The 576716-nt window shown below is 38.1% G+C and overlaps 2 protein-coding genes across 3 annotated transcripts in view; one reads left to right on the top strand and one right to left on the bottom strand.

Moving 5' to 3' along the window:
- The first annotated feature begins 149605 nt into the window (after positions 1-149605).
- Positions 149606-389652, top strand: BCAT1 (branched chain amino acid transaminase 1). The gene is made up of 11 exons (XM_053719082.1): positions 149606-149797; positions 195215-195292; positions 294576-294776; positions 311242-311352; positions 315226-315345; positions 319690-319853; positions 321848-321990; positions 360158-360243; positions 373575-373715; positions 379116-379190; positions 385281-389652. Exons 1-11 carry the CDS (start codon positions 149792-149794, stop codon positions 385326-385328), a joined length of 1173 nt encoding a protein of 390 aa, XP_053575057.1. The 5' UTR covers positions 149606-149791; the 3' UTR covers positions 385329-389652.
- Positions 389653-538173: 148521 nt separating this feature from the next.
- The window catches only part of LOC128664261 (poly(U)-specific endoribonuclease-A), a 169486-nt gene continuing 130943 nt past the window's right edge, over positions 538174-576716 (bottom strand). Inside the window, exon 7 of one of the 2 annotated variants that reach the window (XM_053719079.1) lies at positions 538174-539673. In XM_053719079.1, the coding sequence (XP_053575054.1) occupies positions 539410-539673 (264 nt within the window). In that variant the 3' untranslated portion in view covers positions 538174-539409. The remainder of the gene's footprint in view (positions 539674-576716) is intronic. The other variant, XM_053719080.1, reaches the window with a different exon arrangement.

The following is a 576716-nucleotide window of genomic DNA, read 5'->3' as shown; positions in this document are numbered from 1 at the left end:
TTTACCATCTATATATAACACTGTATAAGTATAGCTTCTGCTAATATCTGATGTTTATTACCATCTATATATAACACTGTATAAGTATAGCTTCTGCTAATATCTGATGTTTTTTACCATCTATATATAACACTGTATAAGTATAGCTTCTGCTAATATCTGATGTTTTTTACCATCTATATATAACACTGTATAAGTATAGCTTCTGCTAATATCTGATGTTTTTTACCATCTATATATAACACTGTATAAGTATAGCTTCTGCTAATATCTGATGTTTATTACCATCTATATATAACACTGTATAAGTATAGCTTCTGCTAATATCTGATGTTTATTACCATCTATATATAACACTGTATAAGTATAGCTTCTGCTAATATCTGATGTTTTTTACCATCTATATATAACACTGTATAAGTATAGCTTCTGCTAATATCTGATGTTTATTACCATCTATATATAACACTGTATAAGTATAGCTTCTGCTAATATCTGATGTTTTTTACCATCTATATATAACACTGTATAAGTATAGCTTCTGCTAATATCTGATGTTTTTTACCATCTATATATAACACTGTATAAGTATAGCTTCTGCTAATATCTGATGTTTTTTACCATCTATATATAACACTGTATAAGTATAGCTTCTGCTAATATCTGATGTTTATTACCATCTATATATAACACTGTATAAGTATAGCTTCTGCTAATATCTGATGTTTATTACCATCTATATATAACACTGTATAAGTATAGCCTCTGCTAATATCTGATGTTTTTTACCATCTATATATAACACTGTATAAGTATAGCTTCTGCTAATATCTGATGTTTTTTTACCATCTATATATAACACTGTATAAGTATAGCTTCTGCTAATATCTGATATTTTTTACCATCTATATATATATATATATATATATATATATATATATATATATATATATATATATATATATAACACTGTATAAGTATAGCTTCTGCTAATATCTGATGTTTATTACCATCTATATATAACACTGTATAAGTATAGCTTCTGCTAATATCTGATGTTTATTACCATCTATATATAACACTGTATAAGTATAGCTTCTGCTAATATCTGATGTTTTTTACCATCTATATATTACACTGTATAAGTATAGCCTCTGCTAATATCTGATGTTTATTACCATCTATATATAACACTGTATAAGTATAGCTTCTGCTAATATCTGATGTTTATTACCATCTATATATAACACTGTATAAGTATAGCTTCTGCTAATATCTGATGTTTATTACCATCTATATATAACACTGTATAAGTATAGCTTCTGCTAATATCTGATGTTTATTACCATCTATATATAACACTGTATAAGTATAGCCTCTGCTAATATCTGATGTTTTTTACCATCTATATATAACACTGTATAAGTATAGCTTCTGCTAATATCTGATGTTTTTTTACCATCTATATATAACACTGTATAAGTATAGCTTCTGCTAATATCTGATATTTTTTACCATCTATATATATATATATATATATATATATATATATATAACACTGTATAAGTATAGCTTCTGCTAATATCTGATGTTTATTACCATCTATATATAACACTGTATAAGTATAGCTTCTGCTAATATCTGATGTTTATTACCATCTATATATAACACTGTATAAGTATAGCTTCTGTTAATATTCAGTGTTATATATAGATGGTAAAAGATCAGATAAGTATAGCTTCTGCTAATATCTGATGTTTTTTACCATCTATATATTACACTGTATAAGTATAGCCTCTGCTAATATCTGATGTTTATTACCATCTATATATAACACTGTATAAGTATAGCTTCTGCTAATATCTGATGTTTATTACCATCTATATATAACACTGTATAAGTATAGCTTCTGCTAATATCTGATGTTTTTTACCATCTATATATAACACTGTATAAGTATAGCTTCTGCTAATATCTGATGTTTTTTACCATCTATATATAACACTGTATAAGTATAGCTTCTGCTAATATCTGATGTTTTTTACCATCTATATATAACACTGTATAAGTATAGCTTCTGCTAATATCTGATGTTTTTTACCATCTATATATTACACTGTATAAGTATAGCTTCTGCTAATATCTGATGTTTTTTACCATCTATATATAACACTGTATAAGTATAGCTTCTGCTAATATCTGATGTTTTTTACCATCTATATATTACACTGTATAAGTATAGCTTCTGCTAATATCTGATGTTTATTACCATCTATATATAACACTGTATAAGTATAGCTTCTGCTAATATACAGTGTTATATAAAGATGGTCTCACTGAGCCAACCTCTTTTTTTACTTAAAGGGACATGAAACCCACATTTTTTTCCTTTCATGATTTAGAAACAGCATACGATTTTAAACAACTTTCTAATTTACTTCATTCTCTTGATAATCTTTGCTGAAAAGTGTGTATATATATATATATATATATATATATATATATATATATATATATATATATATATATATATATATATATATATATATATATATATATATATATATATACACACACACACACACTCAGTAGCTGCTGATTGGTGGATGCACATCTTTAACAAAGAATATGTAAAAAAAATAAAAAAATAATAATATGAAGCAAATTAAATAATAGTAAGTTGGAATGTTATTTTAAATTTTATTCTCTACCTGAATTATGAAAGACAAATTTTGGGTTTAGTTTCCCTTAAAGTATTACAGTGTTAAAGGGATATGAAACCCAAAATTTTTCTCTTTCATGATACAGATAGATCCTGCGATTTTAAAGAACTTTCTCATTTACTTCTATTATGACATTTTCTTTGTCTCTTGGTATCATTATTTGAAAAAACAGCAATGTAAGCTTAGGAGCTGGCCCATTTTTGGTTCAGCACCTGGGTAGCGCTTGCTGATTGGTGGCTACATTTATCCACCAATCAGCAAGTGCAACCCAGAATGGTGAACCAAAAATGGTCCGGCTCCAATGCTTACATTTTAGCTTTTCAAATATAGATACCAAGAGAATGAAGAATAATTTATAATAGGAGTAAATTAGAAAGGAGCTTAAAATTGTATGCTCTATCTGAATCATGAAAGAAAAAAATTGGGTTTAGTGTCCCTTTAAGGCTAGTTTTTCTTCAGGTGTATACATGGCACTATTCTATTCTGCAAGGCTGGCATTGTCTTATGTAGCAAGTGCTGCAGTTACGTACTCTGGGCAACAGCACAATAAGTTGTACTGGACTTGGATTTTGGCAACATCACTCCGTACTGGGCATCACACACTAACTCAGAGTTTGGAAATCACTAACTACTCACAGCCATGGAAATAAACCCTACAACTGGGAAGGGGGGGGGGGGGTTATAGTTGTCCCACGAGATTCAAGGAACAAAATTCCAATTGTTATGTAGAGCCACAGTGCCAATGAGGAATTAACGTTGTATAATACACCATAATCCGTGCTGGGTAATGAGATCATGGGCTGGTCTAATTACAAAAACAGCGACAGTTTCATTACAGTATGAAGATTTGGAAAGTGACTTTAAAGGGACACTGTAGCCAAAAAAATTATTTTGTGATTCAGATAGAGTAGCAATTTTAAGCAACTTTCTAATTTACTCCTATTATCAAATTGTCTTCAATTTCTTGTTATGTTTATTTGAAAAGCAAGAATGTAAGTTTAAATGCCGGCCCATTTTAGGTGAACAACCTGGGTTGTCCTTGCTGATTGGACAGCACCTTTAAACAAGTGCTGTCCATGGTTCTGAACCCACAATTTGCTGGCTCCTTAGCTGAGATGCCTTCTTTTCAAATAAAGATTGCAAGAGAATGAAGAAAAATTGATAATAGAAGTAAATTAGAAAGTTGCTTACAATTACATGCTCTATCTGAATCATGAAAGAAAAAATTTGGGTTCAGTGTCCCTTTAATTGAGGGCAAAATGCAGTTCCTGTGGTAGAATAAGGTTACTGCTAGATATGTGTCTCAGTGAGCAGACTGGTAAGGTCTTGTACCCAATCACACACAGCCTGATCTCTGAACATACACTTGCTATCTGGGGGAGGGGGGAGTTTTACAATATAAAATACCAGGGTACAAATATTTGGCCACAATACTAAAAATGCGAGGAGAGGTGGGCACACTTAAAAGATTCCCATGTGCAACAACTTATTTTCATTTTTTCCTCTCAGCGCACTGGACATGTAAGGACACTACAATAAAATGCATCTACTGCTTTTGAATTAAAGGGACATCAAACCCCAAAATGTCTTTCATAATTCAGATAGAGGTTACAATTTTAAACAACTTTCCAATTTACTTATATTATCTAATTTGCTTCATACTTCAGATATCTTTTGTTGAAGAAATAGCAATGAACATGGGTGAGCCAATCACACAATGCATCGATGTGCAGCCACCAATCAGAAGCTACTGAACCTATCTAGATATGCTTTTCAGCAAAGGATATCAAGAGAATGAAGCATATTAGATAATAGAAGTGAATTATAAAGATGTTTAAAATCGTATGTTCTATCTGAACCATGAAAGAAAAAATATGGGTTTCATGTTCCTTTAACTCATTTTCAGCACAGTAATGTGCGTTTAAGAAATGGGTTCTATAAAATGGCAGATCTTAAATCCATAACAAAAATTACATAAAGGAATAATAAAAAAAAAATTCAGCAGGCTCTCATGGAAAAGAACCCACAGCAAACCAAGAGAAATTGGATTTGGTAGGATGCATGTTTGCAACATCTATACAAATGTTTGAGGTTTACTCCTAACCAAGGTCTAGCACAGAACAGTCTTCTGTCTGTACACCACATCTTGGTCTTCTGTCTGTAAGCAGGAAATGTGTCCTAGTAACTATTCACCAATTACATAGTTTCACTACAAAGTAAATTAAAAAGAACCTAAATATCCCATAATAAAGTTTGTTAACAAGAGCAACATCACACATCAAATACAACAAGGACATACAGATACAAACCCCTTTATCCAAACTGCTTGGGAGCGGAAACGTTTTGGATTTCAGAATAACAGTATATTTTCATATGTAAAATGTAATTGTGTCATTTAGGCAAAACGTACATGACATAATACAACTTATACATGCAATCTAAAGGTATCATGTTTAATACTTTTGTATACACAGCAACATCAGATAGTACATTACTAATAGAGAGGTATTAGTTGTTGTATTAAATAAATATAGACTTAGCATTTGCATTCTAGAACACAAAACCAGATAAAAGACTCAGGCAGAGAAGATTGCGACTTACTGGTGTGGAAAATTGTCATTTTTAAAAAAAAATATTAAAGAAAAGGTAATTCTGGATTTTGGAATTCCCAATCAGGGGATTTGTACCTGTATAAAGGGTTAATATTATGTAAATACAATGACATTGGAGAACCAATAGAAGTTGTGTTATTTTATTAGGTATTTAAAATATTTTAACAAGAAAACCAGAACTAGATTATGGAACCAGACCTTACCAAGTCAGTTTATGTCTGTAGCTGGTATCAGGCCCTGGGAGAGGCACTTGCTGCATATATCAGGTCCCACCTGTGTGCTGCTTACTGAAGGAAGTAACTAATCTTAAACCCTCCCCCACAGCACTTAATTACAATAATCAGTTCCCAGCAAAACCCTAGACCGGGATAGCTGGGGAGACACAGCTATTGGGTGTTTATTAAAGGGACCTTTTTTGTTTTACTTGTTGCATCTAAAAAGTATTTTAAATTGTGTAGCCACAAATGTACTGCCACAAAAATAATAACTATAAAAATGATGACACTTTATTAAATGCTTTAAGGCTTGTCTCTAACTACCAATACCGCAGCTGATCAGCCAGTTAGTTTCTTACCCACAGAGAAGACAACAGCGCATAATGCAGATAAACAGGTATTAAGGGAGATAAGATAAAATACTTACCAGGGTTTTCAAGTAGTTGTGCAAATCATTAATGACAGTTTTTAAAACAATTATTTTGTATTTAGGTTTTTTTTGCTATTTAGAACCCAAAAGTGCAATAAGAAAATGCTATGTTAAAGCAGTGCACTACTGGGAGCTAGCTGAACATATATGGTGAGCCAGTGACAAGAGGCATATTTGTGTAGCAGGCTGCCAACAGTGCGCTGTTGCTCTGGAGCAGACTTTATATGTTTAAACCCTTTACAATAAACATCTAGTTATAAAGAAGTAATAGTACAATAATAAAATACTGTAAGACTTTATATGTTTAAACCCTTTACAATAAACATCTAGTTATAAAGAAGTAATAATAAAATACTGTAAGACTTTATATGGTTAAACCCTTTACAATAAACATCTAGTTATAAAGAAGTAATAGTACAATAATAAAATACTGTAAGACTTTATATGGTTAAACCCTTTACTATAAACATCTGGTTATATAGAAGTAATAGTACAATAATAAAGTACTGTAAGACTTTGTATGTTTAAGCTCTTTACAATAAACATCTGGTTATATAGAAGTAATAGTACAATAATAAAATACTGTAAGACTTTATATGGTTAAACCCTTTACAATAAACATCTAGTTATAAAGAAGTAATATTACAATAATAAAGTACTGTAAGAGTTTATATGTTTAAGCCCTTTACAATAAACATCTAGTTATAAAGAAGTAATAATAAAATACTGTAAGACTTTATATGGTTAAACCCTTTACAATAAACATCTAGTTATATAGAAGTAATAGTACAATAATAAACTACTGTAAGAGTTTATATGTTTAAGCCTTTTACAATAAAAATCTAGTTATAAAGAAGTAATAATAAAATACTGTAAGACTTTATATGGTTAAACCATTTACAATAAACATCTAGTTATAAAGAAGTAATAGTACAATAATAAAATACTGTAAGACTTTATATGGTTAAACCCTTTACAATAAACATCTAGTTATAAAGAAGTAATAATAAAATACTGTAAGACTTTATATGGTTAAACTCTTTACAATAAACATCTAGTTATATAGAAGTAATAATACAATAATAAAATACTGTAAGACTTTATATGGTTAAACTCTTTACAATAAACATCTAGTTATATAGAAGTAATAGTACAATAATAAAATACTGTAAGACTTTATATGGTTAAAGCCTTTACTATAAACATCTGGTTATATAGAAGTAATAGTACAATAATAAAATACTGTAAGACTTTATATAGTTAAACCCTTTACTATAAACATCTACAGGGAGTGCAGAATTATTAGGCAAGTTGTATTTTTGAGGATTAATTTTATTATTGAACAACAACGATGTTCTCAATGAACCCAAAAAACTCATTAATATCAAGGCTGAATAGTTTTGGAAGTAGTTTTTAGTTTGTTTATAGTTATAGCTATTTTAGGGGGATATCTGTGTGTGCAGGTGACTATTACTGTGCATAATTATTAGGCAACTTAACAAAAAACAAATATATACCCATTTCAATTATTTATTTTTACCAGTGAAACCAATATAACATCTCAACATTCACAAATATACATTTCTGACATTCCAAAACCAAACAAAAGCAAATCAGTGACCAATATAGCCACCTTTCTTTGCAAGGACACTCAAAAGCCTGCCATCCATGGATTCTGTCAGTGTTTTGATCTGTTCACCATCAACATTGCGTGCAGCAGCAACCACAGCCTCCCAGACACTGTTCAGAGAGGTGTACTGTTTTCCCTCCTTGTAAATCTCACATTTGATGATGGACCACAGGTTCTCAATGGGGTTCAGATCAGGTGAACAAGGAGGCCATGTCATTAGATTTTCTTCTTTTATACCCTTTCTTGCCAGCCACGCTGTGGAGTACTTGGACGCGTGTGATGGAGCATTGTCCTGCATGAAAATCATGTTTTTCTTGAAGGATGCAGACTTCTTCCTGTACCACTGCTTGAAGAAGGTGTCTTCCAGAAACTGGCAGTAGGACTGGGAGTTGAGCTTGACTCCATCCTCAACCCTGAAAAGGCCCCACAAGCTCATCTTTGATGATACCAGCCCAAACCAGTACTCCACCTCCACCTTGCTGGCGTCTGAGTCGGACTGGAGCTCTCTGCCCTTTACCAATCCAGCCACGGGCCCATCCATCTGGCCCATCAAGACTCACTCTCATTTCATCAGTCCATAAAACCTTAGAAATATCAGTCTTGAGATATTTCTTGGCCCAGTCTTGACGTTTCAGCTTGTGTGTCTTGTTCAGTGGTGGTCGTCTTTCAGCCTTTCTTACCTTGGCCATGTCTCTGAGTATTGCACACCTTGTGCTTTTGGGCACTCCAGTGATGTTGCAGCTCTGAAATATGGCCAAACTGGTGGCAAGTAGCATCTTGGCAGCTGCACGCTTGACTTTTCTCAGTTCATGGGCAGTTATTTTGCGCCTTGGTTTTTCCACACGCTTCTTGCGACCCTGTTGACTATTTTGAATGAAACGCTTGATTGTTCGATGATCACGCTTCAGAAGCTTTGCAATTTTAAGAGTGCTGCATCCCTCTGCAAGATATCTCACTATTTTTGACTTTTCTGAGCCTGTCAAGTCCTTCTTTTGACCCATTTTGCCAAAGGAAAGGAAGTTGCCTAATAATTATGCACACCTGATATAGGGTGTTGATGTCATTAGACCACACCCCTTCTCAGTACAGAGATGCACATCACCTAATATGCTTAATTGGTAGTAGGCTTTCGAGCCTATACAGCTTGTAGTAAGACAACATGCATAAAGAGGATGATGTGGTCAAAATACTAATTTGCCTAATAATTCTGCACTCCCTGTAGTTATATAGAAGTAATAATAAAATACTGTAATACTTTATATGGTTAAACTCTTTACAATAAATATCTAGTTATATAGAAGTAATAGTACAATAATAAAATACTGTAAGACTATATATGGTTAAACCCTTTACTATAAACATCTGGTTATATAGAAGTAATAGTACAATAATAAAGTACTGTAAGACTTTATATGTTTAAGCCCTTTACAATAAACATCTGGTTATATAGAAGTAATAGTAGAATAATAAACAACTGTAAGAGTTTATATGGTTAAACCCTTTACAATAAACATCTGGTTATATAGAAGTAATAGTACAATAATAAACTACTGTAAGAGTTTATATGGTTAAACCCTTTACAATAAACATCTGGTTATATAGAAGTAATAGTAAAATACTGTAAGACTTTATATGGTTAAACCATTTACTATAAACATCTGGTTATATAGAAGTAATAATAAAATACTGTAAGATTTTATATGGTTAAACCCTTTACTATAAACATCTGGTTATATAGAAGTAATAATAAAATACTGTAAGAGTTTATATGGTTAAGCCCTTTACAATAAACATCTGGTTATATAGAAGTAATAATACAATAATAAAATACTGTAAGACTTTATATGGTTATAGCCTTTACTATAAACATCTGGTTATATAGAAGTAATAGTACAATAATAAAGTACTGTAAGACTTTATATGGTTAAGCCCTTTACTATAAACATCTGGTTATATAGAAGTAATAATACAATAGTAAAATACTGTAAGACTTTATATGGTTAAAGCCTTTACTATAAACATCTGGTTATATAGAAGTAATAGTACAATAATAAAGTACTGTAAGAGTTTATATGGTTAAAGCCTTTACTATAAACATCTGGTTATATAGAAGTAATAGTACAATAATAAAGTACTGTAAGACTTCATATGGTTAAGCCCTTTACTATAAACATCTGGTTATATAGAAGTAATAATACAATAATAAAATACTGTAAGACTTTATATGGTTAAGCCCTTTACAATAAACATCTAGTTATAAAGAAGTAATAGTACAATAATAAAGTACTGTAAGAGTTTATATGTTTAAGCCCTTTACAATAAACATCTGGTTATATAGAAGTAATAATAAAATACTGTAAGACTTTAAATGGTTAAGCCCTTTACAATAAACATCTAGTTATATAGAAGTAATAATAAAATACTGTAAGACTTTATATGGTTAAGCCCTTTACAATAAACATCTAGTTATATAGAAGTAATAATAAAATACTGTAAGACTTTATATGGTTAAGCCCTTTACAATAAATATCTAGTTATATAGAAGTAATAATAAAATACTGTAAGACTTTATATGGTTAAGCCCTTTACAATAAACATCTAGTTATATAGAAGTAATAATAAAATACTGTAAGACTTTATATGGTTAAGCCCTTTACTATAAACATCTGGTTATATAGAAGTAATAGTACAATAATAAAATACTGTAAGACTTTATATGGTTAAACCCTTTACTATAAACATCTGGTTATATAGAAGTAATAGTACAATAATAAAGTACTGTAAGACTTTGTATGTTTAAGCTCTTTACAATAAACATCTGGTTATATAGAAGTAATAGTACAATAATAAAATACTGTAAGAGTTTATATGGCTAAGCCCTTTACTATAAACATCTGGTTATATAGAAGTAATAATAAAATACTGTAAGACTTTATATGGTTAAACCCTTTACAATAAACATCTGGTTATATAGAAGTAATAATACAATAATAAAATACTGTAAGACTTTATATGGTTAACCCCTTTACAATAAACATCTAGTTATATAGAAGTAATAGTACAATAATAAAATACTGTAAGACTATATATGGTTAAACCCTTTACTATAAACATCTGGTTATATAGAAGTAATAGTACAATAATAAACTACTGTAAGACTTTATATGTTTAAGCCCTTAACAATAAACATCTGGTTATATAGATGTAATAGTACAATAATAAAGTACTGTAATACTTTATATGGTTAAGCCCTTTACTATAAACATCTGGTTATATAGAAGTAATAGTACAATAATAAAGTACTGTAAGACTTTATATGGTTAAGCCCTTTACTATAAACATCTGGTTATAAAGAAGTAATAATAAAATACTGTAAGACTTTATATGGTTAAACTCCTTACAATACACATCTAGTTATAAAGAAGTAATAGTACAATAATAAAATACTGTAAGACTATATATGGTTAAACCCTTTACTATAAACATCTGGTTATATAGAAGTAATAGTACAATAATAAACTACTGTAAGACTTTATATGTTTAAGCCCTTTACAATAAACATCTGGTTATATAGAAGTAATAGTACAATAATAAACTACTGTAAGACTTTATATGGTTAAGCCCTTTACTATAAACATCTGGTTATATAGAAGTAATAATACAATAGTAAAATACTGTAAGACTTTATATGGTTAAAGCCTTTACTATAAACATCTGGTTATATAGAAGTAATAGTACAATAATAAAGTACTGTAAGAGTTTATATGGTTAAAGCCTTTACTATAAACATCTGGTTATATAGAAGTAATGGTACAATAATAAAGTACTGTAAGACTTCATATGGTTAAGCCCTTTACTATAAACATCTGGTTATATAGAAGTAATAATACAATAATAAAATACTGTAAGACTTTATATGGTTAAGCCCTTTACAATAAACATCTAGTTATAAAGAAGTAATAGTACAATAATAAAGTACTGTAAGAGTTTATATGTTTAAGCCCTTTACAATAAACATCTGGGTATATAGAAGTAATAATAAAATACTGTAAGACTTTATATGGTAAAGACCTTTACAATAAACATCTAGTTATATAGAAGTAATAATAAAATACTGTAAGACTTTATATGGTTAAGCCCTTTACAATAAACATCTAGTTATATAGAAGTAATAATAAAATACTGTAAGACTTTATATGGTTAAGCCCTTTACAATAAATATCTAGTTATATAGAAGTAATAATAAAATACTGTAAGACTTTATATGGTTAAGCCCTTTACAATAAACATCTAGTTATATAGAAGTAATAATAAAATACTGTAAGACTTTATATGGTTAAACCCTTTACTATAAACATCTGGTTATATAGAAGTAATAGTACAATAATAAAATACTGTAAGACTTTATATGGTTAAACCCTTTACTATAAGCATCTGGTTATATAGAAGTAATAGTACAATAATAAAGTACTGTAAGACTTTGTATGTTTAAGCTCTTTACAATAAACATCTGGTTATATAGAAGTAATAGTACAATAATAAAATACTGTAAGAGTTTATATGGCTAAGCCCTTTTCTATAAACATCTGGTTATATAGAAGTAATAATAAAATAATGTAAGACTTTATATGGTTAAACCCTTTACAATAAACATCTGGTTATATAGAAGTAATAATACAATAATAAAAAACTGTAAGACTTTATATGGTTAACCCCTTTACAATAAACATCTAGTTATATAGAAGTAATAGTACAATAATAAAGTACTGTAAGACTTTATATTTTTAAGCCCTTTACAATAAACATCTGGTTATATACAGGGAGTGCAGAATTATTAGGCAAGTTGTATTTTTGAGGATTCATTTTATTATTGAACAACAACCATGTTCTCAATGAACCCAAAAAACTCATTAATATCAAAGCTGAATAGTTTTGGAAGTAGTTTTTAGTTTGTTTTTAGTTATAGCTATTTTAGGGGGATATGTGTGTATGCAGGTGACTATTACTGTGCATAATTATTAGGCAACTTAACAAAAAACAAATATATACCCATTTCAATTATTTATTTTTACCAGTGAAACCAATATAACATCTCAACATTCACAAATATACATTTCTGACATTCAAAAACAAAACAAAAACAAATCAGTGACCAATATAGCCACCTTTCTTTGAAAGGACACTCAAAAGCCTGCCATCCATGGATTCTGTCAGTGTTTTGATCTGTTCACCATCAACATTGCGTGCAGCAGCAACCACAGCCTCCCAGACACTGTTCAGAGAGGTGTACTGTTTTCCCTCCTTGTAAATCTCACATTTGATGATGGACCACAGGTTCTCAATGGGGTTCAGATCAGGTGAACAAGGAGGCCATGTCATTAGATTTTCTTCTTTTATACCCTTTCTTGCCAGCCACGCTGTGGAGTACTTGGACGCGTGTGATGGAGCATTGTCCTGCATGAAAATCATGTTTTTCTTGAAGGATGCAGACTTCTTCCTGTACCACTGCTTGAAGAAGGTGTCTTCCAGAAACTGGCAGTAGGACTGGGAGTTGAGCTTGACTCCATCCTCAACCCGAAAAGGCCCCACAAGCTCATCTTTGATGATACCAGCCCAAACCAGTACTCAACCTCCACCTTGCTGGCGTCTGAGTCGGACTGGAGCTCTCTGCCCTTTACCAATCCAGCCACGGGCCCATCCATCTGGCCCATCAAGACTCACTCTCATTTTATCAGTCCATAAAACCTTAGAAAAATCAGTCTTGAGATATTTCTTGGCCCAGTCTTGACGTTTCAGCTTGTGTGTCTTGTTCAGTGGTGGTCGTCTTTCAGCCTTTCTTACCTTGGCCATGTCTCTGAGTATTGCACACCTTGTGCTTTTGGGCACTCCAGTGATGTTGCAGCTCTGAAATATGGCCAAACTGGTGGCAAGTGGCATCTTGGCAGCTGCACGCTTGACTTTTCTCAGTTCATGGGCAGTTATTTTGCGCCTTGGTTTTTCCACACGCTTCTTGCGACCCTGTTGACTATTTTGAATGAAACGCTTGATTGTTCAATGATCACGCTTCAGAAGCTTTGCAATTTTAAGAGTGCTGCATCCCTCTGCAAGATATCTCACTATTTTTGACTTTTCTGAGCCTGTCAAGTCCTTCTTTTGACCCATTTTGCCAAAGGAAAGGAAGTTGCCTAATAATTATGCACACCTGATATAGGGTGTTGATGTCATTAGACCACACCCCTTCTCTTTACAGAGATGCACATCACCTAATATGCTTAATTGGTAGTAGGCTTTCGAGCCTATACAGCTTGTAGTAAGACAACATGCATAAAGAGGATGATGTGGTCAAAATACTCATTTGCCTAATAATTCTGCACTCCCTGTAGAAGTAATAGTACAATAATAAAGTACTGTAAGACTTTATATGGTTAACCCCTTTACAATAAACATCTAGTTATAAAGAAGTAATAGTACAATAATAAACTACTGTAAGACTTTATATGTTTAAGCCCTTTACAATAAACATCTGGTTATATAGATGTAATAGTACGATAATAAAGTACTGTAATACTTTATATGGTTAAGCCCTTTACTATAAACATCTGGTTATATAGAAGTAATAGTACAATAATAAAGTACTGTAAGACTTTATATGGTTAAGCCCTTTACTATAAACATCTGGTTATAAAGAAGTAATAATAAAATACTGTAAGACTTTATATGGTTAAACTCCTTACAATACACATCTAGTTATAAAGAAGTAATAGTACAATAATAAAATACTGTAAGACTATATATGGTTAAACCCTTTACTATAAACATCTGGTTATATAGAAGTAATAGTACAATAATAAACTACTGTAAGACTTTATATGTTTAAGCCCTTTACAATAAACATCTGGTTATATAGATGTAATAGTACAATAATAAAGTACTGTAATACTTTATATGGTTAAGCCCTTTACTATAAACATCTGGTTATATAGAAGTAATAGTACAATAATAAAGTACTGTAAGACTTTATATGGTTAAGCCCTTTACTATAAACATCTGGTTATAAAGAAGTAATAATAAAATACTGTAAGACTTTATATGGTAAAGACCTTTACAATAAACATCTAGTTATATAGAAGTAATAATAAAATACTGTAAGACTTTATATGGTTAAGCCCTTTACAATAAACATCTAGTTATATAGAAGTAATAATAAAATACTGTAAGACTTTATATGGTTAAGCCCTTTACAATAAATATCTAGTTATATAGAAGTAATAATAAAATACTGTAAGACTTTATATGGTTAAGCCCTTTACAATAAACATCTAGTTATATAGAAGTAATAATAAAATACTGTAAGACTTTATATGGTTAAGCCCTTTACTATAAACATCTGGTTATATAGAAGTAATAGTACAATAATAAAATACTGTAAGACTTTATATGGTTAAACCCTTTACTATAAACATCTGGTTATATAGAAGTAATAGTACAATAATAAAGTACTGTAAGACTTTGTATGTTTAAGCTCTTTACAATAAACATCTGGTTATATAGAAGTAATAGTACAATAATAAAATACTGTAAGAGTTTATATGGCTAAGCCCTTTTCTATAAACATCTGGTTATATAGAAGTAATAATAAAATAATGTAAGACTTTATATGGTTAAACCCTTTACAATAAACATCTGGTTATATAGAAGTAATAATACAATAATAAAATACTTTAAGACTTTATATGGTTAACCCCTTTACAATAAACATCTAGTTATATAGAAGTAATAGTACAATAATAAAGTACTGTAAGACTTTATATGTTTAAGCCCTTTACAATAAACATCTGGTTATATAGAAGTAATAGTACAATAATAAAGTACTGTAAGACTTTATATGGTTAACCCCTTTACAATAAACATCTAGTTATAAAGAAGTAATAGTACAATAATAAACTACTGTAAGACTTTATATGTTTAAGCCCTTTACAATAAACATCTGGTTATATAGATGTAATAGTACAATAATAAAGTACTGTAATACTTTATATGGTTAAGCCCTTTACTATAAACATCTGGTTATATAGAAGTAATAGTACAATAATAAAGTACTGTAAGACTTTATATGGTTAAGCCCTTTACTATAAACATCTGGTTATAAAGAAGTAATAATAAAATACTGTAAGACTTTATATGGTTAAACTCCTTACAATACACATCTAGTTATAAAGAAGTAATAGTACAATAATAAAATACTGTAAGACTATATATGGTTAAACCCTTTACTATAAACATCTGGTTATATAGAAGTAATAGTACAATAATAAACTACTGTAAGACTTTATATGTTTAAGCCCTTTACAATAAACATCTGGTTATATAGATGTAATAGTACGATAATAAAGTACTGTAATACTTTATATGGTTAAGCCCTTTACTATAAACATCTGGTTATATAGAAGTAATAGTACAATAATAAAGTACTGTAAGACTTTATATGGTTAAGCCCTTTACTATAAACATCTGGTTATAAAGAAGTAATAATAAAATACTGTAAGACTTTATATGGTTAAACTCCTTACAATACACATCTAGTTATAAAGAAGTAATAGTACAATAATAAAATACTGTAAGACTATATATGGTTAAACCCTTTACTATAAACATCTGGTTATATAGAAGTAATAGTACAATAATAAACTACTGTAAGACTTTATATGTTTAAGCCCTTTACAATAAACATCTGGTTATATAGATGTAATAGTACAATAATAAAGTACTGTAATACTTTATATGGTTAAGCCCTTTACTATAAACATCTGGTTATATAGAAGTAATAGTACAATAATAAAGTACTGTAAGACTTTATATGGTTAAGCCCTTTACTATAAACATCTGGTTATAAAGAAGTAATAATAAAATACTGTAAGACTTTATATGGTAAAGACCTTTACAATAAACATCTAGTTATATAGAAGTAATAATAAAATACTGTAAGACTTTATATGGTTAAGCCCTTTACAATAAACATCTAGTTATATAGAAGTAATAATAAAATACTGTAAGACTTTATATGGTTAAGCCCTTTACAATAAATATCTAGTTATATAGAAGTAATAATAAAATACTGTAAGACTTTATATGGTTAAGCCCTTTACAATAAACATCTAGTTATATAGAAGTAATAATAAAATACTGTAAGACTTTATATGGTTAAGCCCTTTACTATAAACATCTGGTTATATAGAAGTAATAGTACAATAATAAAATACTGTAAGACTTTATATGGTTAAACCCTTTACTATAAACATCTGGTTATATAGAAGTAATAGTACAATAATAAAGTACTGTAAGACTTTGTATGTTTAAGCTCTTTACAATAAACATCTGGTTATATAGAAGTAATAGTACAATAATAAAATACTGTAAGAGTTTATATGGCTAAGCCCTTTTCTATAAACATCTGGTTATATAGAAGTAATAATAAAATAATGTAAGACTTTATATGGTTAAACCCTTTACAATAAACATCTGGTTATATAGAAGTAATAATACAATAATAAAATACTGTAAGACTTTATATGGTTAACCCCTTTACAATAAACATCTAGTTATATAGAAGTAATAGTACAATAATAAAGTACTGTAAGACTTTATATGTTTAAGCCCTTTACAATAAACATCTGGTTATATAGAAGTAATAGTACAATAATAAAGTACTGTAAGACTTTATATGGTTAACCTCTTTACAATAAACATCTAGTTATAAAGAAGTAATAGTACAATAATAAACTACTGTAAGACTTTATATGTTTAAGCCCTTTACAATAAACATCTGGTTATATAGATGTAATAGTACAATAATAAAGTACTGTAATACTTTATATGGTTAAGCCCTTTACTATAAACATCTGGTTATATAGAAGTAATAGTACAATAATAAAGTACTGTAAGACTTTATATGGTTAAGCCCTTTACTATAAACATCTGGTTATAAAGAAGTAATAATAAAATACTGTAAGACTTTATATGGTTAAACTCCTTACAATACACATCTAGTTATAAAGAAGTAATAGTACAATAATAAAATACTGTAAGACTATATATGGTTAAACCCTTTACTATAAACATCTGGTTATATAGAAGTAATAGTACAATAATAAACTACTGTAAGACTTTATATGTTTAAGCCCTTTACAATAAACATCTGGTTATATAGAAGTAATAGTACAATAATAAACTACTGTAAGACTTTATATGTTTAAGCCCTTTACAATAAACATCTGGTTATATAGAAGTAATAGTACAATAATAAACTACTGTAAGACTTTATATGTTTAAGCCCTTCACAATAAACATCTGGTTATATAGAAGTAATAGTACAATAATAAACTACTGTAAGACTTTATATGTTTAAGCCCTTTACAATAAACATCTGGTTATATAGAAGTAATAGTACAATAATAAAGTACTGTAAGAGTTTATAGTATTTGCTTTTCGCAGAGTTATGTCTAATAGCTGATATAAACTATGCATATACTAAAATCACCACTTAATGTCACTAATGTCGTTAAGGTTTGCATCCACCACCTGATGTTTTTATTATAAATTGCACTGTGAGTGGGAAGCACTAATCATTTATATGTTGTGATAATTATTATAATCTGATACTGACTTTGTTAAAGGGACATTCTGGTCAAAATTTAATTGCACTGTTTTAGTATTAGCATTTTGCTCTGCACGTGCATGTGATCCATAGCTAGATATTGTTAGTGTTTCAGCATTTTATGTACTGCAGCTACTCAGAGCGCCAGTGGGACTTGTATCATGTTAGCAATTAACAAACTGAGTCATTGCCAGATGGTACAACCACATTAGGCTCCCTGAGCACGTGCTGGGTTTTACAGAAATTCTTCAATTCAAAACTGAAATGCATTCATCTGGATTTCAATTTGGCTGGAATTCTCCCTTCAAATATATTTAGATCTAAATCTTGTAGCTCTAAATATATTTGAAGATAGATCCATATTAGTGAAGTTTGCTTATTAATAGAAATAACCATTGTTTTTTTACTATAAGAAGCCGGAGCAGGTATTAGCAATAATGTGTATAATATCTCTGTATGACTGACAATACTCTGTCATTGACCTGAGCCTTTGACAAATATACATTTTGCAACCACATTACTTAGTCAGGGAATAAGCAGCCATGGAAAAATGTTAAGACCAGTCCTCTTTTTCATTTAGTCTGTAGAGTGCGCACACACCCTTTTTCTCAAAGGGATTACTGGGATACTCCTTCCCCAATATTTATGTTTAGAATTAAATTATATTAATTTGTAATAAAAACAATTACCAGATTGTTGTTATATAGGCACCTACAACCCAGTGTCATCCATGACTCCATAGTGTGATCTGGAGAGGATACTCCAAATAGTGTGTCACAGTGGGACTTGATACTAGAAACCATTAAAAGGAGGGCTGCTAAATGGTACATGGTCTAGGAAATGAAACCCATGTTTTTCTTTCATAATTCAGATAGAGTATACAATTTTAAACAACTTTCCAATTGAATTGTATTATCAATTTTGCTTCATTCTCTTGGTTTTCTTTTATTGAAGGAGCAGCAATGCACTGCTGGGAGTTAGCTGAACACATCAGTAAGCCAATGACAAGGAGCATATATCTGCAGCCACCAATCAGCAGCTAACTCCCAGCTCCTGAGACTAACTATGTATGCTTTTCAACAAAAAAATTCAAAAGCAATTTAGATAATATAAGTAAATTGGAAAGTGGTTAAAAATTTGTTCGTTCTATCTGAATCATGAAAGCAAAAATGTGTGTTTCATGTCCCTTTAATTCGTATAGCTCAGAGGAGAAAAGAAGAGAGGAGATAGAGGGAGCTCCAGAATCTGTAGAAAAAACACACAAGCGCAAACAGACTCAAGTGTAGATTAATAAAACAAACGCACCACGCTATCAAATTGCACTTACAATGTATAAATTTAATTTAGGCGTTTGTTACTAGCTTGTCAAATGACCAGGATGGATCGTCCACAAACAAGTGGGATGAATATGAGTCCTTACAGTGCTGTAGGAATCCCTCAAGGTGATCGCTACGGGACACAGTGATTCAGTCCCTTGCAGGCATCCGTACCCGTGACTCCGATGGTAGTAGCTGTGTTGAAAGTTCCATCTGTCTGTTTGCGCTTGTGTGTTTTTTCGACAGCTTCTGGGATTCTATTTTACTCCAGGAGGCACGCAGGACACCTCCGGTCAAGTGGCTGCAGCAGGTCTCGTATGTCATGATTTTTAATTAACTTTGTGGCTTATTGTATGGTCTTTCGCTTTTGGCAATTATCTGTTGCATATACCATAGGACTAGTAGATTCTTCTTTTATATTTTGTTTTGTTGTGTATGCAGATTTTTTTGTTATATAATTGATTTATTTTTATGTACACTTGTCATTGCACATACTTATCTTGAAGTGGTCTTACTAAGATTTCTTTTAATTATTTATTTATTATTTTTTGTAACAGAGATACTGAACCTCTCTGGCAGTTAGCGCTGTTTAATCAGTGTGTATTTTTTAGAGGAGATAGAGCTGTGTCACCTCACCAGCAACACCACTCTTGGGCCAGCCCCAGCTGCTGTGGCCAACCGGGAAAACTCCTGGTACTAATAATAGGTAGGCTAATCCAGCCTTCACTTTACCCCAAACTTCATTCTCCCTTAACCTCTGTGGAAGATTTTGATGAATAAGAAATCAAAGACTCTTACGACAGCCGTGCAATCTATTCTGCTAATTCATTCACATTTGGCCATTTCATTGTCACCCAGTGCCATCTGTCAAGCTCCTTAGGCTCAATTTGTACCCCTGGCAGAAACATAATAACAAACAATATCAGATTTTTAATAGAATTGAAAACAAAGGATCCGCAAACTAGGCTCACCAAACATGTATTTACTTAGACAAAGAAAACAGGTTTAGAGGGACAATACATTTAACATAGTAAAATGTTTAAAGGGACTAAAAACCTGTTTTGTTCATGATGCAGATAGAGTGCAGACTTTTAAAATAAATTTCCAATTTATTTCTATTATCAAATTGACTTTGTTCTCGTGGTATTGTATATTCGCTTATAGGTTCAGGAGCCTGTTGGTGTTTGGAACACTATACGGTAGCAGCTGTTATACTTTTGATCACTAGATGGCAGCAGTGTTTGTAAAAAGCCACTATTGCACAATTGCTGGCACATTTTTTTAAAGGGACACTCAGGTTTTATTAAATTTTCATGATTCAGATACAGCATGTAATTTTAAACAACTTTCCAATTTACTTCCATTAAAAAAAATGTGCACATTCTTTTATATTTACACTTTTTTTTGAGTCACCAGATCCTACTGAGCATGTGCAAGAACTCAGACTATACGTATATGCATTTGTGATTGGCTGATTGCTATCACATGGTACAGGGGGAGTGGAAATATACATAACTTTGAAACTTGTTAGAATAAAATCTACTACTCATTTGAAATTCAGAGTAAATGCTATTGTATTGTCTTGCTATCTTGCATGTGTTGATTATGCAAATCTGCTGTGTTTACTGGTCCTTTAAGCAATGTTATACATTACTGCAAATACTGCTGCGGTAGATTACTAAAGACACATGCATGCTCCTAAGCCTTTTTAGGTTTAGTGTATAACAAGGGAAACCTTTACTTGGACATACATTTTTTTTTAAATTTGCACATCATGAAACCTGCATAACCCACATTGTTATATTAACCCTTTTGCTGCTAAGCCTTTTTTTTCACCCCAGTGCTGAGCAAATTTTGTGCTTTTTTTGCTACCTTCATTTAAAACCCTAAGTCAAATGACATATTGTTTTTTAAGCAGGCCCAGCAGATTCACAATATGCCATTATTATATTTATATTTCATGGCATGTGAGACAGCTGCTGCAAAATCTGTAAAAAAAAACCATGTATAATATTTTGTTAGATTTTAGTAAATAACACTGAGAATGACCCAGTGACCAATGCTGTTACTGTGATCACCTTACTAAATTATCATCAAGGGTAGCTACATATGAAATAGGGGCCCATATGGACTTTGGGGGGGGGGGTTATAATATAGATTAGAGAGGCCCCATTGTGCAGAACAGAAATAAAAGCACTTTTTATCTCTCAAGGTGTTTACTGTGACCACAGTGATCACCTGACTATACTGTTACCACAGTGATCACCTGACTATACTGTTACCACAGTGATCACCTGACTATACTGTTACCACAGTGATCACCTGACTATACTGTTACCATAGTGATCCCCTGACTATACTGTTACCACAGTGATCACCTGACTATACTGTTACCATAGTGATCACCTGACTATACTGTTACCACAGTGATCACCTGACTATACTGTTACCACAGTGATCACCTGACTATACTGTTACCATAGTGATCACCTGACTATACTGTTACCACAGTGATCACCTGACTATACTGTTACTACAGTGATCACCTGACTATACTGTTACCACAGTGATCCCCTGACTATACTGTTACCACAGTGATCACCTGACTATACTGTTACCACAGTGATCCCCTGACTATACTGTTACCACAGTGATCACCTGACTATACTGTTACCACAGTGATCACCTGACTATACTGTTACCACAGTGATTACCTGACTATAATGTGGGTAAGTCCAATAGGAAGGCTAGGGAACGTATTAATCAACATAAGTCTAATATTAGGAGTAAAGATTTAAATCCCCCGGTCTCTAATCATTTTGTTCAAGCAGGGCACCAGATATCCAGTTAAGGTTCAAGGTCATTGAACAGGCTGAAAGACCTAGGAGGGGAGGTGACAGAGAATCCTTCTTGAAAAGGCGTGAGACCTTTTGGCTATTTAAATTAAATACCCTCCTTCCTAGGGGCCTTAATGGGGATTTGAACTGCTCTTTATTTTTGTAGGATTATTTTTGTATGAAATAAATTTTAATGCATTCCAGCAAGCAGAAATTAATAAATGATTAATTTAATTTATATTTTCATAATATTAAATGGATTCCAATGCTCAGCTGTAAATATATATGAAATCAGATTTTATTATTTTGTTATGGTATTGTATTATATGTGTAACACTACTTTTTACCTGTAGGTGTCAGTATTGTAATACTAAGGGCCAGATTACAAGTGGAGCACTAAATATTGTTTTCATGAAAGCGATATTTACGCTCTACAGTGTAATACCAGCGCACGCTAATGTGACATTAAAGGGACATTGTACACTATATTTTTCTTTGCATAAATGTTTTGTAAATGATCCATTTATATAGCAAATTTGGGAGCATTTTTGTAACTATGTATAGTTTTGCTTATTTTTTAATAACATTGTTATGATTTTCAGACTCCTAGCCAAGCCCCACAGTGTCAGATGTATACACACGTTTACAGACTCCTGCAGGCTCCTGTTTATGTTATCTGTCTTTTCATATGCAGGGAAGGGGGAGGAGGGAGTGTCTGCACTTTTTGTTTTCCCAGCCCCTTTCAGTGGGTGTCCCAGCTTAACCTTATCACCAGTGCTAAACTGGGAGCTTCTAAGTAAGTTTTTAAACCGTTTTATACTGGATATTTATATCAGTATCTGTGCATATTCTTCTTTACAGCAGTGTCTATTACATGCAGTTATATGAAAATTGGTGTACTCTGTCCCTTTAACAGCAATGCGAGAACGCACTTCCATAGGCTCCAATGGGAGCCTAATTCTGATGCCGTCAGAGATGGCATCAGATCCTAAGCGCAGCAAAGGGGGTAAGTAGTACAACGATTGCAGCATTTGTAAATATATACTGTATGTATATGCTGATATACATGCTGATGATATATATGCTGATATACATGCTGATGATATATATGCTGATATACATGCTGATGATATATATGCTGATATACATATATATCTATGTGTTAGTACAACACACAGAGAAAACCCAGCACTCACTTACAAGCTCTCAGCTAAGTTTTAAAAGCAAAAATGGAAAGGTTAGTCACCGCATCTGGCCAAATGGGACAAGCTCAGGTACCACGTCAAGGTCCTTTCCAATACCTGAGACCCTAAAACAGCCACACAATGCAAGCTTTCAAATCCAAACAAACAGAAAACAAGGGAAGGGTGCACAGGAATATGTAATCACCCTAGGCATATACAAAACACGGAAGGGAACTGCACTCTCATACCGGACAGGGTACACATCCCATGACCCTGCAACATGTTCAGCCCTGGGTGCCACTGGCACTCACAGGAAGCTGTGCTGTCCCCAGAGCCACAAGCAGTTAACCCCAGACAGGTCTGGGTGCAAGAACCATAGGGAAAATTACAAAACAAATTAATACAACACACAGAGAAAACCCAGAACTCACTTACAAGCTCTCAGCTAAGATTTAAAAGCAAAAATGGAAAGGTTAGTCACCGCATCTGGCCAAATGGGACAAGCTCAGGTACCACGTCAAGGTCCTTTCCAATACCTGAGACCCTAAAACAGCCACACAATGCAAGCTTTCAAATCCAAACAAACTGAAAACAAGGGAAGGGTGCACAGGAATATGTAATCACCCTAGACATATACAAAACACGGAAGGGAACTGCACTCTCATACCTGACCGGGTACACATCCATGACCCTGCAACATGCTCAGCCCTGGGTGCCACTGGCACTCACAGGAAGCTGTGCTGTCCCCAGAGCCACAAGCAGTTAACCCCAGACAGGTCTGGGTGCAAGAACCATAGGGAATTTTTTTTTATCTATGTGTTAGTATATGTAGATACACATATTAGCACATAAATATATATGTATATAGTCATATACATACAGTTCCCATAGACCACAATGTAAAGGCCCTTTTCAGTGCCGTTTTTAGACCCGAAAAAAATCCTAGTGCAGTTTATTTTTATTTTTTAAAAAATGCTTTTTTATATTAAAAAAAAAATACAATGCCTTCAATTTTGAGGGCATTTAGGGTACTTTTAGAAAATTAACCAGAGGTTGAATCTCTGGTTAATTTTCTGAGCGCTAATTGCTACTGTGAGCTCACGGTAGCAATAACCATCCACCTGTAATGGCTGATTAGGCGTGCGATAATTTAGCGCTCCACTTGTAATCTAACCTGTAGTGTTTAATGTGTAGGTAATTTAAGCACCAGTGAATTCACACATCTGTTTGGTATAAATAGTGGTAGAGGTGTCACTAAGGAGTGTTCACATGACTAAGGGATTGTTCCCGAAACATTGTGGATGTTATCTTTCTGTGCACTAATAAAATATCTTTTACCTTCTGACAATTGCTGCTGCCTTTGTATTTTTCTGTAAAGCACAAAGCAATATAGTGAAACATATGTAAAGCACAATACAATATAGAAATACATATGTAAAGCATAAGGCCATATAGTGACACATATGTAAAGCATAAGACAATATACAGACACATATGTAAAGCATAAGACAATATACAGACACATATGTAAAGCATAAGGCAATATACAGACACATATGTAAAGCATAAGACAATATAGTGACACATATGTAAAGCATAAGGCAATATACAGACACATATGTAAAGCGTAAGGCAATATAGTGACACATATGTAAAGCATAAGGCAATATACAGACACTTATGTAAAGCGTAAGGCAATATACAGACACATATGTAAAGCATAAGACAATATAGTGTCACATATGTAAAGCATAAGGCAATATAGTGACACATATGTAAAGCATAAGACAATATAGTGACACATATGTAAAGCATAATACAATATAGTGACACGTATGTAAAGCATAATACAATATAGTGACACATATGTAAAGCATAAGGCAATATAGTGACACATATGTAAAGAACAAGACAATATAGTGACACATATGTAAAGCACAAGACAATATAGTGACACATATGTAAAGCATAAGACAATATAGTGACACATATGTAAAGCATAATACAATATAGTGACACGTATGTAAAGCATAAGGCAATATAGTGACACATATGTAAAGCATAATACAATATAGTGACACGTATGTAAAGCATAAGGCAATATAGTGACACGTATGTCAAGCATAATACAATATAGTGACACATATGTAAAGCATCAGGCAATATAGTGACACATATGTAAAGCATAATACAATATAGTGACATGTATGTAAAGCATAATACAATATAGTGACACATATGTAAAGCATAAGGCAATATAGTGACACATATGTAAAGCATAATACAATATAGTGACACGTATGTAAAGCATAATACAATATAGTGACACATATGTAAAGCATATGACAATATAGTGACATATATGTAAAGCATAATACAATATAGTGAGACGTATGTAAAGCATAATACAATATAGTGACACATATGTAAAGCATAAGGCAATATAGTGACACATATGTAAAGCATAAGGCAATATAGTGACACATATGTAAAGCACAAGACAATATAGAAATACATATGTAAAGCATAAGACAATATAGTGACACATATGTAAAGCATAAGGCCATATAGTGACACATATGTAAAGCATAATGCAATTTAGTGAAACGTATGTAAAGCATAAGGCAATATACAGACACATATGTAAATAATAAGACAATATAGTGACACATATGTAAAGCATAAGACAATATAGGGACACAGATGTAAAGCATAAGACAATATAGTGACACAGATGTAAAGCATAAGACAATATACAGACACATATGTAAAGCATAAGACAATATAGTGACACATATGTAAAGCATAAGACAATATAGTGACACATATGTAAAGCATAAGACAATATAGAGACACATATGTAAAGCATAAGACAATATAGTGACACATATGTAAAGCATAAGGCCATATAGTGACACATATGTAAAGCATAATGCAATTTAGTGACACGTATGTAAAGCATAAGGCAATATACAGACACATATGTAAATAATAAGACAATATAATGACATATATGTAACGTATAAGACAATATAGTGACACATATGTAAAGCATAAGGCAATATAGTGACACATATGTAAAGCATAAGACAATATAGTGACACATATGTAAAGCATAAGACAATATAATGACATATATGTAACGCATAAGACAATATAGTGACACACATGTACAGCACAAGACAATATAGAGATACATATGTAACGCATAAGACAATATACAGACACATAATTAAAGCATAAGACAATATAGAGACACATATGTAAAGCATTAGAAAATATAGTGACACGTATGTAAAGCATAAGACAATATAGTGACACATATGTAAAGCATTAGACAATATAGTGACACATATGTAAAGCATAAGACAATATAGTTTCACATATGTAAAGCATAAGACAATATAGAGACACATATGTAAAGCATAAGACAATATAGTGACACATATGTAAAGCATAAGACAATATAGTTTCACATATGTAAAGCATAAGACAATATAGAGACACATATGTAAAGCATAAGACAATATAGTGACACATATGTAAAGCATAAGACAATATAGTTTCACATATGTAAAGCATAAGACAATATAGAGACACATATGTAAAGCATAAGACAATATAGTGACACATATGTAAAGCATAAGACAATATAGTTTCACATATGTAAAGCATAAGACAATATAGAGACACATATGTAAAGCATAAGACAATATACAGACACATATGTAAAGCATACGACAATATAATCACATATGTAAAGCATAAGACAATATAGAGACACATATGTAAAGCATTAGACAATATAGTGACACGTATGTAAAGCATAAGACAATATAGTGACACATATGTAAAGCATAAGGCAATACAATGACACATATGTAAAGCACAAGACAATATAGAAATACATATGTAAAGAATAAGACAATATAGTGACACATATGTAAAGCATAAGGCCATATAGTGACACATATGTAAAGCATAAGGCAATACAATGACACATATGTAAAGCACAAGACAATATAGAAATACATATGTAAAGAATAAGACAATATAGTGACACACATGTAAAGCATAAGGCCATATAGTGACACGTATGTAAAGCATAATGCAATTTAGTGAAACGTATGTAAAGCATAAGGCAATATACAGACACATATGTAAAGCATAAGGCAATATACAGACACATATGTAAATAATAAGACAATATAGGGACACAGATGTAAAGCATAAGACAATATAGTGACACAGATGTAAAGCATAAGACAATATAGTGACACGTATGTAAAGCATAAGACAATATAGTGACACATATGTAAAGCATAAGGCAATATAGTGACACATATGTAAAGAACAAGACAATATAGTGACACATTTGTAAAGCACAAGACAATATAGCATAAGGCAATATACAGACACATGTGTAAAGCATAAGGCAATATACAGACACATGTGTAAAGCATAAGGCAATATACAGACACATGTGTAAAGAATAAGACTATAAAGAGACCATATGTAAGGAATAATACAATATAGAGACACATATGTAAAGCATAAGACAATATACAGACACATATGTAAAGCATAAGACAATATAGTGGCACATATGTAAAGCATAAGACAATATACTGGCACATATGTAAAGCATAAGACAATATACAGACACATATGTAAAGCATAAGGCAATATACAGACACATATGTAAAGCATAAGACAATATAGTGGCACATATGTAAAGCATAAGACAATATACTGGCACATATGTAAAGCATAAGACAATATACAGACACATATGTAAAGCATAAGACAATATACAGACACATATGTAAAGCATAAGGCAATATACAGACACATATGTAAAGCATAAGGCAATATACAGACACATGTGTAAAGCATAAGGCAATATACAGACACATGTGTAAAGAATAAGACTATAAAGAGACCATATGTAAGGAATAATACAATATAGAGACACATATGTAAAGCATAAGACAATATACAGACACATATGTAAAGCATAAGACAATATAGTGGCACATATGTAAAGCATAAGACAATATACTGGCACATATGTAAAGCATAAGACAATATACAGACACATATGTAAAGCATAAGACAATATACAGACACATATGTAAAGCATAAGACAATATAGTGGCACATATGTAAAGCATAAGACAATATAATGACACATATGTAAAGCATAAGACAATATACAGACACATATGTAAAGCATAAGACAATATAGTGACACATATTATTATTATTATTATCATTTATTTGTATAGCGCCGCCAAATTCCGTAGCGCTGGGTACAATGATGGGGGTATACAATGACAAAGATCTGTGATACAATACAAAACATAACAAGACTAAACAAATCTAGCACAGGATGAAGAGGGCCCTGCCCCGGAGAGCTCACAGTCTATAGGTTTAGGGTGCAGAGACATAAGGTTGGGGTAGCTTGTTACATCGGTTGTATTTGCAGCAGTGAGTCAGGCAGTTCATGTACATGTATTAACTAGCACACTTACGGCTAGATTTGGAGTTCGGCGGTAGATGGGCTGTTAACGCCACGCGTGTTTTATGTCTAACGCACGTCAATGTTTGACTCCGGTATTTAGAGTTAAGATAAGACCATCTAACGATGCTCCTAACGCGTGTATGTCACACGCGTAATCCTGCCCGCGTTAGACAGTCTCCCATAGAGATCAATGGGAAAGCAAAAAAATTGCCTTTTTTAATCTAACACTCGATCTCGCGAGAATACGCACAGCTCGGTCATATGACGCATACCACATCATGCACAACAATAACACGCCGCAAATGTCACAACAACAATCACTCAACAAAGCACACAAGCATTACACATTCACAAGCGGGGGAAGTTTTAATACTATTTATACGGGGAATACGCATATACTTTAAGATGCGGAAAATCGCACAATAACAACAAGGATTAAAAAAGAGATACATACACTAGAAACAAAATCGCATTCAATATCATTATATATTATGAAAAACATACATATACAACACTTCACGAAGAACACACCATCGCAAATTCACATTTAATAAGAATACTTTTGGACAATGAAAGCTAAATTAGATAAGAAAAGTACATTCGAAAGTTGATACTAAATGTATGCTTCTAAATCATGAAAGATCAAACATTGGGTTTCATGTGTTAAGGATCAGATTAATGCTATTACGCTGTTTACACGCATTCTATTACTTTGCGGTTACATCAGTATCTAGGCTATAGGTTAGGTGTGCATTTAAACAGACTGAAAACAAACGCTAAAACATTCACATTGACCACAGATATCACAAACACGGTTTAGAAAAAGCGGAAATCGTATTGATTGTTTGTTAGATTTCAAAGTGGATTAATGATTCTGCATTTGTAATTGTATCGTAAGCTAAGTCATTTAAACCTTTATTTGCAAAATATGCTAATATATATATATTTTTTTTTTTTTTTTTTTTTTTTATATACAGAGTCTGGGGACGAGGCAGCACAGCCTCCTGCATCTCCCCGGGATGAGAGTGGTGGTGAGGAATTCCCACTTCGGAGGGAAGAGGCCCCCCGTGAGGAACAGCGCACGGGAGATGATGAAGAGGCCCCGGAAGCACAGGAGGATCCCGCTGAACCCGCGGAACCCGAGGTCCCTCAAAGACCCGCACTCCGCCGTGCACGGGCACCCCGCCGTGCACGGGTTCAACAGGCACAACAAGAGGAAATAGCGGAGGTGCGGGTTCTACTGGAGTACATAGACCAGATGCGTACCTCCCGGATAGAAAACATAGAAGGACGACGCAGAATACTTGATGGCCAGAATCAAATTATTGAAGGCCAAAATGAAATAATCAGCATACTGAATAGAATACAAGAAGGACAAACAAGAATGTTTCAGCTTCATCAAGAAATGTTCACTTTTTTCCGGGAGGCGCATGCTGGTCTACCTCCTGTTGCTGGGCCTCTTGTTGCTGGGCCTCTTGCTGCTGGGCCATCTCCTCCTGCCGGCCCATCTCATACTCCTCCTCAGCCATCTACTCCTCCTCCTCCTCCTCAGCCATCTACTCCTCCTCCTCCTCAGCCATCTTCTCCTCCTCATCCATCTTCTCCTCCTCAGCCATCTACTCCTCACCTTGGTCGTCCCAGTACTCTTCCTTCCACTCCTCCCACAACAGCTCCAAGGAGGACTCTTCGGAGTCGGCAGTTGCCTCTCCCAGAGCCTCAGCCCCGTGGGAAGAGGGGAAGGAAGAGGAAGTAAGTATTTTTTTTTCCATCTTCAAATTATTTTTTTATGTAATGTGTAATGGATAGGTATGTGATGATGTGGTTTTCATACACTTGTGGACCACACTCTGTATATAATCGACTTCTATGGGACCGGGTCCATGGAGGAAGATTGTTTGCAGAGTGTGGGTTATAAGTGTGTGAAAACCACATCATCACATACCTATCCTTGTTCATGATATTGATTGGTTTCTGTGATGTGATGTCCAAACTGTTTCCCGAATCGCTAACTAAATTACCATAACAATTATCCATGATGGCATATTACTGTTTGAATGCCAATAACACAGCTTAAAGGGACAGTCAGAAAATTATTGATTACAAAGAAAAAACTGTATTACGCATTATAAAGTTGGAAACAACAAAAAATGGAGAAATACATGTGTGACTTATGTGCTTACCCTTGTATCTATGACTATGAAAAATGACCACTTATTTGTTGTTCTGACATAACAACATTTTAGATATCAATTATCAATACATGGTCAATAATATGCTGTATGAGCACAAGGTTTTACATATACAAATGCTATCCAAATGCCCTCTAGTGCTCAAATTGTATAATGATTACAAGCACTCTTCAAGATTGAAGAAATGAGCACACCAACCTCATAGGTTTAGATAGCAAATTTAAATAAACACAGACAAATGTTCAATTGTTGAGAATCATTTTATATCCTTGATATTACAGAATTGACTTTTCGAATAATTATAAAAAATAAAATTTTTCTAAACTGTCCCTTTAACAACATTACATATGCTAACACATATTTTAAGCTTGTTGGTATATCTACATGTACTTTGTCAAAAAATTATTTTTAAAATCACATTTATATTGACGTGTTAAATAAAGTCTATTTTCTTTAAGAGACATTATTGTGTTAATATTTTATTGTAAATATTTTTATTTTAACAATGAATATGGTTTAAAGTCCTTTTAGGAGTGTGGGGGGGGGAAATATGCTAACAAAAATATATTTGAAGATTAAACTATGTGGATCTCATACATGATACAAAAAACAACATTTGCATTCAAGGGACAGTATCCTATATTTTTTACATAACTGTATGTAATAGACACTACTACAAACAACAAGATTAACATATACTGATATCAATATTAAAAAGCTTCAAACACTTGCAAATAAAATAGGGTTAGCTATATTGAAAATATAGATGAACCACCATTACAACCGTAAAACAACACAATACACCATCATTAACATATGAAAAGACCCTTTACACAAACTGGACAAAGCTGGAGATGGTACTCACATGAAACTCAGAGGCTTTGCGAGGAGTAAGAAAATTACTTACATTTTCTTACAACACAAGACAAAATAAACCTATTGGTTAAACAATGGACTATCTAACTAGAGACAAAATCCAAGATTTTGATTTATAATGTGAGTGTATAATGAACCTTTAATAAAATATACAACGAAATTACATTTAGAAGAAGTCGGCATCATATATTTAGCATATGATAAATGCATATTGATTACTTTATTCAAACACAATAGCGCATATTTATTAATTAGATATGTTCAACATTAAACACAACAGTAATTTTTAAGAAAAAGGAACATTGTTGACAAACATATTAAACATGGACTGTAGAGATTTGCACTTGCCTATAAATATCCTATGCATGAAAACATTTTGCTTTCGTTCGTTGATTCAACCAGACATCCAGCAAAAGAGAATGTGGTGGTCTTTATCAGCTACGGGTCAACAATGTAACATGATGCAAATAATACATATTCACAAGCTTTTTAACATTGCATGCAGTCACAAACGTTTTTAACGTGCACAAATATTGCGGGACTACGCAATCCAATCAGACGTTTTTTTACCTTTACATGTGCCGTATTAACATGGCGCTTCCTTGATCACGTAAGAACGCCATCCAATGAAAGGCACATTATTGATCACGTAAGAACGCCATCCAATGAAAGGCACATTATTGATCACGTAAGAACGCCCATAAAAAAAGGCGCATCCTTGATCGCGTCAAAACGCAATCCAATAAAAGGCATATTCCTGATCACGTAAGAACGTCAGTCAATACAAGGAATCATTGGACAGCCTGGCAGGTGACGTCTTAAGCAACATGGCGCATCCGAGATCGCTGAAAAACCGCAGACAATACAAGGACTCAGTGACATCTTGGCATATCACTAAGAAACGTATTTATATTTTAGGAACTAGTATGTGTGTAGATTGCTATCTAGGAATGACAACAAATCCAGAATCATCTTTTCGGACTTGACTGTCCCTTGAACTATAGCTATGGTGTATATCTTTAACATTTAAAAGATACACATGAGAAATACATATGCCATTGATGTTTTAAGATATGTTTGGATTGTTGTTGAATAACAATAGTTATACATGGATTGATTAAACGTGTCATTTATTCAAGTTTAATTATTGTCAGCCTACCTATAGCCATAAATGGGAGGAGATGTATTTAGTTAACATATTAGTTAACTAATATTCATCATCCACATTATTTGCATTACACACAGAGATTTATTTGGTTACACTTTGACAATAATATAGATTTGAAAATGAAATACAGGTGCTGTCAACATTACAATAAGATTGTTTATTAATAAAAATATATGTCCTTGTTCTTGTAAAAAGGACAAAAACGCTTTACAAATGGAAATACATTCATTAACAATTGTGATCAACATCACTTAAAGGGACATAATTTTGTTTTTAAAAAGAGCATACACATAGTCAATACTATTTAAATAAAATGAACACTTTACAGGGATTATATCATTGTATCAATACTCAGATCATTTGGTAAAGGTGCATCAATTCATGCAGAGTTTATAAATACACACATGGATCAGAACATTTCAATATACATATATACACAAATACAAATATATATACATATATAAAGAAATTACTCTGCTAATCATAATCAGGCAATGATAGAGCTAAGAGAAAATAATATAAACACTAATAATAAGATTACATTGGAGATGTTAATCTTAAAGTCATTTACTATTGTCTTACATATATGATTTCATTATAACAAATATATTTGGTAGGTCCCTTTAAGGATCAACAGCATAAACTAGAGCTTTCAAAAAATAACAGGAAGAATGAGGACAAAGATTTGTTAAATAAAATGTATTTTATTAGTATGTAAGAAAACATACAAAACGTTTATAAATAATCTTGTAAAAATAAGGAATATATGAGCCATATGACAAGGTAACACAGTGCATCACAGTCCATGAAGAGAGTTGCCAAGGGCCAGCATAGCCCCATTGGAGACACATGACAAGGTAACACAGTGCATCACAGTCCATGAAGAGAGTTGCCAAGGGCCATCATAGCCCCATTGGATACACATGGCAAGTTAACACAGTGCATCACAGTCCATGAAGAGAGTTGCCAAGTGCCAGCATAGCCCCATTGGAGACACATGGCAAGGTAACACAGTGCATCACAGTCCATGAAGAGAGTTGCCAAGGGCCAGCATAGCCCCATTGGAGACACATGGCAAGTTAACACAGTGCATCACAGTCCATGAAGAGAGTTGCCAAGGGCCATCATAGCCCCATTGGAGACACATGGCAAGTTAACACAGTGCATCACAGTCCATGAAGAGAGTTGCCAAGGGCCATCATAGCCCCATTGGAGACACATGGCAAGGTAACACAGTGCATCACAGTCCATGAAGAGAGTTGCCAAGGGCCAGCATAGCCCCATTGGAGACACATGGCAAGGTAACACAGTGCATCACAGTCCATGAAGAGAGTTGCCAAGGGCCAGCATAGCCCCATTGGAGACACATGGCAAGGTAACACAGTGCATCACAGTCCATGAAGAGAGTTGCCAAGGGCCAGCATAGCCCCATTGGAGACACATGACAAGGTAAAAGAGTGCATCACAGTCCATGAAGAGAGTTGCCAAGGGCCAGCATAGCCCCATTGGAGACACATGACAAGGTAAAAGAGTGCATCACAGTCCATGAAGAGAGTTGCCAAGGGCCAGCATAGCCCCATTGGAGACACATGACAAGGTAAAAGAGTGCAACAGGCACAACAATAAACTGATAAAAAGGCCAAATGGCAACAATATAAATACAAATTCAACATGTGGACGGAGGATTATTATCTGCCACCATGGAGCATATCCAGATCCTCCACTTACTGGTCATCCTCTTCATTGTCCTGTGCATGTCCAGCTCCAGATTCAGGCCTTGAACGTAATTGCATAATTTCATGCAGAGTCAAGTCCTGAACCCGGAGCTGGGCCTGCATGGTGTCGTTCATCCCTCTCAGGACAGCTGCGTTCCTCAACACGGCCTGCTCTACTCTTGCTATCCCTTCTAGCATGAGCCATGCTGAGTCACAGCCTAAAATAAAATAAAATTAAATATTAAGGATAATTACACAACAGAATAAAACATTTTTATACATACATTGTCATCATAAAGACAAATAATTATTTACAAAAATTAATTTTCATATATTCTTTACACATGAATTAGGTTATTCAGACAGACAGAAATCATTAAAGGCTCATGTTACTCAAACATGTTGTCCCCTTTAATTGGTTTTAGATGATCCACTTATACAGCTTGAGTGTATCAAATGTTGTTAAAGGATTTACATTGTACTTACATCAGCAATTTAAAAAATCAATTTAGACTGTGGTAGGCACACCTATCCTTAAACATTTTGGCATTGAGGACAAGCTGTGTAAACATAGCAACCAGAAGAAATTACATTCCCACTGGGTTAGACAAGAGATAATGTATCCACATTTGTACATAAAATTTTGGATCCAAGTAGTGGTGTTTGGTATATGTAGTGATATCCAATTAAAGGGACACTGAACCTAAATATTTAATGGACTGATTCAGATAGAGCATGACATGACAAATCTTTAGAAATTACACATATTCATTATATGTTTTAATTCTCAAGCTATATTTTGAATGCAAGAATGTTGCTTTTTATGGAAGCCAATATTTGTTTATGAACTTTGTTTGTGCATGCTGGTTGATGGATACATTCATCCAACAATAAAGAAATGATGGCCAGATTTATTTAATTGTTTAAACTAATTATAGGAATCACTTTTTTTTCAAAAAATATATCAAGAGAATGACGAATAATTCATAAGAGTATTAAATTATACATTGGATTAACATTGCATGCTGGATTTGAATCACAATTTAACCAATTTAACTTCACTGTACCTTTAAGTATCTTATAAAGTGTATTTAGAATGATACTTACAGCTGTGCCTGGGAAGGACAATCTGACACCCAGGACAATGAAGGTTGAGACAGGGGGGAGGGATGGGATTGGCTTGGGGAGGGATGGGAATGGCTTGGGGAGTGGTGAGCTGCCGCTCCGGGGTAGGCCGTACAGCTGGGGAGTGGGGAGTTTGGGTCTGGGCAGCTGTACGGGCCAGAATACGGGGAGAGCGGCGAAGGGGGGTGTATGGGCGTTTTTTGGGAGGGACAGGATATGAAATATGGGAAGGGCTGGCAGTGGTCGGGGCATGGACATGAGTTTGGTCATGGGAAGGGCTCTGGGTCTGTGCAGGGGTGTGGCCATGGTCAGGGGTGTGTGCATGGGGAGGGGTTTGTGACTGGGCAGGGGCGGAAACCAGATGACCAGAAGTGGTGGATCCATCTGAAAATGTAAAGAAAATATATTAACATCTCATACATCCTGACATCAAATCAACGCATTTCAAATTGATTATGTTTTCAATATACTTCGAAGTGTGTTTGAATCTGTAAACTATTCTGAAATGAGGATATGGTATCTATATAGGCACTCAGATGAATCTCAATGACTGTCTGTACAATTTGAAAATTATTATTGTGTTTTGGCATGGAATATGCATGTGACATAATGATGGCATGAATTATATATTCTTAAAAAAAAATATACAAGCAGATTTTCATGCTGCCTGATATAGAAAGGGGGCAGTAGTGTATTTGAACAGACAAATAATATTCCTTTTTAAAGGGAAAAAGCTGTAGACTTTGAATGTCTTCAATAAAATGATTTCCAAAAAATAAACATGTTGGAAACATGATAGATATATTTCACATACCATCAGACTCCAAGGCAGCCTCTTCCTCCTCCGTCCCACATGTGACAGCAATCTCTGTAAAACATAACATGTTGTGTACACCTTAAGATCAGATATTATAACATATGTTACTGTTGCTCAAATACGAACATCAATGTTGCATTAAAGATATACACACACAAAGTTATGATTTACATCATTTTGATGGAGCATACAAATGACAATAGATTTGTTATTGTCAATAAATCAGAATTTTAATGTATTGTTTGTCTTAATGTTAAATTCATAAAAGCATAGTACATAGAACATTTAAGATTTCTCATGTGTGTATCACTTGATGACTGTTGTCAAAAAATCAAATTGAAAAAAACATATGTTATACATCTTATGAATAACAAATGTGTAGACTAATAAAGTTGAAATTATTAATCGCTCAATAGAAAAAAAAAATATATAATCAGAAGATAAAATTTTTGATATTTTATAATGTTATGCTTCATCGGAATCATGATCATAATATTGATTAGCAATACACCTTCAATTACATATAAATGAGTCAATGGACTTACCAGGAGACCGCAAAGGCGGCTCTATGTCACTGCTGGATTCCTGTGGGCTCCCCACACCAACTCTCTCTATGAATGATATAGATATATATTATTAAACACATTTTGGATATCACTAAATCACATCTGTCTAGAATTTTAACATTAATCAACTTTAAAATGTGAAGAATAGAGCAGTCATTACACCAGAAAATGCTTGATTGAATCAAGGGGATTCTGTAAACATATCTGTATTGAACATATGTTTAATGTCAGACTACATTAGACATCAAATTAATCTCAGATGCTGCTATTGCATATCTAAATATACCCAATGATCAATGTTCTTAACCCTTTAAGGACACAGCTTTCACTTAGCTCAATTGTTTTATGACGGAATAATTCCGTCATATGTCCTTAAGAAGTTACAAGAATACACACAAACAACATATTGCGGAACATCTGTTGACAAATCTAAACAAACATGTGTCACATCGACCCATTTTTTCAATGTACAGTAATCTTGTTTAGGACACAACACATATTTATCACAATACATAACCAAATTGATTATTACAAATATGTAATCATGGTGCTGTTAGAGTATGCAGATATCTATAAAGTAACTCCAACAGATAATTAGATTTATATCTCAATAGTTTTTAATAAAAAGAATGTAAAGATGAATGAATCTATTTTGTCTTAAAGGGACACTGACATGATTAATTTAAATAATTGATTTCTATGTTCAAACTGTAAAAAATGATTTAACATTGACTCCTATTATAATTAGAATGTTGCTCGATATTAATCATAAAGGCAGATAAGGAATATTGGATTCAATAAATATTGTTTGTTGAAGGTATCCACCAATCATCAATAAAAACCCAGGTTGGTCAACAAAAATATAGATGCACATAAACGTACTTTCTTTATTTTAAAATACATTTAGCAATAGAATATGTCACATATGATGATAGTATTATATTTTATGTTTATTAATATTGCATACTGTATGTGAAAGACAATATTAATAATTGTAGCTCAGTATCCCTTTAATCTAAAATTAAATAGATTCCACAATGTTGTTGTTTGTTAATGAATTATCTACTCCATATGTTGATGTCATGAATGGTATTGAGCATGCAATTAAAATATAATATGTTATTTAAGGATATCCGAATAATTATTTAATTTTCATCTATTAAATAGACATTACATATAAATATTGAACAATGTGTATTTAGTATGTAATGTTCAGTCCATGTTTCAAAGACAAATGTCAATTAAAAAGAGACATACCATACTGTGACAAGCCCTGGCTTGAGGATCCAGCAGCCACATCCATATCTGTAATATATTAAATGAGGATTGCATATCATTAATACTAATCATGCCATGTTTAAAAAATTTACATTAATAACAAATCAATTGAAAAATATTAATCCTTTGGTAGTCCCATGAGTTAATAGCTTCCGCAATTAAATTAATGATAAATATATCCTGGACTCTTATTTTCAATCAGTTGTGTTGTTTACTGTATCTTTAAGAATATCTGCTTGTTATTACATAATCATCAATTGATGGCCATATGTTATCATTTATTTGTATTATTAGTTTTTTATTAGCTATAATATTTAAAATAAGAATACTGTATTCTTCACTAATCTAAGAATTTCCATTTAATTTATAACAACATGTATAAAGCAATGCCACTTTCCGCAAACCCATGTTAACGTGGATGAGAAATGCCATTTTCGCGATCATTGCGCAATGATTCCAAGCGGAATTACGCATCCGTCATTTGAACAACATGTATAAAGCAATGCCACTTTCCGCAAACCCATGTTAACGTGGATGCGAAATTACATTTCCGCTCTGTGACGCATATTCTGTAGAGCGCAAGAAACATCATTCCTATTTCATGTGTCAATAATCTAAAATCAGATATCTAAACATCATATGTAGTGTATGTTGTGAGATCTGTATAGGTTTAGTATCTGACTAAATACACATATTTGATTTTTAAAATAAATAATATTATATGAAGTTGGATAATTACCTGGTTCAGATTCTCTATCGGCTCCTCCCAGGCCACCGGACGGAGAAGCATCTGCCCTGTCCCCCGCGTCAGGACTTTCAGATCCCGCAGCTGGGAGGGAAGAAGAGGAGGCCGAGGATGGCGAGGATCTAAATCTTTTGGGGACCCGGAGATTGAGGAGCTCGCATAAAGTCACCTCATAAGGGAGTAGGTACAGTTTCCGCGGGGCCTTTCTTTGGCCCCCTCTCTTACGGGCTTGTACCCAGTCCCTTATGAGGTTGACTTTTTTCGATAAACGCAACCTCATATCTCCGAATCTCCTCATGATCTGATCCTGGGTCCTCTGGACGTCACACACCAATCTAACCGCATTGGTGATAGACTCCCAGAGGGCCTTCTTAACAGGCGCATCTGTCGAGCTCCTCTTGTTCCCAAACAGCTGGGGATAAAAGTCCTTGACGGCGTGGACCAGTGCAGCGCTCTCCTCCTTGGTGAACCTGGGAACTGACATGCCTGCTGGGTTTTGCAAAAAATATATTATAATATATACTGCCTGCAGGCATTAGAGAACTGACAAAGATGGCAACGTGTAATGGACTTTTATATGGTGAAGTAAACATGAGATGCACCATGGGACAATTTATCTGTACATCTGATTGGATAAAAGTTTGAAATATTGTTATAATGTCTGTGAGACCATCCTGACTCAAGTTGTGTTTGTGTGATGAACTCTGATTGGCCGTTCCTTAATGTTTCATATCTTAGTAACATCCTTACACATACCGCTTGGTGGTGCTGTAACTTCATTTTTCATGTAGACTTATTTGTAACTCATGGGCCTGTCATGCGGATATGTGTGACGCAGATTTAATATCCGTGATCCGTGAAATATTAATGATTAAATACTCTTTAAAATCTAATACTGTCACATTATTAATGTTGAAGACATTTCTCGTTTTAATAACGGTCTGTTTCTTTGATACAAATACACATTTAATATTGTATGTCTTTATTGTTCTTTAAATAAATTTATTGTGAAGTATTGACATTGCTCTATTAAATGTATTTATAATGCACATTGATTAGAGTCTAATGTCACGCAATAGCACACAATGTTTAAATATGCTAATCTGGTGTTTGAAGATGCGTTGCCCACGCAATATTTATTAATGTTAAAATTCCGGTTAGAATGTCAGTAACTTGGATAATCTGTTTATAAATGTTAAACTACAGATTTGTTATTCTCAAATAAACCTCTAGCTTGTATTTGTCTGAAGTGCTCATATATGTTATTGTGCAATGGCGTCTTTATTTTTAAAGAGACATTACAAACAATTGTATCAAATGATTTGTAGAGATAGAAGATTGTTTAGACTTTAAAATGTAAATCATTTTCTCTTAGTATTTATATATCCTCAACAGAAGAAATTTAAATGCACATGGTTGAGACAATCACATAAGGCATCTCTGTGCATCCACCAATCTTCATCTACTGAGCCTATCTCGATATGCTTTTCAAGCAAAGTATGTCAAGATAGGAAGAGAAGTAAATACACTCTTTAAATCTCTTAAAGGGACACTGTCCAAACAAATTTAACATTGGTGATTGAGCATGAAATGTTAATCAACTTTATTATTTAATCCGATTATCAAATGTTAACAGTTATCTTGTTATGTTTCTTTGCAAATCAATAATGATATTTTATATTACGGACAATTGTTTAATAAAAACCTTGGTTGTCCTTGACGATTGTTGCATCAATTATTCCAAACAATAAAGTTCTGTCCAGAGTACTGAAGCAAATAAATTAGCTATTTACTGCCTTATTTTTAAAGTAATGATAGCAACATCACAATGAGCATTCATAATATGAGACAAGTTTTAAAGTTGATTAAAATAGAATACTCATTCAGAATGTATAAATCATTCATTTTTTAACTGTCTACCTTTAAGTATATTTTGAGTTCATGTCCCTTTAAATAAACATTTCACAATAATGCTTAATATATCATAAACCTAGGCACCTTCCTTTTGCTAAATGAGTCTAACATATGAGTAAAGCAAATTTAGATTAACTTCTAGATTGTTTTACACACTGACTGAAATATATTTATTAAATGAGGTCTTTTTTAGCCTTCAGCGTAGAGGGACATTAAGCTATATGTTATGTATGCATTTTGTATAATAATCTTATATTTGACAAACTTAATATGTTTTGTTATTCAATCATTATATTGTAATTATATATATTCGTGGATTAAATACATCTCTACATAGGCTATTTTGATGCTGATTGTTGTTTGCATATAGATGCCTTATATCATTGACTAAGATATGTGCATTTATTTTTATTTTAACAAGTATATTTAAAGACTGAATGTAATTCTATAGTACATTCTAAATATGTTTAAATTCTTGTATGATATTTGTAACAATCTATACAAAATATACATTTTGAATGACCCCTTTAAGGACCCAAACATATTGTATTTTGATTTAACATTGACAAAATAAACTAAAGGGGAAATTACATTCTATATAGATATTTGATGTCTAACCCAAGAGGTAAGATTGTAATAAATACATAATATTACTAAGTATAGTTAAATGACTCCACTAGAAAATTACATAGATTAACCTGGCATCCAATAACTTATTTGTTAAAAATATCAAGTTAAATGACCTACCATTTATAAATGTAATAATTGTAAAATATTTTCTAATAATGTTTTGAGATACCTAAGGAAGATACATGATCTTATACAATTCTTTTTACATTCAACAACACTGTCACTTTCATGTAATTGAACCACTTCACCTTATTAAATGTTAAAACAATCATAATATTACTACATATCCTAAATATTTTTAATATATACTTTTTTTATATAAAAGCATTGAAGAATCTGACTCCCCAATTAATGTTAAAAGATATATTTTAATATTCTCGTAAGATTTTTTTTTTCTACTATTAATGCATTATTTTCTCTTATGCATGTGCTTGTCAAATAGCCAACTACCAGTCAAGGGAGTCCAAGTTTTATTTACAGATTATATTGATATATATTAGAATCTGTTATAAATAAACATATATTTAATAGAAAATAATTAAATATTCCAGGAAGTCATCAGATGCCAATCTGAAATGACAAATAATAAAAATGGAACAAAGTTAATACACACGTTGTAAAATATTCATAAAATACATTTAAAATCATATGGTGTCTATGCTCTAACTTTGATCAACATTTTTTAAAGATAATCATTACATTGATTTTAAATTAATTAAATACATACACCATTATATTGTTGATTAAAAATTATATTTAAATATTAAAAATTAAAATTATACATAATAATGTATATCACATGTAAACAATATATGTATGATGAACCTAAATGTAATATTTCATGTCCATTCAAATACCTCTATATCAACTATAATATGTATTCCTTTTTCTGATTGTGATCCCTAAATATCTCATTAAGAACTAAATATGACTAATGTATGTAAGCTACTAATATTCTACAGTCTTCACTAGCATGCATTGGTCCACCAACCTGGACAATGCATGGTCTTTGAAAGTCAATTCAGGGGTAAACAGTTGATCTTCAATAGGTGTATTATTCATCAGTTCATTAAATAGAGGACTGGGAAATACCATCTACAAAATAGAAAATCATCTAAGTGTCTCCAATAGGATGTCTCCACAGCCTTATTCTATCAAATAGTTTGCACTTACCATGTGAACATGTATTTGTATGGTTTTCAAGGTCAGCAGAATTGAAATATAATGCCAGACATGATCCCATTGGTATACTTCAATTTCAATCTTGGCTTTTTCCCCACTGTCAGTCTTGGAAATCTTCACTGTCAGGCTTCAAATTGTTCCCTTTCAGTCTTTAGATTAAGTCATCTCCCTAATGTAAGAAATTATATATAAAGATTTCATACAAGTGTGTGAATCAGTTCTGTACCCCTCTCCCACCCCCCATTTCATAATAAATATCTATCACTAGCTTACTAAGCCTGTGTATGAACCTGTGTTATTTTCTATCAAGTGTGAAGATGAGTCATATTGAGCAGAACAAACCTCTGTGTGACATTGAACCATAGTCATTCTAGAGTATCCCTTTCTGATTATGTACATTTTAAGTAATGTGTAAACAAAATTATATTTTTTAAAATGTATTCCATATGATGTATTTGTGTACAAATCATGCCAGCAACAGTCCATACATTTCTACTTACCATCTGATGTCCTCTTTAAAAACCAGGTGGCAAAGACTCGCTATAGGACCCAATGCCCAGAGCATCACCTATATTATGAAAAATAAAGATTATTCTAACATTTGATCAATACTAACATGTTTGCACAATTCTCTACTTGTCATTTCCATAGAGTTCACATCTATTGAAAATACTCCAGTGTAACTTCTATTCTTTACCGTCTAAAGTGGCGGTTGATGACGTCTGCTCTGACATCAAGTCCCTCGTCCTGGAATTCCCCCTCTAGAACAGGATCATCCTCCTCATCTCTGAGGAGGTCTCTGTCCACCGGGACGGCCTGCAGCATCCCAGCCCGCTGTGCAATATTATGCAGGACGCTACAGGCTACAACGATCTTAGCCACCTTCTTTGGGTTGTACTGGAGTGCTCCTCCAGAACGGTCCAGGCACCTGAATCTCATCTTCAGGAGCCCGAACATCCTTTCAACCACCGCCCTGGTTCTCTTATGAGCCCTATTGTAGCGCTCCTCAGACACATCAGTTGGGCTACGCAAGGGGGTAATGAGCCAAGGCCGGCTCATGTACCCAGAATCACCTATAAATTTAGAACAGAACATAATTCAAACAGAATACTTAAACTAGTATATTGTTGTAGAAATATATTTTTTAAAAAACATAATCCATATTAAAAGTTGTCAGAAACATTAAATAAAAATTTTTTTTTTATATATAATTCTGTATCTTGCCATTTCATCTAAGACATGCTACATATGCGTATTTCTCCTAAAACAAACCTTGTGTAAAATGCTAACTACATGGTTACATTGCATTCTCTATCTAAACACTTAAGGTAAGACATGCTACATATCTGCATTTCAATAAAACTAGACATTAGCGGAAAAAGACAATGACAGCGTTAAATTGCATGAGATAATATCTTGCCATTTCATCTAAGACATGCTACATATGCGTATTTCTCCTAAAACAAACCTTGTGTAAAATGCTAACTACATGGTTACATTGCATTCTCTATCTGAACACTTAAGGTAAGACATGCTACATATCTGCTTTTCAATAAAACTAGACATTAGCGGAAAAAGACAATGACAGCGTTAAATTGCATGAGATAATATCTTGCCATTTCATCTAAGACATGCTACATATGCGTATTTCTCCTAAAACAAACCTTGTGTAAAATGCTAACTACATGGTTACATTGCATTCTCTATCTGAACACTTAAGGTAAGACATGCTACATATCTGCTTTTCAATAAAACTAGACATTAGCGGAAAAAGACAATGACAGCGTTAAATTGCATGAGATAATATCTTGCCATTTCATCTAAGACATGCTACATATGCGTATTTCTCCTAAAACAAACCTTGTGTAAAATGCTAACTACATGGTTACATTGCATTCTCTATCTGAACACTTAAGGTAAGACATGCTACATATCTGCTTTTCAATAAAACTAGACATTAGCGGAAAAAGACAATGACAGCGTTAAATTGCATGAGATAATATCTTGCCATTTCATCTAAGACATGCTACATATGCGTATTTCTCCTAAAACAAACCTTGTGTAAAATGCTAACTACATGGTTACATTGCATTCTCTATCTGAACACTTAAGGTAAGACATGCTACATATCTGCTTTTCAATAAAACTAGACATTAGCGGAAAAAGACAATGACAGCGTTAAATTGCATGAGATAATATCTTGCCATTTCATCTAAGACATGCTACATATGCGTATTTCTCCTAAAACAAACCTTGTGTAAAATGCTAACTACATGGTTACATTGCATTCTCTATCTGAACACTTAAGGTAAGACATGCTACATATCTGCTTTTCAATAAAACTAGACATTAGCGTTGGTAAATAAGAAATGGTTAAATTTAATCCTATAGCTGAACATGACGCTAACAGTTAAAAAATACAGGGGCAATTGTCAAAATAATTTACCATGTTGAGCAAAAATACTCACCAACGAGATAACCAGGGGGCATTTGTCTTTCCTCAAACTGTCTCCACAGGGACGACAGAGAGAGGATGCGGGCATCATGACAAGCCCCTCCAAAATTCGCATACACATGCATAATCCTCATCCGTGCGTCACAAACATACTGCACGTTGAGGCTATGAAAATGTTTGCGATTTCTGAAGGGCAAGTCATCAATTGGAGCACGCAGCGCAATGTGGGTACAATCAATGGCTCCCAAGACATTGGGCAATTGAGCAATATCAAAGAATTCCCACTTCAGGCGCCTCCAATCACCATCATTCTGTGGGAATCCTATGTATTGCTTACTGATACGTACCATGGCGTCCAGAAAGTTATCAAACACCACAGAGAATGTACCTTGAGCCAGGCCATGCATGTACAGTTCTCCGGATTGAAAACTCCCGGAGGCCAGGACGTATAGACAACTTAGCATCTTACTCATGGGGGGAACAGCAGTCCTTATTTGTATACGTGGCTCCAAATGAGGTTTAAGAAGATCGTAAAGGCCAATGAGCTGTTCGCGATCGAGCCGATACTTATCAAAAACCTCAAAGTCGCTCATGTTTTCCAAGGTGGGTCTCACCCTGTAGACACGAGGACCTCGAACCAGACGACCCCTTCGTCTCGGTCTGAGCCGCCGAGGCTGCCTGATTCGACCAACAGCTAGTTCGCCAATAGCACCACCAGCAGCGTCTACCATGTCATCGTCATCCATCTTTCAAAACAGCGTAACAAGGTAAGCACTTGATCTGATGTGGATCACAAGTGATGCTTTGGCCATGTTGTTTGGGGGATTTATAGTACAATTAGTCCAATGGTAGTGAGTTTGTAATGATTGCTGATTGTATTCACCTGTTTGTATGTGAGCGGCGCGAATGCTTTCACAGTGGGCGTTTTTTTGTTGTTTGCTGAAATGTTGTTTTCCCCCAATGAATCTCAATGTGAAAGTGTCAAATATCACACATACAGTGCATGTTTGTAATGTTTGCTCATATGCGTAATCAATATTTATTAAACGCGATCTTATAGTAACAAGCACACGTCCAGGCTAACATGAATGAAAGTGCATAGTTGTGTATAATGTGCATCGAATGTGATCGATCAATGTTGCTGCAATATTGTTTGTAAACGATAAAGTAGCATCTGCCATCTGTAGTATTGTATCTATACGTGATTAGCTAGATGTCAATATTGTACGCGTCCCTTTAAAATCGCAATAATAATTCAGAACTTCCCGTCTGCCATCTGTAGTATTGTATATATAAGTGATTGCCGAGCAGTTAATATTGTATGCGTCCCTTTAAAATCGCAATAATAATTCCGAACTTCCCGTCTGCCATCTGTAGTATTGTATGTATAAGTGATTGCCGAGCTGTCAATATTGTATGCGTCCCATTCAAATCGCAATAAGAATTCAGAACTTCCCGTCTGTCATCTGTAGTATTGTATGTATAAGTGATTGCCGAGCTGTCAATATTGTATGCGTCCCATTCAAATCGCAATAAGAATTCAGAACTTCCCGTCTGTCATCTGTAGTATTGTATATATAAGTGATTGCCGAGATGTCAATATTGTATGCGTCCCTTTCAAATCGCACTAATACTGAATAACTTCCGGCTGTCATCTGTAGTATTGTATATATAAGTGATTGCCGAGCAGTCAATATTGTACGCGTCCCTTTCAAATCGCAATAATAATTCAGAACTTCCGGCTGTCATCTGTAGTATTGTATATATAAGTGATTGCCGAGCTGTCAATATTGTATGCATCCCTTTCAAATCGCACTAATACTGAATAACTTCCGGCTGTCATCTGTAGTATTGTATATGTAAGTGATTGCCGAGCTGTCAATATTGTACGCGTCCCTTTCAAATCGCACTAATACTGAATAACTTCCGGCTGCCATCTGTAGTATTGTATATATAAGTGATTTGCGATCTGACAATATTTATTAATTGTCCCATTGAAATCTCCATAATAATGTTGTTCCAAAGTGTGGTTTACGTATATGTTGTATTGTAGTATTGAGTGTTAAAGTTCCGAAAGGGGCGGTACAGTGGTGAATCTGTGATGTGTATGGTTGAATCTTCTAATGACGTCATGATATTATTAACCTGCCTATGTAGTTGTGAAATCCTCATTGTGTTGTTGTATTGTGCTACATTGTTATTGTGTGCTGAATAAAATATAAATGTGTGCTTTGTGGTTGCGTGATGGGTGATGCGTGTTATGTACATATACGTATATATTGTGATTGTGTCCCACATATGCTGACTTCTATATAGCGGTCTGGCATTGTTGTTCCTTCCCATAAAGTGACATCTGTAATCTGGTGTACTGATGTTCTTGTTGTACGTAATTCCTAATGGTTTCTGGTGATGGAATCATGATGTTACAAGTACAGTCAAATCCATATGTTGTGTTTTGTGATTCCTGTAGAGAATGTAATGTGTTTGTCCCCCATCATTTGAATGCACATGTATGAGTGAATGTTAAAAGTAATATATGTGCATCCATGAGTGATTATGTGTTAAGCCTATGTAGATATGCAGTTGCTGCAAGCATATGAGTTGAATAACTGAAATGCAATAATAAAGGTAAATGAGAGATGTTTCCCATTGTGTAGTGTTTGGGAATCCAGAAATGTGTATTGAATTTTATTTTAATTGTAAATGTAATTTTATTGAAATAATAATGTGTTACTAGTGATGTGGATTTGTAGTTGATGTAATCTAAAAGTGTGAAAAATATTTATGGTGTGGTGAATATTTAATAATTAAAAACCATAAGTCCACCATAGGGAAATAGTCATTTCTTGATCTATTTATCATAGCTGGGTCTAACGCATGAAATCATGTATTTTCTAGCGCTGGTATTTGGAGTTTTTCAGTCTACGCTATTTGCGTGCGTTAGGGAAATGAGGGTTTCGCGTGCACGAGCACGTCTTCCCAATAGAAGTCAATGGAGGCTCAAAAGATTTCGATTTTTTTTTTCTAAGACTGGTTTTCCTCGTAAATTGAGTGACGTCATGATCTTGTGTGAAAAAGTCGCTAAATCGTGTTCTTTTTGTAATAAATAAATATTTTGTGTATGTCATGTGGTGTATATTGTTTGTATGCATCGATGAGTGTATGTTTGTGATAATGTTATTAGTTAGATGTAGGTATATGAGGGTCTTTTCACGTATGTCCATGTAAGTCAATGGGAAAATGGATTTGTGTGGATTTTTTTCAAACACCCGAGATCTCGCAACTTTAATCCTTTGTATTTTAACGGAAAAAAAAAAAATATGAAAAATGAAGATAGTGTCGTGTTTGTATGAGTGTAAGTGTACTTTGTGTAATATTTGTTTTGTGATTCGTGGATTTTTTTTTTGTCGGTATATGTTTACTACTGGGTCTGAGGTGGCGGTAGAAAGGTGAGCGTTAGGTGTATTTTGAGTGGCGGTAAATAAACTCTAAATACCGGAGTGCGTAAGAAACCCGCGTTAGGAGCCTCTAACGCTGGTTTTTACGGCTACCGCCGAACTCTAAATCTAGGCCTTAGGGAACTACACACAGTGCTGCTATGATCTAACAAGCTAAGCTTGATGTAAGCATAAGACAATATAGTGACACATATGTAAAGCATAAGACAATATAGAGACACATATGTAAAGCATAAGACAATATAGAGACACATATGTAAAGCATAAGACAATATAGTGACACATATGTAAAGCATAAGACAATATAGTGACACATATGTAAAGCATAAGACAATATAGTTTCACATATGTAAAGCATAAGACAATATAGTGACACATATGTAAAGCATAAGACAATATAGAGACACATATGTAAAGCATAAGGCAATATACAGACACATATGTAAAGCATAAGACAATATAGTGACACATATGTAAAGCATAAGACAATATAGAGACACATATGTAAAGCATAAGACAATATAGTGACACATATGTAAAGCATAAGACAATATAGTGACACATATGTAAAGCATAAGGCCATATAGTGACACATATGTAAAGCATAATGCAATTTAGTGACACGTATGTAAAGCATAAGGCAATATACAGACACATATGTAAATAATAAGACAATATAGTGACACATATGTAACGCATAAGACAATATAATGACATATATGTAACGCATAAGATAATATAGTGACACATATGTAAAGCATAAGACAATATAATGACATATATGTAACACATAAGACAATATAGTGACACACATGTACAGCACAAGACAATATAGAGATACATATGTAACGCATAAGACAATATACAGACACATATTTAAAGCATAAGACAATATAGAGATACATATGTAACGCATAAGACAATATACAGACACATATGTAAAGCATTAGAAAATATAGTGACACGTATGTAAAGCATAAGACAATATAGAGACACATATGTAAAGCATAAGGCAATATACAGACACATATGTAAAGCATAAGACAATATAGTGACACATATGTAAAGCATAAGACAATATAGAGACACATATGTAAAGCATAAGACAATATAGAGACACATATGTAAAGCATAAGACAATATAGTGACACATATGTAAAGCATAAGACAATATAGTGACACATATGTAAAGCATAAGACAATATAGTGACACATATGTAAAGCATAAGACAATATAGTGACACATATGTAAAGCATAAGGCCATATAGTGACACATATGTAAAGCATAATGCAATTTAGTGACACGTATGTAAAGCATAAGGCAATATACAGACACATATGTAAATAATAAGACAATATAGTGACACATATGTAACGCATAAGACAATATAATGACATATATGTAACGCATAAGATAATATAGTGACACATATGTAAAGCATAAGACAATATAGAGATACATATGTAACGCATAAGACAATATAGTGACACACATGTACAGCACAAGACAATATAGAGATACATATGTAACGCATAAGACAATATACAGACACATATTTAAAGCATAAGACAATATAGAGATACATATGTAACGCATAAGACAATATACAGACACATATGTAAAGCATTAGAAAATATAGTGACACGTATGTAAAGCATAAGACAATATAGTGACACATATGTAAAGCATTAGACAATATAGTGACACATATGTAAAGCATAAGACAATATAGTGACACATATGTAAAGCATAAGACAATATAGTTTCACATATGTAAAGCATAAGACAATATAGTGACACATATGTAAAGCATAAGACAATATAGTGACACATATGTAAAGCATAAGACAATATAGTTTCACATATGTAAAGCATAAGACAATATAGAGACACATATGTAAAGCATAAGACAATATACAGACACATATGTAAAGCATAAGACAATATACAGACACATATGTAAAGCATAAGGCAATATAGAGACACATATGTAAATAATAAGACAATATAGTGACACACATGTAAAGCATAAGACAATATAGTTACACATATGTAAAGCATAAGGCAATATAATGACACATATGTAAAGCATAAGGCAATATACAGACACATGTGTAAAGCATTAGACACTATAAAGACACATATGTAAAGCATAAGACAATATAGAGATACATATGTAAAGCATAAGACAATATAGTGACACATATGTAAAGCATAAGACAATATACAGACACATATGTAAAGCATAAGACAATATAGAAATACATATGTAACGCATATGACAATATAGTGACACATATGTAAAGCATAAGGCAATATAGTGACACATATGTAAAGCATAAGACAATATACAGACACATATGTAAAGCGTACGGCAATATACAGACACATATGTAAAGCATAAGACAATATAGTGTCACATATGTAAAGCATAAGACAATATAGTGACACATATGTAAAGCATAATACAATATAGTGACACGTATGTAAAGGATAATACAATATAGTGACACATATGTAAAACATAAGACAATATACTGACACATATGTAAAGCATAACACAATATAGTGACACATATGTAAAGCATAAGGCAATATAGTGACACATATGTAAAGCACAAGACAATATAGAAATACATATGTAAAGCATAAGGCTATATAGTGACACATATGTAAAGCATAATGCAATTTAGTAAAACGTATGTAAAGCATAAGGCAATATACAGACACATATGTAAAGCATAAGACAATATAGTGGCACATATGTAAAGCATAAGACAATATACAGACACATATGTAAAGCATAAGACAATATAGTGGCACATATGTAAAGCATAAGACAATATAGTGGCACATATGTAAAGCATAAGACAATATAATGACACATATGTAAAGCACAAGACAATATACAGACACATATGTAAAGCATAAGACAATATAGTGGCACATATGTAAAGCATAAGACAATATAGTGGCACATATGTAAAGCATAAGACAATATAGTGACACATATGTAAAGCATAAGACAATATAATGACACATATGTAAAGCACAAGACAATATACAGACACATATGTAAAGCATAAGACAATATAGTGGCACATATGTAAAGCATAAGACAATATAGTGGCACATATGTAAAGCATAAGACAATATAGTGACACATGTAAAGCATAAGACAAGATAGTGACACATTTGTAAATCATAAGACAATATAATGACATATATGTAATGCATAAGACAATATAGTGACACAGGGAAAGAAATGACAGGCACTTAGAGCCAGGTAATGTTGCATATAAAAAGTCCCAATTTTATTCGAAGATAAATAAGGTAAATACCAATCCAAGATACAAGATACCAACATGAAGATGACTCACAACAGGTAAGGGTGACACACAGGAGACTTCCTGACGCGTTTCGCGCCCCCTACAGGAGCTTACTCATAGACACAGTACAGGTAAGACTAGGTAGCTATAAATACACATGTAAGCAATCAATTAAGAGTGGGAGTTAACCCAATGTAATCCGGACCAGACTGGACCAGATCTAAAACAGTGCATGTTAATACTATAGCGAGCATAAACATATTTGTACAAACAGATCAAAACTTCTTTGATCAAATTTTCTCAATGCAAGATACACCATTGGATAACCCAGACATGAAACGCCAATTTAAATAACTTGAAAATGCAATGTCCAATGATTTAAGGCTTATGTGGGACATTGTAGCCTTTAACAAATATATAGACTCACAAAGGATCCCTAGAGGACTTCGTATTAAAAAATACCCCTCTTTTCTATTTGACAATACTGAGGACATGGAGGAGTGGAATACAGCACTCACAGAATGCTCCTTCAAATTAATTAATATTCTTATACGTGTTAAAGACCGGAAACGTACGGTACTAAGTAACACCATTACAGAATTGAAGGAAGATTTAAAGCAGTATGCAGCCTCCACAAAAATATGAAACACTACAAAAACAACTGAGTGATAATATTGCTAAACAAGACAAAGAGCAAGCGAAAAGAAAAGGGGATAAATTCCTGAGGGACAAAGAGGACTATGAGTCAGATAAAGTCTATAATTGGGCAGCATTGAGAAAACTACAGAGAAACAATAGGAATAAGCACAAAAAACAACAGAAATTACAAAGGAATGAGAGTACAACACATGAAGACTCTGCAGCTTCCACAGCCCATACTCCCAAATCGATACTAAAGAAAAGGAAAAATCACAAGAAGGTGGTTTTCAGTGGTTCAGAAGGGGAAAATTCTGAGTGAGATTCCTCTTTTACAGGAACCTCTTATGGTTCTACAGGCTCCTCTTCTCCATCTTCTGTCACCTCTTCTCTGTCCCCTCCATCTTCTTCTACTTTTTTACAGGGAACACCGAGGGACAAATCGGAGATTACAGCATTAGGGGTGAGACCCAAAACGAGACAGATGTCCCACGCAGAATTGGAAGAAGAAAGAGATGGAGGAAACAAAGGAACAGGAAAGATGAAAAAGAAGAAGGGACAAATGGCAAAAATGGCACTGGTTTGAGCATAATTAACCTGTCCCAGTATAATCTAAATATTGATGAGAAAAAAGTTCTAAGCAAGGGATTAGGATTTGCTCCCACGTCAAATTTTTCTTATTTTAATACTTTACTTGATCTTAATAAATTTATTAGGAAATTAGCTCTTAAACGCTATTTCTCCCTTACTAGAGATCCTACTGGGGATGCCTTACAAGAAACTGTGAATTCTCCTACTCAATCTTATTCTGAGAATACACACTTATTATTTGGTGAGGCCTGCTCAGTAGTACAGCTAACAGATCTCTATAGTGGAGAGAGAAATATCACACCATCTTCTGACCTCTTAAAACCTGTAAAGTTGAAATCAGATTTTTATCCAGTGCAATATAGGGGCCCACACCTTAATGCATATCAAAGATTGGTTCAGGAGGACATCTCACGGTTAAATAGCATCCAGGATGTACCAACTGCCCCCCAGAATCTGAGTCATAAAGAGAGGCTAGCTTTAAAGTCTCTCATGGATAATGAACAGATCGTTATCCGTAATTTGGACAAAGGGGGCAGTATTGTCATCCTGGATAAGGATACCTATTTCAATGAGGCAGTTTCACAACTTTCTGATACCAAAGTATACCAGAAACTCCCAGGGAATCCAACTGTTCATTATAAAAATTAGTTGATTAAATTGTTAAAGGAAGGTGTACAACTAGGCGTCTTCAAAGAAACTGACATTGAAAATTTAGTCCCTAGTAATCCTCTCATCCCAATTTTCTACCATGTCCCCAAGGTTCTTCCAGGGAGGCCCATTGTCTCTGGGGTGGGGTCACTTTTTTAACCCTTGGGGTCATGGCTAGATGGTATCCTACAGCCTTTGGCGATCAAACAGCTATCTTATCTGAGAGATAGCTCCCACCTTATACACACCATTCAATCTATTGTATGGGAACCCCAATACACTTGGTTGGTTGTTGATATTAGTTCTCTCTACACCTCAATACCACAACATCTAGGTATAGAGGCTGTGGAATTCTTCTTAGATAGAGAACTTACTCTTGAGCATGAAACCAAGAAGTATATTGGGGACATTTTACGATTTGCATTATCCCACAACTACTTTATGCTTGAAGATGTGTTTTACAGGCAGATTTGCGGTACTGCCATGGGGGCAAAATTTGCCCCCGCATTCGCAAATCTTTATGTCTCCTGGTGGGAGCTAACCTATGTATACAGTGTCCTCAACCCTTGGTTAGAGGACATACTACTATTTCTGAGGTTCATTGATGACCTTCTGATCATCTTCAAAAAGCCTGTTGATTAGGTTTTATTTAGGATGTTTTTAAGTTTCCTGGATAATAATTTCATGAACCTCAAGTTCACAGGCAATTTTAGCCAAACAGAGGTTAATTATCTTGACCTCACCTTATTCAGTAGTGGAAACAGAGCATACACAAAAACATATCGCAAACCTACATGTTCTCCAAGGGGATACCATTCTAGCTCCCTTTGTTCAGAAGTGTAGATTTGTGGCAAAAAAGCCTGAAAACCTTAGCATGTAGCCTTTCACCCAGTCAGGTCACCAGAACACGTCCTAGGGGTTCATCATGGCTTAATAGACATGGAAGTTTCAAGTGTCTAAGTAGAAATTGTGGCATGTGCTCCTCAGTTACTATGAGCAACCAATTTGAGAGCAGCAACACACATAAGAGGTACACTACTAGCTTTTATGCAAATTGTGGCACAACTTTTGTTGTGTACCTCTTAACATGTAATCTATGCCAACGCCAATATGTTGGTCAGACCTCCAGAGAGGTCAGACGTAGGTTTGGTGAGCACCTCAGGGACACTAAGAACTATGCCAAGGAATCTGCCATTGCAAATCATTTCAATGGAGAGCATTTTACAAATATTGCAAATGTATCTATTAGTATCATTGACATAGCTCTTGTGCCACCTAGAGGCGGTAATAGGTACACCATTCTACAAAAAAAAGAGATCTATTGGATCTTGCAGCTCCAAACTAGAAGTTCGATGGGCATTAATAGAGAATGTGACATTGATTTTTTTATCAATGACACATAGTGTTATCAATAGTCATTTTCTCACTGTAAGTTCATATAACATTCTAATGTTATTTTTTATTTTTTTATTTTTGTTTTTTTCATTATTATTTTTTAAGGTATTTAACATATAAGGTTATTTTTTTATTGCAAGTGTTTATGAAAGGAAACAGATTTAGTTGATTACTTTTATATATGTTTCTTTGCTTTAAACATATCTGCAATTATATACATTTTCACTTTAGGATGTTTACTCTTTAACTCAGTACATCCTTTTTCTAACACAACATGTACCAAGGTTCACAATAATGTTCTTCGTTTTTTCACACATTTTTTTATGTTGTTTTTTACTTTGACTTCTCAGATCTAGTTGTCAGGTTATGTCTAATGCTTGTAATATCATGTTCTATAATTTAATTCTAAGACCCTCAAACCAGAGTGTCCATATACATTTGAATTGTATAACTTTCCCCTTGAACTCTGTTTGTACAAATATGTTTGTGCTCGCTATAGTATTAACATGCACTGTTTTAGATCTGGTCCAGTCTGGTCCGGATTACATTGGGTTAACTCCCACTCTTAATTGATTGCTTACATGTGTATTTATAGCTACCTAGTCTTACCTGTACTGTGTCTATGAGTAAGCGCCTGTAGGGGGCGCGAAACGCATCAGACAGTCTCCTGTGTGTCACCTTTACCTGTTGTGAGTCACCTTCATGTTGGTCTCTTGTATCTTGGATTGGTATTTACCTTATTTATCTTCGAATAAAATTGGGACTTTTTATATGCAACATTACCTGGCTCGAAGTGCCTGTCATTTCTTTCCCTGTACTACTTTGGTGTTGGATTCGGCACATCCCGACTACGGCACTCCTAGGACAGCCCAAGCGGCCTTGCGGCTTCACAGCACACTTCCGGTTGGACGGATCGAGGAAGCGTTTGTGCTAGAGCAGTAGGATTCTACACTTTTTTGCTCAATATAGTGACACACATGTACAGCACAAGACAATATAGAAATACATATGTAACGCATAAGACAATATAGAGACACATATGTAAAGCATTAGGCAATATAGAAATACATATGTAAAGCATAAGACAATATACAGACACATATGTAAAGCATAAGGCCATATAGAAATACATATGTAAAGCATAAGACAATATAGTTTCACATATGTAAAGCATAATACAATATAGTGACACGTATGTAAAGCATAAGACAATATACAGACACATATGTAAAGCATAAGGCAATATAGTGACACATATGTAAAGCATAAGACAATATAGTGACACATATGTAAAGCATACGACAATATAGTGACACATATGTAAAGCATACGACAATATAGTGACACATATGTAAAGCACAAGACAATATAGAAATACATATGTAAAGTATAAGGCCATATAGTGAGACATATGTAAAACATAATGCAATTTAGTGATGCGTATGTAAAGCATAAGACAATATACAGACACATATGTAAATAATAAGACAATATAGTGACACACATGTAAAGCATAAGACAATATAGTGACACACATGTAAAGCATAAGACAATATAGAGACACATATGTAAAGCATAAGACAATATAGTGGCACATATGTAAAGCATAAGACAATACTGTATAGTGACACATATGTAAATCATAAGACAATATGACACATATGTAAAGCATAAGACAATATACAGACACATATGTAAAGCATAAGGCAATATAGAGACACATATGTAAAGCATAAGGCAATATAGAGACACATATGTAAATAATAAGACAATATAGTGACACACATGTAAAGCATAAGACAATATAGTTACACATATGTAAAGTATAACGCAATATAATGACACATATGTAAAGAATAAGGCAATATAGAGACACATATGTAAAGCATAAGGCAATATACAGACACATGTGTAAAGCATAAGACAATATAGAGATACATATGTAAAGCATAAGGCAATATAGTGACACATATGTAAAGCATAAGACAATATAAAGACACAGATGTAAAGCATAAGACAATATAGAGACACAGATGTAAAGCATAAGACAATATAAAGACACATATGTAAAGCATAAGGCAATATAGTGACAAATATGTAAAGCATAAGACAATATAAAGACACATATGTAAAGCATAAGGCAATATAGTGACACATATGTAAAGCATAAGGCAATATAGTGACACATATGTAAAGCATAAGACAATATAGAGACACAGATGTAAAGCATAAGACAATATAGTGACACAGATGTAAAGCATAAGGCAATATAGTGACACATATGTAAAGCATAAGACAATATACAGACACATATGTAAAGCATAAGACAATATAGAGACACAGATGTAAAGCATAAGGCAATATAGTGACACATATGTAAAGCATAAGACAATATAAAGACACATATTATGTAAAGCATAAGACAATATAGAGACACATATTATGTAAAGCATAAGACAATATAGAGACACATATGTAAAGCATAAGGCAATATAGTGACAAATATGTAAAGCATAAGACAACATAGTGACACGTATGTAAAGCATAAGACAATATAGAGACACATATGTAAAGCATAAGACAATATAGAGACACATATGTAAAGCATAAGACAATATAGAGACACATATTATGTAAAGCATAAGACAATATAGAGACACAGATGTAAAGCATAAGACAATATAGTGACACATATGTAAAGCATAAGACAATATAGAGACACATATTATGTAAAGCATAAGACAATATAGAGACACAGATGTAAAGCATAAGACAATATAGTGACACATATGTAAAGCATAAGACAATATAGAGACACATATTATGTAAAGCATAAGACAATATAGAGACACATATGTAAAGAATAAGACAATATAGAGACACAGATGTAAAGCATAAGACAATATAGCATAAGGCAATATACAGACACATGTGTAAAGCATAAGGCAATATACAGACACATGTGTAAAGAATAAGACTATAAAGAGACCATATGTAAAGAATAATACAATATAGAGACACATATGTAAAGCATAAGACAATATAGTGACACATATGTAAAGCATAAGGCAATATACAGACACATGTGTAAAGCATAAGACAATAAAGAGACCATATGTAAAGAATAGGACAATAAATCGGCCCCCATATGTAAAGCATAAGGCAATATACAGACATATATGTAAAGCATAAGACAATATACAGACACATATGTAAAGCATAAGGCAATATAGAGACATGTATGTAAAGCATAAGGCAATATACAGACATATATGTAAAGCATAAGACAATATTGTCAGGTAAGGAAATGTCCAGAAGAAGACCCAAATGCTAGGGCGAACTTAAACGAAACCCTTGCACTCTGAGTTTAATCCAGGACGTGACCCCACGACAACCTCTAAAAAACAATGTACTCACAATATGGAGCAGAGTTAGCCTGAGTCCAAAGTAATTCAAGATATCAGCCAAATAGACTTCTGAGTAAGGAACTGGTTTAAGGAAATGTCTTCCACAGAATCAGGATTGCTGGGATAGTCCACTTATACTCAGACAGAGGAAGGGTAAAACAAAAAACAGTTAATCATGCAGGAGTAGGTAACTTGTTATCAGGCAGTTTGAGGGTTAACACTGTGTAGTCAGTCCTTGCAGAGTTAGACAACAGGATATCAGGTAGTTTGAAGGTTAACACAGATTAATCAGTACTTGCAGAGATTGGCAACAGGTTATCATGCAGTTTGAGAGTTTACACTGAATAAACAGTACTTGCAGAGTATGGCAACAGGATATCAAGCAGTTTGAAGGTTTACACTGAATAAACAGTACTTGCAGAGTTTGGCAACAGGTTAACATGCAGTTTGAGAGTTTCACAGAATAAAGAGTACTTGCAGTGTTTGGCAACAGGATATCAAGCAGTTTGAAGGTTTACACTGAAGAAACAGGAAGCCCGGAATAAAAAGCCTGGTAGTGACATCATCAGGAAGGGGCGGCTCAGACTACCTGCCAATCAAGCACACAGAGAGGACCGCCGGAGCTTCCCAACGGCCGAGCGTGACAAATATACAGACACATATGCAAAGCATAAGACAATATACATACACATATGTAAAGCATAAGGCAATATACAGACACATATGTAAAGCATTAGGCAATATAGATATACATAGAAAAACGAAGCGCAAAAAAAAACAGATTCAAGTGAAGATTTATTTGACAATGTGCATACGCAAAGTATAAAATGTACTTACTAGAAATACAATATTTATGAGCCTTTGTTTAAAAACAATCAATGTGTCCACAACATCAGATGAAAAGCAGACCGGCAGTTGGAGTTCACACAAACAGGATGGTGCCTGGAGCGGGTATGTCCGGAATCCCCGCTCTCAGCTGTCTTGCTTAAATCGTCAGTATAGTTTGCATGAGATGGATATGTCCCTGTATAGGAATCACCATGTATGTAACCCCAACGCGTTTCTCCCGAATCCCGCCGGGCTTTATCAAGAGGTTTTTTAATAGGTAATACATTTTCCCTAATCCGTTTCTCTTATAACCCGTATATTGGGTTAGGCTCCACCCTTGGAGGCACGGCTCAAGGCTCTCTATCATTGGTTAACTTTCCTCCATTATGTCCTTTTTTCAAAGGGGTGTTTGAATTCAATTCCTAACTCGCATTGATACAATGATTCATACAATATGATAAAAAATAGCGTGACAGTGCCACCTCCTCAAGGACCCCTCCGGGGGACCCGACTGGGCCTGGCAGGGTATTTCTTGTGAAAAGACTTGACAAGAGCTGGAGCTTGAACATGAGAGGCTGGTTCCCAAGATCGTTCAGAGATAGGATAACTCTTTCAATGGACCAGGTAGTACAGCCGATTGCCCTGTAGCTTGGAATCCAAAATCTGGCTGACTTCAAACTCAGAAGTTCCCTCTACGGAAAGTGGAGGAGGTGGTTTACTCTTGATAGAGTACCGGTTGTAGATGACTGGCTTGAATAAGGAGACATGAAACACTGGATGGATCTTGAGAGTCTTGGGTAAAGCCAGGCAGTATGCAGAAGAACAAACTTTGGAAACAATTCGAAAAGGTTCAATGTACTTTTTAAAAAAAAAATATTTATTTATAACCAGCAGTGTACACAAATACAGAAAAAGAAAACACTTTCTTTGTCTCTTTAGCCACGCAGGGCCAGATAATCATGGAAATACACAAAAAAGTAAAAAGGAAGAGAGAAAGAAATCAGTCAGGAAAATAACCTAAGGATTTACATACATCTTGACATTTTAGCCTGACTTCATTTAAAGGGACAGTCAACCCAAAAATTACTTTAACTTATTTAGATTAGTTAAATAATGATCTTTACAGTAAACTGTAGCCAAATTTTCATCTAAATAAACTTTGGCAGAAAATACACTTACTGATCTCATCTGGCCTTTTTGAAATGGCCGCCTGACCCCTCCTCCTCTGACGTCTCCCAAAAGCTTGTACTAACAGGATCCTGTCCTTTCTTCTCGTCCCTGCGCGCTCCTGCAATTTCAGCTCTCTAGCAGCTGTTCATACCCGGCACTCACTACCTCTCATCCATGCTGTGCGCTGTGTATTACAGAGAATGAGAGGCAGTGAGTGCCGGGCAGGCGGCGATGTGATGGTCTGTGCCCCAGATTATAATAGAGAAATGATATCCAACCAGGAGCTGACTGGGCACTAGAATAAAACAGACCTTACCAAGCAATTGTTATTATATTTTATGTTTTTTAGCAGATACCTAAATCCACATTCAACTTTATCTCAATTGATGTGGCTTGTGCCCCTGATTTTACAGCTGCGGTCCGTTACAGAAATACACCCTCCCTGCATTTGAGTGTCTGATGACCCCTTATAACCTGATTGCTCCCCAAAAAAGTAGGCACTTAGGTAGAAATAAATTTGCGCCCTTGCAGGTCTTAGAACATTTATCTAATGCGAGTGTGATCGCACAGTACTGGGACACCGGGCGCAAATTTATTTCTGCCTAAGTGCCTATTTTTTGGGGGAGCAATCAGGTTATAAGGGGTCATCAGACCCAGTGGCACATTGTCTTGTGTTTATCACTACACATGAGCTCAGCACACGCTACCTTGCCCACTGTCCTTTGTACCAGAGCCTGTCACAACACATGGATGCAGCACCCCTTCACCTTGCCCACTGGCTGTGCATGCACACACCACCTTACACACTGTCCTGTGCACCACGGTGTTTCACTACACATCACCCCTTTACCTTGTCCCACTGCAGCCACTGCCACACAGCCGCATCGAGCTTGTGCCCCTGATTTTACAGCTGCGGTCCGTTACAGAAATACACCCTCCCTGCATTTGAGTATCTGATGACCCCTTATAACCTGATTGCTCCCACCTTGGCACAAGAGGTGGTGTGATCTTACTCGCCTCCCAGACGCTGCTCCTGTTTCATCTAAAGGTTTGTGCCAGCTATGAACACACTGACAGCTTTGCACATGTGTATACAGACCTACACAAACTATAGTCATCTCTCAGCTTCCGTTTACATGGGATGTCCCTGCACACCGGTTGGTGTTTGTGGTGCTCTTAGCAAACGTTTTAGGTCCTAAAAAGATTTCTTAGAAACCAGTGAGTGTAATTTCATCTTCACTGTGATCAAACTCAACCAGCGGAGAGCAACAAATGTAACGTCTACTGTAAGAGCAAGCTGCAGATTTATCACATAACGTATTGTCCCGGACACACAGTATACAGGCTGTATATACCGTTATATGTGATAAATCTGCAGCTTGCTCTTACAGTAGACGTTACATTTGTTGCTCTCCGCTGGTTGAGTTTGATCACAGTGAAGATGAAATTACACTCACTGGTTTCTAAGAAATCTTTTTAGGACCTAAAACGTTTGCTAAGAGCACCACAAACACCAACCGGTGTGCAGGGACATCCCATGTAAACGGAAGCTGAGAGATGACTATAGTTTGTGTAGGTCTGTATACACATGTGCAAAGCTGTCAGTGTGTTCATAGCTGGCACAAACCTTTAGATGAAACAGGAGCAGCATCTGGGAGGCGAGTAAGATCACACCACCTCTTGTGCCAAGGTGGGAGCAATCAGGTTATAAGGGGTCATCAGATACTCAAATGCAGGGAGGGTGTATTTCTGTAACGGACCGCAGCTGTAAAATCAGGGGCACAAGCTCGATGCGGCTGTGTGGCAGTGGCTGCAGTGGGACAAGGTAAAGGGGTGATGTGTAGTGAAACACCGTGGTGCACAGGACAGTGTGTAAGGTGGTGTGTGCATGCACAGCCAGTGGGCAAGGTGAAGGGGTGCTGCGTCCATGTGTTGTGACAGGCTCTGGTACAAAGGACAGTGGGCAAGGTAGCATGTGCTGAGCTCATGTGTAGTGATAAACACAAGACAATGTGCCACTGGGTCTGATGACCCCTTATAACCTGATTGCTCCCCCAAAAAATAGGCACTTAGGCAGAAATAAATTTGCGCCCGGTGTCCCAGTACTGTGCGATCACACTCGCATTAGATAAATGTTCTAAGACCTGCAAGGGCGCAAATTTATTTCTACCTAAGTGCCTACTTTTTTGGGGAGCAATCAGGTTATAAGGGGTCATCAGACACTCAAATGCAGGGAGGGTGTATTTCTGTAACGGACCGCAGCTGTAAAATCAGGGGCACAAGCCACATCAATTGAGATAAAGTTGAATGTGGATTTAGGTATCTGCTAAAAAACATAAAATATAATAACAATTGCTTGGTAAGGTCTGTTTTATTCTAGTGCCCAGTCAGCTCCTGGTTGGATATTATTTCTCTATTATAATCTGGGGCACAGACCATCACATCGCCGCCTGCCCGGCACTCACTGCCTCTCATTCTCTGTAATACACAGCGCACAACATGGATGAGAGGTAGTGAGTGCCGGGTATGAACAGCTGCTAGAGAGCTGAAATTGCAGGAGCGCGCAGGGACGAGAAGAAAGGACAGGATCCTGTTAGTACAAGCTTTTGGGAGACGTCAGAGGAGGAGGGGTCAGGCGGCCATTTCAAAAAGGCCAGATGAGATCAGTAAGTGTATTTTCTGCCAAAGTTTATTTAGATGAAAATTTGGCTACAGTTTACTGTAAAGATCATTATTTAACTAATCTAAATAAGTTAAAGTAATTTTGGGGTTGACTGTCCCTTTAAAGGCACACTCCTGGGATTTATATTTTTAATAATAAATAAAGAAAAAAGAAAAAAGAGAAGACAAACACACAAACAAACAAAAATAAAAAATAATAATTCTCCCCCTCTCTCTCCCTCCTCCCCAACTCCCTACTCCTCTACCTCAGAGGAGATATTGTCTCCAAAATTCAGGGTACCTGTCTGATAGTATTGATACTAGAAAATCCGCTGACTTGCGAAAATATTTCAATATTTGCAGCTGAATCTCTCTGGGCTGTGCTAGAATTACTATATCCCATTTTGCAAGAAATCTCTTTAATTTTATCCCCTCGGATATTCCAGGATCAAATTGTTCTACCAAGATTTGATACTGGATGGTGCGTATAACAGAGGCTATAGTAGGGACTTGTCTTTCCTTTCACTTCCTAAGAATCATTTGTCTAACCAGTAAAATTACTGTATTAATCAAAGCTCTGTTTTCAATCTGTTTATGCACCAAAAGGAAGATATATGTTGATTAAGTACTATTTTAACAGGTAAGTGCCTGTTTAACCAATATTCTACTTGTTTCCACAGTTTAATCTCCTTTGGACAGGCATAAAAGAGATGGAATAAGTCAACAGCTGGGAAACTGCATCTATACCAGACACTATCTCCTTTCCACTTAGCAAGTCTATTTGGAGTCAAATAGGCTCTATTCAGCAGCTTCAAGTGAGATTCTCTCATTGCCATATTGTTTGTATAATATCTTATCCTGGAGAGGCTATTTTGAAAATATTCTAAATCAATCTCAGGCAAATCTAGTTTCCATATAAATAAAAGACTGTTAACCCTGGCCTCTGAATCCTTGACTGAGAGCAATTTGTACATATGTGAGATAGAATAGTCCCCCCTATGAAATCTACTGATAATAATATCTAGTGGTCCCAAGGACCAAGCATCCCCTTCTAAAACTTCCTGATTATAATAAAAATGTCTGATCTGTAGATAGGCATAGAAAGATCTCCTATGTAGATTAAATTCTCTACTTAAAGATTCAAAGGGTTTTATGTGGTTAGAAAGTGGATCCACCATCTGTATCACCAAATTCAGATTATTTACTGACCATTGTCTGAAAGCAGAGGATGTATGGCCGCTTTCAAAGTCCGGATTTCCTCTAATGGGTAAAAATTTTGAAAGAGTATTTTTGATATCTAATTGTTTACAGATTTTATACCATGCTATGATTACATTATGGATAGTATATTTTAATTTAAGATCTTTTATCTTTGAGTGATTGGCTACATGTAATAGCGCTTTAAGCGAATAGGGGAACATTATATTGTCTTCTACCTCAAGACTAGTGACATAGTTGACAGAGGTTAGCCAGTCTAAGGCAATTTTGGCAAGACATGCCAGGTTGTAATTTACTAAATTTGGAAAAGCAAAACCACCCGTTTCTTTCGGGTGCATTAGCCTTGATAACAGAATTTATGCTTACCTGATAAATTACTTTCTCCAACGGTGTGTCCGGTCCACGGCGTCATCCATAACTTGTGGGATATTCTCCTCCCCTACAGGGAATGGCAAGGAGAGCACACAGCAAGAGCTGTCCATATAGCCCCTCCCAGGCTCCGCCCCCCAGTCATTCGACCGACGGTTAGGAGAAAAAAAGGAGAAACTATAGGGTACCGTGGTGACTGTAGTGTATAGAGAAAGAAATTTTTAAACCTGATTAAAAAACCAGGGCGGGCCGTGGACCGGACACACCGTTGGAGAAAGTAATTTATCAGGTAAGCATAAATTCTGTTTTCTCAAACATTGGTGTATCCGGTCCACGGCGTCGTCCATAACTTGTGGGAACCAATACCAAAGCTTTAGGACACGGATGAAGGGAGGGAGCAAATCAGGTTACCTAAACAGAAGGCACCACGGCTTGCAAAACCTTTCTCCCAAAAATAGCTTCCGAAGAAGCATAAGTATCAAATTTGTAGAATTTGGCAAAAGAGTGCAGAGAAGACCAAGTCGCTGCCTTACATATCTGATCAACAGAAGCCTCGTTCTTGAAGGCCCATGTGGAAGCCACAGCCCTAGTAGAGTGAGCTGTGATACGTTCAGGAGGCTGCCGTCCGGCAGTCTCGTAAGCCAATCGGATGATGCTTTTCAGCCAGAAAGAAAGAGAGGTAGCTGTAGCTTTTTGTCCTCTCCTCTTACCAGAATAAACGACAAACAAAGAAGAAGTTTGTCTGAAATCCTTTGTTGCTTCTAAATAGAACTTTAAAGCACGGACTACATCTAAATTGTGTAACAAACGTTCCTTCTTTGAAGCTGGATTCGGACACAAAGAAGGAACAACTATTTCCTGGTTAATATTCTTGTTGAAAACAACTTTTGGAAGAAAACCAGGTTTGGTACGCAAAACAAGCTTATCTGAATGGAACACCAGATAGGGTAAATCACACTGCAAAGCAGATAATTCAGAAACTCTTCTAGCAGAAGAGATGGCAACCAAAAACAGAACTTTCCAAGATAGTAACTTGATATCTATGGAATGTAAAGGTTCAAACGGAACCCCTTGAAGAACTGAAATAACTAAATTTAGACTCCAGGGAGGAGTCAAGGGTCTGTAAACAGGCTTGATTCTGACCAAAGCCTGTACAAAAGCTTGTACATCTGGCACAGCTGCCAGTCGTTTGTGTAACAAGACAGAGAAAGCAGAAATCTGTCCTTTAAAAGAACTCGCTGACAATCCCTTATCCAAACCTTCTTGGAGAAAGGAGAGGATCTTAGGAATTTTAATCTTATTCCAGGAGAATCTTTTGGATTCACACCAACAGATATATCTTTTCCATATTTTATGGTAAATCATTGTAGTCACAGTTTTTCTGGCTTGGACCAGAGTGTCTATCACTGAATCTGAAAAACCCACGTTTGGATAAAATCAAACGTTCAATTTCCAAGCAGTCAGCTGCAGAGAAACTAGATTTGGATGTTCGAATGGACCTTGTACTAGAAGATCCTGTCTCAAAGGTAGCTTCCATGGTGGAGCCGATGACATATTCACCAGGTCTGCATACCAAGTCCTGCGTGGCCACGCAGGAGCTATCAGAATCACTGAGGCCTTCTCCTGTTTGATCCTGGCTACAAGCCTGGGAAGGAGAGGGAACGGTGGAAACGCATAAGCTAGGTTGAACGACCAAGGCGCCACTAATGCATCCACTAGAGTCGCCTTGGGATCCCTGGATCTGGACCCGTAGCAAGGAACCTTGAAGTTCTGACGAGACGCCATCAGATCCATGTCTGGAATGCCCCATAAGTGATTCAACTGGGCAAAAACCTCCGGGTGGAGTTCCCACTCGCCCGAATGGAAAGTCTGACGACTCAGATAATCCGCCTCCCAGTTGTCTACTCCTGGGATGTGAATTGCAGATAGGTGGCAGGAGTGATCCTCCGCCCATTTGATGATTTTGGATACCTCTCTCATCGCCAAGGAACTCCTTGTTCCCCCCTGATGGTTGATGTAAGCTACAGTCGTCATGTTGTCTGACTGGAATCTTATGAATCCGGCCTTCGCTAGTTGAGGCCAAACCCGGAGAGCATTGAGTATCGCTCTCAGTTCCAGGATGTTTATCAGGAGAAGAGACCATAGACCCTGAGCTTTCAGGGAATTCCAGACCGCGCCCCAGCCTAATAGACTGGCGTCGGTCGTGACAATGACCCACTCTGGCCTGCGGGAAACTCATTCACTGAGACAGGTGATCCTGGGACAACCACCAACGGAGTGAGTCTCTGGTCATCTGGTCTACTTGAATCTTTGGAGACAAGTCTGTATAGTCCCCATTCCACTGCTTGAGCATGCACAGTTGTAATGGTCTTAGATGAATTCGAGCAAAAGGAACTATGTCCATTGCTGCAACCATCAACCCTACTACTTCCATTCACTGAGCTATGGAAGGCTGCAGAATAGAGAGAAGAACTTGACAAGCGTTTAGAAGCTTTGACTTTCTGACCTCTGTCAAGAAGATCTTCATTTCTAAAGAATCTATTATTGTTCCCAAAAAGGGAACTCTTGTCGACGGAGACAGGGAACTCTTGTCAACGTTCACCTTCCACCCGTGAGATCTGAGAAAGGCTAGAACAATGTCTGTATGAGCCTTTGCCTTGGAAAGAGACGACGCTTGAATTAGAATGTCGTCCAGATAAGGTGCCACTGCAATACCCCTTGGTCTTGGAACCGCTAGAAGGGACCCGAGCACCTTTGTGAAAATTCTGGGAGCAGTGGCTAGGAGAGCCACGAACTGATAATGTTTGTCCAGAAAGGTGAACCTTAGGAACTGATGATGATCTTTGTGGATAGGAATATGTAGATACGCATCCTTTAAATCCACGGTAGTCATATATTGACCCTCCTGGATTGAAGGTAAAATTGTTCGAATGGTTTCCATTTTGAACGATGGAACTCTGAGAAATTTGTTTAGAATTTTTAAATCCAGAATTGGTCTGAAAGTTCCCTCTTTTTTGGGAACTACAAACAGATTTGAGTAAAACCCCTGACCTTGTTCCACAGATGGAACTGGGTGTATCACTCCCATCTTTAACAGGTCTTCTACACAATGTAAGAATGCCTGTCTCTTTATTTAGTTTGAAGATAAGTGAGACATGTGGAACCTTCCCCATGGGGGTAGTTCCTTGAATTCTAGAAGATAACCCTGAGAGACTATTTCTAGTGCCCAGGGATCCTGAACATCTCTTGCCCAAGCCTGAGCAAAGAGAGAGAGTCTGCCCCCTACTAGATCCGGTCCCGGATCGGGGGCTACCCCTTCATGCTGTTTTGGTAACAGCAGCAGGCTTCTTGGCCTGTTTACCCTTGTTCCAGCCTTGCATTGGTTTCCAAGCTGGTTTAGTCTGGGAAGCGTTACCCTCTTGTCTAGAGGCTGCAGAGTTGGAAGCCGGTCCGTTCCTGAAATTGCAAAAGGAACGAAAATTGGACTTATTCTTAACCTTGAAAGGTCTATCTTGTGGGAGAGCATGGCCCTTTCCCCCAGTGATGTCTGAAATAATCTCTTTCAATTCTGGCCCAAAAAGCGTCTTACCTTTGAAAGGGATATTAAGCAATTTTGTCTTGGAAGATACGTCCGCCGATCAAGACTTTAGCCAGAGCGCTCTGCGCGCCACAATTGCAAACCCTGAATTTTTCGCCGCTAACCTCGCTAACTGCAAAGCGGCGTCTAAAATAAAGGAATTAGCTAACTTAAGTGCGTGAATTCTGTCCATGACTTCCTCATACGGAGTCTCCCTACTGAGCGACTTTTCCAGTTCCTCGAACCAGAACCACGCCGCTGTAGTGACAGGAATAATGCGCGAAATAGGTTGAAGGAGGTAACCTTGCTGTACAAAAATCTTTTTAAGTAAACCCTCCAACTTTTTATCCATAGGATCTTTGAAAGCACAATTGTCCTCAATGGGAATGGTTGTGCGTTTGGCTAGTGTAGAAACCGCCCCCTCGACCTTAGGGACTGTTTTCCTTCCTGGGGTCGACCATAGGGAACAATTTCTTAAATATAGGAGGAGGGACAAAAGGTATGCCTGGCTTCTCCCACTCCTTATTCACTATGTCCGCCACCCGTTTAGGTATCGGAAATGCATCAGGGTGCACCGGGACCTATAGGAATTTGTCCATCTTGCACAATTTTTCTGGAATGACCAAAGAGTCACAATCATCCAGCATAGTTAGCACCTCCTTAAGTAATGCGCGGAGATGCTCTAATTTAAATTTAAATGTCACAACATCAGGTTCTGCCTGCTGAGAAATTCTTCCTGTATCAGAAATTTCTCCATCTGACAAACCCTCCCTCACTGCCACTTCAGACTGGTGTGAGGGTATGACAGAAAAAATATCATCAGCGCCCTCCTGCTCTACAGTGTTTAAAACAGAGCAATCGCGCTTTCTCTGAAATGCTGGCATTTTAGATAAAATATTAGCTATGGAGTTATCCATTACTGCCGTCAATTGTTGCATAGTAACAAGCATTGGCGCGCTAGAAGTACTAGGGATCGCCTGCGCGGGCATAACTGGTATAGACACAGAAGGAGAGGATGTAGAACTATCTCTACTTCCTTCATCTGAGGAATCATCCTGGGCAACTTTACTATTTGTGACAGTACTGTCCTTACTATGTTTGGACGCTATGGCACAATTATCACATATATTTGAATGAGGAACCACATTGGCTACCATACATACAGAACATGATCTATCTGAAGGTACAGACATGTTAAACAGGTTTAAACTGGTTAATAAAGCACAAAAACCGTTTTAAAACAAAACCGTTACTGTCTCTTTAAATGTTAAACAGGGCACACTTTATTACTGAATATGTGAAAAACTATGAAGGAATTATCCAATCTTTACCAAATTTTCACCACAGTGTCTTAATACATTCAAAGTATTGCACCCCAATTTTCAAGCTGTTAACCCTTAAAATGTGGAAACCGGAGCCGTTTGCAATTTTAACCCCACTACAGTCCCAGCCACAGCCTTTTTTTGCGACTTCATCTATCCCAGGGGGGTTCTAGGAACGTTTTCAGTGGATACCAGACCCTCACACATGCAGCTGCATGCACTGCACTCAAAAGAAACTGCGCAATAATGGCGCGAAAATGAGGCTCTGCCTACTATAGTGAAAGGCCCTTCCTGACTGGGAAGGTGTCTAAACTAGTGCCTGGCGATAAAAACGTTCCCCAAACAATAAAAGTGTGAAAACTACTTCAAACTTTAAAAAACAACTTGAATAAACAATCGATTTAGCCCTTAAGAGTGTCCACCAGTTAATAGCCCATAATAAGCCCTTTATTCTTTCTAAGTCTAAGAAAATGGCTTACCGATCCCCATGAGGGAAAATGACAGCCTTCCAGCATTACACAGTCTTGTTAGAAAAATGGCTAGTCATACCTTGAGCAGAAAAGTCTGCAAACTGTTCCCCCCAACTGAAGTTCTCTCAGCTCAACAGTCCTGCGTGGGAACAGCAATCGGTTTTAGTTACTGCTGCTAAAATCATACTCCTCTTTTAAACAGAACTCTTCATCTCTTTCTGTTTCAGAGTAAATAGTACATACCAGTACTATTTCAAAATAACAAACTCTTGATAGAAGAAATAAAAAACTACAACTAACACCACAAACTCCTCACCATCCCCGTGGAGATGCTACTTGTTCAGAGCGGCAAGGAGAATGACTGGGGGGGGGGCGGAGCCTGGGAGGGGCTATATGGACAGCTCTTGCTGTGTGCTCTCCTTGCCATTCCCTGTAGGGGAGGAGAATATCCCACAAGTTATGGATGACGCCGTGGACCGGACACACCAATGTTGGAGAAATTGCTATACAGGGTTTTTTAGGAATCCCACAAAAAGCGGGAACAGCCTGCAGTAAATTTATGCACATCCACCTTACGTAGAAAACAAGGAACATTCTGTATAATGTATAAAATTTTTGGAAATATTCGCATTTTAATTAAGGCTATCCTAGCTGAAAGTGAGATGGGCAGTCTACTCCATTTTTGAATATCAGCGAGACATTTACTAAATATATGAGAAAAGTTTAGATCATACCATTCTTCTGGGTTCCTAGATAGATTTATTCCTAAATATTTAATATATTTATCTGAGGTCTTGAAAGGATTCTCAGAAAGGCTATTTTTATTTTTTATTATCCATAGGATTTCTGACTTAGATAGATTAATACTATACCCAGTAAATTTACTAAACTCTGATAGAATGTCAACTAGCATTGGACGAATTTTCTATATAGAATAAGATATCATCCGCATATAGTGATAATATCACCTTGTGCTGTTTAATCTTTATACCCTCTAAGATTTCTCTGCTCTTAATAGCTAGAGGATCAATCGCCAAAATAAATAGTAGGGGTGAAAGGGGACATCCCTGTCTTGTACCTTTAAACAGAGTTATAGAAGGAGAAAGAATATTATTTATACTAAGATATGAAATAGGGTTTTGATACAGTATGGAGATATATCTATAAAAATGTCCCGAAAAGCCAAAATTATTTAGTGTTGTTAATAGATGATCCCATAGGACAGAGTCAAAAGCCTTTTCTGCATCAATCGTTAATATCGCAAAATCTTGCTTCCTATCTGACCCTGTCCTATGGGATGCAAGAATGTATTCAGTAATCATCATGGCTTTTCTTATATTTTTTTGCGCTGTTCTGCCTGGTATAAATCCAATTTGATCCGGATGGATGATATCTACTATAATTTTTTTTAAGACGTGCTAAAATTTTATAATCGCAATTGAGTAGCGAAATAGGTCTATATGAATCCATAGAGTTCGGATCTTTATCTTTCTTTAATATCAGTGTAATATTTGAGGCAGAGAAAGTCTGAGAGGGTTCAGAATCTAGTAAAAAGTAATCGTTAAACAACTTAGTCAGAGTAGGGATAATTTCTACCAAGAGCGTTTTATAAAATTCACTTGGTAATTGGTCAGGGCCTGGAGCCTTCCCTTGAGCTGCCTCTTTAATGGCCTTAGAGATTTCTTCTGCTGTAATTTCTTCGTTCATTGTGTTCAACTGAGCTAGCGATATTTTAGGTACTTTAATATCTTTCCAAAATCTGTTCTTTGCTTCTTGATTTACTTCTGAAGCAGAGTAGAACTTTTGGAAGAATAGATGGAATTGTCTTATAATATCGTTTGGGTTATTATTGTCAGAGTATATGAATATTATGATGAATATTACATATGTATACATATATATGTATATTTTATACACTGTATATGTTAGATGAGACCTCAGGATTAATTGAACATGAGTTTGTTGAACACAGCTTCTAATCCACTGTGGTCCCAACCCCCTACCAGATGGGAGCTGGGTGAATACACGTTTATCAGGATTGAAAATCAGTCTAGCTTTTGAAGCATGACCCCCTGCTGTGTATACTACACAGACATTTTCCAAAAAGGAACTAACTCAGTGACCATGCTCATTTCACTATATGCAGAGTTTTATGACTCGAAGACATTTGGTCTACCCAATTTAAAACAATCACTTAAAAGGATAAAATCTAAAATAGTTGGATAAGCATAGTACTTACAGGAAACCCCTTTGATTATTTAGAATAAATGATCTGTGTTTTGGGTGGAGAATATGCTTGGGAGCCCTCTGGAATTTGTCACCTAAAGCTTTATAGATTCAAAGTAAGACATATGTTGCAGATATATGGCTGGGGGGAAGGTGACACAAATAGAATTAAATACATTTTGCAAAGGGAACCATGCATAATCTGCTGGATTTTGTATCATTTCAGATCTACATAGAAATGAATGCACATATATATATATATATATATATATATATATATATATATATATATATATATATATATACTATATATATATGTATGTTTTGAAAACATAAAAGGTCTTACTTAGCCTCTGTGTTTTTAAGAATATTTGTGGACCTAAAAGTAAATGATTAATAATACTTCATTTTACTTCAGATGGACCATAGACATATAAATGCTTAAATCATTTCTAACAATTGTTTCCATTTCTATTGCAGGCATCAATTCATATATGCAGAAATTGTCGGAGACATAGAGCATACTATATCATGTGAAAACATATTAGAATGTATAAATGCCATTAATTTCAGAATAATTGGCAGTATAAATTAATATAATACAATATAAATAATGTTAGACACATGTTTCATATCAAAATGACCAGAGAGGTAATGTGATCTTACCCAGCTGCGATTGGTATTGTGAACTTATTAATATGAAGAAAATTATGGTAGTTATTACACATTTTAAAGAAAGATGTTTAAATGTATAGCTGTATTTTTTTTTTTGTCATGCTGCATTTGTTTTGTGCTGTCTGTTTGTAATACTGCCACCCGATGGACAAGGTACGGTGTTGCAACACAGGTATTACACACAGGTATTACAGCCAGGAGATGATTGGCTGTTAAAGAATGCATCTCCTTAGCAACGCACACTCACAAGGTGAGCCAATAGCAGGGACAAGGTTTCGAAGGTTTCGAAGGGCCACCCATATTTCACACCAATGATTAGACAATAAGTTGTATGCAGAAGGGAAAAAAGGAATACTGGCTGCTGAGTTGGTAAGTGACTGAAAACTGTTTGCATGGGACACAGTCAAACTATAAAACAAAGTGGGCCATACTTCTCCTCTTTCATTGCAATTACACTTATTTTATATGAGGTGGGAAAAGTCTTGAAGCTGAATATCATTTTGATAATGTATTAATAGATTACTATAGCAATTAAATTTAAGAGCACTCAGTATTTTAACTGTGCTCATAATATGATATAAGGCTAAGTTCTTGCATGCTAAATAATTAATCTGTGTAAAATATAGGATATATGTATAGTTATCTTAGAATTGGTCTTAATTATAAGCAATTAAGAATTGTTCCAATCTAAATAAATAGATATTTAAATAACTGTTCATATTAAGAATATATGTACTTTTGTATCCAAGTAAGAATTGTATTAGAATCAAATTTTAGCTAAATAACTGAATATACAAATATTGACCTATTGTTTGATTTAAACACTGTTTAGAATCGTGCCAGTCTGAATGTTTAGTGGTTTATATTTAGCCTCATTGTGTTAACTGAATGAAATTCAATTGTGAGTAAGGCTGATTTTTAGAGGTAAATTTGCATGAGCTTGCATAGCATATTTTAAATAGTTTTTGTTTTAACGCATATAATATTGACTCATATTCTAATTATTACAAATATTTAAGTATCAACATGCTCATAGTTATTTACTAATAATAAAGAATTCAGATATTTATATTAATTTTGTTGTCTTAGTAGAAGTATATTGATTGTGGGTTCAGTCTGAAGAAAGATTGTTAAATATATTCCCTACCATATACTTACACATTGTTTAGAGAATACTGCTAAGATTTTCATAAATATACTGACATATTGTATGGAGGCATTGCGCAAAATATTATAAATAATTATCATATTGATATAGTATATTTGTGGTAAATAGAAATTATTATAGAAGAGAGAAGAAATTTCATATTTCGAATTGATATTTTGAAAATATAAAAGTTTTTTTTTTGAAAATTGAAATATTGATTTTCGTGTTCAAGATTGATATTAATATTTTGAAATATCATTAAAAATTAATTTTTGAAAAATTGATAAAAATATTAATTTTTCATATTAAAAAAATTAATCAAAAATATTAATTTTCATATTTCAAAATTCATAAAAATATAAATTTTTCATATTTCAAAATTCATAAAAATATAAATTTTTCATATTTCAAAATTCATAAAAATATTAATTTTTCATATTTCGAAATTAATCAAAATTTTTTATTCTTCATATTTCAAAATTCATAAAAATATTGATTTTTTTCATATTTCAAGATTAATAAAAATATTAATTTTGTCATATTTCAAAATTGATATTGATATTTTTAAGATATAATTTTTTTTCCCTCCCTTTCTCTTATTGGTCAAAATTGTATTAGCGTTTTATCTTATTAAGTACAACACTAAAATAACGATGTCTTCAGCAAAAAGTAATGCTAGCATTTCTGTGCAAGATGAAATTGTGTCCTCCCCAAGGTCCTCCGTCGATGAAGTGATTCAGAAAAAAAACGCTCAAATTAGACGCCATGAAGCACATCATGACTAGACTTGATGTTGGGGACGATGTCTCCAGGTATATCAATGAGTGTAAAGATAAGGCCAAAGATTTAGTTAAAGATATGTGGTTTGAAGATGGGGAATTATACCAAATGTTACTGCAACTTAATAGATGCACGGAACTTGGGGGGCATGATGAGTTAATTTTCTAAACTTGGCCGATCCTAATGTATTTGAGCTGTGAGATGTCTAACCAAATGGCAGGACAGAACAGACAATTAGGGCAGCTAAGGGATGAAAATAATTCATTACGAGACTTTCAAGATGCATTTATTCAGGCAAAAACAGAGGTTTTCCATGCTAGCCAAAAGGCTTCTGACTTAGATAAATATAATCAGGAATTAATGGCTGATTTTAAAACTTTCAAAGAAGAATATCAAAAGTGCCAAGATGAAAATAAAACTTTAAAAGCTGGGGGGCGTGTCCAAGCCGCAGCCGGGACCAGACGTGTAAAATGGTTGCTCTGCTTGCATTTTCAATAAGCTTGGAAATATATCCACTATTTTAATGCATCCTAACATATGTTGTTAAATAACAATTACTGAACTACTCCGGAATGAGACTGCTTCAACTCTATTAAGTATCTGCAAAAAGGTGACCTGAACTAAGCTACAACCCAGACTGCGGCCTATGACTTATTACCATCCTTCCCCCCCCGGCTAGATAGATGGCCGGGTGCAGCGACTAAAATGTATTTAATCACATTGGAGACCTCATCTGTTTGATCGGAGAAGAGGGTTTTTATGGTAGCAAACTGGCTCTTTTACTTCACGGCTAACAAATGGAAGCGGAAGTTATAGCTCTCCTGCAGCGGCTGTCTCACAGGCTAGAGATTCAACACAAATCCCTCACAAGTCATTTGAGAGCAGTAAAGAAGGATGAACGCATCTCTTGTGTGTCATACTCAGAATGCTTAAATCTCCTGGCTACATCGGACGAGAGTCAGGAGGAAGATCCTGTATGTCTGGGAGAGAATGCTGACACATTCACTTTACCAGGCACAGATGGACTGGCCCTATCAGACATTACACCTAAACTCCCGGTCCCGGGTAAGTGCACTACCACGGGTCCTACTCTGAAAGGAAGGGGGCTGGTTTTGGGCTCCCTCGAGATGCGGCCGGTCGAGGGGGGGTCTGGAGCAGGCCTCAAATGGAAGAGCATGGAGGGCCAGAGGCTAAGACCTGCAGTAGCGAGAGATGCCGGGACTCTTCAGCCCCAATTTGCTAGCTCTAAATTATTGACACTGGACTATACTGGGGATGCCTTGTCTAAGGAGTACATTACTCAGCTTGCGCAGAGTGTATACATCAAAGGAAGCCCAGTTTGTCAGGGGAACACAATCCATACCATCACTGCTAGTGGGATAGGATAGTGATACTAAGAAACCCCGGACTCATGTATGGGGACAAAGGTTAATCGCACTGATTTGATGATGACTCTTAATAGTCTGAGATGAACCTTTAATTGTATTTTACAAGGTAGTGAGTAGTAATGTTTCTTGCAGTGAAGAGGGGGTTAAAAATGTACTTGTCTGTCCCTCAAGATATGGGGTAAAGGCTTTTATTATGTCTTCCTTCCCTCCCCCTTTTGTCCTCTGGGCAGCTTTAATATTAAATTCTTAGATATCTAAGCATATGTCAGCTTGCAGAGGATAGCATTCGACTATTTAGCATTTATATGTCTGCTGTTTAGCATTTCTATACCACATTACTTAGGTGTGCATCTGCTATTAAGACATGTATGTGGGGAAGTAATTGTGGGGAGGGGATGTAAGTGGCACTTGATTACCATTTGCTAAGAATGGACATCAAGGCACGAAGTAAGGGAATTAACCATGTCTCACTGCCCTCTCTCATGGCTGGGGTGGCCCACTACTTCAGCAGCTGGAGAATATTTGTTAACTATTATTACTCCTATAAGCACACTAAATACTATTCCCATACATGATCATATGAATGGCAATTTATGTAGTTAGAGCAGTGTTGGAACGTTATAACCCTGTTAGGGATGTTGTGTTTTAAAACAGCTTCCTATATTTTTCAGCGATAGCCCATAATTCTTTTTGAGCTCATCCTCTTCAAATGTCCCTTAGTAACAACGATAGAGCTTGAGGTGAGGACTCCAGACGCATAGTTTATATTATATCATTAATAATACATTCACCTTTTTTTTTTTCTATATTATTTCATTATTGTTCACCCAATCTGGTGATCTCTTTCAGCGGTATTCACCCGCCATTTTGCACCTACACGCATAAGAATATTGTCGAGACTAGTGTATAGATGTTTGAAAATCATACCTCTCATACGTGTGGTTTGTGATCTAAAGTGTATGGCCTAAAGTATCATTCTAATAGATAGAGTATCTTGCTAAAGAGGTATTACAGTAATAATAAATAAAAATAAAAATTTAAGGTATCATTGTGAACACTGAACTGCGCATATAAATGATGTACTAGAATCATAGTCTGTTAGAATTAAAGGTTCCAAGGTAATCTTTGCAATTTATAAGTGTATCTCATGGGATTACTTTCATATATCATATTCGTCATCAGAATCTTTATTAAAATACCACACTTATACTGCACTCAGTATTTTGTCTAAGTTACACTTTTTGGTCGTTAGCAAGGTTAAGGAGTCTTTTTTGTAATACCGGACCTGTTCATACTGAGATTTCTCTTGTATTTTTTTTTTTTGTTTTATATAAAAGTATGTCATATTAGAAAGAAAATGTTATCTTTGTCACCATGTTCTGATTATTGTATTGCTCAATACCTAAATAAAAAAACTTTGATTTAAAAAAAAAAAAAAAACTTTAAAAGCTAGATATCATGAGGCTGAAAAAGCATACGAGCAGGCAATAAATAAATTACAGAGACAAATTAGCAGCTATAAGGACTGGGACAGAAATGAGAGTCAAGATCCCAGACGGGAGGATATACAAAGATACCCAAACTATAGCCCTAATTCAGGCCCAGAGGTAACTTTTTCCCCTAGGCAACTACATAACTCTGGGGGACCAGAAAATGATTACGCCTCAGATGAAAGGCACTCTAGCTCAAACAATAAGTCCCCAGTAAGATCCAGTGATGTACCAAATAAAGTGTATGACACCCCCACAATAATTAAATTCCTAAAGAATACAGTACGCCCATTTTCTAAAGGGGGGGGCCACTTCCATAATTGACCACTTAGAGGCCTTTGAAAATGCATTATCTATAATGAGTGTTACAAGTGAGCAATTAAAAATTGAATTTCTACCCTGGGTATTTGAAAGTAAGCATCACAAATTCTTTGCTTCACTAAAGGATATGAATATTTGTTCCTGGAGGGAAACAAAACAACAATGCAGAAAAGAATTCGGACAACATCGCACTAAAACGGCAGTGAGAATAGCTGTATATGGTTTAAAATGTAGTGCGAATCAAAGTTCAATCGAATTCCTTTCTATATTGAAGAATGCGTACAGCATGGCTGAAGATGATCCCATATTTGAAGGTTCAGAGTTTGTGAATATATTTTTTGAAGCGCTACCCACACCCATCAAAATCAACTTAGCTAGAGATTTTGAGGAAAACTGTTCATTGGAATGGCTAATTAAAGAGAGTACAAAATTATACTCTATTCAGCAGTCCAGTGAACAGGGGGATTAAAGTGAAAAGAAGCACAATCCTAAAATAGTGGCCGAAACGAGGGTGTCACCTGAACCACTAAATATGGAGTCTAAAAAGAAAACCTATGCGGAAGTGGCCAGAGAAAACGGGCCATCTCCACAGAGGTTTAACTCTACCCCTCCCCCAACACGGGATGAGGTGCAGAGAGACTATAGCCAAAGCGGGGAACATACTCAGGTGAATAATTACGCCCAAAGAGAATACCCACAGAATAATGGATACCCCTGCAAAGGTAGATACAATAGACGGCGAAGGTATTCTCAGTATAACCAGACACCCCAAGTAAATAATGCTCCCCAAAATAATAATGCAGAACAAATTGAACCCCAGGGGCAACCACGCCAGGATAGAAATAGCAGCTCTAATTCTGAGGGGAACCAATGGTCCAAGAATCATTATTATGGGGCATCAAGAGATAGGCCCAGGAGTAGGGGTAACTTGTACAATCAAGTAGATCAGCTTAGTACCCAGCTAATTCGGTTGAGTGAACAAGTCGCTAATATGAGTCAAAAACTTATGGCTCAGCAACCGAACAATACTTTTTTAGGGGTACAGCCAGTGGTCAGCAGTGGACCACAGGCACAGTCATAAACACTGCGGTATCACCTGAAAGGGAGGGAAGAGATATACAAAATGAAATAATAAATGTCAATGATACTAATCATGTTCTCTCCCCACAGACCGGAAACGGACGATTTAGCCGTGATGACAAGCAACCTCATCCGGGAAAAATTAACAAATCTCTTCCTTTGCAGCACTCTCTTAACCTTATTTCCACAGATGCAGTACAAAAGAATCCAGCCGACCCTGTCATAGAGGAAACAGGTAGGTATGAAGCTTCCTCTACACAGGAAAACGTGGCGAATTCAGGTAACACGTGGCGAAGCCCACAGATGTATGAGAATGCCAATTTTATGTGTGAAATGGTAGAAAATGCAGGAAGATATTATGTATTAGTTGAGCTGCAAGATTCAGTCTCCAACCCTATCATGGGATTAGTCGACACTGGATCTCAGGCAACTATTTTATCCCACAGGTACTACACACAGCTAAATGAGCTAACACCCCACAAACCTAAAATAAAGGAATTTGACGGTTCTCTAATAGGAGTTGGGGGTGATTCTCTAAAAGTCTACGGTACGGCCTGGTTACAATTTAAATTGGGGAACAGGGTCATAAGACACCCTGTCATTATAGTGGATCTGCCTACTGATCGTTTAATTATTGGTAGTGATCTCCTGAAGCGATTAAGCACCATAATTGATTGCATAAATAATGTAATTTGGTCACAAGTTAAAAGGCCTATAAATTATGAAAAATCTGGTATATATCGCACCCGACATAGCTGTCACGTGGTGGAAGAGAAACCAGACGCTGTGGAGATTCATCTCAGGAATAACTCTATACCTGAAATCACTATTCTACAAATAGATGATCAGACTCCTTTAAGTGGCTCTGATGTTAATACTTTTAAAATTTCGCCTGGAAAGATAGCGAATATTTCCCTAGATGGCGATGTATTAACCATATCACTCTACAAGGGGGATCATAAAATCCCTAAGGGGGGAGGCCACGCTCAATACCTCACACGGATTGAGAGAGTTAAAGAGGATCTATTTATCCCTATACAAGTGCATGACCTTGGTAAAACCAAGTATGCTAAAATAAACTTAAAACAGGAATCTAGCTATATAAGCGAAGGTTTATTAGCGCAGATAGCTGAACCTAAAGTGATTAAATATCTTTCTCCCCAAGACCACTGTGTCCACAACCTGGATAACAGGTCTGAAAGCTATAACATCACAGCTAAGTGCTTATTATCTATCTCTATAGGAAATAAGTCAGTGAAGCACCTGTTTTTAGTTTTAAATACTCCCCATAATCAAATATACATTGGCAATGATATCTTACATAGATATGCCACACAAATAGATTTGATTAACTCTTGCCTCTGGAGCAGGTTAAAGGGGGACCCTGAAGTATTTCAGGATGAAAATGCAGCCCTGAAATCAAACCAGCAATTGCCATATGCTGTGAATATGCAGGTATCTAGCGATGTTATAATTCCTGCTGGGGCTGATAAATTTCTTTTACCCTTACAGGAAAAAGAGGTCAGAAATTAAAAACTTCTGAAACACTAATTTGCCTCTCCCATAGAATACAAAATCTGGGTGTCACAGAAACCTACACTCCTATGGTGAATATTGGAACTGTTCCAATACATATTGTTGTGCATAACATGACCCCACAGGATATAACATTATCCAAGGGAACTACCATAGGATATGCACTGGAATCAAGTTATTACACTTTTGGATTCCAGAATAATGTAATTGGGCTGATCCCTGAAGGATACTTAACTGACGAACAATTAATAGAACAATCCTTTGCATCTATGCCAGAGGGTCTATTTAATATTCAGTCTATTTATCCCTTCAGCTCAGAGGAAGGCATCTGTAAAATTGAAGAAGCCTCTCTAGTGTTTGATCAGCCAATCAAACAGCAAGATTACCCCAATACCCAGAGTCATGGGAGCAATGTAAACTATAATCAAGGGGATCTCACCTCTAAATTGGAAGAAGCCTATGAAATAGGACAGCCTGAAATCTTTCCAGGATTTCAGCAAATAGTCGAAGAGCAAATATCCTTAGCTAATGGCTGTTCCAGCAATGATGAACGCCAACAGCTGCGAGAACTCCTGATGGAGTACAAGGATATTTTTGCTAAGGATTCTTATGACTGTGGTACTACAGACTTGCACATTGCAAGAATACAAACAGATCCCGATGCGCCACCTGTATTTGTCAAACAATACAGACTTCCCTTAGCCTCATATGATTCTCTGGCAGAGATCATAAGGAATTTGGAAGAAAGAGGTATTATACGACAGGTGCACAGCTCTTATAATAATCCTATTCTAGGTGTCCTTAAGCCAAATGGACAATGGCGTTTGTGTGCTGATTTAAGACAGCTAAACAAATGAGTGTACATGTCTGGTTGGCCAGTACCATACATTGACCAGTGCCTAGCACAAATGCAGGGTTTAAAAATTTTCACTGCCATTGATTGTGCACAGGGATATTGGACCATAAAGGTACATGAAGAGGACCAATATAAGCTGGCATTCTCTTTCCAAAAGGTCCAATATGCATTCCAGAGACTTCCATTTGGATACATAAATTCTGGACATGAATTTGCTGTATTCATGCATAAGGCTATGCCTGATGCACTGGAAAGGGGGACCTTATCTTATGTTGATGATGTTTTAATCAAAAGCACAGACTTTGAAAAACACATTGCAGAGCTTAAACACGTCCTCAGCCAACTTAAAAGGGCAGGTGTTAAATTATCACTACAAAAAGCCCAATGGTGCCGCACTCGTGTAAACTTCTTGGGACATGAAGTTACTTCTGAAGGATTAAATCCCCAGAAGAAAAAGGTTGAAGCTATAGTAAATTCTAAAAACCCAACTAACTTAAAGGAATTGGGATCATTCCTGGGTTTGACGAATTATTCTCGCAAATTCATTGATAATTATGCAGAGTTAGCTAAACCACTACTACTTCTTCTAAAAAAGGATGTGAAATGGCACTGGAGTGTGAGACTCAAGAGACAGCCATCAAGGAGCTGAAGAGAAAACTCACACAAGCACCTTGCTTAGCGTACCCTGAAGGTGGTAAACCTTTCTTCTTAGAGACAGGTTACACAGATATAAGCATGAGTGCTGTTTTATACCAAAAGCATGATAATTTGAACAAAGCCATTGCTTATGCGAGCAAAAATCTATCCCCAGTAGAAATAAAATTTAGCGATTGCGAAAAAGCCCTCTTATCTACTGTATGGGCTCTACAAAATTTCCGCAGCTATATACAGGGCGAGAAAATTATTGTAGAAACGGCCCACCAGCCTTTGCTATATTTGCAAAGTGAGAGAATAAGAGATGGGAATTTGTCAAATAGCCGCATAACAGCGTGGACTCTTTCCTTACAAGGCTGGCCATTAGAAATTCGCTACAAGCAGAATAAAAAGAATCCAGTCATACAAGGGCTTGCTGAACTCCACGACTGTACTGCTAGAGATCCTGGGGAAGAATTATCAGAAGATGATTTTATGGAGGAACAATTGCTTTCCCCATATAAAATATACAATGAGGAAAATTGCCAAACATTACCTTGGGTGTATGTTGATGGTTGCTCTTACCATGCCACTATTGATAATGAGCGCAGATTAGTCGCTGGCATTGGTACAACTGGGGCAAATGGATTCCCAAATATATCTATAGGTTTCAACATTGGACCAAAATCCAGTCGCGTTGCAGAACTCACTGCTGTTTTCAAAACCATTGAAATGGCTATTGAACATGGTATTCATGAATTTGTGATCATAACTGACTCAAATTATGTGCGTGACAGTTTTGTTGAATACCTGCCAACTTAGAAAAGAAATGGCATGCAGAAAAGCAATAACAAACCAGTCAAGCATGGCAAGTTGTTCTGCGACATTGATAATCTGGTGGTATCCAATGATTTAACCATACACTGGAAAAAGACAAAGGGTCATTCACGAGTTCTAGGTTCTGATAAGGAAGGCAATGATCTTGCAGATTCATTAGCCAAACAAGGAGCCATAACTGGAGAACTCCTTAATATTGACCATTTAATGGGTACAGTTCAGGTAGAAGCCATTACCAGAAACCAGGCAAAACAACAGAGTGAGCCTAACTTGGTACAATGGAGTCAGGATTCTCCTAGTGAGGACCTGATCACTAGTCAAAAAGAAGACCCCATTGTAGGCATCTTCTATAAACACATAGAAGATCCTGAAAGCAACCCCATCTCAAAAGAGGATTGTATTGGCAAAGAAGATCTTAGAATCTTAATGAAATCCCGATCACAATTCAAGTTACAGGATGGTTTGTTAATTAGAACCTCCAAAACTGGCATCCAGCAGTGGGTAGTACCCACCAAGTTCAGAGGTCTAATGCTTCAACACGCCCATGATGCTCCCACATCTGGTCATCGTGGTGCCAAACTCACGTATGAAATATTGCGTGATTACGCTTTTTGGCCACACATGTTGAAAGATGTTCAAACCTACTGTCAAGGGTGTTTAATCTGCCCACAGTTCCAACCCACTGCACCAACGCATAGAGCGCCATTGCAGAAAAGGGGGATGGTAATGCCATGGTCAGATATACAAATTGATTTTATTGGTCCGTAACAAGCTCATCAAGAGGTAACAAGTACATGTTAACCGTGACATGCCTGTTCACTAAATCGGTAGAGTGCATTAGTGCACCTAACAATAGTGCGGAAACATGTGCAGCGTTGCTCATCAACCACGTATTTTCCAGATTTGGTTTACCTCAAAGAATCGAATCAGATCGGGGAACCCACTTCACTAGCGAAGTGATGACCAAAATGTGGAAAATACTAGGGGTTAAAAGAAAGCTCCAAATTGCTTATAGAGCTGCCTCAAGTGGTGGTGTAGAGCGTTACAACCAGTCCATTGTTAAAATCCTCAAAAAGTTTGTGAGTGAAACGGGTAAAGACTGGGATGTAAAACTACCTCTAGTCTTAATGGCATTAAGAGCAACTCCAAGTAGTGCGACCAAGATGTCACCTTTTGAACTGATGACTGGTAGAAGAATAGTTCTACCTCAGCATCTGCTGTACCGTACATCAGACCAAAACTTGATAAATGCTGCCAATACACATCAATACGTGGAGAACCTAAGAAAACACATGCAATATGCATTTGCATTTGCCCAAAGAGAGAGCCGCAACTGCCACTAAAACCTATTATGATCTCAAAACATAAAAAAAAGGAATATGAAATAAATGATAAAGTTTATCTTTATAACTTTGGAAGAGATCAGGTTAGGGAGAAGAAATTTCTTCCCTCATGGAAAGGTCCTTCGTCATTACTGACAAAATATCTCAAGTGGCCTATAAAATAAGGATCCCCAAAAATGAAAGTTTCATAGATAAATGGGTCCATATCAATCAATTGCGGGCATGTCATCCCAGATCCCAACTGCAAGTCATAGAGGGAGAGTGAAGTGTCATATCCCCAAATTAACTAAAGACATACTGTAGTTTAAAGATGCCTAACTGATAAGGCTGAAGGCTCAAAATAACAAACTTTCTACATAAGAGACTGTCTATGAGGTATACGGTTGATCCTCATCAAATACCACTGACTTTAAGCCAATTCAAATACATGTGTCCTACATCTATTTGAAGTTGGAAGGGGGATTTATGTCAGAGTATATGAATATTCTGATGAATATTACATATGTATACATATATATGTATATATATATGTATATTTTATACACTGTATATGTTAGATGAGACCTCAGGATTAATTGAACCTGAGTTTGTTGAACACAGCTTCTAATCCACTGTAGGTCCCCACCCCCTACCAAATGGGTTAGCTGGGTGAATACACGTTTATCAGGATTGAAAATCAGCATAGCTTTTGAAGTACGACCTCCTGCTGTGTAAAATACACAGACATTTTCCAAAAGGAACTAACTCAGGCCTAGATTTAGAGTTTTGTCGGTAACGACCCGCGTAGCTAACGCTGGCTTTTTTCTGGCCACACCTTTTAAATACCTCTGGTATTGAGAGTTCACAGAATGGCTGCGTTAGGCTCCAAAAAGGGAGCATACAGGCATATTTAAAACCACTGCAACTCTCGATACCAGAGTTGCTTACGGAAGCAGCCAGCTTCAAAAACGTGCTTGTGCACGATTCCCCCATAGAAAACAATGGGGCTGTTTGAGCTGAAAAAAAAAAAAAACACCTGCAAAAAAGCAGCGTTCAGCTCCTAACGCAGCCCCATTGTTTGCTATGGGGAAACACTTCCTACGTCTGCACCTAAGACTCTAACATGTACCCCGAGTATAAGAACACCCCTAACCTTACACTTATTAAACCGTAATCTGCCGCCCCCGCTATCGCTGACCATTGCATATTATTATTAACCCCTAATCTGCCCCTCCGTAAACCGCCGCTACTTACATTATCCCTATGCACCCCTAATCTGCTGCCCTAACATCGCCGACCCCTATATTATATTTATTAACCCCTAATCTGCCCCCCACAACGTCGCCTCCACCTGCCTACACTTATTAACCCCTAATCTGCCGAGCGGACCGCACCGCTATTATAATAAAGTTATTAACCCCTAATCCGCCTCACTAACCCTATAATAAATAGTATTAACCCCTAATCTGCCCTCCCTAACATCGCCGACACCTAACTTCAAACATCAACCCCTAATCTGCCGACTGGAGCTCACCGCTATTCTAATAAATGTATTAACCCCTAAAGCTAAGTCTAACCCTAACACTAACACCCCCCTAAGTTAAATATAATTTAAATCTAACGAAATTAATTAACTCTTATTAAATAAATTATTCCTATTTAAAGCTAAATACTTACCTGTAAAATAAATCCTAATATAGCTACAATATAAATTATATTATAGCTATTTTAGGATTTATATTTATTTTACAGGTAACTTTGTATTTATTTTAACCAGGTACAATAGCTATTAAATAGTTAAGAACTATTTAATAGCTAAAATAGTTAAAATAATTATAAATTTACCTGTAAAATAAATCCTAACCTAAGTTACAATTAAACCTAACACTACACTATCAATAAATTAATTAAATAAACTACCTACAATTATCTACAATTAAACCTAACACTACACTATCAATAAATGAATTAAATACAATATCTACAAATAAATACAATTAAATAAACTAACTAAAGTACAAAAAATAAAAAAGAACTAAGTTACAAAAAATAAAAAAATATTTACAAACATTAGAAAAATATTACAGCAATTTTAAACTAATTACACCTACTCTAAGCCCCCTAATAAAATAACAAAGCCCCCAAAATAAAATAAAGCCCTACCCTATTCTAAATTACAAAAGTTCAAAGCTCTTTTACCTTACCAGCCCTGAACAGGGCCCTTTGCGGGGCATGCCCCAAGAAATTCAGCTCTTTTGCCTGTAAAAAAACACATACAATACCCCCCCCAACATTACAACCCACCACCCACATACCCCTAATCTAACCCAAACCCCCCTTAAATAAACCTAACACTAAGCCCCTGAAGATCTTCCTACCTTATCTTCACCTCACCGGGTATCACCGATCGATCATGGCTCCAAAATCTTCATCCAACCCAAGAGGGGGCTAGACATCCATCATCCGGCGGCTGAAGAGGTCCAGAAGAGGCTCCAAAATCTTCATCCTATCCGGGAAGAAGAGGCGATTCAGACCAGCAACCATCTTCTTCCAAGCGGCATCTTCTATCTTCATCCGATGAGGACCGGCTCCATCGTGAAGACCTCCAGCGCGGACCCATCTTCTTCCGACGACGTCCAACTGAAGAATGACGGTTCCTTTAAGGGAAGTTATCCAAGATGGCGTCCCTCGAATTCCGATTGGCTGATAGGATTCTATCAGCCAATCGGAATTAAGGTAGGTCGCGGCTGAAAAGTGAGCGTTAGACCCTTTAATGAGCTTGCATTCTATTGGCTGTTCCGATCAGTGGGTTGTAATGTTGGGGGGGGGTATTGTATGTGTTTTTTTACAGGCAAAAGAGCTGAATTTCTTGGGGCATGCCCCGCAAAGGGCCCTGTTCAGGGCTGGTAAGGTAAAAGAGCTTTGAACTTTTGTAATTTAGAATAGGGTAGGGCATTTTTTTATTTTGGGGGGCTTTGTTATTTTATTAGGGGGCTTAGAGTAGGTGTAATTAGTTTAAAATTGTTGTAATATTTTTCTAATGTTTGTAAATATTTTTTATTTTTTTGTAACTTAGTTCTTTTTTTATTTTTGGTACTTTAGTTAGTTTATTTAATTGTATTTATTTGTAGATATTGTATTTAATTCATTTATTGATAGTGTAGTGTTAGGTTTAATTGTAGATTATTGTAGGTATTGTATTTAATTAATTTATTGATAGTCTGGTGTTAGGTTTAATTGTAACTTAGGTTAGGATTTATTTTACAGGTAATTTTGTAATTAATTTAACTATTTTAGCTATTAAATAGTTCTTAACTATTTAATAGCTATTGTACCTGGTTGAAATAAATACAAAGTTACCTGTAAAATAAATATAAATCCTAAAATAGCTTATAATATAATTATAATTTATATTGTAGCTATATTAGGATTTATTTTACAGGTAAGTATTTAGCTTTAAATAGGAATAATTTATTTAATAAGAGTAAATTTATTTCGTTAGATTTAAATTATATTTAACTTAGGGGCGTGTTAGTGTTAGGGTTAGACTTAGCTTTAGGGGTTAATACATTTATTAGAATAGCGGTGAGCTCCAGTCGGCAGATTAGGGGTTAATGTTTGAAGTTAGGTGTCGGCGATGTTAGGGAGGGCAGATTAGGGGTTAATACTATTTATTATAGGGTTATTGAGGTGGGAGTGAGGCGGATTAGGGGTTAATAACTTTATTATAGTAGCGGTGCGGTCCGCTCGGCAGATTAGGGGTTAATAAGTGTAGGCAGGTGGAGGCGACGTTGAGGGGGGCAGATTAGGGGTTAATAAATATAATATAGGGGTCGGCGGTGTTAGGGGCAGCATATTAGGGGTACATAAGTATAACGTAGGTGGCGGTCGACAGATTAGGGGTTAATTATTGTAGGTAGCTGGCGGCGACGTTGTGGGGGGCAGGTTAGGGGTTAATAAATATAATATAGGGGTCGGCGGTGTTAGGGGCAGCAGATTAGGGGTACATAAGTATAACGTAGGTGGCGGTCGGCAGATTAGGGGTTAAAAAATGTAATTGAGTGGCGGCGATGTGGGGGGACCTCGGTTTAGGGGTACATAGGTAGTTTATGGGTGTTAGTGTACTTTAGAGCACAGTAGTTAAGAGCTTTATGAACCGGCGTTAGCCCAGAAAGCTCTTAACTACTGACTTTTTTCTGCGGCTGGAGTTTTGTCGTTAGAATTCTAACGCTCACTTCAGACACGACTCTAAATACCGGAGTTAGAAAGATCCCATTGAAAAGATAGGATACCCAATTTACGTAAGGGGATCTGCAGTATGGAAAAGTCGCGGCTGAAAAGTGAGCGTTAGACCCTTTCCTGACTGACTCCAAATACCAGCGGTAGCCTAAAACCAGTGTTAGGAGCCTCTAACGCTGGTTTTCATGGCTACCGCCAAACTCTAAATCTAGGCCTCAGTGACCATGCTCATTTGACTATATGCAGAGTTTTATGACTCTAAGACATTTGGTCTACCCAATTTAAAACAATCACTTACAAGGATAAAATCTAAAATAGTTGGATAAGCATAGTACTTACAGGAAACCCCTTTGATTATTTAGAATAAATGATCTGTGTTTTGGGTGGAGAATATGCTTGGGAGACATATGTTGCAGATATACGGCTGGGGAGAAGGTGACACAAATAGAATTAAATACATTTTGAAAAGGGAACAATGCATAATCTGCTGGATTTTATATCATTTCAGATCTACATAGAAATGAATGTGCATATATATATATATATATATATATATATATATATATATATATATATATATATATATATATGTTATATATATATATGTTTTGAAAATATAAAAGGTCTTACTTAGCCTCTGTGTTTTTAAGAATATTTGTGAACCTGGAAAGAAATAATTAATGACACTTATTTTTATTTCAGATCTATTCAGACAAGATTCAGATATCCAGGAAGAGATGCAAAGAAATATGAAACATGCTGTATATGCATGAATACCATATTAGATGTACAAATGCTACTAATCTGTAACTGTCAGCATTATAAATTGGTAATATAATATAATGGAGTTGATCTAGAAATGATCAGAAAATTCATAAAACCCCACTCTATCTAAAACAAATATTATGAATAATTGCTATAAAAAGTTATGTAAATTACAATTAAAAGATTAGATGCGCTAAGAGAGGGTACTATACACTTATCTAAAGACACAATTCCTGTTATGTGTCAAGGAACCATACACACAAATTTTTAAGCTAAGCTTAAAGATAGAGAAGTGCGCCTGTAAAGGCTAAAAGTATCACAACACCAATATAAAAATAAACATATATATTTAATAAAATACAATGTAAATAAAAAATAAAAAATAAAAAGGGACGTCTCCCTATACTGTAAATGTAGACAAGTGGACTATAACTATTAAAAGCGGAATAGAAAGATAAAAGCAAATAACAAGTTATTATTCTTTAAACGTTCATAAAGCTTTAGAGGATTAAGAGCCAAGCAATTTTTCACAGTCCTTGCTAGATCATTGCTAGATCATGGGTCTGAAAATCGTGCACAGTGTCCTGTTTGTGCAGCGTGTGTATCTTACACAGGGCGGCAATGGTATGAAGACAAGGAGGAACACTCGTATGTAAAACACTTTGGTACTTTATAAAATATAATAACCAGAGTTCATATACGGCATCTAGTTCATATATGGTGACAGTGTGCGGACAGCCCTTCAGGGATTAGTAGGTGGTACTTTACCGTATTCCGATGGTAGGTCTCGGTCAAATCTTGGACCGTTGTTGCGGCTAACAGCCGCTCTCCCAAGCTGTTCTCTGCAAACCTGCTCACGTGTCGGACGGCGTCTGACGTCACACCTCACTTCTCAAAATCAAAGAGGTGTTGCTTCGCGTAATCCGACAGCTGTTTGTAGATTTCTACTTTGTAACTTTGTTGTCCAAAGAGATGTATGTTCGGCCCTTAGAGGTATATTATGGGCTTACAGCATAGGATAGAATATGCAGATTTTTCCTCACTTCCAATGAAGTAGTTTGTCGATTAACCCGGGTTAAGAAATGCTGTATCAAGGATGCTTCAGATAAAAGCTGCAATGTCACTTCACAAGCGACGCGTTTCGCCCTCCCTTGGGCTTTATCAAGATGTTTGTGACATGTAGCTCAAACTCTTATATAGGATGTATTCTTTTGTGATAGCTTTGCAGGTTAATTGATAAGTGACACCTTCTTTTTTCTTAAGGTGGTATGTGTTCCTTTAATCCATTGTATTCATCATTACACCTTTGATATCACCTCTTATTATTTTTTTCTTATTTAATTTAATTTAATTTAATTCTATTTCTTTCTATTGTTTCTTTTATTGCTAACAGAGAAATATTAAATATATATATGTGAAAATAATTAAGCAATATGTATGTAGATATCATATGAATAGAAAGAATGTCAAATAGATGTACAATAATATATCGAGGATCAGTGATTCCTTATATCATATGAGGGATAATTTTCTTCATTAACCTATTTTCAATTATTTATATGCCAAGGTAACTAAGAATTTTAGATCATGGGGTACAAGACTACACAATTCCACCTTAAAAACAGTATATCAAAGGTGTAATGATGAATACAATGGATTAAAGGAACACATACCACCTTAAGAAAAAAGAAATTGTCACTTATCAATTAACCTGCAAACCTATCACAAAAGAATACATCCTATATAAGAGTTTGAGCTGCATGTCACAAACATCTTGATAAAGCCCAAGGGAGGGTGAAACGCGTCGCTTGTAAAGTGACATTGCAGCTTTTATCTGAAGCATCGTTGATACAGCATTTCTTAACACGGGTTAATCGACAAACTACTTCATTGGAAGTGAGGAAGAATCTGCATATTCTATCCTATGCTGTAAGCCCATAATATACCTCTAAGGGCCGAACATACATCTCTTTGGACAACAAAGTTACAAAGTAGAAATCTACAAACAGCTGTCGGATTACGCAAAGCAACACCTCTTTGATTTTGAGAAGTGAGGTGTGAAGTCAGACGCCGTCCGACACGTGAGCAGGTTTGCAGAGAACAGCTTGGGAGAGCGGCTGTTAGCCGCAACAACGGTCCAAGATTTGACCGAGACCTACCATCGGAATACGGTAAAGTACCACCTACTAATCCCTGAAGGGCTGTCCGCACACTGTCACCATATATGAACTAGATGCCGTATATGAACTCTGGTTATTATATTTTATAAAGTACCAAAGTGTTTTACCTACGAGTGTTCCTCCTTGTCTTCATACCATTGCCGCCCTGTGTAAGATACACACGCTGCACAAACAGGACACTGTGCACGATTTTCAGACCCATGATCTAGCAATGATCTAGCAAGGACTGTGAAAAATTGCTTGGCTCTTAATCCTCTAAAGCTTTATGAACGTTTAAAGAATAATAACTTGTTATTTGCTTTTATCTTTCTATTCCGCTTTTAATAGTTATAGTCCACTTGTCTACATTTACAGTATAGGGAGACGTCCCTTTTTATTTTTTATTTTGTATTTACATTGTATTTTATTAAATATATATGTTTATTTTTATATTGGTGTTGTGATACTTTTAGCCTTTACAGGCGGACTTCTCTATCTTTAAGCTTAGCTTAAAAATTTGTGTGTATAAAAAGTTATGGTCTGATTAAATAATCATTTTATAAAAGTAATTAAGTTGTTTAAAAATGTTTAGAAATTTTAAAGGTGAATTTCTTTTGTTTGTATGTCTGCTGCCACCTAGTGTTATGATGCGAAATTGCAGCCATGAGATGATTGGTTGTTGCAAAGAATGCATTTCCTTGACAACACATTTACCAAATAAACCAATCCATGTTCAGTTGCAAAGAACCAATCCAAGACAAGGCCGTGGGCGTTTCCAATATTCACCAATGACTGATAATAATCAAAAACAGGGAGGGGTGAAATCAGATGATTTAAACCCCAGCAAAGAGACTGAAAAAAGGTTGTTGTTGGCTGACTCCTGAAGGAATAACTACGGCAGTTATTATTAAAGCACACACCTACTATTGGACTCCATATGCATTATCCCCAAATTTTGAATTTCTGAGGTGAAATTGGATCTGTTAAGAAACATTGGAAACTGGATTGCTGTTTATTTGGTGATGTATACAAAGTTTTATTGTAAGATAAGTTATATGCATAGCCATTACAGTTAATAGATTTAAAGAGCAGATTATACTTTTAAACTGTGTGTCATTGTTTTAGATAGCTCTTGGCCTGCCTATCTGTATGCAAGCATTTAAAGTAAGCATTTACTATTACTGTATGTAGCAGAGTTAAAGAAATAGTTTGGATTTTAAGTTAGCATTTCACAGCCTATATATTGTTTAAATCTGTATCTGATTTGTTAAGTAACTCATCTGTGAAAGTTCTGATATTGTAAGGTAATTCTGTATTAGGATAAATTGCAGTTAAATAGCAGAATATATATATTACCCTATTGATTATAAGCACTGTTGCTTGGATGTTAAAGGCTATTTATAAATAAGGTTGGTTTTAAAAGTAAGCGTGCATGAATTTTGCATAGCATATTTAAATAGTTTTCAAGAGCATATAATATTATTTCATATTCCTTTTATTGCAAATATATTTCAAAAATGTTCATGGATATTAACTAAATAAAAGAGTTCAGGTATTTATATTAATTTTATTTGTTGTCTTAATAGAAGTATATTGATTGTGGGTTCAGTCTAAAGGAAGATTGTTAAATATATTCCCTGCCATATACTCACACATTGTTTGGAGAATACCGCTAAGATTTTCATAAATATACTGACAACAAGCACAACTCGACGATTCAGGGGCGAAACTACATATTATTTATACTTTATAAAGTATTGGGGCGGGTAGGGTCAGCCCTCACACAGGCAGATTACAGACTGTGTCACTGACTCACTATATACAGTACTGATGGGTTAAACAGTGTCACTATATATATATATATATATACAGTAATAGGGGTTCAGACCATCTCACAGACTATGGGGCACAGGGTACCTCCTTTTGCAGACATGTAATCTGATTCACATTTTTTTTCTGTGTTAAATGTAAAAAAAATTAAAAAATGATATGTATCAAATTCACTTTTTTTTTGGGGTGGGGGGGGTGGCCCTTCTTTGATTCTTGCACATGGGCCCTGTGGTTTCTAGTAATGCCTCTGCGACGATCGCAAAAATCTTACTTCTAGCTCAATTAACACTCAAGACGGGAGCATTAACTAGTGTTCCACGTGTAAACCTGGCCCTATGTGTGTAGTGTGTATGTATTGTACATAGTGTGTGTAGTGTGTGTGTATTGTGTAGTGTGCATAGTGTGTGAAGTGTGTGTGTGTATTGTGTAGTGTGCATAGTGTGTGAAATGTGTGAATAGTGTTTGTGTGTGTGAGTACCTACTTTGTGTAGTGAGTGTATGCGTAGTGAGTGTATGTACTGTGTGTGAAGTGTTTATGAGTATGTATAATATATGTAGAGTGTGTGTAGTGTTTATGTGTGTTTAATATGTGTAGTGTGTGTGTTTACTGTGTTTAGCATGCGTGTGCAGTATGTATGTGCTGGTAGTATGTGTAGTGTGTGTGTATTTACTGTGTGTAGTGTGTGTGTAGTATGTTCATGTATGTAATATGTGTAGTGTGTGTGTGTGTTTACTGAGTGTGTAGTTTGTGTGTGTATGTGTATAGTGTGAATTTGTAGTGTGTGTGCAATCTGTGTAGTGTGTGTGTGTAGTGTGTGTAGCTTTTGTGTAGTGTGTGTGTGTGTACTCTGTGTAGTGTGTGTAGTATGTATGTGTGTATAATAAGTGTAGTGTGTGTGTGTACTCTGTGTAGTGTGTGTGTAATGTGTATAGTGTGTGTGTAGCTTTTGTGTAATGTGTGTAGTGTGTGTAATGTATATAGTGTGTGTAGCTTTTGTGTAATGTGTGTAGTGTGTGTGTAGTATGTATGTGTGTGTAGCTTTTGTGTAATGTGTGTAGTGTGTGTGAAGTATGTATGTGTGTATAATATGTGCAGTGTGTGTGTGTTCTCTGTGTAGTGTGTGTGTTATCTGTATAGTGTGTGTAGCTTTTGTGTAATGTGTGTAGTGTGTGTGTAGTATGTATGTGTGTACAATATGTGCAGTGTGTGTGTTTACTGTGTGTGCAGTGTGTGAATGCCCATTATAAACATGTTTTTTCAAGAAAAAGTCTTTGTCAACTTCCTCAGGGTATTTTTTACTTTTTAACAACGTTTGAAGGAATTTGGTGCCTCACATTTTCTTTGGAGACAGCTCTTCCGTTCTCTTTTTTCTTCTGCAGATACACTTAGGTAATGTTTTAAAAAGGGATCCAATAATTCTCCATAATATATAGAAGTTATTAATAGTTAAATTATATCAGGTTTAGGGTAATAAATAGGGAAAATGTCGCATTATTTTTTACCTAAACACATCAGTATCACCATGATACTTCTTGATTAAAGTGAAGGTAAACTTAGCACGCTTCGATTATTTCCAATGTAAATACTTATAAAATTAGCAGTACTTTAAGTCATCAATTTAATTATTTTCATATATTTACCGAGTTATCAGCATTTTTATCTTCATTTCTAATCGTTTCCAAATCAGCCCGTTTTTTTTTTTGTTTTTTTTTTGGCCGGTCACGTTCTTGAAACAGCCAATAGTGAGTCTGGCCGTTAGGCGGCCGTCATTTGACGTCACAACATAGCTTGATGTTCTGCGCATGCGTTGGCATCACTTACTCTGCCTTCCAAGACGGGCTCGCTCTAGTTTAGCGCATGCGCGATTAAGAGGATTGACGACTGCGCTTTAGATATAAAATGATTTGAGTCACGCAGGCGCAAATAGAGTATACAAGGAAGTGTGCGCATGCGCAAGTTTTCCGGCAATCTAGAACGCGTTTTGGAAGTACGTATAGAGTGGGTGGGACCGCTCTGTACGTAATAGATTGAAAAACCCGGAAATCCATGGAGGGAGGAGCGAAGACCGGCCGAGATCGTAAATAAAAATGTTTTATAATACAATTATCTATATACAAATAGTTAAAAAAAACATAGCGATCAGACTATATAGTAGATGACTAATATAATAAAGCTTGCTAAAACAGAAAACTTTACCTTCACTTTAAAGGGACAGTAAACACTATGGGGCTGAATTATCAAGCTCTGAATGGAGCTTGATACCCCTGTTTCCGTGGGAGCCTCCAGGCTTGCCGGAAACAGCAGTTATGAAGAAGCTGTCTTAAGACCACTGCTCTATAACTGGTCTGCTGCCTCTGAGGCTGCAATCTGCAATCCAATCGATCCTATACTATCGGTCTGATTGACACCCCTTGCTAGTGCCGCAAATCTGCATGAGGCTGCATTGCACAAGCAGTTCTAGTGAACTGCTTGTGCAATGTTAAATGGGGACAGAGTATGCTGTCGCCATTCAGCGATGGCTGTCGGACATGATAAATCAGCCCCTATATACAGTATCCCACAAAAGTAAGTAGACCCCTCACATTTTTGTAAATATTTTATTATATCTTGTCATGTGACAACACTGAAGAAATGACACTTTTCTACAATGTAAAGTAGTGAGTGTACAGCCTGTATAACAGTGTAAATTTGCTGTCCCCTCAAAATAACTCAACACACAGACATTAATGTCTAAATGTTGGCAACAAAAGTGAGTACACACCTAAGTGGAAATGTCCAAATTGGGCCCAAAGTGTCAATGTTTTGTGTGGCCACCATTATTTTCCAGCACTGCCTTAACCCTCTTGGGCATGGAGTTTACCAGAGCTTCACAGGTTGCCACTGGAGTCCTCTTCTATGATGACATCACAGAGATGGTGGATGTTAGAGACCTTGCGCTTCCCCACATTACGTTTGAGGATGCCCCACAGATGCTCAATAGGGTTTAGGTCTGGAGACATGTTTGGCCAGTCCATCATCTTTACCCTCAGCTTCTTTAGCAAGGCAGTGGTCATCTTGGAGGTGTGTTTGTTGTCGTTATCATGTTGGGATATTGCCCTGTGGCCCAGTCTCCAAAGGGAGGGGATCATTCTCTGCTTTAGTAAGTCACAGTACATGTTGGCATTCATGGTTCCATCAATGACCTGTAGCTCCCCAGTGCTGGCAGCACTCATGCAGGCCCAGACCATGACACTTCCACCACCATGCTTGACTGTAGGCAAGACACACTTGTCTTTGTACTCCTCACCTGGTTGCCGCCACACACGCTTGACACCATCTGAACCAAATAAGTTTATCTTGGTCTCATCGGACCACAGGACATGATTCCAGTAATCCATGTCCTTAGTCTGCTTGTCTTCAGCAAACTGTTTGAGGGTTTTCTTGTGCATCATCTTTAGAAGAGGCTTCCTTCTGGGACGACAGCTATGCAGACCAATTTGATGCAGTGTGCGGCGTATGGTCTGAGCACTGACAGGCTGACCCCCCACCACTTAAACCTCTGCAGCAAAGCTGGCAGCACTCATACGTCTATTTCCCAAAGACAACCTCTGGATATGACGCTGAGCACATGCTCTCAACTTCTTTGGTCGACCATGGCGAGGCCTGTTCTGACTGGATAATGATATAATGAAATTCAAGGGGGTGCTTAGAAAAGGATAAAGATATTAGTAGTTAACAGTATACCATATACAATAAACAAACAGCTATGTTAGACATACATACAAATTTCAAGAAATCAAAAAAAGTCCCAAAGTAAATAGGATGCACTTCTTTGGTATCAAAAAATCCTCTTCAAATTGTATTATCAAATGTTGGCTGCCTCCTCCTCACCGACTGATCTGGGTAAACTGCAGAGTGTATAAAAGAACAAAGGGGCGCCTCATGTGCGGGATCATCATATATCAACATACCTATATGTATAAACTTGAGACAATATGAGCCAAATGGATACTCACATGTTAATAAAGCACCCTAATGTGCTGGTAGATGCAGGCTGTAGATTGATAGGGTGTAACAGCTCACCCACAGGAAAATGCTAGTGATTTTACTCCAGTAGGTAGTCAGTAAACACAAGCAGGTAAGGTGTTTCCACTCGACTTGAATTTTTAAAAAACGGTATTTATTAAAAAAGTTTAAAAACAAGTACAAAAAGTGGAATAGGGGTATTCAAATATCCCCCTATCAATGCAACGCGTTTCTCGGCGCTAGAACGGCCGTTTCCTCAGGCATAAACTCTGTTCTGGAATGGCCATCCCAGTCCCCAGATCTGAATATCATTGAAAATCTGTGGGGTGATTTGAAGTGGGCTGTCCATGCTCGGCAACCATCAAACCTAACTGAACTGGAGATGTTTTGCAAGGAGAAATGGTCCAAATACCTTCATCCAGAATCAAGACACTCATTACAGGCTATAGGAAGCGTCTAGAGCAGGGATTTTCAACCAGTGTGCCGTGGCACACTAGTGTGCCGTGAGAGATCCTCAGGTGTGCCGCGGGAGACTGACAATAGTGTGACATATTTTTTTAAACTTTGCTTGTTTTTTACTCCCAGTGCAGGGGTAGTTTGTAGGAGGCATGGCATAACAGCACAATACATACAGTATGTGTGTGTATATGTGTGTGTGTGTATATATATATATATATATATATATATATATATGTATGTATATATATTTGGCTACAATGTGTGATTTTTTTTTTTAACATTTTGGGATGGTGGTGTGCCACAGGATTTTTTTATGTAAAAAAGTGTGCCACGGCAAAAAAAAGGTTAAAAATCACTGGTCTAGAGGCTGTTATTTCTGCTAAAGGAGGCTCTACTAAATATTGATGCAATATTTCTGTTGGGGTGCCCAAATTTATGCACCTGTCTAATTTCATTTGGATGCATATTGCACATTTTCTGTTAATCCAATAAACCTCATTTCACTACTGAAATATTACTGTGTCCTTCAGTTATTTGATAGATCAAAATGAAATTGCTGATCCAAACACCCAATTATTTATAAATAAAAATCATGGAAATTGTCAGGGGTGCCTAAACTTTTGCATATGACTGTATATATATATATATATATATATATATATATATAGTGATGTCATAAACATAAAAATTTGGGTTCGCGAACAGCGAACGCGTACTTCCACAACTGTTCGCGAACGGGCGAACCGGGCGAACCGCCATAGACTTCAATAGGCAGGCGAATTTTAAAACCCACAGGGACTCTTTCTGGCCACCATAGTGATGGAAAAGTTGTTTCAAGGGGACTAACACCTGGACTGGGGCATGCCGGAGGGGGATCCATGGCAAAACTCCCATGGAAAATTACATAGTTGATGCAGAGTCTGGTTTTAAGCCATAAAGGGCATAAATCACCTAACATTCCTAAATTGTTTGGAATAACGTGCTTTAAAACATCAGGTATGATGTTGTATCGATCAGGTAGTGTAAGGGTTACGCCCGCTTCACAGTGACAGACCAAACTCCCCGTTTAAAGGGACAGTCTACACCAGAATTTTTATTGTTTTAAAAGATAGATAATCCCTCTATTACCCATTTCCCAGTTTTGCATAACTAACACATTTATAATAATATACTTTTAACCTCTGTGATTATCTTGTATCTAAGCCTCTGCAAACTGCCCCTTTTTTCAGTTCTTTTGACAGACTTGCAGTCTAGCCAATCAGTGCCTGCTCCCAGATAACTTCTCGTGCATGAGCACAGTGTTATCTATATGAAATACGTGAACTAACACCCTCTAGTGGTGAAAAACTGTTAAAATGCAATCTGAAAGAGGTGGGCTTCAAGGTCTAAGAAATTAGCATATGAACCTCCTAGGTTAAGCTTTCAACTAAGAATACCAAGAGAACAAAGCAAAATTGGTGATAAAAGTAAATTGGAAAATTGTTTAAAATTACATGCTCTATCTGAATCATGAAAGTTTATTTTGGCCTAGACTGTAACTTTAACGCATCGCAAACAGTCCATTTGCACCACCGCAAACTCCCCATTTGCACAAGGTTGGATACCAAGCTAGCCATGTCCCGTTCCTTGTCCTCACTGATGTCATTGAAGGTCTCTTCCTCCACCCAGCCACGTACAACACCAAGGGTTCCCGAAAGGTGACAAAAAGCCCCGTGGGACGCCTGCTGTGTTTGGTCTTCCACCGCCTCAAAGCCACCTTCCTCCTCTGACTCCTCTTCTTCAGACTCCTCTCTCTGCATTACCTCTCTCTGCGTTATTATAAGGTGTGTTAAGTAGTGCTATTCCTATCAGTTTAATCCCTGTTACGTCCCCTATCAGGGGACGTGTATATGGCATTGATTTTAGGAACCGGGAGATGGAAAAAGATGCTTGGTTGGACCTCCTACTTCAAATTTGGGGCACTGCGCGTGCAATCTAATGTGCCACCAGATAGGAGTGGTGTGTTAAGTAGTACTATTCCTATCAGTTTAATCCCTGTTATGTGCCTTTTTTTTGGTTTGGTTTTTGAAGCCACAGTGCAGCACCAGAGGCCAGAAAAATTAGGCATGTACACATGCCTGAAAAATTAGGTATTGTTGCAGCCGCTGCTGTAGCAGCGGCCAGAAAAATTGATGTTTGTTTCCCAGGCAGAAAGTGCCCTAAAACATTGCGGCTTGAACCCTAGTTGGTGGCGGATAAGTCACGCAAATCATCCGGCATTCAGAGATAAAATACAGCAGCGTGTGCAGCATCAGGTGCAGTCAAATAACAGTTAAATGCACCTCACACCTATGCCTTTAAATATATATGATCTGACCACAGATATATAATCAGAATAGGGCAAGCCTATATTAAATACAATTGTAGCCCACATCGAGCACTGCGCAGCTGCATATGATATTTCTAGTGCTTAGGGGATAATATGCTACAATAAAGCTTTAACACACCAATCCTCTACACTGACCTACATTGACCAAAACATGAAGTGAATGCTTAAATTAAGCAACTGTATTGTGGGGACAACTATCTTTTAACATTTTCACAGCTATTATAAATCTGCTTGATGTAGCTAATTAAAAAGTGGAGTAAAAATACAGAAGATAATGTAAACATCACCTTGCATTTTTTTTTTTTTTTTACTCTGAAATAAATGACCCTGACATATCTGAAAAACCTGAGGGGAACTTTAATGCAATAATAAACAGGAGACAAAATAAAAACAGCATAATGTTTTGAACACATAATAGTTTTACTTCTACTTCGCAGCCTAGCATCTGCTTGTAAAGCTTCATTATCATAGCAAGAGCCCCATCTAGTGCCTCAAAAAGGGAATTACAATTTCTAATTGTTTTAATCTCTTATAAACACAAAAATGACATCAAGAAGACAAACAAAGCCTGAAAAGTCCCTTAAACCTCATAATACTACTCCTGTATCAGTCTCAACTTTTTTCCAATCCCAAGAAAGGGAGAGCCCGGGGCAGGAGCCCTCAAATACAAAACTACCTGACAAAATAACAGCGCCAGCAAACCCTATAGCGGAAGTACAACAAGACCAGTTATCACAAATCCTATCTAAAATGTGCGAACTCCCATCTAAAACAGATATAGACTCTTTGAAAGACCTGATCAAAACGGAGATCTCTGAACTTCGAAAGGATATAACAGACATAGGTTATAGAGTCGAAGCTCTAGAAACTATGCAAGATGAAACAATGAAAGATATCAAAGATATAACTGAACACCAAGAACAACAATCTTCCCTGATACAGGATTTGAATGACAAAATTGAAGACCTGGACAATAGAGGCCGCAGGAATAATTTGAGAATTAGAGGGATCCCTGAAACGATAGAATCAGAAGATTTAGAAGACTATCTGCAACTTCTGTTCCACTCTCTCTCAGGATCACCAGAACCTGCAATAACAATTCCACTAGAGAGGGCTCATCGAACTCTAAGAGCGAAACCCCCAAGTCAAGCACCACCTCGTGACGTTATTATGAAATTCCTTAATTTCAAAGATAAAGATACTATCTGGCAGCATTTCAGGGACAATCCCAACTACAAATTTCAGGACCATGAACTACAAGCATATTTGGATTTGAGCCCCCTCACATTACAGAAAAGAAAAGACTCTAAATTTATCACATCTGTGCTGCAGAAAAACAACATAAGATATCGTTGGGGATACCCATTTGGTCTAATTGTGTTCTTGGATGGCAAAACATGGATATATAGAGGTCTGAATGACTTGGACTCTTTTTCTAAAGGTCTCAATCTGACATTCCCTATTCCCACAGAACAAAACAACTCAATGGAGTCACAGGGCGGATCTTCTCGTTGGAAAGAAAGGCGCCCAGAGTGGGCTACAGTTCATCGTCGAAAGAGAAACTTCAAACAGAAGATAACCCAACCAGATTTGAACTCTGAAACCGTCACCTGAAACTCTGGAGAGTCTGGAGATGTAACAGAAATCACTTAATAGCTCCCCGAAAGGGCAGCAAGTATCCTTTAAGTTTTTTTTTCTTTTTTTAGCTGTGCTACATTATTTGTGTTCCATGTTTGTTATTTATTTTTTAGGATTGTTAAATGCCTTTTTTTGCAGGTTTATTTCAATAATACTTTATGTTGTCTATGGTAACGGTCTAGACAATCAAAACACAAGTGGTTATAGGAAGCTATGGAAAAGACTAGAGACAATTCTGTTACCACTTAAAGCCTAGCCTAGTTTCTTCTAGCCTATCTCGGCTGTGCTGCATTGTCTATACCTTGTGAAAGTTATTTACTATTAGAGAAGTTATATACTTTGACTGTTTGAAAAGCAAAAACTAAGTTGACCCTTTGTTGAGTGAAATGTTGTTTAAATGTAATTGTTTTTCCCATCTCTAAGGTATCTAATAGTTCGGAGGCTTATAATAATATTTATTTGAAATATATCCTCAATCCTCTTATTATCTCTTAAATGGAAGTCTCCGGTACAACACCCCTTTCCCACTCCATTTACCTATGCTCATTTTCCTCTCTTCTCTGTTTACGTATTACTTTCTTTTCTTTCTTCTTCTGATAATGGCTGTTCGAGAGAGCGCAATTGCCTGCATAAATGATCACACTCATCCACGACACACTACGCTTTGCCTACAAAATAACACATTTCCACTTACCCATAACTCAACATGACAAGCAAACAAAGTAACCAGATTAAGGTAATATCTATTAACTGTAAAGGCCTTAATTCCCCTATGAAGAGAAATTCTGCCCTTCATGACTTTAAACAGACAAAAAGTGACATTGTGATGTTACAAGAAACTCACTTCAAAAGGGGTAGGGAACCTCAAACATTTAAATTTAAGTTCGGTCAAAGTTTTTACTCGTCCAACCTATCTAAAACCAATGGAGTAGGGATACTGATAAAACACAATGTTCCATTTCAGGAGATTGCAACCCACAAAGACAAAGAAGGTAGATTTTTAGCAGTGATAGGCACATTACATGGAAAGATTGTGACATTGGTATGTATATATGCCCCAAACTTTAACCAGCACCGTTATTTCAAAAACATATCTAATACACTCCTCGATATTATGAAAGGCTCTTTAATAATTGGAGGTGACTTCAACGTACCACTTGACCCATCCATAGACTGCTCCACCCAGTCAACCTCTATCCCCTTAAAAAGGATAAATACAATTAAACAATGCTTACGAGACATAGCGGTACATGACGTGTGGAGGACTCTCAACCCTTTAATAAAAGATTACACTTTCTACTCAGCCCCACATAAACTGTTCTCCAGGATAGACTACATATTTATAGATGCCACTAGTTTTTCATTTGTCACACAGAGTAAAATTCTACCCTGTACGTGGTCAGACCACTCTTACGTGAGCTGTGACTTAAAATGGCCAGACATTCCAAATAAACACTTCAATTGGAAGTTTGATCCATCACTACTAGATGATTCTCTGATAACTGAGAAGCTGGAGAAATCTATAAAGGAATACTTTGAAATCAATATCTCCCCTCTCATAGACAATAGAATATCCTGGGAAGCTCACAAAAGCGTAATACGGGGTGAATGTATTAGCCTCCAAAGCATGCTGAATAAACAAAAAAGAGCTAGATTAGAAGAAACATTAAATCAAATAACTATTCTGGAATCCCGACATAAACAAAATCCTGAGGATAATCTCATTCTTGGTGAATTACAATCTAAAAGACAAGATATGAATGCACAAATGTTACATATCTATAAACGTAAAGCCCTTCAACTTAAACAAATGTATTTCGATAGCGATAATAAGAGTGGTAGGTTTCTGGCGAGAAAATTACGTAGACGAATTAACAAGACTTTTGTCATGTCCATTAAAAACACAAAAGGTTCCCCTTGTTTAGGTACAACAGCTATAGCAAAAGCGTTTCGGGACTACTTTGAAGGACTGTATAATCTTACTGAATCTGACCCCATAGCATCTACACATGATAAATCTCTCAAACATAAAATAGTAACATATTTGGATGGCATTGGGATCCCTTCATTGTCAAAAGAACAACAAGAACACTTAGATCGACCAATCCAAATTGAGGAAATTACCAATGTTATAAATCACTTACCTAACTGGATTTACTAATCTCTATTATAAAAAATATCACTCCCTATTGACTCCCCACTTATGTAACCTTTATAACGGAATAGATAAAAATAACCCCTTTTTAAAACAATCATTGGAGGCCACAATAGTTTTACTTCCCAAACCAGGGAAATCTCCTGATCAGGTTATGAACTTCAGACCAATCTCCCTTTTAAATACAGATTCGAAAATATTTGCTAAAATCTTGGCTAATAGAATATGCCCGCTTTTACCTCATCTTATACACGGGGACCAAGTAGGCTTTATTATGAATAGAGAAGCAAAAGACAACACGATCCGCACCTTGCACCTAATACAGCACGCTTTAAATACCAACACTCAATCGGTTTTGATCTCCACAGACGCAGAAAAAGCGTTCGATCGCGTAGATTGGACGTTTTTATATCACTCTCTAGAGCGTTTTGGTTTTGGAGAAGGTGTCTTGGGAAAGATATTTGCTCTGTATAATAATCCAAGCGCCCGTATCCTAGTAAACGGTACTCTCTCCGATTCTTTCTATATTAAAAATGGAACGAGACAGGGGTGCCCCCTGTCGCCCCTATTGTTTGCATGTGCTATCGAAATTTTAGCCATAAAAATCCGGGAAAATAATGCTATTAGAGGTATTTCTCTCCAATCAGACGTATATAAACTATCTCTTTTCGCGGACGACATTCTCCTCACACTCACTAACCCTAGCATGTCAATCCCAGAATTAATGAGAGAGTTTGATGATTTTAGACATATATCTAACTTTCTAATTAATTTCTCAAAGTCAGAAATCATGAACCTTAATTTAAGTCAGACAGAACTTCTCCAAACACTAAAAATCTGTCCATTTAAATGGCAAACCAATGCTATTAAATATTTGGGGATAATGTTGACACGACATCACTCAAACTTAATTACTTTTAATTATGATATCCTCAAGAAAAATATAATAGCTGATCTAAGCTCGTGGAGATCTAAGCGTCTTAACTGGTTGGGGAGAATGGGGACTATAACCATGAACATTTTACCTAGACTATTGTATCTTTTTCAAACCGTTCCAATACCCCTCCCTCCATCCTATATACCTTCCCTACAAAAAATCATTAATGATTATATTTGGGATAGAAAGCATCCCCGAATTAATAAAACATTAATGTGCCTTCCCAAAATATCGGGGGGATTGGGTGTTCCAGACTTGGTAAAGTATAGACAGGCGATATTCCTTCAAAGAATAGTAGATTGGCACACTAATTATAAAAACAAAATATGGGTTAAGATAGAACACCAAATAGGCTGCCATCATCATTTAGGCTCTTTGTGTTGGACAGAGCAATCTGAAAGAAGGACAAAGTTAATGGACAACTATATAATTGTAGAAACTTATAAAATGTGGGATAGACTGATGACTGTGTACCCATTATTTTCCTCCAAACCCTCACCCCTAACACCACTTCTAGGGAACCCAGAATTCCTTCCAGGTCTAGAAATGAATAAACTAAATCCTTTAGATAGGCTAAGTAATTTACCCTTTTATATCCTCACTGAGGCTGGGTCATTGCAATCTAGATCGAAGCTCATAGAAAATAACCTACATGTTTTTCGTAATTGGTACTTCTACTTGCAAGCTCACTCATTTCTCCAATGTCATAAAGGAAAAAATAATTTGACACATTCCCCAACAAACTTTGAAAAACTATGCATTTCAAAATCCCCTACTAGACACACCCTATCTATAATTTACAACATACTGCAACAGGTCCCGATAGGCACAGAATATCACTATATGAAAAGTTGGGAAAAGGAACTTAAAATTAATATACCCCCTAGAGATTCTTGTAAAATATTTAAAAGAACCATGAAAGCTTCTACATCGGCCAAAATATTAGAAATCAATTTTAAGATTTTGCACCGCTGGTATTACACCCCTGCACGCTTAAAGACCTTATACCCACAAAGATCTGACTTATGCTGGCGATGCAAAAAAGAGGTCGGGAACATGGGACATATTTGGTGGAGTTGTAGCAAAATCACCCCCTTTTGGAGAGATGTAGTAACCCATACAGAAAAGATACTAGGATCAAACATCCCATTAGACCCTATACTGTGGCTTTTAAATAAACCTCCCAAACAATTACCTGCAACACGCCTAGCTTTATTCCAAATCATCTCTAATAGTGCCAAAGTACTAATTGCACAACATTGGAAGCAAGAACAAATCCCCTCTATAGCTCTATGGGTGGACACTATACATAAAACTCTATAGCTTGAGGAGTACCATTATATGAAAATAATGAAACAAGACTTCTTTCATGAGATGCTTTTTATTTGGGAAGAGTACATATATAGCAAGTACAATAAATGAAGTACGACATGGGATACATATCTTGGATGTAAATGTGAACGAGCTACTTAAATTAGGTTCTGCGCTTTAGCGAATAGCCATAAACTTTGTCTTTCTATATTTCTTTTCTTTTTCTTACTGTATTCAAAAAAAAAAAAAAAAAAAAGAGGAGGTTAAAGTACCCACTTTTGGTCATGTCATCATTAACGGTCATAATATGTAATATTGTCTATAAATAAGATGTGATGTAACGTGTCCACACAATGTAACTGCATCAATGTTTAATGCTACCTCAATAAAAAAAATTAAAAAAAAAAAAAAAAAAAAAAAAGAGTGTGCTAGCAATACACAGCAGAGGAGAACAGAGACACTGAGCAAGTTTAACTGCAACGGGAAAGTGAGCAACATTCATTGCAGAGAACACAGCAATACAGGACAGCACATGTCATAGCAGCTTGTAAAAGGACAGCAAAACATTAAAGGGATATTAAAGTCAAAATCAAACTTTCATGGTTCAGATACAGCAATTTAAAGACACTTTTCAGTTTATTTCTTTAGCAATTTTACTTTGTTCCTTTGGCATTGTTTGTTGAAAAATATACACTGGTAGGAGTAGCACATATGTCTCTTGTGATTGGCTCACCAGATGTACTCAGCTAGATCCCAGTAGTTCAATGCTGCCCTGGAGCTGATTTAAACTATGTGTTTAACACTTATGTAGGGGATAATCCCATACAACATTTTATTATTGCACTGTTTATTGCATTAGATATGAAAATGTTTGTTTTGTTAGTAGAAAAAAGAAGATATGTAAAAAAACGAAACATAAGCATGAAAATTCAATAATCAACCTACATTCATTAGTACAGTCTGACAATTTTATTAATATTGTTCAATCATTATTTGTTCTTCAGTTAAAGGGACATGCAGAAAAGGGCTGTACTATGTTAGCCATCTTATTAGAAGAAAACATAAATGCAATTGTAAAAAATGAAAAGGAACTTTGGTGCTCTGAAAATTTGCAGTTTTATTCCCTACTTTGTAGGTTCTATTCAAGCAACCGTTCAATAATAAAATGCTCTAAAACATTAAAAAAAAAAAAAAATACAGCAGTGTGTGGACCATTTTTAGCCCAAGGCAGCTCATCTCATCAGGCCTTTTTTAGTATAATGTATCGCCCACTGTCAGTCCCTTCGGGATCCATCCCTCATTCATCTTAATAAAGGTGAGGTAATCTAGACTTTTTTGACCTAGGCGACTTCTCTTCTCAGTGACAATACCTCCTGCTGCACTGAAGGTCCTTTCTGACAGGACACTTGAAGCGGGGCAGGCCAGAAGATCTATCGCAAATTGGGATAGCTCAGGCCACAGGTCAAGCCTGCACACCCAGTAGTCAAGGGGTTCATCGCTCCTCAGAGTGTCGATATCTGCAGTTAAGGCGAGGTAGTCTGCTACCTGTCGGTCGAGTTGTTCTCTGAGGGTGGACACTGAAGGGCTGTGGCGATGCGTAGGACTTAAAAAGCTCTGCATGTCCTCCATCAACAACACGTCTGTAAACCGTCCTGTCAAGTCGTGGCGGTGTCACCAACTCCTCTGCAGAGCCACGCATTCCATGCTTGGCAGCCGTCAGCTGCACAGTGTAGGTGATCTACCTGCCCTGACCATGCTTTGCAGACCAGGTATCAGTGGTTAGATGGACCCTTGCCCCAACACTGTGTGCCAGACATGCCATTACTTCCTTTTGCACAATCGAGTACAGGTTGGGGATTACCTTTTGTGCAAAGAAATTTCGGCCGGGTACCTTCCACTGCGGTGTCCCAATAGCTACAAATTTTTTGAACGCCTCAGACTCCACCAGCTTGTATGGTAAAAGCTGGCGGGCTAAGAGTTCAGACCAGCCAGCTGTCAGATGTCGGGCAGGGGGGTGACTTTGTGACATTGGCTTCTTACGCTCAAACATGTCCTTAACAGACACCTGACTGTGGGCGGATGAGCAGGAACTGCTCAAGGCAAGACACGGAGTGGCGGATGGTTGAGAGGGGGCAAGGAGGACAGCAGTGGTTGACGTGGCTGAAGATGCTGGACCAGGAGGAGGATGGCGGCTTTGAGTTTGTGTGCTGCTTGTATTCATGTGTTGATCCCATAGGCGTTTGTGATGTGCGATCATGTGCCTTCGCAAAGCAGTTGTACCTAGGTGGGTGTTGGACTTCCCACGACTCAGTTTCTTTTGGCACAGGTTGCAAATGGCATCGCTGTTGTCAGAGGCAGACACAAAAAAAAATGCCACACTGCTGAGCTCTGCAATGACGGCATTCTGGTGGTGGCAACAGCATGCGTTGATTGGCGTGCTGTCTGGCTGACCCCGGGATATCTGCAGTTAAGGCGAGGTAGTCTGCTACCTGTCGGTCGAGTTGTTTTCTGAGGGTGGACCCTGAAGGGCTGTGGCGATGCATAGGACTTAAAAAGCTCTGCATTTCCTCCATCAACAACACGTCTGTAAACCGTCCTGTCCTTGCCGGCGTGGTCGTGGGAGGAGGAGGATTACTTTCACCTCTTCCCCTGTTAGATTCCCGTTGTGCTGTGACATCACCCTTATACGCTGTGTAAAGCATACTTTTTAATTTATTTTGGAACTGCTGCATCCTTTCCAACTTGCGGTAATTCGGTAACATTTCAGTCACTTTATGCATATACCGGGGGTCTAGTAGCATGGACACCCAGTGCAGGTCGATCTCCTTCAGCCTTTTCCTACGAGGGTCCCTCAACAGGCACGACAGCATGAAAGACCCCATTTGCACAAGGTTGGATGCCGAGCTACTCATGTCCCGTTCCTCGTCCTCAGTGATCTCACTGAAGGTATCTTCTTCCCCCCAGCCATGAACAACACCACGGGTACCAGATAGGTGACAACGAGCACCCTGGGATACCTGTTGTGGTTTGTCTTCCTCCTCCTCCTCAAAGCCACTTTCCTCCTATGACTCCTCTTCCTCACAATCCTCTTCCAGCGTTGCCGCAGGTCCAGCAAGCGATGCTGATAAGGCTGTTTCTGGTGGTGATGGTGACCACAACTCTTCCTCTTCACGCTCATCTACGGCCTGATCCAGCACTCTTCGCAGGGCACGCTCCAGGAAGAAAACAAATGGTATGATGACGCTGATGGTGCCTTTGTTGCGACTGACTTGGTTTGTCACCTCCTCAAAAGGACGCATGAGCCTACAGGCATTGCGCATGAGCATCCAGTAACGTGGCAAAAAAATTCCCAGCTCTGCAGAGGCTGTCCTAGCACCCCGGTCATACAAATAGTCATTAACGGCTTTTTCTTGTTGGATCAGGCGGTCGAACATTAGGAGTGTTGAATTCCAACGTGTCGGGCTGACGTAAATCAAGCGCCTCACTGGCATGTTGTTTCACCGCTGGATATCTGAAAAGTGCGCCATGGCCGTGTAGGAATGCCTGAAATGGCCACACACCTTCCTGGCCTGCTTCAGGACGTCCTGTAAGCCTGAGTACTAATGCACAAAGCGTTGTACGATCAGATTACACACATGTGCCATGCACGGCACATGTGTCAACTTGCCCAAATTCAATGCCACCACCAAATTTCTTCCGTTCTCACAAACCACTTTGCCGATCTCCAGTTGGTGCGTAGTCAGCCACTGATCCACCTGTAAGTTCAGGGCGGACAGGAGTGCTGGTCCGGTGTGACTCTCTGCTTTCAGGCAAGTCAACCCCAAGACGGCGTGACACTGCCGTATCCGGGATGTGGAATAGTACCTGGGGAGCTGGGGGTGCCGTTGATGTGGAGCCAGACGCAGCAGCAGAAGAGGAATCAGCCGAGGAGGTTATGGAAGAGGATGGAGTAGGAGGAGTAGAGGAGGTGGCAGCAGGCCTGCCTGCAAGTCGTGGCGGTGTCACCAACTCCTCTGCAGAGCCACGCATTCCATGCTTGGCAGCCGTCAGCAGGTTTACCCAATGCACAGTGTAGGTGATATACCTGCCTTGACCATGCTTTGCAGACCAGGTATCAGTGGTCAGATGGACCCTTGCCCCAACACTGTGTGCCAGACATGCCATTACTTCCTTTTGCACAATCGAGTACAGGTTGGGGATTACCTTTTGTGCAAAGAAATTTCGGCTGGGTACCTTCCACTGCGGTGTCCCAATAGCTACAAATTTTTTGAACGTCTCAGACTCCACCAGCTTGTATGGTAAAAGCTGGCGGGCTAAGAGTTCAGACCAGCCAGCTGTCAGATGCTGGGCAAGTGGGTGACTTTGTGACATTGGCTTCTTACGCTCAAACATGTCCTTGACAGACACCTGACTGTGGGCGGATGAGCAGGAACTGCTCAAGGCAAGACACAGGGTGGCGGATGGTTGAGAGGGGGCAAGGAGGACAGCAGTGCTTGACGTGGCTGAAGATGCTGGACCAGGAGGAGGATGGCGGCTTTGAGTTTGTGTGCTGCTTGTACTCATGTGTTGTAGTAACTGGTACACTTTTGTATTAAGGGTTTGAAATATAACAAAAATCCCTTAATAAATAAGGGATGTGTTTCTCTTTTGTAAACTAAGCAGGTAATGGTAGTTTAAATTACCTGAATAGATACTGTGAGATTGTTACTTTTGAAATCTTTTTGTAGATTATAAGATATAAGTTTGAGACAGCTGAGTTGGTATAACTTTAGTCAGGTAGAATTAATATATTCATTGAGATAGCAATTCAGAGGTATTGAAGTCAAAACCTGTCTTCACGCACACACACAGTCATTCTAAAATATATACAGGTCCAAGCAATCCAAAACACACAATCAATATAGCATATATGGATGATCCAATCTTTACTGATAGTAGTAAGCAGAGCTTGATGCTTATACAACTTATACTGAATAAGGAAGGTAAGTATAACAATGCTGCACAGAGTAAGTCAGTTCAAACGTGAGGCAATTTGAGGATACAAAGCAAGGTAAGTATTATCCGGATAGACAACATACAATACCCCACAAGGATCCGGTAAGAGCAGAGCTGAGCAGTGACCGCCGATGGCGGTGAGAAGCTGTGTGTGCGCGGCTTGGTTTCCGGAATGCTGAGGATGTAGATCCGGATGCGTATGAATCTGTAGACGAAGTCAGGTAGAAAATCCTCAAGGGAATCAGCTGTAGCTACAATTAGCAAGTAGGAATGGCACAAGGAAGCAAACGTAACAGTGAGCTTCAATATTCAGGCAATGAGTGTTGGAAGTTACTGCCCTATAAAGGAAAGTTAATTAGGTGGGAGGGGATAATCCTAAAAGGAATATCACATGTGTTGATCCCATAGGCGTTTGTGATGTGCGATCATGTGCCTTCGCAAAGCAGTTGTACCTAGGTGGGTGTTGGACTTCCCACGACTCAGTTTCTTTTGGCACAGGTTGCAAATGGCATCACTGTTGTCAGAGGCAGACACACAAAAAAATGCCACACTGCTGAGCTCTGCAATGACGGCATTCTGGTGGTGGCAACAGCATGCATTGATTGGCGTGCTGTCTGGCTGACCCCGGGTGCCGATGCATGCTGTCTGACTGTGCCACTAGCTCCTTGCGATGACCTCCCCCTGCTTCCAACTCATCTCCTCCTCCTCTCTGTCTCCCCATCTGAACTTTCCCCCTCTTCTTCTTCTCTTCTAGCGGGCACCCACGTGACATCCACGGACGCATCATCATCATCAACCGCTTCACTTGTATCTGACAACTCAGCAAAGGAAGCAGCAGCGGGTACAACATCATCATCACACCGTACGCCCATGTGTGTAATGCTGCCTGACTGAGACATATCCCTGTTATCTACATCCTCTGGCAATAAAGGTTGCGCATCACTATCACTCATTTCTTCCAACTGATGTGTAAATAACTCCTCTGACAGATCAAGTGAAGCGGCTGTGGTGCTAGTGTTGGTGGTGGCGGCAGGTGGGCGAGTGGTAACTTGAGAGGTGCCCGAAGATAAGCTGGAGGAGGATGGTGGGTCAAGGTTCCGAGCGGAAGCTGTAGAAGATTGGGTGTCCTGTGTTAGCCAGTCAACTATGTCCTCAGAACTGTTCGAGTTCGGGGTACGTGGCCTCTGAACACTGGGCATTATTCTAGGGCCAAAGGGAATCACAGCACCACGACCACGACAGCCCCTGCGGGGTGGCCTGCCTCTGCCTGTCATTTTTTTTTCGATTAGTGGTACTATGCGTGCAAGCTATTGTGACAACAGATATGAGTGGCACTGTGCACTGGCAGAAGTTGGCAGAGTAGACGCTGTAGGCCTGACACACACGCTTGCAGACCACTAGCTGCTATTCAATCTATTACAGTCAAAATTGTATTTTTTTTTTTTTAAATGTACACTAATGTTACACCAGATATGAGTTGCACTGGGGTGACACTGTGCCCTGGCAGACAGGCACTGAAACGCACACGTGTGAAGGAAACTGACTGCTATTATTTCACAGTCAAAAAAGTGTTGTTTTTTTTAAATGTACACTACTGTTACACCAGATATGAGTTGCACTAGGGTGACACTGTGCCCTGGCAGGCAGGCACTGAAACGCGCACGTGTGAAGGAAACTGACTGCTATTATTTCACAGTCAAAAAAGTGTTTTGTTTTTATTAAATGTACACTACTGTTACACCAGATATGAGTTGCACTGGGGTGAAACTGTGCCCTGGCAGGCAGGCACTGAAATGCACACGTGTGAAGGAAACTGACTGCTATTATTTCACAGTCAAAAAAGTGTTGTTTTTTTAAATGTACACTACTGTTACACCAGATATGAGTTGCACTGGGGTGACACTGTGCCCTGGCAGGCAGGCACTGAAACGCACACGCGTGAAGGAAACTGACTGCTATTATTTCACAGTCAAAAAAGTGTTTTTATTTTTAAATGTACACTACTGTTACACCAGATATGAGTTGCACTGGGGTGACACTGTGCCCTGGCAGGCAGGCACTGAAACGCACACGTGTGAAGGAAACTGACTGCTATTATTTCACAGTCAAAAAAGTGTTGTTTTTTTTAAATGTACACTACTATTACACCAGATATGAGTTGCACTGGGGTGACACTGTGCCCTGGCAGGCAGGCAGGCAGGCAGGCACTGAAACGCACACGTGTGAAGGAAACTGACTGCTATTATTTCACAGTCAAAAAAGTGTTGTTTTTTTTAAATGTACACTACTATTACACCAGATATGAGTTGCACTGGGGTGACACTGTGCCCTGGCAGGCAGGCAGGCAGGCACTGAAACGCACACGTGTGAAGGAAACTGACTGCTATTATTTCACAGTCAAAAAAGTGTTGTTTTTTTTAAATGTACACTACTGTTACACCAGATATGAGTTGCACTAGGGTGACACTGTGCCCTGGCAGGCAGGCACTGAAACGCACACGTGTGAAGGAAACTGACTGCTATTATTTCACAGTCAAAAAAGTGTTTTGTTTTTATTAAATGTACACTACTGTTACACCAGATATGAGTTGCACTGGGGTGAAACTGTGCCCTGGCAGGCAGGCACTGAAATGCACACGTGTGAAGGAAACTGACTGCTATTATTTCACAGTCAAAAAAGTGTTGTTTTTTTAAATGTACACTACTGTTACACCAGATATGAGTTGCACTGGGGTGACACTGTGCCCTGGCAGGCAGGCACTGAAACGCACACGCGTGAAGGAAACTGACTGCTATTATTTCACAGTCAAAAAAGTGTTGTTTTTTTTAAATGTACACTACTGTTACACCAGATATGAGTTGCACTGGGGTGACACTATGCCCTGGCAGGCAGGCACTGAAACGCACACGTGTGAAGGAAACTGACTGCTATTATTTCACAGTCAAAAAAGTGTTGTTTTTTTTAAATGTACACTACTGTTACACCAGATATGAGTTGCACTGGGGTGACACTGTGCCCTGGCAGGCAGGCAGGCACTGAAACGCACACGTGTTAAGGAAACTAAATGCTATTATTTCACAGTCAAAAAAGTGTTTTTTTTTTTAAATGTACACTAATGTTACACCAGATATGAGTTGCACTGGGGTGACACTGTGCCCTGGCAGGCAGGCATTGAAACGCACACGTGTGAAGGAAACTGACTGCTATAATTTCACAGTCAAAAAGTGTTGTTGTTTTTTTAAATGTACACTACTGTTACACCAGATATGAGTTGCACTGGGGTGACACTGCCCTAGCAGGCAGGCACTGAAACGCACACGTGTGAAGGAAACTGACTGCTATTATTTCACAGTCAAAAAGTGTTGTTTTTTTAAATGTACACTACTGTTACACCAGATATGAGTGGTGGCACTGAGCAAGTGGGCACAGTATACCCTGTGAGCCTGACACACACGCTGGCAGGCAGGCAACTGCAATTAGATTACACAGGAAAAAAAAAAAAGCAGACAGAACAAGCTATGTTCGCCGGGAACTATTTGCCGGTGAACTATTCGCAACATCACTATATATATATGTTTACTTATGTATAGTAAACCAACTTTGCAATATACTTTCATACTTTCATTTGCCTCCTTTTCATGTTATTTAGCTCTGAAATGTTCTAATTCTTAGAGCAGCAAATGCAAACTGCAGGCTTCTCAGGGCTTATTCTGCTATATAGCTTTCCCTAATTGTTTTCAGCAGATACCAACTGCAAAACAATGCACTTAATACTAACATAATGACCATGGCTAGACTTGCCTTTTGCAGATGCAAGCTCTGATTGGTTCCCCCAAATAAGGCAAGTGATGGATGGGGTTTAGCTATTAAAAATTAATTGCAGCAAACAAGGGGGGCGGAGTCGGCCGACGAAGAACATGGCCGCTGACTAGGGAAGCTCCGGAGCTCTGAAATCGGGCGGCGGGTCTCCCGGACAGTATCAGGCACTAAACTGCAGCTACAAGGTAGTATTAACTGTCCGACCACCATGGGAGCCTAACATTTGGGAAAAATCCCCACGCTGAGGCACAACAAACAGGGCGCTGACCTGCGGCCTAGCCAGAGATCACTACGCAGGAGCATGGTGACGCAGCTACAGCTTATAACAATTAGCAGCGGTAAGGGGCATCACGCCAAGTGGAGCCGCGCAGATTACCCAGGATGCAACTGGGAATAAAAAGGTGCTGTGCATGGACGCTGCTGACCACCAACCCCACCGCTGACCGCAAGTATACATTCTATGCACATTATAGGGGCTTGCTTTGATGAGGGGATATACAAGTAGGGAGTGGCCTGACAACAGGCACCCCTGATATACAGGACACGGCTCTTCACTGGCTTCTATAAATTACACTCATGGTTATGCCTCTGCACCACTATCAGCCTAGCATGTGAATCATCAAGTGGGGAGAATTCTAACACTGGCTCACCTTTCAAAAAGGCAGTTTGGGAAGTGACTGTATTAATAGACAGGCAGCCTGACTTTATCTAAGACTGCTAAGGAAAACCTCAGGGTGCTACTTGAACAAATTAGGTACAGCCCACGCTCGAAAACAGCTGAAACTGGAATGTACAACAGCCTTAACATTTAGAGCATATTAATATCACACTATCCCTTTTTTACCACGTGGGTGTGGAAACCGCAGTTAAGATACCTTTTGACATAAGACCATCATGACATCACGCAGCAAGCAAAAAGCTGAAAAGTTAAATAAACCAGCTATGTCTACAAGTACCAAGTTAAATGCATTTTTCAAGCCCCGAGAGGGGTTAACGCCCTCTAATCCAAGTATGATTACTGAAGACAATGCACACAGTTCGGAAGATAACTCACAGTGGAGCGACATTCAGAAAACTCCACTCACAAAAGCCGACTTAAACAACCTCCCCACTAAGAAGGATCTCACCTTTTTTATGTCACAGGTTAACCAGGCTATTAAGGAAGGCTTGGCGGGGGTTAAAAAAGAAATCACTGCTCTAGGAAACAGAGTAATGTTGCTAGAAGAACAAGTAGAGGAAACGTCTAAGACCTCAGACAACTTGGAAGCAGCTATACAACATCAGAGTACGGCGATAGTTCAGCTACAGGCACAAATGGAGGACCTCGACAACCGAGGTAGACGGCAGAACCTCCGAATCAGAGGTTTTCCAGAGCAGATACTTCAAGCTAAGATATCTTCATACCTTCAAAATTTATTTAAATACTTGCTGGATCTGAATACAGGCAAAACTATCGTATTGGACAGAGCCCATAGGGCATTGAGAGCACGGCCTTCCGCAACAGCACCGCCAAGGGACATTATCTTGTGTTGTCATAAATTCACAGATAAAGAGAGAATCTTGCAGGCGGCGAGAAAGAAATCGCAGATCATCTTTGGTGAAGACAATATACAGGTATATGCAGACCTCAGCAGCCTCACACTGGCGAAACGAAAAGAGGCACGTTACCTGACTTTGCATTTAACTGACCTCGGCATCCCATACAGATGGGGTTTCCCTTTTTCCATAAAAGTTACAAAGAACGACAAGGTTTTTACTTATAGGAGCCCTGAGGACATAGAAAGTTTTTGCAATCAATTGGAAATATCGCAACCTTCTCTTCCATCTTTGAAAAACCCAGACCGGGGAAATAAGAATCAGCCTAGCCTCCCTAAAAGGCCGCAATGCCTAGAATGGACAACAGTCCCGAAGAAAAGGAAAAATACCCCCTCTAGTTCTTTGACTGGAGATGTAGACGAAGAGGATATAACCTGAACTGCTGCATGGCTGATGTAGAGCCTTTCCTCACTGCTGACCTGAGGTCATAGTCTGATCCCTAGCCTCATATGTTTAATTAATATGTTAGGTTTGATCAAAGAGTTAAATATGTTGAAATAGTTACTCTAACATTTCTTTACTGTAAGTGACAGACTTCAAAGGTTATTTGTAAGAGTGTTTATTTTTTAAAATGCCACCAATTTCTTTAACCTTGTTCGGGGCCCCGCCCCCGAAATGGAGCTGGCCACTCTCTGTTCATTTTCTCCTTTCACATTTCCTGTTTCCATTCCTTTTCTTATCTTTGGCCAGCCGCTCTTTCCCCTTCCTTCCCTTCTCTCCTCCCCTTTCCTCGACCCTTCCCTCCATCCTTCTCCAGTTTCCCCTTCTCTCCACTCCCTTCTCTTACTCACCACACTCGACCCTCATCTCTTTCTCTCTGCCATCAGTAGGTATGGGTTTGTTCCTTTTTTGTACACTACTGAGATGTATCAAGAATGTGTTCAAGAGTTTGTATTATTTCAGTTATGTTAAATTTTCTTTTGTTTTTCTTTTTTATGCCTGTCAGTTCCGCTTCACATAAAAGGGTAAAGTCACCTTATCGATCCTTCTTCCTTTCTGTCCCTTGCTACAAGCCAGGATATCCTGAAGCAGTCGTATTGCCACCTACTTTTGCTGAACACTTGCACTGGGTAAGAGCTTTTCCACACACCCGACACGCACACAGATGACTGACAACCCACTGACGCTCATTTAACAAAATGTGAAGGGACTAAACTCACCCACAAAACGCTCAGTTGCGCTGCGATGCTTTGCTAAACACAGAGATTCGATTATCTTTATTCAAGAAACCCACTTTAAGGGGCAGGCAGAACCTACATTTATATCCAAATCGCATCCAGAGGTTTATTTTAACTCCCTATCAAACAAAAAAGCGAATGGAGTGGGGATCCTAATACACAAAAATATTCATTTTAAATTACTGAAAAAAGTAGTAGATAATGAGGGTAGAATTCTCATACTAATAGGGATGCTATTTAACAACCCCATAACCCTAGCGAATGTATATGCTCCTAATAATAACAAAGTTAAATTCTTTAACCAACTCAGCAAATTAATAAATGACAACAAGAAAGGGACCCTAATTTTAGGTGGTGATTTGAACGTCATGCTGGACCCCACCTTGGATTCCTCTTCTGGGAAGCCACCTTCTCAAGCCCGACCCCCAAACGCGACTTATAATTGCCTGTCGCAGTTAGGCCTGATAGATGTTTGGCGAATACAACACTTCTCCCAAAGAAACTATACTTTTTATTCTCACCCCTGGGCAGTCTACACGAGAATAGATTATCTATTAATTGATAGAAACCACCTAGCTCTAGCCACAGACTCCGATATTCAGCCGACTGCCTGGTCGGATCACTCCCAGATTAGTATTAACCTGAAGTGGCCTAAACACCCTATCACCCCCTTCATATGGAGATTAGATAATTCACTCCTTCACGACACGTCAATAAAAGAGACCCTAACTAAATCACTACAAGAATACTTCCAAATAAATGCCACGCCCGAGGTGGAATCTAGACTGGTGTGGGAAGCCCATAAGGCTGTTATGAGGGGGGAGTGCATCAAGCACTTGGCGTATAGGAGGAAGACATATAATGCGAGAGTTCACACTTTGACAGAGCAACTTGGGAATTTGGAACTCCAACACAAAAACACGCCATCAGACACTAAGATATATACATTGCTAACCAAAGCCAGGCAGGATCTAAATAATTGTTCGTTCCCAGGTTGAGCGCTTCTCTCTTTTTATTTAGGATCTAAATAATATCTTAATGAAAGAGGCACAAAGAAAGGCACTAAATATCAGGAAGTTGTAGGCTTATGAAGGAAACTGATCAGGTCCTCTGCTAGCGAAACTCTTAAAAGCCCAACACGCTAGATCCCAAAGTAGAAAAGTGGGCGACCACAGATAAACAGTACTTATATGATAGCAAACAAATAGCAGACTATTTTAGTAAGTTTTACTCTAAGTTATACAATTTAGACAGCGTAAACACGATGGAGCACTTAAAAGACATGCAGGATTATATAAAAGCTGCAGACCTTCCGGCCTTAGATCAAACACAAAAGGAAGCCTTGGAAGCGCCTATATCACTTATGGAAGTAGTTAAGGCCATTAACAATTTACCTTCAGGAAAGAGCCCAGGTCCCGACGGCTTTACCAACGCATACTATAAATCTTTTAAAGGCATTCTAGCTCCACACCTATTACACTTATTCAACGCCTTAGATGATAACCCCACACTCTCCAGGGACATGCTGCTGTCACATATTTCTGTTATCCCTAAACCCAATAAAGATCCCACTGACCCAGGTAGTTATAGGCCTATATCCCTCCTAAATTCTGATGTCAAGATCCTGGGCAAGATATTGGCCACGCGAATTAATGGAATACTTTGTTCTCTTATACACATGGATCAGGTGGGTTTTGTCCCTGGGAGGGAAGCCAGGGACAACACAATCAGGGCGGTTACCCTGTCCTCTTATGCCAAACGTTACAACATCCCTTCAGTCCTTATAGGGACTGATGCCGAGAAGGCATTTGATCGCATTAATTGGACCTTTCTCAAAGAAACTTTACTTTCCCAAGGATTTGGCCCCAAAATGATACAGCGTATACTTAGTTTATATTCCCAACCTACAGCTAGAGTTAAAGCTAATGGAATGCTTTCGGATCCCTTTAATATAAAAAATGGGACAAGACAGGGCTGCCCCTTATCCCCCATACTGTTTATCCTGACTATGGAGGTCCTAGCCGCACACATCAGGCAGAACAAAGAGATTAAGGGAATCCCTATCGGACCTCATAGCTTTAAAGTCGCGATGTACGCGGACGATATCCTATTTTCATTAGCTGATCCCCTCTCTAGTATACCAGAAGTGCTGAGACAAATAGACACTTTCGGCAAGTTCTCCAACTTCCTAGTCAACAAATATAAGTCAGAAATCTTAAACATATCACTTCCCACCTCCATCTTCCGCTCCATTAGTAACATATGCCCGCTAAAACTCCAGGAAAAATCCTTAAAGTATCTGGGGTTATATATCTCTCCTACCATGGCACAACTTTTCGACGAGAATTACCTGACTCTATCTCGCAAGCTGCAAGTAGACTTCAATACATGGTCATCTAAACCGATTACATGGTGGAGGAGAACTCAATGTGTTAAAATGACAGTCTTGCCCAGGGTCTTGTACATATTCCAAACCCTCCCAATCCCAGTTCCTAAGTGGTATGTAGTGCACAAACAAAAACTTATCAATCTATTTATTTGGGGGAAAATTAAGCCGAGGGTGAATAGGGAAAACTTATACAGAGCGCAAGACAGGGGAGGATTGGGCCTACCTTGTATGTTAGACTACCTAGATGCTGTAATTTTGCAGAGAGTAATAGATTGGCACAGGTCGGCAGACACTAGAGCATGGGTAGCAATAGATTCAAACATCCTTAAAGCCCCTGAGGTGGGAGCCCTTTGCTGGGTCCCTAAAGAACTCAGACCGCCCCAGTGTACAGAGCTTGCAATACACTGCAGAACATTTGAATCTTGGGATTCAATCACCAAAAGGAGAAAACATATCTCAGGAGTTCGTTCTCCACTATTCCCAATCCCGAGAAATGCAGAATTGATAGGGGGTTAGATAAAGGTCATAGGAGATTAATAGGCTGGGGTTTTACTGCTCCGCTAAGAGAATTCGTTACTCAAGGGAAACTTAAAAAGAGAGAGGACTTGATTGACATACTGGGAGGCAGTTATTCCGGTTGGTTAAAATATTCTCAGCTTGCTCACTTTGTTCACACGTCACCTCATAGACAGGACTTTTTGAGAGAGCTTACTCCATTCGAGAGTTACTGTACCAATAAAGGAACGGCAAGACATTCACTGTCTTTGGCAAAAAAAATGATCCAGGGAGAACAGGCTCAACAACTCCCATCATACACACATCACTGGCACGTAGACATGCTCACTGATTTGCAGGTAGAGGACTGGCAATACATTTTCATGCGTACAAGGAAAGCCTCAACCTCTCCTCAAGTTTTAGAACTTAACTTCAAAGTCTTATCACGCTGGTATCTCACCCCGGTGAGATTACAATCTATTTACCCCGAAACATCGGGGAAGTGCTGGCGAGGATGTGGGGCGAGAGGCACCTACCTCCACATGTGGTGGAGTTGTCCTAAGGTTCATTCTCTTTGGAGCTCAGTAGAGAGTTATCTTAGGCCACTTTTGGGGGGCGACATCTCTCTGTCACCTAGAATTGCGCTACTGAATGACTTGCCGAAATTACCGTGCAAACTAAGACTTACCATACTCCAAATGGGCATAACAGGGGCCAAAGCGCTAATAACATTACACTGGAAGACCCCTTACTCACCGACACTGACAAATTGGATGGATAAAGTCACAGACCTTCTAAATCTGGAGGAATATGGCTACACTAAGAGGGGGAAGTTACACATGTTAGCAGACATAAAATTTCTATGGGAGGGTGGTGGATGAGATACTAGCTGCGCTCACGGAAATATAGCTTCTAGACTCATAGTGCTGACACTATAATAAGAATCTCTCTAGGGGGAACAGGGATTGAGAGGACAGGTTTTCAACCATATTTCTAAATTTCCCATGAAGACACACTTCTTCATAACAGACATCTTAGTGGCTGACAGGTATTTTCTTTTATTTTATTTTATTTTCTTTCTTTTTCTTTATTTTATGTATATGTTTAAGCTGTTTGCAAATTGCTCTTATCGTTTTTATTTTATTCTCCTTTTTATGATTAGGGTTAATACTTGGTTAATGTTTAGGAGTATTCTAATATATATAAGATATCACTCCCCGGTGCGAAGCTTTGGACTTTGAGACATTTACAACTGCCCGGGTCAAGGATAACTTAAAACTGATATGTCAATGCTGTGTATATAGTTTATGTCTACCATAGATAAGAATACCATCTGAGATGAATTGTACAATCTTTCTTTAAATCAATAAAACTGTTTAAAAAAAATAATAATAATAATTGCAGCAAACAAGAAAAGGTTTACCTTTGGCTGATATGTTATCCTTAAGCAACACAATGTAATTACCAAGATGTTTCATGCCCCTTTAAAAATGGTTATTCACTCTCTTGCTTATCAGCAGCACAGTAAAAAGCATTACAGTAATGCTGCATGAGTGAGCTTCTGCTTGCTGTGATTGGGTCTGGTGGTGTGACTTCTGATTGGCTGGAGCAGTATAACATCTGATTGGCTGGAGCAGTATAACATCTGATTGGCTAGAGCAGTTTAACATCTGATTGGCTGGAGCAGTATAACATCTGATTGGCTAGAGCAGTTTAACATCTGATTGGATGGAGCAGTATAACATCTGATTGGCTAGAGCAGTTTAACATCTGATTGGCTGGAGCAGTTTAACATCTGATTGGCTGGAGCAGTATAACATCTGATTGGCTGGAGCAGTATAACATCTGATTGGCTAGAGCAGTTTAACATCTGATTGGCTGGAGCAGTATAACATCTAATTGGCTAGAGCAGTTTAACAACTGATTGGCTGGAGCAGTTTAACATATAATTGGCTAGAGCAGTATAATATCTGATTGGCTGTGGCTGCACCAATGAAAAAATAATATTTGAGCAAGGAACAGTTAAGGAACCCATGTATAAGGTTTACCCACAAATGTTTGCCTCTCTATACCAGCTATATAACATGTAAACACTGCAAATACATTGCTAACAGTTATAACGTTTACTCTCACTAAATACTCCATCAAAACCTACCTCTTCACAAAAGCCTACCATCTCAGCACATAACGTTTTTAACATATTGAAGATCAATTGTTCAAACCAAAAAAACTATTTTCTCAACAGTTACAATCTGCATTTATCACACAAGCTACTCTCAAACATTTTATGTCCAACTGCCATTTAGATTATAAACTCTCTAAGTGACAGGTCACTCATATCCTGGTGTGCCTATCCCAGCCTTTATTTTTGTGCCCTATTTATAGTCCTTCAGAATCTGTTGGTGTGTTGCAAATAAAAATAATAATATTCTATATTTTGCCCTTGATAACATCTTGTAAAGTAAGTACAGACCTACGTCACCAGTACATCTATCAATCATACAATTGTACGCAGGTTACAACAGGCAGGGATAATTTCTCAGATAATTACGGCAGGATCCAACCACCAGGTGCCCAAGTTAGTGTACAGAAATTCTAAATTCCCTGATGACATCAATCCAACTAACTTCAGGGCTTTAATTTGCAGCTAAAGATAACATTTCACAAAGGACAAATTGCTGTATGTTCTTCTTGTTGTTGTAGTAATACCTCATATGTTTCCCTGAACCTGCTGATGTTTTTATAGAAGATTTTACGAGTTGATTATTGTTTTCAGAATGATTCTTAGAACAATAATGTGTCTTGATTAAAGGGACAGTCTAATTAAGGGATACTAAACCCAAGTTTTTTCTTTAATGATTCAGAAAGAGCAGCAATGTTAAGCAACTTTCTAATTTACTCCTATTTTATAATTTTTCTTTGTTCTCTTGCTATGTTTATTTAGCCCATTTTAGGTTCACCCTACCCTGGATAGCGCTTGCTTATTGGTGGCTACATTTAGCAAACCAACAGGCAAGCATAACCCAGATCTGAACCAAAAATGGCCTGGGGCCTAAGCTTCATGTTTCTGCTTTTTAAATAAAGATAGCAAGAGAACGAAGAAACTTTCGACTAGATTTAGAGTTTGATGTTAGCCGTCAAAACCAGCGTTAGGGGCTCCTAACGCTGGTTTTGGGCTACCGCTGGTATTTAGAGTCAGTCAGGAAAGGGTCTAACGCTCACTTTGCAGCCGCGACTTTTCCATACCGCAGATCCCCCTACGCCATTTGCGTATCCTATCTTTTCAATGGGAGCTTCCTAATGCCGGTATTTAGAGTCTTGGCTGAAGTGAGCGTTAGAAATCTAACGACAAAACTCCAGCCGCAGCAAAAAGCCAGGAGTTAAGAGCTTTCTGGGCTAACACCGGTTCATAAAGCTCTTAACTACTGTGCTCTAAAGTACACTAACACCCATAAACTACCTATGTACCCCTAAACCGAGGCCCCCCACATCGCCGCCACTCTATTAAATTTTTTTAACCCCTAATCTGCCGACCGCACACCGCCGCAACCTACATTATCCCTATGTACCCCTAATCTGCTGCCCCTAACATCGCCGACCCCTATATTATATTTATTACCCCCTAATCTGCTCCCCCCCCAACGTCGCCGCTACCTACCTACAATTATTAACCCCTAATCTGCCTACTGGACCTCACCGCTATTATAATAAAGTTATTAACCCCTAATCCGCCTCACTCCCGCCTCAATAACCCTATAATAAATAGTATTAACCCCTAATCTGACCTCCCTAACATCACCGACACCTAACTTCAAGTATTAACCCCTAATCTGCCGACCGGACCTCACCGCTGCTCTAATAAATTTATTAACCCCTAAAGCTAAGTCTAACCCTAACCCTAACACCCCCCTAAGTTAAATATAATTTAAATCTAACGAAATAAAATAACCTATGTGAAGTTGGCACCCCATGTTTGTAAAAACTGAATTAAAATATACCCTTCGTTTGTGCTGCGTTTGTGCTGATTTGTGCCGCAAAAAACAACGTTTGTGCCGGTTTGGTTTAGGAGATATTGCACATTATTTTTTTATGAAACCCCGCCCACTTTGCACCCCATGTTATGCAATTTTAAAAACAAATATACCATTTGTTTGTGCTGCGTTTGTGCTGATTTGTGCTGCAAAAACGAACGTTTGTGCTGTTTTGGTTTCAGAGATATAGCGCATTATTTTTATGAAACCCCGCCCACTTTGCACCCCATGTTATTCAATTTTAAAAACAAATATACCATTAGTTTGTGCTGCGTTTGTGCTGATTTGTGCCGCAAAAACAAATGTTTGTGCCGGTTTGGTTTCGGAGATATAGCGCATTATATTTGCTGAAACTCCGCCCACTTTGCACCCCATGTTATGCAATTTTAAAAACAAATATACCATTTGTTTGTGCTGCATTTGTGCTGGTTTGTGCCGCAAAAACGAACATTTGTGCCGGTTTGGTTTCGGAGATATAGCGAATTATTTTTATGAAACCCCGCCCACTTTGCACCCCATGTTATTCAATTTTAAAAACAAATATACCATTCGTTTGTGCTGCGTTTGTGCTGATTTGTGCCGCAAAAACAAATGTCTGTGCCGGTTTGGTTTCGGAGATATAGCGCATTATATTTGCTGAAACTCCGCCCACTTTGCACCCCATGTTATGCAATTTTAAAAACAAATATACCATTTGTTTGTGCTGCGTTTGTGCTGATTTGTGCTGCAAAAACGAACGTTTGTGCTGTTTTGGTTTAAGAGATATAGCGCATTATTTTTATGAAACCCCGCCCACTTTGCACCCCATGTTATTCAATTTTGCAAACAAATATACCATTCGTTTGTGCTGCGTTTGTGCTGATTTGTGTTGCAAAAACAAATGTTTGTGCCGGTTTGGTTTCGGAGATATAGCGCATTATATTTGCTGAAACTCCGCCCACTTTGCACCCCATGTTATGCAATTTTAAAAACAAATATACCATTTGTTTGTGCTGCGTTTGTGCTGATTTGTGCTGCAAAAACGAACGTTTGTGCTGTTTTGGTTTCGGAGATATAGCGCATTATTTTTTATGAAACCCCGCCCACTTTGCACCCCATGTTATTCAATTTTAAAAACAAATATACCATTTGTTTGTGCTGCGTTTGTGCTGGTTTGTGCCACAAAAACAAATGTTTGTGCAGTTTGGTTTCGGAGATATAGCGCATTATATTTGCGAAAACTCCGCCCACTTTGCACCCCATGTTATGCAATTTTAAAAACAAATATACCATTTGTTTGTGCTGCGTTTGTGCTGATTTGTGCCGCAAAAACTAATTTTTGTGCCGGTTTGGTTTCGGAGATATAGCGCATTATATTTGCTGAAACTTCGCCCACTTTGCACCCCATGTTATGCAATTTTAATAACAAATATACCATTTGTTTGTGCTGTGTTTGTGCTGATTTGTGCAGCAAAAACGAACGTTTGTGCCATTTTGGTTTCGGAGATATAGTGCATTATTTTTTTATGAAACCCTGCCCACTTTGCACCCCATGTTATTCAATTTTAAAAACAAATATACCGATTGTTTGTGCTGTGTTTGTGCTGATTTGTGCTGCAAAAACGAATATAGAACACCAGTGATTAAAGGGACATTATACACTCATTTTTTCTTTGCATAAATGTTTTGTAGATGATCTATTTATATAGCCCATAAAGTTGTTGTGTTTTTTTTAAAAACTGATAGTTTTTGCTTATTCTTAAATAACATTGCTCTGATTTTGAGACTCCTAACCAAGCCCCAAAGTTTTAGGAGAATACCGAAGTATACCTACTCCACCTTGCTTCTGTTTGTGTAAAGGGTCTTTTCATATGCAAAGGAAGGGGGAGGGGGAGTGTCTGATATTTCCCACTTGCAATGGGTGCTCCAGTAACCTTTTAAACAGAGCTAAACTGGAAGCTTATAAGTAAGTTTTTAAATGGTTTTATACCGGATTTTTATATCAGTATCTGTGCATATTATTCTTTATAATAGTGTCTATTACATGCAGTTATATGAAAATTGGTGTATACTGTCCCTTTAACACTGCACCAGAAAGTAAAATGTAAGAGGGTTAATATTGCACCAGAGAGGTTAATGTGGCATTTACAGGGCCAGATTTGTAATGAGGCAGAGTAGGCATGTGCCCACAGGCGCCCTCCATAGAGGGGAGCCGTGCCTAATTGCTAGTGTTCTGTCAATTAATTCGACAGAACACCGGCAACAACAAGGAGGGTGTGCTCTATATAGAACACTATTCAGAGCGCACCTCCTTCTTTTCCATGACCGGCGGCTTCCGTGGGGGCAGAGAGGGACCTCGGTGTAGGCTGCCTATTAAAAAGTCTGTCCTGCTAGCACAGGCAGGCATTTCATTGGCACCACGGAAGCCGCCGGTAACAGAAAACAAGGGGGATGCGCTCTGTTTAGTGCACTCTGTGCCTATGGGCGTCCGAAATGTGAATCCGGCCCTGGGCATTAAAGGATTAACATGGTAACATACCGGTTTATACGGCATACATGGGGTTATTGAAGAGTAATGGATTGGAAGAAGCCCAAACCATAGCTTAAAGGGACACTGAACCCAATTTTTTTCTTTCGTGATTCAGATAGCGCATGCAATTTTAAGCAACTTTCTAACTTACTCCTATTATCAATTTTTCTTTATTCTCTTGCTATTTTTATTTGAAAAAGAAGGCATCTAAGCTTTTTTGGGGTTCAGAACTCTGGATAGCACTTTTTTATTGGTGCATGAATTTATCTACCAATCAGCAAGGACAACCCAGGTTGTTTACCAAAAATGGGCCGGCATCTAAACTTACATTCTTGCATTTCAAATAAAGATTCCAAGAGAATGAAAAAAATTTGATAATAGGAGTAAAGTTGCTTACAATTTCATGCTCTATCTGAATCACAAAAGAAAAATTTGGGTTCAGTGTCCCTTTAAAGGGATATGAAACCCACATTTTTTCTTTCATGATTTAGAAAGAGCATGCAATTGTACACAACTTTCCAATTTACTTCTATCATCTAATTTGCTTAATTTTCTTGATATTCTTTGCTGAAAAGCATATCTAGATATGCTCAGTAGCTGCTGATTGGTAGATGCACAGATGCCTCGCGTGATTGGCTCACCCATGTGCATTGCTATTTCTTCAAAAAAGGATATCTAAAGAATGAAGCAAATTAGATAGAAGTAAACTGGAATGTTATTTAAAATTGTATTCTCTTCTTAAATCATGTAAGAAAATGTTTGGGTTTAGTGTCCCTTTAAGTAATTTAACTGCAAAGTGAATAAGTAGAAACCCACTACTTAATTGAAAAAGGAAATTTTCAATTAAATTGCAGTAAAGCCCTCTTCAACCCCATTAGGCCTAATAAACCTCCTTTAGCCAATTTAACCTCTTTGTTGCCATATTAATCGCCTGTAATGTCATGTTAACCACAGACAGCCCAATATTAACTTGCTTAGATTTAACAAGCGCTTAAAAGCACTCAAGCAAGTTTTCTTATATAAGTCAATTCTTTTTTAGTCGTTTTTTTTTTTTTTTTAAACATTTAGGGGGGCATTACATCCCTGGCGATGGGGAAAAAAATTGCTTGCTAGTTTTCTATGCAGCGTAACTAGACTGTTGCGCTGAGCAGCTACACTGCTGCGCTGCATAGAAAACTGAAACAGGTTTTTTTTCCAGTTGCCAGGGATGTAATCTCACCCATATGTTCTTAAATATTTTTTTCTGGTGTGGAAGTCACATCTGTTCTTTTGTATACCCCAAGGTTTTATAATTCTATTTGTACTTACAAACATTTTTGTTGTGATAATACTTTTGAATCAAACAGTATATGTACACATAATGCACAATATCTCCGAAATCAAACCGGAACAAACGTTCATTTTTGCGGCAGAAATCAGCACAAACGCAGCACAAACGAATGGTATATTTGTTTTTAAAATTGCATAACATGGGGTGCAAAGTGGGCGGGGTTTCATTAAAAAATAATGCGCAATATCTCCTAAACCAAACCGGCACAAACGTTAGTTTTTGCGGCACAAACCAGCACAAACGCAGCACAAACAAATGGTATATTTGTTTTCAAAATCGAATAACATGGGGTGCAAAGTGGGCGGGGTTCATAAAAAATAATGCGCTATATCTCCGAAACCAAAACAGCACAAACGTTAGTTTTTGCGGCACAAATCAGCACAAACGCAGCACAAACGAATGGTATATTTGTTTTTAAAATTGCATAACATGGGGTGCAAAGTGGGCGGAGTTTCAGCAAATATAATGCGCAATATCTCTGAAACCAAACCGGCACAAACGTTCGTTTTTGCGGCACAAACCAGCACAAATGCAGCACAAATAAATGGTATATTTGTTTTTAAAATTGCATAACATGGGGTGCAAAGTGGGCGGAGTTTCAGCAAATATAATGCGCTATATCTCCGAAACCAAACCGGCACAAACATTCGTTTTTGCGGCACAAACCAGCACAAACGCAGCACAAACAAATGATATATTTGTTTTTAAAATTGCATAACATGGGGTGCAAAGTGGGCGGGGTTTCATAAAAAAATAATGTGCAATATCTCCTAAACCAAACCGGCACAAACGTTGGTTTTTGCGGCACAAATCAGCACAAACGTAGCACAAACGAATGGTATATTTTAATTCAGTTTTTACAAACATGGGGTGCCAACTTCACATAGGTAATAAAATAAATCTTATTAAATTAATTATTCCTATTTAAAGCTAAATACTTACCTGTAAAATAAACCCTAATATAGCTACAATATAAATTATAATTATATTGTAGCTATTTTAGGATTAATATTTATTTTACAGGCAACTTTGTATTTATTTTAACCAGGTACAATAACTATTTAATAGCTACCTAGTTAAAATAATTACAAAATTACCCGTAAAATAAATCCTACTCTAAGCCCCCTAATAAAATAATGAAGCCCCCCAAATTAAAAAAAATGCCCTACCCTTTTCTAAAATAAAAATAGAAAAGCTCTTTTACCTTACCAGCCCTTAAAAGGGCCTTTTGCGGGGCATGCCCCAAAGAATTCTGCTCTTTTGCCTGAAAAAAAAACCATACAATACCCCCCCCAACATTACAACCCACCACCCACATACCCCTAATCTAACCCAAACCCCCCTTAAATAAACCTAACACTAAGCCCCTGAAGATCTTCCTACCTTATCTTCACCACGCCGGGTATCACCGATCGGTCCAGAAGAGCCTCCGAAGTCTTCATCCAAGCCCAAGCGGGGGCTGAAGAGATCCATCATCAGGCTGAAGAGGTCTGAAGAGGTCCATCATCGGGCTGAAGAGGTCCATCATCGGGCTGAAGTCTTGATCCAAGCGGCGGCTGAAGAGGTCCATCATCGGGCAAAAGTCTTCATCCTATCCGGGCAGAAGAGGACATCCGGACCGGTAGACATCTTAATCCAAGCCGCATCTTCTATCTTCATCCATCCGGAGCGGAGCCATCTTCTTTCAGCTGACGCGGATCCATCCTCTTCTACTGACGCCTACTCATCGAATGACAGTTCCTTTAAATGACGTCGAATTCCGATTGGCTGATAGGATTCTATTAAGGTAGGAAAATTCGGATTGGCTGATGGAATCAGCCACTCAGATTGAAGTTCAATCCGATTGGCTGATTGGATCAGCCAATAGAATGCAAGCTCAATCTGATTGGCTGATTCCATCAGCCAATCAGAATTTTCCTACCTTAATTCTGATGGACTGATAGAATCCTATCAGCCAATCGGAATTTGAGGGACACCATCTTGGATGACGTCATTTAAAGGAACCGTCATTCGGCGAGTAGGCGTCGGTAGAAGAGGATGGATCCGCGTCGGCTGGAAGAAGATGGCTCTGCTCCGGATGGATGAAGATAGAAGATGCGGCTTGGATGAAGATGTCTACCGGTCCAGATGTCCTCTTCTGCCCGAATAGGATGAAGACTTCTGCCCGATGATGGACCTCTTCAGCCGCCGCTTGGATCAAGACTTCAGCCCGATGATGGACCTCTTCAGCCCGATGATGGATCTCTTCAGCCCCCACTTGGGCTTAGATGAAGATTTCGGAGGCTCTTCTGGACTGATCGGTGATACCCAGCGTGGTGAAGATATGGTAGGAAGATCTTCAGGGGCTTAGTGTTAGGTTTATTTAAGGGGGGTTTGGGTTAGATTAGGGGTATGTGGGTGGTGGGTTGTAATGTTTGGGGGGTATTGTATGGTTTTTTTTTTTTGCAAAAGAGCAGAATTCTTTGGGGCATGCCCCGCAAAAGGCCCTTTAAAAGGGCTGGTAAGGTAAAAGAGCTTTTCTATTTTTATTTTAGAATAGGGTAGGGCATTTTTTTATTTTGGGGGGCTTTGTTATTTTATTAGGGGGCTTAGAGTAGGTGTAATTAGCTTAAAATTGTTGTAATCTTTTTCTAATGTTTGTAAATTATTTTTTTATTTTTTGTAACTTAGTTCTTTTTTTATTTTTTGTACTATTTTACAGGTAATTTTGTTATTATTTTAACTAGGTAGCTATTAAATAGTTATTAACTATTTAATAGCTATTGTACCTGGTTAAAATAAATACAAAGTTGCCTGAAAAATAAATATTAATCCTAAAATAGCTACAATGTAATTATTATTTATATTGTAGCTATATTAATGTTTATTTTACAGGTAAGTATTTAGCTTTAAATAGGAATAATTTAATTAATAAGAGTTAATTTATTTTGTTAGATAAAAATTATATTTAACTTAGGGGGGTGTTAGTGTTAGGGTTAGACTTAGCTTTAGGGGTTAATACATTTATTAGAGTAGCGGTGAGGTCCGGTCGGCAGATTTGGGGTTAATACTTGAAGTTAGGTGTCGACGATGTTAGGGAGGGCAGATTAGGGGTTAATACTATTTATTATAGAGTTATTGAGGTGGGAGTGAGGCGGATTAGGGGTTAATAACTTTATTATAGTAGCGGTGAGCTCCAGTCGGCAGATTAGGGGTTAATAAGTGTAGGTAAGTGGCGGCGACATTGGGGGCGGCAGATTAGGGGTTAATAAATATAATATATGGGTTGGCGGTGTTAGGGGCAGCAGATTAGGGGTACGTAGGGATAACGTAGCAGCAGATTAGGGGTTAAAAATAATATGCAGGGGTCAGCGATAGCGGGGGCGGCAGATTAGGGGTTAATAAGTGTAAGGCTAGGGGTGTTTAGACTCGGGGTTCATGTTAGGGTGTTAGGTGCAGACTTAGGAAGTGTTTCCCCATAGAAAACAATGGGGCTGCGTTAGGAGCTGAACGCTGCTTTTTTGCAGGTGTTAGTTTTTTTTCCAGCTCAAACGGCCCTTTAAACCTTTATGATTCAGATAGAACATGCAATTTTAAGCAAATTTCCCATTTACTTTTATTAACAATTTTGTTTTGTTCGCTTGGTTATCTTGGTTGAAAGATAATCTAGGTAGGCTCATATGCTACTTTCTAACTCCGCCTTTTATCTAAGGGCATTTTAACCGTTTTTCACAGCTAGAGGGCATTAATACATATGTGCACGTGGAGTTACCTAGGAGTCAGCACTGATTGGCTAAAATGCAAGTCTGTCAAAAGAACTGAAATAAGAAGGCAGTCTGCAGAGGCTTAGATACAAGATAATCACAGAGGTAAAAAGTATATTAAAGGGACACTGAACCCAAATTTTTGCTTTCATGATTCAGATAGAGCAGCAATTTTAAGCAGCTTTTTAATTTACTCCTATTATCAATTTTTCTTTGTTCTCTTGGTATCTTTATTTGAAAAAGCAGAAATCTAATCTTAGGATCCGGACCATTTTTGGTTCAGAACCCTGGATAGCGCTTGCTGATTAGTGGCTACACTTAGCTACCAATCAGCAAGCGCTACCCATGTACTGAACCAAAGATGGGCCGGCTCCTAACATAGGACATGAAACACAATTTTTTTCTTTCATGATACAGAATACAATTGTTCTCATGTTATTCTTTGTTGAAGAGATATCTAGATAGGTAGCGTGCACTTTTCTGGTCACTACATGACAGGAAATAGTGCTGCCATCTAGTGCTCTTGTTAATGTATAAAATTGTTTCAAAACTGCGGCTGTATAGTACGGCAGACACGTGGACGCTCTTGAGCTCACCTTCCTGATTTTCATTAAGAAAATTAATATTTTCAATAAAAAAACAAAGAAAATTTGAAAACTGAAGTAAATTATAAAGTTGTTTAAAATTGTATGTTCTATCTGAATCATTAAAGAAAATGTTTGGGTTTTATGTCCCTTTAAAGGAACATAAAACGGTATGAATTAACATAAACTTCTAAATATATAATGCAGCCAAAGCTTACCTGCAAAACGGTTTCTGTTTTAACCCCCATTAACCCCTTTAATTCAGGCATAGTTTTGTTTGCAACAAGCTCCCCTCTGGGCATTTCCATATATGGAAGGTACTATCCAGGCCAAAGCTTCAGCAGAATGCACTCGTGCACATGCATGGTAGGGGGCACAGTCACATGACACCTGACTAAAGCAGTGCACAGTATAATGCTGAAGCTTTCACATGGAAACGAGCAAGCCTCTTGGCAACAAACAATAGCAGTACCTGCTGTCCCTCCTCAACCCCCATTCTTGCATAAGTAATTATCCTCTTGAACACACTTTGTTATTTGATACCACAAGGTTTGGGGTAGGACATTGATAGCAGACTACACTTGGCAACAATAAAGTGTAAGTAATTTTGCAGATTTTTGGAAATTTGATTAAAATACTTATAAGCATTTTTTTACACTTTCTTTCACACACTGTTTTACCTCTGTTGACCCTTTTATAATATGCACATAACTCAGAATGTTTTATGGCACTTTAATGACACTTGCTCACTCATCACCAGATGTTCTATAAGTAAAGCTGTAGGATTCAAACTTCAAGTACAACATTTCATTGGCCGGCTTAGAAGGGGGTACACTCAGCAACCAACACTTTATTCACAGGTGGATGATTGACACAAGTGGGAACCAATCAATGTAGTAAGCATTTCAGACTGGGCGAAGATGGATTTTCTCAAACATCTGGCTCTATTCCAAACCACTGGACTTTCCATGTGAAGCACTTTGCTCATCATATTAAACCCCTTTCAATACATATGAATACATCCCAACTGTCCATGATATTGAGAGATTATCATAGGTTGGTCTTCCTGATGTCCCTCCTACAGCTTCCCCAGCAAGGGTAAAAGTTACAGTTTCCAGGGACAATCCGGGTTCCACACACAACAAACACAAACTCTGCTCAGTGATGACAGTGCCCCGTCCACAATACACACGCAGCCACCTCACACCTAACATAGCTCCGCCCACTAAACACACGCAGCCCACGAGTATCCTTCACCTTCCTGTCCTGGGAAAGTGCACACATGAAAAGTGACCGATAAAAGGGTTAAAATACCACCTATACTCTGCATGTAAAAAACTCAGCACCAGTTTTCCAATTAATTAGAAAACACTTTTTAAGTACATTTTTGCTGTTTTTAAACTTTCCAATTCTACACATTGGATGTATTGAATAGTCTTTTAGGCCTGTTCTATTGGTATTCCATTGCTGACAGTTTTTTTTATTCAGTATTTAAAGGGACAGTCTACTCCAGAATTGTTATTGTTTAAAAAAGATAGATAATCCCTTTATTACCCATTCCCCAATTTTGCACAACCAACACAGTTATATTAACCCCTTAACGACCACGGACGTGTCAGGCACGTCCTACAAAAAGTGTCAGTTAAGGACCAAGGGCGTGCCTGACACGTCCTCTGGGGTTTTATGCGGTAGAAGCAATCCTGATCACTTCCAGATGCTTTCAAGGTATTGCAGTGATGCCTCAATATTGAGGCATCACTGCAATACCTTTTTTTACCCACCTGCGCAGAGAGAGCCACTCTGTGGCCAAAGTACTGATCTACACCCATTTTGGTAAATTTTTGTGCCACTATTTCCAGAGAAAATGGTATATAATATGTGTGGGTACATTAAATGAGTAAGAGGAAAATTACAGCTAAGCACAAAAACCGCAGAAATGTAAAAATAGCCCTGGTCCCTAATGGTAAGAAAATTTTAAAATTGTCTGGTCACTATACTTTTTACCTCTGTAATTACCTTGTATATAAGCATCTGCAGACTACCCCTTATCTCAGTGCTTTTCACAGACATGTATTTTTTTAAAAAATGTTAGGCTCTATCTGAATTAACAAAAATGTGTTTTATGCCCTTTTAGTACAAAAATAAAATCCACATTGAATTAAAGCTGCCATTATATTTATATTTTCTTTTGTTTTGTAGTTTTTGCTTCCTTCAGGGTTTGTGAGAATTGTATTAAAAATTCACAAAATTCTTGTACCTTTCAGTTATTCCTTTTTTGGCATGAAGTAAATTAATATTTCATGGCTCAGATATAGAATGCAATTTTAGACTTTTCAACTTACGTCTTGTTAAGATGTACTTCATTTTATTGGTATTCTTTGTTGAAAAACTCAGGAGCAGAAATGCACTACTGGGAGCTTGCTTATGGTTGGTGGCTGCACACATGTCTCTTGTCATTGGCTCACCATATATGCTCATCTAGCTCCCAATTGTGCATTGCTGCTATAGATCTGTCTTTAACCAGTGAGAAATACTATATTCAAGCAGTAGTACAATAATAAATGGCTTTAACACAGGGGGTAAATATTTTTACAGGACAAGAGACATGGAGGCCTAGTTATCAACGTGTCTACTTACCTGCCTTCGCCGGCCCAATACGCCCGCCTAAGCTCGCCTACCATTGCCGCCGTGGACCTGCAAAATTTCGCCTAAGTTATCAATAAATCTGTCAAAAAGCCGCGCACCAAGTACGGGGCGATGAGCAGCGGATTGTGAGAGTTATCACACATCCGATCTCGCTGCTCTTCGGCTTTTTGACAGCTTTATTGCTAGCCTGTCACTAAGCACCCACACTAACTACACTGTTCTACCCCCTATACCGGCGCCCCCGGAGCCCCCCGCAACTAAATAAAGTTATTACCCCCTAAACCGCCACTCCTAGACCCCGCCGCAACTCTTATAAATGTATTAACCCCTAAACCGCCGCTCCCGGACACCTCCACCACCTAAATTATACCTAGTAACCCCTATCCTGCCCCCCCTATACCGCCGCCCTCTATAATAAAGTTATTAACCCCTATCCTGCCGATCGCGGACCTCGCCGCAACTAAATAAATAGTTTAACCCCTAAACCGCCGCTCCCTGACCCCTCCGCAACCTATATTAAACTTATTAACCCCTAATCTGCCCCCCCTACACCTATAATACATTTATTAACCCCTATCCTGCCCCCCCTACACCGTCGCCACCTATAATAAATGTATTAACCCCTATCCTGCCCCCCCTACACAGCCGCCACTGTAATAATATTATTAACCCCTAAACCTAAGTCTAATCCTAACCCTAACACCCCCCAACTTAAATATTAATTAAATAAATCTAAATAATATTTCTATTATTAACTAAATTAATCCTATTTAAAACTAAACACTTACCTTTAAAATAAACCCTAATATAGCTACAATATAAATAATAATTATATTGTAGCTATCTTAGGATTTATATTTATTGTACAGGCAAATTTAAATTTATTTTAACTAGGTACAATAGCTATTAAATAGTTATTAACTATTTAATAGCTACCTAGCTAAAATAAAGAGAAAATTACCTGTAAAATAAAAACTAACCTAAGTTACAATTACACCTAACACTACACTATCATTAAATAAATTATTTCTATTTAAAACTAAATACTTACCTACAAAATAAACCCTAAGATAGCTACAATGTAATTAATAATTACATTGTAGCTATTTTAGGATTTATATTTATTTTACAGGTAACTTGGTATTTATTTTAGCTAGTTAGAATAGTTATTAAATAGTTATTAACTACCTAGCTAAAAGAAATACAAAATTACCTGTAAAATAAATCCTAACCTACGTTACAATTAAATCTAACACTACACTATCATTACATTAATTAAATAAATTAACTACAAATAACTACAATTAAATACAATTAGATAAACTAACTAAAGTACAATAAATAAAAAAAGCTAAGTTACAAAAAATAAAAAAAATAAGTTACAAACAGTTAAAAAATATTAAAACAATTTTAAGCTACTTACACCTAATCTAAGCCCCCTAATAAAATAACAAAGCCCCCTAAAATAAAAAAAATTCCCTACTCTATTCTAAATTAAAAAAGTTCAAAGCTCTTTTACCTTACCAGCCCTTAAAAGGGCCTTTTGCGGGGCATGCCCCAAAGAATTCTGCTCTTTTGCCTGGAAAAGAAAAACACAACCCCCCCAACATTAAAACCCACCACCCACATACCCCTAATCTAACCCAAACCCCCCTTAAATAAACCTAATACTACCCCCCTGAAGATCATCCTACCTTGAGTTGTCTTCAGCCAGCCTACCCACCGATGGAACCGAAGAGGAGATCCAGAGCGGCAGAAGTGATCCTCCAAGGGGCGCTGAAGAAGTCTTCCATCCGGGCGATGTCATCTTCCAAGCGGCGCTGAAGAAGTCTTCCATCCGGGCGATGTCATCTTCCAAGTGGGGTCTTCAATCTTCTTTCTTCAGGATCCATCTTCATCCCGCCGACGCGGAACATCCTTCTTCCCCGACGGACTAACGACGAATGAAGGCTCCTTTAAGGGACGTCATCCAAGATGGCGTCCCTTCAATTCCGATTGGCTGATAGGATTCTATCAGCCAATCGGAATTAAGGTAGGAAAAATCTGATTGGCTGATTGAATCAGCCAATCAGATTGAGTTCGCATTCTATTGGCTGATCGGAACAGCCAATAGAATGCAAGCTCAATCTGATTGGCTGATTGGATCAGCCAATTGGATTGAACTTCAATCTGATTGGCTGATTCAATCAGCCAATCAGATTTTTCCTACCTTAATTCCGATTGGCTGATAGAATCCTATCAGCCAATCGGAATTGAAGGGACGCCATCTTGGATGACGTCCCTTAAAGGAGCCTTCATTCGTCGTTAGTCCATCGGGGAAGAAGGATGTTCCGCATCGGCGGGATGAAGATGGATCCTGAAGAAAGAAGATTGAAGACCCCGCTTGGAAGATGACATCGCCTGGATGGAAGACTTCTTCAGCGCCGCCTGGATGATGACTTCATCGGATTGAAGACTTCTTCAGCACCCCTTGGAGGATCACTTCTGCCGCTCCGGATCTCCTCTTCGGTTCCATTGGTGGGTCGGCTGGCTGAAGACAACTCAAGGTAGGATGATCTTCAGGGGGGTAGTGTTAGGTTTATTTAAGGGGGGTTTGGGTTAGATTAGGGGTATGTGGGTGGTGGGTTTTAATGTTGGGGGGTTTGTATTTTTCTTTTCCAGGCAAAAGAGCAGAATTCTTTGGGGTATGCCCCGCAAAAGGCCCTTTTAAGGGCTGGTAAGGTAAAAGAGCTTTGAACTTTTTTAATTTAGAATAGGGTAGGGAATTTTTTTATTTTGGGGGGCTTTGTTATTTTATTAGGGGGCTTAGATTAGGTGTAATTAGCTTAAAATTGTTGTAATATTTTTTAAATGTTTGTAACTTATTTTTTTTTATTTTTTGTAACTTAGTTTTTTTTATTTTTTGTACTTTAGTTAGTTTATGTAATTGTATTTAATTGTAGTTATTTGTATTTAATTTATTTAATTAATGTAATGATAGTGTAGTGTTAGGTTTAATTGTAACGTAGGTTAGGATTTATTTTACAGGTAATTTTGTATTTCTTTTAGGTAGGTAGTTATTAAATAGTTAATAACTATTTAATAACTATTCTAACTAGCTAAAATAAATACAAAGTTACCTGTAAAATAAATAGAAATCCTAAAATAGCTACAATGTAATTATTACTTACATTGTAGCTATCTTAGGGTTTATTTTACAGGTAAGTATTTAGTTTTAAATACGAATAATTTATTAAAGTATAATGTAGTGTTAGGTGTAATTGTAACTTAGGTTAGTTTTTATTTTACAGGTTAATTTCTCTTTATTTTAACTAGGTAGCTATTAAATAGTTAATAACTATTTAATAGCTATTGTACCTAGTTAAAATAAATTGAAAGTTGCCTGTAAAATAAAAATAAATCCTAAGATAGCTACAATATAATTATTATTTATATTGTAGCTATATTAGGGTTTATTTTAAAGGTAAGTATTTAGTTTTAAATAGGATTAATTCAGTTAATAATAGAAATATTATTTAGATTTATTCAATTAATATTTAAGTTGGGGGGTGTTAGGGTTAGGGTTAGACTTAGGTTTAGGGGTTAATAATTTTATTACAGTGGCGGCGGTGTAGGGGGGGCAGGATAGGGGTTAATAGGTATCATGTAGGTGGCGGCAGGGTCTGGGAGCAGAGGTTTAGGGGTTAATACATATATTATAGTTGCGGCGGGGTCAGGGACCGGCGGTTTAGGGGTTAATACATATATTATAGTTGCGGTGGGCTCCGGGAGCGGCGGTTTAGGGGGTAATACATTTATTTCGTTGCGGCGGTGTAGGAGGGACAGATTAGGGGTGTTTAGACTCGGGGTACATGTTAGGGTGTTAGGTGCAGACAGCTCCCATAGGAATCAATGGGATGTCTGGCAGCAGCGAACATGAACTTTCGCTATGGTCAGACTCCCATTGATTCCTATGGGATCCGCCGCATCCAGGGCGGCGGATTGAAAACCAGGTACGCTGGGCCGGAAAAGTTCCGAGCGTACCTGCTAGTTTTTTGATAACTAGCAAAAGTAGTCAGATTGTGCCGAACTTGTGTGCGGAACATCTGTAGTGACGTAAGAATCGATTTGTGTCGGACTGAGTCCGGCGGATCGAAGCTTACGTCACAAAATTCTACTTTTGCCGGTCTCTAGCCTTTGATAACTAAGGCGAATCAGCCTCGCCACAAATACGCTGCGGAATTCCAGCGTATTTGACGTTGACAGCTTGATAACTACCCCCCATGATCAGGTATTTTATTTAGGTACTAAACTTTTGGTGACAAAATTCTGAATTTATGACAAATGAGCCATTCAGAAGCTGACTGTGGTTGTTGCCTAACAGGTCAGGATTACCTTGGATAAGAGCATTAAAATGACCATGTTTATTAATCAGATGATTATTTCCCCTGTGTGCTAGTTCAGATATCCTGAAAATCTGACCTGTTAGTGAGGCCTGAGGACAGGTTTGAAAACCAGTGATCTAGACACTATTCTGTTGTTGCAGTGTCACACGGCTATAGACAAAACTAATAAATGTGTGGCTGGGCTCCCATAAAACTTTATTTATAGACATTGAAATTTGAATCTCATATAATTTTCACGTCATGAATTCTTCTTCTTTTGATTTATTTTCACCCAAAAACCATTCTTAGCTCACAGGCCATTCAAAACAGGAAGCAGGCCCTTCTTTTTATAATTTGTATATCTCTTTAAAGTGTCATGAAACCAAAAAAAATTCTTTTAATTTTAATTAAATTTTAAACAACTTTCCAACATCTATTATTTAATTTGCTTCATTCTTTTGGTATTCTTTGTTGAAGAAACAGCAATGCATATGGTTGAGCTAATAACAGGAGGCATTTAAGGGCGGCTACCAATCAGCAGCTCACGAGCCTACATTTGTATGCTTTTTGACAAAGGTTACCAAGACAACAAAACAAATTAGAAAAGTTGTTCAAAATCACACTCTCTGAATCATGTAAATAATTAAGGGGGTTTTCTCGTGGAGCACAAACTAATCACCCGTGAGGGTCTCAAGGTGCTAAGGGCTACCGAAGCATGGCGGGAAGATAGGGAGGAAGTTCAGTCGAAGAGCCAGGTCTTGAGGTCCTTTCTGAACTTTGTGAGGGAAGAGGATTGTCTGAGGTGCAGCAGGAGGGTGTTCCATGTCTTTGGTATCATGTCCCTTTAAGCAACATTTAGCCACCAATCAGCAAGTAATAACCCAGGTGCTGAAGGCTGGCTCCTAAACTTACATTCCAGCTTTTTCAAATAAAGATAGCAAAAGAATGAAGAAAGAATTGATATTAGGAGTAAATTAGAAATTTGCTTAAAATTGCTGCTGTATCTGAACCATGAAAGAAAGAAATGGGTTTCATATCACTTTAACTGTATTTTGCTGCTATATTGTTTACAAATTCAAAAGCATTTCTCATGATTTGGAATGGCTCTGAAAACAATTAAAGGGACACTAAACCCACATTTTTTTCTTTTGTGATTCAGATAGAGTATGACATTTTAAGCAACTATCTAATTCACTCCATTTTCTTCATTCTTGTGGTATCTTTATTTGAAATGCAAGAATGTAAGTTTAGATGCCGGCCCACTTTTGGTGAACAACCTGGTTGTTCTTGTTGATTGGTGGATAAATTCATCCACCAATAAAAAAGTGCTGTCCAGAGTCTGAACAAAAAAAAATAGCTTTGATGCCTTCTTTTTCAAATAAAGATAGCAAGAGAACAAAGAAAAATTGATAAAAGGAGTAAATTAGAAAGTTGCTTAAAATTGCATGCTCTATCTGAATCACGAAAGAAAAAAATTGGGTTCAGTATCCCTTTAAAAAAGACAAATAACATTATCCACTTTATAAATGGCAAGAAGCAGTCCAGGATCCCCTACCACACACTCACTAGACACCGGCAGTTGGGGGGGGTAGGAGCTCCCAATATCCTAGATTACTACGATGCTGCTAGACTAGCCCAGAACATGTTAATGGGCTCTATAAGAAAGGATGTAATTTGAACTAAATTAGAGGCAGATCTCGTGGAGCTCACTTCACCGGAGGATCTCATCTGGGATAAATTCCCAAGTCAATTTAAAGGTCAAAACTGCCCACAGCCCATGAGCTTTTCGATCCGCCATTGGCGAGCTCTAATTAAAAATAAAAAAATATTCCCAGAGCACTCTACTAAAATGCCACTTAAATATCTTATACCAACAGACTATCGAGAGCAATTGGATAAATGGGAAAACAAGGGCCTCTATCAGGTGCGGGACCTTTTGATTCGGGGGTAAACCCATGACCTTTGCCCAAGTTCAGGCTGTACTATCCCCGATCCCCCTAAAATGGTACCTTTATCTTCAACTACAATCGGCTCTCTGTAAATTCATACCCAATATACCTAAGCAGATCACTACACCTCTAGAAACAATTTGTAGTATCAACACTAGACCGAAAAATACAATCTCACAGCTATATATAATGCTACAAAACGAAACCAGCGACACCAAATCCTCCACCATGCTTAAGTGGGAGACTGACATTGGCAAGACATTAGACATACAAGAATGGCGTGACTTACTACACTCGGCATATAGAGGACTTATCAATGCGGACCTTAGAGAAAATAGCATCAAAACCATCTTTAGATGGTACTTAACCCCAACAAAAACTTACCACTTTGGGGAGGGGAGGAGTAAAAATTGTTATAGAGGATGCAATATAGAGGGCACCTATGTGCATATGTGGTGGGAGTGTCCTGGGATCGCTCAGATATGGACTAACTTATCGATATATATCAGCACACTACTAGAGGAACAAGTAACACTGACTGTGGAACAAGGACTACTTAATGCTCCACTACCGAAATATCATAAACATATCAACACTTTTATAAAAATACTATGCACAGTAACAAGAACGAACATAACTAGATACTGGAGAGAAAGACCCCCGACTTGGTTAGAAATTACAGACAAATTCAGAATGTCCTTACATGAAGCAGCAGCAATAATTCTGGGGACGACAGATGTGTTCTAGAAAGTGTGGTTTTACTGGATGCTACACCCATCTATAGTTAACGCATCTTCCGCAAGAATAGGCAGAATTCGGGGTGACTTCTCTTTAGGACAAAATGAAAAGGGGTTTATGACATGTAATGACAAACAAAACTAGTAGACGGCACTTGTTCCAGGTAATGAAATTATAGAGCTGTGTCTCTCTCCTCATGTGTAATTCTAGATCTAACTTAGCAATATGGCAAAGATACTAATATTTAAAATTTATGACCAAAGGTTATTAGTTGTTGTTTTGTTGTTTAATTGTTTTTTTTATTCTAAAATTTAATGCAGATTATACATTGCAGATAATGATTATTATATAGAGATATAGAGTAACAATTAATGTTTTATTTGTTTCTGAACCAAAGCTAAATTGTACTACATGACTGAATGTTGTAGGCTGGGATTTATACAAGCCTAATTAATGGACACACATAAGCAAGAAAACTGGATTTGCAAGGTTAACAAATAACTCAAGGACGCCTGTACGTGCGGTTACTCTACATTACGACTTAATGTATAAGATATATTTTCTGTATGAAGCTGTTGCCTTAATAAAAAATGATTTTAACATAAAAAAGACAAATAAAAAATACCAGAGCTGATGTTGATCTTTTACTGGGGAATTCTGATTAATTGGGACCACCTTTATCTGTATAACTGGGACATATCAATTCCCTTCTGCTTCCCAAGAATAACAAGGTTCAAAGAGAAATCGGATATGGGTGTACTGTTGGTATAAGCAGATATGTGATAGTGTTGTTACTTCCTATCAAACCATAGTATTTCAGGTTACTGCAGTGTGAGAGGCAGTGTCGAAATCCGCAGGTCAGCAGATGTTATACAAGTTCACAGCAGACCTGGCTGTTACTCACTGTCTCTTTATTTACTTTAAGAGGTGGGGATGGAGGTGTGTATAGTATTAACCTTGACCATAACAGCTGCTTATTTCTCTCTGTTTGCCAGGATATCAGCAATTGCAACCTTGAGTGCACTAATGGCATTTGTTTAATAACACATACAATTGTTTATCAAAACAGCTGGGTGCGGAGCAGAGATTTGCTCTAGTGGATATAATATTATAAGTTACTACAAACATTATTCCCCATAGCCTATAATATTATAAGTGACTACTGGAATTATTCCCTCATAGCCTATAATATTATAAGTGACTACAGGAATTATTCCCTCATAGCCTATAATATTATAAGTGACTACTGGAATTATTCCCCCATAGCCTATAATATTATAAGTGACTACTGGAATTATTCCCCCATAGCCTATAATATTATAAGTGACTACTGGAATTATTCCCCCATAGGCTATAATATTATAAGTGACTAATGGAATTATTCCCCCATAGCCTATAATATTATAAGTGACTACTGGAATTATTCCCCCATAGCCTATAATATTATAAGTGACTACTGGAATTATTCCCCCATAGGCTATAATATTATAAGTGACTACTGGAATTATTCCCCCATAGCCTATAATATTATAAGTGACTACTGGAATTATTCCCCCATAGCCTATAATATTATAAGTGACTACTGGAATTATTCCCCCATAGGCTATAATATTATAAGTGACTAATGGAATTATTCCCCCATAGGCTATAATATTATAAGTGACTAATGGAATTATTCCCCCATAGCCTATAATATTATAAGTGACTACAGGAATTATTCTCTCATAGCCTATAATATTATAAGTGACTACTGGAATTATTCTCTCATAGCCTATAATATTATAAGTGACTACTGGAATTATTCTCTCATAGCCTATAATATTATAAGTGACTACTGGAATTATTCCCCCATAGCCTATAATATTATAAGTGACTACTGGAATTATTCTCTCATAGCCTATAATATTATAAGTGACTACTGGAATTATACTACTGGAATAGCGGTGAGATCCAGTCGGCAGATTAGGGGTTAATGTTTGAAGTTAGGTGTCGGCGATGTTAGGGAGGGCAGATTAGGGGTTAATACTATTTATTATAGGGTTAGTGAGGCGGATTAGGGGTTAATAACTTTATTATAGTAGCGCTCAGGTCCGGTCGGCAGATTAGGGGTTAATAAGTGTAGGCAGGTGGAGGCGACGTTGAGGGGGGCAGATTAGGGGTTAATAAATATAATATAGGGGTCGGCGGTGTTAGGGGCAGCAGATTAGGGGTACATAAGGATAACGTAGGTGGCGGCGCTTTGCGGTCGGCAGATTAGGGGTTAATAAGTGTAAGCAGGTGGAGGCGACGTTGTGGGGGGCAGGTTAGGGGTTAATAAATATAATACAGGGGTCGGCGGTGTTAGGGGCAGCAGATTAGGGGTACATAAGTATAACGTAGGTGGCGGTCGGCAGATTAGGGGTTAAAAAATTTTTTCGAGTGTCGGCGATGTGGGGGGACCTCGGTTTAGGGGTACATAGGTAGTTTATGGGTGTTAGTGTACTTTAGAGCACAGTAGTTAAGAGCTTTATAAACCGGCGTTAGCCAAGAAAGCTCTTAACTACTGACTTTTTTCCTGCGGCTGGAGTTTTGTCGTTAGATGTCTAACGCTCACTTCAGAAACGACTCTAAATACCGGAGTTAGAAAAATCCCATTGAAAAGATAGGATACGCAATTTACGTAAGGGCATCTGCGGTATGGAAAAGTCGCGGCTGAAAAGTGAGCGTTAGACCCTATTTTGAGTGACTCCAAATACCGGCGGTAGCCTAAAACCAGCGTTAGGAGCCTCTAACGCTGATTTTCACGGCTAACGCCAAACTCTAAATCTAGGCCATAGTGAAATCTGCAGTTCTGGTGCACTCCAAATTCTGCTTGAGATGGTGATATGGCCAATGATTAAAGAATACTCACGTATGCCTGCTTCGTGTAACCTCATCCAGAGTTGCTTTGGAGCACAATATGTACTATGTATTTAGACCTTTTACAGAGGTTAAACACACAGTAAAGGACAGATATTCATTTAAAAATAAATTCCACTAACTAAACTGAACATTTTATTTGTACATAAAAATATCTTTTAATTTAAAACAATGGGAGAACATTTTAGCAGCCTAAGGGTTACAAAATGAGACTATTCTCAGATAATAAATCCCATGAGCACTGAAGCTTTTTTTTATCCCTAGCACTGGTGTACTGGATACAGTTTTGGCTGCTTGTATAGTGATTGTGCTGAAGATCAGTGATACTGTGAGATGCACCCCCCTCTGTTTCTATAAACACATTATTTACAGGGATGTCCAACCTAAGGCCCGGGGTCTACAATGCAGCTCATTCACATCCGCTGTCTATGTGCAGCACAGGATCCAGTGAGGTTTAGTGATCATCTGTATGTGATTTAACTAAGGAGGGGGGGGGGGGGGAGGGAAATTGACCAAAACATATGGGAGATCAAAATGTGGACCACAAGGCTAAACACCAAGGGTACCATCAGGGATATATGGACATGTTACCTGTTCTTACCTTTATTAAATAAATGTTTTCCAGAGCACTGGGCATGAGAAGGCACAATTGTTCTAACCTGGCAGGTTGCACGTTTGTGGTTAGAGTGTTACAGTAATGATTAGTGATAATTAAACCCCCACCCTAGATCTTCCATCGGATTCAGAACTGCTCCTTTACTCCTTTTCATACACAACACACACAGGGCTCTGCTGATGCTGTAGTCTGCACCTTCCTTATTGCTGTAATCCCTGGGAGGTTCCATTCTGCATCTCTGCTCTTTACCAGGGAGCAGCAGCCATACCCAGCATTGTGACCACATGCCCATCGCTGTGCACAGAGGGTGCAGGAGTCATAACCACCAGCACTGTGCACACAGGTGGCACCAGTCATACCTCGCACTCTGCACATAGAGGGCACCAGCGCACACAAATGGCAAAACCCAGACCAAGCGCTGTGCACAAAAGGTGCAGGAGACAGACCATATATATACCCAGCACTGTGCAGTCAATGGGTAGCAGTCATACCCAGCATTATGCACAAAACATGCAGGAGTCATACTTAGTAATGTATATACAGGGGCACTAGCTATACACAGCACTGTGCACACAACGGGTAACAGCCATACACAGCACTGTGCACACAAAGGGTAACAGCCATACACAGCACTGTGCACACAAAGGGTAACAGCTATACACAGCACTGTGCACACAAAGGGTAACAGCCATACACAGCACTGTGCACACAAAGGGTAACAGCTATACACAGCACTGTGCACACAAAGGGTAGCAGCCTTACACAGCACTGTGCACACAAAGGGTAACAGCCATACACAGCACTGTGCACACAAAGGGTAACAGCTATACCCTGCACTGTGCACACAAAGGGTAACAGCCATACACAGCACTGTGCACACAAAGGGTAACAGCTATACCCTGCACTGTGCACACAAAGGGTAACAGCCATACACAGCACTGTGCACACAAAGGGTAACAGCTATACCCTGCACTGTGCACACAAAGGGTAACAGCCATACACAGCACTGTGCACACAAAGGGTAACAGCTATACCCAGCACTGTGCACACAAAGGCTAACAGCCATACACAGAACTGTGCACACAAAGGGTAGCAGCCATACACAGCACTGTGCACACAAAGGGTAGCAGTCATATCCAGCACTGTGCACACCAAGGGTAACAGCCATACACAGCACTGTGCACACAATAGGTAGAGGTCACAGCACGGTGCACAAACGTTGAGAAGTTATACCTAGCAGTGTGTACACGGGGCACTAGTACCCAACACTGTGCACAAAACATGCAGGAGTTTTACTTAGTATTGTATATACAGGGGGCACTAGCTATACCCAGCACTGTGCACACAAAGGGTAACAGCCTTACACAGCACTGTGCACACAAAGGGTAACAGCCATACACAGCACTGTGCACACAATAGGTAGAGAGTTATACCTAGCAATGTGTACACGGGGGCACTAGTTATACCCAGCACTGTGCACACAAAGGGTAGCAGCTTTACACAGCACTGTGCACACAAAGGGTAACAGCCCTACACAGCACTGTGCACATAATAGGAAGAGGTCAAACACAGCACGGTGCACAAACGTTCAGGAGTTAGACCTTGCAGTGTAGGGGGCACTAGTTATACCCAGCACTGTGCACACAAAGGGTAACAGCCATACACAGCACTGTGCACACAATAGGTAGAGGTCACAGCACGGTGCACAGACGTTCAGGAGTTAGACCTAGTAGTGTGGAGAGTTATACCTAGCAGTGTGTACACGGGGGCACTAATTAAACCCAGCACTGTGCATACAATAGGTAGAGAGTTATACCTAGCAGTGTGTACACGGGGGCACTAATTAAACCCAGCACTGTGCCCCCAATAGGTAGAGAGTTATACCTAGCACTGTGCACACAATAGGTAGAGAGTTATACCTAGCAGTGTGTACACGGGGGCACTAATTAAACCCAGCACTGTGCACCCAATAGGTAGAGAGTTATACCTAGCACTGTGCACACAATAGGTAGAGAGTTATACCTAGCAGTGTGTACACGGGGCACTAGTTATACCTAGCACTGTGCACACAATAGGTAGAGAGTTATACCTAGCAGTGTGTACACAGGGGCACTAATTAAACCCAGCACTGTGCACACAATAGGTAGAGAGTTATACCTAGCTGTGTGTACACGGGGGCACTAATTAAACCCAGCACTGTGCACACAATAGGTAGAGAGTTATACCTAACAGTGTGTACACAGGGGCACTAATTAAACCCAGCACTGTGCACACAATAGGTAGAGAGTTATACCTAGCACTGTGCACACAATAGGTAGAGAGTTATACCTAGCACTGTGCACACAATAGGTAGAGAGTTATACCTAGCAGTGTGTACAGGGGCACTAATTAAACCCAGCACTGTGCACCCAATAGGTAGAGAGTTATACCTAGCAGTGTGTACACGGGGGCACTAGTTATACCCAGCACTGTGCACACAAAGGGTAACAGCCATACACAGCACTGTGCACACAATAGGTAGAGAGTTATACCTAGCAGTGTGTACACGGGGGCACTAGTTATACCCAGCACTGTGCACACAAATGGGCAGCAGCTATGCCCAGCACTATGCACACAGGGAGTAGCAGCTGGCAGCACATGCTGAATCTTTAAGTGAACACCCCTGGCTGATGTAATAGGGGGCGGATGTGAGGGACCAGCAGAGTCAGAGCCTCAAGACTGCAACGTGTCCTGAGTCAGAGTGATTCCTGGGAGTCAGTAACAGCAGTTCACTGACATTATTGGCACCTCACTGACATTATTGGCACCTCACTGGCATTGGCACCTCTGGCATTGGCACCTCACTGGTTCAGCATTGGCACCACCCTGGAATAAGTTCCCTGCACTATGGAGGTAATTAGGGGGATGCGTGACATGGGGGCTTCAGAGGGTGGGCATCAGGCTGACAGTAATCTGAGCACAGGGTCTCCTAATTACTCCCCGCTGATAAACACGTGTATAATTGAGGACATCATCACCAGCACACTGAGCCCATCTGTTCTTATCACAGGAAAGGGAAGCGCTTAGTTCCTGCCTCAAGTTCACATAACTGCTCAGCCCTAAACTGTAACTCCAGGGCCAGCTCTGTCTGTGGCTTGTTGTGTGTGCCATGCAGTGTTTGTTGTGTGTGCCATGCAGTAGTGCTTGTTGTGTGTGCCATGCAGTGTTTGTTGTGTGTGCCATGCAGTAGTGCTTGTTGTGTGTGCCATGCAGTGTTTGTTGTGTGTGCCATGCAGTAGTGCTTGTTGTGTGTTCCATGCAGTGTTTGTTGTGTGTGCGATGCAGTGCTTGTTGTGTGTGCCATGCAGTGTTTGTTGTGAGTGCCATGCAGTAGTGCTTGTTGTGTGTGCCATGCAGTGTTTATTGTGTGTGCCATGCAGTAGTGCTTGTTGTGTGTGCCATGCAGTGTTTGTTGTGTGTGCCATGCAGTAGTGCTTGTTGTGTGTTCCATGCAGTGTTTGTTGTGTGTGCGATGCAGTGCTTGTTGTGTGTGCCATGCAGTGTTTGTTGTGTGTGCGATGCAGTGCTTGTTGTGTGTGCCATGCAGTGTTTGTTGTGAGTGCCATGCAAAGCATATTGTGTGTGCCATGCAGTGTTTGTTGTGTGTGCCATGCAGTGCTTGTTGTGTGTGCCATGCAGTGTCTGTTATGTGTGTACCATACTGTGTTTGTTGTGTGTGTCATGCAGGGGTGTGTGACAGTGCTTGTTGTGTGTGCAATGCAGTGCTTGTGTGTGCCATGCAGTGTTTTTTGTGTGTGCAATGCAGTGTTTGTTGTGTGTGCCATGAAGTGCTTGTTGTGTGTGTCATGCAGTGTTTGTTGTGTGTGACATGTAGTGCTTGTTGTGTGTGTGCCATGCAGTGTTTGTTGTGTGTGCCATGCAGTGCTTTTGTGTGTGTCATGCAATGCTTGTTGTGTTTGTCATGTAGGGGTGTGTGACAGTTTTTGTCGTGTGTGCCATGCATTGCTTGTTGTGTGTGCCATGCAGTGCTTGTTGTGTGTGCCATGCAGTGCTTGTTGTGTGTGCCATGTAGTGCTTGTTGTGTGTGTAATGCAGTGTTTTGTTGTGTGTGTCATGTAGGGGTGTGTGACAGTGCTTGTTGTGTGTGCCATGCTGTGTGCCATGCAGTGCTTGTGTGTGCATGTAATGCAGTGCTTGTTGTGTGTGTCATGCATTGTTTGCTGTGTGTGCCATGCAATACTTGTTATGTGTTTCATGCATTGTTTGTTGTGTGTTTCATGCATTGTTTGTTGTGTGTGTCATGCATTGTTTGTTGTATGTGCCATGTAGTGCTTGTTGTGTGTGTCATGTAGTGTTTGTTGTGTGTGCCATGCAGCGCTTGTTGTGTGTGCAATGCAGTGCTTGTGTGTGTCATGTAGTGTTTGTTGTGTGTGCCATGTTGTGCTTGTTGTGTGTGTGTCATGCAGTGCTTGTTGTGTGTGTTATGTAGTGTTTGTTGTGTGTGCCATGCAGTGTTTGTTGTGTGTGCCATGCAATGCTTGTTGTGTGTGCCATGCAGTTCTTGTTGTGTGTGTCATGCAGTGCTTGTTGTGTGTGCCATACAGGGGTGTGTGACAGTGCTTGTTGTGTGTGTCATGTGGTGTTTGTTGTGTGTGCCATGCAATGCTTGTTGTGTGTGCCATGCAATTCTTGTTGTGTGTGCCATGCAGTGCTTGTTGTGTGTGTCATGCTGTGATTGTTGTCTGTGCAATGCAGTGCTTGTGTGTGTGCCATGCAGGGGTTTGTGACAGTGTTTGTTGTGTGTGCCATGCAGTGCTTGTTCTGTGTACCATGCAATGCTTGTTGTGTGTGCAATGCAGTGTTTGTTGTGTGTGCCATACATTGCTTGTTGTGTGTGTGCCATGCAGTGCTTGTTGTGTGTGCCATGCAGTGCTTGTTGTGTGTGCCATGCTGTGATTGTTGTGTGTGCCATGCAGTGTTTTTTGTATGTGCCATGCAGTGCTTGTTCTGTGTACCATGCAATGCTTGTTGTGTGTGCAATGCAGGGGTTTGTGACAGTGCTTGTTGTGTGTGTCATGCAGTGCTTGTGTGTGCCATGCAGTGCTTGTTGTGTGTGCCATACAGTGTTTGTTGTATGTACCATGCAGTGCTTGTTGTGTGTGCCATGCAATACTTGTTGTGTGTGCCATGCAGTGCTTGTTGTGTGTACCATGCAATACTTGTTGTGTGTGCCATGCAGTGCTTGTTGTGTGTGCCATGCAGTCCTTGTTGTGTGTACCATGCAATACTTGTTGTGTGTGCCATGCAGTGCTTGTTGTGTGTACCATGCAATACTTGTTGTGTGTGCCATGCAGTGCTTGTTGTGTGTACCATGCAATACTTGTTGTGTGTGCCATGCAGTGTTTGTCGTGTGTACCATGCAATACTTCTTGTGTGTGTCATGCAGTGCTTGTTGTGTGTACCATGCAGTGCTTGTTGTGTGTGCCATACAATACTTGTTGTGTGTACCATGCAATACTTGTTGTGTGTGCCATGCAATACTTGTTGTGTGTGCCATGCTGTGATTGTTGTGTGTGCCATGCAATACTTGTTGTGTGTGCCATGCAGTGTTTGTTGTGTGTGCCATACAGTGTTTGTTGTGTGTGCCATGCAATACTTGTTGTGTGTACCATGCAGTGCTTGTTGTGTGTACCATGCAGTGTTTGTTGTGTGTGCCATGCAATACTTGTTGTGTGTGCCATGCAATACTTGTTGTGTGTGCCATGCAGTGTTTGTTGTGTGTGCCATGCAATACTTGTTGTGTGTGCCATACAGTGTTTGTTGTGTGTGCCATGCAATACTTGTTGTGTGTGCCATACAGTGTTTGTTGTGTGTGCCATGCAATACTTGTTGTGTGTACCATGCAGTGCTTGTTGTGTGTACCATGCAGTGCTTGTTGTGTGTACCATGCAGTGTTTGTTGTGTGTGCCATGCAATACTTGTTGTGTGTGCCATGCAGTGTTTGTTGTGTGTGCCATGCAGTGCTTGTTGTGTGTGCCATGCAGTGTTTGTTGTGTCTGCCATGCAGGGTGTGTGTGACAATGCCACTCTGCCTTATAGTGATACTTACATATGCCCCTGCCTATCAACTGCACTAATATGTCTGTACCATGGTCTTATAGTCAGTTATGTCCTATTGCTCTGATTGCCCCTCTTTCCTATAGTGCCCCTCTTGAGTATAATGTCCCCCTGCCCTATAGCTGCAATACTTCCCCATCTGTACTACTTATTGCTTATCTACCCTATAGGGATGTTGTAATAAGATGGTTCCAGTCTGCCCATTTATCTGTTGGTACAAACAAGAATCATGTTTTGTGTTTCTAAAGTGCCAGGCTGCTTATTATATGTAGTCTCACTGTGAGATTAAATCCTGGGTTACCGGGTACCTTGTGTGTGACCCAATATACCGGGAACTGGGTGGCAGACACAGGGACAGCTGGGTATGGAGTTCTCTGCCCTGTCTTTAGATACACAGACACATCCTGACAGCTGCTGATTCTGCCCTGTAAGGTAAATTCTTGCAGTATTACTGCAGCAGGTTTTGCAGAACAGTATCAGAGTACAGAACTTTACCAGAGTACAGAACAGTGCCAGAGTACAGAACTTTACCAGAGTACAGAACAGTATCAGAGTACAGAACTTTATCAGAGTACAGAACTTTATCAGAGTACAGAACAGTATCAGAGTACAGAACAGTGCCAGAGTACAGAACTTTACCAGAGTACAGAACAGTACGAGAGTACAGAACAGAATCAGAGTACAGAACAGTACCAGAGTACAGAACTTTACCAGAGTACAGAACAGTATCAGAGTACAGAACTTTACCAGAGTACAGAACAGTGCCAGAGTACAGAACTTTACCAGAATACAGAACAGTACGAGAGTACAGAACAGAATCAGAGTACAGAACAGTACTAGAGTACAGAACTTTACCAGAGTACAGAACAGTGCCAGAGTACAGAACAGTACTAGAGTACAGAACTTTACCAGAGTACAGAACAGAATCAGAATACATTGATTTCCTGGCATATGAGGTCCGGTTAAGCAAACCACTTGAATTCACTATATACCATATGGTTTTCCCCTGTAAGTAAGGTACATGTTCTGATCCAGTTTGTGTAGGTTTGGAGTTGGGTTTGATCTTTTACTTTGCCTCAATAAACATATACATCTTACAATCAGTTGATAATCCCAGCAGTAACTTCATAATTGTAGGTGCAAATTTAGTTTCATATATCTATAGAGCTATATTGTCCTTAGGAACATATTGTGAAATAGTCTGTCAGTTTCTATACAATGTTGACAATTTACTGTGCAGCTTTCATGGTTTCACCATCTCTGTTTTGCATTGTTTATCTCAAAGGATTTTAAATCAGTATATCATGAATATTGTGTTATTCTCTCTGGGATCAAACTGCTCTCTATTCTCTGTGTCTACTTCTCATTGGTAAAGAATCCAAGAAGGAGCAGCACCACCAAGTAAGCAATTCACACTCCTTATAAGCCCAAAAGGGACACCTGAATAGGTACCAGACCCCTCCCCTTTTGGGCTTATAAGGAGTGTGTTAGGGCTCCACTGTATACCACATGATTAAGGTCAGATAGACCGAAACGTGGTGTTTTTTGACTATATGATGTCCCAACAAAGAAAGATTGAATTGCTTTCTTGGTGGTGCTTCTTGGATTTTTTACTTCTATTTAAGGTTTCTTGGCAGGACCTTTGGAGCGTGCACCTAATTTGCAGATAGTGCTGGGTTTGTTTGTTTGTTATCTACTTCTCATTGGCACAGAGTAACCAGCTCCCTCTCCCAGCTGGAAAGTGCAGCTAACACCTGTTACCTCCTAACAAAGGTTCCCCAACACCACTGTTACACCCCTGTAGCCATAACACTCCTGCCCACTATATAAATGTAATGGTTTTCTGTAATGTATTGTATGTGATATCATGGTGTGTATGCTTATAGCAATCTCCTGTTCAAAACCATCAGCAAAAAAAAAAAAAATAATCTCACAGCAGTTTCTGGGCAATGTTAATTCATTTTCTAAGCTGCTGCAATCTATTCATAAGTAAATCTGCACAAATTACTGACAGGAAAATCTAGTGATGAAAAATGGAACAGGTGCGTTTAGAGACTAATTTTAGGTTTAATGTTTGAGCTATGGTTAAGAATAGGGTTACAGTTAGGATTATGGTTAAAACAGTGCAAGGGTTAAAGGTTATGGCTTAGGTTAGGGTTAATGTCAGGGCTAGTGTTTTGGCTATATTTAGGGTTGCAATTGGGCACAGTGTTGTTATAAGGATAAGGTGAAAACCACGTGGACCACAGATGACTACAATTGATTTAAAGCAAAATTTGCAGTCATCTCTGGCATTCAAGGGGTTAACAGGTGTTTGCAGTGGTAACATTGCTTGGCCCAATTGTGTTCATAATACATTGTGGCTACAGAAACATTGTTGCAGCTGCAATATTATTCACCCTTCATCACTCAACTTCAAACTAAACCTCAGTATCATTCACATAATTATGTATTTTGTTTAACTCCTAACTTCCATGATAAACAAACACAAATAGATACAATACACTAGACAAAATATATTAATAGAGAAGGACCCTGACCCAAAGAGTTTACAATCTAAAGTATGAAACTTTTAAATCCAATAAATTGTAGCATATTTTTGCATCAATTTTAAAATCTTTCTTGATTGTTTAAAATAATTTTCTAGCCTAAAGTCCCTTTCTAAGTTCTGAAGGTTTCTGAAAATTACCATCTGGGCAGCAATTGAAATAAAAGGTGTTGTTGCTAGAATGAACTGAATGCTGCCTCACAGCATGGGGGTATTAATATCAAGAAATCTGATCTTCCAGCCCAAGGCTTTGAGCAAAGGTTATAGAGGTCATCTGCAATTTGAGGATTTTGCAGCTAAGCATGAGACACAAATTCAGCTGTTTCTAGCATTAGCTGGGTGTGATAACCTCTCAAGTACCAATAAATCTCATTTTTATTACCTGGCCAAACCTTTATAACAGGTTTTTACTAAAGTACAATATTTTCATTTAAAGAAAAAAAATATATAAAGTTTTTTTTATTTTTTATTGTATAATAGACACTCCACATAATTGCTTTATATTACACTTTTATTATTCTGATTGAGTATCATTTAAAAAGAAAAAGAAAGAAAGAAAACATCCAATTCATTTTCAGATTAGCCTATTTCTCTTAGTATCCTTTGTTGAAACTTAGCTAGTTTCCATGAGAGCATACCGAGGTAGACTCAGGAGCCTGCACTTTTTTTTGCATCATGTTACAGATAGCTAGACAGCTAAGGCTACCCCCACCTCCCTAAAACCTCACCTCTGTTGTTTCTCAGTGGTTTTGGGCTCCTCAGAGCAACCACAATCCCTGGAAGCTTTTGTTTGCTTGTCTTGTGAAGAGCTGGTGTATGATCAGGAAAACCCTCCTAGGCTGGCCGGGCTCCTGGAACTCCCGGTCGACCGCCTCACAACGGACACCTGCCTAACCCCTCTCAGGCTGTCCAGGCTCCTTTAACTCCCGGTCGGCCACAGGACAGCAGGACACCCGCTAACTTTACCCCTGGTTGCTCCAGCAACCATGTGCCCCAGAGCTCCGCTCTTTTAGGGATTAGTAGCCGCTAGGGAGAACAAGAGGTGGAGGAATTACCGGAGGGGAGCTGCTTTGGGAACTGGGGGTTTTGGACACCCCTACCCCCATAACTTCAACTTCACCCCAAAACCATCACCACTGTGTCCTGGGATTCTGTGGGACTATGGTTGCTATGGAGGCGCCGGTCAGTCTGGAGGGACGGGAATGGCAGGAAAACTGTGGCATTGTCTCCCTGTTTTATCAAGATGTGTGTGTGTGTGTGTATAAAAGATGTGTGTTTGTCCCAATAAACTCAGTTCCTGTTTCACCTGAATGCTAGTCTGTCTAGTTATTTGGGTGGGCTCCTGCTAGAATCACTTTCCTGGGCTACATAGCAGCCTGTTCCAGGCAGAGGAAGGACCGTCAGGTAGAGCTACCCAGTCTGTGTAGCTGGAGTCTGCCACAGGATAGGACCCTGAATACTGGTGCTGTCAGGCATCAGGGGTGGCTACAGGCTGTGGTCACTTGCCAGCTACATAGCTGCAGTTGGCAGGGAGGAAGCAGGACCCATTTGGCAGAGATACCCAGTCGGGGTAGCTGGAGTATCCATCACATTGGCTGGCAGCGGGGGGATCTGCTTCTTTTACAAGGTTCCTGCTGACAGAGGAGAAGCGCCACAGTAGTAAATATGGAGGCAGAGTTCCTAGGGAGAGTACAGGAGGTGCTGGCACAGCTAGACGGTCCTATTTACCAACAGGACATGCTGGAACAGAGGGACCTGATTTGCCGGGACCTCTGGTGGGAGGCTCTTCAACAGGAGCGGGACAATGGAAAGGTCCTCCCCACGAATGACACAAGGTTCCGGGTTCGGCAGACCAGGAGAGTGCCTTTCCTGGGAGAATAGCCAAAGAAGGAATGGCTATCTGTTTTACATAGACTGATCCAGCAAGAGATGTGGGTGGAGGACGGATATCAGGCCCTCCAATGGCTCACTATGCAAGCCCAGCCATGGCTGGAGGATGGCTCCCCCACAGAGGGCTTTGGCTTTGGTGGCCCTGGATTGCTATTTACAAAAAGGACAGAGAACCCACAGTTTGGGAGCGCGATGGACCAGGGTCTGGAGGATATCTCTGGGCTCCAAGAGGAACTGCTGGATCTCTTGGAGGAATCCTGGCTACTAGACGATCTGGATTTTATAATTGATCAGGAAGAGGCACTGGTCAAGGAATACAAGAGGCTGCTAGATCTTGTAAGCAGCATGTCAAGGGCATACAGATCTGGGGTGCAGCCCTCTGGGATTCATGGAGCTCAACCGTGGAGGAGTGGCAACAAAGAAAAAGGGAACCAGGGCTTCTGGATCCTGATCAGCAGTCTGGCTCTGAGCTTATAGACTTGGACAAGGGAGCCACCCCAGCAGAAGCGCTGACAACAGGGCAGAGAGCCGCCGGCCTATGCCCAGCACCTGTAACAGCTCCAGGAAACCAGGGAGAGGAGGTAGGCTTCCTCCCTCCCCTTACACAGAACCTCTTCCCGGCAGAGGAGATAGTCGGTCTCTCTCCCCAGCGGCAGAGCCATCCCCTGGGAGTGGAGGTAGTCATCCTCTCTCCCCTTACAGAGAACCCCTTGCAGGGAGAGATGGATGTCGATAACCCTCCCCTTACACAGAACCCCTTCCTGGGAGAGGAGACAGTCGGTCTCTCTCCCCAGCGGCAGAGCCAGGAGCCGGGAGAGGAGACAGTCGGTCTCTCTCCCCAGCGGCAGAGCCATCCCCTGGGAGCAGAGGTAGTCATCCTCCCTCCCCGTAAGCAGAACCCCTTCCCAGGAGAGGAGACAGTCGGTCTCTCTCCCCAGAAGCAGAGCCAGGAGCAGGGAGAGGAGACAATCAGTCTCTCTCCCCAGCGGCAGAGCCAGGAGCTGGGCGAGGAGACAGTCGGCCTCTCTCCCCAGCGACAGAGCCATCCCCTGGGAGCGGAGGTAGTCATCCTCCCTCCCCATAATCAGAACCCCTTTCTGGGAGAGGAGACAATCAGTCTCTCTCCCCAGCGGCAGATCCATCCTTCGGGAGCAGAGGTTGTCGTCCTCCCTCCCCTTACAGAGAACCCCTTGCAAGGAGAGACGGGTATCGATATCTCTCCCCAGCGGCAGAATCCCTTTCTGGGAGAGGAGACAGTTGGTCTCACTCCACAGTGGCAGCACAGTTTCCCATGGAGCGGAGGTAGCAGACCTTCCTCCCCAGAGGTAGAACTCCTTCTCGGAGAAGAGACAGACAGTCTCTCCCCTCAGTAGCTTTGCAGGGTCTCTACCCTTTTCTTGTCCCAGAGTATTTCTCACCGGCGTTGCATTAGGCAAGGAGGAGAAAAGCTTATACAGTTGGTGCCACATGTTTGGGCACCCAAGCTTTGCGTGCCCCACCAAGGAGAAACATCCCCCTCTGGTCTGGGGTGGGTCCGCCGGTACTAAACTGAGTGTCATGGAGAGAGGCAGTGTGGCCCTGGAACTTGAGGACCCTGGAACTTGTGGGACAGCAATTGTTTGGGAGCTTGCCTTGGCAAACTTGTTTGGGACATTGCATTGTGTGACTGTCCCTGCGCCTAGGGCGCAGGGTATAAATACCAGCAGGAACCCCCCCAGAATGCACCAAGCTCTAGAGAGTTGGGATAACCTCTCCCAGCAACCAAGAAGTGGAGGGCCACCATCGGACAGCCCCAGGCCGACCCGTTAAGGGTCTAGCCGGGTCTGCCGAACTGGAGGGGGGAGATGTCACGGATACCAGACAGCTAAGGCTACTCCCCCACCCCCTCTACAACCTCACCCCTGTTGTTTCTCAGTGTTTTGGGGCTCCTCAGAGCAACCACAATCCCTGGAAGCTTTTGTTTGCTTGTCTTGTGAAGAGCTGGTGTATGACCAGGAAAACCCTCCTAGGCTGGCCGGGCTCCTGGAACTCCCGGTCGAACGCCTCACAACGGACACCCACCTAACCCCTCTCAGGCTGTCTGGGCTCCTGGAACTCCCAGTCAGCCACAGGACAACAGGACACTCGCTAACTTTACCCCTGGTCGCTCCAGCAACCATGTACCCCAGAGCTCCGCTGTTTTGTGGATTAGTAGCCGCCAGTGATGTGCAGTCACTAGAGGCAGGTGAGGCAGTGCTTCACCTCTCATATGGGCAAAAATATATTTTTTTTATTGGCTTTAAAAAAAAAATTGTAAATTTTTTCCCCCAGCATTTTTTTTTCTCACAGCTATATGTTGTGCAATGAAGAGGCACAATCAGGTCTGCCCACCATTACACAACATGCTGCGCCATCTACTGGATGCAAGTGGTTAAGATCATTGCATGGCTCATTAACTGCTTATTTGAGGCAGTCCTATTTGGGCTGAACCAATCCAGCGAGAGGCATTAGTAAGTGGAACATAGGGTTGGGGCTGGATGTTAAATCATATAAAACAAAACAAAAAATGCAAAAAAACAACTTTCATATATTTTGTTGCTGTCCTGTGAAGCTGCTAGCTTTGCTAAAGTGAAAAAGAGAGTTCTGTTCTTCCCCTCTAAGTGCAGTGGAATGTGCCACTGTCACTTCCTGAATCCTTACAGAGCAGGAGAGAGGCACAGAGAGCAGTGTTTCACCTACATCTTATTAAAGTAAGATTTTACTGAAAGATTCTGTTAGTGAAAATGATAATTTAATGAATGTGGTTTAGTGTTTGTTTACTCTTTTATAGCAGGGTCGTTTTTGTATTTTGTTTACTCAAACTTTACACCCACTAACTTAGCAGCTTGCCTCTGTACTTCACACTAAATTATAGACTAATTTTCTGAACTCTCTGTAGCTCTGCTGTTTTATTACTTTTTTACATCTCTCTCCTTATGTGTTGTTCTCCCCCATGGTCTCTTTCTCTCTATGTCTCTCTTCCTCCCCCTCTGACTCTCATCCCTTATGTAATGAAAGAATCTATAAGCATAATTTGCAGCATTAAAGTAAAAAGTATGTTTTAAACATATTTTAATGGGCATGGATTTCTAGATCTCATAATCAGAGCAAGCATTGTGTTATCTGGCAAGTGTTTCTGTTACAATCCTTTTACACTAAAATTAGATGTTTACTAAGTTGACCAGTTTTCCAAGACACCATTTAAAGGGACATGAAACCCATATGAAACCCATATGCAAATTTAAATAACTTTCCAATTTACATCTAATATCTAATTTTCTTTATTCTTTTGATGTCCTTTGTTGAAAATCATATCTAAATATGCGCAGTAGCTGCTGATTGGTGGCTGCACATGCACATAGATACCTCATGTGATTGGCTCACCCATGTGCATTGCTATTTCTTCAACAAAGGATATCTAAAGAATGAAGGCGTATCCTAGCCACTGCCTCACCATCCTCTGACGTCACTGCACGTCACTGGTAGCCGCTAGGGAGGACAAGAGGTAGGGGAATTACCAGAGAGGAGCTGCTTTGGGAACCGTGGGTTTTGGACACCCCTACCCCCATAACTTCAACTTCACCCCAAAACCGTCACCACTGTGTCCTGGGATTCTGTGGGACTATGGTTGCTATGGAGTCGCTGGTCAGTCTGGAGGGGTGGGAATGGCGGGATAACTGTGGCATTGTCTCCCTGTTTTATCAAGATGTGTGTGTGTATAAAAGATGTGTGTTTGTCCCAATAAACTCAGTTCTTGTTTCACCTGAATGCTAGTCTGTCTAGTTATTTGGGTGGGCTCCTGCTAGAATCACTTTCCTGCACTACATAGCAGCCGGTTCCAGGCAGAGGAAGGACCCTCAGGTAGAGCTACCCAGTCTGGGTAGCTGGAGTCTGCCACAGGGTGGGACCCTGTATACTGGTGCTTTCGGGCATCAGGGGTGGCTACAGGCTGTGGTCACTTGCCAGCTACATAGCTGCAGTCAGCAGGGAGGAAGCAGGACCCGTTTGGCGGAGCTACACACTTGCACGCTCCAGAACCTACCTCAGTATGCACTCATGTAAAGAGGCTACATTTCTACATGTGAACAACTTCAATTTGACAATAGGAATATATTGAAATTTTATTTGTTTTAAAAAAAATACAATACTCTATCTGAATCATAAAAGTTCCATGTCCCTTTAAAGGGACAGTGTACAGTAAAATTGTGTTTCCCTTAATGTATTTCCAATGACTTAATATACCAGCTGCAGAGTATAAAATGTATGAGAAATGGCATTTTCAGGTTTATTTGTGGATATTTAATTGCTGGTTTTGTGCTTTGAAACCACACCCTATTGAAAAGGGTTGACCTTGCAGTTAAAATGAGATCTCATTATGTTATCACGTTATGTACACACACTTGCTTTTTTATCTTATGTTTGTTTGTAAACCAAACCCCAAAACTTAGAGAACAATGACAAATTATCATTTTATTAGTTATCTCTTCTACCCCTACTGGGAGTGTAATTTCTTCTGCTGGCTGTGTTTACATTGCCTGTCAATAACTTGGACTTAAAGGGACAGTCTACCATAGAATTGTTATTGTGTTAAAAGATACATAATCCCTTTATTACCCATTCCCCAGTTTTGCATAACCAACACAGTTATATTAATACACTTTTTACCTCTGTGATTTCCTTGTATCTAAGCCTCTTCTGACAGCGCCCTGATCACATGATTTTTTATTTATTATCTATTGAGTTGCATTTAGTACTGTGTCGTGCTAACTCTTTAATAACTTCTCGGGCGTGAACGCAATGTTAGCTATATGGCCCACATGAACTAGCAGTCTCCTGTGGTGAAAAGCTAATAAAAAAGCATGTGATAAGAGGCTGTCTATAGTAGCTTAGAAACAGGCAGAAATTTAGGGAATTAAATGTTATAAAGTTTATTAATACAACAATGTTGGTTGTGCAAAGCTGGCAAATGGGTAGTAAAGGCATTATCTATATTTTTAAACAATAACAATTTTAGTGTAGACTGTCCCTTTAAGTCCAAAAACGTTCAGTATAGGTGGGGATACCACAGGCTAAATCAGCTATTTCAAATGCTGAAATGAAGGTAAATGAGCTACTTGTAAACAATTCAATACTCTACAGCAGGTAAAATAGATAATTTGGAACAAATTAAAGGGGAGAGCAATTTGGGGCTAAACTGTCCCTTTAAAGTCACATAGTTTCATTTTGTGCAGCTGTTTCAGATTTTCATTGCAGGATATTGTGCACTGTCAGGTGTGGCTCCCTGTTGTGAGACTGGATACGGTTTATGCTTTCTTTGGCAAGTCGAACACTGAATAGTCACATTTGTAATGGTTGCTTCTTTAACCACATGACAGGTTATATGTGCTTGGCTTATATCCATTTAACCCCTTGATGGCCAGATATTGCTGTAATTTCGTTGCACAGCACTAAATGGAGCAATAATACATTGATTGGACATGCGTTTAATAAACTTTTATATTACACTATCTTATAAAGGAGTCATTTCTCTTTTTTGCTGTATATATTCTCCAGCACCAAGGTTAGTAATGCACTCAGTCACCCTAAACACGTCCTGTATATTACTCAGTCAGTTCATAAGAAAGATAGAATTATTCTAATGAGTTTAATTGCAACAATCAAGCTGAGGCTTTAAAGGGACAGTCTACTCCAGAGTTTGTTTTGTTTAAAAAGATAGATAATCCCTTTAATACCATTCCTCAGTTTTGCATAACCAACACACTTATATTAATACACTTTTTACCTCTGTGATTATCTTCTATCTAAGTCTCTGCAGACTGCCCCCTTATCTCAGTTCTTTTTACAAACTTGTATTTAAGCCAATTAGTGCTGACACATGAATATCTCCATGAGGTTAAGCACAAGGTTATCTACATGGTGCACACGAACTAGTACTGTCTGGCTGGGAAAAGCTAATAAAATGCACTGAGATAAGAGGCATTCTGTAGTAGCGCAGAGACAGGCAGACATTTATAAGTTTATAAGTTATAAAATATATTAATATAAGAATGTTGTGCAAAGCTGGGGGATGGGTAGTAAAAGCGTTAGCTATCTTTTTAAACAATAAAAAATTTCTGTAGCAGACTGTCCCTTTAAGAGATAGTCCCAGAAGATAATACTTTAAATAAATACATCACGGGGTAACTTTTGCTCCTGGTTATAGTGAACATTGTACTTAACGTTTTGGTGGTGGCAGTAACCTCTCTGCCAATCCCTTCACTGGCTTCCTCTTGCCTCTAGGATCAAACACAAATTTCTCACTCTGACATACAAAGCCCTCAACTGCACTGCTCCCCCCTACATCTCAGAACTTGTCTCCAGATACTTTCCCTCCCGTCCCCTTTACTCTTCTCATGACCTCCTACTCTCCTCCTCTCTTGTTACCTCCTCACATTCCCGTTTACAGGACTTCTCCAGACTGGCTCCCATCTTATGGAACTCTCTGCAAGACTCTCCCTTAGTTTTAACAACTTCAAGAGCTCCATAAAGACTCTACTGTTCAGTGATGCTTACAACCTACGCTAACCTTTCTTTATACCAGTTCCTCTCCTCCATCGCTATCCCCTGTACCCCCTTAGCATGTAAGCCTAAGAGTCCAGTTGTTTGTTGATCACCTTCTTAAGAGCTGACTACAACAGTACGACTCTTGGCAGGGCCCTCTACCCATTTGATCCCTATAATTGTTTTGTTGTACTCTGCCTTTGTTTACAGCGCTGCGGAATCTGTTGGCACTCTACAAATAACCAATAATAATAATAAAATCATGAATCATGAAAGTTTAATTTTGACTAGACTTCCTTTAAGGACAAATCAGTCATGATTAAGGACGAACAAGTCATGATTAAGGACAAACAAGTCATGATTAAAGACTGTTTGAACTGTACCTTTATAATTTATATATCAACCTTTTGTTTATGTGATCTTCAATATGTGTGACTTATGACTCATGATATCCAATCTAGGATCAGGGAGCATATTTCCAGTATTAGAATAGATACTGTGTCCACCCCTTTAGTAGAACATTTTGTACAATATCACAATAAATCAGCTGACACTTTTTGTTGGTGTGCCATTGAGAAGGTATATAGACACAAGAGAGGCCGTGATACTATTAAAGAGATTAAATATGAGAGAGATGTTTTGGATATTTAGATTATGAACAAGGGTACATTCAGGGTTAAATTCTGAATACAATATCATTAATTATTGGCAATAAATGCTAGACACATCTTTGAAATTATATTAAAGGGACATGAAACCCAAGAATATTCTTTCATGATTCAGATAGAGCATACACTTTTAAACAACTTTCCAATTTACTTCTATTATCTTATTTGCTTTATTCTCTTGGTATCCTTTGTTGAAAAACATATATAGATAGGCAGAGGAGCTTGGAGCAAGCTACTGATTGGTGACTGAACTTGTGTGCCCATTTTATTGGCTTACAAATGTGTTCATCTAGCTCCCAGGAGTGCATTGCTGCTTCTTCAATAAAAGATACCAAGAGAATGAAGCAAAATTGATAACAGAAGAAAATTGGAAAGTTGTTTAATTTATGTGAATTGATGAAAGAAAAAAGTGGGGCTTCATGTCCATTTATCTTGTGATTTGTTAGTAATTAATAATCATATATAGACACATGTATAGGCTCATAGCACACTAAATATAAATGTTATAGCAATGTCTATTGTGGATCTGAACATTATGGTCAAAAATATTAATATATTGGTGTTACAAAGTATTGTGGGTTTTTGTTATTGAATTAATTTATTGTAAGAATAATTTATTTATAGTATGACTCTCACTTGTAATTTATGATTTGTTTGTTGAGTTAACCTAATGTTAGTTCACTTTACTGGATAGTTTACGATTACTACACGGAATGCAGTTTGTTATGCTATTGTTTGGTAATGTTCCTTTTAGGCGATGGTCTGAATTGAGTGAAAAAATTGGTGGTCGAAAGGGCCAATCGTTTTGATTCCATAGTTTTTTAAAGTGATGAAACAATTTATTTTTTAAGTGATGAAACAATTTTATTATGAATACATTGTCTACCGAAACGCGTCTTGGCACACGCATATTTTTTTATAACTTTTTGTACTTTCTATGGAGACTAATAAAAGTTACGTTTATTATATTGCTGTAAGCCCTATCTGTGTAGAAAAGAGTAATTTTATTTACAGTATCTCACAAAAGTGAGTACTCCCCTCACATTTTTGTAAATATTTTATGATATCTTTTCATGTGACAACACTGAAGAAATGACACTTTGCTACAATGTAAAGTAGTGAGTGTACAGCCTGTATAAAAGTGTAAATTTGCTATCCCCTCAAAATAACTCAACACACAGCCATTAAAGTCTAAACCATTGGCAACAAAAGTAAGCACACCCCTAAGTGGAAATGTACAAATTGGGCCCAAAGTGTCAATATTTTGTGTGGCCACCATTATTTTCCAGCACTGCTTTGGCCCTCTTGGGCATGGAGTTCACCAGAGCTTAACAGGTTACCACTGGAGTCCTCTTCCATTCCTCCATGACAACATCACAAAGCTGGTGGATGTTAGAGACCTTGCGCTCCCCCACCTTCCATTTGAGGATGCCCCACAGATGCTCAGTAGGCACGGTTTAGGTCTGGAGACATGCTTGGCCAGTCCATCACCTTTATCCCTGCGTCCCAGTCTCCGAAGGGAGGGGATCATGCTCTGCTTCAGTATGCATAATAAAAACAAAAAAGAGGTGCTCAGAAATGTCCTATATGAGCTTCAATCTAAACCAACCTTTACCTAGGTATAGTAACAAAATAATAGTAAAACTTCAAAAAATATAGATGAGGAGCGCTCAGCAAAGGAGCAATATAGGACTGGAGGGTGATAAACAAAGCCAACAACTCTTAGATTTGTAAAAATATATAACAACAATTTTATTATATCACTTAAACAATAGCAAACAAATAATAAAAACTTGTTAGATCAATATTAAGAAAAAAGCTTCAGAATGTAACCATTCATGTTGGCATTCAAGGTTCCCTCAATGAACTGTAGCTCCTCAGTGCTGACAGCACTCATGCAGGCCCAGACCATGACACTCCCACCACCATGCTTGACTGTAGGCAAGACACACTTGTCTTTGTACTCCTCACCTGGTTGCCACCACACACGCTTGACACCATCTGAACCAAATAAGTTTATCTTGGTCTCATCGGACCACGTGACATGGTCCCAGTAATCCATGTCCTTAGTCTGCTTGTCTTCAGCAAACTGTTTGCAGGTTTTCTTGTGCATCATCTTTAGAAGGGGCTTCCTTATGAGATGACAGCCATGCTGACCAATTTGATGCAGTGTGCGGCATGTGGTCTGTGCACTTGCAGGCTGAGTGGAACCTGTCCTGTGAAACCGCTGTGTGGTCTTGCCCACCGTGCTGCAGCTCAGTTTCAGGGTCTTGGCAATCTTCTTATAGCCTAGGCCATCTTTATGTAGAGCAACAATTCTTTTTTTCAGATTCTCAGAGAGTTATTTGCCATGTGGTGCCATGTTGAACTTCCAGTGACCAGTGTGAGTGATAACATCAAATTTAACACACCTGCTCCCCATTCACACCTGAGATCTTGTAACACTAACAAGTCACATGACACCGGGGAGGGAAAATGGCTAATTGGTCTAGATATTAATGGCTATGTGTTGAGTTATTTTGAGGGGAGAGCAAATTTACACTGTTATACAGGCTGTACACTCACTACTTTACATTGTAGCAAAGTGTCATTTCTTCAGTGTTGTATCATGAAAAGATATAATAAAATATTTACAAAAATGTGAGGGGTGTACTCACTTTTGTGAGATACTGTGTATATATATATATATATATATATATATATATATACATACAGTGTGTATGTGTATATATATATATATATATATATATATATATATATATATATATATATATATATATATATACACTGTATCTCAGTCACAATCATTTTACAGCACATTTGATGAAGTATGGATATTAAAAAGACCAATTAGTTAAACCAGTAGACATTTGACTTTCCTTTAGCAATTTTATACCTAAGTGTGCTTCTTTACAATAGTTCTAGTTAGAATAAACTGCCTACAAGTATTTATATAAAGCGCCTCCTATTACCAGGAATGACAAACACATTTTAACCCCTGGGCAGCAACAAATGACATAATAATAGCTTATGCACTTACTGTTAACATAAAGCCGCTAATTGTCTGGCCCCAGAGAGCAGTAAGGCTATGTGTAATTCATTGAGAGCAAGTGTACAGTGTTGCAAATCCTCAGTCAAATGCACATTCTGTTCTAGTAACTTTGCTATCAGTGAAACAGAGCTGCAGTCATTGTCATAAATAGTGAACTCTGGGAATGTTATCTGTGCATCTGTAGGGACAGTTCTGAGAAGGACTAAACTACCCACTTGTGAAGAGCAGATGTATGTGATAACAAAAATACAAAATAAAGGATATTAAATACAGGAAGTGTGATAAGACAGATATGTTGAAGGGACATGAAACACAATTTCTTTCATGATTCAGAAAGAGAATGCAATTTTAAACAACTTTCAAATTTGCTTCTATTACCTAATTTGTTTAATTCTCTTGATATCTTTTGTTGAAAAGGATACCTAGGTAGGTTCAGGAGCTGCTGATTGGTGGCTGCACATATATGCCTCATGTTATTGGCTCACCCATGTTCATTGTTGTTTCTTCAATAAAGGATACCAAAAAACCAAAGTACTTTAGAATATAGAAGGAAATTGGAAAGTTGTTTAAAATCACATGCTCTATTTGAATCTTGAAAGACAAAATTTGGATTTGGTGTCCCTTTAAGGTATTGGTTTGAATTTAGTGAATAGAAGGCTTTGATTCAATGTTTACAATGAAATTCTTCACAGAGTAGTAGATACATGAAATGCTGTCCCAGCATCAGAAGAAACAGAAACATTTGTCTTTTGTTTTGTTTTTTAATCTGGATTCTAACAAAGGTCCAGCTCAAATGAAATGTTTAGGGTTTAAACCCTTCCTACATAAGCCTTATTAGTATGGTATATCGCTTGTGATATTAAGTTTCTTGGTTCAAATCCCACTGATTCCATTGTGTTTTTTTTAATTTACAATAGATAATGTGTAAGAAGCAAGTCCTTTTAACGTAAGGTTGTACACTATACATTCATTTATTTATAACCACTGTTATATCAGTTACTTGTTAGAAGCATTAGGTACAAACATTAGAGGGATGTAGATTTACAAAACGTTCTGTATTGTTTCATACATTTGTGCAAATAATTCTCATGCAAAGTGACAGTTAACAGTTACATTTTGTAATATACATTATTTTATAATGTAGTTAAAAACAAAACAAAAAAACATTGCAACATATTTCTGTTTATTTGATCACTTCCAGTTACAAAATAAGTTTTCCAATTCCAAAAAATGATAGAGCACATGACGGGTTTCATTTCACAAGCCTAAACCTCAACCATATATATCTCTAATTGGCCTTAGTGCAAATAATTAGATAAGAACTACAAAATGATGTAAAGTTTGCTAACATAATGCCAGTATCTAGCTGTGTTATGTTTGGAGATTGATTTTTGAAAAATAGTTGTAGCAAACAATAAAATATATTTGGAATTGCAAGGAATTTACTGTCCCTTTAAAACGACTCCCCTCCTATTAAATTAGAAGTCTCGTGACCCAGGACTTCTATGATTAAGTTAGCGCTGGTCTTGATATAACCATTGCTAGAGGTACCCAAGTAAATGGTTTGTGAAGACAAATAAAGGTCTGCGTGACGTTTGGTTTGTTAGAAACTGGAAGAAATATCAATATTGTCTGTAGGGAAAAGTACACAAATGGCTCCTTTTACATCATGTGAATCCTGTATGACTGGTTTTATTATATAAATTATCTGTTAGTTAATTATTTTCATAAGACTCCAACATGTGAGCTGCAGCTGAAATTGTAGAGATTCGCCCAGATACCACCCATACATCCAGTGACATGGCAGCTCACTCACACACCTGGGGGAGATCAAGATATAAAGGGTATTCATTTAATAGGACACACATGTATGGCAGTCTAATGTATTGGATAATTTTGTTTTCCCACTATTGCTTGCATATAGCTATGTGTTTAACCACTAATCAGTAGCTAGCTCTAAGTAGTGCATTACTCTTTATGAGCCTACCTAGGTATGTTTTTCAACAGAGGATACCAAAGGAACTAAGTAAATGTAATAATAGAAGCAAAACGTCTCTTAAAATTGCATGCTCTGTCTGATCAATGAAAGTTTAAATTTGACTTTACTGCCCCTTTATCTATTTTCTTTATTTAATCTAAAATATGGCATGTATAACTAAAATTAATGTTATGAAAAAAATGTAATGCTTGTGATGCAAGTCACTCTCTACCAATAGAATTGTAGGAGTTTCCTTTTTAGCGAATGAATAGTCTCTCCCCAAGTTTTAATTCTATATCAACATAGACAACATTCATGTCATTTACCCCCAAAAAATCAAATGTAACCCAACTTTTTTCATGTAAAAATATGTTTCACATATTTAAATATTGCTCTTTCCCATAGAAGATAGAATTTTTTTTCCTGCTTAATGACCCATAAGTAACTGTGTGTACAAATCTGAATTTGTCAAAAGTAAACACATAATCAGAGCTGTCTGTGTCATTGTGCAAAGCCATTGCTGTTTTTATCAAGCAAGCAATGGGTGATTTCAGGACAATGCCCAATAAAACATAATCAAACAGCGAGCTGTGATCACAGCATATTATGGTTATATATGTCCCCACACAAACATTTATATATATATATATATATATATATATATATATATATATATATATATATATATATATATATACACACACTATATATACATACATACACTACACACACACTATATATATACACACACACTATATATACATACATACACTACACACACACTATATATACATACATACACTACACACACACTATATATATACACACACACTATATATACATACATACACTACACACACACTATATATACATACATACACTACACACACACTATATATACATACATACACACACACTATATATATATATACATACACACACTCACTATATATACATACACACACACACTATATATACATACACACAAACTATATATACATACATACACACACTGTGAAGTGCATTGCATATTATGTCTACACATATATCATTTTTTTAATTGTTATTTTTATTGATTTTCAGAATAAATAAACCTAACAATAACACAATAACAATACGTACACAGTAGATCTTTAGAACACAGAGTTTTACATCCAAGTTGTTCATACATTGATTATAGAAAATACAATATATTAGTTCAGAACTATTTTTGTAGTAAACAGTAATAAACACATAAATACATATACAATATATATATATCTTCCATGTGTATCTGCACTTTATGTATACAGTATATATATATATATATATATATATATATATATATATATATATATATATATATATATATATATATATATATATATATATATATATATATATATATATGTATATTGTAATACTTTTGTATACAGAAAGACAATTGTTGTTTTAAATAAATATACACAAGCATTTGCATTTTAGAGCACAAAAATCACACCAAAGACACAGGCAGAGAGACTGACACTGGTGGAGACAAAAAATAATTTTTAATCATTTAAATTTTAAAAAAATATTAATGAAAGTCTGTATGTTTGAATTTCAGATTGTGTGATTTGTATCTGTACATATATGGTGGTCACTGCATACCCAGCATACACGACTAGTATGGCTTTCCCGGATCCCTGTAGCCATCAGTGATTAGTACTTGATCGCCACAATTGATGTCTTTTTAAAGGAACTATAAACAGCTTTTTTTTTTTTTTTAGAAAATGTTTATGCATAGTAAAACAACTTTGCATTATATTTCTATTGTTTATTTTGCACCCTTTTATGTAATGTAGCTCTGAAATAGAGCAATTCCAACTCTGTCTTTGAAATGCACCTGCTGACTTATCAAGGCTATAACCCTGCTACATATCTGACCCTAATTGGCTTCATCAGATAACAACTGCAAAACAATGCATTTTATAACTATGGCTAGCATTTTTGTCTGCAGACTATAGCCCAGATTTGATTTTCCAAATAAGGCAAATGGTAAGTGGAGTTTTGCTATTGATAAATAATTGCAGTAAAAAAGGATGTTCATTTGTTTTAAAAACATTTAAGGGGCATGAAATCCAACATTGTTCTCTCATGATTCAGATAGAGCATGCAATTTTAAACAACTTTACAAATTTACTATTATCTAATTTGCTTTGTTCTCTTGATATCATTTGCTGAAAAACATAGCTAGGTATGTTCATGATTGGTGGCTGCACATATATACATCATTGGTTTACCGATGTGTTCAGCTAGCTCCAAGTAGTGCATTGCTGCTCCTTCAATAAAGGATACCAAAAGAATTAAGCAAACTAGATAATAGAAGTAAATTGGAATGCTGTTAAAAATTGTATGCTCTATCTGAATCATGAAATAACTTTTTTTGATGTCCTGTCCCTTTAAGACTTGACTGATATGTTATTCTATAGCAAGACAACAGAAATGTCTTGTAATTACAAGGTGTGTTCTGTCCCTTTAACTTGTTAAAAGGCAGATAAATGACACTCTTCCACTAGTGAGTTACTATACTTACAGCAAATACAAAAGCAGGTTTTTAATTGAAACGTTTTAGGGGAATAGAGGGGGTGACTGTCGAGAAGTAAAACAGCACACAAGGGCTGTGTAGCAAATGCTAAAGAGCAAGATAGGGTGGTCAGCAGTGTCAAAGGCTGAAAACAGATGGGAAAGGATTAACAGAGAAATGGCCTTTAGATTCTGCTGCAAGAATGTTGTTAGTGACCTTAATGCTGTCTCTGTGGTTGGGACAAATCGCAACGGATCAAGGACATGATTTGGTTTGAGGAAATGCCATGGATGTTTATGTACTTGCCTTGCCACAGTCCTTGATGTAAGGGAGAAGGGAGGGATTAGCAAATCTATGTGGGGAGTGAGTGTAGGTGAGAGGGAAGTCATTAGTTGTGAGGTGATGCGATCAATAGGGCAGGTAGTGAGGTGGGAGCATAATATAAGGACAGAAACTTCCTCCTCAGTAACAAATAATTGTACTTGTAGACATGCAGGTGTTAAATGCTTGTGAGTGCCTGGAGATTGCTGGAGGTTGCCACCTCAGCCATGTTTTCCTGGACACTTATGGTGAGAGATAATTTCATTTCTGATGGAGCCTATTTTGTTGTTGAAGTGCCTGGCAAAGTCATAATACACACACGCACATATTTGGATAGATTTGGATTAAACATACAATTTTAAACAACTTTCCAATTTTACTTCTTTTATCAAATTTGCTTCATTATCTTGTTATTCTTTGCTGAAATAACGTCATTGCATTACTGTAGCTAGCTGAACACATCTATTTAGCCAATCACAAGAAAAAAAAGTGTGCAGGCACCAATCAGCAGCTAGCTCACACTAGTGTAGGATATGAGCATATTATTTTTCAACAAGGGATTATTATTATTGTTTTTTTTTTTTTTTAAATGCTTTATTTAATTTTTGACAGAAAGAAATAAAAAGTAACACAAGAGCACATTCGCTCATGTTTGTGCACCGTGCAGGGATTATTATTATTGTTATACTTTATAAAGCGCCAAGATATCAAGAGAACGAAGCACAATTGAAAATAGAAGTGAATTTTAAAGTGTCTTAAAATTACACGCTCTATCTGAATCATGCAAGATTAATTTTAACTTTCCTATGCCTTTAAGGGTGGAGTAGTAAGAGTGCAAGATGAACTTGTAGTGAAGAAAGTCAGATGAACAGCAAGACTTTCTCTAATAGGTAGCGTGTCAGAGGAGTATGCCAGGGCTGAGGATGAGCGTGTTATTTGTGAGCTAAAGTAGGAAGAACCAAATTGTTTGATTCTAGAGTGTAGTTGTACTGCTAGAGTAAAAAAAAGAGGAGATGGAAGAGAGCAGTGTGTGTGTGTATGTTAGTGTTTGTGTATGTGTGTGTATGAGTATGTGTGTGTATATGAGTATGTGTGTGTATGTTAGTGTTTGTGTGTGTATGTGAGTGTGTATGTGTGTGTATTTGCGTGTGTGTATATGAATATGTGTGTGTGTGTGTGTGTGTGTGTGTGTATATGAGTATGTGGGTATGTATATGAGTATGTGTTTTTGGGAGTGTGTTTGTGTGTTGTGTATGTGTGGGTGTTTAATATGTATTTTGAGTGTGTATTGTGTATATGAGTGTGTGTGTATGTGAGCGTGTATGTGTGTATGTGAGTGTGTGTGTGTGTATATGAGTGTGTGTGTGTATGTGAGTGTGTGTGTATATGTATATGAGTGTGTGTGTATGTGTGTGTGTATGTATGTGTTTGTGTGTGTTTATGTATGTGCGTGTGTTTATATGAGTGTGTGTGTGTGTGTGTATATGAGTATGTATGTGTATGTGCATGTGTGTATATGAGTATGTGTATGTGTGTATGTGCGTGTGTGAACATGAGTATGTGCGTGTGTATATGAGTATGTGCGTGTGTGTGTATATATATATGTGTGTGTGTGTGTGTGTGTATATATGTGCGTGCGTGTGTGTATATTAGTATGTGCATGTGTATATGAGTATGTGCTTGTGTGTATATGAGTATGTGCTTGTGTGTATATGAGTATGTGTATATGAGTATGTGCGTGTGTATATATGAGTATGTATGTACATGTGTGTATATGTGTGTGTGTATATGAGTATGTGTGCGTGTGTGTATGAGTGTGTGTGTGTATGAGTGTGTATGTATATGAGTATATGTGTATATGAGTGTGTGTGTGTATGAGTGTGTATGTATATGAGTATATGTGTATATGAGTATGTGTGTATGAGTATGTGTATATGTGTGTGTGTGTATGAGTATATGAGTATGTGTGTATGTATATGTGCGTGTGTGTAGGAGCATGTGTGCGTGTATATTAGTATGTGCGTGTGTGTATATGAGTATGTGTGTGTGTATATGAGTGTGTGTATGTGCATATATGAGTATGTGTGTATGTGTGTGTGTATATGAGTATGTACATGTGTGTATATATTAGTATGTGCGTGTGTATATGAGTGTGCGTGTGTGTATGAGTATGCGTGTATGTGCGTGTATGTATATGAGTATGTGCATGTGTATATGAAAATTTGCATATATGTATGTGTGTATATGAGTATATGTATATGTGTGTATATATGAGTATGTGTATATGTGTGTGTGTGTGTATATGAGTATGTGTGTGTATGAGTATATGTGAGTGTGTTTATGTGTATATGAGTATGTGTGTGTGTATGTATGAGTATGTGTGTGTATGAGTATGTATGTGTGTGTGTGAGTGTGTGTGTGTATGATTATATGTGAGTGTGTGTGTGTGAATATGTGTATGTTTGTGTATGAGTGTGTGCATGAGTATATGTGTGTGTGTGTGTGTGTGTATGAGTATGTGTGTGTATGTATGAGTATGTATGTGTGTGTCTGTGTGTGTGTATGTGTGTATGTATGCATGTGTATGTGTGTGTAGGAATATGTGTGTTTATGAGTATGTGTGTATGAGTATGTGTGTGTGTGTGTATGAGTATGTGTATGTGTGTGTATGTGTGAGTGTATTAGTATGTATGTATGAGTATGTGTAAGTGTGTGTGTATGTATGCTAGTGTGTGTGTATGTGAGTGTGTGTATGAGTAAGTGTATGTTAGAGTGTGTGTATATGTAAGTGCATGTTAGTGTGTGTATATGAGTAAGTGTATGTGTGTATTTGTGTGTATGTGAGTGTGTGTATGAGTAAGTGTATGTTAGTGTGTGTGTGTATGAGTAAGTGTATGTGTGTATATGAGTAAGTGTATGTGTGTGTGTACGTGAGTGTGTATGTGTGTGTGTATGTGTGTATGCGAGTGTGTGTATGATTAAGTGTATGTGTGTATATGAGTAAGTGTATGTGTGTGTGTATGTGAGTGTGTATGTGTGTGTGTGTATGTGTGTATGCGAGTGTGTGTATGAGTAAGTGTATGTGTGTATATGAGTAAGTCTATGTGTGTATGTGTATTTGTGTGCATGTGAGTGTGTGTATGAGTAAGTGTATGTTAGTGTATGTGTGTATGAGTAAGTGTATGTTAGTGTGTGTGTGTGTATGAGTAAGTGTATGTTAGTGTGTGTGAGTAAGTGTATGTGTGTATATGAGTAAGTGTATGTGAGTGTGTATGTGTGTGTGTATGTGTGTATGCGAGTCTGTGTATGAGTAAGTGTATGTGTGTATATGAGTAAGTGTGTGTGTATGTGAGTGTGTATGTGTGTATGCGAGTGTGTGTATGAGTAAGTGTATGTGTGTATATGAGTAAGTCTATGTGTGTATGTGTATTTGTGTGCATGTGTTAGTGTGTGTGTGTATGAGTAAGTGTATGTTAGTGTTTGTGTGTATGAGTAAGTGTATGTTAGTGTGTGTGTGTGTATGAGTAAGTGTATGTTAGTGTGTGTGTGTGTGTGTGTGTGTATGAGTAAGTGTATGTTAGTGTGTGTGTGTGTATGAGTAAGTGTATGTTAGTGTGTGTGTGTATGAGTAAGCGTATGTTAGTGTATGTGTGTATGAGTAAGTGTATGTTAGTGTATGTGTGTATGAGTAAGTGTATGTTAGTGTTTGTGTGTATGAGTAAGTGTATGTTAGTGTATGTGTGTATGAGTAAGTGTATGCTAGTGTGTGTGTATGAGTAAGTGTATGTGTGTGTATGAGTAAGTGTATGTTAGTGTGTGTGTGTATGAGTAAGTGTATGTTAGTGTATGTGTGTATGAGTAAGTGTATATATGAGTAAGTGTATGTGTGTGTGTGTATATGAGTAAGTGTATGTTAGTGTGTGTGTGTATGAGTGTGTGTGTATATGAGTAAGTGTATGTGAGTGTGTGTGTATGAGTAAGTGTATGTGAGTGTGTGTGTGTGTATATGAGTAAGTGTATGTTAGTGTATGTGAGTGTGTGTGTATGAGTAAGTGTATGTTAGTGTGTGTATATGAGTAAGTGTATGTGAGTGTGTGTGTATGAGTAAGTGTATGTGAGTGTGTGTGTGTATATGAGTAAGTGTATGTTAGTGTATGTGAGTGTGTGTGTATGAGTAAGTGTATGTTAGTGTTTGTGTGTATGAGTAAGTGTATGTTAGTGTATGTGTGTATGAGTAAGTGTATGTTAGTGTGTGTGTATGAGTAAGTGTATGTGTGTGTGTATGAGTAAGTGTATGTTAGTGTGTGTGTGTATGAGTAAGTGTATGTTAGTGTATGTGTGTATGAGTAAGTGTATATATGAGTAAGTGTATGTGTGTGTGTGTATATGAGTAAGTGTATGTTAGTGTGTGTGTATGAGTGTGTGTGTATATGAGTAAGTGTATGTGAGTGTGTGTGTATGAGTAAGTGTATGTGAGTGTGTGTGTGTATATGAGTAAGTGTATGTTAGTGTATGTGAGTGTGTGTGTATGAGTAAGTGTATGTTAGTGTATGTGAGTGTGTGTGTATGAGTAAGTGTATGTGAGTGTGTGTGTATGAGTAAGTGTATGTGAGTGTGTGTGTGTATATGAGTAAGTGTATGTTAGTGTATGTGAGTGTGTGTGTATGAGTAAGTGTGTGTATGAGTGTGTGTGTATATGAGTAAGTGTATGTTAGTGTGTGTGTATGAGTAAGTGTATGTTAGTGTGTGTGTATGAGTGTGTGTGTATATGAGTAAGTGTATGTTAGTGTATGTGAGTGTGTAAACAGCTGGGTAAGTACAAGCTAAGGTGAGTGACCAAAGGATGGGCACTGGGTAAAGAAGGGCCACAGGTGTCCATCAGCATCTCAAGCTTAGTTATTGCATATATAGCTGCTGTGCAATGCCTGTCCCCCCGGATAACAAGTCTCTGCTCATCAATATCTCAGATACCACTGAGGATGGATACAACCTCTTGTTAATTTGTGATTTTCAGCCGTCTCTGGCACCTGAAGGGTTAACCCCAACCCCTGTCTGTATAGGAAACTGTGTCATTAACCCCCCTAATGCCGGACCTACTGTACACAGAGCCCATAATGCCGTCACTTATCCCCTATACCTTCTGCACTGGTTATTCTGTGGGAGGGGAGGGTGTGACGTGTGCCGCTCACTGAATTAATCCCCCGTGTGACAGTGGCAGCAGCATGGCGTGTGCCCAGGTACTGGGGCTGATGGGAGGTGGGCACGGTACCGTATGCGAGTCTTACCGGGACTGATGCTGTGAGGCCTGGGGCACTGGCACCGCGACATACCCGGGGGGCACTGGCACATCAGTCACTCCGTGTCTGTCATTGTATCCTTGTGTTATTGTATCAGTGTCATTGTATCAGTGTGTTATTGTATCAGTGTCATTGTATCAGTGTTATTGTATCAGTGTCATTGTATCAGTGTCATTGTATCAGTGTTATTGTATCAGTGTCATTGTATCAGTGTCATTGTATCAGTGTTATTGTATCAGTGTCATTGTATCCTTGTGTTATTGTATCAGTGTCATTGTATCAGTGTGTTATTGTATCAGTGTCATTGTATCAGTGTTATTGTATCAGTGTCATTGTATCAGTGTCATTGTATCAGTGTTATTGTATCAGTGTCATTGTATCAGTGTCATTGTATCAGTGTTATTGTATCAGTGTTATTGTATCAGTGTTATTGTATCAGTGTCATTGTATCAGTGTTATTGTATCAGTGTGTTATTGTATCATTGTGTTATTGTATCAGTGTGTTATTGTATCCTTGTGTTATTGTATCAGTGTTATTGTATCAGTGTTATTGTATCAGTGTGTTATTGTATCCTTGTGTTATTGTATCAGTGTTATTGTATCAGTGTTATTGTATCAGTGTCATTGTATCAGTGTTATTGTATCAGTGTTATTGTATCAGTGTGTTATTGTATCCTTGTGTTATTGTATCAGTGTTATTGTATCAGTGTTATTGTATCAGTGTCATTGTATCAGTGTTATTGTATCAGTGTGTTATTGTATCATTGTGTTATTGTATCAGTGTGTTATTGTATCCTTGTGTTATTGTATCAGTGTCATTGTATCACTGTGTTATTGTATCAGTGTCATTGTATCAGTGTTATTGTATCAGTGTCATTGTATCAGTGTCATTGTATCAGTGTCATTGTATCCTTGTGTTATTGTATCAGTGTCATTGTATCCTTGTGTTATTGTATCAGTGTCATTGTATCAGTGTTATTGTATCAGTGTCATTGTATCAGTGTCATTGTATCCTTGTGTTATTGTATCAGTGTCATTGTATCAGTGTTATTGTATCAGTGTCATTGTATCAGTGTTATTGTATCAGTGTCATTGTATCCTTGTGTTATTGTATCAGTGTCATTGTATCAGTGTCATTGTATCAGTGTGTTATTGTATCATTGTGTTATTGTATCAGTGTCATTGTATCAGTGTGTTATTGTATCAGTGTGTCATTGTATAATTGTATCAGTGTGTTATTGTATCAGTGTCATTGTATCAGTGTTATTGTATCAGTGTCATTGTATCAGTGTCATTGTATCAGTGTGTTATTGTATCAGTGTGTTATTGTATCAGTGTCATTGTATCAGTGTGTTATTGTATCATTGTGTTATTGTATCAGTGTGTTATTGTATCATTGTGTTATTGTATCAGTGTCATTGTATCAGTGTGTCATTGTATCAGTGTCATTGTATCAGTGTGTCAATGTATCAGTGTGTCATTGTATCATTGGGTTATTGTGTCAGTGTGTCATTGTATCACTGTTTCATTGCATCAGTGTGTTATTGTATCTGTGTGTCATTGTATCAGTCTGTAATTGTATCAGTCTGTCATTGTATCAGTTTGTTATTTTATCAGTTTGTTATTGTATCCGTGTGTCATTGTAAAACTGTAACATTGTATCACTGTGTCATATTATCATTGTATCAGTTTGTTATTGTATCAGTGTGTCATTGTATCAGTGTGTCATTGTATCATTGTATCAGTGTGTCATTGTATCAGTGTGTCATTGTATTGCTGTGCCACTGTATCATGTTATTGTATCACATTGACATTACAGTGTGACTGTCTAATGGTTACACAGTGTTACTCTATCACTGATAATGGTGACCATATTGCAGTTTATTTATGCTAAAGATGTAATTTTGTTTTTATTATTGTATCAGGACTGATTGTCACTATAACTGTATGTGAGATGGAACTTTGATTCTTTTATGTTACTGCATCAAGAACTTGTCCCCATTTGTCACTGGATCAGGACTGATTACTGTTCTCACTATTGATAACTATAAGTGTTCACAGTATAACTGCTTATTATTGCACTATATATAACTGTATCACTGCCTATACCTATACCAGGAGTTAAAATATAACTGCTTATTATTGCACTATATATAACTGTATCACTGCCTGTACCAGGAGTTAAAATATAACTGCTTATTACACTATATATGACCGTCTATGCAAATGTAAAAAGCTGAGTATCAAGGTGGGAGGTATTGGTTAGGAATCTTCTATTACCCATTTCTGCCTTTAAATTAAAAATCTCCCTCATTTACCCTGGTCCTCACTCTCCATAGAGTGCTAGACGTATACAAACAGGGCATATCTGGACAGCTTACAAATGGTTACAGTATCTGCTTACCCATGCACATCATTAGACACGTGCAATGCTAAAATATTTGTTTCATTTTCATTAGTTAAATAAATAATTTCATTTCGGCAAATTAGTTTAGTTAAGTTTAAAAATAAAAATTCATTTCAGCAAATTAGTTATGTTAAGTTAAATCGTTTTTTCGGATCCATTCTTTATTCATATGCATTATTCTATTCTGAAGTTTAGTATAGAATAATGCATATGAATAAAGAATGGATCCGAAAAAATGAAAGGATCTGAAAAAAACAATTTAACATAACTAATATGTCGGCGATTGCCGAAACAAAATTATCTAAAACCGCCGCCGCCACCACCCACATCGCCGACACTAAATAAGCTATTAACCCCTAAACCGCCGTACCCCCACATCGCCAACACTACCTAAACCTATTAACCTCTAAACCGCAGTTCCCCGACATTGCCGACACTAAGTAAATCACTAAATAAAGCTATTAACCCCTAAACCACAGTTTCCCAATATCACCGATATAACTAAACCTATTAACCCCTAAACCGCAGTTCCCTGACATCGCCGACACTAACTAAACCTGAAATAATGCAACCAGGCAAAGTGTGTGCAGTCCGTGAGCCCTACCAAAGTAGGGATATAAAAGCAAGACAACTTCCGCAGAGTAAAACAAATTTTTAATCCAAATGACTTTGTTCTCTCTGGTGTTTTAAGGGGTTGCAGCTTTCTCCTTGAACTATACGTTATTGTTCACAACACATGTGATTGTTTGTTTCCAATTCAATTCAATTGATTTGCCATAGCTGTGTTTGTTTGCAATTTTATTTTTTGTTACGCTCACTTTGCAATTTTATTTTTTGTTACGCTCACTTTACACACACATCTTTCACTGCTTGACCTATTGTTGACATATATATGTTTGTTTTTTCATTTGTCAACCGATTTTTATGTTTATTAGAGTCTAATACACACAGGCTATTGCCTTTTAGTTCATAGATTACATACTGGCATATCGTCAGTCACTTCACGTTGCAGTACCCACGGATTTTGGGATTAACATTTTTGCTACACCCACACTCTTTTTTCACACTACACACTCAGGACTATTGGTCCTGAATAAATATTTTTATATTAATCCTTTACTGATTGATTAGCATATCCCACTTTCAGGCTCGGCATTCACTCAGAGCCCTTATAAAATCAGTTACATTGTTTTTCACACACCATTGTTGCCTAGATATTTTTAAATCTATTTTATATTTGGTTTCTTTTTCGCCAGAAATTTTGATCCATATTTTATATTACATTTTTATTTTTAAGACAACAGATTACTTGTTCAGTTTCTTTGTATACTACTAGAAACGCTATTGGAAGACTTGGTCAGAAACAAACATTGAAATTTGTTTTAAATACAGGGACAGTCCATTGTGTTTAAATATCGATATTTTATGTTTTTGATAGGATATCTGTAGACCCGCATACCTTACATACATTTTTTGCCCAGTTTATATATACACATCACTTATCTTTTCACCAATCGGACTTTTTAGCACAACACACAGGAGTTTGCACCTATCACAAATATAATAGGAGCAATATATATCACTCAGTCCCTCATCCCCCCTTTCTCACACACACTTAGTATTACCTCCGTTTTTGTACCATCCGACATCTTATTTCATTTATAGTTAACATTACCAACTTGTCATTGCGGTCATCAGCTAATACCATTGACGCTCTAGACTATTTTTGAGTTAACATTTGTTGGACAAGATGCAGTCCAAAGAAGAACGTAGCTCTAAAAGATTGAGTTTCAATCTATCTAAGGATAATAACATTTCCGAAATTATTTCTGAAAGTAACGAAATTAAACCTATGAGAGACCTGTTTTACTTACTAGAGGAGGAATTAAATAAGGAACACAGGCATTGGTGGGATTTCACGGCCCTGGAAAAATACACTGAGGTCAACTATATTCCCAGGGGTTTGAGGATCTTTAAACATTGTTCTTTCAAAGACGATCCTGCACTCCTAAAAAAATGGTATGAGGCACTTAACGAGTGCTCTTTTAATCTAATTAAAATCCTGATAGAACACAGACGCCAGCTTTACAGTCAGAGCAGCATTAATATTGATAAAATACAGACAGACCTCAGGGTGTATCAACAAAATCCTGATTATGGAAAAATTTTAAAGGAGATTAATGAACGTACTGACAGGTTCCAAGAGAACATTGTCAATAACAAAAATAGGAAACTACAAAGGGACCATGAGGATTATATAAATGATTGTGTTTACACTTTCAATCGGAAAGAAAACAAGCCCACGAACAGCTCTGCACCTCAGAACCAGCAGGGGTGGAGAACAGTACATTACAACAGAAACAACCATCACAAACCTTCACAGTCTTTCGAAAGTAAAATAACAACTCCTTATTCCACACACAGCAACACATCCAGTCATAGAACACCCAGGTCCAATATGGAACAACCAACCTACAAGGAAGGCCATTACAGACATAACCCGTCCTCCTATAATAACAGAATCCAACACAATCATAGTACACATTTTAACAGATCATATCAATCACACAATTACAACAAACCACAACAACATTATCAACATTCATATAGAGACCCAGTACCTAGATTCAACAGAGAACAATCACACCAAGGCATTAACACATCCGATATACATAACACCTCATATCAGACAGCCCAAACCTATCAACACAAAGGAGCATACCACTCGTCACACCAAGGCCATTCTTGGAATCTTAACAAATCACAGGGAGAACACACTACCACACGTGATTTTAATGACCACAACAACTTACCACGTCATTACAGACGACCAAATCCAGATCCTTCTATGAATCATAACTGGAATCACAATGATAGTCCACAAACCCCCAATACTAATTTTGAACAATTCAAGCACCATAATAGATATAGCCCACTTATTACTCTGGACGACACTGAAAGTCCTAGCACCAGCAACAATCCACCACCTCCTTTTTTAGGGACAGGCCCCAACACAAGAACAGACAATTTTCTGATAAGGCCGGCAAAAAGACCACTTATGTCAGAAAACGAGGTAGCAAGGGCAGAGGCATTGCCGCCAAGAAAGCGGAATTATCCAGATTAAATCAGGGTCTGTTTAATCTGTCATCATATACATTATCCATTGAAGAAAAAAGAGTCCTCAAGAAAGGTTTATCTTTTTGCCCACCCAATTCTCCAAACATTTTTAATTTATTTGTAGATGTGAATAATTTCACACGCAAATTATCTTTACAGAAGTACTTTGCAAACAAGAAATTAAAAAACGATCCACATAACAATGCAGATGTTCAAGTTATATTAACCGACAGCATGTCACCCAATAAATCAATCCCTTGTATAACAGCAAATATTGAAGATCTAACTGATCATCTATTTGATGAATATATACATACCACGGTCAAAAACAAATCTAATTTCAATCCCATCAATAGTAATAACAAGTATATTGAATTATACCAAAATATGGTGTTAGAAGACTGTGAGAAATTACTCAAATCAACTGCAAAAAAGAAAAATTGCTCTTTTCATAGACACAAAAAAGCACTATATAGTTTACAAAATAATCCTAATATTGTAATCCGTGACGCGGATAAGGGAGGGGGCATTATCATTCAGAACTATAAAGACTACATCAAAGAAGCAGAAAGAATATTAGGAGATCACAATTATTATCAAATTTTATCTAAGGATCCCACTCCTCTCTTCCAACAAACATATCAGAAATTAATAGGGAAAGGTGCGTCATATGGTATCTTGAACAAAGCAGAAAGGGAATTTCTCAGAACAGATAACCCCAGCATCGCCCACTATTACCATCTTCCCAAAATACACAAGGACAAAAATAACCCTCCTGGCCGCCCTATCATTGCTGGTATTGGTAATCTAACATACAATTTATCATTCTACATAGATCAATTTTTACAGAAATTTGTAATAACACTTCCCTCTTACATTAGGGACAGCACCCATTTCTTACAACTATTACAAGATTTGACTCTCACAAATACAAAACATCTTTAGATCACATGTGATGTGAGTTCCTTATATTCAAATATCACTCACAATCTAGGAGTGTCGTCAGTAGCTCATTTCCTAGAACAAGACCAATATTTACCGAAAGAGCAAAAAGCTTTTATCTTGGAATGCATTAAGTACATCTTACAACATAACTATTTTTTATTTATGGATCGTTTTTATTTACAGATTAGGGGAACGGCCATGGGTACCAGGTTTGCCCCCAGTTTCGCGAATCTCTTCATGGGATTATTCGAGGAGATTTATATTCACCATGCGGACTTTGGGGCAAACCTGGTATTCTATGGTCGTTACATAGATGATCTTTTATTTATTTGGAATGGGGACCAGCAGTCTACAGAATCATTTATTACACATCTTAATAATAATGACATGGGAATTTCTTTTACGGCCAATATACAATCGATTTCAATAGAATACTTGGACTTGGCACTTAGTTGGGGACCAGATCAGACTATAGTGTCCAAAACTTTTTTAAGGATGTAGACAGCAACAGCTATCTAGAATACCATAGCAATCATCACAGAAGTTGGATTAATAATGTACCTTACAGTCAGTTCAGACGCATCAGAAAAAACTGTTCGGATTATAAAACCTTTTTGGAACAGAGCCAAATTTTGTATAATAGATTCATAGAGAAAAGTTACCCGGCGCATGTTTTAGACCAGGCCCTTATGAGAACTAAACGTTTAGATAGGAATCAAATGTTATCTAAAGAAAACAATACCAATTCTGTAATGGATAAACCAACTAATCAGGACAATATCATGTTCATCACCCAATATAATGATAGTTTTCACAAAATTCAACGGATAATTTTTAAACATTGGCATGTGATCCAAAGGGATCCCATATTAAAAAACATTGTACAAGACAAACCAAGGATTGTTTATAGGAGGGCTCCTACGTTGAGGAGCAGACTAGCACCAAGTAAAATAGTCAAACACACACAACAGCAACCCAAAAACATTAACAAGTTTAACAATGGCATCTTTGGTTTACAGGGAGTTTACAAATGTGGCAAGACGGGATGCAATTCCTGTAAACACATTAATTCTGGCACGAAAGTTTTCAAATCTCATACAACTGGCGATACTTTTCCCATCCAAAGTTTTCTTAATTGCAATACTTCTTTCGTCATATACCTATTGGAGTGTGTATGCGGCCTACAATATGTAGGCCGCACTTCCAGAAAGGCAAAAACTAGGTGGGGAGAACATTATCGCAACTGTAAAAATTGCAAGAAAACAAAAGTTAAACACAGTGTCCCCAACCATTGTCTTACTAAACATCAGGGAAATCCTTACATTTTCAAATTTTTACCTATAGATTTCATCCCCAAGTCATCAGATTACAACCGAGTTAATAAACTCAGACAACGAGAAACTTTTTGGATATTCAAGTTGAAAACACTGTTCCCTGAAGGTTTAAATGCCAACCTGGACCTAGCAGCCTTCAATTAATGCCACCATCATTTAGCCCCTTTTTTCCCTATTTTCATTCACTTTTTTCCCGATCGCCATTCACTCCCTTTCCCCCCCCACACCCCCACACCCCCCCCCCTTTCTTCCCTCCCCTCCCCTACCAAATCCCACAACAATAGCATTTTGACACTACATACACATATTTCTGTATTACATCCCATACAGGGACAACATCATTAGTAATTTGACATTATACACACCCATCCCCACAATATTTACCACACAGGGCCATCTCACTAATATGATATTGTGTATAACAGGGCCATTACACCAACACTATATCAAGTGGTCAACACAGTTCATGCAATCCCCAAACTAGGTCATTGAATTTAGCATTGAACACATATTTAGCTTTAGTTCAGACTTTTGCACCAAATGTGCCGACCTTTTTTATGATATCTGTCCATAGTGTACCATTATGTCACTATTCACCTTCATGAGCTAGAAATACATTTTTTTCACCTGTCCCTACTATCAGATCATACATTACATTCTGCATTTGTCTGTTTTAAATTAGTAGATTTCAGACTAAGCATCTATTCCTGTGAGTTTAAGTTTCAGATAACAATGAATTTTAACAGTCCATTGTAACTACAATCACAAATACAGGCCTAACAGGTCATTAGCTTTTCTATATACATATTATGGTTTAAAAAAGATTTGGGTTTTTGACCAAATACAAGTTCGACAAACTAATTACACATAGGGTTTACACTTATTTTACTGATGTTGCACCATTATCTAGGAATACCTAAACATTTCGCATCAGGACCATTCATCTGTTAAATGTCATTACGAATACACATTTAGATTATTATTTTGGACACCTACAAATCAGAAAAAGTCCACATACTGCATAACATTTGCAGGTTTTTTGGATCAATAGGTCAAAATGATTTTTCGTAATTTTTTTTTTTTTTTTAATGTTTCAAAAGACATTCCAGTGATTAAACTTAACACTGTTATAAACAAACACACAATTCGGATGACAAATACAAAAAATAAAACAAATTTACTAGATCCATAGAAATTTGTTCCGAAAAATTATATTAGAATTTTACATCTATAATCCTATGTCACCTTATATAGTAATAATAATAATTACTTTTATCATTATCTTTTGTTACAAAATTTATGCATCAAATTTGCAAACGCAAATTTCAACAAATGCTTGTTCTATTATTACCAAATTTTAAACTAAATTCTCTATAAAGCCTGCTTATATAATTGCATTAACGGACTTATTTTTAAACAAATAAGTCACATATCAGTCTTACCATTAGTAATCCAAGCTTTCATAGTTTAATCAAATACCATTGCGCTCAGTGTGTTTGTCCGGGTTCCGTGAAGTCCCGACTTATAAATTTTAATTCATGTACTTTCGCATGTTTATATCGCTTTAGTAATTTACATCCAACACTACAAATTTTTTTATGACTGTTCTCTTTATTATTTACGCTGTTCTTATTACATATAATTTTTTTCGTCCTTTCATACAAACACCTTTTTCTCAGACAAACTTATTAGAATATTAATTTGGATAGAGATAGGCTATATTTGTCAATGGGGTATCAAGTTCTTTGACATTTCTATCACTGTTATTTTAGTAACATACAATTGTATTGTATCAATGGGCTGGCACACAGGTGTATATTTCTATCAGTGCTTACAATTAACACAGTGTATACCATGTTACCATTGGTCTATTTTTAGGTCTATGATAACTTCCGTTTTTTAGACACACCTGTATTTAAGGTTTTAAATTGGTATTGATTGTATCCATTGTTTTATGCCTGATGAAACGACCAGTTAACGGTCGAGAAACGCGTAGCAGTATTCATTTGGATTAAAAATTTGTTTTACTCTGCGGAAGTTGTCTTGCTTTTATATCCCTACTTTGGTAGGGCTCACGGACTGCACACACTTTGCCTGGTTGCATTATTTCACTCCACCAGAAGGCGATTTATCCAGCCCAGAGTGACACAGGAGCTCACCTGTCTGATCCAGACGCCACAGATCACAGATCCACCAGTGTACTAACCACTGTGAGTGTTAGTCTGCCTGCTAGCACCGGTCACAGTACGGTGCATTTTCTTCCGGTAAGCCTTTTCGACTATATTTCCTTTGCTGATTTCCAGACCGTATTACGCTATGTGGCGCCCTCTTTCTTATTCATAATTTTTCAGAATCTTCATACCGAGGACCAGAGGAGCTGCCGCCACAGTTGTATGCTCGTTATTTGGAGCCACCCTTCGTTGTCCGTCCCCACACCTGGTTTGACGGTTTGTGCATAGACTGCCTTGTCATTACTTAGCGCACCCCCCTTTTTGGTTCCCCTTTGGGTTCCAATGTTGACTAACTAAACCTATTAACCCTTAAACCGCTGTTCCCAAATGTCGCCAACACTAACTAAACCTATTAACCCCTAAACCGCAGTTCCCCGACATCTCTGACACTAACTAAACCTATTAAACCCTAATCCGCCGTACACCCACATCGCCAACACTAACTAAAACACTTGCCCTAAACCGCCAACACCCACAAGGCCAACATTAACTAAACCTATTAACCCCTAAACTGCCAACCCCCACATCGCAAAACACTAAATTAAACTATGTTAACCCCTAAACCTAACACCCCCTTTACTTTAAAATAATTAAAGGAACACTGAACCCAAATTTTTTCTTTCGTGATTCAGAAAGAGCAAGCAATTTTAAGCAACTTTCTAATTTACGCCTATTATCAATTTTTCTTCGTTCTCTTCCAATCTTTATTTAAAAAAGAAGGCATCTAAGCTTTTTTTATTATTCAGAACTCTGGACAGCACTTTTTTATTGGTGGATGAATGTATCCACCAATCAGCAAGGACAACCCAGGTTGTTCACCAAAAATGGGCCGGCATCTAAACTTACATTCTTGCATTTCAAATAAAGATACCAAGAGAATGAAGAAAATTTGATAATAGGAGTAAATTAGAAAGTTGCTTAAAATGTCATGCTCTATCTGAATCACAAAAGAAAAAATTTGGGTTCAGTGTCCCTTTAAAATAGACCTAAATTAAAGTTACAATTATTAACTAACTACCTGTTTAAAAATAAATACAAACTTACCTGTGAAATAAAAATAAATCCTAAGATAGCTACAATATTACTATTTACTAACTACCTAGTTAAAATACATACAAACTTACCTGTGAAATAAAAATAAAACCTAAGCTTACACTAATAAAACCTAACATAACTAAAAATAAAAAATGGGGAGGTGTATCCCAGCGCCAACCAAACCTTATATGCCCAAGACGGTGGTACCTAGCTACCACCAGGTGAAAACAGAAGTATGAAGAGTGTGCTCAGGCGCCAACAATACAGAGGCTAAGGTTAAAAATGGGGATTTATTACATATATTTGCTCACATATACATATACATCTGCATGGATCCACGCTAAAATTATAAAACCACTAATCTAAAAATATATATAAAATATAAAAAAATATAAAAAAATCAATCAATCTCTGAAGTGAGGAACAAACTGTTAAGTGTGTCCCAATGCGGTACAATATGTCCCTAAGAGTTATCGAAGGAACATAATAAAAACAGTGGTTGTAGTTTAAAACTGATAAAAGTAGTGAACAGCAATGACAATAGAAACACAGATAAAAATACAAATAGATACGTGGTGAGTGACCGTGTAAAAATAATCCAAATGTGAAAAAATGTTAAAAAAGTGTGACTGTGAGTGCGGTGTCCTTGATTGAAGGAGTGCTAAAAATCATCTAAAAAATTCCAAAAAATTACTAAAAAATCCCAAAAAATTCCAATAAAAACAAAGTTCCAGAAAAGCAAGTGTGACTGTGAGTGCGGTGTCCTTGATTGAAGGAGTGCTAAAAATCATCTAAAAAATTCCAAAAAATTACTAAAAAATCCCAAAAAATTCCAATAAAAACAAAGTTCCAGAAAAACAATCCTGTGGAGTGTCTTAAATATATCCTAAATAATTTCCAGAAGTCCTAAGAGTGTCCAAAGTGGATGAAATAAAAGTCAATTTGCTCTGTGCTTGTCCAGTGTGGAAAGTAGTTCAGTGCACAAAAATACAACAATAAATAACAAAAGATGGTAAAAATAATAGACAGAAAAAAACCTGCGAAGAAAAAATGAGACACAATGTGTAAAAACTTTACAGAAATATCCTCCTAATGAAAAAGAGCTTACCAGGTCTACGCGTTTCGGCCTCTCCTAGGCCTTTATCAAGACTCTTGATAACTTCAGAGATTGATTGATTTTTTTATTTTTTTTTATATTTTATATATATTTTTAGATTAGTGGTTTTATAATTTTAGCGTGGATCCATGCAGATGTATATGTATATGTGAGCAAATATATGTAATAAATCCCCATTTTTAACCTTAGCCTCTGTATTGTTGGCGCCTGAGCACACTCTTCATACTTCTAAAAATAAAAAACCTAACATTACAAAAATAAAAAACCTAACATTACAAAAATAAAAAAAACTAAGATTACTGAAATTAAAACTGCAATTACAAAAAATAAAAAAAAATACCATTACAAAAAATAAACAAAATTATCCCAAAAAATAAAAATTATTTCTATTCTAATACCACCTCAAAATAAAGAAAACCTAATCTATAATAAACTACCAAGGGCCCTTAAAAGGGCCTTTTTAGGGCATTGGCCTAAAGTTCACAGCTCTTTTTCAAAAAAATAAAAGCAAACACCCCCTAACATTACAAACCCCCACCCCCAAACCTACAAAATTAAAATAAATCTAATGTACCCATTGCCTCGAAAAAGGGCATTTGTATGGGAATTCCCCTTAAAGGGCATTCAGCTCTTTTACAGCCCATCAAAAATAAGGAATGCCTAATCTAAAAAAAAAAAAAAAACACCCCAAAAAGAACAAAAATCCCATTACAAAAAATAACAAACGAAATTATCCAAAATAATAAAAATTATTCCTATTTTTATACCCCATTTAAAAAAAAAACCCAAAAAAACCCAAAAAACCCTAATCTATAATAAACTACCAATGGCCCTTAAAAGGGCCTTTTGTAGGGCATTGTCATAAAGTTAACAGCTCTTTTGCTAAAAAAGAAAAACACAAAGACTCACTAACATTACAAACCCCCACCCCCGAAACCCACAAAATAAAAAAAACCTTACTAAAAAAAACCTAATCAACCCATTGCCCTGAAAATGGCATTTGTATGGGCATTGCCCTTAAAAGGATATTCAGCTATTTTTTGGCCCATTAAAATAAAAAAGCGCTAATCTAAAAAAAAAAACTAACACTAACCCCAAAATCAGTACTCACAGTTGCTGAAGTCTGGCGATTGGCGAACGATCTTCATCCAGGTAGCTCCATCTATATCCATCGCGGGACCGGCATCTTCTATTTTCAGCTCACCTTAACACATGAGCTTGCTAAATATACCCCTATGTCAGTAGGTAGTAATACCATTGTTATTGGACGGACAATACATGTTACACAACAAGTTTCTGAGACTTTCCTCTATCTCAGATCTGCAGTACTGTAAGCAGTAAACAATTCAACATGCTTCTTAGTTCACTAAAGAAAATTATGGTTTACAGTCGGTATTTAAGGCCCTTTAAAGGGACATTAAACCCATTTTTCTTTCATGATTCAGATAGAGAATACAATTTTAAACAACAATCCAGTTTACTTCTATTATCTAATTTGCTTCATTGTTTATATATCCTTTGTTGAAGAAATAGCAATGCACATGAGTGAGCCAATCACACGAGGCAATTATGTGCAGCCACCAATCAGCAGCTACTGAGCCTATCTATATATGCTTTTCAGCAAAGGATATCAAGAGAATGAAGCAAATTAGATAATATAAGTAAATTAGAAAGTTGTTTAAAATTGCATGTTCTTTGTAGAAAAAATATGGGTTTCATGTCCCTTTAAGGCCAGCTTGTGAGCAGCCCAGCAGTTAATTAGAGCAATTATCAAACACTACATAGTGCAGACTGCAAGGTGTGGTTCCCTTTTTAACTGTTTCACTGCTGGGCCACTCACAAAACTGGCCGTACACGGAACACTGGTTACTTATTATTATTGAAAAAAAGATATATTTTCTTTATACAAATGGTTACATTTATATGTGATAATTAGATGTTTGATGACCTTCTGTTACTTTCATGAACTCAAGATGTAATACCCGAGTAATAAATTGTATAATTGTACAAAGACAAAGTATGAAAGTAGCTGAATAATAAAAGTATAAATTGTAATCAATATTTGTACATAAGTAGCAAAGTGTAGGAGTCTGCTACTAGTTAATTAAAAACACATCACAGGCCTGCTTTGTAGCAATCATTTAAAGGGACAGCAAACGTAAAAAATAGTTACCTAATTCTGCATGTAAGAATTATGTAACATTATCCTAGTGACTCCTTCAAAAAGAGATTTGGGAGATTTACACCCACAGGTCTATTTAGCTACCATTCCTCCCCAGCCTCATAATTTTTTTTCTTCTCAAAAGCGCTTTATAGCTGCACTGTCTAATCACAGTGAGCCTGATTGCGCCATTGAACTAAATGTAGTGCGCTCCCACGCTGGGTTAAGCAACCTATAGCTCTACCCAGCACAGGAGCACGCTGCATATAGTTCAATGCTGCAATCGGGTGCACTGTGATTATACAGTGCACTGGTGATGCCCTTTTGAGGGAGAAAAAAATCACAAGAGGCAGGTGAGGAACGGAAGGTAAGTATATCTTTGGGGGTAGCTCTCTCTAATCTCTTGTTTTTGAAGGTGTGGTTTGAATAATGTTAAATAATTCTGCACATTATTTTTTTAAGTTTACTCTCCCTTTAAGTCTTCTCTTGTTATACTCAAGAGGGAAATAGGGAGAGCAAATGTAATAAGGTTATTTTAGCCGCACTGGTTTCCCTTAAAGGGACATAATACACATATGCTAAACCACTTGAAAGTGCTGCAGCATAACTGTAAAAGCTGACAAGAAAATATCACATGAACATCTCTATATAATAAAGGATGATATTTTACTTTTAAAATTTCTTCAGCTCAGTGAACAGTTATTCTTCATCTACTGTCCAGCTGTAGGTTTGAGAAAAAAACAAAACAATAGCCAATCAGCATCAGCAGTGCTAAGTCATACATTGCTTTACTGTGATCTCATTCATTTTCACTGAGGAACCTGTTGGCACTCTACAAATACCTGATGATAATAATAATAATAATATGTGCCGCCAAGTTGAAATCTATCTTTCACTAAATTCCAGTGCTGATGTGTTTGTGCTGCAAGTCTCCTTCAGATACCTGCAGTGTAACCTAGGTTTCAAAATGGCAGCCCCTATGATTAGCGGAAAGTGCATGAGATGTGTTTAGTGTTTAGTGTCCCTCGGCTAAGGCTTATTAGGGACAGATATACATCAGTTACTAGAGCTGGGAAGCACATTGTTTTGAAAGTTAAATTGCAGGAAATGTTTATTGAAAATAATTAAAAAATACACAAAAACGGAAAGCACTGTTATAGGGATAGTTTGAGGCGTTTTGTGTCCCCTAGTGTCGCTTATTGATAGACTCCCCATACAGCAAATAATCATAATATTAGTGATACATAGTCAAATTATATTTGTTCATTTCAATGCAAACACATTCACTGCAATACAAACTCTTTTTCAAGGACCATGGAAAAAAATAAATGGAGACAGACAGTTGCTTTTCATCAGGGAGTTAATTATTAAATGTTGGAATGAATGACCTGAGGCTGTGTGTGTCCAGCCAATACAATGCTGTTGCTACAGTACTGTAATATCACATTGTAGCTAAGGTTAGAAGTTACAGTTAACCCCTTGCTTGACAGAGAGGGCTGTAGCACTGCCAGTGTTGGCACAATGGTACCTGCAGCCCTGTCTCAACAACACGTTTCACACCAAAGATATTTTGGTTTCAGCAATATTTCTCTGTATTATTGTGCACTAGGACTAGGCATTTTCTCTTTAAAGAGGGGCAATAAATATGTTACATATATTTATACGCTGTAAATTATTATGCACAGTTATGTATAGTGTTGTAGAGTATGTGGAAAATCTTGTGCAATATCGTGACTTACAAAGAATATAAAGCCCAGTTGTTTTCCTTCTCACTGTAGACCAGCATAAAACATACTAGGCTAAAATAAAGGGATAATGGATTTTCAGTTTCCTCATGTTCTGTTGTACCTTGTATACCATGTTAATTATCGTAGCCATGAATATTACATTTCATCTAGAACTGTTCAAGCTCTAACCCTAGTCATAACCATTACCTTAACCCCAAGCTTAGCCCTAACTATAACTCTAGTTTTATTCCTATCTGTCAGCTTAATCCTAGTTTTAATTCTAACCCTAGCAGAAGCCAATATGCTAACCCCTAACCGAAAACTAGCCCTAGCTATAGTCCTCACCCTGGGTCTACCCTAAACCCAACCCTACCCCATCCCAAGATATAGCCCTTTCTCAAGCTTTAATCATTACTCTAACCCTAACTATAAAACTAGCAATGACCTTATCACTAACCCTATTGTAAATCCCATCCCTAGCCTCACCCAACTGTAAAACTAGTCCTAGTTCTAATCTTTCTCCCCCTAGACCAAATCCTTATCCTAGCTCTAGCCCTATGGCTAGTCATATCCAAAACTCCAAACCCAACCCTGAAACTGTCCTTAGTTCTCTGGCTCTAGCCCTAACCCTAGTCTCCCTAAACCTGAAAATATCCCTAGCTCTAACTCTAGCACTAGCCGTAACCCTAGCCCCAACCCTATCTCTAACCCTAGCCTTATCCATAATTATAACCCACAACCCTGAAACTGTCTCTAACTCTAGCACTAGCCCTAACCCTAGCTTTAGCCCCAACCCTAGTGTCTCTTACCCTGAAACTATCCCTAGCTGTAGCCATAACCCTAGCTCTTGTGCTAACCCTAGCACTAACCCTATTTTTCCATAACTCTACCCCAACCCTAAAACTGTCCCCAGTACTATTCCTAACCCAAGCTCTAGTGCTAACCCTAGACCTTACTCTAGCCATAAACATAACTCTAGCTTAGACTCAGACCTAAGCCTAACTCCAGCTCAAACACCAAACTCTAGCCCAAACCCTGTTGTGTGAATTGTGATACAAACATTATTTTGTGTGTTTCATAGAAAGTAACAAGAACCACTATTAACGTACTGCCACTTTATGGCTTTGTTTAACTACTACCTCTAATGTAATGATGAGCGGCAACTGATACAGGAAGGTTTATCTGATAAGTTGAAACTCCCTGCTGTTATTGTTCATGTTTTTGTTTTTTTAATAATATTCTATCAACTTTTATTCTGCAGAACTGTAAGAACGGCTGTCACAATGGGACGAGCTGCAGTGACGGAGAGACAAATCACACAGTCATTGACTCCTTCAAGGTTTGTGCTATGCTAAGGGCAAGTGGGAGACTTAGATTTTATATTTTATGATGCTGTTTTGAGTGGGGGAGCCACAGTGGCACCATTGAGCATGTGCACAAGGTGGGAATGTTTGGTGGTGGAGCACCATATTGGCATTATTGAGCATGTTCATGATGTGGGGATGTTTGGTGGTGGAGCACCATATTGGCATCACTGAGCACGTGCATGAGGTGAAAATGTTTGGTGTTGGGGTGCTATATTGGCATCATTGAGCATGTGGATGAGGTAGGGATGTTTGGTGGTGGAGTGCCATATTGGCATCACTGAGCATGTGCACAATGTGGGTATGTTTGGTGGTGGGGTGCAGGTTGGTATCACTGAGCATGTGCATGATGTAGGAATTTTAATTTCCTATCTAAAGAAAGATTTTACATTTGCCCTTTTGAACCTCCCTATGTTTCAGATAATTTGCTATTATATATTTTATGTAGTTTTATAAATGTGAGAGTAACATATCTTTTATTTAAAAAAAGAGTTGAAAATGAAAGCTTATAACCTTGAATCTACACAGAAACAGACATATAACCAGATTTAGCATTTGCTTGGTTGGATATCTCTGGCACATTTATTTCAGAATGTTCTGGTTTGGGGCTTTAGATCAGAAGTTCTCACCCATCACTTTACTAAGATAGTGTGAGAAGTGTTTCTGCACATGCATAACCCATTTTGCTGGAGTAGCTTGGCCTACTTACTATCCGTCTGCTTCAAGTTGGAGAAAAAATGCTAAAGCAATGAATGGCCTAGTAACATAGTAGATGAGGTTAAAAAAAGACCGAAGTCCATCGATTTCAACCTGACCGTAAACACAAACTCATAAAGGTGCAAATTTATTAATTCTGACAAAGGGAATGCAAAGTAGGTATTTTAAGAAGTAGTGTACCTTTAATGTACCTTTTATTTGTGCAAAGATTGAAAACATAATTTTTAATACTTTTTATTGGTCCTCTGCATTTTACTTAAATGATTAAAACAATATATTGTAAATAAGCAAAGAGAAAATAATCTAGGTAACTAAGAAGCTGGTCCCTGTTGCTTACATGATTTATAGATGCTCAATAAGTTGGTGAGGGGCTTGAAATGGTGAAATCATTAGGGCTGTTTCACCTCTATTTTCATACCTTTTCACCTGCTATTAACATATATAGGGCTATATTACAAGTGGTGCACTATTGTTAGCGCGGGTAGTAATATGCAATATTGTGGTCACGATAACATGCGTGCATATTATAAGTTAAAAGTAAACACGTTCGCTGGAGCACAAACAAAAGAAGCAGACATTGGGTTTGTGCGAGTGAAGACCTAGCATGTAAGTGTAAGGGTTAAAAAAAGTGCACCAAACACAACATAAATACATTATAATAAAGTGTTACACTCATATACTTACACTATCTGATAAAAAAATATTGTATGTAAATATACATACATTTTCTTATAAGGGTTAAAAGGTATATGGTATATGAATGGAATGGGCTATATTTTATATATATATATATATATATATATATACACACACATACACACTTGTATTTATATATGTATATAAATAAATATGTACACATATATACACACGTGTGTGTATATTGAAATTTAGCGCTCTAGGTGTAACACGGTGTCGGGTTAGTGTGCAAGAGATAAGTGTTAGACTTTAATGGAGCACGCTGTTAAGAAGTTGCGGTAGGTATCTGAAGTCCTGAAGTTAGTTTGCATCGGGTTTCACTCACGCTCAAACATTTTACTTTTAACTTGTAATATGCGCACTAACCAGCCCGCTTTAAAAGGTTACTTCTACCACAATGTCTGGATAGAATGAGAACAGTTTCGATATTAAACAAGGTGCTGGTCATGAGTGTTCCAGGGTGTTTCATTTTAACTTTCTTATCCCTTTAAGCAATCAGTATGGTTAAATGAGACTACTAGAATTTATGAGCTTGTTTGGGGTGGATTGGAATGGGCAGAGCTATGCAAAACATACAATGTGCGCGGTTCTGCTTCAAAGTGTCCCCGAAGTTTCATTCATATCATCTAACTACACTCTTACTGTATAAATCACCTAGCTACACTCTTACTGCACAAATCATCTAACTGCACTTTTACTGCACAAATCATCTAACTGCACTCTTACTGCACAAATCATCTAACTGCACTCTTACTGTACATATCACCTAACTACACTCTTACTGCACAAATCATCTAACTACACTCTTACTGTACAAATCATCTAACTACACTCTTACTGTACAAATCATCTAACTACACTCTTACTGCACAGATCATCTAACTGCACTCTTACTGTACATATCATCTAACTGCACTCTTACTGTACAAATCATCGAACTGCACTCTTACTGTACAAATCACCTAACTACACTCTTACTGTACATATCACCTAACTACACTCTTACTGTACAAATCATCTAACTGCACTCTTACTGCACAAATCATCTAACTACACTCTTACTGCACAAATCATATAACTGCACTCTTACTGCACAAATCATCTAACTGCACTCTTACTGTACATATCACCTAACTACACTCTTACTGCACAAATCACCTAACTACACTCTTACTATACATATCATCTAACTACACTCTTACTGTACATATCACCTAACTACACTCTTACGGTACAAATCATCTAACTGCACTCTTACTGCACAAATCATCTAACTACACTCTTACTGCACAAATCATCTAACTGCACTCTTACTGCACAAATCATCTAACTGCACTCTTACTGTACATATCACCTAACTACACTCTTACTGTACATATCACCTAACTACACTCTTACTGCACAAATCACCTAACTACACTCTTATTGCACAAATCATCTAACTGCACTCTTACTGTACATATCACCTAACTGCACTCTTACTGCACAAATCATCTAACTGCACTCTTACTGTACAAATCATTTAACTACACTCTTACTGTACATATCACCAAACTACACTCTTACTGCACAAATCATCTAACTGCACTCTTACTGTACATATCACCTAACTACACTCTTACTGTACATATCATCTAACTACACTCTTACTGTACATATCACCTAACTACACTCTTACTGCACAAATCATCCAACTGCACTCTTACTGTACAAATCATCCAACTACACTCTTACTGTACATATCATATAACTACACTCTTACTGCACAAATCATCCAACTGCACTCTTACTGTACAAATCATCTAACTGCACTCTTACTGTACAAATCATCTAACTACACTCTTACTGTACATATCATCTAACTACACTCTTACTGCACAAATCATCCAACTGCACTCTTACTGTACAAATCATCTAACTGCACTCTTACTGTACAAATCATCTAACTACACTCTTACTGTACATATCACCTAACTACACTCTTACTGCACAAATCATCCAACTGCACTCTTACTGTACAAATCATCCAACTACACTCTTACTGTACATATCATATAACTACACTCTTACTGCACTAATCATCCAACTGCACTCTTACTGTACAAATCATCTAACTGCACTCTTACTGTACAAATCATCTAACTACACTCTTACTGTACATATCATATAACTACACTCTTACTGTACATATCACCTAACTACACTCTTACTGTACATATCATCTAACTACACTCTTACTGCACAAATCATCTAACTGCACTCTTACTGTACATATCACCTAACTACACTCTTACTGTACATATCATCTAACTACACTCTTACTGTACATATCATCTAACTGCACTCTTACTGTACAAATCATCTAACTACACTCTTACTGTACAAATCATCTAACTACACTCTTACTGCACAAATCATCTAACTACACTCTTACTGTACATATCATCTAACTACACTCTTACTGTACATATCATCTAACTGCACTCTTACTGTACATATCATATAACTACACTCTTACTGTACATATCATCTAACTACACTCTTACTGTACATATCATCTAACTACACTCTTACTGTACATATCATCTAACTACACTCTTACTGTACATATCATCTAACTGCACTCTTACTGTACATATCATATAACTACACTCTTACTGCACAAATCATCTAACTGCACTCTTACTGTACAAATCATCTAACTGCACTCTTACTGCACAAATCATCTAACTGCACTCTTACTGTACATATCACCTAACTACACTCTTACTGTACATATCACCTAACTACACTCTTACTGCACAAATCACCTAACTACACTCTTATTGCACAAATCATCTAACTGCACTCTTACTGTACATATCACCTAACTACACTCTTACTGCACAAATCATCTAACTGCACTCTTACTGTACAAATCATCTAACTACACTCTTACTGTACATATAACCTAACTACACTCTTACTGCACAAATCATCTAACTGCACTCTTACTGTACATATCACCTAACTACACTCTTACTGTACATATCATCTAACTACACTCTTACTGTACAAATCATCTAACTACACTCTTACTGTACATATCACCTAACTTCACTCTTACTGCACAAATCATCCAACTACACTCTTACTGCACAAATCATCCAACTGCACTCTTACTGTACAAATCATCTAACTGCACTCTTACTGTACAAATCATCTAACTACACTCTTACTGTACATATCATATAACTCTACTCTTACTGTACATATCACCTAACTACACTCTTACTGTACATATCATCTAACTACACTCTTACTGCACAAATCATCTAACTGCACTCTTACTGTACATATCACCTAACTACACTCTTACTGTACATATCATCTAACTACACTCTTATTGTACATATCATCTAACTACACTCTTACTGTACATATCATCTAACTGCACTCTTACTGTACAAATCATCTAACTACACTCTTACTGTACAGGGAGTGCAGACTTATTAGGCAAATGAGTATTTTGACCACATCATCCTCTTTATGCATGTTGTCTTACTCCAAGCTGTATAGGCTCGAAAGCCTACTACCAATTAAGCATATTAGGTGATGTGCATCTCTGTAATGAGAAGGGGTGTGGCCTAATGACATCAACACCCTATATCAGGTGTGCATAATTATTAGGCAACTTCCTTTCCTTTGGCAAAATGGGTCAAAAGAAGGACTTGACAGGCTCAGAAAAGTAAAAAATAGTGAGATATCTTGCAGAGGGATGCAGCACTCTTAAAATTGCAAAGCTTCTGAAGCGTGATCATCGAACAATCAAGCGTTTCATTCAAAATAGTCAACAGGGTCGCAAGAAGCGTGTGGAAAAACCAAGGCGCAAAATAACTGCCCATGAACGGAGAAAAGTCAAGCGTGCAGCTGCCAAGATGCCACTTGCCACCAGTTTGGCCATATTTCAGAGCTGCAACATCACTGGAGTGCCCAAAAGCACAAGGTGTGCAATACTCAGAGACATGGCCAAGGTAAGAAAGGCTGAAAGACAACCACCACTGAACAAGACACACAAGCTGAAACGTCAAGACTGGGCCAAGAAATATCTCAATACTGATTTTTCTAAGGTTTTATGGACTGATGAAATGAGAGTGAGTCTTGATGGGCCAGATGGATGGGCCCGTGGCTGGATTGGTAAAGGGCAGAGAGCTCCAGTCCGACTCAGACGCCAGCAAGGTGGAGGTGGAGTACTGGTTTGGGCTGGTATCATCAAAGATGAGCTTGTGGGGCCTTTTCAGGTTGAGGATGGAGTCAAGCTCAACTCCCAGTCCTACTGCCAGTTTCTGGAAGACACCTTCTTCAAGCAGTGGTACAGGAAGAAGTCTGCATCCTTCAAGAAAAACATGATTTTCATGCAGGACAATGCTCCATCACACGCGTCCAAGTACTCCACAGCGTGGCTGGCAAGAAAGGGTATAAAAGAAGAAAATCTAATGACATGGCCTCCTTGTTCACCTGATCTGAACCCCATTGAGAACCTGTGGTCCATCATCAAATGTGAGATTTACAAGGAGGGAAAACAGTACACCTCTCTGAACAGTGTCTGGGAGGCTGTGGTTGCTGCTGCACGCAATGTTGATGGTGAACAGATCAAAACACTGACAGAATCCATGGATGGCAGGCTTTTGAGTGTCCTTGCAAAGAAAGGTGGCTATATTGGTCACTGATTTGTTTTTGTTTTGTTTTTGAATGTCAGAAATGTATATTTGTGAATGTTGAGATGTTATATTGGTTTCACTGGTAAAAATAAATAATTGAAATGGGTATATATTTGTTTTTTGTTAAGTTGCCTAATAATTATGCACAGTAATAGTCACCTGCACACACAGATATCCCCCTAAAATAACTAAAACTAAAAACAAACTAAAAACTACTTCCAAAAATATTCAGCTTTGATATTAATGAGTTTTTTGGGTTCATTGAGAACATGGTTGTTGTTCAATAATAAAATTAATCCTCAAAAATACAACTTGCCTAATAATTCTGCACTCCCTGTACATATCATCTAACTACACTCTTACTGTACATATCATCTAACTGCACTCTTACTGTACATATCATATAACTACACTCTTACTGTACATATCATCTAACTACACTCTTACTGTACAAATCATCTAACTACACTCTTACTGTACATATCATCTAACTACACTCTTACTGTACATATCATCTAACTGCACTCTTACTGTACATATCATATAACTACACTCTTACTGCACAAATCATCTAACTGCACTCTTACTGTACATATCATCTAACTACACTCTTACTGCACAAATCATCTAACTGCACTCTTACTGCACAAATCATCTAACTGCACTCTTACTGTACATATCACCTAACTATACTCTTACGGTACATATCACCTAACTACACTCTTACTGCACAAATCACCTAACTACACTCTTATTGCACAAATCATCTAACTACACTCTTACTGTACATATCACCTAACTGCACTCTTACTGCACAAATCATCTAACTGCACTCTTACTGTACATATCACCTAACTACACTCTTACTGTACATATCATCTAACTACACTCTTACTGTACATATCATCTAACTGCACTCTTACTGTACAAATCATCTAACTACACTCTTACTGTACAAATCATCTAACTACACTCTTACTGTACATATCATCTAACTACACTCTTACTGTACATATCATCTAACTGCACTCTTACTGTACATATCATATAACTACACTCTTACTGTACATATCACCTAACTACACTCTTACTGTACAAATCATCTAACTACACTCTTACTGTACATATCATCTAACTACACTCTTACTGTACATATCATCTAACTGCACTCTTACTGTACATATCATCTAACTACACTCTTACTGCACAAATCATCTAACTGCACTCTTACTGTACATATCATCTAACTACACTCTTACTGCACAAATCATCTAACTGCACTCTTACTGCACAAATCATCTAACTGCACTCTTACTGTACATATCACCTAACTACACTCTTACTGCACAAATCATCTAACTGCACTCTTACTGCACAAATCATCTAACTGCACTCTTACTGTACATATCACCTAACTACACTCTTACTGTACATATCACCTAACTACACTCTTATTGCACAAATCATCTATCTACACTCTTACTGTACAAATCATCTAACTGCACTCTTACTGTACAAATAATCTAACTGCACTCTTACTGTACATATCATATAACTACACTCTTACTGTACATATCATCTAACTACACTCTTACTGTACAAATCATCTAACTACACTCTTACTGTACATATCATCTAACTACACTCTTACTGTACATATCATCTAACTGCACTCTTACTGTACATATCATATAACTACACTCTTACTGCACAAATCATCTAACTGCACTCTTACTGTACATATCATCTAACTACACTCTTACTGCACAAATCATCTAACTGCACTCTTACTGCACAAATCATCTAACTGCACTCTTACTGTACATATCACCTAACTACACTCTTACTGCACAAATCATCTAACTGCACTCTTACTGCACAAATCATCTAACTGCACTCTTACTGTACATATCACCTAACTACACTCTTACTGCACAAATCACCTAACTACACTCTTATTGCACAAATCATCTATCTACACTCTTACTGTACATATCACCTAACTGCACTCTTACTGCACAAATCACCTAACTGCACTCTTACTGTACAAATCATCTAACTGCACTCTTACTGTACAAATAATCTAACTGCACTCTTACTGTACATATCACCTAACTACACTCTTACTGTACATATCACCTAACTACACTCTTACTGCACAAATCATCTAACTGCACTCTTACTGTACATATCACCTAACTGCACTCTTACTGTACATATCACCTAACTACACTCTTACTGCACAAATCATCTAACTGCACTCTTACTGTACATATCACCTAACTGCACTCTTACTGTACATATCACCTAACTACACTCTTACTGCACAAATCATCTAACTGCACTCTTACTGTACAAATCATCTAACTACACTCTTACTGTACATATCACCTAACTACACTCTTACTGCACAAATCATCTAACTGCACTCTTACTGCACAAATCACCTAACTACACTCTTACTGTACATATCATCTAACTACACTCTTACTGTACATATCACATAACTACACTCTTACTGCACAAATCATCCAACTGCACTCTTACTGTACAAATCATCTAACTGCACTCTTACTGTACAAATCATCCAACTACACTCTTACTGTACAAATCATCTAACTACACTCTTACTGCACAAATCATCTAACTGCACTCTTACTGTACATATCATATAACTACACTCTTACTGTACATATATAACTACACTCTTACTGTACATATCATATAACTACACTCTTACTGTACATATATAACTACACTCTTACTGTACATATCATATAACTACACTCTTACTGTACATATATAACTACACTCTTACTGTACATATCATCTAACTAAACTCTTACTGTACATATATAACTATACTCTTACTGTACATATATAACTATACTCTTACTGTACATATATAACTACACTCTTACTGTACATATCATCTAACTAAACTCTTACTGTACATATATAACTAAACTCTTACTGTACAAATCATCTAACTACACTCTTACTGTACATATCATCTAACTGCACTCTTACTGTACATATCATCTAACTACACTCTTACTGTACAAATCACCTAACTACACTCTTACTGTACATATCATATAACTACACTCTTACTGTACATATCATCTAACTGCACTCTTACTGTACATATCATATAACTACACTCTTATTGTACATATCACCTAACTACACTCTTACTGTACATATCACATAACTACACTCTTACTGCACAAATCATCCAACTGCACTCTTACTGTACAAATCATCTAACTGCACTCTTACTGTACATATCATATAACTACACTCTTACTGTACATATCATATAACTACACTCTTACTGCACAAATCATCCAACTGCACTCTTACTGTACAAATCATCTAACTGCACTCTTACTGTCCATATCACCTAATTACACTCTTACTGTACATATCATCTAACTACACTCTTACTGTACATATCATCTAACTACACTCTTACTGTACAAATCATCTAACTACACTCTTACTGTCCATATCACCTAACTACACTCTTACTGTCCATATCACCTAACTACACTCTTACTGTACATATCATCTAACTACACTCTTACTGTCCATATCACCTAACTACACTCTTACTGTACATATCATCTAACTACACTCTTACTGTACAAATCATCTAACTGCACTCTTACTGTACATATCACCTAACTACACTCTTACTGTACATATCATCTAACTACACTCTTACTGTACATATCATCTAACTACACTCTTACTGTACATATCACCTAACTACACTCTTACTGTACAAATTATCTAACTACACTCTTACTGTACAAATTATCTAACTACACTCTTACTGTACAAATCATCTAATTACCAGAAAGTATTTTATCAGGTTCACTTCATGGTGCAGAAATGTGTAAAAACAACAACACGTCTGATTTTATTACTTAAAACTGATAAGTGACAGATTTATTAGATACAGTAATTGCAAATTAATAATCCTAAAGTATTATGTCAGCGGTTTTGAACTGTCATCGCGAATGAAATAAAACTATTTATACCTCAGTAAAAGATGAAACAATTTAATTTGTGTGTATCAAAGTACTGTACAACTAACTGGCACACGTTCAAAATGTGCAGCTCTCTGCATCAAGGTAATTGCTTTTTAACTGTGCAGTAAAAGTAGCAAGCTCACATTAAATGTGTGATTCAGGCATCTTAATTGTAATATGCTTTTTTTTTTTCCAGCAGATTCAAACATATTAATGACTCACCAATATATGTGTGGTTTTCTAATCGATAAGTGGCCTACAGTAGTGCTTAAATGTAAACAGCATCCTCCTAACTGTCCCTATTTGAGAGGGACAGTCCCTAATTCTGAGCTCTGTTCTGCTGTCCCTCCGAGACAGCCATATGTCTTTATTATTTATTTGCATAATTTCCCTTAGACCCAGTGGATCGCTATTTATCGTTCCCACCTTCGTGCTAACTGCGCTAGACAGTCTTTTTCAGCACATCGGGTACTGTGCATCTTACAATTTGAAAGTAAAACGTTTTTACTCGCGCACTAACCCAATGCGACCACTTTAACGTATTTTCTCCATAGACTAACACCTTAATTCACGCTTAAACTCGATCACATTCTCTCAAGTGTGCTAACCTGACATGAAATATTAATATTTCACATAGCAAGATATTTCTGTTTATTCATAAATACATATTGCTTGATGTTTTTTGGTATATATATATATATATATACCTATTTATATGATTTATATATAGGAATATCTATTTATATGATTTATATATAGGAATATCTATTTATATGATTTATATATAGGAATATCTATTTATATGATTTATATATAGGAATATCTATTTATATGATTTATATATAGGAATATCTATTTATATGATTTATATATAGGAATATCTATTTATATGATTTATATATAGGAATATCTATTTATATGATTTATATATAGGAATATCTATTTATATGATTTATATATAGGAATATCTATTTAAACAATACATAAAACATATGCCCCTATGTGAAGAGCTTTGGACTGGGAAATTTCTACAGTAAATACACAGTTAAACACTTTATTAAATATGAATATTGGATAAATATGATTTTTCATATACACATAAATACATATGTACACACATAAACACACATATATAAACACATAGATAACAAGTTTTGCGTTCGTGTTTTAACGCTGAAAAAATTGTAATTTCAGCGTTAAAACAGCAACGCAGCCATTACGAGTCTTGTCGGTATAGCTGTATCGTAAGCCTTTTAGCCTGTAATGCAACGTCAGTCCCGCACTCGAAAAAATTATGTTTTTTCATGGGATTCCCATAGCGCTGCCATTACGAGTTGTGCGGTGAGGCTAAAAAACTTGCGTTACACCCTAAACCGACACGATCCGTACCGCCATCTGAGAGCAGTAGTTATGAGTTTTACGCAACAAAACTGTTACATAAAACTTATAACTAAACTGTTACAAAGTACACTAACTCCTATAAACTACCTATTAACCCCTAAACCGAGGCCCTCCCGCATTGCAAACACTATTTTTAAGTTATTAACCCCTAATCTGCAGCTCCCGACATCGCCACCACTAATAAAATTTATTAACCCCTATTCCACCGCTTCCCGACATTGTCGCCACTAAATAAAGTTATTAACCCCTAAACCTCTGGCCTCCCACATCACTGCCACTAAATAAACCTATTAACCCCTAAACCGCCAGCCCCCCACAAAACTAAACTATTAACCCCTATTCCCCCGCACTCCAACATTGCCCACACTATAATAAAGATATTAACCCCTATTCCGCCACTCCCCGACATAGCCGCCACTAAATTAAGTTATTAACCCCTAAACCTCTGGCCTCCCACATCACTGCCACTAAATAAACCTATTAATCCTTAAACCACCAGCCCCCCACATCACAAAAAACTAAATTAAACTTTTAACCCCTAAACCTAACAACCCCCTAACTTTAAATTAAAATTACAAGATCCCTATCTTAAAATAAATAAAAACCTACCTGGGAAAGTAAAAAAACATAGTTTAATTTATAGTTTAAACTTAACATTACTATTAGACTAACATTAAAATAACTATAAATTAAATACATTAAATTACTAATTAAAAAACCCTACTAAAAAAATTAAATCTACAGTTGCAAAAAAAATAAAAATACTAAATTACAAAAATTTTAAAAATTACTAAAATACAAAAAATAACAAATAAAATTATCCAAAATAAAAACAATTACACCTAATCTAATAGCCCTATCAAAATAAAAAAGCCCCCCAAAATAAAAAAAACCCTAGCCTACAATAAACTACCAATAGCCCTTAAAAGGGCCTTTTGCAGGGCATTGTCCTAAGGAAATCAGCTCTTTTCCCTGTAAAAAAAATACAAAGACCCCCCAACAGTAAAACCCACCACCCAACCAACCCCCCAAAATAAAAAACCTAACTCTAAAAAAAACTAATCTACCCATTGCCCTGAAAAGGGCATTTGTATGGGCAATGCCCTTAAAAGGGCATTCAACTCTTTTTCTTGCCCTTAAAAGGGCATGCAGCTCTTTTAAGACAAGCCCAAACCCTAATCTAAAAAAACCCACCCCAAAAACCTTAAAAAACCTAACACTAACCCCTCTTTAGGTACTCACGGTTGCTGAAGTCTGGCTTGAACGATCTTCATCCCAGCGACTCCATCTTCAGCCAGGCGGCTCCATCTTCATCCATCGAGGGACCGGCATCTTCTTCATCGAGGTGGAGCGGTCGATGTGCGGAGGCGGAGGTCCAGGCGAAGATCCAATGCAGAGGTCCAGGCGGAGGTCCAAGGCGGAGGTCCATTGATCCGATGTGGAGGTCCTCTTCATGCGATCATCCGCCGCACACTGAGGATTCAAATGCAAGGTAACCCTTTTATACTGGGGGTACCATTGGATTCCTATTGGCTGAACAATTTAAATCAGCCAATAGGAATTAGAGCTGCTAAAATCCTATTGGCTGTTCAAATCAGCCAATAGGATTTAAGCAGCTGTCATTCCTATTGGCTGATTCGACTCAGCTCTATAGCTCAAAACTTGTAATCTAGGTGATAGATAATTAGACATGTGTATGTATTTATCTCATGTTAAAGCCCTGTCTTTTTTGTTTCTAACACCTGAGACCTTATATCTTTGAGCCCTTATAACTTTTTAATGCATTTTTTTTTCAAATAATTTTCATTAGACTGTATTATTGTTAGTGTAACTGTACTTTCAAATGTAATTTTGAAGTATTTTGTGAAAGTTTATATTTGAGTGTAACAGTTTACCAAAGCTCTGAGAACAGACTAAGCTGACACGGGTTAAATTAAATGGCACTCAAGGGAACGTGTTTACTTTCAACTTGTAAAATTCGTGCTACTTACGACACGCGCAAATCACTGTGATAAACCTAAAATTGCTTGCGTGCAACAGTTAATGTCTCTTTAAAACTTGTGTTGAAAATACTGAGAAAGTACTGGTCTAAACAAATGTCATGCAACCTGGAGCTTAGGTATGTTGAATACATGTCATAGGACAAGTACTTTGCTTTAAGTATTAAGACGTTTATTTATAGAACCTGTGATGAGAGCAGGATGTGATGTCACTAGTTGGGGGCGGGGCTTAGGTCCGGTAGTCTGTGTCGCAGTTAGTTAGTGAAATCAACCTGACTAGATGTATGTTTCTGTGCTCTGTAATAAAATAGAGTTGTACCATCATTGCTGTGTCCTGCATATGTCCTGCATCTCATGAGATGGTGTCAGAAGTTCTGGCCTGCGCTTCTGTTCCTGATCGATTGCATTGTCAAAGTTTACCCCACCTGAGCCTTTTGACTTCTCTCAGCCTGCAGCTTGGCCCACATGGCGTCAGCGGTTTCAGCGCTTCAGGATAGCTTCCAAACTGAACAAGGAGAGTGGTGATGTAGAAGTTAATTCTCTTTTATACTCTATGGGGAAAGATGTGGAGCCAGTGTTCAATGCTTTTACTTTCCAAGAAGGGGAAGAATTTAACTTTGATATAGTTATGGATAAACTCAGTGCCCACTTTGTGCCCAAAAGAAATGTGATTCATGAGAGGGCTTGTTTTCACAAACGTAATCAGCGTGTGGGAGAATCTGTGGAGTCATTTGTGTGCAGCCTGTATGAACTAGCTGAATTCTGTGAGTTTGGTGTTGCTAAAGAAGAGGAAATCAGAGACAGAATAGTTATTGGAATTTCAGATGCTGAAGTCTCACTGAAGCTGCAGTTAGAGCCTGATTTAACATTAGATGGGGCTATTAGGATGGCCCGCCAGAGTGAACTGGTGAAAAAGCAGAGTGCTGATCTGAGGTCTGAGAGTATTGTGGATGAAGTGCAACAGTCCAGGAAAACTGCTAGTGAAAGGCACAGTGTGAGCGGTAGATCTAAAATAATGGAAAGGCCTAGAAGTGGATGGGCGCAACATGCCCGATGCACACGGTGCTACCGTGCCCATGATCAGAGTGTTATATGCCCGGCCAGAGATAAAAGATGCAGAAAATGTAACAGAATGGGCCATTTTGAAGTGGTGTGTAAAACTGAATACATTAAGGAGATGCAGGTGGACAGTGACCAGGAGGGTCAGGAAGTGTCTTTTGTGGGGTCCGTTGTGGAACGGACAAGCTCAGAGGAAGATTGGAAAGTTACTTTTACTGTAATCGGAGACAAAGTTGATTTTAAGATTGACACAGGAGCAGATATCACTGTAATGTCTTTTACTGAAATTATGAAACTGCCTCGACAGCCCCAGCTGGCGAAGGTTACTACAAATGTCCATAGTCCTGGTGGCCGCATTGATTGTGTGGGGAAATTTCTTGCCAGCTGTGAGCACAAGCAAAGAAAGTTCACCATGTGGGTTCATGGGATTCGAGGTCAGTGTGTTAACAATTTATTGAGCAGAAAAGCATCCTGTGACTTGGGCCTCTTGGCCAGAGTGAATGAGATTTCCGAAGATATGTTTGGCGAGTTGGGCCTTCTGAATTGCAAACAAGTCCGTATAGCACTTAAAAGTGATGCAGTCCCATACAGTATTTCTACTCCCTGTAGAATTCCGTTCCCGCTCATGCCTCAAGTGGAGAAAGAGCTTATGCGCATGAAGTCTATGGGGGTTATTGAAGAGGTTGTTGAAGCGACTGATTGGTGTGCCCCCATTGTTCCAGTTGCAAAGAAAAACGGAAAGGTGCGCATCTGTGTGGACCTGAAAAGGTTGAATGAGGCAGTGAAGAGAGAGAGATTTGTGCTGCCAACATTAGAAGATATAGCTCCAAAGTTGGCTGGGGCGAAGTTCTTTTCCACATTAGACGCTTCTAGCGGCTTTTGGCAGATCCCCCTGGATCCAAAGTGCCGCAAACTGACTACCTTTATCACACCGGTAGGTCGGTTCTGCTTCTGCAGACTCGTGGAGGAGCATGATCAGCGTTTAAGTTGTGTGCTACAGGCTATCAGAGTCTGGGCTAAAGCTGAATTAAGAAAAATGTAATTTTAGGAAAACTGAATTATGTTACTTTGGGCATATCATCAACGGGGATGACATCAAGCCAGACCCCGAGAAAATTTGTGCTATTGAACAGATGAAAAGTCCTTCTGATGTACATGAGCTAAGACAGATATTGGGCCTTGTAAATTACGTGGGCAAGTTTCTTCCAGATTTATCAACAGTTTTACACCCTATCACAGAGTTGCTTAAGAAAGACGTTGCCTTGGTCTGGGGACCTTCACAAGAAAAAGCTTTTCTGCAGGCCAAGTCCCTGCTGGGGTTTGCCCCAGTGCTGGGGTTCTACGACCCTTCAAAAAAGACTGTGGTTAGTGCCGATGCAAGCAGTTATGGGTTGGGGGCTGCACTCCTGCAGTTAAATGAAAATAAACTACAGCCCATCGCCTACTGTTCCCGCACACTGACGGCTGCGGAGTCAAAATACGCTCAAATTGAGAGAGTGCCTGGCTGCGGTTTGGGCCTGTGAGCGCTTTCAGCGTTATCTAGTGGGTTTGGAGAAATTTAGTCTGGAAACTGACCACAAACCGCTAGTTCCTCTAATCAATTCTTATGACATTGACAAAACACCCTTGAGATACCAGAGACTTTTAATGAGACTGCTCAGGTTCAATGTTGAGGCAGTGCATGTGCCGGGGAAACAACTGGTTGTGGCGGATACACTATCCAGGCTCCCGCTGGCTGCTGCTGAAGAATCCTCCACAGAATCTGATGTGAAAGTGTATGTTGATTCAGTTCTGGCCTCTAAGTCCATTTCTTCAAGGAAACTGGAGGAAATAAAGAAAGAGACATATTTGGACACAGATCTGCAAGAGGTTATAAAGTACATAAAAGAAGGCTGGCCCGAGAGCCGGGCAGCCTGGATGTCTTGCAGTGCTTACCAGCCAGAGAGGTTGCAGCTCACAGAGCTGGAGGGGTTGGTGCTGTTCCAAGACCGCATTGTAATTCCTGTCAGCATGAGGAAGGAGATGTTAAACAGGATTCACGATGGCCACTTAGGCATTACAAAGTGCAGAGAAAGGGCAGCTACAGCTGTGTGGTGGCCTGGGGTCAGCTCCGACATTGCAAATCACGTGTCTAAATGTGCCTTTTGCCGGGAACGCCGGCCTACTCAGAGAAGGGATCCCTTGATTTCTACTCCGCTGCCTGCGGGGCCGTGGCAGAAAACAGCTGCTGATTTATGTGAACTGCACGGAAAAAAGTTCCTTGTTGTGATCGACTACTATTCCAGGTATTTGGAAATTGCACCCCTGAATGATATCACAAGTCAAGCCGTTATCATTCACCGGAAGAGCTTGTTCGCCCGGTGGGGCATTCCAATGGAGCTGGTGAGTGATAATGGTATGCAGTTCGATTCTACAGAGTTCAGTGCTTTCAGCAGGGAATATGACTTTGTACATTCCATGTCAAGTCCACATTATCCGCAGGCCAACAGAATGGCTGAAAGGGCAGTTCAAACAACAAAATTCATTCTAAAGCAATCTGAGCCGTACCTGGCCCTCTTGTCATACAGGGCGACGCCCATTCAAGCTACCGGGTTTAGCCCGGCACAGCTGATGCTAGGACGCCAGATTCGCACCACTTTACCCTCAGTGGGTGTCTTCAAGCCGCCTGGCCCTGTTCCTCAGGACAAAGTCCTTAGGAGGGATGAAGACTCCAAAAAGGATTATCGTTTCTTCTACGACAGGAGACATTCTGTCAGGCCCTTTCTCAACCTCAAAAGGGTCGTTTCATCAGATAAAAAAGTCACTTTTTTATCTGATGAAACAACCCTTTTGAGGTTGAGAAAGGGCCTGACAGAATGTCTCCTGTCGTAGAAGAAACGATAATCCTTTTTGGAGTCTTCATCCCTCCTAAGGACTTTGTCCTGAGGAACAGGGCCAGGCGGCTTGAAGACACCCACTGAGGGTAAAGTGGTGCGAATCTGGCGTCCTAGCATCAGCTGTGCCGGGCTAAACCCGGTAGCTTGAATGGGCGTCGCGCCTGTATGACAAGAGGGCCAGGTACGGCTCAGATTGCTTTAGAATGAATTTTGTTGTTTGAACTGCCCTTTCAGCCATTCTGTTGGCCTGCGGATAATGTGGACTTGACATGGAATGTACAAAGTCATATTCCCTGCTGAAAGCACTGAACTCTGTAGAATCGAACTGCATACCATTATCACTCACCAGCTCCATTTGGAATGCCCCACCGGGCGAACAAGCTCTTCGGTGAATGATAACGGCTTGACTTGTGATATCATTCAGGTGGTGCAATTTCCAAATACCTGGAATAGTAGTCGATCACAACAAGGAACTTTTTCCGTGCAGTTCACATAAATCAGCAGCTGTTTTCTGCCACGGCCCCGCAGGCAGCGGAGTAGAAATCAAGGGATCCCTTCTCTGAGTAGGCCGGCGTTCCCGGCAAAAGGCACATTTAGACACGTGATTTGCAATGTCGGAGCTGACCCAGGCCACCACACAGCTGTAGCTGCCCTTTCTCTGCACTTTGTAATGCCTAAGTGGCCATCGTGAATCCTGTTTAACATCTCCTTCCTCATGCTGACAGGAATTACAATGCGGTCTTGGAACAGCACCAACCCCTCCAGCTCTGTGAGCTGCAACCTCTCTGGCTGGTAAGCACTGCAAGACATCCAGGCTGCCCTCTCTCGGGCCAGCCTTCTTTTATGTACTTTATAACCTCTTGCAGATCTGTGTCCAAATATGTCTCTTTCTTTATTTCCTCCAGTTTCCTTGAAGAAATGGACTTAGAGGCCAGAACTGAATCAACATACACTTTCACATCAGATTCTGTGGAGGATTCTTCAGCAGCAGCCAGCGGGAGCCTGGATAGTGTATCCGCCACAACCAGTTGTTTCCCCGGCACATGCACTGCCTCAACATTGAACCTGAGCAGTCTCATTAAAGTCTCTGGTATCTCAAGGGTGTTTTGTCAATGTCATAAGAATTGATTAGAGGAACTAGCGGTTTGTGGTCAGTTCCAGACTAAATTTCTCCAAACCCACTAGATAACGCTGAAAGCGCTCACAGGCCCAAACCGCAGCCAGGCACTCTCTCAATTTGAGCGTATTTTGACTCCGCAGCCGTCAGTGTGCGGGAACAGTAGGCGATGGGCTGTAGTTTATTTTCATTTAACTGCAGGAGTGCAGCCCCCAACCCATAACTGCTTGCATCGGCACTAACCACAGTCTTTTTGAAGGGTCGTAGAACCCCAGCACTGGGGCAAACCCCAGCAGGGACTTGGCCTGCAGAAAAGCTTTTTCTTGTGAAGGTCCCCAGACCAAGGCAACGTCTTTCTTAAGCAACTCTGTGATAGGGTGTAAAACTGTTGATAAATCTGGAAGAAACTTGCCCACGTAATTTACAAGGCCCAATATCTGTCTTAGCTCATGTACATCAGAAGGACTTTTCATCTGTTCAATAGCACAAATTTTCTCGGGGTCTGGCTTGATGTCATCCCCGTTGATGATATGCCCAAAGTAACATAATTCAGTTTTCCTAAAATTACATTTTTCTTAATTCAGCTTTAGCCCAGACTCTGATAGCCTGTAGACACACAACTTAAACGCTGATCATGCTCCTCCACGAGTCTGCAGAAGCAGAACCGACCTACCGGTGTGATAAAGGTAGTCAGTTTGCGGCACTTTGGATCCAGGGGGATCTGCCAAAAGCCGCTAGAAGCGTCTAATGTGGAAAAGAACTTCGCCCCAGCCAACTTTGGAGCTATATCTTCTAATGTTGGCAGCACAAATCTCTCTCTCTTCACTGCCTCATTCAACCTTTTCAGGTCCACACAGATGCGCACCTTTCCGTTTTTCTTTGCAACTGGAACAATGGGGGCACACCAATCAGTCGCTTCAACAACCTCTTCAATAACCCCCATAGACTTCATGCGCATAAGCTCTTTCTCCACTTGAGGCATGAGCGGGAACGGAATTCTACAGGGAGTAGAAATACTGTATGGGACTGCATCACTTTTAAGTGCTATACGGACTTGTTTGCAATTCAGAAGGCCCAACTCGCCAAACATATCTTCGGAAATCTCATTCACTCTGGCCAAGAGGCCCAAGTCACAGGATGCTTTTCTGCTCAATAAATTGTTAACACACTGACCTCGAATCCCATGAACCCACATGGTGAACTTTCTTTGCTTGTGCTCACAGCTGGCAAGAAATTTCCCCACACAATCAATGCGGCCACCAGGACTATGGACATTTGTAGTAACCTTCGCCAGCTGGGGCTGTCGAGGCAGTTTCATAATTTCAGTAAAAGACATTACAGTGATATCTGCTCCTGTGTCAATCTTAAAATCAACTTTGTCTCCGATTACAGTAAAAGTAACTTTCCAATCTTCCTCTGAGCTTGTCCGTTCCACAACGGACCCCACAAAAGACACTTCCTGACCCTCCTGGTCACTGTCCACCTGCATCTCCTTAATGTATTCAGTTTTACACACCACTTCAAAATGGCCCATTCTGTTACATTTTCTGCATCTTTTATCTCTGGCCGGGCATATAACACTCTGATCATGGGCACGGTAGCACCGTGTGCATCGGGCATGTTGCGCCCATCCACTTCTAGGCCTTTCCATTATTTTAGATCTACCGCTCACACTGTGCCTTTCACTAGCAGTTTTCCTGGACTGTTGCACTTCATCCACAATACTCTCAGACCTCAGATCAGCACTCTGCTTTTTCACCAGTTCACTCTGGCGGGCCATCCTAATAGCCCCATCTAATGTTAAATCAGGCTCTAACTGCAGCTTCAGTGAGACTTCAGCATCTGAAATTCCAATAACTATTCTGTCTCTGATTTCCTCTTCTTTAGCAACACCAAACTCACAGAATTCAGCTAGTTCATACAGGCTGCACACAAATGACTCCACAGATTCTCCCACACGCTGATTACGTTTGTGAAAACAAGCCCTCTCATGAATCACATTTCTTTTGGGCACAAAGTGGGCACTGAGTTTATCCATAACTATATCAAAGTTAAATTCTTCCCCTTCTTGGAAAGTAAAAGCATTGAACACTGGCTCCACATCTTTCCCCATAGAGTATAAAAGAGAATTAACTTCTACATCACCACTCTCCTTGTTCAGTTTGGAAGCTATCCTGAAGCGCTGAAACCGCTGACGCCATGTGGGCCAAGCTGCAGGCTGAGAGAAGTCAAAAGGCTCAGGTGGGGTAAACTTTGACAATGCAATCGATCAGGAACAGAAGCGCAGGCCAGAACTTCTGACACCATCTCATGAGATGCAGGACATATGCAGGACACAGCAATGATGGTACAACTCTATTTTATTACAGAGCACAGAAACATACATCTAGTCAGGTTGATTTCACTAACTAACTGCGACACAGACTACCGGACCTAAGCCCCGCCCCCAACTAGTGACATCACATCCTGCTCTCATCACAGGTTCTATAAATAAACGTCTTAATACTTAAAGCAAAGTACTTGTCCTATGACATGTATTCAACATACCTAAGCTCCAGGTTGCATGACATTTGTTTAGACCAGTACTTTCTCAGTATTTTCAACACAAGTTTTAAAGAGACATTAACTGTTGCACGCAAGCAATTTTAGGTTTATCACAGTGATTTGCGCGTGTCGTAAGTAGCACGAATTTTACAAGTTGAAAGTAAACACGTTCCCTTGAGTGCCATTTAATTTAACCCGTGTCAGCTTAGTCTGTTCTCAGAGCTTTGGTAAACTGTTACACTCAAATATAAACTTTCACAAAATACTTCAAAATTACATTTGAAAGTACAGTTACACTAACAATAATACAGTCTAATGAAAATTTTTGAAAAAAAAATGCATTAAAAAGTTATAAGGGCTCAAAGATATAAGGTCTCAGGTGTTAGAAACAAAAAAGACAGGGCTTTAACATGAGATAAATACATACACATGTCTAATTATCTATCACCTAGATTACAAGTTTTGAGCTATAGAGCTGAGTCGAATCAGCCAATAGGAATGACAGCTGCTTAAATCCTATTGGCTGATTTGAACAGCCAATAGGATTTTAGCAGCTCTAATTCCTATTGGCTGATTTAAATTGTTCAGCCAATAGGAATCCAATGGTACCCCCAGTATAAAAGGGTTACCTTGCATTTGAATCCTCAGTGTGCGGCGGATGATCGCATGAAGAGGACCTCCACATCGGATCAATGGACCTCCGCCTTGGACCTCCGCCTGGACCTCTGCATTGGATCTTCGCCTGGACCTCCGCCTCCGCACATCGACCGCTCCACCTCGATGAAGAAGATGCCGGTCCCTCGATGGATGAAGATGGAGCCGCCTGGCTGAAGATGGAGTCGCTGGGATGAAGATCGTTCAAGCCAGACTTCAGCAACCGTGAGTACCTAAAGAGGGGTTAGTGTTAGGTTTTTTAAGGTTTTTGGGGTGGGTTTTTTTAGATTAGGGTTTGGGCTTGTCTTAAAAGAGCTGCATGCCCTTTTAAGGGCAAGAAAAAGAGTTGAATGCCCTTTTAAGGGCATTGCCCATACAAATGCCCTTTTCAGGGCAATGGGTAGATTAGTTTTTTTTAGAGTTAGGTTTTTTATTTTGGGGGTTGGTTGGGTGGTGGGTTTTACTGTTGGGGGGTCTTTGTATTTTTTTTACAGGAAAAGAGCTGATTTCCTTAGGACAATGCCCTGCAAAAGGCCCTTTTAAGGGCTATTGGTAGTTTATTGTAGGCTAGGGTTTTTTTTATTTTGGGGGGCTTTTTTATTTTGATAGGGCTATTAGATTAGGTGTAATTGTTTTTATTTTGGATAATTTTATTTGTTATTTTTTGTATTTTAGTAATTTTTAAAATTTTTGTAATTTAGTATTTTTATTTTTTTGCAACTGTAGATTTAATTTTTTTAGTAGGGTTTTTAATTAGTAATTTAATGTATTTAATTTATAGTTATTTTAATGTTAGTCTAATAGTAATGTTAAGTTTAAACTATAAATTAAACTATGTTTTTTTACTTTCCCAGGTAGGTTTTTATTTATTTTAAGATAGGGATCTTGTAATTTTAATTTAAAGTTAGGGGGTTGTTAGGTTTAGGGGTTAAAAGTTTAATTTAGTTTTTTGTGATGTGGGGGGCTGGTGGTTTAAGGATTAATAGGTTTATTTAGTGGCAGTGATGTGGGAGGCCAGAGGTTTAGGGGTTAATAACTTAATTTAGTGGCGGCTATGTCGGGGAGTGGCGGAATAGGGGTTAATATCTTTATTATAGTGTGGGCAATGTTGGAGTGCGGGGGAATAGGGGTTAATAGTTTAGTTTTGTGGGGGGCTGGCGGTTTAGGGGTTAATAGGTTTATTTAGTGGCAGTGATGTGGGAGGCCAGAGGTTTAGGGGTTAATAACTTTATTTAGTGGCGACAATGTCGGGAAGCGGTGGAATAGGGGTTAATAAATTTTATTAGTGGTGGCGATGTCGGGAGCTGCAGATTAGGGGTTAATAACTTAAAAATAGTGTTTGCAATGCGGGAGGGCCTCGGTTTAGGGGTTAATAGGTAGTTTATAGGAGTTAGTGTACTTTGTAACAGTTTAGTTATAAGTTTTATGTAACAGTTTTGTTGCGTAAAACTCATAACTACTGCTCTCAGATGGCGGTACGGATCGTGTCGGTTTAGGGTGTAACGCAAGTTTTTTAGCCTCACCGCACAACTCGTAATGGCAGCGCTATGGGAATCCCATGAAAAAACATAATTTTTTCGAGTGCGGGACTGACGTTGCATTACAGGCTAAAAGGCTTACGATACAGCTATACCGACAAGACTCGTAATGGCTGCGTTGCTGTTTTAACGCTGAAATTACAATTTTTTCAGCGTTAAAACACGAACGCAAAACTTGTTATCTATGTGTTTATATATGTGTGTTTATGTGTGTACATATGTATTTATGTGTATATGAAAAATCATATTTATCCAATATTCATATTTAATAAAGTGTTTAACTGTGTATTTACTGTAGAAATTTCCCAGTCCAAAGCTCTTCACATAGGGGCATATGTTTTATGTATTGTTTAAATAGATATTCCTATATATAAATCATATAAATAGATATTCCTATATATAAATCATATAAATAGATATTCCTATATATAAATCATATAAATAGATATTCCTATATATAAATCATATAAATAGATATTCCTATATATAAATCATATAAATAGATATTCCTATATATAAATCATATAAATAGATATTCCTATATATAAATCATATAAATAGATATTCCTATATATAAATCATATAAATAGATATTCCTATATATAAATCATATAAATAGGTATATATATATATATATATACCAAAAAACATCAAGCAATATGTATTTATGAATAAACAGAAATATCTTGCTATGTGAAATATTAATATTTCATGTCAGGTTAGCACACTTGAGAGAATGTGATCGAGTTTAAGCGTGAATTAAGGTGTTAGTCTATGGAGAAAATACGTTAAAGTGGTCGCATTGGGTTAGTGCGCGAGTAAAAACGTTTTACTTTCAAATTGTAAGATGCACAGTACCCGATGTGCTGAAAAAGACTGTCTAGCGCAGTTAGCACGAAGGTGGGAACGATAAATAGCGATCCACTGGGTCTAAGGGAAATTATGCAAATAAATAATAAAGACATATGGCTGTCTCGGAGGGACAGCAGAACAGAGCTCAGAATTAGGGACTGTCCCTCTCAAATAGGGACAGTTAGGAGGATGCTGTTTACATTTAAGCACTACTGTAGGCCACTTATCGATTAGAAAACCACACATATATTGGTGAGTCATTAATATGTTTGAATCTGCTGGAAAAAAAAAAAGCATATTACAATTAAGATGCCTGAATCACACATTTAATGTGAGCTTGCTACTTTTACTGCACAGTTAAAAAGCAATTACCTTGATGCAGAGAGCTGCACATTTTGAACGTGTGCCAGTTAGTTGTACAGTACTTTGATACACACAAATTAAATTGTTTCATCTTTTACTGAGGTATAAATAGTTTTATTTCATTCGCGATGACAGTTCAAAACCGCTGACATAATACTTTAGGATTATTAATTTGCAATTACTGTATCTAATAAATCTGTCACTTATCAGTTTTAAGTAATAAAATCAGACGTGTTGTTGTTTTTACACATTTCTGCACCATGAAGTGAACCTGATAAAATACTTTCTGGTAATTAGATGATTTGTACAGTAAGAGTGTAGTTAGATAATTTGTACAGTAAGAGTGTAGTTAGATAATTTGTACAGTAAGAGTGTAGTTAGGTGATATGGACAGTAAGAGTGTAGTTAGATGATATGTACAGTAAGAGTGTAGTTAGATGATATGTACAGTAAGAGTGTAGTTAGGTGATATGGACAGTAAGAGTGCAGTTAGATGATTTGTACAGTAAGAGTGTAGTTAGATGATATGTACAGTAAGAGTGTAGTTAGGTGATATGGACAGTAAGAGTGTAGTTAGATGATATGTACAGTAAGAGTGTAGTTAGGTGATATGGACAGTAAGAGTGTAGTTAGGTGATATGGACAGTAAGAGTGTAGTTAGATGATTTGTACAGTAAGAGTGTAGTTAGATGATATGTACAGTAAGAGTGTAGTTAGATGATATGTACAGTAAGAGTGTAATTAGGTGATATGGACAGTAAGAGTGCAGTTAGATGATTTGTACAGTAAGAGTGCAGTTGGATGATTTGTGCAGTAAGAGTGTAGTTATATGATATGTACAGTAAGAGTGTAGTTATATGATATGTACAGTAAGAGTGCAGTTAGATGATTTGTACAGTAAGAGTGCAGTTGGATGATTTGTGCAGTAAGAGTGTAGTTATGTGATATGTACAGTAAAGTGTAGTTAGGTGATATGTACAATAAGAGTGTAGTTATATGATATGTACAGTAAGAGTGCAGTTAGATGATATGTACAGTAAGAGTGTAGTTATATGATATGTACAGTAAGAGTGTAGTTAGGTGATTTGTACAGTAAGAGTGTAGTTAGATGATATGTACAGTAAGAGTGCAGTTAGATGATATGTACAGTAAGAGTGTAGTTAGATGATTTGTACAGTAAGAGTTTAGTTATATATGTACAGTAAGAGTTTAGTTAGATGATATGTACAGTAAGAGTGTAGTTATATATGTACAGTAAGAGTATAGTTATATATGTACAGTAAGAGTATAGTTATATATGTACAGTAAGAGTTTAGTTAGATGATATGTACAGTAAGAGTGTAGTTATATATGTACAGTAAGAGTGTAGTTATATGATATGTACAGTAAGAGTGTAGTTAGATGATATGTACAGTAAGAGTGTAGTTATATGATATGTACAGTAAGAGTGTAGTTATATATGTACAGTAAGAGTGTAGTTATATATGATATGTACAGTAAGTGCAGTTAGATGATTTGTGCAGTAAGAGTGTAGTTAGATGATATGTACAGTAAGAGTGTAGTTGGATGATTTGTACAGTAAGAGTGCAGTTAGATGATTTGTACAGTAAGAGTGCAGTTGGATGATTTGTGCAGTAAGAGTGTAGTTAGGTGATATGTACAGTAAGAGTGTAGTTAGATGATATGTACAGTAAGAGTGTAGTTAGGTGATTTGTGCAGTAAGAGTGCAGTTAGATGATTTGTGCAGTAAGAGTGTAGTTAGGTGATATGTACAGTAAGAGTGTAGTTAGATGATTTGTACAGTAAGAGTGCAGTTAGATGATTTGTGCAGTAAGAGTGTAGTTAGGTGATATGTACAGTAAGAGTGCAGTTAGGTGATATGTACAGTAAGAGTGCAGTTAGATGATTTGTGCAGTAAGAGTGTAGTTAGGTGATATGTACAGTAAGAGTGCAGTTAGGTGATATGTACAGTAAGAGTGCAGTTAGATGATTTGTGCAGTAAGAGTGTAGTTAGGTGATATGTACAGTAAGAGTGTAGTTAGGTGATATGTACAGTAAGAGTGCAGTTAGATTATTTGTACAGTAAGAGTGCAGTTAGATGATTTGTACAGTAAGAGTGCAGTTAGGTGATTTGTGCAGTAAGAGTGCAGTTAGGTGATATGTACAGTAAGAGTGTAGATAGATGATTTGTGCAATAAGAGTGTAGTTAGGTGATTTGTGCAGTAAGAGTGTAGTTAGGTGATATGTACAGTAAGAGTGCAGTTAGATGATTTGTGCAGTAAGAGTGTAGTTAGGTGATATGTACAGTAAGAGTGCAGTTAGATGATTTGTGCAGTAAGAGTGCAGTTAGATGATTTGTGCAGTAAGAGTGTAGTTAGATGATATGTACAGTAAGAGTGCAGTTAGATGATTTGTGCAGTAAGAGTGTAGTTATATGATATGTACAGTAAGAGTGCAGTTAGATGATATGTACAGTAAGAGTGTAGTTAGATGATATGTACAGTAAGAGTGTAGTTAGATGATTTGTACAGTAAGAGTGTAGTTAGATGATATGTACAGTAAGAGTGTAGTTATATGATATGTACAGTAAGAGTGCAGTTAGATGATTTGTACAGTAAGAGTGCAGTTAGATGATTTGTACAGTAAGAGTGTAGATAGATGATTTGTGCAATAAGAGTGTAGTTAGGTGATTTGTGCAGTAAGAGTGTAGTTAGGTGATATGTACAGTAAGAGTGTAGTTAGATGATATGTGCAGTAAGAGTGCAGTTAGATGATTTGTGCAGTAAGAGTGTAGTTAGGTGATATGTACAGTAAGAGTGCAGTTAGATGATTTGTGCAGTAAGAGTGCAGTTAGATGATTTGTGCAGTAAGAGTGTAGTTAGATGATATGTACAGTAAGAGTGCAGTTAGATGATTTGTGCAGTAAGAGTGTAGTTATATGATATGTACAGTAAGAGTGCAGTTAGATGATATGTACAGTAAGAGTGTAGTTAGATGATATGTACAGTAAGAGTGTAGTTAGATGATTTGTACAGTAAGAGTGTAGTTAGATGATATGTACAGTAAGAGTGTAGTTAGATGATATGTACAGTAAGAGTGCAGTTAGATGATATGTACAGTAAGAGTGTAGTTAGATGATATGTACAGTAAGAGTGTAGTTAGATGATTTGTACAGTAAGAGTGTAGTTAGATGATTTGTACAGTAAGAGTGCAGTTAGATGATATGTACAGTAAGAGTGTAGTTAGATGATATGTACAGTAAGAGTGCAGTTAGGTGATATGTACAGTAAGAGTGCAGTTAGATGATTTGTGCAGTAAGAGTGTAGTTAGGTGATATGTACAGTAAGAGTGTAGTTAGATGATTTGTGCAATAAGAGTGTAGTTAGGTGATTTGTGCAGTAAGAGTGTAGTTAGGTGATATGTACCGTAAGAGTATAGTTAGGTGATATGTACAGTAAGAGTGCAGTTAGATGATTTGTGCAGTAAGAGTGCAGTTAGATGATTTGTGCAGTAAGAGTGTAGTTAGATGATATGTACAGTAAGAGTGCAGTTAGATGATTTGTGCAGTAAGAGTGTAGTTATATGATATGTACAGTAAGAGTGCAGTTAGATGATATGTACAGTAAGAGTGTAGTTAGATGATATGTACAGTAAGAGTGTAGTTAGATGATTTGTACAGTAAGAGTGTAGTTAGATGATATGTACAGTAAGAGTGTAGTTATATGTATGTACAGTAAGAGTGCAGTTAGATGATATGTACAGTAAGAGTGTAGTTAGATGATATGTACAGGGAGTGCAGAATTATTAGGCAAGTTGTATTTTTGAGGATTAATTTTATTATTGAACAACAACCATGTTCTCAATGAACCCAAAAAACTCATTAATATCAAAGCTGAATATTTTTGGAAGTAGTTTTTAGTTTGTTTTTAGTTTTAGTTATTTTAGGGGGATATCTGTGTGTGCAGGTGACTATTACTGTGCATAATTATTAGGCAACTTAACAAAAAACAAATATATACCCATTTCAATTATTTATTTTTACCAGTGAAACCAATATAACATCTCAACATTCACAAATATACATTTCTGACATTCAAAAACAAAACAAAAACAAATCAGTGACCAATATAGCCACCTTTCTTTGCAAGGACACTCAAAAGCCTGCCATCCATGGATTCTGTCAGTGTTTTGATCTGTTCACCATCAACATTGCGTGCAGCAGCAACCACAGCCTCCCAGACACTGTTCAGAGAGGTGTACTGTTTTCCCTCCTTGTAAATCTCACATTTGATGATGGACCACAGGTTCTCAATGGGGTTCAGATCAGGTGAACAAGGAGGCCATGTCATTAGATTTTCTTCTTTTATACCCTTTCTTGCCAGCCACGCTGTGGAGTACTTGGACGCGTGTGATGGAGCATTGTCCTGCATGAAAATCATGTTTTTCTTGAAGGATGCAGACTTCTTCCTGTACCACTGCTTGAAGAAGGTGTCTTCCAGAAACTGGCAGTAGGACTGGGAGTTGAGCTTGACTCCATCCTCAACCTGAAAAGGCCCCACAAGCTCATCTTTGATGATACCAGCCCAAACCAGTACTCCACTCCACCTTGCTGGCGTCTGAGTCGGACTGGAGCTCTTGCCCTTTACCAATCCAGCCACGGGCCCATCCATCTGGCCCATCAAGACTCACTCTCATTTCATCAGTCCATAAAACCTTAGAAAAATCAGTATTGAGATATTTCTTGGCCCAGTCTTGACGTTTCAGCTTGTGTGTCTTGTTCAGTGGTGGTTGTCTTTCAGCCTTTCTTACCTTGGCCATGTCTCTGAGTATTGCACACCTTGTGCTTTTGGGCACTCCAGTGATGTTGCAGCTCTGAAATATGGCCAAACTGGTGGCAAGTGGCATCTTGGCAGCTGCACGCTTGACTTTTCTCCGTTCATGGGCAGTTATTTTGCGCCTTGGTTTTTCCACACGCTTCTTGCGACCCTGTTGACTATTTTGAATGAAACGCTTGATTGTTCGATGATCACGCTTCAGAAGCTATGCAATTTTAAGAGTGCTGCATCCCTCTGCAAGATATCTCACTATTTTTGACTTTTCTGAGCCTGTCAAGTCCTTCTTTTGACCCATTTTGCCAAAGGAAAGGAAGTTGCCTAATAATTATGCACACCTGATATAGGGTGTTGATGTCATTAGGCCACACCCTTCTCATTACAGAGATGCACATCACCTAATATGCTTAATTGGTAGTAGGCTTTCGAGCCTATACAGCTTGGAGTAAGACAACATGCATAAAGAGGATGATGTGGTCAAAATACTCATTTGCCTAATAAGTCTGCACTCCCTGTACAGTAAGAGTGTAGTTAGATGATTTGTACAGTAAGAGTGTAGTTAGATGATATGTACAGTAAGAGTGTAGTTAGATGATATGTACAGTAAGAGTGTAGTTAGATGATATGTACAGTAAGAGTGTAGTTAGGTGATATGTACAGTAAGAGTGCAGTTAGATGATTTGTGCAGTAAGAGTGTAGTTAGATGATATGTACAGTAAGAGTGTAGTTAGGTGATATGTACAGTAAGAGTAGAGTTATATGATATGTACAGTAAGAGTGTAGTTAGATGATTTGTACAGTAAGAGTGCAGTTAGATGATTTGTACAGTAAGAGTGCAGTTGGATGATTTGTGCAGTAAGAGTGTAGTTGGATGATTTGTGCAGTAAGAGTGTAGTTAGGTGATATGTACAGTAAGAGTGTAGTTAGATGATTTGTACAGTAAGAGTGTAGTTAGATGATATGTACAGTAAGAGTGTAGTTAGGTGATATGTACAGTAAGAGTGCAGTTAGATGATTTGTGCAGTAAGAGTGTAGTTAGGTTATATGTACAGTAAGAGTGTAGTTAGATGATTTGTACAGTAAGAGTGCAGTTAGATGATTTGTGCAGTAAGAGTGTAGTTAGGTGATATGTACAGTAAGAGTGCAGTTAGATGATTTGTGCAATAAGAGTGTAGTTAGGTGATTTGTGCAGTAAGAGTGTAGTTAGGTGATATGTACAGTAAGAGTGTAGTTAGGTGATATGTACAGTAAGAGTGCAGTTAGATGATTTGTGCAGTAAGAGTGCAGTTAGATGATTTGTACAGTAAGAGTGCAGTTAGATGATTTGTGCAGTAAGAGTGTAGTTATATGATATGTACAGTAAGAGTGCAGTTAGATGATATGTACAGTAAGAGTGTAGTTAGATGATATGTACAGTAAGAGTGTAGTTAGATAATTTGTACAGTAAGAGTGTAGTTAGATGATATGTACAGTAAGAGTGTAGTTATATGATATGTACAGTAAGAGTGCAGTTAGATGATATGTACAGTAAGAGTGTAGTTAGATGATATGTACAGTAAGAGTGTAGTTAGATGATTTGTGCAGTAAGAGTGTAGTTAGATGATTTGTACAGTAAGAGTGTAGTTAGATGATTTGTACAGTAAGAGTGCAGTTAGATGATATGTACAGTAAGAGTGTAGTTAGATGATATGTACAGTAAGAGTGTAGTTAGGTGATATGTACAGTAAGAGTGTAGTTAGATGATTTGTGCAGTAAGAGTGTAGTTAGATGATATGTACAGTAAGAGTGTAGTTAGGTGATATGTACAGTAAGAGTAGAGTTATATGATATGTACAGTAAGAGTGTAGTTAGATGATTTGTACAGTAAGAGTGCAGTTAGATGATTTGTACAGTAAGAGTGCAGTTTGATGATTAGTGCAGTAAGAGTGTAGTTATATGATATGTACAGTAAGAGTGTAGTTGGATGATTTGTACAGTAAGAGTGCAGTTGGATGATTTGTGCAGTAAGAGTGTAGTTAGGTGATATGTACAGTAAGAGTGTAGTTAGATGATTTGTACAGTAAGAGTGCAGTTAGATGATTTGTACAGTAAGAGTGCAGTTGGATGATTTGTGCAGTAAGAGTGTAGTTAGGTGATATGTACAGTAAGAGTGTAGTTAGGTGATTTGTACAGTAAGAGTGCAGTTAGATGATTTGTACAGTAAGAGTGCAGTTGGATGATTTGTGCAGTAAGAGTGTAGTTATATGATATGTACAGTAAGAGTGTAGTTGGATGATTTGTACAGTAAGAGTGCAGTTGGATGATTTGTGCAGTAAAGTGTGTAGTTAGGTGATATGTACAGTAAGAGTGTAGTTAGGTGATATGTACAGTAAGAGTGTAGTTAGGTGATATGTACAGTAAGAGTGCAGTTAGATGATTTGTGCAGTAAGAGTGTAGTTTGGTGATATGTACAGTAAGAGTGTAGTTAAATGATTTGTACAGTAAGAGTGCAGTTAGATGATTTGTGCAGTAAGAGTGCAGTTAGGTGATATGTACAGTAAGAGTGCAGTTAGATGATTTGTGCAATAAGAGTGTAGTTAGGTGATTTGTGCAGTAAGAGTGTAGTTAGGTGATATGTACAGTAAGAGTGTAGTTAGGTGATATGTACAGTAAGAGTGCAGTTAGATGATTTGTGCAGTAAGAGTGCAGTTAGATGATTTGTGCAGTAAGAGTGTAGTTAGATGATTTGTGCAGTAAGAGTGCAGTTAGATGATTTGTACAGTAAGAGTGTAGTTAGGTGATATGTACAGTAAGAGTGTAGTTAGATGATATGTATAGTAAGAGTGTAGTTAGGTGATTTGTGCAGTAAGAGTGTAGTTATATGATATGTACAGTAAGAGTGCAGTTAGATGATTTGTGCAGTAAGAGTGCAGTTAGATGATTTGTGCAGTAAGAGTGTAGTTAGATGATTTGTGCAGTAAGAGTGCAGTTAGATGATTTGTACAGTAAGAGTGTAGTTAGGTGATATGTACAGTAAGAGTGTAGTTAGGTGATTTGTACAGTAAGAGTGCAGTTCGATGATTTGTACAGTAAGAGTGCAGTTAGATGATATGTACAGTAAGAGTGCAGTTAGATGATCTGTGCAGTAAGAGTGTAGTTAGATGATTTGTACAGTAAGAGTGTAGTTAGATGATTTGTGCAGTAAGAGTGTAGTTAGATGATTTGTGCAGTAAGAGTGTAGTTAGGTGATATGTACAGTAAGAGTGCAGTTAGATGATTTGTGCAGTAAGAGTGCAGTTAGATGATTTGTGCAGTAAAAGTGCAGTTAGATGATTTGTGCAGTAAGAGTGTAGCTAGGTGATTTATACAGTAAGAGTGTAGTTAGATGATATGAATGAAACTTCGGGGACACTTTGAAGCAGAACCGCGCACATTGTATGTTTTGCATAGCTCTGCCCATTCCAATCCACCCCAAACAAGCTCATAAATTCTAGTAGTCTCATTTAACCATACTGATTGCTTAAAGGGATAAGAAAGTTAAAATGAAACACCCTGGAACACTCATGACCAGCACCTTGTTTAATATCGAAACTGTTCTCATTCTATCCAGACATTGTGGTAGAAGTAACCTTTTAAAGCGGGCTGGTTAGTGCGCATATTACAAGTTAAAAGTAAAATGTTTGAGCGTGAGTGAAACCCGATGCAAACTAACTTCAGGACTTCAGATACCTACCGCAACTTCTTAACAGCGTGCTCCATTAAAGTCTAACACTTATCTCTTGCACACTAACCCGACACCGTGTTACACCTAGAGCGCTAAATTTCAATATACACACACGTGTGTATATATGTGTACATATTTATTTATATACATATATAAATACAAGTGTGTATGTGTGTGTATATATATATATATATATATATATACACACACATACACACTTGTATTTATATATGTATATAAATAAATATGTACACATATATACACACGTGTGTGTATATTGAAATTTAGCGCTCTAGGTGTAACACGGTGTCGGGTTAGTGTGCAAGAGATAAGTGTTAGACTTTAATGGAGCACGCTGTTAAGAAGTTGCGGTAGGTATCTGAAGTCCTGAAGTTAGTTTGCATCGGGTTTCACTCACGCTCAAACATTTTACTTTTAACTTGTAATATGCGCACTAACCAGCCCGCTTTAAAAGGTTACTTCTACCACAATGTCTGGATAGAATGAGAACAGTTTCGATATTAAACAAGGTGCTGGTCATGAGTGTTCCAGGGTGTTTCATTTTAACTTTCTTATCCCTTTAAGCAATCAGTATGGTTAAATGAGACTACTAGAATTTATGAGCTTGTTTGGGGTGGATTGGAATGGGCAGAGCTATGCAAAACATACAATGTGCGCGGTTCTGCTTCAAAGTGTCCCCGAAGTTTCATTCATATCATCTAACTACACTCTTACTGTATAAATCACCTAGCTACACTCTTACTGCACAAATCATCTAACTGCACTTTTACTGCACAAATCATCTAACTGCACTCTTACTGCACAAATCATCTAACTGCACTCTTACTGTACATATCACCTAACTACACTCTTACTGCACAAATCATCTAACTACACTCTTACTGCACAAATCATCTAACTACACTCTTACTGTACAAATCATCTAACTACACTCTTACTGCACAGATCATCTAACTGCACTCTTACTGTACATATCATCTAACTGCACTCTTACTGTACAAATCATCTAACTACACTCTTACTGTACATATCACCTAACTACACTCTTACTGTACATATCACCTAACTACACTCTTACTGTACAAATCATCTAACTGCACTCTTACTGCACAAATCATCTAACTACACTCTTACTGCACAAATCATATAACTGCACTCTTACTGCACAAATCATCTAACTGCACTCTTACTGTACATATCACCTAACTACACTCTTACTGTACAAATCATCTAACTACACTCTTACTGTACATATCATCTAACTACACTCTTACTGTACATATCACCTAACTACACTCTTACTGTACAAATCATCTAACTGCACTCTTACTGCACAAATCATCTAACTACACTCTTACTGCACAAATCATCTAACTGCACTCTTACTGCACAAATCATCTAACTGCACTCTTACTGTACATATCACCTAACTACACTCTTACTGTACATATCACCTAACTACACTCTTACTGCACAAATCACCTAACTACACTCTTATTGCACAAATCATCTAACTGCACTCTTACTGTACATATCACCTAACTGCACTCTTACTGCACAAATCATCTAACTGCACTCTTACTGTACAAATCATTTAACTACACTCTTACTGTACATATCACCAAACTACACTCTTACTGCACAAATCATCTAACTGCACTCTTACTGTACATATCACCTAACTACACTCTTACTGTACATATCATCTAACTACACTCTTACTGTACATATCACCTAACTACACTCTTACTGCACAAATCATCCAACTGCACTCTTACTGTACAAATCATCCAACTACACTCTTACTGTACATATCATATAACTACACTCTTACTGCACAAATCATCCAACTGCACTCTTACTGTACAAATCATCTAACTGCACTCTTACTGTACAAATCATCTAACTACACTCTTACTGTACATATCACCTAACTACACTCTTACTGCACAAATCATCCAACTGCACTCTTACTGTACATATCATCTAACTGCACTCTTACTGTACAAATCATCTAACTACACTCTTACTGTACATATCACCTAACTACACTCTTACTGCACAAATCATCCAACTGCACTCTTACTGTACAAATCATCCAACTACACTCTTACTGTACATATCATATAACTACACTCTTACTGCACTAATCATCCAACTGCACTCTTACTGTACAAATCATCTAACTGCACTCTTACTGTACAAATCATCTAACTACACTCTTACTGTACATATCATATAACTCTACTCTTACTGTACATATCACCTAACTACACTCTTACTGTACATATCATCTAACTACACTCTTACTGCACAAATCATCTAACTGCACTATTACTGTACATATCACCTAACTACACTCTTACTGTACATATCATCTAACTACACTCTTACTGTACATATCATCTAACTGCACTCTTACTGTACATATCATCTAACTACACTCTTACTGTACAAATCATCTAACTGCACTCTTACTGCACAAATCATCTAACTACACTCTTACTGTACATATCATCTAACTACACTCTTACTGTACATATCATCTAACTGCACTCTTACTGTACATATCATATAACTACACTCTTACTGTACATATCATCTAACTACACTCTTACTGTACAAATTATCTAACTACACTCTTACTGTACATATCATCTAACTACACTCTTACTGTACATATCATCTAACTGCACTCTTACTGTACATATCATATAACTACACTCTTACTGCACAAATCATCTAACTGCACTCTTACTGTACAAATCATCTAACTGCACTCTTACTGCACAAATCATCTAACTGCACTCTTACTGTACATATCACCTAACTACACTCTTACTGTACATATCACCTAACTACACTCTTACTGCACAAATCACCTAACTACACTCTTATTGCACAAATCATCTAACTGCACTCTTACTGTACATATCACCTAACTACACTCTTACTGCACAAATCATCTAACTGCACTCTTACTGTACAAATCATCTAACTACACTCTTACTGTACATATCACCTAACTACACTCTTACTGCACAAATCATCTAACTGCACTCTTACTGTACATATCACCTAACTACACTCTTACTGTACATATCATCTAACTACACTCTTACTGTACAAATCATCTAACTACACTCTTACTGTACATATCACCTAACTTCACTCTTACTGCACAAATCATCCAACTACACTCTTACTGCACAAATCATCTAACTGCACTCTTACTGTACAAATCATCTAACTGCACTCTTACTGTACAAATCATCTAACTACACTCTTACTGTACATATCATATAACTCTACTCTTACTGTACATATCACCTAACTACACTCTTACTGTACATATCATCTAACTACACTCTTACTGCACAAATCATCTAACTGCACTCTTACTGTACATATCACCTAACTACACTCTTACTGTACATATCATCTAACTACACTCTTATTGTACATATCATCTAACTACACTCTTACTGTACATATCATCTAACTGCACTCTTACTGTACAAATCATCTAACTACACTCTTACTGTACAGGGAGTGCAGACTTATTAGGCAAATGAGTATTTTGACCACATCATCCTCTTTATGCATGTTGTCTTACTCCAAGCTGTATAGGCTCGAAAGCCTACTACCAATTAAGCATATTAGGTGATGTGCATCTCTGTAATGAGAAGGGGTGTGGCCTAATGACATCAACACCCTATATCAGGTGTGCATAATTATTAGGCAACTTCCTTTCCTTTGGCAAAATGGGTCAAAAGAAGGACTTGACAGGCTCAGAAAAGTAAAAAATAGTGAGATATCTTGCAGAGGGATGCAGCACTCTTAAAATTGCAAAGCTTCTGAAGCGTGATCATCGAACAATCAAGCGTTTCATTCAAAATAGTCAACAGGGTCGCAAGAAGCGTGTGGAAAAACCAAGGCGCAAAATAACTGCCCATGAACGGAGAAAAAGTCAAGCGTGCAGCTGCCAAGATGCCACTTGCCACCAGTTTGGCCATATTTCAGAGCTGCAACATCACTGGAGTGCCCAAAAGCACAAGGTGTGCAATACTCAGAGACATGGCCAAGGTAAGAAAGGCTGAAAGACAACCACCACTGAACAAGACACACAAGCTGAAACGTCAAGACTGGGCCAAGAAATATCTCAATACTGATTTTTCTAAGGTTTTATGGACTGATGAAATGAGAGTGAGTCTTGATGGGCCAGATGGATGGGCCCGTGGCTGGATTGGTAAAGGGCAGAGAGCTCCAGTCCGACTCAGACGCCAGCAAGGTGGAGGTGGAGTACTGGTTTGGGCTGGTATCATCAAAGATGAGCTTGTGGGGCCTTTTCAGGTTGAGGATGGAGTCAAGCTCAACTCCCAGTCCTACTGCCAGTTTCTGGAAGACACCTTCTTCAAGCAGTGGTACAGGAAGAAGTCTGCATCCTTCAAGAAAAACATGATTTTCATGCAGGACAATGCTCCATCACACGCGTCCAAGTACTCCACAGCGTGGCTGGCAAGAAAGGGTATAAAAGAAGAAAATCTAATGACATGGCCTCCTTGTTCACCTGATCTGAACCCCATTGAGAACCTGTGGTCCATCATCAAATGTGAGATTTACAAGGAGGGAAAACAGTACACCTCTCTGAACAGTGTCTGGGAGGCTGTGGTTGCTGCTGCACGCAATGTTGATGGTGAACAGATCAAAACACTGACAGAATCCATGGATGGCAGGCTTTTGAGTGTCCTTGCAAAGAAAGGTGGCTATATTGGTCACTGATTTGTTTTTGTTTTGTTTTTGAATGTCAGAAATGTATATTTGTGAATGTTGAGATGTTATATTGGTTTCACTGGTAAAAATAAATAATTGAAATGGGTATATATTTGTTTTTTTGTTAAGTTGCCTAATAATTATGCACAGTAATAGTCACCTGCACACACAGATATCCCCCTAAAATAACTAAAACTAAAAACAAACTAAAAACTACTTCCAAAAATATTCAGCTTTGATATTAATGAGTTTTTTGGGTTCATTGAGAACATGGTTGTTGTTCAATAATAAAATTAATCCTCAAAAATACAACTTGCCTAATATTCTGCACTCCCTGTACATATCATCTAACTACACTCTTACTGTACATATCATCTAACTGCACTCTTACTGTACATATCATATAACTACACTCTTACTGTACATATCATCTAACTACACTCTTACTGTACAAATCATCTAACTACACTCTTACTGTACATATCATCTAACTACACTCTTACTGTACATATCATCTAACTGCACTCTTACTGTACATATCATATAACTACACTCTTACTGCACAAATCATCTAACTGCACTCTTACTGTACATATCATCTAACTACACTCTTACTGCACAAATCATCTAACTGCACTCTTACTGCACAAATCATCTAACTGCACTCTTACTGTACATATCACCTAACTATACTCTTACGGTACATATCACCTAACTACACTCTTACTGCACAAATCACCTAACTACACTCTTATTGCACAAATCATCTAACTACACTCTTACTGTACATATCACCTAACTGCACTCTTACTGCACAAATCATCTAACTGCACTCTTACTGTACATATCACCTAACTACACTCTTACTGTACATATCATCTAACTACACTCTTACTGTACATATCATCTAACTGCACTCTTACTGTACAAATCATCTAACTACACTCTTACTGTACAAATCATCTAACTACACTCTTACTGTACATATCATCTAACTACACTCTTACTGTACATATCATCTAACTGCACTCTTACTGTACATATCATATAACTACACTCTTACTGTACATATCATCTAACTACACTCTTACTGTACAAATCATCTAACTACACTCTTACTGTACATATCATCTAACTACACTCTTACTGTACATATCATCTAACTGCACTCTTACTGTACATATCATATAACTACACTCTTACTGCACAAATCATCTAACTGCACTCTTACTGTACATATCATCTAACTACACTCTTACTGCACAAATCATCTAACTGCACTCTTACTGCACAAATCATCTAACTGCACTCTTACTGTACATATCACCTAACTACACTCTTACTGCACAAATCATCTAACTGCACTCTTACTGCACAAATCATCTAACTGCACTCTTACTGTACATATCACCTAACTACACTCTTACTGCACAAATCACCTAACTACACTCTTATTGCACAAATCATCTATCTACACTCTTACTGTACAAATCATCTAACTGCACTCTTACTGTACAAATAATCTAACTGCACTCTTACTGTACATATCATATAACTACACTCTTACTGTACATATCACCTAACTACACTCTTACTGTACAAATCATCTAACTACACTCTTACTGTACATATCATCTAACTACACTCTTACTGTACATATCATCTAACTGCACTCTTACTGTACATATCATATAACTACACTCTTACTGCACAAATCATCTAACTGCACTCTTACTGTACATATCATCTAACTACACTCTTACTGTACATATCATCTAACTGCACTCTTACTGTACAAATCATCTAACTGCACTCTTACTGTACATATCACCTAACTACACTCTTACTGCACAAATCATCTAACTGCACTCTTACTGCACAAATCATCTAACTGCACTCTTACTGTACATATCACCTAACTACACTCTTACTGCACAAATCACCTAACTACACTCTTATTGCACAAATCATCTATCTACACTCTTACTGTACATATCACCTAACTGCACTCTTACTGCACAAATCACCTAACTGCAACTCTTACTGTACAAATCATCTAACTGCACTCTTACTGTACAAATAATCTAACTGCACTCTTACTGTACATATCACCTAACTACACTCTTACTGTACATATCACCTAACTACACTCTTACTGCACAAATCATCTAACTGCACTCTTACTGTACATATCACCTAACTGCACTCTTACTGTACATATCACCTAACTACACTCTTACTGCACAAATCATCTAACTGCACTCTTACTGTACATATCACCTAACTGCACTCTTACTGTACATATCACCTAACTACACTCTTACTGCACAAATCATCTAACTGCACTCTTACTGTACAAATCATCTAACTACACTCTTACTGTACATATCACCTAACTACACTCTTACTGCACAAATCATCTAACTGCACTCTTACTGCACAAATCACCTAACTACACTCTTACTGTACATATCATCTAACTACACTCTTACTGTACATATCACATAACTACACTCTTACTGCACAAATCATCCAACTGCACTCTTACTGTACAAATCATCTAACTGCACTCTTACTGTACAAATCATCCAACTACACTCTTACTGTACAAATCATCTAACTACACTCTTACTGCACAAATCATCTAACTGCACTCTTACTGTACATATCATATAACTACACTCTTACTGTACATATATAACTACACTCTTACTGTACATATCATATAACTACACTCTTACTGTACATATATAACTACACTCTTACTGTACATATCATATAACTACACTCTTACTGTACATATATAACTACACTCTTACTGTACATATCATCTAACTAAACTCTTACTGTACATATATAACTATACTCTTACTGTACATATATAACTATACTCTTACTGTACATATATAACTACACTCTTACTGTACATATCATCTAACTAAACTCTTACTGTACATATATAACTAAACTCTTACTGTACAAATCATCTAACTACACTCTTACTGTACATATCATCTAACTGCACTCTTACTGTACATATCATCTAACTACACTCTTACTGTACAAATCACCTAACTACACTCTTACTGTACATATCATATAACTACACTCTTACTGTACATATCATCTAACTGCACTCTTACTGTACATATCATATAACTACACTCTTATTGTACATATCACCTAACTACACTCTTACTGTACATATCACATAACTACACTCTTACTGCACAAATCATCCAACTGCACTCTTACTGTACAAATCATCTAACTGCACTCTTACTGTACATATCATATAACTACACTCTTACTGTACATATCATATAACTACACTCTTACTGCACAAATCATCCAACTGCACTCTTACTGTACAAATCATCTAACTGCACTCTTACTGTCCATATCACCTAATTACACTCTTACTGTACATATCATCTAACTACACTCTTACTGTACATATCATCTAACTACACTCTTACTGTACAAATCATCTAACTACACTCTTACTGTACATATCACCTAACTACACTCTTACTGTCCATATCATCTAACTACACTCTTACTGTACATATCATCTAACTACACTCTTACTGTCCATATCACCTAACTACACTCTTACTGTACATATCATCTAACTACACTCTTACTGTACAAATCATCTAACTGCACTCTTACTGTCCATATCACCTAACTACACTCTTACTGTACATATCATCTAACTACACTCTTACTGTACATATCATCTAACTACACTCTTACTGTCCATATCACCTAACTACACTCTTACTGTACAAATTATCTAACTACACTCTTACTGTACAAATTATCTAACTACACTCTTACTGTACAAATCATCTAATTACCAGAAAGTATTTTATCAGGTTCACTTCATGGTGCAGAAATGTGTAAAAACAACAACACGTCTGATTTTATTACTTAAAACTGATAAGTGACAGATTTATTAGATACAGTAATTGCAAATTAATAATCCTAAAGTATTATGTCAGCGGTTTTGAACTGTCATCGCGAATGAAATAAAACTATTTATACCTCAGTAAAAGATGAAACAATTTAATTTGTGTGTATCAAAGTACTGTACAACTAACTGGCACACGTTCAAAATGTGCAGCTCTCTGCATCAAGGTAATTGCTTTTTAACTGTGCAGTAAAAGTAGCAAGCTCACATTAAATGTGTGATTCAGGCATCTTAATTGTAATATGCTTTTTTTTTTTCCAGCAGATTCAAACATATTAATGACTCACCAATATATGTGTGGTTTTCTAATCGATAAGTGGCCTACAGTAGTGCTTAAATGTAAACAGCATCCTCCTAACTGTCCCTATTTGAGAGGGACAGTCCCTAATTCTGAGCTCTGTTCTGCTGTCCCTCCGAGACAGCCATATGTCTTTATTATTTATTTGCATAATTTCCCTTAGACCCAGTGGATCGCTATTTATCGTTCCCACCTTCGTGCTAACTGCGCTAGACAGTCTTTTTCAGCACATCGGGTACTGTGCATCTTACAATTTGAAAGTAAAACGTTTTTACTCGCGCACTAACCCAATGCGACCACTTTAACGTATTTTCTCCATAGACTAACACCTTAATTCACGCTTAAACTCGATCACATTCTCTCAAGTGTGCTAACCTGACATGAAATATTAATATTTCACATAGCAAGATATTTCTGTTTATTCATAAATACATATTGCTTGATGTTTTTTGGTATATATATATATATATATACCTATTTATATGATTTATATATAGGAATATCTATTTATATGATTTATATATAGGAATATCTATTTATATGATTTATATATAGGAATATCTATTTATATGATTTATATATAGGAATATCTATTTATATGATTTATATATAGGAATATCTATTTATATGATTTATATATAGGAATATCTATTTATATGATTTATATATAGGAATATCTATTTATATGATTTATATATAGGAATATCTATTTATATGATTTATATATAGGAATATCTATTTAAACAATACATAAAACATATGCCCCTATGTGAAGAGCTTTGGACTGGGAAATTTCTACAGTAAATACACAGTTAAACACTTTATTAAATATGAATATTGGATAAATATGATTTTTCATATACACATAAATACATATGTACACACATAAACACACATATATAAACACATAGATAACAAGTTTTGCGTTCGTGTTTTAACGCTGAAAAAATTGTAATTTCAGCGTTAAAACAGCAACGCAGCCATTACGAGTCTTGTCGGTATAGCTGTATCGTAAGCCTTTTAGCCTGTAATGCAACGTCAGTCCCGCACTCGAAAAAATTATGTTTTTTTCATGGGATTCCCATAGCGCTGCCATTACGAGTTGTGCGGTGAGGCTAAAAAACTTGCGTTACACCCTAAACCGACACGATCCGTACCGCCATCTGAGAGCAGTAGTTATGAGTTTTACGCAACAAAACTGTTACATAAAACTTATAACTAAACTGTTACAAAGTACACTAACTCCTATAAACTACCTATTAACCCCTAAACCGAGGCCCTCCCGCATTGCAAACACTATTTTTAAGTTATTAACCCCTAATCTGCAGCTCCCGACATCGCCACCACTAATAAAATTTATTAACCCCTATTCCACCGCTTCCCGACATTGTCGCCACTAAATAAAGTTATTAACCCCTAAACCTCTGGCCTCCCACATCACTGCCACTAAATAAACCTATTAACCCCTAAACCGCCAGCCCCCCACAAAACTAAACTATTAACCCCTATTCCCCCGCACTCCAACATTGCCCACACTATAATAAAGATATTAACCCCTATTCCGCCACTCCCCGACATAGCCGCCACTAAATTAAGTTATTAACCCCTAAACCTCTGGCCTCCCACATCACTGCCACTAAATAAACCTATTAATCCTTAAACCACCAGCCCCCCACATCACAAAAAACTAAATTAAACTTTTAACCCCTAAACCTAACAACCCCCTAACTTTAAATTAAAATTACAAGATCCCTATCTTAAAATAAATAAAAACCTACCTGGGAAAGTAAAAAAACATAGTTTAATTTATAGTTTAAACTTAACATTACTATTAGACTAACATTAAAATAACTATAAATTAAATACATTAAATTACTAATTAAAAAACCCTACTAAAAAAATTAAATCTACAGTTGCAAAAAAATAAAAATACTAAATTACAAAAATTTTAAAAATTACTAAAATACAAAAAATAACAAATAAAATTATCCAAAATAAAAACAATTACACCTAATCTAATAGCCCTATCAAAATAAAAAAGCCCCCCAAAATAAAAAAAACCCTAGCCTACAATAAACTACCAATAGCCCTTAAAAGGGCCTTTTGCAGGGCATTGTCCTAAGGAAATCAGCTCTTTTCCCTGTAAAAAAAATACAAAGACCCCCCATCAGTAAAACCCACCACCCAACCAACCCCCCAAAATAAAACACCTAACTCTAAAAAAAACTAATCTACCCATTGCCCTGAAAAGGGCATTTGTATGGGCAATGCCCTTAAAAGGGCATTCAACTCTTTTTCTTGCCCTTAAAAGGGCATGCAGCTCTTTAAGACAAGCCCAAACCCTAATCTAAAAAAACCCACCCCAAAAACCTTAAAAAACCTAACACTAACCCCTCTTTAGGTACTCACGGTTGCTGAAGTCTGGCTTGAACGATCTTCATCCCAGCGACTCCATCTTCAGCCAGGCGGCTCCATCTTCATCCATCGAGGGACCGGCATCTTCTTCATCGAGGTGGAGCGGTCGATGTGCGGAGGCGGAGGTCCAGGCGAAGATCCAATGCAGAGGTCCAGGCGGAGGTCCAAGGCGGAGGTCCATTGATCCGATGTGGAGGTCCTCTTCATGCGATCATCCGCCGCACACTGAGGATTCAAATGCAAGGTAACCCTTTTATACTGGGGGGTACCATTGGATTCCTATTGGCTGAACAATTTAAATCAGCCAATAGGAATTAGAGCTGCTAAAATCCTATTGGCTGTTCAAATCAGCCAATAGGATTTAAGCAGCTGTCATTCCTATTGGCTGATTCGACTCAGCTCTATAGCTCAAAACTTGTAATCTAGGTGATAGATAATTAGACATGTGTATGTATTTATCTCATGTTAAAGCCCTGTCTTTTTTGTTTCTAACACCTGAGACCTTATATCTTTGAGCCCTATAACTTTTTAATGCATTTTTTTTTCAAATAATTTTCATTAGACTGTATTATTGTTAGTGTAACTGTACTTTCAAATGTAATTTTGAAGTATTTTGTGAAAGTTTATATTTGAGTGTAACAGTTTACCAAAGCTCTGAGAACAGACTAAGCTGACACGGGTTAAATTAAATGGCACTCAAGGGAACGTGTTTACTTTCAACTTGTAAAATTCGTGCTACTTACGACACGCGCAAATCACTGTGATAAACCTAAAATTGCTTGCGTGCAACAGTTAATGTCTCTTTAAAACTTGTGTTGAAAATACTGAGAAAGTACTGGTCTAAACAAATGTCATGCAACCTGGAGCTTAGGTATGTTGAATACATGTCATAGGACAAGTACTTTGCTTTAAGTATTAAGACGTTTATTTATAGAACCTGTGATGAGAGCAGGATGTGATGTCACTAGTTGGGGGCGGGGCTTAGGTCCGGTAGTCTGTGTCGCAGTTAGTTAGTGAAATCAACCTGACTAGATGTATGTTTCTGTGCTCTGTAATAAAATAGAGTTGTACCATCATTGCTGTGTCCTGCATATGTCCTGCATCTCATGAGATGGTGTCAGAAGTTCTGGCCTGCGCTTCTGTTCCTGATCGATTGCATTGTCAAAGTTTACCCCACCTGAGCCTTTTGACTTCTCTCAGCCTGCAGCTTGGCCCACATGGCGTCAGCGGTTTCAGCGCTTCAGGATAGCTTCCAAACTGAACAAGGAGAGTGGTGATGTAGAAGTTAATTCTCTTTTATACTCTATGGGGAAAGATGTGGAGCCAGTGTTCAATGCTTTTACTTTCCAAGAAGGGGAAGAATTTAACTTTGATATAGTTATGGATAAACTCAGTGCCCACTTTGTGCCCAAAAGAAATGTGATTCATGAGAGGGCTTGTTTTCACAAACGTAATCAGCGTGTGGGAGAATCTGTGGAGTCATTTGTGTGCAGCCTGTATGAACTAGCTGAATTCTGTGAGTTTGGTGTTGCTAAAGAAGAGGAAATCAGAGACAGAATAGTTATTGGAATTTCAGATGCTGAAGTCTCACTGAAGCTGCAGTTAGAGCCTGATTTAACATTAGATGGGGCTATTAGGATGGCCCGCCAGAGTGAACTGGTGAAAAAGCAGAGTGCTGATCTGAGGTCTGAGAGTATTGTGGATGAAGTGCAACAGTCCAGGAAAACTGCTAGTGAAAGGCACAGTGTGAGCGGTAGATCTAAAATAATGGAAAGGCCTAGAAGTGGATGGGCGCAACATGCCCGATGCACACGGTGCTACCGTGCCCATGATCAGAGTGTTATATGCCCGGCCAGAGATAAAAGATGCAGAAAATGTAACAGAATGGGCCATTTTGAAGTGGTGTGTAAAACTGAATACATTAAGGAGATGCAGGTGGACAGTGACCAGGAGGGTCAGGAAGTGTCTTTTGTGGGGTCCGTTGTGGAACGGACAAGCTCAGAGGAAGATTGGAAAGTTACTTTTACTGTAATCGGAGACAAAGTTGATTTTAAGATTGACACAGGAGCAGATATCACTGTAATGTCTTTTACTGAAATTATGAAACTGCCTCGACAGCCCCAGCTGGCGAAGGTTACTACAAATGTCCATAGTCCTGGTGGCCGCATTGATTGTGTGGGGAAATTTCTTGCCAGCTGTGAGCACAAGCAAAGAAAGTTCACCATGTGGGTTCATGGGATTCGAGGTCAGTGTGTTAACAATTTATTGAGCAGAAAAGCATCCTGTGACTTGGGCCTCTTGGCCAGAGTGAATGAGATTTCCGAAGATATGTTTGGCGAGTTGGGCCTTCTGAATTGCAAACAAGTCCGTATAGCACTTAAAAGTGATGCAGTCCCATACAGTATTTCTACTCCCTGTAGAATTCCGTTCCCGCTCATGCCTCAAGTGGAGAAAGAGCTTATGCGCATGAAGTCTATGGGGGTTATTGAAGAGGTTGTTGAAGCGACTGATTGGTGTGCCCCCATTGTTCCAGTTGCAAAGAAAAACGGAAAGGTGCGCATCTGTGTGGACCTGAAAAGGTTGAATGAGGCAGTGAAGAGAGAGAGATTTGTGCTGCCAACATTAGAAGATATAGCTCCAAAGTTGGCTGGGGCGAAGTTCTTTTCCACATTAGACGCTTCTAGCGGCTTTTGGCAGATCCCCCTGGATCCAAAGTGCCGCAAACTGACTACCTTTATCACACCGGTAGGTCGGTTCTGCTTCTGCAGACTCGTGGAGGAGCATGATCAGCGTTTAAGTTGTGTGCTACAGGCTATCAGAGTCTGGGCTAAAGCTGAATTAAGAAAAATGTAATTTTAGGAAAACTGAATTATGTTACTTTGGGCATATCATCAACGGGGATGACATCAAGCCAGACCCCGAGAAAATTTGTGCTATTGAACAGATGAAAAGTCCTTCTGATGTACATGAGCTAAGACAGATATTGGGCCTTGTAAATTACGTGGGCAAGTTTCTTCCAGATTTATCAACAGTTTTTACACCCTATCACAGAGTTGCTTAAGAAAGACGTTGCCTTGGTCTGGGGACCTTCACAAGAAAAAGCTTTTCTGCAGGCCAAGTCCCTGCTGGGGTTTGCCCCAGTGCTGGGGTTCTACGACCCTTCAAAAAAGACTGTGGTTAGTGCCGATGCAAGCAGTTATGGGTTGGGGGCTGCACTCCTGCAGTTAAATGAAAATAAACTACAGCCCATCGCCTACTGTTCCCGCACACTGACGGCTGCGGAGTCAAAATACGCTCAAATTGAGAGAGTGCCTGGCTGCGGTTTGGGCCTGTGAGCGCTTTCAGCGTTATCTAGTGGGTTTGGAGAAATTTAGTCTGGAAACTGACCACAAACCGCTAGTTCCTCTAATCAATTCTTATGACATTGACAAAACACCCTTGAGATACCAGAGACTTTTAATGAGACTGCTCAGGTTCAATGTTGAGGCAGTGCATGTGCCGGGGAAACAACTGGTTGTGGCGGATACACTATCCAGGCTCCCGCTGGCTGCTGCTGAAGAATCCTCCACAGAATCTGATGTGAAAGTGTATGTTGATTCAGTTCTGGCCTCTAAGTCCATTTCTTCAAGGAAACTGGAGGAAATAAAGAAAGAGACATATTTGGACACAGATCTGCAAGAGGTTATAAAGTACATAAAAGAAGGCTGGCCCGAGAGCCGGGCAGCCTGGATGTCTTGCAGTGCTTACCAGCCAGAGAGGTTGCAGCTCACAGAGCTGGAGGGGTTGGTGCTGTTCCAAGACCGCATTGTAATTCCTGTCAGCATGAGGAAGGAGATGTTAAACAGGATTCACGATGGCCACTTAGGCATTACAAAGTGCAGAGAAAGGGCAGCTACAGCTGTGTGGTGGCCTGGGGTCAGCTCCGACATTGCAAATCACGTGTCTAAATGTGCCTTTTGCCGGGAACGCCGGCCTACTCAGAGAAGGGATCCCTTGATTTCTACTCCGCTGCCTGCGGGGCCGTGGCAGAAAACAGCTGCTGATTTATGTGAACTGCACGGAAAAAAGTTCCTTGTTGTGATCGACTACTATTCCAGGTATTTGGAAATTGCACCCCTGAATGATATCACAAGTCAAGCCGTTATCATTCACCGGAAGAGCTTGTTCGCCCGGTGGGGCATTCCAATGGAGCTGGTGAGTGATAATGGTATGCAGTTCGATTCTACAGAGTTCAGTGCTTTCAGCAGGGAATATGACTTTGTACATTCCATGTCAAGTCCACATTATCCGCAGGCCAACAGAATGGCTGAAAGGGCAGTTCAAACAACAAAATTCATTCTAAAGCAATCTGAGCCGTACCTGGCCCTCTTGTCATACAGGGCGACGCCCATTCAAGCTACCGGGTTTAGCCCGGCACAGCTGATGCTAGGACGCCAGATTCGCACCACTTTACCCTCAGTGGGTGTCTTCAAGCCGCCTGGCCCTGTTCCTCAGGACAAAGTCCTTAGGAGGGATGAAGACTCCAAAAAGGATTATCGTTTCTTCTACGACAGGAGACATTCTGTCAGGCCCTTTCTCAACCTCAAAAGGGTCGTTTCATCAGATAAAAAAGTCACTTTTTTATCTGATGAAACAACCCTTTTGAGGTTGAGAAACGCGTCATAATTATTAAAAGTCATTTTTATTTGAAGTTGTCTGTGTTGTGGTTTATCAATACCAACTGAACAACACACAAAAGATTACACCTTTGCAGCACCTGAAGTCCAGTCAACAGGAGGCATACACAAAGTTGCAACCAGGACAAGTGCCTTTGGAGCTTGGCTTCCACAGTGTACTAGCCACTGATAAGTGCTAGCCTGCTCTTTTGCACTGGTCACAGCACAGTGCCACACCATTTGGTAAGCATAATACTTACTTTTATCTGTACCTGCATTCCAGACGGTATCATGCTATTGTGGCGCCCTCTCTCTACTCTTTATATTTTAACAGTTGTTCCACACTCTCTGGGATCAAGAGGAGCAGCCTGACCCACCATACCTTTTAGGAGGATACCTTTATCCCTTCAATTTACCACCAGCTTATGGACATTAAACAGGACTAATACGGTAGATCTCATCTACTATATTTAAAGTGTAATACCTTGCTTTATATTGAATATTGTTTTCTTTTTTAAACATCAGCGCTCTTTTATATCCCTTCATTGGGATATGTTCATTTTTTCCTTACAGGAACTGAACGCGGGGCAAACTGTCAGAATTAAACTGAATGATGAGAAGAAATGGAAGACGCCTGCTACGGTAGTTGGCCGCTCTCCAGAACCAAGGTCTTATACAGTCCTTACTGAGGGAGGGACGGTTACACGCCGTAACTGAAGACATCTTCAGCCTGCACCTGAGAGTCTGGAACTGGATGCCTCAGTATCACCGCAGTTGGGATCCCCTGTTCTAAGAGAGGTGCCTTCCCCTCAGCAAGATCACAGCGGGATATATCTTTGCCTCCAGCGGACTCTAATTCACCATCTTCTGTATCAGAGGACAGTTCATGCAAAGTTACATCAAGCGGAAGAGTGGTGAGACTTCCGGCCCGATATAGGGACTGACGTTAGCTAGAACAGTGACCGGAAGTATGGGCAGAATAATCCCATGGTCACTGTGGACTAGGGTAGTCTACCCCGATGTCCAAGTCAGGATGTAATTTATGTGTTTATATTTTCTGAACCTATTTGTTTATATATTGTTCGGAAAAAAAATGTTGTTGTACACTCTGTTCGCATACCTTGTTATTTGTTATATTCAAATGTCTGCTTCGCCTTTGAAAAAGGGGAAGATGTGATGAGAGCAGGATGTGATGTCACTAGTTGGAGGCGGGGCTTAGGTTCGGTAGTCTGTGTCGCACTTAGTTAGTGAAATCAACCTGACTAGATGTATGTTTCTGTGCTCTGTAATAAAATAGAGTTGTATCATCATTGCTGTGTCCTGCATATGTCCTGCATCTCATGACAGAACCTATTAACTATTAAAACTTTATTTCACTTAAAAATGCATTTGTTATGAAGTTTATTAAATGTTTTTTCTCTTGTAATTGGAATTTAATTAAACTCAAGCATATTTATATAGCATTAACACCATACATGCCTGTGACAATGCTCTGTGGGCGGAGTCAAGACAGGCAGAGGTGGAGTCTTTGTGTGCTGCTAGGTTCCTTGGGGGTGTGGCTTGAGGTATAAAGGGACAGTAGCAGGGATGGGCCATTTTCTCTTTTCCTTTAGTCAAACAAGCACAATAGGGGTACATACTGCTCCTCTGTAAACCTGATACTGATTGGGAAAATTTTGAAAAAAAGAGAAAAATGAACTCAAGCTGTATACAATGTGTTTAAATTGAAACCAGGGATTTGAGTGAAAAACTTACCCAAAGTACCAGAGAATTTTTAGCATTTAAGCTATCACTTTAGCCTTTGTTTTATGTTTAACTATTAAGCCTTTGTTTTTCTTACCCAGCACAAAGACTTATTTATTAGAGAAAAAAAGTGAGGCAATTAAATCCTTGAGTAAGTAAAAAATGACTTGAGCCCAGAGTCACTTCAATAGCGGGTAAAAGAAAACATCTTTATTTGTAAATTTTAAAACAAGATCACAATAGTGCAGGTACTGAAGTCATATTACATCCTTGACACAGCACAATAAAGTGCATACCTATAATATAAAAATGGCCACACAAAAAATGTCATTCTGGCAAAGAGAAAAAATTCCTTGGACACTGTTGTTGGATCCAAATTTGTGCGCAAATTGTAAGCAATATTAAAGGTTAAAAGTTCCCATTGTAAAAGTCAAAATTGATGCGACAAAAGTAAGGAAACACCACTTAATAATCCGTTAATATACACAGTTGTTTGACATCTGTGTTAAACAACTGCAGCTCAGTGGATAAAAGAGCACAGCATCATCTGCAGCATAGTTTAAAGCATATGACTTCAGGAATCACATCAGTAGCCCGACAGATAGAGGCAGCTGCTTCAAGACCTTACAATAAGTCAGCGGGGTACTTAAGTGAAAACACACCCCAATAAGGCACAAAGACAAAGTTCTCTGGGAACTCACAGCGGCTTCAAGCTAGATAAAAAAAACAATTTCGGCAGTTTATTGAAGTGTTCCATGGAGGCTCTTATTGGCTCCAATTACCTGAGGTGCACAGCTGCAAACACCTCCAGCTCAAACACAGCAGCTATGTGCTTTTCAATCTTGGTTAATCAGACTTCTTCACGCTCAGTGTATATGTATATATGTATGTATGTATTTATGTGTAGATATATATATATATATATATATATATATATATATATACACACAGTACTGTGCAAAAGTCTTAGTCCACCATTAGATTTGTTGTTTTAGCAATGGTATAATGACCATATATAATTATTTCTCAGTCGCTTTATTAGAATACAACCTGGTTATTTGTATGCAGTATTAAAAAACAGAAATAAAATCATAAGAACAGCTTCTATATGTTAAAGTGGCATGTATTTACTGTGACCTCTCCTAACACTTAAGCAATAACAGGAACCTGGCTCTCATAAACCTAATTGGAATGTAACCCTAATTAATGTTATTGCTAACACCTGTATTTGTCCTACTATTTCATGTCAAAATAACTGCTGTGAAAAAGGGTTCTCGAACAGATGTAAGGGTTTGGTGGTTGAAGTCCAGAATGCAAAAGGAGAGGCTGAATTTTATTAGATTGATATCGAGGTACATACAAGGAATGAGACAGAGACGTGGTCAAACAGGCCAATGGTCAGTTCAGACAGCAAAAATTTGTTATCGATTAAACAGGCAGTAAGGTCAATATCAGGATAACAGGATAAGAGCAAGTTCGTATCACAAGGTACACAGTATATCTGAACACTGAGCAGACTAATCAGACAACTTTTATAGGGAGAGAGAGACACCTCCTTCCTTCCTGTAACAGGCGTGGCTTGAGATTCTGTCCCTGTGAAAAGGTAGCGTGAGCGCCTAAGGAGTATTCAGAATGAAGTCTGGATGCTATAGCGTGCTGTGTCTTGCAGCCTGTGAAGTTCCCGGAAGTTTAGATGGATGTCTGACACGCAGCTCTGGGCGCGTGGTACAGTGGAGTCGGCAGCCTGGGGCCGTGACAAGGAAGAGAGAGGTAAGTTAGTGTGCGACTTTGACAACAGAATGCATACGGATAGAATGCCGAGGCACATTTGTCCGTCAGACATATGTCCGAGAGACTATGTTCTGAGTGGATTTACAGATACCCTCCAGAGAGTTATGTTCTAATCAGAGCATCAGGCGCCGCAACCGCCTCTGGAAACCTAACTATGGGTCCCACCCCCCACGATGTGCTTTTAACGATAAGCGTTGTGGTTGGTGTGTGTGTGTGAGATTTATTAGGTAAAATAAATCAGTGTAACTGATGATGTGTATGATACAAGACAAAAGTAAGCAGTGTGGGTACCCTGTCTCTGAACAGCAATCATTTGCCTTGCACTTTTGGCCATGTTATACGACGGACATTTGTCTGTCAGATTGTTATCCGTTGCACAAATGTCAGTCAGACAAATATCCGTCGGATAACAGTCCGGCCACGGTGAAAATAGTCTATTACACCAGGTTTGTTCAAGACATGCTTGAGCATTACACACACATGGGGTGTGAGCTTAATTCATTGGAAGCTTGCTAATAAGACCAACTTTTAATCACATCCATTCAAAATGCCAAAGATCACAGTATTTGACAGACATAAAATAATACTTTTGCTTAAGCAAGGCCACTCTCAAAGGGAAATCAGCAAACAAATTTGATAATCAAGATGTGGTATTCAAGCTGTTATAAAGAATTTTGAAGAAACAGGAGAGGTCAAGGACAAAAAGGGAGGCAAAGAAAACTCAAAGATTCTCATAGTTTCTTCTTTAAAAAACCAGAAGAAGTCCAGCAAGGACCTGGTTGAGTATCTGGCAGCTTCATCTGGATGCTCAGTTTACCCTTCTACAGTCCGAAAAAGCTTGATGAGGAATGGTCTTTGTGGAAGGGTAGCAGCCAATAAACCACTTTTTTGGAAGGGGAACACGGTGAAAAGGCTAAGATTTGCTAAAGTTCACAAAGATTTGAATGAAGATCAGTGGGAAAGTGTATTATGGAGTGACAAGCCCAAGTTTGACATTTTGGGGTCCAGTCGTCCATAATGTATGAGAAGAAGAGTTGGAGAGGGATGGAAGAATGAGTGCTTGCGGCCTTCAATGAAACATGGTGGAGGGTCTGTCCTGGTTTGGGGCTGCATTTCTGCCAGTGGTGTTGGTGATATTGTCCGAATTGATGGGATCATGAATGCTGAAAAGTACAGACAGAGTTTAAATTGAATATGTAAACCATACAGACCCCTCCCTCATCATGTAAAACCACCCAACCAGTTGCTAGGCAACCACAAGGGTTTTTACAAGCCCAGTGTCAGAAAAAGTGGAAAGCAGCAGCCTAATTCCTGATTACATGAAATTCACATAAATAAACCATTGAAATGAACATGAAGCAATAGAATATAGTAACACAATCATCAGTCCTTACTGGATACTAAGTAATTATATAACATTGTAAAAAAACATGAAAATGAGTTAAATAGATACAAAACGATCTAATAGCAAGCAGTATATTCAAGTAATAAATCAAAGTGTAACTTCACATACTTCGGTCAGTATATGATGGTGTAACAGCAAGAAATAGCAGGTGTTATGGGCAGTCTCTAACTCCGCCCCCTATGCAAGTGGTATGCTGCATACATGAACATTTTTTAGGGTACAATTATAGTGTCTGTTTATATAATAAGCACATTTTCACTCCTAATACCTATTGATATCACTTTTTAAAGGGACACTAAACCCAAAATTTTTCTTTCATGATTCAAATAGAGCAACAATTTTAAGCAACTTTCTAATTTACTCCTATTATCAATTTATATTAGTTCTCATGCGATCTTTATTTAAAAACCAATAATTAAAGCTTAGGAGTCGGACCATTTTTGGTTCAGAACCTGGGTTACGCTTGCTTATTGGTTGGCTGAAAGTAGTCACCAATAAGCTAGTGCTATCCACAGTGCTCAACCTAAAATGGGACGGCTCCTAAGCATTACATTCCTGCTTTTAAAATAAAGATAACAAGAGAACGAAGAAAAATTAATTATATGAGTAAATTAGTAAGTTGCTTAAAATTGCTGCTCTATCTGAATCATAAAATAAAGTTTTGATTTAGTGTCCCTTTAATGAACAAATGGCAACTGTGCAAGCGAATAGAGTACTCAGAAAACAGGACCGGTTCAACACTGGCTGGCATCAACTGTATGCTGTTTCATATTGAAGGGGGAGCGAGAAATGTATACACTGGTATTAGCCGTGAAGCGCAATGTGAATGCAACCTCATGTTTGCATTCCATGGAAGCTTTGCGCTCATGAGAGAGCGCTTCCATAGACTCCAATGGGAACCTTGTTCTCATGCCATGAGACATGGCAGAGAACCTAGCGCAGCGAAAGGGGGTATGTTGTGCAGCGTTGGGCAGCAAATAAAAAATATATATGTACAGTATATTAATATATACATATATATTTTTGTGTTTATATGTGTATACCAGTACCAGTGTAGGGCCTTAACTGATTGATTTTTCTCTTATTCATTTTTCTGTAGTGTAGGGATCTCCTCCCCCTCCAACTATTCCTATTTTCTGTGGTGTAGGGACCCACCACTCCCTCCTCTATCTGTTATACTCCCTTTCTGTAGGGAACCACCCACTCCCAGGAATGCCACCCACCTCTGATCCTCCACTCCCACCTCTCTAGGGTTGCCACCCAGCCGGTATTTTACCAGCATGGTCAGTATTTTTAAGGTGTAGATACATTTAGAAAATAAAGAATAAATATAGAAATAAAGGCTCATAGTGAAACTTCTCCCAAGTGCTGTATAATCATTTATGGAAATTTATGCTTATGGGCATCACCAGCATTTTTTCCTAAGATAGGTGGCAACCCAACACCTTTCCAACTGCCAAGGCAGTGTCCTATGCAAGTGTATCTGTATCGGACCTGCCTTCATATGGTAACAGAGCTTCCTTACCATATGCAGTCAGATGCCGTATGCCCCTCAGTTGCAGCTCCTGCGCCAGTGTGTGGGACGTAGTACATATGTCTATATGGCGCAAGGGGTAAATGTAGGGGACATAATCCTACTGCTGTTGAGCCAAAATGACACTGCTTAGGCTACGGGCATCTTATTGTTGTACCTCTCGATTAGTTGTTGCATACCCTTAAATTATATATTACTTCCTCTTGTTTGTTCCTCTTCCCAAAATCCTTCTTTCGATGATCTATACTTCTCAATTTTTTAACTAATTTCCCCCTTTCTTCATCTCCTTTTCTTTGCCTCTTTCCATGCTCCCACATTATTTCTAGTCTCTTACTTTCCCTTTTTAAAAACCTCTTAACCTTCTTCATACTTTACAGCTGTCCTGATTTTCCTGGGACTGTTTTTTTGCCTACTGTACTATGTAATAGTAGTCCTTAAATTTGTCCCACATTGTAAAAATCTGAGGTGTGGATTTGGTATGGATGCCTGACTGTATGAATAAGGTGAAGGTCTTTGTTGGTCTTATGTATATATTGGTTTGTATTTTGTGAGATCTGAGTCTAATGCATTTTATATTAGTAGTATCATAAAACTATATATTGTGATAGCAACTATGCCTTACATCACATTTCCTAATTCCTAAGAAAGGGAAATAAATAATATATTACTGGGCTGCATTTCCTCAGCCTGATTTACATTTGGGAAAACTAGAGACAATATTTCCTGTAATATCTTTTGTTTTAAATATCAGAAGAAATCATTTTATTTATGAATTTTGTAGAAAAAATAGACATAAACCTGTGAAATATACTGAGCAAAACCATCTTCAATGTTTCCTCTGACAGTGTGAAAAAATATTTACACAAAGAGGTCACAACCTGCACCCACAGTCTGTGCAAACTAATTTTACACCTGTAGCAGTTAATGATTTATATAATAAATCAGTAAGAAGTACAGATTTTGATTGGCCGAGCTTGACGCACCTCTGTGTAAATATTATGAGCTACTCAGAGACAGGCGTAAGATTTTTGTTGTTTCCAAAAGCAGATTGTGCAACACCAAGCACACAGATAATGCCAAGGTATTTAATTGTACAGTGTTTAACCCTTTTGTTTGCCAGACAGTGCTGCAATGTATTCCTAGAATTTAAACACAGGACAAATGTTAACAGTTTATGGATTAATAAGGTTTTTGTAACATATTTAAAGGGACAGTTCACTGTAAAATTGTCCCTGAATGTGTTCCCCATTTCCCCATGACTTTTTACAACTGCAGCGTATAGAATGTATGAGAAATTGCTCATTTATGCTTCTTTTTGCAAAATAAATAGCTGGATTTGCTCTTTGAAACCATACCCCATCAAAATAGGCTAAACTTGCAGTGTGATCAGATATGTTATCTAATCACTCAAATGCTTCCCTTTCTTATTTCTTCCACCCCCCACTGTAAGTGTTGTCTGTGTTTACATAGTTTGTCAATAGCCTATACCTAGGTATAGAAACTTTCCGTATAGGTAGGGATACTACCAGCTAAATCAGCTATTTCAAATGCCAATATAAAGGCTAAGGAGCTATTTGTAAACAAGTTAATACACTCCAGCAGGTAAAATGGATCATTGGGAACACATTAAAGAAAAGAACATTTTTTAAAGGGAAAATTAACGTTTTATGGTTCAGATAGAGCATGTAATTTTTAGAGACTTTTCAGTTACTTAATTCTCTTATCAAATTTACGTTGTTCTCTTTGTTGAAAAGCATTCCTAGGTAGGCTCAGGAGCAGCAATGCACTACTGAGAACAGTTGCTGATTGGTGGCTACACACATATGCAATAATAACATGCTCATTAAACGTTAGAAGATTTTATTTTTGCACTTTTAGGTTTCTTTATTTTGATTTTGACATTTGATTATAGAACTGAATAGGAATTTAATTGTACACTATAGCTGAAGTTCAATGACTCCCATGTCCCTTTAAATATGAATTTGAATGAAATATTTCCTCATTAGCTGAACTTGTACCTCCCTATTTCTGTAGGAGGCTAAAAACTGTTAACAGATTGACAAAGAATGTGAAGTCCTTTCCAATTCCTCAAGTCTCTTCAATTGTTTTGTTACCATATGGGAAGTATTCACATTCTTTCTCCATATTTAGCTTCATGGAATAACAGGAATTAGAGAATGGTTTCCAGCTTTAGTAAATCTAGGACTTTGACTTATTTTTGTCCTCAACACCTGGTTGTTTCCTCTTTGCTGTTTGTTTTGATGACCGTGCCCAGCTCTCCTGACTGCCAGTAGTGTGTGGCTCAATTTGGGTAACTAATATGATTGTTTGACCCTTCTGACTAATCAAAACCTTCCTGAGCTTTAGCTGTTCTCTGTCTCCAGTTGTTGTTTTGGATATTGTTGTTGTCTAAACATAATCTGCTTCATCCCACATCTGCTTCGCAATAAACTGACCTCATTCTTCAGTTTGCATCTCGTAAGGTTTTGACAAATCACTCAGTTCTGAAACTGTGTCATTCAACAGATAGTTCTTTTACAGTAAGTAATTACTTAACTACAAGGGACATTACACTTAAAGTTAAAGGGACAGTACACTGTAAAATTGGTTTACTCAAAAATTTGTTATACCAGCTGCAGAGTTTAAAATGTATGAGAAATCACACCTTTAGGTTTATTTTGTAAATGAAAAAGCTGTTTTGCTAATTGAAACCACAACCAAGTTATATTAATAACCTTTATATTGCTGCCTGTTTCTAAGGATCTGCATGCCACCTCTTATCTCAGGGCATTTTTAAAGTTTTACACAGCCAGACAGTGCTTCATGTTTGCCATATATGCATAACATTGTGCTCCCTCCCACGGAGTTATTTATGAGTCAGCACTAATTAGCTAAACTGTAAGTCTGTAAATAGCACTGAGATAAGGAGGCAGTCTGCAGAGGCTTAGATATAAGGTAATCACAAAGGTAAAAAAGTGTATTAATAACACAGTGTTGGTTATGCAAAACTGGGGAATGGGTAATGAAGGGATTATCTATCTTTTTAAACAAAAAATGATCTTCTGTCGTTGCTTTTCTTGGGTCGCACTTTTGTTATATATATGCCATCTGTGTACACATATGGTTGAGGGGAATTTGCCAAAATATAATAAAAAAGCAAATGTTAGTCCAATTGAAGAACTCAAAGCCTGAGTAAAGATTTTATGCACATTGTCCCTGCGCTCTGAATAGAGCTGTAGATGTGACCCACAGATTTTGTTTTTAGGGGAGCCAGAGTAGTGTAAGCGAAATAACAGGGCACGGCTGAAGGTCAGACAGGTCCCAAATGCTGCTTGCACACTGCGCTTAAGAAATTCATGTCAAGGGTGACAAATAATAAAGTGCATGTGATACGGCTCAGGAATAAAGATATAAAAAGTCTTACAGCAGCACAACAATATGTGTGACATTAGGTCCCTTTGGTGATAAACTAATTAAGGTGCTGAGCATTTGGAAGTTGCCGTCAGCTCCTGAGCCTGCAGATGTCACAGTTAATATCACAGGGTGCCGAGCCATGATATCAGTTATTTAGTCTGTTTTTCTTTATTTGGGTTGTTTCACACAGGAATGTGTAAAGGAACAGCAGGCTCCTTGTAGGATAGCAAAGTATTTCTGAAAAGCGGATTTTAGGATTTTGATTTTTGCAATCTCTTTAAGTTATAAAAAAATTATAGCAAAATACAGTACAGACTGGAAAAGTAGGTGAGAGTTTAAGGGGACATTTTTAGGCACATGTTGATATTAATTAGATTATTTTACATCAACCAAGTCTAAGGGGCATATCTCCCAAAGCGTTAATCTCAGTGCATTTGCCGGCGTCAATATCCTCGCCAGACATCGCTGACGCTGATCCACATACAATCCCCTTATTTTATAAAATAAAACGCCAAAAACACGCGCGTCAAGTACGGCGTGATGAGCATCAGACTGTTGTTAACTAACAGTCATCGATGACGCGGTTATTCGGGTTTGAACAAGCACATTTATCTAAACCTAATCTTTTATTTTTCATCTGTTAATGTCCAAGAAATAGCTACATTTATACCTCAACAAACAATATTTCATAGAAAGTTATTTTTATATTTATTTGTTACTTTCACATAAATTAATGTGTATTTGTATTTCTAGAAGTCATGAGCATATCATGACTTCTAGAAATACAAATACACATTAATTTATGTGAAAGTATCATATAACAAATAAATATAAAAATAACTTTCTATGAAATATTGTTTTATCTCATGTTTTTTTTAATAAATGATTAATAATGCTAGAATTTGTACATATATCTTTGCACATACTTGTGTGTGTGTATATATATATATATATACAGGGCTCAAAATTTCAACTCGCCTACTAGCCATTGGCGAGTAGAAATTGAACTGTGGCGAGTAGATATCCTAGTCAAGTTGAATAGTAGTGGAATGTGCTTAAAACATTAATTTAATTGAATATTGTAGGTAAATATGAAAATGCTCTGTACTCATAGAACAGTTATTTTTTTTGCAGATGACTACCTTAAATGAATAATTTGTTCACGCAAGGAGCTGATACGTTTTTTGTATGCAAAGTAACTGCAAGAACACTGTTTCTACTACCCCCAATACCACTTCCTCCTATAGCAAATACTGCAGTATGGGCAAGATCAGTATAGATGGTAGTTTTCACAGGCAAAAACAGCTATTTCAAATGACTGTCCCATTTATCAAGATAAAGGCCAACCATGGTTAGTTGTCCTGGTTACTGCCCATGCAAAATTACAAAAAGCAAATTGGACACTAAACAGATTTGTGTAATGCCCCTGCTGCCTTAGATTGAACCTGTCCTGGTTTACACAACTTTACATCATGTGAGAGGGAGATAAATGCTCTTTATACACTTCCTAATAGCCAGTTTAATAACTGTATAAAAATGAATTAATTTGTTATGGTTTACAATTTAAATAAAAAATAAAAACGACTACACAATAAGGTGTTACACGATGGCTAAACATATGTAAAGATGGGGTGGGGTAGTAAGTGCAGTGTGGCCGGGTGATTTGGGGCGATCAGTGGCAAACAACATTTTGGCCTGGCTAGTAGCTTAGGATTTGAAATTTTGGGCCCTGATATATGTATTTATATATATGTGTGTTATGTCAGAAATCTTTTGCAAACATATTTACATGTCCCTAAGTTCCTTTCTTTGTTCTAAACAATGTTGTCTGTCATATCTCTGTGTTTATTTATACCACTATATGTATATAGTGTAATTTTTTTATTATTCTGAGCAGGAATAATTGCAAATATAATGTAATCAGGGTATCATATGTATTTATTTGCAATCAATGGATATTTTAAGAGCTGGGCCAGTTTTCTCTCTGTACCTGTGTAACCCCTCCTGATTGCAATCTAGTTGTAAAAAAACACCCCTACACAGGTGTTATAAAATGGGCTGGCATTTCTTACTGAAAAAGAAATTCAAGAGAAGGAAGAAATACACTGAAAATATCATGACAGTAAAGAGGTGATTTTAATTTCTGCTGTATCTGAATCATGACATTTTAACCCTTTAATGACCACCGCACTTTTCCATTTTCTGTCCGTTTGGGACCAAGGCTATTTTTACATTTTTGCGGTGTTTGTGTTTAGCTGTAATTTTCCTCTTACTCATTTACTGTCCCCACACATATTATATACTGTTTTTCTCACCATTAAATGGACTTTCTAAAGATATCATTATTTTCATCATATATTATAATTTACTATAAAATTTTTTATAAAATATGAGGAAAAAATGGAAAAAAAACACACTTTTTTTAACTTTGACCCCCAAAATCTGTTACACATCTACAACCACCAAAAAAAACCATGCTAAATAGTTTCTAAATTTTGTCCTGAGTTTAGAAATACCCAATGTTTACATATTCTATGCTTTTTTTGCAAGTTATAGGGCCATAAATACAAGTAGCACTTTGCTATTTCCAAACCACTTTTTTTCAAAATTAGCGCTAGTTACATTGGAACACTAATATATTTCAGGAATCCCTGAATATCCATTGACATGTATATATTGTTTTTTAGAAGACATCCCAAAGTATTGATCTAGGCCAATTTTGGTATATTTCATGCCACCATTTCACTGCCAAATGCGATCAAATACAAAATAATTGTTCACTTTTTCACAAATTTTTTCACAAACTTTCAGTTTCTCACTGAAATTATTTACAAACAGCTTGTGCAATTATGGCATAAATGGTTGTAAATTCTTTTCTGGGATCCCCTTTGTTCAGAAATAGCAGACATATATGGCTTTGGCATTGCTTTTTGGTAATTAGAAGGCCGCTAAATGCCACTGTGCACCACACGTGTATTATGCCCTGCAGTGAAGGGGTTAATTAGGGAGCATGTAGGGAGCTTTTTGGGGTAATTTTAGCTTTAGTGTAGGGTAGTAGACAACCCCAAGTATTGATCTAGGCCCATTTTGGTATATTTCATGCCACCATTTCACCTCCAAATGCGATCAAATAAAAAAAAAAACCTTACATTTTTCACAATTTTAGGTTTTTCACTGAAATTATTTACAAACAGCTTGTGCAATTATGGCACAAATGGTTGTGTAAATGCTTCTCTTGTATCCCCTTTGTTCAGAAATAGCAGACATATATGACTTTGGCATTTCTTTCTGGTAATTAGAAGGCCGCTAAATGCTGCTGCGCATCACACGTGTATTATGGCTAGCAGTGAAGGGGTTAATTAGGTAGTTTGTAGGGAGCTTGCAGGGTTAATTTTAGCTTTAGTGTAGAGATCAGCCTCCCACCTGACACATCAGACCCCCTGATCCCTCCCAAACAGTTCCCTTCCCTCCCCCATCCCACAATTGTCCCTGCCATCTTAAGTACTGGCAGAAAGTCTGCCAGTACTAAAATAAAAGTTTTTAAAAAAAAATGTTTTTATTTTATTTTAGCATATTTACATTTGCTGCGGTGTAGCATTCCCCCTTAGCCCCCAACCTCCCAGATCCCCCCAAAACAGCTCTCTAACCCTCCCCATCTGCCTTATTGGGGGCCAGTTTGAGTACTGGCAGCTGTCTGCCAGTACCCAGTTTGCAAAAAAAAGGGCTTTTTTTTTTCTTTTCTTTTTTTCTGTAGTGTAGCTCCCCCCCCCCTCACAGACCAACATCCACCGCCTCACTGATCTTTTATTTTTACATTTTAATCTCCTGTTTTTTAAACGTTTTTATTAAAGCTTTTTCAGTAGTGTAGCGGTTCCCACCCGCTCCCTCCCGTGCACGCGCCCGCCCCCGCCCTCCCATGCACGCGCGTCCGTGCACGCCCCCGGCCATCCCCGCCCACGATCCCGCCCCCCTCCACATGACCAGGGCCATCGATGGCTGCCACCCGCCTCCCAAGTCTGCTCCCACCCACCAACGATACCGGCCATCGATGTCCGGTGCAGAGAGGGCCACAGAGTGGCTCTCTCTGCATCGGATGGCCATACAAGGTTATTGCAGGATGCCTCCATATCGAGGCATCACTGCAATAACCGGAAAGCAGCTGGAAGCGAGCAGGATCACTTCCAGCTGCTTTCCACACCGAGGACATACCCTGCACGTCCTCGGTCATTAAGGGGTTAATATTAGGTGGGCTATCCCTTTGAGCTATCAGTTTAAGATTATATTGAATCAAACATCAATTCGAATTTTAAAATCATTGTCTAAAATATTACACTGGGTGTCCTAATGTCAGCATCAATGTTTATCTTTAATACTAATTTCACATATACATACTTTCAAAGTATAATACACAATGTAACAAATGGCACTTACAAGTTCTGATGAGTGATCAATGACACAAGTATCGAGCAGTTTGATTCGTTAGTGATAATTTAAAATGTATATTTTAATCAGATTGGTTGATGTCATAAATCATGTGATTATGCATATTCTAATCAAAAGTGGTTGAAAAATTCACTAGCGTGTGGGTTGTTTAGGCGTTTGCGTCGTAATTAGTATGAAAAGTGTTGCGTCAAAATTGGTGCGAAGTGGAGAGTGTGACTTGTATGACATGGCTTAAACATGGTGCACATAGATTTTTCACAAAAAATAAAAAGGAAGTTAGCTATATTATGTTGTGTATTTACTTCATTTTTATCTCTATCTATTAGTGCAACAAGTTTGGGGCAAAAAATTTCAACAAATTTGGAGAAATAATATTGTCCCCTTGCTTTGTAATGAGAGACAAATTTGTAACATAATCCATAAGTAGTAAACTAGTGCACCAAATGTGGAACAATAATATTTTTAGATTTAAAAAGGGTATACAATTTTAATAGAGTTTCTAATTTACTTTTATTATGTAATATACTTCATTCTCTTGCAGCATCTAACATAAGCTTTCTGTGTTTTCAGACTCCCATTGAGTTCTATGGCATCCGCGGCCTCAAGGGTGGCGGATTGAAAACTAGGTACGCTGCGTCGGAATTGACGCGAGCGTACCTGTTAAATATTTGATACATTTGGAAAAGGTTCAAATAGAGTCGAATCTGAATTCGAAACATCTGTAATGACGCAAGCATCGATCTGTGTCGGATTGAGATTGCGGGAGCGTACATTACATCATAAATTTCATCATTTGCCGATCTTGAAGCTTTGATAACTACGGCGGATCAATCTCGCGACAAATACGACGCAGGATTCAAGCGTATTTTCAGTTGACACTTTGATAAATATGCCCCTAAGTGTAACTTTATAAAATGTATTAATACTTAGTTCATGCAGATGTCAATAAACAAGTATTGTCCTCCACATCTGAATGAGAAAAAATGCATTGAGGTGTATACAGCTGTGAATAGAAGTCCTACACTGACATTAGAATAGTAATTAATAGTCTTGCTTACAATAATCAGTACTAAGGTCTACGAACATGCACACCTACAGAAGCAACAAGGACAAGGCTTGCTATTGGTGGAAGGAAGCTACTGTATATGTGGCCACGTGTTGCCAAAATAATGACTGGAACACTGGATTATGGACCTGTTCAGCCTTTCATTAACAGCCTCTATCACTCACATTATTGCTCACAACAGATCCCTCAAAGAAGAGAACAGTTAATCATAACTAAGGACAAGGTCTGGTGAACATGGGTATAATCCAGCCATTTAAATTTAGTTTCGGCAACAGCAGCCATGGCAATAAAGGACTTGTGCGGGGGGAGCGTTGTCTTGGTGGAACTGCACTTTCTAACTCATGTTTCTGAAACCTAAATCGTTCTTTTATGATTCAGACACAGGATACAATTTAAAAAAATTCCAGTTTTCAATTCATGTTATCAAATTTGCTTTGTTCCCCTGATATTCTTTGTTGACGTGATACCTAGGTAGATGTCTGTAGCACTACATGGCAGGAAATAGATGGATAAATGGAGAACATTCTTGCAAAACTTCTGCCATATAGTGCTCTAGACACGTGCATGCCCCTTAGCTTACATTCCTAGTTTTCAACAAAGAGAAGTAAATTAGAAAGTTGTATAAATTTGCATCCTCTGTCTAAATCATGAAAAAAAATTCTTTAGGTTTCATGTCCCTTTAACTGTTTTAAACAATTTTTGCAATCAATTTGTCTCAGTAGTTACCTATTATGGTCTCTCCACACTGCAGGAAATTAGTCTTCTGCATCCCACAAATGTAGATGCAATAACCTTGCCAGCATTTGCTTGTTTGGATGTGGAATTTCAGAGGGGACTGAGAGCCATTGTGCGTCCAATGCTTATTGTGCATTGTTTTAGGGTTGAAGTGGTGGCATCCATAGCTCATCTATAGTGACAAATCACCTGTAGAAATCATCAGGAATTCATTTGCATTATATATTCACTGTTTCTTATGGTTTCCTATGGTCCGCAGACAACATTCTGGCTTCCTACTGTGCTGATAATTTCATCATTTCTAAACATCCACTAAACTTGACTGCACTATTTTGAGACCCTATGGCTATTTTTTGTATTGTCAGGCTTTGGTCTCCCACCATCATGAATGTTTTTCCATAGTTTCTTCAGTGACAACTGTTGTTGGGTAACTGGGGAGAGCAGCATTTTTATATTACTCTTTTCATAGCTTAAAGGGATATGAAACCCAAAAAGTTTCTTTCATGAATCAGAGCGTGGGATTTTTCTAATTTACTTCTATTATTAAATTTTCTTTGTTCTCTTGGAATCTTTTGATGAAAAGCAGAGCTGTAAGCTTAGGAGCTGGACCATTTCTAGAGCACTATATGGCAGCAGTTTTGCAAGAATGTTGTCCATTTGCAAGAGCTCTAGACGGCAGCACTATTTCCTGCGATATAGTGCTACTGATGCTACCTAGGTATCTCTTCAACACAGAATATCAATGTAAAAAAAGCAAATTTAATAATAGAAGTAAATTGGAAACTGTTTTTAAAATGTTATGCTCTGTCTGAATCACAACATATTTTTTTGGGTATTATATCCCTCTTAAACTCCTGACACCACTTTTTAACAGGGGAGGTTTGCTAATATAACAACAATATCCTTTTGGTAACTGCACAATATGAACTTTGTTTCATTGTCCAGCTTTATATAAGAAATGGTGAACATAACGGCTGTGACACACTGCAAGCAATGCAGCGCGAGGCGAAGCAGCTGCTTCGCTCCGCGTCGCATCGCTTCTGAAGTTCAATTATTTCATCTCTGATCGCTCAGTTATGCGTCCTGACGCAGCAGAGTGCTCAGAGATGAAAAGGCAGGACACACTGAGCGCACACAGCTGCATGTACAGGCTGCGCGTCGCTCCGCTTGCAGTGTGTCACAGCCTTTAGACACTTGATGGCATCTGCACACTCAGAACAATATGCTTGTGCTACAGTATTAGGGGATAGAGAATACAGATAGCGTAGAGAGATAGACAGAAGGACAGACAGACAGATTGCTATGTTCATTTAAAGGGACAGTCAAGTCCAAAAAAAACTTTCATGATTTAAATAGGGCATGCAATTTTAAACAACTTCCCAATTTACTTTTATCACAAATTTTGCTTTGTTCTCTTGGTATTCTTAGTTGAAAGCTAAACCAAGGAGGTTCATATGCTAATTTCTTAGACCTTGAAGACTGCCTCTAATCTGAATACATTTTGACCACTAGAGGGCATTAGTTCACATGTTTCATATAGATAACATTGAGCTCATGCACGTGAAGTGACCTAGGAGTGAGCACTGATTGGCTAAACTGCATGTTTGTCAAAATAACTGAAATAAGGGGGCAGTCAGCAGAAGCTTAGATACAAGATAATTACAGAGGTAAAACGTGTATTATTATAACTGTGTTGGATATGCAAAACTGGGGAACTGGTAATAAAGGGATTATCAATCTTTTTAAAAAACAAAAATTCTAGTGTTGACTGTCCCTTTAACATCATAGCATAAGCAATCTCCAGCAACTCTTTTAGTGAATAAACAGGCGCTTATGTTCAAGTTCCTATAGGATGGTTTAGTAAGGAAATGCTGATCATCTAACCTTACTGTCCTCAAGGCAACAGCAAAATGAATTTACCCTGAGCTCTCAACTTTAGCAATGAATTTAAAGGGGCATATTAATCAAGCATGAAGCTTGATGCACCGTGTTTGGCTCGCCGGAAACAGAAGTTATGAAGCAGCGGTCTAAAGACCGCTACTCCATAACTTGTCAGCCTGCTCTGAGGCCGCGGACAGAAATCAACCCGATTGGCCGCGAATCTGCACAAGAACTGCTTGTGCAATGATAACTGCCGACAGCATATGCTGTTGACATTTATCGACGTGCAGCGGACATCATATGCTACTTCGTATCATGTCCGCGTGCACATTGATAAATATGCCCCAAAGAATCTATTTTCTCTGCAAACAGCCGGTTATAGAGCTGCTGAGAGCACAGAGGGCTGTATATAGTTATATTAAATAGAAAATGTGCTAATAGAAACGCAAGAGTTAATAATAATCATTTCACTATGTGTATAACACGTGTGCAGCATAATTAAAAGGATATGGTCGGTACCGCTGCAATAGTTACTGTGATGTGAGAGAGAAATATCTCATCTTGGTTTCATGACCAAACCAAGGCTCTCATGGCCAGAAAAGATAAAGCTCTGGCTCAAAGACAGAGAGAAGATAAGTCCAAAACAGTATGACCCATACGTCTCAATGTTATAGATATTAGTGCCCCAGAATAGACCTCTGATTCCTCTGCTGACATTTATTATGGTAACTGGTGACTTATCCAGCCAAGGATAGCAGTTTCTTGTTTTCCTAATGGAGAGAGGAAGCAAGAGAGAGTTAAGTGCACATGTCGTGCTGACATTTAAACACATTCCTTAACTGATCTAGTTACCCTTGTGCCATTTTTATCTATAATTTGAATCCTTGTTCAGAATGACATTTTGTGCATAGATCTTGAAAGTAAAAATGTATATTTAGTTTAACTTATGGGCCAGTAAAACAAGGATACCACTTATGTGCCCAGATTTAAACACATATTTAGACACATGTATGGACTCAACAAATCCCCACATACAGTGCATGCTAGCAAGGGTTTAACTGCTAAACACTTATTCATATATACACAATTACACCCAAAACTGATTACCACCAGGCTTGCCCTTTGTCAGTAGTGAGAGGGGCACCAGCCCAGGGTCCCAGCAATGTCAGGAGTGAGGTGATGAGAAGGTGCAGTGTCATGTGTAAATGCTGTATTTAATTTATGAAAAAGTGTTTATGGTATCAAGTTCCACAGCTAAAAGGACTTGATAAGCCCAGGACAACACTTTTAACAAAATGTTCTAGAATGTAAGACTGGTTTTCCCCTGGCGTATAACATACTAGCATAGGATGATGTTAGGAAGCAACGCTACTTGCTCAATTAAAGTTAAAAAAGTGACAATTTGCATTTTTACACTTATAACAATTTACTAAATCAATTACACATTAAACACATATGCCCAGTATACCCTTAATGCCAAAATCAGTTCCCTTAAAGAGACCTACACATATATCTTGTTGGTGTTGGAGCACAACAGATTAATTGCACACTTGTCACCTATTAGCATCACTACACACTGTGTAAAGGGTCAATCAGGGGCTCGATCCGATATGCAGCGTCGCCCGCAAAAGCCGGCGATGCTGAAATTTGCGCTTGTTTGGTATCCTATATACGGCATAACCTAGAAGTTACGCTTGTATATTTCTGCCGTCGCCCGTAGTTTTTTGGGCCATAGGCAGGTATACCAAACCAGCGCAGTTTGGTATCCAATATACAGCGTAAGGACTTACGTGGCGAAAATGGAGAAATCTTACTCCATTTTCACCTCGCCACAAAATGCAGCCGTAGTAAGCCTTACGCTGTGTATTGGAGCCCCGTAACTCCCTAAACTAGCTGCAAAATAAACCTAACACCTAACGCATGCGCAATGTCTATCTACCTGTCAACCGCAATCCCCCGCCACAATCCCTAATAAAGTTATTAACCCCTAAACCGCCGCACACGGACCCCGCCGCCACCTACAATAAAAGTATAACCCCCTAATGTGATCCCCCTACACCGTCGCAAGCTACATTACATACCCCCTAAAGTCGTCATGCCGGATGGATGCTCCGCGGCGGAGGAGCGAAGAAAGAAGATTGAGGATGCAGCTTTGCTTGAAGACATCGCCAGATGGAAGAAGACATCCCTGGATGGAAGAAGACTTCACTGCCGCTTGATGGAAGACATCGCCCGGATGGAAGAAGACTTCACTGCCGCTTGATTGGACATCGCCCGGATCGGATAAAGAGTTCGGCCCAGCTGGGTGAAGACAAGGTAGGGAGATCTTCAGGGGGGTAGTGTTAGGTTTTTTTAAGGGGGGTTTGGGTGGGTTTAGAATAGGGGTATGTGGGTGGTGGGTTGTAATGTTGTGGGGTGGTATTGTGTTTTTCTTTTACAGGCAAAAGAGCAGAATTCTTTGGGGCATGCCCCGCAAAGGGCCCTTTTAAGGGCTGGTAAGGTAAAAGAGCTTTGAACTTTTTAAATTTAGAATAGGGTAGGGAATTTTTTTTATTTTGGGGGGCTTTATTATTTTATTAGGGGGCTTAGAATAGGTGTAATTAGCTTAAAAATCTTGTAATTTTTTTATTTTTTTTGTAATTTAGTGTTTGTTTTTGTAATTCAGTTTAGATTATTTTATTGTATTTTAGCTTAGATATTTGTAGTTTATTTAATTTATTGATAGTGTAGGTGTATTTGTAACTTAGGTTAGGATTTATTTTACAGGTAATTTGGTAATTATTTTAACTAGGTAGCTATTAAATAGTTATTAACTATTTAATAGCTATTGTATCTAGTTAAAATAAATACCAAGTTACCTGTAAAATAAATTTAAACCCTAAAATAGCTACAATGTAATTATTAATTACATTGTAGCTATCTTAGGGTTTATTTTATAGGTAAGTATTTAGATTTAAATAGGAATATTTTAATTAATAATATTAATATTAATTAGATTTATTTTAATAAGAATTTAGTTAGGGATGTTAGAGTTAGATAGGGTTATTATACTTAATATATATATAATATAATAACTATATTAACTATATTAACCCTAATATAATTAGGGTTAATATAGCTGGTGGCGGTGTAGGGGGATTAAATAAGGGGTTAATATTTTTAAAATAGATGGCGGCGGGGTAGGGGGCTCACTTTAAGGGGTAGGTAAGATAGATGGCGGCAGGGTAGGGGGTTCACTTTAGGGGGTAGGTAAGATAGATGGCGGCAGGGTAGGGGGTTCACTTTAGGGGGTAGGTAAGATAGATGGCGGCGGGGTAGGGGCTCACTTTAGGGGGTAGGTAAGATAGATGGCGGCGGGGTAGGGGCTGACTTTAGGGGGTAGGTAAGATAGATGGCGGCGGGGTAGGGGCTCACATTAGGGGGTAGGTAAGATAGATGGCGGCGGGGTAGGGGGCTGACTTTAGGGGGTAGGTAAGATAGATGGCGGCAGGGTAGGGGGTTCACTTTAGGGGGTAGGTAAGATAGATGGCGGCAGGGTAGGGGGTTCACTTTAGGGGGTAGGTAAGATAGATGGCGGCAGGGTAGGGGGTTCACTTTAGGGGGTAGGTAAGATAGATGGCGGCAGGGTAGGGGGTTCACTTTAGGGGGTAGGTAAGATAGATGGCGGCGGGGTAGGGGCTCACTTTAGAGGGTAGGTAAGATAGATGGCGGCGGGGTAGGGGCTCACATTAGGGGGTAGGTAAGATAGATGGCGGCGGGGTAGGGGCTCACATTAGGGGGTTATAGATTTAATATAGATTTAATATAGCTGGCGGCGGGGTCCGGGAGCGGCGGTTTAGGGGTTAATACATTTTTATTGTTAGGATAGTGAGGGGGGATAGCGGATAGAGGGTTAGACATGTCGGGCTATGTTTGGGAGGCGTGTTAGACAGTACGGGTGATTTTATAACTTTAGTCAGGTTTTGTAGGCGCCGGCAGTTTCTAAAGTGCCGTAAGTCACTGGCGACTCCAGAAATTTGTACTTACGCAGATTTCTGGACATCGCTGGTTTGTCAGACTTACGGCACTTTAGCCTCTGACGGCACCGTATATGGGATAGCTCGAGTTGCGAGCTGAAACTGCGGGCGGCGGGGGTTCCCTCGCTTGCGCCGCAAACTACAATCTTTATCGGATCGCACCCCAGCTGTGGCCTTGCAAACTGTGATGTAATCGCTAAACCCCCTTTTTTTCTTGCTACAGGGGTATTAAAGGGAAAGTAAACACCTTGAGATTTCATTATAAAATTTTTAGTTATATCAACAACTTTACAACATACTTTCCGTATTTATTTTGATTCGATTTAATTTAGCTCTAAAAAAATACATTTTCTAATTCTCTAAATGCACCTGCTGACTTATTAAGGTTAACCCAGCTACAGATGTGTCCCTAATTGATTTTAACTGATAACAACGGCAAAACAATGCACTTTATACTGACATTATTGCAATGACTAATGACTCGCCTTGTCTGCAGTCTCAAGCCTTGATTGGCTCTTCCAAATAAGGCGAGTAGTGGGTGGAGATTAGCTACTAAAAATCAAATGCAGCAAAAAAGATGTTAAGTTGTTTTCAAAATGTTTAGACTTGGCTGATGTGTTATTCTATAGCAAAACAACAGAAAGGTCTTGCAATTACAAAGTGTTTATCCCCCTTTAAGGACAGTAACATTTTGTGATTGTGATATCTAGAAAAACACACTGACAATAGGCCAAATTGCAAGTGGAGCGCTAAATATCACTTTTGTGAAAGCGATATTACAAGTTGAGCACAAGTTTGCATTTCTGGGAAGCACTGCACTCACAAGAGCGCACTTCCATAGGCTCCATAGCACAGTGAAGGGAGTAAGTCACTCAGCAATGGCAGCAAATATACAGTAAATATATATGTATGTGACTATATACATATATATTTATGTGTTTGTATGTGACTATATACATATATATTTATGTGTTTGTATGTTTCTATATACATATATATTTATGTGTTTGCATGTGACTATATACATATATGTGTTTGTATGTGACTATATACATATATATTTATGTGTTTGCATGTGACTATATACATATATGTGTTTGTATGTGACTATATACATATATATTTATGTGTTTGTATGTGACTATATACATATATGTGTTTGTATGTGACTATATACATATATATTTATGTGTTTGTATGTGACTATATACATATATGTGTTTGTATGTGACTATATACATATATGTGTTTGTATGTGACTATATACATATATGTGTTTGTATGTGACTATATACATATATATTTATGTGTTTGTATGTGACTATATACATTTATATTTATGTGTTTGTATGTGACTATATACATTTATATTTATGTATTTGTATGTGACTATATACATATATATTTATGTGTTTGTATGTGACTATATACATATATATTTATGTGTTTGTATGTGACTATATACATATATGTGTTTGTATGTGACTATATACATATATGTGTTTGTATGTGACTATATACATATATATTTATGTGTTTGTATGTGACTATATACATATATATTTATGTGTTTGTATGTGACTATATACATATATATTTATGTGTTTGTATGTGACTATATACATATATATTTATGTGTTTGTATGTGACTATATACATATATATTTATGTGTTTGTATGTGACTATATACATATATATTTATGTATTTGTATGTGACTATATACATATATATTTATGTGTTTGTATGTGACTATATACATATATATTTATGTGTTTGTATGTGACTATATACATATATATTTATGTGTTTGTATGTGACTATATACATATATATTTATGTGTTTGTATGTGACTATATACATATATATTTATGTGTTTGTATGTAACTATATACATATATATTTATGTATTTGTATGTGACTATATACATATATATTTATGTGTTTGTATGTGACTATATACATATATATTTATGTGTTTGTATGTGACTATATACATATATGTGTTTGTATGTGACTATATACATATATGTGTTTGTATGTGACTATATACATATATATTTATGTGTTTGTATGTGACTATATACATATATATTTATGTGTTTGTATGTGACTATATACATATATATTTATGTGTTTGTATGTGACTATATACATATATATTTATGTATTTGTATGTGACTATATACATATATATTTATGTGTTTGTATGTGACTATATACATATATATTTATGTGTTTGTATGTGACTATATACATATATATTTATGTGTTTGTATGTGACTATATACATATATATTTATGTGTTTGTATGTGACTATATACATATATATTTATGTGTTTGTATGTGACTATATACATTTATATTTATGTATTTGTATGTGACTATATACATATATATTTATGTGTTTGTATGTGACTATATACATATATATTTATGTGTTTGTATGTGTATAAATATTAAAGATAAGAAACCGCTGAACGGATCCTCACCAAATAAAGTTATTAATTTTACTTAGTGTCGGATTCCATCTTCTACAAGTGTTTGAATGTGTATATACACATATTAACACATAAATATATATCTATATAAGCATATACCTTTACATATACAGTATATTTACTGGGAATACACAGTTCCCATAGACCACAATGTAAAGGCATTTTTTAGTGCCGACTTAGTGCAGTTATTTTATTCAAAAATAAAAAAACAGCTATCTTTATTTTTTAATAAATTACAAACCACTGTATTTTGGGGGCATTTGGGGCACATTTAAAAAATTAACCAGAGATCTGATCTCTGGTTATTTTTATAAGCGCTAATTGCTACCGCAAGCTTGCGGTAGCAATAACTAGCCACTTGTAATGGCTGGCTATTTATTGCGTGCCCGCAAATGGGCACATTTGTTTGCGGGCGTGCGATAAATTAGCACTCCACTTGTAATCTAGCCCAATATTGGTCAACATTTAGAAATCTCTATCTGCTATAAACAAGCGCAAGATTGTGATCAGCCTCATTGTGTGTAATAAGCAATCCTGAAATCATTAAATGCGCTAGCAGCTGAGCGTATTTATTGTTGCAATACAAAGGCTGCAGAATAATGTCACAGCCAGTATTCAGTTTATCTTGGGATGATTCCTGCTCTCCAGCAAGGACATTTCCTGGTATTTTGCTGACATAATGCTGCATTTTCCTTTATTTCTGTCAAAATACTGATTCTCTCGCCCTTGACCTGATGCAGCTACATACAGAGATCACAGCAGTCATCAGATTCCTTTTTAAAGGTACTAGTGTTTCTTTTTTTTTTTTTTTTAAAGGGACAAGAGGGAGCAGTCAAATAATTGTATACCACATATTTAAAGGGACATACAACCCAAATGTCTTCTTTCATGATTCAGATAGAGAATACAATTTTAAACATTTCAATTTATTACAATTGTTTCATTTGCTTCATTCTTCAGATATCCTTTGTTGAAAAAATTGCAATACATGAGTAAGCCAATCACACGAGGCATCTATGTGCAGCCACCAGTCAGCAGCTACTTGAGCCTATTTAGATATGCCTTTTCAACAAAGGATGTCAAGAGAATAAAGTAAATTAAATAATATAAGTAAATTGGAAAGTTGTTTAAAATTGCATGTTCTATCTGACCATGAAAGAAACAATTTGTGTTTCATGTCCATTTAAAAGATCAGATTAGTTATTATTTTTCTTATAATAAAGAGATGGTCTAAAATTTCAACTACTCTTTTTTTGCCTACAAAGACAGTCGCCTTTTTCTCAGTCAGTTGGTCCTCGGTCTCCCCAGGATCATGAACATACTGTATATGGCAGCAATTTTGCAACAATCTTTTTAGCAATGTTATACATTGTGCAAACACTTCTGTTGTTTAAAGCTGAAAAGTGTATTCCATTGTTAAAAGAACTGTTGTAAAACTGCTGCCATATAGATCACCCCCTCTTCTACAAAGGATACCAAGAGAATAACGTTGAAGTAAATTGGAAATATTTATTTATTTATTGTATTGTACAATCTATCTGAATCATTAAAGGGACATTATGATCTGCACATCCTATTATTTGTCTATTAAGCACTCCCTAACCCAGATAATTTCATGATCAGATGTTATATTATTATATAACATATAATAATATAACATCTGATCATGAAATTACCTGGGTTATGGAGATAATGTTATATTAATAATTATTAATGTAACATTCTTATATTATTTACATCCAGTCAAACCCCAAAATGAAGGACAGTTGCCCCATTGTCACAGATACATCTAACTGATCAGTATGAAATGACTGTGATACAAACACTGCCTTAGTGACTACAGAAGCAACATTAAGAAGATATTTAAGACCAGATTACGAGTTAAGCGAAAAATATAGTTTATACTAATGTGCGCTGGTTATACCAGTTAGGTGAAATGTGAGAGCTCGCTTCCATTAGCTCCAATGGGAGCCTTGTTCTGATGCCGTGAGACACGACATAAGAATCTAGTAAGTCACACAGCGATGGGCAGCAAATTTAAATATATATTTATGTGTTTATATACTGTATATACACATACTAACACATAATATATACTGTATATACACATAGTAACACATAATATATACTGTATATACACATAGTAACACATAATATATACTGTATATACACATACTAACACATAATATATACTGTATATACACATACTAACACAAAATATATCTGTATATACACATACTAACACATAATATATCTGTATATACACATACTAACACATAATATATACTGTATATACACATACTAACACAAAATATATCTGCATATACACATACTAACACATAATATATCTGTATATACACATACTAACACATAATATATACTGTATATACAATTTAGAGCTGCGCATCTTCACTTGTCTCACGATTCGATTCGATTACGATTATCATCGTAACGATTCGATACGATTCGATTCTACGATGCATCGCGATGCATCACGATTACTGCCTATGATTTTCATGATCTTGTTCTATTCCATATTTTATATATATATATATATATATATATATATATATATATATATATATATATATATATATATATACACACACACTTATATATATATATATATATATATATATATATATATATAGTGTGTGTGTGTGTATATATAATAATCTTTTAAACAACTGTGTAAGATGGAAGAGCACTTATAAACATAATGCTACAATATGCACAGATATGTATGTGTAGATTTATTTTACAAAGGAAAACCAGCAGCAGTGTACTCACTCAAACATTCTCACAGAGTACATGCAGACATCTGAAACCTGACCCAGAGAGCATTACCAATAGACCTCCTCTCACATGTTCCGGTCAGGAATTTTTATGACACCTATCCTAAAGAGCCGACAGCAGCCTCATGTAAACAGTGAATCTTTTCTTGTATTATAGATTCACTGTTTACTGTTGCGGTCTCTGCTGCATGTTTCCTCTGTCAGATCCCTAGCCCAAACGAGCATTTGAGGGTTGCTGTAAAACTTTTGACTTGCTGTATCTAATAGCAACCCTCAAATGCTCCTTTGGGCTAGGGGTCTGACAGAGAGGAAACATGCAGCAGAGACCGCAACAGTAAACAGTGAATCTATAATACAAGAAAAGATTCACTGTTTACATGAGGCTGCTGTCGGCTCTTTAGGATAGGTGTCATAAAAATTCCTGACCGGAACATGTGAGAGGAGGTCTATTGGTAATGCTCTCTGGGTCAGATATCTGCGCAGAGTGCACAGCAAGTCCTGATGTGGTGTAGCTGGGGGCTGTAACCAGATTAATCCTGACACAAATGCTGTCGGCTCGTCTGCTATGTGAGAGAGGCGGGGTCACGTGACGTTGCGCGATGATGTCACCCCTGAATCGATTCTGATCTGCACTGCATCGATGCAGCATCGTTAACAGGCTGCATCGCGATGCATCGCAGAATCGATTATTTTAGGCACCCCTAATATACATATAATAACACATAAATATATATGTATATACACATAATAACACATAAATATATATGTATATACACATACTAACACAAAATATATCTGTATATACACATACTAACACATAATATATCTGTATATACACATACTAACACATAATATATACTGTATATACACATACTAACACAAAATATATCTGTATATACACATACTAACACATAATATATACTGTATATACACATACTAACACATAATATATACTCTATATACACATACTAACACATAATATATACTGTATATACACATACTAACACATAATATATACTGTATGTACCCATACTAACACATAATATATACTGTATATACACATACTAACACATAATATATCTGTATATACACATACTAACACATAATATATACTGTATATACACATACTAACACATAATATATCTGTATATACACATACTAACACATAATATATCCTGTATATACACATACAAACACATAATATATACTGTATATACACATACTAACACATAATATATACTGTATATACACATACTAACACATAATATATACTCTATATACACATACTAACACATAATATATCTGTATATACACATACTAACACATAATATATACTGTATGTACCCATACTAACACATAATATATACTGTATATACACATACTAACACATAAATATATATGTATATACACATAGTAACACATAATATATACTGTATATACACATACTAACACATAATATATACTGTATATACACATATTAACACATAATATATCTGTATATACACATACTAACACATAATATATACTGTATATACACATACTAACACATAATATATCTGTATATACACATACTAACACATAATATATACTTTAAAGTGAGAGAAGGTGGGGGTGGGGCAGAGTATATTATACACAAGAGATTCAGTGGTTAAGGGCGAATGGCCCAATTTGAGTTTTATAATCTCCTAACCACTGATACCTCCTGCCACAGATTTAAAGTTATGGGCAAGGTACAACTAACAAGTAATTGTAAATAGACTTACAAGTAAGAGTAGGTAACTTAAATCTGTGAGGAAAATTCCACCAATGCCCTCGCAAAATCAGAGCTAGATTGTTTTTAGTTAGAAAAAATGTTTTTCTCCATTCATACACTAAAGTTTATTAAAGTCAAAATTTTTAACCACACATACATTTAGCAAGAGCTAAAAATTAAAAACACTGCACCCAAGTTGAGCTGTGATTTTTAAATTAGTCTGAAATCAGTATCAAAGGTATCTGGCAGCAAAATTATAGATATAGGCTAAGCCCTTACAATCCGAGGGCTAGATTAAGTTTAAATTTTTACCAAATATTAAAGCTGCATTATACCAGACCAACAAAGGTGAGCAAGTTAAAAAAGGGGAAAGACAGAGCTTATCCCAGAGGACCCCTGACGTACGTTTCACAAAAAACGCTTCCTACTGTATATACACATACTAACACATAATATATATCTGTATATACACATACTAACACATAATATATACTGTATATACACATAGTAACACATAATATATACAGTATATACACATACTAACACATAATATATACTGTATATACACATACTAACACATAATATATCTGTATATACACATACTAACACATAATATATACTGTATATACACATACTAACACATAATATATATCTGTATATACACATACTAACACATAATATATCTGTATATACACATACTAACACATAATATATACTGTATATACACATACTAACACATAATATATACTGTATATACACATACTAACACATAATATATCTGTATATACACATACTAACACATAATATATACTGTATATACACATACTAACACATAATATATCTGTATATACACATACAAACACATAATATATACTGTATATACACATACTAACACATAATATATACTGTATATACACATATTAACACATAATATATCTGTATATACACATACTAACACATAATATATACTGTATATACACATACTAACACATAATATATAATGTATATACACATAGTAACACATAATATATACTGTATATACACATACTAACACATAATATATACTGTATATACACATATTAACACATAATATATCTGTATATACACATACTAACACATAATATATACTGTATATACACATACTAACACAAAATATATCTGTATATACACATACTAACACATAATATATACTGTATATACACATACTAACACATAATATATACTGTATATACACATACAAACACATAATATATACTGTATATACACATAGTAACACATAATATATACTCTATATACACATACTAACACATAATATATACTGTATATACACATACAAACACATAATATATACTGTATATACACATAGTAACACATAATATATACTCTATATACACATACTAACACATAATATATACTGTATATACACATACAAACACATAATATATACTGTATATACACATAGTAACACATAATATATACTCTATATACACATACTAACACATAATATATACTGTATATACACATACAAACACATAATATATACTGTATATACACATAGTAACACATAATATATACTCTATATACACATACTAACACAAAATATATCTGTATATACACATACAAACACATAATATAGACTGTATATACACATACTAACACATAATATATACTGTATATACACATAAAAACACATAATATATACTGTATATACACATACAAACACATAATATATACTGTATATACACATACTAACACATAATATATCTGTATATACACATAGTAACACATAATATATACTGTATATACACATACTAACACATAATATATCTGTATATACACATACTAACACATAATATATACGGTATATACACATAGTAACACATAATATATACTGTATATACACATAGTAACACATAATATATACTGTATATACACATACTAACACATAATATATACTGTATATACACATACTAACACATAATATATTCTGTATATACACATACAAACACATAATATATACTGTATATACACATACAAACACATAATATATACTGTATATACACATACTAACACATAATATATACTGTATATACACATACAAACACATAATATATACTGTATATACAGATACAAACACATAATATATACTGTATATACACATAGTAACACATAATATATACTGTATATACACATACTAACACAAAATATATCTGTATATACACATAGTAACACATAATATATACTGTATATACACATACTAACACATAATATATACTGTATATACACATACTAACACATAATATATCTGTATATACACATACTAACACATAATATATACTGTATATACACATATTAACACATAATATATCTGTATATACACATACTAACACATAATATATCTGTATATACACATACTAACACATAATATATACTGTATATACACATACTAACACATAATATATCTGTATATACACATACTAACACATAATATATCCTGTATATACACATACAAACACATAATATATACTGTATATACACATACTAACACATAATATATACTGTATATACACATACTAACACAAAATATATCTGTATATACACATACAAACACATAATATATACTGTATATACAAATACTAACACATAATATATACTGTATATAAACATACAAACACATAATATATACTGTATATACACATACAAACACATAATATATACTGTATATACACATACTAACACATAATATATCTGTATATACACATACTAACACATAATATATACTTTATATACACATACTAACACATAATATATACTGTATATACACATAGTAACACATAATATATCTGTATATACACATACTAATACATAATATATACTCTATATACACATACTAACACATAATATATATACTGTATATACACATACTAACACATAATATATACTGTATATACACATACTAAAACATAATATATACTCTATATACACATACTAACACATAATATATACTGTATATACACATACTAACACATAATATATCTGTATATACACATACTAACACATAATATATACTGTATATACACATACTAACACATAATATATCTGTATATACACATACAAACACATAATATATACTGTATATACACATACTAACACATAATATATACTGTATATACACATATTAACACATAATATATCTGTATATACACATACTAACACATAATATATACTGTATATACACATACTAACACATAATATATAATGTATATACACATAGTAACACATAATATATACTGTATATACACATACAGGGAGTGCAGAATTATTAGGCAAGTTGTATTTTTAAGGATTAATTTTATTATTGAACAACAACCATGTTCTCAATGAACCCAAAAAACTCATTAATATCAAAGCTGAATAGTTTTGGAAGTAGTTTTTAGTTTGTTTTTAGTTATAGCTATTTTAGGGGGATATCTGTGTGTGCAGGTGACTATTACTGTGCATAATTATTAGGCAACTTAACAAAAAACAAATATTTACCCATTTCAATTATTTATTTTTACCAGTGAAACCAATATAACATCTCAACATTCACAAATATACATTTCTGACATTCAAAAACAAAACAAAAACAAATCAGTGACCAATATAGCCACCTTTCTTTGCAAGGACACTCAAAAGCCTGCCATCCATGGATTCTGTCAGTGTTTTGATCTGTTCACCATCAACATTGCGTGCAGCAGCAACCACAGCCTCCCAGACACTGTTCAGAGAGGTGTACTGTTTTCCCTCCTTGTAAATCTCACATTTGATGATGGACCACAGGTTCTCAATGGGGTTCAGATCAGGTGAACAAGGAGGCCATGTCATTAGATTTTCTTCTTTTATACCCTGTCTTGCCAGCCACGCTGTGGAGTACTTGGACGCGTGTGATGGAGCATTGTCCTGCATGAAAATCTTGTTTTTCTTGAAGGATGCAGACTTCTTCCTGTACCACTGCTTGAAGAAGGTGTCTTCCAGAAACTGGCAGTAGGACTGGGAGTTGAGCTTGACTCCATCCTCAACCCGAAAAGGCCCCACAAGCTCATCTTTGATGATACCAGCCCAAACCAGTACTCCACCTCCACCTTGCTGGCGTCTGAGTCGGACTGGAGCTCTCTGCCCTTTACCAATCCAGCCACGGGCCCATCCATCTGGCCCATCAAGACTCACTCCCATTTCATCAGTCCATAAAACCTTAGAAAAATCAGTCTTGAGATATTTCTTGGCCCAGTCTTGATGTTTCAGCTTGTGTGTCTTGTTCAGTGATGGTCGTCTTTCAGCCTTTCTTACCTTGGCCATGTCTCTGAGTATTGCACACCTTGTGCTTTTGGGCACTCCAGTGATGTTGCAGCTCTGAAATATGGCCAAACTGGTGGCAAGTGGCATCTTGGCAGCTGCACGCTTGACTTTTCTCAGTTCATGGGCAGTTATTTTGCGCCTTGGTTTTTCCACACGCTTCTTGCGACCCTGTTGACTATTTTGAATGAAACGCTTGATTGTTCGATGATCACGCTTCAGAAGCTTTGCAATTTTAAGAGTGCTGCATCCCTCTGCAAGATATCTCACTATTTTTGACTTTTCTGAGCCTGTCAAGTCCTTCTTTTGACCCATTTTGCCAAAGGAAAGGAAGTTGCCTAATAATTATGCACACCTGATATAGGGTGTTGATGTTATTAGACCACACCCCTTCTCATTACAGAGATGCACATCACCTAATATGCGTAATTGGTAGTAGGCTTTCGAGCCTATACAGCTTGGAGTAAGACAACATGCATAAAGAGGATGATGTGGTCAAAATACTAATTTGCCTAATAATTCTGCACTCCCTGTACTAACACATAATATATACTGTATATACACATACTAATACATAATATATACTCTATATACACATACTAACACATAATATATCTGTATATACACATACTAACACATAATATATACTGTATATACACATACTAACACATAATATATCTGTATATACACATACTAACACATAATATATCTGTATATACACATACTAACACATAATATATCTGTATATACACATACTAACACATAATATATACTTTATATACACATACTAACACATAATATATCTGTATATACACATACTAACACATAATATATACTGTATATACACATACTAATACATAATATATACTCTATATACACATACTAACACATAATATATCTGTATATACACATACTAACACATAATATATACTGTATATACACATACTAACACATAATATATACTGTATATACACATAGTAACTGTGGCAAACCTAGCCACTTCAGGACTATAATGTAAGAAAAGTTGACTATAGAATGTATTGTGTGCTATGTAGATGTGACAGACCCTTCTGTCAGGACTGAAGGAGTTAACTGTGTTTAGCTTTAAGAAGCTAATTTTCTAAATACAAGTTGCTGGCTCCAGCCATAATTTAGTTAGTGAGGAGAATTCCATTGTTTGATCACCTTCAGAGAGAAAACGCCTAAGTGATAAGAAGAGCCAAACGTGTCTGGTGTTTAAGTTGTTATCTGCCTAAGTAAAGTAATGTACAACATTCTTTCAACCCCCCTTCTGGGGGGTCTGACCTGCATAAATACTGGGCATATGAGCCTTAATAAAGTCATTCTGTTTTAAACCTGAAAACTGGCTGGGTTGTGAATTGCTGATTCCCTATGCAGGACATTGTTCCCTGGTGTTAACCCTTGGTATCCTGTTGGTACCGTTACAATTGGTGGCAAGCGACGGAATGAACCTTATCGCCCAGAAGAGCAACTACACAAGCCAGTAACCTCAGGAAGAGGGGGATTACTACAATACTGACTAAGATGGAAGGAGTACCAGGGACCGAAGTGAATGGAGATGGATTATTCTAAGCTAAAGAGACAAACGTTAAAGGAACTGCTAGAAGCCAGGGGAAAGATAGGCAGCAGCAAACCCAAGGCTATATTAATTGCTGAGCTGATGGAGGGAGACAGAGCTCGCAGCGCTACGCCTCCAGCAGCCATGGAGGAGACCCTATACCAGAGGGAAATGAGGACCAGGCTGGAATTTTTACCCCAACCTGTACCACGGGATATGCTATCCGTGGTAATGGCAGATGTGCAGGAGTACGTGATGGCACACAGTCTGCGGAATGCATCCTCCCGAGCAGAATCCATTTTGGACGCACTCAGCAACCCAGTAAGACCCAAAATCCCATACCATGCATTTAAAATGTTTTGTGAGGAGAAGGATGAGATCGATGGGTATTTACAGGATTTTGAGAGACTGTGCGAGTTACATGATTTGGAGCAGTCCGTATGGGTGCCGGTGCTAGCAGGCAAGCTAGCCGGTAGGGCAGCGGAAGCGTATCGCGCTGTACCCAGGGAGGACAGCAAGGATTACGCTAAAGTGAAGAGAGCGATCTTGGAAAGATATGCCATTACCTCAGAGGCATACCGGCGCAAGTTTAGAGGCCTGCGCAAGCCAGAAAGAGATTCACATGCAGAGTGGGCCCACAAGCTGGATCAAGCATCTCAAGGGTGGATACAGGCCAGCCAAGCTACCACCATGGAAGAATTGCGACAACTGATGCTCTTGGAGCAATTCTTTAACGGCTTGTCCCCAGAAGCCCAAGAATGGGTGAGAGATCGAAAACCCCTCACCTTAACCGAAGCAGCCAGATTAGCAGACCAGCATTTTGATGCCCGGAGGCACCATGGACTACAGCCTAACACCCCCACAGCGGTACCTTTTCGCCCAGCCCCAGGGAATCCACCACCCCCCTCACGATACAACGGACGGGCGAATATACAATGCCACACCTGCAAGCAGTGGGGACATATGGCACGTGAGTGCACCCAAAATCGGAGCAGACAAGCTTGGAACCAGGTCAGACAGAACCTGGCCCCAAGGGCGGCTGCTCACCATTACCAAACGGAGCCAGCCGCTCATGAGGTGTTGAGCACCCAAGCCGAGGAACCCCTGGGAATACTGCATGAGGTGATGTCGGTCCGGGCCACCGATAACCGGCAACATCACCGCCAGCTGGTGACCGTAGAGGGGAAGGAGGTCCAGGGACTTCGGGATTCGGGAGCTACTTTAACCCTGATAGCTCCCCATCTGGTGCCGGATACAGCACACACTGGTGGATCCGTGGCAGTACGAGGGGCAGGGGGAGCGGTATACCGATTGCCCACTGCTAGAGTGGAGTACAGACCCCCAGTCACTCCAGCAGCTGCCAGTTATCAGCCCCCGGTGCACCGCTATACCACACGGTCTCCGGCCACGAACTACCCTCAGAGTGCCCGGTTCAATTCGCGGGGCTACTCACAACCTATTCGGTGCTTTGGATGTAAGCAACTAGGGCACAAAAGACCAGAGTGTCCCCTAAACGCAGCGAATCAAGCACAGTCCTGGAGAAGACCCGCCGGCGGAATCCAACATAATCCTGAATGCTGGGGCAGCCTACATGAAGCAGACCCCATGCAAGCTGCCCACCGGAATAACCGGCAACGGGTTAAAGTGAATGGGAAGGAGGTCAGTGGTCTACGGGATACTGGTGCTACCATGACCTTGCTTCAAGAGAACTTGGTGTCTGAGAAACAGCACACTGGAGACACTGTGGCTGTGAGGGTAGCAGGGGGCACTGTGTTCCGCTTACCTGTTGCCAGGGTACATTTGGATTGGGGAGTGGGCGCTAGACCTGTGAATGTGGGGGTCAAGAAGGACTTACCTGCTGATGTTCTCCTTGGAAATGACTTGGCCCCCCTTGTTTCTGCCTATGCTCCCATGGGTCCTGCTGATGTTAACCCTGTGACTACCCAAGCCCAGTCCCTTCGGGAAGAGGTACATTTTAACCGTGGTGGACTACGCCACTAGGTACCCCGAGGCCATTGCTCTCTCCAACATCCATGCAGAGACGGTAGCTGAAGCCCTATTTGAGGAACTACAACCTAGTTTGGTTTACTTACAAGTTGCTGTTACCTTTTATATTTTAATCAGGGCCCTCAAAAAGTTGCAGCCGTACCTGTATGGACAACCTTTTTCCTTACTCACAGATCACAACCCGTTGGTGCGGCTGAACCGTGTGGCCGGGGACAATGCCAGGCTGCTGCGCTGGAGTTTGGCGCTGCAGCCCTTCGACTTTACAAATCTATTATCGCCCAGGGAAACAAAACGGTAACGCCGACGGGTTGTCCAGACAAACTGAACTTGAAAAGTGATCTGTGAGTACTTCCCCGGACATCCCCAAGCCGATCCGTTGGGATCAGACTGTGTATGCCGGCTTGGTTCTGGGGGAGCATTGTGGCAAACCTAGCCACTTCAGGACTATAATGTAAGAAAGGTTGTCTATAGAATGTATTGTGTGCTATGTAGATGTGACAGACCCTTCTGTCAGGACTGAAGGAGTTAACTGTGTTTAGCTTTAAGAAGCTAATTTTCTAAATACAAGTTGCTGGCTCCAGCCATAATTTAGTTAGTGAGGAGAATTCCATTGTTTGATCACCTTCAGAGAGAAAACGCCTAAGTGATAAGAAGAGCCAAACGTGTCTGGTGTTTAAGTTGTTATCTGCCTAAGTAAAGTAATGTACAACATTCTTTCAACCCCTGACCTGCATAAATACTGGGCATATGAGCCTTAATAAAGTCATTCTGTTTTAAACCTGAAAACTGGCTGGGTTGTGAGTTGCTGATTCCCTATGCAGGACATTGTTCCCTGGTGTTAACCCTTGGTATCCTGTTGGTACTGTTACAGTAACACATAAATATATCTGTATATACACATACTAACACATAATATATACTGTATATACACATAGTAACACATAATATATCTGTATATACACATACTTACACATAATATATACTGTATATACACATACTAACACATAATATATACTGTATATACACATAGTAACACATAATATATACTGTATATACACATACTAACACATAATATATACTGTATATACACATAGTAACACATAATATATACTGTATATACACATACTAACACATAATATATCTGTATATACACATACTAACACATAATATATACTGTATAAACACATACTAACACATAATATATCTATATATACACATATTAACACATAATATATACTGTATATACACATACTAACACATAATATATACTGTATATACACATACTAACACATAATGTATACTGTATATACACATAGTAACACATAATATATACTGTATATACACATACTAACACATAATATATACTGTATATACACATAGTAACACATAAATATATCTGTATATACACATGCTAACACATAATATATACTGTATATACACATAGTAACACATAATATATCTGTATATACACATACTAACACATAATATATACTGTATATACACATACTAACACATAATATATTCTGTATATACACATAGTAACACATAATATATCTGTATAAACACATAGTAACACATAATATATACTGTATATACACATATTAACACATAATATATACTGTATATACACATACTAACACATAATATATACTGTATATACACATACTAACACATAATATATCTGTGTATACACATAGTAACACATAATATATACTGTATATACACATACTAACACATAATATATCTGTATATACACATACTAACACATAATATATACTGTATATACACATACTAACACATAATATATCTGTATATACACATACTAACACATAATATATACTGTATATACACATACTAACACATAATATATCTGTATATACACATACTAACACATAATATATACTGTATATACACATACTAACACATAATATATCTGTATATACACATACTAACACATAATATATACTGTATATACACATACTAACACATAATATATCTGTATATACACATAGTAACACATAATATATACTGTATATACACATACTAACACATAATATATACTGTATATACACATAATAACACATAATATATATGTATATACACATACTAACACATATATACTGTATATACACATACTAACACATAATATATACTGTATGCATATAAGCAGATACATATACATTTACTGGGAACACACAGTTCGCATAGACTGCAATGTAAAGGATCTTTTCAGTGCCATCTCTTTTCTAACACCCCACACTCACCAATCACTTGTAATAGCTGATTATTTATCCCGTGACCACAAACGGACACATTTCCAGTTTGCAGGTGCACGATAATTTAGCGCTCCACTTGTAATCTAGCCCTTAAGACTGTTTCACCGCACAGTGGCAAAATACCAGACCTTGCCAATTCAGTGTGAATAACACAAAAGCCATTAAAGGGACACGAAAACCCTAACTTTTATTTTCATGATTCTGGTAGAACATACAATTTTGAACAACTTTCTAAATTATTCTATTATCAAATTTTCTTTTTTCTCTTGGCATCTTTTGTTGAAAAGCAAGGACATAAGCTCAGGAGGATCCATATGTCTGGAGCACTATATGGCAGCAGTTTTGCAAGAATGTTACCCATTTGCAAGAACACTAGAGGGCAGCACTATTTCCTGCCATGTAGTGCTCCAGATGCTACCTAGGTATCTCTTTAACAAAGAAAAATATGGGAACAAAGCAAATTTGATAATAGAAGTAAATTGAAAACTTTTTTAAAACTGTATGAATCACATAAGTAAATGTTTGGGTTTTCTATCCCTTTAACCAGCCTTCAATTAGTAGAAAACAAGAGCCGCTGTCAGCATAATGATGCACAAGAGCCGTTGTCAGCATGATGATGCACAAGAGCCGCGGTCAGCATGATGATGCACAAGAGCCGCTGTCAGCATGATGATGCACAAGGGCCGTGGTCAACATGATGATGCACAAGAGCCGCTGTCAGCATGATGATGCACAAGAGCCGCTGTCAGCATGATGATGCACAAGAGCCGCTGTCAGCATGATGATGCACAAGAGCCGCTGTCAGCATGATGATGCACAAGAGCTGCTGTCAGCATGATGATGCACAAGAGCCGCTGTCAGCATGATGATGCACAAAAGCCGCTGTCAGCATGATGATGCACAAGAGCCGCTGCTGTCAGCATGATGATGCACAAGAGCCGTTGTCAGCATGATGATGCACAAGAGCCGTTGTCAGCATGATGATGCACAAGAGCCGCTGCTGTCAGCATGATGATGCACAAGAGCCATTGTCAGCATGATGATGCACAAGAGCCACTGTCAGCATGATGATGCACAAGAGCCGCTGCTGTCAGCATGATGATGCACAAGAGCCGCTGTCAGCATGATGATGCACAAGAGCCGCTGCTGTCAGCATGATGATGCACAAAAGCTGCTGTCAGCATGATGATGCACAAGAGCCGTTGTCAGCATGATAATGCACAAGAGCCGCTGTCAGCATGATGATGCACAAGTGCCACTGTCAGCATGATGATGCACAAAAGCTGCTGTCAGCATGATGATGCACAAGAGCCTTTGTCAGCATGATAATGCACAAGAGCCGCTGTCAGCATGATGATGCACAAGAGCCGCTGCTGTCAGCATGATGATGCACAAGAGCCGCTGCTGTCAGCATGATGATGCACAAGAGCCGCTGTCAGCATGATGATGCACAAGAGCTGCTGTCAGCATGATGATGCACAAGAGCCGCTGTCTGCATGATGATGCACAAGAGCCGCTGCTGTCAGCATGATGATGCACAAGAGCCACTGCTGTCAGCATGAGGATGCACAAGAGCCGCTGCTGTCAGCATGAGGATGCACAAGAGCCGCTGCTGTCAGCATGATGATGCACAAGAGCCGCTGTCAACATGATGATGCACAAGAGCCGCTGTCAGCATGATGATGCACAAGAGCCGCTGCTGTCAGCATGATGATGCACAAGAGCCGCTGCTGTCAGCATGATGATGCACAAGAGCCGCTGCTGTCAGCATGATGATGCACAAGAGCCGCTGTCAGCATGATGATGCACAAGAGCCGCTGTCAGCATGATAATGCACAAGAGCCGTTGTCAGCATGATGATGCACAAGAGCCGCTGTCAGCATGATGATGCACAAGAGCCGCTGTCAGCATGATGATGCACAGAAATATTTCCAGAGAGGTTGGGGGAATAAAAAGCACAGAAGTAAATATCATTGGAAGCACGTGCAGATGGCGAGGGATGCTTGTTATATCCGTGCACTGCTGGTTTATTTGTATCAAAAGTGTGTTGCTGCTTATGTCTAAAGAGCAACGTCCCAGGAAATAGACCTCTCTCCCTCTTGCCTCCTCACCAGGCACCCATACACAAGCAGCAACACAATGCCAGTGATAGCTCGTGCACACTTCAGTGACATCTGGGTGGATTTTGTTGTTATGTTTAAGGGAAAGCTATAATTGTAGCTTGCAAGGAACAGGAACATATTTTGCTTATTTGATTTGTGGTGGACAGTGCAGACGCTTGCAAGATTCTGTTGTGGAATAGGGACTGGGTTTAATTTAATCTGTAATGTCAGACTGTCCCATCCTACAAATAGATTTGGGGCACAATTATTGACCCATTAAATAGTTCTGCTCTCATAAATCCTGTTGCATTGAGTTGGATTTCTGCTGTTCAGTCAGGTTTCATCCAGTGTTCTATGTGCTTAATCATTACTTTTTCAGCCCCTCCACCTCCTGTGGACTTGTTCATCCTGTTTCTAAGATGATTCACAGAGGGATTGAGTGTGAGATTTAGCAGATTCCCACAGTTGGACCTACTGGAAGGTTATAGCATCTTAGTAGCCAATAAAAAAATTAAATAGAGAATTATGTTAATGTAACATAGAACAATGATTTTAAAAGCAGATAAAGGTTAATGTACCCACCTTGGGCGAAATGTATCATCCTTGCATCGCACAGCAAAATTTAACATTGCACAAGAGGTTTCTTGTGCAATGCTGCAACCTGCTCCTGAGCAACTAATTGCATTTGAACGGGACATGTCAATCACCTAGAACGAGCGAGTGACAGGGTGATTTATCTCGCCGTCTCTAAGGTGACAAAGAGTCAAAACAAGCAGTTTCTGTTTATGTGGATGCATGCTCACTCTTGTGACCCTGCTGCTCATACCGAGAAAAACTATTTTAAACCACTTTCCAATGCTTTTATTATCAAATTTGCTTTGTTCTTTTGATATCCTTTGTTAAAAGCATACCTTTACAGGAACATCAATGCACTACTGGGAGATAGCTTTTGATTGGTGGCTGCACATATATGATTCTTGTAATTGGTTCTCAGGGTTGTTCAGCTAGCTCCCAGTAGTGTATTGCTGCTCCTTCAACAAAGGATACCAAAAGAATGAAGCAAATGTAATGGAAGTAAATTGGAAAGCTGATTAAAATCATATGTCCTATCTGAATCGTGAAGACAAATTTTGGGTTTAATGTCCCTTTGATAGTGTTTCCCTACTGCCTTTATCTGTTCCAAATATTAACTATAAGCAGTGGTGGAACGTGCCCCCCTATATGCTCAAAGTACTGCCCCCTTTTTTTATTCTGAATTTTATTAGAGAGAGATTATAGTCAAAACTGAAATGTGCATGCAAGCTTTTCCATTCTTGTTAGGATGTTTGCTGTATACTTGTATTAAGTGCCGGTGCTCATTTATATATTTTGCTCTGTAACTTTGATAAAAGCAAAGGGACACAGCTATTTTTAATGCTTGATATATTTTGCAGCCCCTCTTGTGAAAACGACAGTATTTATGTGACGATTACAAATATTATGGGATGGGAGAGGTGGTGCTACTCAGTACCAAAAAATAAGCCCTGCTTCTGTTAGCAAAAAAGTTCCAGTAAAGGTTATTTCTGTTTCAGGGACATGCACAATATGGCTAACTGTATATGGACACCCCTACTGATTAATGAGTTCAGGTGTGTAAGCCTCACCCATTGCTAACAGGTGCATAAAATCCAGCACATAGCCATGAAATTTCCATAGACAAACCTTGTGAATACATTTGGTTGTACTGAGGAGTTCAGTGACTTTAAAGGGACATTGTACACTGTATTTTTCTTGGCAAAAATGTTTTGTAGATGATCCATTTATACAGCCCATCTGGGAGTGTTTTTGTAACAATGTACAGTTTTGCTTATTTTTTTAAGAACATTGTGCTGATTTTCAGACTCTTAACCAAGCTCCAATGTTTTAGATGCATTATTATTATTATACTTTATTTATGAAGCGCCAACATATTCTGCAGCGCTGTCCAAGGATACAATTCATTTACATAAAACAATTATATAAAACTTGTAAGAGACAGGACATAATTTACAAACGCATACAGGAGGAATTGAGGGCCCTATTCCCGTGGGAATTTACAATCTAGAAGGGTAGGAGGTTGGGAAACAGGAGGTGAGGACTGCAAGATTGAGAAAGTTGTTAATGCAGAGTTAGATAAGGGAAATGTTAGGTAAGTGAAATTCATTTATTATTGAGTTGGGTGGTAGGTTTCTCTGAACAGAAAAGTCTTCAGGGAGCATTTAAAGGAAGAAAAATTAGGGCAAAGCCTGACAGCACGAGGGAGCGTGTTCCCGAGGGTAGGTGCTGCACGACAGACGTCCTGCTGTCTAGCATGGGAAGAGCTGGTAGTTGATAATGGGTCTTTTAATATGCAGGGGAGGGGGGTGTCTGCACTTCCTGCTTTCTTATCCCATTTCAGTGGGTGTCCCAGCCTAACCTCATAAACAGTGCTAAACTGGGAGTTTCCACATACGTTTTCAAAATATTTTATACTGGATTTTATAGCAGTATCTGTGCATATTCTTCTTTATAGAGTGCCTATTACATGCAGTTATATGAAAATTGATATATACTGTCCCTTTAAGCAAGGTAATTTCATAGGATGCCCTTTTACACACACATACACATATATTTTTATATATATATATATATATATATATATATATATATATATATATATATACTGTATATATAGTAAATATCATTTATACAGAGAAGTATGTACATTATTACTATTGCTTATTACTGAGTTGCCTTCGGTAGGGCCCTTTCTTGTTGGGTAGGTTCGCTACTGGTGAGGAAATTGTTAAGCATGATGACATAGAATTATTCAGATGCCAGTGAGATATTTTGTGGCTAGCTCTCGGCAGTATTATGCTGGTGGCCCCAATGGATAAGCTGCGTGGTGGCTTTTAGACAGCCAGCGGGTAAAAAAGCTTAATTTGGGGTTGTGATATTGGTACCTACCAGTCTTCTTGTGTTCCTGGTGATGTTGGTGGTTTATTTAACACAGAATGGGAGAAGGATTCCATTACTGTATTGCAGGTTCAGTGTATCACTGTGTCTGTGAGCCTGTGTGACCACAGAACTTTATACAGTTAAGCTGATCATGCCTTACCCAATGAGCCCGCAACAAGAATAACATACAATCTTGTATAACAAGTGGATGGTTAATGTGGTCTAAACATTTTTAGCATGCCCTATACTTTTAATAGAAGGTGCAGGGAGCGCTATTAGTGAGCTCATTGTGCTCGTTTTACAAGTGATGAGATTAGGGTTGCACTCCCGGCTTAGAGCACCCTCGGTTTAATGCACCCTCAGCTTAGTGCACCCTTGGCTTAAAGCAACCTCAACTTAGTGCATCTTTGGCCTACTGGAACCTCAGCGTAGTGCACCCTTGGCTTTCTGCAACCTCAGCTTAATGCACCCTCAGCTTAGTGCACCCTTGGCTTACTGCAACCTCAGCTTAGTGCACCCTTGGCTTACTGCAACCTCAGCTTAGTGCACCCTTGGCTTACTGCAACCTCAGCTTAATGCACCCTCAGCTTAATGCATCCTTGGCTTACTGCAACCTCAGCTTAGTGCACCCTTGGCTTACTGCAACCTCAGCTTAATGCAACCTCAGCTCAGTGCACCCTTGGCTTAATGCAACCTCAACTTAGTGCACCCTTGGCTTAATGCAACCTCAACTTAATGCACCCTTGGGTTACTGCAACCTCAGCTTAGTGCACCCTTGGTTTAATGCAACCTCAGCTTAGTGCACCCTCGGCTTAATGCAACTTCAGCTTAGTGCACCCTCAGCCTAATGCACCCACCGCTTAGTCCACCCTTGCATTAATGCAACTCAGCTTAGTGCACCCTTGGCTTAATGCAACCTCAACTTAGTGCAGCCTTAGCTTAATGCAACCTCAGCTTAGTGCACCCTTGGCTTAATGCACCCTTGGCTTAATGCACCCACGGCTTAGTGCACCCTCGGCTTAGTGCACCCACAGCTTAGTGCACCCTCAGCTTAGTGCACCCTCAGCTTAGTGCACCTACAGCTTAGTGCACCCTCAGCTTAGTGCACCCACAGCCAGCCTCAACTTAGTGCACCCTCGGCATAATGCACCCACCGCTTAGTCCAACCTTGCCTTAATGCAACTCAGCTTAATGCACCCTTGGCTTAATGCAACCTCAGCTTAGTGCATTCTCAGCTTAATGCACCCTCAGCTTAGTGCATCCTCAGCTTAGTGCACTCTGGCTTAATGCAATCTCAACTTAGTGCATCCTTGGCTTAATGCAACATCAGCTTAGTGCATTCTCAGCTTAGTGCACCCTTGGCTTAATGCACCCTCGGCTTAATGCACCCTTGGCTTAATGCACCCACGGCTTAGTGCACCCTCGGCTTAATGCACCCACAGCTTAGTGCACCCACAGCTTAATGCACCCACGGCTTAGTGCACCCTCAGCTTAGTGCACCTACAGCCAGCCTCAACTTAGTGCACCCTCGGCCTAATGCACCCACCGCTTAGTCCACCCTTGCCTTAATGCAACTCAGCTTAGTGCACCCTTGGCTTAATGCCACCTCAACTTAGTGCACCCTTGACTTAATGAAACCTCAACTTAGTGCATCCTTGGCTTAATGCAACCTCAGCTTAGTGCACCCTTGGCTTAATGCACCCACGGCTTAGTGCACCCTCGGCTTAATGCACCCACAGCTTAGTGCACCCACAGCTTAGTGCACCCTCAGCTTAGTGCATTCTCAGCTTAATGCAACCTCGGCTTAGTGCATCCTCAGCTTAGTGCACCCTTGGCTTAATGCAATCTCAACTTAGTGCATCCTTGGCTTAATGCAACATCAGCTTAGTGCACCCTTGGCTTAATGCACTCTCGGCTTAATGCACCCTTGGCTTAATGCATCCTAGGCTTAATGCACCCTTGGCTTAATGCACCCACAGCTAAATGCACCCACAGCTTAATGCACCCACGGCTTAGTGCACCCTCGGCTTAATGCACCCACAGCTTAGTGCACCCACAGCTTAGTGCACCCTCAGCTTAGTGCACCCTCGGCTTAGTGCACCTACAGCCAGCCTCAACTTAGTGCACCCTCGGCTTAATGCACTCACCACTTAGTCCACCCTTGCCTTAATGCAACTCAGCTTAGTGCACCCTTGGCTTAATGCAATCTTAACTTAGTGCACCCTTGGCTTAATGCAACCTCAACTTAGTGCACCCTTGGCTTAATGCAACTCAGCTTAGTGCACCCTTGGCTTAATGCAACCTCAACTTAGTGCACCCTCGGCTTAATGCACCCACAGCTTAGTGCACCCACAGCTTAGTGCACCCTCAGCTTAGTGCACCTACAGCCAGCCTCAACTTAGTGCACCCTCGGCTTAGTGCATCCTCAGCTTAGTGCACCCTTGGCTTAATGCAACCTCAACTTAGTGCATCCTTGGCTTAATGCAACCTTAACTTAGTGCATCCTTGGCTTAATGCAATCTCAACTTAGTGCATCCTTGACTTAATGCAACCTCAACTTAGTGCATCCTTGGCTTAATGCAACCTCAACTTAGTGCATCCTTGGCTTAATGCACCCTCAACTTAGTGCACCCTTGGCTTAATGCAACCTCAACTTAGTGCATCCTTGGCTTAATGCAACCTCAACTTAGTGCATCCTTGGCTTAATGCAACCTCAACTTAGTGCATCCTTGGCTTAATGCAACATCAGCTTAGTGCATTCTCAGTTTAGTGCACCCTTGGCCTAATGCACCCTCGGCTTAATGCACCCTTGGCTTAATGCACCCACAGCTTAATGCACCCTCGGCTTAGTGCACCCTCGGCTTAATGCACCCCTGGCTTAGTGCACCCTCGACTTAATGCACCCACGGCTTAGTGCACCCACAGCTTAGTGCACCCTCAGCTTAGTGCACCCACAGCCAGCCTCAACTTAGTGCACCCTCGGCTTAGTGCACCCACGGCTTAGTGCACCCACGGCTTAGTGCACCCTCGGCTTAGTGCACCCACGGCTTAGTACACCCTCGGCTTAATGTACCCACAGCTTAATACACCCTGAGCCTCAGCTTAGTGCACCCTTGGCTTACTGCATTCTCAGCTTAGTGCACCCTTGACTTACTGCACTCTCAGCTTAGTGCACCCTTGGCTTAATGTACACACAGCTTAGTGCACCCTTGGCTTAATGCACCTATGGCTTAGTGCACCCTTAGCTTTGTGCGTCCACCCATAGCCAGCCTCAGCTTAGTGCACCCTTAGCTTTGTGCGTCCACCCATAGCCAGCCTCAGCTTAGTGCACCTTTAGCTTTGTGCGTCCATGGCTTATTGTGCACTATCTGCTTAGCCCTTGAGCAAAAATGTTACGGTACACTGTCCTTTTAACTATATGTTAGTGCAATAAACATTTTATTATGGCTCTTTTATTTCCCTTTACCTGTGACTACTACTCACATTTACAGCATTGGTACAAATACACAAGCTTAATTAAATAAGTAGTATTAAACAATTTTTTTTAATAACAAATTACTGGTGTCTGTTTTTTGCCAGATGTGGCACCGGGGCCGTAGTTTGTGTTGTCTTGCACTAAATAACATAGGAGCTGGTAAAGTCAGTTATTTTAGGGAATACAAACAACTTTTATTTTACGTGTAATGTTTAACTTGGCAGTTTTTTTTCTGGCAACAGATCGCATAATTAGAATTTATTACAAGTCCCAAGGCAGTTGGCGTACCAACCTTCAAACATACCCTTCTCCATAATTAATTTAAACAGTTGTTAAAGGGACATCATGTACAGAATCTCTGTTTGTGTGCAGATTTGTAAAAGATTTCAAAACCATTCTTTTCAGTAGAACTGGGTGAAATAACACACACACACATATATGTATATATATATATATATATATATATATATATATATATATATATATGTGTGTGTGTGTGTATATATATATATATATATATATATATATATATATATATATATGTGTGTGTGTGTATATATATATGTATATATATGTGTGTGTGTGTATATATATATATATATATATGTGTGTGTGTGTGTATATATATATATATGTGTGTGTGTGTATATATATATATATATATATATGTGTGTGTGTGTGTATATATGTGTGTGTGCGTGTGTATATGTGTGTGTGTGTGTGTGTGTGTATATGTGTGTGTGTGTGTGTTTTAAAGACATCATTTCTTGATTTTGTGTCTCACTCTCCCCAGAGAGACCAGAAAACAAAATCTGTAACCTACATTTTTAAAATGCTGCAAATAGCTGAAGCCAGCGATTTGATTTGTTAGGTAACAGAATTTGCCTTTTTGCCTCTCTATAAAATGTGGAACATGCACAATGTTTACATAAATGCAATAATGTCAAAAATTAAACCTCATGGTTCAGGTAGAGCAAAACATTTTAGACGACTTTCATATTCACTTCCATTATCAAAATGTGCACAATCTTTTTATTATCACACTTTCTGAGGCTGTAGCATCTACTGAGCGTGTGCAAGAATTCACAGTATATACTTATATGCATTTTAGTGATTGGCAGATAGCTGTCACATGATACAGGATGAAAGAAATTTGGACTAACTTTTACATTTTTCTGAAAAAAACCTACTGCTCATTTTAAATTTAGACAATTGCATTATATCTTTACTCATCGTTTTGGATTATGTAATTCTTCTATATTTGATGGTCCTTTCGATTATTTAAAATATTTTCCCACACCATAGAGTTTATTAAAATATTCCTGTAACTCCTCTGGTTTTAATCAATCATTAAACAAGAGAAAGTTTTAACATTAAATATGTTTTCTCTTGCATGGAAATCTTATAGTTGCCAACATCTAAAAATAAAAAAACCTTGATAGACACGTTGCAACAGAGTATTCATAAAAATAGTATTGACCACGCCTACCAATAGTTTCCATAACACCTCCCACTATTAGTGGATGTAAACTTAAAACTCCAGGAGGTCTAAAGATAGTGCGGCAAATAGGATATTTGCACGTAGCGCTCGATAAATCAGCGCTCCACCTGTAATCTAGCCCTTTATTACTTATCTCTCCTACCTCTGACTGGGAGTGTAATTTATTCTGCTGGCTGTGTTTATTTAGCTTTTCTATAGCCTATACAGACAAAATCAACTATTTCAAAAGCCAATATAAAGGTGGAGAAGCTATTTGTAAACAATTGAATACACTCCAGTACGTAAAATAGATCACTGGGAACAAATTTAAGGGGACAAAATTTATGGGTAAACGGTCCCTTTAACATATTAACACCCAACAAAAAAGTGTAAAAGATATCTGCATGAAATCATTCCAGGTTCTGGCTTTACACATTTACTAGATACACAAATTAACACACGTGCATATAAGTAACAACATACATAGTTTATAGATGTTGCTAAGCAACCACCTCCTTGTGTGTAAAAGTGAGATGTAAGCATCACAGTAGCTCTCAATGTCACACTGTAAAATGTTAACCCTTTATTGCTTCAGAGACAGATGAAATATGGATCAAATGCTATAGATGCACTGTGTAAAATATATGACTACCATCTGCCTCTCTAGCTGTAGCAGATCAGACAATATTAGAACATAGACCATTTCTCACAGGTGATCTGATATCTTTTGTCCTCCTCTAGGCTTCTGATTTAATTATCGAGCGGGTCACCTCCTCCAAAGAAAAGCCTGATCCAAGCAAGCTGGTTTTTGGTACAGTGTTCACGGATCACATGCTATGCATTGAATGGTCGCTGGAGAAGGGTTGGCAGAAACCCAACATCAAACCATTCCAGAACCTGTCTCTGCATCCCGCATGCTCAGCCCTGCACTACGCAATTGAAGTAAGTGATACCTTAATCATGGTGCGTATATGCCAAGGCAGTGATGCACATTTAGTCATTTTAGCTTGTGCCAACTCTGCAGGTGTGTCCTAAGTGCTTTGTGTGTAGCATCCCCTACAGAGACTACACCCATCAGGGCAAACATAGGAGATCTCACCACTATCTATCTCTGTGTACAAGGTATATTTACATTCATAATCCTAGAATTACACAAGTGCCTTCTTTATATTCTTGTTACAGAAAATAAAATAGTGATGATAACAAAGCTATAATGTGCTAGAACATTTTATGATAGCTCTACTGTGTATGAAACCCCCTGAAAGTGAAATGTTTCTAGTAAAAGCTAAAGCCGTTTCAAAAGTGTATTTAAGTATGCACCGTGCACCAGCATTTAAAACACAGCACTTGCTTAGAGAGTCTAAGGTGCTTGTACCATCTGGTAATGACTCACGCCTAGATTATGAGTTTTGCGCTATAGAGGGTGCGAAACGAACGCAACAAAGTTGCTTTATTTCACCTTCCATAGCTCTGCCATTACAAGTTTCTGAAAAGCCGCCTTGTGCATGCCATATGGTGGCGATAAGCACCATACCGCACAAAATCCAAAGGGCTGCTATGACGTGCTCATGCACGCTTTCCCCCATTGACATCAATAGGGAGAGAGTGTTAGATAAAAACTAACACCTGAAGCGCGGAATGGCGATCGCCTTAACGCAACCCCATTGATGTCTATGGGGGAAAAAAGTTACGTTTAAACCTAACACCCTGACATAAACCCCAAGTCTAAACACCTGTAATCTGCCGCCCCCGACATCGCCGCCACCTAAATAAAGTTATTAACCCCTAATCTGCCGCTCCCGATATTGCCGCCACTAATAAAAGTTATTAACCCCTATTCCTCCACTCCCCAACATTGCCGCCATTATAATAAAGTTATTAAACCCTATTCCCCGCACCCCAAAATCGCCGACACTATTAATAAAGAGATTAACCCCTATTCCGCCTCTCCCTGACATCGCCGCCACTAAATAAAGTTATTAACGCCTAAACCTCTGGCCTCCCACATCACCGCCACTAAATAAACCTATTAACCCCTAAACAACCAGTCTCCCACATCGCAAAAAAATAAATTAAACTATTAACCCTAACAACCCCCTAACTTTAAATTAAAACTACAATATCCCTAAAAAAATAAGTTTAAACTAACAATTAACCTAACATAACTATTATACTAAAATTAAAATATCAATTAAATAAACTAAATTACACATTAAAAAAAAACTAACACTACTAAAAAAAATTAAGTCTAAAATTTCAAAAGATAAAAAATACTAAATTACGAAAAATAACAAACGGAATTATCCAAAATAAAAACAAGTACACCTAATCTAATAGCCCTATAAAAATAAAAAAGCCCCCCCAAAATTAAAAAAAACCCTAGCCTACAATAAACTACCAATGCCCAGGCGGCATCTTCTATCTTCATCCCGGCTGTGTCTTCTATCTTCATCCTGGCGGCGCAAAGCAGGTCCATCCTTGAAGACATCCGGCGCGGAGCGTCCTCTTCATACGGTCACTGCCGTACACAGAATCTTCAATGCAAGGAAGCCTTTTCAAAATGGCGTCCCTTGCATTCCTATTGACTGATTTGATTTTTGAAATTTAAATCAGCCAATAGGATGAGAGCTACTGAAATCCTATTGGCTGTTCAAATCAGCCAATAGGATGAGAGCTACTGAAATTCTATTGGCTGATTTGAATAGCCAATAGAATTTCAGTAGCACTTGGGGACTTCCGGGCGGCAACTATCTTAATGGTCGCACTGAGCTTCAGCTCCTGGCTCATCCACCACTTCTTACTCAATTCCAGCTGAAATATTGGCAACAAGCTATTTCATAAGGTGGAGAAACTCGACTGAAGGCACTCTGACCCAAGAATTAGGGTTTTGGTTTCTGGCACGGCTCCCTAGCCCTCAGTACCGGACCTTTTCTTCTGAGGCCTTCCCCTATATTTGAAGCTTCATTTGTCCTCACCACTGCTGCACCTATTGTGTGGCCAATGCCCTATGTGGCAAACTAAGGAGAAGCAAAAACTACAGCACAGCTAAAGTGTACAATACTGCGGATCAGATGGCAATCCAGGAGGATCTCCCCGTTTGCGTCCTCAGTTCCCTGCTACAGCAACAACTTGACTGCATCACTGAGGCCATTCACCAGGCATTTAAAAGACCTAATCCTGATAAAATGTGCTGGTTTACAGACCTAGAGAACATTGCAAAAGAGCAGGAGAAATATCAAGAAGATGCTTATGTGGATACCCTGGGGGGTCATCAGGCCTGGTGGTTGCGGAGCCCGAGCCTAATTTACAGGAGCTGGAGAGCAGAAGAGGTTTAATGGTGGCAAAGGTGTATGGGCGATCTCCAATCACGGTCCACTATGTTCCGCCTCCTTCCCTGGATACACTGCAAGAGATTTCACCAGATGGTCCAACTGGAGTTATTACTCCGTTATATGCTATACTCTCAGCTGGGAAGGGAGACATCACAGATTGGTACAGCGACTCACTTGTTTCCTGTCGGCCTGTTGATTGTCTAAAGGAGATTGCAAATAACACATACCCGACATTAGCTACCGTTGGAGGCACAGTAATTAAAGTCCATGACTCCGCTCCAGCTAACACAACTAGAAAGCTTACTGAATCCCATTGTTTGGAATCGGCATTATCTCAATTTAGGGCGCAATACCCAAGACAGTGCTTCCTTAGATGCAAGACACGGAGTGGGGTAAATGTACATAGTAAACCAGGACTTTTATTTGGGTCACACGACTGAAAATGCTGAGATTGTGAAAACTGTAGCATATAGATATTACTTTTCAACTGCACCTTCTCACGTACTGTTATAGACTAACAAACTATTGAGTCCATGAGGATTTTGTTAGTCTGAAGTTCTATTAATAGTCTCAGTCTGTTTTATTCACTTGCTCTTACGCCACTCAATTTCAGGGACATACAATGTTTAATGGCACTTATGTTAATTGTTTGGTTTTGCTATACTTTTTGGATTGTAGCTAAAGTGAGACTGTTTTGGGATCCAGGGGGCTTTACACCCCGTTAACTACTCTCTGGGTTAATATCGCTACCGGATTACCATTGCCCCTACAAAAACATTCACGTTTACTCTCATCACAGCATGAAGTTTGTCAGAGGCAGTGACTTTTTTTTCCACGGACATTAGCAGGTTTAAACTCTAAGTAGTAGGGGTTTAGATGCTACCTTAACACACATTATTTTATTTTTAAGCTCGTCAGCCTGCCTGAACTTATCACAACTCCGATGGCGGCAATTGAAAGCTGTCTGAACGGCGAGTTAGTGGTGTGGGTTAACGTTATCGCCACCGGACTTGTTTTTTTTTTTAAATATGTTTTTATTAGTTTTTGAACAAAAAGAAAATCTTGACAATTACAAACTCCACAGTCTGCAGGTAGCTTACTTAAACAGAGGACAATATTACATCAAAATATAGGACCACAGTGCAGTCCAACGAAGTATACCAAACTTCACTGGAACTTATTTCATATCTACATTGTTACCAGTTCCTGGCGACTCATGGACCCACTAAAACTCACACAAAAAAAAAAAAAAAAGAAGGGAGGGAGGGGGAAGAAGGGAGGGAAAAAGAGAAAAGGAGGGACCTCTCACCGACACCTTAATCAAATGGCCATGTTCTTGGGAACACTCCTGCCTGTATCTGCTGTACAAACCACTCGGACTTCTTAAAGACTGCCACTATTTGCCTTTGAATGGCTAAGGGGAGAGATAGAATCATCAACTTCCATTTGGTAAAAAATTGCTGTAATTGTTTATTATTGCTAATTTTTATATTACGCTGTTCTAATATTATTTGATACTGGGCTTTCCTGCAAAATTCTGACAACTTGAGGTCACTCCCACTCTTCCAGTTAGTAAAGATCACATTTCTCCCTACAAATATCATTGTATTCAAAAAATTTTAATTAATTTCAGGTTTACTGTGTCTATATAGAAAAAGTACCTCAAGCTGTGAGAACTCAACCTGAACTCCCATAACCTTGTTACACCAATAATTAACTTTGTTCCAGAATTGCATTACTTTAGGGCATTTCCATAAGCAGTGAGTTAAACCTGCCTTTTCTTGTCTACATTTGGGACACTCCCCTGATGCTAAAATACCACTCCATATAGATACTCGGGCAGGAGAAAAATATGCCATATTCAGTAATTTAATATGGGATTCCCACCAGGTGACTGAAATCGTTGCCTTCATTGTTAACCTAACACTGGTGGTAATCCACTCTTTTTCTACTTACGGTAGCACCTTGGCCCATTTCCCAACTAGTCTGTTAGTATGGACTTCTCCTTGGGTATTAATCAAAATGTTATATATTTGTGAAATTCTGTTGACCCCTTCGGTATAGGATTGAATTACTCTACCTAATTCCCCCCTTTCTAATTCCGTCCCCATTTCGGTTCTTAAGTTCTCAATCCAGTGACATACTTGTAAGTAGGCGTAAAAATATGTTTTTGCTAGATTATATTTACCTTTCAACTCCTCAAAAGATCTTACTACCAGCTTGTTCTCCTGGCATAATTGGCCAAGGGAATGTAGACCAGCTTGAGCCCATGTAGAAAAAAACGAGATATTCAAACCTGGCGCAAAGCTTGGATTGCCTATTAGTAGGAGAAAAACCGACTTGCGAAAGTTATTCTTAGTTCCTATGCACACTTTCTGCCACGTCCTCACAACATCTTTAATGGTGACATATTGCGTTATATTGGCCGGCAGTTTTATCACTGTGTTATGTAAGATTGCTTTCAGATCGAATGGGGAGATCAAATGCGACTCCAAGTCATACAGAGTAACATATCCTTTCTCAGTGATCCAGTCTAGCGCAAACTTGCACACAACTGCATAATTATAGATTCTAATATTTGGACATGAGAGGCCTCCACAGTGTTTTGGGAGTGTTAGGGTTGCAAGTGCTATCCCTCGCCAGATAAAATTATTAAAAGCCCTCTGTAGCGTGAGAATATCTTTGTTATATAGTAACAATGGGAAGTTTTGAAGGAAATATAACAGTTTAGGGAATATAATAACCTTTATAAGCATGATTCTGGCCGAGATGCTCAATGGTAAATTAGACCAGATTTGTACGTTATCTTGTATTTCTTTAATGCATTTAGGGAAGTTCAGCCCGTACCACTCCCTAGGTTCTCTACTTAAGCTTATACCCAAATACTGTATGCACGAAGTTTCATGAAACGGATGGGGTATTACCTGGCCTGGTTTGTATATCCATAACAATTCAGATTTATCGTTATTAATCCTGTAGCCCGAAAAAGAACCAAAGAGCTTAAATACAGATAGAACCTGTGGTATGGACTGAACTGTGTTACTTAGAAATAGTAAAAGATCGTCCGCAAAAAGAGAGAGCACCATATCATGAGAGCCTATTCTAATCCCTTTCAACTCCTGTCTTAAATAAATTGCCAGTGGTTCTAGGGACAAATTAAAAAGTAGTGGAGATAACGGGCAACCCTGCCGTGTCCCTCGCCCCAAGGGAAATCTATCTGATGCTTCACCATTTACTATGATTGCTGATAATGAATTTTTGTAAATTCTCTGTATAAACTGATGGAATACCCCTGTCAGTTCAAAACCCCTCTAATGACTTAAAAAGATGGTCCCACCCAATCAAGTCGAACGCCTTTTCGGCGTCGACTGTGAGAATTGCAAGATCGGGTTTGGAGTGTGCTATATTTGAAGCTTCATTTGTCCTCACCACTGCTGCACCTATTGTGTGGCCAATGCCCTATGTGGCAAACTAAGGAGAAGCAAAAACTTCTCTGGGAAATTATCTATCTATCAAATCTATATATTTATCTATCAAATCTATCTATCTATCGTATCTATCAAATGTATCTATTGCATCTATTGATCTATCTATCTAATCTATGTATCTATCTATCTATCTATCTATCAAATCTATCTATCTCGTGGCCGGACTGTTATCTGACAGCCACTTGTGTTTCGGCCAAATGTCCGTCGGCCAAATGTCCGTCGGCCAAATGTCCGTCGGCTAAAAGTCCGGCCACACTAAATTTGATATCCTGGTCGAGGTATTGTGGAAAAAAGAAACGCAAATTATTGCTCCGAGTAGAGGCCCTATACTGGATCTCCAATGAGATAATTGCATGATCAGATAACTTAATGTCTTTGATATCCGATTTTATATCGGATTTCATCAGTTGACTAGAAACTAAAAAGAAGTCTATTCTGAAAAGGATCTGAATGACTTGGACTCGCACATAAACCCCCTCCGATCTGGGTGTTGCAATCGCCAGACATCCTTGAGTGCCAGCTTCTGACAGAACTTATGCAGTATCTTGGTTTCCCTGATCTTTTTGTCCATCGACCTGCTATTGAGTCTGTCTAAGATGTATGAGAAGGTCATGTTATAATCACCAACTACTATTATATTTTTGCCGACAAACTAAAACAGTTTCAATCCTAATATTTCCCAGAAGTCTCTGTCTGTTTTGTTGGGGCCATAGAGATTGCAAAAAACATAGTATTTTTTATTTATTTCAATTTCTAAAATGTGATACCTTCCATCTGGGTCATTATATAATGTTATAATTTGGTAGTCTAAATGTTTATTGAGCAGTATAGCCAATCCTCTTTTCCTTTGACTATAGGGTGTGAATAGGACCTCCCCTACCCACTTAGTTTGCAGTTTAACAGCTTCTGTCGGGGGAGATGGGTCTCTTGGATAAAGGCTAAATCCGGTTTATAGGAACCAAGAAGTTTTATCATTAATTTCCGTTTAATAGGTGAGGAGATCCCCCCCTATATTCCAAGATAGTAGGTTAAGTTTATTCATCCCTATTTATCGAGCTATTTGTTGGGTCGCGGTGGGGGAGGGGAAGAAGAAAAAAAAAAAAAAAAGGAAAAAAGGGAAATAATTTATACATGTAAGGGGGTCCCGAGTCCCAGCAGCCAAATTAACAATACCCCAGTACCAACACCTATCATCCAAATGTCTAATAAAATTATCATGTCCCATTGTTTGGTGGGGGGCCTGTGCTCCCCCAACACTGCTAGGCGAAGTTACGCTCCCATTTTTCAGCATGGATAAAGAAGTAAAAAAAGAAAGCAAAAGGAAAAAGCAAACATCAAAACACAAAAAACATGAAAGAAACAGCATTCTCAACAATAGAGCTAACATCTTTCCAGTGATTAAGCATCTCCACCTAAGGCGCCTAATAACATTACTGTACCCCATTCTTTTGACAGAAAGCCTTAATTTCTTCAACTTTCGTAAATGTGAGTATGGCACCATCCTTCTCCAGCACAATTTTGGCCGGATACAACAGTCTAGCCTTCAAGTTGGCATTGATAAGTCTGGAGCAGTATGGCGCCATTTCCCTCTGCTTTGTTTGTGTTTCTATCGAGAAGTCCTGAAACAGTAGTAATCTCGTCTGACCTACCATGATTCCATTATTCTTATGATACAATCTTAGAATGTGGAACTTATCCTGAAAGTTTAAAAACTTTATTATTACTGGTCTAGGCTTATATACAACATCAGATTTGTCTCGTACTGGCCCTAGTCTATGTGCTCTTTCTACTGGGATCACTAAATTTTCTATGTGACTGCCAACCATTTGCGGGAGTGTGGTAGAGGCAAATTTTAAAAGATCAGAGTACTCTGCCGTTTCAGGGAGCCCAATAACCCTAAGGTTATTGGGCCGCGACCTGTCCTCCAGATCCTCTAATTTGGCTTGCAGTGTATGTAGGATCTTGTCTTGTGTCGCATTTATCTGTTCCTGGGGTAGAGAGTTTATCCTCCATATCGGAGACTCTCGTTTCCAATTCCAGGAGTCTTGGGGAAAATTGCTTGACTTCTACCGATAAGTTACTTATTTCTTGTTTCAGAACATCAAACTGAGGCATTAACAGCTCAGATATTTGAAGTAGGAGTGTTGCAGTGTCAATACTACTTAGATTTAAGTCACTACAGGCCTCCGGCTCACTGGGCTTGGTCCTTTTGTCCTTCTGTTTGGGTTGCATGGCTGGTGAATTAGATTTAGAGTGGGACATATATTTGTCCATGACTAAGGGAACAAGAAAGCTTTGTTCCAGTTAAGCGTGATGAAAAGTGAATCCAATTAAAGTGGCTATGTAATAGTGTGAAGAATCCAAAGAGTGAGTGGAAAGTGAAAATGGTGAGGGTGGGGGTGAGAGGAAATGGGAAAATCCAAAAAAGAGTGAGGAATAGACCCTGCCAAGACCAAAACAAAACAACCCCAGTGACTCTAAGTAAGTGAAATTTGTCGCGTCAGCACCCAAAATCGGGACCTTGATATTGGGACCACCTGAGGAAATTAGTCTGAATACACCAGCGGATTTATCCGCAACCTCTAACTAGATATTAAGCTCTAGCAGCAGAGCCTCAAAAAACAACTCTAATTTGTTGGGTTATTCTATACCCTACAAATAATAGACCTTAAACCTCTATACACTTGTTCCAAGTCTCAGGGGCCTAAAACCTTATAGTTTATAACAAGCTAGGGGGTTCAGGATCCACCTAAACAATTATGTTTATACCTCACGTTCTTATTTATGGAATTTCTGGAAGAAAACACTCTCTCAGAAGTACACTATTTAAATACCAGAACACCCTATCCAGATTGATATACTCGGGCTCGCGGCTTATGTCCGTTTGATCTCTATCTATGCAGCCTGCTACCAACAGGTGCAAACACCCTCTTTGATTGGGCCCTTATACCAGTATAAGATGTTTTATCATTACATATTTTGGCTCACATTGGATATTCATATCCCTAGAGAGAAAACAGACAAAAAAACCAGATGCAAATATTCAATGCCTGCAAAGCCTAAAAAAGAGTAAGGTTATAGTCACAGCAACTGCCTGCGGTATCTTCTATATTAGTTGGCAGCAAATACAATATATGGAGTTAGATGGCTGTCAGTCCAATTATAAACAGCACCAGCTAGAGTCCATCTGGAAAAGATACGCCTTTAAATGGTATTCAGGATCAGGTGATAGCTGTAGTTGGCCGACGCCGACCGGCTTCTCTGTCATGCACTCACCAGGTGTAACCACTTAGTGCACCGGCCTGCATACAAGACTGTATTGAAGATGTATTGTTTTGAGCGGCAATATTGTACGCCTTTTGTTCGGCTGGCGTCTCCTGCAGCTCCTAGCGAGGCCGATCCAATATCCCTCACTGCCCGCTCCTGCACAGCCTCAGTGGTGATAGCTATAGTCAGCCGACGCCGACCGGCTTCTCTGTCGTGCACTCACCAGGTGTAACCACTCAGTGCATCGGCCTGCTACACCGCCTGTTCCTCGGGACTCTATGCGGGGTACATATTCTTGTTAGACTCCTCTGTTGTCACCGGCTCTCCTCAAACGGGTGCAGTCATTTAAAGCAGTAGTTACAGCGTATAACTCAAACTTTGTTGGAAGCTGATATTTTATTCTCCTTTCCTTTCGAGTCTAATGCTGCGCCCTAGCCGACAGAGCCTCTAGGCAGAAAGTTAGGCTTCTCTGCGGCCACTATCACTATCCAAACCAGAGAAGTTCGGGTCAAGGATTCTGGACGCCTGGGGTCGTTGTAAACATGCTCTTTCCCTTAGAACACAGAGCTAGCATGCCCTCTGCTAGCTCCTCCCCTACCGGAAGCCACCCATCTGCATTGTGTGGCCACCAGACTTGGTTGCATCCGACCAGAATAGTTGGAGTAGGCTAACCGGCATATCCACTTGTCTGTTCGTGATGGAAAAATGATCTTCTTATTTTCAGACTAAAAATGTTCTCTTATGCTGTAAGGTTGTATTCTATACTGGCTGGGATAATATATTATGTCTTTTTTTATTCATGTTTGGTAATATCTGTTTTAGGTGCTAATTATGTTCCTGTTTTTATATAGTGAAAATGTCTTGCAACACTTTATATTGGTAGCATTATTAAGTTACACTGCAAGTAGATTTTTACTTACTGAAACTCATATGGCAGACGTTGTGTGTTCCACTCCCAAACAAGGTCGGAACTCTTTTTTTTTTGTTTGTTTAACTATTACAGACAATTTTCTGCACACTACGTTTAGCTAAATGATCTCTTCTCTACACACTAAAATCTGTTGCCGTGCTGCTAGCGGCCGAAGCAGCAGCGGCGGCGGCTTCAAAAGATTTATTTGCGAGGGCTTATCTCTTTATCTTTACTATAACACAGAAAACATCTTCTGTGCCTCTTTAACCCCTGCCTTATATTTTCCATGTTGATCTTTGAACTGTTAGTTTAGCAGCAGCCTGCAGATGATTATGTGCCAGAGAATTAACTCTTTTCTGTAGTGCACGTATCCCCCTTCAAACATATATGCTCCAGTTATAAGTTTGTTCATAAGTTATTGAGATATTTCTGTGATACTTAGTTTACTAAATTTAATAGTTTTCCCCCAACTGAGTTCTGCCCATCAGCCTGACCATTCTGCATTAGATCACTCTTTTCTAACCAATTCAGTGTATAAAGGTGAATCAAGTGGAACTTGCAATTGTGTTATAGTAGCTACATAGTAGTGGATTTACATATGATCTGGTCTAACTAACTCTAATGACCAGCATTACTTATATCATTTTATTGTGGACCTATGGTACAAATAGCAGCTTGTGCCTCATCACTATGGTGAATTTCATAGGATTTAGAGTAGCATCTAGGGTTAATGATATCTTTATATTCCTATATAAACTGCATATTATATGTCTGCTTGCTCCATAGTATATTATATGTGTTACACTATAGGCTTATCTATACCAGGGGTCGCCAACCTTTCGGACCTCAGGGACCACTAAACTCACAATTTTGAATCCTGTGGACCACTAACATAATAATTGTTTATATATATATATATATATATATATTTATTGTGTGTGTGTGTGTATATATATATATACACACACAAACACACACATACTGTACATAACTAGTATAACCATAGCTAAGTTTACATTATATATATATATATATATATATATATATATACACACACATACTGTACATAACTAGTATAACCATAGCTAAGTTTACATTATGTATATATATATATATATATATATACACACAAACACACACATACTGTACATAACTAGTATAACCATAGCTAAGTTTACATTATGTATATATATATATATATATATATATATATATATACACACACAAACACACACATACTGTACATAACTAGTATAACCATAGCTAAGTTTACATTATGTATATATTTACATGTTTAAGAATTATTTTTTGGAATTAACTAACTGAATGACAAAACTGAGAGAATACTTCCTAATGAGTAGGGAGATTGTAATTTAACTCCTCCTCCATTTTCACTGATGCCCAGCCAGGCACTGTAGGGAGTTGCGGCACGACAGGGTGACACCATCAGAGGAGACTAATTCCTGCTTGATGGTGTCAAGGACCAGCAACATCTTCTCGTGGACCACCAGTGGTCCATGGACCACTGGTTGGCGACCGCTGATCTATACCATAGCTTTAGTATAAGAAGTTGTATACCAGATGTTTATATGTAGGTAAGAGTGACTCCTGTTCTATGTTCTGGCTTGCTATTTCCTATGTAGAGAGTCCAAAAGTGAGCCCATCATACTACTTAACTATGCTGTCCATGTGACTTATATTAGCCCATAAGTGGCTCTATTTCATGATAGTCTACCTCCTCTACCTTCCATGAAAATTCCTAGGCACAAGAGTGTTCTCTATATTAACAGGAGGATGGTAAATATTCAAATAGAGGTTTCAGTAGATTTTCTTTACATATTTTTTTCTACTAGCATTTTGCTATGTACAAAAGTGACGTTCAGATGATTATGTTTTCCTCCATCTCTCAGTACGCAAACGCTCAGGTCCAAGAGTGACCTTAGATTTATATGAGGATATCTTAATCAAATCTAGAGGTTTCTGCTTTTTCATTATATAACATTATGTGATGTTTAAAGAAACCTTGTAAATTTGTTATTTTTGTATTACAAATTGTATGCAAGACTGTACTTATTGTCTTCAAGAAATATTTGTTTGTAAAAATAAATCTTTAACCTCAATAAAAAAAAAAAATTTCAGTAGCTCTCATCCCATTGGCTGCCTGGATGTCTGGACTTCAGAAACTGTATGTGGATCGTCGGGGGTTAGTGGGGGTTTTTTAACTTTTTTGGGGTGTTTTTTTTTTAGATTAGGGTTTGGGCTCTTTTTAAAAGAGCTGAATGCCCTTACAGATGCCTTTTTCAGGGCAATGGGTAGCTTAGGTTTTTGTTAGAGTTAGGTTTTTTATTTTGGGGGGTTGGTTGGGGGTGGGCAGTGTTCCCTCTAAGGTCAGTTTTGTGTGCGGCCCAGCAGTGAAACAGTTAATAAGAGAACTATACCTTCCAGTCTGGATTGTGCAGTGCTAATTGCAGGGTGTGGTTACTTGATTAACTGTTTCACTGCTGGACCGCACACAAAACTGGTTATAGAGGGAACAGTGGTGGTGGTTTTTTGTTAGTTAGGTTTTTTATTTTGGGGGGTTGGTTTGGTGGTGGGTTTTACTGTTGGGGGGTCTTTGTATTATTTTACAGGTAAAAGAGCTGATTTCTTTAGGCAGGGCAATGCCCCACAAAAGGCCATTTTATGGGCTATATTGGTAGTTTATTGTAGGCTAGGGTTTTTTATTTTGGGGGGGCTTTTTTATTTTTATAGGGCTATTAGATTAGGTGTAATTGTTTTTATTTTGGATAATTTGGTTTGTTATTTTTTGTAATTTTAGACTTAATTTTTTTTAGTAGTGTTAGTTTTTTTTTAATGTGTAATATAGTTTATTTAATGTGTAGTTATTTTAATTTTAGTATAATAGTTGTTAGGTTAATTGTTAGTTTAAACTTAGTTTTTTTTAATTTTACAGGTTTTTTTTATTTTAAGATAGGAATATTGTAATTTGAATTTAAAGTTAGGGGGTTGTTAGGTTTAGGGGTTAGTAGTTTATTTTTGTTTTTTGCGATGTGGGGGGCTGGCTGTTTTAGGGGTTAATAGGTTTATTTAGAGGTGGTGATGTGGGAGGCCAGAGGTTAAGGGGTTAATAGCTTTAGTATAGTGTCGGCAATGTTGGGTGCGGGGGAATAGGGGTTTATAACTTTATTATAGTGTAGGCGATGTCAGGGATGGGCGGAATAGGGGTTAATAACTTTTATTAGTGGCCGCGATGTTGGGAACGGTAGATTAGGGGTTATTACGTTTTAAATAGTGTTTGCGATTCGGGAGGGCGGCGGAATAGGGGATAATAGGTAGTTTATGGGTGTTAGTGTACTTTGTAACATTTTAGTTATGAGTTTTGTGTAACAGTTTTGTTGCGCAAAACTCATAACTACTGGTCTCAGAGAGCGGAACGGATCGTGTTGGTATAGGCTGGAACGCAAGCATTTTAGCCTCATCGCACAACCTATAATACCGGCGCTATGGAAATCCCACGTAAAAACATCATTTTTTGGAGTGCGGGATTAATGTTGCGTTACAGGCTAAAATGCTGGCGGTATAGCTGTACCGACAAGACTCGTAATGGCTGCGTTACTGTTTTTACGCTGAAATGGCCATTATTTCAGCGTTAAAACGCAACACTCGTAATCTAGGTGTCAGTTTGTTAATTGCTGACACAATACAAGCCCCAATAGCTATGAGCAGCTGCAGTATTTCAAATGCTGGTGCACTGAGAATATCTAGATATGCTTTAATGCACGTGCAGAGAAAAATGTTAACACTAAAGCAGTGTTAATTTTTACTAGAAGCATTTCTGTCATTACATGTATATTGTAAATATGGTTGTATTCAAAGATGTAATTCACATTTGTTGATTTAACTTTTGACTCGAATGCCCATTTAATTACTTAAAACAATATTTGTATCGAGTACTGCAACTGTGTGTATTGCAGAAGATTCTAAGCTAATAAAATAAGTAAAAATATATAACCTTGCCCTGTATAACCTACAGTACTAATAGCATTAAGAGTGATATCAAACTATTACACTGGAATAATATTTTTCTATATATCCCAATGTCCTTCACAATCTTAAATTCAGGATTTCAGGACATCATAGCTGTAGCACAGGTGGGTTAAGTAAAAGAACAGGTGTGTCATATGTGCATAGAGCTATGTCTAGAATCTGGGGGTTTAACACTTCTGTTCAAGCAATAATTAAATGGTCTGTCATTCCTTTATGTCGATTTAGCACTTAAGTTATTGTGAGCTATAGAGGCTGGAACTGGATCTTCTATATTATAAAATGGTGATATTAATTCTTCAAATAGATTCAAATACATTGTTATAATTAAAACACAAAAACTTAAAGGGACACTGATCCCAATTTTTTTTCTTTCGTGATTCAGATAGAGCACGACATTTTAAGCAACTTTCTAATTTACTCCTATTATCAATTTTTCTTCGTTCTCTTGCCATCTTTATTTGAAAAAGAAGGCATCTAAGCTAAGGAGCCAGACAATTTTTGGTTCAGGCCCTGGACAGCACTTGTTTATTGGTGGGTAAATTTTTACACCAATCAGCAAGAACAACCCAGGTTGTTCACCAAAAATGGGCCGGCATATAAATTTACATTCTTGCTTTTCAAATAAAGATACCAAGAGAATGAAGAAAAATTGATAATAGGAGTAAATGAGAAAGTTGCTTAAAATCGCTGCTCAAACTGAATCACAAAAGAAAACATTTGGGTTCAGTGTCCCTTTAACATGGGGTCCCCCACCACAAAAATTTAGTTTAAAGGGACATGAAACCCAAGCATTTTCTTTCATGATTTAGGTAGAACAAACAATTTTAAACAAATTTCCAGTTTACTTCTATTATCAAATTTGCTTCATTCTCTTGGTATCATTTGCTGAAGGAGCAGCAATGCACTTCTGGTTTCTAACTAAACACATGGGTGAGCCAATGACAATCTGTATATATATGCATATGCAGCCACCAATCAGCAGCTATAACCTAGGTTATTTGCTGCTCCTGAGCTTATCTAGATAAACCTTTCAGCAAAGGATAACAAGAGAAGGAAGCAAATTAAATAATATAAGTAAATTGGAAAGTTGTTTAAAATCGTATGCTCTTTCTAAAACATGAAATAAAAAATGTGGGTTTCATGTCTCTTTAACAACAGCCCAAACTCAAACACCCGTAGACTTTAAAGGGACACTGAACCCAAATGTTTTCTTTCATGATTCAGATAGAGCAGCAATTTTACAAAACTTTCAAATTTACTCCTATTATCAATTTTTCTTCATTCTCTTGGTATCTTTATTTGAAAAGCAAGAATGTAAGTTTAGATGCCGGCCCATTTTTGGTGAACAATCTGGGTTGTTCTTGTTGATTGGTGGATAGATTCACCCACCAATAAACTAGTGCTGTCCAGGGTACTGAACCAAAAATTGTCTGGCTCCTTAGCTGAGATGCCTTCTTTTTCAAATAAAGATAGCACGAGAACGAAGAAAAATTGATAATAGGAGTAAATTAGAAAATGCTTAAAATTGCATTCTCTATCTGAATCATGAAAGAAAAAATTTGGATTCAGTGTCCCTTTAATGAATTCTGTAGAAAAGGAATTCACTAAAGGATTTGTTAAAAGGACATGAATCACCAATTTTTTCTTTCTTTCTTTTTTTTTGTTTGTTGAAGGAGCAGCAATACAATACTGAGAGCAGAGCCGGATTTATAATAAGGCAGAGTAGGTACAGAGTAGGTATGATGGTCACCGGCATTGAAATGACAACACTGAGCACGTCATCTTTGTTAATGTTGCCACGTGTATTGCGCATGTGAGGCATTCTGCTTCCCCCCCTTGCAAGCGGCCTTAACCATACACGTGCGGTACTGTTATTTCACTGCCGGTGGCCATCTTAGTTAAGGTTGCCGGCACAATGGTGAGCAGGAGGCCCGGGGGTTGGGGGGGGGGGGGCTTCAGGTTTTGGTGCCTACAGGCACCTGGGCTGTAAATCTGGCTCTGACTTGGAGCTAGTTGGACACATTGAGTGAAACAATGACAAGGTGAATATAGTTACAGCTACTAGTAGTCATTGCTGCTCCTGAGCCTACCTAGATATTCTCTTTAACAAAGGATATGAAGAGAAACTTAATAATAATTGTGGGGTATATTCTGATCCTTTAGATAAAGTTTTCAAAGGATTATCTACAAATTTTTTTTAATGAGGATTTAAAATATATATATAAAAAAATATTAAAAATGATATTTAATGCATTAGAGCATACCCCTATGTCAGATGCACGCATACACTTGTTTCATTATCAGCATATGTAACACTAGGGTGATGCTTGATTTGACTTTTCTTTCTCTTTTATTACCTATAGTTGTTTGAGGGGCTGAAGGCATATCGAGGGGAAGATGGGAAGATCCGTTTATTTCGGCCAAAGCTGAACATGGAACGAATGCTGCGCTCATCTGTGAGAGCGACGCTGCCTGTATGTAACTGAATCTGCTGATGCTCCCATAGAGATAAGGGATATTTTTAGACTGAGAGAATCAAAAGATCTGGAAGAGTACCAATAGGCGCATCCTTCAGTGCTCTCCTCTCATTCTCAGTAAAACAACTCGAAATTATGAAAAGGCTTCACAGTGCTTAGAACGTGCTGCTTTAGCCAATAAGATTTGTTAATATCATATAAGCATCAAGGAAAGGAAATGCAAAGGAAATACTGCATTGTTGTTAAAGGGATAGAAGCAAGCAAGGGGTTAAGCATACTCCCTATCCCCAACCACGGCCTCAGCATACACCATAGAGAAGGGAGACAGGCATTTAGTTTATTTGCTGTGATGCTAAACTGATTATGTATCAGTTAATAGTCTCTGAGAGCACAGAAATAAACTCTGCACACAAGAGGGTTACTGCATAGGCTGTATAACAGAAATATGAATATTATATCTGTTAACACAACTTAAAGGTACATAAGTCATCTTTATGTATGTGTGGTTTATATATCAGCAATTATAGGCACTTGATTTTGATACAAAATAATTTAATGCTGTCAACACAAAATACATAGTTTTGTAAATCAAGACTATCTCCAAGGTAGAACCCTGGAAAAAACTGGTGCAGTTCCTTTTTATTAACACCTGTGTTGTGGTCATTTATAGAAAGATGTAAATGAACTTGTGCTCTGAGCTAAGCTTTTATTTTGTAGCATGTTGCAGGGTCATTTATCACCATACTTAAGAATGATAGAGGCCATCCAGCCTCTATAGGTGTAGTGGAACAAGCACATTTTTCAGAGGTAGTTTAAATCAAAAGCAGGCAAAAATAAATAATAAATATCCACTCAGCAAGGAAAATATAAGCCAATAATTAGCATCAGTATCCCCTGTAGTGTGACGTACTGAGATGCTGCACACAGGGCTTGGCTGCTAGCCTGTCCTGTCAGGAGGAGGCGGCACACAATGATTGGCTGCTAGCCTGTCCTGTCAGGAGGAGGCGGCACACAGTGATTGGGTTCTAGTCTGTACTGTCAGGAGGAGGCTGCACACAGTGATTGGCTGCTAGCCTGTCCTGTCAGGAGGAGGCGGCACACAGTGATTGGCTTCGAGTCTGTACTATCAGTATCAGGAGGAGGCTGCACACAGTGATTGGGGGCTAGTATGTACTGTCAGGAAGAGGCTACACACAGTGATTGGCCGCTAGTCTGTACTATCAGGAGAAGGCGGCACACAGTGATTAGGTGCTAGTCTGTACTGTCAAGAGGAGGCTGCACACAGTGATTGGCCGCTAGTCTGTACTGTCAGGAGGAGGCTGCACACAGTGATTGGCCACTAACCTGTACTGTCAGGAGGAGGCTGCACACAGTCATTGGCTGCTAGTTTGTACTGTCAGGAGGAGGCTGCACAAAGTGATTGGCTGCTAGTCTGTATTGCCAGGAGGAGGTGGCACACAGTGATTGGCTGCTAGTTTGTACTGTCAGGAGGAGGCTGCACACAGTGATTAGCTGCTAGTCTGTACTTTCAGGAGGAGGCTGCACACATTGATTGGCTGCTAGTCTGTACTTTCAGGAGGTTGCTGCACACACTGATTGGCTGCTAGTCTGTACTGTCAGGAAGAGGCTGCACACAGTGATTGACTGTTAGTCTGTACTGTCAGAAGGAGGCGGCACACAATGATTGGCTGCTAGTCTGTACTGTCAGGAGGAGGCTGCACACAGTGAATGACTGCTAGTCTGTACTGTCAGGAGGAGGCTGCACACAGTGATTGGCTGCTAGCCTGTCCTGTCAGGAGGAGGCTGCACAAAGTGATTGGCTGCTAGCCTGTACTATCAGGAGGAGGCTGCACACAGTGATTAGCTGCTAGTCTGTACTATCAGGAGGAGGCTGCACACAGTGATTGGCTGCTAGTCTGTACTGTCAGGAGGAGGCTGCACACAGTGATTAGCTGCTAGTCTGTACTTTCAGGAGGAGACTGCACACAGTGATTGGCTGCTAGTCTGTACTGTCAGGAGGAGGCTGCACACAGTGATTGGCTGCTAGTCTGTACTGTCAGGAAGAGGCTACACACAGTGATTGACTGTTAGTCTGTACTGTCAGAAGGAGGCGGCACACAATGATTGGCTGCTAGTCTGTACTGTCAGGAGGAGGCTGCACACAGTGATTGGCTGCTAGTCTGTACTATCAGGAGGAGGCTGCACACAGTGATTGGCTGCTAGTCTGTACTATCAGGAGGAGGCTGCACACAGTGATTGGCTGCTAGTCTGTACTATCAGGAGGAGGCTGCACACAGTGATTGGCTACTAGTCTGTACTGTCAGGAGGAGGCTGCACACAGTGATTGGCTGCTAGTCTGTACTATCAGGAGGAGGCTGCACACAGTGATTGGCTGCTAGTCTGTACTATTAGGATGAGGCTGCACACAGTTAGTTTTGCTCTGTGTATCTTTTGGTACAAATTCCTCAATTAACTTTGCTGTGGCCAGATGGTAAAAAAACACAACAACAAATGATTATATTAAATACATTTATATGGCTCTGTACCATCCCAGTGTGCAGCTGTTACTATTTTGTGCCGTGTACTATGTTAGTCTGATTGCAAACAAATGTACAGACCTGCTCTGAAACACCAGGCAATACCATATGTGCATTAAATGATAGGCTTGATACCAGCCGGTGTAATGACAAGTCAGCTGCATTACAAAGATCATCAGAGTGACATTTCTTTTTAACTTTGAGATTGACAACTCAGGCACCTTTGCAGCACCAGTCATGTAGCTTACACAGGATCTGATTGGAGGTCAGGCAAAAAAGTGTATTGCTGTACAATCAGTGGGCTGTACAGTGTTTTCTGAGTGTTTTTTTTTTTTTAAATAATCATTATGTTTAAAGGGGCAGTGAAGTCAAAATGAATTATTCATGATTCAGAAAAAAAAAATGTTTAAACAACTTTCCTGTTTACATATATTAGTGAATTTGCTTTGTTCTCTTGGTATCCTTTGTTGAAGAGTAAAGCTAGGTAGGCTAATAGGAGCTTAGAAGCGTGCATGTGTCTTTAACACTCTATGGTAACAGTGTTTGTAACTATGTATAACAATGAATTGCTACTCTACTGCCTAAATGGCTAAAGACACATGCAAACTCCTAAACTCACCTAGGATTACCCTTCAACAAAGGATACCAAAAGAACTAAGCAAAATTGATAAAAAGATATAATTTAGGAAGTTGTTTAAAATAGCATGCTCTATCCAACCAATTTATTTCATTCTGACTTTTAAGGCAAATATACAGCAACATAAATACTTGCTCATGCTCTTAATAAAAACTAAAGTAAAACGCCCACTGCAGTTAAAGGGATAGTCTAGTCAAAATTAAACTTTCATTATTCAGAAAGAGCATGTTATTTTAAGCAACTTTCTCATTTACTCCTATTATCAATTTTTCTTCGTTCTCTTGGTATCTTTATTTTAATGTAAACTTAGGAGCCGGACCATTTTTTATTCAGCACCTGGGTAGCGCTTGCTGATTGGTGGCTACATTTATAGACACCAATCAGAAAGCGCTACCCAGGTACTGAACCAAAAATTAGCCGGCTCCTATAGTTAGATTCCTGCTTTTTTAAATAAAGATAACAAGAGAATGAAGAAAAATAGGAGTTAATTAGAAAGTTGCTTAAAATTGCCTGCTCTATCTGAATCATGAATGTTTAATGTTGACTAGACTATTCCTTTAAGAAAATGTGTGCAATTCCTGAGACTAATCTCTTTTAATCTAATGCATAAACCCATTCCTATTGTCACGTATGTCCTGTGCAGGTTCTGAAGACTTATTGCTGATCTGCTTAATACTTTATTCTCTTTTCTTTAAGTCTTTTGATAAGAATGAGTTTTTACAATGCATCATGAAACTGATAGAAGTGGACAATGAGTGGGTGCCGCACTCAACTTCCGCCAGTTTGTACATTCGCCCAACTTTCATTGGTACTGAGGTGAGTCCTTCATGTGTTACATATGATATCATATATCTTCTGTCATGGATACCATCTTTACATTCCCCTAGTTGGTTCATTGCCCTTCAGTATAACTCACACTAGGATATGAAACCCAAAATGTTTATTTCATGGTTCCGATAGATCCTGCGATTTTAAACAACTTTCAATTTACTTCAATTGTCAATTCTTCTTTGTTCTTTTGGTATCTTTTGTCGAAAAGCAGGTACGTAAGCTTAGGAGCCGGCCCATTTCTGGAGCACTATATAGCAACAGTTTTGTTATAGTTTAGGGAGAATGGGGGGATTTTGGCATTTAAGCCAAGTGTAGAATTATACACTCATTATTAGAATAAATTATAGAAAATTAAATTAACACTTTATTAACAAATATGCAAAAAACAAACATTACCATAGGTAGATACTATAGTTCAAAAAGAGTCTGGGTATAATTCCTTCCAGTCCCTACAAATAGGATTTAAGCAATACAGTATCTATCTACAATTTAAAAAAAGATACTATAAAGGCCATAAAGAAACATGGGAATTCCACTACCAGTTTCTATGAGTCAGTTCCCTTTAAATAGCATCTATATTAAAAATAAGGGCTATAGAGTCTGTAATGGCGTGTAATTATAATCAGCTTGTATTAGAAAAATCAAAAAAGGTAGGGTGCTTAGTGATTCACAATCAATCCAATTCCCAATAAGAGCTGCAACGTATTCCCCAAATTTTAGCAACAATTGTATCCAAGGCGGATATTCCGCTCGTGTATGCTATGTGATTGCTAGCAACCACGCTCAAAACAGACTCCGCCCGCCGACGCGTTTCCGTCACTGTAACGTGTTTTGAGCGTGGTTGCTAGCAATCACATAGCATACACGAGCGGAATATCCGCCTTGGATACAATTGTTGCTAAAATTTGGGGAATACGTTGCAGCTCTTATTGGGGCATATGCTAGACATTAGAATATTTGTTGATACTAGTAAGGTGAATGACAGCCTTATAGTTACTTCTCCGTGACATAAGTATAGCTCAATCTGTATCCACTACAAACAGGGTCACCTCTTTTTACTGATATAGACTAAGAGGATAATGATAATGACCAGTAGTATTGTACATAAGAGTTGTATGCTGCGATGTGTGTGTGACATATAGATATTGTATATAGGGAATTCAGTCAGAAATCGGCCGACTCTGTTAAATCAGAGTGGTACGCAGGCAGGAGGTCGCCTTTGAGCGAACAGCTTTATAGACAGTGTGAATACTGTTGGGAATTGGATTGATTGTGAATCACTAAGCACCCTACCTTTTTTGATTTTTCTAATACAAGCTGATTATAATTACACGCCATTACAGACTCTATAGCCCTTATTTTTAATATAGATGCTATTTAAAGGCAACTGACTCATAGAAACTGGTAGTGGAATTCCCATGTTTCTTTATGGCCTTTATAGTATCTTTTTTTAAATTGTAGATAGATACTGTATTGCTTAAATCCTATTTGTAGGGACTGGAAGGAATTATACCCAGACTCTTTTTGAACTATAGTATCTACCTATGGTAATGTTTGTTTTTTGCATATTTGTTTTCTATAATTTATTATAGCAACAGTTTTGCAAGAATGTTATCCTTTTGCTAGAGTACTAGATGGGAGCACTATTTCCTGCAATGTAGTGCTCCAGATGCTACCTAGGTATCTCTTCAGCACAGAATATCATGTGACGGAAGCAAATTTGATAATAGAAGTAAATTGGAAACTTTTTAAAAAAATATATTCTCTGTCTGAATCACGAAAGAAACTGTTTGGGTTTCATATCCCTTTAAGGTTGCCAGGTGCCCAGTATTTTAGCAGGCAGTCCAGTAACATTTTCATAAAGTCCCTGAGTGTTAGGTAAGGGCAAAGGACCCTCATGGTTCCATATATAACAAATTTGGAGCAGAAAGAAGTGAGGGCCAGCCAGGGAATGTTTTTAAGGACACAGATAAGCAGTTGGGCAGCAGCTTAAACTAAAATAAAACTACAGTACTAACTAGTTCTGGTGCTACAAGCCAGCAGCAGCAGTTTGAGGACTGGGGGGTAAACACACAGCAGTGTAGGGTTGTTAGTCTTAAAATGACATGCTCTATCGGATTATAGTATCACACAAATTAGAGCATGTCATTTTCAACTGCTATTACCTTTTAACTACTGCAAATGGGCAGTTTCTGATGAAAAAGTCAGGATTCTGTGCCCAAAAAGCACTAAATTCTCAGGTGGTTTGGAATAGAGTTTTTGAAATGTTCCAGGGTAAATATGGTCTTCCCAAGCCACTCAGTAAGTGCAAATAACAATAATAATGATGATGATGAAGTTAAGGTTCTAGTTTTTTTGTACTTGTAATTTGAACAGGTTGGTATTTAAATCTACCATTTTTAAGATCTTATACAATTTAAAGGGACATGATAGTGCAAGGAGAAAATGCTGAGATGGAGATTTGCATTATTGCGCAATTACTTGCATATAACTGTGTTTAACCCCAGCAAAGTCATCTCCAGAGCAGCAATGCATTGCTGGGAACTAGCTGAACACATCTGCTGAGCCAATGAGAAGGGTCATATGTGTGTAGCTACCATTCAGCTCCCAGCAGTGCATTGCTTCTGCTGAGCCTACCTAGGTATGATTTTCAACAAAGGATGACAAGAAAATTAAAGGGACACTAAACCCAAATTTTTTCTTTCGTTATTTAGATAGAACATGCAATTTTAAGAAACTTTCTAATTTACTCCTATTATCAAATGTTCTTTATTCTCTAGGTATCTTTATTTGAAAAGCAAGAATGTAGGTTTAGATGCCAATCCATTTGTTGTGAACAACCCGGGTTGTTCTTGCTGATTGGTGGATTAATTCACCCACCGATAAACAAGTGCTGTCCAGGGCCTGAACCAAAAATTGTCTGGCTCCTTAGCTTAGATGCCTTCTTTTTCAAATAAAGATAGCAAGAGCACAAAGAAAAATTGATAATAGGAGTAAATTAGAAAGTTGCTTAAAATTGCATGCACTGTCTGAATCACAAAAGAAAAAAATTGGGTTCAGTGTCCCTTTAAGTAAATCCGATAGAAGTAAATTGCATGAATTTACTATTCCTTTAAACTAAAACTAACAATTTTTGGCTACCTATAATGCATGGAAACTTGTTTTGTTTGTGATAAATATAATAAAAACGGCTAAATACGGATCTAACCAATTTATTTGTCATGTGACCCAGCAGTCAGCTTCTGAATTTTCTATCTTAAAGGGACTTAAAATGTCATTACTATAACGGTACTGCGGTCAGCAGCAAGCATGCAGTTTCCGTCTCTACTCCGGTGTTGATTGACAAGTTTACTGTGTGGGCGGTGCACAGATCATTTGTAACAATCAGTGCTGATGTACATGCACCAGATGCGCGCATGCAGCAGAGATCTAATGTTACAAAAAAGGCATTAGAATTTAGAAAATTACTGACAAATCCTTCTATAGAGTTTGAATAGTATGTGAAATATTAAATATCCTTACAAATACCTGTTTGCTAAATAAAAATATTGGCTACTTATTGCTGACAGCTTAAGCCATCTTCAAAGCTTAAGTCATCCTTTCATGTTATTAGTTTTGTTGACCTTATTTCAACCTATTATAATCCTGTTTGAGAAGTGAGGGGCTGTGGCCATTATTCACAGTGACATTTTATTAGGGATTTATATAGTAACAGGAGTATGCTTCATTTTGTCTCTATTTACATTAGGCTATATATATTATTTGTATGTGGAGCTGCTGCTTGGTTTTAAAAAACTTTGTTATATACAAGAACTCTTGAATTATTTCTATTACTGATTGCCCGTGTACCCAGTTTAGCTAATGAATCGTTCTCTTATGTTTGCTTCTTGCGTGCATATTAATTTTATTTGTTAAATTTCATATGCCGCTTACCTGCCCATTCTTCCACTTTTCACATTGGAGGTCCAACACAACTATAGTTAAAGCCAAAAAGGGGCATAAAACATCAATACCTATAGCTGACAGTTACTGCTTATACTGCTTGCAAAGATATTAGTGCTAGTATACAACCACACAGCTACCACTAATATTAATACTAACATACTGCTACTGACCATTATTTTGACTCATTTATTGCTACTGATCAACCATGACTTGGCTACTTATGAACTGCTGTAAAGACTTATCTAATAGGACAAGTACTTACCTGCTGTTACAGAGCTAGTGATACTACTGTTTACAGATACTTACAACTACTATAGGTTGACAAATTCCTTGTGTAATGAGGCATCACTGGGGATCCAAGCTGACATTTCTTTCTCTCCACAGCCTTCTCTCGGAGTGAAGAAGCCATCCAAGGCTTTGCTATTTGTCATCCTCAGCCCAGTTGGACCTTATTTTTCAGGTGGATCTTTCAGTCCAGTTTCATTATGGGCTGAACCTAAATATGTTAGAGCTTGGAAAGGTGGAACTGGAGACTGCAAAATGGGAGGGTGAGTATTTTTACTGCAGTATACGCAGAAGATGCATGAGTACTGTTGTTCTACAGATAGGTATTCGAAGAGTTAGGTGTACTGCAGTATTACACATGAGGCATGAGTACTGCATTATTTCCCAAGGACACTTAGTAATGCCATATTACAGATGGGGCAATAATACTGTAAAATTAGAAGTTCATTATAGACCGTGTCATTTTAGCACTAGAGACCTAGCAATACTAAAAGAGTTAAACACATAGTTTTACGGGACATTAAACACCTTGAGATGGTAATATAAAATGATAAATTGCATATATATAAAAAAAACTCTGCAATATACTTTCATTATTTACTTTTTCCCCTTTTCCTGTAATTCCATTCTATAATTGTGAGCTTTTCAGTTCCTGTTAGACATGGAAGTGCAGAACACTGTTATATTCTATACAGCCATTGGCTGCACACTCTAGTGACCTATTTATAACTGTCCCTAATTGGCCACAGCAGAGAAGGTAAGAAGTTACAACATGGCAGCTCCCATTGTTTTATAGACACTAAGGGGAGCTTGAGGGCCCGTGTATCTGGCGAGCCTGCAGGCTCACAAGAAACACTGGTTATGAAGCAGCGGTCTAAAGACCGCTGCTCCATAACCTGACCGGCTGCTCAGACCCGGCGGACAGACATTGCTGCAATTCAACCCGATCGAGTACGATCGGGTTGATTGACACCCCTGCTTGCGGCCGCAAAGCTGCTGGTGTAATGCTGAATATGGAGAGCGTATTAGTACTGCAGTATTACAGGCGAGGTATTAGTACTGCAGTATTTCAGGCAATGTATTAGTACTGCAGTATTTCAGGAGAGGTATTAGTACTGCAGTATTTCAGGAGAGGTATTAGTACTGCAGTATTACAGGAGAGGTATTAGTACTGCAGTATTACAGGAGAGGTATTAGTACTGCAGTATTTCAGGAGAGGTATTAGTACTGCAGTATTTCAGGCAATGTATTAGTACTGCAGTATTTCAGGAGAGGTATTAGTACTGCAGTATTTCAGGAGAGGTATTAGTACTGCAGTATTACAGGAGAGGTATTAGTACTGCAGTATTTCAGGAGAGGCATGAGTACTGCAGTATTTCAGGAGAGGTATTAGTACTGCAGTATTACAGGAGAGGTATTAGTACTGCAGTATTTCAGGCAATGTATTAGTACTGCAGTATTTCAGGAGAGGTATTAGTACTGCAGTATTTCAGGAGAGGTATTAGTACTGCAGTATTACATGAGAGGTATTAGTACTGCAGTATTTAAGGAGAGGCATGAGTACTGCAGTATTTCAGGAGAGGTATTAGTACTGCAGTATTACAGGAGAGGTATTAGTACTGAAGTATTTCAGGAGAGGTATTAGTACTGCAGTATTTCAGGAGAGGTATTAGTACTGCTGTATTACATGAGAGGTATTAGTACTGCAGTATTACATGAGAGCTATTAGTACTGCAGTATTACAGGAGAGGTATTAGTACTGTAGTATTTCAGGAGAGGTATTAGTACTGCAGTATTTCAGGAGAGGTATTAGTACTGCAGTATTACAGGAGAGGTATTAGTACTGCAGTATTTCAGGAGAGGTATTAGTACTGCAGTATTTCAGGAGAGGTATTAGTACTGCAGTATTACAGGAGAGGTATTAGTACTGCAGTATTTCAGGAGAGGTATTAGTACTGCAGTATTACAGGAGAGGTATTAGTACTGCAGTATTTCAGGAGAGGTATTAGTACTGCAGTATTTCAGGAGAGGTATTAGTACTGCAGTATTTCAGGCAATGTATTAGTACTGCAGTATTTCAGGAGAGGTATTAGTACTGCAGTATTACAGGAGAGGTATTAGTACTGCAGTATTTCAGGAGAGGTATTAGTACTGCAGTATTACAGATGGGGCAGGAATACTGTAAGTGAGGAGGAAAGAATACTGTAGTATTACAGAAGAGCTAATAGTACAAGCAATATGACCTATTTTCTTGCAGGAACTATGGTTCATCTATCTTTGCTCAGTACGAGGCCGTGGATGTGGGGTGTCAGCAGGTGCTGTGGCTCTACGGAGAGGATCATCAGATCACAGAGGTTGGGACCATGAATCTGTTCTTGTACTGGATAAACGAGGATGGAGGTATGAGCACAGCTGTTACCAATGCTGAGTAAATAATATAATATGCTAATATTGTACAGAGGTTATAACAGTGACATGATACTGATGACAATGTATTACAGGGCTTCTTTTTTAAAATGTATTTATATATTCATATTTAAAATGGACATTCTTGTACTGAATAAACCTACTTTTTTTTTCTGTAGCAGTTGTCCTTATCAGCCAGTGAACAGTCTCGGAAATAAATATGAACGTACTGTTAGTTTCACCTTAAATTTAAACAGATTTATCTTGTAATATTTTAACATGTTTAATTGCTGCTCTTTCATATATATTTTTAGTAATATATCCCTTTAAATAATATAATATACTTCTTTGTCTAATACGTAATCCTATATTGACTCAATTCATTTTTTTGTTGCATTTGAAATCACACATTTTAAAAACTATTTCTTTATAAAAAATATCCCTGTGCTGAATTTCCCTTTTGAAATGTGAGTTGTGCTGATCTGTTATTGAATGTCTGTAGCTTTATTTTGTTTAGAAACGTACAGATAAGGTTTGCTGCACAGCCAGATGATCAGATAGTTTAACTGATCTGTCTCAAATATCCCATATCATCTTCTGCTTAGTCTACATAATCTCCCCAAGGCTGCGCAAACAGGCCTGATGAGTTTAAAGGAACAGTTTACTCAGGCAAGCAGCTGTAAAGATGTCATTGTTTCAAAGCTGCTGCAGGAACACCCTTTCAAATGGGCTGAGCTTTCTATCTGCATCTTGTTTACATGGATTTTCTAGTGCCAATAATGCAGCAATTACATTTTCAGTATAGGTGGCGGTCTGAACAGGAAAAACAGCTATTTCACGTGACATAATAAAGGTAAATGAGCTATTTATAAACATTTAAATACACTCCAGCAGGTAAAGCGAATCACTGGGAAAATGTTATAGTACAAAGCCCCTTTCGGTGTATAGTGTAGCAAAAAAAGTGCATTAAAAAAAGAATTAGGTTACATTTTGCAAAATTCAAATTTTCATATCTACATACATACAATGTCCCCTCAAGTTATTTATTTAGGTTTTGTGCTGATCTAGGCACAGATAGATCTGCTGCCCCCAAACCCTTCCCTATAACTATTTTAGCTTTTTGCCTCATATTTATCATTTCTATTTGCCAGTGACAGATGTGTGATCGTGCACCCCCTGTTACACAACTAGACATCATTATTTTTTATGTAAAATATAATATAAATATTACACATTTTGAGAGCACAGGAGTAAAAAAAAAAGTATTCTTGCTATAGAACTAACCCTTTAAATGTGATGCCCCCTCAAATCCTACTGCTCTAGGCACAGATCTTGTTGACATAAGTATACTCCTAGCAGCCTCTGAATATCCTGATAGCAGGAAAAAAAACAGTAAAGCATACTTGGACTGTGGAATTTTTTTTGTGCTGCCTTTGAGGAATTACTGAGATACTTTTACCTCCAAACAAGGGTCCAGCAAATGAACACTTGTAGAAGTCTAAAATAACAGAGAGAAATGCACTGATTGTTTATTCTAATTCCCGCAAACATTAATGGTTAATCTTGGAAAGAATTGTTTGGCTAAGTGATTAGAATATACCACATTGTTACTAAGCATAGTCCCTGCTTTTTTGTATTTGAGGGAGATTTTCAACAGAAGTCTTTTGCTGTGTAATGTATTTATAATTGTCATGAGATGCAGGACATATGCAGGACACAGCAATGATGGTACAACTCTATTTTATTACAGAGCATAGCAATACACATCCAGACAGGTTGATTGTACTAAACTAACTGCGACACAGACACCGGACCTAAGCCCCGCCCACATGCTAGTGACATCACATCCTGCTATCATCACATCTTCCCCTTTTTCAAAGGCAAAGCATACATTCGCATATATTAAATAACAAGGTACACCAACAGGGTATACAACAACATTTTGTTTTAGAACATTATAAAAACAGATAGATTAGAAAACATGAACAAATAAATTACATCCTGACTTGGACATCGGGGTAGACTACCCTAGTCCACAGTGACCATGGGATTATTCTGCCCATACTTCCGGTCACTGTTCTAGCTAAAGTCAGTCCCTGTATCGGGCCGGAAGCCTCACCACTCTTCCGCTTGATGTAACTTTGCATGAACTGTCCTCTGATACAGAAGATGGTGAACAAGAGTCTGCTGGAGGCAAAGATATATCCCCGCTATGATCTTGCTGAGGGGAAGGCACCTCTCTTAGAACAGGAGATCCCACCGGCGGTGGTACTGAGGTATCCGGTTCCAGACTCTCAGGTACAGGCTGAAGATGTCTTCGGTTACGGCGTGTAACCGTCCCTCCCTCTGTAAGGACTGTGTAAGACCTTGGTTCTGGAGAGCGGCCCACTACCGTAGCAGGCGTCTTCCATTTCTTCTCATCATCCAGTTTAATTCTGACACTTTGGCCCGCTTTCAGTTCCTGTAAAGGCCTGACAGAATGTCTCCTGTCGTAGAAGAAACGATAACCCTTTTTGGCCTCTTCATCCCTCCTAAGGACTTCGTCCCGAGGAACAGGGCCAGGCGGCTTGAAGACACCCACTGAGGGTAAAGTGGTGCGAATCTGGCGTCCTAGCATCAGCTGTGCCGGGCTAAACCCGGTGGCTTGAATGGGCGTCGCCCTGTATGACAAGAGGGCTAGGTACGGTTCAGATTGCTTTAGAATGAATTTTGTTGTTTGAACTGCCCTTTCAGCCATTCCGTTGGCCTGCGGATAATGTGGACTTGACGTGGAATGTACAAAATCATATTCCCTGCTGAAAGCACTGAACTCTGTAGAAGCGAACTGCATGCCATTATCACTCACCAGCTCCATTGGAATGCCCCAGCGGGCGAACAAGCTCTTCAGGCGAATGATAACGGCCTGACTTGTGATATCATTCAGGGGTGCTATTTCCAAATACCTGGAATAGTAGTCGATAACAACAAGAAACTTTTTCCCGTGCAGTTCGCACAAATCAGCAGCTATTTTCTGCCACGGCCCCGCAGGCAGCGGAGTAGACATTAAGGGCTCCCTTCTCTGAGTAGGCCGGCGTTCCCGGCAAAAGGCACATTTAGACACGTGATTTGCAATGTCGGAGCTGATCCCAGGCCACCACACAGCTGTAGCTGCTCTTTCTCTGCACTTTGTAATGCCTAAGTGGCCATCGTGAATCCTGTTTAACATCTCCTTCCTCATGCTGACGGGAATTACAATACGGTCTTGGAACAGCACCAACCCCTCCAGCTCTGTGAGCTGCGACCTCTCTGGCTGGTAAGCATTTAAAGACATCCAGGCTGCCCGGCTCTCGGGCCAGCCATCTCTTATGTACCTTATAACTTCTTGCAGATCTGTGTCCAAATATGTCTCTTTCTTTATCTCTTCCAGTTTCCTTGAAGAAATGGACTTAGAGGCCAGAACTGAATCAACATACACTTTTACATCCGACTCTGTGGAGGATTCTTCAGCAGCAGCCAGCGGGAGCCTGGACAGTGTATCTGCCACAACCAGCTGCTTCCCCGGCACATGCACTGCCTGAACATTGAACCTGAGTAGTCTCATTAAAAGTCTCTGGCATCTCAAGGGTGTTTTGTCGATGTCATAAGAATTGATAAGAGGGACTAGCGGTTTGTGGTCAGTTTCCAGACTAAATTTCTCCAAACCCACTAGATAACGCTGAAAGCGCTCACAGGCCCAAACTGCAGCCAGGCACTCTTTCTCAATTTGAGCGTATTTTGACTCCGCAGCCGTCAGTGTGCGGGAACAGTAGGCGATGGGCTGTAGTTTGTTGTCATTCAGCTGCAGGAGTGCAGCCCCCAACCCATAACTGCTTGCATCAGCACTAACCACAGTCTTTTTTGAAGGGTCGTAGAACCCCAGCACTGGGGCAGACCCCAGCAGGGACTTAGCATGCAGGAACGCTTTTTCTTGTGAGGGTCTCCAGACCCAGGCAACATCTTTCTTAAGCAACTCTGTGATAGGGTGCAAAACTGTAGATAAATCTGGAAGAAACTTGCCCACGTAATTTACAAGGCCCAATATCTGTCTCAGCTCATGTACATCAGAAGGGCTTTTCATCTGTTCGATAGCCCGAATTTTCTCGGGGTCCGGCTTGATGCCATCCCCGTTGATGATATGCCCAAAGTAGCATAATTCAGTTTTCCTAAAATGACATTTTTCTTTATTCAGCTTCAGCCCAGACTCTTTGATAGCCTGCAGCACACAACTCAAACGCTGATCATGCTCCTCCACTGTAGACCCATACACTAGAATGTCGTCCATGACGACTGCTGTGCCCACGTGGCCACTCAGGAGAGAACTCATTTCCCTCTGAAAGATCTCAGGAGCGGAGGATATCCCAAAGGGAAGTCTGCAGAAACAGAACCGACCTACCGGAGTGATAAAGGTAGTCAGTTTGCGGCACTTTGGATCCAGGGGGATCTGCCAAAAGCCGCTAGAAGCGTCTAATGTGGAAAAGAACTTCGCCCCAGCCAACTTCGGGGCTATATCTTCCAGTGTCGGCAGCACAAATCTCTCCCTCTTCACTGCCTCATTCAACCTTTTCAGGTCCACACAGATGCGCACCTTTCCGTTTTTCTTTGCAACTGGAACAATGGGGGCACACCAATCAGTTGCCTCAACAACCTCTTCAATAACCCCCATAGACTTCATGCGCATGAGCTCTTTCTCCACTTGAGGCATGAGCGGGAACGGAATTCTACGAGGAGTAGAAATACTGTACGGGACTGCGTCACTTTTAAGTGCTATACGGACAGGTTTGCAGCTCAGTAGGCCCAACTCGCCAAACATATCTTCAGAGATCTCATTCACTCTGGCCACGAGGCCCAAGTCACAGGCTGCTTTTCTGCTCAATAAACTGTTAACACACTGACCTCGGATCACATGCACCCACATGGTGAACTTTTTTTGTTTGTACTCACAGCTTGCAAGAAATTTCCCCACACAATCAATGCGGCCACCAGGACTATGAACATTTGTAGTAACCTTCGCCAGCTGGGGCTGTCGAGGCAGTTTCATAAATTCAGCAAAAGACATTACAGTGATATCAGCTCCTGTGTCAATCTTAAAATCAACATTGGCTCCCATTACAGTAAAAGTAACTTTCCAATCTTCCTCTGAGCTTGTCCGTTCCACAACAGACCCCACAAAAGACACTTCCTGACCCTCCTGGTCACTGTCCACCTGCATCTCCTTAATGTATTCAGTTTTACACACCACTTCAAAATGGCCTATTCTGTTACATTTTCTGCATCTTTTATCTCTGGCCGGGCATATAGCACTCTGATCATGAGCCCGGTAGCACCGTGTGCATCGGCCATGTTGCGCCCATCCACTTCTAGGCCTTTCCAGTACTTTAGATCTACCGCTCACACTGTGCCTTTCACTAGTAATTTTCCTAGACTGTTGCACTTCATCCACAATACTCTCAGACCTCAGATCAGCACTTTGCTTTTTCACCAGTTCACTCTGGCGGGCCATCCTAATAGCCCCGTCTAACGTTAAATTAGGCTCTAACTGCAGCTTCAGGGAGACTTCAGCATCTGCAATTCCAATAACTATTCTGTCTCTGATTTGCTCCTCTTTAGCAACACCAAACTCACAGAATTCAGCTAATTCATACAGGCTGCGCACAAATGACTCCACAGATTCTCCCACACGCTGATTACGTTTGTGAAAACAAGCTCTCTCATGAATCACATTTCTTTTGGGCACAAAGTGGGCACTGAGTTTATCCATAACTATATCAAAGTTAACTTCGTCCCCTTCTTGGAAAGTAAAAGCATTGAACACTGGCTCTACATCTTTCCCCATAGAATATAAAAGAGAATTAACTTGTACTTCACCACTCTCCTTGTTCAGTTTGGATGCAATCCTGAAGCGCTGAAACCGCTGACGCCATGTGGGCCAAGCTGCAGGCTGAGAAAAGTCAAAAGGCTCAGGTGGGGTAAACTTTGACATTGTCATCATCAGAAACAGAAGCGTAGTCCAGAACTTCTGACACCATGTCATGAGATGCAGGACATATGCAGGACACAGCAATGATGGTACAACTTTATTTTATTACAGAGCATAGCAATACACATCCAGACAGGTTGATTGTACTAAACTAACTGCGACACAGACACCGGACCTAAGCCCCGCCCACATGCTAGTGACATCACATCCTGCTATCATCACAATAATCATGTGGTGCACAGACCTATAGACCATTATCTGCTCAGGCATGACATGTCTGGCATCATATAGATTCTAGGCATGTGCATATTTTCATTATTCCACCTTCGTTAGTGAAAAGAATGCCGAAAATGGGCGCATTCAGTGACTTTGGGCTCATTTCGGCACCAGATTTATTATTACAGAAATATCTGTGTAAATATATACATCCCTAATAAATTCAAATCCATGAATATAACATAGGAGCCGCTACATTGGGGACTATCTGCTCTGTCACGTATATAAAGCGCTGTCATGTGTACGATACAATTATATTTCCTTCTAAGCTGGGTTGTAGTAAATCTAGATAATGACCTCATAAAGTTCCAAAGGGCATTATTCTTAAAGGGACAGTACACTGTAAAATAGTTTTTATATTAATGTATTTTCAATGACTTGTTGTTCCATCTGCAGAGTATAAAATGTATGAGAAATTGCATTTTTAGGTTTATTTGTGTATATGAAGTAACTGGTTTTGTGCTTTTAAACCGCAGCCTATTACAATGGGTTGAGCTTCAGGTAAATACCATATCTCATTATGATATCACTTTGTGTACACACACTTGCTTCCTTATCTTATATTTGTCTGGGAAACTAAAGCTCAATACATAGAGAGAACAATGGTAAATTATCATTTTATTACTTATCTATCCTGCACCCCACTGGGAGTGTCATTTCTTCTGCTGGCTGTGTTTACTTAGGCTATTCAATAGCTGAGACTCCAGTATCAAACCTTTCAGTATAGGTGGAAATACCACAGGCTAAATCAGCTATTTCAAATTCCAAAATAGGGGTAAAGGAGCTACTTGTAAAGAATTTAATACACCCCAGCAGGTAAAATAGATAATTGGGAACAATTTAAATGGGAGAACATTTTTGGGTGAACTGTCCCTTTAAGGTGGGATCATGTTCAAAATTCATTCAGCATTGCTTTACCTATCTCATTGGTGGGAGTTCCTGCAATTAACATATATATATTTGACAAAGTGCCCAATACGTAATATCACGCACATCGAACAAGAACCATTGGCAACATAGAAAAACAGCCATAGCACTTATCAAACATGTTTGCAAAAGGGTATTTGTAAATGTTTGTAATTTTCTGGGGGCGGGGTGTAATCTCAGTTAAAAAGTTTGCTCACACCCCCTTAATTCTATATTCTGTCCTATACATTTAGTTACCCTTTACAGCTAACTAGAAACTATTTATATGGGAATTTATATGCAGATACATGTTTGTGTATTGGTACAAAGCTGGGAAAAAACTCAAGTGCTCAGATATGTCTCAGTAAAAATATAAATAAAAATGTAAAAAATATGTAAGTAAAAAAGACTCACAAACTGTAAAACTTGTCTCAGCAAATAAGATGGTGTGGCATCAAGAGGAGGGGATTCTCTTAAAAATGTCCATCCGTAGTACAGTCGAAACGCGTATAGAGTGTTTTGTCCCAATCTAGTTGCTGTAGCCTATCTAGAGTGGATACTGGTAGTCTAGTTTCGAACTTGGAACTTCTAAATGCAGAACTTTATCAAGTTGGGTCAGGGAATGGCAAATAATCAGGGGACTTCATTTTGGCACTTTTTTTTTTATCTCAGTAAGTGTAAATGTTTTGCATGAGCTGAAGTGTATATTAAATGTCTGCAATAACTAGGAGTGGCATGTTTTCCACTTATGTTATGAGTGTGCCTTTAAGTGGTGACATTACCAGGCTTAACTGAAAAGTCCAGAAGCATCTAATTAACCTTTGTCTCAAGCAGTTGTTGGGACAAACTTGTTTTCATTTGTTGACGTGTTACCTAGTTTTATATTAATTGGATGTTTTTACTTGAAACAGAGATAATGAGATATTTTTGTTTTGTATTAAACCAGAAAAAAGAAAATAACCTTCAAAATGGGTTACCAATCTAAACTGTGCCTTTTTGTTTCTTAAACATTGGATACAGACTCCTCCCTTCAAAACCCACACCATGAAGTCTTCAATGTGTGTGCTTCTCAGTCCGCACTGAACCTTATAAGTAACCCTAGTCCTAACTTTACCATTAAAACTAGCCCTAACTTTACCTTTAACTCTAGCCCTAACTCTACCATTAACCCTAGCCCTAACGCTATCATTAACTCTAGCCCTAACTCTACCATTAACGCTAGCCCTTACTTTACTATTAACCCTAGCCCTTTACCATTAACCCTAGCCCTAACTCTACCATTAACCCTAGCCCTAACTCTACCATTAACCCTAGCCCTTACTTTACTATTAACCCTAGTCCTAACTCTACCATTAACCCTAGCCCTAACTCTACCATTAACCATAGCCCTTACTTTACTATTAACCCTAGCCCTAACTCTACCATTGACTCTAGCCCTAGGCTCAACAATCTCACCCTAACCATCACTAACATTTAGCAAAGCTCAATTTGTATCAAGATAGTCGTCTGTGACATTAATGCACCATGATATCATGGATGGGGAGTTCTCGGTACACAGGATTTTCTTGCCATAAGATTGTGCTTGATGAATTTGTTGCTGAATTATGTCACAATGATGTTGAACTTCCTGACCATTTCAGAGGAAATGTTTTCTTCAAAAAGTGTCTCTCAAGGATGAAGAAAATGTAAACTCAAAATCTAATTTAAAATTAAGTTAATTTGAAGGTTTAACCCTTAGGTACATGGTTATAATGCATTAAACTAGCAATGCGTAGCAGCATTTTGGCAGTTAGTGGGTTACTGGTAAAAGGGCATCTATATATATATATATATATATATATATATATACACATATAAACCCATATAAACACATAACTATATTTGTATATATTTATATACATATTTAAATCTGCTGCCCATTGTTGCGCGACTTACCCCTTTCACTGTGCTAGTTCTCACGGCATGAAAACGAGGCTTCCATTGGAGCCTATGGAAACTCACATTGCACGTCACTTGTAATACCAACATACACATGCATGCGCTGATATTACTAAGTTGAGTGCAAATATCACTTTTGCAGTAGCATTATTTTGCGCTCAATTTGTAATCTGGCCTGATGCGTTTTTATTTAAACCAGTCTAATGCTAGGGAATACAACAACTTTTATCTATTATATTTAATAATATTCTGCAGTGTGTGTGCTCTGATTGTGAAATAAGTAGTATCTTCATGCAGGTCAGATGGTAAACACAGTTCCCAGTGGGAAACTGACATTGTTACCAGTATTTGTATCCACTTGACAGTGGCTGAGAATAGAAATATACAGGGTCTAAGTCATCTGTGCAGATAATATGCTGACTGTTGGCATTTTTGTCTTGTCACAGGCTCTAGCAATGTTTCTAAATCTAGCTGCCCATTGTTAATGTAATACTTTGCCACCTCATCCCCATTCATAAATTACAACGTTCAACAGATGGCATATTTTCATAGTGAGAGATGCCCAATAAGGTGCCACGTGCGCTAAGTATAAACCACTGCACAATAGGGTAGTTTAAGCCTGGCTTTCCATGGCATTTGATTATATACAGTCTCATCAGAATTAGGCATGATATTACATATGGTGCCAAGGCAAAACTTTTATTTAGCAAACTAGGAAGTAAAATTAATTGTCAATCTTTTAAATGTAAAAAATAAGATGATGATGTTTAAAGGGTAAGTAAAGTCCAAATTAAACTTTCATGATTTAGATAGGTCATGTCATTTTTAAACAACTTTCCAGTTTACTTTTATCATTAAAATGGCTTTGTTCTCTTGGTATTTTTTGTTAAAAGCTAAACCTAAATAGGCTAGTATGCTAATTTCTAAGCCCTTGAAGGCTGTCTCTTATCTCAGTGCATTTTGACAGTTTTTCACAACTAGACAGTGCTAGTTCATGTGTCCCATATAGATAACATTGTGTTCACTCTCGTGGAGTTATTTATGAGTCAGCACTGATTGGCTAACATGCAAGTCAGTCAAAAGAACTGAAATGAAGGGGCTGTCTGCAGAGGCTTAGAAACAAGTTAAAAAATATATTAATATAACCATGTTGGTTATGCAAAACTGGGTAATGGATAATAAAGGGATTATCTATCTTTTTAAACATTAACATTTTTGGTGTTGACGGTCCCTTTAATATAAAAGTACAATATACTTATTTTATAAATAATATCTTTCTTTACCAGTAAATTTAGTGTTTGTAACGAGCCCATCTTGTCACACCCCCGTAACCAAAGTTTTTGTTTATTAATGATCTACCTATATAACAGTACGTGCTGTGCCTGTTTTTTAATACACCCATATATGAACCTTTAGATGCCTGTCACTTGATTTAATCTATAAAGGGACAATAAATAAAGCCAAGATATTTGTGTATTCTTGCAGGGAATTAACATACTATCCAACTTTATAAACTTTGTGAGTACATTAACATATTGTTTGCATTGAGACTTCTGGTGGGAGGGCCGTTGGAATGGTTGCACGCTCCAAAAGTAAGGGCTAAATAGCAAAAGAAAGCCCCACTCTACAAGCCACTTTAGGCAGGATAATACTTCACCTGCCTGGTAGAGATCGAAGAGGGAGTTTTGAGACCTACTCCACCACAGGGAGCCGAAAATTTCAAATAACGCGATTGCGGCGCATCAAGGCCTACACTCGAAAATACAGCTTAGGGTAATACGGCACAGTGAGGTGTGGTTGCTCCTTACATAAGAAAAGCTGGTGGAGATAAAGCGGCCTCAGACCAAAACCCTTCATGTCATAGCAATACCGCAAATACTGGACAAGCATCAAAGAGGGGTAGGGATAAAGTCTCAGCTGCCATTACCATGTGGCGCATTTACACGCAACACTTCAAGTTTCAGCTAAGCTAACCATTGTAATAAGAAGACAAGTTAACGGTCATAGAGACAATACATAGAATAAGGAACAAAACATATAGACATGGGCATATTGGTAATTGCAAAACTGGCCCATAGGCCATAAAAGAGAATACTATACAATGGTAAAGGAATAATGAGTCAGAAGCTTTCCCTTACCTAGCAAAATGACAAAAGGCCTTGACCTAGCAGTGCTTTATGGATTTCATTTATGGACTTTATAGACTTCATATATAATATCTGACGACTTTCAATTTGAACTCGAGACAGTGGCTTCAGTTTAATCCTCACGGGTCCAGGGGAGATGTAAACGTTCTGACACACAATTTCTCTGAACAAGAATCCCCTACATATAAAATAGGGGTTGTTGTGGCAAATTTGAATCTTGATATTTGGACACAATAAAGTGGGATTGCATCACAAGCAGGCACAGCAAATCCCACCTGGTCTCCCTAAAGTGATCACTGTATACATAAATACTACAGCAGCTTTAAAAAGGCTACAGGCACAATGGCAGCCAAACACCCTTATAGATGTAACAGAGAGAACATTGCCTGAACTTCTCAAGCTTCCAGACAACTCACTTCCATACCAAGTGGAAAGAGCACATAGAGTGGAGATTGCAGGAGAAAACAAAGACCAGGTGAAATTCCCGAGACAAGTAATGATTAAATATCTAAATTTCAAAAACAAGATTGCCATCCTCAGGGCATACAGGCGAAATGATCCCATATTGTTCGAAGGAAAAAAAACTGCTCATCTTTCAGGACTATTCAATAGAAGTCAACAGGAGAAGAAGGGAATCTATTTTCATGCTCTATCTGAATAATGAAAGTTTAATTTTGACTTGAGTGTCCCTTTAATGATTATAATTGTGTGATCGCCCTTTTAAATAGGAGATGGGAATGTTGGAACAGATTGGTAATAGACAGCCTTCACATCCATAAGACTTATCAGAACTGGACATCTGATGGTATCAAGCATCTTAGCATGAAACATGACCACTGTAAGGTACCTCCTTCATTACAAAGTTGTTAAAAAAAAATGAGTAAGAACATACCCCACCTTAATTTAGTTGCTTGGAATGTGGGTGGTATAACTTCACCCATTAAATGCAAAGCGATCTTGAAACACCTTAAAACCATAAATACAGATATAGCTATCTTAGAGGAAACCCATTTATCCCAGATTGAACACCAAAAGCTGAAGCAGAACTAGGTGACAGAAGTAATTTATACTCCCATATGAATCTCTTAGAGGAGTCACCATTCTTTAAAAAAAAAAATCTCCAATATGTTATCATTAAAAGGGATATAGACAAGGAAGGGCGTTATATCATAATACATAAGGTACACAAATTTAGTTTAGTGTTATGTGGAATATATGGGCCATCAGATAGCAAACAGGAGTTCTATAATATGATACATAACAAATTATTGCCGTTTCTGGACCTCCCAATGGTGATAGGAGGCAATTATAATATTGCCCCGCAGACACCTCTGGATAGATTCAGAGATCCTTCATCAATTGGAACCACCCAAATTGACACTAAATATTCTAAGAGATTCCTGTATCATGGCTACATTTAGAAATATGTTGGAGCTGAGAGACATCTGGAAAGATAAAAACCCAGAAGTGAAAAATTATACATGTCTATCCACATTAAAACACACCTTATCTCGTTTTGCCTACTTTTTAATATCCCCTTCCCTAGTCCCAAGAGTAGAGAGCACAAAAATACTAGACATAACACTTTCACATGCCTATTCAGCTTGTATTAAATCTGAATATACCGGAAAGGAAGACAAATAATTGGAGGTTCTCATCATACCTCTCTAATGATGCCAGTTTCCACACCTTTTTAAACATGGAATGGCAGCACTATAAAGAAGCAAACCAATCCCACATTGACCAGCTGATGCTCTATTGGGAAGCTGCAAAGGCAGTCCTGAGGGGAGCAGTTACCTCTTACACAATAAAAATCAAGAAACAATACAAGGCAAAGTCGGATCTTTTGCTCTGCCAACTTAAAAATGTTTATAATAAATTCTTAAGATGTCCTACTATACCCAATAGAAATAAACATTACTTATTTAAACAGCAAAGAGATACTTACCTTTTATATAACTCCCTGCACACTTTGAATAGAGCGTCAGAATTCTATTACAGATTTGGTAACAAAACCGGTAAATACTTGGCAGCATTGACAAAAAATACTAAAACCTAAAGGAATTATAACAAACATAAAAATGGTGGACTCAGTAATGACAGATAATGATACAATCCCAAAGACCTTTATAGAGTACTACCAAACCCTTTACAACTCAACACCCATAAATACAAATCTTAGAGACCATTTTTGGTCAGACCTAAATTTACCTCAATTACCAACCACAGATTCTGAAGCACTAAGCACACCCATTACAATAGAAGAAATAAGCACAGTCATTAAGGATATACCACAAAGAAAAATGCCAGGTCCTGATGGCCTACCAGGTGAATTTTACAAGAATCTAAACTCTAACATTGTGACAGATTTGGCAGCATTATATAACAGTTTACTCTCTGGAGAAGTAGAAATATCCAATAGATTTGTAGAAGCACATATAACTCTGATAGTTAAACCAGGAAGAGACCCAACCTTAAGAGAATCATACTGACCAATTTTGTTGCTGAATAGCGACTATAAAATCCTGACAAAAATTCTAGCAAAGAGACTAACAAAAACATTACAGATACTCATACATAGAGATCAAACAGGGTTCGTTAAGGGCCGTTCCTCAGTGTCAAATATCAGGAAATTACATTTTATCTTTTAACACTTTTGGTCAAAACAAAACAAAAATCATGATCCTTCTCTACTTCCAAAGGCCTGTCTGCTAGCAGTAGATGCAGAAAACGCCTTTAATAAGGTCTTATGGGAACACTTGTTCCACTCACTAGATACATTTGGAATTCAGGGGAATTTTGTACAGATTATTAAAAAGCTTTACTCTAATCCCAAAGCAGCACTGATTATTAACGGCTGGGTCTCAGGTTATACAGGGGTACTAGGCAGGGATGACCCCTATCCCCTCTCCTGTTTGACTTGGCAAAAAAAACGCTAGCCATAAAAATAAGAAATACTATACAAGGCCTAAAAATAGGCTCAGAAACTATATATCTATTGTTATATGCGGACAACATGATTTTAGTAGTCCTAAACCCAAAAGAAACTCTACCACCTTTAATTTCTCATATTAAACATTTCGGGAAAATTTTAGGTTACCAAGTTAATAATGGAAAATCTGAACAGTATAGTCAAAGAGAATTTTAGATATCTAGGTATACAATTGGCCAGAAATCCACATAAATGTTATGACCTTAACTTAAAACAGTTAATCACATTCATTATCTCTCAGCTTAAATCCTGGACTGGCCTTCCTCTGTCCCTCTCTGGAATGATTAGCGTAATTAAAATGACAATCTTTCCCAAAATCCTGTATACTCTCCAGATGCTCCAACTTCTATTGGAAAAATCAGATCTTACTACAATTAATAGGGCAATTCTGAATTTTATATGGAGATAAAAGAAACATAGGATTAGCCTACAAAAATTAACAGCCACGACGAGACAGGATGGGTTTTGACTCCCCAACATAGAGCTTTACAACTGGGCAACAGCCAGGAAAATTCTACTAGACTGGTTGAGGGGTGAGGAATGTTTTACAATCCCCCAATTAGAAAAAAAGAGTTGCTTGCCCCATGGTCATTAGAAATGTTACCCCACCTTAGAAGGTCGTAGGACACAGGAATAGTGGGTTCCTTCTTACCCCTTAGTGAACCCCTAAGAAGGTGGCAAAAAGTTTGCAAATGGTTTAAGATAGACAACACCTACTCCAAACATCTTCCCCTAAAGGGAACCCCTAACTTTATAGCAGGATTCTCCACCAGACCTTTCAAAGTTTGGTATGAGAAAGGCATAACGACAGTAAGTCAATTATTAAAGCAGGGAGGGAGAGAGATCAAAACATTTTAAGAGCTGAGGGAAGAATATGATTTACCCATTACTTATCATTATGCATACTTACAGGCTAAACATTACATTCACCAGATACTTAAAGACCCAATCTCCTTGTCAGGACACCCAGGACTAGAGTCAAGTATTACACTGTTTAGAAATGGAAGACACTCTATTTCTCTGTTATATAGAACGTTATTGCAAAATATAGAGAAACACACAATAGATTCAATTGCATTAAGATGGTCATCCATACCTGGAGATATTGTTACAAATCAGAATATTATAGACAGCTTTCAAATAGTGAGAAATGCCACATTAGCCTCAGATCGAAGGGAAATACAAAAATGCTTCATCAAGCTTACTTAATTCCAAAACTCATTAAAAAATAGAAAGCATCAATACCAAACATATGCCCAAAATGTCAATACTCAGATCCAGATATTCTACATTTTATTAAAGAAATCCCACATATTAAGAGATACTGGGCACAGATAACATACTGGATCAAGGTCATAACACACCGTTAGATGAAGAACAAATCCTACTACTCAAGTTAGACAATACGCCAGCACCGTTAAGAGCATTTATTGTTAATAGAAGAACTTTAAAGTTCATAAAAATTGGGAAACTTTTATACTATCACTAGATCAAGAAACACAGTAGCAAATCATTCACCCACTCAGAAACACAATTTATATTCTAGAGAGACATTTTACAGGACAATGGACTTTTGACTGAGGTAGATATGTGGGCTTGCACTATCTTTTCTCATACTCCCAAAGCCATGGATAACTATAAGACTTAAGTTACAAAATAGGAAAAGTTTTAACAAAAAGGTTTAACATTTATATTTAATATTCAATGTTTCCATTTAGAAATCAAAATAGAAGGTTATCATAAAAACTCACATTAGTGCAATGTTGAGATGCGTTGCTATCTGGCTTGATTGATTGACTTTGATTGATTTTATTTTATGCTATTTTGTGTCCTATATCTGTATTATTTTAGTTAAAGTTTGGATAGGTTTTTGTTTAATCACTTAAAAATGAAAATGGCTGAAAAGAATGGACAGACATGGACTCTACAAGATCTTGCCTTTAAGGGCAGAAAATAATTGGACAGCACAGAGAATTTCAAGCCATATAAGTTACTGTTAATGGAAAATGTGTGCTTTAGAATGTACACAAAAAATTGTATTTACTTGTCTATTCTTGGAAAGCTTTAATAAAGAAAGTTTTTATAAACATATTGTTTGCAGCAGTTGTTTTTCAATGTCTTCGGTCACCGCCTTATTTGGAGGAGCCAATTTGAATATGGTTAGCAAAAAAGGATCTTATCTGATCCAGTTAGACAGCTATGTAGTAGGGTTAGGCTTGTAAAGTCTAAAGTGTGCACTTCCAGTTCTCAAAATCAGAGAACATAATTACAGTAAAAAGGGGAAATTTAATTAATTAAAGTATTGTAAATAATTGTTGTATATACTAGGTTACAATATAATTTACAATATAATTTACTATTGTCTCAGCAGTAACCTCCCATATATTAGAACTCTTATTAGAATATCACCACAATTATTTGTAAGTTTAATAACGGCTCTAACCTTCGGTTAAATATCATCTCGGCAGAGCTTTCCAATATATTAGTTTATCTCAGGAGTGTCCTCCAAATAAAATTGTTGGCTTATTCCAATAATATTAGAATATGTATTATTTTACTATATTTTCTGATCAGGTTGTATATTTTTAAACACAGCGAATTATGTTTGTGGAGTAAAGAGGATTCAGTTTGGATAAATATATACAGAATATTAAACATTAAACAAGATACTAACAATCGATATACCATTTAATTATACACAAAACAAACTCTCTGATACACTATGAAATAAAATATGCTTTTACACTTCGTTTTAACCCTATAGGTACAGATCTAACAGTGCAGTCATTACAATGCAAAATAAATCAGCGAGAACCAACTTTGCAGTATGTATTACTAACAACGGTTATTTAATACAATCTTAGCTAAATATTACCATTAAAATTATGTCTTGGTAACTTAACAACACAATACAATCAGTCAGATTCATAATGTATATCTACAGCCAAAGGACACATACAAAAAACTCTACAATGCTTCAACAAGTCTCAGCCTTAGGGAATATAAAACTACTAAAATGAAATATATTTAAACATAACGCCCAGGGTTTTCCTTGCAATAAGTTGAATTAAATAAACACTATCTATAACAAGATTTATTGTATTGTTAGAGGAATTAGATTCCTAGACAAATATAACCCAGACTATAGGGGTAAGTACATATAAAAACTTGGCCTATAATTTATACCATGCCTTTCTTAATAAGGACTTTAAATACAATAACTGCTTAAATATAATTAAAGACTTGTTATACTTTCCACAAATGTTTGCTTCTCTAAGCCCTGGGTTATTACTTGTCAAATGGTGTGTTTCCTTTGCATCCGTTCCCAAACAATCTCTTTAGTCCAACAGGAAAAACAAGTAAAGTTCCAGGGATATCAAAATGTAAAAATGGGTATAACCAGAATTTAAAAATTTTCTTTCAGAGATCCATTTAACAGAGCTTCCAGCCTCCTTTTATGCAACCCATCGTCCTTTGTGAGTGTCTGGTATCCTGAACTATAACTCCACCCTACTTTCTAACAGCCATTCGCTGAGGTGTTAGGATTTGTAGTCTGTGATTAGATGAATACTAATTAACTTTTTGGAGTCATTCACCCAATGTTAAGTATAGCTGGTTGTACTTTTACTAACTGGCAACAAGAGGGTGATGGTGAGTTGTGCCGTAAAGATGAACTATTTCTTACATTTTATCTTTCTTAGAATTTTATATATTTAATTTACCTAAAGTAGTGAGCTTGAATTTATAGGGGCCGATTACACATAAATGTATATATATTCATAAATTAATGGCTTATCATTTGGGCATTGTCTTTTAAAGTTGGGCAATGGCATATGGTTACTCTCATAACCTTATTTAAAATGAGGTATACATAGGCTTTAACATAGAGAGATATATTTATATATACATCAATATCCATATATTTATTAAATATTTTTGTTTAACTAAAATGTACCATTTTAAAATTAAATCCTCATGATTTAGATAGATACTTATTTATACATAAGGCATATAAATTTATAGATTTCCCTGTGTGGTTATCTCATGGGTAAGTGTATGTTACAGATGAGACATAATGAATTATATAGTATTTTACTTTAATTTCTCATTATATGTATATCTTAATCTGGCATGATTCCTTAACATATGGTGATACCTGGGAGTATAATTTGGTCACCCCTGTTGATCAGATAATCAGTATATATCTTCATATACAATACATAAACATACAAATCAAATACATACATAGATATATAGGCATATATATACATACCATACTGCATATACTTAATTACATATTTAACTTATCAATACATTCAAACATGTGGTTATTATATACACTGGTTATCAGTTAATTATTTGTACAGCATTGGAACACAATTTGATGTAACATTTTTTTTATACATTTTAACATTTCTTTCCTGACAGACCTTAGGAATTTTATGTCTTTTTGCTCAGATGTGGGGGTAGACTGTGTCTGAGTTGGCTCCCTAAGCAAGCAGGCATCTCATTAACATATGAGTGTGACCCATAGGTTTGTAAATCTAGTCACAATAGTTTCTAGACAATTGGAATCCACCTGTGTTTCTCTTTTGTGTTTACAAACAGCAGGGGTTCTTCCTGGCAAAAGTCTTGTTACCTTCTCTTGGACAATGTTTAATTCTCATTAAATTGTGTCTATAAGATAAAGTCTTAAAACAAATGGTGTAGCTTGATTCAATTTGGAGACTGGATGCATCAAAAGTTTTAACAATGGTGGGGGCTGAAGAGGAAGTCTTTTGAAAACAGGTTTTACACCTTGTACAAACTTTTATAGGACAGTTTGCAATTTTAAAATATATTGTTTCTGTTATAAGAAATATTTTCCCTGTGCCTATGATTATAAGAAATGCAAGAATTTACCCTGTGCCTTTGACTCAACATCTCACCTTTTCCAATTTCTCTATATGAAGGATGCATATGGAGGGATTGACCTGAACCTTTTGATAGTTTGTGCCGGGAAAATATAGTTGTTGTTGCAACAGATAATCTTAGGTTCCTGATTTTTGATCCTTGAAAGAAAACATGCAGGCTCGGTATACTCGTCGGGTATCTTCAGTCAGCAACCCCTCTCCTGCAGCACCAGTGTAGAGGAATCTCCGGCTGAGGTACTAGACAGGTTTGGAAATTTTATAGTGGAGCCGGCAGTATTGATGATGGATCACGTGTGTTCAACCTGTTATCGGATCCGGATAGAGCAACAATTTAAAAAACTCTTGTATTGAGTCTTTATCTCAACGGATCATACCAGGTATAGATCAAATAACTGCCTGTTAAGCTGAGGATTTCAGTTCACCTCCAGGCTTGATGGTTGCAGGAAGTGTATCCCTATAGTAACCCCCATTGAGTTTAGCAAATTTTCATGCAATTCCAAGGCACTCCCTTAATCATTGTGTCCTTTGGATGCATGTTGATTTTCTCTGCAGAGCTGGACTGGGAATAAAAAGCAGCCTTGGAAAAATATGAAGACCAGCCCTATATTCTGTTGAGTTGGTAGAATACACAGGCCCCTTTTCTCTCAAAGGGATTACTGGGATACTCCTTCCCCAATATTTTTTTCAGAATTAAATTATATTACTTTGACGCCTGCCCTTCTAAGTTGGCTGAGGACATGTTTAACCCCTTAAGGACCAAGGCCATTTTTCAATTTCTTTCCCTAAAGGACCAGGGCTATTTTTAAATTTCTGCGGTGTTTGTGTTTAGCTGTAATTTTCCTCTTACTCATTTACTGTACCCACACATATTATATACCGTTTTTCTCGCCATTAAATGGACTTTATAAAGATACCATTATTTTAATCATATCTTATCATTTACTTTAAAAAAATGATAAAATATTAGGAAAAAAACACACTTTTTCTAACTTTGACCCCCACAATCTGTTACACTGCTACAACCACCAAAAAACACCCATGCTAAATAGTTTCTAAATTTTGTCCTGAGTTTAGAAATACCCAATGTTTACATGTTCTTTGTTTTTTTTTGCAAGTTATAGGGCCATAAATACAAGTAGCACTTTGCTATTTCCAAACCATTTTTTTTCAAAATTAGCGCTAGTTACATTGGGACACTGATATCTGTCAGGAATCCCTGATTAACCCTTGACATGTATATATATTGTTTTAGAAGACATCCCAAAGTATTGATCTAGGTCCATTTTGGTATATTTCATGCCACCATTTCACCACCAAATGCAATCAAATAAAAAAAATTGTTCACTTTTTCCCAAATATTTTCACAAACTTTAGGTTTCTCGCTGAAATTATTTACAAACTTGTGCAATTATGGCATAAATGGTTGTAAATGCTTCTCTGGGATCCCCTTTGTTCAAAAATAGCAGAAATATATGACTTTGGCGTTGCTTTTGCTAATTAGAAGGCCGCTAAATGCCACTGCGCATCACACGTGTATTATGCCCAGCAGTGAAGGGGTTAATTAGGGAGCATGTAGGGAGCATCTAGGGTTAATTTTAGCTTTAGTGTAGTGTAGTAGACAACACCAAGTATTGAACTAGGCCCATCTTGGTATATTTCATGCTACCATTTCACCGCTAAATGCGATCAAATTAAAAAAAACTTAAAATTTTTCACAATTTTAGGTTTCTCACTGAAATTATTTACAAACAACTTTTGCAAGTATGGCATAAATGATTGTAAATGCTTCTCTGGGATCCCCTTTGTTCAGAAATAGCAGACATATATGGCTTTGGCGTTGCTTTTTGGTAATTATAAGGCCGCTAAATGCCGCTGCGCACCACACGTGTATTATGCCCAGCAGTGCAGGGGTTAATTAGGTCATTTGTAGGGAGCTTGCAGGGTTAATTTTAGCTTTAGCGTAGAGATCAGCCTCCCACCTGACACATCACACCCCAGGATCCCTCCCAAACAGCTCTCTTCCCTCCCCCATCCCACAATTGTCCCCGCCATCTTAAGTACTGGCAGAAAGTCTGCCAGTACTAAAATAAAAGGTATATTTAAAATTTTAAAAAAAATTGTAAAGCATATTTACATATGCAGCTGTGTAGGATCCCCCCTTAGCCCCCAACCTCCCTGATCCCCCCCCCAAACAGCTCTCTAACCCTCCACCTCTACCTTACTGGGAGCCATCTTGGGTACTGGCAGCTGTCTGCCAGTACCCTGTTTGCAAATACAAATGGTTTTTTTTAGTTTTTTTTTTAGTTTTTTCCATTTTTTCTGTAGTGTAGCTTCCCCCCCCCACAGACAAATCCCCCACCCGCTCCCAGATCCCTTAGATTTACTTTTGTTAGGAATTTTATCCCCCCTTACTGCCAGTCTTATATAATGATTTTGCTGTAGTGTAGCGGTTCCCACCCGTTCCCTCCCCATGCACGCGCCCACCCACCGACCCCCAATTTGTCACCGATGGCTGCCCACCCGCCTCCCACGGTCAGCTCCCACCCACCAACGATTGCGGCCACCGATGCCTGTGCAGAGAGGGCCACAGAGTGGCTCTCTCTGCATCGGATGGGGGAAAAATGTTATTGCAGGATGCCTCGATATCGAGGCATCACTGCAATAACCGTAAAGCGGCTGGAAGCGATCAGGATCGCTTCCAGCCGCTTTAATCCCCAAAGTCGTACAGGGTAAGTCACTGGTCTTTAAAGACCAGGTTGTGTGCGACGTACCCTGTACGACTCGTGTCGTTAAGGGGTTAAATGGACATTATACACTCAATTTTTCTTTGCATAAATGTTTTGTAGATGATCTATTAATATAGCCCATAAACATTTTTTTTTTAAAATGTATAGTTATAAAAGGATATTTGCTAATCGACTATTTGCTGAAATCCTGGAAAGATTTCAGGCTGTCCTATCTCATAGGCTTCTTTAAGCCTAGATGTGAGGTTCCCTTGATTATAATTTACATTACTCCCAGGATTCTGGGTATTGGGGGATTCTTGTTCTTTGATCGGCTGATCAAATACCAGGGAGGCTTCTTCAATTTTACAGATGCCTTCCTCTGAGCTGAAATGATAGATAGATTGAATTGTAAACAACCCTTCTGGCATGGATGCAAAGGATTGTTCTATAAATTGTTCTTTAGTTAAGTATGCTTCATGTATTAGCCCAATTACATTATTCTGGAATCCAAAAGTGTAATAACTGGCTTCTAGAGCATATCCTATGGTAGTTCCCCTAGATAAGGTTATATCCTGTGGGGTCATGTTATGCACTATAACATGTATGGGAATAGTTCCAATATTTACCATAGGAGTATGGGTCATTGTTATACCCAGACATTGTATTCTCTAGGGGAGGCATATTAGTGCTTCAGACAAGTTTTTACCTGAAAGGGAAGAGAAATTTATCAGCCCCATCAGGGATTACAATTTCATTAGACACCTGTATATTCACAGCATATGGTATTTGCTGGTTTGATTTCAGGGCAGCACTTTCATCCTGAAATATTTCAGGGTCCCCTTTCAACCTGCTCCAGAGGCAAATGTTAATGAAATGTATTTGTATGTCATACCTATGTAAAAGATTATTGCCAATGTATATTTGATTATAGGGATCATTCAAAACTAAAAGCAGGTGTTTTGCTGATTTATTACCTATGGAGATAGATAATAAACATTTAGCTGTAATGTTATAGCGTTCAGAGTTCCCATCTAGGTCATGGACCCAGTGACCTTGTGGAGAAAGATATTTAATCACTTTAGGTTCAGCCATCTGCTCCAATAAGCCTTCGCTTATGTAGCTAGCTTCATGTTTTAAGTTTAATTTGGCATACTTGGTTTTTCCAAGGTCATGCACTTGCAAAGGGATAAATAGATCATCTTTGACTTTCTCAATTTCTGCGAGGAATTGCAAGTGATCTCTCCCTTTGGTGGACTTAGTGTCCCCTTTGTGGAGAGATATGGTTAATACATCGCCATCTAGGGAAATATTGGCTATCTTTCCAGGCAGAATTTTAAAAGTATGATCATCAGAGCCACTTAGGAAAATCTGATCATCTATCTGCAGGATAGTTTTTTTCAGGTACAGAGTTATTCCTGAAATGAATCTCCACAGCATCTGGCTTCTCTTTCACCACGTGACAGCTATGTCTGGTGTAAGGTATGCTGGACTGCTCATAATTAATAAGTCTTTTGACTTGTGACCAGATTACATTATTTATGCAATCAATTATGGTATTTAGTTGCTTAAGAAGATCAATACCTATTATCAAACGATCAGTTAGCAGATCCACTATAATGACAGGGTGTCTTATTACCCTGTTCCCAAGCTTTAGCTTTAACCATGCCGTACCCCAGACTTTGAGAGAGTCACCCCCAATACCTATCAGTGAACCATCAAATTCCCTTACTTTAGGTTTGTGAGGCGTTAACTCTGTTAGCTTTTTATAGTACCTGTCAGACAAAATAGTTGCTTGAGTTCCAGTATCAATTAATCCCATTATAGGGTTACTAACTGAATCCTGGATCTCAGTAACCACATAATACCTCCCTTCAGATTCTACCATTTCACACATAAAGTTATCATGTTTAAACATTTGTGGACTTCGCCATGGTTTACTTGGATTCATAACATCACGTGGCACAATCCTTATCGACCGCCTCCTCTATAATAGGGATAACGGGTTTCCTGCGTACTGCACTGCAGTTAGGGGATATTTCTTCCTGTGGGGATTGTTCTGCGTGTCCATCTGTGGGAATAATGCTTAGGGACAACTGAAAAATAGGAAAGTCATTAATACTTCCAGACTGGGGACACCTGTTATCACATTTAGGCCTTCCGTTGCTAGGCTGTAGGGAGAGAAAATCGATTAGTGTCATTTTTAACATTCATTATCTCATTCAGTATTTCTCTCCCCTCAGAAGATATCTGAGTATTTCTGACTTTGCTTGTGGCCCACTGTTGACCACTGGCTGTACCCCTAAAAAAGTATTATTCGGTTGCTAAGCCATAAACGCTTGACTCATACTAGTGAATTGTTCGCTCAACCGATTTAACTAGGTACTAAGCTGATATACTTGATTGTACAAGTTACCTCTACCCCTGGGCCTAACTCTTGATGCCCCATAGTAGTGATTCCTGGACTATTGGGTCCCCTCAGAATCAGTGCCGCTGTTTCTATCCTGACGTGGTTGCCCTTAGGGTTCAGCTTGTCTTGTGTTATTTTCTTGGGGTGCACTATTTAACTGGGGTGACTGGTTATCCTGATAATATCTGTGCCACTTATTGTATCTACCTCTATGGGGATACCTATTGCCTTGTGGGTATTCTTTTTGGGGATACCTATTTGTCTGGTCATGCCCCCCATTATGGGTATATTCCCTCTGTGCCTCAGCCCTTGGCGGGGGAGGGGCAGACTAAAAACTTTGTGGGCTAGACCTGTTTTCTCTTGCCACTTCTGCATAAGTCTTCTTTTTGGACTCTAAATTGAGGGGGCTAGGTGACACCCTAGTTTTGGCCACTACTTTCGGGTTGTGCTTTTTCTCTCTTTTATCCCCATGGTCATTGGTTTGCTGTATGGCATATAATTTTGTACTTTACCTAATCAGCCAATCTAATGAACAGCTTTCATCAAAGTCTCTAGCCAAATTTACTTTGATATGAGGGGGTAAGGCTTCATAAAATAAATTAACAAATTCTGAGCTCTCAAATTTGGGATCATTTTTGGTCATACTGTAAGCTCATTTTAGTGCAGAAAGGAAGCTGCTGTTATGGTGCGATATGGCTCAAACTCCTTTTTGCACTGTTGCTTTACTTCACTCCAAGAATTAATATTCATGACTTTGAGTGAAGCAAAGTATTTTTTTTTTTTTTTTTTAATTCTTTTTATAAGTCAGGAACAAATACAACAGGAACAATCAGAACAATCAGATGCAGGTCATTTACAAATGCAAGTTACAAGATAACAAATACATCATGATGATACAAGTTCCCGGAGCAAGACATGGTGGGGTGTGTTAACAAAGTTTTATTCCATGATGAATAGCAGGTCGTATATCCGAGAATGATTCAAATAACCTTGGTGCATCTGAATAAGAGTCTCTTTATAATCACAGGTTAAAGTCCGTCATATCTGCCCTGATTTTACAAAATTTTCTTTCTTTTAATAATCAAACATCTAAACAGTGTATAACATTATATAACATACTAACGACAAAGCCTTAAATTTACCCTGAGATTACTCTTCATGGAAGAGGGACAGGGGAAGAAGGGGGGGTGAAGAGAGCGGAGAGGGATAGAGAGAGGAAAAGGGAAGAGAGAAAAAAAAAAGGGGGGGAAATATTAAAAAAGCATAATCTCCGTTGGGAGAGTCGCGCCGTTGGCACGCTCATTAGGGGGGTCAGGGTGTACCAATGATGCATCACCACCCTCTCCAATATTGAGAGAGGGTAGTATTTCGGAGTGTAAGAACGGTTTTAGGATTTGGTCTTTTAAGTCCCTGTGTAGTGTATTTATAAACTGGCACCATTTTTTCCAAAACGGCCTTAGTCTACGCATCGTATCTAAGCGTGCATCATATTGCTCTATGTATAGCTGTCTGATTAGTAAACGTTTAAACTGAGCTATAGTTGGAGGATGTTTGGAGGTCCATCTAGACAAGATGCACTTCCTCGCCAGCAACATGCATAATGTTAGTATCTGATGGTGTAGTTTATGTGCGTCGCCCCACTTAAAGAGGTAAATCTCCGCTGTTGCTATCTCTATCTCTATATGGAACGTGGTTGTAACCCAGTATTGCATATGGCCCCAGAAGCGTCTGGTAATCGGGCAGGCAAACCAATAATGTAGGAAAGAAGGGGATACACTGCTACATTTAATGCATCGGTTGGGGTACCGATCACTCCATTTAGATAGTCTATGAGGTGTGATATAATCTCTGTGAAGTAGTCTGACCTGCGCCTCCCTGAGAGTAATCGTAAGTGTAGCCCGTCTTGCAAGGTCCAGGCTGTCCGTTAAGTCTTGTACTGTCACCGCCGTTGACTCGTCAGCATGTTGGTTTGGATTAGAGTCTCTGTTTGTCTCACCAGGCGGGCATAGAAGTGCGAGAGAGAAAATCTCCCCACTTGAAATAGTGTCTGCTCTATGGCGAAAGGCGATGGGTCCCAGAAACCAGCGTTGGTTGTCTGTAGGGACGTTGCATAGTGTCGCAGTTGGAGATATGCATAGAAATGCCGATGCGGGATCTGGTATTTAGCCTGTAGCTCCTGAAAAGAGCGTATAGTGCGAAGCAGAGGGTCCAAAACATCCCCCAAAACTCTGATACTGAGAGTTTTCCATATGAGAAATGGTTCATGCTCACTTCCTGCTGGGAAATCCGCATTCCCGGCAATAGGTATGTATCTAGGGGGAGGGCTGGCCACCCCCAAGAACTTGTGAATCATTTGCCATGCTTTTAGCGGGTCTCCATATAGCACACTACAGGCAATTGCAGGTGGCAGGGACGATAATTTTGCATATGGAAGGTAGGCCGGCTTCAGAGGCGCGAGAATCGCTTCCTCCAGAGTCGGTTCGGAGAAGTGATTCGTAGTTAGTTGCCAGTCAGTTACTAGCCTGGTCAGCGCCGCCCAATTGTAAAGTTTTAGATTTGGAAGACCCAGGCCTCCCCCCTGGAATGGGAGGTGTAGTTTGTCTGTGGCAATCCGTGATTTGCCACCCCTCCATATGAATCGGGATACTGCATGGGTGAGGATCTTTAAATCCCTTTTTGTAATCAGAAATGGCAACATAAGTAGGGGATACAAAATCTTGGGTAAGATCGTCATTTTAGTCAGACTGATACGACCAGATAAGCCTAAGGGGAGGTTAGCCCAGTTCGTCAGCAAGGAGACCAGCTCCGAACACTTGGAAGATATATTTAGATCATACATTTTAGATGGGTCACGGTGCAATTTAATACCCAGGTAGGTGAGTCCTCCCGATATCTCCACAAACGGATAGGAGTGATTCACATTCTGGTGTCTCTGTAGCCACAAAATCTCCAACTTTGCGGCGTTTATTCTGTAGCCCGAGAAGGTGCCGAAGTCCACAATTGTGCGTAGTATATGGGATATATGTGTGGAAGGCGTATCCACAAAGAGCAGCATGTCATCGGCGTATAACGCCAAGTGCAGGGAAGCCCCTTTTATCGTTATTCCTGGAAAAATTTGCTGCAGCTTCAAAGCCAAGGGCTCCAATGCTATGTTAAAAAGCAACGGCGACAGAGGGCACCCTTGTCTGGTGCCTCTCTGTAACTGAAAATCTGATGAAAAGAGCCCATTCACCATAACCCGTGCTATCGGGTGTTGATACATTTTGTTTATGATCTCTAAAAATGGACCCCTGAAGCCGAATTTGTACATGGAATCTACTAGGTGAGGCCACTCCACCCTGTCGAAGGCCTTCTCTGCATCCAAGGATAGCAGGAAGGCCTCCGATTTGACCCCCTCAGATCTATCCTGTCCCTTCATCCAATAGTGCTCTATGACTTGCAGCACCCTACGGAGATTCACCACCGACGAGCGTTTGAACACGAAACCCGTTTTATCAGGGTGTATAATGTCTGGAAGGACTACTTTTAGTCTGTTCGCTAGAATCTTCATGAACAGTTTGTAGTCTGTGTTCAGCAGCGATATTGGCCTGTAAGACCCTGGTAAGGAGAGATCTTTCCCTGGCTTGGGAATAAGTGTAATGTGAGCCGCCGTGAAATTATTGGAGGGAGATGCTTCCGTATGTAGGAGAGCATTGTACAAATTGGTCAAAGTGGGTGTGATTTGGGGTTGAAGCAACTTATAGAATTCGGCCGGTAGGCCATCAGGGCCCGACGCCTTGCCCATCGGCAGAGACCTTAGAGTAGATGTCAACTCCTCCACAATTATGGGGGCATTGAGTGCATCACTCTGCTCTTGCGTTATTTGAGGGAGTTGCATCGATTGCCAGAACTGAGCCTGGACACCCTCCGGGGCTCTGTCTTGGTTTGTGTATAATTCTGCGAAGAACTGTGCAAAGCATTGTGCTATGTCAGCCGGTTTAGTGTGTGTCACGCCTCGTGATCTAATTGCTGCTATGTTGGTCCTAGATGTCTGCGGTCTTGTCAGAGACGCGAGCATTTTACCTGCTCTGCTCCCGAACCTGTAATATCTACCCGCAGTCTTCAGTAACCCAGATGTGGTTTGTTGTTTCATAAAGGCCTCCAGCTCTGCTTTACTCGCTATATATGTCTCATAGTTTGTTTTTGTCTTAGCTTGTAAGTAAGATTGGTAAGACAGTCCCAATTGTCTCTGCAAGGATCTATATTTATATTGTGTGTTATGTCGCAGCTTCGAGACATAAGAGATTATGGCCCCCGCAGACACCGCTTTCGCCGTGTCCCAGAAGAGCTGTGTGTCATCTACATGAGCAGCGTTGTCTGTGACAAAGTCTGTCCAAGTGTGTCGCAAGAATCTAGAGAATGCCTCTGAAGTAGATAAATATGTAGGGAATCTAAGGATGTTCCTATTGGACCGCGGCCCCCGGGTTCCCAGTGTTAGCTCCACAGGTGCATGATCTGATAGTAGGATGTTGTGTATTTTACACCTATGAATGTGGGTGATTAAATTACAGGCCGTCATGAAAAGGTCAATTCTGGATAGTGTGTGTTTAGCCTTGGACAAGCATGTATAATCTTTTCCTTCTGGATTCTGCAACCTCCAGATGTCACAGACCCCCAGGTCGGCCTCCAACATACCAAAGATTTTTGTTTCATATCTGGCTTTATAGTTTGATTTGGGGTCCCGAAAAGAGTGTGGTTCCAACCAAAGTCTGTCTAAGGTGTGTGTGGGTGAGATATTAAAGTCCCCCCCAATTATCAGGTTTTAGCCTATATGTGGAGCTAGGTGTCGTGTCAAGTCAGTCCAGAAGCCCATCGCTCTATGATTAGGGGCATAGAGATTACAAAATACATATCTCTCTGAATTTACCACGGCCTGTACTATCATATATCTACCGTCCTTATCAAAATATGAATTTTCCACCTTGACTGAGACTTTCTTTCCAAATGCAATGGCCAAGCCGCGACTGGCACTAGTATGTGAGGGGAATACTATATGTCCTACCCAGTCCCTCTGTAACTTCTGATGCTCTATGTCTGTTAGGTGGGTCTCTTGTAATAAGGCAACGTCAGTACCCAGTTTTCTAAGATGTGTGAGAATTGCCTTACGCTTTATAGGGGAGTGAATACCTCCCACATTCCAGGTCACTACTTTTAGAGACATGTCAAACTATAATACGTTTACCAGCAATGAGAGGAAGAGAAAAAAAAAAAAAAGAGGTTGAAAAAAAGGGGGAAAGGGAAAGGACAAGGACGGGGTACCAACACAGTAATATAACATATAACAAAGCAGCGCTCGACCTATAAGAAGGCATAGGTCCAATATAAAATGCATAGGATGAAGTAATACACACATGATGTAGTGAACTAGTTTAGGTACAACAGCAGTCAACATAATGTGGGTCTCTACCTTAGTGAAACCTAATCGTTCTAGACCAGACTCTGGGGGCAGAGTAGGGGATTGTACCATGAGAGGCAAGGGCGCCAGGTTGCCGGGCGTATGTATATTGGCAGGCATACATGATAGGGATATGTGTGTTACCAGTAAGTTCCCGGAGCAGTTACAGTAGCAGCATTTTCCAGCAAAAATTAAGATAACCGCTCTGTGAGGAGTTATAAGGTTGCGCCAATGAATGTTTGCTTTCTGAGGTGTGGGCCGTCTGTATGTTAACCCACCCAGTGGTCTGATACTATCCCCAGTGATTATCCCTGCATAGTGCAGTGTTGAATAATTAAACCCACATAGTTGGAGCTTTAACCCAACTAAGCCACATGATGGCAGCCTCTGATACCTTCTAAACGTAGGCAGTTTACCAAACCACAAAAATAACAGGTAAAACAGGCAAAAAATATCAATATCTATGGTAAAATGCAGAGTTAATAACAAATACATAAAAGAAAGTGGTGTGCACATGATATCACAGCCTAGATTGAATATGGTAGTGGTCAATAGCTCCTGCAAGCGGGATTGGGGGTGAGAGTGAGTCCTCCTCCTGATGATACCTAGCCGTACCATATCAGCACTGAGGGGCGGGGTGGGTGATTGTACTAAGGATGTTGGGGGCACCAGACTACCAAACATGTTTGTATGGGGGGGTGTACAGACTAATGGTGACATTGGAGGTGGCTGATACACCAGTGCCTTTATAGCAGTGGAATTTTCTAGCCAAAATTAGAGTGAACACTATGTATGGTATTATAGGGTAAGTCCCGTAAGTGCTTATGTGCTGGGTCATGGGCCATCTTTGTGCAATCCCGCCAAGTGGTCTGTGAGTATTGCCTATGACTAGCCCCGTACCTTGAGGGGTTGGATGCTTAACCATAAGTGACTGAGGTGTTAACCAGACAGTATTACATAATGACAACAGTGAGAACCTTCTGCATATAAATAACTTATCAAACAAAACAAATAACAAATATAACCAACAAAACATTACAATATCAGTATTCAACATTACCCAAGAGGCATCGTCCAGCCTCTTACCGGAGTCCAGAAGCCCCTCAGGGCAATAGTCCCCTCCGTTCTCCGAGGGAGTAAAGCAAAAAACAGATTCAGCCATTTCATAGCCTTTGAGGCCTATGGCAGAGAAAGAGAAATATAAAAGAGCAGACAAAAAGGAAATACTTCAAGTTGGTGGACATTGATTTTGATTTTCAGTGGCCAAGTAGCTTCTCACAGCCTGAGGAGAGTGAAAGATCTTGACGCCATATTGGGTTTGAAGACGTAGCTTTGCAGGAAACAGCAGTGCCACTTGCCTTCCCTGTTCATGTAGCTGGGTACATATTGGGGCAAATTCCTTCCTCTGTCTGGAGACATCCATAGAAAAGTCCTGGAATAGGAGTAATTTTGAACCTTCATACAAAAGTTCTTTATGAGTGCGGTAGGCCCTTAGGATTTTCAGCTTTTCTTGAAAGTTTAGACACTTGAATATGACCTGCCTAGGTCTTGCTCCTGCCTGATCTAGGGTTCTCTCTGGACCCACAGGATGGGCCCTCTCCACATTTATGGGTAGTATGTCAGGATGTAGGCCCAGCATCCTCGGCAATTTGAGTGCCGTGAATTCAAGCAGGTCTTTGCCTTTGATGGACTCTGGGACTCCCACAATGCGCAAATTGTTGCGACGGCTTCTATTCTCCAGGTCGTTTATACGATCTTGGAGTGTTTGAGTTTTCTTTACCAGTTGCTTGATTGTAGTTGCTGAGGCGATTTGTCTATCTTCCACATCAGAAATGCGGGTTTCAGCTTGGGTGAGTCGAGAGGAAAACTGTCGCACCTCGCTTGTAAGCGTGTCTACGCCTGATTGCAGAGAGTCCATTTTGGGGAGAAAAAAGATTTAAATTCTTGTAAGAGAGAAGATTGTGAGTCAGGGTCTAAGACCCCTCCATGATCCGAGAAGGTCGAGGTTTCTGGTTGTAATTCAGCGGTCTGTTTCAGCCTCTTTTCATTGGCTTTTGATCTGTGAGTCATGCTAGATTTGGTAGCAGGGGACAGCTTAAAAAAGTACTTATCCACTTTCATTAGAGAGGGGAGGGTAGGGGATCTTTATAGATGCCAACGAGTCAGGCACAGTGTCTGCAGGTTCAAACCCACACCTGCAGTGTTGAATGGATTTGTGCAGGCAGATATCTCTTTAACCTACGCAGTTTATTAGCTATTGGCCAGAGTGCCGGGGGACAAATATGCTGATGCACCCACCAAGAAGTGATGTCTGGAGGTTTATTTCAGTACATTATGCTTAGAACCTCTGCGGTTTGCTTGGAGAACAGGGATACATAAGTGCTTATGGGTTGCTTGTTAGTTGCTTGTGGGTCACGTGTGTATTCTCTATTGCAACACAGTTCTAAAGTGTAAATGCTGCAGCGTGGGTCTAACTGACTGGTGCAGGTTAAAAGAAAAAGAAAGTGATGGTTGCAAAGTCCACGTGGCATTTATAAAGTCCCAAGCAGATTATTATGCCAGCAAAGTTGCCCACGCAGTTTCTCTTAATCCCCTTAGCAGTGAAGTGCATGTAAGCTCAAATTCAGAGTGGTTACATTACCCGGTTCCTTGTCTGACCCCCTCCTCTCCCCGCGAGGTGGTGGATGTAGCTTGGTCAATGCTGCTTGTCACTAGATGTTTCCCCACCGCATCCAGCGCGGTATTTACTGTGATCTGCGTCTGAGGGAACTCCAAGATGGCGCCGGTTAGTGATGGCGTCTAACAGTTTGTGGCCTCCGGCTGCCGGAGCGGGTGAAATATGCTCCGCGCACAATTTTAGACAGCTGGCACTTTGCCTCTCCTGCAAGTCCAGCAAGTCTGGCGTGCGGGACCCGGCAGTAAAATGCTCGATTTTAACTCAGTTATGTCCCGACCAGCGGAGCTCTGTGAGGAGTCGACTGCTCGCTTGGTCCGCCCACCGGAAGTCCGAGTGAAGCAAAGTATTTATGATGCTTAGCCTCAAATACCCATGGCAAAAATTCAATTTTAGATTGCCCATCATTTATATTTAATACAGCTAAGGCATTTTCATAAGCCACTAAATGATCAATTATAGAAGTGGTCACCCTTTTGGAAAATGGGTGTACTGCTCTACTTAGGAACTTAATTATTGTAGGGGTGTCATACACTTTATTAAGTGCATTACCAGATTTCATTAGGACCTTACTGTTTGGGTTAGAGCGCCCTCTATTTGTCCTATCTTTACTATGCTGAAATTTCACCCGTCTATTTTGATATGGGCTGTCTGAGAAGCTAGCCCCCCCTTCTGACCGGCTATAGCAACTGCCTTCTTCCTCCGAGGCGTAATACTTATCTTGCCCTTCAGAGTTAAGTAATGTCCTAAGGGGGGAGGTTATCTCTGGGCCTAAATTTGGGCTATAATTTAGGATTTTTTTTTTATTCTCCTGCCTTATAGTTTGAAACTCACTTCTGACCCAGTCCTTAATTGAGTTAATAATTTCAGCGCTAATTTGTCTCTCTAATTCATTTATTTCCTGTTCATGTTCTTTTTTCAGCCCTAAGATAATTTGTATTTTTTAAAGTTTTATTTTCATTTTGGCCCTTTTCATAATCTTCTTCTAAAGCGTTTAATTTAGCCACTAATTTCTTAATTATATTCATTTAGGGTAGAAATCTTTTTATTAGCTTCTAGACTCTCTAACTTTCAGTCAATAAAGTCTTCTTCGAATTCTCGCAATGAATCATTTTTACCTCTTAGCTGTTCTAAATGTACGTTCTGTCCTGCAATTTGGCTAGACATCGCACAGTTCAAATACATTAGGATCGGACAAGTTTTGAAAATTATTTCATTGCGCCCTTTTAATTCTTTGCATTGACTAAGCTTCAGTAAAACTTGGTATAATTCACTATCTTCAACCCACATATCTTTATCTAAACCTTTGGCCTTAGCCCCCTTGATATAAGTGTATACATCATCCCCCATATCAAGCCTGTTCCTGAGGTGGTTCATAGCCTCTATTTTAAGAGTTCATGTCTGAACCATTTCATGAACAGAGGATCTTGGGGAGGGTACAATTTCATCATGTACAGATGCGCTAGAGTCGCTTTTTGTTGAAGACATAGCTATTTTAGTATGGTATTTAATAAGATAAACACGCTTGTTTAATTTCTAAGAAATCACTGTTTGCACAATATAATTTTGTTATTAAAAATACTAATTTACTAAACAAAATAATATCGCTGTGCCCCCAACGTGTTGTATATACTAGACTACAATATAATTTACTATTGTCTCAGCAGTAACCTCCCATATATTCGTACTCTTATTATTAGAATATTACCACAATCATTTGTAAGTTTATTAGTAACGGCTCTAACCTTCGGTTAAATATTATCTCGGCAGAGCTTTCCAAAATATTAGTTTATCTCCGGAGTGTCCTCCAAATAAAATTGTTGGCGTATACCAATAATATTAGAATATGTATTATTTTACTATAAGTTCTGATCAGGTGGTATATTTTTAAACATATTTAGAACATATTGTAGTGTATGACTGCTGAGTCAGGGAGAGCACATACCTGCTTGTTCCTTATGTCAGCAGGTAAGTCAGGAGCATGGCTATAGAACATATTGTAGTGTATGACTGATGAGTCAGTGAGAGCACACACCTGCTTGTTCCTTATGTCAGCAGGTAAGTCAGGAGCATGGCTATAGAACATATTGTAGTGTATGACTGATGAGTCAGTGAGAGCACGCACCTGCTTGTTCCTTATGTCAGCAGGTAAGTCAGGAGCATGGCTATAGAACATATTGTAGTGTATGACTGATGAGTCAGTGAGAGCACACACCTGCTTGTTCCTTATGTCAGCAGGTAAGTCAGGAGCATGGCTATAGAACATATTGTAATGTATGACTGCTGAGTCAGTGAGAGCACACACCTGCTTGTTCCTTATGTCAGCAGGTAAGTCAGGAGCATGGCTATAGAACATATTGTAGTGTATGACTGATGAGTCAGTGAGAGCACACACCTGCTTGTTCCTTATGTCAGCAGGTAAGTCAGGAGCATGGCTATAGAACATATTGTAATGTATGACTGCTGAGTCAGTGAGAGCACACACCTGCTTGTTCCTTATGTCAGCAGGTAAGTCAGGAGCATGGCTATAGAACATATCGTAGTGTATGACTGCTGAGTCAGTGAGAGCACACACCTGCTTGTTCCTTATGTCAGCAGGTAAGTCAGGAGCATGGCTATAGAACATATTGTAGTGTATGACTGATGAGTCAGGGAGCGCACACACCTTCTTGTTCCTTATGTCAGCAGGTAAGTCAGAAGCATGGCTATAGAACATATTGTAGTGTATGACTGATGAGTCAGTGAGAGCACACACCTGCTTGTTCCTTATGTCAGCAGGTAAGTCAGGAGCATGGCTATAGAACATATTGTAGTGTATGACTGCTGAGTCAGGGAGAGCACATACCTGCTTGTTCCTTATGTCAGCAGGTAAGTCAGGAGCATGGCTATAGAACATATTGTAGTGTATGACTGATGAGTCAGTGAGAGCACACACCTGCTTGTTCCTTATGTCAGCAGGTAAGTCAGGAGCATGGCTATAGAACATATTGTAGTGTATGACTGATGAGTCAGTGAGAGCACACACCTGCTTGTTCCTTATGTCAGCAGGTAAGTCAGGAGCATGGCTATAGAACATATTGTAATGTATGACTGCTGAGTCAGTGAGAGCACACACCTGCTTGTTCCTTATGTCAGCAGGTAAGTCAGAAGCATGGCTGTAGAACATATTGTAGTGTATGACTGATGAGTCAGTGAGAGCACACACCTGCTTGTTCCTTATGTCAGCAGGTAAGTCAGGATCATGGCTGTAGAACATATTGTAGTGTATGACTGATGAGTCAGGGAGCGCACACACCTGCTTGTTCCTTATGTCAGCAGGTAAGTCAGAAGCATGGCTATAGAACATATTGTAGTGTATGACTGCTGACTGAGTCAGTGCCTTGAACCTATTCCACCTCACAATTCAGATAGAGCAGCAATTTTAAACAACTTTCAATTTACTTCCATGAATGTGCAGTCTTTTTATATTTACACTATTTGAGTCACCAGCTCCTACTGAGCATGTGCAAGAATTCACAGTATATACATATGTGGGTGATGGCTGTCACATGGTACAGGAGGAGTGGAAATAGATAAAACTATAAAAAATCTACTACTCACTTGAAGTTTTTGTTGATTATGGAAATCTGCAGTATTTACTGGTCCTTTAAAGGGACATACAACAGCAACAGTAAAATTCTCTAATGATGTAGGTCATGTATGTTTACAGATGCACTACTACATGCCTTTACCTATGTGTTTAACTCCAGAAAAGGGGTTAATTGCGTGTCTATCAGTCAAGGAATTAGTAATGTCAAGATAACATTACAAAAAGCGTGTACATAATAGCACTCAACATAGTCATCAAAATTAAACACAAATTGCTAGTGTTATTAGATAAGGGAACAAGAAGGTCATTTTTAAAAAAATTAACTTTTATTATTAACATATCTTAAAACAATAGAACCCATGCAAAAACATAAAAAATTCAGGATATTGAAGTCTCTAAGTAATAGTAGATTATTTATGATATTCTATATCATTACCCGATATAGAATTTTTAAAGAACGACCTTCTTGTTGCCTTTTCTAATAATACTAGCAATTTGTAACATAGTAACATAGTAGATAAGGCTGAAAAAAGGCCGAAGTCCATCAAGTTCAACCTACAAATCTAAAATACTCACAAAAAGCTCCAGTTAAGCTTAAATAACCCCACTAAAAGGTGACCCATTTAATACTAGCAATCATATCCATGAATTTTGTTTGCATACAGAAATGTATCCCGACTATTTTTAAATGTATCTAGGGTATTGGCATTCACTACCTCCTTTGGTAATGAGTTCCACAATTGTATTGCTCTTACAGTGAAAAAACGTTTCCATTGCAGGAGATTAAATCACCTTTCCTCCAACCTTAAATTGTGACCTCTTGTCAGAAACAATTTTCTTTGAATAAACAGAGCTTCTGCCATCTCTATATATGGGCCTTGAATATAATTATATAAAGTAATCATGTTACCTCTCAAGCGCCTTTTTTCTAAAGAAAAGACCCAGTTTGGCTAGCCTCTCCTCATAGGTTAAATCTCCAATCCCCGTATTAGCTTTGTGGCCCTTCTCAGAACTTTTTCTAGTTCTGCAATATCTTTTTTTTCGATCGGTCCCCAGAACTGCACTCCATACTCAAGGTGAGGTCTTACCAGGGCTTTATATAGTTACAGAATTATGCTTTCCTTCCTTGAATCAATGCCTCATTTAATACATGCTAATATCTTATTAGCCTTTGAAGCCGCTGCCCTGCATTGTGCACCCATCTTTAGCTTGTTATCAATTACTACTCCCAAATCCGTTTCCTCCTCTGTTTGGCAAAGCTTGTCCCATTTAAAAAATATGTTGCCTGCTTATTTTTACTTCCAAAATGTAGAACCTTGCATTTTTCCGTATTAAATCTCATTTTCCATTTACCTGCCCATACTTCTAATTTTTGCAGATCCCTTTGTAATGAAAGTTCATCCTGCTCTGACCTAATGACCTTACTTAACTTAGTATCATCTGCAAAAATAGAGATGTCGCTATTTAATCCTTGCTCCAAGTCATTTATAAAAATATTAAAAAGAACAGGGCCCAGTACTGATCCCTGGAGGACACTGATTACCTTTGTCCAATCTGAGTATGATCCATTTACTACTACTCGTTGCTCCCTATCTTTTATCCAGTTATTTATCCATGAGCTAATATTTTCAGCTATTCCCAGTCCCTTAATTTTGTGCTTTTGTGTTTAATTTTGATGACTATGCATTGCTGAGTGCTATAATGTACACACTTTTTGTAATGTTATTTTGACATTACTAATTCCTTGTCTAATAGTGACTGCATACAGCACCTTTCCCCCTTAACAATACTGCAGTCTTTAGAGTATTCACAAATACACTCTAAGATTATTGAAAATAGGGGACTATTCCGGGTAGTGCCGCTATTCTCCCTTCCTTGTAGAAAAGTGTCTATCAGTGTCTGTTTGTGTCCAGCTCAGGAACTGATATGTGTTGTAACTATGTAACAAACTTTAACCTATCTGCTGGGATTAAATACAATGGCCTAGATCACGAGTCAAGCACAAAAAGTGTTATGGAGCGTTAACAACGCTGGCGTGCAATCCATACCACTTGCATTTCTTCACCGCTCTTAAAGTCATTGGTTACTTTTATTTTCCTTCAATGAAAACTGATACATTGTGATTGTTGTCTTTTATAAGTAACAAAAAGGTTTTATTTTTCAGAGGAAGAGCTTGCGACTCCACCACTAGATGGCATTATTCTTCCTGGAGTAACACGACAGAGCATATTAGATCTGGCGCGCAAGTGGGTGAGTAATTAGCATTATCATGTAAGGACCTAGATACATAGATTTGTGAAGACTGATAAAGAGTTTGTAGCCTGCCTCCAGGATATTACAGACATTTTTCAATTAATTTGATGCATTTGTCCCTGACATTTACACTAGACATTCATTCTATGTATGTACCAAGACTCCTATAAAGTTGTGCTAGTGATAGACACGTAGCACTGCACATTAACCTAAATAAATTAAAGGCACCGAAAAGTAAAAACAAAAATATTTCATGATTTTCTTATATTATCAAGTTGTGCAAGTTATTTGCACACTTTTTGAGGCATTAGCTCATACTGAGTTCACAGTTTAAATCTATCAGAGAATGTGATTTGCTGATGGCTGTCACATGACAGAGGGGCCGTCAAATGGAAGAAATTTTAGATTTATCAGAGAACAATTCTACTGATCATTTGAAATTCAGAATAAGTGCTATTGCATTACCTGTTTACTAGGTATTTGTGTAGTATGCAATTCTACTATATTTGTTGGTCCTTTCGATGGATAACACTATATAGTTGTGTAATCAGAACCAAACATGCAGTGATAATGTACAATTTTCAGTTGTTACCATTTATGTTACAATAATAGTGTGAGTAGATGCGCTAGCAGAGAGTAATAGCAGGTTCATTTCTAACTGCAACTAAACAAGCCTTTCCAATGTACTTCTATTATTTGTATCTCAATTTACACTATTTCTTGGTCTCATTTGTTGAAACTTAGTTCCTTTTCATGAGAGCATACTGAGGTAGACACAGGAGTGTGCACGTGTTTTGTGCACTATATGGCAGCAGTGTTTGCAACAATATATGCAACAATGAGATACGGTTGTAATTTTTGTTTCCGATGTGGGAGAAACAAGAACGGCTGGTATTTTTGTTAAAGTCTATTTCTTTCTAATGACAGGATGAGTCCACAGATAATCTAATTACTATTGGGAATATCACTCCTGGCCTGCAGGAGGACGCAAAGAGCTCCACAGCAAAGCTGTTAAATATCACCTCCCTTCCCTCCAACCCCAGTCATTCTCTTTGCCTACATTAAGAGCAAGGAGGTGGTAAAGTTTAGGTGTTTAGAAGAAGATTCTTCAAGGAAGATTTTGTTATTTTTTAGCAGTGCAAGTTTGTTATGCCTTGTCCTGGGATGTAGTCGTAGCCCATGTTAGTCTCTTCAGTAGAGCAGTGGTGGCTTTCAAGCAATGGGAACTTGTGGGGTACAATCCTCACTGCGCCTCCCATGTATTTAATGCTGCCCTTTCATTAAAAGCCTGAGTAAGATTACTCAGTCTTTGTTTTTGTTTCACAGGTCCATGTGAGGGAGGATACCTCTCAAACCTAGTGAGCTGCACTGCTGCCAGGCAGATTTCATAGAGGTAAGTGCTAACTTTATTTTTCTAGGAAGACATGCAGAAAAATATTGTCACTTTAACAGTTTATCTGTTGGGACTCATGTATCCTATCGTTGGTTATAGGACATGACAGGCAGTTTGTGCAGGCACTGGGGACGTGAGGAAGGAACTATAGACTTAGTTCATTTTTTTTGCTCAGCTTATGGTGGTTATACTCAGAGGCGTAACTTGAAACCACAGGGCCCAGGTGCAAGAATCTAAGAAGGCCCATCCCCCCCCCCCCCCAAAAAAAAAAAGTGAATTTGATACATATCCTTTTTTTTTTTTTTTTTTAACATTTAACACAGAAAAAAATGTGAATCAGATGACATGTCTGCAAAAGGAGGTACCCTGTGCCCACAGTCTGTGAGATGGTCTGACCCCCTATTACTTGTATATAGTGACACTGTTTAACTCACGAGTACTGTATATAGTTAGTTAGTGGCACAGTCTGTAATCTGCCGGTGAGATGGCTGGCCTGACCCTACCCGCCCCAGTACTTTATAAAGGGACCACAGTAGTCTGTGACATGGTCCAGCCACCCCGTACTGTATATAGTGGTACTGTATAATGACACTGTTTACCCCCCCCCCCCCCCCCCCCATGCTGTAGTAACAAGGTCTGTAATTTGCTGGTTCCACAAACATAAACACACACACACACACACACACATATATGCTTAAATACACACACAGTCACATACATACACATAAACATCAGTAGGTAAAACAGAAAGACTAACCCCTGTAGTCAGAGACACTAGTGAAGCATCATGTCACACTCACATAATATCAGTGCAGGCAGTGGCAGGTCAACGTTTTTTATTTAAAAAAAAAAAAAATTTTTTTTAAGCTGGGCCCCCACTCTTGAGGGCCCAGTCGCAATTACGACCTCTGCACCCCCTATAGTTTTGTCCCTGGTTATACTTTCCCAGTGACTTTATTTTCATAATTAATGTCGGCCGGGAAGTTCTGGTTGTAACGCCCACGATGAGCGGTTCTGTTTTTAGAAGTGGCAATGAATTTGCGTGCTTCCTTTCATCCCTACTCAGTTCCGGTGTGTAGATGTGCTTCTCATAGTTGCGGTTTACGCTTTCTGTGTGTTTCTGTACTAACAGAAGTTGGGCAGTTATCTATTCCGGTGGTCAGCAGGACAGGTAGGCACCTAAGCAGGGCTGGCTGAGGTGTAGAGGCTGTCTGGGTTGTTATAAGACTTTTCTTGTGTCACACATATATATATAAAAAAAAAAAGGATTATCGTTTGAAATTTAAAGTGACAGTACTTTGTGGCTCTTCCATTCTGCCTTGCCACTGCTCCCAGAATTTTTTCAAAGGTCCTGGGATCCCTGTTGACGGTGCTCCGGTTGTGGGGCAATTGCAGTGGCACCTTACCTGGATGACATTCTGGTTCAGACGCCATCCTTTCAACATGCGAACTCCCACACAGAGATTTTGTTATCCTTCCTGCGCTCTCACGGATGGAAGGTGAATTTGGGAAAGAGTTCCTTAATTACAGCTACAAGGGTAGTGTTCTTGGGAACCATAATAGATTCCCTATCAATGAAAATATTTCTGACAGAGGTCAGAAAATCAAAGATCTTAGATTCTTGTTGGGCACTTCAGTCCTCTCCTCGGCCATCAGTGGCTCAATGTATGGAGGTAATCGGTCTGATGGTAGCTGCCATGGACATCATTCCGTTTGCCCGTTTCCACCTCAGACCTCTGCAGTTATGCATGCTAAGACAATGGAATGGGGATTATGCGGATCTGTCTCCGCAATGACATCTGGATCAGGTGACAAGAGATTCTCTTCTTTGGTGGTTGTCTCAGGAACACCTCTCCCAGGGAACCTGTTTCCGCAGACCCACCTGGGTGATTGTGACAATGGACGCCAGCCTGCTGGGATGGGGAGCAGTCTGGGGCTCTCTAAAGGCTCAGGGGACATGGACTCGGGAGGAGTCTGTTCTCCCCATAAACATTCTAGAGCTAAGGGCAATCTTCAATGCTCTTCTGGCCTGGCCTCAGTTAGCTTCAGCCTAGTTATCAGGTTCCATTCGGACAACATAACTTCAGTGGCTTACATCAACCATCAGCGAGGAACTCAGAGTTCCTTGGCCATGATAGAGGTAGCCAAGATTGTTCAGTGGGCGGAGACCCACAACTGCTGTCTATCTGAGATCCACATTCCAAGAGTGGACAATTGGGAAGCGGATTTTCTGAGAAGACAGACTTTTCACCCGTGGGAGTGGGAACTCCATCCGGAAGTGTTTTCCAGCTTGATTCTCAAATGGGGACAGCCGGAACTGGATCTCATGGCATCTCGTCAGAATGCCAAGCTTCCGAGGTACGGGTCGAGGTCAAGGGATCCTCAGGCTGTACTGATACATGCTCTGGCGGTCCCTTGGAATTTCAGTCTCGCATACCTATTTCCTCTATTCGCTCTCCTTCCTCAGGTCATTGCTTGAATTAAACAGGAGAGGGCATCGGTGATCCTCATCGCACCGGCGTGGCCTTGCAGGATCTGTTGTGCAGACCTAGTGGAGATGTCATCTCTTCCACCTTGGAGACTTCCATTGAGGAAGGACCTTCTACTTCAAGGGCCCTTCCTTCACCCAAATCTAGTTTCTCTGAAGCTGACTGCTTGGAGATTGAACGCTTAATTTTATCAAAGCGTGGTTTTTCTGAGTCGTCATTGAGACCATGATTCAGGCTCGTAAGCCTGTGACTAGAAAGATTTACCATAAGATATGGCGTAAATATCTGCATTGGTGTGAATCCAGAGGCTACTCTTGGAGTAGAGTTCGGATTCCTAGAATTTTGTCCTTTCTCCAGGAGGGTCTGGAGAATGGTTTATCTGCAAGTACCTTGAAGGGTCAAATATCTGCCTTGTCTATTTTGATGCATAAACATCTGGCGGATTTACCAGACGTGCAATCTTTTTGTCAGGCCTTGGTCAGAATCAGGCCTGTGTTCAAACCTGTTACTCCTCCCTGGAGTCTTAACCTTGTTCTTAAAGCTCTTCAACAGGCTCCGTTTGAGCCTATGCATTCCTTAGATATTAAGTTATTATCTTGGAAAGTTTTGTTTCTTGTTGCAATTTCTCCTGCCCGCAGAATCTCAGAACTCTCGGCGTTGCAGTGTGATTCCCCTTATCTTATTTTTCATTCTGATAAGGTTACGGTTGCTTCCTAAGGTGGTTTCGGATACGAACATTAATCAAGAAATTGTTGTTCCTTCTTTGTGTCCTAACCCTTCTTCTCATAAGGAGCGTCTGCTTCACAACCTAGATGTGGTGCGTGCATTGAAATATTATTTACAGGCGACTAAGGATTTTCATCAGTCTTCGGCTCTGTTTGTTGTTTTCTCTGGGAAACGTAAGGGACAGAAAGCTACGGCTACTTCTCTTTCTTTGTGGCTGAAGAGTATAATTAGTTTGGCCTATGAAACTGCTGGACAGCAGCCTCCTGAGAGAGTCACGGCTCATTCTACGCGGTCTGTTTCCTCTTCCTGTTCATTCAAAAATGAAGCTTCTGTGGAACAGATTTGCAAGGCTGCAATTTGGTCCTCTCCACACACTTTTTACAAGTTCTATAAATTTGATACTTTTGACTAAGCTGAGGCTTTCTTTGGGAGAAAGGCTCTTTAAGCAGTGGTGCCTTCCGTTTAGGTTCCCTGTCTTGTCCCTCCCTTATCATCTGTGTCCTCTAGCTTGGGTATTGATTCCCAATAGTAATTAGATTATCCATGGACTTATTGCGTCATTAGAAAGAAAACAAAATTTATGCTTACCTGATAAATGTATTTATTTCTTGACACGGCGAGTCCACGGCCTGCCCTATTTTTTAAGACAGATTTTTGTCATGTTATAAACCTCAGGCACTTCTGCACCTTGTTGCTTCCTTTCTCTCCTTTCCTTCGGTCGAATGACTGGCGTTGGAGGGAAGGGATGTGATATTTAACAGCTTTGCTGTGGTGCTCTTTGCCGCCTCCTGCAGGCCAGGAGTGATATTCCCAATAGTAATTAGATGATCCGTGGACTCACCTTGTCAAGAAATAAATACATTTTTCAGGTAAGCATAAATTTTATTTTTGTGCACCTTGGTGTCTTACTAAATCTATAAACTTGGAGTGGTGAGTGCTGCTGTCTTTATGGACTTTGATTCTTATGTCTGGGACCTTGTGTGGAGTCTCTGACAGATTTGCACCCTCATATCTGCTGTGCTGTTCCTTTTTTACTTTGTGATTTTTGTTAAAGGGACAGTCTAGTCAAAAGAAAAACGCTCATGATTTAGATCAGGCATGCAATTTTAAACAACTTTCCAGTTTACTTTTAGCATCAAAGTAGCTTTCTTTTTTGGTATTCTTTGTTGAAAGCTAAACCTAGGTAGGCTCATATGCTAATTTCTAAGCCCTTAAAGGCTGCCTCTTATCTCATTACAGCTAGACAGTGCTAGTTAATGTGTGCCATATAGATAACATTGTGCTCACTCCCCTGGAGTTACCTAGGAGTCAGCACTGATTGGCTAAAATGCAAGTGTCAAAATAAATTAAATGAGGAGCAGTCTGCAAAGGCTTAGATACAAAGTAATCATAGAGTTAAAAAACATAATTTATGCTTACCTGATAAATTTATTTCTCTTGTAGTGTATCCAGTCCACGGATCATCCATTACTTATGGGATATTAACTCCTCCCCAACAGGAAGTGCAAGAGGATTCACCCAGCAGAGCTGCTACATAGCTCCTCCCCTAACTGCCATTACCAGTCATTCGACCGAAAACATGCAGAGAAAGGAAAACCATAGGGTACAGTGGTGACTGTAGTTTAATGGAAAAATTACCTGCCTTAAAGTGACAGGGCGGGCCGTGGACTGGATACACTACAAGAGAAATAAATTTATCAGGTAAGCATAAATTATGTTTTCTCTTGTTAAGTGTATCCAGTCCACGGATCATCCATTACTTATGGGATACCAATACCAAAGCTAAAGTACACGGATGACGGGAGGGACAGGCAGGCTCTTTATACGGAAGGAACCACTGCCTGAAGAACCTTTCTCCCAAAAACAGCCCCCGAAGAAGCAAAAGTGTCAAATTTGTAAAATTTGGAAAAAGTATGAAGAGAAGACCAAGTTGCAGCCTTGCAAATCTGTTCAACAGAAGCCTCATTCTTAAAGGCCCAAGTGGAAGCCACAGCTCTAGTAGAATGTGCTGTAATTCTTTCAGGAGGCTGCTGTCCAGCAGTCTCATAGGCTAACCGTATTATGCTACGAAGCCAAAAGGAGAGAGAGGTAGCCGAAGCTTTTTGACCTCTCCTCTGACCAGAATAAACGACAAACAGGGAAGACGTTTGTCGAAAATCCTTAGTTGCCTGTAGATAAAATTTCAGAGCACGGACTACATCTAGATTGTGTAGCAGACGTTCCTTTTTCGAAGAAGGATTAGGACACAAAGATGTAACCACAATCTCTTGATTGATATTCCTGTTAGTGACTACCTTAGGTAGGAACCCAGGTTTAGTACGCAGAACTACCTTGTCTGAATGAAAAATCAGATAAGGGGAATCACAATGTAAGGCAGATAACTCAGAGACTCTTCGAGCCGAGGAAATCGCCATTAAAAACAGAACTTTCCAAGATAACAACTTGATATCAATGGAATGAAGGGGTTCAAACGGAACCCCCTGTAAAACATTAAGAACTAAGTTCAAACTCCATGGTGGAGCAACAATTTTAAACACAGGCGTGATCCTAGCTAAAGCCTGACAAAAAGCTTGAACGTCCGGAACTTCTGACAGACGTTTGTGTAAAAGAATGGACAGAGCTGAAATCTGTCCCTTTAAGGAACTAGCGGATAAACCCTTTTCTAAACCTTCTTGTAGAAAAGACAATATCCTCGGAATCCTAACCTTACTCCATGAGTAACTCTTGGATTCGCACCAATATAAGTATTTGCGCCATATCTTATGGTAAATCTTTCTGGTAACAGGCTTCCTAGCCTGTATTAAGGTATCAATAACTGACTCAGAAAAACCACGTTTTGATAAAATCAAGCGTTCAATTTCCAAGCAGTCAGCTTCAGAGAAATTAGATTTTGATGTTTGAAGGGACCCTGGATCAGAAGGTCCTGTTTCAGAGGTAGCGACCAAGGTGGACAGGATGACATGTCCACTAGATCTGCATACCAAGTCCTGCGTGGCCATGCAGGCGCTATTAGAATCACTGATGCTCTCTCCTGTTTGATTCTGGCAATCAATCGAGGAAGCATCGGGAAGGGTGGAAACACATAAGCCATCCCGAAGGTCCAAGGTGCTGTCAAAGCATCTATCAGAACCGCTCCCGGATCCCTGGATCTGGACCCGTAACGAGGAAGCTTGGCGTTCTGTCGAGACGCCATAAGATCTATCTCTGGTTTGCCCCAACGTCGAAGTATTTGGGCAAAGACCTCCGGATGAAGTTCCCACTCCCCCGGATGAAAAGTCTGACGACTTAAGAAATCCGCCTCCCAGTTCTCCACTCCCGGGATGTGGATTGCTGACAGGTGGCAAGAGTGAGACTCTGTGCAGCGAATTATCTTTGATACTTCCATCATTGCTAGGGAGCTTCTTGTCCCTCCCTGATGGTTGATGTAAGCTACAGTCGTGATGTTGTCCGACTGAAAACCTGATGAACCCCGAGTTGTTAACTGGGGCCAAGCCAGAAGGGCATTGAGAACTGCTCTCAATTCCAGAATGTTTATTGGTAGGAGACTCTCCTCCTGATTCCATTGTCCCTGAGCCTTCAGAGAATTCCAGACAGCGCCCCAACCTAGTAGGCTGGCGTCTGTTGTTACAATTGTCCAGTCCGGCCTGCTGAATGGCATCCCCCTGGACAGATGTGGCCGATAAAGCCACCATAGAAGAGAATTTCTGGTCTCTTGATCCAGATTCAGAGTAGGGGACAAGTCTGAGTAATCCCCATTCCACTGACTTAGCATGCACAATTGCAGCGGTCTGAGATGTAGACGTGCAAAGGGTACTATGTCCATTGCTGCTACCATTAAGCCGATCACCTCCATGCATTGAGCTACTGACGGGTGTTGAATGGAATGAAGGACACGGCATGCATTTTGAAGCTTTGTTAACCTGTCTTCTGTCAGGTAAATCTTCATTTCTACAGAATCTATAAGAGTCCCCAAGAAGGGAACTCTTGTGAGTGGAAAGAGAGAACTCTTCTTTTCGTTCACCTTCCATCAATGCGACCTTAGAAATGCCAGTACTAACTCTGTATGAGACTTGGCAGTTTGAAAGCTTGAAGCTTGTATCAGAATGTCGTCTAGGTACGGAGCTACAGCAATTCCTCGCGGTCTTAGTACCGCCAGAAGAGCACCCAGAACCTTTGTGAAGATTCTCGGAGCCGTAGCCAATCCGAATGGAAGAGCTACAAACTGGTAATGCCTGTCTAGAAAGGCAAACCTTAGATACCGGTAATGATCTTTGTGAATCGGTATGTGAAGGTAAGCATCCTTTAAATCCACTGTGGTCATGTACTGACCCTTTTGGATCATGGGTAAAATTGTCCGAATAGTTTCCATTTTGAACGATGGAACTCTTAGGAATTTGTTTAGGATCTTTAAATCCAAGATTGGCCTGAAAGTTCCCTCTTTTTTGGGAACCACAAACAGATTTGAGTAAAACCCTTGTCCTTGTTCCGACCGCGGAACCGGATGGATCACTCCCATTAATAAAAGATCTTGTACGCAGCGTAGAAACGCCTCTTTCTTTATTTGGTTTGTTGACAACCTTGACAGATGAAATATCCCTCTTGGGGGAGAGAATTTGAAGTCTAGAAGGTATCCCTGAGATATGATCTCTAACGCCCAGGGATCCTGGACATCTCTTGCCCAAGCCTGGGCGAAGAGAGAAAGTCTGCCCCCCACTAGATCCGTTCCCGGATCGGGGGCCCTCGATTCATGCTGTCTTAGGGGCAGCAGCAGGTTTCCTGGCCTGCTTGCCCTTGTTCCAGGACTGGTTAGGTCTCCAGCCTTGTCTGTAGCGAGCAACAGCTCCTTCCTGTTTTGGTGCAGAGGAAGTTGATGCTGCTCCTGCTTTGAAATTACGAAAGGAACGAAAATTAGACTGTCTAGCCTTAGGTTTGGCTCTGTCTTGAGGCAGGGCATGGCCTTTACCTCCTGTAATGTCAGCGATAATTTCTTTCAACCCGGGCCCGAATAAGGTCTGCCCTTTGAAAGGTATATTAAGCAATTTAGATTTAGAAGTAACGTCAGCTGACCAGGATTTTAGCCACAGTGCTCTGCGTGCCTGAATGGCGAATCCGGAATTCTTAGCCGTAAGTTTAGTTAAATGTACTACGGCATCTGAAATAAATGAGTTGGCTAACTTAAGGGCTTTAAGCTTGTGTGTAATCTCATCTAATGGAGCTGATTCAAGTGTCTCTTCCAGAGACTCAAACCAAAATGCTGCTGCAGCCGTGACAGGCGCAATGCATGCAAGAGGTTGCAATATAAAACCTTGTTGAACAAACATTTTCTTAAGGTAACCCTCTAACTTTTTATCCATTGGATCTGAAAAGGCACAGCTATCCTCCACCGGGATAGTGGTACGCTTAGCTAAAGTAGAAACTGCTCCCTCCACCTTAGGGACCGTTTGCCATAAGTCCCGTGTGGTGGCGTCTATTGGAAACATCTTTCTAAATATCGGAGGGGGTGAGAACGGCACACCGGGTCTATCCCACTCCTTAGTAACAATTTCAGTAAGTCTCTTAGGTATAGGAAAAACGTCAGTACTCACCGGTACCGCAAAATATTTATCCAACCTACACATTTTCTCTGGTATTGCAACTGTGTTACAATCATTCAGAGCCGCTAACACCTCCCCTAGTAATACACGGAGGTTTTCCAGCTTAAATTTAAAATTTGAAATATCTGAATCCAGTTTGTTTGGATCAGAACCGTCACCCGCAGAATGAAGCTCTCCGTCCTCATGTTCTGCAAATTGTGACGCAGTGTCTGACATGGCCCTAATATTATCAGCGCACTCTGTTCTCACCCCAGAGTGATCACGCTTACCTCTTAGTTCTGGTAATTTAGCCAAAACTTCAGTCATAACAGTAGCCATATCCTGTAATGTGATTTGTAATGGCCGCCCAGATGTACTCGGCGCTACAATATCACGCACCTCCCTAGCGGGAGATGCAGGTACTGACACGTGAGGCGAGTTAGTCGGCATAACTCTCCCCTCGTTGTTTGGTGAAATATGTTCAATTTGTACAGATTGACTTTTATTTAAAGTAGCATCAATACAGTTAGTACATAAATTTCTATTGGGCTCCACTTTGGCTTTAGCACATATAGCACAGATATCTTCCTCTGAATCAGACATGTTTAACACACTAGCAAATAAACTAGCAACTTGGAAATACTTTTCAAGTAATTTACTATAATATGAAAAAGTACTGTGCCTATAAGAAGCACAGAAAAAGTTATGACAGTTGAAAATTAATAAACTGAAAAGTTATAGCATCAAATCTTTGTAAAAAACACAATTTTAGCAAAGGATTGCTCCCATTAGCAAAGGATAACTAACCCTGATAGCAGAAAAAAAAAATAATACAGAAATAAACGTTTTTTTATCACAGTCAACAACAATCTCACAGCTCTGCTGTGAGTGATTACCTCCCTCAAAACAAGTTTTGAAGACCCCTGAGTTCTATAGAGATGAACCGGATCATGCAGGGAAGACAATAAACATCTGACTGAATTTTTTGATGCGTAGCAAAAGCACCAAAAAAGGTCCCTCCCCCTCACACATAACAGTGAGAGAGATCAGTAAACTGTCATAAATTAAATAAAACGACTGCCAAGTGGAAAAAAATAGTGCCCAAAACATTTTTTCACCCAGTACCTCAGAAAATTAAACGATTTTACATGCCAGCAAAAAACGTTTAACATTAATAAATTGAGTGTTATTAAAAAGCCTGTTGCTAGTCCCTGCAAATTAGGCTAAAGTTTTATGCATACAGTATAATTCCAGTGAAGTGCCATTCCCCAGAATACTGAAGTGTAAAATATACATACATGACAGCCTGATACCAGTTGCTGCTACTGCATTTAAGGCTGAGTTTACATTATATCGGTATGGCAGAATTTTCTCATCAATTCCATTGTCAGAAAATAATAAGCTGCTACATACCTCTTTGCAGATTAATCTGCCCGCTGTCTCCTGATCTGAAGTTTACCTCTCCTCAGATGGCCGAGAAACAGCAATATGATCTTAACTACTCCGGCTAAAATCATAGAAAAACTCAGGTAGATTCTTCTTCAAATTCTACCAGAGAAGGAATAACACACTCCGGTGCTATTATAAAATAACAAACTTTTGATTGAAGGTATGAAACTAAGTATAATCACCACAGTCCTCTCACACATCCTATCTATTCGTTGGGTGCAAGAGAATGACTGGTAATGGCAGTTAGGGGAGGAGCTATGTAGCAGCTCTGCTGGGTGAATCCTCTTGCACTTCCTGTTGGGGAGGAGTTAATATCCCATAAGTAATGGATGATCCGTGGACTGGATACACTTAACAAGAGAAAGTGTATTAATATAACTATGTTGGTTATGCAAAAATGGGGAATGTGTAATAAAGGGTTCATCTATATTTTTAATCAATAAAAATTAAGGATTAGGCTGTCCCTTTAATAAAGAGATCAAAATAGATATATAAAGGCGTTGCGCACTAACAAGTGTCCAACAATCCAATGGCTATGTTGTTAGTGTGCACGGCCACACTAACAACAAAGAATCTGATGGGTTGTGACGTGCAGGCATTGGAGGAGCTAATGCTCTGTGTTTATTTTTGATCAGACAGCTGACGGAGCGTCACTTCCGTTTGCTGCTCCGATACGTTTGCTATTCTGTTAGAACACCGGCCCATTTTTGGTTAAGCACCTGAGTAGCGCTTGCTGATTGATAGCTGATTGTGATAACCAAACCCATCGCTGTGCATGCATTATATGGGGGATTTTCCCTCTAGCTGGTCATATCCTATCCAAACATTTTCCATTACGGAAATAGTGTTATTGTTTGGATTGTGATTATTTAGAACTTGAAAAACACAGATCGGAAGCCAAAAAAAAAAAAAAAAACAATAAATGGGATTGTTATTGACACCAATGTTATATACATAGTGCCTAAACTATAATAACCCACTTGTGTTGTATATTAATACTCGGTCATATTGTATTTACTGATAGTGACACCAATGTTGTATACATAGTGCCTAAGCCATAATAACCCACTTGTGTTGTATATTAATACTCGGTCATATTGTATTTACTGATAGTGATACTAATGTTATATACATAGTGCCTAAGCCATAATAACCCACTTGTGTTGTATATTAATACTCGGTCATATTGTATTTACTGATAGTGACACCAATGTTATATACATAGTGCCTAAGCTATAATAACCCACTTGTGTTGTATATTAATACTCGGTCATATTGTATTTACTGATAGTGATACTAATGTTATATACATAGTGCCTAAGCTATAATAACCCACTTGTGTTGTATATTAATACTCGGTCATATTGTATTTACTGATAGTGATACTAATGTTATATACATAGTGCCTAAGCCATAATAACTCACTTGTGTTGTATATTAATACTCAGTCATATTGTATTTACTGATAGTGATACTAATGTTATATACATAGTGCCTAAGCCATAATAACTCACTTGTGTTGTATATTAATACTCGGTCATATTGTATTTACTGATAGTGATACTAATGTTATATACATAGTGCCTAAGCCATAATAACCCACTTGTGTTGTATATTAAAACTCAGTCATATTGTATTTATTGATAGATTTTATGTGCAAATCACCAGCCTGATCATTTGCATTAATTCTATGTGCAGGGAGAATTTAAGGTATCCGAACGTTATCTGACCATGACGGATCTGATTACAGCACTGAAGGAAGCTCGTGTAAAGGAAATGTTTGGTTCTGGCACAGCTTGTGTTGTTTGTCCAGTTTCCAAAATACGCTACAAAAATGAGGTATGAAGAGAGGAGTCATATACCCCTGCAGATTAGTGTTACCTATTACCTTGGGACATATGGAGGATTTAAAGGGTTATAGGGCAGATAGGAGATGTTATTTATATCTTTTGCCAATTGTCCGCAGAGCAAAAGATAAGATAAACCCACTCAGCAGACTTTTCAAGGAGTGTGTCCTTGAACTGCAAAATAATGTAATTTTTTTTATTAAAAAGGCATGTTTCAATGCTTATAAAATATTTATTTTGTATGCAGATCTCTTGCAGTGCTGGGCTTATTTGCTGACATATGTAGAAACAAACATTTTGTTCTGTTTTAATTTCAATATAGCTGACTTTTATTCTTCTGATTCACCTTTTTAAAAGTTAGAAGAAATCAATGATCACAGAAGTTATATGATGCCCAGATTCACTAAGCCTAAAATTCTCATTAAACTCAAAAGTCTTCCATTTATATGAAAGAGCAGTAATTAAACACGACTATAATATTTATTTAAAATGACATTGAAACGAACAGTTTGTGGATGTTTGTGCACACATCCTCCCTAGGTAGAGATTGCTCCCACATCATTGGTGGTCTGGGACACACCTCCATAAACATAACAAACAAATAGTAGTTTTATTCATGGCAGGAACATTCAATTTCACAAATGTATAATATTGTTCAAAATATGTTTGATGCCGCAAAGTAAAAATATATTATTCCTTTAATTTATGGAGAGATGAGCTGACTTTAGTGAATAGACTGTGGTAATAACATATGAACTCGTTTGGATAAATTGGACAAATTGTTATAGCCAGAGGCGTATTATTGCCTAGGCCAACAAGGCCGGTGCCTAGGGCAGCAGATTTGGGGGGCAGCACATCTGTCCTATCCTCTCTCTAAAAGCCAGCACACAGTACAGTGAGCGATAAAGTGCAGGCGTTTACAGAGAAGACAAGGCACGTGCACTAATTAAGGTCACTCTTCACAGGCAGTGCTCATTTAAACCGTTGCCCGGGGATATGCTTCCAAGTCGAGGCTGGAGGAGAAGACCTTGTGCCGATATGCTGCCTCCCCTTATCAGCTGTGGTGGGTCTGCTTATTGCAGGTCTTAGTAACAAACAGACTGGATGCGTCTGTGCACTGCTTAGATCAGCTTGTGATGTCTAATCATAAACTCTCCGCGCTAATGTATGTTAGCTACTAATAGATAGCTTTTTCTGCATTCATGTGATGTCTAATCATAAACTCTCAGCGCTAATGAATGTTAGCTACTAATAGCTAGCTCTCTCTGCATTCATGTGATGTCTAATCATAAACTCTCAGTGCTAATGTATGTTAGCTACTAATAGCTAGCTGTCTCTGCATTCATGTGATGTCTAATCATAAACTCTCAGCGCTAATGTATGTTAGCTACTAATAGCTTTCTCTGCATTCATGTGATGTCTAATCATAAACTCTCAGTGCTAATGTATGTTAGCTACTAATAGCTAGCTTTCTCTGCATTCATGTGATGTCTAATCATAAACTCTCAGCGCTAATGAATGTTAGCTACTAATAGCTAGCTCTCTCTGCATTCATGTGATGTCTAATCATAAACTCTCAGCGCTAATGAATGTTAGTTACTAATAGCTAGCTCTCTCTGCATTCATGTGATGTCTAATCATAAACTCTCAGTGCTAATGTATGTTAGCTACTAATAGCTTTCTCTGCATTCATGTGATGTCTAATCATAAACTCTCAGCGCTAATGTATGTTAGCTACTAATAGCTAGCCTTCTCTGCATTCATGTGATGTCTAATCATAAACTCTCAGCGCTAATGAATGTTAGCTACTAATAGCTAGCTCTCTCTGCATTCATGTGATGTCTAATCATAAACTCTCAGCGCTAATGTATGTTAGCTACTAATAGCTAGCTCTCTCTGCATTCATGTGATGTCTAGTCATAAACTCTCAGCGGTAATGTATGTTAGCTACTAATAGCTAGCTGTCTCTGCATTCATGTGATGTCTAATCATAAACTCTCATTGCTAATGTATGTTAGCTACTAATAGCTAGCTCTCTCTGCATTCATGTGATGTCTAATCATAAACTCTCAGTGCTAATGTATGTTAGCTACTAATAGCTAGCTCTCTCTGCTTTCATGTGATGTCTAATCATAAACTCTCAGCGCTAATGTATGTTAGCTACTAATAGCTTTCTCTGCATTCATGTGATGTCTAATCATAAACTCTCAGTGCTAATGTATGTTAGCTACTAATAGCTAGCTTTCTCTGCATTCATGTGATGTCTAATCATAAACTCTCAGCGCTAATGAATGTTAACTACTAATAGCTAGCTCTCTCTGCATTCATGTGATGTCTAATCATAAACTCTCAGCGCTAATGTCTGTTAGCTACTAATAGCTTTCTCTGCATTCATGTGATGTCTAATCATAAACTCTCAGCGCTAATGTATGTTAGCTACTAATAGCTAGCATTCTTCATTCATGTGATGTCTAATCATAAACTCTCAGCGCTAATGAATGTTAGCTACTAATAGCTAGCTCTCTCTGCATTCATGTGGTGTCTAATCATAAACTCTCAGCGCTAATGTATGTTAGCTACTAATAGCTAGCTCTCTCTGCATTCATGTGATGTCTAGTCATAAACTCTCAGCGCTAATGTATGTTAGCTGCTAATAGCTAGCTGTCTCTGCATTCATGTGATGTCTAATCATAAACTCTCATTGCTAATGTATGTTAGCTACTAATAGCTAGCTTTCTCTGCATTCATGTGATGTCTAATCATAAACTCTCAGCGCTAATGTATGTTAGCTATTAATAGCTAACTCTCTCTGCATTCATGTGATGTCTAATCATAAACTCTAAGCGCTAATGTATGTTAGCTACTAATAGCTAGCTGTCTCTGCAATCATGTGATGTATAATCATAAACTCTCAGCGCTAATGTATGTTAGCTACTAATAGCTAGCTTTCTCTGCATTTATGTGATGTCTAATCATAAACTCTCAGCGCTAATGTATGTTAGCTACTAATAGCTAGCTTTCTCTGCATTCATGTGATGTCTAATCATAAACTCTCAGCACTAATGTATGTTAGTTACTAATAGCTAGCTTTCTCTGCATTCATGTGATGTCTAATCATAAACTCTCAGCGCTAATGTATGTTAGCTACTAATAGCTAGCTTTCTCTGCATTCATGTGATGTCTAATCATAAACTCTCAGCGCTAATGAATGTTAGCTACTAATAGCTAGCTCTCTCTGCATTCATGTGATGTCTAATCATAAACTCTCAGCGCTAATGAATGTTAGTTACTAATAGCTAGCTCTCTCTGCATTCATGTGATGTCTAATCATAAACTCTCAGCGTTAATGTCTGTTAGCTACTAATAGCTTTCTCTCCATTCATGTGATGTCTAATCATAAACTCTCAGCGCTAATGTATGTTAGCTACTAATAGCTAGCTCTCTCTGCATTCATGTGATGTCTAATCATAAACTTTCAGCGCTAATGTATGTTAGCTACTAATAACTAGCTCTCTCTGCATTCATGTGATGTCTAGTCATAAACTCTCAGCGCTAATGTATGTTAGCTACTAATAGCTAGCTGTCTCTGCATTCATGTGATGTCTAATCATAAACTCTCATTGCTAATGTATGTTAGCTACTAATAGCTAGATTTCTCTGCATTCATGTGATGTCTAATCATAAACTCTCAGCGCTAATGTATGTTAGCTATTAATAGCTAGCTCTCTCTGCATTCATGTGATGTCTAATCATAAACTCTCAGCGCTAATGTATGTTAGATATTAATAGCTAGCTCTCTCTGCATTCATGTGATGTCTAATCATAAACTCTCAGCGCTAATGTATGTTAGCTACTAATAGCTAGCTGTCTCTGCATTCATCTGATGTATAATCATAAACTCTCAGCGCTAATGTATGTTAGCTACTAATAGCTAGCTTTCTCTGCATTCATGTGATGTCTAATCATAAACTCTCAGCGCTAATGTATGTTAGCTATTAATAGCTAGCTCTCTCTGCATTCATGTGATGTCTAATCATAAACTCTCAGCGCTAATGTATGTTAGATATTAATAGCTAGCTCTCTCTGCATTCATCTGATGTATAATCATAAACTCTCAGCGCTAATGTATGTTAGCTACTAATAGCTAGCTTTCTCTGCATTCATGTGATGTCTAATCATAAACTCTCAGTGCTAATGTATGTTAGCTACTAATAGCTAGCTGTCTCTGCATTCATGTGATGTCTAATTATAAACTATCAGCGCTAATGTATGTTAGCTACTATTAGCTAGCTTTCTCTGCATTAATGTGATGTCTAATCATAAACTCTCAGTGCTAAGGTATGTTAGCTACTAATAGCTAGCTTTCTCTGCATTCATGAACCCACAGAGTAAATAGTAAACAGACACTTAAAAAGTTTCATTACTTGAATAATGATAATGAATGTATGTCATGTGAAGGGCAGTGATTGTTTTAAAGTGTCTTCTTCTTTCCCTCCCTTCGCCTCTCCCTTCTTTCCCTTTCTACCTCCATTCCTTCCTCCTTCAACTCCCTCCCTTATTTCTTTCCCTCCCTTCTTTCTCCCAACTTCCTCCCTTGCTCCTTTCTTTCACTCCTTTCCCTCCCCCCCTTTTCTCCTCTTCCTCCCCACTTCTCTCTCTCTCTCCCTTCCTTCTTTCCTTTCTCTCCCTTTTCTTCCCTCCCCTTCTTTTCTCTCCCTTCTTTTAGGGAGCAAATGGTATGAGATGCATGCAATTCAACCCACCTGTATGCAAGTGCTTTGCTAGCCAACAAAAAACATTTTACACACTGACCCAAAAACATATTAAGGAGAAAAAAGGCCTAAAGCCTTTAAGGGGGAGGTCAGCAGATTTTTGAGTGCCTAGGGCAGCACAAAACCTAAATATGCCACTGGTTCCAGCCGTAGTGAGTTTTGGGAGTGCATATTTTGTCGGTGTCTGAATATTATTTAATTTAAAATGTTTGGCATAATTATCATTGTAAAACTACAGTTGCATTCTAATTACAAACTTTCATGTGAATTATGTTCTTTGTTCAGATTTATTTTTATTTACATATTTAATATTGTTTTCATGCAGCTGTTTTTGTAAAACATGGTCTTCAGAAAATAAAATAACAATGTTGGTAAATATAAGCAAATAAAAAAAGCATTATAGGACACAATTCAGTAAATAAGAACTTTATACTTTAAACCATCATTTAAATATTATTTAGTGAAAGTCATTTTTTGGGGGGTTTTTTTTGCAAGTAATCTGGGCAGTCTCCTCTAATACATGGTACAAATTACACAACCATCTTGTAAAGATCAGTTTTGCCTTGAAATTGGATTAAGTTCAGAAGAGCACTAACAGATGTATGTTTTACTTTGATTAGATTCTCAATATACCAACTATGGAGAATGGACCCAAGATGGCTGAACGTTTTCTAAAAAAAATGGCTGATATCCAGGTATGAATTATGACTTGAATATAAAAATGCCTCATACTGTACTTTACAGAGTATAATATCTATCTAAAAGATAAAGAGAACAAGAGGGGCGCCTCATGTGCATATCAATATGCTATATAGTGATGTAAATCAAGTAAGCCAAGTGGGTACTCACATGCGACTATAGTACACTTATGTACTGGTAGGTGCAGGCTGGAGTCTTAGGGTGTACCAGCTAACCCTTTCAGTAGAACCAGATGATCTCACAATGAAGCAATTAGGCTGCTCTCCTCCTCATAGACAAAGCCAGAGCTGTATCGATAATAATAAAGAACAAGAGGGGCGCCTCATGTGTGCATCAATATATCCATATATGTGAAATCAAAGAAAAAAAGCCAAATGGGTACTCACAATTGGCCCAAGTACACCTATGTACTAGTAGGAGCTGGCTGGTATCTTAAGGTGTACCAGCTAAACCTCTCCAGGTGCAGAGTAGATAGTGCAGGGGGATCTTTGTCACAATATGTGCTGATGGATAGTCAGAAGCAGTGTGTAAAACTGCTATAGAAGGTAATGAACCAAAGCTTGCATAAAACAAGTTCAGTTTATTAAAACAAATATTGATAAGTTTAAAACAATAGCAAGCAAAATTTAAAATAATGCAACGCGTTTCTCAACCTAGCATGGGTTGTTTCATCAGGAAGTTAACCCCATACAAGCTTGGGTGCAAGGCCCATGGGGAAAATTACAAAATAATTAACACAACACACAGAAAGTCTGGCACCCTCTTGCTGGCACACAACTAGATTAAAAGCAAAATGGATGTGTTAGTTACAGCATTTTGCCAAATGGTGATAGACCCAGGACTATGTCAAGGGCTCTTCCTCCCTGGGTCATTGTGTGGCTGTAGTTTAGGGACCCAGGCCCCTAGCTGTGTGCTTGTAAGAGAGTTACAGATTTTCTATGTGTTGTGTGTGTGTGTAAAATATCTATCTATCTATCTATCTATATATATATGTGTGTGTATATACATACCTCCAAGCTGTCTCTGTTTGAGAGGTGTGTCCCGCTATCCCTCAGAGCCAGCCATATGTCTCATTTGCAGAATGTCCCTTAGACCAGCCCATAGACTGACTACCCTGGTACGCCCACAAACTGCCTAGACTCCCACCGACCTTCCAGGTATGGCCACAATGTCCCTAATTTCCACCCATGGCCTTGCCCCCTTCCAACACAGCCCTGCCCACAAATGTCATTGTCGCCCCTCAACATCCTGAGGCCCTAATACCTAGCCACAAATGGTATTATGCATATGAAATATTGATAGCTTTTGTTGAAAACAAATAAACACTATACAAATTTACATTTTTAACCATTACAAATATATTAAATTATAGATTAACCACAATTAAAAACAACTGCCACAGAAATGAGCCGCTCTCACTCATAGACAGAACATAAGCTTACTTGCTGACACAGGAATTAATCAGCTGACAGGGACATTGCTAGATTATTATTATTACTGAATATGAACAGGGTAAATTTTGTCATCAGAAAAGTCATTCCCACCCTTTAAAGCAATGATTTTAACAACTTTGAATCAATCAATTTATTTTGGGCTAGATTACAAGTGGAGCGCAAAATATTGCTTTCGCAAAAGCAATATTTGTACTCCACTGAATAATACCAGCACACGCAAATATGCGCTGGTATTACAATTTTAGTGCAATGTGAACGCTAGCTCACAGCACGAGATAAGTCGCACAGCTATGGTAGCAAAAATTGTAAATATATGTGTATATGAATATATACATATATATATTTTTGTGTTAAAATGTGTTTATACACATATTAGCATTTATATTTACTGGGAACATGCAGTTCCCATAGACTGCAATGTAAAGGCACTTTTCAGTGCCGTTTTTTTTTCTTCCACTAACAACCCTAACCCACCAATTTTAAACCCTCATAACTGCTTATTGCAGTTATTTTATCTAAAAAATAAAGATGCTACTATCTTTATTTTTTAATAAAGTATATAACACTTGATTGCAGTAGCAATAACCAGCCACTTATTTATCGCACGCCAGCAAATGCGCAAATTTGAATAAATTATTAGCATATAGAACATATTCTGCTATGTAATGAAGAACTGGAATGTGAAATATGAATATTTCTATGTTGGGTTAGCGCACTTGAGAATATGCGATCGGGTTTTCGTCTGAGTAGGGTGTTTTTTTTCTCCACTTTTTTGCTCCTTTGACTTCTATCGGGGAATACGTTAATGTGATCACAATATTCAAAGTTCATCTTTTTGCGCAAGTTAGTGTGTGAGCGAAAACTTTTTACTTTCAACTTGTAATACGAGTACTACCCAAAGAGCTTTCTTCTAGTGGAGTTAGTGCACAAACGGGAGCGTTAAATACCGCTCCACTTGTAATCTGGCCCATAGTGAGCAGACTTGTGTGCAGTGAGCTCTACGATTGTTTTGTGAGCGCAGCAGAACTGTATTAGAATTGTTTTTATTTGTTTTTTTTAATGAAGCACATTGCTGCTGCTATCACAAAAGAAAAACAAAACAAGCTGCACACAGGTCTGCTCCTGTTATGATCGGAGAAAGGGAAAATGATTTCTCCTTGTCTAGGAGACAGATGAACTGTGACCTTTTCGAGAACAACTCATTTGTCCATTGGGGCAGGTGCACCTACATTGTTGTGCATTGCTCAGCCCCTGAGAGGCCAATTAAATATTATACAATATTTTACCCAGCATCTTAAGTTGTAGAACTTACTAACAATGGTGAATTCAGATGATCATCTTTACTCTGAATTGGGCTTCTGCCATTTTCTCTTGACAGTGCTATGTAGGACTTTAAGAAACAACCCCTGCTCAATTCACTGCATTTGGGGGAGGGGGCAGCACAGGGCTTTAGCCCAAATTATTTTACATGATATCTACATCCTCCAACTCATTTGTGTAAACTATTACACAGAGGGATGTACATGCACACAGCAGCCTCCAACTCATTTGTGTAAACTATTACACAGAGGGATGTACATGCACACAGCAGCCTCCAACTCATTTGTGTAAACTATTACACGGAGGGATGTACATGCACACAGCAGCCTCCAACTCATTTGTGTAAACTATTACACGGAGGGATGTACATGCACACAGCAGCCTTCAACTCATTTGTGTAAACTATTACACAGAGGGATGTACATGCACACAGCAGCCTTCAACTCATTTGTGTAAACTATTACACGGAGGGATGTACATGCACACAGCATCCTCCAACTCATTTGTGTAAACTATTACACGGAGGGATGTACATGCACACAGCAGCCTTCAACTCATTTGTGTAAACTATTACACAGAGGGATGTACATGCACACAGTAGCCTTCAACTCATTTGTGTAAACTATTACACGGAGGGATGTACATGCACACAGCAGCCTTCAACTCATTTGTGTAAACTATTACACAGAGGGATGTACATGCACACAGCAGCCTTCAACTCATTTGTGTAAACTATTACACGGAGGGATGTACATGCACACAGCAGCCTTCAACTCATTTGTGTAAACTATTACACAGAGGGATGTACATGCACACAGCAGCCTCCAACTCATTTGTTGTGTAAACTATTACACAGAGGGATGTACATGCACACAGTAGCCTTCAACTCATTTGTGTAAACTATTACACAGAGGGATGTACATGCACACAGCAGCCTTCAACTCATTTGTGTAAACTATTACACAGAGGGATGTACATGCACACAGCAGCCTTCAACTCATTTGTGTAAACTATTAAACAGAGGGATGTACATGCACACAGCAGCCTTCAACTCATTTGTGTAAACTATTACACAGAGGGATGTACATGCACACAGCAGCCTTCAACTCATTTGTGTAAACTATTACACAGAGGGATGTACATGCACACAGCATCCTCCAACTCATTTGTGTAAACTATTACACAGAGGGATGTACATGCACACAGCATCCTCCAACTCATTTGTGTAAACTATTACACAGAGGGATGTACATGCACACAGCAGCCTTCAACTCATTTGTGTAAACTATTACACAGAGGGATGTACATGCACACAGTAGCCTTCAACTCATTTGTGTAAACTATTACACAGAGGGATGTACATGCACACAGCAGCCTTCAACTCATATGTGTAAACTATTACACGGAGGGATGTACATGCACACAGCAGCCTCCAACTCATTTGTGTAAACTATTACACGGAGGGATGTACATGCACACAGCATCCTCCAACTCATTTGTGTAAACTATTACACGGAGGGATGTACATGCACACAGCATCCTCCAACTCATTTGTGTAAACTATTACACAGAGGGATGTACATGCACACAGCAGCCTCCAACTCATTTGTGTAAACTATTACACAGAGGGATGTACATGCACACAGCAGCCTCCAACTCATTTGTTGTGTAAACTATTACACAGAGGGATGTACATGCACACAGTAGCCTTCAACTCATTTGTGTAAACTATTACACAGAGGGATGTACATGCACACAGCAGCCTTCAACTCATTTGTGTAAACTATTACACGGAGGGATGTACATGCACACAGTAGCCTTCAACTCATTTGTGTAAACTATTACACAGAGGGATGTACATGCACACAGCATCCTCCAACTCATTTGTGTAAACTATTACACGGAGGGATGTACATGCACACAGTAGCCTTCAACTCATTTGTGTAAACTATTACACGGAGGGATGTACATGCACACAGCAGCCTTCAACTCATTTGTGTAAACTATTACACAGAGGGATGTACATGCACACAGCATCCTCCAACTCATTTGTGTAAACTATTACACAGAGGGATGTACATGCACACAGCAGCCTTCAACTCATTTGTGTAAACTATTACACAGAGGGATGTACATGCACACAGCATCCTCCAACTCATTTGTGTAAACTATTACACAGAGGGATGTACATGCACACAGCATCCTCCAACTCATTTGTGTAAACTATTACACAGAGGGATGTACATGCACACAGCAGCCTCCAACTCATTTGTGTAAACTATTACACAGAGGGATGTACATGCACACAGCAGCCTCCAACTCATTTGTGTACACTATTACACAGAGGGATGTACATGCACACAGCAGCCTTCAACTCATTTGTGTAAACTATTACACAGAGGGATGTACATGCACACAGCAGCCTTCAACTCTGGGAATTGGAGTTTCCCAGATGTTTTAAGCTGCGGCTCTATTACTTCCCACAAGTTTGATTTTTACTGCCAACCTGGATTCCCACCGCTCATCTGCAATGGTGGGGAAGGAAACAAGCTGTGCACAGTAAAACTCTGCAGTGTGAACTACTCTGGTGGTCGGGACCCATTGTGCCCCTGACACCAGTAATGCATTTCACCTGATGGCAGCCCTGGGTGTGCTTAAAATATTACAAATCAGGATATTTTATTTCACTATAGTTAATTATACATTTTTAAGATGACAGTGGTTAAAAATATTTTCCCTAAAGTGACATTATACACTCGTTTTTTATTTGCATAAATGTTTTGTTTGATGATCTATTTATAAAGCCCATAAAGTTTGTTTTTTTTTGTTTTGTTTTTTAAAAAAATGGATAGTTTTGCTTATTTTAAATACCATTGCTCTGACGTTCAGACTCCTAACCAAGCCCCAAAGTTTTAGGAGAATACCGACGTATACCTACTCCAGCTTGCTTCTGTTAGTGTAAAGGGTCTTTTCATATGCAAGGGGAGGGGGAGGGGGGGGGGGTGTCTGACATTTCCCACTTGCAGTGGGTGTTCCAGTAACCTTTTAAACAGAGCTAAACTGGAAGCTTAAGTAAGTTTTTAAACTGTTTTATTCTGGATTTTTATATCAGTATCTGTGCATAGTATTCTTTATAGTAGTGTCTATTACATGCAGTTATATGACAATTGGTGTACAATGTCCCTTTAAGTCCTTTTATTTAATTCATAGTATAATTTGGTGCCTGTGCACCACGTACTGTACTGTATATAACACATCTTTCACACAGAGAGATACTGATTTACTAATTAATATTTTCTCTTTTAATTTCAGTATGGAAGAGAAGAAAGTGACTGGGCTCCTCTCATTCCGACTTCCTAAGCCCTGACCTTCATCTTGACATGAGGAAGATTTCAGTAGTGTTACGTAGATCTCATGGTGTATCTCCATGGGTGATCTGTAATTGTAATTTCTTTATCATTTCCATCAGAACTCAATGTTCCACAAGATTTACACAAATATTTGTGTTTGTGATTTAATACTAGAAATATTACCAGCTCTTTACTGTATTGTCTTTTTGATTGGTATCACCTTGGTTTGCCTTCCTCTAATCCTTAAAGGAATTTTACTAAATGTGACATTCACTCCCCAGTATGACCACTCGTCTAGTTTCTCCAAAAGTGAAAAGTGGTTTAGTATCATGTGATATATGCACATCTATTTTTCATTATCATCCCCATGTATAAGTAGGATTATTCAACAAAGTATTTGCAACCTTTTAATTTCAAATTATTCTCAGAAAAGAAACGGTAATCACTCAGGTCTCAGGAATTTCCCTGGGCAATGACTAAGTTCTCTAATCAGAAGACAAGAGCGCAGGTTTTATCTCAGACGCCTGTCTTCTGTTAGCGCAGTGCAATCAGTATGAAGGTTTGATACAGATCACGTCTCTCTTTTTTTTTTTTTAACACGGTTGTATTACACTCCATATTGTTTTATAACAGTGATTTTCCTAATGTAGATCTCTTGTGACGTACAGAACTGTTTTTTGTTTTTGTAAATTATGTCTAAAATAGCACAATCAGATTTTAAAATGTCGTCGTTACGTTGCCAAAATAGTACAAGCTAATTGTATTTAAATTTAACATTGATGACAGTTTTTTTGTAGAAGAAAAAAGCACAAGTGTAAGATAAGCCCAATTCTAAGGGTTAGTGTATTATGTATCTACTAAAAATCACTGAATAGCTCAAAAAGTGAAAAAGTGGGAACTGATTAAAAATTATTAAAAGAACATAATAGTTATAAAATCATAAAATTATCTTATTTGTCCTGTGTTAACAATTACTGAAAATATAAAAGAGGAGAACTCTCTAAATGTCTGCCTTATGGTTTGTTCGGTCTTCCTGTCTATTATGGAATAATTGCGCCAACATCACAGAGACATGTGGTTCACCTTATGAAGAAATGAAAAGTCTTCTAAGCATTTTGCTGGTAGAGAAGGTTGCAAGGTATTGCTATGAAATATGCTGTGACCCACTTCAGCAGCTGAGGGTTAACTGTACGAAATTAAATAACTATCTATTGGATTTGCCAAATTGTTGAAATTTCAGTCTGTACTTGTGTAAATCTTTCTTTAGGGACATACCTTCCAATAAAGAAGAATGTATTGCACTCCATGAGGCCCATTTATCAAGCTCTGTATGGAGCTTGTGAGCCCGTGTTTCTGGCGAGTCTTCAGACACGCCAGAAACAGCAGTTATGAAGCAGCGTCTAAAGACCGCTGCTGCATAACCCTGTCCGCCTACTCTGAGCAGGCAGACAGAGATCACCGGAATTCAACCCGATTGAGTACGATCGGGTTGATTGACACCTCCCTGATGGCGGCCGATTGGCCGCGAGTCAGCAGGGGGCAGCGTTGCACCAGCAGCTCTTGTGAGCTGCTGGTACAATGCTGAATACGGAGAGCGTATTGCTCTCCGCATTCAGCGAGGTCTTGCGGACCTGATCCGCACTGTCGGATCAGGTCCGCAAGACCTTTGATAATTCAGCCTCCATATCTGTCCCTAAATGGCATCTGCAGAGGTTAAATGATAATGCAAACAATGCATGCTTTGCCAACAGAATGATAGTGGCTAGCCTTGTTCCATTTCAGTAACAAGTCCAAACTGCCTTCTCCAGATAAGGAAAGTCGTAGAGGGAGTTTGGCAGTTGGAAAACAGGGGGTTGATGTATTCACAGCCTCCACAATTGACTGATATGTTAAGATAGCAGAAAAGTCTTGTAATCACAAGGGGATTTAAAGACATGAGCTATAATTCATATTTCATTATTCTTTGGCAAAATGATTGACAAAGTTACCTGCCATTTACGTCATTCATGCAGTTCCTACTCCAGATAAATTTCAACAGAAGTGCGACTTAAATATCTGTACTTACAAAACAAATAACAAAATACAAATGATTGCACTTTTGTTGATGTATGTCCCTTTAATGCAAGGGGTCCTCACCGGATGAGGTTAGCAACTGTTATGTAACAGTAAAAAGTATTACACCTAGTTGTTTGTTTATATACTGATTCATTCTACAAGTGAAAAACATGTTTTTGTGATTTATTTACACTTGTTCATGGTGTGAATATATTTACAATACTTGACTCAATCTCCGGTTTAAACTGACACCAAATCTACATCTTTTATGTTCGCTTTATTACTAACCCAGTAAATATATCAGAAACCAAAGTTACCACTATAACACTTTGTGAATGTAGACGCAATGGCTTCGGAAAATGACTAATAACCAGTCAAATAATTTAAAGTGATGCAATGTTTAATAGGTCAAAATTTGCCAAAACATGTTCAACTGCAGGGAAATACTCTGGTGACATCAGCAATAGTAACAAAAGCTAAGTATATATGTGTGTGAATATCTCTTCATATACTCTTCAGATTCTGTAAAGCCTCAGGAAAGGAAGTCTATTCCTCATATTTAATTGTACGCAATATGCGTGTTCGTATCATTATCATCTATAGTTGTGTTAAATGGCCCAATAAATGTTAACGGCTAGAAATAGCGAAAACATTAAATACAACTTGCAAAACGGGACCTGTAAGTGTGCATAAATGTTATTTTAATGTAGTCTCTATGGATACAACAGAATTTGCAGTTCTGATAAAGGGGATGACGGTGGGCATTCTACGGTTTTCTCAAGGCGTGATGGGCATTTGTCACCTAAACAGTTCTGTTGGTATCTTTTGTTAAAAAGCAGAAACGTAAAAAGTAGTGCCTATCTAGGTATCTCTTCAACAAAGAATACCATGAGAACAAAGGTAATAGATACAAGAAGTAAATTGGAAGCTAACTTAGTAGCGTATCTCACCACTGGCCAAGCTGACAAGAGACGAACTAGATTATATGAAAATAGGCCAATAAATATGATAATCATACAAAATATTAGGCTTCTTAGCAGTAAGCTTTGGAGAACAAAACTGGAAAACCAAAAAGAAAGATCCACTACACTGCCGAAATATTTCATGTACATTTACGCACAGTAGGTGTTAGTCTCAGATATTTTGCTTTGATATAAGGTGGGTAACGGGTCTGCTGTAATTATCTGACCATGTGACATGATGTTCAAAGCTGGCAATAAACTTTATTTTTTGTACAGTTTATACTTTTTTAGAGATATATTTATGTCACTTGAAAGTCTTAAAAACGTCTTCAGCTAATAAAACGGACATTCTGATGCTTAAATAAAATTCTGTAATTTCTTAGAGTATTTTATTTTGGCACTAGCATCCCTCGCTAAGGTGTTAAACACATAGATAAATACCAGCATATGTTGCTCATTATTGGCCCCTTGGCCAGAACCATGCTCAGTCAATTTAATAAATGCCTCTTTAATAAACTGATTTGTGTGCCTGATCCAATTTAATGCAGTGTCTAAAATGCTTTATATGATCAGATTTCTCTGTGTTTTCTCAAATGTCTTTTTAAAGGGACATGAAACCATTTTTTTTCATGATTCAGATACAGCAGCAATTTCAAGCAACTTTCTAATTTACTCCTTTTATCAATTTTTCTTCGTTCTCTTGGTATCTTTATTTGAATGTAAACTTAGGAGCCGGCCCATTTTTGGCTCAGCACCTGGGTAGCGCTTGCTGATTGGTGGCTACCTTTAGACACCAATCAGCAAGTGCTACCCAGGTTCTGAACCAAAAATGGGTCGGCTCCTAAGCTTAATTCCTGCTTTTCAAATAAAGATTCCAAGAGAACAAAGACAAATTGATAATAGGAGTACATTTTAAAGTTGCCTATCTGAATCGTGAAAGAAAACAATTGGGTTTTATATCCCTTTAATTAACTAATAAGTAGTATAACTGTGATGTTACTGTGCTGCTATTTAGATATGATCTGTGCTGGATATCATGATTTCTATAACTGTTGCACATAATCAGTCGCCAAATGATCCTGCCACGCTCAACAGCACAAAACAGGACCTTTATTTTTTGTGTATTAGGGTTATAGCCTTCAGCATATTACAGTTCTGCTCTCATCTGATGGAGTAAACACAGAGTGCAATCTGTACGCTCAGTACAATCTGATGTAAATGAATGTGATGCTTATGGTCTAGTAAATATTTCAGATACCACTGTGTAGTTTAATCAGCACTTGCATTATCATAATAAACAGTATTTCAAACAATAAATCTGCGTATCTTCGTATTCTTTAAACCACATTAAATCCTGGACCACTAAAGAGGGCTTCAGTATTCTATGTGCAGACATATACAGAAACTACACCTTGTAAGGGAGTCAGCAGCTCATATGACACAAGTTAAAGGGACAGTATACTATAAAATTGTTTTCCCTTAATGTGTTTCCAATTACTTTTTTTTTACCAGCTGCAGAGTATAAAATGTATGATATTGTTTTTTAAGGCTTATTTGTGTATATGAATTAGCTGATTTTGTGTTTTGAAGCCACAACCTAATAAAATGGATTGAGTTTGTAGGTACAATCAGATCTCATTACTTTATCACATTGTGTACATATACATGTGTCTTTATCATATATCTGTAGGTATAATCAGATCTCATTACTGTATCACATTGTGTACATATACATGTCTGTATCTTATATCTGTAGGTATAATCAGATCTCATTACTGTATCACATTGTGTACATATTCATGTGTCTTTATCTTATATCTGTAGGTAAAATCAGATCTCATTACTTTATCACATTGTGTACATATACATGTGTCTTTACCTTATATCTGTAGGTACAATCAGATCTCATTACTTTATCACATTGTGTACATATACATGTGTCTTTATCTTATATCTGTAGGTATAATCAGATCTCATTACTGTATCACATTGTGTACATATACATGTCTGTATCTTATATCTGTAGGTATAATCAGATCTCATTACTTTATCACATAGTGCACATATGCATGTGTCTTTATCTTATATCTATAGGTATAATCACATCTCATTACTGTATCACACTGTGTACATATTCATGTGTCTGTATCTTATATCTGTAGGTATAATCAGATCCCATTACTGTATCACATTGTGTACATATACATGTGTCTTTATCTTATATCTGTAGGTATAATCACATCTCATTACTTTATCACATTGTGTGCATATACATATGTCTGTATCTTATATCTGTAGGTATAATCAGATCTCATTACTTTATCACATTGTGTACATATACCTGCTTCTTTATCTTATATCTGTAGGTATAATCAGATCTCATTACTTTATCACACTGTGTACATATACATGTGTCTGTATCTTATATCTGTAGGTATAATCAGATCTCATTACATTATCACATTGTGTACATATACATGTGTCTTTATCTTATATCTGTAGGTATAATCAGATCTCATTACTTTATCACATTGTGTACATATACATGTGTCTTTATCTTATATCTGTAGGTATAATCAGATCTCATTACATTATCACACTGTGTACATATACATGTGTCTATCTTATATATGTAGGTATAATCAGATCTCATTACTGTATCACATTGTGTACATATACATGTCTATCTTATATCTGTAGGTATAATCAGATCTCATTACATTATCACACTGTGTACATATACATGTGTCTTTATCTTATATCTGTAGGTATAATGAGATCTCATTACTTTATCACATTGTGTACATATACATGTGTCTGTATCTTATATCTGTGAGTATAATCAGATCTCATTACTGTATCACACTGTGTACATATACATGTGTCTTTAACTTATATCTGTAGATATAATGAGATCTCATTACTTTATCACATTCTGTACATATACATGTGTCTTTATCTTATATCTGTAGGTATAATCAGATCTCATTACTTTATCACATTGTGTACATATACATGTGTCTTTATCTTATATCTGTAGGTATAATCACATCTCATTACTTTATCACATTGTGTACATATACATGTCTCTTTATCTTATATCTGTAGGTATAATCAGATCTCATTACTTTATCACACTGTGTACATATACCTGTGTCTTTATCTTATATCTGTAGGTATAATCAGATCTCATTACATTATCACACTGTGTACATATACATGTGTCTATCTTATATATGTAGGTATAATCAGATCTCATTACCTTATCATATTGTGCACATATACATGTGTATTTATCTTATATCTGTTGTATAATCAGATGTCATTACTTTATCACACTGTGTACATATATATGTCTATCTTATATCTGTAGGTATAATCAGATCTCATTACTTTATCACATTGTGTACATATACATGTGTCTGTATCTTATATATGTATAGGTATAATCAGATCTCATTACTGTATCACACTGTGTACATATACATGTGTCTGTATCTTATATCTGTAGGTATAATCAGATCTCATTACTGTATCAAATTGTGTACATTTACATGTATCTATCTTATATCTGTAGGTATAATCAGATCTGATTACTGTATCATATTGTGTACATATTCATGTGTCTGTATCTTATATCTGTAGGTATAATCAGATCTCATTACTGTATCACATTGTGTACATATACATGTGTCTTTATCTTATATCTGTAGGTATAATCAGATCTCATTACTTTATCACATAGTGCACATATGCATGTGTCTTTATCTTATATCTGTAGGTATAATCACATCTCATTACTGTATCACACTGTGTACATATTCATGTGTCTGTATCTTATATCTGTAGGTATAATCAGATCCCATTACTGTATCACATTGTGTACATATACATGTGTCTTTATCTTATATCTGTAGGTATAATCACATCTCATTACTTTATCACATTGTGTGCATATACATATGTCTGTATCTTATATCTGTAGATATAATCAGATCTCATTACTTTATCACATTGTGTACATATACCTGCTTCTTTATCTTATATCTGTAGGTATAATCAGATCTCATTACTTTATCACACTGTGTACATATACATGTGTCTGTATCTTATATCTGTAGGTATAATCAGATCTCATTACATTATCACATTGTGTACATATACATGTGTCTTTATCTTATATCTGTAGGTATAATCAGATCTCATTACTTTATCACATTGTGTACATATACATGTGTCTTTATCTTATATCTGTAGGTATAATCAGATCTCATTACATTATCACACTGTGGTACATATACATGTGTCTATCTTATATATGTAGGTATAATCAGATCTCATTACTGTATCACATTGTGTACATATACATGTCTATCTTATATCTGTAGGTATAATCAGATCTCATTACATTATCACACTGTTTACATATACATGTGTCTTTATCTTATATCTGTAGGTATAATGAGATCTCATTACTTTATCACATTGTGTACATATACATGTGTCTGTATCTTATATCTGTGAGTATAATCAGATCTCATTACTGTATCACACTGTGTACATATACATGTGTCTTTAACTTATATCTGTAGATATAATGAGATCTCATTACTTTATCACATTGTGTACATATACATGTGTCTTTATCTTATATCTGTAGGTATAATCAGATCTCATTACTTTATCACATTGTGTACATATACATGTGTCTTTATCTTATATCTGTAGGTATAATCACATCTCATTACTTTATCACATTGTGTACATATACATGTCCCTTTATCTTATATCTGTAGGTATAATCAGATCTCATTACTTTATCACACTGTGTACATATACCTGTGTCTTTATCTTATATCTGTAGGTATAATCAGATCTCATTACATTATCACACTGTGTACATATACATGTGTCTATCTTATATATGTAGGTATAATCAGATCTCATTACCTTATCATATTGTGCACATATACATGTGTATTTATCTTATATCTGTTGTATAATCAGATGTCATTACTTTATCACACTGTGTACATATATATGTCTATCGTATATCTGTAGGTATAATCAGATCTCATTACTTTATCACATTGTGTACATATACATGTGTCTGTATCTTATATATGTATAGGTATAATCAGATCTCATTACTGTATCACACTGTGTACATATACATGTGTCTGTATCTTATATCTGTAGGTATAATCAGATCTCATTACTGTATCAAATTGTGTACATTTACATGTGTCTATCTTATATCTGTAGGTATAATCAGATCTGATTACTGTATCATATTGTGTACATATTCATGTGTCTGTATCTTATATCTGTAGGTATAATCAGATCTCATTACTGTATCACATTGTGTACATATACATGTGTCTTTATCTTATATCTGTAGGTATAATCAGATCTCATTACATTATCACACTGTGTACATATACATGTGTCTTTATCTTATATCTGTAGGTATAATCAGATCTCATTACTTTACAACATTGTGCACATATACATGTGTCTATCTTATATCTGTTGTATAATCAGATGTCATTACTTTATCACATTGTGTACATATACATGTGTCTATCTTATATCTGTATAGGTATAATCAGATCTCATTACTGTATCACACTGTGTACATATACATGTGTCTGTATCTTATATCTGTAGGTATAATCAGATCTCATTACTGTATCACATAGTGCACATATACATGTGTCTGTATCTTATATCTGTAGGTATAATCAGATCTCATTACTGTATCACACTGTGTACATATACATGTGTCTGTATCTTATATATGTAGGTATAATCAGATCTCATTTCTGTATCACACTGTGTACATATACATGTGTCTGTATCTTATATCTGTAGGTATAATCAGATCTCATTACTGTATCACATTGTGTACATATACATGTGTCTGTATCTTATATCTGTAGGTATAATCAGATCTCATTACTTTATCACACTGTGTACATATACTTGTGTCTTTATCTTATATCTGTAGGTATAATCAGATCTCATTACTTTATCACATAGTGCACATATACATGTGTCTTTATCTTATATGTGTAGGTATAATCAGATCTCATTACTTTATCACATTGTGTACATATACATGTGTATTTATCTTATATCTGTAGGTATAATCACTCTCATTACATTATCACACTGTGTACATATACATGTGTCTTTATCTTATATCTGTAGGTATAATCAGATCTCATTACTGTATCACATTGTGTACATATACATGTGTCTGTATCTTTATATCTGTAGGTATAATCAGATCTCATTACTGTATCACATTGTGGTACATATACATGTCTTTATCTTATATCTGTAGGTATAATCAGATCTCATTAGTTTATCACATTGTGTACATATACATGTGTCTTTATCTTATATCTGTAGGTATAATCAGATCTCATTACTTTATCGCATTGTATACATATACATGTGCCTGTATCTTATATCTGTAGGTATAATCAGATCTCATTACTTTATTGCATTGTGTACATATACATGTGTCTTTATCTTATATCTGTAGGTATAATCAGATCTTATTACTTTATCACATTGTGTACATATACATGTCTGTATCTTATATCTGTAGGTATAATCAGATCTCATTACTGTATCACATTGTGTACATATACATGTGTCTTTATCTTATATCTGTAGGTATAATCAGATCTTATTACTTTATCACATTGTGTACATATACATGTGTCTTTATCTTATATCTGTAGGTATAATCAGATCTCATTACTTTATCACATAGTGCACATATACATGTGTCTTTATCTTATATGTGTAGGTATAATCAGATCTCATTACTTTATCACATTGTGTACATATACATGTGTATTTATCTTATATCTGTAGGTATAATCACTCTCATTACATTATCACACTGTGTACATATACATGTGTCTTTATCTTATATCTGTAGGTATAATCAGATCTCATTACTGTATCACATTGTGTACATATACATGTGTCTGTATCTTATATCTGTAGGTATAATCAGATCTCATTACTGTATCACATTGTGTACATATACATGTCTTTATCTTATATCTGTAGGTATAATAAGATCTCATTAGTTTATCACATTGTGTACATATACATGTGTCTTTATCTTATATCTGTAGGTATAATCAGATCTCATTACTTTATCGCATTGTATACATATACATGTGCCTGTATCTTATATCTGTAGGTATAATCAGATCTTATTACTTTATCACATTGTGTACATATACATGTGTCTTTATCTTATATCTGTAGGTATAATCAGATCTCATTACTGTATCACATTGTGTACATATACATGTGTCTTTATCTTATATCTGTAGGTATAATCAGATCTCATTACTGTATCACACTGTGTACATATTCATGTGCCTGTATCTTATATCTGTAGGTATAATCAGATCTCATTACTTTATCATACTGTGTACATATACATGTGTCTGTATTTTATATCTGTAGGTATAATCAGATCTCATTACTGTATCACTGTGTACATATACATGTGTCTTTATCTTATATCTGTAGGTATAATCAGATCTCATTACTTTATCACATTGTGTACATATACATGTGTCTGTATCTTATATCTGTAGGTATAATCAGATCTCATTACTGTATCACATAGTTCACATATACATGTGTATTTATCTTATATCTGTTGGTATAATCAGATCTCATTACTTTATCGCATTGTGTACATATACATGTGCCTGTATCTTATATCTGTAGGTATAATCAGATCTCATTACTGTATCACATTGTGTACATATACATGTGTCTTTATCTTATTTCTGTAGGTATAATCAGATCTCATTACTTTATCACATTGTGTACATATACATGTGTTTTTACCTTATATCTGTAGGTATAATCAGATCTCATTACTTTATCACATTGTGTACATATACATGTGTCTGTATCTTACATCTGTAGGTATAATCAGATCTCATTACTGTATCACACTGTGTACATATACATGTGTCTGTATCTTATATCTGTAGGTATAATCAGATCTCATTACTGTATCACACTGTGTACATATACATGTGTCTTTATCTTATATCTGTAGGTATAATCAGATCTCATTACTGTATCACATTGTGTACATATACATGTGTTTTTATCTTATATATCTAGGTATAATCAGATCTCATTACTGTATCACATTGTGTACATATACATGTGTCTTTATCTTATATCTGTAGGTATAATCAGATCTCATTACTATATCACATTGTGTACATATACATGTGTCTTTATCTTATATTTGTAGGTATAATCAGATCTCATTACTGTATCACATTGTGTACATATGCATGTGTCTTTATCTTATATCTGTAGGTATAATCAGATCTCATTACTGTATCACACTGTGTACATATAAATGTGTATTTATCTTATATCTGTAGGCATAATAAGATCTCATTACTGTATCACATTGTGTACATATACATGTGTCTTTATCTTATATCTGTAGGTATAATCAGATCTCATTACTGTATCACATTGTGTACATATACATGTGTCTTTATCTTATATCTGTAGGTATAATAAGATCTCATTACTGTATCACATTGTGTGCATATACATGTGTCTTTATCTTATATCTGTAGGTATAATCAGATCTCATTACTGTATCATATTATGTACATATACATGTGTCTTTATCTTATATCTGTAGGTATAATCAGATCTCATTACTGTATCACATTGTGTACATATACATGTCTTTATCTTATATCTGTAGGTATAATCAGATCTCATTACTTTATCACATTGTATACATATACATGTGTCTTTATCTTATATCTGTAGGTATAATCAGATCTCATTACTGTATCACATTGTGTACATATACATGTGTCTTTATCTTATATCTGTAGGTATAATCAGATCTCATTACTTTATCACATAGTGCACATATACATGTCTGTATCTTATATCTGTAGGTATAATCAGATCTCATTACTGTATCACATTGTGTACATATACATGTGTCTTTTATCTTATATCTGTAGGTATAATCAGATCTCATTACTTTATCACATAGTGCACATATGCATGTGTCTTTATCTTATATCTGTAGGTATAATCAGATCTCATTACTTTATCACATAGTGCACATATGCATGTGTCTGTATCTTATATCTGTAGGTATAATCAGATCTCATTACTGTATCACATTGTGTACATATACATGTGTCTGTATCTTATATCTGTAGGTATAATCAGATCTCATTACTTATCACACTGTGTACATATACATGTGTCTTTATCTTATATCTGTAGGTATAATCAGATCTCATTACTGTATCACACTGTGTACATATACATGTGTCTGTATCTTATATCTGTAGGTATAATCAGATCTCATTACTGTATCACACTGTGTACATATACATGTGTCTGTATCTTATATCTGTAGGTATAATCAGATCTCATTACTGTATCACACTGTGTACATATACAAGCTTCTTTATCTTATATCTGTAGGTATAATCAGATCTCATTAATTTATCAAATTGTGTACATATACATGTGTCTTTATCTTATATCTGTAGTATAATCAGATCTCATTACTGTATCACATTGTGTACATATACATGTGTCTTTATCTTATATCTGTAGGTATAATCAGATCTCATTACTGTATCACATTGTGTACATATACATGTGTCTGTATCTTATATCTGTAGGTATAATCACATCTCATTACTGTATCACATTGTGTAAATATACATGTGTCTTTATCTTATATCTGTAGGTATAATCAGATCTCATTACTTTATCACATAGTGCACATATACATGTGTCTTTATCTTATATCTGTAGGTATAATAAGATCTCATTACTGTATCACACTGTGTACATATACATGTGTCTGTATCTTATATCTGTAGGTATAATCAGATCTCATTACTGTATCACATTGTGTACATATACATGTGTCTTTATCTTATATCTGTAGGTATAATTAGATCTCATTACTGTATCACATTGTGTACATATACATGTGTCTTTATCTTATATCTGTAGGTATAATCAGATCTCATTACATTATCACACTGTGTACATATACATGTCTATCTTATATCTGTAGGTATAATCAGATCTCATTACTGTATCACACTGTGTACATATACATGTGTCTGTATCTTATATCTGTAGGTATAATCAGATCTCATTACATTATCACATTGTGTACATATACATGTCTGTATCTTATATCTGTAGGTATAATCAGATCTCATTACTGTATCACACTGTGTACATATACATGTGTCTGTAGCTTATATCTGTAGGTATAATCAGATATCATTACTGTATCACACTGTGTACATATACATGTGTCTATCTTATATCTGTAGGTATAATTAGATCTCATTACTGTATCACATTGTGTACATATACATGTGTCTTTATCTTATATCTGTAGGTATAATCAGATCTCATTACTGTATCACATTGTGTACATATACATGTGTCTTTATCTTATATCTGTAGGTATAATCAGATCTCATTACTGTATCACATTGTGTACATATACATGTCTTTATCTTATATCTGTAGATATAATCAGATCTCATTACTGTATCACATTGTGTACATATACATCTGTCTTTATCTTATATCTGTAGGTATAATCAGATCTCATTACTTTATCACATTGTATACATATACATGTGTCTTTATCTTATATCTGTAGGTATAATCAGATCTCATTACTGTATCACATTGTGTACATGTACATGTGTATTTATCTTATATCTGTAGGTATAATCAGATCTCATTACTGTATCACATTGTGTACATATACATGTGTCTTTATCTTATATCTGTAGGTATAATCAGATCTCATTACATTATCACACTGTGTACATATACATGTCTATCTTATATCTGTAGGTATAATCAGATCTCATTACTGTATCACACTGTGTACATATACATGTGTCTGTATCTTATATCTGTAGGTATAATCAGATCTCATTACATTATCACATTGTGTACATATACATGTCTGTATCTTATATCTGTAGGTATAATCAGATCTCATTACTGTATCACACTGTGTACATATACATGTGTCTGTAGCTTATATCTGTAGGTATAATCAGATATCATTACTGTATCACACTGTGTACATATACATGTGTCTATCTTATATCTGTAGGTATAATTAGATCTCATTACTGTATCACATTGTGTACATATACATGTGTCTTTATCTTATATCTGTAGGTATAATCAGATCTCATTACTGTATCACATTGTGTACATATACATGTGTCTTTATCTTATATCTGTAGGTATAATCAGATCTCATTACTGTATCACATTGTGTACATATACATGTCTTTATCTTATATCTGTAGATATAATCAGATCTCATTACTGTATCACATTGTGTACATATACATCTGTCTTTATCTTATATCTGTAGGTATAATCAGATCTCATTACTTTATCACATTGTATACATATACATGTGTCTTTATCTTATATCTGTAGGTATAATCAGATCTCATTACTGTATCACATTGTGTACATATACATGTGTATTTATCTTATATCTGTAGGTATAATCAGATCTCATTACTGTATCACATTGTGTACATTTACATGTGTCTTTATCTTATATCTGTAGGTATAATCAGATCTCATTAGTTTATCACATAGTGCACATATACATGTCTGTATCTTATATCTGTAGGTATAATCAGATCTCATTACTGTATCACATTGTGCACATATACATGTGTCTTTATCTTATATCTGTAGGTATAATCAGATCTCATTACTGTATCACACTGTGTACATATACATGTGTCTATCTTATATCTGTAGGTATAATCAGATCTCATTACTGTATCACACTGTGTACATATACATGTGTCTGTATCTTATATCTGTAGGTATAATCAGATCTCATTACTGTATCACACTGTGTACATATACATGCTTCTTTATCTTATATCTGTAGGTATAATCAGATCTCATTAATTTATCAAATTGTGTACATATACATGTGTCTTTATCTTATATCTGTAGGTATAATCAGATCTCATTACTGTATCACATTGTGTACATATACATGTGTCTTTATCTTATATCTGTAGGTATAATCAGATCTCATTACTGTATCACATTGTGTACATATACATGTGTCTGTATCTTATATCTGTAGGTATAATCAGATCTCATTACTGTATCACATTGTGTACATATACATGTGTCTTTATCTTATATCTGTAGGTATAATCAGGTCTCATTACTTTATCACATAGTGCACATATACATGTGTCTTTATCTTATATCTGTAGGTATAATAAGATCTCATTACTGTATCACACTGTGTACATATACATGTGTCTGTATCTTACATCTGTAGGTATAATCAGATCTCATTACTGTATCACATTGTGTACATATACATGTGTCTTTATCTTATATCTGTAGGTATAATCAGATCTCATTACTTTATCACATAGTGCACATATGCATGTGTCTTTATCTTATATCTGTAGGTATAATCAGATCTCATTACTTTATCACATAGTGCACATATGCATGTGTCTGTATCTTATATCTGTAGGTATAATCAGATCTCATTACTGTATCACATTGTGTACATATACATGTGTCTTTATCTTATATCTGTAGGTATAATCAGATCTCATTACTTTATCACATAGTGCACATATGCATGTGTCTTTATCTTATATCTGTAGGTATAATCAGATCTCATTACTTTATCACATAGTGCACATATGCATGTGTCTGTATCTTATATCTGTAGGTATAATCAGATCTCATTACTGTATCACACTGTGTACATATACATGTGTCTGTATCTTATATCTGTAGGTATAATCAGATCTCAATTACTGTATCACATTGTGTACATATACATGTCTCTTTATCTTATATCTGTAGGTATAATCTGATCTCATTACTGTATCACACTGTGTACATATACATGTGTCTTTATCTTATATCTGTAGGTATAATCAGATCTCATTAGTTTATCACATAGTGCACATATACATGTCTGTATCTTATATCTGTAGGTATAATCAGATCTCATTACTGTATTACATTGTGTACATATACATGTGTCTTTATCTTATATCTGTAGGTATAATCAGATCTCATTACGGTATCACACTGTGTACATATACATGTGTCTGTATCTTATATCTGTAGGTATAATCAGATCTCATTACTGTATCACACTGTGTACATATACATGTGTCTGTATCTTATATCTGTAGGTATAATAAGATTCTCATTACTGTATCACACTGTGTACATATACATGCTTCTTTATCTTATATCTGTAGGTATAATCAGATCTCATTAATTTATCAAAATGTGTACATATACACGTGTCTTTATCTTATATCTGTAGGTATAATCAGATCTCATTACTGTATCACATTGTGTACATTACATGTGTCTTTATCTTAGATCTGTAGGTATAATCAGATCTCATTACTGTATCACATTGTGTACATATACATGTGTCTGTATCTTATATCTGTAGGTATAATCAGATCTCATTACTGTATCACATTGTGTTAAATATACATGTGTCTTTATCTTATATCTGTAGTATAAACAGATTTCATTACTTTATCACATAGTGCACATATACATGTGTCTTTATCTTATATCTGTAGGTATAATAAGATCTCCATTACTGTATCACACTGTGTACATATACATGTGTTCTGTATCTTATATCTGTAGGTATAATCAGATCTCATTACTGTACACATTGTGTACATATACAATGTTCTTTATCTTATATCTGTAGTATAATTAGATCTCATTACTGTATCACATTGTGTACATATACATGTGTCTTTATCTTATATCTGTAGGTATAATCAGATCTCATTACATTATCACACTGTGACATATACTATTGTCTATCTTATATCTGTAGGGTATAATCATATCTCATTACTGTATCACACTGTGTACATATACTGTTCCTGTATCTTATATCTGTAGGTATAATCAGATCTCATTACATTATCACATTGTGTACATATACATGTGTCTGTGATCTTATATCTGTAGGTATAATCAGATCTCATTACGTATCACACTGTGGTGTACATCTACATGTGTCTGTAGCTTATATCTTAGGTATAATCAGATATCATTACTGTATCACACTGTGTACATATACAATGTGTCTATCTTATATCTGTAGGTATAATTAGATCTCATTACTGTATCACATTGTGTACATATACATGTGTCTTTATCTTATATCTGTAGGTATAATCAGATCTCATTACTGTATCACATTGTGTACATATACATGTGTCTTTTATCTATATCTGTAGGTATAATCAGATCTCATTACTGTATCACATTGTGTACATATACATGTCTTTATCTTATATCTGTAGGTATAATCAGATCTCATTACTGTATCACATTGTGTACATATACATGTGTCTTTATCTTATATCTGTAGGTATAATCAGATCTCATTACTGTATCACAATGTGTACATATACATGTGTATTTATCTTATATCTGTAGTGTAAAATCAGATCTCATTACTGTATCACATTGTGTACATACATGTGTCTTTATCTTATATCTTTAGGTATAATCAGATCTCATTAGTTTATCACACTAGTGCACATATACATGTCTGTATCTTATATCTGTAGGTATAATCAGATCTCATTACTGTATCACATTGTGCACAGTATACATGTGTCTTGTATCTTATATCTGTAGGTATAATCAGATCTCATTACTGTATCACACTGGTGTACATATACATGTGTCTTATCTTATATCTGTAGGTATAATCAGATCTCATTACTTTATCACACTGTGTACATATACATGTGTCTGTATCTTATATCTGTAGGTATAATCAGATCTCATTACTGTATCACAATGTGTACATATACATGATTCTTTATCTTATATCTGTAGGAATAATCAGATCTCATTAATTTATCAAATTGTGTACATATACATGAGACTTTATCTTATATCTGTAGGTATAATCAGATCTCATTACTGTATCACACTTGTGTACATATACATGTGTCTTTATCTATATCTGTAGGTATAATCAGATCTCATTACTGTATCACATTGTGTACAAATACATGTGTCTGTATCTTATATCTGTAGGTATAATCAGATCTCATTACTGTATCACATTGTGTACATATACATGTGTCTTTATCTTATATCTGTAGTATAATCAGGTTCTCATTACTTATCACATAGTGCACATATACATGTGTCTTTATCTTATATCTGTAGGTATAATAAGATCTCATTACTGTATCACATTCGTACAATATACATGTGTCTGTATCTTACATCTGTAGGTATAATCAGATCTCATTACTGTATCACATGTGTACAAATACATGTGTCTTTATCTATATCTGTAGGTAAATCAGAACTCATTACTTTATCACATAGTGCACATATTCATGTGTCTTTATCTTATATCTGTAGAGTATAATCAGATCTCATTACTTTATCACAATTGTGCACATAGTCATGTGTCTGTATCTTATATCTGTAGGTATAATCAGATCTCATTACTTTATCACATTGTGTACATATACATGTGTCTTTATCTTATATCTGTAGGTATAATCAGATCTCATTACTTTATCACATAGTGCACATATGCATGTGTCTTTATCTTATATCTGTAGGTATAATCAGATCTCATTACTTTATCACATCGTGCACATATGCCATGTGTCTGTATCTTATATGCGTGTAGGTATAAGTCAGATCTCATTACTGTATCGACACTGTGTACATATACATGTGTCTGTATCTTATATCTGTAGGGGTATAATCAGATCTCATTACGGTGTATCAACATTGTGTACATATACATGTATCTTTATCTTATATCTGTAGGGTATAATCTGATTCTCATTACTGTATCACACTGTGTACATATACATGTGTCTTTATCTTATATCTGTAGGTATAATCAGATCTCATTACTGTATCACATTGTGTACATATACATGTGTCTTTATCTTATATCTGTAGGTATAATCAGATCTCATTACTTTATCACCATAGTGCACATATGCATGTGTCTTTATCTTATTTCGTAGGTATAATCAGATCTCATACTTTATCACATAGTGCACATATGCATGTGTCTGTATCTTATTCTGTAGGTATAATCAGGATCTCATTACTGTATCACACTGGTTGTACCATATACATGTGTCTGTATCTTATATCTGTAGGTATAATCAGATCTCATTACTGTAATCACATTGTGTACATATACATGTTCATTATCTTATATCTGTAGGGTATATCAGATCTCATTACTGTATCACACTGTGTACAGTATACATGTGTCTTTATCTTATATCTGTAGGTATAACTCAGATCTCATTACTGTATCACATTGTGTACATATACATGTGTCTTTATCTTATATCTGTAGGTATAATCAGATCTCATTACTTTATCACATAGTGCACATATGCATGTGTCTTTATCTTTACATGTGTATTTATCTTTTCAGGGCAATGGGGAGCTTAGGTTTTTTAGATAGGATTTTATTTGGGGAGTTTGTTGTGTGGGTGGTGGGTTTTACTGTTGGGGGGTTGTTTGTATTTTTATTACAGGTAAAAGAGCTGATTTTTTTGTGGCAATGCCCCGCAAAAGGCCCTTTTAAGGGCTATTGGTAGTTTATTGTAGGCTAGGGTTTTTTTATTTTGGGGGGCTTTTTTATTTTGATAGGGCTATAAGATTAGAAATTAGTTTAAATATCTGATAATTTCTTTTTTTATTTTGTGTAATTTAGTGGTTTTTGTTGTTGTAATTTAGGTAATTTATTTAATTGTAGTGTCAGGTTAGGTGTTAGTGTAACTCAGGTTAAGTTTTATTATACAGGTAAATTTGTATTTATTTTAGCTAGGTAGTTAGTAAATAGTTAATAACTATTTACTAACTAGTCTACCTAGTTAAAATAAATACAAACTTGCCTGTAAAATAAAAATAAACCCTAAGATAGCTACAATGTTACTATTAGTTATATTGTAGCTCGCTTAGGGTTTATTTTATAGGTAAGTATTTAGTTTTAGATAGGAATAATTTAGGTAATGATAGTAGGTTTTATTTAGATTTATTTGAATTATATTTAAGTTAGGGGGTGTTAGGGTTAGACTTAGGTTTAGGGGTTAATAAATTTAGTATAGTGGCAGCGACGTTGGGGGCGGCAGATTAGGGGTTAATAAATGTAGGTAGGTGGCGTCGATGTTAGGGGCGGCAGATTAGGGGTTAATAATATTTAACTAGTGTTTGCGATCTGGGAGTGTGGCGGTTTAGGGGTTAATATGTTTATTATAGTGGCGGCGATGTCCGGAGCGGCAGATTAGGGGTTAATAAGTATACTGTAGGTGTCGGCGATGTCGGGGGCGGCAGATTAGGGGTTAATAAGTGTAAGATTAGGGGTGTTTAGACTCGGGGTTCATATTAGGGTGTTAGGTGTAAACATAAAATTTGTTTCCCCATAGGAATCAATGGGGCTGCGTTACAGAGCTTTACGCTGCTTTTTTGCAGGTGTTAAGACTTTTTTTTCAGCCGGCTCTCCCCATTGATGTCTATGGGGAAATTGTGCACGAGCACGTAAAACCAGCTCACCGCAGCTTTCAGCAGCCCTGGTATTGGAGTGCAGTATGGAGCTCAATTTGGCTCTACACTCATTTCTTGCCTGATAACGCCGGGTTTATGAAAACCTGTAATACCAGCGATGTAAGAAAGTGAGCGGTGATAATAACGTGCAAGTTAGCACCGCACCCCTCATACCGCAAAACTCGTAATCTAGCCGTTATATAGGTACATTTCATCTGCTACTAAACAAGGACACCTAGTGGATAATCATAAGAACTATCAATATATTTACAAAATAAATGTTAAAATGTTTACACAGCAGAATCAGTCAAAATACATAACCAATGAACTCGATAAAAACAATGAACTTTTAATATATAGTGAAAAAGATCTTGAATCCTCTAAAAGGGTCCTACCTTAATAAGAGTGAACGATTTTATTCTACACATTATGTGGTACAACAATTTCTTATATAGGTAGAGGTACATTTTATCCACTACTAAATAGTGACACCTAGTGGTTACTCATAAAAGCTATCAATATATTGTATAAATTATTATTATTATACTTTATTTATAAAGTGCCAACATATTCTGCAGCGCTATCCATGGGTACAATTAATTTAAATAAAATAATGATAAAAAACTTGTAAGCGACAAAACAAAATTTGATAACACATACAGGAGGAATTGAGGGCCCTATTCCTTTGGGAACTTACAATCTAGTATACAAATATATATTAATATGTTGCAATTTAAGAGGCGGAGCTTGTTCTGGTGCAACACATTTATTTTGTGATTTTCATCTAAAACAGATAAATACAAATATATATCATTAAAGGGACAGTCTACACCAAATTGTTTCTTATTTAAAAAGAAAGATAATCCCTTTATTACCCATTCCCCGTTTTTGCATAACCAACACAGTTATATTAATATACCTTTTACCTCTGTGATTACCTTGTATCTAAGCCTCTGCAGACAGCCTCCTTATCTAAGTGCTTTTGACAGACATGCAGTGCAGTCAATCAGTGAAGACTCCTAAATTACTTCACGGGAGTGAGCACAATGTTATCTATATGACACACATGAACTAACACTGTCTAACTGTGAAAAACATTCAAAATGCTCTGAGCTAAGAGGCGGTTTTCAACGGTTTATAAATCAGTTTGAGCCTAGCTAGGTTTAGCTTTTCAAAAATACCACTAAGGGAACAAAGCAAATTTGATGATAAAAGTAAATTGGAAAGTTGTTTAAAATTGCATGCCCTGTCTGAATCATGAATGTTTAGTTTTGACTTTACTGTCCCTTTAACTCTGGTGCTATGTTTCCTAACTGTATTCAGTGCTTGTTCCAGGATTACTGAACAACTGAGGTGTTTCCATGGTAAAAATTAGTTACTGTGGCTGAGAACATAGCAATCGCCACCTGCTGGTAGGAGGTTTAAATAGCAGCACAAGAACAATACAGTTATGAATTTGTCAATAACAACAAACAAACAAAATGTTTAATAAAATTGCTTAATACTCAATTCTGCATACTGTATTATTTTGGGGTGCAATGAGTTTAATACACCCTTTAATACACAGAGTGCCACACTCTCCCCCACAAAATTAAATGTCACAGACATTTCCTCTTTTTGAAGACTAACACAATTAGATCTGTGTATTATAAGACACAACATATATATATATAAATATATATATATATATATATATATTTATATATATATATATATATATATATATTTATATATATATATATATATATATATATATTTATATATATATATTTATATATATATATATATAATATATTTATAGTATATATATAGATATATATAAATAAATAATATTACAGGAATAAATCCTAAACATGGTAGTTACACTTCTTACTGTCTACTAATGGTCATAGATAAAGCTCATATGTGCACTATAAGCCTTGACCATAATACTTTTTCTATTGCAAATGTTCAGTTCCCCGTAGAGAATTGAAGAACAATTTGTTCACTTAAACCAGTTTCTTTTCATTACACTTTACTGTAATCAGACTCAATCTTACGACCTACAGTTACTCTTAGTCCTGATACAACCATATTATCTCTTGTAAACATTTGACACAATACATCTTAAAGAATTTCACAATAGAATTATTAAACTTTCACAACAATGTTACTGGTCAGTATACTCTAATGTCTATAACAGTAGTATTTTAACTTTCCATTCTCTAGATATCACTTTAATGAGCGATCTGTAAGTTCCATTGTATTCCATGGTCTCCAAAAGCTTGAACTACAATGTGTTGTGTGAATGTCCTTCACGGGTACTTCTCTTTGTATCACAGAAGTTTGCCCTAAGATTCATAAGTCAACATTTTTGGTTGCGGTCTATCTCTCTGTGGGATGTGATCTAGGTGATTGGTACAAGGTTTTCTTGTTCTTCATCTGGAAGATTGTTTTGCTTCAAGTGCTAGCTGAGAAACTTGATCTTCACATTCACTGTGTCGATCATCTTGTAAATCTTCATCAAACGGTAATCACATACTTCTACATCATCTGGCGGTAGTATTCATTTGACTGTTGGGCGACTAGGGGTTGGAAAACTCTAGCTTTCGGGTTTAGGATTGAGTCTCTATTTCTAGAATTCTTTTCTACGAGAGGCTTGAATCTGTTTACTAGTTGGTAATCTTCCACTGAGTCACTATCCAGGTTACATTGAGGCTGTGTCTTTTGTTTACTTATCTTTTCTTCTTCTTCAGAGAATCATTTTTCTTTGGTTTGGGCTGGTCTGCAGCCTTTTCAGGTTTTTCCAGTGGTAAGTGGTCACATGGCATTGACAAATTTCTGTGAAGTACTCTATTTCTACCTTCTCCATTTTATGGTCTGATTTCATAGACAGGGCTTTCTTTGCTTTTTCTTTGCACAACTATATGAACTTTCTTCTTCCCAGTAGAATCACATTTTCCCATTCCTCCTCTTTAGTTAAGTTGCGAACAAGCACTCGACCACCAGTTGTAAATTAATTCCCATGAATTCTTTCTATCATAGTATACTTTTTCTCTTGTTGCTTCTTTGTTGCTGTCATAACTGCCTAAGATTCTTTGCCTTATCCTTTGTATAAGCTGTGTCTTTTCACACATACATACTCCTCCCCAACAAGCAGTTTAAATTTCCTCCTACTCATACCAAATTGCTTGATTGTTGAATCCAGCTTCTCACCCTCTAACCTCCTTGCAACCTTGAGACAGACGCAGCTCACCTCTCTACCAAACACAGGACCGGAACCCGGCAAGCGGGTGACGGTCACCACGCCATCGCACACGCTGCAATTTTCCCCAAACTCTGCAGGGGAAACTTCTCTCTGGTCCGGACACCGCTCACACCATTACTTCTATTAGTAAGTTTCAAAAGCGCTTCCTTCATACCTTTACCGCAGTAACTTACGAATATTCAGTAATTACTCCTGACATGTCTCAGAATCTTAGTAGAGGTTTCCTTCATAATTAAAAGGCTCTAACACTACCTATATTCTTAATTGTTCAGTCTCAATACCTAAGTACAGCCTAAATCTCATTACCTCTATTTTACCTTAATTTTGTACAACTATGTCTGCTGCCAAATATGATCAGATATTGTCTATCTAAAACTTTAACGTTGCAATTGCATGTTTGTTATAGTGTGGAACCGCAGTTTGTCAATACTGAGTGGGGCTATACGCTCTGAGTTCTCAGCCATTGTTCACACCTATCCTTATAATAAAAGTGAACTGTATCTAATGATTCTGAACCTTGCTGCCTTCCCTCACCTACACAGAATCACTGATACTTTCACAACACTCCTAAGCCTGCAGTTGTGGTCCTAAAAATTCCCTCTCTCCTTTACAGGGGTGTGAGATTACCTTCACAGGCTGACAATAACAATCAAGCCTTACTATGGACCCAGCAGCCTTATTATCTCATGTAGAGAAATTAACTCAAACTGTAGATAACCTTACAACAGGGTTAAATACACTACAATTAGAAAACTCTGCCCTAAAGCAATACATCAATGAAAAAATTGATACACTCACTACACGTATTAGTTCTAGGTGAACCCCAACCTAATCCTCCACAAACATTTAGTGGTATTCGTTCAGAATTTAGGGAAATCAAAAACTCATGTTCCTTATATTTCCAATTAAAACCCAAAACATACTTCAATGATCATTTGAAGGTTCTCACCACAATCTCCTATCTGCGTGGCGAACCACGTATATGGGGCAAATTTGTTTTTGAGACCAATGACCCATTGCTGTACTCATTTGATCAGTTTTTTAAAGCAATGGGACAGCTTTATGATGATCCCTACAAACAGCTGTCTGCTGAGACAGCAATGAGGTCTCTGAGACAACCATAAAGGCCTGTGGAGGGACTACATCGCAGAGTTTAAGAAATGGTCCCCAGATACACAGTGGAATGACCTTTCTTTGCGCAATCATTCCGCCTAGGCCTCTCAGATACTCTCAAGGATGAGCTAGCCAGGACAACCCCTCCAGAGGACTTTAGAACTCCTAATAGATGCTAGCATCACATTAGATAGACGCAACAGAGAGAGACGCTCAGAAAGGTCACACTTAGAAACATCCACTAAACATACAGTTACTACTCTGCTTCCACCTAAGACAACTACAAAAGCCTCTGAAATCCCTATGGAACTCGGTTTCATCAGAGGTCCATTAACTCTACAGGAAAAATTAAGAAGAAAAGCTTTAGATCTCTGTATGTATTGCGGAGGGATCGATCACTCTGGTAAAGGACTGCTCTCAATTACAGCGTAGGAAGGGTAAGATGAACACCACAAGTATATGTTTATCTTCTAAACAAACACAATCTAATCATTGCTCCCTTTCCTATCTTAATACAGGTGGGATCAGCAAAGACTCAACTCACAAGCAATCCTTGACTCTGGTGCCAGCCACAATTATTATAGATCACCAATTCACTACTGTAAATAAAATTCCACTAGTTAAGAAAATGGTGCCAAGTGTACTTCGTTTTATTGATGGTAATGAAATTACATCAGGACCATCTTATACCACACCAACCTTTAAGGCTCACACACATGACCAACACACAGAGTTTCTTACTTTTTGATGTTATACCCTCACCTCTATATATCCCATATACTTGGTATCAGTTGGTTTAAACAACACAATCCCACTATACAATGGTCAAGCTTCACAAGTTATCTTTAATTCTCCTTATTGTAAAAATTTTGTGTCTCCATCATGAACAAATTTTACTTGATGTTCCTTTACAAATCCCCAAGGAATACATAACATTTGCTGATGCCTTTGACAAAAAAGGAATCAGAGAATCTACCCCCCTCATAGGGTTTATGACTGCCCTATAGATCTCCTGCCAGGTGTTGATATACCTTACGGCCATATATTTCCCCCTCTCTGATCCTGAGTTACAACATCTGAAAACTTATTTGGCAGATAATTTGAAGAAAGGCTTATACGTCCTTCCACCTCCCCAGGCTGGGGCTGTATATTTTTTTGTTAAAAATAAAGATCAATCCCTAAGACCCGATTATTGATTACAGAGAGTTAAACAAGCGTACAATAAAAAAACCGCTATCCACTGCCTTTAATTCCTCAAACTCCTTGATAGATTACAAAATGCTACTATATACACTAAATTGGATCTAAGAGGGGCTTACAACTTGGTACGTATCAAGGGAGGGTCATGAATGGCTTACAGCAGTTCCGTACACTTACGGCCTTTTTGAATATACTGTGATGCCATTTGGCCTCTGTAATGCCCCGGCTACTTTTCAGTACTTCATAAATGATATTTTTAAGGATTTTTTGGATTATTTATGGTAATATATTTGGATGACATACTCATATTCTCTACCTCACTTACCTGAACACATCAAACATGTCACCCTAGTAATTAACACGGATACGAGAGAACTCTCTTATGGTTAAACTAGAAAAATGCTTATTTCACTCCAAAGAAATTAAATTTCTAGGTTTATATTGTATCACCCCAAGGTATCCAGAAGGGATATATGATAAGATATCGGTAATTCAAAATTGGCCTTCCCCAAAAAGTAAAAGAGGATATACAAAGGTTCATGGGTTTCGCCAATTTCTACAGAAAAGTTTATTAAAAATTTCGGCTGACTTGACAAGACCATTAACTAACATGACCAAATCTGACACACACATCAGATGGAACGATGAATTAGAAGAAATAGTCAACTTCTTAAAAAAGCTTTTCACTACGGCCCCTATCCTCCAATTCCCTAATTCTGAGTTGCAGTACATCTTGGAAGTGGATGCATCTAATTATGTCAGGATAAAGGCATACTTATTTCTCTGCACTGTCCCTTTAAAAGCATCCTGCTCTCATTAAGATCAACATATTTAAGGCCCTCCCAGGCATTTTCACATTGCTTAGTATTGAAGTTTGTCTTAAACCTTAACCTGAGCCTGCTCTCTGTAAGATTTATCTTACTACTTCTGTTTGTTGGGATTCCACTCCTTCCTGCCTGCTTCTCCCTCAAGAAGATTCAGCAATTTCAAAAAGCCTCATTTATTACCCTTTACTCTAACTCAGTTTCCCCTGCAGCTCACCGGCCTTGGGATTCACTTTTTCACTGAGCTCCACTTCCTCATGCTGTGACGTCATCAGCCAGCTGCTACTGAGCTTCCCTGCTCCCTCTGGGCAAGTCGCCATTACAACCGGTGTTTGCAACTATCATTATAACAGTCCTGTTAGGGGTAAGCTAGTCTCTGTATTTTACTTTGCTGCTATACTCTAAGATAAGTATCTCAGTTGCTGCTGTTATTTTTCTGTGACTTTTTATTTTCATTCCTCATATCTGCTGTTTTAACCATAACTCTGTACACAATAGCAATTGCTTATTTTTTTTTCTATGATCATAGTACCATTTTTTCCTTGCTGTATTTATTTTTTTCCTTCACTAATGTAAAATCTCAGGTTTTATCTGAGCATATCCCTGCTGCATTTACTTTCTCCCAGTGACTACCCAGACACATGTGTCAGCCATAGGGAATATGCTCAATTACTGCATGTATATTAAAACTTTGCAATAAGGAATAAGGTTTTACATAGCTGGCCTAATTCCTAATATTTGTTTTTACCTTATCACTCTGTTGCAAACACCATAGAATTTTTATTGTCTTTTTTCATTCCCCAGCAGTTGTGGTCCCAAATAACTAAGCAGCACACATTTTTTCTTTCTTAGTTGTGCCTGACATAATACTAAGCCTAAAAACTATGGACCCAGCTGGAATGAACGCACATGTGGCAAAATATCACACAGAGGGTTGATTTATTAACTGAAGCTGTTAATTCTCTGAAAACAGAAAATGATACTTTAAAAAGCTTATATCAGGGATGTGGTTGATAAGAGAGTACCTATATTAGAACCACAGGTTAGTACACCAGAAAAATTTAGTGGTGAGAGATCTGAGTATAGAGATTTCAAGAATGCTTGTTTGCTTATGTTCTCCCTTAAACCTCATACCTATCCCACTGATAGAGCAAGGGTACTCACAGTCATATCCTATTTGAGAGGTGAGCCCCGCACATGGGCCAACACTTACTTCGAGAATAACGATGATATACTTAATTCGTTGGAAAGTTTTTTTTCTGCTAGGGGGTCAGCTATATGAGGATCCATATAAACAGCTTACTGCTGAAACTGCAATGCGAGGCTTGAAACAAAAGAAAAGAGTAGTTGAAGATTACATTGCCGAATTTAAAAAATGGGCGAAAGACACTCAATGGAATGATCCTTTCACTGACAAATCAGTTAGATTAGGCCTTTCAGAAGGAATTAAGGATGAGTTGTCTAGATCTGAACTACCACATACTCTTGAGGCTTTAATGTCACTTAGCATAACTATAGACAGAAGACTGAGAGAGAGACAGCAGGAGAGATCATTTCATGAATATCCTGCAAAGAAACAAATATCCACCCCAGCCCCATCAAATCAACTGCTGAACCTATGGATATAGGTTTTATAAAGGACCATTAACCCCTGAGGAGAAGATCCGACGAAGGGTTAATAACCTCTGCTTATACTGTGCTTCAGACAAACACACTGTCAGGGACTGTCCTTCCCTCCTGAAAACAAAACAAGGGTAAGATGTATAAAGAACCTTTTTTGTTTGTACCACTCAGGATCATGCTCTCCCTTACCTAAATTTATCTCTTCTTTTACAGTGGGAGTCACATCGAATCAATGCTCCCGCGATTATTGACTCAGGAGCTACAGCATCTTACATAGATACTGTATTCACTAAATTCAATAAAATTCCACTTGTGCAAAAAAGGTCTCCTGTGTTATTATAGTGGAATAGATGGTAATCCAATCACATCAGGTCCAGTTAAATATCAAACAATACCCTTACTTGTTGTTACCCAAGACCACCATAGGGAGTATTTGTCATTTGATGTAATATCATCCCCTATTTCACCCATAGTTCTCGGTATAAACTGGCTCCGAATTCATAATCCTGAAGTAAATTGGTCTACCTCAACAGTCACATTTAATTCTACATTCTGCTCTACTACTTGTTTCCCAGCTACTATTTTGCAAACCACTGAATCCAATGAGATAATTCAAATTCCTGAGGTTTATAAGGATTATGCAGATGTATTCAGCAAAACCCAGTGCGACAATCTTCCTCCTCACAGGAAGTATGATTGTCCTATTGAGATCATACCTGGCTCTGAGATCCCCACGGGTCATATTTACCCACTCTCAAACCCAGAGTTAATACACCTTAAATCTTACTTAGATGAAAATCTAAAGAAAGGTTTCATCCGTCCCTCCCACCTCTCCAGCTAGTGCTGGGATTTTTTTTGTTAAAAATAAGGATGGCTCATTAAGGCCAATCGTAGACTACAGACAACTAAATAAAATTACAGTAAAAAACAGATATCCTTTACCCCTCATCCCGGAGTTAATTGAAAGGTTGGAGGGAGCAAAATTTTTCACAAAATTGGACTTAAGAGGAGCCTATAATCTCATCCGAATTAGATCTGGAGATGAGTGGCTCACGGCGTTTCGAACAAGATACGGATTGTTCGAATACGTCGTGATGCCTTTTGGGCTCTGCAACGCGCCCGCAACTTCCAGCACTTAATTAATGACATTTTTAGGGACATATTAGATGTCTTTATTGTCATATATCTGGATGATATTTTAATTTATTCCAAGACCTATCAGGAACACATTTCCCATGTTAGACAAGTTTTATCAAGGCTCAGAGGTAACCACTTGTATGCTAAGGCTGAGAAATGCCTGTTCAATTCACAGACCATATCCTTTCTGGGATATGAAATTTCTCCTTCAGGTATCCATATGGAACAAAAAAAGGTTGATGCAGTTTTAAATTGGCCCATACCAACAACTAAACGTCAAGTTCAGTCCTTCATGGGTTTTTGCGAATTTCTACCGCAAATTTATTAAAAAATTTCTCCAAACTTGCTCTTCCTTTAACTGTTCTAACAAAAAAATAATTCACATTTCACGTGGACTAAAGAAGCACAATCCGCTTTTGATTTGTTCAAACACAAGTTCACTTCAGCACCAATACTCCGTTTTTCCTGACCCTAATCTACAATTTGTTCTTGAGGTGGACGCCTCAAATTCTGCTATTGGCGCTGTCTCTCCCAAAGAGAAAACTTGTCAAAAACCTTTACATCCTGTGGCTTTTTTACTCCAAGACTTTGAATAGTGCGGAACAAAACTATCCTAATGGTGACAAAGAACTCTTAGCCATAAAACTCTCCCTGGAACACTGGCGACACCTCTGAAGGTACTTCCATTCCTACACTCATCTATACAGATCATAGGAACCTGCAGTACTTGAAGGCCACTAGAACCTTGTCAGCAAGACAGGTTCGCTGGAATCTCTTTTTCTCTCGTTTTAATTTCCTCATCACATACCATCCTGCTGGAAAGAACCAAAAGCCGACGCACTATCCCGGTTACCCACAAATCTTCCACATCAAACGTCTGACCAATCCATCATACCAAAAGAAAACTTCATTTCTTTACTCTTGAAGTCTCATCTAACCTTAAAAAGGAACAGTTGGCCGACTCTACAAAGCCATTACACCTTCTTCAACTTAATACTCAAGGACTTTATTCTCATGATTCAAAGATATATGTTCCACCTTCCCTCAGACTCATTCTCCTTCAATCTGTACATGATTCACCTCTAGCTGGTCATCCAGGTATCCATAAAACTCTGGATCTAGTAAAAAGAGATTACTGGTGGCCTCATAATGGCAACTCAAGTTAAGGACTATATAAACTCTTGTCTTAATTGTACCATTTCAAAAGGGATAAACACTCTCCCTATGGGTTGCTTTTGCCTTTGCCTACTCCAAAGAATCCATGGTCTGAGATTGCTTTAGACTTTATTGTAGATTTGCCAGTCTCTTCAAAGAATACCACCATCCTTGTCGTTGTAGATCTCTTCACGAAGATGTGCCATTTCATCCCCTTCTCCAAACTTCCTACCGCTTTGGAGACAGTACATTTGCTTCTCAAAACATATTGTTAAGTATCATGGACTTCCCACTTCAATCCTCAGTGGATCGTGGCAGTCAATTTTCTAGCAGACTATGGTACCATTTCTGTAAAACTTTATCTGTTGAGAGAAAGTTGACTACTGCTTACCACCCGCAATGTAATGGTCAAACTGAACGTTGTAACCAGTGGTTGGAACACTTTTTAAGACTCTTCTGTTCCTCTCAACAACATCTTTAGGGAGTGACTTCCTGCATTACGCTGAATTTTGTTACAACAACACTATTCATTCCACTACTGTCAAACTCCCTTTCGTTCGCAAACTACGGTTTTCACCCCAAGTTTCACATCCTACCATCTTCTATACCGTTCCCAGTATCTAGTATATCAGACTTGTCTGATTCCATCTCTTCCAATTTTAAAACCAACGAGTCCAACATCATAGCATGCAAAACAACTCCAGAAACAGTATTATGATCGCCGCAGAAGCTCCGCCTCCTGTCTACACAAAAGGTGATCTAGTCTGGCTATCCACCAAAACACCTAAGTTTGAAAACCCCTTCGAAAAAACTTTCTCCGTTGTTCATTGGTCCATACCCTGTTGATACTTGTCATTAATGCCAATGCTGTCCGCTTAGAATTACCCGATAATTTAAGATTCATCCACATTCCATGTATCCCTTCTCAAACCCTATAAGGATCTCAGGGATTTCTCTTTACAAACGTCTCGTCCACCTATTTCTCTCGACCCTGAAAATGGAGTAATGAAGTTCACTCAATCCTGGATTCCCGTTTCCGTAGGGGACGATTGAATATCTTTTCGTTGGAAGGGTTTCTCTACAGATGATATTCCTGGGGGAACCAGCTACCAACATATCTTGCTTCCTCGGTTGATATCTCATTTTCACCAAAGACATCCGGATCGTCCTGGGCCTTTGAGCCTCTGAGTGGCTCCCTTGGAGGGGGGGGATTCTGTCAGGATAATGCATACTTATTTCTCTGCACTGTCCCTTTAAAGCATCCCTGCTCTCATTAAGATCAACCTATTTAAGGCCCCTCCCAGCATTTTCACATTGCTTAGTATTGAAGTTTGTCTAAACCTTAACCTGAGCCTGCTCTCTGTAAGATTTATCTTACTACTTCTGTTTGTTGGATTCCACTCCTTCCTGCCTGCTTCTCCCTCAAGAAGATTCAGCTATTTTCAAAGAAGCCCTCATTTATACCTTTACTCTGAACTCAGTTTCCCCTGCAGCTCACCGGCCTTGGGATTCCACTTTTCACTGAGCTCCACTTCCTCATGCTGTGACGTCAGTCAGCCAGCTGCTACTGAGCGTTCCTGCTCCCTCTGGCAGAGTCGCCATATACAACCCGGTGTTTGCCAACTATCATTATAACAGTCCTGTTTAGGGTAAGCTAGTCTCTGTATTTTACTTTGCTGCTATACTCTAAGATTAGTATCTCATTGCTGCTGTTATTTTTCTGTGACTTTTATTTTCATTCCTCATATCCTGCTGTTTTTAACCAGTAACTCTGTACACAATAGCAATTGCTTATTTTTTTCTATGATCATAGTACCATTTTTTCCTTGCTTATTTATTTTTTCCTTCACTAATGGTAAAATCTCAGGTTTATCTGAGCATATCCCTGCTGCATTTACTTTCTCACAGTGACTACCCAGGACACATGTGGCAGCCATAGGGGATATGCTCAATTACTGCCTGTAGATATTAAAAACTTTGCAATAAGGAATAAGGTTTTACATAGCTGCCTAATTCCTAATATTTGGTTTTACCTTATCACTCTGTTGCAAAACAACCATAGAATTTTTATTGTCTTTTCATTTCCCAGCAGTTGTGGTCCAAATAACTAAGCTGCTACACATTTTTTCTTTCTTAGTTGTGCCCTGACAAATTATGCTTTAGGAGCAATCCTCTCACAGAGCAGGACTCCAAAAGACCCTCTGCACCCTGTTGCCTTCTATTCACGTATTCTTAATTCAGCTGAAATAAACTACCCAATTGGTGATAAAGAACTGTTACAATCAAAACATCATTGGAACAATGGAGACACCTTCTAGAAGGGACCCTTCTTCCAATCTTGATTTACACGGATCACAAAAATCTAGAATACCTACAATCTAATAGGGACTCTTACGCACGACAGGTCCGATGGAAACCTATTCTTGGCTAGATTTAATTATCTTATCACCTACCGTCCTGCAAACAAGAACAAGAAGGCTGATGCCCTTTCAAGACACTTGGTGGACCAAGTGTCACATCCAAACCTTTCACCCCTAATTCCTACTTGACAGATTCTTAGCTTTACTACAGAACAAAACATTCAGTTCAAATCAGCACAACAGCTGACTCAAATAAACCATTACAGGGTCTTGGATTGATCACTCGATGGGTTTGTATTATTATCAACAACAAATCTATGTACCCAACAGTCTCAGGAGCTAACAGTCTTAAAAGACTTTACATGATTCTCCATCTGCTGGACACATGGGCATAAAGAAAACTCAGAATAGTCCTCCAGATTCTTTTGGTGGCCTACCTGCCTCTCCGATGTTGAGGATTACGTTAAAACCTGCTTAATCTGCGAAACTACAAAAAAGGGAGGACTCCCCATTACGGGGAAAATTGATCCCGTTACCCGACTCCTGACCGTCCTTGGGAAGGACATAGCAATCGACTACATAGTCGACCTACCTATTTCTGAAAGGAATAACACCATATTAGTAGTCGTAGACCTATTTATTAAAATGGCACATTTCGTGCCTACCATAAGCCTGCCAACTTCTTCTGAAACCATTTCCTTAATGATCCATCATATATTCAAGTATCACGACTCCGAATAGTATCACCTCTGATAGGGGAACTCAATTCACCAGCCAATTCTGGAAACAACTTTGTCACTCACTGGGTATTTCTAGACGTCTCAGTACCTCTTTCCATCCCCAAACTAATGGCCAGACTGAAAGGACAAACCAGTGCATTGAACAATATTTAAGATGTTTCATTTCAGCTAAACAAGAAAACTGGACCCAACTACTACCATACGCAGAATTCGCCTTCAACAATTCCGTCCATTCCTCTACTAAGTTCACACCGTTCTTCATTAATTATGGTTTCCATCCTTCTTTTGAATGGGATTCTATGGACAGCAACACCTGTCCTGTTGTGAATGACCTCATCAACACTATTAGTGAATCTTTTTCATTAACTGCTGAAAATATTTGCATCGCCAAGGATCGATATAAATTTCATTTTGATAAAAAAAGGATTCCCTCGCCTAAATATAGAGTAGGTGACTACGTTTGGTTATCAACACGTAATCTACATTTACCCCTTCCTTCCAGGAAATTATCTTCCAGCTTCATTGGACCATTTCCCATCATAAAAATTGTGAATATGAACGCTGTTACCCTCGCATTACCAGCAAATCTGAAATCCCATCCTACCTTTCATGTGTCTCTCCTCAAGCCTTATAGACATCTTCGTCACCATGATCCTTCTATTCCTCTACTTCCTCATCTGCAGGATGCCACCCTGGAGTATGAGGTACAAGATGTCTTGGACTCCCGACGCTTTCGAGGGCAGCTTCAGTATCTGGTTCATTGGAAGGGCTACCCTGATTCGGAGGACTCCTGGGAACCGGCTTCCAATCTCTCTGCCCCCCCGATTGGTGGCCAGGTTCCATGAACGTTATCCTGATCGTCCTGGACTCGATCCCCGGAGTTGATCATTGGGGGGGGGGTCCCTGTCATACTGCCTAAGTTCTTTGCCTTATCCTTTGTATAGCTGTGTCTTTTCACACTTACATAACTCCTCCCCAACAAGCAGTTTAAATTTCCCTCCTACTCATACCAAATTGCTTGATTGTTGAATCCAGCTTCTCACCCTCTAACCTCCTTGCAACCTTTGAGACAGACGCAGCTCACCTCTCTACCAAACACAGGACCGGAACCGGCAAGCGGTGACGTCACACGCCATCGCACACGCTGCAATTTTCCCAAACTCTGCAGGGGAACTCTCTCTGTCCGGACACCGCTCACCCATTACTTCTATTAGTAAGTTTCAAAAGCGCTTCCTTCATACCTTTACCGCAGTAACTTACGAATATTCAGTAATTACTCCTGACATGTCTCAGAATCTTAGTTAGGTTTCCTTCATAATTAAAAGCTCTAACACTACCTATATTCTTAATTGTTCAGTCTCAATACCTAAGTACAGCCTAAATCTCATTACCTCTATTTTACCTTAATTTTGTACAACTATGTCTGCTGCCAAATATGATCAGATATTGTCTATCTAAAACTTTAACGTTGCAATTGCATGTTTGTTATATGTGGGAACCAGTTTGTCAATACTGAGTGGGGCTATACGCTCTGAGGTCTCAGCCATTGTCACACCTATCCTTATAATAAAAGTGAACTGTATCTAATGATTCTGAACCTTGCTGCCTTCCCTCACCTACACAGAATCACTGATACTTTCACAACACTCCTAAGCCTGCAGTTGTGGTCCTAAAAATTCCCTCTCTCCTTTACAGGGGTGAGATTACCTTCCACAGGCTGACATTGGCTGCTTTGGATGCAATGTGGTATGCTTCACTCATTCTCTTTTGTCAGTCTGTTATGTAGTCTTGATACGTTTCTTGATTTTTTTCTCCAACAGTATGATTGAAAAGAAGGTCAATAGGAAGTCTTGGGGGATCTCCCAAACAGTCGGTAATACGTTGAATATCCGGTAGCCTCGCTGCTTGTGCAATTATAGGGGTGAGCAACGTTTCCCAATGAGTTCTTCCAGTCTGTCTTCTCTTTTTCTGTCAGAGTTCTCAACATGGATAGCAGTGTCCTAACTTGGTCATTTCCTTGAGAGTGATATGGTGTTGTATAAGAGCCACGGACTCCAGACAGTTCTTTCAGCCTTGTAAACATCTGATTCTCAAACTCTTTTCCCATATAATGGTGGATCTTGTTTGGGAACCCAAACTTGAGTGCAAAATCATTAACAATCTTCTCAGCTACAGTCTTGGCAGCTTTGTTTCTTGTGGCATAGGCCTGTGCAAACCGGGTGTAGTGATCCACGACTACTAGGATGTATTCATATCCTTGCTTGTATGAATCCAAATGCAGAAAGTCAATGGATACTATTTCAAATGGATAAGTTGTGGTAATGGTAGACAATGGTGCTCTAGTAGGCTTATTGGGCTTTCTTAAGACATTCACAGACTCTGGTCACAAAGTGTTTCAATAAGTCAGCATCAACATTCATACAAAAATTCCACAATACACCATTATCGACAAAACGGTATTGATCTCTAGGTTCACTCTGAGTGATATTAATGTGCAAGCGTGCAGTGATTCTAAATAATGTGTATATATGCTGTGTGCATAAGAAAATATAGATGACTTCACTTTCAACTCTTGATTCGTATCAGATCCAGGTATACACAATGTAAGTGACGTTTCAGTAGAAAAGATTTTCAAGATGTAAGTGAACAAACAGAGCATATGAAACAACCGGTATAACTTCACTGTTATGTTAATTCACAGGTACAGTCTATGACAAGAGTTTCCTTTTTGTCTTTTCCACAAAGCTCAAATTTGCTCTTCATACAGTTCAAACACTTTACCCCCACACCGGACAATACCTTATAACTTCAGACTGTTCGTCCTGTCGGTCCTACTCAATGCAGGGAGGGGGAAGCGTGATACTGGCAAGCTCTGTTACTCTCCTTGTGTTTAGGAACGCTGTACGCACCTGGTGTTCAGCTCGATTGATTGCACGTTTACCAGCAGCACTAACACTTGCACTATCACCTCAGAGACTAGGCTGGATGCACAATCCTTTCAATACAGCGATTTCCCAACGCTGAAATAACGAACAACATAGCCACAGATGGTCTATCCCAAATGCTGCTATAGATAAATGACTACATAAATCAATGTACCGAAGTAAAACAGGATATCATCAGCTCTTCAATACTGGGAATATCTGTAGAGTGGGAAGGACCGTCCCAGGGGATAGGAACAGTTTTCACAAGTGCACTGGAACTGGTACAAGATGCACCCTCTAGTACAGTTACTAGCCCCCTGACTATGGAGCAGATTTGAAAGTCTCAAGAAAAAGACCCCATCATTGGAAGAGTTCTGAGGTACAAGTCAAAGAATCAGCATCCGGGAAATGAAGTCCAGAAGACAGAGCACCCAGATGTCAATTCATTACTGAAACAATGGACAAAATTGTATGTGAACAACGATGGAGTGTTACGGAGGAAAACGTTGGAGCAAGACCAACTGATCCTGCCCAAAGAATACCACCCACTAGTATTTAAAGAATTACACCAAGAATTGGGACACCTTGGTGTTGAAAGGACACTTAGTTTAATTAGAGATAGATTCTACTGGCAACATATGCAAAAGGATATGAAACACTTTGTGGACACATAGCCACTTTGATGGAAAGGATTGCAAGCTGCACAAAAGATGGATAATTAAAAAATAACAATTTATTGGTTACAATTTAAAAATGTTTAGCACACATCATAGTAGTTCACCCAAGCACACAGGAGAGGCTGCTCTCCGACGCGTTTCCTGCTACAAAAAGCACTTCATCAGGGATAGCAGCTGATTCCCTGTACTGCCATTTATACCGGTAAATGCGATTTAACCCCTTCGGCACCTTAACACATTTTTATTTATCACAGCAACATGTGATGTGTTATGGGTAGATGAATATCAATTTATTTTTAGTGTTAGAAGGGCCACATTAATACCGGACTAAATGGCTTATATTTATACTCTATTTAAGAACATAGGTAATAGAAATAACAAAAAATAAAGAATAAAAACAATGTTGTACTATTCTAGATGTTAGATAAAGAGAAAAGTTGGCATAATTCAATTATAGGGTAAACTTATTATATAGATATAAAAAGATGAATATTTATATACCATGAGAAAGAAATTCAGCAACCTAGATGCAGTATGTTATTAGTTGCATTTTATTTTTTATATTTATTATTATTATTATTTTGTCCTATTTAATGCAAATATAACAAAATAACAAAGTTTTTTATGGTGTCTTGTTATACATATATTTATATATTGGCTTCCTGCATATATTAACTGTAAGGTTCTGTATGCCCTACCTAGTTACATATAAGGTTACATAATACTAAGTTAAAGGATAGTTATTGAAAACCTGGTTCAACATAATTATATCTATATACCTGTGTATAGTTTAAGGTCCCAAATTTTATTCATTCCTTTAGGGTTGCCAGTTTCTAATTTAAAGATCCAGAAGGCTTCTTTTTTATTTAATTTAGCTAGCCTATCCACTCCTGTATTAAGTTTGGGAATCCTATCTATTACTTGGAATTGAAAATATGACAGAATTTGTGCAAGCATAGCTTTAGTATATGAATGGCCTACTCGATGTCTCGCAAAATGCCTGGCCACCGGTGTTTTAGGGTCTAAAGCTTCCAGAGACAGGAGATGTTCTCGTATACGATCCTTTATGGGTCTTATAGTTCTTCCTGTGTACTGACAGCCACACAATTTGCAGGAGATCAAGTAGACCACATAGTCAGACTGGCAAGTAAAATGTCTGTAAATTCGAAATTCACATTTAGTAGTGTGGGACACAAAAAATTCGCCTGGTTTCACATATTGACAAGACTTGCAAGGTTTAACTCCACACTTAAAGGTCCCATTCTCAGGTCTCAGCCAACTTTCTGTCCTAGGCATAGATAGTATACCTGATTCTGAGAAGTTCCTATTTACATATTGACTCAACGTCTTAGCCCGCCTAGAGACAAATTTGACCCCATTAGTTGAAATATTAGTTAGTGTAGGTTCTTTCTCCAAAATGGGAAGATATCTTTTGACTATGTTACATATTTTGTTATATTGTTGGCTATATTGTGTAGAGAATACAATAGTCTCCTCAGAGTTCTTAGTTCTAGATTTATGTTTGTCCTGGAGTAATTCATTCCTATCCATTAGCCTTACATTCTCCTGTGTGGTAATTAAGAGATTCTTGTTATATCCTCTCTTCGCTAGACGTGCTTTTAGAAGATTTGCATGTTTGTCATAATCTCTAATATCGCTACAATTCCTGCGTAACCTCATGAATTGGCCTTTAGGGATGGCCATTTTTAAATGTTTAGGATGGTTAGACTCAGCTCTTAAGATGGTGTTTCCGGCTATTTTCTTTCTGTATGCCTCCATAGCTACTGTTTGACCCTCTTCCTCTATTTTAATCGTTAGATCAAGAAAGCTGATGCTTTCTTTACTCCAACTATAGGTAAATTTGAGATTCATGCTATTATCGTTTAATGTTTCCACAAATTGATCAATTAGTGACACATCCCCTTCCCAGACTATCAACACGTCATCGATAAATCTAGTATAGAATTTTATGTTGTCCTTAAAGTTATTAAGGTCACCAAAAATCTTGAACAATTCAAAGTAACTAAGGTATATGTTAGCATATGAGGGGGCGAATTTCGCCCCCATAGCTGTACCCCTATGCTGTAAGTACATTTTACCTTCAAAAACAAAATAATTATGGGTTAATAGATAGCCAACAACATCAACCAAGTAGCTAATGAAAATGATATCAAAGTTTGTATAAAACTTTAGTGTTTCTTCCAAGGCTAGTAAGCCTTGTCTGTGTGGAATACAGGAATACAATGAAACCACGTCTATGGTGAGAAAAAGACATGAATCATTTAATTTTAGGCCTTCTAATTTTCTAAGTAAATGTTTTGTGTCGCGTAAATAGCCTGGCATGTTTGTTACAATGGGCTGCAGGAATTCATCTACCCATGCCCCTAATTTTTCACCTAGTGTACCAATTGTGGAAATGATGGGTCTGCCTGGTGGCTTAGAGGGATTCTTATGGATTTTTGGTAAGTGTTTAAAGGTAGAGATAACAGGAAATTTTACTAGCAATGCCTCTGCAGTTTTTTTCATTTAGAATGCCTAATCTGGTCCCCTCCTCTAGAATAGTCTCTAATTCTTTGACAAATTTTATGGTGGGATTGAACGTGAGTAGTTTGTAGGTGTCATTATCATTTAATTGATTTAGGGCCTCTATTTCATAGGAGATCCTATCTTGGACTACTATTGACCCACCCTTATCTGAATTGGTAATGACCAAATTTTTGTTTAATTTTAAATCTTGTAGAGCCCTCCACTCTGTTCCTGATAGATTATTAGCCCTTCTTGTTTTTTGATGTTTCTCTCTTTCACAGTCATAGAGTTTAGTCAGTTCCTGTTCAACAATTGTATGGAACAATTCTATATTATCACCTCTAGACTGTGAAGGGTAGAAATATTTGTTAGTATATCTGATGTTACTTTTAGGAATTATATGTTGTATTTCTCCACATCTAGTGCTCTCCTTATGTAATGTAGCTAGACTGGTTAGATCACATAATTCTCCAAAATTCATGTGTTCAATATTACTAGATAAGATGTTACCACTACACAAATTTACTACATCATTGTCTGGCAGGGGAGCCTGCTCACTAATATTTATTTCAGAAAAGTGTTTCTTTAAAGTTACTTTTCTCATGAATTTGTTTAAATCCAGGAGAGCATCAAACAAATCAAAGTCATTGGTGGGCGCAAACCCAAGTCCTTTCGCTAAGACTTTTTGTTGTTCATCTGTCAGAGGTGTACTTGAAAGATTAATCACATTCTTCCCCTCTGGTTCTTCCCGTTTTTTGACCCTCTGTTGGCTCTGCTTGGGTATCTTGGTGTAGATGTACTTGGATCTGTTCCTGTATTTTTACCCACCAATGTAGAAGAGTCCTGTTTTACCAATTCAGAAAAGGATTTTCGCTTTGTATTCTCCTTAGGTCTTGCTCCCAGCCCCTTGCTTTGTTGTTGGATCGTAGTTGTTACTTCATCATTATCCATTATATTAGATCCATCCGGGATTGTTCCCTGTTCTGACTCTGAAGCAGTTGATTGGTCTCCAGCCATACTTAGGGAGCCTTCTGTGCTTACACTGCTTTCACTGAAAGTGACTCTGCCTTTTTCTTGGCTCTGTTTTTTATTATTATTTCTAAATCTTTGTCTCCTTCCCTTCTTTTTTTCTTCAGAAGTGCCCTTGCTACTCGTATTCCAACTATAGACTATATTCAATTCATAGTCCTTGCAGTCACGTTGATATTTGCCAATCTTTCTATCCATAATTTCTTTATCCAGTTTCTCCATTGTTTCATTAAATTGTTTGTCAAATGCTTCAAATCTTGTGTCTTGTTTGGTTAATTCTATTTTCTCCTGCAGGTTAGTAAGTTCCGTAAGTACTGTTTCTCTTTCTCCTTTCTTTTTATTAAGTAGTTTACCCATAAGTATCAATGAGCATTTGGTGAGTGTCTCATTCCAATCTTCCATGAATGTTATATCCTCTCTTTCATTAGCTGGATACTTTTTCATCCTTAATCCTCTTGGGACTTTGTTTTCATTGATATATAGTTGCAGGAATTCTATTTCCCACCAAAGTCGCAACTCTTTGATACTTAGTTTCTCTTTATTAGCAAAAAGATGTACAATATCATCCTGTGTGCTTTCCTGGGTGGCTGTGCTTTTAATCAGATTCTCCATCTTAGTGCGTCTCAGTGCAATATTACCGTATGCCATTTTGTTTCTGTTTACACCAGTGTGTTAAAGCTAACGTGTTAGAATAAAGTCTCTGGTGTCTATGTTGGAATTTGAAGGAAATTAAATCCAATAAGTCAGCATCAACATTCATACAAAAATTCCACAATACACCATTATCGACAAAACGGTATTGATCTCTAGGTTCACTCTGAGTGATATTAATGTGCAAGCGTGCAGTGATTCTAAATAATGTGTATATATGCTGTGTGCATAAGAAAATATAGATGACTTCACTTTCAACTCTTGATTCGTATCAGATCCAGGTATACACAATGTAAGTGACGTTTCAGTAGAAAAGATTTTCAAGATATAAGTGAACAAACAGAGCATATGAAACAACCGGTATAACTTCACTGTTATGTTAATTCACAGGTACAGTCTATGACAAGAGTTTCCTTTTTGTCTTTTCCACAAAGCTCAAATTTGCTCTTCATACAGTTCAAACACTTTACCCCCACACCGGACAATACCTTATAACTTCAGACTGTTCGTCCTGTCGGTCCTACTCAATGCAGGGAGGGGAAGCGTGATACTGGCAAGCTCTGTTACTCTCCTTGTGTTTAGGAACGCTGTACGCACCTGGTGTTCAGCTCGATTGATTGCACGTTTACCAGCAGCACTAACACTTGCACTATCACCTCAGAGACTAGGCTAGCTAAATTAAATAAAAAAGAAGCCTTCTGGATCTTTAAATTAGAAACTGGCAACCCTAAAGGAATGAATAAAATTTGGGACCTTAAACTATACACAGGTATATAGATATAATTATGTTGAACCAGGTTTTCAATAACTATCCTTTAACTTAGTATTATGTAACCTTATATGTAACTAGTAGGGCATACAGAACCTTACAGTTAATATATGCAGGAAGCCAATATATAAATATATGTATAACAAGACACATAAAAACTTTGTTATTTTGTTATATTTGCATTAAATAGGACAAAATAATAATAATAATAAATATAAAAAATAAAATGCAACTAATAACATACTGCATCTAGGTTGCTGAATTTCTTTCTCATGGTATATAAATATTCATCTTTTTATATCTATATAATAAGTTTACCCTATAATTGAATTATGCCAACTTTTCTCTTTATCTAACATCTAGAATAGTACAACATTGTTTTTATTCTTTATTTTTTGTTATTTCTATTACCTATGTTCTTAAATAGAGTATAAATATAAGCCATTTAGTCCGGTATTAATGTGGCCCTTCTGACACTAAAAATAAATTGATATTCATCTACCCATAACACATCACATGTTGCTGTGATAAATAAAAATGTGTTAAGGTGCCGAAGGGGTTAAATCGCATTTACCGGTATAAATGGCAGTACAGGGAATCAGCTGCTATCCCTGATGAAGTGCTTTTTGTAGCAGGAAACACGTCGGAGAGCAGCCTCTCCTGTGTGCTTGGGTGAACTACTATGATGTGTGCTAAACATTTTTAAATTGTAACCAATAAATTGTTATTTTTTAATTATCCATCTTTTGTGCAGCTTGCAATCCTTTCCATCAAAGTGGCTATGTTGTCCACAAAGTGTTTCATATCCTTTTGCATATGTTGCCAGTAGAATCTATCTCTAATTAAACTAAGTGTCCTTTCAACACCAAGGTGTCCCAATTCTTGGTGTAATTCTTTAAATACTAGTGGGTGGTATTCTTTGGGCAGGATCAGTTGGTCTTGCTCCAACGTTTTCCTCTGTAACACTCCATCGTTGTTCACATACAATTTTGTCCATTGTTTCAGTAATGAATTGACATCTGGGTGCTCTGTCTTCTGGACTTCATTTCCCGGATGCTGATTCTTTGACTTGTACCTCAGAACTCTTCCAATGATGGGGTCTTTTTCTTGAGACTTTCAAATCTGCTCCATAGTCAGGGGGCTAGTAACTGTACTAGAGGGTGCATCTTGTACCAGTTCCAGTGCACTTGTGAAAACTGTTCCTATCCCCTGGGACGGTCCTTCCCACTCTACAGATATTCCCAGTATTGAAGAGCTGATGATATCCTGTTTTACTTTGGTACATTGATTTATGTAGTCATTTATCTATAGCAGCATTTGGGATAGACCATCTGCATCTGCATTTGACTTGCCTGGACGGTATCAAATAGTGAAGTTAAAATCTGCAAGCTGTGCTACCCACCGGTGGCCTGTGGCATTCAATTTGGCTGTAGTGAGGATATAGGTCAGAGGGTTATTGTCTGTATACACCACAAATGAGGCTGTATGGTACAAATAGTCCCTAAATCGTTCACAAATGGCTCATTTCAATGTCAGGAATTCTAATTTTCCAGAGTGCATGTGGTAATTCTTCTCCGGTGGAATTAGTGTTCTGGAGCCATATGCAATCACTACCATCCTGCCTCCTTGCCTTTGGTATAATACTGCTCCAAGACCTTCCTGTGATGCGTCACAGTGTAACACGAATGGCTGTGTGTAATCAGCATTTCCTAGGACAGGTGGTTCCAACAAATAGTCAATGAGCTGGTTTAGAATTTTCTGATGGCTATTTGTCCAGTTAATAGGTCTGCGAGATGGTAGATGTCCTTGCTGCTTGGTTGTTCGTCCCTTCTTCTTTTCTTGGGGGGGGGTTCCCTCTTGTACTGATGCTGTGTTTTTCCCATTTAGCTCAGATAGGCCAGAGATAGCAACTTATATAAGGGCTTGGCAATTCTGGAGAAGTTTGGAATGTAGGACCGGTAGTACGAGAGAAATCCCAACATTTTCCTCAAATCTCCTAATGTTTCAGGATTTTTTTCTTTTAATTTCTGTACTGGTGCAATCTCAGCTGGATCACAGTTAGTCCAGAAGCCAAACTAGAGACCGCAAACAGACTAGACTGAGCCAACAGTCCTCCAGGAGACACCGTCGCCCAACAGACGGTCCCCCACCGCTCACCCCCCACAAATGAAGGGGACACCAGCCAAAACCCCCAAGGGGACAAGGCAAAGGAGAACCAAGGAAACCGAAAGATCCCCTAATACATAAAAGAACGCCTCCAAGAGTCAGCCCAGCTCACAGAGACCCAAAGGGAACCAAACACGGAAAGGAGGCCACGTCTATACCAAGCGAAACCCAAGATAAAACCGGGCACAGAGACAGAACAAACGTCTCTCCAACATCCTGCAAGCACGGTATGGAACTGAAGAGGCCAAGTCCTCCTAGTGTCTGCCCATACCAAGGCATTCAACCATGAAAAAGTGTATAATACACCCAGGTGAAAAACCCAAGTTTGAGAACACAGAGTCCATAACAGGACAACACAGAGGGTACTTGCGAGGAAGAAGAAGCAGTCAAGTAAGAAATAGACCTCAAAAGAAACCCCCGGACAGAGGGCAGGCGCCAGGTAACCTAGGTCGCCGGACCTACACACAGGTCCCTAAAAAGGGAACACAAAACCTCAATTGAGGCCCCCGAAAAGGAGAGTATACCCTCAGAACCCGAAGGAAGAGTAAACCCTCTCCTTAATCAATGGAGCAGGAGCAAGGTGAAAGGAAAATCTATACCTTAGCAGACTGAGCTAACAGGATAGACTCAACAAGCTCACACATCCAGAGGAGACTGTGACCCGAACGCAGTGTCTTAGACCGCTCGGCCATCCTGACCTGCAGACCCACACCCGGCTGGACCAACCCAGCCTCAGGGATCCAAGACAGGGGAACAAAAGAATTGTGAAACAGGTACAGGAACAAGCATAAGGATAGCACAGCCATCCCCACAGAGTACAAGTACAACCCGACTCTGAAAACAGACAAGGCCATAGACCTAAGGATCTATCAAAATAAAGGCCCAACAAGTCTGACTTGGAGCCAGCAAGTCCCCAGGGGGAAACAATCCCACCTTTCCACCTCCCAGCCAGGAGAAGCCCCAAGTAAGGACTCTATCTCCAGAGGGAGGTGAATATCCCCTAAAGAAAAGGGATGATGCCGGAAGGGCAACCACTCCTCAAGGCATGAAGTCACCGGCTAATGGGAAGATAAATTCCCAACACAGATGTCCTAGAAAAGGAACCCCTACAAGTAGCTTGCCAAGCAGAGGCACAGCCAACCCATTCTCCTGCAGAGCAGGGAATCTACGGGACCACTGGCAAGCTGACCAGGGGAATGTAACCCTAAGGCACACCAGAAATTTGACATCCAGTGCCAGCAGCCAGGTATGAACCAACAACCCTTGAGACGCAAGCCACACAGCTAACCACTAGATGACATGGGCTACTCTTGTGGCAAAGAGTAAAAAATACTCCGAAAACCTGGCCAACCATGAACAGGTCAAGTAGATGGAACAAGGACATAGCCAAAGTTCCCACAACCGTGGAACACCCCGACCAGCCCATAGTTCCAAGATTCCAAAACCACCCAAAACTGGGTCAGGAAAAAGGCCAAGCGAAGCTTCAGCAACCGGAAGTCTCAGGGAGAAAAACAGGTCCGGCACCTAATAGTTCAGGCAACCTTACCCTAGAACTAAACACCCCAACTGGCCACAAAGCCAGACACAAGGGATATGGATGCATATCCAGAGAATCCGGATAGTGAGAAGAACTTGAAAGCCCCGACCAAAGGAAGCAGTCACCCCTATATAAAGTCCAACGCTCCAAGGAGAAAAGCTAGAAATCGTATTAAGATAATTCTCAAAGCCTCAGGACAACCAAGGGATACCTCAAGGTCAAAAAAATCCTACTAGCAGGATTAGTCTCCCTAGCACAAGCAGAGGACACAAGGAAGAGAAAGGCACTAAGCCTACCCAGCTCTGGAAAACCCAGAGCTAAACAAAGTCCCCACACAACCATCACCAGGAAACACAGATCCCTAAAAGGATATCCAACTCACCCGGAGACAATGGAAGAAGACCCAAAGGTCTCTTAGAACTCAGACAGACAGTACACGTCAAAGAGTAAGAGCTGCATCTAGATACACTATAAACAGCTTACGCGTACACCTGCAAGGTGTGAAGAGCTGCAGCTGGTTTCAAACTGCAAACCTTCCCCATGCTAGACAGCTATCCTATACAAGCTGTTGGATCAAGCCCAAAAAGACAAATCCAGAGGCCTAACAATGAAGGCCAAACCGCTAAACTGCGGTAAGGGGTGTTAAGCCCTTCAACCCTCCACCACATGGGGGAAGCTCTAAGTTCTGATGAAATCAGATGTCAGATAGAGTGCCACAGAAGGAAACATCCCTGCCCAGCCTTCTATGACTGAAGGCTATAAGGACTGAACCAATCCTTTCCGCCTCACGGACCCACAGGTCCTCTTGAATGCTTAGTTGAACATGAAAAACAATGAAAACCTGAGCACTCGGTGCTTCTACCGAACCAGCCGAGCAGAACAGTGCCACGTGTCTGAACAGCCGCAAGGAGCCATGGATAACTCAGAACAACTGGAAAATGCGGAGAGTTTATCACCTGGAACTGGAGGGTTTCAAAATGGAGAGCCCCAACAGCCATGGATAATGGAGTAGTTTCATGAGTAACGAGTGCGGGCTGAAGGGGCCTGCCATCAATGGCCTCAATAGCAAGCGGAACGGACCAAGGCAAAACAGGAATGGAGTGCTTTGATACAAAAGCACTGTCAATGAAATAGCCCGCAGCACCGGAGTCAACAAGAGCCTGGGTGACTATGGAGGAGTCCACCCAGGAAAGGACAACTGTGACCAAAGGTTTCTCCTTTAGTGGTTCCGGGAATGGGATAAACCACCCAAGGTCTGCCTCCGACAGGACCTTAGGTGTGAGCGTTTCCCGGCTGTGTAGGACAAGACTTCAAAAGGTGGCCCTGTAACCCACAATAGACGCAGAGCCCCTCCCTCCTCCTAAAGGCCCTCTCCGCCACGGAGAGACACGTGAATCCCAACTGCATCGGCTCAGCAGTACCTGGTGACTTGAGACCAGGAGGCATGGGAGGAGAGGGAGGCATTGGATCAAAAAAGACACCAATGCCTCGAGATCTTCTGGTAAATCTCTGGCAGCAACTTCGCATCAGAGAGCCCATGAAAGAAGGTGGCAACAAGGGCTTCATTGTTTCAACCTACCTCTGCGGCAAGCGTACAGAACTCAATGGCATACTGAGCAACAGATCTTGTACCTTGCTGAATGGACATGAGTCGTTTAGCAGCAGAGGAGGAGTGAGCCGGAACATCAAATACCCTTCGAAAGGAGGCCAAAAATTCAGGGTAATTTGAAATCACAGGTTTATTAGTCTCCCACAAAGGATTAGCCCAGGCAAGAGCTGTGTCAGAGAGTAACGAGATGAGAAATCCCACCTTAGCTCTGTCAGAGGGAAACGCCTGAGGTAACATCTCAAAGTAAATGCCCACCTGGTTCAAAAACCCTCTGCACTGATTAGGATCGCCTCCATATCACTGAGGTAGAGGTGCAGAACCGGACATGCTCCTGGTAGGACTAGGTGCAGCAGCGGAAACAGGAGAAGCCATAACTTGCAGGACACTTTGGTCCAAATGTGCAGTGCGAGTCAGCAGGGTTTGCAGGGCTAGTGCAAATTGATCCAAGCGGTGATCCTGTTCATCCATCCTGGAAATTATGGCAGGTAAAGGTGGATTCAGGATTCATGGCCCTTGTGTAATGTCAGGGTGCCAGGAATCAGACTAAGACGAGAAGTGCAAAAATAATCACACCTTTATTAATAGCAAAAAAAATAATAAAAAGTCCACAAGTCAAATAAGCCAGGAATCAAAACTAGAGCTGGTAGTCAGACGAGCTGAGTCAGGAGCCAAAGTGAGCAGTCAGACGAGCCGGAATCAGGAACAAGGAGAACAGCAGAGTCAGGAACAAGCCAGGGATCAGGAACCAGGAGGGATGTCAGACAGCCAGGTAATACACAGGAGCTCTCACAAACAGGTCTAAGGCAACGCAAGGGCAAAGCAAACTGAACAGAGGCCTTTAAATAATAAGTGATGACATCACAATTCTGAGACTGCATCCTGTCTCACACGGATGATGTATACCAGTCTGGCCATAAAAGGAAGTGCAGGAAATGAGCAGCATCACACAGTATGCACCAAGAGAGGTGAGTAAAATGGCTGCCAGCAGCAAACAAAACAGGGAAAAAACCCTGACAGATTATACATTTGTATCAAATGTTGAATATTCTGAATTTTATGTTGTGATGGGTTTGTAGTAACCTCTGTCAGGAGGATATCTTGCAAACAGGTGGATGTTTGATATTTAAATCACAAAATAAAAAGTCCTATTTTTTAAAATAAAAAGAGTGCTGAATTCCCTTACTTTTGGATATAAAGAAGATTATCTGTTTTATCCATATTTTTCTTTCAAGGTCTTTTATATATATATATATATATGTGTGTGTGTGTATATATGTATGTATATATGTGTGTGTGTGTATATATGTATGTATATATGTGTGTGTGTGTATATATGTATGTATATATGTGTGTGTGTGTATGTATGTGTGTATGTATGTATAAAAAGATAGTTGATTTATGAAACAGACTTTCCATAGAGGAAGAATACTGAGAGTGTTACAATTAATTATTATTTTTTTGGAGGGACACGCTTCAGATTTAAGTGCCTGGGATGTAAATCCGGCTCTGATCATTGGTCCAGTGAATATATTAATTATTTAAATACAACCACTACATTCATAAAGTTTACTCTTTTGTAGAGTGAGTCTTCTTTACATACAACTGTTTATACAGACGGGAACACTTTATAGATTGATTTATATAAGAAGGAGACTCACCAGGACAGTCTATTACATTATTAAGTATTTACCATCTTTATTAAAATGACTGTGACAAGTTAGTCATTATTTGTTAACAGGGTGGTTAATGATGAAGCCAAAGCTATAATTCTTTTGCAACAAATTAGATAACTGTTTTTGTAAAGGGGACATCCACCTTCATTGGTTAAATAGAGTTTCCAATATCCCTAGACAGTGGGATTTTTTTCTGAAAGTGCACAAATTAAAGCTACAATTCATCAGTAACAGGGATTGTACAGTCAAACATGCGAACCTTTCTGAACAGATTTCCCTCAAAATAAAGATGAGGTCACTCATAGTCATGCACTCTGAAAATAACTAAATAGTCCACTTTTGGACCTAAGACGGAACTGTTGTATTATATCAAACATATTATTGCAACAGTCCTTACTCAAGAGATCAATGCACAAAATAGCTCTGAATCTCAATAATACCAGGCTATGGATAGATGGTATTTGTAAAGGCCATATATTAGAGACCCTTCATCTGCTAGGATGTTTGTAAATGACTCCTCAGGATACTTGAGAAGATCCAATATTAACAGGCAAGTGTACTGTAAAATTGCTATATATATATATATATTCAGGGTGACTAGATTTACTAGACCCAAATTCAGGACACCTCATAAATGTTGAGGTGGTGTTAAAAATATGTTGACAATGTTTAATTTATACAGACTTTAAAATAGTTTATCTACATTAATATAAAACTGTAAATGCTCCAGCCCCAAACACATTTCACCGCCTCTGTATAACACAGATCACCTGCCTCTGTATACCAGTACATGATGTAACGTTACCTACATATTTTATTTAGTTAAAGAATATTGTGATTATAACACAGATCACCTACCTCTGTATAACACATATCACCTGCCTCTGTATACCAGCACATGCTGTAACTGAACATACATATTTTATATAAGATAAAAAATATTGTGATTATAACACATATCACCTGCCTCTGTATAACACATATCACCTGCCTCTGTATAACACATATCACCTGCCTCTGTATAACACATATCACCTGCCTCTGTATAACACATATCACCTGCCTCTGTATAACACATATCACCTGCCTCTGTATAACACATATCACCTACCTCTGTATAACACATATCACCTGCCTCTGTATAACACATATCACCTGCCTCTGTATAACACATATCACCTGCCTCTGTATAACACATATCACCTGCCTCTGTATAACACATATCACCTGCCTCTGTATAACACATATCACCTACCTCTGTATAACACATATCACCTGCCTCTGTATAACACATATCACCTGCCTCTGTATAACACATATCACCTACCTCTGTATATCAGCACATGCTGTAACGTTACCTACATATTTTATATAAGATAAAGAATATTGTGATTATAACACATATCACCTACCTCTGTATAACACATATCACCTACCTCTGTGTACCAGCACATGCTGTAACTGAACATACATATTTTATATAAGATAAAGAATATTGTGATTATAACACATATCACCTACCTCTGTATAACACATATCACCTACCTCTGTATAACACATATCACCTGCCTCTGTATACCAGCACATGCTGTAACTGAACATACATATTTTATATAAGATAAAGAATATTGTGATTATAACACATATCACCTACCTCTGTATAACACATATCACCTACCTCTGTGTACCAGCACATGCTGTAACTGAACATACATATTTTATATAAGATAAAGAATATTGTGAGACTTCCGGTTGGGCGGGCACTGGCAACGGACGCAACTAAGAGAGCTCCGTTGTCTGATCCTAATATTAGGCAGCGTTTAGCGCTACAAGTAGCCCATTAAGCCACTATCCTTGGCAGAGGGACCTTAACCCCTGTCCGGACACAAGCAGGCAAGGAGATTCTCCAACTTCTCCCCCACCGGAGCGCAAATAAAAAAGAGGATAAACGGAGATACGGCAGTCGGAACGGCTACACTACCACAGGGCCTTTCTCAACCCCCTTTGCTGCGGCAAGTGCAGCCGCATAAATACAAGACAACAGTCAGCAGCTGTAAGGCAGAGATCGGAACTGCATAACGGAGGTCAGTAGTGCCGCGGCGGCCATTTTTCCTTATACGCAGCAAACTTTTACTTTTACTTTTGGCGCCACTCCAGCCTGACACTACTGCTAAGAAACGACTCACTAACCTAATAATAATAGGCTCTGGAGAGGTGTGGGGAAAAAGTTAACTCCCTCAGTGAAATCGGTGCGGTGTGGTGGGAACTGTTGTAAGGTCACAGCAAAAGACTGGAACTTTATTGCCATAATCTCTTCCACACACACAGGTGAAGCAGCACTACACAGCTCCTGTGGGGATCAAGGGAGATAAGACACCTATTATCAGCTCTTTGTTTTGCTATCTGACTGGGGGAGCAGAGGAGAGGACCAAGCCTCATGTATTAAAAATAAAGTGAGCAGCACCCTTTCTCTTTTTATTGATATTTTCAGCCCCGTGTGGGCAGCAGGCGATATGAGGAGATAAACACTGAGTGACCCGCCCCAAGACACCCCCCCCCCCAGAAACTCTCCTGAGCTATCTACTGTCCTGACTTGATCCTTGCAAACCACAAGACCTTAAGAAGCAGAACTGGTCCTAATACTGGGACACCTTTTGTCTGTATGCAAAAATATTACACCCCTTATAATAAAAGAACTGATAACATGTCTAAGCAACGCCAGCATGACAGACGGCAAAAAAGCCAAGCTGAAGTGCATACGCCGCCAGCGGCGGCGATGGAGCTCTCTGACCCTCTGCCACAAGATACCCACCCAATAGTCTCACAGCTGTCTGCCTTATTCTTACCAAAAATTGAACAATTACAGACGGGACTAGACACCTTGTCCACAGATTTTAAGACCTTCTCAACACGACTAAATACAGTGGAGCAAAAGGTAGCAGATACAGAGGTACAGCAGAGAGAATCGGCGCTAGACATCACGCAGCTTCAACGCCAAAATAAAGCTTTAATGTCTAAAATAGAGGACCTGGAAAACAGATCCCGGCGAAACAACATCCGTGTGGTGGGGTTATCTGAAATGGTTCCAGGTTCCGCACTAATGGAATTCGCAGAAAAAGAGCTCCCGAAGCTGCTAGGTATGGCCGAATCAGATATCCCATGTATTGCAGAAAGAGCGCACCGCGTGGGTCCTTTACCATCCAATAATGGACAAAAAGCCTTATCTAGACAATTGATGATTAAATATCTTAACTTCAAGGACAAAACCCTTATCCTTAAAGCCTACAGACAAACAAAGGAACTAGTCTATGAGGGATCCAAGATACACTTATTTCAAGACTACTCGGCCGAAGTGGCAAGGAAGCGCAGAGAATTCTCTCCCTATTGTAGGGAACTTTTGGAAAGAGGTGAATCAGTGTCTCTCTTGTACCCAGCAAGACTCAGGCTACAGACCCCTCAGGGCCCAAGATTTTTTGAATCTACCACGCAGTTACGGGCTTTTATGGCCTCACGAAACCCATGCAGAAGGGATCAAAATGAAGCAGATGAAATAGAGGAGGAAGAGAATCCTTGAAGCCACAGTAGCACTCTCTGTGTGATATGAACTGTGTGGGATCTAAGATCCCTCGCTGCATTTGTTATTATTCTTGTTTGCAGGGACATGATAGAGGAATGGAAGCTAAGGACATAACTGAAGCATGATGTCAGTGGGCCCAGCCCAGGACACCATTTCATATCCTTTTCTTTGGGAATACAGGGGGGGGGGGGAGGGGGGGTCCATTTTTGACTGTTTGATATATTTTATTACTGCAGTACTTTATTGTTCACTGTTGTTGTGTTGTTTGATTGTTTTTCTCCTTCTCTCTTTTTTGTCTTTTCTCCCTCAACTCTGAGACTTTGAGATATTGCTCTGCTAGAATACATACTGTATCTTAGTACTGATTGCCAATAATTCTATTCCATTTTATTTTCCAAGGCTGTTAGGGACTCAGCATAACTCAACCTTTCCTGTTCCTAAAGGGAGAGGACCCCAGGGTGTCAGGACCGTAAGTAGTGAAAGCGAACGCACACACAAACGTTTAACACATTGCTCGTAGATAGCACTGAGCCAGTATTCCATAGTAATCTCTAACACATAGATCGCCACATAGGGATCCCTCCCACTGTACTATCATTGAGGATGGGACTACATATTATCTCATGGAATGTTGGGGGAATCACATCTCCTCTGAAAAGAAAGGCTATATTGAAGTACTTAAAATCTAGAAAGACTGATATAGCCATCCTCCAAGAAACCCATCTGAAACCCATAGAGCATCAAAAGTTAAAGCAGGGATGGGTAGGTGAGGTTATATATACTAAATATGACAGCAACAGAGCTAGGGGTGTAGCGATCCTCCTCCGCAAGAATTTAGACTACAACATAACCCACACTGTGTTAGATCCCCAGGGACAATATATCTTACTCAGGCTCACAGTTGAAGGCACTCCAATGCTTCTAGGTGGGGTCTATGGGCCCCACACACATAAGTCAGCCTTCTGGAGTGAACTTAGGGTACAATTACTGAAAATTGCAGATGTCCCGATAGTTCTTGGTGGGGATTATAATATTGCGCCGCAGACCCCTGCTGACAGATTTCACAATCCACTACACTCACAGATAGGTCGCAGCACAAATCTCAACGCTAGGAGAGACACAAACCTGCTTCGCAGGTTTCGAAATGCTCTTCTCCTCACGGACATCTGGAGAGATAGGAACCCGGAGGTCAAGAGTTTTACTTGTGCCACTCCGGCAAAGGACACTCTGTCCCGCATTGACTATTTTTTGATTTCCAGGTCCATGCACTCTAGGGTCAGGGACGCGGGAATAGATGATCCAGTTCTCTCAGATCATGCCCCAATCACACTAAAGCTACAACTAGGGCTAGTCAGGCCTCTCAGTTCCAGATGGTTATTCCCCAAGTATCTGCTACATGACGATAATTTTAGGAAGCATCTTATAGGGGAGTGGCTAACGTACGCTGAAACAAATCAGGGACATAGGAACAATTCTGTATTGTTCTGGGAGGCAGCTAAGGCAGTGTTGAGAGGCTCTACGACGTCCTATGTCATAAATTTCAAAAAGAAAAAGCAGGTCAGGGAAGAGCTGCTTCTTAAGCAACTTTTAAATGCCAGAAATAGATATTTGCGTAACCCTACGACAGCGAACAGACTCAAATATCAAGACACCAAAACGCACAGAGACACATATCTAACCCAAAACGCAGCAAGGGACGCCACAAAATTACAAGCCAGGTACTACCGCTATGGCAATAAAACAGGAAAGATGCTGGCTAGAGTGACTAAACTAAATAATGGTTGCAACACAATACAGGCTATTAAATACAATGACATGGTCTATACCGATACAGCAGGAATACAGAGGGTATTTACACAATTTTACTCAAAACTATACACCATGAGGGAGGTTGACACAAACACTCGGGAAAACTTCTGGAGAGATATTCCTCTGCCCACATTAACGGAACCCCAGCGGCAAGCGTTAAATACAAACATAGCCCCGAGTGAGGTACTTGCCTCTATAGGGAGGCTTCCCCTGGATAAAACCCCGGGACCTGACGGCCTACCCGGGGAGTTTTATAAAATACTTGGACAAGAAATAGCCGACCCATTAGCTAGGCTGTTCAACGGTATTCTGCAGGGCGAAGCCAGTATGTCGCAGAGATTCACAGAAACAAATATCAGTTTGATTCTCAAACTGGATAGAGACTGCTTAGCCCCCGAATCATACCGCCCGATTTCACTAATGAATTCGGATTATAAACTACTCACGAAAATCTTAGCAGATAGACTAGCGATAGTACTTCCCAACCTTATACATGAAAATCAAACGGGATTCGTGAAAGGTAGATCGTCGGTAGTCAATGTGCGCACCCTGCAATTCTTGCTCACCCATTATTGGAATAAAGCAAGTAAAAATCGAGTGCCACAGCAGGAGGAAGCATGTGCACTGCTAGTTGACGCGGAGAAGGCCTTCGACAAGATCCTATGGAGTCACCTGTTCTTTACACTAGATCGATTCGGGATAACTGGGAACTTTTCGAGAGCATTGAAGGCAATGTACACTAGCCCCCAGGCTGCGATATTGGTGAACGGAATGCCATCCCAACCATTTGCCTTAAATAGAGGAACGAGACAGGGGTGCCCGCTCTCGCCTCTTTTGTTTGACCTGGCCTTGGAGCCTCTTGCCGTAAAGATCAGGCATACTACAAAAGGGCTCAAAATAAGTGACAAGACGTTGCATCTGTCACTTTTTGCGGATGACATGGTGTTGTACATCCAGGACCCCAGACTTAACATCCCACTGATAATGGATATTGTTAAAGACTTCGGCCTTATCTCTGGGTATAAAGTCAACACCGATAAAACGGAGTTAATATGGTTATCGTATGCCAACGATATACCTGACCTCCACTACGACTTCCGAGTAGCGGGCGATACCTTTAAATACTTAGGAGTGAAACTATCGCGAAATCCGGTGAACTGGTATGACATAAATTACGCACCCCTGAAAAAAGGAGCCTTGGATCTGACCAAGCACTGGGTGGGACTACCACTGACCGTATCAGGCAGGATAGCCCTCATTAAAATGGTTCTATTTCCCAAACTGCTCTACGTAATGCAGATGCTGCCATTACTCATACACAAAAAGGACTTGCTATATTGGAAGTCACTCTTCCTGTCCTTCATTTGGGCTGGGAAAAAGCACAGGATCCATTACAGTAGAATGATAAGCACGGTTCCCTCGGGAGGTATGGCGGTCCCAAACGTTGAGCTGTACTGCTGGGCCGCACAGGCGAAATACGTCCTGGACTGGCTAACGGGAAACAGTCACTTCACAATCCCTGAACTAGAGCGACATGTGGTTCAGCCCTGGTCGCTTTCTGCTCTCCCACATCTGAGGGCGGATAAGTTAGAAAAGTTATTGTCGCCCTATCCCCTCCTGTCGCAGCCTCTGCAGGCTTGGAGAAAACTGTGCAGTAGGTTAAAATGCAGCCATGAAATCTCGAAGTACATACCCTTGCAGGGGAATCCACTTTTCGTGCCAGGTTTAACCACGCAGGCCTTTAAAACTTGGAAGTCCTTGGGACTGGACAGAGTGTCCAAGATGCTAGATGGTGCTGGCAGAACTATATGTACTTTCTCGCAGCTCCAAACGACCTACAATCTGCCCCGTACGCACCATTTTGCCTATCTACAGGCTAGGCACTATGCCTCGGAGTTGGTTAACTCAGAGAATTTCCCTGAACCTAACAGTGCCGTTCATCAACTCTGCAGTATATACTCTCAGGGTTGCACTTCCATCTCCCCAATATACAAGACACTGTTGGCCCCTAATAACGAACACTCACTGGAATATTTAGGGGAAAAATGGACAGGGATTCTGAATGCCCCTATTACCAAAGCGCAGATTCAAAGTAGCATTGAAAATGTTTGGAAGGCCACTGGCGATGAACATCAGAGAATCTCACACTAAAATCCTGCAGTCAGCCTACGTGACTCCGAACCAATACAAGAAGTGGGAAAGGGATCACACGGGGAACTGTCCGAAATGCTCTAAAGCACAGGCAACCTTGCTGCACATGATATGGGAATGCCCCAGATTGACGAAGTTTTGGGGGATGATTTGTTTTTGGCTACGCTCCCTAAACATACAAGTGACCACGCTTACACCACAAATGGTAGTATTCCTAGACACGCCAGGGCTGCCCAGAAGTCAGACAACCTTTATACATAATGTCATTCTCCAAGCGAGAAAAATAATCTTGAAATATTGGATAGATAGACGCGCCCCTACCCTGTTGCAGTTAAAAACTGAGATACACTCACAGCTGATACACGAACAGGTAGACACTATGGGAGATGTGGCTAATCGTACGGCACGTTTTATGAGAAAATGGGACACTTATCTACACTCACTGCATGCCTCGCAATTGGCGAGAATTCTATACCCCATACGCAATTCTAAATATCTCTTGGAAGCTCAGTTGCGAGGAGAATGGAAGATAGATTTAGATGAACAGTAAATAGAGAGGTATTACCTCTTTAGCAGAGGGTGAGATGTGAATCAGGCAGGGGGGACTGACACCCTGGGGGAGTAGTGATAGCCGACTGGCTGAGAAATGGAGGAGGGGGGAAAAGGGGGGGGGGGGAATTGGTTAACAAAAAAAAATCTGTGAGAGACATGTCATGTTGATGTAAAACTAATTGTTTACATAGTACCAGTTTGATATTCTGTAACCATGTTTGATGCTATGTTATTCCTGATGATATTTGACCCCCGGAAATTGGGGACTGTTTTCTTTTTCTCTTGCTTTGATTTATGTTATGTCTCTTCGCAGAATAAATAAAGGATTTAAAAAAAAAAAAAAGATAAAGAATATTGTGATTATAACACATATCACCTGCCTCTGTATAACACACATCACCTACCTCTGTATAACACAGATCACCTGCCTCTGTATATCAGCACATGCTGTAACTGAACATACATATTTTATATAAGATAAAGAATATTGATACAATAACACATACTTAGTTCATCTCTCTACTCTACTCATGTTTATGCACACAGATTTTAATTCCTGCACTGTACAACTGGAGAATTATATATGAAATGTAGAATGCAGTCAGCTGATGTTGTGTTAGTTGGTTCTTGTCATTTACACACTGGGACTAGGGACAGGAAACCCATTTGTGCAAATTCAGGATAATCCAGGACAGCATAGTTTAGCCTTTTAAAAAAAAATAAGGGACGGACTGACCAAATTAAAAAAAATAATAAAGCATGTCTGGTCACCTGATATTACAGTTTATTATTTGATTAGGGAATTTACATCTTTTTTTTTTTGTTGAAATGGCTTTTATTAGCCTTTGTATGATAATACAACTATAGATATTGCATTTGAAAAAAGATTAAAGATACTTTTTTGTAAATTGAACAACTTAGTCAGTAGTTATTTTTATACAAAACTTAACTCGTTAAAGAAAAAAGAGAAAACATAGAAAAAACACATCAATTACATGTTATGAACTTCTGGTTCGCAATTTACTCTTACTCTGAAATTTATAGGACTGCATTGTAAGGGTGGTTATAGGATTTTGATCACTGAAGTAGAAAAGGGGCCTAGGTTTCCTGTAGCGAGCGGGAGGGGGGGATTCTATTTCTAGCTTCACTATACATAATCCAAGGTTCCCATAGGTCTATAAATTGTTCTTTAGTGGATAGTAAGTCTGCAGCTGCGCTAAACATCTTATAAAAGTATTCTATTTTCTGCTCTATTATATGAAAACAGGGAATTTACATCTTTTTTTATGTTTGATTGGGAACCTAAACTCTGGCATGAACAGAAATGAATGGAAATTGTCATTTGTCTGCACAGTTTTAACTTTAGAGATCATTTATTCTATACATTGTATGGCACAAAAAAAAATCTTATATAGGTACATTTCATTCATCTACTACTAAACAGTGACACCTAGTGGTTACTTATAAGAACTATCAATATTTTTTTTTTTTTTTTTTTTTATTCTTTTTATTGAGAGAAACACATGTGAATAACAAGAATTACATCATACATCAAAAAATATGAACCAGATGGAATCAGGAACAGAAACATGCATTACATTTTTGACAGGGGATTATCTCAAATATTTCTCAAATGCACAACACATAAATTCTCAAATTATCTCAGAAATTTCTCAAATGCCCATAGCACATACATTCTTCACATGTAGTTATCTCCCACATTTTATTTTATTAAACTTACCCCAACCCAAACACCCTAACCAACTAAACATTAAACATAACAAAACTAAATAATAATATGCTAAAACAAACTACAGCTAGCACCTTCTCCCATGTGGGGTGTATATATTTTCCTGTGAAATGAATGTGGGAAATCTCCTCTTAATTGAAGTCTTAGTTCACGATGAGTTATACTACTGTGAGAGCGTTAATCAGTATGAAATGCAATATGGTCTGCAAGTTGGAAACTGAAATAATTAATTAGTCATACAGGTTGATAAATTGTTAGAATATCCTACGGATGTTACCTATTATACCTGTATACTATCTCTTAAACCCCAGAAACGATACTAGGATTGGTGTCAGGCCTCTTATTTTGAGATATTCCCAAAATACTGGCTAAGGATTAGTTCCTGTGGGCTATGTAGATAATACCACTCATCACTCCCCCACCTAATGAGGGGTTAGTATGCCCTTATTCAATGTCAAGAGGGCCTATTTAGATTATTTTAGTACAGGAAATTATTGTATGATTATTACCCATACTACATAGTACATTCCTTAATACTACAGCTTCTGTTTTTTGTATCTTAGGACAGGTATTAGTATTGGTAAGCATGTTTTTAAGGGGTAAGGTGGGTCCTGCATGGGGTATTGTACTCTTACGTGTATTTCAAGTTATGATGTAGTGGATTAGGTATTCTAGGATAGTTTTCTAATGTGAAGAGTAAAATTGTAGAAAGGCACTTAAAGAGAGGGTATCATTGCCATAGCAATCTTATATCAAGTAGGGTTGTATTAATCTTAGAGTTAATAGTGTACATTTATAAAACCTCTGCAACGTTGGGGGTATTCGTAGGTTGAAGTGGGGAGGTGTGAATGTCACTTACTGGTTGTATGTTTGGGGGTAAAGTGGTTAAAACTTTGAGTGTAGTGAGCAGGCAAACCCCCACTAGCTCAGCAGGTGGCATAACGCATGACATGTCAAAATGTTGGCTCACAATAGATGCTTAGAGAGGATGGATCCCACTTCAGGGGGATAGGTACTAGCAAAATAAACTTACAAAAAAAGTACAGAACACTAAAACAATAAACACATATCTAAGTAATGGAACTCTTGAAATATATATTCATGCCGTCGTCAGACTACACTATAGGCTCCTCTGTTAAAATTTGTAGAATATATCAAAAGCAGGAATTCTGCAATATGAACCATTGAAACCTCAGGTACAATATGTGGATACTTGAGGAGGTATGTGAATGAGGAGGTGTTTCTCTAGCCATACCCCCAGAGGTGTGTAAGATTAAAGCTGATATTTAATAACAAAAAAGAAGATCTAAGGCAGTGGGTCAATGCAAAGGTAGACAAATATTGTGGCAACAGGGTAAGGATAATTGTCTGAAATATCATCAGGCTATTCAGTCCCACTGTCTGTAGTTTAAGACTTCACAAAAAGGTTGGTAATTCATACATGCAATAGTCCAAAGGGTTCCTACTATAGATCTGAGACCCGGGAACCACTGCATCAGCCCTTATCAGCCAATTCCAGCACGGATCAATAGCAAGTAGCTGTATCTCAGGGGATCATGGCATCTCTCAGGGGGTCGACAACAATGTGGATTTTGCTTACCCTGCCGCTTTCTGTTTGCATGTGCCACAACCCCGCCGACAGGCCTGTCAGTTCTGAATTTGCCGGTTAGACGTATGAGCATATTTTGAGGTCCATATGTGCGGCGATCACGCCAGTCACCATGTGTAACGATTGTCATACACAGAGTGATAGAAGATTCAGTTGCAACCTTTACGGGGTAAGCAATGTTGTGAGTTGATTCCTTTTCAGGGCTTGGTCTAGGATCTATTGCTGAAGGCGTGGCAGCCAATGGAAGAGCAACAGTAGGTATCAGTAAGCCGTTCTTTGAGTCAGCAGATTCCGACCACTCTATGTATGCTGGATTTATTCCGGTCGTCAGCGTTTTTACCACTTCTCTCCTCTGTGAGGGAGCCGTGGCCAGGAAGCCAATGTCCACCCGTGAGCATGATGTGGAGCCGTTTATCATACGTTGTAAGGCAGGGTCGGAGATGGGTTGCTTCTGTCGGTGCGGCTGTTCCGTTGTTTTCACTATTGCGCACAGTTTAGAGCAAGAAAGGAGGAGCCGGTCTAATTTGGGCAAGAGTGCAGCCTTTATTTCATCTAGCAAGTGGATGCCAGTATATACTTCAGAGATGAGCCTCTTCATACCATAAGCCAGGGAGGAACTTTTATAAGTGCAGAGTCAAGGTAAAGTTATGTACAGCGTGGCGGGAAAGGGCTCGTCACTTCGCCAAACGGCTTTTTAATTTCAATTCACTTCTCGGGGGCCAAGTGATGATATAACTTGATCCGAAAGAGTTTCCCGGGCACAGAAATTGCCAAGGGATAGCAGGATGGCAATGTTTATAGCCACTTTTAGCTGCACGGAGCCTCAAGAGTCAGTGGCCATCTTGGAATGCCGCCCACCGGAAGTCCAAGAACTATCAATATTTTATATTTACAAAATAAATATTAAAATGTTTACACAGCAGAATCAGTAAAAAAATTCATTAAAACAATGAACTCCAGTGAACTAATTTGAACATATAGTAAAAAAAATATTGAATCCTCTAAAGGTGTCCTACCTTAATAAGAGTGAACGATTTCTTATTCTACACAATGGCCTGGATTACAAGTGGACTGCTGAATTATCACGCTCCCGCAAATGGGCACATTTGCCTGTTTGCGGGAGCGTGATATTTAACAAGCTATTACAATTGGCTGGTTATTACTACTGTGAGCTCACTGTAGCAATTAGCGCTCCGAATATTAACCAGAGATTAGATCTCTGGTTAATGTTCTAAAAGTGCCCCAAATGCCCTAAAAAAAGAGGGCATTATAGATTTTTATTTTTAAAAAAAAAACTTAAAAAAAACCTGCACTCTGCAGTTTTTGGGGTCTAAAATTGGTGGGACTGGGGTGTTAGGAAAAATAAGGCACTGAAAAGTGCTTTTACATTGTGGTCTGTGGGAGCTGTGTGTTCCCATAGACCGCAATGTAAATATATATGTATTGTACATGTGTATATACATATATATTTATGTGTTACTATGTGTATATAGCTATATATTTATGTGTTATTATGTGTATATACAGATATATTTATGTGTTATTATGTGTATATACAGATATATTTATGTGTTAATATGTGTATATACATATATATGTATGTGTTACTATGTGTATATACATATATATTTATGTGTTATTATGTGTATATACATATATATTTATGTGTTACTATGTGTATATACAGATATATTTATGTGTTACTATGTGTATATACATATATATTTATGTGTTACTATGTGTATATAGCTATATATTTATGTGTTACTATGTGTATATAGCTATATATTTATGTGTTATTATGTGTATATACATATATATTTATGTGTTACTATGTGTATATACATATATATTTATGTGTTACTATGTGTATATAGCTATATATTTATGTGTTATTATGTGTATATACATATATATTTATGTGTTACTATGTGTATATACATATATATTTATGTGTTACTGTGTGTTTATACTTATATATTTATGTGTTATTATGTGTATATACATATATATTTATGTGTTACTATGTGTATATAGCTATATATTTATGTGTTAGTATGTGTATATACATATATATTTATGTGTTAGTATGTGTATATACATATATATTTATGTGTTAATATGTGTATATACATATATATTTATGTGTTAGTATGTGTATATACAGATATATTTATGTGTTACTATGTGTATATACATATATATTTATGTGTTACTATGTGTATATACATATATATTTATGTGTTAATATGTGTATATACATATATATTTATGTGTTAATATGTGTATATACATATATATTTATGTGTTATTATGTGTATATACATATATATTTATTTGTTACTATGTGTATATACATATATATTTATGTGTTATGTGTATATTCATATATATTTATGTGTTAGTATGTGTATATTCATATATATTTATGTGTTAATATGTGTATATTCATATATATTTATGTGTTAATATGTGTACATACATATATATTTATGTGTTAATATGTGTATATTCATATATATTTATGTGTTAATATGTGTATATTCATATATATTTATGTGTTACTATGTGTATATTCATATATATTTATGTGTTACTATGTGTATATACATATATATTTATGTGTTACTATGTGTATATTCATATATATTTATGTGTTACTATGTGTATATTCATATATATTTATGTGTTAATATGTGTATATTCATATATATTTATGTGTTAATATGTGTATATACATATATATTTATGTGTTACTATGTGTATATTCATATATATTTATGTGTTACTATGTGTATATTCATATATATTTATGTGTTACTATGTGTATATTCATATATATTTATGTGTTACTATGTGTATATTCATATATATTTATGTGTTAATATGTGTATATTCATATATATTTATGTGTTACTGTGTGTATATACATATATATTTATGTGTTACTGTGTGTATATACATATATATTTATGTGTTACTGTGTGTATATACATATATATTTATGTGTTACTGTGTGTATATACATATATATTTATGTGTTACTGTGTGTATATACATATATATTTATGTGTTACTATGTGTATATACATATATATTTATGTGTTACTATGTGTATATACATATATATTTATGTGTTAATATGTGTATATACATATATATTTATGTGTTAATATGTGTATATACATATATATTTATGTGTTATTATGTGTATATACATATATATTTATTTGTTACTATGTGTATATACATATATATTTATGTGTTAGTGGTATATTCATATATATTTATGTGTTAGTATGTGTATATTCATATATATTTATGTGTTAATATGTGTATATTCATATATATTTATGTGTTAATATGTGTATATACATATATATTTATGTGTTAATATGTGTATATTCATATATATTTATGTGTTAATATGTGTATATTCATATATATTTATGTGTTACTATGTGTATATTCATATATATTTATGTGTTACTATGTGTATATACATATATATTTATGTGTTACTATGTGTATATTCATATATATTTATGTGTTACTATGTGTATATTCATATATATTTATGTGTTAATATGTGTATATTCATATATATTTATGTGTTATATGTGTATATACATATATATTTATGTGTTACTATGTGTATATTCATATATATTTATGTGTTACTATGTGTATATTCATATATATTTATGTGTTACTATGTGTATATTCATATATATTTATGTGTTACTATGTGTATATTCATATATATTTATGTGTTAATATGTGTATATTCATATATATTTATGTGTTAATATGTGTATATACATATATATTTATGTGTTAATATGTGTATATACATATATATTTATGTGTTATTATGTGTATATACATATATATTTATGTGTTAGTATGTGTATATACATATATATTTATCTGTTAATATGTGTATATTCATATATATTTATGTGTTAGTATGTGTATATACATATATATTTATGTGTTAATATGTGTATATTCATATATATTTATGTGTTAATATGTGTATATACATATATATTTATGTGTTAATATGTGTATATTCATATATATTTATGTGTTAGTATGTGTATATACATATATATTTATCTGTTAATATGTGTATATACATATATATTTATGTGTTATTATGTGTATATACATATATATTTATGTGTTAGTATGTGTATATACATATATATTTATCTGTTAATATGTGTATATACATATATATTTATGTGTTATGTGTATATACATATATATTTATGTGTTATGTGTATATTCATATATATTTATGTGTTAATATGTGTATATACATATATATTTATGTGTTAGTATGTGTATATACATATATATTTATGTGTTAATATGTGTATATACATATATATTTATGTGTTAATATGTGTATATACATATATATTTATGTGTTATGTGTATATTCATATATATTTATGTGTTAATATGTGTATATACATATATATTTATGTGTTATGTGTATATTCATATATATTTATGTGTTAATATGTGTATATACATATATATTTATGTGTTACTATGTGTATATACTATATATTTATGTGTTACTGTGTGTATATACATATATATTATGTGTTAGTATGTGTATATACATATATATTTATGTGTTACTGTGTGTATATACATATATATTATGTGTTAGTATGTGTATATACATATATATTTATGTGTTAATATGTGTATATACATATATATTTATGTGTTAATATGTGTATATACATATATATTTATGTGTTACTATGTGTATATACATATATATTTATGTGTTAATATGTGTATATACAGTATATATTATGTGTTACTATGTGTATATACAGTATATATTATGTGTTAGTATGTGTATATACATATATATTTATGTGTTAATATGTGTATATTCATATATATTTATGTGTTATGTGTATATTCATATATATTTATGTGTTATGTGTATATTCATATATATTTATGTGTTAATATGTGTATATACATATATATTTATGTGTTAATATGTGTATATACATATATATTTATGTGTTATGTGTATATTCATATATATTTATGTGTTAATATGTGTATATACATATATATTTATGTGTTATGTGTATATTCATATATATTTATGTGTTAATATGTGTATATACATATATATTTATGTGTTACTATGTGTATATACATATATATTTATGTGTTAATATGTGTATATACAGTATATATTATGTGTTACTATGTGTATATACAGTATATATTATGTGTTAGTATGTGTATATACATATATATTTATGTATTAATATGTGTATATTCATATATATTTATGTGTTAATATGTGTATATACATATATATTTATGTGTTACTATGTGTATATACATATATATTTATGTGTTATGTGTATATTCATATATATTTATGTGTTAATATGTGTATATTCATATATATTTATGTGTTAGTATGTGTATATTCATATATATTTATGTGTTAGTATGTGTATATTCATATATATTTATGTGTTAGTATGAGTATATTCATATATATTTATGTGTTACTATGTGTATATACATATATATATTTGTGTGTTATGTGTATATTCATATATATTTATGTGTTAATATGTGTATATACATATATATTTATGTGTTAGTATGTGTATATACATATATATTTATGTGTTAGTATGTGTATATACTATATATTTATGTGTTAATATGTGTATATTCATATATATTTATGAGTTAGTATGTGTATATTCATATATATTTATGTGTTAATATATGTATATGCATATATATTTGTGTGTTAATATGTATATATTCATATATATTTATGTGTTAATATGTGTATATACATATATATTTCTGTGTTAATATGTGTATATACATATATATTTATGTGTTAGTATGTGTATATACATATATATTTATGTGTTAGTATGTGTATATTCATATATATTTATGTGTTAATATGTGTATATTCATATATATTTATGTGTTAATATGTATATATTCATATATATTTATGTGTTAATATGTGTATATACATATATATTTCTGTGTTAATATGTGTATATACATATATATTTATGTGTTAATATGTGTATATTCATATATATTTATGTGTTAATATGTGTATATACCTATATATTTATGTGTTAATATGTGTATATACAAATATATGTATGCATTAATATGTGTATATACCTATATTTCTTTCATGTAATTGAGTCCATGAGCTAGTGACATATGGGATATACAATCCTACCAGGAGGGGCAAAGTTTCCCAAACCTCAAAATGCCTATAAATACACCCCCCCACCACACCCACAATTCAGTTTTACAAACTTTGCCTCCTATGGAGGTGGTGAAGTAAGTTTGTGCTAAGATTTCTACGTTGATATGTGCTTCTCAGCATTTTGAAGCCCATTTCCTCTCAGAGTACAGCGAATGTTAGAGGGATGTAAAGGGATTATCACCTAATGAATTCTATGGTTTTCCTCGTGGGAAATCTTTTCATAGCTTCTCTGTTATCGGTCGTAGAGATTCATCTCCTACCTCCCTTTTCAGATTGACGATATACTCTCATATTCCATTACCTCTACTGATAACTGTTTCAGTACTGGTTTGGCTATCTGCTATATGTGGATGGGTGTCTTTCGGTAAGTATGTTTTCATTAATTAAGGCCCTCTCAGCTATGGTTTGGCACTTTATGTATTAATGTAAAGTTCTAAATATATGTATTGTACTTATATTTGCCATGAGTCAGGTTTATGTATATTTCCTTTTGCAGACTATCAGTTTAAAAATTGGGAAAAACGTATTTAGGAAGTTATTTTTTCTTACCTGGGGTATAGTCTTTTCTTCAAAATGGACTGTTTTCTTTAATTTTTGTGGGCAAAATTAGGCTTGCAAGGCCACAAAATGCTATTATTTATTGCGTCATTCTTGACGTGAGAATTGTTTTGGTGCGAAGGTACGTTTGTTGACACAAGTTCGCCATTTCCGGCATCTTAGTTAACGCCAGGTTCCTTGCACAAGGTAGCGTCTGCCATGACGCGAGTTGCGTCATTTCCGGATGTTGTTAGCGCCAAAAAAATTCATTTTGCATTGCGAGTCATACTTGGCGCCAAATAATTTAATTATTTAAACCCCACTTCCTATATGCCTCTTGCCTTTCTCTATGCTCAGAGGGCTATGCTGTTTGCATTTTATTCCCATTCCTGAAACTGCCATATAAGAAAATTGATATTTTTGCTTTATATGTTGTTTTTTCTCTTACATTTGAAAGATGTCTCAATCTGATCCTATCTCAGAAACCACTGTTGGATTCCTGCTGCATGATAACAGTTCTACCAAAGATAATTGTATCTGTTGTAAATTAGTAGAGATTATATCTCCAGCGGTAGTATGTAACAGTTGTCATGATAAACTTTTACATGCAGAGAATGTATCCATCAGTAATAGTACAATGCCTGTTGTTCCTTCAACATCAATGTACATGATATCCCTGTGAATATAAAATATTTTATTGCTGATGTGATTCAGAAGGCTTTGTCTGCTATTCCGCCTTCTAATAAACGTAAAAGGTCTTTTAAAACTTCTCATAAAGATGATGAAATTTCAATTGACCGACAACATACTGATTTATCCTCCTCTGATGAGGATCTATCTGATTCAGAAGATCCTACCTCAGAGATTGACACTGACAAATCTACTTATCTCTTTAAGATGGAGTATATTCGTTCCTTGTTAAAAGAGGTGTTGATTACTTTGGATATTGAGGAAACTAGTCCTCTTGATATTAAAACTAGTAAACGTTTAAATTCTGTTTATAAACCTCCTGTGGTTACTCCAGAGGTTTTTCAGTTCCTGATGCTATTTCTGATATGATTTCAAATGAATGGAATAGGCTTGGTACTTCTTTTATTCCTTCTGCTAGGTTTAAAAAGTTGTATCCCTTGCCAGCAATTAGATTGGAGTTTTGGGAAAAAATTGATGGGGCTATCTCTACTCTTGCCAAATGTACTACTATCCCTATGGAAGATAGTACTTCCTTTAAAGACCCTTTAGATAGGAAACTTGAATCTTATCTAAGGAAAGCTTATTTATATTCTGGTTATCTTCTCAGGCCTGCCATTTCTATGGCTGATGTTGCAGCTGCATCAACTTTTTGGTTGGAAAGTTTAGCGCAACAGGAAACAGATCCTGATTTGTCTAGCATTGTTCGCTTGCTTCAATGTGCTAATCATTTTATCTGTGATGTTATTTTTGATATAATCAAAATTGATGTTAAATCTATGTCTTTAGCTATCTTAGCTAGAAGAGCTTTGTGGCTTAAATATTGGAATGCTGACATGGTATCTAAGTCTAGATTACTATCTCTTTCTTTCCAAGGTAACAATTTATTTGGTTGTCAGTTGGATTCAATTATTTCAACTGTTACCGGGGGAAGGGAGTTTTTTTATCTCAGGATAAAAGATCCTAAAGGCTTCTAATCGTTTTTGTTGTTTTCGACAGAATAAGGAACATAGAGCCAATCCTTCCCCCAAAGATTCTGGTTCCAATTAAGAGACAATTAAATTTGATTTCAGCTTGTCAGAACCTTCAGTCTCAATCATTCCCTTCAGTGGTGGGAAGCGGATTATCTATGTGCATGGAAGTTTTAGGTCTCATGACTGCAGCATCGGGAGCGATCCCCTTTGCTCGTTTTCATATGAGACCTCTCCAGCTTTGTATGCTGAAGCAATGGTGCAGGGATTATACAAAGATATCACAATTAATATCCTTAAATCCCAATGTTCAACTTTCTCTGACTTGGTGGTTAGACCACCACCGTATAATTCAAGGGGCCTCTTTTGTTCATCCAACCTGGACTCTAATCACAACAGATGCAAGTCTTTCAGGTTGGGGAGCTGTCTGGGGAACTCTGACAGCACAAGGGGTTTGGAAATCTCAAGAGGTGAGGTTACCAATCAATATTTTGAAACTCCGTGCAATTTTCAGGGCTCTTCAGGTTTGGCCTCTGTTGAAGAGAGAACAAATTATTTGTTTTCAGACAGACAAAGTCACAACTGTGGCATATGTAAATCATCAGGGTGGGACTCGCAGTCCCCTAGCTATAAAAGAAGTATCTCGGATACTTGCTTGGGCGGAATCCAGCTCTTGTCTAATTTCTACGGTATATATCCCAGGTATAGACAATTGGGAAACAGATTATCTCAGCTGTCAGACTTTACATCCGGGGGAGTGGTCTCTCTATCCAGATGTGTTTTTTCAGATTGTTCAGATGTGGGGTCTTCCAGAAATAGATCTGATGGATTCTCATCTAAACAAGAAACTTCCCAGTTACCTATCCAGGTCCAGGGATCCTCAGACAGAGTCGGTGGATGCATTAGCAGTTCCTTGGTTTTACCAACCTTTTATATCTTCCCGCCTCTAGTTCTTCTTCCAAGAGTGATTTCCAAAATCATCATGGAACATTTGTTTGTGTCTGGTAGATCCAGCATGGCCTCACAGGTTCTGGTGTACGGACCTTGTCTATGTGTATATACCTATATATTTATGTGTTAATATGTTTATATACATATATATTTATGTGTTAATATGTGTATATTCATATATATTTACAAATTCTGCCCATTGCTGCACGAGGTTCTGATGCCCCCATAGGACCCAATGGAAGCGCTCTCATGAGCGCAATGCTTCCTAGCAATGAGAACGGGAGCTCACATTTGCATTGCGATATGCTTGTAATACCAGCGCACATTATCATGCGCTGGAATTAGAAAGTGGAGCGCTAATATCTCTTTCACGCAAGCAATATTTAGCGCTCCACTTGTAATCTAGCCCATTGTATGGTACAACAATTTCTTATATAGGTAGAGGTACATTACATCCACTACTAAAGAGCTACACCTAGTGGTTAATCATAAAAACTCCTGTTTGTAAGAGACCACTCAGGATACTTGAGAAGACCCTACATTAACGGGACTGTGCACTGTAAAGCACTCATTCCTGTCCTAATAGTGTGATACTTAAAAAATAATTTAAATAGTAAGTTTTTTAAAATAACAGATAACCTCTGTGTTCCACTTATAAATAACTACCCTTATCCAAATCCTAAAATAGCGTGTATCACCTCCCTGTTTCCTGGCCGATAGCAGGAAACGTCGGCTTCAGGTGACAGAGGTGATAACACGCATATAGCTAAAATAAATAATTAAGCTTAGAGATATAGTTCTAATAACAAACGCATTTCAGACGACAATGTAACGTCCTTTCTAAATGTTGAACTAATTACAAATGATCAAGCCGATGCCCTAAACTTTGCTGTCTTAAAAGCGTCTAGTCTGATCAGGGTAACCAATCCTGTACTGACGTTAATACACACCCCCGCACGTATTAGATACCGGCTAAATGCCGATAGGTTAGGCTGCGTGACGTATTGTATTCATGTTTAGACCTATTGTATGCCTTTGTATTCGCACGCCTTCACCTACTTCATGTTAGCAATATTCTTTAATGAGCTGGATATTAGTGTGTAATGCTTGCCATATTAGATTAACCCAATCTTTAGCTTTGAACAGATATGTTCGAGTTGCTTAGATGATAAACATTATTAGGGAGATTTGGTGAAAAGAATTTTAAAGGATGCGCTTATTATGGATTTCAATAAACACACAAATAACGATCGTAATAGAGAGTTTGGTTATACTTGATTCTACAACATTTGACGAATATTATTTTACATAAGTAGGATATTGTAAATACAGTGAACTTAAATGGAGGTAATAATATGGATTAGTTACCAAACAATTGTTTTGATCTGGCAACTATATACTGGTAAGACTCAAAATAGTTTTTCAGACGGTCTCTAACTAAGATCTATATAGTACGAATTTTCTCTCTTTAAATAGACATGTTTATGTAATAAAATACACATACAAACATGGTATAGATATTCCTTCTCGTGCTTATTCATAACATACAGGTAAAAACCATCATATAGAGTAGCATTTCCACTTGTTATGTTATAGTTTAAAGATCTAAAAATGCTAAGCATATTATAATAGATTTTATTGTATCATGTAGTATACATGAAAAGGGGGAAAAATAAATAGTTACATATTCCACTTTTATAATATCTTTATATACCATTGTCATGTATATTAGAAAGAAATAACATACTTGCTAAACAGTATTACTAGTTTCACATGTTATCTTAGAGAGGGGAGAAATAAATAAATAAATACATACATATTTTGCTCTGATGTGTCTTATTTATGTCATCACTGATATGTTAGAGAGACCATAAAAACATCTTTTAGAAACTATTATATTGAGTCATTGGACCAAGGAGGGAGACAGTATAATTTTTTTTTTATTAAATAAGTTTTTATTAATGAAATTGGTACAAAACCACAGAACAGAACAGTTACACTTGAAATATTGAGCAACAAATTACAATCAAACGTTCAGAGGAAAAAATGACATTCTAAGAAGATCGTTTTACTCAGCACAATGATCTAGCTCAAAGGTTAGTCATACGTCAGTTGTGTATTTGGATTTTAGAAGTGTTGTGTATTGGTCTGTCATAGGGAAGATTTAGTTTCTTTTTTAGCATTTTGGGTATCATATGGCCATGTAAGCCATACATATTGAACCTGGCAGTTAAGGGGAGTAAAATAGAAAGCATACATAGTGTACATGTTTGAGAGCAAAACAGATAGGAATAGACACCTGTCTCACTTAGGAGGGGGGTGTTTGGGGGGGGGGGTAAGGGCATCAGAAGAGGAAGGAGGGGGGGGGGGGAGAGCAGTGAGGAGTACCTCAGGCCTGACATAGTGTGGCGCCTCTTCTAGGGAGGCAAGTAGGACAGTCAAAAGAGGGACATTAGAACTGATGAGAGAGGGAGCATCATGTTGTCGGCTTTAGGTAGGCCTCCCATGGAACCCAGATTAGGGAGAAGACATCTGATTGTTTCCTGGTCCGGAAGACATAGTCCTCCATTGTCTTAACGTATTGCAAATAGTCAACAACTGCCTGCCATCTTGGGGGCTGTTGTTTCTTCCAATTCCTGGCGATTAACATCTTGACTGAAGTCAATAGATAGATTAATAAATATCTTTTGTGCTTTGGCAGTTTTTTAACTCCCAGATGCAAGAGAGCTAGGCCTGGAGTGTCTGGGGTCGGGAGTTCCAAGGCCTTGCAGACCTCACTGGTTTTCGACCTAAGTGGCCGAAGCTTGCTACATGACCACCACACATGGAGCGGAGTGCCTGTCTCTCCACACTCTCTCCAACATAATGGAGAATGCTCAGGATACAAGGTCTGAAGTTTGGTCGGCACCAAATGCCATCTGGTTATGAGCTTGAAGTAGAGTTCATACATTGTAGCGCAATGAAGTGCGGATTTAGTCAGTTGTATCGCTTTAGTCCAGTCAAGCTCCGTAAAAGCGAATCTCAATTCCGCTTCCCAGGAGGTCATATGTCTAGTTTTCACCAGGGTGGGAGGTCCCAAGAGGGATCGATAGTGTGCCGTAAGAGGTTTGCACAGCTGAAGGTTTGCCTTCCATCTCATCTCCCAGATAGTTGGAGTCCTGATTTTGTCAACCAGGAATCCCCATGACGAGACAGTATAATTTTATCACTCTTGCTAGTATTCTTGGATCAAATTTTAACCCATATTTATAAATTCCATTTACAGTCTCTATATTAATGGAGCGTTATTTATAAGTAGACCCAATAATTATTGTTCTCATTCATTCCATTTGGAATCACTGTATTGAGATTAAAGATCCACTTAGTTTCCATTTTAAGTAACCTCTGTTCTGTTTCACCTCCCCTAATTCCTGGTCTCTGTCTCTCAAGACCCCAGCACTTAAAGGTTTTGGTGTTGCTATTATGGAATTGTAAAAAATGCCTTGCAACACTAGTAATTTTTTTACCATTTTCTATGTCCTTTTTGGCTGTTCTTATATTACTGAGATGTTCTGTCATCCGTGTCCCCAAAGTTCTAGTAGTCATGCCTACGTAATATAAATTACAATTGCACGTTAGACAGTAGATTACATTAGTGCTTTTGCAATTTATAAAATCCTTTATTTTCCAAATTTTATTAAATCTGTCAGTAATTGTTTGTTTTTTCACCATATGTTGACAAACTTTGCAATTGTTACATGCTACTGAACCTTTATATATAGGGGGTTTATTGCGATTTCTATCAAAGTGACTATTAGTTACAGTGTCACTAATATTAGTACCTCTCCTATATGTTAATTGTGGTCTATCAGGAATTAAGGATTTTAACGATTCATCTGCTTGTAGTACGTGCCAATGTTTGTTAACAATTTTGTTAATGTGACTACTAGCTTGTGAATAGGTAGATATAATCCTCAAAGTATAACTAAGACAGCAAAGTTTAGGGCATCGGCTTGATCATTTGTAATTAGTTCAACATTGAGAAAGGACGTTACATCGTCGGAAACGCGTTTGTTATTAGAACTATATCTCTAAGCTTAATTATTTATTTTAGCTATATGCGTGTTATCACCTCTGTCACCTGAAGCCGACGTTGCTATCGGCCAGGAAACAGGGAGGCGATACACGCTGTTTTAGGATTTGGATAAGGGTAATTATTTATAAGTGGAACACAGAGGTTATCTGTTATTTTAAAACTTACTATTAAAATAATTTTTTAAGTATCACACTATTAGGACAGGAATGAGTGCTATATAAGCCCTTGATTTTTTCTCTTTCTCTCTAAACAATCTCATATGTACATTTAAAGGGACAGCACCAATACCTACTTTTTATTTTTTTTAAGAGGTATTTTTTTCCTACCTTATTCTATATGTAGTGCCAGTAACTAGTTATTTTTCTCTAACTGTGCACTGTAAAACATAATTTATGTAAGAACTTACCTGATAAATTAATTTCTTTCATATTGGCAAGAGTCCATGAGCTAGTGACGTATGGGATATACAAACCTACCAGGAGGGGCAAAGTTTCCCAAACCTCAAAATGCCTATAAATACACCCCTCACCACACCCACAATTCAGTTTAACGAATAGGTGATTTAAGAGGAACAGATATAGAGTGAGTGCACCTAGTGTGTGTTTATTTAGAGAAAATTAATTTTTGTCTAAGGGAAAATAGTTTTTTTGTAACCACGCTCTGGACCCTACGAGTTTTGACAGTAGTTCCTTCAAAACGACTGACTTAGAATAAAGTGTGAAATAACCAAGGTGTGGGGAGCTAACGGTGTGGTTTAAAAAGTGTTGTATCACAGTGTTATCACAAAGTGTTGGATCACAGTGTTATCACAAAGTGTTGTATCACAGTGTTATCACAAAATAAAAATAATTAAGCTTATATACAAAATGTATTTATTTAAAAACACTTTAAAACAAGTAGAATGTAAGTATAGAGCTCTAATACTTTAAAACATTAAAACAGTGTACAATTTTAAGGACAACATTGGAGAATTTTGAGCAGTATTGTGATATACCTTTAAGGTATATCCCGCCTACCTTTCCTCCACCCTATATCAGGCACACCTGAACCATCATTCCTTGCCTGAAAATTGTTTTCTCTTTGGAGCTTTTCTGATCGCAACCCTCATGTTGTGATTCTACTTTTGATATTTCCTAACTTGCTTCATTGTTACTTTCTCTCTGAACAGCAGTTGTAAGTGAGGATCTTTTGCTTTTCACTTTACTTTCAAAAGTATTTCATTATTTCTCCAATTCTACCGGAATCCTATTATTTCATCAATCCGGATCAAGGAGCCACGGATCTACTTGCAGCGTCCCGGAAGCCGCACTCACACCAACGCAGTATACCGGTCACAGAGGTAAAACCGTTCTCCTCAAACCTAAGGTAATATTTAATCCATTTACAAAGGATCCGTTCTTACCTTGTCACTCTCTGGAAAGCATCCGCATTACCATGCTAAATCTACCGGTTACTACCATAGTCTGACTGTGCTGTATATATTTTATGTATGATTGTGTGAGTGCGTGAAGCCATTCCTGAGAATTGTTACAATAAGGATACAACTACTGATGTTTTACTAAGTGTATCAAAATACACATTTACTCTATCATATCTCTGAACTGTTTGCTTTATGTTCCATACCTATATTGCAACAATTGTTTCTACTCAAGTATTCCTTGCTTCTGCTTGGCATCTACAAAGTTTTCTTTCAGTAAAAGTCTCACCAGTGATTTAACAGGTAGTTCAAACCATACTGCCTGTTTTATTCATTAAAAGAGCAACAAACCCTTAGCTTAAAAACACTGCATAAGTTCCTGCATAAAACAGGACATCACATAATTTTCAGGCCACAGTGTTCTAAGGGTTTGTTACTGGTAAACAAAACTTTGTTATTATGGATGCAAATGAAATTAAAACTGAGTTCTCTAACATACAAAGAAAATTAGATTATCTTGCACAAGGCTTAACAGAAGTACAAGCAGATAATACCGCATTAAAAGCTATTGTTAAAGAATATATGTCTCACAAAAGTACTGATGTACCTGAACCCCATATTCAATACCCTCAACCTTTCACTGGTAAAAGACATGAATTCAGAGATTTCAAGACTGCTTGTAAACTTCTTTTTACCATGAGACCCCGCACATATTATTCAGACCGCATCAGGGTTTGCACCACTATTTCATTTCTACAGGGAGAGCCCAGAACCTGGGCTAACAGGTTTTATGAAAATAATGACCCAATTTTGGATTCACTTCAGGATTTCTTTCAAGCTATGTCTAATCTATATGAAGATACAGATACGCAAATAACTGCAGACTCTAAACTACGTGCACTCAAACAGGGTAAGCGCACGGTGGAGGAGTACACAACTGAATTTCAAATGTGGGCAACAGACTCACTATGGAACCAAGTTAGCCTTAAGAATCAGTTTAGGCTGGGCCTATCTGAAAACCTTAAGGATGAACTGTCTCGCCAGGAAATGCCTTATTCTCTTCCAGCACTTATTAAATTAAGCACATCCATAGATAGAAGACTCAGGGAACGGCGAGCAGAGAGATCCACTTCAAACACAATACCCAGACGTCAGGTCACTTATCCTACAACATCTGAGAAATCTCAAGGTAGTGTAACCCCTATGGAGATAGGCACTATCAAGGGGCCACTAAGTAATGAGGAAAAAATGAGAAGAAGGTTAGAAAACTTGTGTTTATACTGTGGACAAAAGGAACACACCGTCTCAAGCTGTCCTTCATTACAAAGACAAAAGAAGGGTAAGAAAACCGGTTATAAAAACATATATCATATCTCAGATACAATGCAATTGACTTTACCTCTCTCTTTGCAGTGGGATCAGGAAAATATACACTCCAAGGCATTGATTGACTCAGGTGCATCTGGGAACTACATTGATTCTGTATATATTGTAAATAATAAAATTCCTCTGGTGTGCAAGCAGAACCCTGTGTTTGTTAAATCAATTGATGGAACTTTAACCCCTTAACGACCAAGGACGTACGCCACACGTCCTCAAAAAAAAGTCAGTTAATGACCGAGGACGTGTGGCGTACGTCCTTGGTCTGGAAAGCAGCTGGAAGCGATCCTGCTCGCTTCCAGCTGCTTTCCGGTTATTGCAGTGATGCCTCGATATGGAGGCATCCTGCAATAACCCCCCTTGGCCATCCGATGCAGAGAGAGCCACTCTGTGGCCCTCTCTGCACCGGACATCGATGGCCGGTATCGTTGGTGGGTGGGAGCTTACGTGGGAGGCGGGTGGCGGCCATCGGTGCGCTATGTGGAGTGGAGGGGGGGCGGGATCGGGGGGGCGGGAGCTACAGGGGGCGCGCACGGGAGCGCGCGCATGCACGGGGGTGGTGGGCGGGCGCGTGCACGGGGCGGGAGCGGGTGGGAACCGCTACACTACAGAAAAAAAAAAGTTAAAAAGTAAAAAAAAAACAAACTTAAATGCAATCTAAGGGTTTTGGAAGGGGTTGGGGGTTGGTCTCGGTGGGGGGGGAAAGCTACACTACAGAAAAGGGAATTTAAAAAAAAAAAAGGCTCATTTTGTTACAAAACTGGGTACTGGCAGACAGCTGCCAGTACCCAAGATGGCGCCCATTATTGCAGAGGGGAAGGGTTAGAGAGCAGTATGGTGGGGGATCAGTGAGGTTGGGGTCTAAGGGGGGATCCTACACATCAGCATATGTAAATATGCTTTTTTTTTTAAAAAAAAAAGGGCCAAATACCTTTTATTTTAGTACTGGCAGAGTTTCTGCCAGTACTTAAGATGGCGGGGACAATTGTGGGGTGGGGGAGGGAAGAGAGCTGTTTGGGAGGGATCAGGGGGTCTGATGTTTCAGGTGGGAGGCTGAGCTCTACACTAAAGCTAAAATTAACCCTGCAAGCTCCCTACAAGCTACATAATTAACCCCTTCACTGCTAGCCATAATACACGTGTGATGCGCAGCGGCATTTAGAGGCCTTCTAATTACCAAAAAGCAATGCCAAAGCCATATATGTCTGCTATTTCTGAACAAAGGGGATCCCAGAGAAGCATTTACAACCATTTGTGCCATAATTGCAGAAGGTGTTTGTAAATAATTTCAGTGAGAAACCTAAAATTGAGAAAAAATTAACGTTTCTTTTAATTTGATCGCATTTAGCGGTGAAATGGTGGCATGAAATATACCAAAATTGGCCTAGATCAATACTTGGGGTTGTCTACTACACTACACTAAAGCTAAAACTACCCCAAAAAGCTCCCTACATGCTCCCTAATTAACCCCTTCACTGCTGGGCATAATACACGTGTGGTGCGCAGTGGCATTTAGCGGCCTTCTAATTACCAAAAAGCAACACCAAAGTCATATATGTCTGCTATTTCTGAACAAAGGGGATCCCAGAGAAGAATTTACAACCATTTATGCCATAATTGCACAAGCTGTTTGTAAATAATTTAAGTTAGAAACCAAAAGTTTGTGAAAAAATTTGTGAAAAGTGAACAATTTTTTCTATTTGATTGCATTTGGCGGTGAAATGGTGGCATGAAATATACCAAAATGGGCCTAGATCAATACTTTGGGTTGTCTACTAAAAAAAAATATATACATGTCAATGGATATTCAGAGATTCCTGAAAGATATCAGTGCTCTAATGTAACTATCGCTAATTTTGAAAAGAAATGGTTTGGAAATAGCAAAGTGCTACTTGTATTTATGGCCCTATAGTTTACAAAAAAAGCAAAGAACATGTAAACATTGGGTATTTCTAAACTCAGGACAAAATTTAGAAACTATTTAGCATGGGTGTTTTTTGGTGGTTGTAGATGTGTAACAGATTTTGGGGGTCAAAGTTAGAAAAAGTGTGTTTTTTTCCATTTTTTCCTCATATTTTATAATTTTTTTTATAGTAAATTATAAGATATGATGAAAATAATGGTATCTTTAGAAAGTCCATTTAATGGCGAGAAAAACGGTATATAATATGTGTGGGTACAGTAAATGAGTAAGAGGAAAATTACAGCTAAACACAAACACCTCAAAAATGTAAAAATAGCCTTGGTCCCAAACGGACAGAAAATGGAAAAGTGATGTGGTCATTAAGGGGTTAATAAATAAGGGACCCATTACACACCAGACAATACCTTTGCTCACAATGATAAACAAGGGGCACACAGAATATATTACATTTGATGTGATCCCCATATCACTGCATACTATCATTTTAGGATATAGTTGGTTGCAAAAACATAATCCCAAAATAGATTGGGAACATTCAAAACTTACACTAGACTCAACATATTGTCTAAACACCTGTTACCCTCATAGTATTTTAACATCATCTGAGACAGGGATACCAGGGATATATCAGGATTTGGCAGAGGTCTTCAATTTGAAAGAAGCAGAGAATTTACCACCCCACAGAAGCTTCGATTGCCCTATAGATATAATTCCAGGGTCACCAATACCACATGGGAAGATCTATCCTTTATCACAAGATGAGTTAGTGTATTTAAGGTCCTATTTGGATGACAACCTGAGAAAGGGATTCATATCCCACTCTACATCCCCAGCTGCAGCAGGCATGTTTTTGGTAAAAAACAAAGATGGCACTCTAAGGCCTATAATTGATTACAGGGCTTTAAACTCCATAACCATAAAGAACAGGTATCCATTACCACTAATACCAGAGATAATAGAACGGTTAAAAGGAGCACAAATATTTACTAAACTAGATTTAAAAGGGGCATATAACCTTATCAGAATGAAGAAAGGTGACGAATGGAAGACCGCTTTTCGGACTCGATATGGGTTATATCAATATAACGTCATGCCTTTTGGATTGAGCAATGCCCCAGCTACTTTCCAACACTTTATTAATGAAATCTTCCGAGATCTAATGGATATCTGTGTTATAGTGTATCTAGATGACATTCTAATTTATTCCAAGACAGAACAGGAACACGAAAGACATGTACGTTGGGTCTTAATGCGCTTGAAGGAACACAAGTTATATGCCAAACATGAAAAGTGTTTATTTCATGTGAACAAAATCAAATTCCTGGGATACATAATAACTCCTAACAGGATCCAAATGGATCCAGATAAAGTTTCATCTGTACTAGAATGGCCCACACCAAAATCGGTTCGTGCCCTACAACGTTTTATTGGCTTTGCCAATTACTATCGAAAGTTTATCAAAAACTTTTCTGATATAGTAAAGCCCTTAACTCAGTTGACTAGTAAGAAACAAAGATATAAATGGACCGAACAGGCCCAATTAGCTTTTGACTACTTAAAGGGGCAATTCTCCAAAGCCCCCATTTTACACATGCCAGATCCTAAGCTACAATATGTGTTAGAGGTAGACGCCTCAAGTTCAGGTATAGGAGCAGTTCTATCTCAACAAGTAGACAACAAATCAGAATTATTTCCTGTAGCTTATTATTCAAGAAGATTCACACCTGCAGAAAATAATTATAGTATAGGAGATAAAGAACTCCTTGCTATCAAAGTATCCCTTGAACAATGGAGGCACTTACTGGAAGGTACACAAAAAACATTTAAAATCTTCACAGATCATAAGAATCTGGAATATTTGAAGAAAAGCAAAACTCTAACTTCCAGAAAAATAAGGTGGTCATTATTCTTAGATAGGTTCAATTTCTTGATCACTTACCGACCAGGAAGCCTGAATACCAAGGCTGATGCATTATCCAGAGTACAGGAAATGACACCTCAAGAGACCCTGACTCCAATAGTACCAATTGAAAAATTTATTGGAGTCCTAACACCTTTAGAGGAAGAGATTAAAAGGGCACAAGAAAAAGAAACCAATACACCTAAATCCTGTCACAAAAACCTAAATACTGGTTTAATAAACCATAAAGATCAATTGTATATACCCTGTTCATTAAGAAAACAAATATTGAAACACACTCATGATGAACCTTTATCCGGTCATACCGGAATACAAAAAACCATTGAAAAAACAAGAAGAAACTTTTGGTGGCCCCAAATGAATCAAACCATCCAAGATTATGTCAATTCCTGTGACACTTGTGCTAGAAATAAAATAGATCATAAAGGGCCCATCGGATTGTTGACCCCATTGCCAGTTCCGGATAAACCCTGGTCCATGATCTCGATGGACTTTATTGTAGAGCTACCAAAATCAAGGAACTTTAACACTATATTAGTTGTCATAGATCATCTAACAAAATTGGGACATTTTATACCCCTAAAAAGGTTACCCTCAGCTTTTACTACAGCAAATGTTTTCCTTAACCACATAGTGAAACTCCACGGACTACCCACTGATATAATAACAGATAGAGGTACACAATTCACCTCATCCTTTTGGAGATCATTATGCAAATTGTTAAAAATCACACCAAGATATTCAACAGCCTTCCATCCCCAAACCAATGGGATGACTGAGAAACTAAATCAAACATTAGAACAATATCTTCGTTGTTACATTTCCCATTTGCAGGATGATTGGATAGATTATTTATCAATGGCGGAATTCTCTTACAACAATTCAGTATCATCCTCAACAAAAATGACACCGTTCTATGTAACCTATGGCTATCATCCGACAACTTTGACACTATCTAAAACTGACGTAAACTCACCAGCTGCTAAAGACTATTCTTTACAACTTGAGGCAAGACTAGCCCTAGTCAAAAAACACTTATCTGATGCAAAGAATTATCAGAAAGCTTATTATGATAAACGTCACAGACCCAGTCCAGTCTATAAAGTAGGTGACAAAGTGTTACTATCTGTAAAGAATCTAAAACTACATGTACCCTCTAAGAAATTGGCGAACCAATACATTGGACCTTTTGTAATCAATAAAATTTTGAACCCTATGACGGTATGTTTAACTCTTCCTGCAGCTTATAGGATTCATCCCACTATACATGTGTCTCTGATAAAACCTTATAATTCTACTGTACAAACCAGCCTTCAGACTCCAACTGCGTTACAAATAGATGACCACGACGAATTTGAGGTGGACCGTATTCTAGATTCTAGGATCAACAATCGTCACCTAGAGTACTTGTTAAAATGGAAAGGTTTTGGTCCTGAGGACAATTCTTGGCATCGTAGCACTGACATTTCTGCTCCCCGTCTGATTAGATCTTTTCATCGCAGGTATCCTTTGAAGCCATCCCTCTCGTTGATTGGGGGACCCCTTAGCGGGGGGAGTGTGTGATATACCTTTAAGGTATATCCCGCCTACCTTTCCTCCACCCTATATCAGGCACACCTGAACCATCATTCCTTGCCTGAAAATTGTTTTCTCTTTGGAGCTTTTCTGATCGCAACCCTCATGTTGTGATTCTACTTTTGATATTTCCTAACTTGCTTCATTGTTACTTTCTCTCTGAACAGCAGTTGTAAGTGAGGATCTTTTGCTTTTCACTTTACTTTCAAAAGTATTTCATTATTTCTCCAATTCTACCGGAATCCTATTATTTCATCAATCCGGATCAAGGAGCCACGGATCTACTTGCAGCGTCCCGGAAGCCGCACTCACACCAACGCAGTATACCGGTCACAGAGGTAAAACCGTTCTCCTCAAACCTAAGGTAATATTTAATCCATTTACAAAGGATCCGTTCTTACCTTGTCACTCTCTGGAAAGCATCCGCATTACCATGCTAAATCTACCGGTTACTACCATAGTCTGACTGTGCTGTATATATTTTATGTATGATTGTGTGAGTGCGTGAAGTCATTCCTGAGAATTGTTACAATAAGGATACAACTACTGATGTTTTACTAAGTGTATCAAAATACACATTTACTCTATCATATCTCTGAACTGTTTGCTTTATGTTCCATACCTATATTGCAACAATTGTTTCTACTCAAGTATTCCTTGCTTCTGCTTGGCATCTACGAAGTTTTCTTTCAGTAAAAGTCTCACCAGTGATTTAACAGGTAGTTCAAACCATACTGCCTGTTTTATTCATTAAAAGAGCAACAAACCCTTAGCTTAAAAACACTGCATAAGTTCCTGCATAAAACAGGACATCACAAGTATTTATGATTTGTGTTCAATCTGTTCATATAATTTGATTAGTTTCGTGTTTTGGTTAAAAAGTTTTTTGTGTGAATGTTTTTCTTGTACTCACGATTTAGTCCTGAATAAAAAGACTTTTTTAGATGGCCTTAATTTGTGTCCAGGATAGGCCGTAGGAGAGACAAAGGAAATAGGTGACTGTCTTATGTTTAAGACGCTCCTTCTTTAGAAAGGTCAGAAATGGCAACAAATGTAAGCAAAGTTGTAAAGTTGTTTCTGTTTCAAAAGATTCTTTTCTTTTGTTCCAATTCTATGAGACAATGTATGTCTCTATATTTGATGTGCTTAAAAATTCAATGTGCTTAAAGATTCTTAGCCGTTTTTACTCGTTGGTATGATGTTTGATAGCGAAATAAACTTGTTGGTCTCTGAGACTGTTTACCCTATTGATGTGGTAGATTTGATGTTCAGGGTTTGCAGGAGTCTCTAAGAGGCTTGTAGTGTTTATTGGTATTGCTGTCTTTGATCCGAAATGTAATCGTTGGTCTCTGAGACTGTTTACCCTATTGATATGGTAGATTTGATGTTCAGGGTTTGCAGGAGTCTCTAAGAGGCTTGAAGTTTTTATGGGTAGTACTGTCTTAGATCCGATATCAATTTCGGAGTACAAATAAATTTTGAAGATTCTGAGGACCGGGACAATTTATCTGTCCATAGAGGTCTCTTGTGGTAAATTGCTTCTTTTGCGCTTGTAAGTTCAAAATCCCACAGTGTGGGCATATAGTATCAAAAGAGGGTGCACACTCAGGTGGGCAGATCTACGCGTTTCGGCGGATACCTTTATCAAGATGCCTCTGAGAGTGTTCGCGGTCATTTTTAAAGGTGTAGGTGAGTCTTGATTGGTCAGTTCGTGGTTTTTTTGTTGACCAATCCCTGCTCATATTTTGGAGCGTTTTTTTCATTTACATTTATTAGCGTATACTGATTAGCAAAAATAGACAAGTTGTAATGATAATTAGTGTTAAACACTTTGTAAGATATAACTACAAATACAATCTAATACTTGATCTGACAATTTATGTGTTTGTGTGTGCGCCCTCTGAATAAATAGTGTTTGATGGGACAAAAATGAGACAAAAGTGATCAGATAATGTGATAACTTGGGTTTATAGGTTGAGCAATATGTTACTTATCTTTGAAGTGTTATAGAGGTGTGTTATTTGGAGTCTCGAGTTTTTATGTTCTTTATGTAACTTTTGTTGAAGATAAGGATATTATATCACTGGTTTTCCAAATGTGGTTTATTTTAAAATTATCGTAATTTGTTTTGGCAGTATAGAACAGAAACTTTAAATCTGAAAGTTTAAATTAGAAAATTTAGATCGAACTCCATATTTAATCCATGTAGGTATAGAGTTTTAAAGGAGTAGATGTACTCCGCTTCTTTTCTAAGTAGGAGGTTTTCTAAATTACCACCTCTTGGATTGAGGAAAACTTTTTTGACTCCCCAAAAATTTCATGTGGTGGATGTTGCCACTGTGATGTTCAGTAAAATGTTTGTATAAGTTGGTATTAGTTGATTTATGTTCTATATGATGAAGGTGCTCTCTTATGCGGTCTCTAAGCATACGGCTAGTTTGGCCAAAATATTGTAAACCACATAAACATTGTCCCATAAAAACTTCAAGCCTCTTAGAGACTCCTGCAAACCCTGAACATCAAATCTACCATATCAATAGGGTAAACAGTCTCAGAGACCAACGATTACATTTCGGATCAAAGACAGCAATACCAATAAACACTACAAGCCTCTTAGAGACTCTTGCAAACCCTGAACATCAAATCTACCACATCAATAGGGTAAACAGTCTCAGAGACCAACGAGTTTATTTCGCTATCAAACATCATACCAACGAGTAAAAACGGCTAAGAATTTTTAAGCACATCAAATATAGAGACATACATTGTCTCATAGAATTGGAACAAAAGAAAAGAATCTTTTGAAACAGAAACAACTTTACAACTTTGCTTACATTTGTTGCCATTTCTGACCTTTCTAAAGAAGGAGCGTCTTAAACATAAGACAGTCACCTATTTCCTTTGTCTCTCCTACGGCCTATCCTGGACACAAATTAAGACCATCTAAAAAACATAATTTATGTAAGAACTTACCTGATAAATTCATTTCTTTCATATTAGCAAGAGTCCATGAGCTAGTGACGTATGGGATATACATTCCTACCAGGAGGGGCAAAGTTTCCCAAACCTCAAAATGCCTACAAATACACCCCTCACCACACCCACAAATCAGTTTAACGAATAGCTAAGAAGTGGGGTGATAAGAAAAAAGTGCGAAAGCATATAAAATAAGGAATTGGAATAATTGTGCTTTATACAAAAAAATCATAACCACCACAAAAAAGGGTGGGCCTCATGGACTCTTGCTAATATGAAAGAAATTAATTTATAAGGTAAGTTCTTACATAAATTATGTTTTCTTTCATGTAATTAGCAAGAGTCCATGAGCTAGTGACGTATGGGATAATGACTACCCAAGATGTGGATCTTTCCACGCAAGAGTCACTAGAGAGGGAGGGATAAAATAAAGACAGACAATTCCTGCTGAAAATAATCCACACCCAAAATAAAGTTTAATGAAAAACATAAACAGAAGATTCAAACTGAAACCGCTGCCTGAAGTACTTTTCTACCAAAAACTGCTTCAGAAGAAGAAAATACATCAAAATGGTAGAATTTAGTAAAAGTATGCAAAGAGGACCAAGTTGCTGCTTTGCAAATCTGATCAACCGAAGCTTCATTCCTAAACACCCAGGAAGTAGAAACTGACCTAGTAGAATGAGCTGTAATCCTTTGAGGCGGAGTTTTACCCGACTCGACATAGGCATGATGAATTAAAGATTTCAACCAAGATGCCAAAGAAATGGCAGAAGCTTTCTGGCCTTTTCTAGAACCGGAAAAGATAACAAATAGACTAGAAGTCTTTCGGAAAGACTTAGTAGCTTCAACATAATATTTCAAAGCTCTAACAACATCCAAAGAATGCAACGATTTCTCCTTAGAATTCTTAGGATTAGGACATAATGAGGGAACCACAATTTCTATACTAATGTTGTTGGAATTCACAACCTTAGATAAAAATTCAAAAGAAGTTTGCAACACCGCCTTATCCTGATGAAAAATCAGAAAAGGAGACTCACAAGAAAGAGCAGATAATTCAGAGACTCTTCTGGCAGAAGAGATCGCCAAAAGGAACAAAACTTTCCAAGAAAGTAATTTAATGTCCAATGAATGCATGGGTTCAAAAGGAGGAGCTTGAAGAGCCCCCAGAACCAAATTCAAACTCCAAGGAGGAGAAATTGACTTAATGACAGGTTTTATACGAACCAAAGCTTGTACAAAACAATGAATATCAGGAAGATTAGCAATCTTTCTGTGAAAAAGAACAGAAAGAGCAGAGATTTGTCCTTTCAAAGAACTTGCGGACAAACCTTTATCTAAACCATCCTGAAGAAACTGTAAAATTCTCGGAATTCTAAAAGAATGCCAAGAAAAATGATGAGAAAGACACCAAGAAATATAAGTCTTCCAGACTCTATAATATATCTCTCTAGATACAGATTTACGAGCCTGTAACATAGTATTAATCACAGAGTCAGAGAAACCTCTTTGACCAAGAATCAAGCGTTCAATCTCCATACCTTTAAATTTAAGGATTTGAGATCCTGATGGAAAAAAGGACCTTGCGACAGAAGGTCTGGTCTTAACGGAAGAGTCCACAGATGGCAAGAGGCCATCCGGACAAGATCCGCATACCAAAACCTGTGAGGCCATGCCGGAGATACCAGCAGAACAAACGAGCATTCCTTCAGAATCTTGGAGATTACTCTTGGAAGAAGAACTAGAGGCGGAAAGATATAGGCAGGATGATACTTCCAAGGAAGTGATAATGCATCCACTGCCTCCGCCTGAGGATCCCGGGATCTGGACAGATACCTGGGAAGTTTCTTGTTTAGATGAGACGCCATCAGATCTATTTCTGGAAGTTCCCACATTTGAACAATCTGAAGAAATACCTCTGGGTGAAGAGATCATTCGCCCGGATGCAACGTTTGGCGACTGAGATAATCCGCTTCCCAATTGTCTATACCTGGGATATGAACCGCAGAGATTAGACAGGAGCTGGATTCCGCCCAAACCAGAATTCGAGATACTTCTTTCATAGCCAGAGGACTGTGAGTCCCTCCTTGATGATTGATGTATGCCACAGTTGTGACATTGTCTGTCTGAAAACAAATGAACGATTCTCTCTTCAGAAGAGGCCAAGACTGAAGAGCTCTGAAAATTGCACGGAGTTCCAAAATATTGATCGGTAATCTCACCTCCTGAGATTCCCAAACTCCTTGTGCCGTCAGAGATCCCCACACAGCTCCCCAACCTGTAAGACTTGCATCTGTTGAAATTACAGTCCAGGTCGGAAGAACAAAAGAAGCCCCCTGAATTAAACGATGGTGATCTGTCCACCACGTTAGAGAGTGTCGTACAATCGGTTTTAAAGATATTAATTGAGATATCTTTGTGTAATCCCTGCACCATTGATTCAGCATACAGAGCTGAAGAGGTCGCATGTGAAAACGAGCAAAGGGGATCGCGTCCGATGCAGCAGTCATAAGACCTAGAATTTCCATGCATAAGGCTACCGAAGGGAATGATTGTGACTGAAGGTTTCGACAAGCTGAAATCAATTTTAGACGTCTCTTGTCTGTCAAAGATAGAGTCATGGACACTGAATCTATCTGGAACCCTAAAAAGGTTACCTTTGTCTGAGGAATCAATGAACTTTTTAGTGAATTGATCCTCCAACCATGATCTTGAAGAAACAACACAAGTCGATTCGTATGAGATTCTGCTAAATGTGAAGACTGAGCCAGTACCAAGGTGTCGTCCAAATAAGGAAATACCACAATACCCTGTTCTCTGATTACAGACAGAAGGGCACCGAGAACCTTTGTAAAAATTCTTGGAGCTGTAGCTAGGCCAAACGGCAGAGCCACAAACTGGTAATGCTTGTCCAGAAAAGAGAATCTCAGGAACTGATAGTGAGCTGGATGAATCGGAATATGCAGATATGCATCCTGTAAATCTATTGTAGACATATAATGCCCTTGCTGAACAAAAGGCAATATAGTCCTTACAGTTACCATTTTGAATGTTGGTATCCTTACATAACGATTCAATATTTTTAGATCCAGAACTGGTCTGAAGGAATTCTCCTTCTTGGGTACAATGAAGAGATTCGAATAAAACCCCAGCCCCTGTTCCAAAACTGGAACTGGTATAATTACACCAGCCAACTCTAGATCTGAAACACATTTCAGAAATGCTTGAGCTTTCACTGGGTTTACTGGGACACGGGAAAGAAAAAATCTCTTTGCAGGAGGTCTTATCTTGAAACCAATTCTGTACCCTTCTGAAACAATGTTCTGAATCCAAAGATTGTGAACAGAATTGATCCAAATTTCTTTGAAAAAACGTAATCTGCCCCCTACCAGCTGAGCTGGAATGAGAGCTGAGCTGGAATGAGGGCCGCACCTTCATGTGGACTTAGAAGCTGGCTTTGCTTTTCTAGAAGGCTTGGATTTATTCCAGACTGGAGATGGTTTCCAAACTGAAACTGCTCCTGAGGATGAAGGATCAGGCTTTTGTTCTTTGTTGAAACGAAAGGAACGAAAACGATTATTAGCCCTGTTTTTACCTTTAGATTTTTTATCCTGTGGTAAAAAAGTTCCTTTCCCACCAGTAACAGTTGAGATAATAGAATCCAACTGAGAACCAAATAATTTATTACCCTGGAAAGAAAGGGAAAGTAGAGTTGATTTAGAAGACATATCAGTATTCCAAGTTTTAAGCCATAAAGCTCTTCTAGCTAAAATAGCTAGAGACATAAACCTGACATCAACTCTGATAATATCAAAAATGGCATCACAGATAAAATTATTAGCATGTTGAAGAAGAATAATAATATTATGAGAATCATGATCTGTTACTTGTTGCGCTAAAGTTTCCAACCAAAAAGTTGAAGCTGTAGCAACATCAGCCAATGATATAGCAGGTCTAAGAAGATTACCTGAACACAGATAAGCTTTTCTTAGAAAGGATTCAATTTTCCTATCTAAAGGATCCTTAAAGGAAGTACCATCTGCCGTAGGAATAGTAGTACGTTTAGCAAGGGTAGAAATAGCCCCATCAACTTTAGGGATTTTGTCCCAAAACTATAATCTGTCGGACGGTACAGGATATAATTGCTTAAAACGTTTAGAAGGAGTAAATGAATTACCCAAATTATTCCATTCTCTGGAAATTACTTCAGAAATAGCACCAGGAACAGGAAAAACTTCTGGAATAACCACAGGAGATCTAAAGACCTTGTCTAAACGTTTAGATTTAGTATCAAGAGGACCAGAATCCTCAATTTCTAATGCAATTAGGACTTCTTTAAGTAAAGAACGGATAAATTCCATTTTAAATAAATATGATGATTTATCAGCATCAACCTCTGAGACAGAATCCTCTGTATCAGAAGAATCATTAGAATCAGAATGATGATGTTCATTTAAAAATTCATCTGTATAAAGAGAAGTTTTAAAAGACTTTTTATGTTTACCAGAAGGAGGAATAACAGACATAGCCTTCTTAATGGATTCAGAAACAAAATCTCTTATGCTATTAGGAACACTCTGAACATTAGATGTTGATGGAACTGCAACAGGTAATGGTACTTTACTAAAGGAAATATTTTCTGCATTAACAAGTTTGTCATGACATGTAATACAAACAACAGCTGGAGGAACAACTACCAAAAGTTTACAGCAGATACACTTAGCTTTGGTAGTTCCAGCACCAGGCAACGATTTTCCAGTAGTATCTTCTGACTCAGTTGCAACGTGGGACATCTTGCAATATGTAATAGAAAAAACAACATATAAAGCAAAATTGATCAAATTCCTTAAATGACAGTTTCAGGAATGGGAAAAAATGCCAGTGAACAAGCTTCTAGCAACCAGAAGCAACAAATAATGAGACTTAAATAAAGAGGAGACAAATTTGACGCCCACAATATTTGGCGCCTAAATGCTATTAGCGGCAAAAATGACGCCACATCCGGAATGACGCCGGAAATGGAAAAAAAAAATTTGCGCCAAGAAAGTCTGCGCCAAGAATGACGCAATAAAATGAAGCATTTTCAGCCCCCGCGAGCCTAACAGCCCACAGGGAAAAGTCAAATTTAAGGTAAGATAAAAATGATATATTCAAATGCATTATCCCAAATATGAAACTGACTGTCTGAAATAAGGAAATGTTGAACATCCTGAGTCAAGGCAAATAAATGTTTGAACACATATATTTAGAACTTTATAAAAAAGTGCCCAACCATAGCTTTAGAGTGTCACAGAAAATAAGACTTACTTACCCCAGGACACTCATCTACATGTTGTAGAAAGCCAAACCAGTACTGAAACGAGAATCAGCAGAGGTAATGGTATATATAAGAGTATATCGTCGATCTGAAAAGGGAGGTAAGAGATGAATCTCTACGACCGATAACAGAGAACCCATGAAATAGACCCCGTAGAAGGAGATCATTGAATTCAAACAGGCAATACTCTCCTCACATCCCTCTGACATTCACTGCACGCTGAGAGGAAAACCGGGCTCCAACTTGCTGCGGAGTGCATATCAACGTAGAAACTAGCACAAACTTACTTCACCACCTCCATAGGAGGCAAAGTTTGTAAAACTGATTTGTGGGTGTGGTGAGGGGTGTATTTGTAGGCATTTTGAGGTTTGGGAAACTTTGCCCCTCCTGGTAGGAATGTATATCCCATACGTCACTAGCTCATGGACTCTTGCTAATTACATGAAAGAAAAGTCTTTTTATTCAGGACTAAATCGTGAGTACAAGAAAAACATTCACACAAAAAACTTTTTAACCAAAACACGAAACTAATCAAATTATATGAACAGATTGAACACAAATCATAAATACTGCTCAAAATTCTCCAATGTTGTCCTTAAAATTGTACACTGTTTTAATGTTTTAAAGTATTAGAGCTCTATACTTACATTCTACTTGTTTTAAAGTGTTTTTAAATAAATACATTTTGTATATAAGCTTTATTATTTTTATTTTGTGATACAACACTTTGTGATAACACTGTGATACAACACTTTTTAAACCACACCGTTAGCTCCCCACACCTTGTTTATTTCACACTTTATTCTAAGACAATCGTTTTGAAGGAACTACTGTCAAAACTCGTAGGGTCCAGAGCGTGGTTACAAAAAAACTATTTTCCCTTAGACAAAAATTAATTTTCTCTAAATAAACACACACTAGGTGCACTTACTCTATATCTGTTCCTCTTAAATCACCTATTTCCTTCCATTTGAGTTTGAGACACACCATTTATCGCACAAAAGAGTTCAACACTATACAATACTATTTATAATTAAATCAATATCCTAAAGAGGAAATACATAATTATAGAACCGATTCTTTAGACACTTACACGCCCTATATTTCCATTAAACTCTCAACACAATCACTACTATGAATATATTTGCACAAAGAGAAGAAATACTTCAAGGTATCTCTATAGATTACCATAACCAAGATATTAACCCCAATTCAAATAAACCTAAAAATCTAACGGAATTATGTGATAACTTGGAAAAACTCCTGATTAAAGAGCTAAAAAACACCATAGAAATCAAATACACAGAAAAATATATAGAAAACAACATGGTCCCAAGAGGACTTAGATTAAAGAAAAATTGCACATTCTATCTAAACGATGAATTATCCAATGAATGGTTTGAGACCCTTGAAAATGCTTCTCAAACACTCATGAAAATAATAATTAAATCTAAAAACATCACATTAAGTGAGACCAAAAAAGAAATAGATCAACAAAAAAACAGTTTAAAAATTTATGAAAATAATACTGAGTTTCTAAACATACAAAAAGAAATTTTCAATAACATTTCTACTTTTAAAGAAAATATTCTAGCCACAAAATCATCTAAATATATTAGAAATTTGGAAGATTATTCAGAAACTTTAGATACAGAAATCCCTATAAAAATTGACCCGACTAATGAACACACAGTAGAAATGGTCGCCTCTCCTATTACAAAAACTTCAGACCGATCACATCTATTTGGGAAATCCAATCATACCAAACAGAAAAAACTCCCTATCCCAAATCACACAACATTTAGGAACCAAATTCCACCTGACACAGGAAATATAGAAAGATCAAATAAACAGCAAAACTATCATAAAAGACAATACATTAACTACCCTGATGACAAATATCACACAAAAACGAGAACAGAAGAAAAATTTGATAGTAGAAATAGATATGACAATAGAACACCTAAAAATTCCTTTTCAAACCAATACTCATATAAGAACTATGACATGCCGAATAATGACTCAAGCACAAATTGGGGTTACACCCCAAGGAGAAATCAGTCATATAGAGAATATCAACATAATTCCAACTACAACAGAAACAATTATAACTCAAATCATAGAGATAACTACGAACACAGATGGGATAACCGCGAATGGTACAACAAACCAGATAATCAATATAACTATAGACATAATTATGATAATTATGACCATTCTGTTCGTTACACACACAGAAACAAAAACACATATCACACTAATCACACAAGAAATAATTTTGACTCCAACTCAGATTGGAGAATACAGACCAGAAACAGGTATCAACCATTAGAACAAGATTTAAGGTCCCCCGCACCTCAAAATACAGAACAACAAAAAGTTTTTTTAGAACAGGCCCCTTTGGGGGAAGGAACATCAAAAACCAATACACACTACATCCTCCCAAAAAGAATCGTAAGAAACAAAAGAGAATTAGAGGTAGGAGAAAGGGAAGAAAACTTAGACAAAATTCCGAAAAGACAGAAATAAAACATACTGGAATATTTAATATAAGTCAACACCAACTAAACCCTCTCCAAGAATCAATTTAAAATAAAGGTTTGTCATTTGCACCATTATGCAAACTAAATAAATTCAAAACCCTCATAAACATAAATCAATACATACGCAAACTCACCTTAAAAAGATATTTTATTAAAAACCCCCTTGAGAACAAAACCTTAAAAGACAACGAACAAAAATTTAAACATACAAATCTAAAGGCTCCATCAACATTCTATCCTACAAACGAAAAAAGTGAAGACATTAAGCTTTTCGAAAAAATGGTTAAACAGGATATAGACAAACTAGATCAAAATAAATATATAAAATGGAACATGTCTCAAAGGGAACTAAAAATAATAAAAGATCTAAAAAACAATAAAGACATCACTATCAAACAAGCTGATAAGGGCGGAGGAATAGTCTGATGGACACATCCTTCTAGCTAGAGGAATCATACAAACTTTTAAATGACCGAACAACATATAAAAAATTGAGATCCAATCCCTTAAAAAATCAAACAAAAGAATTACAAGACATTCTCACAAAAGCATTAAACTCAGGAATACTCACAAAAAATGAATTTGATTTTCTAAATACCGTTAATCCCATCTCCCCCACATTTTATATACTTCCCAAAATCCATAAAAACTTAACTAAGGGGTGGAGCGTGCGGGCGTCCAAGATGGTCGCACCACACTAGGGCTCCGACGACGGCAGCAACGAAGACCCACTCCGGGAACAGCCTGCACTGAACCGATCGCCCAAAAAGTGCCTATAAGCACTGTGACATATGCTTACAGCATTTTGAGACCCTGACAGCGGGCGGGAGCCCGACTACACAGACCTGCGGAGGACCGCACAGGCCGCAATCAGCGCCCGCCTCAAGAGACGTCCTTTCCCAGGATAGATCTGGGACCCAGCACAGACCCGCAATGAGTGCCCAACTGGAGGGATTAGCGGGGACACCTCTCTCCGATACCTGAGCAACTGAGTTATCGTTGCCTTATCAGCTCTTTTTCCTCCGTGCTTCCGACTCAGCAACTAAGGGGTAAGACAACATGGCGGCCCGTTATACCTATCCAGCCACCCCTGAAAAGATCAAGTAATATTACGACCCGACTCCTCATCGAAATATAGCCCATAGAGTCACATTGGACTTTCAAATATCCTTTATTACTAAATGCCAGACTTAGCCTCTCAACTTATAACATAAGCCCTGGGTTGATATAAACGCTTTCCCTTCTTATTTACTTCACTCTTGTCCCTGGCAAGCACCAACACTTTTATATGTGCCTCCCACTGCTGCAGCTGTTTTCTGCTTCGGCTCCATATATGCACTTTTATTGTCCTGACCTAATGATCTAAATTTGATCCCCCAGGAGGTACAATTATTCTCAAAGGGACTTTGTTACAGACCATACTGCCTGCAACTCACTCTTTTGAACTTTAAGCTTTGCCCAGATTAGGCCCCCTCGCGGGAGCATCGGCCTTATGATGGCGCTTCGCAGAAATACTAAAATGGAGAAGAATCAGAAGCAAAGTACAACCCCCAGCACAATGAATACTTTCTTTAAAAGTACCGATAGAAAGAAAAAGCCAGAAACCTCTCAAGTACACAGCGAGGATGAATATCATTCTGAGGGCCCTGATGAATCACAACTACCACAATCCTCACCAAACAGTTTTTCACGGGGTGAAGACAGCCCGGTCACTATGAGAGCCATAGAGGATTTAATAAATCAAGTCAAATCATGTATTAAAAGTGAGTGTGCCGACTTAAAGAGAGATATCAATGAGCTGGGCTTCCGCGTGGAGGCCTTGGAGGATGCCAGAGAGGAATGGGCAAAAGAAATGTCTGGCATGTCCCTCGCTTTAGAAGATCAGAGCACACAGATTAAAGAGTTGGAAAACAAGGTAGACGACATGGAGAACAGGGCACGAAGGAATAATCTCCGCATTAGGGGTGTACCCGAATCCGTGAAGGCTGAAGATATTCATGATCATCTTCAAAATATGTTTCAATCTTTAGCAATAGCTGATCAACGCGTAATTGACGCAGTGCCCCTGGAGAGAGCTCATCGCTCTCTACGTCCCAAGCCTAGCGATAACCAGCCTCCTAGAGACATTGTAATTTGCTTCCAAAGCTACAGAGACAGGGAAAAAATCTACCAGCTTGCAAGGTCTCAACCCAATTTCTCATACATGGGTGCAAAAATTCAAATTTTTCAGGACTTGTCCGCTAGGACACTCCAAATTAGAAAAGAATATGCCCCTCTTACATCCCATCTCCGCTCCATAAAGATCCCATACAGGTGGGGTTTCCCAGTCTCCCTGCAAGTTATCAAGAACGGGAAACGATATGAATGCTTAAATCCATCTCAAGCGACGAATTTCTGCAAACAGCTGGGCCTTCCACCATTGGAGGCCCAGATCCCTAGCCCTACCACTACTAACCCACCTCCACCATCAAGACCACCAAAAGGGCTGTGGTCCGAAATTGCGAGCAAACGTAGCAAGAAGACAGACATTCCTACAGCCCCTAAATCTCGAGATGTTACCTGATAAGATGTCTGACTCTGCGGACTCAAAAATCATTCCTGAGACTACAGCCTTGTGAGTATGAGACAGAGACCCCTGGGTGTGGAGCCCGTGTTATTCATGCGGGTCCCAAGATTAGTAGCTCCTCTTAAGTTTGGAGATTTGAACAACCCAGAGATGAGAATTGACAGCAGTTCCCTACTTGAGACTTAATTTATAATTCTTTCTCACCTTTATTTTTCTTTTTAATTATGCTGTTCCTGGACTCAATAAGTATGTAGATTTAAACGTTATGCACTGTAATACTATTGTCGTTCTGCCTAGTTTAAAATGTCACCATAAGTGCTCTTATTCCGGGCTGAGCGTATTGAGCCATGAGTATATTCAGTCCTGGTTGCAAACTGTTATAATAACCTGTTTTCCCCCTTTTTTTTTTTTAGGTTCTCTTGCACTGTTTCCATCATGTTTTAATGTGTAGTATTAAGTTACATAATGTGGTACTACTCATGAGGTTGCATACCCTTTAATGTATTTACTGTTTAAACTCCCGTTTGAGTGGGCTCCGTTGAGCCGTGATTTCCCCCCACTGTCGCATTCACTACTCTTTCTTTATCCCCTCAATTCATCTTCTTCTTATTATATCCTTTCCTTTACCCCCCAAGACTCTCCCCTCCCTACCCTCTCCCCCCTCTTCCCCTCTCCTTCTTTTTTATTTTTTTATTTATCTTTTCTCCATCCCCTCTTCTTTACTCTTGTTTCCCTCCTTAATTCAGACACTTAATATTCTATTTCAAAAACGATTGCATAGAGTATAGTCTACTTGTCATTGTATTGGTTTAGTCTTATCAAAATATGTCTTGTGCACAGACCACCACTCACTCCCCCAGGATCATACAATCCCAGGTTAGCGCTTTTCATATTGCCACTCAGAATGTACAAGGTTTCTTATCCACCCAGAAACGGTCACTTGCTTTCCACGATTTCTTTAAAAAACACATAGACATAATTATGCTCCAAGAAACTCACTTTAGAAAAGCAAATGAACCCTCCCTTTCTCACCTCTATTACGACCAACACTTCCTTAGCTCAGGCCCATCGAAGCATAATGGGGTTAGTATCTCATTCAGAAAGGGAACGCCCTTCCAGCTCCTGGACAAGTATCAAGACTCAGAGGGTAGAATACTGATTTTAGTAGGACTGTATTATGGTAGACCACTCACCTTAGCTAATATTTATGCCCCAATACGTCCCCCGCCTTCATTTTTCCGTAAAGTTAGTAATCACATCATAGATATCTCCAAGGGACCCATAATACTAGGAGGGGACATCAATTTTCCTATTAACCCAACTATAGATACGTCTTCAGGCAAATCATACCTCCGAAATACCCTTATCAAAGCCAATTGGCAGGCATTACGAACCATTCCCTTCTTCGACACATGGAGAGTTAGACATCCAACACTTAGAGACTTTACTTTTTTTTCGAACCCCCAGCGCTCCTACACACGCCTGGACTATATCCTATGTGATCAAAACATGTTGACAGTTCTTTCTGACTCCCTATAGAACACAAAAGAAAAGAAGGCGCCATTGAAAGTTGTATTGAAAGTTGTTCACTCCCCATACATTAATTGTACTTACAAGAAGTAAGGCACTTGGGAAGTGCTACAACGGCTTTCTGGAACATTAACAGCTGTCCAGGTAGCTGCTCTCTCGTAGTGAAAGTGTAATCCTTGATGCCGTACACGATATGCAAATGTCTTGCAGCTATGACCCCTTTTGCAGTATTACTCTTTCTCGTAGTATCTGTCTTAGGAGAAAAGCCCAAACCAGGTGGGCTAGCAGCTGTAATCCGTATGTCAAATGAATAAAAAATCTCTCAAGCATAAAATATCACTCAAGCCGTGATAAAGATATAGTTTAAAAACAAATGTTTATTTAGTAAACATGTAATCACAACGCGTTTCCCGGTCTATCTTGACCGCTTCCTCAGGTGAATATACTATATCAAAAATACACAGCTTATATTCGCTTTGCTCTGCGTCTAAGCCCAAACAAGGCGCATGCGTGAAGGAGTATGCAATACCCAAACTCAAAGAGGGTGTGTATCTACGCCTTTGTGATTGGTTCTCAACCAACCAGAACGTGTTCTGAAAACACACCTCGAATGCGTGTGTAGGGAAAATACCAAAACATTACACAATCTAAAAGTGTATGCCAATAGGATGATGAGGTTGCCACCAATAAAGTGGAGTTTTATACTAAGTAAAAGTATCAAGTCACTGATATATATTAGGATGTTGCGGTTAAAAGGTAACAAAAAATACAATAAATGCAAACAGTGACACTGCTCTACAAGAACCATATATACGTATGTACAACCCCAGATTGGGATGCTTCTCCTTCATGCATTTACACAAAGATAGCAACGCTTTGCCATATACCAACTGAAATAGCTAATTTCACTATATAGATAAATGTAAAACCCATAATACATAAAATATAAAATATAAAATATAAACTAACTTCTGTTTTAAATCTTTCTGACTCCCGTCTACATCACACCCCCTGGTCAGACCATAGCATGGTCCTCTCCACTTTCAAATGGTCAGCTAGGCCTCAACAGCAGCAACACTGGAGACTTAACGACCAGATATTAACAGATCCCCTGATAACTACTGATATAATAGAGAAAACAACTGAATTCTTTAATTTCAACAATCCAGCTGAGACCTCAATAACTAATAATTGGGAAGCATACAAATGCTACATTAGAGGCGTTATATTAGCCCACACACACAAATTGCGTAAACAAAGAGCAACACTCTATACATCACTAACCTCTGATTTTCAGGAAAAAGAACGTAGGCTAAAACAAAACCCCAAATCCCCACAGCTTTTATTACAGTCACAACAGGCCAGGGAAGCACTTACCCAATATCTGATTAAAAATGCCCACCTCAGGGCAATTACGACCAAGTCCAAATTCTTTATTGAAAGTAACAAAGCAGGACGCCTTTTAGCCAGATCCCTTAAGAAGAAAAACTATAAATCTTTTATCCCCAAAATAGTGGATGCCTCTGGATCCTCTTACACATCTAACCCCGATATAGTTAATCAATTTGCAGAGTACTACACTTCCCTATATAACCTCCCATCCTTGGATACTCCATCTAAAAACAGACTCATCGATAATTTTCTAGCTCAGGCGCAACTACCCACTCTAACTAAAGAGCAATGTGAGTCTTTGGACTCGCAATTCACTTTACAGGAACTCCTAGTGGCAGTTAAGAATCTCCCCCAAGGAAAAGCCCCAGGCCCAGACGGCTTTACCCCTAAATTTTACCATCATCTTAAGTCTCAATTATGCCCTCACCTCCTTCAACTATACAATTCCATCGACAATACAAACCCCTTACCACAGTCCTTATTGGGAGCTACAATTACTGTTATACCTAAACCTGGCAAACCCACAGACCAAGTCACCAATTACCGCCCTATTTCCCTAATAAATATAGACATGAAGCTATATGCCAAGTTATTAGCAACGAGAATAAATAGAATCCTCCCTCTACTTATACACACAGACCAAGTGGGATTTATCCCAGGTAGGGAGGCTAAGGATAACTCAATTTGGGTCCTACAAACCCTGACTACATCTATTTCCTCCAAATCCCCCTTGGTTTTATTGTCCACAGATGCGGAGAAGGCCTTTGACAGGGTGGACTGGGATTTCCTCTGGGCCACTCTGTCAAAGTTTGGTTTTTCGGAGGCGTTAATATCACGAATAAAGGCACTATATCATAACCCCTCAGCCAGAATCTCTGCCAACAACACACTATCCACTCAAATCCCCATAAAAAATGGCACACGTCAGGGATGCCCCTTATCCCCTCTGCTGTTCGCCTTAGTGGTGGAGACAGCAGCGACCAGGATTAGAACCAATACCAACATACAGGGGGTCTCTTTTGAGGGTAGTCAGCAAAAGTGCCTCCTCTACGCAGACGACATTATTTTTACGATTCGCTCCCCACTCTCCTCTATACCATCCCTTCTCAATGAACTGGAGGAGTTCAAACAAGCCTCCAATTTTTCCATTAACATGGGAAAATCAATGTTGATGCCCCTACACATATCTGAGGAAGAACACGCCTTTCTCACTAACCAAACTAACTTTCAGATTACAAATAAAATACGCTATTTGGGAATTGATGTATCCGCCAATCCGATGGATCTTTATGACCTTAACTATTCTCCCTTACAAAAAGAGACCTTGACTTCCCTTAACACCTGGCACAAACAGGGCCACCTCTCTTGGATGGGCCGCATCAATGCTATAAAAATGAACCTTCTCCCCAAATTCCTATATTTGTTTCAAGTTCTCCCACTGGACCTCCCCACACATTATCTAATTCAACAGCAGAGATGGTTTGAACAATTTATCTGGGCACACAAAAGACCAAGAGTAGCTAGGAATACATTATACCTTAGCAGGGAAGATGGGGGCCTGGGGGTTCCAAACCTCATAGACTATTCTAAAGCAGCCCACTTAGCACGAATTACTGCCTGGAAACACTCACATCCGAACAAACCCTGGGTCCAGCTTGAGTGCAGTCTGATAGGAGGTCACCCTTTGGGTGAAGTATGCTGGATCCCCCCTAAGGCGAGACCCTTGGGGGTCAGAACAAATTACTTCGTAGCAGCCTCCTTAAGAGTCTGGGATAAAATTCTGTCCCAAGACGCTAAAATTTCAAGCCATATGTCCCCTTTAACCCCCATCCTGAACAATTCGAGTATGCTTGATTCCACTGCTATACAGACTCCATGTGTTGATGGCGTGCCCACAAACATTCCGGTCCATACAGTGTTAGATAAGGGTACTTTACGTCCACAGTCCGAGCTTTCTCAAGTATTGGGACCCCCTTTTCACCTCTGGTTCCCGTACTTTCAGATCAGACATGCTATACTAACTAGCCCCCACAAACCAGACCTTGTTAGACCCCTTACCACCTTTGAAACATTATGCACTACCCCCTCGATCACCAGGTCACACATTTCCATCATCTACAAGATACTGCAAGGCTCCTTTCCCAGTAAAAAACCTTCTTATATCTCTAAATGGGAGATAAAACTACACGAAACCTTGACAGAACCTAAATGGAGCCATATATTTAGTGAGACAAAAAAGTCGTCTATTTCTATAATTATAGCTGAAATGAATTACAAATTGCTCTCTAGGTGGTATCTGACCCCACACCGTCTTCATAGTATCTACCCAAGTTCCTCCCCTCTGTGTTGGAGGCACTGTGGTGGGATGGGTACCCTGTCCCACATCTGGTGGTCCTGTCCACTCTTAAGTGCATTCTGGTCAGGTGTATCGGAAAACATTAATACCAAACTAGGGACCTCCATAATACTTACACCCAACATCATTTTATTGAATGATACTCCAAAAATCCCCTGTCAATATAGGAAACGATTATTCCAATGCATGATTAACTGTGCAAAACGTCTGATTCCTCGGTTTTGGAAGAAATGTGTGCTTCCTACTGTCACTATGTGGTCACATGAGGTAGATCATGTCCTAGAGTTAGAGAAGATACATTATGTGTTCAATGGCAAACAGGATTTTATTGCTGATGTTATTTTTTTGTGGGAGCAATGAGGTCCGTGATCATTTAACAAAGTGAGCTACTTAATCTGTAATATTGTATGCCTTATTCCTGTATTTTATGTTTATAATATCTCAAGTGGTGATGTCTCATTAAGCAATGCGATGAGTTGACATCCCTAAGTGGAGTGTACAGATTTTCCTGTGTATACTTTTATCTGCTTTTCATTGTACCTCCGTTAATGCTTAAATACTCTATGTTAGAGCACAAGTGTTTACATGTTATGTTATTTGGTTTGAAAATCAATAAAACATTTAATTGAAAAAAAAAAAAAAAAAAAAAACTTAACTAAACCTCCCGGACGACCCATAATATCCGGTATAGGATCCCTCACATCAAATCTCTCCCAATATGTTGATTTCTTCTTACAGACATACGTATCCCAGTTACCCTCCTATCTAAAAGATTCCACCCAATTACTTAACATTCTAAAAGATATATCTTGGGAAGAAAACTACCTTCTAGTAACATGCGACGTTAACTCCCTATACACTAACATAGATCATCAAAAAGGACTCAAAGCAATAAAATTCTTTTTAGACAAGGACTCAAATTTAAATAAAGAACAAAATAAATTTTTAATCAATTGTATCCATTTCATATTATATAACAACTCCTTTCTATTTAATGAAGAGATTTTTCTACAACATAAAAGGACAGCTATGGGCACAAGGTTCGCCCCCAGTTATGCGAATCTATTCATGGGCTATTTTGAACATAAATATATAAACTCTAGCCCATGGGGGGCGAACCTTGTGCTATACTATCGCTACATAGATGACCTATTTATAATTTGGAAAGGCGAACCTGAACTTCTAGAATTATTCCTAGAAGATATAAATAATAACACACTAGGCCTCAATTTCACTCATGAATTCAGTACAAATTCAATCAATTACTTGGACTTAGAAATAGAAATTAAAAACAAATTAATCACAACTAAAACCATTTTAAAAAAAACTGATGCCAACAACTACATACACAATAAAAGCTGCCATTTAAACAAATGGAAAACAAACATCCCCAAAAATCAATTTACTCGAATTAGGAAAAATTGTTCAGACATTAATCAATACTCTACTCAATCTGAAATTCTAAAACAAAGATTCATTGAAAAAAGATATAATATCCAATCATTAGATAGAACACAACTAGAGGTAAAAGAAATGGATAGAAACTCGATACTTGCACCTAAACAAAAGCCAGAAATTAACCCAAGAATAAACGATCCATTGTTTATACCGTTCATAACACAGTACAACTCACAACATTATGAAATAAAAAAGATCCTAAACAAACACTGGCACTATATAAAACAGGACCAAATTTTGGGACATAGACTGAAAAACTATCCAGACATTTTTAAAAAAGCAAAAAATCTAAAAAACATAATATCACCAAGTGAATTCAAGAATAAGGCAACTCATAACCCCAACATAATTGATCTTAACAATGAAAAAGTTGAAGGTTATTTCCCTTGCATATCCTGCAAATCCTGCAAGCATAGTAGCAAGATAAAGACTTTAAAATCAACTAATAATAATCAATATATCAACATCAAAGAAATCATACGCTGTTCAGATAAGAATGTTATCTACTGCATACAATGTTTATGTGGTTTACAATATTTTGGCCAAACTAGCCGTATGCTTAGAGACCGCATAAGAGAGCACCTTCATCATATAGAACATAAATCAACTAATACCAACTTATACAAACATTTTACTGAACATCACAGTGGCAACATCCACCACATGAAATTTTGGGGAGTCAAAAAAGTTTTCCTCAATCCAAGAGGTGGTAATTTAGAAAACCTCCTACTTAGAAAAGAAGCGGAGTACATCTACTCCTTTAAAACTCTATACCCACATGGATTAAATATGGAGTTCGATCTAAATTTTCTAATTTAAACTTTCAGATTTAAAGTTTCTGTTCTATACTGCCAAAACAAATTATGATAATTTTAAAATAAACCACATTTGGAAAACCAGTGATATAATATCCTTATCTTCAACAAAAGTTACATAAAGAACATAAAAACTCGAGACTCCAAATAACACACCTCTATAACACTTCAAAGATAAGTAACATATTGCTCAACCTTTAAACCCAAGTTATCACATTATCTGATCACTTTTGTCTCATTTTTGTCCCATCAAACACTATTTATTCAGAGGGCGCACACACAAACACATAAATTGTCAGATCAAATATTAGATTGTATTTGTAGTTATATCTTACAAAGTGTTTAACACTAATTATCATTACAACTTGTCTATTTTTGCTAATCAGTATACGCTAATAAATGTAAATGAAAAAAACGCTCCAAAATATGAGCAGGGATTGGTCAACAAAAAAAACACAAACTGACCAATCAAGACTCACCTACACCTTTAAAAATGACCGCGAACACTCTCAGAGGCATCTTGATAAAGGCATCCGCCGAAACGCGTAGATCTGCCCACCTGAGTGTGCACCCTCTTTTGATACTATATGCCCACACTGTGGGATTTTGAACTTACAAACGGATTCACCTTATTTAGCGTTTGAACGTTTACAAGCGCAAAAGAAGCAATTTACCACAAGAGACCTCTACGGACAGATAAATTGTCCCGGTCCTCAGAATCTTCAAAATTTATTTGTACTCCGAAATTGATATCGGATCTAAGACAGTACTACCCATAAAAACTTCAAGCCTCTTAGAGACTCCTGCAAACCCTGAACATCAAATCTACCATATCAATAGGGTAAACAGTCTCAGAGACCAACGATTACATTTCGGATCAAAGACAGCAATACCAATAAACACTACAAGCCTCTTAGAGACTCCTGCAAACCCTGAACATCAAATCTACCACATCAATAGGGTAAACAGTCTCAGAGACCAACGAGTTTATTTCGCTATCAAACATCATACCAACGAGTAAAAACGGCTAAGAATCTTTAAGCACATTGAATTTTTAAGCACATCAAATATAGAGACATACATTGTCTCATAGAATTGGAACAAAAGAAAAGAATCTTTTGAAACAGAAACAACTTTACAACTTTGCTTACATTTGTTGCCATTTCTGACCTTTCTAAAGAAGGAGCGTCTTAAACATAAGACAGTCACCTATTTCCTTTGTCTCTCCTACGGCCTATCCTGGACACAAATTAAGGCCATCTAAAAAAGTCTTTTTATTCAGGACTAAATCGTGAGTACAAGAAAAACATTCACACAAAAAACTTTTTAACCAAAACACAAAACTAATCAAATTATATGAACAGATTGAACACAAATCATAAATACTTGTGATGTCCTGTTTTATGCAGGAACTTATGCAGTGTTTTTAAGCTAAGGGTTTGTTGCTCTTTTAATGAATAAAACAGGCAGTATGGTTTGAACTACCTGTTAAATCACTGGTGAGACTTTTACTGAAAGAAAACTTCATAGATGCCAAGCAGAAGCAAGGAATACTTGAGTAGAAATAATTGTTGCAATATAGGTATGGAACATAAAGCAAACAGTTCAGAGATATGATAGAGTAAATGTGTATTTTGATACACTTAGTAAAACATCAGTAGTTGTATCCTTATTGTAACAATTCTCAGGAATGGCTTCACGCACTCACACACTCATACATAAAATATATACAGCACAGTCAGACTATGGTAGTAACCGGTAGATTTAGCATGGTAATGCGGATGCTTTCCAGAGAGTGACAAGGTAAGAACGGATCCTTTGTAAATGGATTAAATATTACCTTAGGTTTGAGGAGAACGGTTTTACCTCTGTGACCGGTATACTGCGTTGGTGTGAGTGCGGCTTCCGGTACGCTGCAAGTAGATCCGGTGGCTCCTTGATCCGGATTGATGAAATAATAGGATTCCGGTAGAATTGGAGAAATAATGAAATACTTTTGAAAGTAAAGTGAAAAGCAAAAGATCCTCACTTACAACTGCTGTTCAGAGAGAAAGTAACAATGAAGCAAGTTAGGAAATATCAAAAGTAGAATCACAACATGAGGGTTGCGATCAGAAAAGCTCCAAAGAGAAAACAATTTTCAGGCAAGGAATGATGGTTCAGGTGTGCCTGATATAGGGTGGAGGAAAGGTAGGCGGGATATACCTTAAAGGTATATCACACACTCCCCCCGCTAAGGGGTCCCCCAATCGACGAGAGGGATGGCTTCAAAGGATACCTGCGATGAAAAGATCTAATCAGACGGGGAGCAGAAATGTCAGTGCTACGATGCCAAGAATTGTCCTCAGGACCAAAACCTTTCCATTTTAACAAGTACTCTAGGTGACGATTGTTGATCCTAGAATCTAGAATACGGTCCACCTCAAATTCGTCGTGGTCATCTATTTGTAACGCAGTTGGAGTCTGAAGGCTGGTTTGTACAGTAGAATTATAAGGTTTTATCAGAGACACATGTATAGTGGGATGAATCCTATAAGCTGCAGGAAGAGTTAAACATACCGTCATAGGGTTCAAAATTTTATTGATTACAAAAGGTCCAATGTATTGGTTCGCCAATTTCTTAGAGGGTACATGTAGTTTTAGATTCTTTACAGATAGTAACACTTTGTCACCTACTTTATAGACTGGACTGGGTCTGTGACGTTTATCATAATAAGCTTTCTGATAATTCTTTGCATCAGATAAGTGTTTTTTGACTAGGGCTAGTCTTGCCTCAAGTTGTAAAGAATAGTCTTTAGCAGCTGGTGAGTTTACGTCAGTTTTAGATAGTGTCAAAGTTGTCGGATGATAGCCATAGGTTACATAGAACGGTGTCATTTTTGTTGAGGATGATACTGAATTGTTGTAAGAGAATTCCGCCATTGATAAATAATCTATCCAATCATCCTGCAAATGGGAAATGTAACAACGAAGATATTGTTCTAATGTTTGATTTAGTTTCTCAGTCATCCCATTGGTTTGGGGATGGAAGGCTGTTGAATATCTTGGTGTGATTTTTAACAATTTGCATAATGATCTCCAAAAGGATGAGGTGAATTGTGTACCTCTATCTGTTATTATATCAGTGGGTAGTCCGTGGAGTTTCACTATGTGGTTAAGGAAAACATTTGCTGTAGTAAAAGCTGAGGGTAACCTTTTTAGGGGTATAAAATGTCCCAATTTTGTTAGATGATCTATGACAACTAATATAGTGTTAAAGTTCCTTGATTTTGGTAGCTCTACAATAAAGTCCATCGAGATCATGGACCAGGGTTTATCCGGAACTGGCAATGGGGTCAACAATCCGATGGGCCCTTTATGATCTATTTTATTTCTAGCACAAGTGTCACAGGAATTGACATAATCTTGGATGGTTTGATTCATTTGGGGCCACCAAAAGTTTCTTCTTGTTTTTTCAATGGTTTTTTGTATTCCGGTATGACCGGATAAAGGTTCATCATGAGTGTGTTTCAATATTTGTTTTCTTAATGAACAGGGTATATACAATTGATCTTTATGGTTTATTAAACCAGTATTTAGGTTTTTGTGACAGGATTTAGGTGTATTGGTTTCTTTTTCTTGTGCCCTTTTAATCTCTTCCTCTAAAGGTGTTAGGACTCCAATAAATTTTTCAATTGGTACTATTGGAGTCAGGGTCTCTTGAGGTGTCATTTCCTGTACTCTGGATAATGCATCAGCCTTGGTATTCAGGCTTCCTGGTCGGTAAGTGATCAAGAAATTGAACCTATCTAAGAATAATGACCACCTTATTTTTCTGGAAGTTAGAGTTTTGCTTTTCTTCAAATATTCCAGATTCTTATGATCTGTGAAGATTTTAAATGTTTTTTGTGTACCTTCCAGTAAGTGCCTCCATTGTTCAAGGGATACTTTGATAGCAAGGAGTTCTTTATCTCCTATACTATAATTATTTTCTGCAGGTGTGAATCTTCTTGAATAATAAGCTACAGGAAATAATTCTGATTTGTTGTCTACTTGTTGAGATAGAACTGCTCCTATACCTGAACTTGAGGCGTCTACCTCTAACACATATTGTAGCTTAGGATCTGGCATGTGTAAAAACAGAATTTATGTTTACCTGATAAATTACTTTCTCCAACGGTGTGTCCGGTCCACGGCGTCATCCTTACTTGTGGGATATTCTCTTCCCCAACAGGAAATGGCAAAGAGCCCAGCAAAGCTGGTCACATGATCCCTACTAGGCTCCGCCTACCCCAGTCATTCGACCGACGTTAAGGAGGAATATTTGCATAGGAGAAACCATATGGTACCGTGGTGACTGTAGTTAAAGAAAATAAATTATCAGACCTGATTAAAAAAACCAGGGCGGGCCGTGGACCGGACACACCGTTGGAGAAAGTAATTTATCAGGTAAACATAAATTCTGTTTTCTCCAACATAGGTGTGTCCGGTCCACGGCGTCATCCTTACTTGTGGGAACCAATACCAAAGCTTTAGGACACGGATGAAGGGAGGGAGCAAATCAGGTCACCTAAATGGAAGGCACCACGGCTTGCAAAACCTTTCTCCCAAAAATAGCCTCAGAAGAAGCAAAAGTATCAAACTTGTAAAATTTGGTAAAAGTGTGCAGTGAAGACCAAGTCGCTGCCCTACATATCTGATCAACAGAAGCCTCGTTCTTGAAGGCCCATGTGGAAGCCACAGCCCTAGTGGAATGAGCTGTGATTCTTTCGGGAGGCTGCCGTCCGGCAGTCTCGTAAGCCAATCTGATGATGCTTTTAATCCAAAAAGAGAGAGAGGTAGAAGTTGCTTTTTGACCTCTCCTTTTACCGGAATAAACAACAAACAAGGAAGATGTTTGTCTAAAATCCTTTGTAGCATCTAAATAGAATTTTAGAGCGCGAACAACATCCAAATTGTGCAACAAACGTTCCTTCTTTGAAACTGGTTTCGGACACAGAGAAGGTACGATAATCTCCTGGTTAATGTTTTTGTTAGAAACAACTTTTGGAAGAAAACCAGGTTTAGTACGTAAAACCACCTTATCTGCATGGAACACCAGATAAGGAGGAGAACACTGCAGAGCAGATAATTCTGAAACTCTTCTAGCAGAAGAAATTGCAACTAAAAACAAAACTTTCCAAGATAATAACTTAATATCAACGGAATGCAAGGGTTCAAACGGAACCCCCTGAAGAACTGAAAGAACTAAATTGAGACTCCAAGGAGGAGTCAAAGGTTTGTAAACAGGCTTAATTCTAACCAGAGCCTGAACAAAGGCTTGAACATCTGGCACAGCGGCCAGCTTTTTGTGAAGTAACACAGACAAGGCAGAAATCTGTCCCTTCAGGGAACTTGCAGATAATCCTTTTTCCAATCCTTCTTGAAGGAAGGATAGAATCCTAGGAATCTTAACCTTGTCCCAAGGGAATCCTTTAGATTCACACCAACAGATATATTTTTTCCAAATTTTGTGGTAAATCTTTCTAGTTACAGGCTTTCTGGCCTGAACAAGAGTATCGATAACAGAATCTGAGAATCCTCGCTTCGATAAGATCAAGCGTTCAATCTCCAAGCAGTCAGCTGGAGTGAAACCAGATTCGGATGTTCGAACGGACCCTGAACAAGAAGGTCTCGTCTCAAAGGTAGCTTCCAAGGAGGAGCCGATGACATATTCACCAGATCTGCGTACCAAGTCCTGCGTGGCCACGCAGGAGCTATCAAGATCACCGACGCCCTCTCCTGATTGATCCTGGCTACCAGCCTGGGGATGAGAGGAAACGGCGGGAACACATAAGCTAGTTTGAAGGTCCAAGGTGCTACTAGTGCATCCACTAGAGCCGCCTTGGGATCCCTGGATCTGGACCCGTAGCAAGGAACTTTGAAGTTCTGACGAGAGGCCATCAGATCCATGTCTGGAATGCCCCACAGCTGAGTGACTTGGGCAAAGATTTCCGGATGGAGTTCCCACTCCCCCGGATGCAATGTCTGACGACTCAGAAAATCCGCTTCCCAATTTTCCACTCCTGGGATGTGGATAGCAGACAGGTGGCAGGAGTGAGACTCCGCCCATAGAATGATTTTGGTCACTTCTTCCATCGCCAGGGAACTCCTTGTTCCCCCCTGATGGTTGATGTACGCAACAGTTGTCATGTTGTCTGATTGAAACCGTATGAACTTGGCCCTCGCTAGCTGAGGCCAAGCCTTGAGAGCATTGAATATCGCTCTCAGTTCCAGAATATTTATCGGTAGAAGAGATTCTTCCCGAGACCAAAGACCCTGAGCTTTCAGGGATCCCCAGACCGCGCCCCAGCCCATCAGACTGGCGTCGGTCGTGACAATGACCCACTCTGGTCTGCGGAATGTCATCCCTCGTGACAGGTTGTCCAGGGACAGCCACCAACGGAGTGAGTCTCTGGTCCTCTGATTTACTTGTATCTTCGGAGACAAGTCTGTATAGTCCCCATTCCACTGACTGAGCATGCACAGTTGTAATGGTCTTAGATGAATGCGTGCAAAAGGAACTATGTCCATTGCCGCTACCATCAACCCGATCACTTCCATGCACTGAGCTATGGAAGGAAGAGGAACGGAATGGAGTATCCGACAAGAGTCTAGAAGTTTTGTTTTTCTGGCCTCTGTCAGAAAAATCCTCATTTCTAAGGAGTCTATTATTGTTCCCAAGAAGGGAACCCTTGTTGACGGAGATAGAGAACTCTTTTCCACGTTCACTTTCCATCCGTGAGATCTGAGAAAGGCCAGGACAATGTCCGTGTGAGCCTTTGCTTGAGGAAGGGACGACGCTTGAATCAGAATGTCGTTCAAATAAGGTACTACAGCAATGCCCCTTGGTCTTAGCACAGCTAGAAGGGACCCTAGTACCTTTGTGAAAATCCTTGGAGCAGTGGCTAATCCGAAAGGAAGCGCCACGAACTGGTAATGTTTGTCCAGGAATGCGAACCTCAGGAACCGATGATGTTCCTTGTGGATAGGAATATGTAGATACGCATCCTTTAAATCCACCGTGGTCATGAATTGACCTTCCTGGATGGAAGGAAGAATAGTTCGAATGGTTTCCATCTTGAACGATGGAACCTTGAGAAACTTGTTTAAGATCTTGAGATCTAAGATTGGTCTGAACGTTCCCTCTTTTTTGGGAACTATAAACAGATTGGAGTAGAACCCCATCCCTTGTTCTCTTAATGGAACGGGATGAATCACTCCCATTTTTAACAGGTCTTCTACACAATGTAAGAATGCCTGTCTTTTTATGTGGTCTGAAGACAACTGAGACCTGTGGAACCTCCCCCATGGGGGAAGTCCCTTGAATTCCAGAAGATAACCTTGGGAGACAATTTCTAGCGCCCAAGGATCCAGAACATCTCTTGCCCAAGCCTGAGCGAAGAGAGAGAGTCTGCCCCCCACCAGATCCGGTCCCGGATCGGGGGCCAACATTTCATGCTGTCTTGGTAGCAGTGGCAGGTTTCTTGGCCTGCTTTCCCTTGTTCCAGCCTTGCATTGGTCTCCAAGCTGGCTTGGCTTGAGAAGTATTACCCTCTTGCTTAGAGGACGTAGCACTTTGGGCTGGTCCGTTTCTACGAAAGGGACGAAAATTAGGTTTATTTTTTGCCTTGAAAGGCCGATCCTGAGGAAGGGCGTGGCCCTTACCCCCAGTGATATCCGAGATAATCTCTTTCAAGTCAGGGCCAAACAGCGTTTTCCCCTTGAAAGGAATGTTAAGTAGCTTGTTCTTGGAAGACGCATCAGCCGACCAAGATTTCAACCAAAGCGCTCTGCGCGCCACAATAGCAAACCCAGAATTCTTAGCCGCTAACCTAGCCAATTGCAAGGTGGCGTCTAGGGTGAAAGAATTAGCCAATTTGAGAGCATTGATTCTGTCCATAATCTCCTCATAAGGAGGAGGATCACTGTCGACCGCCTTTATCAGCTCATCGAACCAGAAACATGCGGCTGTAGCGACAGGGACAATGCATGAAATTGGTTGTAGAAGGTAACCCTGCTGAACAAACATCTTTTTAAGCAAACCTTCTAATTTTTTATCCATAGGATCTTTGAAAGCACAACTATCCTCTATGGGTATAGTGGTGCGTTTGTTTAAAGTGGAAACCGCTCCCTCGACCTTGGGGACTGTCTGCCATAAGTCCTTTCTGGGGTCGACCATAGGAAACAATTTTTTAAATATGGGGGGAGGGACGAAAGGAATACCGGGCCTTTCCCATTCTTTATTAACAATGTCCGCCACCCGCTTGGGTATAGGAAAAGCTTCTGGGAGCCCCGGCACCTCTAGGAACTTGTCCATTTTACATAGTTTCTCTGGGATGACCAACTTGTCACAATCATCCAGAGTGGATAATACCTCCTTAAGCAGAATGCGGAGATGTTCCAACTTAAATTTAAATGCAATCACATCAGGTTCAGCTTGTTGAGAAATGTTCCCTGAATCAGTAATTTCTCCCTCAGACAAAACCTCCCTGGCCCCATCAGACTGAGTTAGGGGCCCTTCAGAAATATTAATATCAGCGTCGTCATGCTCTTCAGTATCTAAAACAGAGCAGTCGCGCTTACGCTGATAAGTGTTCATTTTGGCTAAAATGTTTTTGACAGAATTATCCATTACAGCCGTTAATTGTTGCATAGTAAGGAGTATTGGCGCGCTAGATGTACTAGGGGCCTCCTGAGTGGGCAAGACTCGTGTAGACGAAGGAGGGAATGATGCAGTACCATGCTTACTCCCCTCACTTGAGGAATCATCTTGGGCATCATTGTCATTGTCACATAAATCACATTTATTTAAATGAATAGGAATTCTGGCTTCCCCACATTCAGAACACAGTCTATCTGGTAGTTCAGACATGTTAAACAGGCATAAACTTGATAACAAGTACAAAAAACGTTTTAAAATAAAACCGTTACTGTCACTTTAAATTTTAAACTGAACACACTTTATTACTGCAAATGCGAAAAAACATGAAGGAATTGTTCAAAATTCACCAAATTTTCACCACAGTGTCTTAAAGCCTTAAAAGTATTGCACACCAAATTTGGAAGCTTTAACCCTTAAAATAACGGAACCGGAGCCGTTTTGAACTTTAACCCCTTTACAGTCCCTGGTATCTGCTTTGCTGAGACCCAACCAAGCCCCAAGGGGAATACGATACCAAATGACGCCTTCAGAAAGTCTTTTCTAAGTATCAGAGCTCCTCTCACATGCGACTGCATGCCATGCCTCTCAAAAACAAGTGCGCAACACCGGCGCGAAAATGAGGCTCTGCCTATGCTTTGGGAAAGCCCCTAAAGAATAAGGTGTCTAAAACAGTGCCTGCCGATATTATTATATCAAAGTACCCAGATAAAATGATTCCTCAAGGCTAAATATGTGTTAATAATCAATCGATTTAGCCCAAAAAAAGTCTACAGTCTTAATAAGCCCTTTTTGAAGCCCTTATTTACAATCGTAATAAACATGGCTTACCGGATCCCAGGGGGAAAATGACAGCTTCCAGCATTACATCGTCTTGTTAGAATGTGTCATACCTCAAGCAGCAAGAGACTGCTCACTGTTCCCCCAACTGAAGTTAATTGCTCTCAACAGTCCTGTGTGGAACAGCCATGGATTTTAGTGACGGTTGCTAAAATCATTTTCCTCATACAAACAGAAATCTTCATCTCTTTTCTGTTTCTGAGTAAATAGTACATACCAGCACTATTTCAAAATAACAAACTCTTGATTGAATAATAAAAACTACAGTTAAACACTAAAAAACTCTAAGCCATCTCCGTGGAGATGTTGCCTGTACAACGGCAAAGAGAATGACTGGGGTAGGCGGAGCCTAGGAGGGATCATGTGACCAGCTTTGCTGGGCTCTTTGCCATTTCCTGTTGGGGAAGAGAATATCCCACAAGTAAGGATGACGCCGTGGACCGGACACACCTATGTTGGAGAAATGGGGGCTTTGGAGAATTGCCCCTTTAAGTAGTCAAAAGCTAATTGGGCCTGTTCGGTCCATTTATATCTTTGTTTCTTACTAGTCAACTGAGTTAAGGGCTTTACTATATCAGAAAAGTTTTTGATAAACTTTCGATAGTAATTGGCAAAGCCAATAAAACGTTGTAGGGCACGAACCGATTTTGGTGTGGGCCATTCTAGTACAGATGAAACTTTATCTGGATCCATTTGGATCCTGTTAGGAGTTATTATGTATCCCAGGAATTTGATTTTGTTCACATGAAATAAACACTTTTCATGTTTGGCATATAACTTGTGTTCCTTCAAGCGCATTAAGACCCAACGTACATGTCTTTCGTGTTCCTGTTCTGTCTTGGAATAAATTAGAATGTCATCTAGATACACTATAACACAGATATCCATTAGATCTCGGAAGATTTCATTAATAAAGTGTTGGAAAGTAGCTGGGGCATTGCTCAATCCAAAAGGCATGACGTTATATTGATATAACCCATATCGAGTCCGAAAAGCGGTCTTCCATTCGTCACCTTTCTTCATTCTGATAAGGTTATATGCCCCTTTTAAATCTAGTTTAGTAAATATTTGTGCTCCTTTTAACCGTTCTATTATCTCTGGTATTAGTGGTAATGGATACCTGTTCTTTATGGTTATGGAGTTTAAAGCCCTGTAATCAATTATAGGCCTTAGAGTGCCATCTTTGTTTTTTACCAAAAACATGCCTGCTGCAGCTGGGGATGTAGAGTGGGATATGAATTCCTTTCTCAGGTTGTCATCCAAATAGGACCTTAAATACACTAACTCATCTTGTGATAAAGGATAGATCTTCCCATGTGGTATTGGTGACCCTGGAATTATATCTATAGGGCAATCAAAGCTTCTGTGAGGTGGTAAATTCTCTGCTTCTTTCAAATTGAAGACCTCTGCCAAATCCTGATATATCCCTGGTATCCCTGTCTCAGATGATGTTAAAATACTATGAGGGTAACAGGTGTTTAGACAATATGTTGAGTCTAGTGTAAGTTTTGAATGTTCCCAATCTATTTTGGGATTATGTTTTTGCAACCAACTATATCCTAAAATGATAGTATGCAGTGATATGGGGATCACATCAAATGTAATATATTCTGTGTGCCCATTGTTTATCATTATAAGCAAAGGTATTGTCTGGTGTGTAATGGGTCCCTTATTTATTAAAGTTCCATCAATTGATTTAACAAACACAGGGTTCTGCTTGCACACCAGAGGAATTTTATTATTTACAATATATACAGAATCAATGTAGTTCCCAGATGCACCTGAGTCAATCAATGCCTTGGAGTGTATATTTTCCTGATCCCACTGCAAAGAGAGAGGTAAAGTCAATTGCATTGTATCTGAGATATGATATATGTTTTTATAACCGGTTTTCTTACCCTTCTTTTGTCTTTGTAATGAAGGACAGCTTGAGACGGTGTGTTCCTTTTGTCCACAGTATAAACACAAGTTTTCTAACCTTCTTCTCATTTTTTCCTCATTACTTAGTGGCCCCTTGATAGTGCCTATCTCCATAGGGGTTACACTACCTTGAGATTTCTCAGATGTTGTAGGATAAGTGACCTGACGTCTGGGTATTGTGTCTGAAGTGGATCTCTCTGCTCGCCGTTCCCTGAGTCTTCTATCTATGGATGTGCTTAATTTAATAAGTGCTGGAAGAGAATCAGGCATTTCCTGGCGAGACAGTTCATCCTTAAGGTTTTCAGATAGGCCCAGCCTAAACTGATTCTTAAGGCTAACTTGGTTCCATAGTGAGTCTGTTGCCCACATTTGAAATTCAGTTGTGTACTCCTCCACCGTGCGCTTACCCTGTTTGAGTGCGCGTAGTTTAGAGTCTGCAGTTATTTGCGTATCTGTATCTTCATATAGATTAGACATAGCTTGAAAGAAATCCTGAAGTGAATCCAAAATTGGGTCATTATTTTCATAAAACCTGTTAGCCCAGGTTCTGGGCTCTCCCTGTAGAAATGAAATAGTGGTGCAAACCCTGATGCGGTCTGAATAATATGTGCGGGGTCTCATGGTAAAAAGAAGTTTACAAGCAGTCTTGAAATCTCTGAATTCATGTCTTTTACCAGTGAAAGGTTGAGGGTATTGAATATGGGGTTCAGGTACATCAGTACTTTTGTGAGACATATATTCTTTAACAATAGCTTTTAATGCGGTATTATCTGCTTGTACTTCTGTTAAGCCTTGTGCAAGATAATCTAATTTTCTTTGTATGTTAGAGAACTCAGTTTTAATTTCATTTGCATCCATAATAACAAAGTTTTGTTTACCAGTAACAAACCCTTAGAACACTGTGGCCTGAAAATTATGTGATGTCCTGTTTTATGCAGGAACTTATGCAGTGTTTTTAAGCTAAGGGTTTGTTGCTCTTTTAATGAATAAAACAGGCAGTATGGTTTGAACTACCTGTTAAATCACTGGTGAGACTTTTACTGAAAGAAAACTTTGTAGATGCCAAGCAGAAGCAAGGAATACTTGAGTAGAAACAATTGTTGCAATATAGGTATGGAACATAAAGCAAACAGTTCAGAGATATGATAGAGTAAATGTGTATTTTGATACACTTAGTAAAACATCAGTAGTTGTATCCTTATTGTAACAATTCTCAGGAATGACTTCACGCACTCACACAATCATACATAAAATATATACAGCACAGTCAGACTATGGTAGTAACCGGTAGATTTAGCATGGTAATGCGGATGCTTTCCAGAGAGTGACAAGGTAAGAACGGATCCTTTGTAAATGGATTAAATATTACCTTAGGTTTGAGGAGAACGGTTTTACCTCTGTGACCGGTATACTGCGTTGGTGTGAGTGCGGCTTCCGGGACGCTGCAAGTAGATCCGTGGCTCCTTTATCCGGATTGATGAAATAATAGGATTCCGGTAGAATTGGAGAAATAATGAAATACTTTTGAAAGTAAAGTGAAAAGCAAAAGATCCTCACTTACAACTGCTGTTCAGAGAGAAAGTAACAATGAAGCAAGTTAGGAAATATCAAAAGTAGAATCACAACATGAGGGTTGCGATCAGAAAAGCTCCAAAGAGAAAACAATTTTCAGGCAAGGAATGATGGTTCAGGTGTGCCTGATATAGGGTGGAGGAAAGGTAGGCGGGATATACCTTAAAGGTATATCACAATACTGCTCAAAATTCTCCAATGTTGTCCTTAAAATTGTACACTGTTTTAATGTTTTAAAGTATTAGAGCTCTATACTTACATTCTACTTGTTTTAAAGTGTTTTTAAATAAATACATTTTGTATATAAGCTTAATTATTTTTATTTTGTGATAACACTGTGATACAACACTTTGTGATAACACTGTGATACAACACTTTTTAAATCACACCGTTAGCTCCCCACACCTTGGTTATTTCACAGTTTAACGAATAGCCAAGTAGTGGGGTGATAAAGGAGTAAAAAGCATCAAAAAAAGGATTTTGGAAAAAATTGTGCTTTATACAAAAAAATCATAACCACCATAAAAAGGGTGGGTCTCATGGACTCTTGCCAATATGAAAGAAATTAATTTATCAGGTAAGTTCTTAAATAAATTATGTTTTCTTTCATGTAATTGGCAAGAGTCCATGAGCTAGTGACGTATGGGATAGTAATACCCAAGATTTGGAACTCCACGCAAGAGTCACTAGAGAGGGAGGGATAAAAATAATAACAGCCATTTTCCACTGAAAAAATTAATCCACATATAAGTTTATTCTCATAAATGAAAAGAAAAAAACTTAAAACATAAGCAGAGAAATCAAACTGAAAAAGCTGCCCGAAGAACTTTTCTACCAAAAACTGCTTCCGGAGAGGCAAATACATAAAAACTGTAGAATTTAGTAAATGTATGCAAAGAAGACCAAGTTGCTGCTTTGCAAATCTGATCAACTGAAGCTTCATTCTTAAAAGTCCATGAAGTGGAGACTGATCTAGTAGAATGAGCTGTAATTCTCTGAAGCGAGGCCTGACCCGACTCCAAATAAGCCTGATGAATCAAAAGCTTTAACCAAGATGCCAAGGAAATGACAGAAGCCTTTTAACCTTTTCTAGAACCAGAAAAGATAACAAATAGACTAGAAGCCTTCCTGAAATCTTTAGTAGCTTCAACATAATATTTCAAAGCTCTTACAACATCCAAATAATGTAAGGATCTCTCCAAAGAATTCTTAGGATTAGGACACAAAGGAACAACAATTTCTCTATTAATGTTGTTAGAATTCACAACCTTAGGTAGAAATTTAAATGAAGTCCGCAAAACTGCCTTATCCTGAAAGTAGTTTAATGTCCAAAGAATGCATAGGCTCAAATGGAGGAGCCGGTAAAGCCTTCAAAACCAAATTAAGGCTCCAAGGAGAAGAGATTGATTTAATGACAGGCTTGATACGGAACAATGCCTGTACAAAACAGTGAATATCAGGAAGCTTAGCAATCTTTCTGTGAAATAAAACAGAAAGAGCAGAGATCTGTCCCTTCAATGAACTTACAGACAAACCCTTATCCAAACCTTCCTGAAGAAACTGTAAAATTCTAGGAATTCTAAAAGAAATCCAGGAGAATTTATGAGAAGAACACCATAAAATATAAGTCTTCCAAACTCGATAATAAATCTTCCTAGAAACAGGTTTACGAGCCTGTAACATAGAATTAATCACTGAGTCAGAGAAACCTCTATGACTAAGCACTAGGCGCTCAATTTCCATACCTTCAAATTTAATGATTAGAGATCCTGATGGAAAAACGGACCTTGAGACAGAAGGTCTGGTCTTAAAGGAAGTGGCCAAGGTTGGCAACTGGACATCCGAACAAGATCCGGATACCAAAACCTGTGAGGCCATGCTGGAGCTACCAGCAACACAAACGATTGTTCCATGATGTGAAATAAATGTGATGATACAATTATACAATATAAAATAGATAAACCATGAAATAAAAGTTCATAGATAAGGATATATTCGTTCTCTCTGGATTCTCCAGCCTTGCGTGTTCTTCTGTGTGTTCTCAAAAGAAAAGAAACAAAAAGCATAACATAGTGTAACTCTGTAACCACTTTCAGGAAAACACTTGTTACGAGTGATTACTCACATTTGTTGGAGCTTAAACCAAGCTCAGGGAAATGCGCACACCCACTTTATACTGGTGGGAAAACAGTTACTCTCGCACAAATATGATAAAATATGGTATTTATTAAAATATATAAAAAGCGTCACAAATGCACCACAAACACCTTTTACAGAGGGCAAGTGAGCAATAATATATGCAATATTACTCAGAAGAGCAGTCCCAAACCTAGGATGGTAGTGGATGGAGAAGCAGAAACTTAACCGCTAGACCGTCCACCATGCATTACCAGTAGGAATCGCTCCTCCCCCAGGTGTACAAGCAAATGTAAAGACGCACTCGAGAGTCTAACGTTAACATTTCCGACGTACCTTTTGCTGGATCAGCTTTTTCAAGGAATGAAGTGCGCATGTCCATGTTCCCTTTTATACCTCCAATAGTTGACAAATCGGAAATCGGAAGTCACATCCTCCATATTGAAAATGGGTATTTTATTCCAAAACTCAAAGATGCTGTTTTCTTCTACCGCACGTTTAACACTTTTCCTGCTATAGGTCGAGTGTGGTAAATGTCCTCTTTAACGTCATATATACATAGCAGTTAAGGTGGAATACAGTTGCCTACGATATGTATACATATGATCATGTTTCATTTTCAACACATCATAATACATTTATCACAAACAGATTTAATAATTACCCAAGATCTCATTGGATATGATCAATATCTATACACAGGACTATCATAAAGTTTCTAGCCAACATATTTGATAGCTTCTTTAAGTAAGATTAGTACACATTGTTAAAGACATATGCCTGTAGCTGAAAAATGTATATATGTACCAATGACTCTTATTTATCATCATCTATGCCCAATGTCTAAAGGGTACGGCAGTATTTTATATCTTATGCTCAATACTTCCAATTATTACTATAACATAGGGGTGGCAACGCACATTGGATCTTATCCCCCCCAGGGACGTGTACTCATAGGAGGCAGTGCCTACCCTGCCATATGTGGCCAAAGCTTAATTAAATTTTAATTAAAACAAAACAAAAAAGTTTAAAAAAAAATATTTTCCCCCCATGTAATGCTATGGAGAGGCAGGTACAGGAACGCTTCTCTCCATTGCAGTACATAAGTCAAAGGAAAAGCTGTGCTGCAGCGCCACCTGTGTTCTGTCAATATATTAGCAGCAAAAATTGGGACCAATAGGAGGCACCCCTCTTGATGCCTCCTAGCAAGTGAAGGATATATAGATTAATCAGGAGGATGCAGTGAGCAGGGTCATGTGACACAACTGGAAGCTGAGGTAACCTAAGAACAGATGACACCAAGCAGAAGAGTAAATCATCTCTTGTGATTCACAAATTGTGTTCAGATACAGCTCATTAACAGGGGGGGACAGTAAGTGAGCATAACCCAATACTGACAGGAAGTTAAAGGGCCAATTCAAATTTAAATCCATAATTTAAAACCCAGAGTTTGAAGTTAAGTGTGCAGTGTCCACATTATTTAAATTAAAGTTTTTGACATTGAATATTGCTAAGCCTCCCTTTTTCATGGTTATTTGATTTAATTAGGTACAAACTCCATATATGTTATATCTGTTCAGTCAGAGGATGCAGTTTCTAATTTTATTTTTCTCTGTGTCTCCATTTATTTAAAGACTGCTGTTAACTTGTAATTCACAAATCAATTGAAAGCTGTTGCATTGTGTTTTTAATATGTGCTGCTTTTATACAAGTTTACATTAATAAAAAGATCCTCACTTACAACTGCTGTTCAGAGAGAAAGTAACAATGAAGCAAGTTAGGAAATATCAAAAGTAGAATCACAACATGAGGGTTGCGATCAGAAAAGCTCCAAAGAGAAAACAATTTTCAGGCAAGGAATGATGGTTCAGGTGTGCCTGATATAGGGTGGAGGAAAGGTAGGCGGGATATACCTTAAAGGTATATCACAATACTGCTCAAAATTCTCCAATGTTGTCCTTAAAATTGTACACTGTTTTAATGTTTTAAAGTATTAGAGCTCTATACTTACATTCTACTTGTTTTAAAGTGTTTTTAAATAAATACATTTTGTATATAAGCTTAATTATTTTTATTTTGTGATAACACTGTGATACAACACTTTGTGATAACACTGTGATACAACACTTTTTAAATCACACCGTTAGCTCCCCACACCTTGGTTATTTCACAGTTTAACGAATAGCCAAGTAGTGGGGTGATAAAGGAGTAAAAAGCATCAAAAAAAGGATTTTGGAAAAAATTGTGCTTTATACAAAAAAATCATAACCACCATAAAAAGGGTGGGTCTCATGGACTCTTGCCAATATGAAAGAAATTAATTTATCAGGTAAGTTCTTAAATAAATTATGTTTTCTTTCATGTAATTGGCAAGAGTCCATGAGCTAGTGACGTATGGGATAGTAATACCCAAGATGTGGAACTCCACGCAAGAGTCACTAGAGAGGGAGGGATAAAAATAATAACAGCCATTTTCCACTGAAAAAATTAATCCCCATATAAGTTTATTCTCATAAATGAAAAGAAAAAAACTTAAAACATAAGCAGAGAAATCAAACTGAAAAAGCTGCCCGAAGAACTTTTCTACCAAAAACTGCTTCCGGAGAGGCAAATACATAAAAACTGTAGAATTTAGTAAATGTATGCAAAGAAGACCAAGTTGCTGCTTTGCAAATCTGATCAACTGAAGCTTCATTCTTAAAAGTCCATGAAGTGGAGACTGATCTAGTAGAATGAGCTGTAATTCTCTGAAGCGAGGCCTGACCCGACTCCAAATAATCCTGATGAATCAAAAGCTTTAACCAAGATGCCAAGGAAATGACAGAAGCCTTTTAACCTTTTCTAGAACCAGAAAAGATAACAAATAGACTAGAAGCCTTCCTGAAATCTTTAGTAGCTTCAACATAATATTTCAGAGCTCTCACCACATCCAAATAATGTAAGGATCTCTCCAAAGAATTCTTAGGATTAGGACACAAAGGAACAACAATTTCTCTATTAATGTTGTTAGAATTCACAACCTTAGGTAGAAATTTAAATGAAGTCCGCAAAACTGCCTTATCCTGAAAGTAGTTTAATGTCCAAAGAATGCATAGGCTCAAATGGAGGAGCCTGTAAAGCCTTCAAAACCAAATTAAGGCTCCAAGGAGAAGAGATTGATTTAATGACAGGCTTGATACGGAACAATGCCTGTACAAAACAGTGAATATCAGGAAGCTTAGCAATCTTTCTGTGAAATAAAACAGAAAGAGCAGAGATCTGTCCCTTCAATGAACTTACAGACAAACCCTTATCCAAACCTTCCTGAAGAAACTGTAAAATTCTAGGAATTCTAAAAGAAATCCAGGAGAATTTATGAGAAGAACACCATAAAATATAAGTCTTCCAAACTCGATAATAAATCTTCCTAGAAACAGGTTTACGAGCCTGTAACATAGAATTAATCACTGAGTCAGAGAAACCTCTATGACTAAGCACTAGGCGCTCAATTTCCATACCTTCAAATTTAATGATTAGAGATCCTGATGGAAAAACGGACCTTGAGACAGAAGGTCTGGTCTTAAAGGAAGTGGCCAAGGTTGGCAACTGGACATCCGAACAAGATCCGGATACCAAAACCTGTGAGGCCATGCTGGAGCTACCAGCAACACAAACGATTGTTCCATGATGTGAAATAAATGTGATGATACAATTATACAATATAAAATAGATAAACCATGAAATAAAAGTTCATAGATAAGGATATATTCGTTCTCTCTGGATTCTCCAGCCTTGCGTGTTCTTCTGTGTGTTCTCAAAAGAAAAGAAACAAAAAGCATAACATAGTGTAACTCTGTAACCACTTTCAGGAAAACTGATACACTTGTTACGAGTGATTACTCACATTTGTTGGAACTTAAACCAAGCTCAGGGAAATGCGCACACCCACTTTATACTGGTGGGAAAACAGTTACTCTCGCACAAATATGATAAAATATGGTATTTATTAAAATATATAAAAAGCGTCACAAATGCACCACAAACACCTTTTACAGAGGGCAAGTGAGCAATAATATATGCAATATTACTCAGAAGAGCAGTCCCAAACCTAGGATGGTAGTGGATGGAGAAGCAGAAACTTAACCGCTAGACCGTCCACCATGCATTACCAGTAGGAATCGCTCCTCCCCCAGGTGTACAAGCAAATGTAAAGACGCACTTGAGAGTCTAACGTTAACATTTCCGAGGTACCTTTTGCTGGATCAGCTTTTTCAAGGAATGAAGTGCGCATGTCCATGTTCCCTTTTATACCTCCAATAGTTGACAAATCGGAAATCGGAAGTCACATCCTCCATATTGAAAATGGGTATTTTATTCCAAAACTCAAAGATGCTGTTTTCTTCTACCGCACGTTTAACACTTTTCCTGCTATAGGTCGAGTGTGGTAAATGTCCTCTTTAACGTCATATATACATAGCAGTTAAGGTGGAATACAGTTGCCTACGATATGTATACATATGATCATGTTTCATTTTCAACACATCATAATACATTTATCACAAACAGATTTAATAATTACCCAAGATCTCATTGGATATGATCAATATCTATACACAGGACTATCATAAAGTTTCTAGCCAACATATTTGATAGCTTCTTTAAGTAAGATTAGTACACATTGTTAAAGACATATGCCTGTAGCTGAAAAATGTATATATGTACCAATGACTCTTATTTATCATCATCTATGCCCAATGTCTAAAGGGTACGGCAGTATTTTATATCTTATGTTCAATACTTCCAATTATTACTATAACATAGGGGTGGCAACGCACATTGGATCTTATCCCCCCCAGGGACGTGTACTCATAGGAGGCAGTGCCTACCCTGCCATATGTGGCCAAAGCTTAATTAAATTTTAATTAAAACAAAACAAAAAAGTTAAAAAAAAAATATTTTCCCCCCATGTAATGCTATGGAGAGGCAGGTACAGGAACGCTTCTCTCCATTGCAGTACATGGGTCAAAGGAAAAGCTGTGCTGCAGCGCCACCTGTGTTCTGTCAATATATTAGCAGCAAAAATTGGGACCAATAGGAGGCACCCCTCTTGATGCCTCCTAGCAAGTGAAGGATATATAGATTAATCAGGAGGATGCAGTGAGCAGGGTCATGTGACACAACTGGAAGCTGAGGTAACCTAAGAACAGATGACACTAAGCATAAGAGTACAGTAGTATTCTAGATCTCTTGTGATTCACAAATTGTGTTCAGATACAGCTCATTAACAGGGGGGGGTGGCAGTAAGTGAGCATAACCCAATACTGACAGGAAGTCTAAGGGTCAATTAAAATTTAAATCCATAAATTAAAACCCAGAGTTTGAAGTTAAGTGTGCAGTGTCCACATTATTTAAATTAAAGTTTTTGACATTGAATATTGCTAAGCCTCCCTTTTTCATGGTTATTTGATTTAATTAGGTACAAACTCCATATATGTTATATCTGTTCAGTCAGAGGATGCAGTTTCTAATTTTATTTTTCTCTGTGTCTCCATTTATTTAAAGACTGCTGTTAACTTGTAATTCACAAATCAATTGAAAGCTGTTGCATTGTGTTTTTAATATGTGCTGCTTTTATACAAGTTTACATTAATAAAAAGGAGATGAGTCATTTAAAAAATATATGTAATTATTGCAGTTAAATGTTTTTAGAAATAATACCACTGTAAAGTAACTGGTTAAACACATAGTCAAAGGGAGACATTTAAAATGAAACTTTCATGATTGAGGTAGAGCATGCTATTTTAATAGACTTTTCTAGTTATTTATATTTTGAGAATTAGCATCAACTGTTACTGGCCCCATGTCAGCAAATCAAATTAGTTTTTGAAAGGAATATGAAATCAGGGATAGGCATGAGCCAAGGCTGTGGCGGACATTTTCTAAAGTAAAGACCTTTAGTGAAGGACACCAAGGTACATTTACAATTAAAACTATTATTTTATAGTGCTGAATTTTATTATACTGATGCAGATACCACTGATCCTATAACCAGCCCTTGTCTGGCTATACGTATGTGCCAGTGTCACTACTGTGTGAAAAAGCAATAATAAAAGGTTAGGAGCCGGCGCATTTTTATTTCAGAACCTTGGTAGAGCTTGCTGATTGGTTTGCTACATTTAGCCCCAAATCGGCAAGTACTACCCAGGTGCTGAACAAAAAATGGTCCGGCTCTAAAGCTTACATTACTGCTTTTTCAAATCAAGATAGCATGAGAACAAAGAAAAAATGATAGTAGGAGTAATAAATGTGCTTGAAATCTCATGCTCTATCTGAATCATGAAAGAAAAAAATTGGGTTTAGTGTCCCTTTAAGTAATTTCTTCAGGGGAAAGCAGTATGCTTCTAATAACAGCAAATATAAAATTGGCTTATTATTACTGTTCTCATCATAACCATTTATTAGTAAAGTGACACCTAATTTGCCTCCAGTTTCTTCCACACGACAGATATGTTGGGAAAGTTTAGTTATCAAATCTCATATACGCACTTATATGTAAACAACCTTAAACTGATAGTTAGATTTCATTTACAGATACATATATAAGCAGGGACAGATATACGTGTTCACAGAGGATAATGTTAGCTGTGGAGAAGGACAGTGTGTGGTGTGTTGCAGGCTGGGAGAACTAGAGGAGTCACTGTTTTTTTTTTTACTATTGAATGACAGACAGTTTACAAATAAAGTTAAATGCAATAAACTGTAATAAACTATTGAAGTTCACAGTTAAATAAAGAATACTAACTTTTTGCTATTTATATTGTGTAATTACAATCAATCAAAATAACAGGCACCAGCGCACTTGTTATCACACGTAAGCTGCACCATCAGAGAGAAATGACAGGCACCAGCGCACTTGTTATCACACGTAAGCTGCACCATCAGAGAGAAATGACAGGCACCAGCGCACTTGTTATCACACGTAAGCTGCACCATCAGAGAGAAATGACAGGCACCAGCGCACTTGTTATCACACGTAAGCTGCACCATCAGAGAGAAATGACAGGCACCAGCGCACTTGTCATCACACGTAAGCTGCACCATCAGAGAGAAATGACAGGCACCAGCGCACTTGTTATCACACGTAAGCTGCACCATCAGAGAGAAATGACAGGCACCAGCGCACTTGTTATCACACGTAAGCTGCACCATCAGAGAGAAATGACAGGCACCAGCGCACTTGTTATCACTTGTAAGCTGCACCATCAGAGAGAAATGACAGGCACCAGCGCACTTGTTATTACACGTAAGCTGCACCATCAGAGAGAAATGACAGGCACCAGCGCACTTGTTATCACACGTAAGCTGCACCATCAGAGAGAAATGACAGGCACCAGCGCACTTGTTATCACTTGTAAGCTGCACCATCAGAGAGAAAAGACAGGCACCAGCGCACTTGTTATTACACGTAAGCTGCACCATCAGAGAGAAATGACAGGCACCAGCGCACTTGTTATCACACGTAAGCTGCACCATCAGAGAGAAATGACAGGCACCAGCGCACTTGTTATCACTTGTAAGCTGCACCATCAGAGAGAAATGACAGGCACCAGCGCACTTGTTATTACACGTAAGCTGCACCATCAGAGAGAAATGACATCCAAACACAGAGCACCCAGCATCTATAATCACACAAAAACTGGTACCCACAGATATAAACAGGCACCATCAAGAGGAACTGCTACTCTATGAGTTTCATCCCTCCCCGTTAGTGTACACACGAGAATATAATCTTGTGTAGCTTTCCAGTATAAATACAGATGTAGGTTTTACCGTGCAACACCACTATGGCGGCCATCTTGGAAACCCTGCCACAGTAAAGTAAATCCGCACACTTTCTCTAGACTTTGAGCCTTCTTTTGCAAGTGTGTGTGGGGGGGGGGCAACACAGGGGCCCAGACACGATGCAGGTGAACTTCAGCCAATATGGGGCCCCCCATTATGACAGCGTTGTCTTAAGTATGCACATTCTTAAAATTCACAAATATATTTTTTCTTCAGTTCATTCTGGCTAAGGGGCTCTGCCTGGATTTGATTTGTTTCATTATATTATTATCATCAGCTATTTGTAGAACAGATTCCATAGCACTATAACAAAGGTGTGACACGCAAAGTAGCATTTACACGGATAGGGATCAAGTGGGTAGATGGCCCAGCCAAGAGTTGTACTGTTATAAATCAGCTCTCATGATAGTGATCTGCAAAGCAGCTGGGCTCGTAGGCTTAAATGCTAAGGGGGTTCAAGGGGATGACAAAAGAAGGAGAGGAACTAAGGTAAGAAAAGGTTAGCATATATAGTATGCATCCCTGAGCAGTAGAGTGTTTAAGGAGCGCTTTATACTTTCAAAACTAGGGAAGAGTCTTGTGGAGAGAGGCAGAAAGTTCCACAAAAACATAATTTATGTAAGAACTTACCTGATAAATTAATTTCTTTCATAATGGCAAGAGTCCATGAGCTAGTGACGTATGAGATAAATATTCCTACCAAGAGAGGGCAAAGTTTCCCAAACTTCAAATGCCTATAAATACTCCTCCCACCACACACATACTTCAGTTTAATGTATAGCCAAGTAGTGGGGTGTAAAAAGGAGTAAAAAAAAAAAGCATACAAAAAAGAGGAACTAAAAAATAATATTGTGCTTTAGTACCAAAAAAATATAACCATCAAAAACAGTGGGCCTCATGGACTCTTGCCATTATGAAAGAAATGAATTTATCAGATAAGTTCTTACATAAATTATCTTTTCTTTCATGTAAATGGCAAGATTTCATGAGCTAGTGATGTATGGGATAAAAAAATACCCAAGATGTGGAAGTCCACAGAAGAGTCACTAGAGAGGGAGATTTTAAATAAAAACAGCTATTTCCGCTGAGAAATTAAATCCACAAAATAAGTTCTTATAAACAGAAGAATCAAACAGACAGCTGCCTGAAGAACTTTTCTACCAAAGACTGCTTCAGAAGAAGCAAATACATCAAAATGGTAAAATTTAGTAAATGTATGCAAAGAAGACCAAGTTGTTGCTTTGCAAATCTGATCAACTGAAGCTTCATTCTTAAAAGCCCAAGAAGTGGCAACTGACCTAGTAGAATGAGCTGTAATTCTCTGAGGTGGAGACTGTCCTACCTCCAAATAAGCCTTGTGAATCAAAAGCTTTAAACCAAGAAGCCAAAGAAATGGCAGAGGCTTTTTGACCTTTCCTAGAACCAGAAAACACAACAAATAGAAGTCCTAGAAGTCCTTCTGAAATCCTTAGTAGCCTCAACATAGTATTTTAAAGCCCTTACCACATCCAAAGAGTGTAACGATTTTTCAAGCAAATTCTTAGGATTATGACACAAGGAAGGAACAACAATTTCCCTACTAATGTTGTTAGAATTCACAACCTTAGGAAGAAATTTAAACGAAGTCCGCAAAACAGCTTTATCCTGATGGAAAATCAGAAAAGGAGACTCACACGAGAGAGCAGACAATTCAGAAACTCTTCTAGCAGAAGAGATAGTCAAAAGGAACAATACTTTCCAAGAAAGTTTAATATCCAAAGAAATGCATAGGCTCCAAAGGAGGAGCATGCAAAACCTTCAAAACCAAATTAAGACTCAATGGAGGAGAAATAGACTTAATAACAGGCTTGATACGGAAGAAAGCCTGAATAAAACAGTGAATATCAGGAAGTTTAGCAACCTTTCTATGAAATAAAACAGAAAGAGCAGAGATTTGTCCCTTCACAGTACTTGCAGACAAACCTTTATCCAAACCGTCCTGAAGAAACTGTAAATTTCTAGGAATTCTAAAAGAATGCCAAGAGAATTTATGAGAAGACCACCATGAAATATAGGTTTTCCAAACCAGATAATAAATCTTCCTTGAAACAGACTTACGAGCCTGCAACATAGTATTGATCACTGAGTCAGATAAACCTCTATGACTAAGCACTAAAGGTTCAATTTCCATACCTTCAAATTTAGAGATCCTGATGAAAAAAACGGCCCTTGAGACAGAAGGTCTGGCCTTAAAGGAAGTGACCAAGGTTGGCAACTGGACATCCGGAAAAGATCTGCATAACAAAACCTGTGAGGCCATGCTGGTGCTATCACAAACACATGCGATTGTTCCATTATGATCTTGGAAGAAGAACTAGAGGCAGAAAAATATAAGCAAGTTGGTAAGACCAAAGGAACTGCTAACGCATCCACCATATCTGCCTGAGAATCCCTGGACCTGGAAAGGTATCTAGGAAGTTTCCGGTTTAGATGGGAAGACATCAGATCTATTTCTGGAAAAACCCACATCTGTACAATCTGAAAAAACACATCTGGATGGAGAGACCCCTCCCCCAGGTGCAAAGTCTGACAACTGAGATAATCCGCTTCCCAATTTTTTACATCTGGGATATGAATCACAGAAATGAAACACGAGTTGGACTCCGCCCAAGAGTCCTAAAAATAGCACAGAGTTCTAAGATATTGATTGGTAACCTCGCCTCTAGGGGATTCCAAACCCCTTGTGTTGTCAGAGACCCCAGACAGCTCCCCAACCTGAAAGACTTGCATCTGTTGAGATTACAGTCCAGGAAGGACGAACAAAAAAGGCCCCTTGAATAATACAATGATGGTCTAGCCACCAAGTCAGAGAGAGTAGAATGCTGGGATTTAAGAATATCAATTGTGATATACGAGTATAATCCCTGCACTATTGATTCAACATGCAAATCTGCAGAGGTCTCATATGAAAATGAGCAAAGGGGATTGTGTCCGATGCTGCAGTCATGAGACCTAAAACTTCCATGCACATAACCACTGAAGGGAATGATCGAGACTGAAGGTTTCGACAGGCTGAAACCAATTTAATTTGTCTCTTGTCTGTTAAAGACAGGGTCATGGACATTGAATCTATCTGGAAACCAAAAAAGGTGACCGTTGTCTGAGGAATCAAGAAAATCTTTGGAAAATTGATCCTCCAACCATGTCTTTGAAGAAACACTAGTTGATTCATGTGAGATTTTGCTAAATGAAAAGATTGAGCCAGTACCAAGACATCGTCCAAATATGAAAACACCGCAATACCCTGCTCTCTGATTACAGATAGAGCACAGAGAACCTTCTAAAAGATTCTTGGAGCTGTCACTAGGCCAAATGGAAGAGCGACAAATTGGTAATGCTTGTCTAGAAAAGAGAATCTCAGAAACCGATAGTGATCTGGATTAATCCGAATGTGAAGATAAGCGTCCTGTAAGTCTATTGCGGACATGTAATGACCTTGCTGAACAAAAGGCAGAATAGTCTTTATAGTCACCATCTTGAAAGTTGGGACCCTTACAAAACGATTCAAAAACTTCAGATCCAGAATTGGTCTGAATTAATTTTTTTTCTTTGGGACAATGAATAGATTTGAATAAAAACCCAGACCCTGTTCCTGAAGCGGAACTGGTGTAATCACCCCTGAAAGCTCCAGATTTGAAACACACTTCAGAAAAGCCTGAGCTTTCACAGGATTTGTTGGAACATGAGAGAAAGAATCTTCTCACAGGAGGTCTTATTCTGAAACCTATTCGATACCCTTGAGAAACAATGCTCTGAATCCACTGATTCTGAACACAATCTGCCCAAATGTTTTGAAATAATTTCAATCTGCCCCCACCAGTAGAACTAGATTGAGGGCCGCACCTTCATGCAGTCTTGGGGGCTGGCTTTGGCTTCTTATAAGGCTTGGATTTATTCCAACTTGAAGATGGCTTCCAATTGGAACCAGAGTCCTTAGGGGAAGGAGTGGTTTTCTGATCTCTATTCCAACGAAAGGAACGAAACCGATTAGAAGCTTTAGATTTACCCTTAGACTTTTTATCTTGGGGCAAATAACTCCCTTCCCCCCAGTGATAGTGGAAATAATAGAGTACAACTGAGAACCAAATAAATAAATTACCCTGGAAGGATAGTGATAGTAATCTAGATTTAGATACCATGTCAACATTCCATGATTTAAGCCATAAAGCTCTTCTAGCCAGAATAGCTAAAGACATAGATTTAACATTAATCTTGGTAATATAAAAATAACATCACAGATAAAATTATTAGTATGTTTAAGCAAACGAACAATGATAGACAAATCAGGATCTGTTTCCTGATGTGCTAAGCTATCCAACCAAAAAGTTGATGCAGCCGCAACATCAGCCATAGAAATGGCAGGCCTGAGTATATAGCCAGAATATAAATAAGCTTTCCTTAGATAAGATTCAATCTTCCTATCTAAAGGATCCTTAAAAGAAGTACTATCTTCCATAGGAATAGTAGTACGTTTGGCAAGAGTAGAAATATCCCCATCAACCATAGGGACTTTTTCCCAAAACTCAAAATTAGCCACTGGTAAAGGATATAACTTCTTAAATCTAGAAGAAGGATTAAAAGAAGCACCCGGCTTAGACCATTCCTTAGCAATAACATCAGAAACTGCATCTGAAACAGGAAAAAACTCAAGAGTAATCAGAAAAGGTTTAAAAACACAATTTAAATGTTTAAAGAACGAATATATTCAATCTTAAAAAGATATGATTTTTTAAAGAACGAATATATTCAATCTTAAAAAGATAAGATTTATCAATTTCAATGTCTGAAGTAGGATCTTCTGAAGCAGAGAGATCCTCTTCAGAGGAGGATATTTCAGTATGTTGTCGGCAGTCACAAATTTTATCAGTTTTAAAAGACCTTTTACGTTTATTAGAAGGTGGAATAGCAGACATAGCCTTCTGTATTGCAGCAGCAATATAATTTTTCATATCAACAGGGATATCTTGTACATTAGATGTTGAAGGAACAACTGGTGCTGTAGTAGTACTAATAGAAACATTATGGCCATGCAAAAGCTTATGACAACTGTTACATAATATAGCCGGAGATATAATCTTAGCTTGCTTACAACAGATACACTTAGCTTTGGTGGAACTGTGTTCAGGCAGCATGGTTCCTACAGTAGCTTCTGAGACAGGATCAGACAGACATCTTGCAAAATGTAAATGAAAAAAAATAACATTTAAACAAAATACCCAATTTCCTCATATAGCAGTTTCAGGAATGGGAAAAAATGCATATGCTAAATAAGCAGAAAAGCAAACAGCATAGCCCTCTGGAATATAAAGAGAGCAGGGAGCATAAAGGAAGTGGGGTAATATAACGAAAAAAATGTTCGGAAATGACACAACTCGCGTCATAACAAGCGCGACTTTGCACCAAACAAACGTCAATAAAGACGCAGGAAATTACGAAACTTGTGACACTATAGACGCAAATTTGTGCCAAAAAATTATCGTGCCAAAAATGACAATAAATAACAGCATTTTGCGCCCTTGCGAGCCTAGATTTGCCCGCGAAATTTAAGGAGAAAACAAGTCAAATTGGAAAAAAAGACTAAACCCCAGGTAAGAAAATTTTTTACAAAATAACTTCCTAAAACATGATTCTCATATTGAAACTGTTAGACTGCAAAGGGAAATACACATAGACCTGACTCATGGCAAATATAAGTAAATACATATATTTAAAACTTTATATAAATACATAAAGCGCCAAACATAGCTGAGTGTGTCTTAAATAATGATACATACTTACCGAAAGACACCCATCCACATATAGCAGACAGCCAAACCAGTACTGAAAACTATCAGCAGAGGTAATGGTATAAGAGTATATTGTCCAACTGAAAAGGGAGGTAGGAGATGGATCCCTACGTCCGATAACAGAGAACCCTTGAAAAGATTTCCCATGAGTGAAACCATAAAAATCAACAGGCAATACACTGTACTCAGAGTAATTGGGCTTCAGAATGCTTAGAAGCGCTTATCATAGAAGAAAACATAAAAATCAAACACAGACTTACTTCACCACCTCCATAGGAGGCAAAGTTTGTAAAACTGGAGTATGTGTGTGGTGGGAGGTGTATTTATAGGCATTTGAGGTTTGGGAAACTTTGCCCCGTCCTGGTAGGAATGTATATCCCATACGTCACTAGCTCATGGACTCTTGCTATTTACATGAAAGAAATAGGGGCCAGTCTGGAGATGACCTGTAGACAGGAATGTGAGGAGGTAACAGGAAAGGACGAGATCGTGAGCAGAGTATCTGAAGACGAGGTCTGAGATACAGGAAGGAGCAGTGTTATTGAGGGATTGGAATGTCAGAGTCAGGATTTTGTGTTTAATTCTGGATGCTAGAGGAAGCCAGTGAAGGGATTGGCAGAGAGGTGCCGCAGATGAGGAGCAACGTGTAAGGAAGAACAGTCTGGCAGAGGCATTGGCTATGGATTGTAAAGGACATAGGCAGCAGCTAGGGAGAATAGAAAATGATTGAGTTGCAATAATCAATGTGGGGAACAATGAGAGAGAGAATTATTAATTAAAATCCCTAATAAAAATAATTTAACAAAAATAACAAACTGGTTTTCCCATTTCCTAAGATGGAGGTATCAGTTTATTCTATTCCAAATTGTCCTGGTTTACACGAGTCAAGAAACAGATAACACTTTTCTAGTTCTCTGGAAACCACAAATTGTATCCCAGTACAAGATATTCAGCCAGAGCAATTCATTCACTACAGACCTGTAGGAAAGGATGTTTTCTTGCCCCTCTAACAAACCTGTAGCCCATGTACAAAACAATTCTGAGATGTCTTCAGAGTTTTTGTATCTAAATCCAATGAGTATCAGTGCCTGAAGATGTTGTTGCTACTTCAGTCATGTTCGTTTTTCATTCTTTCATCATTTACTTCCATTAAAAGAAAAAAAAAAAAGGAAATTTATGCTTACCTGATAAATTAATTTCTTTTACGATATACCGAGTCCACGGGTTTCATCCTTTACTTGTGGGATATAATCCTCCTGATAACAGGAAGTGGCAAAGAGCACCACAGTAGAGCTGCTATATAGCTCCTCCCTTAACTCCTCCCCCCAGACATTCGACCGAAGGTATAGGAAGAGAAAGGGAAAGAACTAACAAGGTACAGAGGTGACTAAAGTTTACAAAAAATAAATCCTGTCTCAAAATGACAGAGTGGGCCATGGACTCGGTATATCGTAAAAGAAATTAATTTATCAGGTAAGCATAAACTTCCTTTTCTTTTACAAGATATACCGAGTCCACGGGTATCATCCTTTACTTGTGGGATACCAATACCAAAGCTTTAGGACACGCATGAAAGGGAGGGACAAGACAGGAATCTAAACGGAAGGCACCAATGCTTGAAGCACCTTTCTCCCAAAAATAGCCTCAGAAGAAGCAAAAGTATCAAATTTGTAACATTTGTAAAAAGTATGAAGGTAGGACCAAGTCACAGCCTTACAAATCTGTTCAACAGAAGCATAGTTTTTAAAAAACCCAAGTGGAAGCCACAGCTCTAGTGGAATGAGCCGTAATCTTTTCAGGGGGCTGCTGTCCAGCAGTCTCATATGCCAGAGGGATGATGCTTCTCAGCCAAAAAGAGAGAAAGGTAGCCGTAGCTTTTTGACCCCTACGCTTCCCAGAATAAACAACAAACAGGGAAGATGTTTGACTGAAATCGTTGGTCGCTTGTAAATAAAATTTTAAAGAGCGAACCACATCCAAATTATGTAACAAACGTTCCTTCTTAGAGGAAGGATTAGGACACAAGGAAGGAACCACAATTTCCTGATTAGTATTCTTATTTGAAACAACCTTAGGAAGGAATCCAGGTTTAGTACGCAAAACCACCTTATCAGAATGGAATATAAGATAAGGGGAATCACATTGCAATGCAGAAAGCTCAGAAACTCTTTGAGTCGAAATAATAGCTACTAAAAACAAAACTTTCCAAGATAACAGTTTAATATCTATGGAATGCATGGGTTCAAACAGAACCCCTTGAAGAACCTTAAGAACTAAATTCACGCTCCATGGCGGAGCAATTGGTTTAAACACAGGCTTGATTCTGAGTAAAGCCTGACAAAATGCCTGAACATCTGGGACGTCTGCCAGACGCTTGTGAAGCAAAATTGACAAAGCAGAAATTTCTCCCTTCAAGGAACTAGCTGATAATCCCTTCTCCAATTCTTCTTGGAGAAAAGACAAAATCCTAGGAATCCTAATCTTACTCCATGAGTAACCCTTGGATTCACACTACTAAAGATATTTACGCCATATCTTATGGTAAATTTTTCTAGTAACCGGCTTGCGAGCCTGAACCAGAGTATCAATGACCAGCTCAGAGAAACCCTGCTTAGATAAAATCAAGCGTTCAATCTCCAAGCAGTCAGCTGCAGAGAAGTTAGATTTGGATGTTGGAAATGACCTTGAATGAGAAGGTCCCTTCTCAATGGCAGTCTCCAACGGTGGCAGAGACGACATGTCCACTAGATCTGCATACCAGGTCCTGCGTGACCACGCAGGCGTTATTAAAATTACTGAAGCCATCTCCAGTTTGATTCTGGCAATCACACAAGGAAGGAGAGGAAAAGGTGGAACACATAATCCAGGTTGAACGACCAAAGTACTGCTAGAGCATCTATCAGTACAGCCTGGGGATCCCTTGACCTGGACCCGTAACGTGGAAGTTTGGCATTCTGTCGAGATGCCATCAGATCCAATTCCGGTGTGCCCCATTGATGAATCAAGGTTGCAAACACCTCCGGATGGAGTTTCAGCTCCCCTGGATGAAAAGTCTGACGACTTAGAAAATCCGCTTCCCAGTTTTCTACTCCTGGGATATAGATCCCAGACAGATGGCAAGAGTGAGCCTCCGCCCATCAAATTATCTTTGATACTTCTATCATCGCTAGAGAACTCCTTGTTCCCCCCTGATGATTGATATATGCCACAGTCATGATATTGTCCGACTGGAATCTTATGAATTTGGCCGAAGCCAACTGAGGCCACGCCAGCAGCGTGTTGAATATCGCTCTCAGTTCCAGAATATTGATTGGTAATTGAGACTCCACTTGAGTCCACACACCCTGAGCCTTCAGGGAATTCCAGACTGCACCCCAGCCCAGGAGACTGGCGTCCGTCGTTACCATTACCCAAGATGGCCTGCGGAAGCACATCCCTTGGGAAAGCTTGTCCTGTGACAACCATCACCGAAGAGAGTCTCTGGTCTCTTAGTCCAGATTTATCTGATAAATTTGCATAATCCCTATTCCACTGACAATGCACCGTTGTAGTGGTCAGAGATGAAAGTGAGCAAACGGGATGAAATCCATTGCTGCTACCATTAGTCCGATGACTTCCATACACTGAGCCACTGATGGCCGATGAATGGACTGCAGAGCTCGGCAAGTATTTAGAATCTTAGATTTTCTGAATTCTGTCAGAAATATTTTCATGTTTCCCGAGTCTATCAGAGTTCCCAGGAATGGAACTCTTGTCTGTGGAACTAGTGAACTTTTTTCTATATTCACTTTCCATCCGTGAGTTCTTAGAAATGACAACACGATGTCCATGTAAGATTTGGACAGATGATAGGTTGACGCCAGGATCAAGATATCGTCCAGATAAGGCGCCACTGCTATGCCTCGGGGCCTGAGAACCGCTAGAAGGGACCCTAGAACCTTTGTGAAGATCCTGGGAGCCGTGGCCAACCCGAAGGGAAGGGCCACAAACTGATAATGTTTGTCATGAAAGGCAAATCTTAGGAATTGATGATGATCCTTGTGGAAAGGAATGTGAAGGTACGCATCCTTACAGGTCCACAGTGGATCATATATTGACCCTCCTGGATTATTGGCAAAATTGTATGAATGGTCTCCATCTGAAAGATGGGACTCTGAGAAATTTGTTTAGACATTTGAGATCTAAAATTGGTCTGAAGGCTCCCTCTTTTTTGGGAACCGCAAATAGATTTGAGTAGAACCCCTGCCCCTGTTCCAGTTCTGGAACTGGGCAAATTTACACATTGTGTAAAGGTCTTTTGCACAGCGTAAGAACGTCTCTCTTTTTGTCTGATCTACAGACAGACGTGAAAGATGAAATCTCCCCCTTTGGGAGGAAATCATTGAATTCCAGCTGGTACCCCTGGGTCACAATTTCCAATGCCCAGGGATCCTGTACATCCCTTGCCCAAGCCTGAGCAAAGAACGAGAGTCTGCCCCCTACTAGATCCGGTCCCGGATCGGGGGCTGCCCCTTCATGCTGTCTTGGTAGCAGCAGCGGGCTTCTTGGCTTGTTTACCTTTATTCTAGGCCTAGTTAGGTCTCCAGACCAACTTGGCTTGAGCAAAGTTACCTTCCTGCTTAATGGAGGAAGAGGAAGCAGAGGATACTCCTTTAAAATGCAGAGGATACTCCTTTAAAATTTTAAAAAGGAACAAAAATCATTTTGTTTACCCCTCATCTTGAGGGACTTGTCCTGAGGTAGGGCATGCCCCTTGCCTCCAGTAATTTCAGAGATTATTTCCTTCAGCTCAGGCCCGAATAGGGTTTTACCTTTGAAGGGAATAGTATAAAACTTAGATTTAGACGATACGTCAGCAGACCACGACTTTAGCCATAACGCTCTGCGTGCCAGAATGGCATGCGTTTTTCGCTGCTAATTTTGCAATTTGAAAAGCAGCATCAGTAATAAATAAATTGGCTAATTTAAGAGTCTTTATTCTGTCTAAAATGTTCTCTAAAGGTGTCTCTACCTTCAGAGACTCTTCCAGGGCGTCAAACCAAAAGGCAGCTGCAGTAGTTACTGGAACAATGCAGGCTGTAGGCTGTAAGAGAAAACCCTGGTGAACAAATAGTTTCTTTAGAAGACCCTCTAATTTTTTTCTCCATAGGGTCTGTAAAAGCACAACTGTCTTCAATGGGTATAGTTGTACGCTTAGCTAGAGTAGATATAGCTCCCTCCACCTTAGGGACCAATTGCCAGGAGTCCCGTATGGTGTCAGATATAGGAAACATTTTCTTAAAGTTAGGAGGGGGGGAAAACAGTATACCTGGTCTATCCCATTCCCTCTTAACAATTTCTGAAATTCTCTTAGGAACCGGAAAAACATTTGTGTAAGTAGGTACTTCTAAATATTTGTCCAATTTACACAATTTTTCTGGGGGAATTGTGATAGGGTCACAATCATCCAGAGACGCCAAAACCTCCCTGAGCAACAGGCAGAGGTGTTCCAGTTTAAATTTAAAGGATGTGACGTCAGAATCTGTCTGAGGTAATAAATTTCCTGACTCTGAAAGTTCTCCCTCAGACATAAAATCCCTAACCCCCAAATCAGAGCATTGTGAGGGTGCATCGGAAATAGCCAGTAAGGCATCAGAGGGTTCAGTATTTACATTAATACCTGACCTACTACGTTTACTCTGCAAACCTGGCAGTTTAGATAGTACCTCTGTAAGGGTAGTAGACATCACTGCAGCCATATCTTGCAAAGTAAAAGAAGTAGACGCAATAGAAGTACTTGGTGTCGCTTGAGTGGGCGTTAAAGGTTGAGACACTTGGGGAGAATTAGATGGCATATCCCGATTCTCTTCAGACTGGGAATCATCCTTAGGCATACTCTTATTACTTAAAATATGTTCTTTACAGTGTAAGGCCCTTTCAGTACAAGAAGGGCACAATGTAAGAGGGGGTTCCACAATGGCTTCTAAACACATAAAACATTGAACTTCCTCAGTGTCAGTGTTGAACAGGCTATGTAAACACCACAAAGTCGTTAAACACTATTTAGTGAGAACACAATTTTTTGAAAAAACAGTACTGCGCCTTTAAGAAAATAAAAAGCGCACAATTTTGCAAAACAGCTTAAAAGTGTTCCCATATGTGCAATTTTAAGATAAACCTGCCCTACAATGCATTCAGATGTTGCACTTCACAGTAAAGAGCAATTAACCCTCTGAGTTATCAATAAAAACAACAACGTTTATTAGAAAACCTTTATAATCCCCTGCACCACGCCACAGCTCTGCTGTGGCGCCTACTTGCCCCCAGGGATCTTAATCAAGCCTCAAAATCACTCCGGAACGCCAGGAGTCAGTTTGGGCCCAACCGGAGCTGAAAATTACAGTTTGTATGTGAAGAAACTGCGCCATTGAGGCGCGAAATTAGGCCCCGCCCCTCCTCTCCGGAATAAGCTGAGCCTAAACAACCGCAGCAAAGCGGTCAAACATAAGCCATGTGGGTATAAAAAATAAAGTACTAGCCATGGATCCTCTTTAGAGGAAAAGTATAACAACCAGCCACCCATTTTAGATTAGTCTTGAAAACAAAATAATGCCCAGGATTACAGTAATACCCTATTTTCCACAGAATTACTGCTTACCCCTTCCCTCTATGGGAACTATGTCAGCCAGTTCTGATATATCACAGTCTCCTCAGAATGACTGAACATACCTCAATGCCGCTTGTAGCATGAAAACTGTTCCTCACACTGAAGATTTCTCTAGCATTCCTCAGCACACTGTGGGAACCAACATGGATCTTAGTTACAACTGCTAAGATCATCAATCTCAACGCAGAAATCTTCTTCCAATGCTGCCTGAGAGAAATAGTACTCACCGGTACCATTTAAAAAACATAATTTATGCTTACCTGATAAATTTATTTCTCTTGTAGTGTGTTCAGTCCACGGGTCATCCATTACTTATGGGATATACTCTCCTTCCCAACAGGAAGTTGCAAGAGGATCACCCAAGCAGAGCTGCTATATAGCTCCTCCCCTCACATGTCATATCCAGTCATTCGACCGAAACAAGACGAGAAAGGAGAAACTATAGGGTGCAGTGGTGACTGGAGTTATAATTTAAAATTTAGAACCTGCCTCAAAAAAGACAGGGCGGGCCGTGGACTGAACACACTACAAGAGAAATAAATTTATCAGGTAAGCATAAATTATGTTTTCTCTTGTTAAGTGTGTTCAGTCCACGGGTCATCCATTACTTATGGGATACCAATACCAAAGCTAAAGTACACGGATGATGGGAGGGACAAGGCAGGAAACATTAAACAGTAGGAACCACTGCTTGTAGAACCTTTCTCCCAAAAACAGCCTCCGAAGAAGCAAAAGTGTCAAATTTGTAAAATTTGGAAAAAGTATGAAGTGAAGACCAAGTTGCAGCCTTGTAAATCTGTTCAACAGAGGCCTCATTCTTAAAGGCCCAGGTGGAAGCCACAGCTCTAGTGGAATGAGCTGTAATTTTTTCAGGAGGCTGCTGTCCAGCAGTCTCATAGGCTAAGCGTATTATGCTACAAAGCCAAAAAGAGAGAGAGGTAGCCGAAGCCTTTTGACCTCTCCTCTGTCCAGAGTAAACGACAAACAGAGAAGAAGTTTGTCGAAAATCTTTAGTTGCCTGTAAGTAGAACTTCAGGGCACGGACCACGTCTAGATTATGCAAAAGACGTTCCTTCTTTGAAGAAGGATTAGGACATAATGATGGAACAACAATCTCTTGATTTATATTCCTGTTAGAAACAACCTTAGGTAAAAACCCAGGTTTAGTACGCAGGACTACCTTGTCTGAATGAAAGATCAGATAAGGAGAATCACAATGTAAGGCAGATAACTCAGAGACTCTTCGAGTCGAGGAAATAGCCATCAAAAACAGAACTTTCCAAGATAAAAGCTTAATATCAATGGAATGAAGGGGTCCAAACGGAACACCCTGAAGAACTTTAAGAACCAAGTTTAAGCTCCACGGAGGAGCAACAGTCTTAAACACAGGCTTAATCCTGGCCAAAGCCTGACAAAAAGCCTGGACGTCTGGATTCTCTGCAAGACGCTTGTGTAAAAGAATAGACAGAGCAGAAATCTGTCCCTTTAGCGAACTAGCGGATAAACCCTTTTCTAAACCCTCTTGTAGAAAAGACAATATCCTAGGAATCTTAACCTTACTCCATGAGTAACTCTTGGATTCACACCCATATAAATATTTACGCCATATCTTATGGTAAATTTTTCTGGTCACAGGTTTCCGAGCCTGTATTAATATATCAATAACCGACTCTGAGAAACCACGCTTCGATAGAATCAAGCGTTCAATCTCCATGCAGTCAGCTTCAGAGAAACTAGGTTTGAATGGTTGAAAGGACCCTGAATTAGAAGGTCCTGTCTCAGAGGCAGACACCATGGTGGACAGGACGACATGTCCACTAGGTCTGCATACCAAGTCCTGCGTGGCCACGCAGGCGCTATCAGAATCACTGATGCTCTCTCCTGTTTGATCTTGGCAATCAGTCGAGGCAGTAACGGAAAAGGTGGAAACACATAAGCCATGTTGAAAACCCAAGGGGCTGCTAGTGCATCTATCAGCACCGCTCCCGGGTCCCTGGACCTGGATCCGTAGCACAGAAGCTTGGCGTTCTGGCGAGATGCCATGAGATCCAGTTCCGGTTTGCCCCAACGAAGAATCAGTTGAGCAAATATCTCCGGAAGAAGTTCCCACTCCCCCGGATGAAAAGTCTGGCGACTTAGAAAGTCCGCCTCCCAGTTCTCCACGCCTGGGATGTAGATCGCTGACAGGTGGCAAGAGTGAGACTCTGCCCAGCGAATTATCTTTGAGACTTCTAACATCGCTAGGGAACTCCTGGTTCCTCCTTGATGATTGATGTAAGCTACAGTCGTGATGTTGTCCGACTGAAACCTGATGAACCTCAGTGTTGCTAACTGAGGCCAAGCTAGGAGAGCATTGAATATTGCTCTTAATTCCAGAATGTTTATTGGAAGGAGTTTCTCCTCCTGAGTCCACGATCCCTGAGCCTTTAGGGAGTTCCAGACTGCGCCCCAGCCTAGTAGGCTGGCATCTGTTGTTACAATCGTCCAATCTGGTCTGCGAAAGGTCATTCCTTTGGACAGATGAACCCGAGACAACCACCAGAGAAGAGAATCCCTGGTCTCCTGGTCCAGATACAGTAAAGGGGACAGATCTGAGTAATCCCCATTCCACTGACTTAGCATGCATAATTGCAGCGGTCTGAGATGCAGGCGCGCAAATGGCACTATGTCCATTGCCGCGACCATTAAGCCGATTACTTCCATGCACTGAGCTACTGATGGGCTTGGAATGGAATGAAGGACACGGCAAGCATTTAGAATTTTTGATAACCTGGACTCCGTCAGGTAAATCTTCATCTCTACAGAATCTATAAGAGTCCCTAGGAAAGGAACCCTTGTGAGTGGAAACAGAGAACTCTTTTCCATGTTCACTTTCCACCCATGCGACCTCAGAAATGCTAGAACTATCTCTGTATGAGACTTTGCATTTTGAAAACTTGACGCTTGAATCAGAATGTCGTCTAGGTACGGAGCCACCGCTATACCTCGCGGTCTTAGTACCGCCAGAAGCGAACCCAGAACCTTTGTAAAAATTCTCGGAGCCGTAGCTAACCCGAAGGGAAGAGCTACAAACTGGTAATGCCTGTCTAGAAAGGCAAACCTTAGGTACTGATAATGATCTTTGTGAATCGGTATGTGAAGGTAGGCATCCTTTAAGTCCACTGTGGTCATATACTGACCCTCTTGGATCATGGGTAGGATGGTCCGAATGGTTTCCATCTTGAACGATGGAACCCTTAGGAATTTGTTTAAGATTTTTAAGTCTAAGATTGGTCTGAAGGTTCCCTCTTTTTTGGGAACCACAAACAGATTGGAGTAAAACCCTTGCCCTTGTTCCTTTCGCGGAACTGGGTGGATCACTCCCATCACTAAGAGGTCTTGTACACATTGCAGAGATGCCTCTTTCTTTACTAGGGCCTAGATTTAGAGTTCGGCGGTAGCCGTCAAAACCAGCGTTAGAGGCTCCTAACGCTGGTTTTGGCCGCCCGCTGGTATTTGGAGTCAGTGATTAAAGGGTCTAACGCTCACTTTACAGCCGCGACTTTTCCATACCGCAGATCCCCCTACGCCATTTGCGTAGCCTATCTTTTCAATGGGATCTTTCTAACGCTGGTATTTAGAGTCGTTTCTGCAGTGAGCGTTAGAGCTCTAACGACAAGATTCCAGCCGCCTGAAAAAAGCAGGAGTTAAGAGCTTTCTGGCTAACGCCGGTTTATAAAGCTCTTAACTACTGTACCCTAAAGTACACTAACACCCATAAACTACCTATGTACCCCTAAACCGAGGTCCCCCCACATCGCCGCCACTCGATTAAAATTTTTAACCCCTAATCTGCCGACCGCCACCTACGTTATACTTATGTACCCCTAATCTGCTGCCCCTAACCCCGCCGACCCCTATATTATATTTATTAACCCCTAACTTGCCCCCCACAACGTCGCCGCAAGCTACTTAAAATAATTAACCCCTAATCTTCCGACCGCAAATCGCCGCCACCTACGTTATCCCTATGTACCCCTAATCTGCTGCCCCTAACATCGCCGACCCCTATGTTATATTTATTAACCCCTAATCTGCCCCCCACAACGTCGCCGACACCTACCTACACTTATTAACCCCTAATCTGCCGAGCGGACCTGAGCGCTACTATAATAAAGTTATTAACCCCTAATCCGCCTCACTAACCCTATCATAAATAGTATTAACCCCTAATCTGCCCTCCCTAACATCGCCGACACCTACCTTCAATTATTAACCCCTAATCTGCCGACCGGAGCTCACCGCTATTCTAATAAATGTATTAACCCCTAAAGCTAAGTCTAACCCTAACACTAACACCCCCCTAAGTTAAATATAATTTTTATCTAACGAAATAAATTAACTCTTATTAAATAAATGATTCCTATTTAAAGCTAAATACTTACCTGTAAAATAAATCCTAATATAGCTACAATATAAATTACATTTATATTATAGCTATTTTAGGATTAATATTTATTTTACAGGTAACTTTGTATTTATTTTAACCAGGTACAATAGCTATTAAATAGTTAAGAACTATTTAATAGTTACCTAGTTAAAATAATTACAAATTTACCTGTAAAATAAATCCTAACCTAAGATATAATTAAACCTAACACTACCCTATCAATAAAATAATTAAATAAACTACCTACAATTACCTACAATTAACCTAACACTACACTATCAATAAATTAATTAAACACAATTGCTACAAATAAATACAATTAAATAAACTATCTAAAGTACAAAAAATAAAAAAGAACTAAGTTACAGAAAATAAAAAAATATTTACAAACATAAGAAAAATATTACAACAATTTTAAACTAATTACACCTACTCTAAGCCCCCTAATAAAATAACAAAGACCCCCAAAATAAAAAATTCCCTACCCTATTCTAAAATACAAAAATTACAAGCTCTTTTACCTTACCAGCCCTGAACAGGGCCCTTTGCGGGGCATGCCCCAAGAATTTCAGCTCTTTTGCATGTAAAAAAAAAACATACAATACCCCCCCCCCAACATTACAACCCACCACCCACATACCCCTAATCTAACCCAAACCCCCTTAAATAAACCTAACACTAATCCCCTGAAGATCTTCCTACCTTGTCTTCACCATCCAGGTATCACCGATCCGTCCTGGCTCCAAGATCTTCATCCAACCCAAGCGGGGGTTGGCGATCCATAATCCGGTGCTCCAAAGTCTTCCTCCTATCCGGCAAGAAGAGGACATCCGGACCGGCAAACATCTTCTCCAAGCGGCATCTTCTATGTTCTTCCATCCGATGACGACCGGCTCCATCTTGAAGACCTCCAGCGCGGATCCATCCTCTTCTTCCGACGACTAGACGACGAATGACGGTTCCTTTAAGGGGCGTCATCCAAGATGGCGTCCCTCGAATTCCGATTGGATGATAGGATTCTATCAGCCAATCGGAATTAAGGTAGGAATATTCTGATTGGCTGATGGAATCAGCCAATCAGAATCAAGTTCAATCCGATTGGCTGATCCAATCAGCCAATCAGATTGAGCTCGCATTCTATTGGCTGATCGGAACAGCCAATAGAATGCGAGCTCAATCTGATTGGCTGATTGGATCAGCCAATCGGATTGAACTTGATTCTGATTGGCTGATTCCATCAGCCAATCAGAATATTCCTACCTTAATTCCGATTGGCTGATAGAATCCTATCAGCCAATCGGAATTCGAGGGACGCCATCTTGGATGGCGTCCCTTAAAGGAACCGTCATTCGTCGTCTAGTCGTCGGAAGAAGAGGATGGATCCGCGCTGGAGGTCTTCAAGATGGAGCCGGTCGTCATCGGATGGAAGAACATAGAAGATGCCGCTTGGAGAAGATGTTTGCCGGTCCGGATGTCCTCTTCTTGCCGGATAGGAGGAAGACTTTGGAGCACCGGATTATGGATCGCCAACCCCCGCTTGGGTTGGATGAAGATCTTGGAGCCAGGACGGATCGGTGATACCTGGATGGTGAAGACAAGGTAGGAAGATCTTCAGGGGATTAGTGTTAGGTTTATTTAAGGGGGTTTGGGTTAGATTAGGGGTATGTGGGTGGTGGGTTGTAATGTTGGGGGGGGGGGGTATTGTATGTTTTTTTTTACATGCAAAAGTGCTGAAATTCTTGGGGCATGCCCCGCAAAGGGCCCTGTTCAGGGCTGGTAAGGTAAAAGAGCTTGTAATTTTTGTATTTTAGAATAGGGTAGGGAATTTTTTATTTTGGGGGTCTTTGTTATTTTATTAGGGGGCTTAGAGTAGGTGTAATTAGTTTAAAATTGTTGTAATATTTTTCTTATGTTTGTAAATATTTTTTTATTTTCTGTAACTTAGTTCTTTTTTATTTTTTGTACTTTAGATAGTTTATTTAATTGTATTTATTTGTAGCAATTGTGTTTAATTAATTTATTGATAGTGTAGTGTTAGGTTAATTGTAGGTAATTGTAGGTAGTTTATTTAATTATTTTATTGATAGGGTAGTGTTAGGTTTAATTATATCTTAGGTTAGGATTTATTTTACAGGTAAATTTGTAATTATTTTAACTAGGTAACTATTAAATAGTTCTTAACTATTTAATAGCTATTGTACCTGGTTAAAATAAATACAAAGTTACCTGTAAAATAAATATTAATCCTAAAATAGCTATAATATAAATGTAATTTATATTGTAGCTATATTAGGATTTATTTTACAGGTAAGTATTTAGCTTTAAATAGGAATCATTTATTTAATAAGAGTTAATTTATTTCGTTAGATAAAAATTATATTTAACTTAGGGGGGTGTTAGTGTTAGGGTTAGACTTAGCTTTAGGGGTTAATACATTTATTAGAATAGCGGTGAGCTCCGGTCGGCAGATTAGGGGTTAATAATTGAAGGTAGGTGTCGGCGATGTTAGGGAGGGCAGATTAGGGGTTAATACTATTTATGATAGGGTTAGTGAGGCGGATTAGGGGTTAATAACTTTATTATAGTAGCGCTCAGGTCCGCTCGGCAGATTAGGGGTTAATAAGTGTAGGTAGGTGTCGGCGACGTTGTGGGGGGCAGATTAGGGGTTAATAAATATAACATAGGGGTCGGCGATGTTAGGGGCAGCAGATTAGGGGTACATAGGGATAACGTAGGTGGCGGCGATTTGCGGTCGGAAGATTAGGGGTTAATTATTTTAAGTAGCTTGCGGCGACGTTGTGGGGGGCAAGTTAGGGGTTAATAAATATAATATAGGGGTCGGCGGGGTTAGGGGCAGCAGATTAGGGGTACATAAGTATAACGTAGGTGGCGGCGGTTTACGGAGCGGCAGATTAGGGGTTAAAAGTGTAATGCAGGGGTCAGCGATAGCGGGGGCGGCAGATTAGGGGTTAATAAGTGTAAGGCTAGGGGTGTTTAGACTCGGGGTACATGTTAGAGTGTTAGGTGCAGACGTAGGAAGTGTTTCCCCATAGGAAACAATGGGGCTGCGTTAGGAGCTGAACGCTGCTTTTTTGCAGGTGTTAGGTTTTTTTTCAGCTCAAACAGCCCCATTGTTTCCTATGGGAGAATCGTGCACGAGCACGTTTTTGAGGCCGGCCGCGTCCGTAAGCAACTCTGGTATCGAGAGTTGCATTTGCGGTAAATATGCTCTACGCTCCTTTTTTGGAGCCTAACGCAGCATTTGTTTGAACTCTCGATACCAGAGTTAAATTTATGGTGCGGCCAGAAAAAAACCCGCGGAGCGTTAACAGCCCTTTTACCGCCAAACTCCAAATCTAGCCGTAGGTTTGTTGATAACCTTGACAGATGAAACCTCCCTTGTGGAGGAGAAGTTTTGAAATCCAGAAGTTATCCCTGAGATATAATCTCCAACGTCCAGGGATCCTGTACATCTCTTGCCCAAGCCTATTTATGATAGGGTTAGTGAGGCGGATTAGGGGTTAATAACTTTATTATAGTAGCGCTCAGGTCCGCTCGGCAGATTAGGGGTTAATAAGTGTAGGTAGGTGTCGGCGACGTTGTGGGGGGCAGATTAGGGGTTAATAAATATAACATAGGGGTCGGCGATGTTAGGGGCAGCAGATTAGGGGTACATAGGGATAACGTAGGTGGCGGCGATTTGCGGTCGGAAGATTAGGGGTTAATTATTTTAAGTAGCTTGCGGCGACGTTGTGGGGGGCAAGTTAGGGGTTAATAAATATAATATAGGGGTCGGCGGGGTTAGGGGCAGCAGATTAGGGGTACATAAGTATAACGTAGGTGGCGGCGGTTTACGGAGCGGCAGATTAGGGGTTAAAAGTGTAATGCAGGGGTCAGCGATAGCGGGGGCGGCAGATTAGGGGTTAATAAGTGTAAGGCTAGGGGTGTTTAGACTCGGGGTACATGTTAGAGTGTTAGGTGCAGACGTAGGAAGTGTTTCCCCATAGGAAACAATGGGGCTGCGTTAGGAGCTGAACGCTGCTTTTTTGCAGGTGTTAGGTTTTTTTTCAGCTCAAACAGCCCCATTGTTTCCTATGGGAGAATCGTGCACGAGCACGTTTTTGAGGCCGGCCGCGTCCGTAAGCAACTCTGGTATCGAGAGTTGCATTTGCGGTAAATATGCTCTACGCTCCTTTTTTGGAGCCTAACGCAGCATTTGTTTGAACTCTCGATACCAGAGTTAAATTTATGGTGCGGCCAGAAAAAAACCCGCGGAGCGTTAACAGCCCTTTTACCGCCAAACTCCAAATCTAGCCGTAGGTTTGTTGATAACCTTGACAGATGAAACCTCCCTTGTGGAGGAGAAGTTTTGAAATCCAGAAGTTATCCCTGAGATATAATCTCCAACGTCCAGGGATCCTGTACATCTCTTGCCCAAGCCTGGGCGAAGAGAGAAAGTCTGCCCCCCACTAGATCCGTCTCCGGACAGGGGGCCCTGTCTTCATGCTGTCTTAGGGGCAGAAGTAGGCATTCTGGCCTGCTTGCCCTTATTCCATGACTGGTTGCCTTTCCAACCCTGTCTGTAACGAGCAGCAGTTCCTTCCTGTTTTGGAGCGGAGGAAGTTGATGCTGCTCCTGCCTTGAAATTACGAAATCCTTTGATTTGGCCCTGTCCTGAGGAAGGGTGTGGCCCTTACCACCAGTAATGTCAGCAATAATTTCCTTCAAGCCGGGCCCGAATAAGGTCTGCCCTTTGAAAGGAATATTCAGTAGTTTAGATTTAGAAGTTACATCTGCTGACCAGGATTTAAGTCATAGCGCTCTGCGCGCCTGTATGGCGAATCCGGAATTCTTAGCCGTAAGTTTGGTTAAATGCACTACGGCATCCGAAACAAACACATTAGCTAGCTTAAGCGTTCTAAGCTTGCTCAAAGTCTCATCCAATGGTGCTGTGCGAATCGCCTCTTCCAGAGACTCAAACCAGAATGCCGCTGCAGCAGTGACAGGCGCAATGCATGCAAGAGGCTGTAATATAAAACCTTGTTGAACAAACATTTTCTTAAGGTAACCCTCTAATTTTTTATCCATTGGATCTGAGAAAGCACAGCTATCCTCCACCGGGATAGTGGTACGCTTGGCTAAAGTAGAAACTGCTCCCTCCACCTTAGGGACCGTCTGCCATAAGTCTCGTGTGGCGGCGTTTATAGGGAACATTTTTCTAAATATCGGAGGAGGGGAAAAGGGCACACCAGGTCTATCCCACTCCTTGCTAATAATCTCTGTAAGCCTTTTTGGTATAGGAAAAACGTCAGTACACACCGGTACCGCATAGTATTTATCCAGCCTACATAATTTCTCTGGGATTGCCACCGTGTCACAATCATTCAGAGCCGCTAACACCTCCCCGAGCAACACGCGGAGGTTCTCAAGCTTAAATTTAAAATTTGAAATTTCTGAATCCGGTCTCCCCGAATCAGAACCGTCACCCACAGAATGAAGCTCTCCGTCCTCATGTTCTGCAAATTGTGACGCAGTATCAGACATGGCTCTCGTGTCATCGGCGCGCTCTGTCCTTAACCCAGAGCTATCGCGCTTGCCTCTCAACTCGGGCAGATTGGATAATACTTCTTTCATAACATTAGCCATATCATGTAAAGTGATTTGTAAGGGCCTTGATGTACTTGGCGCCACAATCTCGAGCGGGAGACGAAGGTACTGACACGTGAGGAGAGTTAGACGGCATAACTTCCCCCTCGTTGTCTGGTGATAATTTCTTTATCGGTAAAGATTGACTTTTATTTAAAGTAATATCAAACAGTTGGTACACATATTTCTATTGGGCTCCACATCGGCTTTTAAACATAATGAACAAGCAGATTCCTCTGTATCAGACATGTTTAAACAGACTAGCAATGAAGCTAGCAAGCTTGGAAATTACTTTCAATAAGTTTACAAGCAATATAAAAAACTCTGCAGCGCTTATCAAAAACACAGTTGAATAACAATGAACTAATTCAGTTATAGTCAACAATTCTTAACGGTAAATGTATTAATTATCAGAGGATTGCACCCATTAGCAAAAGGATGATTAACCCCTCAATACCCAAAAACGGATATCAAATAAGATTTAACGTTTTATCACAGTCAAACACACTGTCACAGGTCTGCTGTGACTGATTTCCTCCCTCAAAAACGAATTTTGAAAACCCCTGAGCTCTCTTGAGACGTCCTGGATCAAGGAGGAAGAAGCAGGAAGACTGTGCTAGAATTTTAAATGCGCAACAAGGCGCTAAAAAAAAGGCCCCTCCCACTCATATTACAACAGTGGGAGACCTGATATAACGGTTTCTATGCAGAAAAATACGTTAGCCATGTGGAAAAAATCATGCCCAAAAAGGATTTATCACCAAAGTACCTCACAAAACGAATAACATGCCAGTAAACGTTTTAAAAACAACTTTTCCAGTGTTATGCAAAGTTATCACTAAGCCTGCTACCAGTCGCTTCTACTGCAGTTAAGGCTCATACATTTATTTCAGTATTAACAGTATTTTCTCAGTCAAATTCTAGTCCCTAGAAAAAAACTCAACTGCGCATACATTTATCAGCCTGATACCAGTCGCTACTACTGCATTTAAGGCTGTACTTACATCATATGGGTAACAGCAGTGTTTTCTTAGTCAATTCCATTCCCAGAAAATATTGTACTGCACATACCTCATTTGCGGGGGACCCCGCATGCTATTCCCATTTTCTGAAGTTACCCCACTCCTCAGAATGTCGAGAACAGCCAGTGGATCTTAGTTACGTCTGCTAAGATCATAGAAACCGCAGGCAGATTCTTCTTCCCAATACTGCCTGAGATAGAAAAAACCAGCACACTCCGGTGCCATTTAAAATAACAAACTTTTGATTGAAGAATAATTAAGTAAAAAACTCCAACTCCTCTCGCGACCTCCTTCTTTGTTGAGGGTTGCAAGAGAATGACTGGATATGACATGTGAGGGGAGGAGCTATATAGCAGCTCTGCTTGGGTGATCCTCTTGCAACTTCCTGTTGGGAAGGAGAGTATATCCCATAAGTAATGGATGACCCGTGGACTGAACACACTTAACAAGAGAAATAAACTCTTGATTGAAGAAATTAAAACTATCATTTTATCACCACTATCACTTTACCCTTCCTATTGCTAGCATAGGCAAAGATAATGACTGGGGGGAGGAGTTAAGGGAGGAGCTATATAGCAGCTCTGCTGTGGTGCTCTTTGCCACTTCCTGTTAGCAGGAGGATTATATCCCACAAGTAAAGGATGAAACCCGTGGACTCGGTATATCTTGTAAAAGAAATGTAATAAAAAAAAAAAAAAAGAAGACCAGAAGTTTTTTTGAATTAACTTCCAAAGAAGGATTTGACTTGAGGATGAGATAAAACCTAATGTCCAAGTCAGTCTTGTGTTCTAATTTTACAAGAAGTCAAGAAATGAAAGAGTAAATAACTTACAATTTTGTTATAGATTTAATTCATTTATTCTTTATTTGCTCATATTCCAGATAGTACATTTGTTTTATCAGTTTTTTGTCATGTTATTTTCTGAGCACAAAAAGCATTAGCCATACATCCTATTACTTATTTAGATGTTGGTATCAGATACATTTTCACCTCGCTAGAAATAAAAAAACAAAAAGCAAATAAGTCTTACAATGTGCTTTATCCACTTTTACAATATAAGAAGTAAAACTGCTTAAAATGCAGAAATATTTGCAAATATTTCACAGTAAAAAAATATTAGTTTAATTATCCACATTTGCATGAAAAAAATCACTATATTGTTAAGGCTTAAAAAGACAGGAACACATTTTACTTAGCAAAGGAAATGCATTTTTATAACAATTCAGTTAATGAGCTTTGATGCAGATATAAATCAGTAAATGTAATGGGGATCACTGCTAAGCAATAATAAGTCATTTAATTTGCTTACTAAACACATTCTGGAATAAGATTTGTCTTTCTATCTAAGCAATTAATATGGCTAAATTTACCTAATGACATTACATTGAATAGCAACATGGTGCACTCATTTTATTGATGATTCATAACCTTTATAGACCTGGTTACTTCTAAGTTAGGTGATTTATCCAATTTAAATCAATATACAATACAGCAAATACTGGCACTTCTAGTGGGTTAAATCCCCTCTTCATTTAAAGATCATTAATAGTGAGACGTGTGCAAAAGTTTGTTTTTGTTATTTGTTTGCAACTGATGAAGAAACTTGTCCAACATTTATTTAACTAAAAACCTAATGAATAAATACAAAAGTGTTAATTCATTTATGTAGTTTCCGATCTATTAAACACATTTGTTCATTAGTTTGTTTAGTTAATTAACAAATTCCAAACAAATGTGTTTATTAATTTTGCAAACATAATAAAACATTTTTGCTCATATCTATTAATAATGATATTATATTGTTAAATATTTATATAAGTACTTTTACAAAAAAGAATGATATAGTACTGACTGGACCTTAATTACTAATAATTCTTCTTCTTAATATACCTTGATAAGTGCCACAAAACACAAAAATTGCACATAAATATTAAAGTGAAACAATGAAATGCTATAAGGCACTAGCTGAAATTCGTTGGACATCACTGGGATCAAATTAAGGCCCTTATTATTGTGAAGTAATAAAAAAGATGCAGCGATTTTATTTCCTCACCAGCGTCACTCTTTGGTACATGATTACAGCCCATAACGGAGCTGGATTTGCTCACTCGTCTGAAAGGCAAAAGGAAGAGAACTGGCACCTGAAGGGAGTATTGGTTATATGGAGATAAGTGAAAGGATAAAGAAGATTCCTTTAGGACAAGGTGTCAAGCAAATAGAACTAGGCACAATTAAAAGGGACATTGAAATCAACTTTTTCTTTTGTCGCATCTAAAGAGGTCATGGTAAGGGGACACAAAACTGCTGCAATAAAGAGATGTGACAGCACCACGATTTCAACAGGTGAAAGGTTTATTGGAGAACCTGAGACCTCAAAAAATGTGACTTTTCTGACCTACATGGTCCTTAATCATGCATGCATCTTGCATGATTAAGGACCATGTAGGTCCGAAAAAGTCACATTTTCTGAGGTCTCAGGTTCTCCAATAAACCTTTCACCTGTTGAAATCGTGGTGCTGTCACATCTCTTTATTGTCGACTGAATTTTGGAGGATTCAGATACTCCTTAGAGGTAATATAAGGGTGCTGGGCTCTATTACGGTTTGCTCTACACGAAACTGCTGAGCAGAACTACAACAGAACAGTTACTTCTCACCATGATATGGTTTTACCTCTCGCTAATTTTAACCAATCACAGATGCTGCTTGGTGAAGCACTGCATCATCATACAGGGTGCCGCCATCTTGGAACGCATGTATTTTTGTATCCTGTTACAGAAACAGTGTGCACTGACAGATCAATGACATTGCTGGTTTTGACAGATGTACCTTATACAATAAAGAGTGAAATCTTTACTTTTCTTTATTAATGCTGGATCTTCAGACACCTATTATGCTGTTAAACAGAATAACCAAGGACTTTTGATACTGGACTTTGCTTCTCAGTAGATTTGTGCTGTTCATAGTATATTAGGTGTTAGAATTTTGTCATTCGCTCGGGCTGTGTATATTCTATGTTGATAATTTGTCATACAACTGCTATAAAATTATAAAAAAAGCAATGTCCCTGATCTGAGATTGTGCACCACTTCTATCATATGGTGTTGTGAGCTCCTAGAAGGCAGAGCCAAGCGTGATGATGCGGATCTTCACTAACCGACACCAGTAAAAGGTTAAAAGAAAAGAACAGCTTTAAAGAGAGCTGCAGACACAGAAGAAGAACAATAATGTGTCAGCCTTGAAGTTGTGCTTGGCAGTTAAACGTCCCTTTAAATTTCTTTGGAAAAATGGATATTCTTCCTGTGCTGAAAAATATTTTTGTTCTTTTACTTGCAGGGGTTTCACTCTCCACCAATGAATCTGAGGGAATGTTCACAATCAACCAGTGAGCATCTGTCCCACAGACCATCTGTGCACATTCTGTTTGTTTCAAATTCAAAATAAATTTTAACCTTTTTTAAAATGCCAAATATTTTTTTTTTTTTTTAACATGTTCACATGGTGCTTTAATTTGAATAATAGAAATGTGTTAAGCTCAATGTCCCTTTAAGTCAAATGTGTAAAAAATCTCATTCTACAAAGAGAAATGTCAGACCTCTGTTTAGGATTATGTTCAAGTCAAATTTAACCTGCTTGGGTGTATACAGACTCATTTTACCATAGGGAAGTTTACAAATTAATTCTGCATTAGAGAGCTGGATTTGTCCTCAGTATAAATCTGGATTATTACTGCTCAGAAGGACGGGGTACGCTGTGCCGATATACCGCCCGTACCGATTCACCACGATCTGTAGCTCATATTCTTCCAACCGCACTGTCTCTCTTGTTACCTTCTCTTTAGACAAAAGGAAAATGATGGTGTAGACGGCAAATTCAAACTCTGGACTCACACCGATAAAGCTGCTGCCCACAGGTTTCACCATATCCTTCCAGCTGAACTGCAGGTTCAACACCTGATCATCTTCATCCGGCTGCACCAGGGGAACAAATAAGCACAAAAAGGAATGAATGGTTGTAACCATGAAAAAACACCAACAGTTCATAGAGAGGGGACCTACACTTTGTACTTTAGCAGAGATTCTAAATAGAAAAAAACATGGATTAATAAGGTTTGTTTTTTGGGGGGTTTTTTAGAAGGAAAAGATTACACAAACAGCTTTATCTGCTGGATTATTTTTTTTTAGTTTCCACTAAATCATAAGGCCATTACAGGTACACCGCAAAAAAAATATTGTCCTTTCCTTCTATAGGAACTTTAAATCTAACAGTATCTTATGACAAGTTAAATCTAGCAAATTAAAATGCACACTCTAAATTGACGACTTTAAGAGAGAAGAAAAATAAATTAATAGTCTTAATCAGACTGAGAAAAAAATTAACCCTATGCAATTGGTCCATACGTGTACTTGTGGGATTGGATCTCCTTTGGATTGGACAATCATTAATAAACATATGGATAGCATTACATGTCTAGTCTTACTTCTTGCATATTAACAGTATAAAACCAGTCAAATGGAAGCGTACTTTAACCATTAGTACGCAAATTGACTTCTACATATAAAGACAAAGGTTTAAAACATAGGCACTGAGATTAAGGCTACCCAGGAAGGGGGAAGGGAGATTACCTACATAGTAATCTTGACAATTATATTTACACCCTCCATGAAGGGGGGAGTTTGTTGGAAGCAATTCAATTTATCACTAACTTGGATTTTTTTTAACATCTGGATAGATTGAAGTTGTGCATTTATCGGGAGTGACTCTATAACATTTAGCCATTTATTAAAGAAGGCTTTCAGTTTTTCTCGGAATCTGTCACAATGTTATATTGTTCCAGCGTCATCTGATTTATCATGCCTTTACAAAACTCAGCAATGGAGGGTGCATGGGGTGATTTCCAGTTATATAAAATAAGATTTCGACCCAAAAGGATCGCTGTGTTAATAAGCTTAAAGTTTATTCCCTCTCTAGTACCTCTATAAAGAAAAAATGTGTGTTCTGTCAATCCAATAATTTTGTCTAAGTACTTTGATCAGACAATGGTTAATTTTCTGCCAAAATTGTAGAATCTTGGGACAAGACCAGAAGCAATGCAAGTTATCAGCGTTAACATCACTACATTTATAGCAGGATATGTTATCATTTTGAAAGTTTCAGCTGTGTGCAGTATAATTAATTGATTACTTTGAAATGAGACTCTCTCGTTCCACTTATGTAACACATGAATATGTTTTCCCCCCAGATATAAAAAGAGCTGTATTGTAGGCCACTGATATTGAGTATTTCCCTTGGGTATAAAGTTGGATAACCTTCTCTAAGTCAACCAGCTGAAAATGTGTGCCACAGTTAGCTCAAAATGCCTCACCTGGAGATAAGCAAACAAATTACACCCTGGATACTTGAAATTCAGCGGTTATTGCTTCAAATGTTTTGATTAAACCTGATGTATCATCTAATAGCTGTTTTACGTTTATAAGACTCTTCTCTTTCCATTCCTTAAAAGCTTTATTTTGTATACTATATGGGAAATTAGGATTACCCAGAATTGTCAGATATCTAGAAGTACAGAAATTAACTCATATTCCTTTATAATATAACTGCAATGCTTGTATGGTATTTTTGAACACTTCTGATTTTAAAATTTTCTTCAGCAAGTTCACCAGTGGGCAATGCAGCAGAGCTCGCAAGGAAAAATGAGAACTTAATTCTGTTTCTAATTGAAAATAAGTGACATAATTCCCTTACGTAATCCAGTCTAGAGCAAATTTTAGCAATGTCGCTAAATTATATAGTTTTAGGTTGGGTAGGGTTAAGCCGCCTGCTCTAGTGTGGAGGCAGAGTGTATCTGCTGAACATCTGGATCGCTTCCCTTGCCATACAAAAAAAAAGTGCACATCCTAATAAAATAAATGTATTAATATCTTTCTGTTTTATAATCAGTGGTGTACTCTGCAATAGATATAGCACACGTGGAAAGATATTAGATTTAATTAGCATTATCCTCGCCGAGATTGAAATTGGGAGGTGCAGCGAAGATTTAAAATTGTCATTACATTTATCCAGACATGCTGAACATGTTTGTAAGTACCAGTCCTTAGGATTCTTGCTAATATTGATATCCAAATATTTAATTTGCTCAACCGACTTAAAGGGACATTCATCCTGGGGACCTATTGGGGTAGTAATCCACATAATTTCTGATTTCTCAGAGTTGATTGTATACCCCAAGAATGTGCTAAACTGCCCTGTGATATCTAAGAACTGTTTAATGCTCCGTTTTGTATCACTGAGAAATATTAATAGGTCATCAGCAAAGAGAGATAGAACTAGATTATTTTCCCAGAAAGATACTGTGATGAGAGCAGGATGTGATGTCACTAGTATGTGGGTGGGGCTTAGGTCCGGTGTCTGTGTCGCAGTTAGTTTAGTACAATCAACCTGACTAGATGTGTATTGTTATGCTCTGCAATAAAATAGAGTTGTACAATCATTGCTGTGTCCTGCATATGTCCTGCATCTCATGACATGGTGTCAGAAGTTCTGGACTGCGCTTCTGTTCCTGATCGATTGCAATGTCAAAGTTTACCCCACCTGAGCCTTTTGACTTTTCTCAGCCTGCAGCTTGGCCCACATGGCGTCAGCGGTTTCAGCGCTTCAGGATTGCATCCAAACTGAACAAGGAGAGTGGTGAAGTACAAGTTAATTCTCTTTTATACTCCATGGGGAAAGATGTAGAGCCAGTGTTCAATGCTTTTACTTTCCAAGAAGGGGAAGAAGTTAACTTTGATATAGTTATGGATAAACTCAGTGCCCACTTTGTGCCCAAAAGAAATGTGATTCATGAGAGAGCTTGTTTTCACAAACGTAATCAGCGTGTGGGAGAATCTGTGGAGTCATTTGTGCGCAGCCTGTATGAATTAGCTGAATTCTGTGAGTTTGGTGTTGCTAAAGAAGAGCAAATCAGAGACAGAATAGTTATTGGAATTGCAGATGCTGAAGTCTCCCTGAAGCTGCAGTTAGAGCCTGATTTAACGTTAGACGGGGCTATTAGGATGGCCCACCAGAGTGAACTGGTGAAAAAGCAAAGTGCTGATCTGAGGTCTGAGAGTATTGTGGATGAAGTGCAACAGTCTAGGAAAATTACTAGTGAAAGGCACAGTGTGAGCGGTAGATCTAAAGTACTGGAAAGGCCTAGAAGTGGATGGGCGCAACATGGCCGATGCACACGGTGCTACCGGGCTCATGATCAGAGTGCTATATGCCCGGCCAGAGATAAAAGATGCAGAAAATGTAACAGAATAGGCCATTTTGAAGTGGTGTGTAAAACTGAATACATTAAGGAGATGCAGGTGGACAGTGACCAGGAGGGTCAGGAAGTGTCTTTTGTGGGGTCTGTTGTGGAACGGACAAGCTCAGAGGAAGATTGGAAAGTTACTTTTACTGTAATGGAAGCCAAAGTTGATTTTAAGATTGACACAGGAGCAGATATCACTGTAATGTCTTTTGCTGAATTTATGAAACTGCCTCGACAGCCCCAGCTGGCGAGGGTTACTACAAATGTCCATAGTCCTGGTGGCCGCATTGATTGTGTGGGGAAATTTCTTGCCAGCTGTGAGTACAAACAGAGGAAGTTCACCATGTGGGTGCATGTGATCCGAGGTCAGTGTGTTAACAGTTTATTGAGCAGAAAAGCAGCCTGTGACTTGGGCCTCGTGGCCAGAGTGAATGAGATCTCTGAAGATATGTTTGGCGAGTTGGGCCTACTGAACTGCAAACCTGTCCGTATAGCACTTAAAAGTGACGCAGTCCCATACAGTATTTCTACTCCTCGTAGAATTCCGTTCCCGCTCATGCCTCAAGTGGAAAAAGAGCTCATGCGCATGAAGTCTATGGGGGTTATTGAAGAGGTTGTTGAAGCAACGGATTGGTGTGCCCCCATTGTTCCAGTTGCAAAGAAAAACGGAAAGGTGCGCATTTGTGTGGACCTGAAAAGGTTGAATGAGGCAGTGAAGAGGGAGAGATTTGTGCTGCCGACATTGGAAGATATAGCCCCGAAGTTGGCTGGGGCGAAGTTCTTTTCCACATTAGACGCTTCTAGCGGCTTTTGGCAGATCCCCCTGGATCCAAAGTGCCGCAAACTTACTACCTTTATCACACCGGTAGGTCGGTTCTGCTTCTGCAGACTTCCCTTTGGGATATCCTCCGCTCCTGAAATCTTTCAAAGGGAAATGAGTTCTCTCCTGAGTAGCCACGTGGGCACAGCGGTCGTCATGGACGACATTCTAGTGTATGGGTCTACAGTGGAGGAGCATGATCAGCGTTTGAGTTGTGTGCTGCAGGCTATCAAAGAGTCTGGGCTGAAGCTGAATAAAGAAAAATGTCATTTTAGGAAAACTGAATTATGCTACTTTGGGCATATCATCAACGGGGATGGCATCAAGCCGGACCCCGAGAAAATTCGGGCTATTGAACAGATGAAAAGCCCTTCTGATGTACATGAGCTGAGACAGATATTGGGCCTTGTAAATTACGTGGGCAAGTTTCTTCCAGATTTATCTACAGTTTTACACCCTATCACAGAGTTGCTTAAGAAAGATGTTGCCTGGGTCTGGGGACCCTCACAGGAAAAAGCGTTCCTGCATGCCAAGTCACTGCTGGGGTCTGCCCCAGTGCTGGGGTTCTACGACCCTTCAAAAAAGACTGTGGTTAGTGCTGATGCAAGCAGTTATGGGTTGGGGGCTGCACTCCTGCAGCTGAATGACAACAAACTACAGCCCATCGCCTACTGTTCCCGCACACTGACGGCTGCGGAGTCAAAATACGCTCAAATTGAGAAAGAGTGCCTGGCTGCAGTTTGGGCCTGTGACCGCTTTCAGCGTTATCTAGTGGGTTTGGAGAAATTTAGTCTGGAAACTGACCACAAACCGCTAGTCCCTCTAATCAATTCTTATGACATTGACAAAACACCCTTGAGATGCCAGAGACTTTTAATGAGACTGCTCAGGTTCAATGTTCAGGCAGTGCATATGCCGGGGAAACAACTGGTTGTGGCGGATACACTATCCAGGCTCCCGCTGGCTGCTGCTGAAGAATCCTCCACGGAATCGGATGTGAAAGTGTATGTTGATTCAGTTCTGGCCTCTAAGTCCATTTCTTCAAGGAAACTGGAAGAGATAAAGAAAGAGACATATTTGGACACAGATCTGCAAGAAGTTATAAGGTACATAAAAGATGGCTGGCCCGAGAGCCGGGCAGCCTGGATGTCTTTAAATGCTTACCAGCCAGAGAGGTCGCAGCTCACGGAGCTGGAGGGGTTGGTGCTGTTCCAAGACCGCATTGTAATTCCTGTCAGCATGAGGAAGGAGATGTTAAACAGGATTCACAATGGCCACTTAGGCATTACAAAGTGCAGAGAAAGGGCAGCTACAGCTGTGTGGTGGCCTGGGATCAGCTCCGACATTGCAAATCACGTGTCTAAATGTGCCTTTTGCCGGGAACGCCGGCCTACTCAGAGAAGGGAGCCCTTAATGTCTACTCCGCTGCCTGTGGGGCCGTGGCAGAAAATAGCTGCTGATTTGTGTGATCTGCACGGGAAAAAGTTTCTTGTTGTGATCGACTACTATTCCAGGTATTTGGAAATTGCACCCCTGAATGATATCACAAGTCAGGCCGTTATCATTCGCCTGAAGAGCTTGTTCGCCCGCTGGGGCATTCAAATGGAGCTGGTGAGTGATAATGGTATGCAGTTCGCTTCTACAGAGTTCAGTGCTTTCAGCAGGGAATATGATTTTGTACATTCCACGTCAAGTCCACATTATCCGCAGGCCAACGGAATGGCTGAAAGGGCAGTTCAAACAACAAAATTCATTCTAAAGCAATCTGAGCCGTACCTAGCCCTCTTGTCATACAGGGCGACGCCCATTCAAGCCACCGGGTTTAGCCCGGCACAGCTGATGCTAGGACGCCAGATTCGCACCACTTTACCCTCAGTGGGTGTCTTCAAGCCGCCTGGCCCTGTTCCTCGGGACGAAGTCCTTAGGAGGGATGAAGAGGCCAAAAAGGGTTATCGTTTCTTCTACGACAGGAGACATTCTGTCAGGCCTTTACAGGAACTGAAAGCGGGCCAAAGTGTCAGAATTAAACTGGATGATGAGAAGAAATGGAAGACGCCTGCTACGGTAGTGGGCCGCTCTCCAGAACCAAGGTCTTACACAGTCCTTACAGAGGGAGGGACGGTTACACGCCGTAACCAAAGACATCTTCAGCCTGTACCTGAGAGTCTGGAACCGGATACCTCAGTACCACCGCCGGTGGGATCCCCTGTTCTAAGAGAGGTGCCTTCCCCTCAGCAAGATCACAGCGGGGATATATCTTTGCCTCCAGCAGACTCTTGTTCACCATCTTCTGTATCAGAGGACAGTTCATGCAAAGTTACATCAAGCGGAAGAGTGGTGAAACTTCCGGCCCGATACAGGGACTGACTTTAGCTAGAACAGTGACCGGAAGTATGGGCAGAATAATCCCATGGTCACTGTGGACTAGGGTAGTCTACCCCGATGTCCAAGTCAGGATGTAATTTATTTGTTCATGTTTTCTAATCTGTTTTTATAATGTTCAAAAACAAAAATGTTGTTGTATACCCTGTTGGTGTACCTTGTTATTTATTATATGCAAATGTATGCTTTGCCTTTGAAAAAGGGGAAGATGTGATGAGAGCAGGATGTGATGTCACTAGTATGTGGGCGGGGCTTAGGTCCGGTGTCTGTGTCGCAGTTAGTTTAGTACAATCAACCTGACTAGATGTGTATTGTTATGCTCTGCAATAAAATAGAGTTGTACCATCATTGCTGTGTCCTGCATATGTCCTGCATCTCATGACAGATACACCCTCCATTTCCTGTCTGAGTTTAATTGCTAGGGGCTCAATTGAAAGATTAAAAAGCAGAGGTGAAAGCAGGCAACCCTGTCTTGTTCCTTTCTCTAATTTAATATTAGGTGTTAGTTGGTTGTTAACAATTACATTTGAGATAGGATTCTTATAAATAAGCCTAATGAGAGAAGATATATTCCCAGAAAAGCTAAATTTATCTGGTATTGTAAACAGGTGATCCCAGGTTATCGAGTCGCACGCTTTTTCGGCGTCCACCGATAATGATAGGTCTATTGTAGTTTTCCGCTTTTATTATCTATTTTATTTAAAAGGTGATCTATAACTGAAAACTCTGCGAATATTCCTAGTTGTATTTCGGCCTATCATAAACCCCGACTGATCTGGATGTATTAAGGTATGTAGCACTTTCTGGGTTCTTTCTGCTCTTATAGTCATCAATGTCTTATAATCGTTGTTTAATAGGGATATTGGACTGTAAAATGTGGGGTCTTCTGGATCTTTGTATTTCTTGAGAATAAGTGTGATTGAGAAAGCGGTAAAGTAATTAGACTGCTCTTCCCCTGTAATAAAATGTTTTGTATAACCTGGTAAGGGCGGGTATTTCTTTACCTTGTAATTTGTAGAATGTGGCTGGTAAATGGTCAGGTCCAGGGGCTTTATTCAATTGCATATTGTTTATAAAACTTTGCACTTCCTCCTTGGTTATAGATAGGTTTAAACTTCTAATATTTCCCTCTTCTAGTTTGGGTAACTTAAGGTTATTCCAGAAATCATTTTTACTTTGTTGATTAACCTCATTTGAGGAGTATAGTCTTGTAAAATATTAAAATATAGTCTAATTTCTGGGGTAGACGTTACTCTATAGTTACCTACCTTGATTGCTGTAATATTGTTCTTGTGGTTTCTGTTCTTGGTTAATCTAGACAAGAATTTTGCGGATCTACCATAGTTACCGCAATAGATCGCCATTTCTTTCCTATCTCTCTGTATTGAGTTTTGTTGTAAGAATAGCTCTCAATCTTGTTTACTTTCCCTGTATTTATTTCATAGCTGCTTTATGGGATTATCTATATAGGCTTTAAAGCTATTTTTAAGTTGGTTTGCAAGCTGCACTTCTCTCTTTTTAAATTTTCTTCTTCCATTTAAAAAGATAGGCTTTTACGTCACCTCTCACGTAGGCTTTTGCAGTCTCCCAGAAAATGTCCCTCTTGTTTCTATAAGCTCTGTTATGGAATTCTTTCCATTTCTCTATCATTGAATTTTTAAAGTGCACACTAGGTAATCGGTATCTTGGGGGGAAAAATCTGGATGGGTTCTGCTTAAAGTTTGGTGTAAACTGCATTTCTAGTGAAATAATGGCATGATCCGATATACAGATATCTTTAATGTCTGACTTAAGTCCAAAACCTAATAATTTCTCTGACGATAAGAAGTCGATACGAGAAAAAGTATTAAAGGATTTGGATTCGTATGTGAATGCGCGTTCATCTGGGTTCTGGATACGCCAGATGTCTTTCAATCTTAGCCTATTACAAAAGGTGTGTATCAGTTTAGATTCTCTTTTTTGATCTTTTAACTGTCTGGAAGATAGTCTATCTAAGGTGGGTATAGGTGCCGTATTAAAATCTCCAGCTACCAGTATATTTTTCCCAAAATATTTAATCAATTTATTGCTCAAACCTTCCCAGAACTCACTGTCTAGTAAGGACCATGCACGTTGCAAAGAATCAGATTCACTCCCTCCACTTGTAGCTCTAGAATTATGTATGCAGCAAATGGGTCAATATCTGATAGGTTAGATTTTTACTGAACAGGAAGGCAACCCCCCTTGTCCTGACTATATAAGGTGTAGATATGAACTCCCCAACCCATTTATTCTTGAGTTTAATAATTTCAGAAGCCACAAGATGTGATTCCTGTAAGAGAACGATACTTGGTTTTTAAATTCCAAGTTGTTTTATAATCAGTTTTTGTTTTATGGGGGAGGTAATGTCCCCTACATTCCATGAAAGTATAGAAAAGATAAAAGAAGGCGCCAACATAGTGCGGTTACCAACGAGATGGGACACGCAATGCAAATAAAACCAAATACTCACAGGATAAAAGACACTTGAAAAGTGTCACAAGTGCCTCCTGGACCCTCAGAGTTGTCCAGCTAACTCCCACTCCACTGTGGTGGTAAGGTTCCGCTCGTCTCTGCCAATTTGGGTAGCTACAATGGTGGTCTTGGCTCCTAGCCAATGTTCAAAAGGACTGACTTGCGGTCTATTTAGATCCAGATATCCAATTCAGATCCGTGCTCTCCAAAGAGGAGTGATACAGCAAGGCAAATGGTAGTTCGTATTGTGATGGCAAAATACAATGTTACCAAAATAGATGTCAGAAAAAGAAAGTTCGTGGCTGCAATCTTAAAATAAATAAGACTTTATTTACACAACGTTTCTCGGTCTGTACGTGACCGTTTCCTCAGGTGCATAAGTGTATAATGAAACACATAAAAACCACGAACTTATAACAATTAGTACGGCGTCTTCCAATGCATACCGCGCATGTACGTAGGTGTGTCCCCATGCTGGGAGTTCCATTGGCGTAAACTGTCCAATGGGGTGCTTGTAGATACACACCTCCATGGTTACGGGAGTGAAGGGATATTAACCATTGCGGTATTAGCAACAAAACCGCACAAATTAAAAAGCCGCAATGGGCTCTAATAATCTAGAAATCTAATGTTTAATAAAATATATATATGTATAAAAACATTGTATAAAATATTATTAACTACCAGATCGGGCACACCTACTGGCACTGCACACATAAATTCTATTATTAACAGTTGTGCAGTCATTAACTCTTCACATATTGTGTTAATATACAGATGAATGATTTCATACATGAAAAATATTACAAGTAAAATATATAAAATATATACAAAATATAAAATATATATGAAAAATATTAAAAGTATATATTCCCCAATGATACGGTTAAATCCACAGTTGCATATGTAAATCTAAATATTTGAACACTTTGCTGGAAATAGCCAAATTAGTTACCGTTATCAGAGGGAATGATTTCCTAAAAGTAGATAGAGTTATTAATGAGTCGGCTTTTCTAAGATCAATGCAAAGGAATTCAAAACACGTCCAACTTGAATATCATATTGCCAGAAATTATAAGTGTATTCCCCCACTTATAGACACTATTATAAATGAATAGATGGATAACCCAGAGACAAATGCATTACCTGCTTACGGCTGCTATATAACCAGTGCAATGTGTTTATGAATACAACCTCTAGAGTTTTGAGGGGTTCCTAAACTATAATTTAATTCACTCAAATTATGGTGCATACGTAACGCTTATATAAAAAAATTTAATGTATTAAATAATACACTATATTATAAACACAAATAGTGCGTGCAAATGCTGTCGTGAGTCAGTAGTGGATAACCTACAAGGCTAAAAAACATCTAGCCTAGGGATAGGTAAATGTAAACTAAAGTTTACTATAAGTGGATTTCAGAGTGGTCACTTACTGGTGTTCAATAATATTCGTATAAAGAGTACTTGTAACTCTGATCAACCTATCTGGCTAGCATATAGCCTCTGTACTAAATGAGATATTCATAATCAAATTAGAGTATAAACTCACATAGATGACAAAGGACGTAAACAATTGAATTCTAACATATCTGACAGTATGATAATATAAGTGGGAGGCCTATATAGGAGTATTGGTGGTTGATGTCTAGGGCCTATAGTTAACTATATACAGAGAGACTTAGTATGGATCCCTTAGTTGAAGGCAGCCATGTCAATATTTACGTTTAAGCCACCAGGGGACAGGGTGCACATCTTCCAGATCCAAAAAGTCTCCCTTTGTCTTAAATGCAAATATCTGTTCCTGCCCCATTTAGGGTTCACTTGTTCTAAAGGGAATATGCTAAACACATTGGATGTATTTGTGTGGCATACATTGGCGTGCCTAGGGACACTATGATTGGCAATATTTTTACTAATATTCCTTAGATGTTCACCCCATCTTTTTTTGAGGGGTCTCGAGGTCCTACCCACGTACTGAACCCCACAACTGCATTCTAACAAGTAAACTACAAAGGCCGAATCACATGTAAAGTGTGTTTTGATGTAAATTTTTTCCTTACTAATATAAGACACAAATTCAGTTCTCTTGCTCTTAGTGTATTGGCATAATCCACAATTGGCTCTATTACATTTAAAAAAACCTGGTTTGCCTAGGAGCCTATTGCCTTTTTGGCTACTTGTTTTACTCGTCAAAAATCTTTTCTTCATTACAATTTTGCTTGGGGCTAGTACATTTTTCAATGTGGGAGCACGTCTAAAAGTGCAGACAGGTGAATTTCCTATACTCTCCCTCAGCAAAGGGTCCCCTGTCAAAATGTGCCAGTGTTTACCTAAAATATTTTTAATTTTGTTATGGTTGTTGTTGAATTGTGTTATAAATCTGACTTTTTCATTCCCCTTAGTGGATCCTCCAATAGGTATAGTCTCCTTATTCTTGACAAAAAAATCCTCTCTGCATTTGTTTCTGGCTCTCTTGTAGCTATTCTCAATAAGATCTAAAGGGTAATATTTCTCAATAAACCTTTTTTTTAAAATATTCGCTTGTATATCATAACTGTCTAAATCGGTGCAGTTCCTGCGAATTCTACAAAATTGGTTGTAAGGGATATTCTTCTTCCAAGGTAAGTGGTGGTTGCTTTTATAGTTCAAATAACTATTAGCATCCACCGACTTAAAAAAGGTTTTGGTAGAGATATTGCCTATGCTATCCCATGATAAAATGAGATCCAAAAATTCTATACTAGTCACATCTATTTTAGAGGTGAATTTCAGGCCTAATGAATTATTATTTAGACTATCCATAAATTTCTGAGCCAATGGGATTTCCCCCTCCCAGATGAACAGGAGGTCATCTATGAAACGGCCATAGAAGACCAGGCTCGCCCCATATGAGGAAGGATATATATATTGTTCCTCAAAGAATCCCATAAAGAGATTAGCAAAACTGGGGGCGAACCTGGTCCCCATGGCCGTTCCCCTGATCTGCAAATAAAATTTCTCCTGATATACGAAATAGTTATTTTTCAATACAAAGGATATACATTCCAATAAAAAATCCCTTTGTTTGACTGGCATGTAAATGTCTCTCTCTAGATAATATTGGATGGCTTGTATTCCCAAATGGTGTGCAATATTGGAATATAAAGCAGAGACATCACAGGTCAGCCAAACCAAGTCTCTCCCTTCTTTTTTAATATGGGATAACTTATATATTAAGTCTGGTGTGTCTTTTATATAGGATTTTAAAGTGATCACAGATTTTTTTAAAAAGGAATCCACATATTCGGATAAATTACAGGTTAAATTGTCAATTCCTGATATGATGGGCCTCCCCGGAGGGTCCACCATACTCTTGTGAATCTTTGGGAGGTGATAGTAATATGCCAAGTTGGGTGCATATGGTATTAGATAATCTCTCTCTTTCTTTGTAAGTATTCCCTCTAACCAGCCAGCATCAACCATTTTGATCAAATTTGTTAGAAATTTTGCTGTGGGATTGAATGTTAATAATTTGTAATACTCTATGTCTAAAAGTATACGATCAGCTTCTTTAATATAATCTTGAATATTCTGTATTACTATCCCCCCTCCCTTGTCAGCCTGTCTAATTGCCAAATTTTTGTTAGCTGCTAGTCTAGATAGAGCGTTTAGTTCATAAGTATTTAAATTCGGATTCTTTATATTGTTTTCAGAGAGTTTACCGAATTCTTCTAGGACTAGATTTTGAAATATTTCTAGACTGGTTCCTGTGCAAGGGGGATTAAAGTTTGATTTAGGGGTCAAATCAGAATGTAAATAATTCTCAAATAATTCATCACATAATGTCTCAGGCTCAAAATAGATGATATCTGTCAAGGGCCTTTCTGTCATTTCATTTGTTAGAATTGGTGCATGACCAGTACCTTTAAGCTTTTTATCACAGAAATATCTTTGAATTGACAATTTTCGCACAAATTTGTTTAAATCTACGAATAATTGGAACAAATTATGATTTTTGGAGGGACAGAAAGAGAGTCTCTTTCTGTCCCTCTTTTCTTGTTCGAATTATTCGTAGATTTAAACAAATTTGTGCGAAAATTGTCAATTCAAAGATATTTCTGTGATAAAAAGCTTAAAGGTACTGGTCATGCACCAATTCTAACAAATGAAATGACAGAAAGGCCCTTGACAGATATCATCTATTTTGAGCCTGAGACATTATGTGATGAATTATTTGAGAATTATTTACATTCTGATTTGACCCCTAAATCAAACTTTAATCCCCCTTGCACAGGAACCAGTCTAGAAATATTTCAAAATCTAGTCCTAGAAGAATTCGGTAAACTCTCTGAAAACAATATAAAGAATCCGAATTTAAATACTTATGAACTAACCGCTCTATCTAGACTAGCAGCTAACAAAAATTTGGCAATTAGACAGGCTGACAAGGGAGGGGGGATAGTAATACAGAATATTCAAGATTATATTAAAGAAGCTGATCGTATACTTTTAGACACAGAGTATTACAAATTATTAACATTCAATCCCACAGCAAAATTTCTAACAAATTTGATCAAAATGGTTGATGCTGGCTGGTTAGAGGGAATACTTACAAAGAAAGAGAGAGATTATCTAATACCATATGCACCCAACTTGGCATATTACTATCACCTCCCAAAGATTCACAAGAGTATGGTGGACCCTCCGGGGAGGCCCATCATATCAGGAATTGACAATTTAACCTGTAATTTATCCGAATATGTGGATTCCTTTTTAAAAAAATCTGTGATCACTTTAAAATCCTATATAAAAGACACACCAGACTTAATATATAAGTTATCCCATATTAAAAAAGAAGGGAGAGACTTGGTTTGGCTGACCTGTGATGTCTCTGCTTTATATTCCAATATTGCACACCATTTGGGAATACAAGCCATCCAATATTATCTAGAGAGAGACATCTACATGCCAGTCAAGCAAAGGGATTTTTTATTGGAATGTATATCCTTTGTATTGAAAAATAACTATTTCGTATATCAGGAGAAATTTTATTTGCAGATCAGGGGAACGGCCATGGGGACCAGGTTCGCCCCCAGTTTTGCTAATCTCTTTATGGGATTCTTTGAGGAACAATATATATATCCTTCCTCATATGGGGCGAGCCTGGTCTTCTATGGCCGTTTCATAGATGACCTCCTGTTCATCTGGGAGGGGGAAATCCCATTGGCTCAGAAATTTATGGATAGTCTAAATAATAATTCATTAGGCCTGAAATTCACCTCTAAAATAGATGTGACTAGTATAGAATTTTTGGATCTCATTTTATCATGGGATAGCATAGGCAATATCTCTACCAAAACCTTTTTTAAGTCGGTGGATGCTAATAGTTATTTGAACTATAAAAGCAACCACCACTTACCTTGGAAGAAGAATATCCCTTACAACCAATTTTGTAGAATTCGCAGGAACTGCACCGATTTAGACAGTTAAGATATACAAGCGAATATTTAAAAAAAAAGGTTTATTGAGAAATATTACCCTTTAGATCTTATTGAGAATAGCTACAAGAGAGCCAGAAACAAATGCAGAGAGGATTTTTTTGTCAAGAATAAGGAGACTATACCTATTGGAGGATCCACTAAGGGGAATGAGAAAGTCAGATTTATAACACAATTCAACAACAACCATAACAAAATTAAAAATATTTTAGGTAAACACTGGCACATTTTGACAGGGGACCCTTTGCTGAGGGAGAGTATAGGAAATTCACCTGTCTGCACTTTTAGACGTGCTCCCACATTGAAAAATGTACTAGTCCCAAGCAAAATTGTAATGAAGAAAAGATTTTTGACGAGTAAAACAAGTAGCCAAAAAGGCAATAGGCTCCTAGGCAAACCAGGTTTTTTTTTAAATGTAATAGAGCCAATTGTGGATTATGCCAATACACTAAGAGCAAGAGAACTGAATTTGTGTCTTATATTAGTAAGGAAAAATTTTACATCAAAACACACTTTACATGTGATTCGGCCTTTGTAGTTTACTTGTTAGAATGCAGTTGTGGGGTTCAGTACGTGGGTAGGACCTCGAGACCCCTCAAAAAAAGATGGGGTGAACATCTAAGGAATATTAGTAAAAATATTGCCAATCATAGTGTCCCTAGGCACGCCAATGTATGCCACACAAATACATCCAATGTGTTTAGCATATTCCCTTTAGAACAAGTGAACCCCAAATGGGGCAGGAACAGATATTTGCATTTAAGACAAAGGGAGACTTTTTGGATCTGGAAGATGTGCACCCTGTCCCCTGGTGGCTTAAACGTAAATATTGACATGGCTGCCTTCAACTAAGGGATCCATACTAAGTCTCTCTGTATATAGTTAACTATAGGCCCTAGACATCAACCACCAATACTCCTATATAGGCCTCCCACTTATATTATCATACTGTCAGATATGTTAGAATTCAATTGTTTACGTCCTTTGTCATCTATGTGAGTCTATACTCTAATTTGATTATGAATATCTCATTTAGTACAGAGGCTATATGCTAGCCAGATAGGTTGATCAGAGTTACAAGTACTCTTTATACGAATATTATTGAACACCAGTAAGTGACCACTCTGAAATCCACTTATAGTAAACTTTAGTTTACATTTACCTATCCCTAGGCTAGATGTTTTTTAGCCTTGTAGGTTATCCACTACTGACTCACGACAGCATTTGCACGCACTATTTGTGTTTATAATATAGTGTATTATTTAATACATTAAATTTTTTATATAAGCGTTACGTATGCACCATAATTTGAGTGAATTAAATTATAGTTTAGGAACCCCTCAAAACTCTAGAGGTTGTATTCATAAACACATTGCACTGGTTATATAGCAGCCATAAGCAGGTAATGCATTTGTCTCTGGGTTATCCATCTATTCATTTATAATAGTGTCTATAAGTGGGGGAATACACTTATAAATTCTGGCAATATGATATTCAAGTTGGACGTGTTTTGAATTCCTTTGCATTGATCTTAGAAAAGCCGACTCATTAATAACTCTATCTACTTTTAGGAAATCATTCCCTCTGATAACGGTAACTAATTTGGCTATTTCCAGCAAAGTGTTCAAATATTTAGATTTACATGTGCAACTGTGGATTTAACCGTATCATTGGGGAATATATACTTTTAATATTTTTCATATATATTTTATATTTTGTATATATTTTATATATTTTACTTGTAATATTTTTCATGTATGAAATCATTCATCTGTATATTAACACAATATGTGAAGAGTTAATGACTGCACAACTGTTAATAATAGAATTTATGTGTGCAGTGCCAGTAGGTGTGCCCGATCTGGTAGTTAATAATATTTTATACAATGTTTTTATACATATATATATTTTATTAAACATTAGATTTCTAGATTATTAGAGCCCATTGCGGCTTTTTAATTTGTGCGGTTTTGTTGTTAATACCGCAATGGTTAATATCCCTTCACTCCCGTAACCATGGAGGTGTGTATCTACAAGCACCCCATTGGACAGTTTACGCCAATGGAACTCCCAGCATGGGGACACACCTACGTACATGCGCGGTATGCATTGGAAGACGCCGTACTAATTGTTATAAGTTCGTGGTTTTTATGTGTTTCATTATACACTTATGCACCTGAGGAAACGGTCACGTACAGACCGAGAAACGTTGTGTAAATAAAGTCTTATTTATTTTAAGATTGCAGCCACGAACTTTCTTTTTCTGACATCTATTTTGGTAACATTGTATTTTGCCATCACAATACAAACTACCATTTGCCTTGCTGTATCACTCCTCTTTGGAGAGCACGGATCTGAATTGGATATCTGGATCTAAATAGACCGCAAGTCAGTCCTTTTGAACATTGGCTAGGAGCCAAGACCACCAGCGTAGCTACCCAAATTGGCAGAGACGAGCGGAACCTTACCACCACAGTGGAGTGGGAGTTAGCTGGACAACTCTGAGGGTCCAGGAGGCACTTGTGACACTTTTCAAGTGTCTTATCCTGTGAGTATTTGGTTTTATTTGCATTGCGTGTCCCATCTCGTTGGTAACCGCACTATGTTGGCGCCTTCTTTTATCTTCTTTTCTATGTAGTATCCACCCCTGGGTCACCAACAGGGATCGTTTGAAGAAGCGCTTGCCTCCTGTGATTTGGACATTACGCCCACCACATATGTATAATCTTGAACTCTGAATATTGGGACGATTACACTATATCGTTGAATCTATTAATGATTCAACTACATTGCTGTGTCTATTACTAATATTGCCTTGTGTTTTAAATACCAGTACCTCCCCTTTTTTATCCAAGGAGTATACTGTCAAGACAGCACATATTCACCATCACCATTTGTTATTTGAGTATAGACCCAGGAATAACTTATCTGTTTCCTATTTTGGTCTTAATTTTTTATAATGATATCCATATGATGGTTTTTTCCATTTAGATTTTTGTATCACTGTGATATTGTTAGTTGATTTTGTTTCACTGTAAGATTGATAGTTGATTTTCAGACCGTTGGCGCACTAATTATACACTTTTACATTCCATGAAAGTAGTTTCAGCTTATTCATCTACTAAAAAAGGGAAGACGTCAAGAGAGGAAGGGGGGGGGGGGTGCCAGGTTTTGTTTATTTGAACACACCTGTATGAGAATTCTGAGACTTGTCCCTTATTTATTTTAGCTCATTGTTTTCGCATACACCAAGTTTATATATATAAAAAATACTACAAAATACATTTTTAGACCTGCAAAGATTTGCAGAGGTAAAAACATTTAAAAGACAAAGGCTTTAGTGGTATCACAACCCAACCATGAGAAGAAAAAAATAATCTAAATTGCTATTAAGAATAATTGTAATACAAAACCACCAAAATGGTAAAACTTAGCAATTGTATGTAAGAATGAACAAGTTCCAGCTTTACATAACATTGAGAGACTGTCAAACTTAAAAAAAAACACAACTCTATGATCCTATTTTATAATCACCAACTGCTTTTTAGCTTAAAGGTAAAGTCTACACTAGAATTTTTATTGTTTGAAAAGATAGATAATCCCTTTATTACCCATTCCCTAGTTTTTCATTACCAATACAGTTATATAAATACACTTTTTACCTCTGTGATTACCATATATCTAATCCTCTGCAAACTGCCCCCTTATTTCAGTTCTTTTGACAGACATCCATTTTAGCCAATCAGAGGTTGCTCACTGGAACTCCACGTGCGTAAGCACAGTGTTATCTATATGACAAACGTGAACTAACACCCGCTAGTGGTGAAAAACTGTCAAAATGCCCTGAGAGAAGAGGCGGCCTTCAAGGGCTTAGAAATTATCATATGAACCTCCTAGGTTTAGCTTTCAACTAAGAATACAAAGAGAACAAAGCAAAATTGGTGATAAAAGTAAATTGTTTAAAATTACATTCTCTATCTAAATAATGAAAGTTTATTTTGGACTAGACTGTCCCTTTAAAGTAATGTTTCATGATTCAGATAGGGCATGTAATTTTAAACAACTTTCCAATTTATTTTTATCACCAATTTTGCTTTGCTCTCTTGGTATTCTTAGTTGAAATCTAAACATAGGAGATTCGAATGCTAATTTCTTAGACCTTGAAGGCTGCCTCATCTGAATGCACTTTTAGACTTTTTCACCACTAGAGGGTATTCGTTCATGTGTGTCATATAGATAACATTGTGCACTTGCAAGTGGAGTTACCATGTAGTCAGCACTGATTGGCTAAAATGCAAGTCTGTCAAAATACCTGAAATAAGGGGGCATTCAGCAGAAGCTTAGATACAAGGTAATCACAGAGGTAAAAAACATAATTTATGTAAGAACTTACCTGATAAATTCATTTCTTTCATATTAGCAAGAGTCCATGAGCTAGTGACGTATGGGATATACATTCCTACCAGGAGGGGCAAAGTTTCCCAAACCTCAAAATGCCTACAAATACACCCCTCACCACACCCACAAATCAGTTTAACAAATAAGTGGGGTGATAAGAAAAAAAGTGCGAAAGCATAAAAAATAAGGAATTGGAATAATTGTGCTTTATACAAAAAAATCATAACCACCACAAAAAGGGTGGGCCTCATGGACTCTTGCTAATATGAAAGAATTGAATTTATCAGGTAAGTTCTTACATAAATTATGTTTTCTTTCATGTAATTAGCAAGAGTCCATGAGCTAGTGACGTATGGGATAATGACTACCCAAGATGTGGATCTTTCCACGCAAGAGTCACTAGAGAGGGAGGGATAAAATAAAGACAGCCAATTCCGCTGAAAAATAATCCACACCCAAAATAATTTAAATTTTATAATGAAAAAAACTGAAAATATAAGCAGAAGAATCAAACTGAAACAGCTACCTGAAGTACTTTTCTACCAAAAACAGCTTCAGAAGAAGAAAACACATCAAAATGGTAGAATTTAGTAAAAGTATGCAAAGAAGACCAAGTTGCTGCTTTGCAAATCTGATCAACCGAAGCTTCATTCCTAAACGCCCAGGAAGTAGAAACTGACCTAGTAGAATGAGCTGTAATCCTTTGAGGCGGAGTTTTACCCGACTCGACATAAGCATGATGAATTAAAGATTTCAACCAAGATGCCAAAGAAATGGCAGAGGCCTTCTGACCTTTCCTAGAACCGGAAAAGATAACAAATAGACTAGAAGTCTTTCGGAAAGTGTTAGTAGCTTCAACATAATATTTCAAAGCTCTAACTACATCCAAAGAATGCAATGATTTCTCCTTAGAATTCTTAGGATTAGGACATAATGAAGGAACCACAATTTCTCTACTAATGTTGTTGGAATTCACAACCTTAGGTAAAAATTCAAAAGAAGTTCGCAACACCGCCTTATCCTGGTGAAAAATCAGAAAAGGAGATTCACAAGAAAGAGCAGATAATTCAGAAACTCTTCTGGCAGAAGAGATGGCCAAAAGGAACAAAACTTTCCAAGAAAGTAATTTAATGTCCAATGAATGCATAGGTTCAAACGGAGGAGCTTGAAGAGCCCCCAGAACCAAATTCAAACTCCAAGGAGGAGAAATTGACTTAACAGGTTTTATACGAACCAAAGCTTGTACAAAACAATGAATATCAGGAAGAATAGCAATCTTTCTGTGAAAAAGAACAGAAAGAGCAGAGATTTGTCCTTTCAAGGAACTTGCAGACAAACCTTTATCTAAACCATCCTGAAGAAACTGTAAAATTCTCGGAATTCTAAAAGAATGCCAGGAAAAATGATGAGAAAGACACCAAGAAATATAAGTCTTCCAGACTCTATAATATATCTCTCTAGATACAGATTTACGAGCCTGTAACATAGTATTAATCACAGAGTCAGAGAAACCTCTTTGACTAAGAATCAAGCGTTCAATCTCCATACCTTTAAATTTAAGGATTTGAGATCCTGATGGAAAAAAGGACCTTGCGACAGAAGGTCTGGTCTTAACGGAAGAGTCCACGGTTGGCAAGAAGCCATCCGGACAAGATCCGCATACCAAAACCTGTGAGGCCATGCTGGAGCTACCAGCAGAACAAATGAGCATTCCTTCAGAATCTTGGAGATCACTCTTGGAAGAAGAACTAGAGGCGGAAAGATATAGGCAGGATGATACTTCCAAGGAAGTGACAATGCATCCACTGCTTCCGCTTGAGGATCCCTGGATCTGGACAGATACCTGGGAAGTTTCTTGTTTAGATGAGAAGCCATCAGATCTATTTCTGGAAGTCCCCACATTTGAACAATCTGAAGAAATACCTCTGGGTGAAGAGACCATTCGCCCGGATGCAACGTTTGGCGACTGAGATAATCCGCTTCCCAATTGTCTATACCTGGGATATGAACCGCAGAAACTAGACAGGAGCTGGATTCCGCCCAAACCAGAATTCGAGATACTTCTTTCATAGCTAGAGTACTGTGAGTCCCTCCTTGATGATTGATGTATGCCACAGATGTGACATTGTCTGTCTGAAAACAAATGAACGATTCTCTCTTTAGAAGAGGCCAAGACTGAAGAGCTCTGAAAATTGCACGGAGTTCCAAAATATTGATCGGTAATCTCACCTCCTGAGATTCCCAAACCCCTTGTGCCGTCAGAGACCCCCACACAGCTCCCCAACCTGTAAGACTTGCATCTGTTGAAATTACAGTCCAGGTCGGAAGAACAAAAGAAGCCCCCTGAACTAAACGATGGTGATCTGTCCACCACGTCAGAGAGTGTCGTACAATCTGTTTTAAAGATATTAATTGAGATATCTTCGTGTAATCCCTGCACCATTGGTTCAGCATACAGAGCTGAAGAGGTCGCATGTGAAAACGAGCAAAGGGGATCGCGTCCGATGCAGCAGTCATAAGACCTAGAATTTCCATGCATAAGGCTACCGAAGGGAATGATTGTGACTGAAGGTTTCGACAAGCTGATATCAATTTTAGACGTCTCTTGTCTGTCAAAGATAGAGTCATGGACACTGAATCTATCTGGAAACCCAAAAAGGTTACCCTTGTCTGAGGAATCAATTAACTTTTTAGTAAATTGATCCTCCAACCATGATCTTGAAGAAACAACACAAGTCGATTCGTATGAGATTCTGCTAAATGTGAAGACTGAGCAAGTACCAAGATATCGTCCAAATAAGGAAATACCAAAATACCCTGTTCTCTGATTACAGACAGAAGGGCACCGAGAACCTTTGTAAAAATTCTTGGAGCTGTTGCTAGGCCAAACGGCAGAGCCACAAACTGGTAATGCTTGTCTAGGAAAGAGAATCTCAGAAACTGATAGTGATCTGGATGAATCGGAATATGCAGATATGCATCCTGTAAATCTATTGTAGACATATAATGCCCTTGCTGAACAAAAGGCAGGATAGTCCTTACAGTTACCATTTTGAATGTTGGTATCCTTACATAACGATTCAATATTTTTAGATCCAGAACTGGTCTGAAGGAATTCTCCTTCTTTGGTACAATGAAGAGATTTGAATAAAACCCCAGCCCCTGTTCCAGAACTGGAACTGGCATAATTACTCCAGCCAACTCTAGATCTGAAACACATTTCAGAAATGCTTGAGCCTTCGCTGGATTTACTGGGACACAGGAAAGAAAAAATCTCTTTGCAGGAGGTCTTATCTTGAAACCAATTCTGTACCCTTCTGAAACAATGTTCTGAATCCAAAGATTGTGAACGGAATTGATCCAAATTTCTTTGAAAAAACGTAATCTGCCCCCTACCAGCTGAGCTGGAATGAGGGCTGCACCTTCATGTGGACTTAGGAGCTGGCTTTGATTTTCTAAAAGGCTTGGATTTATTCCAGACTGGAGATGGTTTCCAAACTGAAACCGCTCCTGAGGATGAAGGATCAGGCTTTTGTTCCTTGTTGTGACGAAAGGAACGAAAACGATTATTAGACCTGAATTTACCTTTAGACTTTTTATCCTGAGGTAAAAAAGTTCCTTTCCCTCCAGTAACAGTGGAGATAATAGAATCCAACTGAGAACCAAATAATTTATTACCCTGGAAAGAAAGGGAAAGCAGAGTAGACTTAGAAGACATATCAGCATTCCAAGTTTTAAGCCATAAAGCTCTTCTAGCTAAAATAGCTAGAGACATATACCTGACATCAACCCTAATGATATCAAAGATGGCATCACAAATAAAGTTATTAGCATGTTGAAGAAGATTAACAATGCTATGAGAATTATGATCTGTAACTTGTTGCGCTAAAGCTTCCAACCAAAAAGTTGAAGCTGCAGCAACATCCGCTAAAGATATAGCAGGTCTAAGAAGATTACCTGAACACAAATAAGCTTTTCTTAGAAAGGATTCAATTTTCCTATCTAAAGGATCCTTAAAGGAAGTACCATCTGCCGTAGGAATAGTAGTACGCTTAGCAAGAGTAGAGACAGCCCCATCAACCTTAGGGATTTTGTCCCAAAACTCTAATCTGTCAGATGGCACAGGATATAATTGCTTAAAACGTTTAGAAGGAGTAAATGAATTACCCAAATTATTCCATTCCCTGGAAATTACTTCAGAAATAGCACCAGGAACAGGAAAAACTTCTGGAATAACTACAGGAGATTAAAAAACCTTATTTAAACTTTTAGATTTAGTATCAAGAGGACCAGAATCCTCAATTTCTAATGCAATTAGGACTTCTTTACTTAAAGAACGAATAAATTCCATTTTAAATAAATATGAAGATTTATCAGCATCAACCTCTGAGACAGAATCCTCTGAACCAGAAGAACCACTATCAGAATGATGATGTTCATTTAAAAATTCATCTGAACAATGAGAAGTTTTAAAAGACTTTTTATGTTTACTAGAAGGAGGAATAACAGACATAGCCTTCTTAATGGATTTAGAAACAAAATCTCTTATGTTATCAGGAACACTCTGAGCATTAGATGTTGACGGAAGAGCAACAGGTAATGGAACTTTACTAAAGGAAATATTATCTGCATTAACAAGTTTGTCATGACATTCAATACAAACAACAGCTGGAGGAACAGCTACCAAAAGTTTACAGCAGATACACTTAGCTTTGGTAGCTCCAGCACCAGGCAGCGATTTTCCAGAAGTATCTTCTGACTCAGTTGCAACGTGGGACATCTTGCAATATGTAATAGAAAAAACAACATATAAAGCAAAATTAATCAAATTCCTTAAATGACAGTTTCAGGAATGGGAAAAAATGCCAGTGAACAAGCTTCTAGCAACCAGAAGCAATAAATAATGAGACTTAAATAATGTGGAGACAAAAATGACGCCCATATTTTTTTAGCGCCAAATAAGACGCCCACATTATTTGGCGCCTAAATGCTTTTGGCGCCAAAAATGACGCCACATCCGGAACGCCGACACTTTTGGCGCAAAAGAACGTCAAAAATGACGCAACTTCCGGCGACACGTATGACGCCGGAAACAGAAAAAAAATTTGCGCCAAAAAAGTCCGCGCCAAGAATGACGCAATAAAATGAAGCATTTTCAGCCCCCGCGAGCCTAACAGCCCACAGGGAAAAGTCAAATTTTAAGGTAAGAAAAAAATGATTGATTCAAATGCATTATCCCAAATATGAAACTGACTGTCTGAAAATAAGGAAAGTTGAACATCCTGAGTCAAGGTAAATAAATGTTTGAATACATATATTTAGAACTTTATAAAAAAGTGCCCAACCATAGCTTAGAGTGTCACAGAAAATAAGACTTACTTACCCCAGGACACTCATCTACATGTTGTAGAAAGCCAAACCAGTACTGAAACGAAAATCAGCAGAGGTAATGGTATATATATATATATAAGAGTATATCGTCGATCTGAAAAGGGAGGTAAGAGATGAATCTCTACGACCGATAACAGAGAACCTATGAAATAGTCCCCATAGAAGGAGATCATTGAATTCAAATAGGCAATACTCTCCTCACATCCCTCTGACATTCACTGCACGCCGAGAGGAAAACCGGGCTCCAACCTGCTGCGGAGCGCATATCAACGTAGAATCTAGCACAAACTTACTTCACCACCTCCATAGGAGGCAAAGTTTGTAAAAACTGATTTGTGGGTGTGGTGAGGGGTGTATTTATAGGCATTTTGAGGTTTGGGAAACTTTGCCCCTCCTGGTAGGAATGTATATCCCATACGTCACTAGCTCATGGACTCTTGCTAATTACATGAAAGAAAGCATATTAATATAAAAGTGTTTGTTACGCAAAACTAGGGAGTGGGTAATAAAGGGATTATCTATATTTTAAAACAAAAATTCTGGTGTAGACTGTCCCTTTAATCTTACAATATTTTGTTTTGTTTTTTTACAAATTTAAAAAGGAGGCCACAAAAATAATTTTTAATTGCACCTTTTAGTTGTAAAAAAAGCATGTACCAGATAAATGTATTTGTTAAAGACCACAGACAGATATATTTAACCATGGCTACTAGAGGTGAAAAGTTAGAACTATATTACTTTATGCTACTGATGATTTCAGATCAGACCTGAAAAAAGACAAACTCATGTTTGGAATTATGGTTTGGACCATTATGCTCAGCTAACTACAGAGCATATTTAGCCTGGAAATAAGATCGGAGTCATACTAATTATGTATAGACAATCCTTCTAAGAGAATAACTTCTGTTCACCATATTTATATATCCGATAATACACATACAATACGTTCTATCTACGATCTGAAGCATTATTAAAATGGTTTATTATTTAATAAAATAGCATGCTATTAAAGGGACAGTCAAGTCCAAAAAAAAAACTTTCAAGATTCAAATAGGGCATGTCATTTTAAACAACTTTCCAATTTACTTTTATCACCAATTTTGCTTTGTTCCTTGGTATTCTTAGTTAAAGCTAAACCTAGGAGGTTCATATGCTAATTTCTTAGACCTTGAAGGCCGCCTCTAATCTAAATTCATTTTGACAGTTTTTCACCACTAGAGGGCATTAGTTCATGTGTTTCACATAGATAAAATTGAGCTCATGCACGTGAAATTTACAGAGAAGTGAGCACTGATTGGCTAAAATGCAAGTCTGTCAAATGAACTGAAATAACGGGGCAGTTTGCAGAGGCTGTTTGTTATGCAAAACTGGGGAATGGGTAATAAAAGGCATTATCTATCTTTTTAATCAAAAATTCTGGTATTGACCGTCCCTTTAAATAACCAGACATAAAATGGTTTTGGAACCATTAGTAGCCGGTAAATGGTAACAGTCTCTAGCAAAGCTGGCAATCGAAATGCGTTTGTCATGGACATAACACTATTGTAACACCGGATGTATAAAGGAAGATATGATGAGACATTGTTCAGATATAGAATGTGTACAATCACTGAATTCTATGGAACAGTTGTAAGAGAGTAACCGTGTTAGGAATATGAGGTATATGATAAGCATAAAAAGACAAACTAAACCACAAAACTAGTGTTGAACATGTACTTTTAAGCAGTGCAGTTTTTGTTGATATCATTGCTGAGGACTTTGGAAACCAGAAGGAAAACAAATGTTTTTATAAGGAGACATGAAATTCTTTTTTCCCTCTAAAGGGACAGTATACACTAATTTCATATAACTGCATGTAATAGACCAGTGTTTTTCATCCAGTGTGCCGTGAGAGATCCTCTGGTGTGCCTTTGGGATGGTGGTGTGCCACAGGATTTTTTAAAGGGACACTGTACCCAAATTTATTCTTTCATGATTCTGATAGAGTATGACATTTTAAGCAACTTTCTAATTTACTCCTATTATCAATTTTTCTTCGTTTTCTTGTTATCTTTATTTGAAAAAGAAGGAATCTAAGCTTTTTTGGGGGTTCAGAACTCTGGAGAGCACTTTTTTATTGGTGGATGAATTTATCCACCAATCAGCAAGGACAACCCAGGTTGTTCACCAAAAATGGGCCGGCATCTAAACTTACATTCTTGCATTTAAAATAAAGATACCAAGAGAATTAAGAAAATTTGATAATAGGAGTAAATTAGAAAGTTACTTAAAATGTCATACTCTATCAGAATCATGAAAGAAAAAATGTGGGTACAGTGTCCCTTTAATGTAAAAAACATAATTTATGTAAGAACTTACCTGATAAATTCATTTCTTTCATATTAGCAAGAGTCCATGAGCTAGTGACGTATGGGATATACATTCCTACCAGGAGGGGCAAAGTTTCCCAAACCTTAAAATGCCTATAAATACACCCCTCACCACACCCACAATTCAGTTTAACGAATAGCCAAGAAGTGGGGTGATAAAAAAGTGCGAAAGCATATAAAATAAGGAATTGGAATAATTGTGCTTTATACAAAAAAATCATAACCACCACAAAAAAGGGTGGGCCTCATGGACTCTTGCTAATATGAAAGAAATGAATTTATCAGGTAAGTTCTTACATAAATTATGTTTTCTTTCATGTAATTAGCAAGAGTCCATGAGCTAGTGACGTATGGGATAATGACTACCCAAGATGTGGATCTTTCCACACAAGAGTCACTAGAGAGGGAGGGATAAAATAAAGACAGCCAATTCCTGCTGAAAATAATCCACACCCAAAATAAAAAGTTTAATAAAAAACATAAGCAGAAGATTCAGACTGAAACTGCTGCCTGAAATACTTTTCTACCAACAACTGCTTCAGAAGAAGAAAATACATCAAAATGGTAGAATTTAGTAAAAATATGCAAAGAGGACCAAGTTGCAACTTTGCAAATGTGATCAATCGAAGCTTCATTCCTAAACGCCCAGGAAGTAGAAACTGACCTGGTAGAATGAGCTGTAATCCTCTGAGGCGGAGTTTTACCCGACTCAACATAGGCAAGATGAATTAAAGATTTCAACCAAGATGCCAAAGAAATGGCAGAAGCTTTCTGGCCTTTTCTAGAACCGGAAAAGATAACAAATAGACTAGAAGTCTTTCGGAAAGACTTAGTAGCTTCAACATAATATTTCAAAGCTCTAACAACATCCAAAGAATGCAATGATTTCTCCTTAGAATTCTTAGAATTAGGACATAATGAAGGAACCACAATTTCTCTACTAATGTTGTTGGAATTCACAACTTTAGGTAAAAATTCAAAAGAAGTTCGCAACACCGCCTTATCCTGATGAAAAATCAGAAAAGGAGACTCACAAGAAAGAGCAGATAATTCAGAAACTCTTCTGGCAGAAGAGATGGCCAAAAGGAACAAAACTTTCCAAGAAAGTAATTTAATGACCAATGAATGCATTGGTTCAAAGGGAGGAGCTTGAAGAGCTCCCAGAACCAAATTCAAACTCCAAGGAGGAGAAATTGACTTAATGACAGGTTTTATACGAACCAAAGCTTGTACAAAACAATAAATATCAGGAAGAATAGCAATCTTTCTGTGAAGAAGAACAGAAAGAGCAGAGATTTGTCCATTCAAGGAACTTGCAGACAAACCCTTATCTAAACCATCCTGAAGAAACTGTAAAATTCTCGGTATTCTAAAAGAATGCGAAGAAAAAAGATGAGAAAGATACCAAAAAATATAAGTCTTCCAGACTCTATAATATATCTCTCTAGATACAGATTCACGAGCCTGTAACATAGTATTAATCACAGAGTCAGAGAAACCTCTTTGACCAAGAATCAAGCGTTCAATCGCCATACCTTTAAATTGAAAGATTTCAGATCCTGATGGAAAAAAAGGACCTTGTGACAGAAGGTCTGGTCTAACGGAAGAGTCCATGACTGGCAAGAGGCCATCCGGACAAGATCCGCATACCAAACCTGTAAGGCTATGCCGGAGCTACCAGAAGAACAAACGAGCATTCCTTCAGAATCTTGGAGATTACTCTTGGAAGAAGAACTAGAGGCGGAAAGATATAGACAGGATGATACTTCCAAGGAAAGTGATAATGCATCCACTGCCTCCGCCTAAGGATCCCGGGATCTGGACAGATATCTGGGAAGTTTCTTGTTTAGATGAGACGCCATCAGATCTATTTCTGGAAGTTCCCACATTTGAACAACCTGAAGAAATACCTCTGGGTGAAGAGACCATTCGCCCGGATGCAACGTTTGGCGACTGAGATAATCCGCTTCCCAATTGTCTACACCTGGGATATGAACCGCAGAGATTAGACAGGAGCTGGAGTCCGCCCAAACCAAAAAAATTCGAGATACTTCTTTCATAGCCAGAGGACTGTGAGTCGCTCCTTGATGATGTATGCCACAGTTGTGACATTGTCTATCTGAAAACAAATGAACAACTCTCTCTTCAGAAGAGGCCAAAACTGAAGAGCTCTGAAAATTGCACGGAGTTCCAAAATATTTATCGGTAATCTCACCTCCTGAGATACCCAAACTCCTTGTGCCGACAGAGATCCCCACACAGCTCCCCAACCTGTGAGACTTGTATCTGTTGAAATTACAGTCCAGGTCGGAAGCACAAAAGAAGCCCCCTGAATTAAACGATGGTGATCTGTCCACCACGTTAGAGAGTGTCGAACAATCGGTTTTAAAGATATAAATTGAAATATCTTTGTGTAATCCTTGCACCATTGATTCAGCATACAGAGCTGAAGAGGTCGCATGTGAAAAACAAGCAAAGGGGATTGCATCCAATGCAGCAGTCATAAGACCTAGAATTTCCATGCATAAGGTTACCGAAGGGAAAGATTGTGACTGAAGGTTTCGACAAGCTGAACACAATTTAGACGTCTCTTGTCTGTTAAAGACAGAGTCATGGACACTGAATCTATCTGGAAACCCAGAAAGGTTACCCTTGACTGAGGAATCAATGAACTTTTTGGTAAATTGATCCTCCAACCATGATCTTGAAGAAACAACACAAGTCGAATCGCATGAGATTCTTCGAATGAGAAGACTGAGCAAATACCAAGATAATCGTCCAAATAAGGAAATACCAAAACCCTGTTCTCTGAATACAGAAAGAAGGGCACCGAGAATCTTTGAAAAAAATTCTTGGAACTGAGGCTAGGCCCAACAGTAGAGCCACAAAACTGGTAATGCTTGTCTAAAAAGAGAATCTCAAACACTAAAAGTGATCTGAATGAATCGGAATATGCAGATACACATCCTGCAAAACTATTGTAGACATAAAATGCCCTTGCTAAACAAAAGGCAGAATAGTCCTACAGTAACCATCTTGAATGTTGGTATACATAACGATTCAATATTGATAGATCCGGAACTGGTCTGAAGGAATTAACCTTCTTTGGTACAATGAAGAGATAAAATAAAAACCCTAGCCCCTGTTCCAGAACTGGAACTGGCATAATTACTCCAGCCAACTCTAGATCTAAAACACATTTCAGAAATGCTGAGCCTTGCTGTGTTAACTGGGACACGGGAAGAAAAAAAAAATCTCTTAGCAGGAGGCCTTAACTGAAGCCAATTCTGTACCTTTCTGAAACAATGTTCTGAAACCAGAGATTGAGAACGGAATTGATCCAAACTCCTTTGAATAAAACGTAATCTGCCCCATACCAGCTGAACTGGAAAAAAGGGCTGCACCTTCATGGGTACTTAGGAGCTGACTATAGGTTTCTATAAGGCTTGGATATATTCCAAACTGGAAATAGTTTCCAAACTGAAACCGCTCCTGAGGATGAAGGATCAGGCTTTTGTTCCTTATTATGAGAAAAAGAACGAAAAAATGATTATTACCCTGGAAAGAAAGGGAAAAACAAAGTTAACTTAGAAGACATATCAGCATTCCAAGTTAAATCCATAAAGCTTTTCTAGCTAAAATAGCTAGAGACATATACCTGACATCAACTCAAATGATATCAAAAGATGGTATCACCAATAAAATTATTAGCATGTTATAGAATAAAAATAATGCTATAAAATTATGATCTGTTACTTGTTGCGTTAAAACTTCTAACCAAAAAGATGAAGCTGCAGCAACATCCGGTAAAAATATAGCAGGTCTAAGAAGATTACCTAAACATAAGTAAACTTTTCTTAGAAAGGATTCAATTTTCTTATCTAAAGGATCCTTAAATTTAGTACTATCTGCCGTAAGAATAGTAGTACATTATAGCAGGAATAGAGACAGCCCCAAACCTTAGGGATTTTGTCCCAAAAAAACTCTAATCTGTCAGATGGCACAGAAAAAAATTGCTTAAACGTTTAGAAGGAGTAAAAGAATTACCCAAATATTCCATTCCCTGGAAATTACTTCAGAAAAAGCATCAGGGAGATTAAACACTTCTGGAATAAATACAGGAGATTTAAAAAAAAAACCTATTTAAACGTTTAGATTTAGTATCAAGAGGACCAGAATCCTCTATATCTAAAGCAATTAATACGTCTTTAAATAAAGAACGAATAAATTCCATCTTGAACAAATACAAAGATTTAAACAGCATCAACCTCTGAGACAGAAACTTCTGAACCAGAAGAACCATTATCAGTATCAGAACGATGATGTTCATTTAAAAATTCATCTGAAAAAAGAGAAGTTTTTAAAAGACTTTTATGTAAACTAGAAGGAGAAATAACAGACATAGCCTTCTAAATGGATTTAAAAAATAAAATCTCTTATGTTTAACAGGAACACTCTGAAAATTAAATGTTGACGAAACAGCAACAGGTAATATAACAGTACTAAAGGAAATTTTATCTGCATTAATAAGTTTGTCATGACATGCAATACAAACAACAGCTGGAGAAACAGATACCAAAAATTTATAGCAGATACACTTAGCTTGGTAGCTCCAGCCCCGGCAGTGATTTTCCTGAATTATCTTCTGACTCAGTTGCAACGTGGAACATCTTGCAATATGTAATAGAAAAAACAACATATAAAGCAAATTGATCAAAATCCTTAAATGACAGTTTCAGGAATGGGAAAAAAATGCCAGTGAACAAGCTTCTAGCAAACAGAAGCAATAAATAATGAGACTTAAATAATGTGGAGACAAAAGCGACGCCCATATTTTTTTAGCGCCAAACAAGACGCCCACATTATTTGGCGCCAAAATGCTTTTGGCGCCAAAAATGACGCCACATCCGGAACGCCGACATTTTTGGCGCAAAATAACGTCAAAAAAATGACGCAACTTCCGGCGACACGTATGACGCCGGAAACGGAAAAGAATTTTTGCGCCAAAAAAGTCCGCGCCAAGAATGACGCAATAAAATGAAGCATTTTCAGCCCCCGCGAGCCTAACAGCCCACAGGGCAAAAAGAGTCAAATTGAAGGTAAGAAAAAATGATTAATTCAAATGCATTATCCCAAATATGAAACTGACTGTCTGAAAAATAAGGAAAGTTGAACATTCTGAGTCAAGGCAAATAAATGTTTGAATACATATATTTAGAACTTTATAAACAAAGTGCCCAACCATAGCTTAGAGTGTCACAGAAAATAAGATTTACTTACCCCAGGACACTCATCTACATGTTTGTAGAAAGCCAAACCAGTACTGAAACGAGAATCAGCAGAGGTAATGGTATATATAAGAGTATATCGTCGATCTGAAAAGGGAGGTAAGAGATGAATCTCTACGACCGATAACAGAGAACCTATGAAATAGACCCCGTAGAAGGAGATCACTGCATTCAAATAGGCAATACTCTCCTCACATCCCTCTGACATTCACTGCACGCTGAGAGGAAAACCGGGCTCCAACTTGCTGCGGAGCGCATATCAACGTAGAATCTAGCACAAACTTACTTCACCACCTCCATCGGAGGCAAAGTTTGTAAAACTGAATTGTGGGTGTGGTGAGGGGTGTATTTATAGGCATTTTAAGGTTTGGGAAACTTTGCCCCTCCTGGTAGGAATGTATATCCCATACGTCACTAGCTCATGGACTCTTGCTAATTACATGAAAGAAACATCTTTTTGAAAGCACGAGGGGGAGAGAACGGCACACCTGGTCTATCCCATTCCTTAGTAATAATTTCCGAAAACCTCTTAGGGACTGGAAAAACATCAGTGTAAACAGGCACTGCAAAGTATTTGTCCATTTTACACAATTTCTCTGGAACCACAATGGGGTCACAGTCATCCAGAGTCGCTAAAACCTCCCTAAGCAATAAGCGGAGGTGTTCAAGCTTAAATTTAAACGCTGTCATTTCAGAATCAGACTGAAGTAATGCCTTCCCTGAGTCTGAAATGTCACCCACGCTGGGCGGAGCCAACTCTGAAGCCGGACGGTCGCACTTCTTAGCAGCTCCTACCATACTTTCTATAAAAGATTAATCTAGCGACCGTCTGTGGCCATCCATCCTACTATAAAACTTCTAAAGCTGGTCTGATAGCACAGCAGTACTCAACAGCCACTTTTCCTAGGAGCGGCACCTTATTTACAGACTTCTCCTACCCTGATATATCCTTCGCTGGCTGTGCAGTTTACGGCGGCCATCTTGCGGCCTAACTGACACCTCCACTTGGGAGCCAAACTAACTGAGAGACTTTATCTTTATCCTCTACCTTGAGTGACCGTTATCCCCTCTCAACATGGAGGATGCTGAGCGCATATTGGTGCGAATGCATGAGTTCATAGAGGCATGCAGAGATGCGTTCAGATGCCAGCCCGATATGGAGTCTCAACAACCAGCAGCTATACTCCCACCTCATGCCGCCTACTCTTACAAACCTGCTCTCAAGGATAGAGGTACTGCGGACCTACAGACTGCACCACCTGAGAGTCTTCAGCCCCTGTATAAGGTCAGCCCAGCTTGTGAACCACCCGATGCAGTTACGTGCGGAACAGAAGCAAAAAGGCTAGTGTCTTGTGTCGGACCTTACAATGATCACTGGAAACCGAGACTGGTGCGGTCTGACCGACCCGATAGAGCAGACACCCAAAGAGTCTCTCACTTTATACAAGCGGAAGTGTCCCCTCATCCGGAGAGTCTTACCCAGTGTGGCCTATGTTCTAAGGGTTGGGAATCTATCATGCAGCCCATACCTAGCGCTACACAGCGAGTTGGTGTGGGTTAGGGACTCATCCTTGCTGTGAGTGGTTCAGTGAACTTTGGAGCGCCTTAAAGTGTTGGCGCCATTACATGTACTTCACTGCCTACTAACTGATGTATACCACTCTGGACATATTGTCATCGCCAAGTTTACTTTCAATTTGTACCCACATTCATATTGTATACCTGCTCGGTTTATTACTGTGCAAGGTTTGTTAAACCATTTTGTTGCCCTATTATGTGAAGATGATTGTGTAGCTTATATTGGGCCGCTATACTTCTTTGCTTATATTTCTCACCCCTTTTGGAGCAGTCATATAGAAGTTGTTTTAGTTAATTTGCTCTACCTAGCTATGCTTGAAGCAGCTGCAGTGGGACCCTGGCAAAGTCAGCGTGAGGGGCTGACAAAGTGCATTTCAGCGAACTTAATCTGGCATGAAAGGATTTAGCTGCAGAGCCTCTGAGGAACTTTTGTGACATAAAATCAGCATTGTTCCTAGAGGGTGATGCTCTTACTACAGTTTCACATGTGTTTATCTGTTGGTTAAGCCTGTTATTTGTTTTTTTGTTTTAAATTTTCTCCTAGCTTAGCACCACTACCTGCTGCATAGAGTTCACTATTCTAGCCACAGCATATTGAGTCTGACATAGAAGCATACCCCCATAATGTTTCACATTTTTGTTTGAGAGGTTGTGTGCTGTAGATTAGTTAGTAATTACCATATCATTTTCTAGATCTGCCAGGAACATAACATAACATCTCTGTATTATCATTTTAATTTTATATACTTACAAATCCTAAGGTTCTGCTACACTATAATACCAAACTGTTGGTTGAGGGTGGCTGAGGGTATTGGCTCTTTATTCAGTCTGCCTATAACAATACTCGTGTTGCAGTAGCTTATAATTGTAAGATACACTCAGACCACATTTACTTTCTTTTATTCTATCACTAGTATAGGGATCAAATCTTTTTGTATAACTTATCTGTGTGCGGGTGTGAAAATATCTCTTAGGCTATATCCATGAGGCAACCTATTGCATAGGGTTAAACCTGTCACAACTACCAAAACTAATATAATTTTGGAAGGGTATAGTTCATTAAATTTCTACTGTGCTAGTTCTCTTAAAGTACAACTATCTGCTTGTCCCATTAATACATACAGGGGATGCGTGAGTAATTGCTGAACAAGGGTGACATTGCAATGGAGGTTTTACTCTATATTTGACTGTCCATTAGAACCCTATATTTACTGCTGCAGGGCATAGGGCCCATGCACTGTGGCAGACATATATTTACACCATTTTGATTTGATAGACGGTGGTTACCTCCTAGTAATACACTCACTCATTCACTCCCCATGACTGTTTGTACTTAATTTAATTTAGGTTAGTAATAACTGATTTGGACCTATTAGATGTTTATTGTCCCTTAAATAACCTTATTCCTGAGTATATTGAATGACACATACAATATCTCCCAGTTTATATCCACCATATAAACCATATGTTAATATCCTCCTTATCTCCCATGGTTATTATAGCCTATACGCATGATATATAAATCAGAATGTAGGATAAGACTATTAATATCTCAAGCAAAGGACATGACACTCTCCAATTTTTACTTAACAAATGCTTCCCGCAACAGAATAACATGAAGTTTAGTTGAAGTAGATTTGTTATCATACATATCAAGCTCACGTCTTAGAGATTCTCAATATTATGGCAACTGAGTAGGGATCGGAATGTGGTTTATATGTCTATATGTGGGATATAACAGTCCCTACCATATCCAACTATGTTTACTCACCCTGTAACCCACCCTTAACTATACTATTAGTTCTCCTCAGCAGTGCAACAAGTAAGAGCGTCTCTCTATATGTTTGGGTTGCTCACAACAGTCTCTATATGTGAACAGCTGTGTCGGGTGCTTGCACACTCATTTCCCTAGCCCTAGTTCGGAGAGGGTGGAACAACTTACAAATATAATAAATATTTTGAGACCAATACATTGAATACTAGTATTATGGATAACTTCATATTTAACTCACCCCCTCCCCCCACCACCCATGATAATGTACCCTCTATTTTAGAGGGGCTCAATACGCGGTTTGTCTTGTGTATACCGCAATTTAACTATTGCATTCCTCATTTCCTAAGCTTTAACTCCCGCATAATATTTAAGAAAAGAATCTGTAAGATCATTCGGATCAGCAGGACTGATCACTATTGCTTCCCATCTGTATATATGCTCCTAACGCAGTGTTTGGTAGCCTCTATCAAGGGGCTAGATTGAATATGCCACTTCAGACTTTATCTATCACTACAGGAAGCAAATATTATATTAAAATATTCCACTTCAGATTCTGTTTATCACTATTAGAAATGAGTATTATTTTATATTTTACATAGCATTTTGTATATTGGCTATACTCTAACTGCCTTATTTCCTTCAAGAAAGGGATTTACGTATGCTATGAGTAGTCCTGTGGATTCATAAGTATTTACAGTTAATACCCCTCATATCTTATATTTGATGAGTCTACAGGTCCTCAGGAATATAATTGCTATTAAATTCTAAAAAATAGAGGTTTATCATTGAGACCCAAAAGTGGCCTCCTTGGTTACAAGTCCCTTCTTCCACTTCATTATCTCCTGATACTTTTGTTGGCCCAAGAGTAACCTATTATATCATGTAGAAGGTTCCTGAAAGATTAGCTTCTTATTTGTCTAATGTTTGCAAACTATGTAAATTGTTGGCTAAACGTCTCTTGCATGCTTATTTTATTACTCTTGTAACATTGAAGCCTTATCTATGTATGTCTTTAACTAAACCTCAATAAAAAAATTAAAATTAAAAAAAAAAAAAAAAAAAAAAAAAAATGTCACCCACAGATAGAAGCTCACCTGCCTCGGCTTCTGAGTATTGTGAGGGTATATCGGACACAGGCATTAAAGCGTCAGAAAGCTCTGTATTAGTTCTAGCCCCAGAGCTGTCTCGCTTTCCTTGTAGCCCTGGCAGTTTGGAGAATACCTCAGAGGGTAGCATTCATAACTGCCGACATGTCCTGTAAGGTAAAAGAATTAGATGCGCTAGATGTACTTGGCGTCACTTGAGCGGGAGTTATAGGTTCTGACACATGGGGAGAGCTAGATGGCATAATCTCCCTCTTTTCAGTCAGAGAATCCCCTGGAGATAAATCTTTAAGCGCCATAATATGGTCTTTATAGTTTATAGAAATATCAGTACATTTGGTACACATTCTAAGAGGGGGTTCCACCATGGCTTCAAAAGATATTGAACAAGGAGTTTCCTCTATGTCAGACATGTTTAACAGACTAGTAATGAGACAAGCACGCTTGGGAAAAACTTTAATAAAGGTGAAACAGCAATTAAAACAAAAACGTTACTGTGCCTTTAAGAGAAAAAAACTAGCACTTAAACGGCAAAACAGTGTAAAAATACAGTAAAATCTTTGAAATTTTTACAGTGTGTGTAAGGGACTAAAGCAACATTGCACCCACTTGCAAATGAATGATTAACCCCTTAGGCCCCAA

Source organism: Bombina bombina, chromosome 6, assembly GCF_027579735.1.
Source record: "Bombina bombina isolate aBomBom1 chromosome 6, aBomBom1.pri, whole genome shotgun sequence".
NCBI classification, from domain to species: domain Eukaryota; kingdom Metazoa; phylum Chordata; class Amphibia; order Anura; family Bombinatoridae; genus Bombina; species Bombina bombina.
Note: the sequence above shows the minus strand (reverse complement) of the source record. Positions and strands in the feature narration are given on the sequence as shown.

Coding starts and splice junctions, on each gene's coding strand:
- BCAT1 (XM_053719082.1), top strand. Junction 195,293..294,575: donor CAGTCATTGACTCCTTCAAG/GTTTGTGCTATG, acceptor GTCCTCCTCTAG/GCTTCTGATTTAATTATCGA. Junction 294,777..311,241: donor CCCTGCACTACGCAATTGAA/GTAAGTGATACC, acceptor TATTACCTATAG/TTGTTTGAGGGGCTGAAGGC.